Source organism: Schistocerca americana, chromosome 11 (assembly GCF_021461395.2).
Source record: "Schistocerca americana isolate TAMUIC-IGC-003095 chromosome 11, iqSchAmer2.1, whole genome shotgun sequence".
Lineage (NCBI taxonomy): Eukaryota > Metazoa > Arthropoda > Insecta > Orthoptera > Acrididae > Schistocerca > Schistocerca americana.
This window is the reverse complement of record NC_060129.1, coordinates 204396202-204972917: the sequence shown is the minus strand read 5'-3', so window position 1 is coordinate 204972917 and position 576716 is coordinate 204396202. Positions and strand designations below refer to the sequence as shown.

Sequence of the window (576716 nt, the reverse complement as noted above, 5' to 3'; positions counted from 1 at the left end):
AGTGAATAAGCAACATGGATTTAGAACTTCTCAGTACCTTATGGCATAGTACAAAATAAAAGAACTGTGATTTTACAATTGAGAGGTAGCAGAACCCAAAAACTGAATTTTACAATACATCAAATGGCAACATTTGCACACCTATTGCAGTAAACAATATATTAAATCATGATACCACTATGAGTGATCAATATTTACACTGAAAAACAAATTTGTGCATTTTATGTACTCACGTAGAACCGAGAAAAATTGTTTGTGTAAACATATTGAAATTTTGCTTGTGAAATGTGAAGAGCAATGTTTTAGGGTCATTGACAAATCTAGAAAATTCGAGCATATCCTGTTGGGTGGCATGCTGAGCAGCTGGGTGGTCCAGCTGTCTCTTGGACAGTTTGGCGGTGGCCATTCGTGTGGACACACAACTTGTTAGTGGTCGTGACCGTGTAGAATGCCAGAAAGTGGTTGCAGGTAACTTGCTAGAGCACACGACTGCTTTCACATCTGTCCCTTGCTTTGATGGGATGGGAGATGCCCGGGACAGGACTGGAGTGTGTTGTGGTATGGATCAGGTTTTGCATCTATTGCAGGATAAACCCCATGGGGCAATTGATTCGGAATAGGGGCAGGGAAGGATGTCACGTAAGTTGGGTAAGCAGTTGAATACCTTAGTTGGGGGGGGGGGGGGCGGCGAGTTATTTTTCATTTCATGACATATGATGAGAGGTTGTCAAGTTGCTGTCATTCTCCGAAGTATCACTAATGAACACTGATGATGACAGAAAAATTGTTATGAAGTATCATTAATGCAGTACAAGTCATCCAGTCGTACGATTTTAACAAAACTAAATTGTGTGGTTCCCTTAGTCTTTGATCAGTATTTATGTCTCCATGAATACATATTCTGTCCTTAGATCGTTTTGCAAAAAAATAAAAAATAAATAAAAATAAAAGTCAATTTTCTTCAAGGACTGAGCAAATGCTTCAATATTAGTGTCTGGCATACAGTACAAAAATTTAGTTATCATTTTTAACATGGGTCGTAATGGTGCAGCTGCCTCCATTGCATTTTCTATGCTTGTATCACCCACAGTAAGGACACTGTAAGCCCACCAACGTGATTTATGTTTTCTCCTCTGTGGAGCCTCTTCAGTAACACATGTCTGAAGTCATAAAGCTGAAAATCTTAATGAGTACAGGATGGTGTTTGCTAAAAAAATATATGCCCCACCACAATTTTGGTTTCGTTTTTTCACATATTGCTTTCAACGTTTCATTGTTGGAAAAAAAATTTGCTTATAACTGTCAATATTAATTTGGTTTGTAAAAAGTGTAGTGATCTAGGACTTTGGAAAAGTATATGGAATCATTTTATGCATTTGCAGTGGCACTGATCCGTTTGTGGGTACAAGCATAATACTGAGCATCGTGGCAGATTGTGCAAAATTTATAACTAATGGCTCAGTCAGTTAATGAAGCAAGCCAGTTTGCGCATCCTTACCGAAAGTAGCTCAAAATATATTTCTCTGTTATTTGCTATAGTAAAATGTTTAATCAGACATAACTTTTAATTAACATGGTTTGAAACAAAAGTAATTGTATTTTTGCTGTCAGATCCTTAGGCTACAATTGTAACAATGATATCTGACCTAAATAACAAATGGGCAGATTTATGCCTACCTCTCATATGGATATCACTGAAAATCAGAACCAAAAGATGTCCATAGACAGAAAAAGACAGAAAAGAATTATTGGTAGTAGTTGGGGTGTAGTCGGAGCAGGCAGAGGGTGCCAGCTTCATCTCCCACAGTATGCCATGACTGACATGTATCAGAGGTCCATCCCCTGTGATACAGGGCAGTTGCAGCTGATCTTCACTAAGCCAGAGTTTATTAACACGAAATGCAGTTTTCTTGTCTATGCCTGACAGAATACTAGGATTACGAATATGACCTGACATTTATATAAAAGAATAATAATGAGTCATGACCACAAAGGGGTAAAGGTGGATTCGTAGCCAGCGGCACATCATTGTCCTCACATTGTGTACATTCAACAGAAGCTAGTTGCTTGATTGCATTGAATCCAGACGCTCCCAGCAAAGTGATTTGCTCAGAACCACCCATAAAATAATCGCTGTTCGTTTCTTGTTCTGGCAGACTCTCGTACAATGACTTCTTTGTGTTCATCCAAATTCTCTACATTTGTTTGTTTTGCAATTTATTACTAATATAATTGTACATTTGTAATACTTTCCTATGAAAAAAAATGTGATTCTTTACTTTTTCGTGGATTTGTCTATGCATTTATAGTGGTAACAGTAAATATGACAAGACAGCAAAATAATATAATACTTAAATTCTTATATTAAGCATAAAATGTAAACAAAAACTGACATATTAAACTCGTGTAATAATACCAGTTAGATGTTCTCAACTATTTATCATGAAACAATGTAGAATTATTTATTGTATGTGGTTAAAAGGCAGTATACCATTCGACCACTGCATTTTTTGTAGTTACGTACAATATATGTTATGCACAAATGAGGTACATGTCTTTTATCCTGTATGTGCTTTCTGAATTTACCTTGCAGTTCGTTTTTGTAACAAAAAGTGCACTAAATAGGGCACAAACATAAGACATTGTGCTACTCTAGACATCACTACGTTACATCTAGCTCAAAATAACTTGGCACCCACATACGACCAGCCTTGTTCTCAGCTCCAGGTGTGTCTACCTTTTTGTTCCAAAGGAGTGACCATCTCAGTCTGCAGTAATCTCCTGATCAGTGTACTGCATCCACTGTCAGCAGTTGCGTTAATTGTTAATGCGGTGATTTCCTTATTAGGCACTCCGGTTGTAACACCAAAAATGCAGGATGCATGGCACCTGATACCGTTATATAATTTTGCGGAATTGTGTGTAAATATTTGTAATTTAAATGCTTTCTTTTAATCAGTAAGAAAGTATGGTTCATCTGTAAAGGAGACCACATATAGGACACTGGCGCGACCAGGATTAGTTAAAAACTATGGAACTGTGTACAAAGAAACACATCAAAATTACTGGGTCAGAAGATATGAAATTTTACTTTTCCCATACATTATTGTAGCTGGTTCTAAAGTTTCGGTTAATCTTTACGTGTTTCGTTGTGTGTTGTCTACCCGATGTTTCACACTGTGTTGTTAATCACATACGCATGTTATTTTACGCAAGTGCTCTGGTTGACAGAAAGAATCATCCAGTTTGTGTGCAATTTTTCAAGGATTAACAATAAATGACATATGATATGATAGAGGAGACAATTAGCTTCTACAGTGCGAGAAAAGAAACTGTGTGAGTGAGAAATCATATAGTCCAAAATTACAAGTCCTGGATGTATAAAATATATTTTTATTCACAGAATACATGTGGCAGTAAGATGCTGATTACCAGGTAACTGTGTAGGCAGTACAGTTTACTATGTATCTTCAGTATTCGCTTACGCTCAGGAAACCTTATTTTTTACCTTTATATTTATTCTCATTACCAGTTCATTTCGTGAATAGCCTGGTGACACACAATAATATTTGAAAGTGTTGATGTGTAAGAGAAAACATTAGAAAGGGTATCACGCAGATTGATACCACAACTCTCTGCTCATTTGTGGCAAGATTCCAATTTACAAAATAATTATTATGTTAGGAACAGTAATCTTTCATTCTAGATGATATAATATCTAAATGATTATGAAACAGTAACACATCAAACACATAAAAATCGATAAAATAGTAGAAGCATCTGAAACTGTTACATTGTCTTGTAATTAGCATATACTAAAACTGCATTGTAGCACATTGCTCTGTTTTGCTGTTACCCAAAACTGAATGTCTGAAAATAATAAGAGGGAAAATTGACTTTTGATCATTTTTAATTGTAATATCTAAATAGAGCAATACTATCAAACAACTGTTTGAAAACATATATAACAGGTGGGGTTGAGGTTCGCACTGTTCACTGTTGATCTGACATTTGCAAAGGACCGTCTGTGTATCTTTGAGTAGTAAAAATTTGATATCTATAAAAGCATATACTGTTTACTCTATTCACTTACAATGCTGACTGGACCTTAGATTCATATCCTATTCTTGTCAAAAATTTCGGGAATATGAGGAAGAAAAGACAATTACTTGAGTTGCACCAGATATCTGCCAGCCAGCCATCTGAAGTGTTTACATTTCATCGAATTATAAATTCAGTAAGCTTACATCATTTTCACAGTCAAGAAATAAAAAGCATTTAGTACCAAGATTTTCTTTGTATCGTCAATAGATGGCTTAATGTGTAGAGTGGTACCGCACCAGCAGTCCATGAGAAATGTGGGACTGGAGCAGTGCAAAATAGGTCAATCTTAAATATTCTATAGTACATAAATCTCTCAGTTTCCATTATAGATGTGATACCTTTGATAATTTTTTGCAGATGTGACTAATGTGTTCTTCCCAGGTCAACTTGGAGTCAATATGGACTCCTAAAAGTTTAACTGTTCAATTTCCTATATCTTTAGATAGTTCTGACAGAAAATGCTGGTTCTTGTCAGGTTTAGACAGAAGTTTGTTAGAGGAGAACTGTTTTACTGCAGCATCTAGTGATTACAGCCACATTTGTTGTACTACTGAAGTGTCTTGATGAGTTGCAATAGCACATTACAGATTGGGGAATATGATGCGGCAATTGATATGCCAATTCAAAAAAGCTGTACAGAAAAGAAATCATTTCTGCAAAGAAAAAAGCTAATGATAACTATATTTATCACTCCAGCAGCAAATATAAAGCAGCATGGAAAATAGTTAAAGCAGAAACAGGGCTATTTGCAGAAAATTTACTTGTTCCTCTAAGTGCAGTTGAACTAAATAATAGTTTCATAAATTCTGGAGAATTAGCTATGACAGATGAAAGTAATTTAGATGATAGTGAAGACAGACTTCCCAAATTGCAGGAAACAGAGTTGACAGGTGACTTGCCAAAATTTGAATGGAGAACAATTTATCTTAAGGATATGCTGGATGTAGTCAGATCACTAAGCAACTCCACAACTGAGGACATCCATGGTTTTTCTAATTTTACCATAAAGAAAATGTGACACTATATGCATTCCACTGTCTTACTTAATCAATAGGATGTTTACAGAGGGAACATTTCCAGACTGCCTTAAACTGCCCATATACAAAAAGGGAGACAGAAATTCACACCAAAATTACAGGCCTATAGCAATAGTACCAATATTATCTAAAATTATTGAAAGTCCAATTAAACGATTTCTTTTAGTGTCACAACCGTCTCAATAAGGCTCAGTATGGATTCCGAACTGGGCTATCAACAATAAAAGCAGTTCAGGAAGTTGTCTTATCAATATTACAAGGTTTTGAAGAAAGGGAACATAGCTATACAACTTTATTTGATTTACCTGTATATGACGGTAGTATCTGTTCCCGAAAGAACAGTTACCGTGGATGACCATGCAGCTTTGCTAGAAATGAAATGATAATTAAATGGACACCCTAGCTGCAAACAGGCGTTGATGTACTTCATTGGGGACATGTTGCAGCTAGGGTGTCCATTTAATTATCATTTCATTTCTAGCAAAGCTGCATGGTCATCCACGGTAACTGTTCTTTCAGGAACAGATACTACTGTCATATATAGTTAAAAAAAATATGGCTTCCCGGCCATTGACCTTCTTGTGCGAATGCACACGCTATGCCCGAACTCGTACGGGACTTGGTGGTTAATCTGCCACAAGTAATGAGAATGATGGGCAAACATCTATTAGGCGCACTACGAATGTAGTGGTGTGGACATGTTGGGAATGTGCATCTCACGGGGAGCGTGCAAGGGATAAGTCCATGCAGACGCACTATCCTCTGTGTCCGCGGTGGCTCAGATGGATAGAGTGTCTGCCATGTAAGCGGGAGATCCCGGGTTCGAGTCCCGGTCGGGGCACACAATTTCAACATGACCCCAATGAAGTACATCAACGCCTGTTTGCAGCTAGGGTGTCCATTTAATTATCATTTTATTTGATTTAACCAAGGCATTTGACACTGCCTCACATAGCATTTTAATTAAGAAATTAGAAAAATATGGAGTAACTGAAACAGAACTATTACTGCTGAAATCATATTTGACAAACAGAAACCAAATGATCTATATAAATTCGAACAACAAATCTGACCTTCTCAAGGTAAAATATGGAGTCCCACAAGGGTCTGTACTGGGACCTTTTTTATTCATTGTGTATGTGAATGACCTGCCCAACACATTACCATATAAATCTGTAATGTATGCTGATGACACAACTTTTATCACGTCACATAATGATGTGGATGTTGTCAAACAAATGAACAAATCCATGAAGGAAATGGCAGCTCACTTGTTCCACGAAAATAGGCTGTCGTTAAACAAAAATAAAACTGAACACATCCTGTCTTCCCTTAGAGATATTAATGATGGACCTAATGAAATCAGACATTCAGTAAAATTGCTAAGCATTTATCTTGATACCAAATTGTGCTGGAATACTCACACAGAAAAGCTGTGCAGTAGGTTGGAAAGATTTCTATATCTCCTTAGGAAACTGAAGCATTGTGTCAGTAAGGAGTGCATACTTATGGCATACCATGCCTATTTTCATACTCATCTGCATTACGGAATACTTCTTTGGGGAAACTCTGCTGGGGCAAAAGATGTTTTCCTCTGGCAGAAGAAAGCCATTAGATATATTTTTGGTGTGAGCAATTTAACTTCTTGCGGACAGTACTTCATTGAGCACAAAATTCTTACAGTTCCCAGTCTATACATACTTAAAGCACTTATGCATGCCAAAGAGAATTCCCACATGTAGGAAAGCAGGTCAGACGTGCGCTCATATGAAACCAGACATAGGAACTTATTAGACATCCTTGGACACGTTTGAGTAAAATCCGAAATAATTTTTTACATGCTGGCAAAACATTTTACAAAAATACATCACATGGAACGAGGGAATTGCATGAGAATAGATTTAAAATGGTAGTAGAGACATGGTTGAAAGAGAAAGCATTCTATAGCATAAGTGAATTCCTACATGATGAAAAAATATGATTCTCTATTATTATAAATGTGATTGTGATCAAAGGAACTGTAATTTATGTCATACAACCATACTGACATTTTGTATAATCATATACCATATGTTATCTTTTGTGTAATCATTTGTACCACAATCTGTATAACTATGTAACTACTGACCTTATGTATAATCATTTGTATAACCATCTGACTGTGCCTACACAACACAACAGTTGTCTACAGGCAAATAAATAAAATAAATAATCACATTTAAGTTTCTTAATGACTGCATATGAGCAGTAACGACTTATGTAGTGGAGTACAGGCCACACATACTCATCCAATTCCTGTATATCAACATCTTCCACAACTACATTTAACTCTTCATTATATGTCACTCCTGGGAGGTCATTTATATCTGTCTCAGTAGAAAAAATGTCATCCTTGGCAATTACAACACCACCCATTTTTGGGACTTTAATATTAATGATACATAGCTTCATACCCTCAGAGTCTTTCTGTCTCAAAAATCTGTCTAATTGACACATGGTAATTACCACCACTCATCTGACAAAATTTACCAAACCTGCTTTCCAGGTCATCAGTTTGAACCTTGCCTGTTAGAAAGTATTGCCTCTTTTTCTCATTGTCGCAATACCTAGCCAGATCCACCAATGTGAGAGTGGTATGCCTAAGAGCTAAATGTGTATCTGCTAAGACCAATTAAACCCTGAGAATTTTCCTTTATTAACCAATTTGCAAACTGAAGTAGGAACTCCAGTATGTGCTTAGAATTCCTGGTTATTGGCTGCTGAATCCTATTTAATAACCTTTGACCTTTTAATAATGTTTTTACATTAACTGCATCCACCACTTGCAAATGATCTCAATGAAAGTTGCAGTATTCAGTATTGTGTTTAGAGCCTAATTCTCTCAGAGCAATAGCTGTTGTATGGTCAAAAATATGAAGAGCAAGTTTTACATTCTGCCTTTCTATGGTTCAGGGATACAGTGATTTAAGACATAGCTTGTTTGCAAATGTCAATAAATTTGCCTTTTACAGCAAATGAAGAGATTTCAAGCTGTTGAAAGACGCAAAACCATCACCCGGGCTCATAATTAAAATCCGGAAGCTCTATAATCTCTTCTTTCTGATTCAGCCAGTTGTTTTTTATGCATTTTGATAGGTGCACACTATCGATAAGAAAATAAAATAGCCTACTTCCAGCACCTGGAGAAGGGTGTCGGTATTTAATTTTAAGTTCAGGTGGATCACTGAAGTAAGATACAGCTTTCATATTAATGTTATTATTATGAGATACAATACCAACAACTTCAAACTCTATGCTTTCTAACTTCAATACAATATCTTTAAGGAAGGTGAAAAGAGCAGGAGCCTGCAAGACTTTGACCGGCAGAATATGAGCTACATCGGTGTACTGTGTATCCAAACCACGCACCACGAATACGCAGGCTGCGGATGCAAATTCACTACTATTGTAGGCCTGGCCAACTACGTTTCCCCCTTTGTAGCCCATTTGTGACTTTAAATGGATTTCATGCATCGAGAGGAGACCGCCCGGTCTTCTTCAGTTAAAAATATTACTGTCCTAGTTATGTATCCCAGAAAATGTGCAGGAACTTGTTCAAGAGCAGTATTACTAGCAAATCCACCACATATTCTAGTCAGAGTAGCAGGGCTAGACATAGTTATTATACCACTGCTTCTTGAAAACTTGTAACACTGAGGAGAAATAGAATGAACTAATGACCACAAAACTAAAATATCCCACGAATATCTTGCAATTTTCTTCTTGCATTTTAGCAATGGAATCTGTTCTTCCATAACGTTTATAATTTCATGTGTATCTGGCAAGTTTTCAGATAAATTATTCAAAATAGTGGTTATGAAATCAATACTCTCATTAGGTTCCTGATCTTCTCTGTTGCTAAATTTTAACTCGACAATATTAAGAATATTAGCTAACTGTGTTTTGGTACTTACGGTTACTAGAAACTTTATGTTCCCTATTTGACCAAGCTGTTAATCATTGACATGGACAGTGAAAGTGAGATTTGCGTTAATTGTAACATACCACAGAACTCTCAAAAATGGCATTTCACTAATTAAAGGAAAATACACACCATTCAACTTTTTGACACAGGTCCACTCATTCAAATGACTACTATTAATTTTATCACATAATATCTTCAACGAAAAGAAAGATATTGCCTTCTTATGGTGTAGATAAATAATCAGGACATGCTGGCAATAGTGCTGGTATTGCACCTATAAACAAATATTAATTCTCAGTACCTTACCATATAAACCAGAAGTGTAAGAGATTCATCCAATAATTATATAACCTAACTTAAGTCCGTAAACGATCAACTTACCTTTCCTTAAACGTGGACGATCAAGAGGCGTGTAATTAATCTTCCAGTCTTAGCATCATATGACGATGTACTTCTTTCTATTTCGTGTGCATGGAAATGCAGCTCACAAATCTGTTAAAAATAATGGATTACGTTACGTTAATATGAGAAAAGTTTGGCCTATGTATACAGGTTATGTTTATAAATTACAATTAACACTCAGACTAAACAGAACCATTTCATAGGTTTATTTACTAAAGCTGCTACTTACCACAGAGTGATCTGAAGGGATGAAATTATCACGGTGAACTGCTCTTATCCATTCTCTCCATGCATCTTCATCACGAGGGAAATGGAATGCACTGACTCTTTCCCGAGCAGTATAATTGCCTCTACAAGCAGGCATAAAGTCTTCTTTTTTCCTTTACTGCATTTCGATCTCCCCCCCCCCCCCCCCCCCCCGTACGCTGCTCTGCAGCCTACAGACGTTAAAAACGTAAGAAGAAAAGAAACAAGAAAAACAGGTGATAAAATGGTGCTTAAATTGTAAAACGGTGGAAAATTGTGGAAAGTAGGCATACAGCATCTACGTGGCATGTTTATATGTTGAAGTACTATGAACACTTTTACACTAACATTTCAATTCACAATCATATAACGGCTACACATGCGAATCAACCACGACAGCACATGTTGCCTTGTGTTTGTTATGACCCGAGTACTTACATCACGAGCGACTCCAAAGACAGTGTAGCGGCCTTGTTCCTAGATGGCCATGCTAAAAGCAAAGCCATATCTTCTGTAACAGCGTCTTGAGCTGACATCTGTTGGCGACACCGAGCAACACTGCAGTATTCAAGCGCTGCTTATTTTACTTCGCATTGACAAGTTTAGCAGGAAAATATTGGAAGTAACATACATTATCGCAGGAATATCATTTAGTTATTTTTAATTTTCTAACAGAATTGCAATAAGTGGCCACATCTTTTGATTATATGTAAATGATATACTTCATACCCATAAAGTTTTGTGGTAAGGTGCTCGTTAGATATGGTAACAAAAACAAAACGTGTTAGCTGCGTTCAGCATCAGCGATGATCGTAATTAATAATTTTTGGAGGGCTCGGATACATTAATTCGTGCCTCAGAATTGTTCATTACAAATAATTTCGCCATGTGATTGAGTGATTGCGGGTGAAGTATACAGCGTGGAGAGATGTACTCATAATTTTCCGTATTTTCTACTACAGCTAGGAACTTTCTTGGTCGATCTATCGACCACGGCTTGGCTACACATACATATCCTTCTTGCAACACATCTCCATCACAGCCGCAAATTGCGTCTTTTTCCCTTGTTGCATCTTGTTTATTTTTTTGTATCGAATTTCTAGCATACTTTCAAACTTCCTATTTTAGATCCTTACTTCGACTATTCTCCAGGTTTCGGTGGACCGTATGTAAACAGCACGATGCTGTCAGCCCAAGCAGGGGGATTCACTCAAAAATTCTTCCCGCGTTTCGTCTCATCCAGTGGAACTATCGAATTATGACGCAAAATTCCGCTGAAATGCCAAGAATATCAGCTTTCGTACCAACTGGCTCGGGATTAGTCTTCCCTCGCTCCTGTACTGAAATGACAATTTTTTCTTTCGCCTACGGCGCCAGTCTGTTCGTTGAGCTCAGCTTTGGAAATCCAGCCAGGCAGAAGACTGTGATTCTAACTCGGCCAGCTGCACGTAGTGTAGAGGAGTGACGCGAGAGAGCAGCAGCCGCCCACTATGGAGAAAAGCCGGACTCGAGTAGTACGGATTGTCGCCGACAGATGGCAGGCGAGAGCTGCAGAGAATAAATCTCTGTGTAGGTAGAGTAAAGCCAAATTTCGGCCCACTGTGAGCTGATAATGCATTGACTTCCGCTGTACATTTACCGTGTCTAATAAAGAAGTACACTCAACCGTCTAATGCACTGCTAAAACTGATCAGTGGCTTCATACGGAACATGCAACAAAGAATTCTTTTTTTCTTTATTGTTATTTTAAACACCTTGTACAAAGGTGGGTTGTCAGCAGCATAGTACGCTGCTCTTCAGCCGTGAGTGGTACAATATATGACATAAAGGAGGTGCAGATAATACAATAAAAATGGCGGACAAAAACTGTAGACACGGAAAACAATATACTCGAAGCCAGTCACGCTGGACAAGAAAAAACACTAAAACCTGTTGACACGGCGCACGAAACACAGACGACTGCGACGGCACAGGTGAACGGTGGTGGCGTGACGGCGAAAGAACACTAAACACAAACACAAAGGCACACAAACGAGATGATCTACAGCGCGCGAATGTCCACTGAGCGTGTACGAGTCCGAGGACCTGCCAAGAGAGGTGGAGGGGGGTTGGAGAGGGAGAGGGGAGAGCAGAGATGCCAAGGGCAGCGGAGATGGGGGGGGAGGAAGTAAGGGAGGAAGGGGGAGGGGAAGCCCGGGGGAAGAGGGGTGGGGGATCTGTATCCGTTCGAGGAAAAGGAGGAGGTAGGGAACGGAATTAGGTCGTACAGGATCCGTGGGAGGGAGGGGAGACGGATGCGATAGGCAAGGCGGAGAGCATGGTGTTCAAGGATCTGAAGGGATTTGTGAAAGGTAGTCAGGGTGGAGATCCAGGCCGGGTGGGCGTAACAGAGGATAGGGCGATTTATAGGTGTGGAGGATGCTGGAGGGGTCCAGACCCCACGTATAGCCGGAGAGGAACTTGAGGAGACGGAATCGGGAGCGTGCCTTGGCATGGATTGTCCGGAGACGGGGGGGTCCAGGAGAGGCGACGGTCGAGGGTGACGCCAAGGTACTTAAAGGTGGGGGTGAGGGCGATAGGACCGCCATAGATGGTTAGATATAAACTGAGGAGGCGGAAGGAAGGGGTGGTTTTGCCTACAATGATCGCCTGGGATTTGGAGGGATTGGCCTTAAGCAACCACTGGGTTGACCAAGCGGTGAACCAGTCAAGATGGGATTGGAGAAGGTGTTGAAACACTGCAGTGTGGGGTCGAGGGCAAGGAAGGCAGTTTCATCGGCAAACTGGAGAAGGTGTAGGGGGGTGTTGGCTGCGGCATGTCCGCCATATACAAAAGGTACGGTAGGGGGGAGAGGATGGAGCCTTGGGGCACACCGGCAGAGGGAGAAAAGGTGTAGGAATATGTGTTATGGATGGTGACATAGGAAGGACAGTGGGAGAGAAAGGAGCCGATCAGACGGAAATAGTTAATGGGAAGGGTGAAGGTTTGGAGCTTGAAGAGGAGACTGGAATGCCATACGCGGTCAAAGGCACGTTCGAGGTCCAGGGAGAGGAAGATTGTGGAGGGACGGGAATTAAGCTGTTCGGAAAGGAGACGAGTGAGGTGAAGGAGAAGGTCATCGGAAGAAAAGGACGGCCGAAAGCCACACTGGGTAAAGGGAAGGAGGCGGTACTGGCGGAGATGCTGGTGGATGTGTCGGGTGAGGATAGATTCCAGGACCTTGCTGAAGACCGAGGTAAGGCTGATGGGACGGTAGGAGGAGATGGCGGACGGCGATTTGTCAGGTTTAAGGAACATCAGGATACAGGAGGTTTTCCACAGGTCGCGGTAGTAACCGGTGGACAGGAGTAAGGAGTACATTGTAGAGCCTGGCCAGGGTGGAGAGAAAAGAGACAGGAGCTTCACGAAGGTGGAGGAAGGTGACACGACCGTGACCAGGAGCGGTGTTGCATTTTGTGCGGAGTGTAGCAATGAGATCCTGTGTAGTGATAGGGGCATTGAGTTCCGTGTGTGCAATGTTGTCCAAGTACTGGAAACCAGGTGCAAGGGGAGGGACACAGGTGTCACTTCGATCGCGGACACCTGGTAAGAGGGAGTAATCGAACTGGGGATCATCGGGGATGGGAAAGACTTTGGGGAGGTAGGAGGCAAAGTGATTGGCCTTACTAAGGGTGTCAGGGAAGGTGTGATCATCATGGAGAAGAGGATAGTAGGGCGAGGGTTTAGTTCCGGTAAGGCGACGGAAGGCTGACCAGAACCTGGATGACTTTATAGGAAGGGTAGCATTTAAACAGGTGCATGTCTGTCGCCAGTCCCGGCATTTCTTAGCCGCGAGAAGGTTACGGATGTGTCGCTGGAGTTGCCGGTGGCTGCGTAGTGTGTCCGGGTCACGTGTGTGGCCGAAGGCACGGTAGAGATGGCGGGATTCACGGAGGAGGAGGACGGCCTGTGGGGGTAAGGTAGGATGGTGGGGGTGGATGGGGACAGTAGGGACGTGGGCCTCCATGGCCTGAGACAAGGTCTGCTGGAGAAAGGAGGCAGCATCGGTAACGTCGTCAGGGTGGTGGTAGGTGAAAGGGTGGCTATCGACCTGGGTGGAGAGGGTATCCCGGTAGACATTACAGTCGGCATGGGAATAATCATTGACGTACTCCGGGGGAGGGTCATTACGAGGGTCGGGGCAGGGGCGACGACCGTCTGAAACGGTGAGGAGGACAGGGAGATGGTCACTACCAATGGGGTCCAGGACATCCACCGCTATGCAGCCAAGGAGGTTAGGGGAGGATTGGAGTTGGATTTGGGGCGGGTGTGCTGGGGAATGGGGATGACGTCGCCTTGGAGGGAGGAGAGGAACCGATGCCACCGCCGTAACTGGGCGGTGGAACGACTGTGGATGTTGAGGTCAGCGGCGATCACGTAGGAGGAGAAGGTACGGTCAATGTGGGAGAGGAAATCGAAAGGAATAGGGGCGTTAGGGCGGACATAGATGGTGGCACAGGAGACGGTAAGGCCGGGGAAGAAGAGACTAAGGATCAGGTGTTCGGTGAGGTCGGGAAGGAGAGGTTGGAGCCGAACGGGGATCTGGCGGTGGTGACCAATGGCAACTCCGCCATGCGCAATCGGGAGGGGATTATCGGAGCATTGAAGGAGGTAGGGCGAAGTGTGGATGGTGTGGTGGGGTTGGAGGAAGGTTTCATTTAGGAGGAAGGCATCCACGTGGTGGGTGGCAAGGGTGTGCAGGAAGAGGTTCTTGTTGGGAGGAAGGGAGCGGATGTTGTCGAACAGGATACGGTGCTGTCACGCTATGACAAGGATTTAAACGAGGGTGTCGAGACGGGAAAAGGTGAAAGGGGCCTGGTTGTGGGAGTAGGTGGCATACATTTTTAGGTGGAAGACGGAACAGGCGGCGAGGGATATCTGTTGGAGGGTGTGGGGGTGCTGGAAAGGGTGAACGTTTTGGAGGACGATGGTAAGGAATCTGATGATGTCCTCAGAGGTAGGGGGGGGTGAAGGGAATTGCCAGGAGGGGTGAGGGCGTCCAGAGGGCAGACAGAGACTGTGAGTTCAGGAGTGGCAGGAGGGGGTCGGGCCTTACATTTTTGGGAGTACGTAGGATGAGGGAGGTTACAGGTGTTACAGGAGGGAGGGGACTGAAGGTTAGGGCACTGCCGTAGGAAGTGTGCTTGCTTACAGTGCAGGCAGGTGGGGGCATGGCGGCACTCAGATGTCGGTTGTGCATTATACCACAAGCACCTCTGGCAGCAGAGGGATCGAGAAGGGGAACGGGAGGGGCCAACTTTGTAATGTTGGTTAAAGAGGAGGGCACCCTCCTTCAGGAGATGGTCTATGGAGGGGGCGTGTTTGGAAAAAAACCTGCATAAGGCAGGTGGGGCCAACAGATTTGTGAATGCGCCGAAGTGCACCCACATCCACATGGAGATGCGACTCGAGTTCCGCGAACATCTCCTCCTCTGTGATCGTCGGACAGAGCCGAGTGATAACGGCGGTGAGGGTCGGCGGGAGGGAGGTGGGGAAGGGGCAGGGGTGAGGGAGGCATTAGGGCCAAAGCGGGTGACGGGGATGCGGGAAAGGATATCGGTGTGAAGGGTAGAGCTGGAGGAGGAGATAAGGACCGAGTCACGGTGAGGAGTGAGGCGGGAGATGGGGCCACCAAGAAAATGTTGTTGAATGAATAGGGTGAGGTTCCGGGCCTCAAGAAGGGAGGGATCAGGACGGGAGAGGAGATAGTGGTAGGAGGAGGGGGTAGAGGAGGAGGAGGAGGAGGAGGAGGGGGCAGGGACAGGTGGGGAGACACGCATGGCACCATGGGCTCGGGACGGGGACAGGGCGGAGCCTTTTTAGGTGCAGAGGAGACAGGGGTGGCACTGGGGCGTTTGACGGCGGCAGAGGCGGTGTGGGGGCCTGGAGCAACTGGAAGGTGGCGTGGAGTGGCAGCTCCCGGTGCTGGAGTCGGCGCCGGATATGGTGAGGGCGAAAGCGATGGCGATGACGATGACGTAGATGACGATGAGGGCGAAGGGGAGAGTGGAGCACGGGCTGTAGCCCACCGGGCGACCACCCTGGCGGGGGCCGCAGAAACGGAAGGAGCAGAGGGAGGGAGTGGAGGGGAGGGATCAGAGGGGGCGCGGGAGGGAGGAGCCGGGGATGGGGGGACAAAAAGTGAGGGTGATGGGAGAGTGAGGAGTGGGGGGATGGACTGAGGGGGGAGTGATGCGGCACACAACGTGATAGTGGCGGCGGCGGCGGAGGGGGTTGTGTAGATGATGGCAGTGGTGGTGGCTGACTGGAACAAACTGTCGAACATTAATTCACGAATACAGACGGCACTCAGAACTGTCGAGCCTCGGGTGGAATGGTGGCGTATTAAAGTAAATGTCGACAAGTGGGAAGCAGTTGTGTTTACGAGCGGACCAAAAGTACTTTGCAAATATCAACACAGTAGACAGATAACACTACATACACACCCAATGCGTTTCCAAGAGAAAGTCAGATATCTCGGTGTCTGGCTGGACCGGAAACTTACACGGGGGGACCACATCGAATATGTTGCCAACAGAGCACACGCGAGGCTCAAAAAACTCTACCCAATGCTCGACAGGGGAAAGCACACTGGATAGGAGGGTGTCGAGGTCCGTATATGTGACACTGATTAGACCTCTGATGACGTACACAGCTCCCATCTGGGGATATGCAGCTCCAACACGACTGCGCCACCTGCTGAAGAAAGTGCTGCAAATCATTAGCAACACTCCACGCTACACACACACCGTGAACCTTCACAATGAATACCGCCTTGAAACCCTCAAGGAAGTATTCAAAAAACATGCCTCATGACTATACAGGAAATCGAGACACTCGAACAATCCTTTCATTCTTACTCTGGGAAACTACGATCACAACCATAGGTGGGAGCATAAGCGGCCAAACACGCTACCAGCTAGGGCATGACCACCTACGGCAAGCTAACATACACCGACAAGCGACAAACGTCGGCAAGCCCCTGCGTCTCAGCGACGTTGACTGGAAATTACCAGCTGCCTTCAGAGCCGTCCGACAGTCCACGGCAGGCAAACCGACGAGCTCGCCCACTGACGCACAAACCAATCGCCAACATCACCCTACACTGTGCATCCGATATATGCCCTATCGGATCCAAAACGATGACAAACCTAACTGTTGTAGGTTGCCGACGCTGATCGAGATATCAACACCGGCCCGCACGAGGCCGAAGGTATCGGCACGCACGATGCCCCCTTGCAACAGTACGGGTCAAGATAGATGTAATGGAACTTGAATAGCGTATTTGCCTCAATCGGTTGCGGTAGAGAGATCGAGCTTTCAGTCCTGTCTGTATATTTACATAATATACTGCATGAATAGTGGATGGGAGAGAGTAAAGCTATCGTTAAAAACGCACGCCACGCGATTTGTTACGATTTGGTCGGTCATAATAATAATAACATGCTTTTGAATACAATTAAAATATAACGGCGATACCTGTTTGGTGTAATTGGAAATAATATGTAGTAAATTAATGAGTAAGGTAGCCGATCCTATAAGAAGAGGTAAAATTGGGCATATTGAGCTGTTTTGCTCTATATCGACGAAGCCGATGATACGGCGTCATTTTTTTGGTTTACTCTTAGAAATAAACAAGTAAAGAAGTGCTAATTCTGCGTAGTGAAAAAATGTAGGGACGAGTTTAAAATAACTACGGTATACAATCAGAGTAACAAAAGGGCATTTAGTTACACGAAATTGCGGATAGCGAAGTGTGGTCATTAAATTGAGTACACCTACAGGGCGGTCAATTCTGGGATAAATCTATTCGCATCCCACGAGGGACGCCGGTATTAAGACCTTTTTTTTTTTTAAATATATTGCGGAGAGCGGGCTCCAATTTATGAAAAGGACAAAAACGTCAACTTTTACGCGACCTCTTAATAATTGCAGATCGGAAAGAGAAGTGTGTAATTGTCTTACGCCCAACAAACATTCGTGGAGGCGGTGGCTTAACTAGAAGAGTCAATTACAAAATACTGTATCATTATCATTGACTGTTGGTGTCTAGCAACCAGCGCTGTTCATCAAAGGGTTTCCATGGAACTCGGGAGTTTGGGTTCAGGCATCAGAGTGTGAATGAGTGGTGAATGCGAAATAAAACTGTTAACAAAGTTACGTTAAATAAAACAGAAGACACAAGACAGTTTGGTCGTATCTGTTATTATTCCATAAACTGTAACATTTCTCATCGTTGTTCGAAGCCTTTATGGATGGTCTTTATGACAATCTCGTTACAAGTTAATTTTTGGAGACCTGGTCAAGAGGGGGTAGCTGGTAGATCGTAACTACTGCAGCTATTCTGGAATCAGGTGCTACCGTGACCGTTGTGTGTTGTCAGTGACTTAAGGTTACCATATCTCGTGCTCTAAGATCGGCGCGCCTTTCCACTTGGTGTAACGGTGCCTCACAGTAACAATGACAACGCCGACGACGAAGGAAGATACGGTAGACTACTCTACAATACATTACTTTTTCAAGAATTTTGGACAAGGCAGTCAGAAGAGAGATTGGGCGGTAGTTGTTGACATCAGACATAGCCCCCTTTTTTTTATGCAGTCGCATACTTCTGTCTATCTGGGAAAATACCCTGCTTCAGAGAGCTGTTACATATGTGGCTAAGAATCCCACTTATTTCTTGGGAACGAGCTTTTATTATCCTGCTGGAAATGCCATGTGAACTTTTATTCCTGAGAAAGTTTATTATCTTCCTAATTTCAGAAGGAGAGGTTGGTTTAATTTCAATTGTATCAAATGGTGTGGGTAAGACCTCTTTTCTCTACAACATTTAAAAAATGAATATTCAAACTGTTTTCGGCTTCCAGCTTGTTGTTTATCAAGTTTCCATTCTCTTTGATGGTGATGCCATCATCCTGTACTCTTGGTTGCCCTGTCTCCCTTGTAATAATATTCCAAATTTTTTTGATTTTGTTATCAGAGGTATTAATCTCAGACATGAAGCACATGCTTCTGTACTTTTCAATAACCTTTCTTGATGTAGCACAGTAGTTTTTATAATATTAGGCTGTTTCTGGGTCATTACTCTTTCTTGTTGTTAGATACAGTTCCCTTTTGTGGTTACAAGATATTTTTATTCCTTTAGTAAGCCAAGGTTTTTTGCATGGTTTCTTATAATTACATTTAACTACTTACTTGGGGAAACAGTTTTCAAATCCTCTTACAAGCGTATCATGAAATAAGTTATATTTTAAATTAGCATCAGGTTCCTTGTACACCTCATCCCAGTCTAACTGCTGAAGATTTTGTCTGAAATTTCTAATTGTTGAGTCATTCATTGAACGCGCAACTTTGGAGGGTAGTTTTGAATTACTGAATGGAGCTATGTCATATACTGTAGCTAGCTGAGCATCAAGATCAGAAAGGCCATTCTCAACACGACAATAATTTATGTTTTTAAACATATCTTGGTCTATAAAATTGTTATCTATCAATGTGCTGCTGTCCTTTACTACCCGAGTGGGAAAATTAATGACAGATGTCAAATTGAAAGAACTGAGCAAGACTACCAGGTCATTCTTCCTATTACACTCTTTCAGTGAATCAACATTGAAGTCCCCACAAATAATAATTTACTTTCCCGTACCTGATTGATAGCATGACAAGGCATCCAAGTTTTCCAGGAATAAATGAAAGTTTCCTGAATGGGACCTATATACTGTTACAATTATAAAAGAGCCCTCCTTCAGTTTAAGTTGACAGGCACATGCTTCTATATGTTGCTCTAGACAAAACTTTTTTGTATCTAAGCTTTCTACACAGTGATAACTTTTGACATATGTGGCCAATCCTCCTCCCACCTGGTTCTCTCTACTCATATGTGCAGATAGTTTATAACCACTGATATTTAACTTTTCCATATCAGACACAATGTGATGCTCAGACAGGCATTGTATAACTACTACATAATCAGATCGAATGTTGTCTCAACAAACCAGGAGCTCATCTACTTTATTCTTCAATCCCGGGTTATTTTGGTGAAAAATGGTAACATTACTGTTTACTTTACTTTTGTGAGAATCTACTTTTTTCTTTAATCTACCAATATTTTGGTTAAATATGGTAACATCATTATTTACTTTACTGTTGTGAGAATTTTGTGTGTTTTGGACCTCTTTTGCACCTGCCTGCCAGAACTTCTCATTGGACACTGATATTAGTCTAAAACAGAGGTACATCCATGAGTACTAGTGTCCCCCCTCATGGATTTCGCAAACAACCCTGCCAGTTTACCCTTCCCTTTCCTATTGAGGTGTCGGCCATGCCTCGAGAAATCCCCCCTTATCGATAGCCTCGACAGTAACCGATCCAATGTCTGACAGAGTGGCCGCCCTACGCAACTGATCCAACTCCATATTTACCCTCCTGACGGAGCGGTTCAACTGGGGCCGATCGTGCCGCACAAAAGCAGGCACCAGCCCAACATTGGTACGGGTCGTTGCCGAGGCTGTTTTCACCAGGTCACACTCGATACTGTAGCTCTGATCCCTATCGACACTGTTTCCCACTCCACCCACTATCATCACACGATCCTGCTTTGTGAATCTCTTGCGTAAGGAACCTACATCCTCTACCACCTGGCTAAGACTTACACTTGGCTTGAAAAAGTTTGTGACCTGGTACCTGTCACCTAATTTTTCCTGAAAAAGCTGGCCCACACCTCTTCCAAGGCTGCTACCTAGCAACAGAACTTTCCTCTTACTTTCTACTTTTTTTGAAACAGTTAGTTTCCTAGTGAGATTCTGTTGCATCCTAACTACATCTACTTCTACTGGAGCCTCTTCCTTACTTAACTGTGGCAGCAAGGCAAATCTATCGGTTGTGCCAATTGGGAAACTGTCAGACACTCTCCTCTTTCTGAAGCCCCTGTTCCCAGCTACCACTTCCCACCGCTGTTTACCCTCCTCCCCCCTTAACCTCTTCAGTTCCCCCCTCGCTCTGTCCAAATCAGCCTGAAGGGCTCTAATTTTCTCCTCCTGTTCAGCTATAATCCTATCTCTTGAGCAAACGCAGCAAAAGAATGGAAGAGTCTCGTTTGCTTCCCCAATTTCCATGCCGCTACAACTTCCCAAATGAAACCACCAATACTCGGTGCGGAATCTTAAATTTTCTAATCCACATTAATGCTTGAAAATTGCACTTACTTTACATAAAAGCAGTTGCTTTTCTATTCTGCCAGTTTGCTCTGCAGATGTTCATCAGCCATGTTATTCTTCATGCTGCATCCCTCTCTTCTTGCCTTCAAAAGTACAACTAAAAGCACAGCATTGTCGGTTCATTCAAGACGAAAATACCCAATATCTCCTACTTTAAATGAACATGTCACGAACTGCAGTCAGCTCTAACCTGTGCAGATGTGATGACGGCCATACTTTTGCTGGCAGGGACTCGACCTGCCATCTGTCTGCGGCAGTTGGTACTGCGGCCGGCAACTCTTGCCCTCTCGTGCCTCTCCGGTACACTACGTGCAGCCGGCCAAGTGTCTTTTCCGCCATTACACCTCGTGCCGTCTTCTCCAGACCTGGTCCCGCAACGTACCAAAGTCGGAAGATTAACTTATCATAAGACCAATTAAAGGATATTGATTGTTAGAACTGTTTCCCAAATCAATTACACATCAAAATGTGCTTCAGATTCAAATAGAGCAACTCTACAGTTATGCACAAGCAACAAACAAATAAAACTCATTGAACCTAAGGATGAGTTCTTTCATTTGTGGGATTTGAAGATAATGACTATCGACTGGATGGGCGGGACCGCCTCCGACTCCTCAAACTCCTCTCTGGCTGGACATGGGGGTTGCCCGCCTCTACCATCCTCCACACCTACAAATCCTTAATCCGTCCCATCCTCTGTTATGCCAGTCCTGCCTGGATAACGCCCCCCCCCCCCCCCCCCCCAAATTCTATAAGTCCCTCCAGATCTTTGAGCGTCATGCACTCCGCCTTGCCTTCCGTATACGCCTCCCGCCCCCCACGAGGATCCTCTATGACATCATTCCTTTCCCCCATCTGCTCCTATTCCTCGAACATATCCGCATCCTCTAAACCTCCCGCCACCTTGATCCCCCTCACCCCCTGGTTGCTCCTCTCCTCTCCCATCCCCGCCCTCTGCCACGTCTTCACTGTTGTGTCCCCCCTACCCTCCATCGCTACACCCTTCATCTCCTTTCCCAACGTGGCTCCCATCAACTACCCCTCCTGGATGATGTCCTCTCTCCCTCCATTTATCCCTCCTATCAACTCTGATCCTCACTCCCCCTCTTTTCCCGGGCTCCCTCTCCCCCCTTCCATCGTCTTTCGTCCCCATCTCCCTTCTCTCTGCCCCCTTCTTCTCTCCCTCGAGTCCTTTTGCATTTCCCTCCTCTGCCTCCTCTCATTCCCTCTCGCGTCTGCCCTGCCCCTCCCCCCCTTTATTAGTCCTCTCCCTCCTTGGTTCCCCACCCCTTTTCGTTTTTTTCCTTCCTGCCTCCTTGTTCTTCCCCCTCCTCCAGGTCCCCCCCTCCCATCTACCTTTGGCTCGGGAGTGTCATCTTTGTGCCGCCCTTTTCGTGCAGTGTTTTACAGTGAGTGTTCCGTGTTGTGTTTTTTTTGGGAAGTGTTGCGAACGGCCATCATACTGTCACTGGGTGTGCTTTTTATCTCTTGCGAACAGAAACCAGACTGTCGCCGTGTTTCTTTTTTTTTTTTTAATTGCGTATGTACTATGTTACTTGTCTGATTCCTGTGTCTTTTATTAACATTGCCAACCCCTTTTGGTTTCTGTTTTAACTTTCCGCATTTTACACTTTATGTCACCGTTTTATCGCCTGTTTTTCTTGTTTCTTTTCTTCTTCCATTTTTTAAAATAAAAGTCTGTAGAGCAGCGTACTAAGCTGCTGCCAGCCCACCCCCTTCGGGGGGGAATTGAGAATCAATAAAGGAAAAAAATATATGGGCGGGGAACGAAATAAATAGGAGAGCGAAAATAACCTGGCCTACTCGGTAGTGTTTACAACACTAGGCGAGTATACTGAGCCTCCGATTTGTGCGAAAAAGTAAGTTGGGAAGCACTACGATTACCACTTATGACTTTTAGTATCGAGGTATGCTGGTCAACGTTAACTGGTCAGGAGCTGAAGGTTGGTCTCACAGCAATGTGGAAATGCGCACTTTTTTTTTTTTTTTTTTTTTTTTTTTCTTTATTGTAATTTGGACACCCCATACAAGGTGGGCTGGCAGCGGAACAGTGTACTCCGCTCTTCAGCCATAAGCAGTACAAGAAAAAAGAAAGGGAGACAGACAAGTAACAGAATGGCGGTTAAAAAACAGGAGATACAATAGTTAAAAAAACATGAAGCCGTTCACACTTGACGAAACAAACAAGAAAAACCGTCGGCACTGGGCACAAACACTGACGAGGTAGATGACACACGTGAACGAAGGAGCGTGGACGGCGAAAAACACTGAGGCACAGACACGACGGCACAGACACTAATCCGAGGGCGATGATCTCCGGCGCGCGAAAGTTCACGATGCGTGTGCGAGTCCGGGGACCTGCCAAGAGAGGAGGAGGAGGAGGAGGAGGAGGAGGAGGGGGAGAGGGAAAGCGAGAGGGGAGAGCAGGGACGCCACGGGCTGGGGAAAGAGGGGGGAGAGAGGAAGGGGGAGGGGAAGCCCGGAAGAAGAGAGGTGGAGGGAGGGGATGGGGGAAAAGGAGAGAGAAGGGAAGGGAAGAGAAAGGAGGGAGGGTGCCGCAGGGAAAGGACACCAGGAGGGAGGGGGGGCAGGGTCAAAGTTGATAGGAGGGGTAGATGGAGGGGACGAGGACATCATCAGGGAGAGGGAGCTGGCGGAAACCACCTTGGGAGAGGGTAAGGAGGGTGGAGAGATGGAGACCGGGTGGGACATGGGAGTACAGGCGCGGCAGCGGGCGGGGGTGGGAGAGGATCGGGGAGACGAGCGGGTGAGGAGGATCGAGTTTACGGGAGGTGTAGAGGATTCGTATCCTTTCGAGGAAGAGGAGGAGGTGGGGGAAGGGGATAAGGTCATACAGGATCCGCGTGGGGGAAGGGAGACGGATGCGATAGGCAAGGCGGAGAGCATGGCGTTCAAGGATTTGGAGGGATTTATAAAAGGAAGGGGGGGCGGAGATCCAGGCTGGATGGGCGTAACAGAGGATAGGGCGGATGAGGGACTTATAGGTGTGGAGGATGGTGGAGGGGTCCAAACCCCACGTTCGGCCGGAAAGGAGCTTGAGGAGACGGAGTCGGGAACGTGCCTTGGCTTGGATTGTCTGGAGATGGGGAGTCCAGGAGAGGCGACGGTCGAGGGTGACGCCAAGGTACTTAAGGGTGGGGGTGAGAGCGATGGGACGGCCATAAACGGTGAGATAGAAATCAAGGAGGCGGAAGGAGGGAGTGGTGTTGCCTACAATGATCGCCTGGGTTTTGGAAGGATTGACCTTGAGCAACCACTGGTTGCACCAAGCGGTGAACCGGTCAAGATGGGATTGGAGAAGGCGTTGGGAGCGTCGCAGGGTGGGGGCAAGGGCAAGGAAGGCGGTGTCATCGGCAAACTGGAGAAGGTGGACAGGGGGTGACGGCGGCGGCATGTCCGCCGTGTACAACAAGTACAGAAGGGGGGATAGGACGGAGCCTTGGGGCACACCGGCGGAGGGGAAAAAGGTGTAGGAATCGGTGTTATGGATGGTGACATAGGAAGGACGGCGGGAGAGAAAGGAACCGATCAGACGAACGTAGTTAATGGGAAGGGCGAAGGTTTGGAGCTTGAAGAGGAGACCGGAATGCCATACGCGGTCATATGCGCGTTCGAGGTCAAGAGAGAGGAAGATTGCGGAGCGACGGGAATTGAGCTGTTCGGAAAGGAGATGAGTGAGGTGAAGGAGAAGATCGTCGGAAGAGAAGGACGGCCGAAAGCCACACTGGGTAACGGGGAGGAGGCGGTGCTGGCGGAGATGCTGGTGGATGCGGCGGGTGAGGATAGATTCCAGGACCTTGCTGAAGACCGAGGTAAGGCTGATGGGACGGTAGGAGGAGACGGCGGACGGCGGTTTGCCAGGTTTGAGGAACATGAGGATACGGGAGGTTTTCCACAGGTCGGGGTAGTAACCGGTGGACAGGACTACATTGTAGAGCCTGGCCAGGGTGGAGAGAAAAGAGACGGGAGCTTCACGAAGGTGACGGTAGGTAACACGATCGTGACCAGGAGCGGTGTTGCGTTTGGTGCGGAGTGTATCGATGAGATCCTGTGTGGTGATGGGGGCATTAAGGTCCGTGTGTGGAATGTTGTCCAAGTACTGGAAACCAGGAGCGAGGGGAGGGACAGAGGTGTCAGTTCGATCGCGGATATCAGGGAAGAGGGAGTAATCGAACTGGGGATCATCAGGGATGGAAAACACATCGGACAGGTAGGAGGCAAAGTGATTGGCCTTACTAAGGGCGTCAGGGAAGGGGTGATCATCGTGGAGAAGAGGATAGTAGGGGGAGGGTTTAGTTCCGGTAAGGCGACGGAAGGCGGTCCAGAACTTGGACGAGTGTATAGGGAGGGTAGCATTTAAACGGGTGCATGTCTGTCGCCAGTCCCGGCGTTTCTTGGCCGCGAGCAAATTTCGAATGTGTCGCTGTAGTTGCCGGTGGCGTCGTAGGGTGTCCGGGTCACGCGTGCGGAGGAAGGCACGGTAGAGACGACGGGATTCACGGAGGAGGAGGACAGCCTGTGGTGGTAAGGTAGGACGGTGGGGGTGGATGGCAACAGTAGGGACGTGGGCCTCCACGGCCTGAGACAAGGTCTGCTGGAGAAAGGAGGCGGCATGGGTGACATCATCGGGACGGCGGTAGGCGAGAGGGTGGCTATCGACCTGAGTGGAGAGGGTATCCCGGTAGGCATTCCAGTTGGCACGGGAATAGTCATGGATGTACTTAGGGGGAGGGTCATGACGAGGGTCGGGGCGGGGGCGACGGCCGTCTGAAACGGTGAGGAGGACAGGGAGATGGTCGCTACCAATAGGCTCCAGGACATCCACCGTAATGCGACCAAGGAGGTTGGGGGAGGAGAGGATAACATCGGGAGTGGAGTTGGATTCGGGACGGGTGTGCTGGGGGATGGGGATGAGGTCGCCCTGAAGGGAGGAGAGGAACCGATGCCACCGCCGTAACTGGGCAGCGGAGCGACTATGGATGTTGAGGTCGGCAGCGATCACATAGGAGGAGAAGGTACGGTCGATGTGGGAGAGGAAGTCGAAAGGAAGAGGGGCGTTGGGGCGGACATAGATGGTGGCACAGGTAATGGTAAGGCCGGGGAAGAAGAGACTAAGGATCAGGTGTTCGGTGGGGTCGGGAAGGAGAGGCTGGAGCCGAACGGGGATCTGGCGGTGGTGGCCAATGGCAACTCCGCCACGCGCAACTGGGAGGGGATTATCGGAGCGGTGGAGGAGATAGGGGGAGGTGTGGATGGAGTGGTGGGGTTGGAGGAAGGTTTCATTGAGGAGGAAGGCATCCACACGGTGGGTAGCAAGGGTGTGCAGGAAGAGGTTCTTGTTGGCGGGAAGGGAGCGGATATTGTTGAAAAGGATACGATGCTGACGCGCCATTGGAAGGACTGAGACGAGGGTGTCAAGGCGGGAGAAGGTGAAATGGGCCTGGTTATTGGAAAAGGTGGCGTACATTTTAAGGTGGAATATGGAACGGGCGGCGAGGGAGATCTGTTGTAAGGTGTGGGGGCGCTGAAAGGGATGGACGTTTTGGAGGACAATGGTGAGGAACCTGATGATGTCCTCAGCAGTGGGGGGGGGACGAAGGGAATTGCCAGGAGGGGTGGGGGCGTCCAGGGGACGGACAGGGACGGTGAGTTCAGGAGTGGTAGGAGGAGGTCGGGCTTTACATTTTTGGGAGTAGGTGGGGTGGGGGAGGCTGCAGGTATTACAGGAGGGAGGGGATTGGAGGTTGGGGCACTGCCGGAGGAAGTGCGCTTGCCGACAATGCGGGCAGGTGGGGGCCTCGCGGCACTCGGCTGTTGGATGTGCATTGTAGCGCAGACATCTCTGGCAGCGCAGGGATTGAGGGGGGGAACGGGAGGGGTCGACTTTGAACCGCTGATTGAAGAGGAGGGCACCCTCCTTCAGGAGACGGTCAATGGAGGGGGCGTCCTCAGAGAAAACCCGCATAAGGCGGGTGGGGCCGGTCGCGTTGAAAATGCGGCGGACTGCCCGCACCTCCAGGGTGGGATGGGCCTTCAGCTCCGCCAGCACCTCCTCCTCCGTGATCGACGGGCTAAGCCGAGTGATCACGGCGGTGAGGGTCGGCGGGCGACGCGGGGGTTGGGGTTGGCGGGTAGGAGATGGGGAGGGAGCAGGGGTGAGGGTGGCGTGAGGACCAAAACGGGTGATGGGGAGGCGGGAGAGGATGTCAGTATGGAGGGTGGGGCTGGGGGAGGAGATAAGAACAGAATCCCGTCTGGGAGTAAGGAGAGATATGGGGGCGCCAGGGAAATGTTGGCGGAGGAGGAGGGAGAGATTCCGGGCCTCGAGGAAGGAAGGATCGGGATGGGACAGGAGATACTTGTAGAGACCGGGTGGGGAGGAGGAGGAGGAGGGAGCGGGGCCTGGTGGGGAGACGTCCATGGCATTTTGGGGTGGGGATGGGGGGCGGGGTGGAGCCTTTTTAGGAGCAGAGGAAGTGGAGGCGCCACTAGGGCGTTTGACAGCGGCAGATGGGCGGGTGGTGACATGAGGGACGGGAACGATGGGGAGGTGGCGGGAAGGGACAGGTCCCGGCACGGACGCAGCAGTCGGCGCCGGAGAGAGTGACTGTGACGGTGCAGGCGAATGTGGCAGTGATGGTGATGGTGACGATGACGGTGGTGGCGGTGATGGCGATGGCGACGGCGACGGCGACGGGGAGAGCTGGGCGTGGGCAGTGGCCCGACGGGCCACCACCCTAGCCGGAGCTGCAGTGACAGGCTGGGGGAGTGGGGGGAAAGGATCAGAACGAGAGGAAGAGGCGGGAGAGGGGGCGACAAAGAGCGAGGGCGAAGGGATAGAGAGGAGGGGAGGGATGGAAGGAGGGGGGTGGGACTGGGCACACCAAGTGATAGTGGTGGTGGCGGCGGAAGGGGACGTATACACGATGGCGGTGGTGGTAGTAGTGACGGTGGTGGTGGGGGCGGACATGACGACAAGAAGAAGAAAGAAAAACACAGCACTAAAGGGACAGGACACACACTGGGAGACGACGGACGGCGACGGCGACGGCGACGGCGACGGCGACGGCGACGGCGACGGCGACGGCGACGGCGACGGCGACGGCGACGGCGACGGCGACGGCGACGGCGACGGCGAGAGGCAGGGACGCTGCTGCCGCGGACTGGGCCGGGGCGGCGGCGGCGGCGGCGGCTGCTGCTGCTGCTGCTGCTGCTGCTGGCAGGACTGCTGCTGGCTGGACTGCTGCTGCCACCGGAGGGCTGGCTGGCTGGCTGGCTGGCTGGCTGGCTGGCTGCGGGACCACCGCTGCAGGCCGGGACCGGGAACTGCTGCTGCTGGCTGGCTGGCTGGCTGGCTGGCTGGCTGGCTGGCTGGCACCTGTAAACCCTAGCACTTCGATTAGCGCGAAAATGGCACTATCGAAGGGCGGTAACCTTTCGGTGTACCGCCGGAGATGGAAATGCGCACTGTCAGCTGCTGCATTAAGACAGGGGACTGCGAGAATTACGCACAGCTCCACATCCTAATCCAATAAGCAAGATGTTTCGCGTATTCACAAATAAATCTGCATTGTCCTACCAAGTGCAGCATGCCAAGCTTCGGCTACAACGTTTGACGCGGTTTCATAAACCACGTCGTTTAAAAATTGACGAACATTAAAATTTCCTTGAAAAACGTTACTGGAGTTGACCGAATATGTAGAATACACTACCAAACTTATGCCTGGGTGTAAGAAATTCTCGCCACAAACCTTGTACAGACAGGGGCACGTACAGCATTTTTATTAGTAAAAAAGCTATAACTAAACATTAAGACACACCAAGCAATTGTTTATTACCTCTAAGAGTTTCCTGTCAAAGTTCTAAATTGGAAATGAGGTGAAGAAATACGAGTGGTGCTCCCGAGTGCACTGTTGCTGATCGTCGCCGATAAATGGCACGCCGGCATGCTGCCCTGGTAAACACACCGCAAACGCAGCGCCGCAGAGCTGAGAGCATCTCAACTCACCGTGCTGGCAACACGGCTGCTTCACGGAAAACGAATAAACGAGCTTTTTAACACTAAACTATTAGGCGTGAGCCATTACACACTGTGGTTAATATTCATAAGGCATTGCATGCTGTGCTAATTCTTGGTCCAAGTATGCGGATATGTTAACACCATTTTAATAGTTGTTCGACATGGATACCTAAGAATTATGTGCCAGCTACACAGTCTATGGTTTCACCACATTCTTTAAGTTTTGTTATATTATCTTTCGTATTTGTGTAGAAGTTTATTGTTATCTGACCAGTTACCCAACGACTCAAGTCCTTTTCGTTTTTTACTTCTAGTATTTCTGGTGTCCTATCTGTAATTACTATAATGCTATCAGCAGCAAGTAACACAGTTTATCCTAGTGTGACCAACAGTGGGAAGTCATAATGGAAATGAGAAACAGTGTTTGGCCTGACACACTCTGTTGTTGACATATTGGTGATCTGAAGGATGTTTCACCATATAATTAGGGCCACTTGAAATCTGGGATATCTCTGTACTCTGTCTGCTAGGTAAGACCAAATCATTCATTAATCACTAGTGTTTCAATTTTACCTTTAAGTATTTCATGATTAATCGTGTCAAATGCTTCACTGAGGTCTAGGAAAATATCTGTTACTTGTTCTCCTTTACCTAGAGCTACTAAAACTACTTTTGTAAATTTTGCTTTAGCTTCTACTGTTCACTCTCCAGACCTCAAGCCAAATTGTTCTTTGCACCCAAGTTACCATTTATTAAAATAACCTATAAGTCTGTTATTCATAATAATTTCTATCGAATAGCCAACTTCAGAAAGTGAATCACATAAAATTTTTAGGATTATGGGTGGATGAGCATCTAAGATGGGAAAAACACGAAGAGATGCTTGACAAAATATTAAGCAAGTACTGTTACATATTAAGAATGCTTAAAGATTGCTGCAATACCGACACAGTGTTACATGCTCATTACTCATAGATGCATAGTCTACTGAAGTATGGTATAGTGTTCTGGGGAAATACCTCTTTTGCAAAGCAGACTTAGAGCACCAAAAGAAAGCTGTAACATTAATAAGTAATACAGCTTACAGAGCATCACGAAGAGGTATCTTCAAGGAATTAAAAATCATGAGCTTACCATTTATATTTATATTTTGAAGTTTCTGCTTCATTAAAAACCATCAAGTTTCAGCTTTGAATAGTGTGATCCACAATTACCAAACAAGAAACAGCGATGACTCTCATAGGGATGTGCACAGAAAATCAATATATCAGGACAGTGCTGTTTACAAACCTAAAATTCCTTACAGTGCATCGCCAGATAGCATCAAAACATGCCAAACATTCAAAAAATAACCAAAAAATCTACCAATATACAACAGCTTCTACAGCATTAATGAATACCTGAAATTTTGCTCAAATCTGTAGGTCTGCTTCAAACCTCTCGAAACAGAAATTGATTATTATCAAGCATTTCCTAGATAAAACCAAATTTCTTTTATCTATGCATGTATCTAATTATGTACCTGACTTTTGTGCCATAAGTTACTATGCCTAGTTAACTAAAGTACCGGTATTTAATAGTTTTTGTGAAATCAACCACATTGTTTAACTAGCTTTTATGTTATCTATATGCACATATAAAATCTTTTAATCGAATCAAGCAGAATAATGTTTTTGTTATAAAGGTGTGTTGATACCAATGATATGCTTTTATACATGATGCAAATATGTAATATTTTATACTGTTCTCTACTTTGACAAGTCCAATATCATGAATGTGATAATAAGGGCAGTAAATAAATAAAAATACTAGAATATTTGCAGTTATTAAAATATTTCGAGAATATCCAAAAGGTTAGTAGCCCGGATTACATCAAGCACCACCAAGACCGTACCAACAGGTTCTTATGTAGCACTTCCATTTCCTCATAGCTAATGAGACTACCATGGGTTATGGCTAATGAGACTACCATGGGGATGAGTATTTGGAAAGCAAATATTTAATTCTTCATAGCAGTAAACTTCAGGTGCAATATACATATATCTCATAATTCATGAGTACACGGACAAAAACTTTCACACCGGTTTAATATTGTGTGTGTGTGTGTGTGTGTGTGTGTGTGTGTGTGCGTGTGTGTGTGTTTGGCCAAGGCTATTATATATGAACATACTTTGTTTCCAAGACCCCTAAAAGCGATTCCTTTCCAACATTGTAAAAATTAAGACTAAGAAAGCAAGCAAAATAAATTTTATGGGAATATTGTAACACAATAACAAAATAGTAACAGAATAAGCAATTTTCATGTACGTTCGCCAAGCTAATTTTGCTTTTTGATTCAATGAATTCTTTTGCCACAACTGACTACTGAAAGTGCATACTGGAGGACTTTGGTGAATACTCATACTTTACCTGTGCAGTGCAGTGTAGTCGTTGTAAATTACACACACAGTCCAAATGATGTTTAAAGAATCAGCTGGACATTTGAGTTGAATTTTGTTAATTATCTCTAGCAGGATAATGGAATCAACAGGAACAGGTACACACTGAATTATTTTCGTTATTAATAATACTTGTACATCACCACAGATGCGCTAAGCGTGTACATTACTCATTTTTTTAACTTGGTGTGTTCCCCAGTAGGCCTGTAAACCGTGATGCGCACATAAATCAAAGGCAGATCCATCTAATAACAATATGCCCAATGCCGAGACCATCCCCCGTCCTCATCTGTGAAGTATATTCTCTAATGTCGTCATCCTCTTTTTGTTCTCTCTTAAACCACTGTAGCAGCTCACCAGACTTTTATATGTCTGCTTCTTCTAGCAGTTATGTAAAGTTGTACCATGATGCAAATTATTTTCTGACATGCCTATTACACATGTCATTGCACATAAGAAAGTGTTAGTGTTATCAGATAAATTCAAATACTTTAATTACTCCAACTTTCTTCGTGACTGAAGTTAAAAACTGTGTCTTTATATCAGTGCTTTCTTCGTTTGAAATGCAAAATAATGCCTGGATACCACCTTTAAACCCACCTATAACCAAGAATGTGGTCACTAATAATCTGCAAATTTTTACCATGTGTCTAGTCCACACAAATAGTACTGGAAAAAAAATTTCTGAGCAATTCATATTGCAGATCTGTTAACACTGTCATTGTGTCTTCACCAAGAGATTGTCCGTGTCATCATCGTCTTGTTCATAAGTTACAAAACAGTCCAATTCTTTCTAAAAAAGAAAAACGATGACACCAATTTCATCACTGGCATGGTATTGTTTGACACCACTTCCAAATTCTTTTTTGATACTGTGGAGGTCCTTCCGAGTAAGAATGTGCAGTCTCTCTCCTTCCTTGAAATGGATGGAATCTCTCACAACATCCAAAATAATTTGGAACATCACATGCTCCGCTATTTTAACTGTAACTAATAAAACTACAGACGTATCACTAAACAAACACTACTGCCTATACTTAGTGTTTCACTGTTTACGTAATTCTGTCAGGACAAAGGCTGGGTGACAGCAAATGGCCTGAAGAGTTAACAAAATGCGTTACTGCTGCAAGGTATGAAGCTTACTGGAGTTCATCGAAGACGACAGAGGCAGTCACTTTAAATCAAGTATACAGATAATGTATCTTTCGTGAAACTAAACTGTATTTCTATTTTTACTTTAAATGTGTAAGAGATCCAGACAGCACCAATGTGTTTGTGTCTGTACAATGAGCCAGGTGAAATCTGCGTATTAAAACTGGCTAAACAACAGTATGTAATGAGACACACACACATCAGACAGGAGTAGCATATTTAATTTCGTCTGTTGTCAGTATGGCTGCCACGGCTGTTACTTTCATAAGAAGAAGACAAAACACGTTAACTCATAAATCGTCAGTTTCATTCCAATGCACAATTTGTGGTACTCACATACTTAGTTTGCCATTTAGTACATAGTCTACAGTATACAGTATATACATTTAGTATGTATATTTAGTACAACAGGTGAGCAAAGCTGAGGTAGTAACAATACCTAATTAGTACAGGGTGGCCAAGCCAAATATGTCCTGAGACCGGGATTTGGTGACAAATTTGATTACATTTGCACAACATGAACAGTAGCAATTTCTGTCGTGTACTCTGCAGAGCAGTTCCATTCATTAACAAGGGCAATATATTTTGTGTCATCCCCAAACATTTTCCAGTCTAATTTTATTCTGGCGACCCTGTATCTTCTCAGAATTTTAGGCAACAATACTTCACCAACATTTTACTATGCACTTTTTAGGCACAGAATGAAGTAAAATAATATTGGAAGATTAAGGAAATAGGGAAGAAAAGGATCAAAAAATAGAAATTTATCAGTGAATTTATTGTTCTAGTCGACATGATTTTCCACAGATATTTTAATTATTGGAATACATTCACCAACAAATAATAGAAAAGGGCAGCAGAAAGATGTTTTATGGACAACTCTCCAAGAACACACAGAAAAAGTCCCAAGAAGGAATTCCTCATTATGGGAGACACGACTGCAAGAGGACGAACTAGGTAATCACATACTGTGGTGCAGAGGGGAAAAACAGAGAAGCAGTTTAAAATGATAATGGAGAGTGACTGATTGAAATTTGTGGCATATTTGATCTAAAAATTATCAACATATTTTATGAACACAAAGACATTCACAGATATACTTTGCAGCACAATACCAAAGAACTTCAGCCTGTAATAGATTCTTGTGCTATTAGACAAATAAGTACTCTCAACATAGTCAATTAAAGTGCTTACAGCTTATTTTTACTAAAAATGAAATTTGCCAGCAGTGGAAAACACCAAGGAAAAATAATAATTGTACTACAAAAATGAACTGAAGTGAGGATCGATATTATTACCGAAGACATATTAGTTGAAAGTATAAGAATATTATTAGCAATAGGCTGGAGAAGATACTGGGCGAATTGTTTGAACAAAATAGAGAAGAAGTGTACGTATACATAAAGACCAATTTTAAAAACGGCAGCTGAGGTTCTGCACATACAGCTAAACTCCAAATATACAGCAGAACATTGGTTGGGAGAAACTGAGATAGCAACGAAAGAAAAAAGAAAAGCAATCATTCAGTGGGTGGATGATGAACGAGCAGAAATAATGCCACTCTACAAAGAAGAAAAAAACGAAGTGGGGAAAACAACAAGCACAGGAAACACCCACCCATTACTCGGGCACCTTTGTGTTCCTTATAAAATACACACGACTCGTCGTAAAGGATTTGCCGCTGCTAAAGTCAACACCTTATCTTTGAACCACAAATAAGACTTGGTATTTCAAAAGAGGTAGACCGTCACAACAAAGGCGAACAGTTCCGAGAGACTTGTTCGGTAAACTCTCAGCATATGCACAATACAATCGTACCTTAATTCAAAAGTCGGCTTCATTATGCTCTTGCATTTCCACAAATGCAGTTATCACGCATTGCGATCGAGCACTGATACGTACACAACAACACGGCTCAAGCAGGGCACCGAGCAAACCATTTGTCCATTTCCAGCTCTCTCAGCTCACCAGCCAAATCTCGCCCGCCGCACTTCCAGCTCCGCACCACTCCAGCCGACTACCACTTCACGTGTGGCCGAACACCACAAAAGAGATCTTCTGGCACATCCCATCCTGAAATTAGATCACCGCCCCTCGATTGAATTGAATTGAATTGAATTTTATTTGATCCTGTAAGATTACATTGTGTACAGTAAATGTACGTGTAATATAGGACACGTCAAAGTATTAAAATTCTTTATCACTTATTTTTCTACACCTTTAGCTTACATTTTTACATCACTGATAACGAGTAACAACATATACAAATTTAGTGGCATAAGTATTCTGCAACACTGTAAAACTCCTTTTCAATGAGATAGTCTTTAAGTTTCTTTGTAAAGTCATTGTGAAGTACACTATCTTGCAGGGTTTTGGGCAGACTTCTTAGTAGTCTGATACCAGAGTACTGGGGTCCTTTTTCTAGCATTGCCAGTCGGTGGGGTATGCTCCGTACTTCATTCTTCTTTCTTGTATTGTGGGTGTGTACACTAGCATTTGTAATCCAGTCCTCACTACCTTTTGTGATATACACTATTGTTTTGTATATATACAACGATGAAAAAGTTAAGATACCTAAATTCTTGAAACAGTTTCTGCATGTTTCAGAGGTCTTTCTTCTTAAAATGGTCCTAATTGCTTTTCTTTTGTAATGTGAACACTCGTTTTGTCTCTTCTTTGTTTGAGTTTCCCCACACCGTCACTCCATACTGTAAGTATGGTTTGAAAAGTCCATGATACACTGTACACAGAAGGTTCTTGTCTGAATACTGTGATAGCTGCATCATTAAGAATATGACAGAGCTCAGTTTCTTACAGACATTGTTAATATGTTTTTTCCATTTCAGTTCATTATCCACAAGAATACCTAAGAATCTAGCAGATTCTACTTCTTCCAGCCTTGTTCCATCAACCTCTAAATCCATGTCTACAGTCTTTTCCTTGTTTTTAAACACTGCATACATAGTCTTTTTTTTTAGATTTATAACCAGTTCATTTTCCAACAGCCATTGAACTGTGACATTTGCAGATATGTATGCTCTTCTCTCAAGCTGTTCCATATTTTGGTCACTATTTAGTATTGTCATGTCATCAGCATACAATATTTTTTTTTCTTCCTCCTCAACACCTATATCATTAACAAATACATTAAATAACAATGGCCCCATTACCGAACCCTGCGGCACTCCATATTTGATGGATTTGGTTTCTGATTGGTACGAGTTTCCTAATGATACATACTGCTTGCGGTTGCACAAGTATCGATGTCACTATCGATAAGTGCACACGTGATACGTATTCCTCTTTTCGATTTTGGCCATCGTTGAAGGGCCTGTACTTGCCCGCAGGACCCGGGTTTATCCGGGGAGAGTTGAGCTCTAATCTGTCTGCAGTCCCGAGGTGCCGCAAGTTCACCGTAACAGGTGTAAGAAGTCCGACGGCCACCGGGAGCCTCTCAAAATGCCACAGCAACCGCGATGTGCTACCGGGGTCTTATAAAGCAGTGGAGCAGATTTGCCGAGTATACAATACAGTGCCAAACTGATTGATCGAATTACGCAGTAGTGACATTGGGCGTAAATAGCATAACTAGCATCCTGACAGCAAGTAAATATACGAACAACTAACTGGACAAAACTACAAAAAGTTGAATTGTTGCATCAAAATCTTATCAAAAACAGTTGCCAACCTTTAACTTTCATAACATAATTTCTGATTACCAAACTTAACAGTCTGTCACCAAGTCTTCAAAACAACAGGTACAAAATTCAAAATTATTATTATAAAACTAGAATACATTCATTTTGATTTATCCCCTTAATCAAACAACCATAATCCTGGATCCTACTGGTCTTTCAATTCAGGTTAGAACATAGTAGATGAACACTGTTTACAGCATTATTTACAGAAATACAGGAAACTATAATTAATACAAAACATGTGATAGATTATGCACCAGCACTAAGAGCAAATTAAGATTGCGAGAGCAAAAGAAGGATGGTCAGTATTCAAAAGACCCTGACGAGAAACGAAAGCCAAAGCCAATCTCCAGTTGATAACACAAAGGGGATTGGCAGAATATTCGAAATACGTTATTAAATAAAGGTAGAAAATATCTGGAGGAAGGAATAATAACTGAAAGAAAAACAAAGATGAGGATCCAAATTTCAGACAGGGAAATACTTGGCAAATTAAGAACTGACAACTTGAAACAGGTGTTATCAACCTGGAGTTTTTGAAATATGGGAATAAGGTTGTGAAACTATTAACACAGTTAATCAACACAATTTTACATGGAGATGTAATACCCAAAGAAATGGAGTTTGGTTAAATTACTGCCATATTTAAGAAAGGAGTTACAATATGTGTTTGAAATAGAAAGAAATTTTTATTACAAGCACATTAATAATAATTTTGAAAATAGATTCTGCAAAAGCAGGACACTGCTAAGGAAAGCACTGCACGTGACAGGCATAGAGGATTCTTTAATCAACGATAACATATGCCAAATAAAAACTGGCAATACCCTTTCACAGAAAAGTTTAGAACAAGCAAAGGGCTATTACAAGGCTGCCCCATGCAACCAGTGCAATCCAAAATATTCGTGGGTATTAGTCTCAAAAAATGGTCTCAGAAATGCAAGAGTATGAGGTTACACATTGCAGATCGAATACACATACACCATCTACTATCCGCTGATGGCCAAGTTGTCATAGCACAGGACAGGGAGGATGCAAATTACGTATGTAATCAGCTAGTTATAGAGGTATAAATTTGAGTTTGTAGATTAATTATTAAAAAAACAATATTTTACTAGTGAACTATATAATGAGGGGGAAAATCAGATGGTTCGTTTTTGCTACCTGAAGCGACATTCATCATTAAGATGCTCAACTCATCTCTTTGGAGTAGGAATGTGATGAACAGAGCAAACAGGCTCAAACTAAATAGAAGGTATATAGAGGAATATTCGATCCCACTAGCTGGCTTTGAGTAGTGACATAGGAACCAAGTGACAAATGCCATAATTAATATGGCGACAGTAATGCATTTCAAACGAGCTAAGCTACAGATTAGTCTGTCACCTCAACCAGATTTTCTGCTTCCAAATTCATTGGCTTCGCCAGCTCACAAATAAACTGTCAAATTATGTACCAGAGTGTATAGTCTTCTGTGGAACAGAGACTAGACGTTGAAGGCATTGCGAGTATTAACTTTGAAGACGAAATTTTTGACGGGCAGAAAGATCTGTGTTTGTTATTGTTTTCTTCGAAGTGGTAGATGCTGCGTGGAACTTTCGTAGTAACTCTGTAATAGGCTTTGTGGTGTTGTGATTTCTAAGTGACGAAAAGCGGAACACAAAATTGTTGGAGAGAAAACAGGGAACATAATATACATTCGCATTCTGGGAGGCAAACAAGCTGACTGGTTAAAATGATTGTGGTTAGAATATTGTATTTTCCCATAGAATATAGATGTATAGCATTTATTTAATACTGTGACATATGTACTCAAAACTGCACGTGTAGTGTCGTACTCATGAATGTTACAAACGGCAGATTTAGTTTAATAGCTGTGTTGGGGTCTAGGGAAGTGTTCGATTCCAATTTATGGGATCAAGAGTTGCTGTTTAGGTACACAGGTCAAGGGAAGGGGTAGATTCTAACTTGTGGTATCGGGAGCTGCTATTGAGCTATATAGGTCAAGGGAAGTGTTCGATCCCAATTTATGGGATTGGGAGATGCTGTTTAGCTGTATAGGTCAAGGGAAGTATTCGATTCCAATTTGTGGGATCGGGAGCTGCTGTTGAGCTACGTAGGTCTAGGGAAGTGTCAGATCCCCGATGATATTGTGTTTAGTGGAATTTAGGGAGTTTTGTGTTGTCGGTTTTTTCGTCGTTTTGTGAGGTTTTGTATGGGGGTGTGTGTCTAAATTTTTTTATATTTAGTTTGCCCCTACCCAGAAACCCCAAATTTCCGTTGCTTGTCCCATTAGTGTCATTAGGCTTTTTGTGGAATGTGTGTGTGTTTGTTTTTCGACGTATTTTCGTCTTTATAATGTTTACATAATGACATCATAGGCGCCATATTGGATTCGTGGTTTACCGTCGTTTCCGCCATATTTGTGAAGTCATGGGTCAAAGCAGACGGGTGGAATCGGTTGCTTCTGTATTTCGGTAAGTGGAATTTTCACGCATTAACGTAGATTAGAAAATTTAAGATTCCCCGTCGAGTATATCACGTAGCAGAGCCCTGCAGTATTTTAACTTGTTCAAGTTCATGACATAACTAGCAGCAGAATGTTGAGGTTAAATTCAGACATAGGCCTACAGTATCGGTGCTTTCACATGTGTACACTTGTTGGAAACATACAGAAAAATGTCACAAGTAGATGAGCCCCAAGACAGAGTCTCGTTTCAATTTGTGGTGTGCAAATCCTGAAGCACGTTCTTCTAATTTTTTTACTTGTGTTTAGTCCATCATCACAGGAAGCGACAAATTGAAACGAATCAAAATAATAAACGTAAAATGAAAGCAAATGCAATAACAGCATAATTGATTTCTTAATTTCTCTTTATTTTACAACCGTTTGTATAAGAGGTTACGGCTGTAAACGATCTCAAGTGCAAATAGAGCTTCAACATGTGTGTAAAATGTTGCTATACATTAAGCTTAATGGAAATCAAGTACCAAGGAATGAACGTTACATAAGAGGAGATGTTAAATTTTTATATTAAAAATTAAATTGCTTTCAAGCAGTTCAGTAAGTGGAATGCCACGTATGAGGCGTCATGTGTGTTGCTCCAGTATGTGCACTTTCTGTGTTGTCATTAACAGTAATATTTGTAAAGTTTTGTTGTTTTGCAGATGAACATCTTTTCCATTTCCAAATATAACTGTAATGGACAGTTACGAATTTTTGTTCACCTTTAATACACACCAGATCTAATGAGATCAGCCGATTATAGTTTCAGTAATTAATTGAATCGTTTTATTCTTAGAGATTAGATTAGATTAGATTAATACTAGTTCCATGGATCATGAATACGATATTTCGTAATGATGTGGAACGAGTCAAATTTTCCAATACATGACATAATTAGGTTAATTTAACAACATACTTAAGTTAATATAACAACTTTATTTTTTTATGTTTTTTTTTTGTTTTTCTTTATTTTTTTTTTAATATTTTTTTTCTTAATTTATATCTAAAAATTCCTCTATGGAGTAGAAGGAGTTGTCATTCAGAAATTCTTTTAATTTCTTCTTAAATACTTGTTGGTTATCTGTCAGACTTTTGATACTATTTGGTAAGTGACCAAAGATTTTAGTGGCAGTATAATTCACCCCTTTCTGTGCCAAAGTTAGATTTAATCTTGAATAGTGAAGATCATCCTTTCTCCTAGTATTGTAGTTATGCACACTGCTATTACTTTTGAATTGGGTTTGGTTGTTAATAACAAATTTCATAAGAGAGTATATATACTGAGAAGCTACTGTGAATATCCCTAGATCCTTAAATAAATGTCTGCAGGATGATCTTGGGTGGACTCCAGCTATTATTCTGATTACACGCTTTTGTGCAATAAATACTTTATTCCTCAGTGATGAATTACCCCAAAATATGATGCCATATGAAAGCAATGAGTGAAAATAGGCGTAGTAAGCTAATTTACTAAGATGTTTATCACAAAAATTTGCAATGACCTTAAACCAGCGATGCAGAAAACTCTTTCTGTCATAGTAAAATACTAATGGTACGCAAGGTCAGTGCCGAGAGGAAGATGTTTTTGAAATATGCCCATAGGAGACAGTTAGCATGGAAAAATTTGTTTTATATCTTCAGTATCTTGCACATCGTATTCATACTATCGTTTGCTGCTGAATCACAACTGCCTGATGTACTATAGGAATACTTATGATTTTATGGTTTAATTAATAGGATGTTAAACATTCTGCACAACCAGTGTGGTGATCATAAATTGACCACTACAAGATAGTTAAGTATTCCAATAAAAGAAGTGAGTGGAATTATCTGGTGTATGCCATGGTGTGAAAACTAGCTTCAGTAACTATTTAAATAAAAATGATTTTTTATTGTACTGTATTTTTCAAATGCTGCAAAAAGTATAAAATAATTCATCCAGTCCCATACAAATAGCCATGAAAATTAGTGATTGTGAAACTTTGATAGCTGTAGAAATGCTTGCAATACTTCAAAAAATGAGAAACGTGGTGTACATTCAGTAGATAATTGATGCATGAATAGTTCACCTCTTTGCTATTAACTTAAGCAAGCAATTGTTCCATAATACATTAGCCTGCAGAAATATGCTAAAGATGTCTGCATTATTAATTTGTCAGAATATGTATATTTCTGCAAATATTTTAGAAACTCATTACAATCTAGTGGTTTTGTTGAATAAGAACTTATACTATCATAGGCTTCAAATAAATTTCCCTTTTCCATTAACAATTTCTTGCACATCACTTGTTCAGCCTGAGCTGTGTAAATAAATATTTTGATTTCGAGTCCTGTTGTCTTCCTGCTCACAAGTTGCTAAATTCACTACCAGAATCAGATTGAAACACCCAAATAATGGTTCTAGCACTTTTTACCTGTCAGAATCTTCTAAGAAAAGTGCATTAAAATCCTCAAAAACTAATGACTGATTCAACTTGTTTGGCAGAAAGCTCAACAGTTCATCTAGATTTCTCCTAAATCACTGATAGTCTGCTAGACCCCTGAGGAGTGTTATAATTAGAAGTGTATGATTCTGTAGTAACACCTGACAAGCACATGCTTTTACATTGTGATCTACACAAAAACCTCTTGCTTCTATATTTTCACTTTTGTGTTAATACTCCTCCTTTTTCCAAGTAAACTGTACACACACATGATGCTAGCCTGTAATCCCTTATATTTAATTTCTCCATCACTGAGAGTACATGGTGTTGAGAGTGGCAAAAAAGACACATTTGAATTTCATACACCTTCCTGACATAAAAGAAGCTCATCTACCTATTCATTCAGCATCTTAATGTTTTAACAAACTAATTTATATTTTCTGGTAACTATTCCCTATTTTATGGTTCTACGCAGTTGTAATTCCTATCAGAGCTGTCTGTCTGTAATCTGATTCTAACCAAAAGATGTCGCCTTACGCATCCTGCCAGATACTCATCTAGTATATCTCCCTAGCCACCCTATTCAGATGCAGGCGATAGTCAGCATATCCACATCTGCAAGTTGGAGCGACAGTAACAGCACACGTGTGAGACATCGTTCCAACAGACGGCAGTTCATTCGGCACCCCGGTTACACGGCTGACAGTGCTGTTAACTCACGGCCGGTCGTGGTGCTGCAATACTTCCACACCAGAGTGCACTGTTACTGCTTGTATTTTCTCCAGATCAGCTTCTGTACTCTGCTGTAACTTGACAGTACTATTTAAGTGAAACGAGTCCAAAACTCATTCCAGACTTTGTGTATAAGTTTTGTTATTTGAAGGACTGTAACAGTTGTTGAAATTTTCAGGCAGAATAGATGTACACAAATTTTTTGTACCAAAGGCTGCAGTTGGACTCTTTACTGATGATGAGAAACGGAAAATAAGAGACAAACGAGGGAAGAACAAACAAGCCTGAAACTTCCTGGCAGATTAAAACTGTGTGCCCGACCGAGACTCGAACTCGGGACCTTTGCCTTTCGCGGGCAAGTACTCTACCATCTGAGCTACCGAAGCACGACTCACGCCCACTACTCACAGCTTTACTTCTGCCAGTATCTCGTCTCCAAGCCTGTTTGGAATTCTATGAGGGTCAGCCAGCATGCGGGTTTTCTTGCCTTCGATCAGCCTGACTGCTTTTCGTACCTGCATTACTGCTGATTAAATATTATGGTCATCACTCCTTAGACCGACTTCATCACATCTCCAATCTAGTCCGTCATGTGCAAGCTTCTTAATCTCCGAATGACTACTGCAACCTACGTCCATTTGAACTCACCTACAGTATTCGAGGCTTTGTCTCTCTCTAAAATTTTTACTGCCAGCACATCCCAATTAACCGTTAGTTTTTGCCTCACAATGTTTCATGTTAACGTGACTGCACTTATAGGCACGGGGTGCCATAAATTTCTATCCTCCCAGATTATGTACCTGTTTGTCCATCATGATCTTCTCCATTATCATTATCTATCATGATCTTCTCCATTACTGTCATTGGAGAACTTCGTGGGTCAGCAAGTGATAAACTGTTTATGATAGCGTAGAAGTTCCACGGCCATAATACATTGTTTTTATTTTATTACTTGATGTTCCAGTCTTTGTGATTAATTTTGGGATCCGCCACATTATCCATCTGGAATGAGGCATCGCCACTGGTCGCAGTTGGCAAAACTAGTCACAAACGTGAAATTCGTAGAATAAAACGATAGAGTGTACGTGTGGGACGTTGTTCAAAAACAGTTCCTCTTAATTGGTGGTTCGGTCTACCCACCTAATCTTTAGCATTCTTCTGCAGCACGACATTGAAACAGCTTCTATTCTCCTCTTGTCTATGCTGTTTATTGCTCACGATTCAGTTCCATATAAGGCTACAGTCAGACAAATATTTCAGTCATCAGGTTGATTTATTTGTATTAATACAGGTGTACATTGTGTCAGGATTTTAGGGTAACCTGAGGCACTGTGTGTAAAGAAACAGACCACTATTTAGAAAACGGCTGTGTGGAGGTCACTAAGACTTGAACATAAATCCAAATATGTAAATAAAATAACTAAAATGTAGTACCTCCAGTGGTCATGGTCTCCTTTCTGTGCCATATACATCACAATTAACTAGCAATGAGTTATCTAATTGTTCAGCACCCCACATAAAGGTATAAAGTTCACAGTTGAGGACAAAGTAGGCACCATTGTAAACTTACTAGACCTGACCATTACAACAACAAGTAGTAGACATAAAATTGAAATTTATTGGAAGCCTACAACAACATTCCGCCATCCACAACTCCTCTTGTCATCCCACAGCCCCAAAATGGCAGCATTCTGGTATGTTGTCAAGAGGAACAGCAACCCAACTGCAACACTCTGAAGATAAATGTAAACAAGAGATTGAAATAAACACCAGTGTAGCAGAATCCCTGAAAAACACAAATAGTTGCAAAAGAATCACAGCACACAAAACAAACATAAAATAAGACCACCTATACCGTACCATTTGTGGGTAGTATTTCATATCAGATTGCCAATGTCGTGATACGTAAAGGCATAAACACGTATTTTGTCACATGTAACGTGATTGGGCAGAAAATTGTACATCCTTGAACCACCGCAGATGTACAAATGTCAAAGAAAACAGACTGAGTCCATCCTAATTGACAACATATACCAAAGCGTTTGTCATCTCTGGTCTTAACAGCAGCGTGCACCATTAGATTTGCAATGCACATGTCCAATCTCTCTCTCTCTCTCTCTCTCCCTTTCTTTCTCATACACACATTGTTGTTGTGGTCTTCAGTCCTGAGACTGGTTTGATGCAGCTCCCCATGCTACTCTATCCTGTGCAAGCTTCTTCATCTCGCAGTACCTACTGCAACCTACATCCATCTGAATCTGCTTAGTGTATTCATCTCTTGGTCTCCCTCTACGATTTTTACCCTCCACGCTGCCCTCCAATGCTAAATTTGTGATCCCTCGATGCCTCAGAACATGTCCTACCAACCAATCCCTTCTTCTAGTCAAGTTGTGCCACAAACTTCTCTTCTCCCCAATCCTATTCAATACCTCCTCATTAGTTACGTGATCTACCCACCTTATCTTCAGCATTCTTCTGTACCACCACATTTCGAAAGCTTCTATTCTCTTCTTGTCCAAACTAGTTATCGTCCATGTCTCACTTCCATACGTGGCTACACTCCATACAAATACTTTCAGAAGCGACTTCCTGACACTTAAATCTATATTCGATGTTAACAAATTTCTCTTCTTGAGAAACGCTTTCCTTGCCATTGCCAGTCTACATTTTATATCCTCTCTACTTCGACCATCATCAGTTATTTTACTCCCTAAATAGCAAAACTCCTTTACTACTTTAAGTGTCTCATTTCCTAATGTAATTCCCTCAGCATCACCCGACTTAATTTGACTACATTCCATTATCCTCGTTTTGCTTTTGTTGATGTTCATCTTATATCCTCCTTTCAAGACACTGTCCATTCCGTTCAACTGCTCTTCCAAGTCCTTTGCTGTCTCTGACAGAATTACAATGTCATCGGCGAACCTCAAAGTTTTTACTTCTTCTCCATGAATTTTAATACCTACTCCGAATTTTTCTTTTGTTTCCTTTACTGCTTGCTCATATACAGATTGAATAACATCGGGGAGAGGCTACAACCCTGTCTTACTCCCTTCCCAACCACTGCTTCCCTTTCATGTCCCTCGACTCTTATAACTGCCATCTGGTTTCTGTACAAATTGTAAATAGCCTTTCGCTCCCTGTATTTTACCCCTGCCACCTTCAGAATTTGAAAGAGTATTCCAGTCAACATTGTCAAAAGCTTTCTCTAAGTCTACAAAAGCTAGAAATGTAGGTTTGCCTTTTCTTAATCTTTCTTCCAAGATAAGTCGTAAGGTCAGTATTGCCTCACGTGTTCCAACATTTCTACGGAATCCAAACTGATCTTCCCCCGAGGTCGGCTTCTACCAGTTTTTCCATTCGTCTGTAAAGATTTCGCGTTAGTATTTTGCAGCTGTGACTTATTAAACTGATAGTTTCGGTAATTTTCACATCTGTCAACACCTGCTTTCTTTGGGATTGGAATTATTATATTTTTCTTGAAGTCTGAGGGTATTTCACCTGTCTCATACATCGTGCTCACCAGATGGTAGAGTTTTGTCATGACATACACAACCCTTATCCTCCACTTAATATTTACCGTGAATTTTGTAATTTGTGTTTCATTAATCTTTTCTAAATGAACATTTGACTAGCATACTCCCAGTACTCATTAGATCTACTTAAAATGACAATACAGTTTGGATCATTGTCAATATAGTTGGCTATAACATGCAACAGATGGGAGCCTAGCAAACCCATTGCTCTGGGACCACCAATATTTCGCTCTTCTTCTGTCACTCCTTTCATCCTCTATCTCTGAATCCCAAACCGAATTGTTATTTATCTATAACTATGCCATTCTTAGCAATATAATTATCACATTTTGTGTTTTCAACAGGTTCGGTAGATGCTGCTATGGAATACCTCAGGCCAGACATTTCAAGTAACTTCCACAATATGAATTTGAGCCTCACTACCCCAGCAGAAATAATGTCCATCATAAAATCTTTAAAATCAAAAACATCTAGTGCATATGATGAAATATCAGCAAAGTTAATTAAAGAATGTGATTCTGAGCTAAGTAACATATTAAGCTATCTGTCTAACCAGTCGTTTATCAGTGGAATATTTCCTGAATGGTTAAAGTATGCTGAAGTTAAGCCACTGTTTAAGAAGGGAGATAAAGAAATAGCATCAAATTTCCGTCCAATTTCACTTTTGCCAGGATTTTCAACAATTTTAGAAAAAGTAATGTACAGTCGGCTTTATAACCATCTTATCTCAAATAACATACTGTCAAAGTCACAGTTTGGATTTCTAAAGGGTTGTGATATTAAGAAGGCTATTTACACTTACAGTGAAAATGTGCTTAATTCATTAAATAAAAAATTGCAGGCAACTGGTATATTTTGTGATCTGTCGAAGTCATTTGACTGTGTAAATCACAATATCCTTTTAAGTAAATCAGAATATTACAGTGTAACAGGTAATGCTGCAAAATGGTTCAAATCTTATACCTCAGGCAGGAAACAAAGGGTGTTTTTAGGAAAGAGACATGTATCAAGCTATCAGGCCTCATCCAGCTGGGAACTAATTACATGTGGGGTCCCACAAGGTTCCATTTTGGGGCCCTTACTTTTTCTTGTGTATATCAATGACCTTTCATCAGTAACATTACCAGATGCCAGGTTTGTTTTGTTTGCCGATGATACAAACATTGCAGTAAATAGCAAATCAAGTGTAGTCTTAGAAAGATCAGCCAATAAAATATTTGTGGACATTAATCACTGGTTCCTAGCCAATTCTTTGTCACTAAACTTTGAAAAAACACACTACATGCAGTTCAGAACTTGTAAGGGGTGTCCCAAGAGTATACGTCTAACATATGATGACAAGAAGATAGAAGAAGTGGACAGTGTTAAATTCTTCGGATTACAGCTTGATAATAAATTCAACTGGGAGGAGCACACCACAGAACTGCTGAAGCGTCTTAACAAATCTCTGTTTGCAATGCGAATTGTGTCAGACATAGGAGATATAAAAATGAAAAAGCTGGCATACTATGCTTACTTTCATTCCATAATGTCATATGGGATTATTTTTTGGGGTAATTCATCAAGCCAAGCTAAAGTTTTCCAGGCACAAAAACGTGCAGTAAGAGTTATATGTGGTGTGAACTCAAGAACATCCTGCAGAAGCCTGTTTAGGGAACTAGGGATACAAACTACTGCTTCCCACTATATTTATTCCTTAATGAAATTTGTCATTAAAAATATATCACTTTTTCAAACCAACAGCTCAATTCATATAATCAATACTAGAAATAAGAATAATCTTCACAAGGATTTAAAGTCACTTAGTCTTGTCCAAAAAGATGTGCATTATTCAGGAACACACATTTTCAATAACTTGCCAGCAGCCATAAAAAGCTTAACAACAAACGAAATTCGGTTTAAGAGAAGCCTAAAAGATTTACTGGTGGCCAACTCCTATTCCATTGATGAGTTTCTCAGTAGAACCAACTGATATGTGTGTGTGTGTGTGTGTGTGTGTGTGTGTGTGTGTGTGTGTGTGTGTGTGTGTAACTTCTGCACAATTTCAGTGCAGTAATGTGTTCATTGTAAATAAGTATTATAGTAGTTGTATTACACGTTTATTACCTTATAAATAAATATAAAAAAAACCTTTTTTATTTTAAATTCAGTGCTGTACTATTTGTAAAATGACTCTTTCATATAGTGTTCATTAAAAAATGACGATCATTCCACTTGGGACCTGTGGAATGGTACATTAGCTTATTTGTTTGAGTTGTAAATATTTGTCATATATTGTTGTTCTTCTGACATATTCCACATCCTGGAGGACCTCCTCACTACAGATCAATTGGAATGAAAGTAAATCTAATCTAATTTAATCTAACCATTTAATGAAAAGATCTGTGTTGCAGAAGTTGAGTTATGTAGTGTTTTTCTTTAAGCAACACACGTACAGAGCGGTGTAGTCTCGGTGTACGCCGTGCCATGTATGTGGTAATATATCAAACATTATAAAATACTATTATTTACTATATTTATTTTTTATAGAATGTTCCAAATAATAGAAATGTAGTTATTTAAGTTGTATATATACATATTTTAACTTTTTGATAGTAGAATTTGTTACCTTACATAAATGGCATCTCAGAAGGATTGGGCAATTATTGCTGCTAAATGTTGAAACCCTTTTACAGTAGCACAGCGTAAGAAAGTCCGTGTACTATCACTAAGAAACGTAACAGACTGGATGTGCACTGTAGACTTAGGAATCATCAGTGGCATGAAAATATGTGATGTATGTAGGAAAAAAGTTAGTGACAAACACAAAACAGAAGAAGTAGTTTTACCTTGCAGTAGAGAAAATGTAGATGATTCTTTTATTGATCCTCAATCTTCCGTAGACTATTTGAACAAGTCACTAGAACTCATTGGCGAGTCACCACTAAAGAAGAAAAAGTTTGCTGTGCCTACCTAAACAAAGAGAAAACTTGATAAAATAAAGTCTAACTTAGAAAAGAACTTACTACCAGAATCGAGCCCTGAACACTCTGAAGATGAGTCAGAGATTATTCAACAGTTAAAAGAAAAGTTTGCTCAAACAACAAAAAGAAGTGAAAACATGATGATTTTGTCTATCTTACCTATGAGTTGGAGCTGTCAGAATGTAGAAGAATAATTTGGACTGACAAACTACATGGCTCGTGCATTAAAACTGTTAGTAAAAGAAAAAGGAATTTTGTCAAATCCTAATCCTAAACCTGGAAGAACTCTAAATGAGAATATTGTTGACTGTGTAAAAGACTACTTCAATTCTGACGACGTTAGTAGAATGATGCCGGGGAAAAAAGATTGTGTGACCATAAGAAATAAAGATGGAAAGATCCGGGTTCAAAAGAGGATAGTGTTGGCAAATTTGCAAGAAATATACCAATTATTTAAGGAAAAGATCCCTGCAAACAAAATTGGTTTTTCCAAGTTTTGCGAATTAAGACCAAGGAAATGTATCCTGGCTAGAAGAAGTGGCACACATACTGTTTGTGTGTGTACCTTACACCAAAACACGTAGCTAATGATGAATGGTACTAAGGTGCAAAATTTTGTTTTGGATGAACATAAAACTGGTTTGAAATCTTACCATTCCTAGCTAGCCAAGATGACGTGCAATCCCCCATCGCAACAATGTTTTATGGATATTTAGACTTAAAGATCTATTGAATGCAAAGTTCACTGACGATATGATTGATTGAAGCTACCTACAAAAAAGTGGGTAATTGTAGATAGGTGTTTGATGGAAACTGTAGTAAAAAGTACTGATGACTTTATGGATGAGTTTTTGGACTCTCTAACGAAGGTAAAAACTCATTCATTTATAGCTAGTCAGCAGAAAGAATACTGCAGCAAAATCAAGGACAATTTAAGTGAAGGTCACGTAGTAGTCAACTGTGATTTTGCAGAAAACTACTCTTTCGTAGTACAAGGTGAAACACAATCATTCCACTGGACTACCACCCAAGTTACACTGCATCCTTTCATCATATATTATAAATGGGAGGGAAAACTAAAACATCTGCAGTATGTCTTCATATCAGATTGCTTGAAACATAATCAATCTATCTCTTTATTCATCCATTAACAATATACATTGTATGGATGTAGTCAATTACAATATAGCTTCTTAGCTTTAATTTGTTTCAAAAACTTGGATAATAAATACAAATATTTTATATCAGTATAAATAAATAATATTACTTTTCCATATTCAGATATTCTTCAATGCTGTAAAAACTGTGTGTTAGTATAAATTCTTTAAGAACTACCTTGAATTTATGAAATTCTTTAATTTTCTTTATTGTAGAAGGCAATGCACTAAAAAGTATTTTGGGCTGGTAGTTTACACTTTTTTGGTAGAGTGCTTCTTTGTGTGTGTCTTTGTGAAAATCGTCCTTGTTCCTTGTTTCGTGATTATGAACCTTATTATTTAACGTCGGAAATTCCTGGTGAGTTTTCAGAAAGCATATGCACTCACAGATGTATAAGCTAGGAAGAGTCATTATTTTAAATTCTTTAAATATTTCCCTGTACGGCACTCCGCAGGGAACCCATTTCATTATTCTAACAGCCCTTTTTTTGAAGTTTGAAAGCTTGTTTTGCCGTACCTGTATTCCCCCAGAAGATCACACCATATCTAAGTAAACTGTTCGTGTAAGCATAATAGGCACACAGCAATGGTTCAGTGTTGCAGCATTCCCGAAGCATTCTTAGCACATAGCAGCATTTACTTAATTTTTTACTAAAAACTTCTAGATGCTTTTCCCATCTCAAGTGCTTATCCACCCATATACCAAGGAATTTTGTATATGGAGCTTGTGCAATAACATAGTTCCCTAACTCAGCTTTTACTCTTCTTCTAGCTCTACTTTTAATATTACTGAAATTCATCAATACCGTTATCCATATTTATGATCAAAGCATTATCACTAAACCATTTTCCTGTCTCATTTATTGTCCTAAAGAGACTCTGCTGTAGATCATCCTCAGTGAATCCTTTTATAGAAATGCTAGCGTCATCAGCGAACATCGCCGTTTTTCAACTGTCGATTGTTTGGCAAATCGTTTATGTGCACCGAGAACAACAAAGGCCCTAACACGGAACCCTGGGGCACTCCATAGCTAGGGTTTTTTGAAAATCTGAAAGATACTCTTTGCTTTTATGACATATTTGTGCTTTCTGTTGTCTATCAGAGAGATAAGACTTGATCCATTTGAAGGCAAGTCCCCGGACCCCATAACATTCTAGTTTCATAAGCAATAAGTCACGGCTGATTAAATCAAATGCTTTAGATAAATCTACAAATATTCCACAGCTTAGTTAGTTCTTGTCCAAGGCATTTAGAACCATTTTCACGAGTTGGAAGACGTCCGTTTCTGTGGATCTGTTCTTTCTAACCCCATTTTGAGCATTAGCCAGTATTTTATTTTTATTCAGGAAGTCAGGTAGCCTTTCATACATTACTCTTTCAATTACTTTAGAGAAACCTGGTAGAATAATGACACTGGCCTACAGTTATTTGTCAGCTGTACTGTCCTTTTTGTCAAGTGGCTTTATTATGGAGAGTTTTAGTTTCGATGGGAACACACCTGTCCTGAAAGAAGTATTAATAATGTCAGTTAGGTGAGTCTCTATACTGATTGAACTATGTTTGGTTACATTGTCTAGAATTCCATCAATACCACAAGACATTTAATTTTTTAGTTTATTAATAGCATTTCTAACTTCACATTCTGTTACTGGGTACAGAAACATTGTCTTTTCACAAGTTGGCACTTTTATGTTTTTGTTGTTTGAATTGTACAGACTTTTAATTAGGTTCGGTGCTATGTTCACGTAATATTCATTGAATATATTGGCTACCTGCTGAGCATCTTCCATCACTTTACCCTCACTTTTAATTTTGAAATTATGGGTCTCGGTTTTACATTTTCCTATGCTATTCTTTATAACCTTCCAAATCAATTTTGATTTATTGCTTCCATTATTAATGTACGAATCATTGCTTAGCCTTTTTGCTGCCTGTAAAACTTTCCTATAGACCCTCCTAAATTTCCTATAGTACAGTTTTATTGTCGTATTTATTTTAGCACGTTTGCTTAGGTTTCTAAGGGTGGTTGCCGATTTTTTAATCCCTCGTGTTACCCACGTGTTTGTCTTCTCACTGACTTTAATTCTTTTTAACGGGAATGCTACATCGTAGCAATATTTCTGATCAGTGAGAAAACTGTCATACTTTTTGTCTACGTCATCAGTTTGTTCTATGCCCCAATGCACCCTTTTTAGCATACTATTAAATACCCTTATGTTGTTTGCATTAATAAGTCTTCTTTGTACATATTTTACTGCGACTGTATTTCTTATTGTTCTCATTCCTTACCATCATTTTTAAAGCCGTATGGTCAGAAAAGCCTGTATCTGTTACTTCAACACTGTACTCACAGCTTTGTTTGTTGGTAAATATTTGATCAAGTGTTGTTTCAGACTCATCCCCATATCTGGTAATTTGCTGCACTGTAGGCTGCACGTTGTACGTGTTAAACAGATTTAATAACTGTACCTCGTTCTTATTACTTTCGTTAAAATTAATGTTAAAGTCACCGAGAACTATTGCGTATTTCGACCTGCCTCTCAATTCATTTAAAAGATCACCTATATAATATAAGAATTGGGTAAAGTCACCTGATGGGGAGCTATAGATGCAAGCAATGATAGTTTGACAGTCTCTAAGTTCACAAATACAACATTCAAAATCTTTTTCTGTGCAGTTCACCTTGCTAAGTTTTACCTCCTTAGATATGACATCACTTCCAACATAGATGCATACACCTCCACATTTATAAGTTTCCCTGCAAAAACTACTTACTAAATCAAAGTCTGGTATATTTGCTGCACAGACCTGAGTGTCCCAAAGCCAGTGCTCACTGACACACAGCACAGAAACCTTCTTAAGGTTACAGTTTAAAATTACTTCCAGCTCACACACTTTGTTGCCTAGATACATTCTGATTTTGTTTTATTTTTCAATTTTTGTTTACCACGACTGGTTTTGAGTCACTATCGTCAGATGGTACATATCTACTGCAATGTTTGGAGTGTTGTGGGGTCACGTAGCTATGGCAGGATGTAAAAATAAAACACACGTGTCGAATGTGGTGAGAATTGTGTACAGTTCACATCTGGCCGTAGATGCAGGACTCTGACAATGCTGCAAACGTGCAGTAAATAAGTACAATCTGATGACAGTGATACAAAGAACCTTAAGTCTTTCATTGTTACTGCCATTAAAAGTTATTACAGCATCAGATACTGCTAACTTTAGAGTCACAAGGCCAACAAATACATTTTCAGGCGTACTGCACCACACAACATTATTGAAGGACTCATTCACATTCTGTGCCTTCCCATGTAAACACTTGTTTAGTAGTTCAGGATTTGCAAATAGGTTTGATTGCCTCCATTGCTGCCACAGGAAGAGAATGTATATATGTAAATTCATGCAGGGTGCCAGAAAATTCAACTTGCCTATATATACACCAAGTGTTTGGTGGAGGTGGACACAAAGCATGACACGGTTTCCTTCACTGCTAGCACACTTGTTTCCAAGTACTTCAGAAGAAAATGCAGGTCTCACAGATCTGTTACCCGCAAATTTGCGTTTCTTGAAGTTACTTTTATGCCTAGTCATTTTCTTTACGTATAAAAAGCAATAGAAGTTAGCTTACTACAGAAATAGCCAATAATGACACTACATTCAATGAAAAATAGTATCAGAAACAAAGGATTGATTTGTTTATTCATAATGCCAACTTCTGAGATGCAGCAGTAGGCACAAAACAAAGCAAGGGGGTCAGGTCGTTTAGGGGAAGAGACCAAACGGCGAGGTCACCGGTCTCGTCGGAATAGGGAAGGACGGGGAAGGAAGTCGGCCGTGCCCTTTCGAAGGAACCGTCCCGCCGTTTGCCTGGAGCGATTTAGGGAAATCACGGAAAACCTAAATTGCGACGGCCGGACGCAGGATTGAACAGCCGTCATCCAGATTGCGAGTCCAGTGTACTAACCACTGCACCACCTCGCTCGGTAAACAAAGCGAGTCACAGCTTTCTAGACCGTGTAGGTCCCGAGGTAGGATTGCTCAGCTGTGGCACAGCCGCGAAATTTGACAGTTACACGGGAACATTGAAAATATTATTTGAAGGTCTCGCAATTGTCCGATTTTAATGTATTATATACCAAAATCTTCAGGAAAGTCCAAAGTGCATTACGGAGTAGAAAACCGAAAATGTCAAATATCGACGAATTTCACGTACAGTGTCCCCTTAATGCCTTGAAATAAAATGACTGTTGGTAAACACTAGCACACTACCTTCAGCTGCCTGCTTACAGTGTGAGAGGAATACCTCATCAGATTAGTCGATTATGTACTTCGCCAGTAGACAACATAATATTTTCTCAAATGCAGGAGGTTTTACTCCTCGGTACTTCATTCGAGATCGATTCGCACCTTTCATCAGCGATGCAGTGGTGTATGCTATGTACAAAATATGTGCTAGTTATAACTACCCATTTTAATCTTTTCTAATTTGACATGTACTGACATGATTCTAGTTATCTTTATTCTCTCTCTTATTCCCAGGTTCAATCAGAAAATATTCAACACTTCATTCAGTGTAACATTGATTTATTTTCAGAAACACATCACAAATCCAGAACCACTACAGGATTACACAACCAAATGTTCCCTGCCACAAACCTGTATATTCTGGGATGGTTACTAAGGACAGGCCACGGGCCATACCCAAAATCATTTTTTATTTTACAGTCTGTGCCAGATGCACGTGTCTGGTAACATATTAATGTTACGGCACTATCAGCAGAAGACGCACTTTAAGAAAATCAAATGATTTATACTCCACTGTGAAAATTCACTGTCATAAAATATTTACTGAATTGGATAACAGTTCTATCCCGTGTGTTGCAGTTACTGTTCTAATGATCGTGACTTTTTAGTACGACATGTTAATACAACTGCAGTAAAAGAAATTTCTTAATTGCAAGAGGAGTTATATCTCATACGTATGTTATATTGTCCAGTTTTATGTAAGTCTTACGCTCACAATCCCTACTGCCAGTCCACCCAAAGAAAGTAATTATAGAATCATTACACCTTTATGTTCGTGTGTGTTTGAGGGGGCGGGGGGGGGGGGGGTTATGGGGGAGGGGGGGGGGTTATGGGGGGGGGAGGTGGTGGCTGGTTGCCAAAACAGTTTCTTTTTTTTACATATCAGTAATATTATATGTCGTCACTTATAACTGTGATGGTCACGAGACTGTCAAGTGTGGTCTGTCGATCAGGGGAGACGAGTTGCCAGACTGACCGAAACGTATTTCTCATTGCACGAGGTCGACGATCGTGTCCAGACGCACCACATCGAGGTGGACGGCTGCTCGTCGCGCGTGCTACACGACGAGCCGTAGGCAAATTCGGTGGCCGAGACACCGGTGTCAGTTCGGTGCAGAAGTCATTAAAACGGAGGCATTTTTCACCGTGGCAGGATCTTCTCACGAAATTTCAGCTACCGACTTTCTCCCCCGTATGCGAAAATATTTTGTCAATGCTGACCTACGTAGAGAGAAACGGTCACAGTAATACGACGAGTGAAACGAAGATACGAGTGTTCGTTTCTTCTGTGCACTGTCCGAGAGCAGAATAATAAACAATTATTGCGAAGGTGGTTTGACGAACTCTCTACCGGGCACTCGACTGATTTGCAGAGTAGCCGTGCAGCTGTAGATGTAGAGGAGTACTTGATATTATTGTAATGGTATTGGTAATAAAATGTGTTTCTAGTCTGTCCGATTTTTATTTGAATTGCCCAGAGATCGTCACTGTGCCGTTTCTCGAGATCTGTACCTGGTAGCATTGAAAGAGGGGACGCTGAAGATCAACAGAAGGGCAGCACATTTCATTACAGCTTCAGTTCAGTATTATGTTTGTAAAAAAAAAAAAATATTGACTGCTATATGAAAAATTCTTTAGTACACAGCTATGAAACTAGAAACCAATACAATCTGCATCTAGAGAGGAAAAATAAAGTTAAAACTCAGAAGAGCTTGTTGTACAATGCCGTTAAATTATATAATAAATTACCCCTAAAAATAAAAGATATTGACACTATTGGACATTTCAAAACAAAACTAAAATTTTTTTTATTAAATAAAAGTTATTACGCAATAATGGACTATCTGAATTAAAACGTAGTGTAATTAATGTAGCCTGCATTGTAATACATGAGGAAATAATTATAATATGAAATCCAGAGTTGTATAGTACTATAAGAAAATTACAAATTCCATAAGGATATAAAACTAATTTAAGATACCTCAAAAACGTGTGTAAATACTAATTTTATGTGTATAATTGTAGATATATTGTATATGATTTTGCTGACAAAATCCACACAATGTAAATTGTTACATGGATTAATAAAGAAATCAATCAATCAATCAAACCTCTCTGCACACCTGAAGGAAGTTCTTTTTCGAGAGCAAGGGGGTTCATAAAATAAATTCAGCCACAGTGCAGGGTGGCACAGTGGTTAACGTGTCTTCCCGGTGAGCGGGACTGCAGAACCAGGTTCGAATCCCAGCCTCGGTACTAATTATCAGTCGTCGCTTCAGTCTGCACAAAATCGTAGATGTTCGAGGCTCGGAAAGGTGTCTGGAGCCGTATACTTCCGTTAGAGTAAGTTAATAATTTCTTTGAAATTCTGGAAGGTTTGTTTGGAAAACACAAATACCCAGCTAATCTCACCTACAACGTGGACAAAACTAGATTTTCAGTCGTACAAAGTAAAATTCCTCGTTACTGGTCTCGTAGGCAAGAGGCAGGTAGCATCTTTAACATCGGCAGCAAGTGGGTCAGCTTTGACTGTCACTGCCCGTACGAGCACCGGAGGTGATCTCCTTCCTCCTCTCGCAATGTTTTCCTCGCGGAAAACACGAAAGAGTAACTCCCCGAGGTGTTCCTCCGCGTGTTACCACTCGGTGCCACTCGTCCGGACGGCTTCGGAGTAACGCTTTTACTGGACGGTTCGGGCACCACCGATCCACCAAAGGTATCTGCTCGCACTCGACAGCCCTTCTAGGCAGGAGTGCAGCACAGACGGTATACGCGGTGACTGTACTCCCGAGCCACGGAGTACCGCACCACTGTCGAGGAGCCACGCTCGAAACAGTCGTCGTGCAGCAGTGTACGGGTCGGCATTACGAGCAGGACAGAGGTCTGCCAGGGGCCACAGCTGCCGACCTCCGGGTGTGACGTGTCGACAGCGATCGCTCGATGCCCCGTTAAATATCGGAGCACCGAGCGACGGCCGACAGTTCCCTTCGGTGTGCCGATTCGTGCGCGGCCTCCAGTTACCGCTAACTCTACGACCCGCAGTGTTTGTCCGTAGTCTCCGATACTTACGGACTCTGTAGGCGTGGCCACTTCTGGACTTCACGTAGGTGTCACTCGGAGGTACAGTAACGGGACTTTAATATTTTAGAGGACTCTTAATACTTTCAAACATCTAATTGTGCCGGACATTCACAAGAAGCATCGTCATTCGAGTATTTCTTCGTATATAATAAACATCCTTTCATTACTAATTGTCGGGAATCTTTCCGATTAGAGACAGCCTACGCCACTGTCGTTCGTTCCCGACACCATACCGTTAGCCGGAGAGAAACACGTCGCCACTGCTCGCTTACTACCTCACTGCTCGTACCAAGTGCAGCCTTCGGATCGGATGTCGACATCCGCTCTCGTCGCAGCGAGGAAGTGAGACCTCTTTCGAGACACAGTTCGCATCCCCCGACCGTATCGGACACGACGGAACCCGTCGGTCGAGCCCGGGGAAACATTCGGCGTGGTGACATTGCTGTAAATGGCTTCGGAGTGACTAGGATTTTTCCTGTTAACAGGCACGTTTTCGGCACTGACGATTTCGTTGCCTCCTCGTTCGCTCTCGATCCCGAGTATTCACAACAGACACGCGAGAAAGGCCTCTCTGAGGATCCCAAAATTCCCACGGAACTGCACCAACTGTTACAGAGACAGCAAAGAGCACCAGTTTCAAACCTGTCCACAGGAGTTCGACAGAGGTAGATATTAAACCCCTTCTTCAGACGTCGACGGATGCAGTACCGAAGCAGTTATTGCCTCTTCGGTGGACGTAAGCTATATTCTTTCTATTTTTCACGACCACCGTCTAAAGCAGAATCCACCGGGGGACGAAATCTGGGAACATCTGCCATACTTATTGGATCAGCTTACAAAAACGCAGCCGGAAGCCGACAGTAAAGGAAAGCCGGGCTTCAAATACGATAAGCGACAGCTCGTTTACAGAAAAGTAAAGACGACGTGCACCGACACTGGATCTGGGAGCACGAGCAAATGAAAAAGGAAACGAGTGTTACAAATTGATGAAAAATCTAAATTAAATGAGAAATTAAAGTTTGTTCTCAAGGACGATTCCAATGAAAGTCATAAATCTTTTCACTCATACGTGTCACCGGGATTGGACTTTGTGTCACGTTCTGTGCCAAATGATAATGATGCAGAGCGTTTCTTTTGTGAAAGAAAGTTTTCATACTACGGGAAAGGAGATGTTCGGATTAGATGTGCGGTTTGTGACGCGGGGCCACCTCGACTGTGCAGAGCTGCGGTTCTTCCCACACTCTATCTGCGTTTGGAGCAGAACAAGGGTGGGGACAGAGGTAGCAAACTACCCTCCACCACACACCGTTAGGAGACTCGCCGAGTGTGAACGTAGAAACGGTTTCTGATCAGCGACACAAGAAAGCACTTTCCTGCTGCCGGACAGTTCACCAGATTTTTAGTGACCTGAGATTTTATTACTCTTTGTGCCTCAGTGGGCACATCTTTAGTTTGCATGCCATAACAGGACTTCATATCTCTCCTCCCCCCCCCCCCCCCCCGCCCCACTCCCTTTATCTTCCAGAAATTAAAGTGGTAAACTAGCATTTGGGAGGCTACTTTATTTTTGTTTATCAATTATAATGTTGCGAACACTATGGCATAAGCATTTAATAATGTCCAAGAAGGAAGACAAATGCTCAGTAGCACATCTCGGTGCTCCACTTGCTGCAAGTAATCGACATACTGCTAAGTTTACAAGTGGCGAATACGTGTGTTATGCAGCCGACACCGTACTCGCAGTCATTAAGCATTGTACCTGAGCATTTAAAGTGACTCAATTTCTATCGCTCGCTTCAATGTGGAAAATTCGTCGGAGAATCGCGTGTAGCTCAAAATATTGAATAAACTGAATTGTCACTGCCTTCAGTTAACTCACACACTGTAAACACATTTTACGATGCCGAGCAAATTGTCTGTCGTCGTCGTCGTCACCTTCAGTCTGAAGAACGGCCCAGTGCTGCTCTCCGTGCCGGTCTACCCTCTGCGGTCCCCCGGTGCGCCCTACGTCTACTGGAAACTGCCCAGTACCTCCTCATTAGTTATTCGATGTACACATCTAATCTTCAGCATTTTTCTGCACCACCACATTTCTAAAGCTTCCACACGCTTCTCGTCAGCAGGATGTGACAAACATACGTGGAGTGATACAGATCAGGTCATTGCAGTCAGACTGCAGTTTCCAAACCTTATTCTCTTCTTCCAGAGAGGAGGAAAAATTATTTTTACTCAATATAATAGTGATGCCAAGCTATTATCTTAAAAGGTATAGCTTTGAACGTAGTTAATTCAAAGTGTCAGATAATTTTGTCACCAGAATCTCTGTTTTCCTTTTTTTATGAGAGACCAAAAAGAACACTGAAAGACACTATAATGCTAAAACTTCAATCTCATACGTTTTAACGATCGAGGAATTTCCCGTTTTGTGAGTCCGACGTTCGGCAGCGAGAACGGTACGGACGTTCGCCGCGAACGAGTCTTCCGTGTCTCGAGGCTCTTTTAACTTGCTGCAGACTGACGAGTGTTCAGAACCTCGCCCCGTCCTACACTCACTCGTTCGGAGCGGTCCCGCGGCTCGTGCCCCCTCGACCTGCCGAGTATCTTCCGAATCCGGAGACGGGAGCCTGGCGGTAGCTCCTCTTTCGGTGTCGGAGATACTCTGCACCTCAGTTTGGCGGACTTACGTACGAGTCGGAATCGGCGCTTCTGTAACGGAGAAGCTTTTTGCGGATTTTAGTCGCGGAGGGCGAGTTCCGAACGGGGGATGCCTCGGATCTGTTTCTCGCCGCTCCTTTTCGGTCTTAAGCACTACACCTGCGAGCGGACAGATTGTGTCGGCTGCCAGTGACTACGCAGTGAGTCTCACGGAGACCCACGTCGACTCAGTTCCTGCGGACCGGAGCGGCGTACCTCACGGCAGAGGAGCCCACGGCGAGGGTAGGTCTGTGGAGAACACAGAGACGCGTCCGCCCACACGGTGTCTGTCAGTTCGGAGTCGGGATTGTTGACGGTGCTCACCTTTTGTCTGGCGTGTATGCAGTGTCGTCTGTCACTCGAGGTACTATCAAATTTTACCTCTCAGTATTCGGAGTGGAGACAGTGATTCTACATACTTTCCAGGTGACGTTCCGTTTACAGAGTTCGGAGCATAGCACTGAAGCGGAAATTGGAACGAGCGAGTCGACATTAAAAAAAAAAAAAATACATTACGGTTACCTTGCATTTTAGTCAGGTCACCTACAGAATGAGAGTCAAAAAAATTAATTAATAAAATTTCTGTTGTAAGATTTGCACTTACCACCCTCAACAAGATAACAGTCTTTTATGCACATCACGCCAGTGTTACTTATACATTTTTACTACGATGTCAGTCAAACGAAACTATTTTTTCGTGTGTCCACAGTGCAACCCTCCGACCACTGAAGTCGTGCACTGACAACGTTCATTTACTCGTACTGACCGGACTGTTTTTGTGGGGGTGTAGCTGCTTCACCAACCGCACAAGATAAAAGCAGGACAGGACCCTCTCGAATATTTTTCTTCTTAAATGCCTCAGACAACTTTCGTGACTAAATATGCGAGAGATTTCTATATCTGGTAGAATTTCCGTTAAGAACTCACCGAGTTTACAGTTTCACTTTCCGCATCGTACAGCTTGTGGCTAGGGTTCCCAAAATCTATTACGACAAACCGAGGTAATTTTGAAAATACTACAGAAAGAAACTCCAGTCAAGTGAGTAAAATCGGGACACGATCAAATTTTCATTTACAACAATGTACTAAGTTACAAGGACGTTCCTGAGCACACGACTTAGGTAACAACATAAGAATCACAAGTTTTGTACCACAGCTGGCGGAGTGGACTCTTACAACGAACTACAATACCTTCATCTGGACAATCAAAAAGTACAGCAACGAACTGGAAATCTACACGGCTGGAAGAATCAGTAATTACTGAAATAAACCGTACTGCTTTGTGATCACAGATCGACGGTTCCATAGCAAACGGGGCAGCTGCATCCGTGACAGTCTATTTTGTTTTAGTCTGAGAACAAGAAAACTTCTGGCCGAATAGCATTTCCACTGTATCGGCGGTGCAAACACTGGCCGAGTGCCGCAGTGTGGTTTGCCAGTTAAACAGCTCACCTTCCGTGTCTGAAACTGTTTTGTCTGCTTAAGAAGTAATGCATTTTTAAGTCTGGGCACGTTATTTTGTAAACCAAACTCACATTTGAATTTGCAGACCGGCAGGTTTTTTTTTTTTTTTTTTTTTTTCCAGACTCCATTCAGATTGAAGCGTGCTTCACCTACGAGCCAAATGCAGCCACCACCGAGTCCTCCATCACTAACTGTGAGAACCCGGTTCACAAAGTCAGCTCTTCCTCACGGATCCTAAATGGAAACGTGTAGGGTCTGTCACAGTATTTTGTGTGTGACGGAACGCATCAAACCAGATCTCCTCAGATTTTGCCGAATAATTCCAGAAATCGTACAGGCATCTTCGGAAGTAATTACAATTTAACGGTGGCCGGACATTCCGCACTAGATCCTGTGCTGTGCTGCCTGACTGTTAAGAGTCCGCCAAAGAGCTTACGAACGGTTTTTCCACCCGAGTCCTTTTGGAACATTAAATTGTGTTTGAAAATTACAGACTGTTTCCGTAGGACTGTGTTCTGACCTTTGGTATTCAGTGCCGGAAAAACACACTGCTCAACCAAGTGTAAGACTTCAATCTCCTCCAGCGGAACATTAAGCTTTCTCACATTTCAACAATGGAACTGATCACTATGAACAGCAGTGCACTATTTATAGGCACTACGTATTGCAATGACAGTTCCATCTGTTAGCAGCTTTTCAAATCATTTAAAAATTTCTGTATAGAATTCTTACACCCCTCAATTCATCTTAGTTTTTGAGATATTTAATTTTGAAACCGGCAACTCCTTCGATGTACACCCCGTTATTTCCTCTAACGTTAAAGGCTTCCGTCTCCAAAATGTCTCGCTCAATTACTCGTTCTCAATACTCGAATTTGATATTACTCCCACTTTTCCGTATGTAGTTTTCATTACCTCGAGGGTGGCCTTAATGTTTTGTCATAAATTTAGTTTTCGCAAAGGAGAATTGTAAGCCACCTTTTCCAGATTGCTCTTTCAGCACTTCTATCTGTATAGTAGCTGTTTCCACTGAGCCTGAATGAAACAGCTAGGTTGTCTGTAAACACCAGACAGTCTGTCTCCGTGCTGTCCCTTTGACAACAGTAAGACTTTTGCTTATTTATTTTTCCACTTTTCATTCTCTAGTCTGAGGGGCAGAGCAGGAGAGCAGGCTGTACGAGATCAGACCCATTAAAGAGCACTCGTGTGCATCACTGTGTTAATGGGAAAGGGTTGTGCCTAATAAGACAGGATTTCGTCATCTATATAAAAGGGTGTAGCACTTACGCACAATGAGAAGACTGTGTCAAATGACATATATAAGCACCAATTCACTCGACATATTACAAACACATTACTTTGTGCAACAATACCTACTAAATTCGTGTCGTCCTGCAGTCTTAATTTCCACACTACATGTGACATTTGGCAGCTCCACAGTGAGGCACGAACTGGCATAAAAATTAAATATAAATAAATAAAATGACATTTACAAATGTTTGAAAGCAGGGCAAATTATTTACTTACGACACGATGTAATGGTACTTTGACTTCCGCAAAGTTATAATTTACGATCGCGCACGCAGAAGAGCGCTGCGCCAGCGACCGATTTTATAAATAATTTTGTTCTTTTTTTTTTACTTTCGCGAAGTTTTTTTGTTTTTTAAGAACGAATGGAGGTCTCTCTCTCTTGTCTTGATACGAAAGACGTGTATTTTTCCGCGATGTGTTGAATGTGCTTTTGGTGAAAATTAAAATTACATTACAAAGCGATGTTGTTTCAATAGCTAATGAGGAGAAGATAATAAAAAGGTAACACCACAATTGGCGTCCTAGTGACAGGACTTGCAATCTTCGGATTTGATACAAGTGCCGTTTGGATTTGATACAAGTGCAGTTTGGATTTGATACAAGTGCAGTTATTATAAATTTTGGACATTTTGTCTAACTTTAACCACTTAATAGCATCAGAAAATGAATTTGGACTAAGTCTCATTCATTTCAATTGTAATTTTACGTGCATGAAATTTACAACAATATTGTTTTCCCTGTTATTAATTTGTGTTAATTTTCATTTTCATGCTGAGGAAATTAATTTGGTAAAAAAAAAGGGAAAAGGATAACGTTCCATAAAATAATTTGCACGGACGCGAAAGAAAAATTTTGGATTGAAAACTGTATATTTGACGCTACATTTGCAACATAAGACTGAAAAAAAATTGGTGAGTACAGAAATTTACATTTTTTCCAGTTTCAAGCAGCCATCTGTACTTCCTTTATTCCGATCCATTTATTTCGAAATTATTTTTTCAAATTGTAGTTAAAATTGATTTACTACTATTATTGGAAATGGTAAGTGAAGAGCATATTCACAGTCATTTATTTGTGAGAGGGAAATTTCAGTGCCAATTTAATAATTCAATTTCTAATTAGAAATCATATAGAAATATCCATTTCCATAAGAGAAATTTCAGATTTCAACATATCATATTTAAAAAAAAAATTCTTTTTTCCATTGGAAAGTTTTATTTGCAATTAATTATGAAAATCGCAAGATGGACGCTGGACGCGTAGAAATTGTTTCCGCGGACGAGCTTAGTGAAAGTGACACATTGCAAAACATGTCCGACAGTCAAATGAATATTGAACTTAATAGGGAGGATGTTCAAGACATAATTTTACCGGATCGATTAAGACAACAACCCCTATATTTAAACAGATATACAGGCGAATGGAGAGAGTGCTACGCAACAAAACGTGACATTGACAACGTCAACTTCAGAACCAGACATCAATCAGACACGAAAAAATGACGAAACTAAGACACAGGACTCTGAGGTGCTCAACCAGATTCTGAGGTTACTTGGTGACCAAAACAGAAAATTTGACACTTTAGACAAAAGATTTGACGCTTTAGACGATAATTTAAAACGTGACATTGGGAAATTTGACACTAAATTCGATGAACTGACACGGGACATAAAACAAAATTTTGAAAAACAATCGAGACAAATTGCCGACTTGACAGAAACCACCAGTAGTCTTGGAAGGAAATTTACTGACTTATCAGACAAGGTTACGAGACAAGAAAAGGTATTTGTGGAATTCAGTGACGAGACAAAAACTGACTTACAACGATGTAATGAGAAATTGTTAACAGTAGTTTTTGAACAACAGAAAACCAGTACCCAAGTTGACGAATTACGACGGTCACACAATTCCGTAAAAACAAACCAAGAACACTTAGACCTGACGATTACAGACCTTTCAGACAGATTAAATGATGTAACATTGGAGCAGAAATCCTTACAGGAAAAGTTAGAAAAGCTTGAAGACAGAGCAGATGTAGCATCTTTAAAGAATGACACAACTCTAGCAGAAAAACTTGTTCATGAATGCAAATTATGTGATGATTATTTAGATGAGAAGTTTGAGACAATGACACAGATCATTTTAGATAAGACAAAGCAACAAGTAAAGGGAGAGAGAGATAATATTCAGAAAGAGGTACGTAAACTTAAAGAGAATGTAATACCAAGTTCATCAGTGATACCAAAACCCATAAAGTTTTCTGACGCAGGTGTCACTATCAATTTATCAAAGACAAAATTAGGGAGGAGAGAAATCAAATTCCTTGGTCACATCATATCAACTGAAGGCATTTATCCAGACTCAAGAAAAATTGATGCAATAAAGAATTTTCCATCCCCACAGAATCGTAAACAACTCAAAGCCTTTCTTGGTTTATCTTCATTCTTCAGGAAATTTGTACCCTACCACCTTCTTAACAGTCCACATCTTCTATCTTTACTCAAAAGAAATAATATTTGGAAATGGACAGAGTTCTGTCAGACAGATTTTGAAGCAATTAAGAATGCTTTAGTTAATGCACCGTTGTTATGTCATCCTGACATGACGTCAGACTTTTGCCTAGTAACAGATGCAAGTTCCTATGGGCTCGGAGCATTTTTATTCCAAATTCATGTAGAAGATGAACAAACAGTCATCAAACCTATAAGTTTTGCTAGCCGCACGCTCACTGAATGCGAAAAGTCATATTCAGTGACCGAGCGCGAAACACTTGCCATAGTATGGGCGTTTCGCAAGTTTCGCTACTTTCTATGGGGAAAACGTACTAAGCTTTATACTGATCATCAAGCTCTTTCTTTCCTGCTATCATGCAAGTTATTACATCCACGTCTTGCACGCTGGTGTGCATCACTACAAGAATATGATTTTGATATTATATATACAAAAGGAGAATCCAACATTATAGCCGATACTCTATCTCGTTTGCCACAAGGCCTACAAGAATTTTCAGATGTGACAGAACAAACATCAGATTTCAAAATTTTACTCATGTATGACGGTACATTTGCACCTTACTACAAAAACATGTGCAGGAAGTTAGCCATATTGCAGGACAATGATCCCAGGTGGATCCAGATAAAGAATAAATTACGTGCAGGAACAGACCCACATCTTGAAAAATATTACACGTTACACAAAGAAGTATTATTTCACCGACGAAACCCTGAGTCACAGCATTGGTGTGTTTGCTTAGCAAGCTCATGTAGATGATTTTATTTTATTTACACACAGAACTTGGGGACACTATGGTGTAACCAAATGTACAGATAAGATTATACAATATTGCTATTTTCCAAATTTAAGGCGAAGAGTATTGAGTAATATTAGGAAATGCATCATATGTCAGAAAGCCAAATACTCTAATCGCACAAACATGAATGAATTGCACCCAATCATGCCTAAGAGGCCATTACAGCTAATTTCTTTAGATATTGCAGGACCCTATCCACAAGCACGTGGAGGAATGAAATACATCCTTGCTGTGTTAGATGTTTTCACAAAGTATTTAAAATTATATGCTTTACGTTCAGTTTCTACCACTGCTATTACCAGACGTCTATTAACAGATTATTTTGTAAGAATAGGAAAACCTGAAGTTATGATCACGGATAATGCAGCATATTTTACCAGTTTAAAATGGAAGACATTTATTGAAGAACAGAATGTTAAACATATTTTAATTTCAAGATTTCACGCAGCAGGAAACCCGGTAGAAAGAACATTTCGAGAATTTGGACAGTTTATGAGAACACACACACCAGAGAAGCACACAAAATGGGTAGAATACCTAGCACCATTTGAACAAATAGTGAACAATTTAACTCACATTTCTACTGGATACACACCAACTGAATTAATTATGGATAAAACAGAAAGAAATGAATGGACAGACCCTCTACCTAAATTTACAGCAACAACAAATCATGTTAGTTTAGAAGAAAAGGTAAGACAAGCTTACACAACATTATGTGGCAAAGCTAAGGAAAGAAAGCAGAAATATGACAGAGGTGTCAGGAAAGCACAAACATTTCAAGTTGATGAGTTAGTTTTACTAAGAACACATCCTAAACCCACAAAACTGAAACATTTAAACAGGAAATGGCAGATCTTATACTCTGGACCATACCGAATTGCAAATATTCCACACCCTGGCTGTTATTCATTAGAATATCCATTAACACATAAACCCAGATGTCTACATCCACACAGACATTTGAAAAAATACACACAGTAAAATGTTAGCTACTGAGGAGAAGATAATTAATATGATATACAGTTATGATGAGCCTACATTTAAGTTATACAGATACTTACAATCTAATGAATGCAGGTAAGCCTAGAAAGCAATGTGAACCATCCAATAGCTAATAAGATATTTGGTTATAAGAGGAGTTGCTATTGAGGCATATACACATTAGAGGAGGCATATACACATTAGAGGAGGCAGAGAACTAAACAGAATTATTTTCTTTAGGAGGCATGTGATAATAGTAATGTTGATATGAGTGATGTGCGTGACTGAATGAGATGAGTGAATGTAATTTTAGTTTAATAAGAGGACAAATAGTAATACAGAGAGAGGTAAATGAAATATAAGATGAGAAAAGGGTATTATAATATTATTATTGTTGAAGTAAAAAAGTAAATGGTAATGAATAAGAAAATATATATATATATATATATATATATATATATATATATATATAAAATGCTGAGGAATAAGTATATGTTATTTTGTGAAGAATGAATAATGGATAGGTGAGAATGCTATGAGTAATTGAGAATATGTTGAGAGGGGAGAAACTAGATTTGAACGCTATATCACATGTACTCATGGAATACAGAATGAAAGTAGTGGAAAGAATATTATTTATTGAAAGATTGGTATGCCTGAGATAATAACTTGTGTGATGTCTTATATATTCTTATAACTAAAGGTGAACATATAGATTTATGTGGAAAGAATTATTTACAGCAGCCACTGTTGGAAATATACCAGAAGACTTAAATCTATAACACTTTAACACTAATCTAATGGGAACTTGTAATGAAATTTTTGGAGTTATGTAGGCTTGACACTTCAGATTGGAAGAATTATTTAAGACAACATATTTAGCAGTCATCTAATGACATAATTAAAGCTCGTCTACTGAACTGAACTAATGCACCATTAAATAGAAAGGAGAATAAGGAGAAAACAAAACGTCAGTCCTCTGTTGTGGCTCATACTCTCATCCCTCCCTTAAAAAAATTTATACATGTTGATGAAATATTGGACATTATATAATTCATTATTATCTGACAGTATGGAGAGACATACACAAATATTTACCCTACTCTACCCTGTGCGAGCCCCTCTCCACCTCTTGCTGCCGACACCCACTAGGAACTGCTTACTGTAGCCTAGCCTCGCCTACATCTATAATTTATATCTCCACACGCCCACTCTCTCTCTCTCTCTCTCTCTCTCTCTCTCTCTCTCTCTCTTCCCCCCACCTCGCCTCTCCCTGAAATACCAAAGTTATACTTGATGCCTGAAGATTCTTCCTATCACCTGATCCGTTCTTTTGGTCGTGCCTAAACATCTTTTCTCTCCGAATCGATTCAGTACCTCTCCTCCCTGGTTACTCAGTCTACCCGTCTAAGCTTCAGCATTCTCCTGTAGCACCACATTTCAGAAGCTTGTCTGAACTGCTTATTGTGTATGTTTCACTTCTGTACAAGGCAACACCGTATTATCTGTTAAAAAAATCTCTTTTTCAGCAATTCTTTACTTGTCATAGCCAGTCTGCATTTTATATCCTCTCTGCTTAGGCAATCATCAGTTATTTTGATGTCCAAACAACAATTCTCATTCATTGGTTGCTTGTTGAGCCTTACCAGATTAGGCCCTCTCTTGCATATGACCAGCAACAACGGATTCAAGAAATATTACATAAGAAGAAACAACAACAATATTAATAATTTGCCTGGTGATAATAACAGAGGATGAGCAGACTGCAGTCAAACAGCTACAAATACTCAAAGAATGTGAAGAATAGGTAGGTTTACAACTTTCATTTGACAAAATTGAACTCTTTTGTTCAAAAACATATTACAAGCTCGAAAACAAAATATGGTAAAATTAACAGGGTCCCACATGTTAAACACCTTGGAGAATTCATTGAACCGACAGGTACTGAAAAAATCTCGTAGCATCATCGTCTCCAAAAAATTAATAAAGGATTAGGTTGTTGTTGCTGTTGTTGTGGTCTTCAGTCCTCAGACTGGTTTGATGCAGCTCTCCATGCTACCCTATCCTGTGCAAGCTTCTTCATCTCCCAGTACTTACTGCAACCTACATCCTTCTGAATCTGCTTAGTGTATTCATCTCTTGGTCTCCCTCTTCGATTTTTACCCAACATGCTGCCCTCCAGTACTAAATTGGTGATCCCTTGATGTCTCAGAACATGTCCTACCAACCGATCCCGAATTCTATTCAATACCTCCTCATTAGTTATTTGATCTACCCATCTAATCTTCAGCATTCTTCTGTAGCACCACATTTCGAAAGCTTCTATTCTCTTCTTGTCCAAACTATTTATCGCCCATGTTTCACCTCCATACATGGCTACACTACATACAAATACTTTCAGAAACTACTTCCTGACACTTAAATCTATACTCTATGTTAACAAATTTCTCTTCTTGAGAAACGCTTTCCTTGCCGTTGCCAGTCTACATTTTATATCCTCTCTACTTCGACCATCATCAGTTATTTTGCTCCCCAAATAGCAAAACTCTTTTACTACTTTAAGTGTCTCATATTCTAATCTAATTCCCGTAGCATCTCCCGACTTAATTCGACTACATTCCATTATTCTCGTTTTGCTTTTGTTGATGTTCATCTTATATCCTCCCTTCAAGACGCTGTCCATTCCGTTCGACTGCTCTTCCAAGTCTGACACAATTACAATGTCATCGGCGAACCTCAGAGTTTTTATTTCTTCTCCATGGATTTTTATACCTACTCCGAATTTTTCTTTTGTTTCCTTTACTGCTTGCTCAATATACAGATTGAATAACATCGGGGAGAGGCTACAACCCTGTCTTACTCCCTTCCCAACCACTGCTTCCCTTTCATGTCCCTCGACTCTTACAACTGCCATCTGGTTTCAGTACAAACTGTAAATAGCCTTTCGCTCCCTGTATTTTACCCCTGCCACCTTCAGAAATTGGAAGAGAGTATTCCAGTCAACATTGTCAATAGCTTTCTCTAAGTCTACAAATGCTAGAAACGTAGGTTTGCCTTTCCTTAATCTTTCTTCTAAGATAAGTCTTAAGGTCAGTATTGCTCACGTGTTCCAATATTTCTACGGAATCCAAACTGATCTTCCCCGATGTGAGCTTCTACCAGTTTTTCCATTCGTCTGTAAAGAATTCGTGTTAGTATTTTGCAGCAGTGACTTATTAAACTGATAGTTCGGTAATTTACACATCTGTCAACACCCAATTTCTTTGGGATTGGAATTATTATATTCTTCTTCAAATCTGAGGGTATTTCGCCTGTCTCGCACATCTTGCTCACCAGATGGTAGAGTTTTGTCAGGACTGGCTCTCCCAAGGCCGTCAGTAGTTCTAATGGAATGTTGTCTACTCCCAGGGCCTTGTTTCGACTCAGGTCTTTCAGTGCTCTGTCAAACTGTTCACGCAGTATCACATCTCCCATTTCATCTTCATCTACATCATCTTCTATTTCCATAATGTTGTCTTCAAGTACAACGCCCTTGTATAGACCCTCTATATACTCCTTCCACCTTTCTGCTTTCCCTTCTTTCCTTAGAACTGGGTTTCCATCTCAGCTCTTGATATTCATACAAGTGGTTCTCTTTTCTCCAAAGGTCTCTTAAATTTTCCTGTAGGCAGTAGTTATCTTAGCCCTAGTGAGAGAAGTCTCTACATCCTTACATTTGTCCTCTAGCCATCCATGCTTAGCCATTTTGCACTTCCTGTTGATCTCATTTTTGAGGCGTTTGTATTCCTTTTTGCCTGCTTCATTTACTGCATTTTTATATTTTCTCCTTTCATCAATTAAATTCAATATTTCTTCTGTTACCCAAGGATTTCTACTAGCCCTCGTCTTTTTACCTACTTGATCCTCTGCTGCCTTCACTACTTCATCCCTCAGAGCTACCCATTCTTCTTCTACTGTATTTCTTTCCCCCATTCCTATCAATTGTTCCCTTATGCTCTCCCTGAAACTCTGTACAACCTCTGGTTTAGACAGTTTATCCAGGTCCCATCTCCTTAAATTCCCACCTTTTTGCAGTTTCTTCAATTTTAATCTACAGTTCATAACCAATAGATTGTGGTCAGAGTCCAGATCTGCCCCTGGAAATGTCCTAGAATGTAAAACCTGGTTCCTAAATCTGTCTTACCATTATATAATCTATCTGATACCTTTTAGTATCTCCAAGATTGTTCCATGTATACAACCTTCTTTCATGATTCTTAAACCAAGTGTTAGCTATGATTAAGTTATGCTCTGTGCAAAATTCTACCAGACGGCTTCCTCTTTCATTTCTCTGCCCTAATCCATATTCACCCACTATGTTTCCTTCTCTCCCTTTTCCTACTCTCGAATTCCAGTCACCCAGAACTGTTAAATTTTTGTCTCCCTTCACTACCTGAATAATTTCTTTTATCTCATCATACATTTCATCAATTTCTTCATCATCTACAGAGCTAGTTGGCATATAAACTTGTACTACTGTAGTAGGCAGGGACTTTGTGTCTATCTTGGCCACAAGAATGCATTCACTATGCTGTTTGTAGTAGCTAACCTGCACTCCTATTTTTTATTCATTATTAAACCTACTCCTGCATTACCTATATTTGATTTTGTATTTATAACCCCGTAATCACCTGACCAAAAGTCTTGTTCCTCCTGCCACCGAACTTCACTAATTCCCACTATATGTAACTTTAACCTATCCATTTCCCGTTTTAAATTTTCTAACCTACCTGCCCGATTAAGGGATCTGACATTCCACGCTCCGATCCGTAGAACGCCAGTTTTCTTTCTCCCGATAACGACGTCCTACTGAGTAGTCCCCGCCCGGAGATCCGAATGGGGGACTATTTTACCTGCGGAATATTTTACCCAAGAGGACGCCATCATCATTTAATCATACAGTAAAGCTGCGTGCCCTCGGGAAAAATTACGGCTGTAGTTTCCCCTTGCTTTCAGCCGTTCGCAGTACCAACACAGCAAGGCTGTTTTGGTTACTGTTACAAAGCCAGATCAGTCAATCATCCAGACTGTTGACCCCGCAACTACTGAAGAGGCTGCTGCCCCTCTTCAGGAACCACACGTTTGTCTGGCCTCTCAACAGATACCCCTCCGCTGTGGTTGTACCTACGGTACGGCCATCACAAGGCCCTTGGTTCATGGGGGGTAAGAGTGATATTGATTTGTTTAGCACTTCTGAAGCCTTCTGTGATTGAGAGATATAAGATACTGTTTTGGCCGTTTCTTTCCTGAAGTACGATAGAGAGACCTTTTGTGAATAGTCATTAAATGGGTTTTTTCAGTATTGAATGATGATATAAAGAGAGCTAAGATTCAGAAAGACTATTGCAACTGTAACAAAAAGAAACATTTGTAACTGACTGAAAACTAGAATACAGTGTAAGTTACTGGAAATATTTTTATTCTTCCTCACTATTAGACTGCAACCTGTTACTCTACTAAAAACTCAGATGAACGAATACAATTTCTGTAGCTTACTGTTAGTCTAAGTAATTAATTTCAAATAGGACCACATTCCACATATACGGGGGAGAGGGATAGGCAATTACGGCTTTTTCCGTGTAGAGGCACAGCTCGACACGTTCCACCCGAGCAAGTAAGAAGAAAACATCCCACTTGAGGAGATCTGATCTCGAGAATGTTCTATATTGGGGCGCAGTGGTGACAGATACACAGTAATTCTGGTCTCCCAGTGGGTAATGCCGGAGAGACCATAACATTCTTCAAGAATACGTATACATATTTATTCAGAAATTTGTGGACTGCTGCGAGTTACGCTACAATGCCACCTTTGCAATTTTTAAAACCCTCGCTCTCTTTCTCCCAAAAGCTCGATCTCGATTTGACCAAATGCTGTATCACTGGCAGTAAACTCAATTTATTTACTTTCGGGTACAGGTTGTTGGCCCAGTATCTTGGCAACTGTTTACTATATACATGGTGTGATCAAGAGGTATGGAAATATTTGTTGTTCTCGAAGAATCTTTATTTATTCATCAACATCAACTTTGTTCCCTTCAAAGTAACTCCCTCAGATGCAATACACTTGTGCCACTGCTTTTTCCAATCTCGGAAGCACTTCCGCAACTCACTTTCTGACAGGTGTTCAGCGATTCTGCTTTTATGTCACCAATGGTGGCACGATGAAGTCCTCTTCAGCCTCGGGAACAGAAAAGGAACAAGCCGTGTTCGGCGAATACGGTGGCTGTGGTTCACGATTTTATTTTATTTTTTTTTTTTTTTTTTTTGCATTGAGACGTGAGTGAGCAGATGGTCGTGATGCGTTTTCCACAAGTGGTTTTGCCACATTTCTGGTTGCTTTCTTTGGACAGCTTCGTGCAAATGGCACGTAACTTCCAGATTTGTTACTGACCTTATGACCGTAAGGCAGGAACACACGATGCACTATTCCATTGCAAATAGAAGTAAAGAGTGGGAAGAGTCTTCACATTGTACGTTTTCCAGACTCGGCTTTTCGCGCAGTTTCCACTGGGACCACCGGGCCTCAGTTTCGACGCCATATCGTGTACCCACGTTTTGTCACCTGTTATAATTTTCCTTAGAAGTTCTGGACGATTGTCAAATTCGTTCATCAATTTCGAAACTTACTTTGCTGCTACACTCTTCACGCCTGAAACATCTAAAACAAATTGTTCGGCTAGAGCCCGAGGGTATGCCGACATCATTAGCAACCTCTCTGATGGTGATTTGACAATTTTCCTGGACCATTTTCTTTATTTGTTCCACAGTGCCATCAGTAATTTATGTGCCACAGCATCCAGAGCACTCGAGAGCAGATATAACATTTTCATACGTCAAAAATGAAATAAATCTTCAAAACAGCAGAAAATGCAAACATACATCAAGAACGTGTGAATCAACAAGATAAACAAAAGCTTGAAAATTAGACATATAGACCCCGTGAAATTAACAAATTCCTGTTCCTTTTTGAACATGCTTCTCACGTTACTCAGTTTGCCTAGGGCAGCGGTTCCCAACAAAATTTTCTAGAGGACCCACTAATCGAGCACGATCGGTACCTCGTCGTATCACAGTATCGAGCACCTAAAAAAGCTAAATTGAAAGTCTTTTTATACGTTTTCTATTCTTGGTGCTTAAAAAAACATTGACATATTCATTATTTAAAAAATATTGAGCTTAAAATTTTTTCAATTTAACCATCATTGTTATCGTTAAATTTTGATTTTTGCTCAAAATCTTTGTCTTCATACCTGGGTGTTTAGTATAACAAATTCCGTAAAAAATAAAAAATTGAGTATGAACTGAAAATGACAGGAAAAAATTAAAACTGAATGTATTGGTCTTTCAAGTGTACTACACTTGGGATTGCATTGAGTAGACACGTGTGAAAAATATGAAAACACTAATTTCATACAAGGTATTATGTATTTGAAAGATACAGTTACAACATAGAACTCCATCAGTATATAATTAGTTTTAACTTTCAGTTCTTAGTGAGATGAGTTCGATCTGACCTTTGAGTCCATTATTTCTGATGTATTAGGTTCCAAACTCGAAACTTTCACTCTGAAATCCGACCGCATGTCGAGCCGCTTCCTATATCAGTTTTTCACAAAACACGAGGAAGAAAATTCTCGCTTACACCGATAAGTGGTTGCACACGGATCTTTTTCATTGGCTAGTTTCTCGTAGTCCTCGCGTGCCGATGCCCGGAAGTCTGTAATTTTTGCCTCTATCTAATTCTAGTTTTGCGCTAGAGTGTGCTAGTGCTAGTCGGCTCTAGGAAGACACTAGACGCAGAAGATAGCGTTCGCCAAAGCTCTGCTCGTGCAGGAAGCGGCCAAGACAAATAATCTGTTATCGTACGAAATATATTTAATATATTTTTTATTCTAATAACATCTTGCGTACCCCTCCGGCACAGCTCGCGGACCCCCGGGGGTGCACGGACCACCTGCTGGGAACCAGTGGCCTAGGGGATGAAGTCTGAAGAATACAACGCACAACTGCAACATTCCTCTCGAGGTAGTGATACTGTGACAGTCGACCTATCGATTGGGGGGCCGCGGGGGTTAGGTCATCAGTCCTGAGATTCAAAAGTTACTTGTGTAAGGGTGTGCTAAGAGTGGGTGGATCCAGTCAGAGGGGTCGAACTATAAAGAAAGGAAGTTAAAACAGACACACAGTAGAAGGCATAAAAAGGTACACCAAATCTGAAAACTGGAGAAACAGAGGGATAAAAAAGAGGTCTTTACAGAGGAGGGGGGGGGGGGGGAGTGGACACAGGTCCCAGACTGAGAAAAGCACGAAGAGAGGCCCCAACCACAATCAACCTACCCCTACTCCACGAGTAAAGCAAAAAGTTATAACTGAAAATAAAAATCACTTTCGTGTAGGAAACTGAGGACCAGTTCGACTGTCCCCGAATTGTGTACGAAAGAATCTATGACGCTATACTTAGTACAGGGGGCCAAAAGGAGGGGACATTCCTCCAATATGTCGGACACCGTCAGTCCGGCTCCACAGCTACACTGTGGGGGTGGCCCGTCACACGAGGGAAAAAGACGGGCGAGTCCGGTAAGGCCGACGCGTAGACGGCAGAAGACGTCCGACTACTCCCGAGAGGAGGGAACGGAGAGCGCCTAACTGCAGTAGGTGCCTCGACTGTATAAAGTTCGTTACCGAAAGCAGTAGCGCACCGGCTGTCGTTCTACTTTCGAGCAAAGAGAGATTCGATCTGGATCCCCACATCTGCACCCGGAATCACGGAAGCGAACAGTCGGTAAATACACGCTTCTCTAGCAAAACGGTCAGCCAGTTCATTCCCCGGGACGCCCACACGACTCGGGACCCAGAGAAAGACGACTGAGGGCAGAGAGGTGGTCACGGATAGCAGAGACGAAGGGTGACGGGAGTAGCGCCGGTCGACAGCCCGCGGGCCGCTCGCCGTGTCGGTACGTACCGAAACGCCGGGGAGGGAAGCCCGAGTAAGAAAATGGGGGGCCCGGTTAGCGGCTGCCACCTCTGCCGTGGGGACACTACACGATCCCGGCAGTAAGTGGCGTTCCGTGCCAGTAGGAGACGTAGAAGCGTGTCCCACTTTCGTTTCTAGCGAGTCAGCGACATACAAATTGAAAAGTAGGGGGGCCAATACTGATGCTTGTGGTAGTCCATCATTTAAATTGTATACCTTGCTTACTTGACCTTTTAGGTGAACTTGGAATTTCCTGTTGGACAGCATGTTATTGAGTAGTTGCGCAATTATTTTACATGGAATTATTCTTAAGAACTTAAGAAGCATGCATTTCCGCCACACTGTATCATATGCTGATGTTAGGTCAATCAACACGGCCATTGTTTTCTTCAGGTCTCCGAAGGCCTCCTCTATGTATGTTGCCAACGCTAGCACTTGGTCGCTACAACTGCGGTCTTGTCTGAAGCCAGCCTGTTCTACAAGAATGTGTTTCAGGATAGTTGGTGCAATTCTATTATAGAGTACTCTCTCCAGCAGTTTATAGCAGACACTTAGAAGTGCAATGGGTCTATAGTCTTCAGGATTGTTACCAGATTTTGACGGTTTCAGGATGGCAATTGTTTTAGTTTTCTTAAAAAGCTTTGGCAGTCTTCCTGTTGCGAGAATTTCATTAAACAGTGCAGTTAGCCACTGCACTGCACCTTGGCCAGCATGTTTAAGGAACTCTGGGTATATACCATCACAACCAGCCGCTTTACCAGATTTCAGAGTATCTAGGGCTGAAACAACTTCGGATGCAGAGATTTTCTGTGCAAATTCGGAAGGCTGTGCTTGAGACATTTTAGACTTTAGCTCATGTTTTATTTCTTTGGGTTTCTGTTTGTTGTTGTTGCTTGGTGTTCTTGTTATATTAACAATCCTGGCTGCTATTTTGTTAGGATTTCATTTGACTGATAAGATATTACCTTTTGTGGCAGTGCCAAGCTTTCTTAATAAATTCCAAGCTTTCTTACTCGAGTGTCAGAAAGACATGTTTTCAGTTAGTTCCATCCATTTCTTTTGCCTAGCTGAATCTAGGGCCGAAATCAATTCATCTGCTACCTCGGTGTCTCGAGTCGTTTTAAATTCGTCGTACAATTCTTGACATCTAGGGCTCCATCCAGGAATGCAGTTCTCTCTGTAGCCTCTTGGAATATGTTTTCTGGCAATGGAATGAATTAGTCTAACAAAGTGGTCGCAGTGCCTAACTTTAGGTGGAATAAACTGAATAATATGATCAACCTCTTCAGAGAATTTTTCCCATTTGGCTTTTTGGAAGTTCCATCGTGGCTTTGGTATAGACTTCACTACTGGGATTTCGAGTCCAATTTTCACCAGTACACGTCGGTCGGTGTTGGCTTCTAGGGAAATCACTGAGCACCTTCCTGCTGCTCTGCAAGGGTAGTCCTTTGTTGTTGGTGGTAGCAAAACAGAGATCGGGAGTGTAGTCCTGAGCCCATCTAGCTCAGCGGAATTTCCCTTTGTCCTTCCCGTCAAATAGTAAGAAAAGGCGTTCCATTTCAGCCCATTCCGATACTTTCTCACCATCTTCATTCGTGGTTCTGTAGCCTCATTGTGTGTTATGGCTGTTGAAGTCTCCAATTACTATTCCTGGATGTGGGATATTTTGAGCAGCTTCATTTACCCATGGTTGTCCTCGGGGCTTATAGATGTTCAGAAACTCTGTGTTGGCGACTTTCAGCCTGATGGTATGGATGTTATTTTCCGCTTTTGTTTGGACATCTGTTACCTCTTCAACATCATTCTTGATATATGTTGCAGATCCGTAACTTGCATGGTATGTCGCAGCAGCTAACGTGTAGCCAGGGAGCTTACACCTGGAATGAAGTTGGGTTTCGTCTGAGCAGTGGGTTTCCTGTAGTAGAACAACGTCCACCTTGTTTTCAGTCAATATTTGAGTAAGATACTCACCTTTTGCTCTGCTTGTTCCCTCTGTGTTTAGCTGTAAGAGCCGGAGGGTATTCCCTAAGTCCTTTGTCAGGTAGTTCTTGGCAGAACTGTTTTGCTACAGGAAGTGACTGACTGGAACAAAATAAGACGAATGTAGAAGGACAGCAAACTTAACAGTATAGACGATTTTTCAATTTCTTGATATTTGACAGCTGTTTCTACAATAGTCCATCAAAATAAATAATCTCAAGAACAAATAGTAGGTGGAACACGTGTTATAAATGTCGCTACAAATGAAACTTAACGGAAATGATATGCCAAGGAATGAATATTGTTGGACAGTGTTACGAATAATTAGACCAAACGTTCTGCTATGAGCACAATCTGTTGGGAAACAACACAGTCTGTTTGGAAAACAAATCACCATTGTCATCGCAGCAACAGTTGCCGTAAAGTATTGAAAAAGACCAAGTGCCACTTCGCCAACGTTTGATTTTCAATTTTGCATCAAGAATCCACAAACCACAATACAAATTGTAGTTTTACAACAGTAGACCAAGTGCCACATACCAGTCTCCGGTCTAGTATTGATAAAGACAGTATCTGCTGTGTGCAAATTCGAATAAGATGCCTTCCGTTCCAGATCTTTGAGCAGTACGATTTTCAAAGGTATAAAACCAGGTTACGAGTTTTAACGTCGTGAGTGTTACAGTTGCCAGGTGCGATAATCGGGACAACTGAAGAATGGCATACAACCCGTCAGCTTTGGCCAATAACATCAGAAGTTACCAAAGGTGATGTACTGCGGACATTTAACAATAAAGATGAGTATTGAAAAAGAAATAAATGTGGGCCAGAGAAAACAGACGGTAGACATAAAGTACGTACCGTGTGGGACAGGAAAAGTCAGTTTTGGTGGAATGTTTCCGAGTGCAGAAGTTACAGCCAGGCACGGGCCTGTTTACAGTGAGTTACGCTCACCAGCAGTTGAGAAGCAAAATGGAGGCCACAGGGGCGAAGAACCGCGAGGAAAAGTACACGCAGCGGTTTACATGGCGTAAGCGACAGGCAGAAGGGGCCCACTGGCCGACCTGAGTGTTAGGGGTACGTGAGGCGGAGGGGTGCATTTAGCAAAACGGGCGCACAGCTGCGTGTAGCTAGGTGCCAGTTCACTGACAGAGCATTCGAGTGTGGCAGCTCTCCCGGACGGTCGAGCACGTCCCAGCACCGGCTACACACGGCAGCAGACGGGGCACCAGACTTCCATTCCACGGCAGGTCGCCGGTTCGAGCCTCTGTAGCCAGCCAGTGACGGGCCACTACACAGCTCGGTACCGCGGGCGAGGAAGCGCAGTGCGATCCACCCTGCATCTGTCAGTGCAGGATGGAGGCTGCTGAGTCTGCTGCAGGCGCAGCCCTGATGGCGTCATATCACGGCAAGGATTCGAACCTGCGACCACAGCGGTCTCGCCGTTCCGGACTGCAGCGCCTAGAACCACTCGGCCACACCGGCCGGCATATCACTGCGGCCGTACAGGGCCGACACATTAGCAGAGCACTGCACAGGGTAGCTGAGGTGGCGTCCTCAGCATTTTGGGACCCTGTGACGCAGACCGACGGTAATCCGGCGGTGTAGTTGGGAACGATACGTCACTCGTAAAGCTCGGACGAGTCTTAACACGGGCCACCTACCTCTTCCTGCTACATTTGGTGTTCCCGTCACATTCGGTGTCAGCAGGTGCGACAGCATTCGGTGTCAGAGTAGCGGACATCGTCTGTAAGGCACGACGTTCGAGGCCACCGCCGGCATTACAGTCACGAGATGTGGTGAGTTTGACCAGTTTTGTTTTGAGTGTTGGACGTTTTCTTTCTTTTTTGTGTTTTTGAGTATGACTCGTGGCAGGCCATTGCAGATGTTTTGCGTGGGAACGGTATTTTTTGTTGTCAGAGGAAGTGTCAGTGTATTTGGGGCCGCAAAATTTTTTTTTCGTGGTATTTAATTACTTTTGTATTGGTTTGAGCACGATATTACTATAATGATACTGAGGTGCAGCGTGTCGGGTTATTTTTGTACTTAATTGTTCTGTTTAGGGATTAACGGGGAACAAAAGCAACACAATGGCAGAGTCAGGAATGTGAGGTGTGTCAGAACCAGAAGCAGTACAGATTTTGTTGGAAAAAGGTAGCACAGTTGACAGCGGACAATATGCAGTTGAGGAGTGAATTAACCGCTAGAAGTGAGCGGGAAACCGCTTCTGATCAGTCCTTGTTGCCTAGAATGCCGGAGCTGGAAACTGATCCAGCTACCGCAATTTCGATTATTCCGTTTTGTGGCAAGCCATCTGAGGATGTGCATTCATTTGTGGAGGACTCGGAAACTTCGGCTGCGACGAGTGGTCGGTCTCGTGAACAGTTGTAACATGTAGCCGAGATTAGATTAACAGGTGTTCTGAGGAGTTAAGGAAGGCAGGGTGGTTTAAGCAGTTGAAGGAGGGGCTTTTACAGAGGTACAAGAAACAGAATAGCGCTCGGTACTTTAGGGAGAGGTCGAGTACAATGACGAAGAGACAGGGGGAGACGGTAGAGAAACTTGCGGACAGGATAAGGGAAATTAACGAGTATGCTTACGAGTTGGGTCAGAGCGATGAAGCGAATGGTGTTCTGTTGCAGGAGGCAGAGCAAATGGCACTCAATGCATTTTTGAGGGGTTACCAGCGCATATGTGGCGGAAACTCAGTGAAGGGACTCTGCAAGACTTGTATTCGGCCATTCAGCTGGCAATCCGATGTGAGGAAACAGATGTGGCAACAGGGGTGCGTGACAGACAAACAGTGTTTACAGTGGGTATAAAATGTTATAAGTGTGGTGGTACGGGACACGACGGCCTTATATATAAACTGAGCAAAGCTGATTTCCCAGACGGACTCGTACGTCTCGTACACTCGTGTCTCACAAACACATGTTTCAACCCCGACGTGTAGGGCAAACAATCGACACGACACGGTATCCGAGCTGGAGTACCCCAGGGAAGCATCCTAGGGCCCATCTTGTTCAACCTGTACATTAACGACTTCTCAGCAACACAAAACACTACGTTAGCCGTCTACGCAGATGACGCAGCCATCCTCGTGCAAGATTGGAAACTGTCGAACATTAATTCACGAATACAGACGGCACTCAGAACTGCCGAGCCTCGGGTGGAATGGTGGCGTATTAAAGTAAATGTCGACAAGTGGGAAGCAGTTGTGTTTACGAGCAGACCAAAAGTACTGTGCAAACATCAACACAGTAGGCGGATAACACTACATACACACCCAATACGTTTCCGAGAGAAAGTCAGATATCTCGGTGTCTGGCTGGACCGGAAACTTACACGGGGGGACCAGAGAGAATATGTTGCCAACAGAGCATACGCGAGGCTCAAAAAACTCTACCCAATGCTCGACAGGGGAAAGCACACTGAATAGGACGGTGTCGAGGCCCGTATATGTGACACATTAGACCTCTGATGACGTACACAGCTCCCATCTGGGGATACGCAGCTCCTACACGACTGCGCCACCTGCAGATCATACAGCACAAGGTGCTGCAAATCATTAGCAACACTCCACGCTACGCACACACCGTGAAAGTTAAATGAAAAATTTGAGGCCAAATTTGGTTCATTAGAAGATAAAATGGTTTCTTTGGAAAGCAAACTAACACCTTTGATCATAAACTGGAAAATACTAAGAAAGAATTAAAGGTGGACTGGGAGACTCCATTAAATGCGGAATTTGGAGGACTAGACGTAGAGTTTTCGAACACCTTAGAAAGGCAACATAATAATTGAATGGGAAAACTTCGTGACGTAGAAAAGAAATATGAGGTAGTTTCGAATAGTTATGATGGCCTGTCCAATAGGATGGTTAAGTGTGAAAGCAGCTGTTTCAATGCTAGCCCACAGATAGAAGAGCTTTCGAAACAAATAGTCGAGTTTGAGTCCGATGCTCGTAAGGGGATTGACAAGTATTTGGTAGACCAAACTAAAAGACTTGACGAAGATCTATCTGAATGGATAGAAATAAAAGGAAATGAAATTGTAGACAAGGTTAAGACTACTATTGGATCCCAGCCAAATGAAAATATCAATGCTCACCTAAGTAGAAATGATGAATTAATTAAGCTGTTCACTAGCGAAATTCAGAAAATAAAAGACAAAATAGTTGATGAGTTCCCTAAATGGCAAAAGGAAACCAATCATAAATTGGCGGAGTTAGAACGAAAGTCATCACAAAATTTGTTGACTGAGGACGAACGTTCGGAGAATAGGACGAAAACCAACCGAACATGTGATAATACAAAGTACAATTGTGGTGAAAATTTGCATTGGGAAGTTGATGATTCGGTTGGTAAAGATGATGATTCTTTTGGTCGGCGAGGATATTTGTCTTCTTTAAAGGTGGAGAATAGCATTTTTAAATGTAGACAATTCCCAACATTCTCCACTGAAAAGAACAACCTGCATCCGAAAATCTTTATCAATAATTTCAAAAGAATGTTTCCACGTAGCTGGTCTGAACACGACCGACTTCAGTTTATAGTATCGAATATTACCGGAGAAGCCGCATTATGGGCCGCCGAAGTAAGTGAAAGTTGCCATACTTGTGCTGAGTTTGAACACCTTTTTTTGGCTAAATACTGGTCATCGAGTAAACAAGAGAAATTAAGAAAAGAGGTTTATCAACCTGAGTATTTTAACAGTAAAAGGAGTACTTTAAGGCAATATTTTGAAAAGTACATAAAGAAGACACGTTATTGGATTGATCCGATTTCTCACAAGGAAGTGATCAGAATTTTGAAGGGAAGGTTGCCCATAAATATACATGAAAAGTTAATAAATGTTCCTGACCACGATGTAGAACAATTCTTGCCGGTGATTGACTCTATAGATATAATTATGGAAGACGCAACACAAATGAGTAGTAATCAAATGTCGACTTGTAGGGAAGCAGCATACTCACGCCTTATAAAATTCACATCAGTCTTTCCATTGTGTGCCAGCCTAGTCCGCTGTAACTAGCTCTGACGTCATAAATATTGCGCAGTACTTTAAAATGAAGTAAATAACCTGAAACGTTTCTAGCATGTAAGGAGTAATACAAAATCAATATGTGTTGGATATCAGTTCAATAACTTTAACCATTTTCGAAATTTGCATTTTTTTCTGTAAAAATCATTGGCGCAACAGAAAAGAGCTAGAAACCTAAAAATTTATATTTAGATTCCTTTTGCATAATAATTTAGTAGAAACAGTATTCTGGATCTCACAAATTAAAATTTTAGTTGAAATTCATGATATTCTGGTTTTTGTCTTAGAAATTAAGAAAGTGAGACAGATTAAGTAAAGCACTCCGTCTTCAGGCCACAAGTGGCCCATCGGGACCATCCGACCGCCGTGTCATCCTCAGAGGAGGATGCGGATAGGAGGGGCGTGGGTTCAGCACACCGCTCTCCCGGTCGTTATGATGGTATTCTTGACCGAAACCACTACTATTCGGTCGAGCAGCTCCTCAATTGGCATCACGAGGCTGAGTGCACCCCGACAAATGGCAACAGCGCAAGGCGGCTGGATGGTCACCCATCCAAGCGCCGGCCAGGCCCGACAGCACTTAACTTCGGTGATCTCACGGGAACCGGTGTATCCACTGTGGCAAGGCCATTGCCACAGATAGATTAAGTAGACGAATAAATAAAGCTAGGATGTTTAAATTTAAGTAGAAGGGCGATCCGCTATAATCATAAAAATGTGAGAAGTTTCAACAGAATAACTATAAAACTATAGCTATAGCGTATCTCAAAAGAGCAATTTCAGAGCTCGTCTACTGCGTGTAGTTTAATTAAATTAATTCTCTCGCCCAAAATATTTGACTTCCTCATGTCAGACTTTTATTATGATTACTTACTTGTGTGCTGATTGCACAACTAAATTGAAAGCTTCATCGGCCATCAGCAAAGGAAGCAATTATTTCTTCAATAACTTAAAGTGGTGCATTACTAGCCCAGCGGCTAGTCGGTAGAGCGGATTTGATCAGGCGTTCCCTTAGCCGTCCGCACCGCCGCTTTATATGTATGAACGCTGCGCGAGAAAGAAAGGCAGGCCCCAGTTCTGTCCAGAGGCTGATTAGCGCACCACCTGTGCCGGGAGTCGCGTCGCGTCGGTACCGTTGATATAAACAGCCTCGGATGCAGTAATAAGTTACTCGGGATACGCGTAACCGTGAAATCGTTTTCGAGTGAAGTGTTAATTTTGGGATGACGTTAATGAACTATCTTTAGTTTGCGTATGTCGTATTTTCACGTGCCGCCGCAGGACAGACATTCTACCATTATTAGCGTGGCGTTTGATGAACATTATCATCAAATTATGGCGAGCATTCACTTAAACATTTAATTTGAACAGTTATAGTTGCATCAGCGCATTAGACTCTGAACTACTCTTGTTGTTGGATTGTGTGGATCCTTTTTGGTCTGTGATTTTCAGAATATAGTCAACATTTTAGAGAGAATGGTTTTTGATTATGAATCCCAGACAATCTCCTAATTCCCCAGAGTTATAAGCTGTAGCTATAAATGTATTTCTCAGATGAAGTGGGCACTAGGAATTCTAATTACAGGCTTCACGTTTTGCTAACCCCTGGTTGCCAATATTGTAGTTAGAGAGCCAGTGTTGAGAACGGCAAACAACAGCATTAAATAAATAATAGGAACATTATTCTATTATTCCACCTGCTGCCCCACAGACTCACACTCATAGTAATACGAATAATTACAATAATAATTTCACTTCTGATAATAATAATACCGAAAACCAGGTGAAACCTGCATCACAGGAGTGTGGACAGTCTTCGTCCTATGGTTACTATAAAAACAATGATTATAATAAATATAGAAGAGATACTGCGCTAGAGGTAATTATGGGGGTAAAGTCAACCCAGTAAATCAGATTAATGCTGTACAACTTAATCGTAAACATCGATATGGTGACGCGAATGTGCATAGTAGTGATATTAATAAGAGTAACAGGTACCCAGGTGATGAACCCAATTGTATTCGACCTTGGGAAGATAATTCGAAGCATAATGTTCATCGGCAGGATGCCTCGAGTCCTCATCCAGCACAAGGAGTTATACCAGTGGGCGAAGGAGCCTCCAATGTGCGACGGGGTGAATACCATAGCTCGGATCATACTGTACGGATTGTGGAAGTTCATGAACCCCCACCGATGACTCAACGAGATAGATTGAACTAATACTAGTCACCAAATGCCTTTCTAGGATGACTGGAATGGAGAAGGAAGGCAGGCATCAATTTGAACTGAGAGTATTAAGGTACAATAATGATCAGGATATAAGGAATGAATTAATTGAAGAAAAACCTGAAGTTTCTAATAAATGCGGACAAATTTTAAGGCAATAATTCCAACAAGTATAAATGATGTTGATGTTGAAATATTAATTGATACTGGAGCGACTATTAGTGTCATGACGCTGGACTGTTTAAAACAGATAAGCTGAGGGGTAAAAATGCCCACTTTTCCTATTACAGGATGTACCGTGTCTGACGTGTTCAGCGCAAAAATGCAAAGAGTTGTGAAACAGGTACGTGTCGACGTTACAATACAGGGGGCTCAAATAGAAAGTACATTCCTGGTTGTTTCTAAAATGACAGTACCATGTATCTGCGGTTTGGATTTTTTTATGTGAGACCGGTGCAATCATTAATTTAGAGAAAGGTGACTGTATATTTAATTCCAATGGTAATGTTTTGACAGCCACCATGAGAAAGAGCCGAGTAATTCCAAATCAACTGTGTATGAATCTAATGGCAAAATATGTCAGTATTGATGATGAAATTGTGTATGATATCTGCCTTATTGAATGTTCTGAAGAAATGATGGATAAAATGTCATTGCAGGAAAAGGTGTTAGAATCAGAATATTTATATGTTATCCAAAGGGACGAATTGTACTACTTGTTGGAAGCATATCAGTCGATTTTTAGTAAACGTCCGGGTATAATAAAAGACTTCGAATACCATATAAAGACGTACGAGCATAAACCCTTTTGTCGTACTTCCTATTCTATCCCATGGACAAAGAAAGAAGTAGTCAGAAAGGAAATCAATAAAATGTTAGAATGGGGTATTATTGAGCCCCCAGATTCCGAATATTGTAACCCTCTTGTGGCGGTAATTAAACCCTATGGTGACATCAGATTGGTGTTGGATGCCAGAGAGATCAATAAGATCATTATACCTGTACAAACGCGACCGGAGAACCTAGAACAGTTAGTACAATCGTTTTATGGTGCCCGCTTCTTAACTTCTTTGGATATGCGTAGTTCATATTGGCAAACTAGAATATCGAAAGAATCTTGAAATTATACTGCATACGTTTTTCTAGGCCAAACCGTCATGCCATTTGGGTTGAAAATAAGCGGTGGTGTTTTCATATCGGGATTAGATACCGTACTGGGCAGAGACGTTTTGAATGAAGTTACTTTATATGTGGTTTATTTGATAATTGCTTCTAAAAACTTGGGGAGGAACATTTGGACTTATTAGGAAGAGGTTTTGCGAAATTTTTGGAATACAGAGTTACTGTAAATTTGAGTACAAGTTTGCTCATAACCAATTGAAATTTCTTGGCATATAGTTACTCCTGAAGGGATAAAACCAAATCCTAAAAAGATGGATGCAATTAACAGACGTACTTATCCAAACAATAGAACGGAATTAAAGTCGTTTATCGCCTTAGTTTCTTTTTTTCGACGATTTTTACCAAATCAGTTAGGAAGCCAAGACTGTTTGTACGGCTGTTAAGAAAAAATGTCATGTGGGAGTGCAATACTGAATGCACGCAAGCTTTTGATAACATCCGCAATGCTTTGACTAATGCTCCACTGTTACATCATCCAAGACTCGATCAAGAGTTTTATTTTGCTGCGGATGCTTCTGAAACAAGATTGGATGCCACTCTTTTCTAGATGGACAATCCAGAAGATACCAGTACCATCAAAATAATTGGGTTTGCCAGCAGAACACTCTCTAGCTGTGAACGTGCATATTGTACTACTGAATTGGAAGTACTGGTCGTGGTCTGGTCCCTTAGAAAGTATCGCTATTTTGTATATGGAAAGAAGATCATTGTATTCTGCGACCACAAAGCTTTATCTTTTATTTTAACGGGAATGATGTTCCATTCACGTTTAACCCGGTGGGCCTTGCTATTGCAAGAATATGATATTACGCTCAAATACATCAGAGGGAAAGACAACATCATAGCCGATGCTCTTTCAGGACTACCGAAAAGAAAGAATGACGACGAGTGTGAAGAACGGACTATTGACTTTAAAGTCATGAATTTATCAAGGCAATACTGTGAGAGGCAGATTTCACAGCTATGTCGAGGTCTCCCACAACTGCAAGAAGATGATAAGTTGTGGAAAGCCATTAGACGTGCTATTGAAAGCAAAACGCTAAGTCACTCTCAAGAACAGTATCAATTAAAATCCGGAATATTGTATTGGAGGAAGGATGAAGAAGATGTTTGGAAAGTTTGTGTTCCAAATAAATATTTAGAATCACTCACTTGAATTGAGATCATTTTGGTGCCGCTAAATGTACAGCCAAAATAGCAAAATACTGCTATCATCCAAATTTGGGACGTCCAGCTACAAATATTCTTGTTGTTGTTGTTGTTGTTGTGGTCTTCAGTCCTGAGACTGGTTTGATGCAGCTCTCTGTGCTACTCTATCCTGTGCAAGCTTCTTCATCTACCAGTATCTACTGCAGCCTACATCCTTCTGAATCTGCTTAGTGTGTTCATTTCTTGGTCTCCCTCTACGATTTTTACCCTCCGCACTGCCCTCCAATACTACATTGGTGATTCCTTGATGCCTCAGAACATGTCCTACCAACCGATCCCTTCTTCTGGTCAAGTTGTGCCACAAACTTCTCTTCTCCCCAATCCTATTCAATACTTCCTCATTAGTTATATGATCTACCCATCTAATCTTCAGCAGTCTTCTGTAGCACCACATTTCGAGAGCTTCTATTCTCTTCTTGTCCAAACTATTTATCGTCCATGTTTCACATCCATACATGGCTACACTCCATAAAAATACTTTCAGAAATGACTTCCTGACACTTAAATCTATACTCGATGTTAACAAATTTCTCTTCTTCAGAAACGCTTTTCTTGTCATTGCCAGTCTACATTTTATGTCCTCTCTCCTTCGACCATCATCAGTTATTTTGCTCCCCAAATAGCAAAACTCCTTCACTACCTTAAGTGTCTCATTTCCTAATCTAATTCCCTCAGCATCACCCGACTTAATTCGACTACATTCCATTATCCTCGTTTTGCTTTTCTTGATGTTCATCTTATATAATCCTTTCAAGACGCTATCCATTCCATTCAACTGCTCTTCCAAGTCCTTTTCTGTCACTGACAGAATTACAATGTCGTCGGCGAACCTCAAAGTTTTTATTTCTTCTCCATGGATTTTAATACCTACTCCGAATTTTTCTTTTGTTTCCTTTACTGCTTGCTCAATATAAAGATTGAATAGCATCGGGGAGAGGCTACAACCCTGTCTCACTCCCTTCCCAACAACTGCTTCCCTTTCATGTCCCTCGATTCTTATAACTGCCATCTGGTTTCTGTACAAATTGTAAATGGCCTTTCGCTCCCTGTATTTTACCCCTCCCACCTTTAGAATTTGAAAGAGAGTATTCCAGTCAACATTGTCAAAAGCTTTCTCTAAGTCTACAAATGCTAGAGACGTAGGTTTGCCTTTCCTTAATCTTTCTTCTAAGATAAGTCGTAAGGTCAGTATTGCCTCACGTGTTCCAGTATTTCTACGGAATCCAAAATGATCTTCCCCGAGATCGGCTTCTACTAGTTTTCCCTTTCATCTGTAAAGAATTCGCGTTAGTATTTTGCAGCTGTGGCTTATTAAACTGATTGTTCGGTAATTTTCACATCTGTCAACACACGCTTTCTTTGGGATGGGAATTATTATATTCTTCTTGAAGTCGAGGGTATTTCGCCTGTTTCATACATCTTGCTCACCAAATGGTATAGTATTTTCAGGACTGGCTCTCCCAAGGCCGTCAGTAGTTCCAATGGAATGTTGTCTACTCCTGGGGACTTGTTTCGACTCAGGTCTTTCAGTGCTCCGTCAAACTCTTCATGCAGTATCGTATCTCCCATTTCATCTTCATCTACATCCTCTTCCATTTCCATAATGTTGTCCTCAAGTACATCGCCCTTGTATAGACCCTCTATATACTCCTTCCACCTTTCTGCTTTCCCTTCTTTCCTTAGAACTGGGTTTCCATCTGAGCTCTTGATGTTCATACAAGTGGTTCTCTTACCTCCAAAGGTCTCTCTAATTTTCCTGTAGGCAGTATCAATCTTACCCCTAGTGAGATAAGCCTCTACATCCTTACATTGCAAAATATGTCTGAAGGCAAAACCCATAAACTATTGTCAGAAGATAGAATTACATCCTATCATGCCACAACAACCTTTAATGTTGGTGTCATGTGATGTCTGTGGGCCATGTCCCATGACATGTGGACGGTTCAAATATGTTTTGTCTATTTATGATCTCTTTTCAAAATATGTGAAATTACCTGCGATAGAACAAAAGATTATCGAGAAAAAAAATAAGGTGAAGAAGGTCTACAAAAACCTCAAGCATCAAGCACAATTGAGAAAAACCCGGTTTGATAAAAACGTGAAGAAAGTAGTCACATATGATGTAGGGGAAGAAATTTTATTGAGAAATCACCCAAAAGCATCAGCCAGGAAAAGACTGAATAAGAAATGGCAATATTTATATACAGGTCCATACAAAATAATGAAAATACCTCATGAAGGGAGCTACCTTCTGGCAGATTGTGATACTGATGTAATTTAGGGCTTGTTCCCTCACAAAGACCTGAAGAAGTATTATCAATAATTAGCGAAATATAAATTCAAGAAACACTGAATGATACCAAGACTACACTCAGAGTGGACTAAATAAAAGCACCAGTGGATAAATACATACTTATATTAACTTACAAAGAAAATTAAAGAAGGTACCAAAGATTTCCATGAGATACCTTCTTGGTATCAACAACAGAGGCGACGCTGAAAACGATTTATCCTGTCACCGAACAACGAGGATGGATGATTTAAAAGTGGAATTAAGAGGAAAAGAAAAGGACCAAATCCTCTCTGGTTAAACAAGTGGCATGATAAGGGTTTTGGCCTGGGATGCCAATCGTCGAACCCGGCTGTGATCCCTGCCTTGCACAGTCGGTTGAAGAACTGAGGGCTTCATCCAAGAAAAAAAATGTGGTGTGAATATGAAGCGATTAGTGTGAAGTGTTTCTAAGACAACCTATAAACAAATATGGAATTTAGTTAAGGGCATTTTGTCTAGGTCCATTAACTCAACTTAAATATTGTACAATGTATGTACTGACTTGTTGAGTGAATCTGAGAGTGAGTGGATTCGCCGAAACAAATACCCTCTCCTGTCACAGTACACAAAAAATAAGCCTGTTGTGTCTGGAAACCTCTTCAAGACATCACAGTCTGGGGGGCTGTGTAACATTTCGAGTCAAGATACTGTAACGGAACTTGAGTAGCGTATTTGCCTCTATTGGTTACGGTAGAGAGATCGATCTTTCGGTCCTGTCTATATATTTATATATAATATTGCACGAATAAAGGCTTGGCGAGTGTAAAGCTATCGTTAAAAACGCACGCCGCGCGATTTGTTACGATTTTATCGGTCATAATAATAATAACATGCTTTTGAATACAATTAAAATACAACGGCGATACCTGTTTAATGTTATTGGAAATAATTGTAGTAAATTAATGAGTAACGTAGCCGATCCTATAAGAAGAGGCAAAATTGGGCATATTATTTTGGTGAAAAATGGTAACATTACTGTTTACTTTACTTTTGTGAGAATCTGCTTTTTTCTTTACTCTACCAATATTTTGGTTAAATATGGTAACATCATTATTTATGTTCCTGTTGTGAGAATTTTGTGTGTTTTGGACCTCTTTAGCACCTGCCTGCCAGAACCGTGTCCGTCAAGCACCACAGTGGCGCCCCTGTCTCCTCTGCTCCAAAAAAGGCTCCGCCTCGTCCCCCTTCCCCCACCCCTGATTCCATGGATGTCTCCCCGCCCGTCCCTGCCCCCTCCTCCTCCTCCTCTACCCCCTCCCCCTACCGCTACCTCCTCTCCCGTCCGGATCCCTCCCTTCTTGAAGCCCGGAACCTCACCCTCTTCCTTCGCCAGAATTGTCCTGGTGCCCCCATCTCCCTCCTCACTCCTCGCCATGATTCGGTACTCATCTCCTCCCCCAGCCCTACCCTCCACACGGACCTCCTTTCCCGCATCCCTATCACCCGCTTTGGCCCTCATGCCTCTCTCACCCCTGCTCCCTCGCCACCTCCCTCCCGCCAACCGCAACATCCGCGTCGCCCGCCGACCCTCACCACCGTGATCACTCGGCTCAGTCCAGTGATCACGGAGGAGGAGGTGTTGGCGGAGCTTCAGGCCCATCCCCATCTGGAGGTGCGTGCGGTTCGCCGGATCCGTAACGCTGCCGGCCCCACCCGCCTTATGCGCGTTTTTTCTGAGCACGCCCCCTTCATAGACCGCCTCCTGAAGGAGGGTGCCCTCCCTTTTAACCAGCGTTATAAAGTTGACCCCTCCCATTCCCCTCCTCAATCCCTCCGCTGCCAAAGGTGCTTGCGATATAATGCGCACCCAACATCTGAGTGCCGCGAGGCCCCCACCTGCCCGCACTGTAGGCAAGCCCACTTTTTACGGCAGTGCCCCAATCTCCAGTCCCCCCCCCCTCCTGTAATACCTGTAACCTCCCTCATCCCACCTACTAGCAGAAGTGTAAGGCCCGACCCCCTCCTACCACTCCTGAACTCACCGTTCCTGTCCGCCCTCTGGACGCCCCCACCCCTCCCAGCAACTCCCTTCGCCCACCCCCTACCGCTGAGGGCATCATCCGATTCCTCACCATTGTCCTGCAGAATGTCCATCCTTTTCAGGGCCCACACACCCTCCAACAGATCTCCCTCGCCTCCCGATCCGTTTTCCACCTCAAAATGTACGCCACCTACTCCAACAACCAGGCCCATTTCACCTTCTCCCGTCTTGACACCCTTGTTTAAATCCCTGTCATGGCGCGACAGCAACGTATCCTTTTCAACAACATCCGCTCCCTTTCCGCCAACAAGAACCTCTTCCTCCATACCCTTGCCACCCACCGCGTGGACGACTTCCTCCACAATGAAACCTTCCTCCAACCCCACCACACCGTCCACACTTCACCCTACCTCCTCCTCCGCTCCGATAATCCCCTCCCAATTGCGCGTGGCGGAGTTGCCATTGGGCACCATCGCCAGATCCCCGTTTGGCTCCAACCTCTCCTTCCTGACCCCACCGAACACCTGATCCTGAGTCTCTTCTTCCCTGGCCTTACCGTTACCTGCGCCACCATCTATGTCCGCCCCAACGCCCCTATTCCCTTCGACTTCCTCTCCCACGTCGACCGTACCTTCTCCTCCTATGTGATCGCCGCCGACCTCAACATCCATAGTCGTTCCACTGCCCAGTTACGGCGGTGGCATCAGTTCCTCTCCTCCCTTCACGGCGACCTCATTCCCATCCCCCAGCACACCCGTCCCGAATCCGACTCCACTCCTGATGTTATCCTCTCCTCCCCCAACCTCCTTGGCCGCATAACGGTGGATGTCCTGGAGCCTATTGGTAGCGACCATCTCCCTGTCCTCCTCACCATTTCAGACGGACGTCGCCCCCGCCCCGACCCCCGTCATGACCCTCCCCCCAAGTACGTCCATGACTATTCCCGTGCCAACTGGAATGCCTACCGGGATCCCTCTCCGCCCAGGTCGATAGCCACCCCTTCACCTACCACCACCCTGACGATGTCACCCATGGTGCCTCCTTTCTCCAGCAGACCTTGTCTGAGGCCGTCGAGGCCCACGTCCCTACTGTCGCTGTCCACTCTCACCGTCCTACCTTACCCCCACAGGCCATCCTCCTCCTCCGTGAATCCCGTCGTCTCTACCGTGCCTTCCTCCGCACGCGTGACCCGGACACACTACGACGCCACCGGCAACTCCAGCGACACATTCATAATTTGCTCGCGGCTAAGAAACGCCGGGACTGGCGACAGACATGCACCCGTTTAAATGCTACCCTACCAATCAACTCGTCCAAGTTCTGGTCGGCCTTCCGTAACCTTACCGGAACTAAACCCTCCCCCTTATATCCTCTTCTCCATGATGATCACCCTTTCCCTGACTCCCTTAGTAAGGCCAATCACTTTGCCTCCTACCTCTCCGATGTATTTTCCATCCCCGATGATCCCCAGTTCGATTACTCCATCTTCCCGGATATCCGCGATCGAACTGACACCTCTGCCCCTCCCCTCGCTCCTGGTTTCCAGTACTTGGACCACATTGCACACACGGAACTCAATGCCCCTATCACTACACAGGATCTCATTGATACACTCCGCACAAAACGCAACACCGCTCCTGGTCACGATCGTGTCACCTACCGTCACCTTCGTGAAGCTCCTGTCTCTTTCCTCTCCACCCTGACCAGCCTCTACAATGTAGTCCTGTCCACCGGTTACTACCCCGACCTGTGGAAAACCTCCCGTATCCTCATGTTCCATAAACCCGGCAAACCGCCGTCCGCCGTCTCCTCCTACCGACCCATCAGCCTTACCTCGGTCTTCAGCAAGGTCCTGGAATCTATCCTCACCCGCCGCATCAACCAGCATCTCCGCCAGCACCGCCTGCTTCCCATTACCCAGTGTGGCTTTCGGCCGTCCTTTTCTTCCGATGACCTTCTCCTTCACCTAACTCATCTCCTTTCCGAACAGCTTAATTCCCGTCGCTCCGCAATCTTCCTCTCCCTGGACCTCGAACGTGCCTGTGACCGCGTATGGCATTCCGGTCTCCTCTTCAAACTCCAAACCTTCGCCCTTCCCATTAACTACGTCCGTCTGATCGGCTCCTTTCTCTCCCGCCGTCCTTCCTATGTCACCGTCCATAACACCGATTCCTACACCTTTTTCCCCTCTGCCGGTGTGCCCCAAGGCTCTGTCCTCTCCCCCCTTCTGTACCTTTTGTACACGGCGGACATGCCGCCGCCGTCAGCCCCCGTCCACCTTCTCCAGTTTGCCGATGACACCGCCTTCCTTGCCCTTGCCCCCACCCTACAGCGCTCCCAACACCTTCTCCAATCCCATCTTGACCGGTTCACCGCTTGGTGCAACCAGTGGTTGCTCAAGGTCAATCCCTCCAAAACCCAGGCGATCATTGTAGGCAAAACCACCCCTTCGTTCCGCCTCCTTGATTTATACATCACCATCTATGGGCGTCCTATCGCCCTCACTCCCACCCTTAAGTACCTTGGTGTCACCCTCGACCGTCGCCTCTCCTGGACTCCCCACCTCCGGACAATCCAAGCCAAGGCACGCTCCCGACTCAGTCTCCTCAAGCTCCTCTCCGGCCGTACGTGGGGTCTGGACCCCTCCACCATCCTCCACACCTATAAATCCCTCATCCGCCCTATCCTTTCTTATGCCCATCTGGCTTGGCTCTCCACCCCCCCTCCCTTTTATAAATCCCTCCAAATCCTTGAACGCCATGCTCTCTGCCTCGCCTATCGCATTCGTCTCCCCTCCCCCACGTGGATCCTGTATTATCTCATCCCCTTCCCCCAGCTTCTCCTTTTCCTTGAAAGGATACGGATCCTGTACACCTCCCGTAAACTCGACCCTCCTCACCCGCTCGTCTCCCCGATCCTCACCCACCCCCGCCCGCTGCCGCACCTGTATTCGCATGTCCCACCCGGTCTCCATCTCTCAACCCTCCTTACCCTCTCCCAAGGTGGCTTCCACCAGCTCCCCCTCCCTGATGGTGTCCTCCTCCCCAGCATCTACCCCTCCTATCAACTTTGATCCTCCCCCCCCACCTCCTGTGTCCTTTCCTTTAGGCACCCTCCCTCCCCCCTTTTCCCTTCCCTTCTTTTTCTTTTCCCCCTCCCTCCTACCCTCTCCCCCGGGCTTCCCCTCCCCCTTCCTCCCACCCCTCTCTCCTTTGCCCATGGCATCTCTGCTCTCCCCTCTCCCATTTCCCCTTCCTCCTCCTCCACCTCCTCTCTTGGCAGGTCCCCGGACTCGTACACGCTCAGTGAACATTCGTGCGCCGGAGATCATCGCCATCGGTGTTTAGTGTGTGTGCATCGTTTTGTGTTTCGTGCAGTTACAGCTCAACTGTTCACATGTGCCGTCGCCGTTCTCCGTGTTTTGTGCGCCGTGTCTCCAAGTGTTAGTGTTTTTATCGTCCAACGTGAACGGCTTCTTGTTTATTGTTTTTTGTATCTCCTTTTTTTTTGCCCGCCGATTTTTGTATTGTATATATCACCTCTCTGTCATGTTTATTGTTCCACTTACGGCTGAAGAGCAGCGTACTATGCTGCTGACAGCCCGCCTGTATGGGTGTTTAAAATTACAATAAAGGAAAAAAAAAAAGTTTTAGTTGCATGCGGCACTAGCGATGTAAATATTTCGTGTGCATGGAAATGCAGCTCACAAATCTGTTAAAAATAATGGATTACGTTACGTTAATATGAGAAAAGTTTGGCCTATGTATACAGGTTACGTTTATAAATTCAATTAACACTCAGACTAAACAGAACCATTTCATAGGTTTATTTACTAAAGCTGCTACTTACCACAGAGTGATCTGAAGGGATGAAATTATCACGGTGAACTGCTCTTATCCATTCTCTCCATGCATCTTCATCATGAGGGAAATGGAATGTACTGACTCTTTCCCGAGCAGTATAATTGCCTCTACAAGCAGGCACAAAGTCTTCTTTTTTCCTTTACTGCATTTAGATCCCCCCCCCCCCCTTCACCACCGTACGCTGCTCTGCAGCCTACAGACGTTAAAAACGTAAGAAGAAAGGAAACAAGAAAAACAGGTGATAAAATGGTGACTTAAATTGTAAAACGGCGGAAAATTGTGGAAAGTAGGCATACAGCATCTACGTGGCACGTTTATATGTTGAAGTACTATGAACACTATTACACTAACATTTCAATTCACAATCATATAACGGCTACACAGGCGAATCAACCACGACAGCACATGTTGCCTTGTGTTTGTTATGACCCGAGTGCTTACATCACAAGCGACTCCAAAGACAGTGTAGCGGCCTTGTTCTTAGATGGCCATGCTAAAAGGAAAGCCACATCTTCTGTAGCAGCGTCTTGGGCTGACATCTGTTGGCGACACCGAGCAACACTGCAGTATTCAAGCGCTGCTAATTTTACTTCGCATTGACAAGTTTAGCAGGAAAATATTGGAAGTAACATACATTATCGCAGGTATATCATTTAGTTATTTTTAATTTTCTAACAGAATTGCAATAAGTGGCCACATCTATTGATTATCTGTAAATTATTTACTTCATACCCATAAAGTTTTGTAGTAAGGTGCTCGTTAGATATGGTAACGTTACACATCTAGTTCATCTCCGGCGGTACACCGCAAGGTTACCGCCCTTCGATAGTGCCTTTTTCGCGCTAATCGAAGTGCTAGGGGTTCCAGGTGCCAGCCAGCCAGCCAGCCAGCCAGCCAGCAGTTCCCGGTCCCGGCCTGCAGCAGTGGTCCCGCAGCCAGCCAGCCAGCCAGCCAGCCAGCCAGCCAGCCAGCCAGCCAGCCAGCCAGCCAGCCAGCCAGCCAGCCAGCCAGCCAGCCAGCCAGCCAGCCCTCCGGTGGCAGCAGCAGTCCAGCCAGCAGCAGTCCAGCCAGCAGCAGTCCAGCCAGCAGCAGCAGCAGCAGCAGCAGCAGCAGCAGCCGCAGCCGCCGCCGCCCCGGCCCCGTCCGCGGCAGCAGCGTCCCTGCCTCCCGCCGTCGCCGTCGCCGTCGCCGTCGCCGTCCGTCGTCCCCCAGTGTGTGTCCTGTCCTTTTAGTGCTGTGTTTTTCTTTCTTCTTCTCGTCGTCATGTCCGCCCCCACCACCACCGTCACTACTACCACCACCGCCATCGTGTATACGTCCCCTTCCGCCGCCTCCACCACTATCACTTGGTGTGCCCAGTCCCACCCCCCTCCTTCCATCCCTCCCCTCCTCTCTATCCCTTCGCCCACGCTCTTTGTCTCCCCATCTCCCGCCTCTTCCTCTCGTTCTGATCCTTTCCCCCCACTCCCCCAGCCTGTCACTGCAGCTCCGGCTAGGGTGGTGGCCCGTCGGGCCACTGCCCACGCCCAGCTCTCCCCATCGCCATCGCCATCGCCATCGCCATCGCCATCACCGCCACCACCGTCATCATCGTCACCACCATCATCATCACTGCCACATTCGCCTGCACCGTCACAGTCACTATCTCCGGCGCCGACTGCTGCGTCCGTGCCGGGACCTGTCCCTTCCCACCACCTCCCCATCGTTCCCGTCCCTCCTGTCACCACCCGCCCATCTGCCGCTGTCAAACGCCCTAGTGGCGCCTCCACTTCCTCTGCTCCTAAAAAGGCTCCACCCCGCCCGCCATCCCCACCCCAAAATGCCATGGACGTCTCCCCACCAGGCCCCGCTCCCTCCTCCTCCTCCTCCTCCTCCTCCTCCCCACCCGGTCTCTACAAATATCTCCTGTCCCGTCCCGATCCTTCCTTCCTCGAGGCCCGGAATCTCTCCCTCCTCCTCCGCCAACATTTCCCTGGCGTCCCCATCTCTCTCCTTACTCCCAGACGGGATTCTGTTCTTATCTCCTCCCCCAGCCCAACCCTCCATACTGACATCCTCTCCCGCCTCCCCATCACCCGTTTTGGTCCTCACGCCTCCCTCTCCCCTGCTCCCTCCCCATCTCCTACCCGCCAACCCCAACCCCCGCGTCGCCCGCCGACCCTCACCGCCGTGATCACTCGGCTTAGCCCGTCGATCACGGAGGAGGAGGTGCTGGCGGAGCTGAAGGCCCATCCCACCCTGGAGGTGCGGGCGGTCCGCCGCATTTTCAACGCGACCGGCCCCACCCGCCTTATGCGGGTTTTCTCTGAGGACGCCCCCTCCATTGACCGTCTCCTGAAGGAGGGTGCCCTCCTCTTCAATCAGCGGTTCAAGGTCGACCCCTCCCGTTCCCCCCCTCAATCCCTGCGCTGCCAGAGGTGTCTGCGCTACAATGCACATCCAACAGCAGAGTGCCGCGAGGCCCCCACCTGCCCACATTGTCGGCAAGCGCACTTCCTCCGGCAGTGCCCCAACCTCCAATCCCCTCCCTCCTGTAATACCTGCAGCCTCCCCCACCCCACCTACTCCCAAAAGTGCAAAGCCCGACCCCCTCCCACCACTCCTGAACTCACCGTACCTGTCCGTCCCCTGGACGCCCCCACCCCTCCTGGCAATTCCCTTCGTCCCCCCCCCACTGCTGAGGACATCATCAGGTTCCTCACCATTGTCCTTCAAAACGTCCATCCCTTTCAGCGCCCCCACACCTTACAACAGATCTCCCTCGCCGCCCGTTCCATATTCCACCTTAAAATGTACGCCACCTTTTCCAATAACCAGGCCCATTTCACCTTCTCCCGCCTTGACACCCTCGTCTAAGTCCTTATCATGGCGCGACAGCATCGTATCCTTTTCAACAATATCCGCTCCCTTCCCGCCAACAAGAACCTCTTCCTGCACACCCTTGCTACCCACCGTGTGGATGCCTTCCTCCTCAATGAAACCTTCCTCCAACCCCACCACTCCATCCACACCTCCCCCTATCTCCTCCACCGCTCCGATAATCCCCTCCCAGTTGCGCGTGGCGGAGTTGCCATTGGCCACCACCGCCAGATCCCCGTTCGGCTCCAGCCTCTCCTTCCCGACCCCACCGAACACCTGATCCTTAGTCTCTTCTTCCCCGGCCTTACCATTACCTGTGCCACCATCTATGTCCGCCCCAACGCCCCTCTTCCTTTCCACTTCCTCTCCCACATCGACCGTACCTTCTCCTCCTATGTGATCGGCGCCGACCTCAACATCCATAGTCGCTCCGCTGCCCAGTTACGGCGGTGGCATCGGTTCCTCTCCTCCCTTCAAGGCGACCTCATCCCCATCCCCCAGCATACTCGTCCCGAATCCAACTCCACTCCCGATGTTATCCTCTCCTCCCCCAACCTCCTTGGTCGCATTACGGTGGATGTCCTGGAGCCTATTGGTAGCGACCATCTCCCTGTCCTCCTCACCGTTTCAGACGGCCGTCGCCCCCGCCCCGACCCTCGTCATGACCCTCCCCCTAAGTACATCCATGACTATTCCCGTGCCAACTGGAATGCCTACCGGGATACCCTCTCCACTCAGGTCGATAGCCACCCTCTCGCCTACCGCCGTCCTGATGATGTCACCCATGCCGCCTCCTTTCTCCAGCAGACCTTGTCTGAGGCCGTGGAGGCCCACGTCCCTACTGTTGCCATCCACCCCCACCGTCCTACCTTACCACCACAGGCCGTACTCCTCCTCCGTGAATCCCGTCGTCTCTACCGTGCCTTCCTCCGCACGCGTGACCCGGACACCCTACGACGCCACCGGCAACTACAGCGACACATTCGAAATTTGCTCGCGGCCAAGAAACGCCGGGACTGGCGACAGACATGCACCCGTTTAACTGCTACCCTCCCTATAAACTCGTCCAAGTTCTGGACCGCCTTCCGTCGCCTTACCGGAACTAAACCCTCCCCCTACTATCCTCTTCTCCACGATGATCACCCCTTTCCTGACGCCCTTAGTAAGGCCAATCACTTTGCCTCCTACCTGTCCGATGTGTTTTCCATCCCTGATGATCCCCAGTTCGATTACTCCCTCTTCCCAGATATCCGCGATCGAACTGATACCTCTGTCCCTCCCCTCGCTCCTGGTTTCCAGTACTTGGACAACATTCCACACACGGACCTTAATGCCCCCATCACCACACAGGATCTCATCAATACACTCCGCACCAAACGCAACACCGCTCCTGGTCACGATCGTGTCACCTACCGTCACCTTCGTGAAGCTCCTGTCTCTTTTCTCTCCACCCTGGCCAGGCTCTACAATGTAGTCCTGTCCACCGGTTACTACCCCGACCTGTGGAAAACCTCCCGTATCCTCATGTTCCTCAAACCTGGCAAACCGCCGTCCGCCGTCTCCTCCTACCGTCCCATCAGCCTTACCTCGGTCTTCAGCAAGGTCCTGGAATCTATCCTCACCCGCCGCATCCACCAGCATCTCCGCCAGCACCGCCTCCTCCCCGTTACCCAGTGTGGCTTTCGGCCATCCTTCTCTTCCGACGATCTTCTCCTTCACCTCACTCATCTCCTTTCCGAACAGCTCAATTCCCGTCGCTCCGCAATCTTCCTCTCTCTTGACCTCGAACGCGCATATGACCGCGTATGGCATTCCGGTCTCCTCTTCAAGCTCCAAACCTTCGCCCTTCCCATTAACTACGTTCGTCTGATCGGTTCCTTTCTCTCCCGCCGTCCTTCCTATGTCACCATCCATAACACCGATTCCTACACCTTTTTCCCCTCCGCCGGTGTGCCCCAAGGCTCCGTCCTCTCCCCCCTTCTGTACTTGTTGTACACGGCGGACATGCCGCCGCCGTCACCCCCCGTCCACCTTCTCCAGTTTGCCGATGACACCGCCTTCCTTGCCCTTGCCCCCACCCTGCGACGCTCCCAACACCTTCTCCAATCCCATCTTGACCGGTTCACCGCTTGGTGCAACCAGTGGTTGCTCAAGGTCAATCCTTCCAAAACCCAGGCGATCATTGTAGGCAAAACCACTCCCTCCTTCCGCCTCCTTGATTTCTATCTCACCGTTTATGGCCGTCCCATCGCTCTCACCCCCACCCTTAAGTACCTTGGCGTCACCCTCGACCGTCGCCTCTCCTGGACTCCCCATCTCCAGACAATCCAAGCCAAGGCACGTTCCCGACTCCGTCTCCTCAAGCTCCTTTCCGGCCGAACGTGGGGTCTGGACCCCTCCACCATCCTCCACACCTATAAGTCCCTCATCCGCCCTATCCTCTGTTACGCCCATCCCGCCTGGATCTCCGCCCCCCCTTCCTTTTATAAATCCCTCCAAATCCTTGAACGCCATGCTCTCCGCCTTGCCTATCGCATCCGTCTCCCTTCCCCCACGCGGATCCTGTATGACCTTATCCCCTTCCCCCACCTCCTCCTCTTCCTCGAAAGGATACGCATCCTATACACCTCCCGTAAACTCGATCCTCCTCACCCGCTCGTCTCCCCGATCCTCTCCCACCCCCGCCCGCTGCCACGCCTGTACTCCCACGTCCCACCCGGTCTCCATCTCTCCACCCTCCTTACCCTCTCCCAAGGTGGCTTCCACCAGCTCCCCCTCCCTGATGATGCCCTCCTCCCTCCATCTACCCCTCCTACCAACTTTGATCCTCCCATCCTCCTCCTGTGCTTGCTCCTCGGGGCACCCTCCCTCCCTTCTCTCCCTTTTCCCTCCCTCCTCCTTTTCTCGTCCCTCGTCCCCCGGGCCCCGCCCCTCCCCTGTCCCTATCCTCCTGTCCCCGTCTCCTAAGCCATGGCATCCTCTTTTCCTCCCCTCTCCCCCTCCTCATCCCTGTTGCCCTCTTGGCAGGTCCCCGGACTCGCACACGCTCAGTGGACATTCGCGCGCCGGAGATCACCGCCATCAGTGTATCGTGTGTGCCGTCATGTTTAGTGTTCAGTGTCTACCGTCACACTCCATCGTTCACCAGTGCCATCGTCTCCTTCAGTGTTTGTGCGTCGTCTCAACAGTTTGCAGTGTGGCTTATCGTCGAGTGTGAACGGCTCCGTGTTTGTTTCTCTGTGTCTCCTGTTTTATTGCCCACCATTTTGTAACTTTTCTGTTTTTCTCCTGTTTTTGCTGATTGTACCTTCTATGGCTGAAGAGCAGCGTAGTATGCTGCTGACAGCCTGCCTGCTGTACAGGCTTTAAAATAACAATAAAGTAAAAAACAAAAAAAACGTCTAGTTGCGTCTGAGGCCGTGGAGGCCCACGTCCCTACTGTTGCCATCCACCCCCACCGTCCTACCTTACCACCACAGGCCGTCCTCCTCCTCCGTGAATCCCGTCGTCTCTACCGTGCCTTCCTCCGCACGCGTGACCCGGACACCCTACGACGCCACCGGCAACTACAGCGACACATTCGAAATTTGCTCGCGGCTAAGAAACGCCGGGACTGGCGACAGACATGCACCCGTTTAACTGCTACCCTCCCTATAAACTCGTCCAAGTTCTGGACCGCCTTCCGTCGCCTTACCGGAACTAAACCCTCCCCCTACTATCCTCTTCTCCACGATGATCACCCCTTTCCTGACGCCCTTAGTAAGGCCAATCACTTTGCCTCCTACCTGTCCGATGTGTTTTCCATCCCTGATGATCCCCAGTTCGATTACTCCCTCTTCCCAGATATCCGCGATCGAACTGATACCTCTGTCCCTCCCCTCGCTCCTGGTTTCCAGTACTTGGACAACATTCCACACACGGACCTTAATGCCCCCATCACCACACAGGATCTCATCAATACACTCCGCACCAAACGCAACACCGCTCCTGGTCACGATCGTGTCACCTACCGTCACCTTCGTGAAGCTCCTGTCTCTTTTCTCTCCACCCTGGCCAGGCTCTACAATGTAGTCCTGTCCACCGGTTACTACCCCGACCTGTGGAAAACCTCCCGTATCCTCATGTTCCTCAAACCTGGCAAACCGCCGTCCGCCGTCTTCTCCTACCGTCCCATCAGCCTTACCTCGGTCTTCAGCAAGGTCCTGGAATCTATCCTCACCCGCCGCATCCACCAGCATCTCCGCCAGCACCGCCTCCTCCCCGTTACCCAGTGTGGCTTTCGGCCGTCCTTCTCTTCCGACGATCTTCTCCTTCACCTCACTCATCTCCTTTCCGAACAGCTCAATTCCCGTCGCTCCGCAATCTTCCTCTCTCTTGACCTCGAACGCGCATATGACCGCGTATGGCATTCCGGTCTCCTCTTCAAGCTCCAAACCTTCGCCCTTCCCATTAACTACGTTCGTCTGATCGGTTCCTTTCTCTCCCGCCGTCCTTCCTATGTCACCATCCATAACACCGATTCCTACACCTTTTTCCCCTCCGCCGGTGTGCCCCAAGGCTCCGTCCTCTCCCCCCTTCTGTACTTGTTGTACACGGCGGACATGCCGCCGCCGTCACCCCCCGTCCGCCTTCTCCAGTTTGCCGATGACACCGCCTTCCTTGCCCTTGCCCCCACCCTGCGACGCTCCCAACACCTTCTCCAATCCCATCTTGACCGGTTCACCGCTTGGTGCAACCAGTGGTTGCTCAAGGTCAATCCTCCCAAAACCCAGGCGATCATTGTAGGCAAAACCACTCCCTCCTTCCGCCTCCTTGATTTCTATCTCACCGTTTATGGCCGTCCCATCGCTCTCACCCCCACCCTTAAGTACCTTGGCGTCACCCTCGACCGTCGCCTCTCCTGGACTCCCCATCTCCAGACAATCCAAGCCAAGGCACGTTCCCGACTCCGTCTCCTCAAGCTCCTTTCTGGCCGAACGTGGGGTCTGGACCCCTCCACCATCCTCCACACCTATACGTCCCTCATCCGCCCTATCCTCTGTTACGCCCATCCCGCCTGGATCTCCGCCCCCCCTTCCTTTTATAAATCCCTCCAAATCCTTGAACGCCATGCTCTCCGCCTTGCCTATCGCATCCGTCTCCCTTCCCCCACGCGGATCCTGTATGACCTTATCCCCTTCCCCCACCTCCTCCTCTTCCTCGAAAGGATACGCATCCTATACACCTCCCGTCAACTCGATCCTCCTCACCCGCTCGTCTCCCCGATCCTCTCCCACCCCCGCCCGCTGCCACGCCTGCACTCCCACGTCCCGCCCGGTCTCCATCTCTCCACCCTCCTTACCCTCTCCCAAGGTGGCTTCCGCCAGCTCCCCCTCCCTGATGATGCCCTCCTCCCCTCCGTCTACCCCTCCTACCAACTTTGATCCTCCCACCCTCCTCCTGTGCTTGCTCCTCGGGGCACCCTCCCTCCCTTCTCTCCCTTTTCCCACCCTCTTCCTTTTCTCGTCTCTCGTCCCCCGGGCCCCCCCCTCCCCTGTCCCTATCCTCCTGTCCCCGTCTCCTAAGCCATGGCATCCTCTTTTCCTCCCCTCTCCCCCCCCTCATCCCTGTTGCCCTCTTGGCAGGTCCCCGGACTCGCACACGCTCAGTGGACATTCGCGCGCCGGAGATCACCGCCATCAGTGTATCGTGTGTGCCGTCATGTTTAGTGTTCAGTGTTTACCGTCACACTCCATCGTTCACCAGTGCCATCGTCTCCTTCAGTGTTTGTGCGTCGTCTCAACAGTTTGCAGTGTGGCTTATCGTCGAGTGTGAACGGCTCCGTGTTTGTTTCTCTGTGTCTCCTGTTTTATTGCCCACCATTTTGTAACTTTTATGTTTTTCTCCTGTTTTTGCTGGTTGTACCTTCTGTGGCTGAAGAGCAGCGTAGTATGCTGCTGACAGCCTGCCTGCTGTACAGGCTTTAAAATAACAATAAAGTAAAAAAAAAAAAAAAACGTCTAGTTGCCGCATTCGAGGGTTGGATTCCCTCTCTTCTTCATCGAAGAGTTTTACTGCCTGGGCTACTCTCAGGGTGCGCCTTCGATGTGGAAGATCCCTGCCGTGTCGTCTGTTTGCCGCCGCCGCCGCCGCCGCCGCCGCCGCTTGGTCGCCGCCTTCCGGTCCTTGCAGCCGCCGCCGCCGCCGTCGCCGCCTGCCGGGGCTCGCCGCCCCCGCCTGGTCGCCGCCTGCCGGGGCTCGCCGCCCCCGCCTGGTCGCCGCCCGCCGGTGCTCGCCGCCGCCGCCGCCGGTGCCCGCCGCCTGCCGGTGCTCGCCGCCGCCGCCGCCGCCGCCGCCGCCGCCGCCATCCGGTGCCGCCTGGTCGCCACCATCGCCGCCGTCCTGACCCTGGTCTACGGCCGTCTTCGTCTACATCCGTCTTCGTCTTCGTCTTTGTCTGTCTCCGGTTTCTGTCCTCTCCTCTTCGTTCTGTTCGTTCTTGTTTCTCTCTCCCGTCATGTCCGCCCCCACCACCACTGTCACTACTACCACCACCGCCATTGTCTATACCTCCCCTTCCGCCGCCTCCACCACTATAACTTGGTGTGCCCAGTCCCACCTCCCTCCTTCCATTCCACCTCTCCTCACTCTCCCTTCACCCTCTATCTTTGTCGCCCCCTCTCCCACTTCTTCCTCCCGCTCCTCTCGTTCTGATCCCTTCCCCCCACTCCCCCAGCCTGTCACTGCAGCTCCAGCTCGGGTGGTGGCCCGTCAGGCCACTGCCCACGCCCAGCTCTCCCCGTCACCTTCGCCATCACCGCCGCCACTGCCACCGTCATCGTCATCGTCGCCTTCACCGTCACCGTCACCATCTCCGGCGCCGACTCCGGCCCCGGGACCTGCCCCTCCCCGCCACATTCCCGTTGTTCCCATCCCCCACGCCTCCTCCACCGCCGTCAAGCGCCCCGGTGGCACCCCTGCTTCCTCTGCTTCCAAAAAGGCTGCGCCTCGTCCTCCTTCCCCCACCCATGATGCCATGGAAGTCTCCCCGCCTGTCCCTGCCCCCTCATCCTCCTCCTCTCCCCCTTCCTCCTACCGCTACCTCCTCTCCCGTCCTGATCCCTCTCTCCTTGAAGCCCGGAACCTCACCCTCTTCCTTCGCCAGCATTGTCCTGGTGCCCCCATCTCCCTCCTCACTCCTCGCCGAGATTCTGTTCTCATCTCCTCCCCCAGCCCAACCCTCCATACTGACATCCTCTCCCGTCTCCCCATCACCCGTTTTGGTCCAACGCCTCCCTTACCCCTGCTCCTTCTCCATCTCCTACCCGCCAACCCCAACCCCCGCGTCGCCCGCCGACCCTCACCGCCGTGATCACGCGGCTCAGTCCGTCGATCACGGAGGAGGAGGTGTTGGCGGAGCTCCAGGCCCATCCCACGCTGGAGGTGCGGGCGGTCCGCCGCATTTTCAACTCGGCCGGCCCCACCCGCCTTATGCGGGTTTTCTCTGAGGACGCCCCCTCCATTGACCGTCTCCTGAAGGAGGGTGCCCTCCTCTTCCACCAGCGGTACAAGGTCGACCCTTCCCGTTCCCCTCCTCAATCCCTGCGCTGCCAGAGGTGTCTGCGCTATAATGCGCACCCCACAGCTGAGTGCCGCGAGGCCCCCACCTGCCCGCATTGTCGGCAGGCGCACTTCCTCCGGCAGTGCCCTAACCTCCAATCCCCTCCCTCCTGTAATACCTGCAATCTCCCTCATCCCACCTACTCCCAAAAGTGTAAAGCCCGACCCCCTCCAACCACTCCTGAACTCACCATACCTGTCCGTCCTCTGGACGCCCCCACCCCTCCTGGCAATTCCCTTCGTCCCCCACCCACCGCTGAGGACATCATCAGGTTCCTCACCATCGTCCTCCAGAATGTTCATCCCTTTCAGCGCCCTCACACCCTCCAGCAGATCTCCCTTGCTGCCCGTTCCATCTTCCAACTCAAGATGTACGCCACCTACTCCAACAACCAGGCCCATTTCACCTTCTCCCGTCTTGACACCCTCGTTTAAATCCCAGTCATGGCGCGACAGCAACGTATCCTTTTCAACAACATACGCTCCCTTCCCGCCAACAAAAACCTGTTCCTGCACACCCTTGCCACCCACCGCGTGGATGCCTTCCTCCTCAATGAAACCTTCCTGCAACCCCACCACACAGTCCACACTTCGCCCTACCTCCTCCACCGCTCCGATAATCCCCTCCCGATTGCGCGTGGCGGAGTTGCCATTGGTCACCACCGCCAGATCCCCGTTCGGCTCCAACCTCTCCTTCCCGACCCCACCGAACACCTGATCCTTAGTCTCTTCTTCCCCGGCCTTATCGTTACCTGCGCCACCATCTATGTCCGCCCCAACGCTCCTATTCCCTTCGACTTCCTCTCCCACGTCGATCGTACCTTTTCCTCCTACGTGATCGCCGCCGACCTCAACATCCATAGTCGTTCCGCTGCCCAGTTACGGCGATGACATCGGTTCCTCTCCACCCTTCAAGGTGACCTCGTCCCCATCCCCCGGCATACCCGTCCTGAATCCAACTCCACTCCTGATGTTATCCTCTCCTCCCCCAACCTCCTTGGCCGCATCACGGTGGATGTCCTGGAGCCTATTGGTAGCGACCATCTCCCTGTCCTCCTCACCGTTTCAGACGGTCGTCGCCCTCGCCCCGACCCTCGTACTGACCCTCCCCCTAAGTATGTCCACGACTATTCCCGAGCCGACTGGAATGCCTACCGGGATACCCTTTCCACCCAGGTCGATAGCCACCCTCTCACCTACCACCACCCTGACGATGTCACCCATGCCGCCTCCTTTCTCCAGCGAACCTTGTCTGAGGCCGTGGAGGCCCACGTTCCTACTGTCGCCATCCACCCCCACCGTCCTACCTTACCCCCACAGGCCGTTCTCCTCCTCCGTGAATCCCGTCGTCTCTACCGTGCCTTCCTCCGCACGCGTGACCCGGACACACTACGACGCCACCGGCAACTCCAGCGACACGTTCGTAATTTGCTCGCGGCTAAGAAACGCCGGGACTGGCGACAGACATGCACCCATTTAAATGCAACCCTACCAATCAACTCGTCCAAGTTCTGGTCGGCCTTCCGTCACCTTACCGGAACTAAACCCTCCCCCTATTATCCTCTTCTCCATGATGATCACCCTTTCCCTGACTCCCTTAGTAAGGCCAATCACTTTGCCTCCTACCTCTCCAATGTATTTTCCATCCCCGATGATCCCCAGTTCGATTACTCCCTCTTCCCAGATATCCGCGATCGAACTGACACCTCTTCCCCTCCCCTCGCTCCTGGCTTCCGGTACTTGGACAACATTACACACACGGAACTCAATGCCCCTATCACTACACAGGATCTCATTGATACACTCCGCACAAAACGCAACACCGCTCCTGGTCACGATCGTGCCACCTACCGTCACCTTCGTGAAGCTCCTGTCTCTTTCCTCTCCACCCTGGCCAGGCTCTACAATGTAGTCCTGTCCACCGGTTACTACCCCGACCTGTGGAAAACCTCCCGTATCCTCATGTTCCTTAAACCTGGCAAACCGCCGTCCGCCGTCTCCTCCTACCGTCCCATCAGCCTTACCTCGGTCTTCAGCAAGGTCCTAGAATCTATCCTCACCCGCCGCATCCACCAGCATCTCCGCCAGCACCGCCTCCTTCCCGTCACCCAGTGTGGCTTTCGGCCATCCTTCTCTTCCGACGATCTTCTCCTTCACCTCACTCACCTCCTTTCCGAACAGCTTAATTCCCGTCGCTCCGCCATCTTCCTCTCACTTGACCTCGAACGCGCTTATGACCGCGTCTGGCATTCCGGTCTCCTCTTCAAGCTCCAAACCTTTGCCCTTCCCATTAACTACGTCCGTCTGATCGGTTCCTTTCTCTCCCGCCGTCCTTCCTATGTCACCATCCATAACACCGATTCCTACACCTTTTTCCCCTCCGCCGGTGTGCACCAAGGCTCCGTCCTCTCCCCCCTTCTGTACCTTTTGTACACGGCGGACATGCCGCCGCCGTCGCCCCCCGTCCACCTCCTCCAGTTTGCCGATGACACCGCCTTCCTCGCCCTTGCCCCCACCCTACAACGCTCCCAACGCCTTCTCCAATCCCATCTTGACCGGTTCACCGCTTGGTGCAACCAGTGGTTGCTCAAGGTCAATCCCTCCAAAACCCAGGCGATCATTGTAGGCAAAACCACCCCTTCCTTCCGCCTCCTTGATTTCTACCTCACCGTCTATGGCCGTCCTATCGCCCTCACTCCCACCCTTAAGTACCTTGGCGTCACCCTCGACCGTCGCCTCTCCTGGACTCCCCATCTCCAGACAATCCAAGCCAAGGCACGTTCCCGACTCCGTCTCCTCAAGCTCCTTTCCGGCCGCACGTGGGGTCTGGACCCCTCCACAATCCTCCACACCTATAAATCCCTCATCCGCCCTATCCTTTGTTACGCCCATCCAGCCTGGATCTCCGCCCCCCCTACCTTCTATAAATCCCTCCAAATCCTTGAACGCCATGCTCTCCGCCTTGCCTATCGCATCCGTCTCCCCTCCCCCACGCGGATCCTGTATGATCTCATCCCCTTCCCCCACCTCCTCCTTTTCCTTGAAAGGATACGTATCCTGTACACCTCACGTAAACTTGATCCTCCTCACCCGCTCGTTTCCCCGCTCCTCTCCCACCCCCGCCCGCTGCCGCGCCTGTATTCGCACGTCCCACCCGGTCTCCATCTCTCCACCCTCCATACCCTCTCCCAAGGTGGCTTCCGCCAGCTCCCTCTCCCTGATGATGTCCTCGTCCCCTCCATCTACCCCTCCTATCAACTTTGACCCTGCTGCCCCACCCCCCACTTCCCGTGTCCTTTCCTTTCGGCACCCTCCCTCCCTTCTCTTCTCTTCCCTTCTTTTTCCATCTCCCTGTCCCCTCCCTTCCCCCTCTTCCCCCGGGCTTCCTCTCCCCCTTCCTCCCTCCCCCCTATCTCCCCTGCCCGTGGCATCTCTGCTCTCCCCTCTCGCTCTCCCACTCCCCTTCCTCCTCCTCCTCTCTTGGCAGGTCCCCGGACTCGCACACGTATAGTGAACATTCGCGCGCCGGAGATCGTCGCCTTTTGTGCTTCGTGTGTGTGACGTCATATAGTGTTTTTGGTGTCCGCCGTCCCACTCCTACGTTCACTTGTGCCGTCGGACTCACCAGTGTTTTGTGCGCCGTGCCGACGTGGTTTCAGTATTGTTATCGTCACATGTGAACGACTCTGTGTTTTTTTATGTCTCTGTGACCTCTCTCTTTTGCCCGTCACTTTGTTCATTGTCATTCACCATGTTTTATACTCTTGTAAAACGCTATGGCTGAAGAGCGGCGTAGTGTGCCGCTGCCAGCCTACCTGAGTTGTACAGGTTTTAAAATAACAATCAAGTAAAAAAAAAAAAAAACAAACACGTCTAGTTGCCGCATTCGAGGGATGGATTCCCTCTCTTCTTCATCGAAGAGTTTTACTGCCTGGGCTACTCTCAGGGTGCGCCTTCGACGTGGAAGATCCCTGCCGTGTCGTCTGTTTGCCGCCGCCGCCGCCACTTGGTCGCCGCCTTCCGGTCCTTGTAGCCGACGCCGCCGTCGCCGCCTGCCGGGGCTCGCCGCCCCCGCCTGGTCGCCGACTGCCGGTGCTCGCCGCCCCCGCCTGGTCGCCGCCGCCGCCGCCGCCGCCATCGCCGCCGTCCTGACCCTGGTCTACGGCCTCTACGGCCGTCTTCGTCTTCATCCGTCTTCGTCCTTGTTTGTCCCCGGTTTCTGTCCTCTCCTCTTCGTTCTGTTCGTTCTTGTTTCTCTCTCCCGTCATGTCCGGCCCCACCACCACTGTCACTACTACCACCACCGCCATTGTCTATACCTCCCCTTCCGCCGCCTCCACCACTACAACTTGGTGTGCCCAGTCCCACCTCCCTCCTTCCATTCCCCCTCTCCTCACTCTCCCTTCACCCTCTATCTTTGTCGCCCCCTCTCCCGCTTCTTCCTCCCGCTCCTCTCGTTCTGATCCCTTCCCCCCACTCCCCCAGCCTGTCACTGCAGCTCCAGCTCGGGTGGTGGCCCGTCGGGCCACTGCCCACGCCCAGCTCTCCCCGTCACCTTCGCCATCACCGCCGCCACTGCCACCGTCATCGTCATCGTCGCCTTCACCGTCACCGTCACCATCTCCGGCGCCGACTCCGGCCCCGGGACCTGCCCCTCCCCGCCACATTCCCGTTGTTCCCATCCCCCACACCTCCTCCACCGCCGTCAAGCGCCCCGGTGGCACCCCTGCTTCCTCTGCTTCCAAAAAGGCTGCGCCTCGTCCTCCTTCCCCCACCCATGATGCCATGGAAGTCTCCCCGCCTGTCCCTGCCCCCTCATCCTCCTCCTCTCCCCCTTCCTCCTACCGCTACCTCCTCTCCCGTCCTGATCCCTCTCTCCTTGAAGCCCGGAACCTCACCCTCTTCCTTCGCCAGCATTGTCCTGGTGCCCCCATCTCCTTCCTTACTCCTCGCCGAGATTCTGTTTTCATCTCCTCCCCCAGCCCAACCCTCCATACTGACATCCTCTCCCGTCTCCCCATCACCCGTTTTGGTCCCAACGCCTCCCTTACCCCTGCTCCTTCTCCATCTCCTACCCGCCAACCCCAACCCCCGCGTCGCCCGCCGACCCTCACCGCCGTGATCACGCGGCTCAGTCCATCGATCACGGAGGAGGAGGTGTTGGCGGAGCTCCAGGCCCATCCCACGCTGGAGGTGCGGGCGGTCCGCCGCATTTTCAACTCGGCCGGCCCCACCCGCCTTATGCGGGTTTTCTCTGAGGACGCCCCCTCCATTGACCGTCTCCTGATGGAGGGTGCCCTCCTCTTCCACCAGCGGTACAAGGTCGACCCTTCCCGTTCCCCTCCTCAATCCCTGCGCTGCCAGAGGTGTCTGCGCTATAATGCGCACCCCACAGCTGAGTGCCGTGAGGCCCCCACCTGCCCGCATTGTCGGCAGGCGCACTTCCTCCGGCAGTGCCCAAACCTCCAATCCCCTCCCTCCTGTAATACCTGCAATCTCCCTCATCCCACCTACTCCCAAAAGTGTAAAGCCCGACCCCCTCCAACCACTCCTGAACTCACTGTACCTGTCCGTCCTCTGGACGCCCCCACCCCTCCTGGCAATTCCCTTCGTCCCCCACCCACCGCTGAGGACATCATCAGGTTCCTCACCATCGTCCTCCAGAATGTTCATCCCTTTCAGCGCCCTCACACCCTCCAGCAGATCTCCCTCGCCACCCGTTCCATATTCCAACTCAAGATGTACGCCACCTACTCCAACAACCAGGCCCATTTCACCTTCTCCCGCCTCGACACCCTCGTATAAATCCCTATCATGGCGCGACAGCAACGTATCCTTTTCAACAACATCCGCTCCCTCCCCGCCAACAGGACCCTCTTCCTGCACACCCTTGCCACCCACCGCGTGGATGCCTTCCTCCTTAATGAAACCTTCCTCCAACCCCACCACACCATTCACACTTCGCCCTACCTCCTCCACCGCTCCGATAATCCCCTCCCGATTGCGCGTGGCGGAGTTGCCATTGGTCACCACCGCCAAATCCCCGTTCGGCTCCAACCTCTCCTCCCCGATCCCACCGAACACCTGATCCTTAGTCTCTTCTTCCCCGGCCTTACCGTTACCTGCGCCACCATCTATGTCCGCCCCAACGCTCCTATTCCCTTCGACTTCCTCTCCCACGTCGATCGTACCTTTTCCTCCTATGTGATCGCCGCCGACCTCAACATCCATAGTCGTTCCGCTGCCCAGTTACGGCGATGGCATCGGTTCCTCTCCACCCTTCAAGGTGACCTCGTCCCCATCCCCCGGCATACCCGTCCTGAATCCAACTCCACTCCTGATGTTATCCTCTCCTCCCCCAACCTCCTTGGCCGCATAACGGTGGATGTCCTGGAGCCTATTGGTAGCGACCATCTCCCTGTCCTCCTCACCGTTTCAGACGGTCGTCGCCCTCGCCCCGACCCTCGTACTGACCCTCCCCCTAAGTATGTCCACGCCTATTCCCGAGCCGACTGGAATGCCTACCGGGATACCCTTTCCACCCAGGTCGATAGCCACCCTCTCACCTACCACCACCCTGACGATGTCACCCATGCCGCCTCCTTTCTCCAGCAGACCTTGTCTGAGGCCGTGGAGGCCCACGTTCCTACTGTCGCCATCCACCCCCACCGTCCTACCTTACCCCCACAGGCCGTTCTCCTCCTCCGTGAATCCCGTCGTCTCTACCGTGCCTTCCTCCGCACGCGTGACCCGGACACACTACGACGCCACCGGCAACTCCAGCGACACGTTCGTAATTTGCTCGCGGCTAAGAAACGCCGGGACTGGCGACAGACATGCACCCGTTTAAATGCAACCCTACCAATCAACTCGTCCAAGTTCTGGTCGGACTTCCGTCGCCTTACCGGAACTAAACCCTCCCCCTATTATCCTCTTCTCCATGATGATCACCCTTTCCCTGACTCCCTTAGTAAGGCCAATCACTTTGCCTCCTACCTCTCCGATGTATTTTCCGTCCCCGATGATCCCCAGTTCGATTACTCCCTCTTCCCGGATATCCGCGATCGAACTGACACCTCTTCCCCTCCCCACGCTCCTGGCTTCCGGTACTTGGACAACATTACACACACGGAACTCAATGCCCCTATCACTACACAGGATCTCATTGCTACCCTCCGCACAAAACGCAACACCGCTCCTGGTCACGATCGTGCCACCTACCGTCACCTTCGTGAAGCTCCTGTCTCTTTCCTCTCCACCCTGGCCAGGCTCTACAATGTAGTCCTGTCCACCGGTTACTACCCCGACCTGTGGAAAACCTCCCGTATCCTCATGTTCCTTAAACCTGGCAAACCGCCGTCCGCCGTCTCCTCCTACCGTCCCATCAGCCTTACCTCGGTCTTCAGCAAGGTCCTAGAATCTATCCTCACCCGCCGCATCAACCAGCATCTCCGCCAGCACCGCCTCCTTCCCGTCACCCAGTGTGGCTTTCGGCCATCCTTCTCTTCCGACGATCTACTCCTTCACCTCACTCATCTCCTTTCCGAACAGCTTAATTCCCGTCGCTCCGCCATCTTTCTCTCACTTGACCTCGAACGCGCTTATGACCGCGTCTGGCATTCCGGTCTCCTCTTCAAGCTCCAAACCTTTGCCCTTCCCATTAACTACATCCGTCTGATCGGTTCCTTTCTCTCCCACCGTCCTTCCTATGTCACCATCCATAACACCGATTCCTACACCTTTTTCCCCTCCGCCAGTGTGCCCCAAGGCTCCGTCCTCTCCCCCCTTCTGTACCTTTTGTACACGGCGGACATGCCGCCGCCGTCGCCCCCCGTCCACCTCCTCCAGTTTGCCGATGACACCGCCTTCCTCGCCCTTGCCCCCACCCTGCAACGCTCCCAACGCCTTCTCCAATCCCATCTTGACCGGTTCACCGCTTGGTGCAACCAGTGGTTGCTCAAGGTCAATCCCTCCAAAACCCAGGCGATCATTGTAGGCAAAACCACCCCTTCCTTCCGCCTCCTTCATTTCTATCTCACCGTCTATGGCCGTCCTATCGCCCTCACTCCCACCCTTAAGTACCTTGGCGTCACCCTCGACCGTCGCCTCTCCTGGACTCCCCACCTCCAGACAATCCAAGCCAAGGCACGTTCCCGACTCCGTCTCCTCAAGCTCCTTTCCGGCTGCACGTGGGGTCTGGACCCCTCCACAATCCTCCACACCTATAAATCCCTCATCCGCCCTATCCTTTGTTACGCCCATCCAGCCTGGCTCTCCGCCCCCCTACCTTCTATAAATCCCTCCAAATCCTTGAACGCCATGCTCTCCGCCTTGCCTATCGCATCTGTCTCCCCTCCCCCACGCGGATCCTGTATGATCTCATCCCCTTCCCCCACCTCCTCCTTTTCCTTGAAAGGATACGTATCCTGTACACCTCACGTAAACTTGATCCTCCTCACCCGCTCATTTCCCCGATCCTCTCCCACCCCCGCCCGCTGCCGCGCCTGTATTCTCACGTCCCACCCGGTCTCCATCTCTCCACCCTCCATACCCTCTCCCAAGGCGGCTTCCGCCAGCTCCCTCTCCCTGATGATGTCCTCGTCCCCTCCATCTACCCCTCCTATCAACTTTGACCCTGCCCCGCCCCCCACTTCCCGTGTCCTTTCCTTTCGGCACCCTCCCTCCCTCCCTTCTCTTCTCTTCCCTTCTTTTTCCGTCTCCCCGTCCCCTCCCTTCCCCCTCTTCCCCCGGGCTTCCTCTCCCCCTTCCTCCCTCCCCTCTATCTCCCCTGCCCGTGGCATCTCTGCTCTCCCCTCTCGCTCTCCCACTCCCCTTCCTCCTCCTCCTCTCTTGGCAGGTCCCCGGACTCGCACACGTATAGTGAACATTCGCGCGCCGGAGATCGTCGCCTTTTGTGTCTCGTGTGTGTGACGTCGTATAGTGTTTTTGGTGTCCGCCGTCCCACTCCTACGTTCACTTGTGCCGTCGGACTCATCAGTGTTTTGTGCGCCGTGCCGACGTGTTTTCCGTGTTGTTATCGTCACATGTGAACGACTCCGTGTTTTTTATGTCTCTGTGACCTCTCTCCTTTGCCCGTCACTTTGTTCTTTGTCATTCACCATGTTTTATACTCTTGTAAAACGCTATGGCTGAAGAGCGGCGTAGTGTGCCGCTGCCAGCCTACCTGAGTTGTACAGGTTTTAAAATAACAATAAAGTAAAAAAAAAAAAAAAAAGTAAAAACGTCTAGTTGCCATTCATTCGAGGGTTGGATTCCCTCTCTTCTTCATCGAAGATTTTCACTGTCTGGGCTACTCTCAGGGTGCGCCTTCGAAGTGGAAGATTCCTGCCGTGTCGTCTGTTTGCCGCCGCCGCCGCCGCTTGGTCGCCGCCTTCCGGTCCACGCCGCCGCCGCCGCCGCCGCCGTCGCCGCCTACCGGGGCTCGCCGCCCCCGCCTGGTCGCCGCCTGCCGGTGCTCGCCGCCGCCGACGCCGCCGACGCCGCCGCCTGCTGATCGCCGCTGACGCCGCCGCCGCCGTCGCCGCCTGCAGGGGCTCGCCGCCGCCGCCGCCGGTGCCCGCCTCCGCCGCCGCCGCCGCCATCCGGTGCCGCCTGGTCGCCGCCATCGCCGCCGTCCTGACCCTGGTCTACGGCCGTCTTCGTCTTCATCCGTGTTCGTCTTTGTCTGTCCCCAGTTTCTGTCCTCTCCTCTTCGTTCTGTTCGTTCTTGTTTCTCTCTCCCGTCATGTCCGCCCCCACCACCACTGTCACTACTACCACCACCGCCATTGTCTATACCTCCCCTTCCGCCGCCTCCACCACTATAACTTGGTGTGCCCAGTCCCACCCCTCTCCTTCCATTCCACCTCTCCTCACTCTCCCTTCACCCTCTATCTTTGTCGCCCCCTCTCCCGCTTCTTCCTCCCGCTCCTCTCGTTCTGATCCCTTCCCCCCACTCCCCCAGCCTGTCACTGCAGCTCCGGCTCGGGTGGTGGCCCGTCGGGCCACTGCCCACGCCCAGCTCTCCCCGTCACCTTCGCCATCACCGCCGCCACTGCCACCGTCATCGTCATCGTCGCCTTCGCCTTCACCTTCACCGTCACCGTCACCATCTCCGGCGCCGACTCCGGCCCCGGGACCTGCCCCTCCCCGCCACATTCCCGTTGTTCCCATCCCCCACACCTCCTCCACCGCCGACAAGCGCCCCGGTGGCACTCCTGCTTCCTCTGCTTCCAAAAAGGCTGCGCCTCGTCCTCCTTCCCCCACCCATGATGCCATGGAAGTCTCCCCGCCTGTCCCTGCCCCCTCATCCTCCTCCTCTCCCCCTTCCTCCTACCGCTACCTCCTCTCCCGTCCTGATCCCTCTCTCCTTGAAGCCCGGAACCTCACCCTCTTCCTTCGCCAGCATTGTCCTGGTGCCCCCATCTCCCTCCTCACTCCTCGCCCAGATTCGGTCCTCATCTCCTCCTCCAGCCCAACCCTCCACACCTACCTCCTTTCCCGCATCCCAGTCACCCGCTTTGGCCCTCATGCCTCTCTCACCCCTGCTCCTTCACCACCTCCCTCCCGCCAACCCCAACCTCCGCGTCGCCCGCCGACTCTCACCGCCGTGATCACTCGGCTTAGTCCAGTGATCACGGAGGAGGAGGTGTTGGCGGAGCTCCAGGCGCATCCCCATTTGGAGGTGCGTGCGGTTCGCCGCATACATAACGCTGCCGGCCCCACCCGCCTTATGCGGGTTTTTTCTGAGCACGCCCCCTCCATTGACCGTCTCCTGAAGGAGGGTGCCCTCCTTTTTAACCAGCGGTACAAGGTCGACCCCTCCCGCTCCCCTCCTCAATCCCTGCGCTGCCAGAGGTGTCTACGCTATAACGCGCACCCCACAGCTGAGTGCCGCGAGGCCCCCACCTGCCCGCATTGTCGGCAAGCGCACTTCCTCAGGCAGTGCCCCAACCTCCAATCCCCTCCTTCCTGCAATACCTGCAATCTCCCCCATCCCACCTACTCCCAAAAGTGTAAGGCCCGACCCCCTCCAACCACTCCTGAACTCACCGTCCCTGTCCGTCCCCTGGACGCCCCCACCCCTCCTGGCAATTCCCTTCGTCCCCCACCCACCGCTGAGGACATCATCAGGTTCCTTACCATCGTCCTCCAGAATGTTCATCCCTTTCAGCGCCCACACACCCTCCAACAGATCTCCCTCGCCGCCCGTTCCATATTCCAACTCAAGATGTACGCCACCTACTCCAACAACCAGGCCCATTTCACCTTCTCCCGCCTCGACACCCTCGTCTAAATCCCTATCATGGCGCGACAGCAACGTATCCTTTTCAACAACATCCGCTCCCTCCCCGCCAACAGGACCCTCTTCCTGCACACCCTTGCCACCCACCGCGTGGATGCCTTCCTCCTTAATGAAACCTTCCTCCAACCCCACCACACCATTCACACTTCGCCCTACCTCCTCCACCGCTCCGATAATCCCCTCCCGATTGCGCGTGGCGGAGTTGCCATTGGTCACCACCGCCAGATCCCCGTTCGGCTCCAACCTCTCCTCCCCGATCCCACCGAACACCTGATCCTTAGTCTCTTCTTCCCCGGCCTTACCGTTACCTGCGCCACCATCTATGTCCGCCCCAACGCTCCTATTCCCTTCGACTTCCTCTCCCACGTCGATCGTACCTTTTCCTCCTACGTGATCGCCGCCGACCTCAACATCCATAGTCGTTCCGCTGCCCAGTTACGGCGATGGCATCGGTTCCTCTCCACCCTTCAAGGTGACCTCGTCCCCATCCCCCGGCATACCCATCCTGAATCCAACTCCACTCCTGATGTTATCCTCTCCTCCCCCAACCTCCTTGGCCGCATAACGGTGGATGTCCTGGAGCCTATTGGTAGCGACCATCTCCCTGTCCTTCTCACCGTTTCAGACGGTCGTCGCCCTCGCCCCGACCCTCGTACTGACCCTCCCCCTAAGTATGTCCACGACTATTCCCGAGCCGACTGGAATGCCTACCGGGATACCCTTTCCACCCAGGTCGATAGCCACCCTCTCACCTACCACCACCCTGACGATGTCACCCATGCCGCCTCCTTTCTCCAGCGGACCTTGTCTGAGGCCGTGGAGGCCCACGTTCCTACTGTCGCCATCCACCCCCACCGTCCTACCTTACCCCCACAGGCCGTTCTCCTCCTCTGTGAATCCCGTCGTCTCTACCGTGCCTTCCGCCGCACACATGACCCGGACACACTACGACGCCACCGGCAACTCCAGCGACACGTTCGTAATTTGCTCGCGGCTAAGAAACGCCGGGACTGGCGACAGACATGCACCCGTTTAAATGCAACCCTACCAATCAACTCGTCCAAGTTCTGGTCGGCCTTCCGTCGCCTTACCGGAACTAAACCCTCCCCCTATTATCCTCTTCTCCATGATGACCACCCTTTCCCTGACTCCCTTAGTAAGGCCAATCACTTTGCCTCCTACCTCTCCGATGTACTTTCCGTCCCCGATGATCCCCAGTTCGATTACTCCCTCTTCCCAGATATCCGCGATCGAACTGACACCTCTTCCCCTCCCCTCGCTCCTGGCTTCCAGTACTTGGACAACATTACACACACGGAACTCAATGCCCCTATCACTACACAGGATCTCATTGCTACCCTCCGCACAAAACGCAACACCGCTCCTGGTCACGATCGTGCCACCTACCGTCACCTTCGTGAAGCTCCTGTCTCTTTCCTCTCCACCCTGGCCAGGCTCTACAATGTAGTCCTGTCCACCGGTTACTACCCCGACCTGTGGAAAACCTCCCGTATCCTCATGTTCCTTAAACCTGGCAAACCGCCGTCCGCCGTCTCCTCCTACCATCCCATCAGCCTTACCTCAGTCTTCAGCAAGGTCCTAGAATCTATCCTCACCCGCCGCATCAACCAGCATCTCCGCCAGCACCGCCTCCTTCCCGTCACCCAGTGTGGCTTTCGGCCATCCTTCTCTTCCGACGATCTTCTCCTTCACCTCACTCATCTCCTTTCCGAACAGCTTAATTCCCGTCGCTCCGCCATCTTCCTCTCACTTGACCTCGAACGCGCTTATGACCGCATCTTTCATTCCGGTCTCCTCATCAAGCTCCAAACCTTTGCCCTTCCCATTAACTACGTCCGTCTGATCGGTTCCTTTCTCTCCCACCGTCCTTCCTATGTCACCATCCATAACACCGATTCCTACACCTTTTTCCCCTTCGCCGGTGTGCCCCAAGGCTCCGTCCTCTCCCCCCTTCTGTACCTTTTGTACACGGCGGACATGCCGCCGCCGTCGCCCCCGGTCCACCTCCTCCAGTTTGTCGATGACACCGCCTTCCTCGCCCTTGCCCCCACCCTGCAACGCTCCCAACGCCTTCTCCAATCCCATCTTGACCGGTTCACCGCTTGGTGCAACCAGTGGTTGCTCAAGGTCAATCCCTCCAAAACCTAGGCGATCATTGTAGGCAACACCACCCCTTCCTTCCGCCTCCTTGATTTCTATCTCACCATCTATGGCCGTCCTATCGCCCTCACTCCCACCCTTAAGTACCTTGGCGTTACCCTCGACCGTCGCCTCTCCTGGACTCCACACCTCCAGACAATCCAAGCCAAGGCACGTTCTCCATCTCTCCACCCTCCATACCCTCTCCCAAGGTGGCTTCCGCCAGCTCCCTCTCCCTGATGATGTCCTCGTCCCCTCCATCTACCCCTCCTATCAACTTTGACCCTGCCCCGCCCCCCACTTCCCGTGTCCTTTCCTTTCGGCACCCTCCCTCCCTTCTCTTCTCTTCCCTTCTTTTTCCATCTCCTTGTCCCCTCCCTTCCCCCTCTTCCCCCGGGCTTCCTCTCCCCCTTCCTCCCTCCCCCCTATCTCCCCTGCCTGTGGCATCTCTGCTCTCCCCTCTCGCTCTCCCACTCCCCTTCCTCCTCCTCCTCTCTTGGCAGGTCCCCGGACTCGCACACGTATAGTGAACATTCGCGCGCCGGAGATCGTCGCCTTTTGTGTCTCGTGTGTGTGACGTCGTATAGTGTTTTTGGTGTCCGCCGTCCCACTCCTACGTTCACTTGTGCCGTCGGACTCATCAGTGTTTTGTGCGCCGTGCCAACGTGTTTTCAGTGTTGTTATCGTCACATGTGAACGACTCCGTGTTTTTTATGTCTCTGTGACCTCTCTCTTTTGCCCGTCACTTTGTTCATTGTCATTCACCATGTTTTATACTCTTGTAAAACGCTATGGCTGAAGAGCGGCGTAGTGTGCCGCTGCCAGCCTACCTGAGTTGTACAGGTTTTAAAATAACAATAAAGTAAAAAAAAAAAAACGTCTAGTTGCCCCTTCCCTTCCCTCCTCTTTCCTATCCCCCCTCCCTCCTCCCCTCTCCACCGGGCTTCCCCTCCCCCTTCCTCCCCCCCTCTCTCCTTTGCCCATGGCATCTCTGCTCCCCCCTCTCCCATTCCCCTTCCCATTCCTCCTCCTCCTCCTCCTCCTCCACCTCCTCTCTTGGCAGGTCCCCGGACTCGTACACGCTCAGTGCACATTCGCGCGCCGGAGATCATCGCCGTCAGTGTTTCGTGTGTGTGCCTTCGTTTGTGTGTAGTGTTGTTCGCCGTCACGCCCCCACCGTTCACGTGCCGTCGCCATCATCCATGTTCTGTGCATCGTGTCGCTCAGTGTTAGTGATGTTTCTCGTCCAGCGTGAACGGCTACATGTTTTTTCGATTTTTAGTGTCTACATTTTTTTTTGCCCACCGTTATTACTGTCTACTCTGTGCCACCTTTCTGTACTACTTGTTGTAACACTCAAGGCTGAAGAGCGGCGTATTGTGCTGCTGCCAGCCCGCCTTTGTATAAGGTGTTAAAATCACAATAAAGAAAAAAAAAACGTCTAGTTGCTATAGCGGCACTCACGGTCTTAGCGTATAATTTTTGGAGGGCTCGGATACATTAATTCGTGCCTAAGAATTGGTCAATACGAATAGTTTCGCCATCTGAGTCATTGCGGGTGAAGTACACAGCGTGGAGAGATGTACTCATAGTTTTCCGTATTTTCAACTACAGCCAGGAACTTTCTAGGTCGATCTATCGACCACGGCTTGGCTACACATACATGTCCTTCTTGCAACGCATCTCCATCACTCAAAAATTATTCCCGCGTTTCGTCTCATCCAGTGCAACTATCGAATTATGACTCAAAATTCCGCGGAAATGCCAAGAATATCAGCTTTCGTACCAACTGGGTCCGTACTAGTCCTCCCTCGCTCCTGTTCTGAAATGACAATTTTTTCTTTCGCCTACGGCGCCAGTCTGTTCGTTGAGCTCAGCTTTGGAAATCCAGCCAGGCAGAAGACTGTGATTCTAACTCGGCCAGCTGCACGTAGTGTAGAGGAGTGACGCGAGAGAGCAGCAGCCGCCTGCTATGGAGAAAAGCCGGACCCGAGTAGTAGGGATTGTCGCCGACAGATGGCAGGCGAGAGCTGCAGAGAATAAATCTCTGTGTAGGTAGAGTAAATCCAAATTTCGGCCCACTGCGAGCTGATAATGCATTGACTTCCGCTGTACATTTACCGTGTCTAATAAAGAAGTACACTCAACCGTCTAATGCACTGCTAAAACTGATCAGTGGCTTCATACGGAACATGCAACATATTTTGCAACCAAGAATTCTTTTTTTCTTAATTGTTATTTTAAACACCTTGTACAAAGGTGGGTTGTCAGCAGCATAGTACGCTGCTCTTCAGGCGTGAGTGATACTATATATGACATAAAGGAGGTACAGATAATACAATAAAAATGGCGGACAAAAACTGTAGACACGGAAAACAATATACTCGAAGCCATTCACACTAGACAAGAAAAAACACTAAAACCTGTTGACACGGCGCACGAAACACAGACGACTGCGACGGCACAGGTGAACGGTGGTGGCGTGACGGCGAAAGAACACTAAACGCAAACACAAAGGCACACAAACGAGATGATCTACGGCGCGCGAATGTCCACTGAGCGTGTACGAGTCCGGGGACCTGCCAAGAGAGGAGATGGGGGTGGGAGAGGGGGAGGGGAGAGCAGAGATGCGAAGGGCAGCGGAGATGGGGGGGAGGAAGTAAGGGAGGAAGGGGGAGGGGAAGCCCGAGCGAAGAGGGGTGGAGGATCTGTATCCGTTAGAGGAAAAGGAGGAGGTAGGGGAATGGAATTAGGTCGTACAGGATCCGTGTGGGGGAGGGGAGACGGATGCGATAGGCAAGGCGGAGAGCATGGTGTTCAAGGATCTGAAGGGATTTGTAACAGGTAGGGGGGTGGAGATCCAGGCCGGGTGGGCGTAACAGAGGATAGGGCGATTTATAGGTGTGGAGGATGGTGGAGGGGTCCAGACCCCACGTATGGCCGGAAAGGAGCTTGAGGAGATGGAGTCGGGAGCGTGCCTTGGCATGGATTGCCCAGAGATGGGGGGTCCAGGAGAGGCGATGGTCGAGGGTGACGCCAAGGTACTTAAGGGTGGGGGTGAGGGCCATACGACCGCCATAGATGGTTAGATATAAACCGAGCAGGCGGAAGGAAGGGGTGGTTTTGCCTACAATGATCGCCTGGGATTTGGAGGGATTGGCCTTACGCAACCACTGGGTTGTTGAAACACTGCAATGTGGGGTCGAGGGCAAGGAAGGCGGTTTCATCGGCAAACTGGAGAAGGTGTAGGGGGGGTGTTGGCGGCGGCATGTCCGCCATATACAAAAGGTACAGAAGGGGGGAGAGGACGGAGCCTTGGGGCACACCAGCAGAGGGAGAAAAGGTGTAGGAATATGTGTTATGGATGGTGACATAGGAAGGACAGTTGGAGAGAAAGGAGTTGATCAGACGGACATAGTTAATGGGAAGGGCGAAGGGTTGGAGCTTGAAGAGGAGACTGGAATGCCATACGCGGTCAAAGGCACGTTCGAGGTCCAGGGAGAGGAAGATTGTGGAGCGACGGGAATTAAGCTGTTCGGAAAGGAGACGAGTGAGGTGAAGGAGAAGGTCATCGGAAGAAAAGGACGGCCGAAAGCCACACTGGGTAATGGGAAGCAGGCGGTACTGGCGGAGATGCTGGTGGATGTGTCGGGTGAGGATAGATTCCAGGACCTTGCTCAAGACCGAGGTAAGGCTGATGGGACGGTAGGAGGAGATGGCGGACGGCGGTTTTCCAGGTTTAAGGAACATCAGTATACAGGAGGTTTTCCACAGGTCGGGGTAGTAACCGGTGGACAGGAGTAAGGAGTACATTGTAGAGCCTGGCCACGGTGGAGAGGAAAGAGACAGGAGCTTCACGAAGGTGGAGGAAGGTGACACGACCGTGACCAGGAGTGGTGTTGCATTTTGTGCGGAGTGTAGCAATGAGATCCTGTGTAGTGATAGGGGCATTGAGTTCCGTGTGTGCAATGTTGTCCAAGTACTGGAAACCAGGTGCAAGGGGAGGGACACAGGTGTCACTTCGATCGCGGACACCTGGTAAGAGGTTGTAATCGAACTGGGAATCATCGGGAATGGAAAAAACTTCGGGGAGGTAGGAGGCAAAGTGATTGGCCTAACTAAGGGAGTCAGGGAAGGTGTGATCATCATGGAGAAGAGGATAGTAGGGGGAGGGTTTATTTCCGGTAAGGCGACGGAAGGCTGACCAGAACTCGGACGAGTTTATAGGAAGGGTAGCATTTAAACAGGTGGATGTCTGTCGCCAGTCCCGGCATTTCTTAGCCGCGAGCAAGTTCGGATGTGTCGCTGGAGTTGCCGGTGGCTGCGTAGTGTGTCCGGGTCACGTGTGTGGCCGAAGGCATGGTAGAGATGGCGGGATTCACGGAGGAGGAGGACGGCCTGTGGGGGTAAGGTAGGACGGTGGGGGTGGATGGGGACAGTAGGGACGTGGGCCTCCATGGCCTCAGACAAGGTCTGCTGGAGAAAGGAGGCAGCATCGGTAACGTCGTCAGGGTGGTGGTAGGTGAAAGGGTGGTTTTCGACCTGGGTGGAGAGGGTATCCCGGCAGACATTACAGTCGGCACGGGAATAATCATTGACGAACTTCGGGGGAGGGTCATTACGAGGGTCGGGGTGGGGGCGACGAGCGTCTGAAAAGGTGAGGAGGACAGGGAGATGGTCACTACCAATGGGGTCCAGGACATCCACCGCTATGCGGCCAAGGAGGTTAGGGGAGGATTGGAGTTGGATTTGGGGCGGGTGTTTTGGGGAATGGAGATGACGTCGCCTTGGAGGGAGGAGAGGAACTGATGCCACCGCCGTAACTGGGCGGTGGAACGACTATGGATGTTGAGGTCAGCGGCGATCACGTAGGAGGAGAAGGTACGGTCAATGTGGGAGAGGAAGTCGAAAGAAATAGGGGCGTTAGGTCGGACATAGATGGTGGCACAGGTGACGGTAAGGTCGGGGAAGAAGAGACTAAGGATCAGGAGTTCGGTGGGGTCGGGAAGGAGAGGTTGGAGCCCAACGGGGATCTGACGGTGGTGACCAATGGCAACTCCGCCACGCGCAATCGGGAGGGGATTATCGGAGCATTGTAGGAGGTAGGGCGAAGTGTGGATGGTGTGGTGGGGTTGGAGGAAGGATTCATTTAGGGGGAAGGCATCCACGTGGTGGGTGGCAAGGGTGTGCAGGAAGAGGTTCTTGTTGGGAGGAAGGGAGCGGATGTTGTCGAACAGGAGACGGTGCTGTCACGCTATGACAAGGATTTAAACGAGGGTGTCGTGACGGGAAAAGGTGAAATGGGCCTGGTTGTGGGAGTAGGTGGCATACATTTTTAGGTGGAAGACGGAACAGGCTGCAAGGGATATCTGTTGGAGGGTGTGGGGGTGCTGGAAAGGGTGAACATTTTGGAGGACGATGGTAAGGAATCTGATGATGTCCTCAGAGGTAGGGGGGGGGGGAGTGAAGGGAATTGCCAGGAGGGGTGAGGGCGTCCAGAGGGCATACAGGGACTGTGAGTTCAGGAGTGGCAGGAGGGGGTCGGGCCTTACATATTTGGGAGTACGTAGGATGAGGGAGGTTAGGGGTGTTACGGGAGGGAGGGGACTGAAGGTTAGGGCACTGCCGTAGGAAGTGTGCTTGCTTACAGTGCAGGCAGGTGGGGGCATGGCGGCACTCAGATGTCGGTTGTGCATTATACCACAAGCACCTCTGGCAGCAGAGGGATCGAGGAGTGGAACAGGAGGGGCCAACTTTGTAATGTTGGTTAAAGAGGAGGGCACCCTCCTTCAGGAGATGGTCTATGGAGGGGGCGTGATTGGAAAAAACCTGCATAAGGCAGGTGGGGCCAGCGGATTTGTGAATGCGCCGAAGTGCACCCACATCCACATGGGGATGCGCCTCGAGCTCCGCGAACATCTCCTCCTCTGTGATCGTCGGATGGAGCCGAGTGATCACGGCGGTGAGGGTCGGCGGGAGGGAGGTGGGGAAGGGGCAGGGGTGAGGGAGGCATTAGGGCCAAAGCGGGTGACGGGGATGCGGGAAAGGATATCGGAGTGAAGGGTAGAGCTGGAGGAGGAGATAAGGACCGAGTCACGGTGAGGAGTGAGGAGGGAGATGGGGGCACCAAGAAAATGTTGGCGAATGAATAGGGTGAGGTTCCGGGCCTCAAGAAGGGAGGGATCAGGACGGGAGAGGAGATAGTGGTAGGAGGAGGGGGTAGAGGAGGAGGAGGAGGAGGAGGGGGCAGGGACAGGTGGGCAGACACGCATGGCATCAAGGGCTCGGGACGGGGACGGGGCGGAGCCTTTTTAGGTGCAGAGGAGACAGGGGTGGCACTGGGGCGTTTGACGGCGGCAGAGGCGGTGTGGGGCCTGGAGCAACTGGAAGGTGGCGTGGAGTGGCAGGTCCCGGTGCTGGAGTCGGCACCGGATATAGTAAGGGGGAAGGCGATGGTGATGATGATGACGTAGATGACGATGATGGCGAAGGGGAGAGTGGAGCACGGGCCGTAGCCCACCGGGCGACCACCCTTGCGGGGTCCGCAGAAACGGAAGGAGCAGAGGGAGGGAGTGGAGGGGTGGGATCAGAGGGGTCACGGGAGGGAGGAGCCGGGGATGGGGGGACAAAAAGTGAGGGAGATGGGAGAGTGAGGAGTGGGGGGATGGACTGAGGGGGGAGTGATGCGGCACACCACGTGATAGTGGCGGCGGCGGCGGAGGGGGTTGTGTAGATGATGGCAGTGGTGGTGGCTGACTGGAACAAACCGTCGAACATTAATTCACGAATACAGACGGCACTCAGAACTGTTGAGCCTCGGGTGGAATGGTGGCATATTAAAGTAAATGTCGACAAGTGGGAAGCAGTTGTGTTTACGAGCGGACCAAAAGTACTGTGCTAACATCAACACAGTAGACAGATAACACTACATACACACCCAATGCGTTTCCGAGAGAAAGTCAGATATCACGGTGTCTGGCTGGACCGGAAAATGACACGGGGGGACCACATCGAATATGTTGCCAGCAGAGCACACGCGAGGCTCAAAAAACTCTACCCAATGCTCGACAGGGGAAAGCACACTGAATAGGAGGGTGTCGAGGTCCGTATATGTGACACATTAGACCTCTGTTGACGTACACAGCTCCCATCTGGGGATATGCAGCTCCTACACGACTGCGCCACCTGCAGATCATACAGAAGAAAGTGCTGCAAATCATTAAGTATTCAAAAAACATGCCTCATGACTATACAGGAAATCGAGACACTCGAACAATCCTTTCATTCTTACTCTGGGAAACTACGATCACAACCATAGGTGGGAGCATAAGCGGCCAAACACACTACCAGCTAGGGCATGACCACCTACGGAAAGCTAACATACACCCACAAGCGACAAACGTCGGCAAGCCCCTGCGTCTCAGCGACGTTGACTGGAAATTACCAGCTGCCTTCAGAGCCGTCTGACAGTCCATGGCAAGCAAACCGACGAGCTCGCCCACTGACGCACAAACCAATCGCCAACATCACCCTACACTGTGCATCCGATATATGCCCTATCGGATCCAAAACGATGACAAACCTAACTGTTGTAGGTTGCCGACGCTGATCGATATATCAACACCGGCCCACACGAGGCCGAAGGTATCGGCATGCACGATGCCCCCTTGTAACAGTACGGGTCAAGATAGATGTAATGGAACTTGAATAGCGTATTTGCCCCAATCGGTTGCGGTAGAGAGATCGATCTTTCATTCCTGTCTCTATATTTACATAATATACTGCATGAATAGAGGATGGGCGAGTGTAAAGCTATCGTTAAAAACGCGATTTGTTACGATTTGGTCGGTCATAATAATAATAACATGCTTTTGAATACAATTAAAATATAACGGCGATACCTGTTTGGTGTTATTGGAAATAATATGTAGTAAATTAATGAGTAAGGTAGCCGATCCTATAAGAAGAGGTAAAATTGGGCATATTGAGCTGTTTTGCTCTATATCGACGAAGCCGATGATACGGCGTCATTTTTTTGGTTTACTCTTAGAAATAAACAAGTAAAGAAGTGCTAATTCTGCGTAGTGAAAAAATGTAGGGACGAGTTTAAAATAACTACGGTATACAATCAGAGTAACAAAAGGGCATTAAGTTACACGAAATCGCGGATAGTGAAGTGTGATCATTAAATTGAGTACACCTACAGGGTGGTCAATTCCGGGATAAATCTATTCGCATCCCAGGAGGGACGCCGGTATTGAGACCTTTTTTTTTTAAAAAAAATATATTGCGGAGAGCGGGCTCCAATTTATGAAAAGGACAAAAACGTCAACTTTTACGCGAACTCTTAATAATTGCAGATCGGAAAGAGAAGTGTGTAATTGTCTTACCCCCAACAAACATTCGTGGAGGCGGTGGCTTAACTAGAAGAGTCAATTACAAAATACTGTATCATTATCATGGACTGTTGTGTCGAGCAACCAAAACTGTTCCTCAAAGGGTTTCGATGGAACTCGGGAGTTAGGGTTCAGGCACTCGCATATAGTCCGCATCAGAGTGTGAACGAGTGGTGAATGCGAAATAAAACTGTGAACAAAGTTACGTCAAATAAAACAGAAGACACAAGACATTTTGGTCGTATATGTTATTATTCCATAAACTGTAACATTTCTCATCGTTGTTCGAAGCCTTTATGGATGATCTTTATGACAATCTCGTTACAAGTTAAGTTTTGGAGACCTGGTCAAGAGCGGATAGTTGGTAGATCCTAATTACTGCAGCTATTCTGGAATCAGGTGCTACCGTGACCGTTGTGTGTTGTCAGTGACTTAAGGTTACCATATCTCGTGCTCTAAGATCGGCGCGCCTTTCCACTTGGTGTAACGGTGCCTCACAGTAACAATGACAACGCCGACGACGAAGGAAGATACGGTAGACTACTCTACAATACATTACTTTTTCAAGAATTTTGGACAAGGCAGTCAAGACGAAAATACCCAATATCTCCTACTTTAAACGAACATGTCACGAACTGCAGTCAGCTGTAACCTGTGCAGATGTGATGACGGCCATACTTTTGCTGGCAGGGACTCGACCTGCCATCTGACTGCGGCAGTTGGTACTGCGGCCGGCAACTCCTGCCCTCTCCGGTACACTACGTGCAACCAGCCAAGTGTCTTTTCCGCCATTACACCTCGTGCCGTCTTCTCCAGACCTGGTCCCGCAACGTACCAAATTCGGAAGATTAACTTATCATAAGACCAATTAAAGGATATTGATTGTTAGAACTGTTTCCCAAATCAATTACACATCAAAATGTGCTTCAGATTCAAATAGAGCAACTCTACAGTTATGCACAAGCAACAAACAAATAAAACTCATTGAACCTAAGGATGAGTTCTTTGATTTGTGGGATTTGAAGATAATGACTATCGACTGGATGGGCGGGACCGCCTCCGACTCCTCAAACTCCTCTCTGGCCGGACATGGGGGTTGCCCGCCTCTACCATCCTCCACACCTACAAATCCTTAATCCGTCCCATCGTCTGTTATGCCAGTCCTGCCTGGATATCGCCCCCCCCCCTCCAAATTCTATAAGTCCCTCCAGATCCTTGAGTGTCACGCACTGCGCCTCGCCTTCTGTATACGCCTCCCGTCCCCCACGAGGATACTCTATGACCTCATTCCTTTCCCACATCTGCTCCTGTTCCTCGAACATATCCGCATCCTCTAAACCTCCCGCCACCTTGATCCCCCTCACCCCTGGTTGCTCCTCTCCTCTCCCATCCCCGCCCCCTGCCACGTCTTCACTGTTGTGTCCCCCCAACCCTCCATCTCTACACCCTTCATCTCCTTTCCCAATGTGGCTCCCATCAACTACCACTCCTGGATGATGTCCTCTCTCCCTCCATTTATCCCTCCTATCAACTCTGATCCTCACTCCCCCTCCTTTCCTCTGTCCTTTTCCCGGGCTCCCTCTCCCCCCCTTACATCCTCTTTCGTCCCCACCTCCCTTCTCTCTGCCCCCTTCTTCTCTCCCCCGAGTCCTTTTGCATTTCCCTCCTCTGCCTCCTCTCATTCCCTCTCGCGTCTGTCCTGCCCCTCCCCTCCTTTATTAGTCCTCTCCCTCCTTGGTTCCCCCCCTTTTCGTTTTTTTTCCCTTCCTCCCTCCTTGTTCTTCCCCCTCCTCCAGGTCCCCCCACCCCGCATATGCCTTTGGCTCGGGAGTGTCATCTTTGTGCCGCCCTTTTCGTGCAGTGTTTTACAGTGAGTGTTCCGTGTTGTGTGTTTTTTGGGAAGTGTTGCGAACGGCCATCATACTGTCGCTGGGTGTACCTAAAACCGTACGCCGCCAATAACTCGTTTTCGGCCAATCACGAACCGTAGACGGCGAGAAGAGACGGGGCTGAAAGGATCGCCACATTATCTGAGGCAGCGTCTTGGGCTGCCATCTGTTGGCAACACCGAACAACACTACAGTATTGAAGCGCTACATATTTTACATCGATTCGACAAGTTTAACACGAAAACATTGGAATTAACATACATTTTTGCAGGTATATCACTTGCTTGTTTGTAGTTTGCTAACAAAATAGCAATAAGCGCCCACGTATTTTTATTATCTGTGAACAACATACTTCATACCCACAAAGTTACTTGGTAAGGCGTGCTTTAGATAAGGTAACTTGCGCGTATGTGTCAAACGGAAGTCCTTGTCGCCAGTTTTGTGGCGGTAAATTTTTGGACGGCTCTGATGATCATATCGGAGCCAGTTGGATTAACGCAATTGTTAGAGTCATGGAGGTCCCCGTGCATCAAAAGCAACGCACGGGGTGACATTAGTTACAGCAGTGGAAGTGCCGTACACATGACTTTTCGGTTCTTCTCTCCATTATTGATATGTCTATTTTCTCGTTCGCCTAGGGCTTCAGACTGTTCATTGCGCTCAGCATTTTTTTTTTTTTTTTTAGGTTAGCGTGAACGCCATCGCGACTTTCAAAAATTGTGAGCCAGAAGGTCGCGCTTTTTTTGCAATTTATTTATTTATTAACACTGCAAATAACATCTTTACAACAATACATGAACATAAATGTAATTGTGAGTGCAGGCCATATTATACAGAATCGAAATCCCTTAAAGAAAACAGAAATAAAGACAATTGTAAACTGTGACAAATTATTCACAGAGTACTTTTGGTAACAGTCCCAAAGATACGTGTATGAGTTGTGAAATTTAAACGAATTGAAATAAGTGTATCGTATAGTAAAGTAAAGAAAAAATGTACAACTCTAATGAAAAATGGGAAACAAAATGGATACTTTGGAAATCCAAGCAAGCAGAAGACGGCAGGAGGTGTAATGGCGGAGATTCGAACCCGTCCAGCTGCACGTAGTGTACAGGATTGACGCGAGAGAGCAGCACAGTAGCCGGAGGATGCTAAGTTCACCCAACCTGGATATGATGTGACGTCATTATGACGTAATACGCTTTAGTCGATTAACACACATATCGACGAACGTTCGAGATTCTAAACTGTCGTCAGCTAGTTGTTTGTTTTGACACGTGCGATTCTGAAAACAGCTCAGTGTGGCAGCGTATATGTATTTCGTATTTCTCCAAAATAAAAGTAAAAGAGCTGGATATTAATAGAAATATTCCCGACCGTGGCCTTGAAAACACCACGGACAACACCTTTCGTAAAAAAGTGAAGTCTTCTTATGTCCCGACCAGAATAGATTGTGTGATTGTTGTACTGAATGCTTACGCCGAAAATAATATTTATTTATCATCAACATTTTAGTATGGTTTCATACAATTGGTCTTGTCAGTACATATTAGATTGTAGCAGCATACTCTTGCTGACTTTTTTTTCTTAATTTATATAGCTGAAAGAGAACTCGTGCAAGTTCGTTAGCTAAGTAATTTATATGTCCATCCCAAGATAGTCTTTTATCAACCATAACTCCAAGTAATTTTACACTCGGACCGCAGAGACGGGTACCTTAGTGTCCAGTAATGACTGGTGTGTAGAATGATTGAATTTCGAACTTAAAAAGAAAAATATGAGGCATTGTTGAAGGAAAATCGTCGACCGAAGATGAAATAGGAGGGGAAGTGGATTTCTCATTGTAATCTTAACCAAAGGTCAGTGTCTAGTACTGATTGACGTATGAAATGATTGAATGCACTGTCAAAGCATTCCATGGTGGTATGATAAACCAGACGTACTGTATATTATGTCATATATACAACCACAATAGTTTTAGCATGTACCTGGCCATGTCAATGTGGTTTATGTCAGCAGTATAATTTGCTAAGACAAGATTATGCAAAATACGAATTGCATCACAACATGAGCGGATACCTTAAACTATGCAGAAGTCTCGTTACTTTTGCTGGATGCAGCTTGCAGAAGATGGCACCAGTAAAGGTCTCTTACTCGGAGAACCAATGTGTTTGGTCATCATATACTCAGTTCAGCTTTGGAGTCTACTGTTCACAAGCGAATGGCGCAGAGCACAGCGCTACCCTGTCACAACCTCTCGAAAGTTCACAAAAGTCGAATAGTCGATATACGGTTTCTATCGTTTTCGATGTAGCGTGTATACGTCATAATGACGTCACATCGTATCCCAGTCCGGTGAACTTAGCATCCTCCAGCAGAAGACGGCAGGAGGTGTAATGGCGGAGATTCGAACCCGTCCAGCTGCACGTAGTGTACAGGATTGACGCGAGAGAGCAGCACAGTAGCCGGACCCGCGTAGCACAGACTGCCACCGACAGATGGTAGGCGCGAGCCTCAGAGCTTGAATCTCCGTATTGGGAAAGTATGGCCGCCTGCTAATACATTGACTGCTGCAGAGTGTTTAGCCGTGGCCCGTGTTTATTAAAGAAGTACACTTAGCTCTCTAATGCAGTGCTAAAACTGATCAGTGGCTTCAAACGGAACATGTCGGATATTTTGCAACAAAAAATCTCAACAAATTAAAGCTAAATGAGTCGAAAAGCATTTGTTGTGGTGAGCATAACAGCTTTTTTTGCCTGCTATTCTTTATTAATAGCGAATGCAGATTTCGCAGTTCGTGATCCGGTATCGAGTTTTAACACCTGTTTTCGTAATTAGCGTTAAATTGGTCCTATCCAACAGTCGGGACAAAAGGGAACCAATATTAGGTCGCAAGTGCAGGGTAAAATCAATCGCTTATTTAAAGCTCTATATCAACTTACTTCTTGTTCCTGCTACTCCGTAGTACGAAAATTCGCCCAATGTCTCTTTTGTTATACGAAATAAGGCATTGCATATTACGCATGCCTGCCTCACAAAATATTTTCTGCATATTCTTCATGGCATTAGGAGAATGATTACGAAAGTATCAGAGAATACAATATGTTTAAAATGTGTTCAAATAAAACTAGTCCTATGATTAAAAGTTGGCTGTAGGAAACAGTAACAACTCTACTCTTATTAGTATACTACAGATCTTCGGCAACGTTGCACCACAAATAATACTCTCCCAGTAACGTTAATGTTCACTGAATGTAAGGTTGTACTTGCATCTTGCATAATTTTTTTTTTTTTACTTTATATTGTGTTGAAGAAAGTACAATTTATTGCTTTGAGCATCCTAAATGTACGTTTAAACAACAATCTACAGTCAGTCAGGTTAAATTTTTACCAGTCATTACGACTTTGTACGGTCCCACTCACTATTTTTGTTTTATCTGCTAGCAGAGGCAATTTTGTCTCTAAGACTTCTATTTTGTTTTTAAATTATTATTAAACCATCCTATTACCTCTTCTGACTTTTCTTTGCTGTTCAAATGGATTGGAAAGCAAGTAACAGAAATGTAAAAGAAGACAAAAGGCCAGAAATGACTAAAATTAACTGAATGGTTAAGTCGAGTTCCTGCAATCTTTCCCATTGGGACCAAGATAAACCCAAAACCAAGAAAATGTATAAAAACTCTAGCTGCAGTGTTCAGACATTGAAATTGAAATACTGAGCCTGGAGATGCTCCTGACAGTAGCATGAAATTAGCTGAATTAGGTGTAAACAGCAGTCTCACAGGGAACTTATAAACATCATTTCTGTCACTACCAATAAGGAAACATGGTTCTAGGCTTGCTGATAGAATTCTTCACTAAATTTACATTTATCTTTGAGTATGGCTTTCACATAAATATGTCATTACACTGTATGAAGGTAAATCATACGCAGGAAATGTCACTGTAGCAGATACGTAATGCAAGTATATCTTGTTTAAAATAAGTTGCAATTGCAGGATCAAGAAAGGGGAAAAGAAATAGGTTTTGGCTTCAAAGCTAAGGTGGAGTCTTGTACTGTAAAGACAGTGTATTAACAGAAAAGCTGAATCTCGCCCAATACCTGTTAACAGAAAGGGGCGTGGTCCATAATAGCAGTGAACATCTACGCTAAATATCTGAAAATGTTTGACGGAATGTATTTAATATATGGTATTACTTAGTGTTGTTCTACTTTGAAGACAATGTGTGCACTATTATTTGTAACACGTGTTATCAAAAATATCCTTAACGAATGTGTTATTTTTACATTTACAACCCCTGAGCCTAAAAACTGTTAATAACAGGTCTATATAAATATCTTTAAATTTCAAAGTAAACCTGTGTTACTGAAATAGAACAATTTATTTAGGCTTCTTATTAACCACCGATTTACTTTTGGAATGGCTTAAAATTACCCAGAGTATTTTATGTAGGTAAAATAATGTGTTGTCCAAGACTGACATAAACTTAGCCGGAATAGCAGAGCAACTTTTATAAATATTAAAATATAACAGCAAACAGTCAATTTGTCTATATTTTTACTATAAAAAATGATCAGTAACTGTAACTACAACATGTGTTGCAACAAGTAACATCTTTTGTGGGCAGTATTTTCAAAAAATGGTCTAAAGTGGGCAAAGTTCCCCCAGTTGACTGCATTTCCATTCACATATTCCCGATCTTCAACACAAAATGCTAAATTTTGATAATAAATAAAAATAGCAGTTACAATACAAAATATGCACGACATTTACTTGTAATGACATTTACTTTTTACCGTGATTGGAAACAAGTATTCTTCAAAAAGTATTCTTCAGCAGATTTTGCATATGTGCTATTTCATTCTGAGCTAGAAAAGAGTATAGAGTACAAGCTAATGTTCTTACTGAGTGAATGTATACTTTCTTCCTCTCTACAATATTATATAAAATATAGGTACATTGTATGTATAAAAACCTATTAAAATCCAGAGAAAAAAATAAACGACATAAATGAAGCACAAGGAAGAAACAAAGTTGGTGGCAAAGCACAGAAGTCAAATATGTACACAGGTCGGAAGGGTGAAGTTTTTATTTATATATGCATCAATCTGAAACCTGGAGAGCGACATAGTTTACTTGCAAATAATATACGAATTAATAAAAAGACTCCATACCTAGAAAGAAACATAGAACAAAAATTTATAAAAACGACTGTGATTTAAACAAAAATGTGACCACTTGAAGAGAAAATGGCAACCAAATGAAGTTTGGATGTCAATTTTTCAAATCATTTACTAAAGAGTGATTTTGGAAATCACAGTTTCTGCAGTAACTTTCTCATGGCCTGCTTCTACTGCCTTGTGTCACTACACCCTGATATCTTTTATTTCCCTCCCTTGGAACCAGATGAATTCTTGTTGCCAGGAAACTGAATTATTTTCTCCTGTACACTGTGGCAGGCTGGGAAAACTACTTTCTCCTTCACTGATGCAGGCACGGCAGTGGCTACATCAGAGAGCAACAATTCACTTGAGAGTAATTTCTTCTTGTTGCTTCTCAAACACATCTCTGCCTTTTGCAACACACTGAAAAACCTCACTTGATGGCTCAATAAGTGAGGTATCTGAAGGACTTCAGACGTAAAAGCACGTTCACACACATACAGAGATTTTCTTTGCACGCTATTAGTCGCTCCTCGCAAAATTTGCAAAGTGCGTGACGCTTCATAACTTGCCTAACAGTGTGGCCAGGTAAATAGTATAGAGACTGGTGCTCACCATCACACACCGTGTTACAAAGTGGCTCACCAACTTCCTCAGCACACTTGTCATCATCTTCTCTTACAGATTCCCCCAGTAGTTCTGCCTGGAAATTACTGCTTTCATTTCCATAATTATCAGTGGCAGTGTTAAAGAACTGAGAAAGAGTAATAACCCTCAGTGCTGATTTCTATTCTCGTGGTGTTGGTACTGGATGTTTGTAGCGGACAATTGAAAACAGATTTTCTAAGCCATCTTGTCAGCAGAAATTTAAATTTCTTCTCATTCAGGAATGTGTCCTGCGACTCCAAAATACCTCCAGCTGTCAAAACTACGCCAGCCGGGGTGGCCGAGCGGTTCTAGGCGCTGGGGTCTGGAACTGCGCGACCGCCACGGTCGCAGTTTCGAATCCTGCCTCGGGCACGGATGTGTGTCGTGTCCTTAGGTTAGTTAGGTTTAAGTAGTTCTAGGTGATTGATGACCTCAGAAGTTAAGTCCCATAGTGCTCAGAGCCATTTTTGTCAAAACTACACCAGGCACCCTTTAGCCCAATTTTCAAGTTTTGAAATAAACACAGAGTGTCCTTAAGATGACAGAGAGCCTCACCGCATGTTTGTTCATCAGAACGACTCGGAATCATACTTAAAGCTCTGTATGTTACGAGGCACAACCACTCACGAACGTGCTTTAGAAACCGTGCTGTGGTTAAAGTATTTTGCTGCAGTTTCTCTGTCTTGACAGCATACTCACTGGCTGCCGCAGTCTGGCTGTTAATTAGGGCAGTAGACGAGCCAACTTTCATTTTCTCGTAATGGTTTGGAATCAAACGCTTCTCACGCAGTTGTGGTGCCAGTTAAAGACTTAAACCACTGTCCACCTCAAGCAACTGTTCTACACGATTTATTTGTACCTCATTACGAGGCAGATCACGTTCCTCGACAACATTTTGTCAAAGGAAGACTCATTGCCCATTGAATAAGTGGTTCCTCATGTTTTTCAAAATGTGTGGTGTATCTGCGAGGAAAATTAGTTTCCTATTATCATTGATTGATTTTTATTGTTGTAGAGACCTCAGAGATCATCTGAGGCATTACAAAAGTCAATAGTACACAGTATAAATGTTACACAAATAATTACAAAAACAAGAAAAATATTACACAATATAAATATTACACAAATAATTATGGTACCTTCACACAAATACAAAACAGAGAAACTTCTGGTACAAACTGATATTGCACAGTAAATTTAGCCAATGACAAACTTACTCTTATATAGAAGCATATAAAAACTGATCACAATGTGTAGTCAGACTATATTCTTTGCCTCCCTTAAAAATTCATCAGTTTCATAAATGCTGAGCTCAAGAAGAAATTCTTTTACTTTTCTTTTTGAATTGTTGAATTGGAAGATCCCTGATATGTTGGGGTATGGCATTAAAAATTTTGATGGACTTGTATAAGAAGCACTTTTGTGTTTTTTATAGTTACAAGTCCATAAAATTTTTTAATGCCATATCACAAGATATCAGGGATCTTCCAATTCAACAGTTCAAAAAAAAGGATACTGGTAGAAACTAATTTTGAAAACCTTTCGACAACAATTCCAAATTCTCGCCACTCAGCTCAATTTTGCCCTGCTGTATCTGACACGATGCAGTGAACATTGTTCGAGTGCCCGAGATTCTCTAATAATGTTTCTAGTGATGTCTTTGACATGAGAACTGGAAAAAAGATGGCCATGTGTAATGGTAAAATGGCTCTAAGCACTATGTGACCTAACATATGAGGTAATGGTAACCTATGATTTGTTTCCATCTTGAGGTGATACCACCCAGCATAAAAACTAACACATGAGAAGCTATAGTAGTTGCAAGGGCAAGATTTGATGGAGGTGTGTCATATCATTACCAATGAAGCAGCCATTGCTTCAATCGTATTCGAATGATGGAGTGATACTAACTTCATCCATCGTGGGAGCACGATGTTTCTCCACTGGTAACATGAGGGCAAGCTGTACTTTCAGGGAACTCATTAGCTCCTTCAGCACACCAGGTCTAAATTTTACATTCAGTAGTGAACTTCTCAGGGTTCTGTCTGAAGGAAATGGAAATTTATTTTCCAGCAGGACTTTGTACCCCATACTACCACAAGCTAGTCTAATATTTAGTCCTTTCTGCAGTGTTTCCACTGACCATTTGCTACCTTTACGTGTCCCCTTTGTTCATACTGCAAACTGTTCTGCACCGAATAAACCATGCACACTGGCGAGGAGGTTGTCTTTTTCTAAACACACTCCTCTCTCCCTTTTCTGAGAGAGGATGAGTTTTCTCTTTAAAGCTTCAATTCCAGCCTGAAGCTGTTGTGCTGGGTTCTTCAGGATGGTGACTTCATCTTCTGTTGTGTCCAAGTTCTCTGCAGGACTGATGTCATTGGGCACATTTGAAGGCTGTCCAACATCTGGAACATAAATCTGCAATATTGCAATCTTCAAAAATAAAAAGCATTTAATACTATAATATGTTTTTAAGTAGGCAGTAATTGATTCTCAGTAGGCTGTGGTATATGACTTGAAGATTCATAAGGTGTGAAAACTTAGTTTCGAAGGACAGAAGCAAATTATGAAACTCTGAGTGGTAATATTCTAGGTGTCCTCTTACTACGTTGTAATGGAAAGTAATGCCATATACGAAACTGAAATTGTAGGTGACCAATTACATTGAATTCGCAACACTTCAATCATCTGAGGTTTGAATGCTTCAAATATAAGAGCTGTGAGACCAGTGGTACCTTCTGATGTGGGTTGTGGCGGGGATTACAGTTACGTGCAAGTAAATACTATTTGCAAAGAACGACTAAATAATCGGCACCAAACCTGAACACAACATTAGATATCTTAGCACCTACTGTGCCACATATTGCCAATGAACGCAAAGCTCTGTATACAAAGTTTTAAAAACATAAATGTTAAGGGAAAGGCAACAGGCTTTTAAGTAAACTTTAACCAGCTGTGGTAACAAATCAAAGCATCCATTTTCTCACTTAGGTATAATGTTGAATTGTAAACCGGGAATACAGTATAGGCATTATCCAATGGCAAGCATTAGAAACGATATAGCAGAAAGGTATGAGAAAAGACATTACTGTTTATTTGATCAGGTACCAATACAAGTGGACTGTGTATGTGAGAGATGTGGTATATACAGCTGTTGTCGACAAAATGTTTGTGTCTGTTTCTGTACGCAACTGAGGATTAAACCAAACGTATGAAATAATATTGCGGAAGAAGAGAATCTACACTACATATTTACAACACCTTATAAGCTTATTGTACTCAATTCACAAATTATTTCCCACGACAACTTCTACAATACAGGTACGCCTACTGTCTACAAGCATAATGCTGTGAAGGGATGTTTTGTGAGTCCTACTGATCAAAACAACAAATGTGAGCTGTTAGCAGTCACACGAGATTTTCAGAGTGTCATCACAATTCAGCAGCAAGCGACAGCATGACGTATGCAAAAAGCTACTGAAGCAGTGAAGGTTGTCTTCCAGTTACCTCTACCCTCAGTACGTTTCTCTAGTAGGCCCACAGATTTCCTCTCGGTATGAGCTTTACGTACCACTGGTGGCTTACGATGACAAAAATGGCTGGTACAGCATTTGGTTTAAGTTTTTCCACTCCACCAGTTGTGTTGGCTTGAAACTGGTCTGGAGTGAAGTTATTCTGGTAAACAGAAACAGTTCTATCAGCCAATTTAATTACAAACATCATTATTTAATTGATATAAAAGTTTCAAAACTTTACAAAACTATACACTATAACTATAGCTTGTAATATAAAATATATGAATCAGCGATATCAACAGAACTGAGCACACATTATGCATAACTACATACAGAGCAAGGAGCTCAGAGGCCTATGAATTAGGTACAGCAGCTATACACAAACACTGTAACACTTGTCATTCTCTCAGCTTCCACCTGCAAATTAATTGGAAAAATTTCATTTTATACGAGAAAACTAACATCTTTTATGTAATGTATATTCATTCAAGTTTAATTTTCATTACGTTTAGGTTTGCTGTGTAACATCAAATATTGTAGGCCTACCTAGTATTTGTATCTGAGTGTGGTGAGTGTACAAGAAGTAATTAAAAATATACTGTACTGTTGTCATTCAAGTTGCAATTTAACTATTATTGCAATGTTTGCCAAAACAGTAGGCCTACGCTGTTAAATGCTAATATTAGGTGAGGATGCTTACTCGCTAAAAGAGGAACTGGAAGTGTGATTGGGAATATGTAGCAGTGGCATATAAATGGAATACAGAACGAACTGCCAATGTGACCTGAAGAAGGGTATGTGGATACTCTTTTTGCAGTACGAGTAGGGCGTAGCGAGTTGTTTGGGTGAAGTGGTGTGTTAATAGGGCAGATTCAGACGGTCAGGTCATGCTTGGTGGGAGCAGGTTTGCCTGCACACGCATAGGAGTAACTGGAGTGTGATAAATTGCAGGTGGATGGGGGCTAAGTATGGGAACAGTGCTGGTAGAGGCGGCCAGCTCTGCAGTGGGTGCAGGTAGGAGGATTTTTGCAGTTGGGCATTCAAACCATCATTGTAGAGGAGGAATTTGTGGCAATGTTAGTCTCGGACTAGGGATCAGGAAGGCTCTACTTGTGTTCATGGTAATAGATGAACACTGCATTCTGAAGATTGTGGAATTTTCAGAAAAGATGCAAATGGGGACTATAGGGACGAATTGTGATGAATTGAAAGGCCTTTTTGCCTCTGCATGTCAGGATTGTAATTTGGCTCGCAATCAACTTCCCCCACTGTGATGTCGGGGTCAAACCCCGTAAGTCGACAATAGAAGTTGACAGGAGGTGTGGCACTGGAGTCATCTGGGTTGTGCTCGAGCGTTTTTGAGGAGGGAGGGTTGTGGATCAAAGGTGGTGAGAGGTGGGCACTGCAAAAGGTGGGTTTGAGAATCGGAGGATTTGATGATTACACAGTCTTTCCAGCGTGTGAGTTGTGATATATTGATATCTGGGAGGTTCTTTTTTATTTCAAGGGAAAGTGTTTTAGGACTCAGGAATCCAAAATCGGAATATGAGAGAATGAAAGAATGTAATGGAGGAGATGTGTGGGCTGGGATGGGGGTAAACTGCATAGGTTTGGGTGTGTGGGGCCGATGCAGGGGTGAACTGCGACTGACTGGAACAAAATAAGACGAACGTAGAAGGACAGCAAACTTACCAGTATAGACGATTTTTCAATTTCTTGATATTTTACAACTGTTTCTACAATAGCCCATCAAAATAAATAATCTCAAGAACAAATAGTGGGTGGAACAGGTGTAATAAATGTCGCTACAAATGAAGCTTAACGGGAATGACATGCCAAGGAATGAATGTTATTGGACTGTGTTACGAATAATTAGACCAAACGTTCTGCTATGAGCACATTCTGTTGGGAAACAACATAGTCTGTTTGGAAAACAAATCACCATTGTCATCGCAGCAACAGTTGCCGTAAAATATTGAAAAAGACCAAGTGCCACTTCGCCAACGTTTGATTTTCAATTTTGCATCACAAATCCACAAACCACAATACAAATTGTAGTTTTACAACAGTATACCAACTGCCACTTAGCAGTCTCTGGTCTAGTATTGCTAAACACAGTATCAGCTGTGTGCAAATTCGAATAAAATGCCTACCATTCCTGGTCTTTGAGCAGTACGATTTTCAAAGGTATAAAACCAGGTTACGAGTTTTGATGTCGTGAGTGTTACGGTTGCCAGGTGCGATAATCGGGATTACTGAAGAATGGCATACAACCCGTCAGCTTTGGCCAATAACATCAGAAGTTACCAAAGGTGATGTATTGCGGACATTTAACAATAAAGATGAGTATTGAAAAAGAAATAAATGTGGGCCAGAGAAAACAGACGGTAGACGTAAAGTACATACCGTGTGGGACAGGAAAAATCAGTTTTGGTGGAATGTTTCCGAGTGCAGAAGTTACAGCCAGGCACGGGCCTGTTTACAGTGAGTTACACTCACCAGCAGTTGAGAAGTAAAATAGAGGCCACAGGGGCGAAGAACCGCGAGAAAGAGTACACGCAGCGGTTTGCACGGCGTAAGTGACAGGCAGAAGGGGCCCACTGGCCGACCTGAGTGTTAGGGGTACGTGCGGTGGAGTGGCGCGTTTAGCAAAACAGGGGCGCGCAGCTGCGTGTGGCTAGGTGCCAGTTCACTGACAGAGCATTCGAGTGTGGCAGCTCTCCCGGACGGTCAAGCGTGTCGCACCACCGGCTACACACGGCAGCAGATGGGGCACCGGAACTCCAGTCCACGGCAGGTCGCCGGTTCGACCCTCTGAGGCCGACACGGGGTCTGTAGCCAGCCAGTGATGGGCCAATCCGCGGCTCAGTACCGCGGGCGAGGAAGCGCAGAGCGGGCCATCCTGCTGCTGTCAATGCAGGATGAAGGCTGCTGAGTCTGCTGCATGCGCAGCCCTGATAGCGTCATATCACTGCAAAAAAAAAAAAAAAAAAAAAAAAATATGGCTCTGAGCACTGTGGGACTTAACATCTGAGGTCATCAGTCCCCTAGAACTTGGAACTACTTGAACCTAACTAAGCTAAGGACGACACGCACATCCACGCCCGAAGTAGGATTCGAACCTGCGACCACAGCGGTCGCGCCGTTCCGGACTGCAGCGCCTAGAACCGCTCGGGCACACCGGCTGGCATATCAATGCGGCCGTACAGGGCCGACACATTAGCAGAGCACTGCACAGGGTAGCCGAGGTGGCGTCCTCAGCATTTTGGGACCCTGTGACGCAGACCGACGGTAATCCGGCGGTGTAGTTGGGAACGATACGTCACTCGTAAAGCTCGGACGAGTCTTAACACGGGCCACCTACCTCTTCCCGCTACATTTGGTGTTCCCGTCACATTCGGTGTCAGCAGGTGCGACAGCATTCGGTGTCAGAGTAGCGGACATCGTCTGTAAGGCACGACGTTCGAGCCCACCGCCGGCATTACAGTCACGAGATGTGGTGAGTTTGACCAGTTTTCTTTTGAGTGTTGGACGTTTTCTTTCTTTTTTGTGTTTTTGAGAATGACTCGTGGCAGGCCATTGCAGATGTTTTGCGTGGGAACGGTATTTTTTGTTGTCAGAGGAAGTGTCAGTGTATTTGGGGCCGTAAAATTTTTTTTCGTGGTATTTAATTACTTTTGTATTGGTTTGAGCACGATATTACTATAATGATGCTGAGGTGTAGCGTGTCGGGTTATTTTTGTACTTAATTGTTCTGTTTAGGGATTAACGGGGAACAAAAGCAACACAATGGCAGAGTCAGGAATGTGAGGTGTGTCAGAACCAGAAGCAGTACAGATTTTGTTGGAAAAGGTAGCACAGTTGACAGCGGACAATATGCAGTTGAGGAGTGAATTAACCGCTAGAAGTGAGCGGGAAACCGCTTCTGATCAGTCCTTGTTGCGTAGAATGCCGCAGCTGGAGACTGCTCCAGCTACCGCAATTTCGATTATTCCGTTTTGTGGCAAGGGATCTGAGGATGTGCATTCGTTTGTGGAGGACTCGGAAACTTCAGGTGCGACGAGTGGTCGGTCTCGTGAAGAGTTGTAACGTGTAGCTGAGATTAGATTAACAGGTGTTCTGAGGCGTTAAGGAAGGCAGGGCGGTTTAAGCAGTTGAAGGAGGGGCTGTTACAGAGGTACAAGAAACAGAATAGCGCTCGGTGCTTTAGGGAGAGGTCGAGTACAATGACGAAGAGACAGGGGGAGACAGTAGGGAAACTTGCGGACAGGATAAGGGAAATTAACGAGTATACTTACGAGTTGGATCAGAGCGATGAAGCGAATGGTGTTCTGTTGCAGGGGGCAGAGCAAATGGCACTCAATGCATTTTTAAGGGGTTACCAGCGCATATGTGGCGGAAACTGAGTGTAGGGACTCTGCAAGACTTGTATCCGGCCATTCAGCTGGCAATCCGATGTGAGGAAACAGATGTGGCAACAGGGGTGCGTGACAGACAAACAGTGTTTACAGTCGGTATAAAATGTTATAAGTGTGGTGGTACGGGACACGACGGCCTTATATATAAACTGAGCAAAGCTGATTTCCCAGACGGACTTGTACGTCTCGTACACTCGTGTCTCACAAACACATGTTTCAACCCTGACGTGCAGGGCAAACAATCGACACGACACGGTATCCGAGCTGGAGTACCCCAGGGAAGCATCCTAGGGCCCATCTTGTTCGACCTGTACATTAACGACTTCTCAGCAACACAAAACACTACGTTAGCCATCTACGCAGATGACGCAGCCATCCTCGTGCAAGATTGGAAACCGTCGAACATTAATTCACGAATACAGACGGCACTCAGAACTGCCGAGCCTCGGGTGGAATGGTGGCGTATTAAAGTAAAAGTCGACAAGTGCGAAGCAGTTGTGTTTACGAGCAGACCAAAAGTACTGTGCAAACATCAACACAGTAGACGGATAACACTACATACACACCCAATACGTTTCCAAGAGAAAGTCAGATATCTCGGTGTCTGGCTGGACCGGAAACTTACACGGGGGGACCACATCCAATATGTTGCCAAGAGAGCACACGCGAGGCTCAAAAAACTCTACCCAATGCTCGACAGGGGAAAGCACACTGAATAGGAGGGTGTCGAGGTCCGCATACGTGACACTGATTAGACCTCTGATGACGTACACAGCTCCCATCTGGGGATACGCAGCTCCAGCACGACTGCGCCACCTGCAGAAGAAAGTGCTGCAAATCATTAGCAACACTCCACGCTACGCACACACCGTGAACCTTCACAATGAATACCGCCCACTGACGCACAAACAAATCGCCGACATCACCCTACACTGTGCATCCGATATACGGCCTATCGGATCCAAAACGATGACAAACCTAACTGTTGTAGGTTGCCGACGCTGATCGAGAGATGAACACCGGCCCGCACGAGGCCGAAGGTATCGGCTTGCACGATGACCCCCTGTAACAGTACGAGTCAAGATAGATGTAACGGAACTTGAATAGCGTATTTGCCTCTATCGGTTACGGTAGAGAGATCGGTCATAATAATAACAACATGCTTTTGAATACAATTAAAATATAACGGCGACACCTGTTTAATGTTATTGGAAATAATTGTAGTAAATTAATGAGTAAGGTAGCCGATCCTATAAGAAGTGGTAAATTTGGGCATATTGAGGTGTTTTGCTTTATATCGACGAAGCCGATGATACGGCGTCATTTTTTTGGTTTACTCTTAGAAATAAACAAGTAAAGAAGTGCTAATTCTGCGTAGTGAAAAAATGTAGGGACGAGTTTTAAATAACTACGGTATACAATCAGAGTAACAAAAGGGCATTTAGTTACACGAAATCGCGGATAGCGAAGTGTGGTCATTAAATTGAGTACACCTACAGGGTGGTCAATTCCGGGATAAATCTATTCGCATCCCACGAGGGACGCCGGTATTGATACCTTTTTTTTTTTTTAAAATATATCGCAGAGAGCCGGCTCCAATTTATGAAAAGGACAAAAACGTCAACTTTTACGCGAACTCTTAATAATTGCAGATCGGAAAGAGAAGTGTGTAATTGTCTTACGCCCAACAAACATTCGTGGAGGCGGTGGCTAACCTAGAAGACTCAGTTACAAAATACTGTATCATTATCATTGACTGTTGGTGTGGAGCAACCAAAACTGTTGGAACTTGGGAGTTAGGGTTCAGGCACTCACATATACTCCACGTCAGAGTGTGAATGAGTGGTGAATGCGAAATAGAACTGTGAACAAAGTTACGTTAAATAAAACAGAAGAAACGAGACAGTTTGGTCGTATCTGTTATCATTCCATAAACTGTAACATTTCTCATCGTTGTACGAAGCATTTATGGATGATCTTTATGACAATCTCGTTACAAGTTAAGTTTTGGAGACTTGGTCAAGAGGGAGTAGTTGGTAGACCCTAACTACTGCAGCTATTCTGGAATCAAGTGCTACCGTGACCGTTGTGTGTTGTCAATGACTTAAGGTTATCATATCTCGTGCTCTAAGATCGACGCTCCTTTCCACTTGGTGTAACGGTGCCTCACAGTAACAATGACAACGCCGACGAAGAAGGAAGATACGGTAGACTACTCTACAGTACATTACTTTTTGAAGAATTTTGGATAAGGCAGTCAGAAGAGAGATTGGGCGGTAGTTGTTGACATCAGACGTAGCTCCTTTTTTTTATGCAGTCGCATACTTCAGTCTATCTGGGAAAATACCCTGCTGCAGAGAGCTGTTACATATGTGGCTAAGAATCCCACTTATTTCTTGGGAACGAGCTTTTATTATCCTGCTGGAAATGCCATCAATTCCATGTGAACTTTTATTCCTGAGAAAGTTTATTATCTCCCTAATTTCAGAAGGAGAGGTTGGTTTAATTTCAATTGTATCAAATGGTGTGGGTAAGACCTCTTTTCTCTACAACATTTAAAAAATGAATATTCAAAATGTTTTCGACTTCCGGCTTGTTTATCAAGTTTCCATTTGCTTTGATGGTGATGCCTTCATCCTGCACTCTTGGTTGCCCTGTCTCCCTTGTAATAATATTCCAAATTTTTTTGATTTTGTTATCAGAGGTATTAATCTCAGACATGAAGCACATGCTTCTGTACTTTTTAATAACCATTCTTGAGGTAGCACAGTAGTTTTTATAATATTTGGCTGTTTCTGCGTCATTACTCTTTCTTGTTGTTAGATACAGTTCCCTTTTGTGGTTACAAGGTATTTTTATTCCTTTAGTAAGCCAAGGTTTTTTGCATGGTTTCTTATAATTACATTTAACTACTTACTTGGGGAAACAGTTTTCAAATCCTCTTACAAGTGTATCATGAAATAAGTTATATTTTAAATTAGCATCAGGTTCCTTGTACACCTCATTCCAGTCTAACTGCTGAAGATTTTGTCTGAAATTTCTAATTGTTTTGTCATTCATTGAACGCACAACTTTGGAGGGTAGTTTTGAATTACTGAATGGAGCTATGCCATATACTGTAACTAGCTGAGCATCAAGATCAGAAAGGCCATTCTCAACACGACAATAATTTATGTTTTTAAACATATCTTGGTCTATAAAATTGTTATCTATCAATGTGCTGCTGTCCTTTACTACCCGAGTGGAAAAATTAATGACAGATGCGAAATTGAAAGAACCGAGCAAGACTACCATGTCATTCTTTCTATTACACTCTTTCAGTGAATCAACATTGAAGTCCCTACAAATAATAATTTACTTTCCCCTATATGACAGATTGCACGACAAGGCATCCAAGTTTTCCAGGAATAAATGAAAGTTTCCTGAATGGGACCTATATACTGTTACAATTATAAAAGAGCCCTCCTTCAGTTTAAGTTGACAGGCACGTGCTTCTATATGTTGCTCTAGACAAAAGTCTTTTCTACCGAAGCTTTCAACACAGTGATAACTTTTGACATATGTGGCCAACCCTCCTCTCACCTGGTTCTCTCTACTCATATGTGCAGCTAGTTTACAACCACTGATATTTACCTTTTCTATATCAGACACAATGTGATGCTCAGACAGGCATTGTATATCTATTACATTATCAGATCGAACGTCGTCTAAACAAACCAGGAACTCATCTACTTTATTCTTCAATCCCGGGTTATTTTCGTGAAAAATGGTAACATTACTGTTTACTTTACTTTTGTGAGAATCTACTTTTTTCTTTAATCTACCAATATTTTGGTTAAATATGGTAACATTATTATTTATGTTCCTGTTGTGAGAATTTTGTGTGTTTTGGACCTCTTTAGCACCTGCCTGCCTGAACTTCTCATTGGACACTGATATTAGTCTAAAAAAGAGGTACATCCATGAGTACTAGTGTACCCCTCATGGATTTCGCAAACAACCCTGCCAGTTTACCCTTCCCTTTCCTATTGAGGTGTTGGCCATGCCTCGAGAAATCCCCCCTTATCGATAGCCTCGACAGGAACCGATCCGATGTCTGACAGAGTGGCTGCCCTATGCAACTGATCCGACTCCATATTTACCCTCCTGACGGAGCGGTTCAACTGGGGCCGATCGTGCCGCGCGAAAGCAGGCACCAGCCCAACACTGGTAAGGGGTCGTTGCCGAGGCTGTTTTCACCAGGTCACACTCGATACTGTAGCCCTGATCCCTATCGACGCTGTTTCCCACTCCACCCACTATCATCACACGATCCTGCGTTGTGAATCCCTTGCACAAGGAACCTACATCCTCTACCACCTGGCTAAGACTTACACTTGGCTTGAAAAAGTTTGTGACCTGGTACCTGTCCCATAATTTTTCCTGCAACATCTGGCCCACACCTCTTCCAAGGCTGCTACCTAGCAACAGAACTTTCCTCTTACTTTCTACTTTTTTTGAAACAGTTGGTTTCCTATTGAGATTCTGTTGCATCTTAACTACATCTACTTCTAATGGAGCCTCTTCCTTACTTAACTGTGGCAGCAAGGCAAATCTATCGGTTGTGCCAATTGGGAAACTGTCAGACGCGCTCCTCTTTCAGTAGCCCCTGTTCCCAGCTACCATTTCCCACCGCTGTTTACCCTCCTCCCCCCTTAACCTCTTCAATTCCAGCCCTCGCTCTGTCCAAATCAGCCTGAAGGGCTCTAAGTTTCTCCTCCTGTTCAGCTATAATCCTATCTCTTGAGCAAACGCTGCAAAAGAATGGAAGAGTCTTGTTTGCTTCCCCAATTCCCATGCCGCTACAATTTCCCCAATGAAACCACCAATACTCGGTGCGGAATATTAAATTTTCTAATCCACATTAATGCTTGAAAATTGCACTTACTTTACATAAAAGCAGTTGCTTTTCTATTCTGCCAGTTTGCTCTGCAGATGTTCAGAAGCCGTATTATTCTTCATGCTGCATCCCTCTCTTCTTGCCTTCAAAAGTACAACTAAAAGCACAGCATTGTCGGTTCATTCAAGACGAAAATACCCAATACCTCCTACTTTAAAGGAACGTGTCACGAACTGCAGTCAGCTGTAACCTGTGCAGATGTGATGACGGCCATACTTTTGCTGGCAGGGACTCGACCTGCCATCTGTCTGTGGCAGTTGGTACTGCGGCCAGCAACTCCTGCCCTCTCGCGCCTCTCCGGTACACTACGTGCAGCCGGCCAAGTGTATTTTCCGCCATTACACCTCGTGCCGTCTTCTCCAGACCTGGTCCCACAACGTACCAAATTCGGAAGATTAACTTATCATAAGACCAATTAAAGGATGTTGATTGTTAGAACTGTTTCCCAAATCAATTACACATCAAAATGTGCTTCATATTCAAATAGAGCAACTCTACAGTTATGCACAAGCAACAAGCAAATAAAACTCATTGACCCTAAGGATGAGTTTTTTCATTTGTGGGATTTGAAGATAATGACTATCGACTGGATGGGTGGGACCGCCTCCGACTCCACAAACTCCTCTCTGTCCGGATATGGGGGTTGCCCGCCTCTACCATCCTCCACACCTACAAATCCTTAACCCGTCCCATCTGCTGTTATGCCAGTCCCGCCCAGGTGTCTGCCCCCTGCAAATTCTATAAGTCCCTACAGATCCTTGAGCGTCATGTACTCCGCCTCGCCTTCCGTATATGCCTCCCGTCCCCCACGCGGATCCTCCATGATCTCATTCCTTTTCCCCATCTGCTCCTCTTCCTCGAACATATCTGCATCCTCTGCACCTCCCGCTGCCTTGATCCCCCTCACCCCCTGGTTGCTCCTCTCCTCTCCCGTCCCCGCCCCCTGCCACGCCTTCCCTGTTGTGTCCCCCCTACCCTCCACCTCTACACCCTCCATCTCCTTTCCCAACGTGGCTTCCATCAGCTCCCCCTCCTGGATGATGCCCTCTCTCCCTCCATTTATCCCTCCTATCAACTCTGATCCTCACTCCCCCTCCTTTCCTCTGTCCTTTTCCCGGGCTCCCTCTCCCCCCCTTCCATCCTCTTTTTTCCCCACCTCCCTTCTCTCTGCCCTCTTCTCTCCCCCGAGTCCTTTTGCATTTCCCTCCTCTGCCTCCTCTCATTCCCTCTTACATCTGCCCTGCCCCTCCCCCCCTTTATTAGTCCTCTCCCTCCTTGGTTCCCCCCCTTTTCGTTTTTTTTTCCTTCCTCCCTCCTTGTTCTTCCCCCTCCTCCAGGTTCCCCCCCCCCCCCATCTGCCTTTGGCTCGGGAGTGTCATCTTTGTGCCGCCCTTTTCGTGCAGTGTTTTACAGTGAGTGTTCCGTGTTGTGTTTTTTTTGGGAGGTGTTGCGAACGGCAATCATACTGTCGCTGGGTGTGCTTTTTATCTTTTGCGAACAGAAACCAGACTGCCGCCGTGTTTTTTTTTTTTTTAATTGCGTATGTACTATGTTACTTGTCTGATTCCTGTGCCTTTTATTAACATTGCCACCCCCTTTTGCTTTCTGTTTTAACTTTCCTCATTTTTCCGCCATTTTATACTCTATGTCACCGTTTTATCGCCTGTTTTTCTTGTTTCTTTTCTTCTTCCATTTTTTAAAATAAAAGTCTGTAGGCTGTAGAGCAGCGTACTATGCTGCTGCCAGCCCACCCCCTTCGAGAGGAATTGAAAATCAATAAAGGAAAAAAAATATGCGTGGGGAACGAAATAAATAGGAGAGCGAAAATAACCTAGCCTACTCGGCAGTGTTTCCATCACTAAGCGAATATACTGAGCCTCCGATTTGTGCGATAAGTAAGTTAGGGGGCACTACGATTACCGCTTATGACTTTTAATATCGAGATATGCCGGTCAACGGTAACTTCGACAACTGGTCAGGAGCTGAAAGTTGGTCTCACAGGAATGTGGAAATACGCACTGTCAGCTGCTGTACGAAGACAGGGAACTACAGGAATTACGCACAGCTGCACATTCAAATCCAATAAGCAAGACGTTTCGCGTATTCACAAACACGTCTGCATTGTGCTACGGAGTGCAGTGTGCGAAGTCTTTGTTACATCGTGTGACGAGCTTTCATAGAAACCACGCCGTTCAATAATAAGAAGTAGAACAATGGAGTTGACCGAATATGTAGAATATACTACCAAACTTGTACCTAGGTGTAAGAAATTCTCGCCAAAAACCTTGTACAGACAGGGGCACGTACAGCAGTTTTATTAGTAAAAACGCTTTAACTAAACATTAGGACACACCAAGCAATTGTTTATTACCTCTAAGAGTTTCCTGTCAAAGTTCTAAATTGGAAATGAGGTGAATATGCCCCGAGTGCACTGTTGCTCATCGTCGCCGATAGATGGCACATCAGCATGCTGCCCTGGTAAACACACCGCAAATGCAGCGCCCCAGAGCGGAGAGCATCTAAACTCACTGTGCTGGCAACACGGCTGCTTCACGGAAAACGAATAAACGAATTTTTAACACTAAACTTTTTGGCGTGAGCCATTACACACTGTGGTTAATATTCATAAGGCTTTGCATGCTGTGCTAATTCTTTGTTCAAGTATGCTGATGTGTTAACACCATTTTAATAGTTGATCGACATGGATACCTAAGAATTATATGCCAGCTACACAGTGTATGGTTTCACCACATTCTTTAAGTTTTGTTATATTATCTTTTGTATTTGTGTAGAAGTTTATTGTTATCTGACCAGTTACACAACGACTTAATTCCTTTTCATTTTTTACTTCTAATATTTCTGGTGTCCTATCTGTAATTACTATAATGCCGTCAGCAGCAAATAACACAGTTTATCCTGGTGTGACCAACAGTGGGAAGTCATAATGGAAATGAGAAACAGTGTTTGGCCTGACACACTCTGTTGTTGACATATTGGTGATCTGAAAGATGTTTCACCATATAATTAGGGCCACTTGAAATCTGGGATATCTCTGTACTCTGTCTGCTAGGTAAGACCAAATCATTCATTAATCACTATTGTTTCAATTTTACCTTGAAGTATTTCATGATCAATCGTGTCAAATGCTTCACTGAGGTCTAGGAAAATATCTGTTACTTGTTCTCCTTTACCTAGAGCTGCTAAAACTACTTTTGTAAATTTTGTTATAGCTTCTACTGTTCACTCTCCAGACCTCAAGCCAAATTGTTCTTTGCACCCAAGTTACCATTTATTAGAATAACCCGTAAGTCTGTTTTTCTTAATAGTTTCTATCATTTCTTTGAAAAGTAAGACAGCATTAAAGCTGGTCTGTTGTCGCCTGTGATTTCTGTATCACCTTTTTTACGCACGGGAAGGACTTTTGCTTACGTCAGGCAATCGGGGAGACAACCTGATGAGAACTCATTTATGATATCTGTTAAGGGTGTTTTTGTGCTTCTAATGCAGTTCCTTAGTAGACACATTGGAAGTTGATCTACATCTGTGGAAACTTTATTCTTAAATGTCTGTACAATCATACTGACTTCCTCCCCAGTGGCACTGTGTATGGCAAGTAGTTATTTGTTACTGTATGTTGCATTTTTGCTAGCTTCTCTTGCAGTCTGGCTGCTATATAGCTGAAGTTTTATGTTCCTCTGATTTCGCTTTGTGATACAAATTTCTTGGTTTGCTACATTCCAAATGGCTTTCCTTTTATTGTTTGAGTTGTGTAGGGTCTTATCATGTTGGTTTCGTTTTGCTTCCTGCAGCAGTTCTCTGTATGTCCTTTCATATCTCAGAAAGAACTGTAAGAACGCTGGATCACTCTTATTTTCCTTAATAGATCTGAGATACAGGGTGGCACACATAAAACTGGCCCCTACGCTGGAAGGAATATGAATGGAAAAAATCAACGTACATCATCGCTTTCTTACATTTTTATTGTATAGTTTCGTTATTAACTATGTAATTAACAGTATAAGTAACAGATTTAATTTTATTAGCATAATAAACATATTTTAGAAAGGAATTTAAAGTCTGTGTTCAAAACGTTCTCCGCCAACATCCGAGCAAAGTTGTGCACGTCAAAGCGTGTTAAGGAAAACACTTTTCAGTACTCTTTGAAGAATGAAGAAATTTCTTCACATATGTCATTTTTAATGTGTCAAGTGTTCTGGGACTGTTGCAGTAGGCTCTAGCCTTTAGAAACCACCAGGGGTAAAAGTCACACGGTGACAAGTCGGGAGAGCGGGGTGGCCACAAGCCCTTACTAATGGTCCTCTCTCCTGTAAAATCAGGATGTCTTTCCTTGTTGAGTCTTAATGTCTTTTGATCAAGTCCTCGTTCTTCCAAGATGTTACAGAGGGTCTGTCCATCGGCCGAATCGTACGCCTTCTCGAAGTCGACGAACGTACAGGTGATCGGAGAGCTTCGGGTTGCTCCATGTTTCGATAGCATCTTCGAATTGAAAATTTGTTCGACACGAGAACACCCTGGTCGGAAACAGGCTTGATAGTCACCAGGTTTGTTTTCAAGCTGTTTTTGTGTTCTTTGAAGAAGGCACACGGATAGGCTTTTGTAGGTGACTTCAAGGAGAGAAATACCTACGTAGTTATTGAAATCTCTTCTGTCACCTTTCTTGTGTAACGGATGGATGAGTACATATTTCCATTCTTCAGGTACCTTTTCCGTTTTCCAGATATCTATGATGATTTGTGTGAGCTCCTCAAGTGTATTTGGGCCTGTGCTCTTCACTAGTTCTGCAACTGCACCATCTTCTCCAGATGTCCTATTATTCTTGAGTCAGAAGATGTGTCTACTTATTTTTTCTTTAGTAGGTGATAAAGACTCGGGGTTTACTTGTGCGGGAATCTATTTGGGACACCTCGATGTGGGCTCCCGGCAACTGAGTACCTCTGAGAAATATCGAGCCAGTTCTCTACAATTACCTCGGTTGGTCAGTGCGAGTTTGCTGTCTGGTTTTCGGAAACATAAGTTCTGAGGGGTGGATCCTCAAATCCTTCCTGCGAACATCCTGTAAAAGTCTCGAGTATTGTGACCTCGGAAGTGTTTTTCTATCGAGTCCAACTGGTCCTTCATGTGCATCCTCTTTGTTTGTCTGATAATTTTCGGGACTTTCTTTCTGGTCTGAAGATAATGTTGTTGAGTCTCCAGTGACTTCTTAGAGTTATATTTCTAGAAAGCAGTCTTTCGATCTTCCAGTTCTTCTTCACATGCCGAGTCCCACCGCAGGTGTTTCGTATTCTTCTTCAACGGTACTGCCTCATTGGCTCTCTTGATTATCTAGTGCCTGGCTTTTCATTTTCCCATTCTTCTTTTACGTTGCTTTCTTTGATCTTTTTGGTGTCGAATTTTTGAAGATAAGTTTTTTTGTGGTGGATTCTTTTCAGAGTAAATTTCACTTTGATCTGCCCTAGATAGTGGTCAGAGTCAATGTTGGCTCCACTTCGGACTTGCACGTCCTGAATTTCCTTCTGTGAAGGGTGTGTGATAGCCACATTGTCGATCTGATATTATCTGAAAGACTCTACAGCAGATCTCCATCTCTGGAAATCAAAAGCTCTATATCATGAGAAGAAAACAGATAATTCTAATAATAAAATAAAAACAATTTGGCGCATTGTAAAAAAGGAAACAGGAAGAGATACAACAAGCAAAGAAGATGTAAATAAAATCAGATATGGTGGTACCCCTAGTAGATAACCCAAAACTGTGGCTGAGATTGGTAATAAACACTTCCTGTCAGTAACTCAACAGATTCGTTGAAATCCCAAAGTTGATGAGGCTTTAACTCTTTGTCAAGCAGTATACTGAAACACAATTTCAGAAATTCACGTTAATCCTGGCACTGTAGAAGAAATTCAAAAAATGGTCATGTCTCTAAAAAGTACAAACTTTGCAGCGGTTGACAATATATCTAGTATTTTATTGAAATATTCTTGCGTGTGGATAAGGGACATTCTCTGCTTTATTTTCAATGCTTCCCTTCAGAAAGGTGTTGTTTCCAGTAGACTTAAGTATGCCATTGTGAAGCCCCTGTACCAAAATGGCGATAAAGCTGAACTAACTATCGACCTATCTCTTTGCTTACAGCTTTCTCCAAAATTCTAGAAAAGCTAATACATGTAAGAATTACTGATCATCTCATGAAGAATGGAGTTCTCAGCAGGAGCCAATTTTGCTCTCAAAAGGGCCGTTCAACAGAAGACGCAGTCTGTGCACTTGTAAATGAAGTCCTAGAAACCCTTAATGAAAAAATGCTTGCACTTGGTGTCTTCTGTGATTTATCCAAAGTGTTTGGCCGTGTTGATCACCAGATGCTCTTGCAAAAAGCAAAATTATTTGGAATAAGTGGTGTTGCACCCAGTTGGCTACAGTAATACCTCCGAGACAGAAAACAAAAAGCTGTCTCGAGTAGCTCGGGTGGAGTATGTGACGTTTCCTCACATTCTGAATCGAGTTCCATTACATGTGGAGTGCCTCAGGGCTGAATTCTTGGGCCTCTATTATTCCTGATTTTTATAAATGATCTACCATCACGTACAAGCCTGCCGTGTAAATTTACATTATTTGCTGACGATATCACAATTTTTATGGGCAGTAGAACAGACCGTAATCTTAAGGAACTCATTAATCACATACTCTCTGATGTGGTTAAATGGTTCAAGGTGAATGGTCTCTCATTGAATTCCAGTAAGACCAGCTTTATTCAGTTCTGTATAAGAACATAAAACGAGAGAGAGGTAAGTGTGACATGTGGTAATCAGCCAATAGAAAGAATGGAGACAACAAAATTTCTTGGAGTGCACATTGGCAAGAAAATGAACTGGTCTTCACATATTATAGATCTCTGTAAGAGGCTAAGCTCTGCTACGGGTTGTCACTACATGTGTTGAACCTAAAACTGCAAAGGCGGCATACTATGGCTATTTTCACTCACTCATTGAATATGGCGTTATTTTTTGGGGCAACCAGCAATTAGCAAGGAAAGTGTTCATTGCACAGAAGCGAGCTTTAAGAATTATATGTGGATTGGGCCCAAGAGACTCGTGTAGAGACAGCTTTAGAAAATTTAAATATACACAATTACATGCCAATATATTATTTCTCTAATGTGTCTTGTTTGTAAAAATATAGAGATATTTCAACCAAACAGTAATTATCACAAACGTAACACACGGAGGAAGAATGACATACACAGTGAGCACAGAAATTTGAGTTCGGCGCAAAAGGGTGTCTACTACACTGGAGCAAAACTCTTCAATTCTCTTCCTTCTGAAATAAAGACAGAGATTCATAACAAGAGTAAGTTTAAGAAAGCACTAAAAATATTTCTGCTAGAAAAAGCTTTTTACAGTCTAGATAAATTTTTAACTAAATAAATTGTAAAATATTAATATTACATAATACAAGTTGACCTAATGCCACTAAGAATGTTATTTGACTTGAGCTCTGTATCTGTTTTCTGTAGTACTTTAATGTATTTTCTTTTTAATGTATTGCTGCTCAAACAATTCATTGTATAAATTTTTATTTAATCATGTACTCAAATGTCTGTATATGCTATAAGATTATCATATTGTACTTGTGAAAAACTGACTCGTTCCACGTCCTTGTGAACCCAACACAGTTGGACCTATGGAACACGAAATAAATCAAATCAAATCAAATCCAAGTGTTCGGTTTTCGAGGATGTTTCCTCAGGGAGGTGGATATTATTTTCAGATTCTTCTGTTGGCAAAGTTTAATGAGTCTCATGATGTTGTTGTTGAGGAATTTACGGCCCAGGAAATTGCCTACAGTCTTTTGGTATTCCTTTTCTCTGCCAATCTGGGCACTGAAGTCGCCTAGTAATATGTTTGTGTCTTCAGAATGAGATTTTCACTCTGCAGCGGAGTGTGCGCTGATATGAAACTTCCTGGCAGATTAAAACTGTGTGCCGGACCGAGACTCGAACTCGGGACCTTTGCCTTTCGCGGGCAAGTGCTCTACCAACTGAGCCACCCAAGCACGACTCACACCCCGTCCTCATAGCTTTACTTCTGCAAGTACCTCGTCTCCTACCTTCCAAACTTTACAGAAGCTCTCCTGCGAACCTTGCAGAACTAGCACTCCTGAAAGAAAGGATATTGGGCAGACATGGCTTAGCCACAGCCTAGGGGATGTTTCCAGAATGAGATTTTCACTCTGCAGCGGAGTGTGCGCTGATATGAAACTTCCTGGCAGATTAAAACTGTGTGCCGGACCGAGACTCGAACTCGGGACCTTTGCCTTTCGCGGGCAAATGCTCTACCAACTGAGCTACCCAAGCACGACTCACGCCCGGTACTCACAGCTTTACTTCTGCCAGTACCTCGTCTCCTACCTTCCAAACTTTACAGAAGCTCTCCTGCGAACCTTGCACAACTAGCACTCCTGAAAGAAAGGATATTGCGCAGACATGGCTTAGCCACAGCCTAGGGGATGTTTCCAGAATGAGATTTTCACTCTGCAGCGGAGTGTGCGCTGATATGAAACTTCCTGGCAGATTAAAACTGTGTGCCGGACCGAGACTCGAACTCGGGACCTTTGCCTTTCGCGGGCAAATGCTCTACCAACTGAGCTACCCAAGCACGACTCACGCCCGGTACTCACAGCTTTACTTCTGCCAGTACCTCGTCTCCTACCTTCCAAACTTTACAGAAGCTCTCCTGCGAGTAAAGCTATGAGGACAGGTGTGAGTCGAACTTGGGTAGCTCAATTCGCAGAGCACTTGCCTGCGAAAGGGAAAGGTCCCGAGTCCGAGTCTCGGTCCGGCACGTAGTTTTAATCTGGCAGGAAGTTTCATCTTTGTGTCTTCTTTGTGGACTATTCCTATAATCTTCTCCAATTTACACTAAAACTGCTTTACCTTCTGCAGATCTCTCTTATTTTCAATGTTCGTGGTTTCATGTACATTAATTAGTGTATATTTTTTGTTTGCACCCTGTATGCGCATTGTCAAGAGTCTATTACTTATGGGGCTGACTTCTTTAATTGAATCAACTATGCTCTTGTGAGTCGCTTCGTTACTGTTTGCACGTGAAATGGATGAATTTTAACTTGTAAATTCTTCCAATCTCGTCCCTGCACATTATAGATGAGATTAATTTAGGGACTATAAAGAATTATGGCTGTTGCTGTGTGATAAGTTAGTATCCTACGTGATGACCCAAGCACCTCAGTCAGGGAAATAGTCTTCTGCCATAATTTGTAGTGTCTGTTGTCAACCAGGAACTGTATGCAATAACTGACATTCAAACCCGTTGTTTGCTTGTCCCAGTGTGGGCTTGCACGAAATAAGCGCTACAGTGTTTCATAAGTGTAATGTATGTTCTCCAAGGTAAGCTACTCCTAATTCCCCCCCCCCCTTAAAACTCCTCAGCAGAACTGTTCACTGAATAACGTACAAAAACAGTTTGTATCGATCTAGCAAGAACAAAGTAATATGGCTTCTTTTTGGAATTACAGTCAAAACTGGTATTTGTTTCACACATACTGTTTGAATTCTGCACTTAGGTTTCAACTATGCTGTGGTTCCACTTTCTCAGAGTTCAAATTATTCTCTGAGGGTATGTTTTTTGGTTTTACCTTTGGCTGACATTTCTCACTCGGAAGTCTGTTTCTTCATAGGATATTCACCTAAATACTGAGTAAAGAATTCAGTGCTAAGCTGTGGAAGCACACAGCACAGCTGAGGCCAATTCAGCAGGTGCTTAGTAATGTGTCTTGCAAATTTGTAGCAAAATTTACCACCAGCCTAGATACTAATCTAACATTCACTCCAAAAAGTATTAAAATGCTTCTGTACACTCACATTGCTTTTAAATGTATTGTAATTTTTTATTGTTTGTTGTAATATGTTAGCCATTGCCTCTGTGTCTTCTGTCATTGGATATTCAACAACTTAAACATTAAATTAGTTTCATGGACCAAGTGCTGATGACAGGGTGTGAGGGGGAATTAGGTGGTATTATTTTAAATTATTACGGTATATATATATATATATACAAAAACAAAGATGATGTGACTTACCAAACGAAAGCGCTGGCAGGTTGATAGACACACAAACAAACACAAACACACACACAAAATTCAAGCTTTTGCAACCAACCGTTGCTTCATCAGGAAAGAGGGTAAGGAGAGGGAAAGATGAAAGGAGAGGGAGAGGGTAAGGAGTCATTCCAACCCCAGGAACGGAAAGACTTACCGTAGGGGGAAAAAAGGACAGGTATACACAAAAAAGGACAGGTATACACTCGCGCACACGCACACACACACACACACACACACACACACACACACACACACACACACAGAGATCTCTACCCAAACTCTTTGCCTTTACAAGTGTCTGCTTGTGTCTGTATATGTGCAGATGGATATGTGTGTGTGTGCGAGTGTATACCTGTCCTTTTTTCCCCCTAAGGTAAGTCTTTCCGCTCCCGGGATTGGAATGACTCCTTACCCTCTCCCTTAAAACCCACATCCTTTCGTCTTTCCCTCTCCTTCCCTCTTTCCTGACGAGGCAACCGTTGGTTGCAAAAGCTAGAATTTTGTGTGTGTGTTTGTAACTCTTACTGCTGGCTCTTTGGTGGCTTTGTGACAGTGAGTGTGTTAAATTTTACATTCGTAAATTTCAATGTGACAGACATATCACTTCCACTTAACAGTGAAGGCCTGGAATTATGTACTTAAAAATGTTAAAATAATTATGCAGGGTCACATTTGTGGATAAATGAAGAGCATTAAGGTAACCGATTTAGTGTGAAACATTTAATTTAAACATAGAAAAAGTGAGGCTTTCTCAGATTCCTATAATAATATAATACAAATAATATAATACAAATTTATTCCCTTCTCTGTGAAGCATTTCAAGTAATTTTTTTCACAATATTTCCTGCTGATTGTCCAAGAAATTAGTGCCAATGTCCTCATTCAGAGTCTGGTTAATGATTTCATTTGATTTGTCTTCCATAGGTCCAACTGCGTTGGGTTCACATGGATGTGGAACGAGTCAGGTTTTTGCAAGTACAATATGATAATCTTATAGCATATACAGACATTTGAGTACATGATTATACAAAAATTTATACAGTGAATTGTTTGAGTAGCAATACAGTAAAAAGAAAATACATATTTTCTTAGAATCATTAAAGCACTACAGAAAACAGAGACAGGGGACCTACTGCTCATTAAAAAGTGAAAAGTTTCACTACTGCAACAGACAATGAAAGAATTGGGATTTGCTTCTCTGGTTTGAATTATGTACAAACTGGAAGTGTGTGCTATTTCCATGCAACAATATTATTTAAGCTGGATATTCCCCAACGGTGTAGAGAATGTGAACTTGAATGTTTGAAGGGATCTGGTGTTACTCCAGCGCAGCTGTACCTTGACAGCTAGGCGTTGTCACTTCCTGCACTGGAGCGTCTGCTACAATAATTTTCAGTGAGGGATTTTTTACATTGTAGAAAAGATGTGCAATCAGTAATGAGAGTTTTTCTAGCTTTCGCTCACTGCTAAACATTATGTTTTGGTTCCATCAGAACATTTCCACCTCGTTATGATTGTGTTAATCAGATACTGAAAACGGAGTGGTAACTGCTGTGTGATGAGCGATTTGTTCTTTGCTTCAGTGTGCACTCCTCACCTCATCCTGACAAGCAATAAAAATCTCACTGAAATTCATCTGGAGAGAATAGTAATGTTTCTTTCACAACACACTGAATGCAAAATGTGCATCGATGGGTTTTCACCACCACACTGGCGGGCAAGCAGCATCACGCTCTGATGTGGCCCTTGGCAGTCACAGCGTTAAATATAAAATTGTGGGAGTAAACAAGTTAAATGAACTACTTCATTCTTTTGTGTCTAAAATGTATAGAGGTGTTTCCAAATATTGTATGAAATGTTTTGCAGGCCTCTAAGTGATTTACTGAAACAACGAAATAGCAAGCTAACATTTCATACCAAATACAATGTACCAAAAGTCGTGGTTTGTTATCCACTCTGAGTAAACCTTCATCAGTCCATTTTCAATGAAAATATAAATTATATGTCATTATGATGTGAAATGTTTCACAGCGTCAGAAATTGTACATTATGACTTTTGCATTGATATACAAGAAGACAAAATCTATTGCATTTCAAATATCAGCATTTTTATTTGAATTTGCATAGGACTACATGTGCAAATTAACATTGAAACCACACGATAGCTGTATCGTTTATATATTTAAGAAAATAAATTAATGAAAAGACAATTATTTACTGTACTGATGCAAATGGAAGAGAAACATACACGCACTATTACATGTTATTCTGTTAAAGGAAACCAGAGGACAAGAAACTGGAATTAACACAGGTTCCACTGCACCCCTGGCCATCTCGATTGTTGACTGGTAATGGTGTGAGCAGGGAGGGAAAACTGGACAAGGTGAGGCCATGTATAAAGCCCTGCAAACTTATTTTTCTAATAGAAGTACCATTGCAGTGCACAGGTTAGAATAATAATAGTTATTTATCCTGAGATGTGTTAATATGTTTCCAGACAATGCAGACTTGTAAGTTTCCTCTACAGTCTTTTGGTTTGCCATCTCTAACCATCATCACCGAGTGTAGCAAATGTGAAAGAAATCAGATGTTTCAGTTGAAAATGTATGACTTTTGTCTCGTTTATTTAGAATTAATCATTGACATGTGTGTTCATCACATCCCTCACAGAACTGACCAAATACCCACTTCCAACGCATCTGATCTAAAATAGTTTTCTGGAACTTAAATAAGTTGTTTCAACATTTGCTCTCATGGAATCTACCACTTGGAATAGCTGCTGACTTTCAAGGTTTTAATGAATTATTGGAAGGTTCTCTATCGTGATATACATGCACCAGTAAATGCACAAGTGAATACATAGAAAAGGAATATACCCTTCCTCTAAAATGCACATTGCAACTGGGGGGTTAAAAGTGTCTTACACAGACCGATAACTTCAAAGAGTGGTTACCAATTTACGACTTTAGCTTTGTTTTAAATGTATGTAGGTTCAAAAATCTAATATTTGTGTGTGCTGCAAGTTTATTGCGACACAATACAAATACCATTCAGGAATTTGAATATGAGTGGGAAGTCTATGTGAAACACATATAGTAATTTGTCATCATTATATACATAACAATTTATTGAAATTTACTGTAGCTACCAGATACAAACATCACAAGTATTGCCACCAACCTTCAAAGGACTTCTTCACGATCTTCCAAGTGCCGACAGAGTATTGCCTTTTAGTGCCAAAGTAAAAGATTTGTATATTTTAGTACATTCTTGTAAATGCACAGAATGGTATCAGAAAAGGTAAATATACACAAACGGCTCTCTTCAATTTCCTAAAAATTGTTTAGAAAGCTGTTGAGGACAAGAAACTGATATGTGGGTTGTTTATGGAGACTTCCAAAGCACATGATCTTATAACTCATAATCTATTGCTGTTAAAACTATATGATTATGGTACCGCTGATGTTTCCTATGAGTGGTTCAAGTCATAAGTAACTGATAGGAAACGAAGAGTGCACATTTCTCGGGATGGTAATGTGTACCATTCTGAATATAAAAGAGTAAATTATGGGGTGCCCCAGGGCTCGGTAATGGGACCATTGTTATATTCTTGGTTGCTATTAATGACCTACCACAACAGTTTTAGACAGCTGATACTATATTATTTGCTGATGATAAAAAATTCATTATGAAAGGGAGGAATGATAATGCGATGCAGCCAAAAATCAACAAAACAGTAGAAGTGGCAGAAAAATGGTTTAAAGGTAACTGTTTCGTTGTCAATGACAAGAAAACTGTATGGAATCAACTTAAACGAAGGAACAAAAATAGGACCAATGCAAAATTCACATTATCAAATAGCCAAATTCAGAAATTGAATCACATAAATTTTTTAGGGTTATGGGTGGATGAGCATCTAAGATGGAAAAAATATGAAGAAATACTTGACAAAATATTAAGCAAATACTGTTAAATATTAAGAATGCCTAAAGATTGCTGAAAAACCGAAACAGTGTTACGTGCTCATTACACACAGATGCATAGTCTACTGAAGTATGGTATAGTGTTCTGGGGAAATACCTCTTTTGCAAAGTAGACTTAGAGCACCAAAAGAAAGCTGTAAGATTAATAAGTAATACAGCTTACAGAGCATCACGAAGAGGTATCTTCAAGGAATTAAAAATCATGAGCTTACCATTTATATTTATATTTTAAAGTTTCTGCTTCATTAAAAACCATCGAGTTTCAGCTTTGAATAGTGTAATCCGCAATTACCAAACAAGATACAGCGATGGCTCTCATAGGGATGTGCACATAAATCAATATGTCAGGACAGTGCTGTTTACAAACCTAAAATTCTTTACAGTGCATTGCCAGATAACATCAAAACATACCACACATTCAAAAAATAACTAAGACTCTACCAATATTCAACAGCTTCTACAGCATTAATGAATACCTGAAATTTTGCTCAAATCTGTAGGTCTGCTTCAGAACTGTCTAAACAGAAATTGATTATTATCAAGCATTTCCTAGATAAAACCAAATTTCTTTTATCTATGTATGTATCTAATTATGTACCTGGAACACATGAGGCAATACTGACCCTACGAGTTATCTTAGAAAATAGATTAAGGAAAGGTAAACCTACGTTTCTAGCATTTGTAGACTTAGAGAAAGCTTTTGACAATGTTGATTGGAATACTCTCTTTCAAATTCTGAAGGTGGCAGGGGTAAAATACAGGGAGCGAAAGGCTATTTACAATTTGTACAGAAACCAGATGGCAGTTATAAGAGTCGAGGGGTATGAAAGGGAAGCAGTGGTTGGGAAGGGAGTGAGACAGGGTTGTAGCCTATCCCCGAGGTTATTCAATCTGTATATTGAGCAAGAAATAAAGGAAACAAAAGAAAAGTTCGGAGTAGGTATTAAAATCCACGGAGAAGAAATAAAAACTTTGAGGTTCGTCGATGACATTGTGATTCTGTCAGAGACAGCAAAGGACTTGGAAGAAAATTTGAACGGAATGGATAGGATATAAGATGAACATCAACAAAAGCAAAACAAGGAAATGGAATGTAGTCGAATTAAGTCGGGTGATGCTGGGGGAATTAGATTGGGAAATGAGACACTTAAAGTAGTAAACGAGTTTTGCCAATTGGGGAGCAAAATAACTGATGATGGTCGAAGTAGAGAGGATATAAAATGTAGATTGGCAATGGCAAGAAAAGCGTAAGAATCGAAGCTTTCGAAATGTGGTGCTACAGAAGAATGCTGAAGATTAGATGGGTAGATCACATAACTAATGAGGAGGTATTGAATAGAATTGGGGAGAAGAAGAGGTTGTGGCACTACTTGACTAGAAGAAGGGATCGGTTGGCAGGACATGTTCTGAGACACCGAGGGATCACCAATTTAGTATTGGAGGGCAGCGTGGAGGGTAAAAATCGTAGAGGGAGACCAAGAGATGAATACACTGAGTAGATTCAGAAGGATGTAGGCTGCAGTAGGTACTGGGAGATGAAGAAGCTTGCACGGGATAGAGTAGCATTGAGAGCTGCATCAAACCAGTCTCAGGACTGAAGACCACAACAACAACAACAACAACAACCTGACTTTTGTGCCATAAATTACTATCACTAGTTAACTAAAGTACTGGTATTTAATAGTTTTAGTGAAATCAACCACATTGTTTAACTAGCTTTTATGTTATCTATATGCACGTATATAATCTTTTAATCGAATCAAGCAGAATAATGTTTTTGTTATAAAGGTATGTTGATACCGATGATATGCTTTTATACATGATGCAAATATGTAATATTTTATACTGCTCTCTACTTTGACAAGTCCAATATCGTGAATGTGATAATAAGGGCAGTAAATAAATAAAAATACTAGAATATTTGCAGTTATTAAAATATTTCGAGAATATCCAAAAGGTTAGTAACCCGGATTACATGAAGCACCACCTAGACCATACCAACAGGTTCTTATGTAGCACTTCCATTTCCTCATAGCTAATGAGACTACCATGGGATGAGTATTTGGAAAGCAAATATTTAATTCTTCATAGCAGTAAACTTCAGGTGCAATATACATATATCTCATAATTCATGAGTACATGGACAAAAACTTTCACACCAGTTTAATATTTTGTGTGTGTGTGTGTGTGTGTGTGTGTGTGTGTGTGTGTGTGTGTGTGTGTGTGTGTGTATTTTTGGGCAAGGCTATTATATATGAACATACTTTGTTTTCAAGAGCCCTAAAAGCAATTCCTTTCCAACATTTTAAAAATTAAGACTAAGAAAGCAAGCAAAATAAAATTTACAATAAAACAAATAGTAACAGAATAAGCAATTTTCACTTACGTTTACCAAGCTAACATACACGAAGAAGTGACAAACATCGGCAAGCCCCTGCATATCAGCGACATTGACTGAAAATTACCAGCTGCCATTAGAGACGAGCAACAGAACGCAGCAGGGAAACCGAGAAGCTCCACCACTGACGCACAAAAAATCGCCAACATCACCCTACACTGTGCATCCAATATATGGCCTATCGGACCCAAAACGATGATAATCCTAACTGTTGTAGGTTGCTGACACTGATCGAGAGATCAACACTTGCACCCAGCAGCAGCCACCGAGCAACTGCACCGCACGACATCAAAGGTTTCGACACGCACGATACCCCCTACTGAGAAAGCCCACCCTTGCACAACCTATCGCAGGCATCAAGACATCTGCACTTACCACCCAACCCAACTATCACAGAGGTTTTTCTCCCTTGGCTCTTCCCTTGGCACTTTTTTTCCTCTGTCCTTTAAACTGCTGCCCTCCGTTCGACTTTGAGTCAATTTATCTGCAGATGAGCTCTTATTAATGGTTAACCTTAACCAGACATACGCGAACATTGCAGTACCTACATGCTGCGACACCTCACTCTAGTGGAAACTAACCCTTATGCAGAGATGGCAGAGGACCTTTTGATTTGACCGTCAAGACGGTGTGGGCATGGAGGGTCTCCACATTTGAAAAAAAATCGTACGGGACCTGTGCAGGGGCAATGTACCCAGTCACCGAGGAATAGAGGAAGGGGTGGAAATCAGCAGCGTGGAGTTAGTAGAGGTGGACAATCAGTAAATGGCAGAGGGAGTCCAAGACCCACCTAAGCGAGCTCCCGTTTAATTTAAGTGCAACAAATACGTATGTGGAATGTTCAGTGACAGGATCCATAGAATCTAAAAAGTAAGATTTTGTTGGACACAGGGGCGCAAGTGTCGGTGGCTACTAAGAGTTTAATGGGATGAAGGAAGTTGGACCCACCACATTATAGGTTGCGTGGAGTGGGCGATAAGGAGGTCACGCCTTTGGGGTCAGTGACAGTTGACTTTCGCGTAGGGAAGTCCAATTTGATGCACGCACGGAGGTAGTACCGTGGGTAAGTGAGGGCTACGACATGATCCTACAAGTAGATTTCTTGCATCAACGTCATGCCAAAATTGACCTTCCACAACGAACTGTGGAATTGGGTGAAATGTTATTTCATCTGGGGGAAACTGTTGTCGACGCAGAGCTGTCACGAGGGAGGTTCAGTGTAATGAACAAACCAATTGAACTGCGTACATTAGCACTAAGGCTTAATTCACACGAGTGTGTGTCTGGTGGCACCGGGAAGTCGCTTTGGGTAAGTGTTGAGTCGAATCTACCTGTGGGTACAGTATGTGTTATTGAACCATTGGAGGATGATGAAGTTTTGGGTTCATTGGGTTGTTTTGTGCAACATAGTGTTGTACGCGTACAGGAGGGGAACGACAGGCGAGTAGTCCACGTGAACGTGGATAATTTTATCGCTGTAGACGCGAATTTGAGAAAAGTTTGGATGTGTCAGATGACGAAGACTGGTGTTCGAGAGGTAGGCGAAGCGATCAGCCACTAACTGCTGGTAGACTGCATTGCGTAACAAAATAAAGCATTTTAAAGCAGGAGAAAAGAGCATATGGAAGAATTGCTGTGGGAATTTAAGGATTTGTTTTTTCTGCGAGGGCCGTCACCAGCAACTCCATTTGTTCAACAAAGGATACCAACAGTTAACGAACGAAGCACCTGTTTATCATAAACCATACAGAATACCGAGGCATCTGCAGCCGATTGTGGAGGATTTCATTGATCAGCAGCTTGCGGACGGCATTGTAGAGCATAGTAATAGCTGCTGGGGAGCCGGCACTGTCGTTGTGCCAAAAAAATCTACGGATGGAACTAAGAAATATAGGTTCTATTGTGGCTACCGATACAGTAATGGACGCATACCCCATTCCAAACATATCAGAGACTTTGGATCACTTACAACAGTGGCACTGCTTTTCTGTGATGGATTTGACAAGTGTTTATCATCACTTAGATGTGGCTGCAGAGGATCGTCCAAAAACTGCTTTCTCTACACCTGGAGGCCATTACCAGTACATCAGAATGCCATTCGGTTTGAAAACACTCCAGCAACGTTCCAGAGGTTGCTAGACAGTGTGTTGAGGTGTTTGAAACCACGGCAGGTTCTTGTCTATTTGGATGACATTACAGTGTTTTCAAGTAGTATGGAGCAACATAGACAGCGGTTGAGGGAAGTCTTCATGACATTTGAAATATTTAGGTCATATCATCAGTAAGGACGGTGTGCAAACAGATCTGAGGTTGGCAAAGGCTGTAAGGGATTTTGGGGAACCGAAAACAGTTAAGGAAGTGCAGTCATTCATCGGAATTTTCAATTTCTGTCGAAAGTTCGTGAAGGGTTTTGCAGATTTAACACAGCTGTTGACGTGATTGTTACGGAAGGGTGTGAAATTTGAGTGGACAGAAGTGTGTCAGAAAGGGTTTGACAAACTGAAAGAAGTGTTAATATCAAGTCCGGTTCTTGTGCTTCCAGATCTTGAAAAGGAATTTATTCTACCATGTGATGCATCAAATCAAGCATTAGGGTGCGTTCTTAGTCAGGAAATTGATGGGAAAGAACATCCGGTAGTGCATCTAGGCAGTTGTATGCAGCAGAGAGGAATTACTCAACAACAGAGAGGGAGATGGCTAGCATAATCTATGGAATCAAATATTTTAAATGTTATTTATATGCGAGAATATTTCGGGTAGTGCCAGATCATGCTGCATTGAAGCGGTTGTTGGGGTTGAAGGATCCGTCCACTAGAGTCGCTAGATGGGCTGAGAGGCTTATGTAACATGTATCAGACACAGCCGCAATTTAATGTGTACGATGGTCTTCCGTGCAGGGAAACGAATTTAGGACCAATGGTAGCAGTGCTAGCAAAGCTGAGACATGAGGCTTTAAAGGAAGCACATGATCACGTGTTATCTGGTCATGGCGGGTGTTGAGTGACGAATAGGAGAGTGGTGGAGAGGTAGAAAAGTAGATGTGGAACAGTATGTCAAGAATTGTATACTATGTGCGCAGAGAGCAGATTTGAGTCGGAAACAGATACAGCTACAACGATTGCTGGATGCGACATGTTCATTCTCTGTGTTTGGGGTTTGATGTCTTAGGACCTTTCAGGTGAACACCGTCAGGGAATAGATTCGTTCTGACAGTAATAGACCATTTTGGAGGTATGTGGAGATAGTGGCCATGCCAAATCAACAGGCAGCAATGGTCGCGCAAGTGTTAGTAAACAAATTGATTTTGAAGTTTGGTGTACCAGAGACAATAATTACTGACCAAGGGACCAACTTCATGTCGGATTTAATGAAGGAACTGTGTAAATTATTGAACGTAAGAAAATTGAGGACGAGAGCATTGCATCCACAGGCCAACGGAAGGACAGAACGGGTACACAGAACAATCGGGAAGCTGCTGAGTTTTTATGTGGATTCCCATCACAATCACTGGGATGAATAATTGAAGCATATTGTATGCGCATACAATGCAGAAGTCCATATAAATACCGGTTTGTCTCCGTATGAGGTAGTGTACAGGCGAAAAATGCCTTCACTGTCTGATTTAGTAATGCTACAGAAAGGAAGGATCGGTGAATTTGTACGTCAATTTGCAAGGACAATTCCGGATGTTTGGAAACGGATAAAAAAGGCAAATGCAAAGGCTTTGGAGAGGCAGGAAGACGCAGTAAGGTGGAGGGGAAGTTTACCGCAGTATAGAGTGGGCAATGGGTTGTGCTGTCCAACCACTACACACAATAAGCTGAACCAGTTTTCGATTTAGTCAACCCAGTCATTTCTCTTCACTTCAGTATTACTATAGACAGCTTCCTACTCTGTCAAAAATTTCTGCTTCTACATTCCTGTACAATAAGTCCGTAATAACCGAATAGTCTGAAAACAAGATGTAACTTGATAATTCAATCGCATTTCAAAACCACTTCCGTCTACGCGGGAGCCAAAATCGATTGCGGAATTGGAAAACTGGAAATTAGGGGCGGATTTCCAGACTCGAGTTTGAAGTGTTACATGACTGCCCAGAGGTGGTATTGGTAAAACGCTTAACGAAATCCGGTTTTGGGGGCCCCATGTAAATGGGGTGATGGAGGTTACAGTAAAACTGATCCGACATGGGGGAAGAACAGTTTAGGTTTCGGAGAAATGTAGGAACGTGCATTGCAATACCGCATCTATGACTTATCTTTGAAGATGATAGGCTAAGGACAGACAAACCTACGTTTGTAACATTGGTAGACATAGTGAAAGCTTTTGACAATGTTTACTGGAAAACACTCTTTGAAACTCAGAAAGTGACAGGGTAAAATGCAGCAAGTAAAATGCTGTTAACAAGTTGTGCAGGAAACGTACTCAGTTATGAGTTGAGAGGCATGGAATGGTAGCAGTGGTTGAGAAGGGAGTGAGACAAGGCGCGCGGAGTGGCTGCGTGGTCAGAGGCGCCACGCCACGGATTGCGCGGCCCCTCCCACCAGAGGTTCGAGTCCTCCCCCAGGCATGGGTGTGTGTGTTGTTCTTAGCATAAGTTAGTTTAAGTACTTTGTAAGTCCAGGGACCGACGACCTCAGCAGTTTGGTCCCTTAGTAATTCACACACTTTTGAACATTTGGAGTGAGGCAGGGTTGTAGTCTAACGCTGATGTTCTTCAGTCTATACATTGAAGCAGCAGTAAAGGAAAACAATAAATATTAGGAGTAGGAATTATAGTTCAGGGATAAGAAATGAAAACTTTGTAGTATGCCAGTGACATTGTATTTCTGTGAGAGACAGCGGAGCATTTAGAAGAATAGTTGAATGGAATGGACAGCGTCTTGAAAGGAGGATACAAGCTGAACATCAACAAAAGCATGACAATGATAATGGGATATGGTCGAATTAGATCAGGTGATCCTGAGGGATTTAGATCCAGAAACGAAACACTTAAAATAATTGAAGAATTTTGCTATTTGTGCAGTAAAATAATTTGTGATGGCCAAAGGAGAGAGAATATAAAATGTACACTGGCAATGGCAAGCAAAGCACTTCTGGAGGAGAGAAATTTGTTAACATTGAATGTGTTTCTCCCTTACCGTCTGCGCCCATCCTGTCCGCCTCTCGCCCCCCCTCACCTACCTCGGCCCCACCATTGACCGTCACCTCACCTGGATCCCTCATCTCCGCTCCATCCAATCCAAAGCCCACAATCGCCTCCGACTCCTCAAACTCCTCTCTGGCCAGACATGGGGGTTGCCCCCTCTACCATCCTCCACACCTACAAATCCTTAATCCGTCCCATCTGCTGTTATGCCAGTCCCGCCCAGGTGTCTGCCCCCTGCAAATTCTATAAGTCCCTCCAGATCCTTGAGCGTCATGTACTCCGCCTCGCCTTCCGTATACGCCTCCCGTCCCCCACGCGGATCCTCCATGATCTCATTCCTTTTCCCCATCTGCTCCTCTTCCTCGAACATATCCGCATCCTCTGCACCTCCCGCTGCCTTGATCCCCCTCACCCCCTGGTTGCTCCTCTCCTCTCCCACCCCCTGCCACGCCTTCACTGTTGTATCCCCCCTACCCTCCACCTCTACACCCTACATCTCCTTTCCCAAGGAGGCTTTCATCAACTCCCCCTCCCGGATGATGCCCTCTCTCCCTCCATTTATCCCTCCTATCAACTCTGATCCTCACTCCCCCTCCTTTCCTCTGTCCTTTTCCCGGGCTCCCTCTCCCCCTCTTCCATCCTCTTTTTTCCCCACCTACGCTCTCTCTGCCCCCTTCCCTCCCCTGAGTCCTTATGCATTTCCCTCCTCTGCCTTTTCCTATTCCCTCTCGCGTCTGCACTGCCCCCCCCCCTTATGAGTCCTCTCCCTCCTTTGATTGCCCCTTTCGTTTTTCCTCTCTTCCCTCCTTGTTCTCCCCCCCCCCCCCCCATCTGCCCTCGGCTATGGTGTTTTATCTTTGTGCCGACATTTTAATACAGTGTTTACAATGAGTGTTCGGTGTTGTGTCTTCTCTGAAGTGTTGTGAATGGCCATCATACTGTCGCTGGGTGTGATTTTTTTTATCTCTTGTGAACAGAAAGCAGACTGTCGCCATGTTTTTGAATTGTCTGTCTACTATGTTCCCTGTCTGCTTCCTGTGTATTTTATTAGCTTTGCCAACCCTTTGCTTTTTGTTTTAACTTTCCACAATTTTCCGCGGTTTACAATTTCAGTCACCGATTTATCGCCTGCTTATATTGTTTCTTATCTTCTTTCTTACGTTTTAAACAGAGCAGCGTACTAAGCTGCTGCCAGCCCGCCCCCTTCGGGGGGAATCGAAATACAATAAAGGAAAAAAAATTAATTAGATGTAGTAGTAGTAGTACTAGCAAATGCACAAGTTGCATTTCTATCAGTTGTCTTTAGCCAGAAATACCCAAACAACAGCAAATTAAGACATAGAGACTATTAGTTGAATCAAATAATGCTCAGATGCACTGGAATCGATGAACAATTGTTTCACTTAACTGGTCACAAAGAGATCTACACAAGTATGAAAACTTATCTGGGAAATAGAGACACTGTGGCAGCAGAAGTGAAGAGGCATATAAAGTTTCCACTTTAACACAATAAGTACCGAGTCACATAGCAAGGCCGGATGAAATTTGTGGATGAAGTTCTGTTCCCATCGTAAGTATAGCACTTAAAGACACTGTCAACTTGAATTAGAATCACAAAATTATTCAACTATATGTTATATACAACGCTGTTGAATGCAATTCGACATAAAGTACAAGATGTACAGCTTTGCTTCAATCAACTGTATGTTATATACAACGCTGTTGAATGCAATTCGACATAACGTACAAGGTGTACAGCTTTGCTTCCGCCATTTGAACTTGATTCAGAGTTAACACCATCTAAACTCTCACTTGCCGCCATTTTTAATGAACATTCAATCTGTTTCGCCACCACTGTTAACAGATGTTGATATTAAACTCTGCCAATCCTATAGGTTGCAAAGCTTAGTGTTCAAAATTCGTTTATTCTCTTTCCTCGAGGCAGCCGTGTTGCCAGAACAGTGAGTTGAGATGCTCTTCGCTTTGCGGCGCTGCAGTTGTGGTGTGCCATCTATCGGCGACGACGAGCAACAGTGCGTTCGTTCAGCATCTCTCATTTCCAATTTAGAACTTTGACAGGAAACTCTTAGAGGTAATAAACAACTGCTTCGCGAACCAAATGTTTACTAATAGGTTTTTTACTAATAAAATTGTCGTACCTGCCCCTGTCTGTATAATGTTAGTGGCGAGAATTTTTCATACCCAGGTACAAGTTTGGTAATGTATTCTACATATCTGGTCAACGCAGATGTTATTGCATAGATCAGCAAATTTTCTACCATTTAATTTTTGAAAGGTGTGGTTAACGAAATCACACTATATGTTGTATCTGAAATTCGTCTTGTTTGATTACAATTTGCTCATTTGCATTGTTCTCGTAGTTTATACCAATACAGCAGCTCACTGTGCGCATCCCAACATAGCTATGAGACCAACCTTCAGGTGCTGAATAGCTCTCGCAGTTAACGTTCACCGGCATGTCCTCATTTTCTAAGTTGTACCGCGCCTTGTCTATTTGATCTACGCGTTCGTCTACCTGTGTTACCTCTTGCCAAATGTCTTTGTTTTGTTCAATTAATTCCGCGACTTGTTGTTGTACCACATCGATCTCCTGCGACAAATATAACAGTAGCGCCTTGTCACGTTCTTCAAACATTTCATTCATTTTTTCCAGAAACTGAGCATCACGATCTGCAGCTAAAATATCTTTGACTTGTGAAATTAACGCTTGCTCACGAACCACGCACGCGCTCTTGCCTTTCTTTCTCTTCGGGTTGTTTCTGAGACCAACCTTCAGGTGCTGAATAGCTCTCGCAGTTAACGTTCACCGGCATGTCTCATACATAACTCGCAATCGCACAGTGTATGGCGCTGCACTCATGGACTGCGCTGCTGGTCCCGGCGGAGGTTCGAGTCCCGACTCGGGTATGGGTGTGTTTGTCCTTAGGATGATTTAGGTTAAGTAGGGTGGAAACTTAGGGACTGACGACCTTAGCAGTTAAGTCCCATAAGATTTCACACACATTTGGAAATCGTAGTGCTTCCATCTTCGCACAAATCGGAGGCTCAGTATACTCGCTTTGTGTTGGAAACACTGCCGAGTAGGCCAGATTATTTTCACTCTCCTAATTATATCAGTCCTTGCCCATCCAGTCGATAATCATTAAAGAATTCCCACAAATGAACAAAATTCATCCTTAGGTTAAATGAGTTTTATTTGTTTGTTTGATTGTGCATAACTGTAGAGTTGCTCTATTTGAATCTTAATCACATTTTGATGTGTAATTGATTTGGGAAACAGTTCTAAGAATGAACATCCTTCAATTGGTCTTATGATAAGTTAATCTTCCGAATTTGGTACGTTGCGCGACTAAGGCTGGAGAAGACGGCACGAGGTATAATGGCGGAAAAAACAATTGGCCGGCTGCACGTAGTGCACCGGAGAGACGCGAGAGGGCAGGAGCTGCTGGCCGCAGTACCAACTGCCGCAGACAGATGGCAGGTCGAGTCGCTGCCGTCAGTGCAAAAGTATGGCGTAGGTTACAGTAGACTGTAATTCGTGACATGTTCGTTTAAAATAGGAAATATTTGGTATTTTCGTCTTGAATAAACCAGCAATGCTGTGCTTTTAGTTGTACTTACGAAGAGAAGAAGAGAGGGATGCAGCAAGAAGAATAATACGGCTGATGAAAATCTGCAGAGCAAACTGACAGAATACAAAAGCAACTGCGTTGTGTAAAGTAAGTGCAATTTTCACGCATTAACGTGGATTAGAAAATGTAGGATTCCGCAACGAGTATATCACGTAGCAGAGACCTGCAGTAGTTTAACTTATTGAAGTTCTTGACGTAACTAGTAGTGGATTGTTGAGGTTAAATTCAGACGTGCAGTATCGGTGCTTGCATAAGTGTACAGTTGTTGGAAACAGAAAAATGCCATAACTGAGCCCCAAGACAGTCACGTTTCAATTAGTGGTGAGCAAATCCTGAAGCATGGTGTTCTAAATTTTTTTTTTTTTTTTTTTTTTTTTTTTTTTTTTTTTTTTGCCCCCCTTGTGTTTAATTTATCGACACCGGACGTGACGAATGAAAACGAAACAAGACAAACGCAAAACGAAAGCAAACGGAATGAGGATATCATAATTGATTTCTTAATTTCTCGTTACTTTACAACTGTTTGTGTAAGATGTTACTGCAGTAAACGATATCAAGTACAACTACAGCTTCAGCATGTGTGTAAAATATTGTGATACGTTAAACCGAACGGAAATTACGTACCAAGGAATGAATGTTACTAAAGAGGAGATGCTAAGTTTTTAAATTAAAAATTAAATTGCTTTCAAGCAATTCTGTAAGTGGAATGCCATAGATAAGGTATTATTGTGTATTACTCGAACGTGTGTGTTGTCATTATCAGTAATATTTCTAAACTTTTGTTGTTTTGCAGATGAACGTCTTTTTCATTTTTAAATATAATTGTAATAGACAGTTACGAATTTTTTGCACCTTTAATACACAGTATACGTAATGAGATCAGCCAACTATAATTTGAGTCGCATTATTCCAGAGCCATTTAAAACTGCGGAACGGATTTGTGATACCCCCAACCTCTGCTGCCCCAACCTCTTTTTGTCAATGTGAACCGCTATAGGAATGCAAGGCCATTGCGGAGAAGATGATGTTTTTGAAATATGCCCCTAGGAAACACGTAAAATAGAAAAATTAGTTTTATAACTTAAGTAACCTACACATCTTGTTTATATTATCTTTTGCTGCTGAATGACCACTGCCTCAAATACTATAGGAACACTTATGATTTATCCAGAAAGAGATTTGCACTCTGCAGCGGAGTGTGCGCTGATATGAAACTTCCTGACAGATTAAAACTGTGTGACCGAGACTCGAACTCGGGACCTTTGCCTTTCGCGGGCAACTGCTCTACCTAAAGGAAGGTAGGAGACGAGGTACTGGCAGAAGTAAAGCTGTGAGTACCGGGCGTGAGTCGTGCTTCGGTAGCTCAGATGGTAGAGCGGTTGCCCGCGAAAGGCAAAGGTCCCGAGTTCGAGTCTCGGTCGGTCACACAGTTTTAATCTGCCAGGAAGTTTCACTTATGATTTATGGTTTCATTATGGGGTCGGCAGAAGCGTCCGATCCCACGCGTCGGCTTTGACCCGTGACGTAAGGGTTTTGTCGTGTGTGACGTCATGACGGCGCGGAGTTTGGTTTGAGTGTGGCTGTCTCCAGTTCTGTTTTGTCTTATTTTATTTACTTTTCTGATCTGTTCATTCTATCTCCTGAGATGTTTTTTTAAATTTAAAAACACTTATTACTTATTTTAATTATCTGTTTCCTCCAATTTTTGTTTTAGTTTATTATATTTATCTTTCCGATCTGTTCGTTGTATCCCGTGAGATTTTTTTAAAAAAGACAAAAAAACACTAATCAGCTACTGAAGCATCTTTATCTTCTATGGGTTGCAGGGGTTACGACCCCTGGGGAGGTGGGTGGGTATTCATGCATGGCTGTCTTCACTTACACGTTGTAGCTACGCAAGGCGTCTAAATTTGTTTATATTTCGTTTGCCTCCCACCCAAATCACCCCATTTCCCGTGCTTGTCCCGTTAGTGTCATTAGGGAATTGGGGTGTTTTTGGGTGGAGGCAAACTAAATATAAACAAATTTAGACACCCACCCCCATACAAAATCACACAAAACGCCGAAAAAAACAGACATCACAAAACTCCCCAAACACCACTAGACACAAAATCATATGGAATCGGACACTTCCCTTGACGTATATAGCTCAACAGCAGCTCCCGATCCCATAAATCAGGATCAGACACTTCCCTTGGCCTATATAGCTCAAAAACATCTGCTGATACCAATACCAACATACACAGCCACACATTAGGATCGAACACTTCCATTTACCTGCACACTGTTAATTTTATCCGTCATATCCATTCCTGAACAAAAACAACAACCGATTAATTTTACTAAAATTACCACAGGATGTACAGCGAACAACACTAAATTAACCTTCACATAAAATCGTTAACTCACTGAAACGAATTCCACTACAAACACAGCAGACACTCGAACAATTCTGGATAATGAGCAAAAGCGAACTGAGCCCATTACACCACACAAACGAAAACCCTGAACATACCACCAGAGAGCACAACAAACCACAACACGACGACATCTACAAACACGCCACACTCACAAACCAAACTCCACGCCGTCATGACGTCACACACGACAAAACCCTTATGTCACGGGTCAAAGCCGATACGTGGGATCGGACGCTTCTGTCGACCCGATGCTCGTCTATTTTCACTCCCTACGCGTCACCCTATTCAGATGCAGGCTGTAATTAGTGTATCCACTTCTGCCAATTGGAGCGACAGTAACGTCACACACGAGACATTGGTCCAGTCGACAGCAGTTCACTCAGCACCCCGATGACACAGCTGACAGCTGCGTTTACTCACGGCTGGCTGTGGCACTGCAAAACCTCCACATTAGAGTGCGCTGTTACTGCTTGTATTTCTTCCACATCAGCTTCCGTACTCTGCTGTAACTTGTTACAACTACTTAAGTTAACCAAGTCCAAAAATCATTCTAGACTCTCTGATCCTCTCTCGGTGTCTTTGTGACTTCTGTATAAGCTTTGTTATTTGAAGGAATGTAACAGCTGTTGAAGTTTTTTGAGGCATAGTAGATGTATGTGAATTTAGCGGCCCCAAAGGCTGCAGTTGGACTCCTGACTCATGATCAGAAAAGGAAAATAAGACACAAACTGGGCAAGAACAAACACATGGTTGGAATTCCAAGAGGGTCCGCCAGCTTGCAGGTTTTCTTGCCTGTGATCAGTCTGACAGCTTTTCGTAGCGTCATTACTGCTGCACGGATATTGTTGTGGTCGTGACCCTCGAGACTGGTTTCGTACGTATCTCCAATCCAGTCTCTCGTGTACAAGCCTCTTCATGTCTGAATAACTACTGCAAACTACATACATGTCAACCTACCTACTGCATTTAAGGCTTTGTCTCTCTCTCCAAAATTTTTACTGCCGACACTTCCCTCCGTTATCCAATTAACTGTTACTTTATGTCTTATGATATTTCCTGTTACCCTGATTGTACTTTTTAGACAGGTGGTGCCATAAATTTTTCTCCTCCGAAATTATATCCCTCTTTATCGATTATGACCTCCTCCATTATTTTCACGGGAGAATTTTATTTGTGGGTCTGCAAGTGATAAACTAATTGTTACAGTGTAGAAGTGGCACATCAATACCTCATTGTTTTATTTCATTTGTTGTGAATAGTTTTGGGATCCGCCACACTATTGAACTGGAATGAGACATGTTGCTGGTCAGAGTTGGCAGATCTTAATGAACATCGAGCTGGTAATATAAAACAATATTGTATGTGTGGGATTTTGTTCAAAAGCAAATACCTCTTCGCTGATGATTGTCTACCCACTAATCTTCAGCATTCTTCTGCAGCACTACATTTAAACAGCTACTATTAAACTCTTGTCTAAGCTGTTTATTGTCCATGTTTCACTTCCATATCTCGCTATAGTCCAGACAAATATTTCAGTCGTCAGTTGGATTTATTTGTATTAATACGAGGTGTGTCTTGTGTTAGGATTCTAAGGTAACTTGAGTAACTCCATGTGAAGAAGCAAATCACTATTTAGAACTCGTCCATGTGGAGGTCACTGACTAAAACCTGAACATAAATCCAAATGTGCAAATAAAATAATTAATTTATTGTAAATCTACAACACCCACAACTCCTTTCGTCATCCCACAGCCTGAAAATCGCAGCATTCTGGTATGTTGTCTGCAGGAACAGCAATCCAATTACAACACTCTGAAGATATATGTAAACAAGAAATTGAAATAATAAATCACCAGTGCAGTAGAGTCCCTGAAAAACTCAATGATTGCAAAAGAATCACAGCACAAAAAACATACATAAAATAAGATCTCCCATGCAGCACCATGTCAGACTGCCAACGTCTTAATAGGAAAAGACATAAACATATCATTCACCACGCACAACAATATTGGGCAGAAAATCGGGCATCCTTCAAACACTGCAGACCCAGAAATACCGAAGAAAACAAACTGACTCTATCCCAATTAACAACCTATACAACGACATCCGTCATCTTCGTTATATTCTCTCTCTCTCCCTCTCCCTCTCCCTCTCCCTCTCCCTCTCTCTCTCTCCCTCTCTCTCTCTCTCATATACCACCTAATATTTACGGCGAATTTAGTAATTTGCACGTTTCATTGATATTTTCTAAATGAGTATTTGACTCATTAGGTCCAGTTAAAATGACAGAACGGTTTGGCCCCCACCACAACCTAGTTGGTTATAACATGCAACAGATGGTAACCTGACAAACGTTTAGCTCTGGCATAACCAAAATTCCGCTCTTCTTCTGTCACTCCTTTCATCCTCCATCTCTGGATCCCCAAACCAATTTGTTACTTATGTAAAATTTTAGCAATTTAATTATCACACATTGTGCTTTCGAGGCTGAGTGGAAGCATCGGCACCTGGTTTGATCCCTGGCATAAGGGTGTGGCTGCGTGCAGGGTCATTACGACGCGGTGTTTGTGTCGGTTGTGTTTGTCGGTGTCGTCTTGTTGCGTTTGACGGTGGGTGTGGTGGAAGGTGTGTGAAGTCGTTGGCAGTGTTTGTAGTTCACGATGTAAGGTTTGGAAGATTTTTCAGTGTGTTATCAATTAATTTTTTTTGTTTGTGTGTTAGGCATTTACGTTAGGTGTTTTTGGTTTGCCGTTTGTGGTGCGGTAAGATGTTTAAGTTATTGTGTGACTTTTGTTATTAGGTATGGACATGATGTGTGTGTGCGTGCATGTTGTAAGTAATTTTTTTTATTTTATTGTCTGCTCTTTACGAGTTGTGATGTTTTGTATATTCGTAGTGTGTTGAATGTGTTTTAATTTATGTAGAGATTTTGATACTTAGATTTTTGAGGTATTGTGGTTTTGGTTTTGGTTTTAGTTTTTGTAGTTGTAGGCGTTGGTTTTTTGGTATCAATACTTGTGGTTGATGTAAGGGAAATGATTGATTCCAATTTTTGTAGTTTTAGCTGTAGATGTTGGGGTTTTGGTTTCATCAACTGCGGTTGATGATACTGCCACCACCACCACCACTTCTGTACTACCATCTCACAAAAAATCTGGCCAGTCCGAAGACTGTGAGATATAGTGTACACAGAATTATCATGTTCTGGTTTTATATCCTCTCTACTTTGATTATCATTATTCTGCTGCCCAAACAGCAAAACTCCTCTACTCCTTTAAGTGTGTCATCTAATCTAATTACCTCAGCATCACCTGATTTAATTCCACTACATTCCATTTTCCTCGTTGTGCTTTTGTTGATGTTCATCTCATATCCTCGTTTCAAGACACAGTCCATTCCCTTCAACTGTTCCTACAAGTTCTTTGAGTCTTTGCCAAAATTGCAATGTCATCGGCAAACCTCAAGTTTTTTATTTCTTTTCACTGGATTTTAATGTCTTCTCCAAATTTTTCTTTTGTTTCCTTTACTGCTTGCACAATGTACAGATTGAATTGCATTGAAGATCAGCTACAACACTGTCACACTTCCTTCCCAATCACTGCTTCCCATTTGTGCCCCTTGACTCTTGTAACTGCCATCCTGTTTAAGTAAAATTTGTAAATAGCCTTATGCTTCCTGTATCTTATGCCTGCCACCTTCAGAATATGAAGGAACATGTTCCAGTCAACATTGTCAAAAGCTTCCTCTTAGTCTACAGTTACTATAAACGTAGGTTTGCTTTTTCTTAACCTAGCTTCTAAGATAAGTCGTAGGATCAGTAATGGCTTGCATGTTCCTACATTTCTACAGAATCCAAACTGATTTTCTCTGAGGTCATCTTCTTCAGTTTTCCCCTACGTCTGTTTTGCAACAGTGTCTTATTAAACTGATAGTTTGATATTTTCACACCTGTGAGCACCTGCTTTCTTTGGAATTGGGATTATTATTTTCTCCTTGATGTCTGAGGGTATTTCGGGTGTGTCATAAATCTTGCCCACGAGGTGAAAGAGTTTTGTCATGGCTGGCTCTCCCAAGGCCGTCAGTAGTTCTAATGGAATTTTGTCTACTCCCGGGACCATGTTTGGACTTGCGTCTTTCAGTGCTATGTCGACCTCTTCACACAGTATCGTATCTGCCTTCTCATCTTCATTTATGCCCTTTTCCATAATACTGCCCTAAAGTACATCGCCCTTGTACAGACCCTCTAAACTCCTTCCACCTTCCCCTTCTTTGCTTAGAACTGATTTTCCATCTGAGCTCTTGACATTCATACAAGTGGTTCCATTTTCTCCAAAAGCCTCTTTAATTTTCCCGTAGGTGACATCCATCTTATCCCCATTGATTTATGCTTCTACGGCCTTACAGTTGTCATCTAGCCATTCTTGCTTAGCAATGTTGCACTTCCTGTTGATCTCATTTTTGAAATGTTTGTGTTCCTTTTTGCCTGCTCCATTTGCTGAATTTTTATATTTTCTCCTTTCATCAGTTAAATTCAATATTTCCTGTGTTACCCCAAGATTTCTACTAGCCCTCATCTTTCAGCCTACTTGATTCTCTGCTTGCTACGCTATTTCATCTCTCAGAGCCACCCATTCTTCATCTCCTGTATTCCTTTCTTGTGTTCTTGTCAATTGTTCTCTAATGCTGTCTCTCAAAGTCTCTACAAAGTATGGTTCTTTCAGTGTATCCAGGTCCCACTTCCTTAAATTCCTACCTTTTGCAGTTTCTGTAGTTTTAACCTATAGTTCATAACCATTAAATTGTGGTCAGAGTCCACATCTGCCCCTGGAAATGTCGTACAATTTAAATCCTGGTTCCCAAATCTGTCTTACCGTTACATAATCGATCTGAAACCTTCCAGTGTCACCAACTCTCTTTAACATGTACAACCTTCTTCCATGATTAAACCAAGTGTTGGCAATGGCTAAGTAATGCTCTGTACAAAATTCTACCAGGTGGCTTCCTCTTTCATTTCTTACACCCAGTCAGAATCCACCTACTACATTTCCTTCGCTTCCTTTGCCTTCTACCATATTCCAGTCCCTATGGACTATAAAATTTTGGTCTCCCTTATCTCTCTGAGCGATTTCTTCAATCGCTTCATCTGCGGAGCTAGTTGGCATATAAACTTGTACTACTGTGGTAGACCTTCACTATACTGTTTGTAATAGCTTATCCACGTTCCAATTTTTTTATTCATTATTAAACCTACTGCTGCATTACCCCTATTTGATTTTGTATTTATAACCCTGTATTCACACCAGCAGAAGACCTGTTTCTTGTGCCACCGAACTTCACGAATTTCCACTATATGTAACTTCAACCCATCCATTTCCCTTTTCAAATTTTCTAACGTACCTGCCCAATTCAGGGATCTGACATTCAACGCTTCGAAATGTAGAACCCCAGTTTTGTTTCTCCTGATACTGACACCTTCCTGAGTAGTCCCTGTCCGGAGATCCAAATGAGGAAATATTTTGCATCTATAATATTTTACCCAAGAGGACACCATCGTTATTTAACCATACAGTAAATTTGCCTGCCCTCAGGAAAACTTACGGTTGTAGTTACCCTTTGCTTTCAGCTGTTTGGAGTACCAGCACAGCAAGGCCGTTTTGGTTAATGTTACAAGGCCAGATCAGTCAATCATCCAGACTGTTGCCCCTGCAACTACTGAAAAGGCTGCTGCCCCTCTCCAGGAATCACACATTTGTCTGACCTCTCAACAGATACTCCTTCATTGTGGTTGCACCTACGGTACGGCCATCTGTATCACTGAGGCACTCGAGCTTTCCCACCGACGGCAAGGTCCGTGGTTCGTGGGGGAGTGAGTACAGAGCTACACAATTACAGTCGCTGACAGTAGTCATTTCGAACACAGTCAGGTGTCGTGAAAATGTACACATTCAGTTCTCTCAGGAAGTAATGAGGATTTAGTTTTTTTCCAGGATAGAAATTAATATTTCTTTAAATAGCATGCGCACATGTAAAATACACCAAATTTATTTATGTGCTACAGTGTTCTTACTCTGTGTCTTTTAATTGCTTTCAAAAAATGTTGTCAGATATTTTATGAAACTGCCGACAACACCACCTTTATCGTTTTGTTTCAGGGTAGCATCAAGTAATTGCACTGCACTAAAATAGCCGACTTCAGTGTTTTTCTATTTCGTTGATGTGGAAGACATGGTTGTAGCATGTCCTCCCAGTTCTACGTGGTTTGTGGTGACAATAGCGTTTCCACTGTTCAGTCTGATTCGCCCAGAAGTCAACAATGGAGTCTGTATTGATGGACTAAAAGCTCAGATTAGCAAAAGATGATGAGGGAAATAAGGCCATGCACTTTGAAAGGAACTATCCCAGCATTTTGCTGAAGTGATTTAGGGGAATGATAAATCAGGATGGCTGGACGTGGCTCTGAACCGTTGTCTTCTGAATAAGATTCCAGTGTTCCATCCACTGCTCCTCCCCATTCGGTACGATTTAGACATAGTAGCCTGTTCGGTGTTCTGGGTGATGTAGACAAAAAATTAATTACCTAGTATCTCCATGTCAATAAATGCACACATGAAATTCTAATAGCTATCATTCTATAACTCGGAGCGGCAGCTGTACTAGCAGATGGAAAAATTGCATTTCTATAAATTATATGTAGTCTGAAATATCCAAACAGCAATAAACAAAGAGGTGGAGAAGATTAATTGAATCGCGTAATCTTTACATTCCTACTGCTGGTGATTATTAAAATCACTGCTCAGTCTTACTGCTATGAGTTACAGGTTGTTTCACTTAATAGGTCAAAAGATAGCTATGAAAATATGGAAACTTATCTGAGAAATAAAGATACTGTGGCACCAGAAGTGAAGAGGCATATGAAGTTTTCACTTTGACACAATAAATGCTGAGTCACATAGCAAGGTTGGATGACATTTCTGGATGAAGTGCTGTTCCCATCTTCACTACTTTTACGGACACTTCCATCTCGAATTAAGATCACGAAATATCTCAGTTATGTGTTACTAGCCTACTGTATACATACAGTCACTAACGGCCGGGTGCCAGAATGCATATCGACATATACTACATGGGAGACACTTATTTCGGAATGCCACAAAGAATCCGCAATCTAAATTGTACATAAATGACTGAAGAGTACATGCATGCAGTTAACTTGTACAAAATGTAGGGGCAAAAACCGTTTTAGTAAGTTAAAAATAGTAACTGATAAACTGGGATTACATTCAATAGAGTTAATGAAGTTGCCTTGCTATTTAGAGTTACCTGACGCTCTCATAGAAATTCGTGTTCTGATGGTAGCATACAGCTGGCGCAAACAGTTGAAAATGAGTAGCACCCCCCCCCCCCCCCCCCCCACCCCCCCACCCCCGCAGGGGGTCCACAACTCTTTTGTGGATACATGCATGGCGAGCACGGGGCCCCGAGCTATTGCGGCCTTCTTTCTCTCCAGGGCTGCATTTCCTTCCCCTTCCCCTCCTTGCTCCTTTCCCGTCGCCCACTCCTCTCCCTCTCTTGGTGTCCTTGCTTATGTTGGCCCCTGCTATCCTCCTGGTTCTGTTGGTTTTACAATTCGGCTTTGTTGCGTAATCATCTCCTCCTTTTGGCATTCCTTGGTCCCCCTCTGGGGTTTGACCTCCATTCCAAAATTTCTCCTCCGTAGTGTGAGCCATTTGGGGAAGAGCACCTTACCTAGTGTCTCCGACGTGCGCCCTCCTAGTACATTCCACCTTTTCTTTCACGTCGTCGTCTGCTGCTAGGGTGCATAGCCAGCACGGTGGCCAGCCCGTGTGGTGGGGTCGCTATGTATCCTTTTGGTTGAGCCCCCTGAACACACAGGGATCACACTTCTGATACCTGAGCTGTGACCTCCTCATGCATGCCTTGCAGTGGTTGCTCGTCATCCCGGAGCATCGGAACTCCCGGCAATGGCCGCCGTGCCAGACGGCCCTTGCTGTGGCTGGGTGGCGCCCGTGAGGAGAGCCCCTGATCGGAGTGGGTGGTATCAGGGCGGACGCTATGCCGATGAAACGCATACGGGTCCAGAACTCTGGCCGTTCTTCTGCGGCCGTCTCTCTGCGTGGAACTGATTCCTCGAGTGCTGCTTCTCTTGCCCCTTCGGCCTTCCCTTCCGTGGCTACCCCCTGGGAGGAGGGTCAGGCCCGTCGGCTAGGGGCGAAACCTTTCCCCGCTATCTGGTTTGCACCGGGACTGATGTGGATACTTTCGCCAATACCAAACCTTTATTCTTTGTGGAACACATTGAAGACGAGTTTGGCGAAGTGGACTCCCTGAGCAAGATGCGGTCGGGTTCGTTGCTGATAAAAACTGCTTCAGCTGCCCAGTCTGCGCCCCTTTGTGGCTGTACCCATCTTGGCACAATTCCTGTGTCCATTACCCCCCACCAGTCTCTAAATATGGTACAAGGTGTGATTTTTCACAGAGACCTCGTCCTTCAAACTGACGAGGAACTTCGGGACAATCTCGGACGGCGGGGTGTTCACTTTGTTCGGCGTGTTCAGAAGGGTCCTAAAGATAATCGTATTGATACTGGTGCCTTTATCCTGGCCTTTGAAGGGGATACCCTTCCTGAGAAAGTTAAGATTATGGTCTATCGCTGTGATGTGAAGCCGTACATCCCACCTCCTATGCGGTGTTTTAAGTGCTTGCGTTTTGGCCACATGTCTTCTCGCTGTACCCAGGACCCTCTCTGTGGTGACTGTGGACGTCCACTCCATGAGGGGAGTCCCTGTGTTCCCCCTCCTGTATGTGTAAATTGTCATGGTAGTCATTCTCCACGTTCAGCAGATTGCCCAGTCTATAAGAAAGAAAAAAAGATACAGGAGTATAAGTCTCTTGATCGTTTAAGCTACACAGAGGCCCGTAAGAAATATGCACGATTGCACCCTGTGTCCATGACATCTAGTTACGCCTTGGTTACATCTTCATCCCTTCCTCCCCCTTCCTTACCCCCGTCCCGGACCCCTCTCCTTCCCCCCTCCCCTGCGGCTCCCACACCTTCTCCTCTGGGCGCCGCTCCCCCTCCCCAGCCGGAGAAGTGTCCCACTCCTTCGGCGTCTGCCGGTCAAGGGCGCCTCTCCCGGGATGCCCCTTCCCGGCACCTTCCAGGTCAAAGGTCTGCTGCAGCGCGGCGACCGCGAGAGCCGCGGTCTATCGGCCCCCAGGTCGCCCGGTCTCTTTCTGTTCCTGATCTTGCTGCAGCTGGCTCCATTATGCCACACAGCCCTCCTCGATCTCAGCCTGAAAAGAAGAAGAAACATAAGTCCCGGGACAAAGAGCCTCTGGTGTCACCGGAGGTCCCTTCCCCGACTTCACAACCGGATTCTGACCTGTCGTTCATGGATGTCGCCCCCTCCTTGTCGGTGACGGGTGGGGACCCGGCGGTATGACTGGCTTTAGCGTGTTCAGTCCCCATTTAAATCATCGTTCTGTGGTTCTGCAATGGAATTGTAATGGATACTATCATCACCTTCCGGAATTGAAATCCCTTCTTTCGTCTTACTCTGCAGCTTGTGTGGTTCTCCAGGAATCTCATTTTACTGATTCTCACTCACCGACCCTCCGTGGGTTCCTTGTTTTCTGTCGAAATCAGGTCGGACCCCTGCAGGCTTATGGTGGTGTTTGTATGTCAGCCCGTACAGACACTGCTAGCACGTGGATTCCTCTTCAAACTACATTGGCAGCGGTTGCTGTTAGGGTCCACCTAGACTCTGCGGTCACAGTTTCCAATCTTTATCTCCCTCCTGACAGGACTCTTACACCTGCTGCCTTAACCACCCTTCTTCAGCAACTTCCTCCTCCCTTCCTCCTCCTTGGGGATTTTAATGCTCATCATCCTTTGTGGGGCAGTGCCTTTCCATCTAGACGAGGTCTTCTTATAGACCAATTTATTTCAGACCACGACCTGTGCCTTCTTAATGATGGCTCCCCTACTCATTTCAGTGCCGGTCATGGTACCTTTTCTGCCATTGATCTTTCTCTTTCTTCTCCCTCTCTCCTCCCTTCATTACACTGGTCGCCACACGACGACCTTTGTGATAGTGACCATTTCCCGTCGATTATCTCACTCCCTTCCCACTCCCCGATGGGCAGGTTACCTCGTCGGTCTTTCCGACGCGCCGATTGGCCTCTATACACTGCACAGGTCGTGTTTTCTCCCTCTTTGTCGGGTTGTATTGATGACGTCCTACGTGACGTGTCTGACGCGATTGTTCGTGCTGCTAGCCTTGCTGTCCCGCGCTCATCTGGACCATTTCGTCGCCGGCAAGTCCCGTGGTGGAGTACGGCCATTGCCTTTGCCATCCGTGATTGCCGTCGAGCTTTGCAACACCTTAAGAGGCACCCATCCGTAGCCAGCCTTACTACGTTTAAACACCTCCGCGCTAAAGCTCGTTATTTATCAAACAGAGCAAGCGGATATGTTGGGAATGATTCATTTCTTCCCTTGGTTCCACTGTCCCTCTGTCACGGGTATGGGCTACACTTCACTGTCTCCAAGGTTGCCATCGGCAGTCCACCCTCCCAGGCCTTCACCTCCCAGGTGGCCTTTGTACGGACCCATTAGTTCTCGCAGAACATCTTGCGACCCATTTTGCAGTGGCATCAGCGTCAGCCTCCTATCCGGCTGCTTTCCTTCATCAAAAACAGCAGGCTGAAGCTCCCACCTTATGTTTCACCCCTTGTGAGTCAGAATCTTACAACGAACCTTTTACGGAATGAGAATTTCTTTCTGCTCTATGTTCTTTTCATGATGCGACCCCCGGCCCAGATTCCATTCATAACCAACTGCTTCAACATAGTGCTCCACAACGGCAACATCTTCTTCGGGTGTTTAACCGTATCTGGCTCCAGGGTGACTTCCCTTCTCAGTGGAGGGATAGCATTGTGGTTCCTGTCCTAAAGCCTGGTAAGAACCCCCTATGTGTTGCAGCTATCGGCCATTAGTCTGACCAATGTTGTTTGTAAGTTACTTGAACGGATGGTAGCCCGTTGGCTCAATTGGGTCCTCAAATCTCGGGATCTATTGTCCCCTTACCAGTGTAGCTTTCGAGAGGGACGGTCCCCGATCGATCATTTACTTCGCTCGGAATCCGCAGTTCGGCAGGCTTTTTCCCAGCACCGCCATTTGGTTGCAGTGTTTTTTGACCTTCGCAAGGCCTATGACACGGCCTGGCGCCATCACGTCTTACTTACCCTTCATCAGTGGGGTCTTTGGGCCCCACTCCCGATTTTTATCCGCCAGTTCCTGATTCATCGGTCATTCAGAGTTCGAGTTGGTACTGCTTTTAGTTCTCCACAGACCCAGGAGACGGGCATCCCACAGGGTTCTGTCTCGAGTGTCCTTCTTTTCCTCATTGCTATCGATGGACTTGTGGCCTCTGTCGGTCCCTTGGTCGCCCCTGCCCTGTATGTGGATGATTTCTGCATTTGGGTTAGTTCCTCCTCGATGGCATCTGCAGAACGGCAGCTCCAGGTGGCTATACGGCGTGCCTCTGCATGGACCCTCTCACACGGGTTTCAATTCTCTCCTTTAAAATCGCAGGTGGTCCACTTCTGTCGCTGTACTACGATCCACCCTGATCCAGAGCTCTATCTCTCTGCACAACGATTGCCTGTGGTCCCACAGTTTCGTTTCCTGAGTCTTCTTTTCGACAACAAGCTCACTTGGCTGCCCCATATCAGACATCTGAAGGTAGGATGTTTCCGTAAACTCAATGTCCTTCGCTTCCTTGCCCACTCCTCTTGGGGTGCGGACCGTTCCCTCCTCCTCCGTCTTTATCGTGCTCTAGTTCTGTCTCGCTTGGACTGTGGTTGTCAAGTTTATGGTTCAGCTGCTCCTTCCACGCTGCACGTGCTGGATCCAGTCCACCATCGTGGTATCCGTTTGGCCACCGGTGCCTTCCCTACTAGCCCTGTTGATAGTCTCCTGGTTGAATCTGGGATCCCCCCCCTTTCTGTTCGGCGGTCCCAGATTCTGGTGTCTTATGCCCTCACTATCCATTCTTCTCCCACTCATCCTTCTTATTCTATCCTGTTCCCAGACCGTGGACGTCGCCCACCCGACTCCCGCCCTCGGGCGGGTTTACCGGTTGGGCTGCGCCTTGCGTCTCTTTACCGTGATTTTCAGCTTCCTTCTTTGTCCTGCCTTCCTCGCTCCCTCCCCTCCACTCCCCCTTGGTTAGTTCCTCGGCCTCGAATTCGGATGGATCTCCGCCGAGGTCCGAAAGATTCCATCCCCCTGGTGGTGTTCCGTTCCTTTTTCCGCCAAATTTTATGGGAGTTTCGGGATGCTGCTGTTTTTTACACTGATGGCTCTAAATCTGCTGATCGTGTTGGGTATGCCTTCACGTCCTCTGTCGGAACGGAAAATCATCTGCTGCCATCTACATGTGGGGTGTTTACTGCGGAATTGATGCCAATTTCCCAGGCCCTTACCTTTATTAAACAGTCCCAACACAACCACATTTTGTTATGCACGGATTCGATGAGTGGCCTTCTTGCTATTGGCTGGTGTTTTCGCACCATCCCTTGGTCTCTGCCATCCGTGACCATCTCGCTGATATTCACCGTGCTGCTTGTTCTGTTGACTTCCTTTTGGTCCCTGGCCGTGTGGGTATCCCGAGTAATGAGCTCACTTATCGTTTGGCTGGGGGAGCAGTCACTTACCCCCCGTTTTCTGTAACCCCTCCTGCAGCGGATTTACGGCTTCACATCAAATCCCACTTCGCACAGTCGTGGGCCAATTCTTGGGAGGCTACTCCCCTGTCTAATAAACTTCGTGCGAATAAGGTGACACCAGGTCCGTGGCGTTCTTCCTTCCGCCTCTCCCGAAAGGACTCGACCACACTCTGTCGTCTCCGCATTGGCCATACCAGGCTGACCCATGGTTTTCTTTTGCGTGATGAGCCACCCCCACTTTGTGGTTGTGGAGCCTTCCAGTCAGTAGCCCACATTTTGGTTCGATGCCCCATTCTTTTGGCTCTGCGTGCTAAGTACAGACTCCCCCCACGCTTTACCTTTGATGTTGGCTGACGATTCCTGGATGGTCTCTCTGGTTCTCGGTTTCCTTCGGGAGAGTGGTTTTTATTCTCAGTATTAAGGATTTTGTTCTCAGTTTTAAGGTTTTTAATCTCTCTCTGGTATTGGGGCAGGGCGGTGAGTGTTTGGGTGTCTCCCACTGCAAGCAGTGCTCGGAGATTCCCGATTCACCTCCCTGACCAAAATCCTCTTTTCTTCCCCTTTTACTCTGTTTTTACCCTTTTTTTTAAGTCTTCGTTAGTCTCCTTTTCCCATACGTACTTTCTACATTCTAGCTGTTGTACCTTTTAAGTCACAGGTGGTCTTGCCTATGCTGCTTCAGCATAGCGTCGGGTTCGTTCTCTTGCTGACTTCCCTCATTTTGTTTTTACCATTGACGACGTGACTGCCCCTTTACGTTTTTAGCCTTTTCCCTTTTATTGTTCTGACTTTCCTGAGATGTCACATTAGCGGAATGGACCACATTTGAAACAAGGGACTGATGACCTTGCTGTTTGGTCCCTTAAACCTCAAACAACCAACCAATGATTAGCACCCAACTGTGCAAGTTCGAGAATTTATTTCGAGGCTGCTGTAGGATATACGTGTGTTGTTTATAATGCAAAATGTGAATGTTGAATCCTTACAGAATCTGTCCCACCTACAAGTCTCATACCATCTTCCGATTTGTGAAACTTTGCCGATCCACCTGCTCGTATAGTTGAGGGTTTAAAACATACCTATTTGTTCTTCCACGAGGAAGTCGTTTTGCTAGAAAGTCCGAAGTTGGGAGCAAGGTGAGTTTAGGTGCCCTCCACTTTGCTGCTCTGGATCTGTGGCATGTTTACAGAAGTAGTAAAGCTCTGTATAAAGGAAAGCACAGCCATCCTATATCCCTGCATTGGTTGCCGTTTGCATCTCAGGATTGGCAGAGACCGCATCATGTGACATTAGAAGCCATCGTTGGCCCGAGCATTGTGTGTGAAGCATGGGACGTGTTGTGTATTTTTGAAGTTTTAAGTAGAATAATGCCTCAGTGCTGTGCTTTTGGCTGTTTGTTTCGAGGCGAAAAGGGAGGAGAACTGTACGGGATTCCTTCGGAAGAGAGAGATGCGACAAGGAGGAGAATATGGCTGATGAAACTCAGCAGAACCAACTGGCAACCCACAAGAGACTCTAGCTGGTGTGCAGTAAGCGCAGTTTGTATTGATTAGCACAAATCATCTTAGGGCTTAAGACTCGCTGTGTAATAAACTTGCTGTTTTTTGACTTACTTCGTGATCAGATTTGGTGCATCGTTATACGAGGTTAGCCTAAAGCCGCCAAGATTGTTTTTAAAAGGTATGTCAATTTCAAGCCAATTTTTACCAAAAGTAGTGAAAATGGTTCGTTTCTAGTAGATCTGTAATGTACAGACTGCTTTAAGGGCGTATTTTTTGCAGCACAAAAGACAAAATAGCTAAACGTTGTTTTTTGTTGCGTATGCAGTGTGTAGGCCCAACTGTTGAAGATGGAAAATGCAAGATTTGGATGTTTTAGAGTACGTTGTTGCATCCTCCGAAAATTAAGCTACTATGGCTAACTTCTTTAAAAATGAATTAACAATGTATCGTTTCCAGTAAGTTTCGTGAAAATAATTGGTGTGGTAGTGATGTTCTTTTTCAAATTGCCTATTATTTGCTTTTCACAGTGTAAGCCTACAGTTTTAACAATCATTGAAATAAATGAAAAGAAAAGCATAGCTGAATTGCAACGTCAATCTTAACAGTACGTGATATTTTAATTACTTCTTTTAATACAGCTTCTTGTACAATCGGCAGTCTACTAGATAGGCCTACAATATGCGCATCATACAATACTTGTTGTTACACAGCAAACCTAAACCTACACAGGAAATGTGAATCTTATGAAAATTAAACTTGAATGAATATACAATACATTACCTGAAAGATGTTAGTTTTCTGATGTAAAATGAAATTTTTCAATTAGTTTGCAGGTAGAAGCTGAGAGACTGATTAATGTTGCAGTGTTTCTGTATAGCTACCGTACCTAATTCATGTTCCTCTGAGCTTCTTGTACTTCACGTAGTTATGAGGAATGTGTACTCAGTTCTATTGATATTGCTGTTTCATATATTTTATATTATAAACTGTAGCTATAATGAATAGTTTTGAAATTTTTATATCACAACGTTTGTACTCAAATTGGCTGATAGTACTGTTTCTGTTTACCAGACTCACTTCACTCCAGACCAGTTTGAAGCCAACAAAGTTGATGCAGTGGTAAAACTTAAACCAAATGCTGTGCCAACCATATTCTGTTACTGTAAGCCACCAGTGGTACGTAAAGCTACTGCTGAGGGGAAACCTGTTGGCCTACTAGAGAAACGTGCTGAGGATACAGGTAACTCAAAAATATCGTTCACTGCTTCAGTAGCTTTTTGCATACGTCATGCTGTCGCTTGCTGCTGAATTGTGATGACACTCGGAAAATCTTGTGTGACTGCTAACAGCTCACATTTGTTGTTTTTGATCAGTGGGAGACACAAAACATCCCTTCACAACATTATGGTTGCAGGCGGTAGGCTTACTTGTATCGTAGAAGTTGTCATGGGAAATACTTTTTCAATTGAGTACAATAAGCATATACCTTTCTAAAAGTTGTAGTAAATATGTGGCTCAGAGCTTCATCTTCAGAAATTATGTTTCATACTCTCATTTTAATCCTGAGTTGTGTACAGAAACACTCAAATATTTCATTCACAACAGCTGTATATTTTTCAAACTGACATGTCCAGTGTCTGTTGTTGTTGTTGTTGTTGTTGTTGTTGTGGTCTTCAGTCCAGACTGGTTTGATGCAGCTCTCCATGCTACTCTATCCTGTGCAAGCTTCTTCATCTCACAGTACCTACTGCAACCTACATCCTTCTGAATCTGCTTAGTGTATTCATCTCTTAGTCTCCCCCTACGATTTTTACCCTCCACGCTGCCCTCCAATGCTAAATTTGTGATCCCTTGATGCCTCAAAACATGTCCTACCAACCGATCCCTTCTTCTGGTCAAGTTGTGCCACAAACTTCTCTTCTCCCCAATCCTATTCAGTACCTCCTCATTAGTTATGTGATCTACCCATCTAATCTTCAGCATTCTTCTGTAGCACCACATTTCGAAAGCTTCTATTCTCTTCTTGTCCAAACTATTTATCGTCCATGTTTCACTTCCATACATGGCTACACTACATACAAATACTTTCAGAAAAGACTTCCTGACACTTAAATCTATACTCAATGTTAACAAATTTCTCTTCTGTTGATGGAGGGAACAAAATACTTCGCCACAAGATAATTTACTGAACAGGACCACATATCTTACATAAACAGTCCACTTGTATTGGTATCTGATGAAAGAAACGGTAATGTCTTTCCTCATACCTTTCTGCTATATCGTTCTACTGCTTGCCACTGGATACTGTATATACTGTATTTCTGATGTACAGTTGAACATTATACCTAAATTAGAAAACAGATGCTTTGATTTGTTACCACAGCTGGTTAAAGTTTACTTAAGAGTTTCCCCTTACCATTCATGTTTTTAAAACTTTGTAATCAGAGTTTTGTGTTTATTGGCAATATGTGCCGCAACCGGTGCTAAGATATCTAATCTTGTGGTTAGGTTTGGCCATGATAATTTAATCATTTATTGCAAATAATGTTTACTTGCACTTAACTGTAATCCCCACTACAACCCACATCAGAAAGTACAACTGGTCCCACAGCTATTATAATTTTTATATTCAAGCCTCACATGCTCTGTTATAATTGAAGTGTTGTTGTGAATTCAGTATAATTGGTCATCTACAATTTCACTTTAGTATATGGCATTAATATTGCATTTCATTGTAGTAAGCGCACACCTGTAATAATACCACTCAGATTGTCATAATTTGCTTCTGTGCTTCGAAACTAACATTTTTTCACCTTGTGTATCCTTAAATCGCATACGATAGTATATTGAGAAACAATCCCTGGCTACTTAAACACATATTATAGTGTTAAATGCTTTTTATTTTTGAATATTGTAATATTGCAAATTTGTGTTCCAGAGGCTGGACAGCCTTCAAATGTGACCACAATGGCATCAATTGTGCAGAGGACTTGGAACCAATAGAAGATGAAGTCACCACCCTGAAGAACCGAGTAAAACAGCTTCATGCTGAAATTGAAGTTTTAAACTAAAACTCAACCTCTCTTCCTCTGTGGCTTTTACTAAAGACAACCTCCTTGCCATTGTGCACGGTTTATTCGGCGCAGATCAGTTTGCAATATTAACAAAGGGGAAACACTGCAGAAAGGACTAAATATTAGACTAGCTTGTGGTGGTATGGGGTGCAAAGTCCTGCTGGAAAATAAATTTCCATTTCCTTCAGACAGAACCCTGAGAAGTTCGCTACTGAATGTAAAATTTAGACCTGGTGTGGTGAAGGAGCTAATGAGTTCCCTGAAAGTCGAGCTTGCCCTCATGTTACCGGTGGAGAAGCATCGTGCTCCCACGATGGATGAAGTTAGTATCGTTCCACCATTTGAGTACGATTGAAGCAATGGCTGCTTCATTGGTAATGATATGACACACCTCCATCAAATCTTGCCCTTGCAACTACTATAGCTTCTCATGTATTAGTTTTTATGCTGGGTGGTATCACCTCAAGATGGAAACAAATCATAGGTTACCATTACAGGGATTGGTGACCTCAGATGTTAAGTCCAATAGTGCTTAGAGCCATTTTACCATTACACATGGCCATCTTTTTTCCAGTTCTCATGTCAAAGACATCATTATAAACATTATTAGAGAATCTCGGGCATTCGTACAATGTTCACTGCATCGTGTCAGATATGGCAGGCAAAATCGAGCTGAGTGGCGAGAATTTGGAATTGTTGTCGAAATGTTTTCAAAATTAGTTTCTGCCAGTGTCCTTGTGATGATAATAGGAAACTAATTTTCTTCGCAAATTCACCACACATTTTGAAAAATGAGGATTCACTTATTCAGTGGGCAATGAGTCTTCCTTTGACAAAATGTTGTCGAGGAACGTGATCTGCCTTGTAATGACGTACATATAAATCGTGTATAACAGTGGCTTGAGATAGACACTGGTTTAAGTCTTAAACTGGTACCAGAACTGTGTGAGGGGTGTCTGAGGCCAAACCATTACGAGAAAAAGAAAGTTGGCTTGGCTACTGCCCCAATTAACAGCCAGACTGCAGCAGGCAGTGAGTATGGTGTCAAGACAGAGAAACTGCAGAAAAATACTTTAACCACATCACGGTTTCTAAAGCATGTTCATGAGTGGTCATGCCTCATGACATCTAGAGCTCCAGTTATGGCTCTGAGTCGTTCTGATGAACAAACATACAGTGAGGCTCTCTGCCATCTTTAGGACACTATGATTATTTGAAAACTTGGAAATTGGCCTGAACAGTGCCTGGAAACCAATTCAGTCTGGCGTAGTTTTGATAACTGCCAGTATTTTGGAATTTTAGTACACATTCCTGAATGAGAAGAAATTTAAATTTTTGCTGTCAAGTAGATTTACAAAAGATCCTTAGAAAATCTGTTTTCAATGGTCAGGTTCAAAAGTCCCATACCAGCACCACAAGAGTACAAATTGGCACTGAGGGTTATTGCTCTTTCTCTGATCTTTATTACTGTCACAGATAATAATGAAAATAAAATTAATGGGGGAATCGCTAAGTGAAGATGAGGATAAGTGTTCCGAGGAAGTCGATGACCCTCTTTGTAACGCTGTGTGTGACGGTGAGCACCAGCCCCTCTACTATTTATGTGGTCACATTGTTACACAAGTTATGAAGCGTTATGAACTTTGCAAATTTTTCGAGGGGAGCCCAATAGCGTCTAGAGAAAATGTCTGTACGTCTGTGAACGTGCTTTTACAACGAAAATCCTTTACAGAGACCTCACTTATTGAGCCACCAAGTGAGGTTTTGTATTTCAAAAGGCAGAGGTGTAGTTGAGAAGCAAACAACAAGATGTTACTCTCAGGTGAATTGTTGCTCTCTGATATAGCCACTTCCGTGGTTGCATCAGTGGAGGAGAAAGGAGTTTTCCCAGCCTGCCACAGTGTACAGGAGAAAATAATTCACAGTTTCCTGGCAACAAGAATTCATCTGCTTCTAATGGAGGTAGATAAGATATAAGGTTTAGTGACACAAGGCAGTAGAAGCATGGCCATGAGGAAAGTAGTGCAGAAACTGTGACTTCCAAAATCACTTTTTACTAAATGATTTGAAAAATTGACATACATTAGCATGTTGAGACATAAAATCTGTGTTAACTATTTTTCTTCAAATGTTCCCATTTTTCTTTTACGTACAGTTATTTTTATATTTTTGTTTTACGTTTCTTTCTCAGAGTGTGGAGTGCTTTTATTATCTCATGTAATATTTGCTACATTTTGCAAGTAGAGTATACCCCTGTCAAAGGTTCAGAATGATGCATATATAAATAAAAACTTCATCTTTCAACTTGTGTACATATTTGACTTTTGTGATTTGCCATCACTTTTGTTTTCCTTGTAATTCATTTGCTTTCTTTAGTTTTTGTTTCTCTGAATTTTAATAGCCGTTTATACGTGCGGTGTATCTACATCTACATCAATCAATACAGAAGGAAGTCTGTAAAGTTTCCCTCCCTTCTCAGCTCAAAAAGTACAGCCAAAGCCACAGCACGTAACATAACTGAAAATGAAACTTTCGAAACTACAATACTTCTGCTGCATATGCAAACTAAGTTGACCGTATGTGGGAAATGACTCTAACTCTACGTTTGCAGCCATTGCACTGTGTCAGCTTAGTTTGTGGAAATGGAGAAGTTGCCTGGGAGCGGCAGAAAACAGGCGTTACTGCGCACACGCAGCTGCGATGACGTGCACGGCGCTTGCTCGGCACGTACGCTTTCCCTCGCATTTGTGTTTGAAATTTCGTGCGTATTAAGGCGTCGTGTGAAGCACTGCGTCATGTTGTTCAGAGGGGACGTAGGGAGTTATTGTACTTGGGGCAATTGTTTTACCATTTCCTATCCGGATAAGGAGTGCAAAATAAGGAAGCAGGTCTGGAGTAATATTCAATTTACAACTAGAGTATTCAGCTCAAAGTATCACAATATTTTGCTATGTGATGACTTGAACATAGATTTTATTTGTTTGTACCCTGCAATACCGCTATGTAGTATTTCTGATGAGATTTCTATCTTCACACACTGGAAAAAGCTAGTAAAAAAGGATATAAATTTCTTGCAAAAAAAGTTAATGAACTAGAAAGAAAGAACTTGTTACTCGTACACACTGGAACCGTGGATAATAAGTTCTTACAAGACTATTTTAAAGTGTATAAAAAGTGTAGAAAGTTATCTGTGAAGTGCCGAGAAACTGTACAGTTGGCAGTGTGTGTTGCGCTCTAGGAACAAATAGAAAGCCATGTGCGGAGTTACAGTAATGAGGCAATGTGCTGCCAGTCTATAATTTACCACAGAATGGCATTCTGTAAATTTAAGATTAAGACAACATAAATTATTAAATAACCACAAGCATAGAGGAGGTAACGGACAAGTGCTGAAACACTTCTCGATCGAAACGCACTGTTTCACTGAAGGAAGACTTGTAAAATTCTGCTGAAGCTGTTAATATATTTGAAATGAAATACTTTATGCATAACTGCTTACCAAATTTGCCTGCTTAGTCATCTTCAAATGAATGTTTATGTATGCTGGTACACAGATAGTGTTAAGAGATATTATTATATCGTAAAAGAAACAGGACATCGGAGAATATTCCAAGTGCATGTGAAGTTTGTAAACTGTACTAAAATACATAATTTGGCTTAAAGTGCACATTCGTACTTTGATTCACAGTCGAGTACCTAGTATTAAACTTTTCTGAGTGGTATTTGGGATGCTAGTTTTCTTGGAGTACCAGTACTGTGCTATCTCACGCTCGGTTCTCTATTATGGCGTAATGCTATATACGACAGAAAATGGAAGCGTGCACTTGAAACTGAGCAAACAGTTGAAATTAGCCAGCAGTGTGGAATGAAACACTTTGTTAAATAAAAAAAGGAAAAAAAACTGCTCTGCAGATAAGATCAATGAAAACCAAATTTCTTTAGCAAACTGATAGAAATAACTTCAGTTCTACAAGATTTTTAAAGCTTAGTTGCCAATAACGTCAAAATAAAATCAGAAAAACAGAAACTAATAAAATATTTTAGTCTACATGACTATGTGAATGTATTTTAATTCACTTCATAGCTCCCAGCCACAGAAATCCATTTTGTTTTCATTTGACGCGAGTCCTGTAAATGAGGGGAGAAAAGCAAAATCACTAAACGTAAACATGGCTAACCTGGAGAGTATCCCTCACTACGACTCAGATTGTGTGTTAGTCAGACTGTGCGTTAGTCACACCGCTGTGTACTTGCACAAATCTGGCAGCTCGGGTGTACCAGAATAATTCTTCTCTGCAGCAAATGGCTGGCTGCTCACTGCTGCTGCTCGTACAGCCAGCAGCCACGCACCGAGTACCCAGAAGTGGGAGAGGGCGCTACTCGTATGCGACCTCAGCTCTGCGCATGTGCGTGACCCCGCTGGCGACTGCTCGAAGCGACACCGTCTAGAAACGAAACTCACAGCGTGCGTCGTGACGTCACAGCGGTGGCCGTATAAATAATACAGGGGCGATTCTACAAGTCGGTCGAGGGGGGATGGCTAATTTTTGGGGGAATGGAATATTGCTTAACAAAAGGAGAGCTGGGGTCCTCCAATGACAAAATGGTAAAATTTAGTGTTGCTTAAAGTGGTTTTTGTTAACTGGTTTGGAAGCCGGCCGCGGTGGCTGAGCGGTTCTAGGCACTTCAGTCCGGAACCGCGCGTCTGCTACGGTTGCAGGTTCGAATCCTGCCTCGGCCATGGATGTGTGTGATGTCCCTAGGTTAGTTAGATTTAAGTAGTTCTAAGTTCTAGGGGACTGATGACCTCAGATGTTAAGTCCCATAGTGCTCAGAGCCAACTGTTTTGGAGTTCAGGGTAAAAAATGTGTATTAATAAATAATAAGACGCCCATTTTAAGTTAAATGATATTTATTGGTATAGATAGTAAGCAATTTCCTGCTGTTATTCTTTTGTTAACCTGTGTTTGAGATACGTAGCAACCTATATTGCTGCATAATTATTTAAAGAGTGATTGAATCTGTTGTAGTAATATATTCGCTGATTTCTGAAGTCATTTTATCCAGCGTAATATGATAATCAGTTGGGTAGGGGGGGGGGGAGGGGCTATAGCCCCCATAGCGCCCCTCCCCCCACCCCCTCACTTACCTCCATCCCTGGTATAACATTGGCACTTCGGCAGGCCCTGCAACACAGACTGTTCAATAATGAAGAAATGTTTGCTGGGTAACACAACCACCACAACAAATGGACGATACAGAAGTCAGCTATGAGGAAGGTAGCGCACCTTACCTCCGGCTAACTCCGTTTGACCACGAAACGTGACAGCAGTCGACGAGTGTGCTGCACATTGGTGACGCATTCGTATACGGCGAGGTGACAAAAACTCGTGGGACAGCGACATGCACACGTATACATAAGGCGGCAGTATCGCGTTCACAAGTTATAAGAGGGCAGTGTATTGCGAGGGCTGACATTTGTACTCGGGTGATTCACGTGAGGAGATTTCCGACGTGGTTGCAGCCGCACATTGGGAATTGACACTCTGTGAATGTTAGTTGGAGCTATGCCCACGGGACGTTCTATTTCAGAAATCAGTAGGAATTAAAAATTTGCGAGATCCACAGTGTCGAGAGTGTGCCGAGAATCCCAAATTTCAGGCATCACCTGCCACCACGGACAACGCAGTGGTCAGAGAGCAGCACTGTCTGTGTAGAGGTGTCAGTGCTAACAAGACAAGTAACACTGTGTGAAATAATCACAGCAGCCAATGTGGGACGTATCCATTAGAATATTGTCGCGAAATTTGGCAGCACATAACTGGAGCGATTGCCTCTGGTAACAGCAAGATGACAGCTGCAGCTCCTCTGCTGGGCTCTTGACCGTATCGGTTGGGCTCCAGACAACTGCAAAACTGTGCCCTACTCAGGTGAAACCTGATTTCAGTGGGTAAGAGCTGACGGAGTGGTGCAGACTCCACGAAGCCGTGGGTGCGGGTTGTCGAAGGCACCGTGCGAGCCGGTGGTGGCTCCTTAATGGTGTGGTCTGTGTTTACACTGAATGGATTGGGCCCTGGTTGTGTCTGATTTGATCTGATTTATTTCGTGTTCCATAGGTCCAACTGTGATGGATACATAAGGACATGGAACGAGTCACTTTTTTACAAATACAACCTGATAAGCTTATAGCATATACAGAAATTTTTGTACGTAATTACATCAAAATGTATACAGTAAATTCTTTGGGCAGCAATACAGAAAAAGAAAATACATATTTTCTTCAGATCATTAAAACACTACAGAAAACAGAGTACACACAGATACAGAGCTCAAGTTAAATAACATTCTTAGTGGCATTATGTCAACTTGTATTATATAATATTAAGATATTGCAATTTATTTAGTTAAAAATTCATCTAGACTGTAAAAAGCTTTTTCTAGCAGAAATATTTTTAGTGCTTTCTTAAACTTACTCTCGTTATGAATCTCTGTCTTTATTTCAGAAGGAAGAGCATTGAAGAGTTTTGTTCCAGTGTAGTGGACACCCTTTTGCGCCAAGCTCAAATTTGTATGCTCACTGTGTATGTCATTGTTCCTCCTTGTGTTATGCTCGTGATAATTACTGTTTCATTGAAATATCTCTATATTTTTACAAACAAGACACATTAGAGAAAAAATATATTGGCATTTAGTTGTGTATATTTTAAGTTTACAAAAACTATTTCTACACGAGTCTCTTGGGCACAATCCACATATAATTCTTAAAGCTCGCTTCTGTGCAATGAACACTTTCCTTGCTAATGGCTGGTTGCCCGAAAAAATAACACCATATTCAATGAGTGAGTGAAAATAGCCATAGTATGTCACCTTTGCAGTTTTAGGTTCAATACATGTAGTGATAACCCGTAGCAGAGCTGAGCCTGTTACAGAGATCTATAATATGTGGAGACCAGTTCATTTTCTTGTCAATGTGCACTCCAAGAAATTTTGTTGTCTCCATTCTTTCTATTGGCTGATTACCACATGTCACACTTATCTCTCTCTCATTTTCTGTTCTTATGCAGAACTGAATAAAGCTGGTCTTACTGGAATTTAATGAGAGACCATTCACCTTGAACCATTTAACCACATCTGAGAGTATGTGATTAGTGAGTTCCTCAAGATTACTGTCTGTTCTACAGCCCATAAAAATTGTGGTATCATCAGCAAATAATGTAAATTTACACGGCAGGCTTTTACGTGATGGTAGATCATTGATAAAAATCAGGAATAATAGTGGCCCAAGAATTCAGCCCTGAGGCACTCCGCATGTAATGGAACTCCATTCAGAATGTGAGGAAACGTCACATACTCCACCCGAGCTACTCGACACAACTTTTTGTTTTCTGTCTCAGAGGTATTACTGTAGCCAATTGGGTGCAACACCACTTATTCCTACTAATTTTGCTTTTTGCAAGAGAATCTGGTGATCAACACGGTCAAACACTTTGGATAAATCACAGAAGACACCAAGTGCAAGCATTTTTTCATTAAGGGTTTCTAGGACTTCATTTACAAGTGCAGGGATTGTGTCTTCTGTTGAACGGCCCATTTGAGTGCCAAATTGGCTCTTGCTGAGAACTCCATTCTTCATGAGATGATCAGTAATTCTTACATGTATTAGCTTTTCTAGAATTTTGGAGAAAGCTGTAAGCAAAGAGATAGGTCGATAGTTAGTTCAGCTTTATCGCCATTTTTGTACAGGGGCTTCACAATGGCATACTTTTCTGAAGGGCAGCATTGAAAATATGAGAGAGAATGTCCCTTATCCACACACAAGAAGATTTCAATAAATTACTAGATATATTATCAATCCCTGCACAGTTTGTACTTTTTAGAGGCATTTAAGTTTTTGAATTTCTTCTACAGTCATAGGATTAAGGTGAATTTCTGAAATTGCCTCAAGCAACACATTCTGAAATTGTGTTTCAATATACTGCTTGACAAAGAGTTACAGCTTCATCAACATTGGGCTTTCAACCAATCTGTTGAGCTAATGATAGGAAGTGTTTATTAAAAATATCAGCCACCGTTTTGGGGCTACTAGGGTACCTTCATATCTGATTTTATTTACATCTTCTTTGCTTGTTGTATTTCTTCCTGTTTCTTTTTTTACAATGCTCCAAATTGGTTTTATTTTATTATTAGAATTATCTATTTTCTCCTCATAATAAAGGGCTTTTGATTTACGTGTTAGTTTCTTCAAAATTTTACAGTATAATCTATATTGTTCCCATTTTTCTACATCTTTACACAATCTTATTGCAGCATAAGTTTCCCTTTTGGTTTTACATGACTGTTTTATACCTTTTGTAATCCAAGGCTTACTTACAGAATTGGAAACACTGTTTCTGACCCATTTCTTGGGAAATATTTCTCAAAAAGAGCACAGAATTCATTTATAAAACAGTTAAATTTAGTATCAACATCATCATGGCTATATACTACAGGCCAATCCATTTGCTGCAACCTGTGGTTGAAAGTTCCTTTTGCCTCTTCATTCATTACTCTTATGAATTTCCATTCATCTTTTGATGTTATTGAAGTCTGTTTGCATCCTATGGGCTGCAGAGCTTAGGGTTAAAAATTCTTTTTCCACGAGGCAGCCGCGTTGTCAGCACAGATAGTTCAGATGGTGTCCGCTTTGTGGCGCTGCAGTTGTGATGTGTTTACCAAGGCAGCATGTCAGTATGCCATCTATCAGCAGCAACAAGCAACATCACGCATATTACTTCACCTCATTCCCAATTTAGAACTTTCACAGGAAACTCTTGGAGATAATAAACACCTGTTTCGTGAAATAAAATGTTTACTTATAGTTTTTTACTAATAAAATTGATGTATGCGCCCATGTCTGTACATTGCTTATGGCGGGAATTTTTTATACGCAGCAAAAAGTATGGTAATGTATTCTACATATTTGGCAAACTCACCATGAATCGAAACTGTGTGTAATTCTAACATAAATAACGAATTTTTGATAGGCAGGGTTCGTAAATTCTGCGCCAAATGCTGTACCATCGCAGAACGGTACGAACGTGTTTCGTTTGTAAAACACACCGCATGCATCTGCGAAAGTTATTTGTAACTCCGCGTCTGTTATATGATAAACCAGTTAAGAGGTATTTCTGATTGTTCCATCATTTTCTTTTTTGTGATACTGGGTGAGCTGTGACTGCATTTGTTTTGTTAGTAGGTATGTAGAAGCTGCTCTGAAATTCAGTATAAACATAGATTAAAAAAGAAAACAACAAATTCAAAACTAATTGTGATGAAACAAAGCTTAAAAATCTAAAGAATAAACTGCAAGCAGAAAACATCATTATAACAATATCTGACAAAGGTAAGAGTGTTGTCCTCATGAGATCGAAAGAATACACAGAAAAAAAGAATTCATCAGTAAAAAGAACATCAAAAAGATAAAGTCAAACCTAACTAACATATTTCAAACACATGCTAAAAACACACTCAAAAGCATAGAGCGTACACTTACAGACAAAGGGAAACAGAGACTTGTACAAAAAAATCCTCAAGCGCCCGACATGATATCTCAACTGAAGGTCCATAAAGAAAATTATCCAGTCCGTTAAATAGTAAATTTCAGAGCATCTCCAACATACCTACTAGCAAAACAAATGCAGTCACTGCTCACCCAGTATTATAAACTAGAAAATGATAGAACATCCAGAAATACCCTCAACTGGTTGAACATATAAGAGAGACTAAAATCCCCGGCACAGCAACACTGCCCTCCATTGACGTAGAAAATATGTACAGTTCCATCCCTATTAATGAAACCATAAAAATAATGGAAGAAAACCTGAAAACACACAACCAGCTATCTCATGAACACACAGATGAAACAATAAAATTATTAGTTAGCAACACAACAAAATTATCTTGAATTCAATAAAGAATATTACATACAAGAAGAATGGATTCAGCTATTTCAGGAACATTAGCCGACATTTTCATAAATCATATAGAAAACTTTGTATTAGAAGACATATTAACAAAGAAAAGCTACAACGTTATCTACTGGTACAGGATCATTGATTACATAATATGCGTGGTAGATGAACCTGGAAACAGAATACAGCAACTACACAAAGGCCTAAATACTCCACACAAAACCTTAGGCTTCAAAATAGAGGAATAACAAGAAAACTCGCTCAACTTTCTAGACATAACCTGAGAAAAGACAATAACAAACACACATTTGACATATACAGAAAACCCACGACAAGTGATTATCTTCAATGCAACCTCAATCCACACACAGAATCACAAACAAGCAGCAATCAGATTCATGTTAAACAGGCTGAACAGGATACCCCTAAACACTTCTGATTACCAGGAAAGGCTAGCGATTATAAAACAAATAGCATTAAATATGGACAAAAAGAAACAATGGTAGACAAACCAAACAAAAAAAAATAGAGACAAATAATGAAAAGACTAACCAAACCACACCAACTCATACAGCTAGTTGCCCTACAACAAAAACATGGCATACAGCGACCTACCACCACAAATTCACACATAAAATAGGTAACACATTCAAAAACCAAGGCATGAACACTGCTTACAAAACAAACAATTCCATACAGAATCACATCCCAAAACTGAAATCAAAACCAGACAGACACCAGAAATCTGGAATCTGTCAGCTCAGTTGCAGAGATTGTGGAAAGGTATACATTGCAATTACTGGTAGGACATTCAAAACAAGATATAAAGAATGTCAGAGTGTTTCAATATGGTACAAATCATTCAGCATGTGCGGAGCATCTAAAACGAGAACACCATTGACCAAGCAATATTGAAAAAGTTGTGAATATCACAAAAATCAGTAAACACAGACACCTCCTCCCTTTCCAAGAAAATTTCTGCGTACAAAAAGCAATAACACAAAATAAACAGTTGCTCAATGACCAAATAAATATTGGAAACCACACACTATATAAAATAACTGATGAAATTACATGAAAAAGAAAAGAGCTTTCCCATCATTCACTCCCTCTCACAACCACCTGTCCCACTTGCAATTTCATTTAACGTCTCGCTCCTCTCCTTCTCTTTTCACTCACACCCCATCACGCTGCTATACACTTACGTGCACTCAGCATGGTTTTTCCCACCACTTCTCACACACACACACACACACACACACACACACACACACACACACACAGAGAGAGAGAGAGAGAGAGAGAGAGAGAGAGAGAGAGAGAGAGAGAGAGACCTTCCCTACACTTACACAGTACATAAATTCACAGAAGCATAATTAAATAGAATTATACTCATACAATAATCCAAAAAAGAATTGTAAGTCAGAGACAAAGTCGTGTAAAGGTTATGTTGGGAGCACCACAAAACTCAAACCACAACACATTAGAACTACAAAAACAAACATAATGCAGTGATGTGCGTAAAAGTGTGTTGTGAAAAACAAGAAATGCATAGTGCTGCTGAACAACATCGTCCTAGTCCGGGAACGAGTCATCGATCCTGCGTACTCCGACTCCCGATGACTGGTGCTCGCCCTGGCGGTGATTTTAGAAATTCTTTTGTCGGTACACTCTTCGTCACCTTTCCGCTTGTTGCCTGTCGCTGGAGCTTCGAATTTACTCTGGGTTGCAGGATCCTCGTAGGGCTTCATTCGAAGCACATGGACCGTATCTCTGATCTTTCGTCGTCTTGTGTCGGAATCGAAATCTTCAACTTCATAAGTAACATCAGACAACTGTCTTACAACCTTATAAGGTCCAAAGTAGCACCTGAGGAGCTTCTCAGAGAGACTGACCTTCCGAACAGGAGTGAAGATCCAGACGAGGTCACCAGGCTGGTAGACAAGAGGGCGGTGGCTCGCGTCGTACCTTTGGCGATCGTTTCCTTTAGCCAGCAGCGTGCGGAGTCGAGCTAACTGCCGAGCTTCCTCAGCTCTGGTTAACACCTGGCTGATGTAGTCATCGTCCACATCATCAGGATGTAACGGAAACAGTGTCCAATTTTGGTAAACATTTTTGGAAAACAGTGATCAATTAATTATTATTATTAATTATTAATCAGTTGACTGCGTAACAGCGAGGAGAGCTCCGCCTACCATCCTAAGGGAGCCATGGGTCTGATGATGGTTTTGTAAAAAGAACTGAAACCGGTTACCTATATCATTAAAACATAAATGGTGTGATCAAGACTGAACTTTAGTCAAAACATATGGAAACAGTGTCCATCGTCGTAGTCGCCTCACACCCATGCACCAGGAAAAAGGGCGTAAATCCTGTGGTGTCCTGTTTGGTGGTGTTGTAGGCAAACGTCACGTATGGTAGCACCTCATCCCAGTTGCTCTGCTCAACACAGACGAAGATTGATAGCATGTTGGCCAAGGTCTCTTTAAGGCGTTCAGTAAGCCCGTTATTTGTGGATGGTAGGCAGTCGTCATGTAATGAGTAATGTTGCACCGACGGTTTATCTCTGTCACAAGATACGACTTTAAAACTTTGCCTCGATCCGAAATTAACAACCTCGGGGCACTGTGCTTTAATGCAATATCTTCCACGATGAATTTGGCTACCTCGGATGCTTTGGATGTTTTCACAGCTTTTGTAATGGCGTATCGTGTCAGATAATCAGTGCAAACAACAATCCATCTATTGCCACTAGCAGACGTTGGAAATCGTCCAAGGAGGTCAGTCCCAACACACTGGAATTGGTACGAGTCGGCCAGGTCGTTTCTGAGGAACTGCCTTTCTCCTCTGGCACTCTCGACAGTGGGACACAGTGACGGACACTCCTAAATAAACCGGGCCAGGAAAGTCTCTTGCGGATCCTATCGTATGTCTTAATAAATCCTAAATGTCCGGCCTCAGGTGTGTCACGGAATTTCAGTAGAACATCTAAGTGCGTGTGTTAAGGAATCACTGGTAGCCGCCTCTTTCCAAACGGATCAAAGTTTTTCTTGCAAAGAAATCCATTAACTACCTTAAATTGTCTTTTCACATCCTCTGACTGATTTAAAGCAAGAGGAATTTGAGATATCTTTGCGTCCTTGTGCTCATCAGAGAGATCCTGGAGTGCAGCGAGACAGTCACTGTATTCATCAAAGTCTTGGTCTTGCACAGGGTTTCTTGAGAGACAGTCGGCATCTTGGTGTTTTCTTCCACTTTTCTACACTATGGGAATTTCATACTCTTGCCCACCTGGCGAGTCATCCTGTTGTATCCCTAAGACCTGTCAACCAACAAAGTGAATGATGGTCTGTAACAACTGTGAATGGCCTTCCATAGAGATACTGTCGAAATTTTCCCATGGTCCAGATCACAGCAAGACATTCTCTTTCAGTAATTGAGTAGTTTCTCTCGGCTTTTGTAAGTGTCGTGGAAGCATAGGCTATAACCTTCTCTTTCCCATCCGAAATTTGCACCAGAACAGCACCGATCCCATACCCACTGGCACCTGTGTGTAGTTATGTGGGTGCCCTCTCACCATACAGACCAAGTACAGGGGCAGTCGTCAGAGCTTTTCGCAGCACATCAAAAGAATCTTGTTGAGCACCAAGCCAGATAAATTTAGCATCAGTTTTTAACAACTCTCGGAGTGGCCTGGCTTTGATACAAAAGTCTTTGGTAAAAGGATGGTAATAAGAACATAATCTGAGGAAGCTTCTCACATCTCCGATACCTTTAGGAATTGGAAATTCCATTATAGATGTCACTTTTTCTGGGTTTAGCTGCACACCTGTGTTTGACCCAAAGTGTCCAAGTGTTTTGATTTCTTTTGCTCCAAAGAGACACTTTCCTGGATTAAGTTTCAGTCTGCCTTGTTGGAGACACTTAAGAATGGCCAGGAGTCTTCTTATATGTTCACCAAATGTCTCTGTGAACACTATAATGTTGTCTAAATAACAAAGACACATCTACCACTTCAGGTGACTAAGTTCAATAGTTGCTGGTGCATTACACAAACCAAACGGCATTACCTTAAACTCTTACAGGCCCTCAGGGGTGATGAATGCAGTTTTCTCACGATCACCCTCATCTACTTTGATTTGCCAGTATACCGAGTACATGTCCGTGGTTGAGAAAAACTTGGCCCCCTTCAGACAATCTGGTGTATCGTCAATTTGTGGAAGAGGGTAAACGTCCTTTCTAGTTATGTTATTAAGCTTCCTGTAATCAACACAAAAGCGCCAACTGCCATCCTCCTCCCCGACGAGGACCACTGGTGACGACCACTGTGGGCTCTGGGGAGGCTGAATGATGTCATTCTTCACCATTTTCTCTGCCTCGTTGCGAATTATTCGACGTTCCGTTGCTGACACACGGTCTGCTCTGGCTTTTTGGTTGATGGTCTCGAGTTCTAATCCAGTGCTTCACCATCGATTTGTCTAATTTGCCCATCACTTGTGCACTGAAGCATTCAGAGAACTCTTGAAGAATGGCAAGTAGCTTCTTCTGTTGTTCCTTAGTGAGATCTGGTGATAGTCGAAATAGAAGATCTCGTCTCGTAGTGGTAGCACTGTCTGCCCACAGACTTGGCATGTGAAGTTTCTATGAAGCTCAGCTGTTCTTCAATTAATGGCTCAGCGTGTTTGCTACGGACACGTGTCTCGGAAGGATCTGCGGTTCTCGGCGACAGTTAACTGTCCACAATTCACCGAATCCGTTCTTAAACGAGATGACAGAGGCTGGGATGACCAAGTTATTCTCCAGTGGTATGCTTCTCTTACATTCCACTACAAGATCCACGGCTTGATGCACGGCATGACACACGACAGTTACCTTTCTAGCGCTGACTTCATCCAGCACACGTAGTCTCCACACACTCGCATGTGCATCTCCCTGTCCACAGTATCTCATCTCGTCTAGCATAATCATCGAGTGACCACAATCTATAGTTGCATGAGAAGCTTTCAAAAAGTCCCATCCGAGAATGATGCCATGTCTACACTTTTGTAAATGAATTATTCAGATAGTGAAGGGAGATGAAAATTTAATAGTCATGGGTGACTGGAATTCGGTAGTAGGAAAAGGGAGAGAAGGAAACATAGTAGGTGAATATGGATTGGGGGACAGAAATGAAAGAGGAAGCTGCCTGGTAGAATTTCGCACAGAGCACAACATAATCATAACTAACACTTGGTTCAAGAATCATAAAAGAAGGTTGTATACATGGAAGAATCCTGGAGATACTAGAACGTATCGGATAGATTATATAACGGTAAGACAGAAATTTAGGAACCAGGTTTTAAATTTTAAGTCATTTCAAGAGGCAGATGTGGACTCTGACCACAATCTATTGGTTATCAACTGTAGATTAAAACTGAAGCAACTGCAAAAAGGTGGGAATTTAAGGAGATGGGACCTGGATAAACTGACTAAACCAGAGATTGTACAGAGTTTCAGGGAGAGCATAAGAGAACAAATGGCAGGAATGGGGGAAAGAAATACAGTAGAAGAAGAATGGGTAGCTTTGAGGGATGAAGTAGGCAAAAAGGAATACAGTCTCAAAAATGAGATCGACAGGAAATGCAAAATGGCTAAGCAGGGATGGCTAGAGGATAAATGTAAGGGTGTAGAGGCTTATCTCACTAGGGGTAAGATAGATACTGCCTACAGGAAAATTAAAGAGACCTTTGGAGAAAAGAGAACCACTCGTATGAATATCAAGAGCTCACATGGAAACCCAGTTCTAAGCAAAGAAGGGAAAGCAGAAAGATGGAAGGAGTATATAGAGGGTCTATACAAGGGCGATGTACTTGAGGACAATATTATGGAAATGGAAGAGAATGTAGATGAAGATGAAATGGGAGATAGGATACTGCGTGAAGAGTTTGACAGAGCACTGAAGCACCTGAGTCGAAACAAGGCCCCGGGAGTAGACAACATTCCATTGGAACTACTGATGGCCTTGGGAGAGCCAGTCCTCACAAAACTCTACCATCTGGTGAGCAAGATGTATGAGACAGACGAAGTACCCTCAGACTTCAAGAAGAATATAATAATTCCAATCCCAAAGAAAGCAGGTGTTGACAGATGTGAAAATTACCGAACTATCAGTTTAATAAGTCACAGCTGCAAAATACTAACGCGAATTCTTTACATGCGAATGGAAAAACTAGAAGAAGCCGACCTAGGGGAAGATCAGTTCGAATTCCGTAGAAATATTGGAACACGTGAGGCAATACTGACCCTATGACTTATCTTAGAAGCTAGATTAAGGAAAGGCAAACCTACATTTCTAGCATTTGTAGACTTAGAGAAAGCTTTTGACAATGTTGACTGGAATACTCCTTTCAAATTCTGAAGGTAGCAGGGGTAAAATATAGGGAGTGAAAGGTTATTTACAATTTGTATAGAAACCAAATGGCATGAAAGGGAAGCAGTGGTTGGGAAGGGGGTGAAACAGGGTTCTAGCCTCTCCCCGATGTTATTCAATCTGTATATTGAGCAAGCAGTGAAGAAAACAAAAGAAAAATTCGGAGTAGGTATTAAAATCCATGGAAAAGAAATAAAAACTTTGAGGTTCGCCGATGACATTGTAATTCTGTCAGAGACAGCAAACGACCTGGAAGAGCAGTTGAACGGAATGGACAGTGCCTTGAAAGGAGGGTATAAGATGAACATCAACAAAAGCAAAATGAGGATAATGGAATGTAGTTGAATTAAGTCGATTGATGCTGAGGGTATTAGATTAGGAAATGAGACACTGAAAGTAGTAAAGGAGTTTTGCTATTTGGGGAGCAAAATAACTGATGATGGTCGAAGTAGAGAGGATATAAAATGTAGACTGGCATTGGGAAGGAAAGCGTTTCTGAAGAAGAGAAATTTGTTAACATCGCGTATAGATTTAAGTGTCAGGAAGTCGTTTCTGAAAGTATTTGTATGGAGTGTAGCCATGTATGGAAGTGAAACATGGACGATAAATAGTTCAGACAAGAAGAGAATAGAAGCTTTCGAAATGTGGTGCTACAGACGAATGCTGAAGGTTAGATGGGTAGATCACAAAACTAATGAGGAGGTGTTGAATAGGATTGGGGAGAAGAGAAGTTTGTGGCACAACTTGACAAGAAGAAGGGATCGGTTGGTAGGACATGTTCTGAGGCATCAAGGGATCACCAATTTAGTATTGGAGGGCAGCGTGGAGGGTAAAAATCGTAGAGGGAGACCAAGAGATGAATACACTAAGCAGATTCAGAAGGATGTAGGCTGCAGTAGGTACTGGGAGATGAAGAAGCTTGCACAGGATAGAGTAACATGGAGAGCTGCATCAAACCAGTCTCAGGACTGAAGACGACAACAACAACAGCAACCGATGAAAATGTATACCTTTTGTATTGTTCATATAGAATGAATCATTAATATGCGTGTTCAACATATCCTTCACAGAATTGACCAAATACCCACTCCCAACCCATCTGATCTAAAATACTCCTATGTAAGTTAAATAAGTTGTCATCTTTCACTCTCATGGAAGCTACCACTTGGAACAGCCACTGACTTTCAAGATATTAATGAATTACTGGGAGGTGCTCTATTGGGATATACATATACCAGTAAATGTACAAGTGAATACATACAAAAAGAATATACCCTTTCTATAATATGTATATTGCAACTGGGGGTTAACAATGTCTTCTACAGACCGATAACTTTAAAGAGTGGGTACCAAGTTATGTCATTAGCATTGTTCTAAATGTATATGGGCGCGAAATTCCAATTGTTATGTGTGCTGGGAGTTTATTGCGACACTATATAAACACCACACTGGAATTTGAACATGGGTGGTTGGACATATGTGTGATTCATATATAGTAGTTCTCATGATAATAATTTCCCAATTTATCTGAAATTTATACTAGCTAACAGACAAACATCACAAGTATTGCCACTTTCCTTCAAAGACCTTCTTCGTGATGTTCCAAGTGCCAGAAAAGTATTGCTTGTTAGTGCCAAAGTAAAAGGTATGTACATTTTAGTACATACTAGAATATTTGCCGTTAGTAAAACATTTCGTGAACATCCAAATGTTTAGTAATACGGATAACATCAAGGACTACCTGGACCATATAAACAAGGTCTTGTGCAGCACTACCATTTCTTCATAGCTAATGAGACTACCATGGCGTTAAGTATTTGGAAATCAAATATTTAATTCTTTATAGGAGTATACTTCAGGTGCAATACAAATATATCTCATAATTCATGAGTACACAGACAATAGCTTTCACATCAGTTTAATTTTTAGAATGCACCTTGTGTTATGCCAATCATATGAAACCCACTGACAGAAAGAAATGGTTATGAAATTATTTCTCTCCCAGAACAACAATACTTACCAAAATAGCAGTGTCTTCATCTACTACTGTCTTCTATGCAAAATAAAATCACAAAGCTGTTATATTACGGCAGCAGTAGTCATTTGCATCCAAGACGTCTCTCTCACATGGCAAAACATGTCTGCATCTGCGTAACTTTAAACTGTGCAGTGTAAGTTTTGTGTGAGGATCCTTAATATTACATTTCAATATGAATAGTTTATGAAGAGACTAGTAAGCATACAGTTAAGTGTTGCCATAGTCCGCATGATTTTACTTTGATTATTAACACAAAACTAAACAAACTCCAATGACCCCACCTCAGATCTCCAGCACAATGATTAATTTGGAAATATGTGAAATGAGCAAGATAATAAGCACAACAAATTCTATAATGACATACTTTTATTAACTCAGTAAAATTCTCATAACTGCTTAACATATTAGAATAAAACAAATGTGGGAACATGTTGTAGGCGACAAACAATTTGATATCTGGTAGTTCAAATTGTCAGTTGGCTTTAGTAATGTGGCATGCACAGCAGTAATATAAAGTTCAGTGGTTGTGAGTGATTTCATTCTGTTAACTCTGTGGTATCGGTAGGTCATATAGACCATAAACAACATAATCTTTGACTTAGATCGCTCATCAGAGCCGCCATATTAATTCTGTCAGTCTGCAGCTATATCTCATGCAGTGTACATGTGTACGTCTACTGTAAATACGTATATTTATGCGCAGATATTTGTGGAACAGTTTGTTCAGTACGGGAGGTCACTTCGACCCCCGACTCAGCCGTCATCTGCGACGTTCACGACTCCACTTGCAGTCGGCGACGGAAGGTTTCCCTCGACACGAGGTGGACTGCTTCTGTCTCCGTGTGGAGCACCGTCCAGAATTGGGTTTCCACTTCTTCCGGGACAGTGTCGATGTCTGTGTGCAGGATGTCTTCACTTCCTAGTGATGCGCCTCCTGCTGCCACTGTGGCGACTTTGGCGGTCACGGGTCGTCTGCCGCCATCCATCCGTACTCAGCCAGCCTGACCCCCCTCCCCCTCCCCGCCACTGTCACAGCTCTTGGGCTGGGTGGCCACACGGGAGATCGGGCTACCGGCAGACTGCTGTCGTTCGGTTCTGGACACGAGGCTACATCACACCAATCTCCCCGTTTACCCCATCTTCTGGGCTGTCTTCTCCTCGGTATCGGATGAAGACTGGCAGTGTCGAGGTTTCCTCCTCTGCCGTCGTCTCTGCGAACCCTCGCCCTGCAGTGAGACAGAAACTCCAGTCCTGACACCTAATCCAAAGATCCCTTCTATTTCACAACCATCCCGCTCCCGCGTTCCTCATTTTCGTCTTTTCTGAAGAACCCTCAACTGTAAATCACCTCTTTTGGGACGGAGCGTTCCTCTACCACCTTCCCGATCCCGAGCCTGCAAATGCCTCGACTACAACGATCGTTTAATTCGTGACTACAAAAACCCTCCTATCTCCCCCCACTGCAAAGCTAACCACTCTTACCGGTACTGTTCCAGTCTTCGGTCCCCACACACCTGCAACACTCGCAACCAGTCCCATCCCAATTACTCTTACAAGTCTACAGCCAAACCTGCTCCCACCGAGTCCTACTGACACACCACCCCACACAAACAACTCCGTACCTCCTACTCCTACTGCTCCCACTTTGTCACCACTATACTTCTAAACGTCTGTGCATTTGAGCTCCCACATATCCTCTGTCTGGTCATCTCGGCAGTTCGTTCCGTATTTCATTTGCGTGCCTCTGCTACATATTCCCGAAACCACACCCCCTTCTGTTTTCCCTGATTTCACATAAACAATTTTGACTTAATTCAGGCATTGCAGACAAAAGGTGAATGACTTTTCTTGAGAACAGCTTCGTTTCTGATATTACTGATGTGACAAAATTTTCGCTCTTCCATGTTTGTTAGAAAAGTACTTTCAGGCCTCATTTTAAGCCTGTTGAACACCTAAACAAATTTTTACAAACTTTTCTGATTGAATACACTAAAGCTTATTAGTCATTATTCTTGTACATATCAGTATGGCATTCTCATCTATGTGGTGTTAAACTTCCCAGTAGTAATAGTTGTTCACTGACAATAACAACAGTTTGTTGCTGCTGGTTACAGAGATGACAACTGAACCTTATATGTTAACTCTGGGTACTGATGTTTCACATGTCTAGCAGGGTTTTCGAAATGTAGGTTATTTGTTTCGTGCTCTACAGTTATCACCAATCAATCCAAACCTTCTCATGTGCAGCTGTGATACAAATGTGGCTGTGAAAAGTGTACCTGCTACACTCACTCTGACTTCACTCTAACAGTCAAGTGGCGACTAACAAGACCAGTGAGCCGCCTTTCAAAATCTTCACTGCAAGGGAGAGCAGTGCAGCATGGCACACAAATCATGTGCAAGGGGTTCTTTTGTGAGTTTAATTATTGGAAATTACTACTGTTGAAATACACTACTGGGCATCAAAATTGTTACACCAAGAAGAAATGCAGATGATCAACGGGTATTCATTGGACAAATATATTATACTAGAACTGACATGTGATTACATTTTCATGCAATTTCAGTGCATAGATCCTGAGAAATCAGGACCCAGAACAACCACCTCTGGCCATAATAACAGCCTCGATACGCCTGGGCATTGAGTCAAACAGAGCTCGGATGGCATGTACAGGTACAGCTACCATGCAGCTTCGACACGATACCACAGTTCATCGAGAGTAGTGACTGGAGTATAGTGACGAGCCAGTTGGTCGGCCACCACTGACCAGACGTTTTCAATTGCTGAGATATCTGGAGAATGTGCTGGCCAGGGCAGTAGTCGAACATTTTCTGTATCCAGAAAGGCCCTTACAGGACCTGTAACATGCAGTCGTGCATTAGCCTGCTGAAATGTAGGGTTTCGCAGGGATCGAATGAAGGTTAGAGGCTCAGGTCATAACATCTCTGAAATGTAACGTCCACTGTTCAAAGTGCCGTCAGTGCGAACAAGAGGTGACCAAGACGTGTAACCGATGGCACCCCATACCATCACGCCGGGTGATACGCCAGTATGGCGACGACGAATACACGCTCCCAATGTGCGTTCACCACGGTGTCGCCAAACACGGATGTGACCATTATTACGCTCTAAACAGAACTTGGATTCACCCGAAAAAATGACGTTTTGCCATTCGTGCACCCAGGTTCGTCGTCCAGTACACCATCGCAGGCGCTCCTGTCTGTGACGCAGCGTCAAAGGTAACCGCAGCCACGGTCTCCGAGCTGATAGTCCGTGCTGCTGCAAACGTCGTCGAACTGTTGGTGCAGATGGTTGTTGTCTTGTAAACGTCCCCATCTGTTGACTCGGGGATCGAGACGTGGCTGCACGATCCGTTACAGCCGTGCGGATAAGATGCCTGTCATCTCGACTGCTAGTGATACGAGGCTGTTGCGATCCAGCACGGCGTTCCGTATTACCCTCCTGAACCCACCCATTCCATATTCTGCTAACAGTCATCGGATCTCGACCGACGCGAGCAGCAATGTCTCGATACGATAAACCGCAATCGCGATAGGCTACAATCCGACCTTTATCAAAGTCGGAAACGTGACGGTACGCATTTCTCCTCCTTACACGAGGCATCACAACAACGTTTCACCAGGCAACGCCGGTCAACTGATGTTTGTGTATGAGAAATCGGTTGGAAACTTTCCTCATGTCAGCACGTTGTAGGTGTCGCCACCGGCGCCAACCTTGTGTGAATGCTCTGAAAAGCTAATCATTTGCATATCACAGCATCTTCTTCCTGTCGGTTAAATTTCACGCCTGTGGCACGTCATCTTCGTGGTTTAGCAATTTTAATTGCCAGTAGTGTACTTATGAAGTAAGTACAAGTCACACAGCTGTCTTCTATATCACTTGCGCTCTTTTAAAATCTGGTTCCCAGAGAGTTACTCTGATCTATCATTTCTGAACACCAGTGTACCATGTAGAACTTCAACTTGGACTAACACAAGAGAATATAACCTGATACAGTTGTACCCATAAATGTTAAATAAAATATCACAACTCTATGCACAACCTATCACACAGTCTCCAGAATAACCAGACTTAAAGTGATTTGGTAGCATAGAGGTACGTAACTACAGCTGCTGACAGTAGTCATTCTGATGACAGGCAAGCATCATATTAATACACACAGGAGGTAACAAGGATTTAGTTTATCTGCATGACAGAAATCAAATTTTTGTTTAAATAATATGCACACATGTAACTGACTCAAAATCTGTTTGATGCGTTACAGTGGTCTTGCTTTATGTCTTCTAATTGCTTTCAAAAACTGTTGTCAGATTGTCGATAAAACTGCCCACATCACCATTATCATTTTGTTTCAGGGTATCTGCAAGCAGTTGTACTGCACTAAAATAGTCGACTTCAGTATCGTTCCATTTTGTTGATGTCGAAGGCCTGAGTGTAGCACGTCCTCCTGATTCCAAGTGGGTTGTGCTGAAAATAGCTGTTCTACTGTTCAGTCTGGTTCACACAGAAGCTCCATGTCATTTCCTTCTGCAGGCTCTGCAGCACTGTTGGTCGAAGCTGCTACAGCATCACTTTCATGACATGTGTTGCCATCTCTCTGAAATGTAATGGCTGATCAAAAAGTCAGTATAAATTTGAAAACTGAATAAACCACGGAATAATGTAGATAGAGAGGTAAAAATTGACACACATGCTTGGAATAACATGGGGTTTTATTCGAACCAAAAAAAGTGTTGCTAGACACGTGAAAGATCTCTTGCGCGCGTCGTTTGGTGATGATCATGTGCTCAGCCGCCACTTTTTGTCATGCCTGGCCTCCCAGGTCCCCAGACCTCAGTTCGTGCGATTATTGGCTTTGGGGTTACGTGAAGTCGCAAGTCTATCGTGATCGACCGACATCTCTAGGGATGCTGAAAGACAACATCCGACGCCAATGCCTCACCGTAACTCCGGACATACTTTACAGTGCTGTTCGCAACATTATTCCTCGACTACAGCTATTATTGGGGAATGATGGTGGACATATTGAGAATTTCCTGTAAAGAACATCATCTTTGCTTTGTCTTACTTTGTTATGCTAATTATTGCTATTCTGATCAGATGAAGCTCCATCTGTTGGACATTTTTTGACCGTTTGTATTTTTCTTTTTTTCTGTTCTAATAAAACCCCATGTCATTCCAAGGATGTGTGTCAATATGTGATTTATTCAGTTTTCAAATTTATACTGGCTTTTTTGATCACCCTGAACAAAATAATGATTTAGACATAGGAGATCACTGTTAAAAATCTCGTCAACAATGAAGTCGTTAGAGACGGACCAGGAGCTCAGATTAGCAAACGATGGTGAAGGAAATAAGGTCATACACTTTGAAAGGAACCATCCCACCATTCTGCTGAAGTGATTTGGGGAATAATAGGACACCTAAAGCAGGACGGCGAACGCGGATTTGAACCGTTGTCCCTCTGAGTAGTCGAAATGATTCCAGTGTGCTGTTCACTGCCCCGCCTCATTCGGTATGTTTTTGACATAGTAACCCGTTTGGTGTAGACAAAAAATTAATTACCTAGTATGTGCATGTCACTATAAATGCGCTCATGGCGTTCTGATAGCTATCATTCTATAACTTGCAGCTGCAGCAGTGCCAGCAGATGGAAAAATTGCGTTTCTACAAATTATATTTAGTGTGAAATATGTAACCAGCAACAAACTAAGATTAGTTGAATCAGGTAATCTGTACAGTACTGCTGCTGGTGATTATGAAAATCACTGCTCAGACATACTGCTATGAGTCAGAGGTTGTTTCAGTTAAGAGGTCACAAAGAGACCTACACAAATATGAAAACTTATCTGAGAAATGCAGACACTGTGGTAGCAGAAGTGAAGAGACGCATGAAGTTTTCACTTTGACACAATAAATGCTGATTCACATAACAAAGTTGAATGAAATTTATGGATGAAGTACCGTTCCCATCTTCACTACTTTTATGCACACTATGATCTTGAATTAAGATCGCAAAATATCTCACTTATGTGTAACATACAAGCATACTGTATGAATACACTGACTAATGGTGGGGCGCCAGAATGCATATCGACGCATACTACATGCAAGATACGCATTTCCAAAAGCCGCAAAGAATCTGCAACCTAAATGTAACAAAAATAATCGAACTTACACCAAACGCAAGGGCAAGTAGATTAAACGTAGAAACTTATAAACTGGAATTACGTTCGATAGATGTTAATGAATTTGCCTAGCTGTTTACGGTTGAGTAATGCTCTTTTAGAAATTCAAGTTCTAATGAGTCCATAAAGCCGACGCATACAGTTAAAAATGATTAGCACCTAGTTCCAGCAAGTGCGAGAATTTATTTCGAGACTGCTGCAGGATATACTATGAAGCCCTGTACGTGTGTTGTTTAACACGCAAAAGGTGAACGTTCAATTCTTACAGAATCTGTCTCATACTATCTTCCCATTTGTGAAACTTTGCCAATCTACCCGGTTGCATAATTGAGGGTTTAAAACACACCTGTTCGTTCTCCCACGAGGTAGCTATTTTGCTAGAACGTCCGAAATTGGCAGCATAGTGAGTCGAGATGCACACCGATCTGCGGCGCTGGAGCTGTGGCGTATTTATCAAGACAGCGTTTCGGTCTGCCATCTCTTGGCGACGGCAAGCAACTTGTGCGGTGTGGAGCCTCTCGCATGTTTCTTGTCCATTTCGCATTTGCAAGCTGCACAGGAAAATCTTAGAAATAACAAAACTCTCCTGCACGAAATCAGCTACTTACGCAGCTTTCACTAGTACAATTGCTACAAGCGCCCATGTCTCTACATTATTTTGGGCGAAAATATTTCATATTCATCAATTTTTGTAGTAACATATTCTACATATTGATGAACGGTAGTAATATTAATTGACTAATGCAATAAACAGACAAGCAAGCAACGAAAGAATTTTTGATCGGCTCGATGATGACTCGAGCCTCGCAAGCAACGATATAAATGCACCATGGGCTCGGAGGCGTTATATCGAGCCTCGAGCCCCTTTGCTAACGTTACTTACGGCAATGTTATTCGATGTCGCAGAGAGAGGAGTTCGGTAGGACTGGGAACACGCATTCTTGCCTTAACGTTAGACACGAATGTAGCTATGTATCATGTGCTAACGGTCGTAGAGGCAGACAGTATACTTGAATGCGGTAAAGATAATGCTCATTCGATTCGTTGAATTAACGTCCAGCCTTGAATGTGTCTCCATGTATCATCCTTGTACGCAGTAGTTCAGTGTACATCTCCCCATTGCTGTCAGACGAACTTTCAGCTCCTGAACAGTTCTCGCAGGTAACGCCCACCGGCATATCTCGTTACTAAAAGTCATAACTGGTAATTGTAGTGCTTCCTAACATTCGCCGGCCGTGGTGGCCGTGCGGCTCTAGGCGCTGCAGTCTGGAACCGAGCGACCGCTACGGTTGCAGGCTCGAATCCTGCCTCGGGCATGGATGTGTGTGATGTCCTTAGGTTAGTTAGGTTTAAGTAGTTCTAAGTTCTAGGGGACTAATGACCTCAGATGTTAAGTCCCATAGTGCTCAGAGCCATTTGAACCTAACATTCTTTTTCGGACCAGTCGGATTCAGCGTACTCGTTTAGTGTTGGAAACACTGCCGAGTTGCCCAGATCATTTTCACTCTCCTAATTATTTCCCTCCCTGCCCATCCAGTCGATAATCATTATCTCCAATTCCCATAAGTGTAAAAAATCATCCTTAGCTTGCATGAGTTTTTACCTGTTTGTTGCTTGTGCGTTACTGTAGTGTTACTCTATTTGAATCTGAAGCATACGTTGATATGTAATTGATTTGGGAAACAGTGCCGAGAATCCAAATCTTTAACTTTTTTTTTATTAAAAATGAAACTCCTCCATCTGTACTTCAGATTTTATATTTCCTTGGCTACTAGATTCGACGCCATCTTCAGGCCCGTACACTTCGATGAAATAAATTGTGTGTGCCTGAGTACTAGAAGTCTGCGATTCGTGTGGAGCACGTGTCAGTCTTAACGCGGACTTCTATTACTGAGCCACACATCAAAGTGTATAAGCATTAAAATCGCGTTGATGCAATTTTTTTTCTTTATTGTGGTTTCATTCCCCTGCCCCATACGGGCAGCGGAGGGCTGTCAGCGGCACAGTCCGCCGCTCTTCGGCCGAGTGACACGACAAGTAAAATAAGAATAAAATGTTACATACGTAAGGCGATAAAAAAGGGGAACATGGAGGTAACAACAGACTGATATGGAGACGTTCATGGGAGACAGTTAAAAAAGTCACCATAAAGTTAAAAAATACAGTTGGCGATTCTTAAAACACAGAGAAGACACTAAATGGACATGCACAGGTTAAAAGTCAGCCACAGTATTAAAAACACTCCAGAACAACACACTTAAAACCCACTCGGAGCACACACGACGAAGAATAAAACTGTCAGGTGGGACCTGCTGAGAGAAAGGTCAGAGAGGATGTAAAAGGAGGGGAGAGCAAGGGACAGCAGGGGAGGGTGCGGGACGGAGAGAGTAGGGGCGTCAGCAGGAGACAGGTGGGGCAGGAGATGAAGAGGGAAGAAAAATCAGGAGGGAGTGCAGAGACACTGAAGAGGAGCGCAAGAGAGGGAGGGGGAGTAGGAGGGGGAAGCCGCTCAGGAGAAGGGAGGGGGAGGAGAGGGAGCCCTGAGGAAGAGGCAGGGGGAAGGTGGCGTGAGAGTTGGTAGGAAGGGTAGATGTCAGGCCGAAGCTCATCATCCGGGAGGGGTAGATGGTGGAAGTTGCGTTGGGAAAGGAGGTGGAGGGTCGATGCAACGGCGAAACTAGTAGCCCAGTAAATACAAAATCGTAAGTACAGCTGGAGGAGTTTCATTTTTAATAAAAAAATATACCAGCTGTGTCCCACCTTCATCCAATTTAAATATGGATGTACAAAGAAATCTTTAACTGGTCCTACAGTATACGAATCTCCTGAATTTAGTTCGTTGCGGTAAGCTGTGGAGGACCGGGACTGGAGAAAACGGTACAAGGTATAATGGCGGAGAACCCACACCTAGCTGGCTGCACGCGAGGGGGCAGCAATGCCACAACTGAAACAAAAATTAGTGTACTCACAACTCTCCCACTATAAACACAGCCACTCTGTCCGAGAGGTACTGAGACGGCAGTGCTGCACTGTGGCAAACGTTCAAACTAAATGAAAGGCACAAAATTCCCTGTGCCGCACATAACCCCAGCGTGCCGGTTAAATGTTAAATAGGTTAGGACTAATTACCTCAGACTCATTTGCAACACTATAAAATGCAAGGAATTTGATTGGGGTGACGAAATAAATTAGCCAAGCGAAAGCAAAAAGTAAATACAGCTGAAGATGCACTTGAAAATTCGCCAACTCTACATTCATCTTTTCTGATTGCAAATTTCAACAACTGTTTTACATTCCTTCAAATGATAAAACTTCTACACAAATCGCCAACAAATGTTCATAGACACAGAGAGAGCCTTGGACTTGTTTAACTTCAACAGTTCTATAAACTCGAGCAGAGTACGGAAGGTGATCCGGATGTGGGGTCTGTTGAGGTTTTGCCGCACTGTGGCCAGCCCCGAGTTGGCACAGCTTTAAACTGTGTAAATAAAGTGCTGAGTGGGTTGTTTGTGACCAAAACAAAGTCTCATATCTGTTGCGCCAATTGGTAGCTGTGGTAACACTAGCTATGCCCCACACCTGGATAGCAGGGGGAGGGGCAGATCAGATGAGCACTTCGCTGTAAGTGTAAGGGGGCCCATTTTCACATTACAGTCAGGTTACAGACAGACAAGTTTGCAAGTAGTTAGAACTGAACAGGACCGTAATGTATCAAACGTTTTACAGAAAAGTAAAATTAGTTTGTTACATTACAACATAAGGAAGATGTGTGAAATTCCTGCACGTGTCTCAACACTGTCCCATCCAGGTCTGTCTGCATACACCTCCACAGTGTACACCTAGGCCGCAGATTCGTCTGGACCTTTTGCACGACGCTAAGGACTCAGTTACTCCTGCCGCTCTCTGCTGTCACTTCCTCTCGATTCTTGACTTGTTCTGGGACTATGAAGTGATTTACACCGACGGCTTGATGGCTGATGACCGTGTTGGCTTTGCCTACGTCCACAGAGGCCATTTTGAACAGAATTCCTTGCCCTATGGCTGCTGTGTATACATTGCAGAGCTGGTGGCCATCTCTCGTGCACTTCAGTATGTCCGTTCGTGCCCTGGGGAATCGTTTCTTCTGTGCACTGACTCCTTAAGCACCCTACAAGCTATCGACCAGTGCTACCCCCACCATCCTTTGGTAGCGTCCATCTAGGAGTCCATCTATGTCCTGAAACAGTCGCATCGTTCAGTGGTGTTTGTGTGGACCCCAGGACACGTCTGCTGACAGGCTGGCCAAACAGGCTACACAGAAACCTGACCTGCATTCTGACTTATGCCGTAGGGTTTTTCGGCTTTGGGAGACAGAATGGCATAACAGTACACACAACAAACTACGAATGTGTGGAAGATTTCCACGCGGGCTTCCCACAGGGAGTCAGTTGTCCTCTGCCGGCTCCCCATTGGCCACGCTCTGGTGACCCACGGTTACCTCCTGCACCGTGAAGACCCACCCGAGTGTCGGCGTGGTGCCCGGTTGACAGTGGTCCACATTCTGGTGCACTGAGTTGCTGGACTCGTTGCCACTAATTTTATCTGACAACGCCTCATTGGCTGATTTAGTTATACGTTTTATTCGTGAGGGTGGGTTTTATCATTTGATCTAAGTTTTAGCAAATGTCCTTTGTCCCTCTGTGTCCTTCACCCTAGTGCTTCTAGGATGGAGGTTTTAACGTGTTGCAGAGTGGCTGGCTTCTCCTTTTTTTATTCTCACAGTCAGCCAGCCATGGTAATCTGCTTTGTTGCTTTAATATTTTCATCCCCTTTCTTGCGTTTCTGTAGTTTTCTTGTACCCTTTTGTCCATTTACTTGTTTGTTGCCCTTCATCATTATTGTGATTTTTTATTTCATTCCGTTTTGAGTTATCAGTCTCGTTTGTTTCATTCTCACACTTTTGGCATTGTTTCATTTGGAACAAGGGACTGATGACCTCGTAGCTTGGTCTCTTTTCCCCTCTTTAAATCCAACCAATCAACGAGTATGAAACCAAATTGTAAGAAACTGAACAAAGGCAAACGTACTTACAAATTGAACATTCATCAACAACTTTTATAGTCCTGTCTTCCTCAGTTGCGTGTAATATTACGGTATATTAATAATTTTTACTTATGGACCGTCTGACAGCAACTGAATAAAACACAATTTTAGTGCCATACGCGTTTCGCCTTTATTTTCTACAAGGCATCATCAGTGGCAGGTTGTGTGGACAATTTCCTACATATTATGTTGCATTTTTGGTGTTGTTCTTCTTCTTATGAACGCCAATTTGCGGTTTTTTTCCCCATTCCACAACACTATGCACTGAACGCTTGTTTTAAAGCGCTTTAAAACAAGCGTTCAGTGCATAGTGTTGTGGAATGGGGAAAAAACCGCAAATTGGCGTTCATAAGAAGAAGAACAACACCAAAAATGCAACAGGAGTGTAATATGTAAGAAACTGTCCACACAACCTGCCACTGATGATGTCTTGCAGAAAATAAAGGCGAAATGCGTATGGCACTAAAATCGTGTTTTATTCAGTTGCTGTCAGACGGTCCATAAGTAAAAATTATTAATATACCGTAATATTCATCAACAAATTTAGTGGCACTGTGTTTGACGAATTTGGGTCATGTAGTACATTCCATTTCCTCTTTCACACCTTTTTAGAATCAGCTCCAAATGCACACATCATACAGTTCAATATTTCTATCACATTATGCCATGAGTGTTTCGTTGGTGGCATTTTAGTTTCTTTTACAAGTATAATTCTTGTCGAGTACATAGGACTGGTAACGTGAAGATTCATTATTTGCAACATGAGTTATCGTTCAGCTGCTGTGGATGTATTTTGGAAATATGCTGTCCCAGGATCTTGCAATAATTGTACTAGTTTTCACAAATTTCACACTTAGAAGCACTCATTTGAAATGCTCTTAAGTACACAAATCTGCTCACAAGTGCAGTGTGGTGATCCTTCTGGAAAACCCGGAATTCTCAGGGAATTACATTTTACCTGGAAAATGTCAGGGAATTTCAGGAACTTTATAAAATCCCAGGGAATTCTGCATTTTAGTTCAGCACTGAAATTGAATTTTATAAATTTGCAAATTTTAAAGCACTTAATATTTCAAAGTATGTTAATTATATGAATATTATTCCATATAAATTATCAATGTTTAAAAACTTGTTAAACTACTGCTTGTAGTTGGTATATAGTGTAACTGGGATGAAAGAAAAGCCACTATTGTGGAATTCTGCCCCCTCTTACCATAATTTTATCAGCAGCATACTGACACAATCATCAGTCTCACACGTGGAATAATCATGGAATTTTTTATCCAAGTTTGACTAGCCACACTGGAAGTAGCTTAGCGCTGCTACATTACTGACATTGCTGCTGTGTGTTATTCTCTTTGGACTGGAGAGCTGAAACTGTTAAACTGGAGTGCAACTGCAGGAGTTGCACTATTCCTCAATGTAGTTTGAAATACAACCTGGTGCAATAATGGTCTTCAGGTTTATTGAGGCTGTTGTGATAATCCAAAAGAAATCATCTATGTATTATGTGTTTGTTCTCTGCAGTAGTCTACGTCTATGAGGTTCTCCTCACTGTGTATGTATATATGTAACAAAAATTATGTATCTACTCTGATCTCTGTGAGAGCTTAGAGCTTGTAGCCTATGTGTTTCAGTCTAACTGAATGAATGTCAATGTAATAACTCATTTCTTATTTTTTGATCAATGATATTTGCAGATCCAATTCCCAATTTTCTGTAATTTTGGCGCCCAGTTTTTTGATTTGATTTACGTAATGTCCATGTGATGTCATATCCCTATCCTACTTTATTACGTTTTGACACCTAATGTAGAATGCAATTTTAATCTACACAGTACATTCTTTTTTTTAATTTTTTGCATTTGCCTGATACTTTGTTGTTTTGTGTGACCTTTACTAAGCAAATACTGATTTTCACTTTCAGATAATTGTAATCATGGATATTGTAATTTGTTTCAACCACACTATTATCTGTGTTTCACCAATTAAAATACTTGGCTCCCTTAAAAAGTAATCACACTGAATTGTCTCATTTGTTTCAAAGGTTTTGCCGGCCAGAGTGGCCGTGCAGTTCTAGGCACTACAGTCTGGAACCGAGCGACCGCTACAATCGCAGGTTCGAATCCTGCCTCGGGCATGGATATGTGGGATGTCTTTAGGTTAGTTAGGTTTAATTAGTTCTAAGTTCTAAGCGACTGATGACCTCAGAAGTTAAGTCGCATAGTGCTCAAAGCCAATTTAAAAGCTTTTGAGAAATATTTAAATTTTGTATGCAGTGGGACAAATATTTTTGTTTTCTTGAATTGTTGAGAGTTCAATATGAGGGTTGAATGAAAAGTAATGCCTCCACCTTCGTTAATTGGGTTTGGATGGGAATATTTTAATAAGTCAAACACAGAAATAATCCTTATAATGTGGTCTTTAAATACCAATATTCACTTTTCCACATAATCACCAGCCAATTGGATCCATTTCTGCCAACGATGAACAAGTTTTCTAAAGCCGACTCGGAAGAAATCGACACTCTGTTTCCACAACCACAGTCTCACGGTTCTCTCAGCGTCTTCATCAGAAGCATAATGATGTCTCCGCAGATCACCTTTCATTATTGGGGATGGTGCTAAATCTGGACTGTATGGAGGATACTGTACGGTGGTGAGATTCAGTCTCTGAAGTTCTGCTGTGGTGGCGTGAAGTGTGTGGTTTCGCATTGTCATGCTGCAGGAAAACATTTCCCTTTTCCTTTTGGACCCTTGTTAGCCGTCATTTCATAGTTCGCAGTGTTGTGAGATAACACTCTGAATTTATTGTTGTTACACGATCGAGGAAATCGACACGGATAACACCATCTGCAGCCCAGAACACTGTGGCCACGATTTTTCTAGCTGAGGGCTGCATCTCGAATATCTTTTGTTGGGGTGAGTCTCGTGTCGAAATTCCATAGACTGACTTTTCGTCTCCAGGTCGCAATGGCGTACCCACGTTTCATCTCCTGTCACAATTAAATGGAGAAAGGCGTCACCTTCATTCTCATATGCGAGAGCAGTTCCTGGCAAATTTCAAGTCGGTGCACTTTCATTTCAGGAGTCAGCATCCAGGGCGCCCATCGTGCACAGACCTTCTGACAGCCAAGCAAAGCAATAATGTGACCCACACATTCTTGTGAAACGCCGATTGTGCTTGAAATTTCTCTCTGAGTGATACGATGATTGTCCTGAATCAATCTGTCAACATTTTGCTTGTGAAACTCGGTGGTTGCTGTCACAGGATATCCAACTCTTTGTTTGTCACGCAGGTCAGGTGTTCCCGCCTCAACATCATTAAACGTACTCGCCCGACGACGCACAGTTCTCACATCCACACAATCACCGTAAACTGCTTTCATTGTCTGATTAATCTCCTTGGGGTTGACACCTTCTGCACGTTGCTTAAATCACACTGACGACCGTCTGTGCAACGTTCCATACTTTACACTGTAAGAACACAACCGTTCAATGCTAAGGCTTCCCACCAACTGGAGCTGTAGAGAAGCGGCTATGGAACAAGGCAGTTCCTGCCGCTTACCACTGCTGCCAACTATTGAAGAGTTACAGAGGCATTACTTCACAGTCAACCCTTGTATTCCAATTTAATAAACACATTGTAGTAACCACTTTTAATCCTCTACAATAGTCAAGACTGAAATCATTCCTAACCATCAAATTTTGCGTTTAATAAATTGTTGAGTGTATCGTTCTACCAAAGCCAGTTGATTATACACATACAACTTATTCCTGCATTTGTTTTATTCAGATATCTGTAGTAGTTATAAGAATATTACTGAGACAATAAAGGTATATTTTTACAGAATTTGTATCTTGTTGATACTTTACCCATTTTACATAATAAGTAATTACCAACAGGAAACATGAAGTGATATTATTAAAAGCTCATCGCTTGTGAAGACTGGTAAGTATTTATTAATGAAACTGTCATACTAGCAATGTTATGTAGTGATGTACACCTTACAAATGGTGCTGCATTGCTTCAGTAAAAGTACATAATGTATGATCCCAGCTCTCACCCATTACTAAAATCTGACTATTTCGTAATGTGCTGCCTATATCCTTCACAGTACCTGTCATTGCCAGAGTTGTGAACTAGTGTTGACTTTCAGTGCTCTGCAAAGCAGTGTGAAAGTATTTTCAAAATTGAAATCAATGGAAAATCGTGGATGGAATAACAGTGATATTAAGAAAAGGATAGATTGATAACATAGATGAGCTGTTGAGTCGCTGAAAGGTACAACAAAAATACTGCTATACATGTGACCTTGCGGCTGAGAGGCCTTCTTCTAACGAGGAAATTACGCACACATATTTGTGCAACCACAACTCTCTCACAAATGAGCACTATGTCTGGCCACGAACAAGGCTTTCTGCCTGAAAGCTCACACGTGTAGCACTCTTTTCGTTGTGCCTATCTGTGGCTCAATATCACCTCCATGTGGTGAGTTGTAATCTAGCCTTTTCAAAATTAAAATATTAGACCCCATGCAGCAAACAATTTGTGAAATTGAAAGTCTCTTGGAGGTATGTGAAAACTCGTAGAATAATTTCCATCTTTATTTGTCATCAGGTGGAGTTTTCACACGAGTCTTGGGGACTCTAAGTGGTTACAATGAACTTTATTTTCACTGATTATTAATCTGTTAGGAAACAAAGCTAAAAGATTCTTTGCATGAGGTGTGTGTGTGTGGGGGGCGGGGGGGGGGGGGGGGGGCTTGCATTAATGAGGTAGGTAAAGTGTTTTCCTCTGAGAATTGACTCTGGGTAAAATTCCATTCACAATCTGCAGAGTATTTATAGCCACCTAGTGTCACCTTCTGCCTCTGGCTATTGGATATTGATCGATTGAGGACATCATTCCTTGAATGGTGTTGTAAGTGTTACTTCTCTGGAGAATGGAAAAGTTGTCGTTGCTGAGTGCTTACCTAAGTACTGTCACACCTGCCATGGTAACACTGAAGGACCTACTGAATTCTAAGAATTATGATGGTTAGAGTGGAAGTATGGAGTGTGATAGAGCTCTAAAAATATTTCAGACGTTGGGGCCCGTTTATAACGTTAGATACACGAAGTAACTCAGCGATGGGGACTCTAAAGCTTTCAATAAAATTAATGAGTACAATGTTTATGGTGATACCTCGGTAACAAAACTGGAGTGTTGTGGACATATGCAAAAGAGGAAGGGTGCTAGACTGAGGAAGCTACGAAGAGAAGTGAAAGGAAAGTTGCTATCTGATGGAAAATCTCTGTCTGGCCGTGGCAGATTGACAGAAACTGAAATAGACCTTCTTCAGAGTTCTTATGGACTGGTCATTAGATGAACTCCACCTCTGGATGATGTTACGGCAATGAGAAAAGCTGCATGGGTCACCTACTCTGATCAGTTGTTCGCAGATGACCATACTGTTCACATACTTTGCCCTAAAGGAGTGGTTACCAAAAAGCAAAAGAAAGTGGTAAAATATACCGTCAAAAACATTCTCTTCATGAGCCTGTTATGAATCAAATAAAACCCATTTTTAGAGGCCTGAGTGACCCTGTTTTGCTTAGTAAATGTCTCATGGAGGCACTCAGAATACAAATGAAAGTTTCAGCCATTGTATATGGGAAAGATTATCCAAGAATGTTTTTGTAGGACTAAATATATTAAAAGTTGGTGTCCTAGATGCAGTAATATGTTTCAATAATGTTGGAAGTCCTGAGAAATTTAGGCATAAAATGTAGCTCTAACATGGAAGATCAATTGCTTGTATGTGACAGACAATGGGTGCACAAAGCAGAAAGATTCAATCTTCAAGTTACCAAAGAAGCAAGAAGTGCTAAAAGGAATGCGAAGAGGAAGCTTGGAGATGAAGAAATGCTGCAGGATGAAGAGTACACGTCAGGAATGTTCTGAGGCACAGTTTAATTGGACTCATAACTTCAATTGCAATTTCCCGGTTATACCTGTCTGGTATGGGTCCCACACACCTGAGCAATATTCTAGGGTGTGTCGCATGAGTGATTTGTAAGCAATCTCAACTTTGTCGACTGATTGCACTTCTGCAGTATTCTACGAATGAACCGAAGTCTACCGTCTGTTTTAGCCGTGACTGAACCTGTATGATCATTCCGTTTCATATCCCTACATAGTTTCACACCCAGGTATTTATATGAGTTGGTTTATTCCAACTGGTACATTGATATTATAGTCAAAGGGTACTATGTTTTTTGTTTTGTGAAATGCACAATTTGACATTTCTAAACACTTAAAGCAAGTTGCCAATTTTTGCACCACTTTGAAATCTTATCAATATTTGACTGAATATTGATACTGTAGCTTTCAGACAGTACATCATTATAGATAACTGCATCATCTGCAAAAAGTCTGAGATTACTTTTAATATTGTCTACAAGGTCATTAATATACAACATGTACAGTATGGGTCCAAACACACTTCCTTTTGATACACCTGAAGTTACTTCTACATCTCATGATGGCTCTCCGTCTTAGATAGCGTGCTGCTTCCTCCCTACTAAAAAGTTCTGTCACAAATTTCACTTGATACCCCATGTGATCAATCCTTTGACAATAAGTAGGTGTGGTAGTGAGTCAAATGCTTGTCAGAAATCATCTCTACCTGACTTGCTTGGCACAAAACTTTCAGTATGTCATGTGAGAAAAGTGTGAGTTGTGTTTAACATGACCAATATTTTCGGAATCTGTGCTGACTGCCACTGAAGAGGTCATTCTGTTCGCGATACATCATTACGTTTGACCTCAGAAGCTGTTCTAATATTCTACAACAAATCGATGTCAAGGATATCGTAAAGTAGTTTTGTGGATCACTTCTACTACCCTTCTTGTAGACGGGTGTGGCCTGTGCTTTTTTCAAAGAACTGGGCACAGTTAGAAGAGGGACTAACTCAGTTGCAAATTCACTATAGAATCTGACAAGAATTTTACTGTACTCTGGAGCTTTGTTCAATTTCAATTATTTTAGCTGTTTCTCAACACCACTGACACTAATACTTTTCATTCATCATTACAGTGGCATGAGGATTAAACTGGGGCAATTCACCTGGGTTTTCCTCTGTAAAGGAACATTTGAAAGTGGAGTTAAGCATTACATCTTTTGCTCTGTTACTGTCAATTTCAGTTCCAGTCTCATTCACTAGGCACTGGACACTAACCTTGGTGCTGTTGACAGCCTGTACAAATGACCAGAATTTCTTTGGTTTTTGCAAAATATCATTTGACTATATTCTGCTATGGTAGTCTTTGAAGGGGTCATGCATTGCTCTCTTGACAGCCCTATACTTCATTTTACATCTATTATGTAGTAATCCCAGTTTCTTTAGAATTTTCTTTATACCTCGGTGGTTCCATCCCATTACAATCGTTCAGTTATCCACACTGTTGGTTGTGAAAGTACGGAATAGGCTGCCCCTCTTCAGGAATGACAGTTTTGTGTGGCCTCTACACAGATATTGCTCCATTGTGGTTGCACCAGTAGTATAGCCCTCTGCTTCATTGAGGCATCCACGTTGCTTCACGTCAGTAAGGCCCATTGTGCATATGGGGAAAAGGTTTTCATATAACAATATTAAAACTTCACTACACTAGATCTTCAGTATTTACAATATGTACTGAGCACCTAATAATATTTTACTAAAAAAAATTAATAGGGGACTTGACAATGGCCTAAGTCAGAATCTGGACAATAGCATGAAATACATAAATAAAAATAAATGTTAACTTTTGGATTCATCATGAAGTTGTTCAAAGAGTAAAGGGGCTGTGGACCCAATGTCAAAGAAAATCATTGCAGTTTCCATGAACTTCTTCAGGACAGTGAGAGTAAATAGAATTTGGGTTTGTATGTTAGAGATTTTGAATAGGCGGGAATGGTGACGGGATGAGCGGTAAGATCATTGAGCTATGTGGATTGATTGATTAATTGATTCATCTGTAGAACAATATACATTGCATGGATGTCATCCTGGCAGGTTATAAACAAAATAGCAGGGAAGCATAAAAACAGACAAGAAATTCCAATAGTGCCAGAAAAATTAAATGAAATTTTTGTTAACAGTACTAAGTTCGAAGCTACTGCTACCTCTGCACCAGATGATGCAACTTCTGAAAGTTTTACCTACAACATTCCTGACCTAAATAACTTATCCTTTAAATGGAAACAGGTGACCTGCCAAACTGTATACAAAGTTGTCACAAACCTACATGGCTCATACAGTGAAGATCTCTATGGCATCTCCAACACCATCTTGAAACAAATAATTGACATTATTGTTGCCCCTCTTACCTTTCTGATCAATAGTACTTTTACAGCTGGAAAATTTCCTGAGGTCCTGAAGGCTACTATTGTTATCCCAATCTATGAAAAAGAAGAAAAAAACAAACCTGAAAGTTACTGCCCAATATCTCTCATACCTATATTACCCAAGATAATAGAATGCTGCATTAAAACACAACTTTGCAACTACTTTGCTGAACAAAATCTTTTTTTCTCCTCGCTCTTTGGTTTTAGGTCAGGATTGTCTACAATAAATGCAGTAGAAACTCTTGTGACAGACATACTTGATGGCTTTGAGAACAATCCCATCACTTGTGCTGTACTACTAGATCTGAGTAAAGCATTTGATACTGTATCCCATGAAATACTAATAAATAAACTAGAGTGCTATGGTGTAAAAAATAACGAACTCGCATTAATCAGATCATACCTGACAAACAGAACTCAGGTAGCTATAGTAAATAGCCAGCAATCAAATGCCCTAACAGTTGTAAGAGGCGTGCCGCAAGGTTCAGTGCTTGGACCTTTTCTCTTCCTGAAAGGATGGATGGATATTAGTGTTTAACGTCCCGTCGACAACAAGGTCATTAGAGATGGAGCGCAAGCTCGGGTGAGGGAAGGATGGGGGAAGGAAATCGGCCGTGCCCTTTCAAAGGAACCATCCCGGCATTTGCCTGAAGTGATTTAGGGAAATCGCGGAAAACCTAAATCAGGATGGCCGGAGACGGGATTGAACCGTCGTCCTCCCGAATGCGAGTCCAGTGTGCTAACCACTGCACCACCTCGCTCGGTCGTTTTTTCTCTTCCTGGTATACATGAATGATTTGCCTACTTTCATGCTTTACAAGTCAATAATATATGCTGACGACACAACCCTGATTACCTCATATAACAAATTGGAGGAAGTGAAGAAACAAACAAAAGTAATGCTTGAAAAGTCTACCATATGGCTCCACAGTAACAAGCTGATACTCAACAGTAGCAAGACTGAAACTATGTATTTGTTCTTGCACAATCTACAGGGAAAATTAAATGAGTCTGACTCTGTAAGACTTCTAGGAATCCACCTGGACCAAAAATTAACATGGAACACCCACGCGGGACTGTTATGTACCAGAGTATTTAGAGTAGTCTTTTTGTTAAGGAAACTAAAAACATTAGTTAGCAGAAAACAACTTTTATCTTCTTATTATGCCTTCTTTGAATCTCACTTACAGTACGGAATAAAATTATGGGGCAACTCAACTGGTGCTCAGACAGCGTTCATGTGGCAGAAGAAAGCAATTAGAGCAATTACAGGTATTAAAAGCCAAGAATCATGTCGAAAGCACTTTAAGGAACTTAACATCTGAACATTACCTTCTCTGTATATAAAAACGTGTCTTCTTTCCATAAAAAAACAAATAAATACCTTACCATCCAGAACAGATGTTCATTCGCATGATACCAGATATAAAAACAATCTTGATGTAGACTTTACTAGGCTATCTAAGGTCCAAAGTAGCTTTCAGCAAACAGGATTAAAATTATATAACAAGTTACCACAATCACTGAAAGACCTACAAGGTGATGCCTTCAAGAAGCAGCTGCGCAAATTGTTAGCTGATAAGTGTATCTATGATGTAAAGGAATTAGAATGTAGTAGAGAGTGAGAGTACCTATGATGTCAAGGAATTGGAATGTAGTAGAGAGTAACTATGACATTAAGGAATTATAATGTAGAGAATAACTCTTTATCCTCATGTGATGTAATCTGAATGTGTATAGTTTCCCAATTTTAGATTCACTATCAAATGTAATGTCAAAACTGTCTATTTCAACAAATGTTGGCTAATGACAAGTAATAAATAAATAAATAAATATATTTCTACAACATTTCTTATAAAATAAACATATCTCTTTACAGTACATATAGCTCCTATACTTAGTTAGCCTATACTTTTTTAATCATGTCAAGTATACGAATGCTGTTTTTTTCTGTGTCAGGCACTGGTGTGGTCAGTTGTGCTTGATGCATGTTGTGAGGTTATTTTAGGCTGGGTTGGATTTTGTTATGTGGATGGTAGTTTCTAATATTGTTAGCCTACTGTTTCTTTCCAGTTTCAACTTCTCACGCTGAAGCTGCTTACTTTGTGTGGTGAGATCCTGGTTATTTTCATACATTTTATGTTTTGTAAATTCTGGTTTAATAGCCTTCTCATGTTATATGCGAGCTTTTTCATGTGTTACTTGGTAGTATAAATTGTAGGTGTGAGTTGGCAGTATAATGTTTCTCATACAGTTATCGCGTATGTTGTGATGGTATCCGGCAATTCAGTTACCCTTTCTAGGTTAAGTGAAAGCGTCTATCCTGGTTTTCGATTCTGATTCTGTTATGGCTTTGATATTGTGAGCTCATAGTCAGAAATCGTTACAACCAGTTGCAGTGTTCCACATCCATAACTAATCAAACAACCAGTTGCAATGTTCTACATCCGTAACTAATAAAAGCAATATAGTCGTTTTTGCTAGTTGTCATAGTTCTCCCGTTCTTTTCTTCTCCTTAGGAACCGAAATGATTTCGTAATCGACAATATGTTCATTTTTCTCTCGAGGCATTCTAACATTGTGGTTGATAGTTTTATCCCTGATTTTTGCATCAGAATATATAACTTCATTCTGGGCTCTAGATTGGGCTGCGCAGTTTATATGCGTCTATTTTTACTATATTGGCTGTGAAGTGCAGAGTTCATTCTAAATTCACCCTTATGCAGCTGTAAGATCGTCATGTAAGTACCCTACCATTTTTGTCGGTAGCTAGATGAATCATTGTAAAGAGATACGTATTATACCTCACAATGTCCAAAATGTTGGTGATAGTTTCTGTGTACTTCCAAATGTGATTAATGCACCGTGACGAACTCTTCGCAGATTACCTCTCGGTTCTCATTGCAGTAGCACATCAAACTACATACAGCACTTTAACTTTCAAAGCTAAAGCAGAATCTAAAAATTGTTAAAACTGTAGCAGCACTAGTACGAATTCCGCTTTATCTGTCGTCCAAGAGTTTTATTTGTGTTGACGAAACAGGAGAAATGAGCAATAACGACAACTTTCAAAGGTCATTTTACCACTGTGTGACTGTGACAACGCAGGATTCATTTGTCACTATCTGCAGTACGCAGTTTGATATCGACCAAACTCGAGCAAAATAGTCCAGCAAATCACGAGCGAGCATTCAGGCCGGCATAAAATGGCCGCCGCGTAGGAGTTTGTGTGTTGACAGATCAGAGTAAGCATGGCTGTAGCGTTCCATAGCCGGTGCGGCGATAGAGTGACGCTGATAAATAGTAATAGAACAGCAGTCAGAAACTTTTCAGAGTTTAATAACGGGTTGGTGCTGAGCAGTCAGCCTCTTGCAGACAATCAGCTTTTTCAAGTTCGCATTGATAAGAAGGTCTGTTGAGCATTGTGAAAACCAATTTTTATGGCTTTTTAATAATGTCGTTTCTGCTGCAGTAGCTTATTCTGCCCATAAAACCTCATACATTTTAAAAAAAAATCATGTAGTTCTTCTGACGGGCCGGTTTTACTGGTTTGTTTTGTTCAATGTTCACTTGCCAATCGGTGCTGTGCGTTTATTTCTTTGTTGGCTTTTGCGATGTGTACAGAAAATCAATACTAATGCAAATTTATGTAAATTGTCAACATCTTGCCATGTATGTCATTGAGAACGAAACTGTAAAACTGACTCGTTGAACATCATATCGAGAAGTCGCATTTATGATTCAATAAACATGCAAATAAGTAAACATTACATCTTGAACAATAAGAATACTTAGATGTTACCTACTTTTGTGTTACGCAGCAGTTTTTCACCCAAGACTCGCAGTGATTTGTATAATTTATTAAACTTATTCGTTGTGCAGAATGCATTCCATCCTATTGCACATTCATTTGTGTGACATGGTATCTGTCGTTTCGGTACTGTCCATCACATAAAAATTTTCGTGACAGTGTATACGGCAGCAGAGCCCTAGAACGTAAAACATCCAGTGCATTTCCGCGCAATAAAAACTTCAGCAGCTGTACGATTTAGCATCGTACAAACTATTACTGCTATGTACAAATAATGGTTTATATAACTTCGAAACTAATTGAAATGTTTGTTATTCCAATTATCAAGAAAGACTTATTTCATTAACAATGTTTTCACCTCATTGCCACTCACATATACAAACTATGAAACGTATATTTTGTTCAGACATCCGTTAGTGAAAATTAGAGAGATTATCGACGTAGCAGTTTTATTTATTTATTTTTTTGACAAGGGCTATCAAAAGAGAATAAACGTTTAGTTTTTATTTTAGGTTTTTTGTACAGCATAATTCCTGCCCTTTTTCCAACACGTAGTCACAATCTTTGTGACAGCACAGCTGCAAATTACACTTCTAATAAGATAAATAGATGCATAAGATAAGGCACCCATTTGAGTCACAAATGTAAAACTGTTTTGTCTGTCAGATTAGTTTGTCTTTTCAGTAGAGTTCTCATTTAGGCCCAGTTCTAGGAATATACATCAGTGTGAGTTAAAGTATCTTCTAATGTAAAAGAAATAAAAATGTATTTGTCAGCCTTTGAATTCATCCTGGCCAGTTCTGCAAGTATTGTATGTTCACAGTTGCATAACCCATTTGTGAAGTATTCCTGCTGCATCTGTGAATCCAATTGTTTCTCACATACAATTTGCCAGCCAGTAGGTTGTGCTTTGGTTTGGATAGAACATTGCAGTATTGCCATTCTAATTTGACCTGTGACATTTATTGCTGTTTATTTCCCTTCCCAGCAGTTTTTAATATCTATGTGGATGAGTTCATAGTAAGCTGGGAACAAACTTTGTGTGTGGTATAATGCTCTCACCACAGTATAGATTAAGTAATATCTTAAATGCAGACAATGTTGTTATTGCACAATAGATGGAGATAATTTACAAAGGAGGCTACACAGCTTAAGAAATGTAGTAGAAGGGTATGGACTGAAAATACCTCTACATAATTGAAAAATAGCATTTCTGGTGAAAAACATGACAAAACCAAAAACTGGAACCAGTGGTAAAATATTGGACTAGGTATCCATCTTAAGCTATCTTGGGTGTGAAATATCCCCACGTTATTGCCATTTGCAAACAAAACTTTGCAAATCTAAACTTATATGTGGAACAATTTGTAGAACACTGAAACAGAAAACTGAAACTTTATAAAACAGTGACAGTTCCGATAGTACCATATTACATGAAAGTGACACATGCATACTCTCAAAGAAAATGAGACGGAAAATTAAGTCAGTTGAGTTGAAATATCTCAGGTTCATTGAAGACTTCATGCTGGCCTACAAAAGACGAAACACAGAAATAGGACGAGCAACAGATTTTTGAATTGGAAAGTAAAATTAAAAAATTGTCGGCTGTTGTAACCATTTAGAAAGAATGCAGCAAAATCATCTGCCTAGAATTTGGTTTCCGGAACCATCTGTGCAGCATACTCGTGAAGTGAACGTGATGATGATGATGATGATGATGATGATCACACACATATAGACCTCAAGAGAACCTTGCAAAGTGCCTACTTGACATAAGTTTTCATCAGGTGCCACACTTCTTACTTTATTACTTTTTCTGACCAATTTGTTCCTGTCTTGAATTTCTTGGCTCACTTTCCATGCTGTGGTTGAATGTTTGTGTGTCTTGTATATCAGAGTCTGTTATGGCAGTGTCCTTCTGGTCTTTTCTGAGATTGGCGAGCTATGTCATGTTCTTAATGCTTTCTTTGTACTCCAATATTTTAGTTTGTTGGGTGTCTGGGATTCTCTTGATGTAATCTTAAAGTTGACGTGATATGTTTCCAGTCTCTTACGTGCTGTGCAGTGTTTAGCCATCTTGTATTTTACTGCACACTAGGATTTTGCTGACGATTCTTTTCTGATGGGTGACCAACATTTTTTATGCCTATAAGTTTTCTGGCTTGGCAGTGTATTATTATTAATTATAATCAGTTTTCTGTGTGCGTGCAAACACACACACACACACACACACACACACACACACACACACACACACACACATACTTCATGTGCATAACACATGTGGTTAGTCATCATTTGCCTGAAATGATTTAGGAAGACCTAAATTAGGATGGCCTGACACAATGTCACCATTGGTGGTGCCAAAATGAGTGCTTGAGACTAGGTCTGTGAACCCGAAACTAGTCACAAAGAAATTAAATATAAATAAATTAAAAACAGTAAAAGCATGGCTGTAGAACTTCTATTTCCAAAACAACAGTTTTCCATAACAAGTGTTTTCCATGTCTCTTGTCATGTGACGTATGTGAGTTTTGCTCTCATACAGGGCAGCTGGTTTCGTAACAGCCTTGTACTGAGTTTTGCATTTGCGGTGAGGGAACATTTATTGATATTGTGAGTTTTTGTGTAGGCCTTCTAGAGTTTCTCTAGACAAATTCGTTGTGCTATTGTTTCCTTCCACAACACATACATATTTTTATTTAGGTTCTTGTGAAAGTATGATCTGCAGTCTAATGCGAGGCCTGAGTGAGGTTGAAAGGCAACAGTTAGATTCTGAGTTGCGAAAACTGCCAATCGTGACAGTACATTTCTTTACACACTGCTTTCCAAATTTATGGTTATATCCTCAGCTAAACTGTAATTAAGGTGTACTGCAGCTCTTTTGCTGCATGCTGCTGTTAACAATTCTTTATCGTTGTTCGTAGGCAATGAGAATTAATGAATCTGATGACTTACTTCAGCTGAATATACAAATCGATTAGTCTAGTGGAGAGTGCGCGATTGATGACTATTGACGTGGCTATTACGGTTTTAAGGTTGGTTACTGGTTTTCATGTTATTTTCCTGTGTTGTATTTTTCTCAGAATGTGACAGGATTTCTAGTTATAATGTTTTATATTACAGTGTTAGTATTGTTGCCAGTTGGTGAAGGCAACAAATGTGACTGGAGGAAAATTGGCTGTCGTGACAGACTGATCTGAAGTGTAACCTGGTGTTTGTTTCAAAAACTTTGAGGTACTTTCAGAACCTCAAGATTTCAGAGGTGACAGTTAGGCAGAAACCTGAGAGTACAACAACAAAAACAACCAATTATTGATGAAATTATTTAAATGGACAAGTAAAAAATCTACTCACCAAGTGGCAGCAGAACACACACATAAAAGACTGTTGTGATTGGCAAGCTTTTGGGGCCAGTGACCCCTTCTTAAGGCAGAAAGGTTGAAGGGGAAGGAAGAAGGGTGAAGGAAAAGGACTGGAGAGGTCTAGGGAAAGGGATAGATTCCGGTAAAGTCGCCCTGAATTACAGGTCGGGAGAGACTTAACATACAGGATGAGAAGGAAAGACTGATTGTCGGGGACTGCATCGGACGAGATGTGAAAACGTGAGAGCTTAAAGGTGGAAGCAGGGTAATATGCAAGACAGAGATTACTACTAAAACATCGTGCACGAGTAAATAAGAGTGAAAAGCTAAGTGCATTGCATGTAACAGAGGTGGGAAGGAGGTGGTGAAAAATACATGGAAACGAAACGAAAGATGTATAAAATTAAAGCGGAGTGAAGCAAAGAGTAATTACAGTGACGAAAAGCTGAGATAGAAGAAATTAACATAAATTAAGGTCAGATGGGTGGTGAGAACCAAGGACGCGTTGTAGTTCTACTTCCCACCTGCGGAGTTCTGAGAAACTCGTGTCTGGGGGAAGAATCCAGGTGGTGCATGTGGTGGTCAACACGTGCAACCCGTAGTACAAACACTCCCCCCCCTACATCGAAGTACCGAGCATTTCCTAGATTGTCTGAAATCCGTGCCCGCCCCACTCGATTGTCAGCATTGATGCCACCTCCCACCATACCAACATCCCCCATGTACATTATCTGTCTGCTGCTGAACATTCCCTCAGTCAATGCACACCTGATTCCAAACCTATGACATCCTACCTACTCACCTTAATCAACTTTATGCTTACCAACAACTACTTAACCTTTGAGGGGCAGACATGCAAACAGATCAGGAATACGGCCATGGGAACCAGGATGGCTCCTTCCTATGCCATTCTTTTCATGGGTCATTCGGAGGGGGCTTTCCTGGGATCCATAAGCCCCCCTGGTTTGGTTTAGACACATCGATGACATCTTTACGGTATGGACTCATCGTGAGGTTGACCTGCAAAAATTCCTGGAATATCTGAATACCTGCTCCCAATTAATTTCACATGCTCCTATTCCGAATCCCGTGCCACTTTCCGCAATGTTCGTCTTGTCCTCGCTGAAGACCAGCTACAAACTTTTGTCCACATTAGACCTACCGACAAACGGTACACACATTTTGACATTTGCCATCCTTCCCGTGTCAGACATTCCCTCCCGTACAGCCTCGGCATTCGAGGCAAATGTATTTGTTCGGATGCAGACTCTATAGCAATACACCACCATTCTCACGACAGCCTTCACTACACCACCAGCCTAGTTAAAAAGCAGATTTTCCAGGGCATCACATCCAATCCCGATACTGCTGATCCCTCCACAAAGGACCTTCAGAGCACACCGTTGGGGACTCAGTGTTATCCTGGTCTGGAATGCATTAATCAGCTACTTCGACTGGGCCGTGGCTTCCTAAAATTGTGCCCTGAAGTGAGATCCATTCTGTCTGAAGTTTCGCCCACCACACCTAGAATAGCTTTCCGTCACCCTCCCAAGTCTCCGCAATATTCTTGTCAGACCTTATGCTCCTTCTGCATCCATCTCGCTACCCTATGGCTCCTACCCCTGTGACCGTCCCCACTGAAAGACTTGCCCTATGATCCCTTTCACTTCCACCTATACCAGCCCTGTAACTGGCAAAACACATACTATCAAAGGGAGAGCAACCTGCAAAACGACATGTCATATACGATCTATTACGTAAACACTGTTCAGCCTTTTACACCGGTGCAGCTACCACCAAATTATCAATTAGGATGAATGGACATAGGCAGAGGATGTATACTGGCGACATGCGATGTCCTGTTGCCGAGCGTGCTCTACAACATGACATTCGTGACCTCGGCACCTGTTTCACCACATGCGCCATCTGGATTCTTTCCCCGGACACCAGTTTCTCAGAACTAAAAAGGTAGGAACTAGAACTACAACACTTCCTCAGTTCTTACCACCCACCTGGCCTTAATTTACGTTAATTTCTTCTGTCTCGACATTTCTTCACAGTAACTACCCTTTTCTTCACTTTGTTTTGGTTTTCTACATCTTTCATTTCTTTCCCATCTATTTTTCACCGCCCCCTACCACCTCTGTTACGTACAATGCACTTAGCTTTCCACTCTTATTAACTCGTGCGTGACGTTTCATCAGTAATCTCTCTCTTGCATATTAGCGTGTCTTCCACCTTTAAGCTCTCAGGTTTTCAAATCTCGTCCGACGCAGTCCCCGACAATCAGTTTTTCCTTCTCATTCCGTACGGTAAGTCTCCCGTGACCCGCAGTTCTAGGTGACTTTCCTGAAATCTACCCCTTTGCCTAGACCTCTCCAGTCCTTTTCCTTCACCCTTCTTCCTTCCTCTTCAACCCTTCTGCCTGAAGAAGAAGCCACTGGCTCCGAAAACTTGCCAATCACAACAGTCTTTTATGTCATGCCGTCGCTTGATGAGTAGACTTTTTATTTATCCAGATTAAATTTTATGACATTTTATTTATATGACAGCATTGTGCACAATGGTTCATTATGCAGCCACAAATGGGGGGGGGGGGGGGGGGGGTTGAAAAATAATATGTTCAATTTTTTTTATTCAGTTCTCAATATCAGTTGATGTATTATATGCCAACCATATTATTCGCATGGCTTTCTCACTTCACTGGCACCAGTTGCAACCCTCTGCCACTAGAGAGCTCTGAATTATAGCGTGTTAGTGTAATGCGACTTTGTCTGTGGGTGAGAAGCAGTGTGCTGTAATAGTGTTTCTAACTTCGAACACATGAAGCGCCCCCTCTTTAAAGGGAGGTTTACTATCTTTGGCCCCAAAAAAGTGTGTTCTTTGAGAATTTTTTTCTCGGGATGTGTTATAGATATCAATGTCAAATTTGGCCAAAGTGTTTATTGATATTTCCTCTACAAACAGGAATTTTTTCGACCTGAAATATCGAAGAGCAAAGCCGGAAGTGCTGTCAGAATGAAACAAAATTTCGATGTAGACCTCCACGCGCGGTATGTCACAGGTCAGCCGGCTCATCAAAATTGAGTTGACGTTAGCGAAGTATATAAGATTTGTAGGAGTTGTACCTCACTTCAGTTATTTGGACCATAGGAAACAAAATAGTGGCTATTTGAAAAAATTTGGGTTTTTCATCGATTTTTTTTTTACTTCGTCGGCCAAGTAAAAATATTTATAGTTGGTGGATCGGAATAAAAGTGGTACAACTCTTAGACAATTTAGTTAGCTTCGTTGGAAACAAAGAATCACGTCAATCGTTTCAGTAGATTTGAAGTTACCAAGTTGTTGTTGTTGTTGTTGTTGTTGTTGTTGTTGTTGTTGTTGTTGTTGTCTTCAGTCCAGAGACTGGTTTGATGCAGCTCTCCATGCTACTCTATCCTGTGCAAGCTTCTTCATCTCCCAGTACGTACTGCAACCTACATCCTTCTGAATCTGCTTAGTGTATTCGTCTCTTGGTCTCCCTCTACGATTTTTACCCCCACACTTTCCTCAGATACTAAACTTCTGATCTCTAGGTGCCTCAGAACGTGTCCTACCAACCGATCCCTTCTTCTAGTCAAGTTGTGCCACAAACACCTCTTCTCCCCAATCCTATTCAGTACCTCCTCATTAGTTATGTGATCTACCCATCTAATCTTCAGCATTCTTCTGTAGCACCACATTTCAAAAGCTTCTATTCTCTTCTTGTCAAACTATTTATCCTCCATGTTTCACTTCCATACATGGCTCCACTCCATACAAATACTTTCAGAAATGACTTCCTGACACTTAAATCTATACTCGATGTTAACAAATTTCTCTTCTTTCCTTGCCATTGCCAATCTACATTTTATATCCTCTCTACTTCGACCATCATCAGTTATTTTGCCCCCCAAATAGCAAAACTCCTTTACTACTTCAAGCGTCTCATTTCCTAATATAATTCCCTCAGCATCACCCGACTTAATTCAACTACATTCCATTATCCTCATTTTGCTTTTGTTGATGTTCATCTTATACCCTCCTTTCAAGATACTGTCCATTCCGTTCAACTGCTCTTCCAGGTCTTATGCTGTCTCTGGCAGAATTACAATGTCATCAGCGAACCTCAAAGTTTTTATTTCTTCTCCATGAATTTTAATACCTACTCCAAATTTTTCGTTTGTTTCCTTTACTGCTTGCTCAATATACAGGTTGAACAACATCGGGGAGAGGCTACAACCCTGTCTCACTCCCTTACCAACCACTGCTTCCCTTTCGTGCCCCTCGACTCTTATAACTACCATCTGGTTTCTGTACAAATTGTAAACAGCCTTTCGCTCCCTGTATTTTACCCCTGCCACCTTTAAAATCTGAAAGAGAGTATTCCAGTCAACATTGTCAAAAGCTTTCTCTAAGTCTACACATGCTAGAAACGTAGGTTTGCCTTTCCTTAATCTTTCTTCTAACATAAGTCGTAAGGTCAGTATTGCCTCAAGTGTTACAACATTTCTACGGAATCCAAACTGATCTGCCCCGAGGTCGGCTTCTGCCAGTTTTTCCATTCGTCTATAAAGAATTCGTGTTAGTATTTTGCAGCCGTGATGTATTAAACCATACCGCGTGATAAAAAAAGGTAATTTCGAGAAAAATGCGTCTGAAGTTTTGACTTCATATAAAGGCAATATTATGCAACTTATGTTCAATCTGCTATTCCGGGTCCATAAAATAGTCCTTCCTCCTCTTCAGTGAGGGCGTTCTGCCCGACCTGCTCCATGCTATGCTGTTCCAGAGCTGCTTGTATGGCTGGTGACAAACGGTTTTTGGCTGCTCGAATCCGGTGGTCATCTGAATGCTTGGCGAACTGCGCCAAATAGAGTCCCAGGGTGAAGTCCATCATTGTCACGGTCTTCAGAATTGCTGAATACCCTTCGTTGAAGCTGCTCACTGCCAGGAAAGTCAGTCTTCGCACCAGAATGCAAATGCTTGGGGGCTAACTTCCAAACACACGCGTTCAAACTTTCATTTGAATTTTGTGTGTTTCCTCCCATGCATCGGTACAATAACTGGTCCTCTGGAAAAAAAAAAAGAACTGGTGCATTAAAAAGGCCGATTTCAGGCAGGTGCATTTTCTTGTTGAACCGCAAATAACAAACATTTCTGTTCCGTATTCGGAAAAACTATTTCAGGGATGGATTCTAAACACTTTTATGGATCCAAAAATGCAATTAAAAAAAATAGATTTTTGGACCAGAGGACAGTAAACCTCCCCTTAAGTGTGATAATGCTGACCACACAAGAGCTCAGCGACATTTGCATTCATAAATTCTCCTCCGTCCAGTCCCGACTTTGCCCCATCCGATTTTCATCATTTCCAAAACTCGGAGAATTTCTTGTCGATAGTGAGCTGGCTGGTGTGGCCGATAGGCTCTAGGCGCTCCAGTCCGGAACCACGCGGCTGCTACGGTCGCAGGTTCGAATACTGCCTAGGGCACGGATGTGTGTGATGTCCTTAGGTCAGTTAGGTTTAAGTGGTTCTGAGATTAGGGGACTGACGACCTCCTTGATTGTGACGAAGTGGTGGGGTTGTGGTTTTGTCAACACTGTCAGACATTCTACAGTGAATGAATCAGCAAATTGGTCTCTTGTTGGGAGAAATGTGTTTGTTGCCAGTGTGTGACTTTCGAGAAATAAATATGTGGACATGGAGGATAAAGTTCAGAATGTTAATAAAGTTTAAAAAGCTTTAATAATTTTTACGTAAAGACTTTGGAGGCATCGGTTGGTTCGTCAGAAGTGTCTGATTCCAACTGTCTGCTTTGAATCGTGATGTAATGGTGTGGTGTTGTGTGACATAACTACAATGTTATGTGTGTGTGTCGGTTGTGTTTGTAGATGTCACGGTGTATCAGATGGTGCACTCAGGTGGTGGTTATTGACGTGCCAAGTTTAACGTGTGGTATTGGATTTGCTCGAGTTTTGGTTGTCATTGTGCTAAAGTGGTTTTGCGTTTAGGTTGTCGATGTGGTAACGCGGGTTGTAGAAGTGTTTTCGGTGGGTTGTTAAGGTTTTTTTTATTTGCCATTTTTGTTAGGTCTGATTAGTTTGATGTTCTTTGTGTGAAAAGAAGTATAATTATTTTCATTGCTGTTTAGTTAAGTATGGGTACGGCAGTGGAGTTTGTGAGTGAGTGTTGTAGGAGACGTTTCTGTGCACGCGTGCCTGTGGCCACGAACATTGATGGCGTTGCCAGAGGTTTTTTTGCCAAGTAATTTTTGTTTTGATTTTATTCTGTAGTAATTGTGGTGTTTTGTCTGTTGCATATTTATGGTAGGTCAGTTGGGCTTTAACTCATTTAGTGAATATGGGGTATTTGGTTTTTTGAGTTGTTGGCGTTTTGGTTTGGTGTTCTAGGTGTTGAGTTTTTGGTATCAGTAGTTGCCGTTGATCTATATGGTCAAGAGAAATGTCAGATTACTGTGGTTTTGTTGGTGTAGTGGAATGTTGTAATTTAATTTTTTTTTACATTAATTGTTTTAGTATGGAGCAACGTTTTTCTTAAATACGTGTAGTTGTATATTTAGCTTGTCCCTACCCTAAACCCCCAGTTTCCCACGGGTGTCCTGTTACTTTCATTTTATTTTTGGTGCGAGATGTTATTATGTCATTTTTATTTTTGTTTGAGTTTGCTGACGTGTGTACGTAATGATGTCGTCTCCGTATTGTATATGCTGGAAGTAGCTGTTTCCACCTTATTCTTGACATTGTGGGTCAAAGCAGACTGTGGAATCGGCTACTCCTTTGATGCCCTTTAGTTTCTGGCGTGCCTCGTAATTTGATACACTCGAAATCGTGACATTTACCGAAAGCTCTTTCCTCGTCAGTCTGATCTGACTCGTTTTGTCATGTTCGCTTCCCACAGTTCATCGCGCAAACGGTCCACCGATTGCAGAATGCAGAAGAAGAGTCATAAGTAAACTTTTACCACATCCTCAATTAAAACCTGTATTTTCCCACTGTAGTTTGATATATTCAAGTCTTTAATAGGTTTGAAGGCATTAATAACATTAACATCTGCTCTCAAAAACACCAATCATATTTACATATGTTGGTGGTTACGTACGATTGTATTAATTCACAGTCGTACTGATTCCTAGCGTCACTAGTCAAAGATGAATTCGTCGTGTTTCTCAATATTTTCCTTCTGTGAAGTAAGCCAGAGCCTGGATGCTCTGAGATTTGGAGCACCTAGACTGACAGATCCCCTGTTTGGAGGACTGTATCGAATGCGTGTGCCTTATGCTGTTCCAGATACGCGAGGATTGATCCCTGTGGCCTGTAAAACTAGCGTGTGTGAGGGAAAGGTCACAAAGGTGTCAATTGTCACTTCAAAAACGTAAAGTTATGTAATTACTTTTTTGTTTCTTTGTAGTTACTTGTCTGCAGTCCTTGTGCACACTGAAATCTCCTCACTACAAAACTGTAGCGTGTCTGTAGAGTAGCTAAACAAAATGGCCCTGTCTGTCAAAGTGGAGACGGGTTCGCCAGTCCAGTTAATTTCGGCTCGTGTGGCGGCATGCGACTGTCTTGTCACGTGAGGGTTTCAGTTTGTAGTAGAACTACAGAATTCTTCCTAAAAGAAACAAAAAATAATAATTTTGTAACTTTAGTTTTTTGACTCGGTAATTAAGACTTCGACAACCACTTGTACACTGTCAAGTAGAAGTAAAATCATCTAAAAGTTAATTAAATTTGCCTGTATTAACAGAAACAGGAAGACAAGGCATTATAAATCATTAAAATAGGCAGGCAAAAAGTATTGTAAACACCTAAAATGGGCAATAAAAATCAATACATATAAACTGTGGAAACTCCAGGATGGAAAACAATAATATTAGGAAAAGGATAGACTGGTACTCACCAAATAACGGAGTCAACGAGTCGCAGAGAGGCGCAGTTGCTGCCGTGCCTTTACCGCACGGCACCCCACTCGTCACCGTCGCCACCACCTTCCTCTACACCGACATCCCCAGTGCCCGCAGTTTTACGCTATTCGGCACTACGTTTTCCGTCGATCCAACCGACTCCGAACCTCCAGCCTAGCTCCTGTTCGCTGTGAACGACTGTATTGTCGCTCACAATTACTTCTCTGAAGGCACCGTGTACAAACGAGTCTGTGGTACAGCAGTGGACTGTCGCGTGTTACCGGCCTATTTGTGAGCCGCCCAGAGCAATCCTCTGTAACTACCTAGAATAAACTGCTCCCCTGGTAAAGATTCACTGACGGTAACTTCGAGATCTGTGCAGAAGGTGAAGACACCTACTACACATTCCTGCTGAACCTCCCCCATTCAGTTCAGCTGTTCCTGTCAACCCGTGAAGCCACCTTCCTCAGTGTCGACCTCCGTTTCGAGGACACCTACGTCAGTACCTCTGCTCTGCATCGAGCCTGCCGACTGTCAGTAATACCTCCACCTCGACAGCTGCCACTCACCTTATTCCGAGAAGTCCCGTACGTACAGCCTAACCACCGGTGACCGTTGCACCCGTAGTGTCGAGCATTTCTTCCCGGAATATGCCGTGGGTCTCACCGGAGCCTTTGCAGACCAAAATTACCCTCCGGACACGGATCGGAAACACGTCTCCTGTGCCTGGACTCTCCAGTCACCCTCCACCTCCCAACGTCCCACCGTCCGCTTACAGAAGAGCGTTCCCCTCGTGACTCGGTACCGTTGGGGACTGGAGCAATCGAAACACACTCTCCTCCGTTGTTTCGACTACCTCTCGTTGTGCCGTGAAATCGAGAATGTCCTGCCCACTATCCTTCTGCAATGTTACGTGGCTTTATGCTTAATTACAGACTTACTATTTTATCAGATGATTTGTTTTCACCACCTAATGCCCGCTGTTTACGTCCTCCTTCGTTGTTGAGTGATGTATCACTTTTCGTTCTGACGCTGCAACTCTTCCTTTCCTATATCTCTACTATTTTTTATCTATATAGATGATGAACTATTGGTTTTTCCATTTTACAACTTTTTAATAACTGTGGAAGTATTACAGGCATCGGGTCCCACCTAATGTGTCACCCGCCTACACGTTTTACGTGAACCTTTCGAGACTCGATCGATCTGTTTACAAAGAGAAAGCAGAATATCTCTTTCTTTGACGTCGTCCGACAATGACCCAGGAAGCTCGACGCCCTCGCGGCCCGGGCTCTTCCGCAGCTCGTGGTAGTTTGCAGCATTCGTTTTATTCCTCGCCCACTTGCTGCTATGTCGAACTTTCGTGGTGATTGTTGGGCGACGTCTTCCACATTATCTGCAACATAAACTTTCTTCCCACAGTATTTCTGAAAACCCAAAAACAAACTTAAAGAACATAACATTAATAACTGTTCTTACAATTATTCGTATAAGTCTTGGTCGATTTAATGAGGGGTGGGACAGGCCTAAGCCTTGTGACACCACACTTCCCACTTCTCTGGCGGTATTATTTGAACGCCCACCGAGTCTACGCGATATCTTAGTCCGCCCCCACTCGACCCCACCTGCCGACCCGTCGCCTCGTGGCTCGTATCACTGTAATAGACGTAGATGCGAGGCCAGTCCCGTGCTTCCTCCCGCACCACTGCTCACCGGCGCCACCTATCCCGTTCGAGGCAGGCCTACCTGCAAAACTGATCGTGTGATTCACAAACTGAGCTGCAACCACTGTGTCGCATTCTACGTGGGCACGACAATTGACGAGCTGTCTGTACACAGGAATGTCCGCAGGCAAACTGCAGCCGAGGAACGGTCGGGTAACCCGGTCGACGAGCGAGCTGCCCGACACGACATTCTTCATTTTAATGACAACTTGGCAGTGTGTGCTGTCTGGTTCCCTCCTACAGACGCCAGCTTTTCTGAATTGTGCCGGTCAGACGTTGGAAATATAACATACTGCGTATAAAATTGTATGAAAGTTTTCAGAAAAGCAACTGACATAATACTGACCTGTCCAGAATTCGAAAAGTAATACTGGTATCAATAACTACTGGTGAGGAAAAGTAATGCTAGAGGAGGATGCCCCGTTACAGCCTCCATTTGGACAGCTGGTCAAATAGTGAAATATCCAGATTTTTGCAGCATTCAGATGTGGCAGTGTCGGGCTGTACTGTAAAGAGAGGGCAGGCGTATCAGTCCGGAAGGTTCCGCTCGACCACATCCGACCGCCACGAGGGAGTGCCGCCGTATCGTGCACAGAGCACACCGTAACCTGGCTTCACACCTGTGCCTGCCGTACGAGAAAAAGTAACGGAGCCCCGGAGACATTCCGTGTCGTCCCGCACTAATTCTCAGACGCGAGTGGCATCCGGACCGGGGAGTTACCGTCCGATTAGTAGGCTGCCGCTAACACCTCGGCCGTGTTTCGAGTATTGCCACGAGTGGGGAGTACGGGTGGCCGACTGTGCAGAGTTTCGTTCGGCACCGAATTGCTGTTCTCCACCGTCCCGGAGGTCCGCGTCCGACGAGTATGTCGGCGACCGGGGGAGGGGCGGGGCGGCGCGGCGTTACTCTCGGCGCCACGGCGTGGTCCGCTGCCGGGTGTGACTCGAGGTCAGAACTGGCACCGAACGAGGGAACTCTGAGGCGACACAGTACGTGACGTATATCCCGCACCCTCACACGTTACCTGTCGTGCGACAGTATACTTTCTCGACATTTTTCCGGCGGGACTATACCGGTCCACACGTTCCGCACTTACCTGTGGACTGTCAGAGTTGTGCCAGGGTACTCTGACGGCCGGACAGCTCCCCAGATGTGCCACCTGTAGAACGCGTGTGGATCGGCTCGGATGTCGTCTCCGGAAAAGAGAATTTGTGGTGCCTTTTCCAGTTGAATCGGTGCCTGTATCTGAGCCAAACTCTCGACCCGAGAAATTTCATTTCCTTTCTCCGTCTGCACAGATACTCTGCAAGCCACTGTACGATGTGTGGGGAGGGTACCCTTTACCACTACTATAGTTCAATTCTTTTATCTTGGCTGTTTGCGCGTGCCCGTGCAGATGCGGGAGATTGCTGCATTGCCAGTTGCATGCGCCAAGCAAACTTACGTTTAGGGGGGAGCACGCAGTTCGTGAAGTAAAGCCACCACGGCCGCATTAACCCTTTCGCTGCTACAGAGACGTGCTCCCCGCATTCCGCGCTGTACGCGATTTTGTCATCACTGCACTGCTTGCCTGTGCAGACACTGGTGTTTTCACTGCTTTGACACACTTATCATTCGATTCCACAAAAATTATTTGGCCCAAAAATTTGATTTTTACACATCTTCTTGACTGATACCTCCCCCCCATAAATGACTTAATTTTGTTTCGATGTTCGACGCAGTTATTGTGCAGCATTAAATGTAGTAAACCACTGCACGAAATTTTGAAGAGTTTGCAGAGGTTAAAGTCCCCAGTGTCTACTTTCCGTATGGTCGATTTCAGTTACCACTAGAAATTTCAAAAAATTACATTCAAACGAATAAAATTCATGAAGTAAGACACTTCGATATTGTTTTTAAATAAAGGAAATATTAAGCACAAAACAAGGTTTGAACTCAGGACCTTTCACTTAGCAACCAAACACTTTAACCATTGTGCTAACACAGCTCATTATTCAATGTACTTCCTGGGGGAGTTTAAACTAGGATGCAAAATATCAACAAACACTGTCGGTGTGGTTCATGGTGTGGGTTCCTGTAGTCACGTCCTAGTTCATGAACCACGGTCAACATATCAGTGGCCAAGTAAGTGGTCCCGGCAGTCGGGATACCAGTTACTTTGGAATAAGGCTGGGCATCTCGGACATATTCTGAGTCGTGGTCACCTTTGTGCTCGTACGGCAAAGACTACCAAATCCACCGGTTAGTCCCTCAACCGTTAGGGGTAAAACTCAATGGGACTCGGGGCAAGTAAGGCTGGCAACCTGCTTCCTTGGTACTTTAAATATGATGCTGGCAACAATCGGAGCAAAATGCCTCGGACCTTTGGAGGTGACGGAGTCCCACCTCTAACTGACAAACCAGGGACTTCTAAGATACGACTTTGCAAACAAATGGTAATGAGATGGGGAGCTGTTAATATCAATGGGGGATACTCTGGGAAGAAGGTAAAGCTGGCAGAGGCTGCAAGTAAGATGGGGCTGGACGTTTTAGCTGTAAGGGGTGAGAAAGAAGAGGAAGTGGGAGAATACAAGGTCTACCTGTCAGGAGTCAAAGCACGAATAGCACAATCGGGTGTAGAGCTTTACATCAGGAAAGAAATGGAACCCAGCGTAGTTGCAGTAAGGTATGTAAACGAATGACTGATGTGGATAGATTTGACAGTGTCTACCAAGAAAATTAGGATTGTGTCAGTATATTCGCATTGTGAAGGGACAGATCAAGATAAGATGGATAGTTTTTATGAGGCACTCAGTGATGTAGTTGTTAGAGTAAAGGACAAGTCTTCTTCTCACGGGTGATTTTAACGCCAGGATTGGAAATCGAACAGAAGGGTATGAAAAGGTTATGGGTAAATTTGGAGAGGATATGGAGGCCAACAGGAACGGGAAACAACTCTTGGATTTCTGTGCCAGTATGGGCTTAGTAATCACAAACTCCTTTTTTAAACATAAGAACATTCACCGGTACACTTGGGAAGGCAGGAGGACCAGATCTATCATTGACTATATAATAACAGATCAGGAATTCAGGAAGGCTGTGAGGGACACACGTGTATTCAGGGGATTCTTTGATGACACTTATTATTATTTAATCTGCAGTGAAATTGGGATTGTGAGGCCTAAAGTGCAGGAGGTCAGGTCCATATGTAGGAGGATAAGAGTGGAGAAACTTCAGGATAAGGAAATCAGGCACAAGTACATAACAGCGATCTCAGAAGAAAGGTACCAGTTAGTTGAATGTAGTCAATTACAGTCATTGGAAAAGGAATCGACAAGGTACAGGGACACAGTACTAGAAGTGGCTAAAGAATGTCTTGGAACAGTAGTGTGTAAAAATAGGATGAAGCAAACAGCTTGGTGGAATGACACAGTCAAGGCAGCCTGTAAAAGGAAAAAGAAGGCGTATCAAAAATGGCTACATACTATAACTCAGGTAGACAGAGAAAGTTATGTTGAAGAAAGAAACAAATTGCAGCGGCTACACAGGATAATTGAAATGGCCCGGGAGTCGGGACAGGTTCCATCAGACTGGACAAAAGCAGTAATCACACCAATCTTTATACATGGAAACAGAAAAGATTGTAACAACTACAGAGGTATCTCTTTAATCAGCGTTGTGGGTAAAATCTTCTCAGGTATTGTTGAAAGGAAAGTGCGAGTATTAGTTGAGGACCAATTGGATGAAAATCAGTGTGGGTTTAGGCCTGTTAGAGGTTGTCAGGACTAGATCTTTAGCTTACGGCAAATAATGGAGAAGTGTTACGAGTGGAACAGGGAATTGTATCTATGCTTTATAGATCTAGAAAAGGCATATGACCGGGTTCCTAGGAGGAAGTTATTGTCTGTTCTACGAGATTATGGAATAGGAGGCAAACTTTTGCAAGCAATTAAAGGTCTTTACATGGATAGTCAGGCAGCAGTTAGAGTTGACGGTAAATTGAGTTCATGGTTCAGAGTAGTTTCAGGGGTAAGACAAGGCTGCAACCTGTCTCCACTGTTGTTCATATTATTTATGGATCATATGTTGAAAACAATAGACTGGCTGGGTGAGATCAAGATATGTGAACACAAAATAAGCAGTCTCGCATATGCGGATGACTTGGTTGTGATGGCAGATTCGATTGAAAGTTTGCAAAGTAATATTTCAGAGCTAGATGAGAAATGTAAGGACTATGGTATCAAGATTAGCATCTCCAAAACGAGAGTTATGTCAGTGGGAAAGAAATGTAAACGGATTGAGTGCCAAATAGGAGGAACAAAGTTAGAACAAGTGGACGGTTTCAAGTACTTAGGATGCACATTCTCACAGGATGACAACATAGTGAAAGAACTGGAAGCGAGGTGTAGTAAAGCTAATGCAGTGAGCGCTCAGCTATGATCTACTCTCTTCTGCAAGAAGGAAGTCGGTACCGAGACTAAGCTATCTGTGCACCGTTCAATCTTTCGACCAACTTTGTTGTATGGGAGCGAAAGCTGGGTGGATTCAGGTTACCTTATCAACAAGGTTGAGGTTACGGATATGAAAGTAGCTAGGATGATTGCAGGTACTAGTAGATGGGAACAATGGCAGGAGGGTGTCCACAATGAGGAAATCAAAGAAAAACTGGGAATGAACTCTATAGATGTAGCAGTCAGGGCGAACGGGCTTAGATGGTGGGGTCATGTTACACGCATGGGAGAAGCAAGGTTACCCAAGATACTTGTGGGTTCAGCAGTAGAGGGTAGGAGGAGTCGGGGCAGACCAAGGAGAAGGTACATAGATTCGGTTAAGAACGACTTTGAAGTAATAGGCTTAACATAAGAAGAGGCACCAATGTTAGCACTGAATAGGGGATCATGGAGGAATTTTATAAGGGGGACTATGCTCCAGACTGAACGCTGAAAGGCACAATCAGTCTTAAATAATAATGATGATGATGATGATGATGATGATGATGATGATGACACTGTTGGTATGACTATGAATTACTCACGTTTCGTCGAAGTACAATAGGAAATAAACAATTACCGCTGTTCTTTATTGCAAAGAAGCGGTTAGTGAGAATGATACTAACACCTTTCCTTGCTATCGCCTGCATTAGGAGGCTTATTGCTTGTTTGGTCTAATTAATTAATAGAATATGAAGCAATTGGTATAAAGAATGTTTTTTCCGAACTTTCTATAAAAGAAATTTGGCTATCAAGACGTTCCTTTTGTTCAATTACTTTATTTATGACTGAACGTTTCTAAAACTGAAGTCACTCGTCCGTGCTCTGCACTGCAGTCGAGCTCTGGCAACGTCGTTCTCTGTTCATTAGCTGACTGTGTTTTGTGACGTCAGATGCGCAGAACGAACCTAAACTCGGCCACCGTCGTAAATGACGCGCAGTTTAGTAATTCCCTCCCCTGCTCCATGCGCAAATAGGGCGAGGGAAAAACGGCTGTCTACGTTGCTCCGTACGAGCCCCCGATCTCGTACCTTATTTTCGCAGTCCTTATGGGCGATGTACGACGGCAGTAGAATTGTTAGGCAGTCGACTTGGAGTGTCAGTTCTCTAATTTTTTTCAGTAGTTTTCCCCAAAAAGAATGTCACCTTCCCTCCGGGGGTTCCCATTTGAGTTCCCGAAGCACCTCTGTATAACTTACGTGTTTTGAACCTACCGTTAACGAATCTAGCAGCTCACCTCTGAATTGCTTAGATGTCTTCCTCCGGTTCGACCCGGTGCGGGTACCGAACGCTCGGGCATTACTCTAGAATACGTCGCACCCGCTTGCTGTGTGCGGTCTCGTGTACGCAAGACCCTCTCTTACCGTAAACTCTCCCCCTAAACCGGTGCCACCATTCACCTCCCCCCACCACAAATCTCGCACGACCGTTCCATTTTGTATCGCTCTGCAGTGTTATGTCCAGATATTTGAATGACTGGACTGTGTCTAGCGGGATGCTAGCAATACTGTATCCGAACATTACAGGTTTGTTCTTCCTACTTGTCGGCGTTAACTTACATTTTTTCCACATCTACAGCTAGCTGCAATTCGTCACACCGACAGGAAATTTTGTCCAAGTCATATCGTATCTTCCTACAGTCACTCGACTTTGACACCTTGCTGCACACCACAGCAAACGAGCGCACGTTGCTGCCTACCCTGTCCGCCATATCTTATACGTTTGTAGAGAACAGTGGCAGACTTATTACACTTCCCTGGAGCACTCCTCGTCTCTGACGAACACCCGTCGTCGCAGACCGCGTACTGCGTTCTGTGACGTAAGAAGTCTTCGAGCCACTCACGTATCTGACAATGTAATGTGTACGTCCGTACCTTCATTAACGACTTGCAGCGGGGCACTGTGTCAGATGTTTCCCGGAAGTCTAGAAATATGGCATCTGCCTGTTGCCCGTCACCCGTAGTTCGCAGAATATCGAGTGACAGAGGTGCGAGCCGAGATTCGCACGAGTGGCGCTTTCTACAACTGTGCCGATTTGTGGACATAAGCTTCTCAAGTTTCGAGACAGTTTATTATATTCAAATTGAGAATATGTTTGAGGATTCGGCAGTAAACTGAAGTAAGTGATATTGGTGTGTAATTGCGTGGGTCCATTCTCTTGCCCTTCTTATAGACAGGAGTCGCCTCCTTCGTTTCACTATTTTTGGCCAGACAGTATATTTCTGTCCCCCCGCCCCCCCTCCCCCCCCCCTCCCCGTCTCTGCTAGTGGTTCTCAGCATGTGTCTACTTGTAAAACAACCCTTCAGACTAAAATAGTTTTAACATTGAACTGCTGCCTAAAAGCACTATTTAGCACGCGCCTGTGAAGAATACCGATTCGCTCCTCAGCTTTATTTAAGTCACACGGAGAATTAAGAAACTGTTCTTCCGTTGTGTTTGATTGAAAGAAGAGCAAAATCCTTCAATCAGTTTGTCTGCACCACCAAGTCATCTCAGAACTGCAGTCTCATAATTTATTTTCTGACGTAAATGCCCAGTGAATTTGGCTGACGAGGTGTGCCGTTGCGCTCAATCTGGCTGGCGCATTTCCCACACCACCACACTGCGCTGTGTGACTGTAAGGAGGATGAAGACTGGGAAACTGCATATGTGCCACATTTAAATCAGATTGCAGTCATATTGCATATGACTTGGATTTATATTTCACACTTCTTAAAAAAGGTTCAGTATTATGTAATTATTTTTGGAACACTGTAGATGTAATACTTTTTTTCTAATACAGACTGTCAGTATAGGGACACACTCAGATAATTCCACATATTTTCACACTTAAGTTTCCACATAATCGTAACTTGTTTAGTTTTGTAACTGAAAAAAGTCTCTAACACACGTGTATCAGTTGAAATATTATAGCATGGACACGTGGCAAGTATCTGAGGAAAGCAGTGTAGATGTACTAGACAGTTTTAATGCCAAATGTATTTGTCCTTCAAATGGGAATTACCTTGCAGGTCTAACATTTACATCTGCACGTGCACAAGGGCACTCTCAGCTGACACGTCCGACAGTCCCGAAAACAGTTTGAAAACAAATGTAAGATTTGCAGTGTGTTCAAAACGTTTAGGAAACAGTCCTCGTAATTCTTTTACGGCGACAGTGAATTCTTCGAACTTCACGCTTTCTTTAATGGCAGCGACCGTAGAGAACTGTACTGTCTGTCAGAATGTGTCCCTTCTATAATGCAATTTCTTTTAAATGCGTCACTATTGAACCGGCAAGATGTTACAGTGCAGTATCTCAATGTGGGCGGTGTGCAGTAAGGTCCATTTAAAGTACGAAGTCTGCAATCCGTGCCAGATGTTCTAATTTTTGTCTCTGCACTAGTTTCATTTCGTAAATACAACAGTGGTGATTTTAAATTGAAAGATTGTTCCGGGCATACGACTCGACTTAACCGACGTACTTTTCATTCGTACACGAAGTCTCTGTATTCTTTGTTCAATTCCACTGAAAACTATTGCAGCTGACAGAGGAGTAACGTGTCCGACTTCGGAAATTTTACTGTTTGTACAACCAATTTCTTAACTTGCTCTGAGCCTCCAAACTTAGTACAAATTGCTTTTTGATGTAGAGAGCAATAAATCTCATCTGCCCATTGTAAATTTTTGCTCCTTCACTGTCAATAAAATCTTTAAATTCTTTCTGCACGGTATTATAATGTTGTTTTGTAGCAAATACGCAGTACCAGTTGCGTATGTTTGTGGAGAATTCTCCTCCCTCTCATCTGTCACTGCCATTCATTTTAAAGGATCGCGACGATAGATCGCCAGAGTTCCCCTTTTGTTGTGCAGACAGCCACGTTACCTGTGAACGTCTTCAGTACCGGGAGCAAATAGGGACGGGCAGATAGCACCGTATAAACATTGCCGATGCTGTGATTCTGCAGAACTGAGAGTCGTGACGACCGAAAAATGCGGCACCGCTATACCGAACGAAATGTCGTGCAGTTCCGGGCACTTCGGAGAAGGACCGAGAGGAGCCGAGTGACGGGTCGGGGAACTCGATCCGCACGTACTGCGAGTGTGAAATTTGGCACGCCGTGGCCACCTCTGCGTTAAATCTTACTTCCCAAATGTGTCCTCCAAATGTTTGCATTGCAATTGAAAAGTTTTATATTAAAGGTTTGGATTCTGAGCTCAGTATTCTCACACACTGTGGGAGATTTAATTAGTGTCGCCATCAGATTTTAGTGAGCTCCCTTAATCGATAATGGTATTAATTGGAGCATTAGATTACCTTTCCACAAATTCACGAGCAAACGATCACCTGCCAACTTAACCTAGACGTCACACTACGCTACAGATCAGTCAGTCCCTACACCTAAGATTTAATAACTCATATTTGTAGGCTTTGCCTAATCGTAATCGAACTGTCATTTTCTGACCTAACAGAGATCTCGGGCTCTGTCTACTGCAGTCGCATTCTAAAAAGTAGAGTCAAATCGTTAACCCTTTCAGTTATAAATATGAGTCATCCTGTGGTGCAGTTCTACTTGTCGTGTCTGTGCTTGCTAAGAAAATGGGATGAGAAGTTCCGTCTTATGCGAGACACCTTTTTCGTTTTGTTTCACCCGACCACGTTTCAGCACTTTCGTGCTATCGTCAGTGGGTTCAGCTTTTATTTTTAACTGTAAAATTGTTGTTACGTATTGTTGTGGTGCGTTCTCCTGCCTGTTTACTTCGCCAACAACACAGGAGAACGCACCACAACTTCAAAACTGTAAGTTACAGACAGAAAAAGTGATACAGTCTTATTTCCGCTCGTAAATGCATAACAGACAGAAAATAAATTACGTTTTGCTGTTTGCAGATGACAAGTTGTATATTGTGTAACAGAATAACTACAAAAATAAATGGACAATAACATTGTGTAAGGTATGTTGACTAATGCTTACACCCACTTTTTGCCAATTAAGTTATAAATGCAACTTCTACATAATGTTGTAAACAACACAAATGTTTATATGTAACAACAGTTTTACAGTAAAAAAAAAAAAATGGAACCCACTGACGCTAGCACAAAAGTGCTGAAACGTGTGTGGGTGAAACAAAACAAAAAAGGTGTCTTGCATAAGGCGGAACTTCTCATCCCGTATAAATTTTTGCCCATTTGTATTCCAGGTTTGTTTATTGGCTGTTATTTTTATTTGTAGTTCACTATTGCTGTTTCAGTTTACATTTTGTCATTGGAGGCAGTGCATAGACATGTGAAAACTACAAAATGAAGTATTGAGTGGAGAAATTGGAACATTTTGCAAGTATTCTCTTGTTTGAATCCAGTGGAGGGGTGACAGCAGCAGAGATGGACGGAAATATTTGCACTGCATTTGAAGATAATCCTGTCAGGCACAGCTCGACAAAGTAGTAATTTTTTATGTTAGTGACACTCTTTATTTGGAAAGACCTGTAGGGTTTGATAAATATCATTTAAACACCTTAAACCGTGTCATTGCACTGGAGAAGAGTCAAATGTGATGAACTGTGATCATTCCACCACAGTGTGACATTTGCACGCTACGGGGAAAGTTAAAAAATCGGGTGTGTGGGTTCTGCACGCTCCGAGCCAAAACCACAGTGTGTCACCGTACGTGCATCTCTGTTTTCTTGTCGTCAGTTGGTTCGTGAACGACACCGACAGTTCCTATCCCGTATCGTTACTGGTGATGAAAAATGCTGCTCTTATGCTAACGTAAGAAAGGAAAATAAATGCTGAGCCCGTACAAAGCAGCGACTCCCTGTACAAACAGCCGTGTAGCCACTCGTGAATCGGGCACCAGTTTTCCTATTTTCAGAGACCTGCTCCTCATTAATGAGTGACATACAGATCTAAATTTCTTATGCATCTAGTATGTAGACCACTTAAGTTCATATAATGTACAAAAAGTAGGATAAACGATTCAGATTTTTTTATGAAAAATTTTGAAAAACGTGTTTTTCATGCTGTGCTTCAAAATTGACAGTAGACACTTCATCTTTATATGACTTACTGAACGAAAGTGCTGGCAGGTCGATAGACACACAAACTCACACACAAAATTCAAGCTTTCGCAACAAACTGTTGCCTCATCAGGAAAGAGGGAAGGACAGGGAAAGACGAAAGGATGTGGGTTTTAAGGCAGAGGGTAAGGAGTCATTCCAATCCCGGGAGCGGAAAGACTTACCTTAGGGGGGAAAAAAGGGACAGGTATACACTCGCTCGCTCGCTCGCTCGCGCGCGCGCGCGCGCGCGCGCGCGCGCGCCCACACACACACACACACACACACACACACACACATATCCATATCCATCCACACATATACAGACACAAGCAGACATTATATTTGGCCTTTAAATGTGTCTGCTTGTGTCTGTATATGTGTGGATGGATGTGTGTGTGTGTGTGTGTGTGTGTGTGTGTGTATGTGTGTGTGTGTTATTGTGTCTATCTACCAGCGCTTTCTCGTTTGGTAAGTCACAGCATGTTGTTTGATGATGCGACTTACCAAACGAAAGCGCTGGCACGTCGATAGACACACAAAAAAACACAAACATATACACAAAATTCTAGCTTTCGCAACCAATGGTTGCCTCGTCAGGAAAGAGGGAAGGAGAGGGAAAGACGAAAGGATGACGCGCACGCAAATGTATACCTGTCCCTTTTTTCCCCATAAGGTAAGTCTTTCCGCTCCCGGGATTGGAATGACTCCTTACCCTCTCCCTTAAAACCCACATCCTTTCGTCTTTCCCTCTCCTTCCCTCTTTCCTGACGAGGCAACCATTGGTTGCGAAAGCTAGAATTTTGTGTATATGTTTGTGTTTTTTTGTGTGTCTATCGACGTGCCAGCGCTTTCGTTTGGTAAGTCGCATCATCAAACAACATGCTGTGACTTACCAAACGAGAAAGCGCTGGTAGATAGACACAATAACACACACACACATACACACATACACACACACACACACACACACACACACACACACACACACACACACACACATCCATCCACACATATCCAGACACAGGCCTGTTGTACTGTGATAATGTGGGTGCGCGCCTCTGAGTAGTGTTTTTAGGATGCCCCTGCTCTCCCCGTTTCCACACACCCCGTCCTGTTCTTTCCCCCTTCCTGCTGCCCTGACATCCTTTTTTCCTATTTGTTTGCAAGTTACCCCTTCCCCACAACTGACGACTGGAGTATGCTGTTCGTGTTGTGCCTGACTCGATTTCTGCCGTCCTAGATCGTGTGACTGATGACCTTGCAGTTGTTTTTTTAAGTTCGGTGATTGATCCTTCCACTCAGTTTTTTATTACAGCTGAGCTACCGTGCTGGCAGATATTAAGCATCGCACAAGGTTTGAAGTCGTAACCTTCCGCTTAGCAGCCCAACACCTTAACCATTACGCTAACACAGCTCACCGTGCTGTTTGGTGGCGGCCCACTGCTACGCCCCCTACTCCCTCCCGCCCCCTTTCTTCCGCACCCTCCTCCGCCTTCCTCCCAATTGACCGACCGACCGAAACTTGAATCTATTCACTGTGAGTTGAACTACTAAGTTTTCTGAGTGAGGAGCTCTGTTACGTTGGAAATGTGGTAGCACTGTTCAGAGGGGCAGTCCACACAGTACAGCGCGTTAATATATGTTCTTTGTTTTTTCGCAGGACGACAGATCGTGTGAACGTTTCTCGAAACACAGATGCAGTACATCGAAGACAGTTCAAATTGTGCCATTCTACTCACTGTCGTTAATACCTTTCTCTTTAAGAGACTTCTGACAGATGGAAATGGGAGCAGTGTTGCTACGGAAGCTCGTGCAAATGCTTTTTGAGAACAGCTGCAAATAGTGCAGTACGCAGCTTTCAAACACAATAAAAATTGGTACACAGGATACACTTCTCAGACATCACACAAATTTAAAAACGTCGATACTGACTGCACGCTACCTCTTCTCCGACGTCACGTGCCAGGTGGATGTCCCGTCATTACGAAGACACGGTGCGCGGTTGTGTGAACTTGACAATACGTGCCGTGAAAAAATCTTATCCCTCCACTTTAAGTGAACACATTTTGTTGTCGTCCTAGTTTTGGCAGATTGTTGTAAATAGTGGAGGAGAATGTTATGGAAAAATGCTAGGAACTTGTGCACTAGTCTGATATTACTCTGGTCTCATTACGTTTACTCTTTTGTGGTTTTCGATGCTGACGGTGTAGATCAGTTTCGACAGTCTTCAGCATTATAGATTTGGCAATTTTAAATTAATCTGTGCCCATTTTCAGATAAACTCCTGGAGCGGAAGTATCGAAATTGGTGTAACATGCTTGAACCCCGAGACAATGGAATTCCCATCTACTGCGTCCGAGCTTCGAGGAGGATCTTGGGTGAGTTAAATAAACTGTCATGTAATGTCAGGCAAATTAAAACTTGGGGATTCTCGGATACCATTTAGTAATAATACTGTTTGTCGTGGCAGTTGTACTATTCCAGAGGTGCTCTGTGTTCGGGATTCGAATCGCCGGTGCTCTGCTTTATTTTACTCACTTCCCATTAAATTGTGAAAGAAATATGCAACTGCTACTCTCCATTATTTTTATCTACTTATTTAAAGCCATAAACACTTAATTTGCAGATGTGTACTGGTCCAGCTTTATAGTGTACGTTCTGTTGGCTAAATAAAATTGTGCTCCCACGGTGAGGAGCATACGAAAACATCCTTTCCATTAGTCTTCATTCACTTCAGACGTTACTGATTTTCCCTACGTGTCAGAAAGAGTACTGAGGAATATTATGATACAAACTTTGTGGTGTATCACTGTATTTAAAACCAATTTTGATATAACTATTTGGATTTCCCCAATTTAATTAATTTTGCTAATATATGTATATGATAGTTAAACAATTTTATTTCAATTTATATGTTGCATAAGTTTCCTTTTCATTATTTTAACCTCTCAGATAGCTGTATTGCACTGTGTAGATTTTCCCAGCACGATAGCTATTAATATTCTTGTCAGGTCTGCAGGCGGGCGGTACAGTCATTTAAACAGAATATTTCAGATGCAGGCTGGCCTCCATCTTACAGTGTGATCGGTAATATTGCCGGAACTAGTTTTCGCGGTGAATCCAGTTAAGAGTTATTTGTCTGTGGACAACTTGGGGATGTCCTGCTCTTCCTCCGACATTAAGACGGTGGCGAGACAACTTCAGCTGACCGTAACGAGGGTGGAAACTCGGCATGATGTGGCCGGTGACCATATTTACTCGAATCTAAGCCGCACTTTTTTGCGGTTTTTATAATCCAGAAAACCGCCTGCGGCTTAGAATCGAGTGCTAAGTAAGCGGAAGTTCTGAAAAACGTGAATAGATGACACCACAACTAACTTCTGCCGTCAAATATATGTAGTGCTACACAGGCATGCTTTGCAGGCACAAAGATAAATACTGATGCAAAAACCTCTGCGTCAGTAAATAAATTAAAAAAAAAAAAAAAAAAGGTGGAGGACGAGCTTTTCTTCTCCGCCCTGAGTTTCGACCACTGCATTTTCATACATTATCCGACGAAGTAAATACAAATTCTGTATTGTTCATCTTTGAATGTAGCAGCATTTCAATGTACTACGAAAATTCGACTGGCAAGGCTGTTTGGGATGTTTATCAATATGGCCAACTCTACATTCTGAATTTTTTCCTACCTGTGAGAAGAGATGGTTGCTAATAGGAACTTTTGTGAATTGTGAATCACATGCAGTATTCTCTTCACCATAAGAATAATACGAATATAAACATTTTGCCGTGTATTCTTTCGTGTTTGCTGCTATCTCATTTAAGTCTTGTCTGCATAATAAACTACGAAACTAGAGTGAGACAACAGCAGACGTGGAAGACTATACATGTCGTGTCATGTTTGTATTCATATTATTCTTATGCCTAATAGTGATAGTCAGAAATGAAGCTCAGCAATTGACTAGATTTTTAAATCTAAAATGACTCTAATTTCTGTGCAGAATGTAATGTACTAAAGAGGCATCTGCAAAGATTTTCAAACGGAGAAAAATTTTCGCTAAACTCTGGTTCAGAACGTCTTCTATCACACGCAGTCTATTATTTGGTTCTTGTTCATCATTATCAAAGAAAGCAGCAGTGTAAGTAACAACAAATATCAGTCTCTTGCCATTCTTTCGCTAATGAGAAGATCTCTCTCTCTCTCTCTCTCTCTCTCTCTCTCTCTCTCTCTCTCTCTCTGTCTCTGTCTCTGTCTCTCTCTCTGTTTTTTTTTTTTTTTGTAAGCGGCGTTAGCGTGCACAGAAGCAAGCCATGCTGCGAGCAGCAACATGTCGTTAACAGTCATTATTAGAATGCGACAAATGCATGACACAGTACAGTAATGCATTTTCAGCTTAGATTGACGTAAACACCTATAACAAAGAGAGCGGCACTGATCAGATCAAAGCAAAATAAGCAATGAATTCAAACTAGATGTAGCATGTGAAATAGGAAGGGTACTAGCATAAATAGGGACGGAGTGCCTGATGCCTGGCAATGGCTACTTGGTAAAGCTTAACTGCTAAGCTTACGACTCGAACCAAACTTCTGTAGCTGTATCGTCATTCATTTGACCTAAATTGTGTCTCGTATTACAATGGACCAACTTGGTTTCTATTTGGAGGTGCGGCCTAAAATTTTTCTCTCCCCTTGAATTTAGAGTCTCATTTTTCAGGTGTGGCTTAGATTCGAGTAAATACGGTACGGTTCTGACTCGATAAGACTACTTGTGTCAGCTTTAACCGTGTTTGTTGCAGTTTGCACTTACAGGAGCTCACAACGGGGACACTATTTTAAGTTGTAATGACAGTGTGCATGTTTGAGCCGACTATTGTACTGGCCCCCGCACCTGGCAGGCCTGCGAACGAAATGCTTCGAATTGTCGAATATCTCGAAAAACCTTCGCGGATAGGTGTGGGGAGCTGACAGGTCCCGCTACCTGCAGTTTTATGGACCATTCTCGAATCGCTGCAGTGTGGTTTACAGATGAGCCCGTATTTCCTACTACAAGGGGTTAGATGCTGCAGACCCTGAGGCTGTTCCAGGTACCGACTGCAGCTTCTCGAGTGGCGTTGCAGTGTTACATGGGTTTATGCTTAATTACAGACTTACAATTTTATCAGTCTATTTGTTTTCACCACGTAACGCCCGCTGCTTACGTCCTCCTTCGTTGCTGAGCGATGTATCACTTTTCGTTCTGATGCCGTGACTCTTCCTTCCCTATATCTTTACTACTTTTTATCTATATAAATGGTGAACTATTGGTTTTGCCGTTTAACAACTTTTTAATAACTGTGGAAGTATTACAGGCATCGGGTCCCACCTAATGTGTCATCCACCTATATGTTTTACAAGAACTTTTTTAAGACTCGATCGATCTGTTTACAAAGAGAAACCAGCATATCTCTTCCTTTGATGGCGTCCGACGACGACTTAGGAAGCTCGACACCCTCGCAGCCCGGGCTTTTCCGCGACTCGCGGTAGTTTGCAGCATTCATTTTGTTCCTCGCCCACTTGCCGCTACGTCGAACTTTTGTGGTGATCATCGGGCGATGTCTTCCATGTTATCTGCAACATAAACTAACTTTCTTCCCACAGTATTTCTGAAAACCCAAAAAACAAACTTAAAGAACATAATAATAATAACTGTGCTTACAATTTTTCGTATAAGTCTTGGTCGATTTAATGAGGGGTGGGACAGGCCTAAGCGTTGTGACACCACAGCATGCAGTGGCTGGTGATTCTGCCACGCCTCCTCGTTTCTCGACAGGCCCCGGAGATCTCTGTGTTCTGTCAGTCGTCGCCATTTAGTGCTGCAATCCACTCCAACTTTGAGCAGCTCTTCAGGAATTGATCCCCGTGTGACCAAGCCAGTTCCCGGGTACGCGCTACCGACTGTCTCGAGGATCCGGACGTGTCGGACCTCCAAATACAGAGCCGGCGGTGGTAGTAATTGCCGCCTCGGTGTCTTCGGAGGTCCGAAGCAATTTTGGGTCTGACACACTGTGATAAAACTAGTACTCCAGATTACATTTTTTCAAGTCTGTTTCCTTCAGTATATACTACAGTTTCAGTGTTGCATCTACATCTACACTATGCAGAGGGTATGTTCCATTGTACATGTTATTCTTGTGAAGTATGGAGTGCAGGAAAAATGTTTGAATGCCTCTGTGAGTACAATAATTGTTTTGATCCCATCCTCACAATCCCCCGTGTGATCGATAAGTGTAACTGTACGACACAGGTCGTGTTCGGTCAGTTTAGACGGTACGACACTTGTGAGGTAGAGGTATGAAGTTCAATTCCCGATCCAGCACACGCTTTTAATATGGAGGGAAGTTTTGAAGACGCAGATAATTACCTAATGGAAGGTGAGCAGATGACATCAGATGATGTGCAGGTGTACCACAGACCCCTTGTGGGGTGGCGGATTAATGAGAAAATAAGAAATGTTGTCCGAAAACTTTTTTTGTGGTCGGCCAGAAAGTGATGGAGACCATACTGACCATAATTTGCAGTCTGCAAGTCCGCATTATTCTTGTACCCACTGAAACAAATGTTTCCACACTCTTATTTACTCGTCGGGATCAGAAACTGTGATTATAAATTATTAAAAGTTTTGAATTGTAACTGATTCAATTATATTCAGAAAAGTTCACGTGCGAAACATAATAATATTCCTGACAACAAAAATACTACAAAACAGTAGTAGCAGCTCAAAGGCGACCTCCACGGTAAGTTCCAACTAAATGGTCTTTCGCCCTGACTTCTAATAACCGAAGTTAATTGCTCACCACAAAAGTGGAAAGTAATCTCATCACTTGCCATGTGGTTTTGTTAACATTGCGGGTGGCACACAAACAGTTACTTCCGTGAGTTATAAGCGATCCGGGTACAGTGTACAGTCGTCGAGAGTTCACTTCCTGTTTGTACCGAAAATGTGGGTTTAGTTGCAGCTCGTCGGTGACGTCATCCGAGGCAGCGCGTGAGCCGGCGTTCGAGTCACGCGGACCGATCGGTAGCTGGGTGCCTCTCGGGCTGTATTTGTATACGGGCACAGCGGACGGCCGAAGGGAACACCTGCCGTCATCCGCTCTGTCCCCGAGTTGCGGCATCTAAATGGCCGCTTTCTCGGACACGAATTATAACACTGTCGTAAATCAATTTAGAATCTTTATAACTTTTGTACGAATGGAGTGACAAACTTACGCAGCAAAGCTAGATGTCACAGTTGTTGTTGGTAGCACCAAGCAGAGATTGTTTTTTTTTAACGCAACTCGTGTGCCGTTCCTTCGCATCGGAAAACTCGTTATTCTGTTTGCACTGCTAAACCTCCCCCTCCCCCCCCCCCCCCCTCCCCTCTCCCATGCAATTGGACTACTACTTTGTGTCACCTGTACTTGCTTGACGGAATCAAAGAGAGAGACTGGCCATGATGAAACCTCAAAAAGTAGTGAAAGTAAAATTATGTTCTGCTATAGTTTCAAATATATACTGAATATTGCAGAAAAATATAAAATAAAAATATCTGCCCTCAAACTGCAATTTCGATACTGACATATCAAGGGAAAAATATTGCCACTATATATCGACATTTTATCGACAGACCTTACGCGTGCTCAGATTCGATCGGGAAGGGTGTCGTAAGGCCGTCGTGTTTTCTGCCGCGATAAGCCAGTCGGGAATTGTAACTCGCCCTCGATATCCCCGATACTGACATTACGACTCGGTCGACGCGAGTATCTCGCACACACTTCTTAGACACGAGTGCCGTGTGTGGATGGGCACCGTCCCGTCGAAAAAAGGTACCTTTATACTATTGTAGGAAAAGACACGTGAGGATGCGGTCGCTATCGGGTGTGCCCCGAAGCTCTACCCGGTGGCTCTCCGATCTGTGGTGCCGAGGGCGATGTCGCTCCACATCTCCGAAACGTCGGCAGAATGGGACTTCTCGCCTGGTCGCCACCTTACTCCTTGACGGCGGTCGTCTGGGTAGCGCAGAACTGCGATTGGTCTCCAGATGTGGTGCGACACATTTGTCGTCAGTCGGTCCTTCCGGGCCACGCCAGCACTCCGAATGCGGCCGTTCGTGTTGTGGCGATAGTGGCACCCTGTGTGTTGTAGCGGGACTTTCTTGTCGGTTGAAAGATGAATCTACTTCACTTAACTCATCTGCCGAAACTATCTCTACCTTACCGCGTTCCATTGTAATAGGGTGTATAATCGTAAGTCAAAAAGGGAATAATATAAGTCTGATTAATAAAGATTTGACTCAAATTTAGGTTGAAATATTTTCTCGTCAATGTAAATGATTGCTCTATTGCAAACAATGGTTGAGAAAGATGCAGCAGGGCGGACAAAATTTTTCGTAACAAATGACTGTTTGGCAGTCAAATTCACGCTCTTCATCTGCTACAACAGTACTATAATTACCACAAACTACAATAGAGATAGATAATTTTGGAAAAATCTAGAAGAAAACAACAGGATGTGTGGGAATGGAAAAATGGATTCTGCAGTTGGCTATTGAATGTTTGAATGAAACATAATTGTGTGACTCACCATTAAATTTTCTGTCCTGCAGCGGCTGGTCAATCACTTCTGCCTAAATCGTATTCGTCAAAATATGGATTTTCTTAATACATCTCCATCAGATAATCACCAAAAGGTCTCAAAATAACAGTTTTGCAGCAATATATGCCATGAAAAGAAAAACAGATTGAATTAGTTACAAAAATTCTTTACAATATTGTTGTATAATCATTTGCTTAGGTACAATAAAGTTGGTCTTTTAGTTACTATTTAAACTTCAGGATTTTTGGTTATTCTCTGTTGGGAAAAAATACAAATTAAAGTTTCAAATTTGCTCAAAAACGACACATCCGAAGATTGCGTCCTGTCGCGGGAGCCAGTTGTAGTGTTTAATAAAAAAGAAAAAGAGAAGAAAAGAAAAGATTGAAAAGGTGGGAAGAAATGGTGAATAAAAAGGGGGTTTTAAAATCGTTAATGACCGTGACAGAGGGAAAGAATGAAATGCAAATCGGACTTCGTATTACAGAAAAGTTATCGGACTTCGTGATTTGGAAAAGCTGTTGTTGGGGTGGTCCTAGTGGCGTTTCTGAGCAAAAGTCAAACCAATTTCCACTACAAAAATTATTTGAAAAAAGAACAGAGAATAACAAAATGTGCTTTACAGGGGGAAATGGTGTAGATAAGAGTTCATCCTTTACCATGTTAACATGTCTTCTTTCATGCGGCATCCAGGTCTTCAAAAATCTCCTACGTCATTTCTGCATGAAAAGTAGTAGCTGCTCTGAAATCTTGCAATCGCCCAGGAATCACTAATTTATACAAATCAAAGCCATCTTGGTATTGAATGCAATTTTTTTTACGTTGCTACTTCCATGCTCCGAATTTCATACCAACTTCCACAATACGTCTACACATCAATAAGTTTTTTCGTCTTAATCCGACCAAGACTAGCTAATAAGTAAGTCTAGCTTCCGCTCTCGAGAGACAAAAGAGTTACAATTTTTGTACCTTCATTTTCTTATAAATATTTTCTCTGTCGTCGAGCGCTCATACAGTTGCGACGGTATGATTCATATCTGAGGGACCTACTGTAGTGCGGCGAAATTCAAAGTCCCGCTACAGTGTGTGACAATAATCTCCGTAGTGCAAATGCTGCCAGTCTCTCCGACTGACGGAGAGTGTTGCAGGGAGTCGATTGTTTGTTCCTGAACGGAGGGGCTACGATATGCTCGGTGCAGAACACGCCGATCCTTCCACGTGGTGGTCAGTTGTGGTCGACTGAAACCTAAAAAAAGTACACCTGTCCTGGGCTTCACCTCTTTCGTTGGGCAACATAATTACACCTTCCAACATATCACTGTCGTATAGGAGGCGTGATCAAAAAGTAACGGAAATTGTTTTTCTCAAAGTAACTTTACTTATTCGCTGACGTTAACTCTGTGCCATACAAATAATCTCCCGCCCCCCCCCCCCCCCCCCCCCCCCCCCCATATAATACACTTGTGCTGTCACATTTTCCAGTCTCAGAAGCTCTTCCCGAACTAACTTTTTGTTACGGTATTCTGCTCCTTTGGAAAGTCTGTTTTTGTGTCGCAATTCTCTTCGTCCTGCAGCGGCTGGTCAATCACTTCTGCATAAATCGTATTCGTCAAAATATGGATTTTCTTAATACATCTCCATCAGATAATCACCAAAAGGTCTCAAAAGAACAGTTTTGCAGCAATATATGCCATGCAAAGAAAAACAGATTGAATTAGTTACAAAAATTCTTTACAATTCCTTTCGCAATTCTCTTCGTCCTTGGGAATAGAAATAACTTACGGGAGACCGTGTCAGGCGAATACGGTCGCTGAAGCGACGTACCATTCTTTTCTTTTTTTCCCCCCAAAAAATTGTGAACTAGTATCGAGGTGTGAGCAGGGGCATTATCGTGATGCGATTTACACGAGTTGTTTCGCCACAGTTCCAGTAGTTTTCTTTCAGATTGATTCACTCAAATTGTGCACGACTTCGAGATAGTTTTCCTTATTTACCGGATGGCAATAAGGCAGGAACTCATGACGTACTGTCCCACTGCAATTGTAGAAACCAGTGAGAAGAACCTTCACGTGTGATTGAAATTGTCAAATTTTTTTCGGGTAGTTTGTCGGCCCAACGGGGGTCTCGGTTTTGACTTTGTGCTCTTATACGCATGTTTCGTCATCCTTTTTAACCCTCTTTAGAACTTCTCGATCGTCGTCGACTCGATTCTGCAATTTCCGAATAATGCCCTTCTACCGATGTTGTTTTTGGTCGAAATTAGAGTGTTTCGGAACGAACTTCTTTGCTTCGCATTCGTGCCCCCAAAAAAAAAGCTAGGCACAAGTGAAAGCATAAGCAGACTTGATAGGCAACCTCTCTGATTGCGATTCGGCAATTCTCTGGAACAGGTTTCTTTACTTCTTCTGTATTGTCACCAGTAATTTATGTGCTAGGATGTCCGGGAGAGTCCCAATCTTCGACATCTTCTCGACCCTCTTTGAAACATTTCTACCACTTGTAACCTTTCATCTTACTCGTACTAGATTTGCTGAGAGCCACTGTCAAATGCAGTGCTCCACTGTAGTCCATTTTTCGAGCAAAATCTAATGCAAACTTTTTGATCCATCTTTTTCGAAAGTAAAATTTTGCCGAGCACTCGAAAACACCAATAACCTTTTCAACTGTCAGCAGTAAATTAAGTGTTAAAAACAGGTGAAAATATGAATGTACGTCAGGAACATGTGTATCAAGAAGATAAAAAAAAAAAGAAAGAAAAGGGTCGGATGTATGGAGCCCGTGAAATTAAAAATTTCCTGTTGCTTTTTCACCACATCTTGTAAGTGATCACATCTGCTGAGCACTTTTACTGTGTTCTGTCAGTAGTGTCAGCTATAAAATATCACCAAACACTGGTTTCCTTACGTATATTTTCTGAACGTATAACATCAATATACATTCTGCAGTGAAAATAGTGTAGCCGACACACATCCCACACTATCTTAAACACAAGTGCAGCCAAAACATCTGGCTTTGTTAATTCTGTAACTCTGCTAACTTTACTCTGCCTTCTGCTTTTTCTTTTCTTGGAGTCCTTTTTTATGTTTGTTATTAATCCTCAAGCGAATCACGCTCTCTGATACCTTTTGGAAATTTCAAGTTCTCGTAGATTCTTTTCGGCCTCTGTGAACAGTTCCCCTTTGGTTTTTCTTATCTTAAAAGTGGGTTGCTACCATTTTAGATGTAGTTTCTGGGCCCCTTCGTGACACGTGACCATAAAACACAATCCTTATCTCCGTTTACGGAGGAACTTCAATTTTATATTCTCCAATTTTAAGTTTTTCTCTATTCTATGTCATAAATTCCTACCCCTGTGAAAAGCCCATAAGATCGATGCTAGAAATTCCCCGATTTTAGATTTCTTCATAGTAAAGTTTACCTCGGTTCTAAGTTCTCGCTTCACATCTCGCTCGATTGAACGAGTTACGAGTAGCACAAAAGACAGACAGGTCGCACTACGGATGGTGGCAGAGTTAACGGAATATTTTAGGCCATTGTGGAGAGGGAAGGAGTGAGAGAGGAAATACTGACATAATCCACGATCAGTGTTGCCGACACGACTTGCAATATTTAGCTTCGATGCGCTGTTATGGAACAACTACCGCTAAATTGCAGCGGCACTGGAAAAAACGAGACAGTCGTCGCAAAGTGTTTGGGGCCCAGCTAATACTTAACGAAGGGGCCCACCCACCACCCTTTCGTGTGCCACTTACAACTCGGTCTCATCCTTTTGCACGTGTTTTGGATGTACTGTGTTTAGGTACAGTATCAGTACAGTATCAGTCGTCAAGCTTTTAAATTCAAACACTGACTCTGGTAGAACGTGCTCGGCCAGTTACAAATTCTTTGACGAGTTTTTTACTTGCTGTTACACATCTGTGATTTTTTAAAGAACTGATTAAACCCAATATCACAGATTATTGTATAATCATAGTATTGCACATTTAATTTCCTTCACTTAGACAGATTGTATGTGAAATATTGGAGAGTATTGCAATTTTAATCATATATGCCAAGTAAATTTCTTATACTCATATTCGGGGGGGAGGTGGAGGGTTTAACATTTTCCTCGATTCTGCGTTATCCTCAGTCTGGACTGCACAGAAACGTAAAATAGGAGTTTCTCTGTATATTGTTCTGTACCCGTCTGTTTCCTTCGATAAGACACAGAATTTTTCTGAAAATCTTTCTTTGGTCTTAAGTTAGTCCATTAGACAGTTCTTGTTCATTGTCATAATCAGTCACGTGCAGATTCTTCTGTCAAATGACAACACAGTAGTGCCTCTTTTTGGCATTTGAGGACAAAGATTTCTTATTGTAGGTGTGTCTCATGAAGATCCTTCTGTGATAGGTTATGCTCTATCCAGTCACTTACGTGTTTAAACTTTCCTGCTTATTAATTTTTTCTTTTTTCAAGTACAGTAATCTCGGTACTGATTTTGTGTGCCATAAAGTGTGTCTTTTCGAAGGGGATTTGAAGCCCGGCCTTCGCTGCCCGTGTCTTTGGTCGGTTAAGCTGTTTTACTGCAGTATCTACGCAGTCTGGAAAGATTATCTACAGAGGCTGTCTGCCTCCGAAGCGTAGCGGTGGCGTTGCCGTCTACCGTGCAGGGGGCCCGGGTTCGATTCCCGGCAGGGGACTGGGTGTTGTGTGTCCTTCATCGTCATTGCCTCGCAAGTCGCCAAAGTAGCGTCACCTAAAAAGGACTTGCAATACGGCGGCTGAACTCCCCCAAATGGGGCCTCCCGGCCAACAGTGCCATAAAATCATTTCATTTCATCTACAAAGACTAAACAGTTGATTGTAATGTTCATAAATCTGTAGCCTAGATTTACTCCATTTTCTAATTCTGAATTGTTCATTTCTTTCAATCATTCTCAGATCTTTCCTAAAAATAAAGAGCAGACATGGTTGTCCATCTGCATCTATTATTATTATTATTATTATTATTATTATTATTACACACATAAAAAGAAGTTTTTCGTCACCTCAGTTCCAGAACCTAAAGACAGTATTCAGCGAAAATGGGAATTCCATCTGGCAGATTAACAGGGCACTAACAGTTGAAACTAAGAAGCAGGAAGTGAATAAACAGGAGAACATGCCGGAACAATCTTTAGCTTTTCTTCCTTTCATCGGCAATGCTTCGTTTAAAATAGCAAGAATCCTCCGAAAATTTCACGTAAAAGTGGTTTTCTGCCCACCGTCGAAGATTGCGGACCTGGTGGGATCAGTTAAGGACAGTCTGTTACTACGAAAGGCCAGAATTTACAAGATACCATGCCAATGTGGTGTGGCTTACATAGATCAAACCACACACACTGTGAAAGAACGCTGCACTGAACATCGACGTTACACCCGCCTTTTGCAGCCGAGCAAGTCCGCTATTGCTGAACATTGTATTTCTACTGGACATTCGATGTAGTATGAGAAAACAATGATTTTGTCCACAGCAACGTCTTTCTGGGACTCCATTATTAAAGAATCCGTAGAAATACGAGTGGCGGAAAATCTGTTAAACCGTGACAGCGGCTACCAGCTGGACAGTGCACGGAATCCCATCACCTCCACGATTTGCTGAAATCGAAGACGACAGAGTGCGTCGACGGCCGTGGCAAACAGCAACGCAGAGGGCGACCGAGTCCCGCTATTCCGCCAGCGAGGGCGCTGCCGGCGGGCAGGGTGGTTCATCTATCAAGTTGTCGCCGCATGCGCAGAATACTTACAGTACGCTATATATTGCGGAACGGAGGACGTTTTCACCATTCTGCGACGGCTCACCTGAAGATGACTGGCAGGTGCCCAGTTGAAATATCGTGCGAAGCATTGGACGACGACTGGCTGCAAGCCCGAAATTTGTTTGAACAGTCAATTTGCCGGGAAAATTTTAAAGTCCACATAATTTCTGTCCTTTTTATTGCTCATGAAAATCACACACTGCGTGTTGTACCACGGTACAAACAGACCATCAGAGGTGGTGTTCCAGATTGCTGTACACACCGGTACCTCTAATACCCAGTAGCACGTCCTCTTGTATTGATGCATGCCTATGTTCATCGTAGCATACTATCCACAAGTTCATCAAGGCACTGGTGATCCACATTGTCCCAGTGCTCGACGGCGATTCGATGTAGATCCCTCAGAGTCGTTGGTGGGTCGCGTCGTCCACAAACAGCTCTTTTCAATCTATCCCAGGCGTGTTCGATAGGGTTCGTGCCTCGAGAACATGCTGGCCACTCTAGTCGAGCGATGTCGTTATGCTGAAGGAAATCATTCACAAGATGTGGACGATGGGGGCGCGAATTGTCGTCTACGTAGACGAATGCCTCGCCAATATGCTGCCGATACGGTTGCACTATCGGTCGGAGGATGGCATTCACGTATCGTACAGCCGTTACGGCGTCTTCCGTGACAACCAGCGGCGTACGTCAGCCCCACATAATGCCCCCCCAAAACAGCAGGGAACCTCCACCTTGCTGCACTCGCTGGACAGTGTGTCTAAGGCGTTCAGCCTGACCGGGTTGCCTCCAAACACGTCTCCGACGATTGTCTGGTTGAAGACATATGCGACAGTCATGGGTGAAGAGAACGTGATGCCAATCCTGAGCGGTCCATTCGGTATGTCGTTGGGCCCATCTGTACCCCACTGCACCGTGTCGTGGTTGCAAAGATGGACCTCGCCACGGACGTCGGGAGTGAAGTTGGGCATCGTGCAGCCTATTGCGCACAGTTTGATTCATAACACGACATCCTGTGGCTGCACGAAAAGCATTATTCAACATGGTGGCGTTGCTGTCAGGGTTCCTCCCAGCCATAATCCGCAGGCAGCGGTCATCCACTGCAGTAGTAGCCCTCGGCCGGCCTGAGCGAGGCATGTCATCGACAGTTCCTGTCTCTCTGTGTCTCCTCCTTGTCCGAACAACATCGCTTTGGTTCACTCCGAGATGCCTGGACACTTCCCTTGTTGATAGCCTTAATTAATGATGCGGACAGCAATCTAACTGCAGTATTGTCCATCTAGGCATGGTGGACCTGTGGACAACACGAGCCATGTATCTCCTTCCTGGTGGAATGACTGGAAACGATAGGATGTTGGACCCCCTTCATCGCAGAGGCGCTGCTCGTGCATCGTTGTTACATCTTTGGGTGGGTTTAGTGATGTCTCTGAAGAGTCAAAGGGAGTGTGTCCGTGATACAGTATCCACATTCAATGTCTATCTTCAGGTGTTCTGGTAACTGGGGTGATGCAAATGTGTGTATTATTGTTATTATTATTATTATTATTATTATTATTATTATTATTGTGTATCTTAAAATAAATAATACTAGCCGCCCCTAAATGTCATTTAATTTACTTTTCATTGAATGTGAGCCAGTTTTTTGCAGTTATCTCGTGTTGTAACCCATGTTTCTGCATTATTTGTGGCAGTTTTTGTCAGTGTACGTAATAAGGTATAGTGGTGCTGTAGCCTGGCCTTATTGGTTGCAGATTCTATCAGGGACTTCAGTGCTCAAAGACGGCCAGTCTATCGTGGAGGTGTATGGCGAAGACTTGGAGAAGCTGTCTGAAGGTGACTGCGTCGGGGTTATGCGTACCTCAGAGGTGAGCTGATTATTTTTCACTGACTGACATGATGTGTACATTCTCTGATTTCATTTGTGAAGCTGAAATGCAACGTCTCCAACAAAAGTAATAAATTTGAAATGTGAAGTATCTCTCCCTTAATTATCTTCTTCTTCAGAAAGCGAGATAAATTACGCTTTTTAGCACATTATCTATTATTATTATTATTGTTGTTGTTGTTGTTATTTCTTTCCTTTCTCAGATGTTATGTCTGGTTAAAAATGGAAAGTGACGCGGACCTTGATCAAGCGTGACTTCCTTTTAACTGTACGGTATATGTTACATTGCATTTAGGAACTTTCAGATAGTTGAACACGTACCAGTAATTACAGATTTCTGTAGTTGTGTATATAAGTTTGGATGTAGCTGTATAGCATTGATATACTGGTTGATATTGTGTGGTATGACTCCTGTAGTTGATAGTATAATTGGTATAATGTCAACTTTATCCTGATGCCACATGTCCTTGACTTCCTCAGCCAGTTGGATGTGTTTTTCAATTTTTTCTCCTGTTTTCTTCTGTATATTTGTTGTGTTGGGTACGGATATTTCGATTAGTTGTGTTAATTTCTTCTTTTTATTGGTGAGTATGATGTCAGGTTTGTTATGTGGTGGTGTTTTATCTGTTATAATCGTTCTGTTCCAGTATAATTTGTATTCATGTGGGAACGTGTTGTTTTATTAGTTTGTCGTATGGCAAGCTGTTGTATTATTTTTGCTACATTGTCATGTCTTCTGGGGTATTCTGTATTTGCTAGTATTGTACATCCACTTGTGATATGATCTACTGTTTCTATTTGTTGTTTGCAAAGCCTGCATTTATCTGTTGTGGTATTGGGATCTTTAATAATATGCTTGCTGTAATATCTGGTGTTTATTGTTTGATCCTGTATTGCAATCACGAATCCTTCCGTCTCACTGTATATATTGCCTTTTCTTAGCCACGTGTCGGATGCGTCTCGATCGATGTGTGGCTGTGTTAGATGATACGGGTGCTTGCCATGTAGTGTTTTCTTTTTCCAATTTACTTCCTTCGTATCTGTTGATGTTATGTGGTCTAAAGGGTTGTAGAAGTGGTTATGAAATTGCAATGGTGTAGCCGATGTATTTGCTTTGTGTACTTTGCTAGTTTCTGCTCGTTCTATAAAGAATTTTCTTAAATTGTCTACCTGTCCATAATGTAGGTTTTTTATGTCGATAAATCCCCTTCCTCCTTCCTTTCTGCTTAATGTGAATCTTTCTGTTGCTGAATGTATGTGATGTATTCTATATTTGTGGCATTGTGAACGTGTAAGTGTATTGAGTGCTTCTAGGTCTGTGTTACTCCATTTCACTACTCCAAATGAGTAGGTCAATATTGGTATAGCATAAGTATTTATAGCTTTTGTCTTGTTTCTTGCTGTCAATTCTGTTTTCAGTATTTTTGTTAGTCTTTGTCTATATTTTTCTTTTAGTTCTTCTTTAGTATTTGTATTATCTATTCCTATTTTTTGTCTGTATCCTAGATATTTATAGGCATCTGTTTTTTCCATCGCTTCTATGCAGTCGCTGTGGTTATCCAATATGTAATCTTTTTGTTTAGTGTGTTTTCCCTTGATTATGCTATTTTTCTTACATTTGTCTGTTCCAAAAGCCATATTTATATTATTGCTGAATACTTCTGTTATCTTTAGTAATTGGTTGAGTTGTTGATTTTGTAACATTACGAGTCAAGACAGCTGTAACGGAACTTGAATAGCGTAAAGTTATCGTTAAAAACGCACGCCGCGCGATTTGTTACGATTTGGTCGGTCATAATAGTAGTAACATGCTTTTGAATACAATTACAATATAACGGCGATACCTGTTTAGCGTTATTGGAAATAATATGTAATAAATTAATGAGTAAGGTAGCCAATCCTATAAGAAGAGGTAAAATTGGGCATATTAAGGTGTTTTGCTTTATATTGACTAAGCCGATGATACGGCGTCTTTTTTTTCCATTTACTCTTAGAAGAAAAAAAAAGAAAACCAGTAATGAAGTGAAGTGCTAATTGTGCGTTGTGAAAAATATAGGGGCGAATTTTAAATAGCTACAGTGTGTAATCAGACTAACAAATGGACATTCAGTTACGCGAAATAGCGGACAGTGAAATGTGGTCATTAAATTGAGTACACCTACAGGGCGGTCAATTCCAGGATAAGTCTATTCGCGTCTCACAAGGCACGCGGTATTGAGACCGGTTTTTTTTATTATATCACGGAGAGCGGGCTTCAATTTATAAAAAGGAGAAAAGCTGTATCATTATCATTGACTGTTGGTGTTATGCAACCAAAACTGTTCATCAAAGGGTTTCGGTGAATGAGTGGTGAATGCGAAATGAAACTGTGAACGAAGTTATGTTAAATAAAGCAGAAGAGACAAGACAGTTTGGTCGTATCTGTTATTATTCCATAAACCGTAACATGTACTCTCGTTGTACGAAGCCTTTATAGACGATCGTTATGACAATTTGCTTTGAAGGGATCTCGTTAAGAGTTAAGTTTTGGGGACCTGGTCAACAGGGGATAGTTCGTAGATCTTAACTACTGCAGCTATTCTGGAATCAGGTGCTACCGTGACCGTTGTGTGTTGTCTATGGCTTAAGGTCATCATATCTCATTCTCCAAGATCGACGCGCCTTTCCTCTTGGTATAACGGTGTCTCACGGTAACCACGACAACGCCGACGGCGAAGGAAGATACGGTAGAATTTGTTGCTGCCAGTAGTTTTAGGTCATCCATGTATAGCAAATGTGTGATTTTGTGTGGGTATGTTCCAGTAATAATATATCCATAATTTGTATTATTTAGCATGTTGGATAGTGGGTTCAGAGGAAGGCAGAACCAGAAAGGACTTAATGAGTCTCCTTGGTATATTTATCACCATACACCTGAATCCAAGCAACAGTCAATATAATGGAGTCATTCGGATTCACCAAATTCCAAGAAATGCAAAACGTCGATTTCAGCTAAGAATATCGTGGCTTCTGGTTTTTGGGACAGACAAGGCATTCTTCTGTTGGAATTTATGCCTCCTCGAACAACAATTAATGCTGCTGCATATTGCCAGACATTGAAACATCATCGAAGGGCAATTCAAAACAAATGCAGGGGTATGCTGACAAGTGGAGTCCGCTCGCTTCGTGACAACGCTCGGCCTTACACAGCGCTCATAACCGAAGCACTACTCAAACAATTCAAATTGGACGTATTGGACCATCTGCCATACAGCCCGGACCTTGCGTCCACAGACCTTCGTGTCGTCCGTTACCTGAAGTCATGTCTTGGTGGAAAATCATTCTACGACGATGAAGACATGAAAGATGAAGTTGAAATGTGGTTCTGAAAACAGACGGTGTAGTGTTTCCTTTCCTCGGGGTTCTGCCATGAAAATACAAAATAGAAAATCTGATTGGGTTTTGAATTTTGATGGAATAAGGTACGGTACGGATAAGGCGGACTTCGTATTACTGATTGAGATAGTGCTGTAATTTGACCGTGAATGGCAGAACGGGTCGGCAACACTACAAAAAGCGACTGTAAGGAAATAGCATCAGAAATAAGTTGAAATTTACCTTGTAATTCTGTTATAAATGTAGTATTTATTATAATATAGTCTTTGTGGCTGCGTCTGGAATACTTCTTAATTTTCTTGTAGGTTGTCCTTTTGCTCATTGTTTGCTGGTCCTCTTGTTCCCCGTCTGATGAAAATTTCTTTAAGTTGTCACTGTCAGGATTAATTTATAAATTTGGTGATAACCATTTCGAATCACCACTGAAATAACTTCGTTTCGTAATATAGTTTTAATTTCGACTTAAAAGCATATTTAACACAGTGTCGAAAAATACACGTCTTGAACGTATGAAGACAAAAGAGTAATCAATTAGTTGTTGAAAACAAACACCTACGCAAAAGTAAAAAAAAAAAGGGACAAAATTATTTATAAAAATCGGTCGATGGCGCAGTGCTCTTCTGCATGTGCGATCGTAAATTATATATTTGTATTGGCGGAGGCGCGATAGTCACAGTACCGTTACAGCGGCAACCTTCTATGACTGTGGGATACAAAAGCTTGTGCACAGACTTAACAAATGTTTGGATAACGGGGGTGTTATGTCGAAAAATAACAAGTAATCCAGTTAATAAGATGCAACCGATGTTTTCTAAATAAATGTTGTATTTAAGGACTGCGAGCCATTGTATCTTTAATTTTTGAAATTCCCTCGTACTACAGTCTTCACAAACTGTTTCCAAATCGTCGGATCGGACGCAGAGGCCCCTATTTTTGCTGACCCATTTCCTCAAATTTGACGCCCGTAGACAAATTTCTGTGTGTAAAGCGAGAGACCTCGTCTACGAGGACATACCGACTACACCCGACGGTGCGGAAACATGTATTAGTGCAGCCTGCTCGGACACCTCCGCTGAAATGCTACCACGTGTGCAGCAGTCGTCCCGTCCCATACCGGACTGGAAGGTCGTATTCCTACTGCGGGTAGTCACACTGAACGCGAGCTGTGGTGGTCAGTTGTCTCGTTACTGGTCAGAATCCACATAACTAATGTGTACACTCGTACTGTTCTGTTGTGTGTGCTACCAAAGGGGTCGTACAGGTGTCAGTGTGGGGACTTTTCAAAACATTGCACCTCATAAACGACTCGCACTAGAATACTGCGACAAACGTCACTGGCATTCTGATTTACCCTTCTCTTAGTTTACTAATCACTATAGGCATTGGTCCATTGAAAAAAAGTGTATGTTTACACAAAAAATACACTTTCTAACAAGGGAACCTCCCCATCGCACCCCCCTCAGATTTATTTATAAGTTTGCACAGTGGATAGGCCTTGAAAAACTGAACACAGATCAATCGAGAAAACAGGAAGAAGTTGTGTGGAACTATGAAAAAAAAAAAAAAAAAAGCAAAGTATAGAAACTGAGTAATCCATGCGCAAGATAGGCAACATCAAAGTCAATGTAAGTTCAGGAGCACCGTGGTCTCGTGGTTAGCGGGAGCAACTGCGGATCGAGAGGTCCTTGGTTCAAGTCTTCCCTCGAGTGAAAAGTCTAATTTTTTATTTTCAGACAATTATCAAAGTTAAGGCACTCACACATAATCAACTTCGCTCTCCAAAATCGACGACATGTTCAGATTTGCTTGGACATATGCCGAATTTGACGGTCTACACACGGAAAAATTTGAAAATGTTTAAAACGTATGTTTTGACAGAGCACAGGGAAAACTGTGCGACTGTGAAACTGTTGCATTCATTTGTTGCAGTTTATGTGACAAACTCTTATGTTTTCATTACTTTTTTGGGAGTGATTATCACATCCACAAGAAAATCTAAATCGGGCAAGGTAGAAGAATCTTTTTACCCATTCGCCAAGTGTACAAGTTAGGTGGGTCGACAACATATTCCTCTCATGTGACGCACATGCCGTATAGAATATATCAGACTTGTTTTTCTGTGGAGGAATCGGTTACCCTATGACCTTGCGATCAAATGTTTTAGGTTCCCATTGGAGAGGCACGTCCTTTTGTCTACTAATCGCACGGTTTTGCGGTGCGGTCACAAAACACAGAGACTAAACTTATTACACTGAACAGATACATCAATAAACGAACGGACAGATCATAACTTTGCGTAAATAAAGAAGGTAAACTTTTCAGTCGAGGGAAGACTTGAACTGAGGACCTCACGTTCCGTAGCTGCTCACGCTAACCACGGGACCATGGCACTCCTCAGCACATGTTGTCCTTGATGTTGCCTATCTTACGCATGGACTACTCAGTTTGTATATTTTACTAATTTTTTCATAATTCGACACAACTTCTTCCTCTTTTCTCGATTGATCTGTGTTCAGTTTTTCAAGGCCTATCCAGTGTGCCAACTTATAACTAAATCTGAGGGGGGGGGGGGGGTGATGGGGAGGTTCCCTTGTAAGTATTATTACAGTCTGTCAATTAGCTAACAATAAGAGCCAGTGACCTTCAATCCGCTCTGCAAAAACCGCACATTGACAGCACTTTTCATTTCCGCAATATTTGCAATGCGAGCTTTAGGCGATTCATTCTGAATGCTTACTATAGCATTTATGATGTGAGGAACAAACTATACAGAACCCAGGATCAGAGCTCTAGAAGCAAATATCCTCTGAGTAGTGAAGCAAATTAAATCACTTAATAAAAGCAACTCTTCTGGTCCAGACTGTATACCAATTACGTTCCTTTCGGAGTATGCCAATGCATTAGCTCCGTACTTAACAATTGTACACAGCCATTCGCTCGACGAAAGGTCTGTACCCGAAGACTGGAAAGTTGCACAGGTCACACCAATATTCGAGAAAGGTGGTAGGAGTAATGCACTAAGATACAGGCCCATATTGTTAACGTCAATTTGCAGCAGGATTTTAGAACATATATTGTGTTCGAACATTATGAATTACGTCCGAGAAAACGTTCTATTGACACACGGTCAACACGGATTTAGAAAGGATCGTTCTTGTGAAACACAGCTAGCTCTTTATTCACATGAAGTGCTGAGTGCTATTGACAAGGGATTTCACATCAATTCGATTCTGTATTCCTGGATTTCCAGAAGGCTTTTGACACTGTACCACACAAGCGGCTCATAGTGAAATTGCGTACATGTGGACTATTGTCTCAGTTATGTGACTGGATTTGTGATTCCCTGTCAGAGGGGTCACAGTTTGTAGTAATTGACGGAAAGTCATTGAGTAAAACAGAAGTGATTTCTGGCATTTGCCAAGGTAGTGTTATATGCCCTTTGCTGTTCCTTATCTGTAGAAACGATTTGGGAGACAATCTGAGCAGCCGTCTTCAGACGATGCTGTCGTTTATTGACTAATAAAGTCATCAGAAGATCAAAACAAACTGCAAAACGATTTAGAAAAGATATCTGAATGGTGCAAAAAGTGGCAGTTGACCCTAATAACGATAACGCAATAAATCAGTCTAATCTAAATGCCGTAAATTCAACTAAATATCTAGGTATTACAATTACAAACAATTTAAATTGGAAGGAACACACAGAAAATGTTGTGGGGTAGGCTAACCAAAGACTGCGTTTTATTGGCAGAACACTTAGAAAATGTAACAGATCTGCTAAGTAGACTGCCTATACTACACTTATCCGTCCTCTTTTTAGAATACTGCTGTGCAGCGTGGGAGCCTCACCAGATAGGACTGGCGTAATACGTGGAAAAAGTACAAAGAAAGGCAGCACGTTTTGCATTATCGCAAAGTATGGGCAGAGAGTGTCACAGAAATGATACAGGATTTGGGCTGGAAATCATTAAAAGAAAGGCATTTTTCGCCACAACGGAATCTTCTCACGAAATTCCAATCGCCAACTTTCTCCTCCGAATGCAAAAATATTTTGTTGACACCGATCTACATAGGGAGGAACGATCATCACGATAAAATAAGGGAAATCGGAGCTCGTACGGAAAAATATCGGTGTTCATTCTTTCCTCGTGCTATAAGAGATTGGAATAATAGAGAATTGTGAAGGTGGTTCGATGAAGCCTCTGCCAGTCTCTTAAATGTGTTTTCCAGAGTATGCTTGTAGATGCAGATGTAGATGTAGATGTAGATGTTCACGTCGAATCATCAGGCGTAGGTGGATTCCGCAGCTGCCAGGTGCGAAAACCTTGCGAGGAAGGGAAGAGATCGTATAGGTGTGCTTCTTGTGACAAACGGGGTTGCAGCAAATTTGTTGTTACACTTTCCCGTATGGGTGCAGATTGTAAAGCTCAGTCTACATATGATGACGATGCGTAGGTACTTAAAAGGAACGGATTTACTCACACAGACAGATGAACAGGTGGTCGAACAGTGAGGGCTCTCGAGTGGGTGTCCGGGGCCGATGTTAAACAATAGAACTGGAAATTTGGACAAATACGGAGCTTATACAGTGTGTACCAAAAAACACCGACAAGCTTTACAGACGAGTTCCTTATGCCGAATCGAGAAAAAAAGGTCTGGTAAACGTGGGATTCTAAAGTGCGTAACTTAAGACAGGGTGTATACGACCCGGGAGATCCGGGAAAAATCCGGGAATTTTTTCATTGGGGAGAAAACCGGGAAAAACCCGGGAATTGTTTATAATTTTGGAAAATTTTCATTGTTTTGGTTTTCAGTTAAATTTTTGTGAATTTGACTGCTAAGAAGCAATACTCCAACAAAGGATATTACTGTATCCTGCTTCTGCAGAATAATACTGCAGCAACAAAACGTGAACGAGGGGAAAAAAAAAACGAAAATAAAACTTAAGTTGCAAAGGAAATACGCCGTACACAACAACAACAACAACAAAACACACTGCTTATACAAGTGTCTGCCAACAGCACAGTGGGTCGAAAGCTTAGGAAGACTATGCAATGCTACATAACAACACATCGCCTCCGATGAGCGTGACGTGACAACTGTTTAAATTGGAGTCGTTTGAGCAGTTGCGGGCGGGCTTTTGCGCATGCACAGTATAGTTGCGTATGAGTTATACCTTCTCCCACGTCTGGTTACAGAAATGTGGCTGGGTGCCACTACCTAATATTGCCCCAGTTCGGAAATACAGTAAATCTGGGGCTGATGCACAGAGCAGTCTGAGTTGAGGTGGGAAGTGTCCCCGTGACCTGTGTTAACGCTCAGTGATTTTGTTGTTTCATCTTCGTTTATTGCACCCATGTTAAATGATGATGAAACGGATTTTTGTGGCCGGGAGCTATCAAATGAATTAAAATACATTCGCTTAGTAACGGAAGGCTAAAATATGTTATTAGTTTCAGATTTTATTTCCACTTTTCTGATAGTCAAGCATTAATCGCCTTGCACAACAATTAAGTTATTTTTGTCGACTTGCTAAAGAGATTTCGCTTTTAATCTTTACTACTGAGGCAGTCAATTTATTTGAAACGAAGTGTTTAATTTCACACTCTTGGCGGGTTTCAACTGTTCGCTACATTTAGAGTGCGTGTATGGCATTATACCGTAATAAAGAACCAAACATGAGATAATACAGCACTGGTACTCTAAGAAAATTTACATCCGAATATCGACATACGAATGTGCACTTAAGCCGAATTATGTATTTTAGTGTGGTTTACAAATTTCCGATGCTCTTTGAGTATCCTCTGTTATCTTGTATCTTTTGTGACATAATGTAAGATCTTTTAATGTTTTACACGTGCGAACATACGGGCTTCCTGCGTCATCGTAGCTGCGCAAGCGAGGTGACACCTGTTATCTGGCGCGCTCTTGCAACTGCTGAAACGAATCTATTTGTATCAGGTCGCGGGAAAATATTGCGAACGGTGGTTTGAAAAGCGTCACATTCAAAGCAAATTTCCTTTTGCGCAAGATGAACTATGTACGATGAGTTTCTTAAATCACAAAGCGTTTGACTCCATTTAAAAATAAAGTCTTTGAGAACAACCATTTAGAAGAATTCAGAGCCCAGATCAGACATTTACGTTGTTATTAAACATTTTACTGGCACATTTGTGTGATGTATCTTAATTTAAACCATTAACTTTCCTTATTTGTGTGTTCGCACTACTTAGTGATCTTGCTACTGGTTGACTACATCACGTGTCCTGTGCTGTCATCAGCTGGCGAGATCACGTGACATGAGCTATGACTGGTTACAAAAGCACATCGCAATCTCGAGTTCACTGCTTCGGGAAGTAACATGCGGTGTTTGGTGGAATTCAAATTTATACCTTCGTAATACGAAAATATGCAGCATACATGCCCCCCCCTTCCCAGGAGTTTCGTTGTCTAAAGTGCTGGGAAATTCTAAGTTGGTATATAAAACCATAAACATTCAAAGGATTTACAGTGCCGAGGAAGAGTATAATGTCACTTAACTCGGAAAAAGTGTATTTTCACTCGGGAGAATGTGTATTTTCTACCGGGAAAAATCTGGGAATTTTATTTCTTTGTCCACATATACACCCTGTAAGAGCTATAAACTCTTGTTCAGTAGAAGGAACATCTTTTACTCTAGTGAAGATGACCAAGTGCTTAAAGCTCTTTAAGTTATGCATTTTAGAGCTAATGTTTTACATTACACTTTTTTCTTGTTGTGGTGTAAGGAATCTGTCCTTAAAGCTCGTTGGTGTTTTTGGGCACCCTGTATTACAGTATACGGGATACAGGGGGTGCGCGTAGAGTAGGAAGTTAACCAGGTGTAGATCAGTCCGTACAATCAGACAAACCGAAGAAAGTGGGCAACGGGAGAGGAGGCGGTTCGTGTCTGCAGAGGGTCGTGGGGTGTGCAGCCGGAGGCTGCGCCTTCGGAGAAAGAAGTGTGTTCCACTTGAAGGCTGGATAACGAGAGAGAGAGAGAGAAGTGACGGAGTTCTGTCCCCGAAACCCTCCAGTGTCCGCATGTGTGACCCGCCTCCCGCACTCACTCTTCGGCTAAACCGACAGTGCAAACTTGCTAGCGACTTTGGCAGAGGGCCAAAAGCGCGTCTTGCCTACAGCTTCGGACAGAACTGCTGGAGTTCTGAAAGGTGGGCAAATTGGGTCGTGTAGGGACAGCTGAAGTTACTCTAGAAGAAAACTGGTGAAGATTTGACTGGGGCTTTGAAACAATTTTTTTAAAAATTGTTCCCCTGAAATATTCTGTGATTGGCTGCCATCGTTTACACTGTGATGTTTACTTGTAGATACTGTCTATCAAAGTGCAGACCAGTTTTAGGCTGTGGTAACACGAGGATTCTGTGTTCTCTCTTCTTGGTCACATGTAGAAAAGTTATTTTGTACGGAAAACTTTTCGGCTTGACTGTATCTGTATAAAAATTTGAGATTTCGTTGTGCTACCACAAACGGTGTTAATGTATTTGCATATTTTATTTGATTAGGAAAAAAAATAAGAAAATAATCAATGTTTTGAATTAAAGCAAAATAACAGACCATCAGATTGACTATTTGTTACAGCAAAACTCATGCGTCCCGGAAATCGAGAATCTCGATGACTTTAATCTGTTATTGAAATTGGTATTGGCGAGCTATTTTTTTTTTTTTTTTTTTTTTTTTTTTTTTTTTTTTTTTTTTTTTTTTTTTTTTTTTGCTTGTTCTGTAAAACGTTACTACTTGTCAAATTTTATAATTCTAGGTCAGCAGGAAGTATCCTGCACGTTTTGATTAGTGAGTACGTGAGAGTGTCAAAGTATGTGACGTAAGTGACTGTGTCTTTTGAGTGGATTGACTTATCTTACATTTATTACACTGCTGAGGGACCGTAAACTTTAATACGAGACAGAAATTTCAACTTGATATGTGTACCTTTTTCCTGAGAAAAAGGGGTGCTAGCAGACAAAATTTTTTTTGTTACGTGATATAATTACGGATTAACAATTTTCAGATGTTTCCCCTTTAGTTTTATAGTGAAGCCTTAATTCTTGCCAAATGTCAGTATCCTAAGCCGAGAAGGACCCCGTAGATTCTGAGTGAATTTTTTGAGTATCAAAGTACACGACACGAATGGCCATATCTTTTGAGTGCATTGACTTAGAAGGTTAATTTTTTTACATTGCTAAGGGACCGTAGATCTCAGTATGTGACACAAATGCCAACTCTATACTCATGTCTGTTCTCGAGTAAATGGGTTCTCAGCCGTCGGATAGGCAGACACGTGGACAACGTGGCTGTTTTGTGAAGGTTCCATTTCCAGCGATTGAGGTACCGAACCTTAAAAATACTAAGATGGGATGTTTTTGTCCCAATGACAGTTTTACGGGATTCGGCTGTTCCAGTGTGTAGGAGTAAAAGTTCGAAAGTGAGTGTAAGATTTACAAGATCCTCAGAAACGCATCTGCGTGATGTACGGTTACCTACTTCAGACAGTACAGCTTGCTTCTGGTGAATAAACCCTGTTTAATTTAGTTACACTAACCACATTGTCCCCGAGACGACAGGCAGTACGAGACTGCAGGAAAGAGAGAGGCAGTGTCCTCGTTTTCAGCCTGACACGTACGAGATGCTCGTTATTCACTTAGACGTTGAGAAATTTACACGAGCTGTTTCGTCTAGTGTTCGACCGTTAATGTCACTCTCGGCACTAGTGCGTCATTGTTACTCGTTTGAAATGGTATAAAGTGGGCATTCCTGATATTGAGCTCTCTCTACACTCGTTCAGCTATCGCCTCAGCCGTGTCTGGTAAGGTGTGTGCTCGTGCCGGCAGCCGACATTACAGTTTTTGAACCGCTGTTCAAAAATCCTTAAAAGAATATGTACTTGCGTTCAGAAGAAGAGTGAAGTCAGTAGCAGTCATTATGCTCCCACATTCTGAGGTTAATTGCGTGCTAGAGACACATTCAGTTAACAAGATGTCCCGCCTCGGGTCAGGAAAGTGTAGCCCCGTATGTCCAGCAGGGGCGTCGTTTATGCCACAACAGTTTAATTAGTCGAGTAAAATGTTGGGATCCACGCAGGTAAAGGCTCAAAATACACCTGCAGGGTGGTTCAGAGGGTGTGCGGTGCCTCAGTTCTTAAGAACAGAACCCGTGTGGGATGACTTTGTCGTCTGTCTGTCCACGTGACTGACTTTTAAAAAAATGAGCTGAGGTCTACGGTCCCCTGGTGGTGTAAAAAATTGAAGTTTCTAAACCAGCACAATCGAAAGATACAGCTACTTATGTCACGTATTTTGATACTCAAAAACTCACTCATTAAAACCTACAGGACACTTCTCATTGAGCTAGAGTCATGAATTTTGGCAATAATTAAGGTTTCACAGTACAACTAAAGGCAAAAAATCCGAAAATTTATTGTTGTATCACATGATTTTTTTCCTTCTTTTGTTTGTTTGTTTATTTATTTAAAATAGAAAGAAACATTCCACATGGGAAAAATATATTAAAAACAAAGATTCCATGACTTACCAAACGGGAAAGCGCTGGTAGATAGGCACAATAAAAAACACACAAAATTTCGAGCTTTCGCAACCCCCAGTTGCTTTGTCAGGAAAGAGGGACCTACGTAGGGAGAAACGATCATCATCATAAAATAAGGGAAGTCAGAACTTGGATGGTAAGATGTAGGTGTTCGTTCTTCCCTCTTTCCTGACGAAGCAACCGGGGGTTGCGAAAGCTTGAAATTTTGTGTGTGTTTGTGTGTTTTTTATTGTGCCTATCTATCAGCGCTTTCCCGTTTGGTATTTATTTATTTATTTCCTGACTGTCTGGGTGTCCGTCTGTTAAGACTCCTTTTCTGATAAATGTATCAAGTTGAAATTTATGTCACATACTAAGGTCCCTTGATAGTGTAATAAATGTGAGCTTCTGATGCAGTGCAATCAAAAGACATAGCCAATTGTGTCACACACTTTGACACGTGCAATCTGACTCGTCAAAGCCTAGAGGGTACTTCCTGTTGACCTAGAATAATAAAATTTGGCTGCAAGCAAGATTTCACAGTACAAGTAAAGAGAAAATCTGATGTTGATTTGTAATCATATCACAAAAAATATTGCTTTGGTCATTTGTTATCCGAGCTCAAAGTTAAAACGTTCTCGAAGGTCTCGGAATTCCCGGAGCCGGAGATATTGCCAGTATCGAACTCAATAACGGGCAAAAATTGTCGAGAGTCTTGATTCCTTGGACGGATGAAGTGTCTACGTGTACACGTAATTAAGTTTGTATGGAAGTCTCGGAGCCTGAATCGGGACTCCGGCCATTCTTTATTGCTACTTTCCACAGCTGCTAAATGAATTTCCTTTTAGCTTTGCCAACACAAATTGTCTGTCCATCGTGTGTGAAACGCTGCCTCGATCCATTTCAGGGTGAGCTGGTGTTCTACGTGAACGAGGAGTCTCAGGGGGTGGCCGCGAGGGACGTTCCGAGCGGCGTCTATGGCTTTGTCGACATGTACGGGAAGTGTGCGCAGGTGACAGTCATCGATGACGACGACGAGACCCGTGGAGACTCTGACGACAGTAAGTGCACTGCCTGTCGCTAATTGCAGCTCAGCGATGCCCGATTCCGTGTCCCGGCCGACTCGGCAAAGCAGAATTTGCCGTGTGACAAACTGCCTCTGAGAATTTTTCTGTATTTGACATTTAACTGCGATATCCACATTCACTGCAGTATTTGCTAAAACACAAGCACATATTTGACGAGTGTCATTTAAAATCATACTAAATACAGAGGCTGTAATTTTACAGGAAGCAAGAAAAACGTTTCGCTGTGTGACCTAATGAAATATGTCAAAATTCTCATCGGTCGAAACTAGGTATTTAGATTGTATTCCAGAATTAGTCGCGATTGAAATTGTTTCCCGATGCACGAAGGCACCATCTTAATTTTTAAATTACACTTAATACATTTTTAACTAATTCACTGAAGAAAATACATTTTGGCGCAATCATGTTTTCATGTAATACGATCTGAAATGTTCATTTCAGTTTTTTATTCATTTTGTTGTTGGAGACAGCCCATCATGTTAAACAATTAAGTTATTAACATCTTCCAAAAATAATCAAAAACAGTCACTGTTTCAAAAGGCTTTATTGCTAATGACCAGCTTTCTCCTCCGAATGCAAAAATATTTCATTGACGCCGACCTACGTAGGGAGAAACGATCGTCGTCATAAAATAAGGGAAGTCGGAACGCGGATGGTAAGATGTAGGTGTTCGTTCTTCCCGCGTGCTATACAAGATTGGAATATTAGAGAATTATGAAGGTGGTTCGATGAACCCTCTGCCAGGCACTTAAATGTAGTTTGCCGAGTATCCATGTAGATGTAGATGCTTAAAAATGCGGTGTAAATTACGTAGTCTATACTCATGCAGTGGCTCATAATGAGGGCAGTCATGATTTTAGACAAACTTTAAGCGTAATTTCAAAGCTTTCTGAAACATTGTCTCGGTCACATGGTTAACTTGAAATATTTAATGCATAAACTCCTTTGTAAAGTAATAAAATGTTGGAGCCCTTTTGTGCATAGGCGTTTGATACCATAAAGGGTTGGGGATTTACTGTTTCTATTCCAACATTTCAAAAGCTTTGATTCTCTTCTTGCCTATAATGCTTTTCTACCACATGTCACTTCTGTGTGGGACTATGCTCCAGCCCCATACTTTAGGAGTGGATTTCTAACCCTTCAATTTAAACAAGGTGTCAGTGAATTTCTTTTTTTCCAGAAATTCTCTTCTTACTATAGCCGGTGTGCATCAGTATCGGATTTTACATATATAAATCATTGATTTAATATACAGGAGACCCATTAATATAAGGAATATAAATTAGGCACATACAAAGAGGTGAAGAAAAAAAGTAATCATATTTTTTGACCATCAGTACAAATTTGTTACATTACTCTATGAAGATATATTTACCATCATTTTGATATTCTGTGACTGAATGCTAACATTTTTACTCAAGGATGGCATGTAATTCTCTTTTCAGCAGATGTAGTTTCATTACATAGAAGTTTCTATTTGTCAGTGTATTATAAATTTTTATAGCTGTATACTGAAGGCTCTGGGAATAAAGCTTTAATATGCAACACAATTACATGAAATTTTCTTTGTTCCTAGAATCATAAATTTGTTGAAAACTGTTTCCTAAAGATACTTCTGAATTATTATTTTATACGCAGACTAATTAGAGGCAATAAACCCCCAATTCTTTACATAATTGGTCTCCCGTGTATAAAGTAGCTTGAAGTGTTTGATTACTTTGCAAATCAGTTAATGTGTTAAATATTTGACGTTAAGCAGGTAATTGAGAAAGTTTGAAATTAAAGTTTGTTGTAAGTCATAAGTGCCCTTATTACAAAACACTGGATGAATACAGTCTGAGAATTTGCACTCCATTTTAAGCAAAAACTAGTTTTCAGTGCATCTCAATTTTTACGATGTCATATGTCTCGAGCTGTGTGTCGTAAGAAAAATAATGTTGCTGGTACATTCAGCGATGATGTATGTAGGTACTGTATGCAGTGTGGCTGTGAATAAAGTTCGGAGTAAAAAATTAAAACATCTTGAATTTGAAGCCATTTTGACTATTTTTCGGCCTTGACTGTTTCAAGAAATATGTGACAATTTCTTAAATTACCGCGACCAGTCACAAACTTTGTCAGCTACTGTATTACTTATTTATTTGGCGACATGTTTGGAGCTAATACCTCATTTTCAGGCTAAATGGCATTACAAAACCTTTACAGTAAGGTCATACTGGTGTTACATAGTCTTTTCATAAATGCTGTGGTCATCCTGTGGAAGAAGAGAAAACTTAGTAAGAGGTGATGTCACTTTGGAAGCTGGACTGATGTTTGTATGACCTTATTCTAAAGTTGTTTTCGTAATGCCATTTAGCCTTAAGATGAGGTATTCCGTCGAAACATGTTGCTAAATAAATAAGTAATACAGTGATTGACAAAGTTTGTGACTGGTAGCAGTAATTTAAGGAACCTTTACATAAAACATCCTACCTGAAGCCAAAGTTAGATTGTGTGAGCAGTGAAAATGTAATAAGCGATACACTTCTTTCTGCTTTCGTCATTTTTTGGGGTGTGTCAGTGATAGAAATTTTCGTAAAGGTTTTAAATTATGTACATAGTTTCTAATTGTAATACTTCCTTGTTGTGCTAAACTTTTTAAGTTCAGATTATACAGTGTCGTACAGACAATTTACTTGTTTATTGTAAATACGTAACACAGAGTAATGAATTGTTATGAAGAACTACATACTGAACTTTGAACGGGTCAATAGTCCACAGGAGGTGCTAAAAATGTTCACCGTGAACTTTGATACACGATTTGGCACACCTCAACACATTTCTGAAAACTTTTACTATTTCATTTGATGACATTTTAGCAGTCACATTGTGAATGTTTGTTTCCATCTCTTTAGTTGTGTATGGGTTGTTACTATTGATTTTGCCCTCTAAATTACCCCGCAAATAAAAACATGGTGTATGCGCCCCAGGACAAACGGGAAATCTGGGAAAAACCCAGAATTTTTCATCCGGGAGAAAACTCGGAAAAACCTGATAATTTTTCATTTTTCAATTTTGTAATTTTGACTGGTAAGAACTGATGCTCTAACAAAGAATTTTACTTTAACCTGCTGCAGAATAATACTGCAGCAATAAAACATAAACGAGAGCAAAACACTAATGTAAAACTTAAGTTGCAAAGAAAATATGCCGTTTACAACAACAAAACACAGTGCTTGCATAAGTGTTCAGTGACAGCAAAATGTGTCGAAGGCTACAGGAAAAAGATTGTGCAATACTTCATAACGACTGCTTTCGATGAAGATTTCTAACAGGTCACGGGAAAATATTGCAGATGGTGGTTCGAGAAGCATTACTTTAAAAGTAAGGGGGGGGGGGGGAGGAGGAGGAGGAGGGAATGCCCGTCTGTGAAGGCCTTCGTGAGATCCTCTGCGTACTGGGGCAGGGAGTTCTCGTCACTGCAGATACGTCATCTGTGGAAGGCCGGTCTGTACGGGAGGGATTATTTTGGTGTGCGACGGACGACAGCTGACGAAATGCGGGTAATGTTAGGATTTGGTGGGTTTAATGTAGACAGAGGTGTGGCTGGAGCTGTCAGTGAGGTGGATGTCGATGTCCAGTGAGACGGTGTGTCGGGTAGATATCGAAGTGACATTTTTCGTATTCTGTTGTCTAGTTACTACTTACAGGGATCAGATTCCTGTGGAATACACAGTTGCGAGACTTGTCCGATCCACCCACCCTGCATTTCTTATTCCATTCCTGTCACAGTCTTACCCCACCCTGTCAGAGGCCGGGCCACCTGTGAAAGCAGCAGTGTCACATACCGACACTTCTGCAAATGCCGCACTGCCTTTTGTGTCGGTACGACTACCGTACGGCAGTCTGCGGGTTGAATGGCCACCGCCAAATAGTTGTCGTGAACAGAGGGGACTGTCCCGTGGCTCGGCACGTGGCAGTGGCCACTTCGCGACCTGCGCCGTCTGCAATCCGTCAGTCCGCAACCATGGAGTTATCCCTACGACACGTCCTCCGCTTCCGTCACTCTCTGTAGTTTGGTTCCTTTAATCGTCCGACCGACAACCGCCGACCACCCGAGTTGCCTTTCACGTGTGCCACGTCCTGCACACCTCTACAGTTACACCTGCTGTCCGTGCCCCGTGCATTCCTAACTGGCAAACCAGCCTCCTTCCCAGCCAATAGCCACCCACTCCCAATCTCTCTCCCTGCCTCTCATGTCGCTCACTCTCAACCCACCCCATCTGACACTACCCCCCCCCCCCCCCTTAACTAGTGCAAAACAACATTGGCACTGTGTCTAACTACCGCCATGTGTGCGTCTGTGTTTTTTTATCATAATAACCGTTTGGCAAAATACTTTCCTCTTAACATGCTGTCATTTCCCCAAATCTTGTTTTGAAATGTCATACTGTTTGAGATATTAGGAATGTTGTGGATACTTCATCTGGCTTCATTAATGGCCCACACAAATGAACGTGCTACGTGAGATCAGTTTTCTCGAGATTGGTTACAAACAGATCCTTCCAACCGAGTAAAGAGAAAATTTCAATACACTAGCTAAATTCCGTCGCAGCAACGTATTATGTAATATGCACCAAATGCAAAATCGAGACACTTATTTTTCGTCACAGAATTTTCAAATTTCGTGCAATATTTTACGTAAATGCAGATATCCCAATAACTGTGACTATTAGCGAAGTGACGGGCACTTCATCGCGAAGATGACATATAAAGCTATAAGCATTGCAGAAATAAATTTTGTTACCAAATAGCCTCTGAGAGATTATTCGAGAAAGGCTGCAGGGCGTGTGCCTCGATTCCGTCATCGCGACGTGTCGCCGACCGTCCGGAAGCGGCAGACTGTGTCGGCCTCCGTTTTGGAGCAAACAGGACGAACCTGTCGAACAGTTTGGATGAAAATCGGTCACCGTGCACTGGCTAGTGTATCCTTTGCAGTCTCTCAAGTTGAAGTTCATTTAATTTAATCCTATCATTGTGCTGCGCGTAAGTGTTTTGCCTGTCGAGAGAACGAGAGGTGTGACGCGTCTGCCCCGCAGGATCCGACTTCGACGTCGAGCTGAGTGCGAGTTGCGGAACGTACGAGCCGGCCGACGGGCAGCAGCAGCCGGCACTGGTGACGGACCTCGTCGTCAACATGAACGTCGCCAACACTCGGCGCGATGTCATCGCGTTCGAAGAGGAGTCGCCGCCGGCGTCCGTAGTCGCCGCAGAGGACGTGGAAGTGTCGCCCCCTCCGGACAGGTTGAGGTGAGCTGCAGACGTCACGATGCCGAGCCTCCGATACTGGCAGCCGTGTGCCGGTAGTGGGTGTAAAGTTTGGAAACGAGTGTGACTGCCCGACTGACTGTGTTTGACAAACGAGTGGCCAGTCGATTATTTTTACCGCCAGTTCTTCTGTCGAATGGAATTGACGCCTCTGTCCGCGCCAGGTGTACAAATTTTCTCAATAGCTTTCCAGGTGGAACTGCTTTTGCATACTCGTTCCACCTTTTCATCGATATGTGAGCTGTGACTCGGATTGCCAACTTTTTTTTTTTTAGAGACAGTTAATGTATCCAAGGTGTATACACTGCAGGACAACCGGTAAAAGCATGGTAATTTTTTTTTAAATCTAGGATAAAGCGTGGAAAAACCCTGGAACTTTTTAGGATTCCAGGAATTTTCCAGTGTTTTAGTCTTCAGTTAAATTTTTGTGGTTTTGACTGGTAAGAATTGATAGTCTAACAACGAATTATACTGTATCCTGCTACTGTAGAATAATAATGCGGCAATAAAATGTAAACGAGAGAATGAAACCAAAATGAAACTTGAGATGCAAAGTAAATGCACCATTTACAGTAACAGAACACAGTGCACACACGAGCGCCTACCGAAAGCAAAAGGCTTTAGGACGGAGACTGTGGAATCCTTCGTAACAGCAAACTGCTTCTGATGAGTGAGACATCACAGCTGTTTACATTACGTTCATTTTGAGCGGTTGCCAGCGGGCTCTCACGCGTGCGGAGCTGAGTTGCGTACGAGCAGCTCCGTCTCCCAGTTTTGGCTTCTCGGAGTGTAGCCGCGGAAGTAGCGAGAATCGGTCACGCTACACAGAAAAAATTTTCTGATGCACCTGAGCTGCCAGATTCGTGGATGCACAGAGCAGTCTGGGTCGTAGTGGGAAGGGGGACGGTCGCCCTTGTTTACGTTCAGTGATTTTGCTGTTTCCTCTTCGTTGACAGTTCACACGTCAAATGAAAACAAAATGGATTCCTGTGGTCGTGACCTATCGACTGAATTAAAATACATTCACAGAATTACGGGTGGCTAAAATATGTTATTAGTTTCAGTCTTCCGATTGTATTTGATTTTCACGTTTTTGGCAGTCGGGCATTGATCGCCTTGCACGACAGTGAAGATTTTTGTCGGTTTGCTAAAGAAGTTTGGCTTCTACTAATCTTTTCCACAGATGCAATCAATTTATAAGAAATGAAGTGTTTCGTTCACACTATTGGCTAGTTTCAACTGTTCACTGAATTTATAGTGCACGTTTTCATCTCCTGGCACGTACAGCATTATGCCGTAATAATGAACCGAATGTGAGACGATACAGTACTGGTACTCTGAGAAAGTTTACATCCCAAAAAGTGCACTGAAAAGCTTAATATGAGTTTGGGGCCTACTTCATTGTGAATCTGGACATACAAATATGTCCTTTAAGCCGAATTGTGCATTTTAGTACGGTTTACGAAATTCGTTTGCTCTCGGAGTATCCTCTGATGTCCTATTTCTCGTATGACGTTACGCAAGATTTCTTAATGCCATGTGTATAGGAACATATGAGCTTCCTGTGTCACTGTAGCTGCCCACCCACAGTAACGCCTGTTTTCTGACGCTGTCTGGCAGCTGTTGAAACGAACCCAAATTTTTACTGGCACATTTGTGTGATGTTTTGTAAAGTGTGACACTTGTTAAAAAGACCAATGTTATATGTGAAAGCTTAGCTTTTCTTGTAGCTTATTAATCTTAAAGACCAATACTATAAGTGAAAATTAAGTGTTTCTTGTAGCTACTCTGTGTACATTAATTTAAACCGTAAACTCTTTCTATTTGTGTTTTCACGCTACTTAACAGTGATGTTGCCATTAGCTGACTACATCACGTGTCCTATGCACTGAATATCTGCAGTCATTGGCTGCCGAGATGATGTGATGTGAGCTATCATTGGCTTACAATAGTATATTGCAATCTCTATTTCAATGCTTCACAAACTAATGTGCTGTGTTTGATGGAATTCTAATTTATACTTTCGTAATGTGAAAATATGCAGTGTATCGTAATATGAAAATATGCAACACACGTTTCTGCACATCAAAGATCTTTCCAAAACAAATTTTCTTCTTTGCTGCCATAGAGGGGCGAGGCGGACCGAGTCTTCCCTTTTCCACGTGGGAGACGGATTCGGCACTTTGTGTGTCTCGTAATACTGTAACTGGGAGACCTGTATAATATTTTAATCGTGTGTGGCAGACCGGCAACTTCCCCGACTAGTGCAGAGAGGCAATTCTGACACACCTCCTCGGTCCGGGAAAGGACCGCACGCGTCCCGGCAGTTACCGGAGCGTCACCTGGACGAGCTGCGAAGGAAAGACCCCAGAGTGTGCGGTTAACCGTCATCCGGCCGGGTCGGTAGACCGGGCAGCTTCTCGGTGCGGGTTCCGGAGATTTAGGTCCCCTCTCGACAACCCGACTCTGCCGGAGGCGGCTATTCGGCAGTCTTTCCTACGTGAATGTCACCGTATCCGCGCATTCTTCTGTATCGATAAAACGTACGACACGACTCGGAGACGCAGTATTCTTGCGCAACTCCGTCGGCGTGACATCCGTGGCTGCCTCCCCGTCTCCGTACGGTCCTTCCCGTGTCGGCAGTTTTCTAGTACCCGAGTCGGTGACGTACTGTCGGGTCGTTTCGAGCAGAAGAATGTTGTCCCTCGGGGCAGTGTTTTTAAGTGTTACCCTCTTTGCCATCACCAGTAGGGAGTCCTGTAAAGTGCTCCGTATTTGTGGAAGGTTTTGCTGTTTTCTGCTCTTCCCCCAGTGTAGCAACAGTGACCCGTCAGTTGCAGCTTACGATTCAGAGATTAGAGGAGTGGCCTGCAAAGACGGGTTTTCAGATTTCTGCAGATAAGTGTGTGTGTGTGTGTGTGTGTGTGTGTGTGTGTGTTGTAGTGGTTAATAAAAAAGAAAAGAAAAGAAAAGGTTGAATATGTGGGAAGAAATCGTGAATAAAAAGGGGGTTCTAAAATCGTTAATGACCATGAAAAAGGGAAACAATTAAATGCAAATCGTATTACAGAAAAATTATCGGACTTTGTGATTTGGAAAAGCTATTGTTGGGGTGGTCCTTGTGGCGTTTCTGAGCAAAAGTCAAACCAATCTCCACTACAAAAATTATTTGAAGGAGAACAGAGAATAACAAAATGTGATTAACAGGGGGAAATGGCGTAGATAAGAGTTCATCCTTTACCATGTTAACATGTCTTCTTCCGTGCAGCGTCCAGGTTTTCAAAAATCTCCTACTTCATTTCTGCATAAAAGTAGTAGCTGCTCCGAAATCTTGCAGTCGTCCAGGAATCACTAATTTATACAAATTAAAATCATTTTGACACTGAATGCAATTTATTTTATGTTGCTACTTCCATCCTCCGAATTTCATAACTTCCACAATATGTCTACACATTAATAAGTTTTTTCGTCTTAATCAGACCAAGACTAGCTAATAAGTTTTTACATCTGCATTAAGCTTCCACTCTCGAGAGACAATAGACGGATAGAAAACAAAAAAAAGTTACAATTTTAGTATTTTCTCTGCCGTCGAGCGCTCGTACCACTGCGACGGTATAATTTATATCTGAGGAAACGAGTGTAGCGCGGCGAAATTCAAAGTCCCGCTACATCGTGTGTGTGTGTGTGTGTGTGTGTGTGTGTGTGTGTGTGTGTGTGTGTGTGTGTGTGTGTGTGTTCTTTTTAATTGCTCTCATCATGTCTTTAATTTACCTGACTTGCACCTGAGACACACCATTCTGCATTTTAAAGACTCACTTTCTGTGCCTCATTTTTGACCTGAGTTGTCACGGTTGCCACACCTGAGGGATTTGGAAGCCAGAGCCCAGAAGGCACCGAATATCGTAAAGTGCCTCTGCCACAGGTCTCGGGGGGACGGGCGGGTTGCGTCTGCTCCAGTTCTGTAGGACTTGTGCGTGTTCGCAGCTGGGCTATACGTGCACAGTGTACGGCTCGGCTGGGCCTTCTTACCTGAAGATTATCGGTGCCGACCACCGTCAGGCTGACCGCAGGTGCCCGCAGGTTCCACGAGCGCTGCGGCAGCCTGGTGCGCATCTCCTGCGGCGGTCGCAGCGCGGAGAGGAGGCGGCCGCTCGACGAGTTCAACAACGGCGTCGTCATGACGCACCGCCCCCTGCACGACGACGAGCTGTTCGAGGTAAGTCCGGCATTACACCGTCGTATTCCTCTGTCGAAGTTGGTACGTCAAATATTTGTGTCGAAGAAGTTTGACTGTGTAATAGGGGACTTTGTCAAGTCTTGCCCGTCCTCAGACGAATACGATCCGCCTCGAGCCTCGCCATAGATTCGGTCGTAAAAGCCGCTCGTCTTCTGTTCGCTGCAGTGTGAAATGTTGCCACTCGGATTGCTAGCATCGCAGCATCTTCCTGTCACCAGTTGTGTGTTTGTAAACGTGGCTGCGAATTATAATTCGTGTGCGCCGTCGACTACGAAATAAATCGAAATGTACGGAGCTGATGAGGCACTTAATGACATTAGATTAAGAAGACCAGAGAGCTACAAAGAAACTGCAGAGGTCACTAGCCGCGAGACGCGACCCAACTGCACGGCTGGTGACATAAAAAAGAAAATTAGTGGCCTCGACTCGAGCTACTCTCACGAGAAAGCAAAAGTACGCGTCAACATACTTATTTCATTTTTTTATACGTACGGGGTGTTTATAAATGAGTATCGGGGCTTTAACACTTCATAATATTTAATATATTAAACTTACATTTATAAATTATATGTCAAATGAAAGAGCAACTCGAACAGTTTTACCGAGAACCTTCTAAATGTTGAGTGTGAGCACCATTTGTCACACGACACACACAAAGTCTGTAGCTGAGTTCTTCCCAAACGTTCATAAGTGTGTCTTCAGTGATTCAGTTCGGTTTCTTAATTTGGGGAGGTCTGCTGGTAGTGGAGGTACGTACACACAATCCTCGGTGAAGCCCCAGAGGAAAAAATCGCACGGTGTCGTGTCGGGTGAACGTGGAGGCCGTGCAAAGCGAGCCCTGTCATTGGGGCCCTCGCGGCCTGTCCGGCGCTCGGCTATAGACTTGGTGTGTGCCGTGTCACAAATGGTGCTCACATTCGACATTTATAAGGTTCTTGGTTAAACTGTTTGAGTTGCTTTTTGATTTTCATATCATTTATAACTGTAAGTTTAATGTAATAAATATTATAAAGTGTTAAAACCCCGATATTCATTTATAAACCCCTTGTGTGTGTGTGTGTGTGTGTGTGTGTGTGTGTGTGTGTGTGTGTAAACAAACAAAGATGCTTTAACTTACCAAATGAGAAAGCGCTGGTATGTTGATAGACACAATAAAATAAAAAACTCATAAACACACACCCAAATATCAAGCTTTCACAACGCAACGGTTGCTTCATCAGGGAAGAGGGAAGGAGAGGGAAAGACGAAAGGATGTGGGTTTTAAGGGAGAGGGTAAGGGAGTAATTCCAACCCCGATAGCGGAAAGACTTACCTTAGGGGGAAAAAAGGACAGGTATACACACACACACACACACACACACACACACACATACAGACACAGGCAGACATATGTAAATGCAAAGAGGTTGGGGGCACACACACACACACACACACACACACACACACACACACACACACACACTGTGTGTCTGTGTCATCTATTTTCAACAAAGGCCTTGTTGATTGAAAACTTATATTGTGATAGTCTTTTTGTTGTGCCTGTCTGTGACTCTGCATCTCTGTCGCTTGGTGAGTAGCAATTTTCCTTTTCATAATATTGTTACATTCCACCCTGGATTATCTGTTGTTTGACATAGCTACATTTTGCGTACCTCACAGAAATGCTCAATATATGTAAAAACTGCATCTCATTTGACATTTTCCATAATTTATCTGAAATCAGCACTCAGAAATACACCAAAAAGCCTTTTAAATTAATCACAGTATTTTTACGGGCAGCTCAGGGTGTACAGCCAGATGTCTTGTAACAAAGAAAAATTGTAAAATCTCCCTTTGCAGACACACTGTATTGGTACTGCTAATGTCTCAGTAATTTGTGTGTCTTTCAGTTGTCATCTGACTGTGCTCTGAGAGGATGAAAACCAGTTAGAGATGTAATAAAAAATACTTGCAGAACATTGTGAAAATTGTTTCCTCGTTCATATTCTGTTTTTTCTCTGACCAGTTAGCAAAATTTGTGGAGTCGCGCCTCAGTGAAAGCGGTGCAGTCACACTGCAAGCTGGGAGAACGCGCAGTCTCCAGGCTAGTGCAGCCGCGGAGTCGGTGCCGAGCTGAGGGAGCACTTTCTGCCGCAGATCCGCATCGACCGGCTCGTGGACAAGTGGTCCGGCAGCATCGAGGTGGGCGTGACGACGCACGACCCGGCCGCCCTGGCGTTCCCCGCCACCATGACGAACCTGCGCACGGGCACCACCATGATGTCCGGCAGCGGGATCCTCACCAACGGGAAGGGCACGCGCCGCGAGTACGGCGAGTTCAACCTGGACGAGCTGTGGGTGAGTATGTCGAGGCTCGGCACTGCCGGAGCTGCCTTATTTTCACCATTCGAATCCTCGCTGGAGGCCCTTCTACGGTATGTTGCGGAATAACTACCTTTTCTCGGCCACCCCCATTTGATATTAAGGAAACGACCACAACAGCATTTTGCACATTTATTATGTCATGTGCGGTATCATTTAAAAGGTCGTCAGGTTAGCTGCAGTCAGAGAAGTGAGAATTAGGCTAAGAGCTATAGTAAGTTGCATGTGTAAGTGAATGCAAATCACGCTGAGCAAAGAAGAAAAGCTGAATGGTGGAAGGAGTGTATAGAGGGTCTATATAAGCGCGATGTACTTCAGGGCAGTATTATGGAGATCAAAAAGGATGAAGATGAAGATCAAATGGGAGATTTGATACTGCGTGAATAATTTGACATAGTGCTCAAAGACCTAAGTCGAAACAAGACCATGGGAGTAGACAACATTCCATTAGAACTACTGACAGCCTTGGGAGAGTCATCTGGTGTGAGCAAGATGTATGGGACAGGCAAAATTCCCTCAGACTTCAAGAAGAATGTAATAATACCAATCCCCAAGAAAGCAGGCGTTGACAGATGTGAAAATTACCGAACTATCAGTTCAATAAGTCACGGCTGCCAAATACTGTCGCGAATTCTTTACAGACGAATGGAAAAATTGATAGAAGCCGACCTCGGGGAAGATCAGTTTGGATTCCGTAGAAATATCGGAGCACGTGAGGCAATACTGACCTTACGACTTATCTTGGAAGAAAGATCAAGGAAAGGCAAACCTACGTTTCTATCATTTGTAGACTTAGAGAAAGCTTTTGACAATGTTGACTGGAATACTCTCTTTCAAATTCTAAAGGTGGCAGGGGTAAAATACAGGGAGCGAAAGGCTATTTACAATTTGTACAGAAACCAGATGGCAGTTATAAGAGTCAAGGGGCATGAAAGGGAAGCAGTGGTTGGGAAGGGAGTGAGACAGGGTTGTAGGCAATCCCCAATGGTATTTAATCTGTATATTGTGCAAGCAGTAAAGGAAACAAAAGAAAACTTTGGAGTTGGAATTAAAATCCATGGGGAAGAAATAAAAACTTTGAGGTTCGCCGATGATATTGTAATTCTGTCAGACACAGCAAAGAACCTGGAAGAGCAGCTGAACGGAATGGACAGTGTTTTGAAAGGAGGGTACAGGATGAACATCGACAAAAGCAAAACGAGGATAATGGAATGTAGTGAAATTAAGTCGGGGGATGCTGAGGGAATTAGATTAGGGAATGACACACTGAAAGTAGTAAAGGAGTTTTGCTATTTGGGGAGCAAAATAACTGATGATGGTCGAAGTAGAGAGGATATAAAATGTAGACTGGCAATGGCAAGGAAAGCGTAAGAATCGAAGCTTTCGAAATGTGGTGCTACAGAAGAATGCTGAAGATTAGATGGGTAGATCACGTAACTAATGAGGAGGCACTGAGTAGAATTATGGAGAAAAGAAATTCGTGGCACAACTGGATTCAAGGGAGGTGTCAGTTGGTAGGACTCGTTCTGAGGCATCAAGGGATCACCAATTTAGTAGTGGAGGGAATGGTGGAGGGTAAAAATCGTAGAGGGAGACCAAGAGATGAATACACCTAGCAGATTTAGGTGGATGTAGGTTGCAGCAGGTACTGGGAGATGAAGAGGCTTGGACAGGATTGAGTAGCAGGGAGAGCTGGGCCTTTGGCTCAGAAAACCCGTATGAATTATGTTTCATTGAATGATTCACACGCTCACACTTTTTGATGGCCCAGCATTGAAATCTGCCACAATTTGCAGAAGGCTTTGTGCTTCAATCACATTGAATGATTCTCTTCAGTCATTGCTGGTGCCGCTCCTGCAGGATTTTTTTCCAGCTGCAGCAATGTCGGAGATTTGATGCTTTACCAGATTCCTGATATTCACAGTACACTCGTGAAATGGTCGTACGGGAAAATCGCTACCTCGGAGATGCTGTGTCCCGTAGCTCGTGTGCCAAGTATAACATTACGTTGAAACTCACTGATATCTTGATACCTTGCCATTGTAGCAGCAGTAAGTGATCTAATAACTGCGCTAGACACTTAATGTCTTACACAGGCATTGCTGGCTGCAGCACCGTATTCTGCCTGTTTACATATCTCTGTATTTGGATATGTGTGCCTATACCAGTTTCTGTGGTGCTTCAGTGTAGTTTATTCTGTTAGAGGTTTATAAAACATTGGGTCCATATGGCCCCTGGGAGAAGGTGATAGCTGTCTGCAAGCAGCACGGTAAATGTGATTGTGTGCAAAAAATAACACACAAATTAATAACTTTGTTTACTGTGTAAATTATTGGAGATGGAGACCCTGGAGTAACTTCTGAATGGTGAGCTGTCTGATGAGGTATTTTTGAAATTTTCAGATGAGCAAATTGAAAACTTGGAATCGCAAGACATAATTAATAATGAGAGCTGTGCTGGGGTCGTGGAATATTGTCCAGTGGCAGCGGAATGATGCTAATGTTTCTAATGAGACAGCTGACTCGAATGATGTTCCGCAAGCTGAAAGGTCCGGAATAAAAAGACGACGATTACAGTAATATGGAAAAGTTGGGACTGTGATTTCTCTGACTTTGACACACAGTGCAATGCAAGTTTTTCAAAACCTTATGAAGAATTGATAGCCATATAGCACTTGCAAATTCTTTTTTCCTGATGACATGCTAGCACAGATTGCTCAAGAAACAAGTATGTATGTAAGCCCAAAAATACTAAACAGTAAAATTACCAATTTGTGAGAAACGGAGAAACTTTTTGGGATACTTCCTTCCTATAACTTCTACTGGACTGAACATAGAAATGTTGAAATAATTTCAGAGGCTATGTCTAAGTTTGACAACCTGCAAACTACATTAATTTTGTAAATAATGGTAATCTTCTGCAGAGAGATGAGCCAAGTCGCAGTAGGCTTTTCGGAGTTTGCCCGTTTATCACTGTCTTAGAACAAAATCTAAAAAAAGTAGGAATTGATGAACATCTGATTGTAGATGAAATAATTATTCCCTTCAAAGGACACTCTTCACTGAAGCATTTTGTGAAAAGTAAACCACGTAAGTGGGGAATAAAATTACTTGCAAAAAGCAGCGGCAGTGACATACTGCACAACTTTGAAATGTGAAGTATGTAGGAAAAGGCATTACTATTGATAGCAGCCTGGGAGTTAGTGGTGGTATTGTCACAAGTTGTATCTGACCATAAAAAACAGACTTCCTCGCATCAATTTTTAGTAGCTCTGAGGAAAAGGGGTACACAGACATGCTGCAAAGTTATGTCCAGTACAGTGGCGGGGCCTATCCCGAGCTCAGAGAAAAATCGTAAGAAAACAGGGCAAAATAGATGCAGAGAACAGTATAGCTTGTGTCAAGTGGTTTGACAATAGAAATGTGCACCTAATGTCGCTTTACACTAGGGTTCAGCCCTTGGATACTGTAAAAAGATGGTCAGTTAAAGAAAAAGCTTATATCAGTGTGAGCAAGCCGTTACTGTCAGAAAGTACAGTAAATCTGTGGAGGGTTTTAGTCTTCTGGATATGCTTGTTCAGTGTACAGAATAAATATTGGGGCAAGAAGATACTTTCTCAGAATCATCTTTTATCTTATGGACGTTTGTTGTCAATGCTAGACTACTTTAGAAACGACAGTGTCAATAGCTGAAGGAATAACTGATGCCTGTGCTCCCCTTTCAGCTGGAAATAGCCAGTGCATTACTTCAGAATGCAAAAGTTGTCGGAGAAAATGTGGTCGAATATCCACAGAAGCAGATGACATTGCACAGCCTCAAAAGAAAAGTGCTTATATCCTGCACCCATTAATGATGTGGGTTTTGATCAGGTTGGTCAGTGGGAGTTGGTCAGTAGCGACAAACAGAGGTGCGAGCTCTGTACGAAAGCTGAGTCCTGCACGGGGTGCTCGATGCGTGATGTGGCACTGTTCTTCGTGAGAAGGGAAATTTTTTCTCAGTGTACTGTAACAGTCGATTGCTTCCGTGCTTACTTTGTTCATTTGGTTGGTTTGCGCTATAATGCACTAGTGACGAATTTTCAATTTACCTAAGTGCGTTGTGTACCGTGCGACACAAAATTCGATTTACAAATAGTAAAGAAGACCGACCCAAATCGGCTACATTCTGCTGTTTCTAAACAGAAAGAATGCCTCGTGTGTACTGCCTCGATGTCGTTTCCCACATTTGTTAAGTGACTTTTGTGTTACATGCTACTTACAGTTTTTTCATCAGTTGGAAGAATTTGCCCATCTCATATTCCCACCGGGTCCGTACGACTCGCCGGAGAGGATCCTATCGCTGTACCAAAAATTCCACGAGCGTTATTTTTTTTATGTTTCTGGAAACATTTGAAACTGTAAAATAGTGTAAGTTATGATTTTTCTACATTCCGATTAAAATTTAATTCTGCTCCCTGAACTCCAATTCCTTATCCAAACTAGTTACTAGTGCCCCTTACTGCTTGCTCCGTGCACTGATTTAATGTCACAGAAGTTACTCTAGAACTCTGTCTCTTGTGTCTGTGCAGTTTCGGCTCACGGAATGCCGTAAATTTCCACAGGAGGGCGACCGCATCGGCATGGTGCGCAAGGCGAACGGCAACCTGCACTACTTCATCAACGGGCTGGACCAGGGCGTGGCCGCCAGCAAGGTGCCGTCCCGCGTCTGGGGCGTCGTCGACCTCTACGGGATGACTGTCAAGGTGCGGCTCGATCTCGCTCGTGCACCGTCTCGAGCCTCTGGCCGCAGGCGATTCGTAATTTCTGCCCCGTCTGCACGTCGGAAGTCGTGATTTTCGCTTCAAATACTATTTTGTTGCTCCGGAATGTTACAGGCTGCTATTTTCTTATCAGATCTCTTTCTGTCGTTCCGGAATATTGGCGGTTGCCAATGGATGGATGGATATGTGTGTGTGTGTGCGCGCGAGTGTATACCCGTCCTTTTTCCCCCCTAAGGTAAGTCTGTCCGCTCCCGGGATTGGAATGACTCCTTACCCTCTCCCTTAAAACCCACGTCCTTTCGTCTTTCCCTCTCCTTCCCTCTTTCCTGACGAGGCAACAGTTTGTTGCGAAAGCTAGAATTTTGTGTGTGTGTTTGTGTTTGTTTGTGTGTCTGTCGACCTGCCAGCACTTTCATTTGGTAAGTCACATCATCTTTGTTTTTATATATATATATATATATATATATATATATTTCCCTCATGGTTTGGAAGTGGGTTACGTGTATGTGCGGATGGATAAGTGTGTGTGTGTGTGTGTGTGTGTGTGCGTGCGCGAGTTTATACCTGTCCTTTTTTTCCCCTAAGGTAAGTCTTTCTGGTTCCGGGATTGGAATGACTCCTTACCCTCTCCCTTAAAACCCACATCCTTTCGCCTTTCCCTCTCCTTCCCTCCTTCCCTCTTTCCTGATGAAGCAACCGTTGGTTGCGAAAGCTTGAATTTTGTGTGTATGTTTGTGTTTGTTTGCGTATCAACCTGCCAGCACTTTCGTTTGGTAAGTCACATCATCTTTGTTTTTAGATATATTTTTCCCCACGTGGAATGTTTCCCTCTATTATATTTACATATTACTGAGTATATATAAGCAGGATAAAATTGTATGGAAGATTACGGTAAAAAGGAGAAGGTGAATACAAAGTGAAACTACTTGCAAAAACAGAAAGAGAAAGTAAGATGACAGAAAAGATTTCGAAATGCAACAGTGACAATAACAAACGTAATTGTTGGGTTCAAATTAATGATATGAATATAATAGAGGGAAACATTCCACGTCTGAGCTCTATTATATTCATATCATTAATTTGAACCCAACAATTATGTTTATTATTGTCACTGTTGCATTTCGAAATCTTTTCTGTCATCTTACTTTCTCTTTCCGTTTTTGCAAGTAGTTTCACTGTATTCACCTTCTCCTTTTTACCGTAGTCTTCCATTCCATTTTATCCTGTCCAATGTCAAAATACCCAGACTAGTGAACAGTGGTCAAACTGATAAGTTCCATGGATTGATGGTTCAAATCTCACTTTGACGATTTTTTGTAATGCCAATTCTTTTAAATGTAAAATTCATCAAATTGATGCTATTTAACACGCATCTGTTCATCATAATTTTGTGAAAAATATTATTGTTTCTAATTACAAATTGCATTCAAAATTCCAGTTCGGATCACAAATACAAATCCGTAGTTATCGATATTTGATAAAAGATTGTTAACGAAGGTTATTTAAATTAAAAAAACATAACAAATAAAAGTTTTAGGACGAAGATGGAAATATTTTTTTTTACTGTGTCGATTGTTTTATACCACAGATGTGGTCTCTAGCCAGAGTGATAGGCATTGTAGAAACAAGCAAAACGATAATTTCCACAGCATTGACCACACCATTTGAATGCTGCATTTTTACAGTTGCCGCCACCACTGCAATAGGAACATAAAAGGACTGGTCTGGAGCCAAGTTAACTGATTTTTCTTGAGAAAAAACAAGACACTGAAGGGGCCAGACGTAATGGAACCAATGCGCTAAACTTTGTCGGTGTCGAATGTTGGCAGGATACAGAACGGCACGTCATAAAAAAAGAGGAGAAAATACGGTGCCCGAGTGGCTTCTCGGATTCTGTTGTCGACTCGTTATCGACGTAGCAGATGACAGTTCCACTACTGAAATGTATTTCTCGGATTCGGATGAGGAAGGAGCTAAGAGTTTACCAGATGACTGACTGTAATTAATACCTCGTGTGGCTTCAGTATTCAGCAGTACGATGAAATCCCTGCTGTTTGCTTTTGCATCACACATAGCTTGCTCAGAAAAGTTACCTTGTATTTAAGTGAGTATTCTAATTACAAGCAAGAGTGACGAAAATGCCTACGTCAGACGACAGCGAGAGCATTTTATGCTTTCCGTCCGGTCACCTAAGAAACGTGCGGTAGTGCTGGAGTTTTGACAAATATTATTGCATTCCCTTTAAAAATTAAATGAGAGTCGAAGCTGTACGGTTTCTCTGCTCGTCTGTTTTTAAGTCTGAGCTGCAACTGCTCACATCACTGCAGGTTAGTTGGACCAGGTGCCTGCCCAGTGCCGTCCAAGATTAATGCGTCAGTAAAGCTGTTGACCCGCACTATCACTCAGTCTGTGTGCGTGTAACACAGTGTAAGACGTATCCATATTGTTGTACTCGGCTGTAATCGAGACAGCTCAGCTTCCAGTCAGAGTGAAAAAAAATCCAGTGAGATTCCAGCACACTGAGAAGGATACGTTAAGGTTTACTCGTACCATGAATACATTTCAGTATTCTGGTTGTGGATTCTGGCATTTATTTTACATGCACCCTCATTTTGAGCCACAAATTCCATTAGGGAGTATACATCAAGCAGACAATAGGGGCTAGTGCAGGGCAATGAAACAAGCAAATAATCCCAATAAACACTGCTCCAGAAACTGAGGTGACTGTGGTCGTGCCACAGTTAATGTCTGAGGCTACATTTAGTTTGAAACGACACGGTTCGTTCGATCACAATTCTGGACACAGGGTGGCCAAAACGAGCGTATCGGTCTTGGCTCGCTAATACCGTGGCCCTCCGGGTCGGTGTAACTGCATCTGATTCTTTTGTCTGGGGACGTTCGAAAGCTCCGGTACATTCGAGTCCTGTCGATAGTGTCGAAGCACTCTGGGGAAGCGTCGTGAACAGTTGTCAGTACATCGGGAGCACGCCCGGGGTTTCTGATGTTTACGGGCGTCCGTGAGAAGACGTGCCGATGCCCGCTTTCGCGGGAACGGTGGCCGCGTGGGATGCTCGCTACTGTGTGCTCGTCAACTGCATATCTGCAGTTTCTGAATGCACCGGCACTGCTTCGTCATCCTCGTATTTTAAGTCTCTACAATTTCTCCTCCACTTACAGTGCCTCTCGCGTTCTTTATCCTGTAGTTTCTTCTCTGTATCTGTCTAGCAGCTCAGGTTACAGTGAGTATCTTTGCCTTAGGCCCCTTTCAGTGCTCATCTCTTTTACCTCCTTATTCCTTACTCTGTTACTTATTGTTTTATGTGCATCTCCTCTATTAACCTTACCTGTTTCCAGTCTATACCAACATCTTTAAAAATGATCAGCAGTATACTCCAGTTGACTCCGTCAAATGCCTTCTCCCAGTTCATATAACTTGTTCGTGTCTGCCATTCTTCCTCTACTTGTCCTCAGACAACCCATAGCGTATCTCGGTCCTCTGACCCTTCCTGAACCCAAACTGGTGTTCCCAGTATACCGCTGCCAACTAGTGCTGCACAATCTGAGGATGCCCCAAAAGACTGAAACACGTCATTGACATTTAATAATTCCACAACTGAGAATGTTTTTGTTCTGAAACATAACAGCCCGTCAGGACCGAATGGGAAAATTCTTCGTATAAATCTTCGCACTCGTTTTAGTCGCCATCTGTACGTTGACGATCACTGTCGCTACGACCTCCTCGCGGGCACCGTTCCGGTTGTCCTGTTCTACATTCGGCTCTCTCTCCTCCGCAGGTTTCCATCGTGGACAGAGACGAGCGGGAGGAGCAGAACCTGATCACGCGAAGGAACACGACGCAGCGGTCGCAGGCCGCGCTGCACAGCCTCAACGGTGAGTGGCCGCCGGGAGACTGGCGACTCGCGACGCCCGGCATTGGCTCTGTCTGTGCGGTGGGCTGCCGCAGAGAGGTGCCGCCGTGAGGGACAGACACTTCTCGTCGTTTCTGTCGAAATACTGGACGATTCGGGAGAACAGATTTCAGTTGCTTATTGTGGACAAACTGTGTAAAAGATAGGAACGCATTGTGTGGGTCATCGGATAGAGGAAGGTTCAGAGTTGTGTCACAGCTTCTCTTCTTCTTCTTCTTCTTCTTCTTCTTCTTCTTCTTCTTCAGTAGTGCTACAGCCCTTGGTGAGCCTTGTCTTCTTCAACAATCTTCCTCCACACTTCTCGGTTATTTGCTGCTCTTTTCCACCCCCGGATTCTCATACTTCTGATATCCATTATTACCTCATCGATCCATCTTCTTCTAGGTCTCCCTTTTCGCCTAACTGAATGGATCGTACCGTTCATAATTTTCTATGGAATTCTATCCTCTGCCATTCTCTCCAAGTGTCGTAGCTGTCGTATTCGCTGTGATTTCACAAATTTCACTATGTCCCTGCCTCGTATTAACTTTTGTAATTCGGCATTGTAGCGTATTGTCCGGCCTTCTTCCTTCACTTATTGGCCCATAGATTTTGCGTAGCATTTTCCGCTCGATGCTTGTCAGTGCATTTTTATCGTGTTCTGTCAACGTCCGTACCTCTGAGCCGTATGTGATAACCGGGCAGACTAGGGAATTATATATTAGCAGTTTAGTTTTTCTTGTAACAATGCTATTTTTGAAAAGCTGGGTATTTGCAAAGTAAGCCCTGTATTCCTTCCCTTACAGCCTTTCCAATACTGTTACATTTGTTATTAGGGCTCCCAAGTAGTTAAGAGGACATTCCACTGAAGCATTTACCATTGATGTTTAGGTTTTTAGGGGTTCTTCTGGCCTCAGATTGTGACATTACCATATATTTTGTTCTGTTTTCATTTACTATGAGGCCAATTTTTAAGGCTTCCGTTTCCATTGCCCGGTATTTTTCTAGGAGTGTATTGGTATTTCTTCCTACTATAGCAGTGTCATCAGCGTATGCACATATCTGGCTAGTTTTCATGAATATGGTGCCCCTTTTGTTGGTTTTATTTACTACACTAGGCAGGGCTGTACTGAGTAGGACAGTGGAGAGACTATCTCCTTGTTTCACACCTTTATTAAAGTCAAAGCTTTCACTTGTTCTACTAAGGACCTTTACTTTTGCTCCTCTCTCTGTCATTGTCATTCTGATTAGTCACAGCTTAACTGTTGCTCGTTTTTGGCAACACGGTGACTACACCGCAAGAGGACTCAGTTTGTGTGTCGGAGTTTGTGCGAAGTCGATCTGTCGTTAAAGTGTGACGTCCGTTGCACTGTCAGTGCGGCGAGAAGCCACCTGTGCACGAGCAGATTTGACTGACGTACAGAGTTTTCAGAAGTCGGTTGCTTACACGGAGGGAAGAGCGTCGGTCGGTCACGCACGTCCGGCGAGTGTATCCGAGACGCTTTTACGCAGAGCCCTCGTAAGTTGACGAGACGGACGGGCCACGAACTTTGACTTCTCAAACGACAGTGTGGCACGCTCCGAAATGAAGCCTCCGTACGGAGCCTTACGAGCTGCAGTTACCGCAACAGTTGTCTGCTGGGTCACACGAGGTACGAACTTTGAGTTTCGGTTCTCTGGGACACGACAGTGCACACCTTTTCTGAACGACGTAGCTTTTCAGACAAATCGATATTTCCTCTATCGAGTAAACTAAACTGCCGTAATGTAAGAGTTTGTGGGTTACAAAATCCTGGCACTCGTGTGTTTTGCGCTCTCTCTCTGTTCGATAAATGAAGCACAGTCAATTTGTGTGTGGAAATACTACTGTTTTGATGTTCTCCAGAAATGCATGGTGCTCGTTCGAAGCTATAATATAGTGTCTGTGCGAAGAACTTCGTCTACCTGGTGATGTCCACAATGTGTTTCTATCTTTTATAGTTTGTCTGTGGTAAACAATCTGTTATTCCTTTTTGAATTGCCCTGTACTTTTTTGTATCAAGATATTTTTTGTAATACTGTATTTTGTATCTGGCCTAGATGTAGTTCTCATTCTTTTCAGCATACACTGCCTGAAAAATAAAATTAACACTGAAAGTTGAAGAGGAAACGAGATGAAACTTCACAGGTTGTAAGTGTATCTGATGTTATTTCAGCAGATAAAAAATTGAGTCCAATTGACAAACAACTCGGCAGTACAAGCCCACTTATCAGTCGGTGACAAAAACTGCCTCCCGCTTGGACACGTGCACCGTTTTAACTGGAAAGGCCATCGCAGAGCTATCGTATCCTCCCCTGACGCGAGTTGCCCCAACTGCCGTAACCGGCCCTCGACGTAACGGATACTGCTACTGTGATGGAGTCTGTGTCTGATACGGTCTCACACGTTTTCCGTCGGGACAGATTTGGCAATATTTCCAGCCCCGGGAGTACACCGTTATCGAGAGGGCGGCCCGTAGAGACGTCTACCGCGTTCGTACGAGTGCCGTGCCGACACGAAACGGCACTGCGATACTGTCACGGCTGACGCGACACGTGAGGATGTAGGACGTACCGCTGTTTCACCGAGAGTTCTCTCGGTCGCTGCCGTACGCGGTTAGAAGTCGTATCCGACTGCTGCAAACACTGTGATGCTAGGAGTAACTCTGACGTGCCTCTCCAAAGTAATGGAAGAACGTGACCTCTCCCGGGTCGTTGCCGTGCTCACCGAATGGGATCGTTCGGGGCGGCGCAGAGTGCAGTGCCGCGCCATTCGCGAGCAGTCCGCACTTCCCGCTCACGGCACCACTCCGAACGTATCCGTCCGTTCCACCGTGTAGACGTGCGGTACGGTAATTCCGTCGGTCGGCTGCTGCCAGTCTGCGACCGACAGTGCGGGACGATGGGGAATGCCGCAGGGAGTCCACTCTCATTCTCGGATGTCGGGAGGAAACGCGACGGGCTTACGGCGCACTCTACGCGTTGTACGTCGGTCCTCTCTTGTGACGTTCGGACACGGTCGACTGGAATCTCTTCGACGATTTTACCGAGCCTGCAGTCTGACGTCGGACCACTGTCACGTCCGAATGCCTCACGAATCTAGGTATTGCACGTTTCGACCGGCTGGCAAAATGGAGTCTGACAGCGAGGCCTCTTTAATCTCCGCCAGGAGCCGATAACGCCGACTCACACAAGTACGCAGCACCTCCGTGTCCTTCACGGCGATCACTCGATGCCCGATGCCGTCTGTGCCACTCGTCTGCTTTGCCGGACCCGACAGCGCCACTACACGAGGACGACACTAGTGGAGTGCGTCGGCTGTTCTACCGATCACAGAGAACTGCTACTCTGTAATCGTTTCTGTAACTGCAGATGGTGCGTTTCTGTACACAGTTAAACTGACGTCTGACAGTGTCCTGTGGGTGCCGGACTTCTTCGTCAGCTAGCGTAAACAAAACTGAAAGGTTATTTACAGTGAGCTCTTATGTAAGTTCAGACACCCTGCTACATCCTTTTTAGTATTGACATATGGTTATTTACAGTTTTTTAAATTTTCAGTTGACATTCACTTATATGCAGAAACTTTGTTACACAAACTGATAGTTCTGTTGGCTAGATGCATTATTTCTAAAGAAGTATCCACACCTATCTTCCAGTGTGTATGTCAAAAGTCCGGGAACACTTTTAAAACTTTATTGTAGCCGAATGAGGAACATTAAAAAGGAACAGTATACATAATTTGAAGGACCGAACTTGAAAGTTTTTTCAACAGCGTTCGTTTTACGTACGCTCCACACGGGAAGCACGTGCCGTCCTACAGACGTCGACAGGACAGTCGAACTCTCACCGTCCCTGGGCCGAAACGTCTTCGGTGACCGTCGCTGTCGCTTGTGAATTTTCATCCTTTTCAGTTTCACAGCGTCGCCTGGAAGAGGAGGTACACAAACGAGATCCTTTACACTGCCCCGTAAAAAGAAATCACGAGTTGTGATATCTGTGGACCTAGGAGGCCACTTTAGCGCACACTGATTTGTTGCACCACCTGCAATTGGGTAGGACTGTTTTGATATGCCCTTACAGGTCTAACTGGAGGACAAAGTTCTTTGATTTTAACAGTGCCATTAACCGTACGAGGGAAAGACTCTTCAGTACCACTTCATTCTTTAAAGAAGGAAGCCCCATAAAGTTTCTTAAGAGACATGGCACAAAGAACATGGACTTTCACAAAGTCTCTGTCACGTTCGACAGTGTTGTGCAGGCTTTCTGTTCCCCAAATGCTGCAATTGTGTCTGTTTACTTTCGCATTTGTATAAAATGCTGCCATATTTTTTCATGTACAGTGCACGGCAAAACTTGAATCACTGGTCTTTGTCCTTAAGAAATACCTTTTGCGTAAACTGTAGCCTGTACAGTTCCATGTTTAACTTTTTTCACTAAACGGCCATCGTCGACATACCGAACTCGTGTGGAGCTCTGCGTGGCAAAAGCGTCCCTCGCTCATTTAATTTCGTCTGCATTCACACGTAGCTGACCACTCCTCTTCTTGTCACACGAGCACCCGATTCAAAAATCTTTGATGCCATTTTCCATTTGATCCATTTTCCAGTCAGTGCCGCTTTCCCATCCTCCACCCGACCGCATCACATTTCACCACTGTTCCAGAGTCGATCCCTGGCGATTTGCGACAAATGCGAGCTGCCGTTTCCGACGACTTCGAGTTAACGTTGGCACCCACGTGTGGTGCCAGTTCCTGTGCCTTGCAGAATCTGTGTTCCTACGGATTGTCTACTGTATCACAATACGGATGGAACGGTGTCCCGGCATCAAATGTTGCCGTCAGTGCCAAATGTAGACGTCTGCGTGCGGTGGTGGAATGTCGGACGCGGACGGAAACTGTCGCGATCCGCCGTACTAAAACTCGGCCGTGAGCTTCAAATGTTTTATTATTCCCAGTTACAGTGCTGCGTTCCTCTCCATCTGCGTCACACGGTCCCACGTAGCCGAGTACGCCACTTCGCTTTCCACAGAACGGCTCGGCGCCGAACGGCTACCCGAGCGACCCGTGAAACGTACTACGGCGTGCCGGCCTCGTCAGGCTGTGGCGTTACGACGACATCGGGGCCACACCGGCAGCCGACTCGGCAGTATTCGTCCCCGTCGCCTCGGCACACCGTGCCAGGAGCGCAGGGCGGCCCTCTGCGCACTTCTTCGCCATCGCGGTTGAGATCGCGGCGACGGTGAGTGCCCGTGGTACGACAGCCTCGGGATGCCTCGGGCGTGTGTCGGGAGCCGACGGGACTGCCCGCAGTAGCGAGCTGTGGAGTGGCCCGCCTCTATCTGGCTACGGACCGCACGTCGGCCTCAGAGAGTCGAACCGGTGACCCGCTGTGAACGCTGGCGCCCCATCTGCTGCTGCGTGTAGCCGGTGGTGTAACACGCCCCACTGTCCGGGAGAGCTGCCACACTCGAATGAATCTCGTTAGAAAATTGGCGCCTATTTATACGCGGCCGTGCGCCTCCGTTTCGCTAACGCGCCGCTTCGAGTCGCGTACTCGTAACACCTGGTTTGCGTCGGCGGTCCCCCTTCTGCGTGTAACTTGCGCCACGCGAACCGCTGCCTTTACTCTTTTCGGCGGATCAATGTCCCTGTGGCCTCCTTTCTAGTTCGCAACTGCCGGTAAGCGCAACTTACTGTCGACAGGCCCACGACTGGCTGTTACTTGTGCACTCAGAAATATTGCACCGAATCAAAATTTTCCTTACCTTAAACTGTGGTGCCGTTACAACTGGTAGATGTGTCTATCAGATCCCGTGTCGAATAGATCCGTGATTTGTTGCACTGTCAGTCTGGCATTAGATTTCTCCAGTCGCAGTCGTCGAGGGTGGCCGGACGGTCCTCAGTTTGTCTGTAGTGGACTGTGACACCGTCATTTGACCGCTCGCGTGAACCTCGGACACGGTCAGACGTGCGAGGCCGAATTCCTGCACCACTGCCGAAATCAGAATTGTCACCTGTCTGGCGCCGACCGCCGTACCCCGTCCGAACGGTGTCGGCTCTCGTCGGTGTCGCACCTCACACAAATCACTTGTCGACCGCGTCTCACAGTCTCCCGTTCGACCGCAGTTAGCCGGAGCGGGAGGCGTGTCGTGTGCTCACCGTACGTCTGCACCGTCGGCACTCCACTGTCCTGTGACGAGTCGGTGTGTGGACCGGTCGGTGAATCCCCAAATGCGTGCTAACTTCGACCACCTACTTTTTTTCACATTACTTCTTCTGCATTTTATAAATTGTAGTGTACTAATTAGTTTGTTAGCCTCTCATAGAAGCCACAATGTTCACTAACACAAATACCACTAAAATTGAAGAATGCTCACGGTCATCACATTTTAATCTGAAAATCGGTCAAAGTATACCCAGTTTACAGTGCAACCAAAAGTGCCACAAGAATTGCATTTCACCTATTTGTGCCTCGTCGAGGAAAGAGAGCTATATCCCGGCAGCTGTCGGAGCAGTAGTGGCTGTACGGTGTCGTAAGAGGGATCTCCGGGACGCTAGTGCCGCACTTGAGACGGTGCCTTTTGTCGTTGCAGATCTGCCCGAGGAGGACAACGTGGACCGGCTCATGTTCCACCCGAACTGCGGCACGCACGCCGCCGTCATCAACAACCACAGGACGGCGCATAGGCCGCAGTGAGTGACCCTCAAACTTCCACGTTAGTGAGCTCTTCTGCTGTACGCTCGTCGCCCAATTTATACATTTTCGTAAAGTATCTGACGACGTACCGAATTAACACTGTAGTTAACAAATAGCTTGTGACTTGGCAGAACGTGTGCGAGAAATTGTGGTCTGTGCTACAAAATGAGTAAATCGCGGAGCTTCCCCCAGATCAGCAGAAATCGTTATTGGAGTTCCTTAAGCCTCAGTCCTAGATCCACTCTGTCGTTTCTTGTTGTGTGTGAAAATGACCTTCCCAGAGGGAGCGCTCTCTCTCTCTCTCTCTCTCTCTCTCTCTCTCTCTCTCTCTCTCTCTCTCTCTCTCTCTGTGTGTGTGTGTGTGTGTGTGTGTGTGTGTGTGTGTGTGTGTCCACTGAACGCGCGCACATGGGGAGGGGGGGGGGGGGGGGCAGCTCACCAGTGTTCCATACGTGTGTCCTGAAATGAATTGTAGTCTGTCAGCCCACTACTGCACCACATCCAGAGCTTATTTCTTGTCCAGCCACAAATCGTCAGCACGGCATCTTTAGAGACAGTTTGGGCGGGCCGGATAGCGTTCCACGTCTCGCACCACGTGTTTGCACTTGTCGTCGTCCACGTTCCCGTGACCCCACCCGATCGTGTTTGTTTTCACCGGGGCCACCCCAGTTCTCAAGTGGTTCGGGGCCATCCGTGTTTTCCAGTTTGTTGCGGTACCATCAGACACTATCTGTGCCGGTGGACGACCAGGTTTGCAGTTCTTCGGTGGCTCACCGGGGAACCTTTTACGAGATAGTAGTCATCCGGGCTCACTTTCGGTGCCAGAGAGAGGATTCGATCTTCGACGGTCCTTCTGAGCCTGTCCGTGAATTTGTAAGCCGTTCTTCATAAATTTGGACTCTGAAGGCCCACAGCTGTGTTGAACTTGTGTACGGTTGCAGCTGTAGATAAGCACAGTACTTGTGCCACAGTTCTCGGGATAGTAGGTTTTCCTCGGTGTTTGCTGTCTGTGTGTTTCCACAAAATTTATTTCTGGAGGCCGCCTTCAGACAGTGTCTATATGTAAGAGATCTGTCCAGTTTCACACTGGACAGGTTTGTTTATCTGTGTGCTCCAGTGTTGTATTACTGCGGGAAACATCGAGTTTTCGCTTCGAGATCGAAGGTGGAAGACGTGTACTCGACTCTTCGAAAGATTTGACTTAGAGGAGTTAGTTTGATAGTAGACTGACAAGTTTCTCAGTGCTTTCTGCATTGTCAGCTCTATAATCTCGAAAGTCCTCCCTGAGCTATGACTGCTGGGTCATCTGCAGTTAGGGAATTCTCAGTACGATTAGGTGTCGACTGGTCATTAGTCTACAGATTAAAAAGTGAGGGGGCCGGGACACTTCCCTGAGCTGATCTGTTTCTTTGCTTTCTCTGTGGGCTCTCCTTTCCATTGAGAATGACATGAAGTGGTCTATTTTGTGAGAGTGACTGTGATATTGACAAAATACTGATCTCTGAAATTGTTAGCGTATGCGCAACTTAGGCCAATCGATGCTAGCTCTGCAATTTTTTTATTTTTGTACCCTTCTTCAGTGCGTTCTGTCGGGTATAGAATTTGACCTACCTTCGAGCAAATCAGTTACTGACCAGGTAAATTTGTGTCTCCTCATTAATTGTTTGTCAAGCAGAATTAGTGCTTTTTGAGGGTGGTGGAACATTATTATTATTATTATTATTATTATTATTATTATTCACGTATGGGCCCAGTAGGACCACACGAGGTACAATCTGTCAATGTCACGTTTGACGGTTGGCCTTTCTTTGTGCCCAAATTTGTTTCATCCTTTCAGAATGAAGTTTCTTTCTTTCGTCAGACCACATTGTTCCAGTCCTTTTTCTGATTTCCCTCTGACCGACTTTCCAGTCAAATATCTTTTGTCTTAATGTTTTCCTATCTGCAAGGTCTGCCTGAGTTTTACCAGCTGCTTTAAGATCCTCCTTAATCGCAGCAATCTATTTCATTGGCTCAGTTTTAGCCTTACTTCTGTTTTCGTAGAATTCTACTATCTGCTTTGTCAACCCAGTGGGTGCCATTCTTTTAGTGTGCCCAAAAAATTTAAGTCTTTTCTTCAAATAAAAGTTTCTGATCCATAAAGACACTCAGGTTTGATTACAGTGCTGTATTGCGTAAGTTTACTGAATTTAGAAAGTGATTTTTTATTATAAATATTTTGTGTTAATCTGAATGCAGTTGCCATCATTTGACAGTGAACTTCTTTTGCAGCTTCTTCCAGACCGTTTTCTTATATGATTTCCCCAACTATTTAAACTGAGATACCCTTTTCATTTTTCCATATTTCGTGTTCAAAAACTTTGGTGCTTGTTTATGGCATGTCATGTATTCCATTTTTTCGAATGATATTTGTAGTTCTACATTTCCCGAGACTTCTTTAATAATTTCAGTTTGTTTTTGAGCTGTAGTAACATCCCTAGTTAAAATTGCCAGATCATCTGCAAAGGCGAGTCAATCTACTCTAATATCACTTCTACCTAACTTGATTGATTGGTCTATAATTTGAATCAACTTTTGCCCTCGCCATTCTGTAATTACCGTTTCCAAAACACAGTTAAATGGTAATGGAGAGAGTCCATTCTCTAACACCAGTCTTCATTTCAAATGGTTCAGAAATCTCTCCCAAGAGTTTAACTTTATATCTAGTATCAGTTAACATTTCCTTAATCAGTGTTAGAGTTTTATTATCTATCCCTTGTTCCTTTAAAATTTGGAAAAGAGATTCACGATCAACTGGGTCGTAAGCCTTTTCAAAATTCACAAATGTACAGACAATATTGTAACTAGAAATCCTTTGGTGTCCGAGCGTTAGTTTTAAACCAAGAATTTGTTCCGGACAGGTTCTGTTTCATCTAAAGCCTGCTTGATATTCACCAATTTTATGTTCTAGCTGTTCTTGGGCTCGATCAAGTAAACACTGCGAGTGAATTTTGTACATGACTGGGAGAAGAGAGATTCCTCGGTAATTATTAATATCAGTTCTATCCCCCTCTTTTTGCAATGGATGAACTAGGGCAGTTTTCCAGTCCTCAGATATTTCTCAGTTTTCCAGATATGTCCTACTAGTTGAGTGATCTCTTTTTATAGTCTTCGGGCCAGTTGATTTTAGTAATTCTGCGATTATACTGTCTACTCCAGATGCTTTATTGTTTTTAAGTCTCTTAATTTGTTTAGTTATTTCGATTTCATCAGGTGCTGTAGAGTTAGGGTTGGTGTTATTGGTTTGCTGTGGCTGGAGTTTATTCACTGGTTCTGGACAGTTCAATAGTTTTTCAAAATGTATTCATAAATTTCAACAAACAGAGAGCAACATAGAAAATTGTAAATAAAATTATTGTTGACGAGTGTTCTAGAAGTACACCCCCGCCCCTTACGGTCTCTCTCTCTCTCTCTCTCTCTCTCTCTCTCTCTCTCTCTCTCTCTCTCTCTCTCTCATCTTGTGTGTGTATGGGTGAGAAAGATCTACAACGTATGCAGTTCTGTTGTGTAAGATTTGTGGAATGAGCATGGAGTACTGTGCACATCGCCCTATCCTCCAATCAAGATGCCCCTCGACTGTAGTATGACACGGTTTGTTTTTCATTTCAGATTAAGAGCGAAACTAACGTAATGTGTGTGTGTGTGTGTGTGTGTGTGTGTGTGTGTGTGTGTGTGTGTGTGTGTGTCTGTCCCATTTGTTCACATTTGTTTATCGGTAACAGCAGTGGTAAATAATTGTTTCTGCTATGGCCCCAGATAGAAATGTGTGAAAAGAGGAACCCTTATTTTCCACAGGTAAGCCCCACGAAGCCATGTGAAACGGCCTAGGGGACGGAGGGGAAAGGGCAAAACTGTGAAGATCTTTTTGTTAATATAGTGTATATTAATTAGTATTTTAGTTGTAAATTTTCAAAATGATGTTGATTGTTATAGATGATTTTTTTTCCTTATATTTTGAATTACAGAGGTACATAACCAGTAGATCTTAAATTGACACTGAATCAAACTGAAGACTTTTGTAGCAACCTTTTATATACTCCTTCTTGTATCTCTTCTCCACCAGTGAGTCTTGTCGTAATCTATTCTGAGTCCCATTTAGGTAGTCCAGATCCCACACCCAAATGACAGGACACTCCACATGTATCATAAACGTTTTTCTGGTGTGAAAGTTTTTGAGGTTAATATCGTATTTCTATGGAAGACAGAATTTTCTTGGAAAATTCTGTTTCTTAATCTTCATTTGATTCTTCCATCTGTACTGACCCGAGCTTCCTAATAATTGAGGTTTAATGTAATTGGATAGATAAAAAACATGTACTCACCAAGTGGTGGCAGAACACACACACACACACACACACACACACACACACACACACACACACACACACAGAGAGAGAGAGAGAGAGAGAGAGAGAGAGAGAGAGAGAGAGAGAGAGAGAGAGAGAACTTTTGTAGTTCGTGGCTCCTCCTCCTGGCAGAGGGGGTGAAGGAAAAGGACTGGAGAGGTATATGGAAAGGGGTACAGAGTACGGAGGAAAAGTCACCTTACGGGTGACTTACTACCCAGCTCAGGGAAACTTACCGGATGGGACAACGTGGACAGACTGATTGTCAGTCTTCCACTCTCGTCCTGTCTGGTAAGTTCCCCTGACCTGAAGGTTCTGGTTGACTTTTCTGAAGTCTACCCATTTTCCTAAAACTCAGCAGTCCTTTTCCTTCACCCTTCTCCACTTCCATCAACTCTTCTGCCGGAAAGAGGAACCGCTGGCAGGTGCGTGCACTCATGTGCGTTCTCCTACTGTTGTGCGACAAGTAGATCTTTTTTTTTATCTATCCAATTACATTAATTGTCAAGAAATTATTATTTTCATAGTTATAACATTTGAATGTGTGTGAAGTGGTTGCAGTACAGGGTGTATACGTCCCGAGACAACTGGGAAATCGTGTAAATTATATGGTGAATATTAAAATTGAATGACATAATGCTTAAACAACAAATTAGCTATTTTGTTTACCTATTGTATGTGAACTGCAAATAAAAAAAGGGGATCAGAAGAAAGAATTGGACAAAGTGCAAGTACGACTCGCGTTCTGAGACTTGCGTACAGACTTAATTTTATATATGGTGATAGCTTTGGACAATGTTGACTGGAATAATCGCTTTCATATTCTGAAGGTGGCAGCGGTAAAATACAGGGAGCGAAAGACTATTTACAATTTGTACAGAAACCAGATAGCAGTTATAAGAGTCGAGGGACACGAAAGAGAAGCAGTGGTCGGAAAGGGAGAGACAGGGTTGTAGCCTCTCCCCGATGTTATTCAATCCGTATATTGAGCAAGAAGTAAAGGAAACAAAAGAAAAGTTCGGAGTAGGAATTAAAATCCGTGGAGAAGAAATAAAAACTTTGAGGTTCGCCGATGACATTGTAATTCTGTCAGAGGCAGCAAAGGACTTGGGAGAGCAGTGAACGGAATGGACAGTGTCTTGAAAGGAGGATATAAGATGAACATCAAGAAAGACAAAACAAGGATATTGGAACGTAGTCGAATTAAATTGGGTGATGCTGCGGGAATTAGATTAGGAAATGAGACACTTAAAGTAGTAAAGGAGTTTTGCTATTTGGGGAGCAAAATAACTGATGATGGTCGAAGTAAAATGTAGACTGGCTATGGCAAGGGAAGCGTTTCTGAAGAAGAGAAATTTGTTAATATCGAGTATAGATTTAAGTGTGAGGAAGTCTTTTCTGAAAGTTTTTGTTTGGAGTGTAGCCATGTATGGAAGTGAAACATGGACGATAAATAGTTTAGACAAGAGGATTAGAAGCTTTCAAAATCTGGTGCTACAGAAGAATGCTGAAGATTAGATGGGTAGATCAGATAACTAATGAGGAGGTACTGAACAGAATTGGAGAGAAGAGAAATTTGTGGCACAACTTGACGAGACGAAGGGATCGGTTGGTAGGACATGTTTTGAGGCATCAAGGGATCACCAATTGATTATTGGAGGGCAGCGTGGAGGATAAAAATCGTAGAGGGAGACCAAGAGATGAATACACTGAGCAGATTCAGAAGGATGTAGGTTGCAGTAGGTACTGGGAGATGAAGAAGCTTGCACAGGATAGAGTAGCATGGAGAGCTGCATCAAACCAGTCTCAGGACTGAAGACCACAACAACATGGTGATACTGGTGGCTGTGGCTGTGGCTGTGGCTGTGGTTGTGATTTGATGTGGCTCAGTGGCCACTGTATTGACTTCTTGTTTCTAACCTACACCAGTTATACAGCCTGGGTGCGGGGTCTACACTTCGACGTGGAATCCGAATGTTGTCACTGCTGGCATTCACGACGCCGCATGCTTTCACCCGTCCTCTCTATTTGAGATGGTGGGTATAGGCTTGCGGCATCGTGAATGCCGGCAGTGACAACGCTACGGGAGGGGAGTGAATGCAGGGTGACTCATACGGGCACACTGGGTTCCACAGTGATCGTGCGAACACAGAGCGTGGGCTCGCCTCGGCCTGCGCCTGGAAATGAGTAAACGGCGCTACGTCACTCACAGATACTGCCCGTTTCTAATTTGTCTGTTTCCACCGACGGTAAGAAATAATGCAAATAACAATTGGGCACATCTTTATCCCCCACTGACAAGGAATAATATAAAGGCCAATAAAGTATGCCTACCACCCGTCCTCCTACCTCGAGTACCCTAACAAATTAGATAAACAGTTTCCTCTGCTACTGTGTAAGATCTACAGTCTCTCTCATTCACCAGGCAGCTCAGCACAAAACCCTGAAGAAGGCCACTCATGACAGTGGCCGAAACATCGGACAGTTTTATATGCCGATACTGTGGTTGACAGGCCGGAAGAATTTTATCGAGAGTGACGGTGGCCACGGAAGTTTACACTGATGTGTAAGTAGATAGTTCTTCTGTAGGTCTCGACAAGTGAGTTTGGAATTATCAAAATATGTGGCGTATATGACCGCATCTCTCGATTGCATCGGCTCAGAAGCTTAAATTAGTTACACTATCGAGGGACTGTAGACTTCGTTACCAGATGTATTTTATTTCGACTAGATACCTCTTTCTCTTCCCGTTCCTGAGAAAAAGGGGTCTTATCGGACGGGCAGACAGCCGGACCGACCGAACGCCGCTTAAAAATAGTAGTATTGTAATTAGGAGTCGTATAAGGACGAGTTTGATAATCCCACATTTTTCTGTTAGAATATCAAATTCTTTGTTCTTTCCCGAATCCAAACTGCCCCCCCCCCCCCCCTCCCCCCTCTTGTGTTTTCCTCAGATTCTGTACCTTATCAGTCGAAACGGAACTGTTGTGGGATCACTTTGTTGTCTCTCTGTCACTGTTAACATCTACTTCTCTCAGAAACTGGTAGCTATCTCAAATTGAAATTTTAAGGATTACAATCCCTTGGCGGTGTAAAAAATTTGACCTTCTGAGGCAGCACGATGAAAAGACACAGTCATTTGTCACACGTTTCAGTAGTTGTAAACACGCTCATCTGAACTGGTAGGACCCGAACCGTGAAATTTGTGAGAAGCGAGGTTGTACAGCGTCACTGAGGGGGAAAAACGAAAGAATTGTGAATTTGTAATTATATCACATCAAAAAATAAAGTTTTTGTGAAAGAAAATGCAAAATTACAGAGAACTTTAATTCGAAACGTGCAATTAAAAAACTTTCTTCGAAGTGTCAGATTCCCAGAACCGTTATCCTGCCAGTATCAGTATCGATAACGAACAAAAATTGTTGAGATTCTCATTTCCAGGTGTAGTGGTTAATAAAAAAGAAAAGAAAAGGTTGAAAATGTGGGAAGAAATGGTGAATAAAAAAGGGTTTTAAAATCGTTAATAACCTTGGAAAAGGGAAAGAATGAAATGCAAATCAGACTATTTATTACAGAAAAGCTATCGAACTTCGTGATTCGGAAAAAATATTGTTGGGGTGGTCCCTGTGGCGTTTCTGAGCAAAAGTCAAACAAATTTCCACTACAAAAATTATTTGAAAGAGGACAGAGAATAACGAAATGTGGTTAAGAGGGGGAAATGGCGTAGATAAGAGTTCATTCTTTACCATGTTAACACGTCTTCTCTCGTGCGATGTCCAGGTCTTGTTCTCCAAAAATCTCCTGCTTCATTTCTGCGTGAAAAGTCGTAGCTGCTCCGAAATTTTGGTTGCTGCTTCCATCCTCCAAATTTCATACAAACTTCCACAATACGTCTCCACATCAATAAGTTATTTCGTCTTCATCCGACCACAACTAACTAATAACTATGTTAAGCTTCCACTCTCAAGAGACAAGAGCAGGTAGAAAAGAAAGAGAGTTACAATTTTAGTACCTTCATTTTCTTATATATTTTCTCTGCCGTCGAGCGCTCATGCAGCTGCAACGGTATAATTTATATCTGAGGGAACGAGTGTAGCGCGGCGAAATTCAAAGTCCCGCTACACAGGGATAGATGAGATGTCTATGTACACAATTAACATTATAAGACAGTATGTAACGCTCAGAATGGGAGTCCTACTTGCACTCGGCCAATTTTTATTTCGGGTCTTCCTTACTACAGGCGTGTATGTGACCTTCGGAATGTGGCTTACGAAACTTCTTAGCACAAAAAAATTAAATTTTCACAAATGTAACATTGTCAGGTCGAGACTTAATTTCCGTCTACTGTTTCACAAGTTGTGAAGACACTGTGCGTTAAACGGTAAGTCGCAGCTGCTCTCTCTCTCTCTCCCTCCTCTTTTTTTTTTTTTTTTTTTTTTTTACGACTCTGCGTCTTTCCGCCCAGTGCAATGGACGACTTCAACAATGGCGTAGTGCTGACGAACCGGCCGCTGCGGCCGGGCGAGCTGTTCGAGGTGCGGCTTGACAAGATGGTGACCAAGTGGGCCGGCTCCATCGAGATCGGCGTAACGATGCACAGCCCCGCGGAGCTGGAGTTCCCCTCCACGATGACCAACGTGAGGTAGGTGGGCGGCTGGTGCGCGGCTGCTGCCAGCTCCTGTGTCTGCTGCTTCCTTCCTGTCTGCTCCGTGACAGTGAGAAAGCAACGACTGCACCTTCTCTCTTCACTGTTTCACTCAAATGCTTAAAAAGTAATGGACAATTTCACGCTGACTATTATTCTGATACAGTTGGCTAGAATACATCTAAACCTACACTGTGTGATCAAAAGTATCCGGACACCCCCGAAAAATATGCATTATTCATATTAGGTGCACTGTCCTGCCACGTGCTGCCAGGTACTCCATATCGGCGACCTCAGTAGTCATTAGACATCGTGAGAGAGCAGAACGGGGCGCTCCGCGGTACTTGTGGACTTCGAACGTGGTCAGGTGATTGGGTGTCACTCGTGTCATATGTCTCTACGCGAGATTTCCACACTCCTAAACATCCCTAAGTCCACTGTTTCCAATGTGACAGTGAAGTGGAAACGTGAAGGGACATGTACAGCACAAAAGTGTACAGGCCCGACCTCGTCTGTTGACTGACAGAGACCGCCGATAGTTGAAGAGGGTCGTAATGTGTAATAGGCAGACATCTACCCGGACCGTCACACAGGAATTCCAAACTGCATCAGGATCCACTGCAAGTACTATGACAGTCAGGCGGGAGGTGAGAAAACTTGGATTTCACGGTCGAGCGGCTGCCCATAAGCCACACATCACGGCAGTAAATGCCAAACGACGCCTCGCTCTGTATAAGGAGCATGAACATTGGACGATTGAACAGTGGAAAAACGTTGTGTGGAGTGACGAATCACGGTACACAATGTGGCGATCCGATGGCAGGGTGTGGGTATGGTGAATGCCTGATGAACGTCGTCTGCCAGCATGTGTGGTGCCAACTGTAAAACTCGGAGGTGTTTGTATGGTCATGTTTTTCATGGAGAGGACTTGCATCCCTTGTTGTTCTGCATGGCACTATCACAGCACAGGCCAACTCTGGAGTCTTAAGCACCTTCTTGCTTCCCACTGTTGAAGAGCAGTTTGTGGATGGTGATTGCATCTTTCAACACGATCGAACACCTGTTCTTAATGCACGGCCTGTGGTGGAGTGGTTACACGACAATAACATCCCTGTAATGAACTGACCTGCACAGAGTACTGACCTGAATCCTACGGAACACCTTTGGAAAGTTTTGGAATGCAGACTTCGTGCCAGGCCTCACCGACCGACATCGATACCTCTCCACAGTGCAGCAATGCGTGAAGAATGGGCTGCCATTCCCCAAGAAACCTCCCAGCACCTGATTGAACGTATGCCTCCGACAGTTGAAGCTGTCATCAAGGCTAAGGGTGGGCCAACACCATATTGAATTCCAACATTACCGATGGAGGACGCGACGGACTTGTAAGTCATTTTCAGCCAGGTGTCCGGATACTTTTGATCTCACAGTGTACATATGTACTCAGCAAACCACTTTGAATTGCGAAGAGTACGTCCCATCGTACCAGTTATTAAGATTTCTGTTCGCATACGAGGTGTCGTCGGAAAGAACCGGAATTTGTGTTTTTCTCGAAGAATCTTTATTTATTTGTCAACGTCAACTGTATCTGCGTCAGAGTAATCCCCCTCAGCTTTAGTACACTCATGCCGAAGCCTTCTACAGTCTCGGGAGCACTCTTGGAACTCACTTTTACGGTGTTAGTCTCATCTGTGGTGGCAAAACGATGTCCTTTCACGGTTCTCTTTAGCCTCGGAAATAGAAATAAGTCGCAGGGGCCTGTGTCTGGCAAATACAGTGGCTGAGGTGACTTAACGGTTTTGTTTTTTTAGGCAAAAAGTCACAAACAAGCATTGAGGTGTGAGCGGGAGCATTACTGTAATGCAATTTCCAGGAGGAGTTTTGCCACAACTCTGGTCGTTTTCTTCAGATAGCTTCACGGAAACGGCACGTTACTTGCAGACAGTATTGCTTGCTTACTGTACGACCACAAGGCGGGAACTTGTGATACGCCCTATACCACTGCAATAAGAGAAAACACTGGAAAGAAGCATCACATGTGATGGAACTTGTCAATTTTTTTTTTGTCTCGGTCCTTCAAGTAGTTTCCACAGGGACATTTGAGACTCAGTTCCGACGTTACACCTGTATAGCCATGTTTTGTCACCTCTTATAACCACCTTTAGAACTTCTGGATTGTTGTCGATTTCGATCAGCAGCTCCCGAGCCGTCTCTGTGTGCCTTCCTCTTTGTTCGAAATTCCACAGTTTCGGAACAGACTTTGCCGCTTCACGATTTGTGCCCGAGACTTCTGAAAAAGTTGCTCGGCACGAACCAAAGGATATGCCGGCTTCTGATGGTGATTTGGTGATTTTCCAGAACCCTTTTCTTTGCTTCTTCCACATTGTCATCAGTAATTGTTGTGCTATGGCATCCAGAGCAGTCATCATCTTTGATGTCATCTTCATCCATTTTTAAATGTTTGTATCACTCGTCAACTCTTGCCTTACACATAGTAGATTCGGCAAAAGCCACAGTCGACATATCAAATATGGTGCTGCACTTCATTTGATATTTGAAGAACAATTTAATTCAGATCCTTTGATCCACCTTTTTTGTAAGTAAAAATTCTCCTATCACCCGAAAACACACAACCTTTTTGGCTGTCAACAATAAACTAAATATTCAAAATGGCTGAAGATGGAAACATGCAGCAGGAATAGGCATATGAAAAAGATAAAAAAATTGAAAATCGTACGTATAAATCCCGTACAATTACAAAATTCCCGTTACTTTTGTAAAGATGTTTTTATTTGATAATTAGAATAGTTGTAAGTTTAGAATTTTAGCATTGTAACAAGAAAATCAAAAACTTACTTAAGAGTTGACTTTCAATTGACATTTAATGTAAATAATGGACGAAATGCAAAAATTGCGTTTAAGGTATAAAAGCAGGATAAACTTGCTGTCTTAATGTAGGGTTCCATACAAAATTGCAGCCGTAAGAAAGTGCATGTGTATGTATGGTAGTAAGAAAGAAGAAAATGCAAATAGTGACTGCTGATGTTTGATGGGAAAATAACGATTACCAATGTTCCAGGTCACTGTAGAAGGATTTGACAGCAAAATAGCAGCCTACGATGTTCCAGGGTGAAAAAAAGTGTTCGACTGGAAAACTGCAGCTTCCGATTTGCTAATACAGCAGAAATTGTTTTCCGTGTGATAATTGTGGGCCCTGTGAAATTGTTAGGAAAGAACTGAATACACACACGCACATCGCCCGCAGCTGGAACTGAATACACACACGCACATCGCCCGCAGCTGGAAGGTCGAATGCCTGCACGTGTGCTGTAATTAGTCCGGTGTCATCCTCACGATCCCTGTGGAAGCGATACGTAACAGTACGTTTCCAGATTCGTCAGCAAAAGCAGGTTTTAGAAACTTTGTAAGCATGCTCTGCACTAAGATTCTTGCACACTTCAGAATTGTCCCGCCACCTAATCTGCCCTCTCATCTGACACAGACACGGTCGTTTACATCTCCTCTTTGGGACTGGAAACATCAAAAGTGCAGCTGCAGCCCGCGGCTCTCTCGTCACGACCTCTCGCGGGGAGTTACTTCTCGGGTCCCGCAGAATTCCTCACCCTGCCGTTTGTGAATGCTGCAGACATATGCTCTAGCGAGACTCCCGCACACTCAGGGAAAGTACTCGCAGGTAACTGTCGGACGGGGGCTACCGGCCCGGCGAATATTCGCAACCCCCCCCCCCCTCCCTCCACCAGCCCCTAGCCCCCTCCCCTGTGCGGACGACTCTGCGAGTACTGTCTGAAAGTACCGAACTGTCCGGTAGCAAAAGACTGACGTGCGTCCCAGTCTGGAGAATGAAGACTAGGCTAAACCGTCCGGTTTCCTCCTGTGCAGGTCCGGGACGTGGATGATGACGGGGAACGGAGTGATGCACAACGGCTCGACCGTCATCCACGAGTACGGCCAGAACCTGGACCGGCTGCAGGTACGGCGCTGCTCCGCTCCCCGGCCGCACCGGGCGAGCCGAGTCGTCGACGACTGGTAGCTCTGATTTGTAGCAAATACATTTAGAACTGTTCGATTTGCTGTAAGTACCCACTCTCGATTAAGTGCTGAGAATATTGTGTAAGGCATTAAACTGAGGATATATCTATCAATAAGCACACGTTACATCCCCCTCGTGGCTGCACCACGGGGTTTTACAGTAGTTTTCCTTTTAACTGTTAAGGTAGGTGTGTTGTACTCTGTGAGCATCATTGTGCTGGCCGACTAACTACGTGCCTGTGCTTAGAGAAGGACCTTCGCGTGCTCTCACTTTCTCGGGTTCTGTACTTCGGAACCCTTCTGAATTGACTGTGTGAATAAATTCATTTTTTCTAGCCGAGATGTCAAATGCGAGATCTGGTCAAAAAATTCCGGAACATTCGTAATAACGTGCCAGTGGTGTGTTCGAGCAAAATGCAGTTTGGCATCCTTGCACGAGATTTTGTTTACTGTGTAACTGCCCGATGTTTCACTGTTGTCGGTTGTTGTTGTTTGGCGCTGTCTTTAGAGTCGCACAGTTCGCAATTTTTGAGATGGCAGTTAGAGGAATAACGTGTCCACATTAAATTTTGCGTGAAATGCGAGAAAAACTTCACATACACACACAGAGTGATGCAGTAAGCCTACAATGGTGAGTGCTTCAGCCGTACTCGGTGTTAAAAGAAGCTCTCACAGTTTAAAAACAGCTGGACGGAAGTTGAAGGTGACCCTCGTTCGGGACGCCCTTCGACGTCTACCGACTACACTCGAATCGGGAATGTCGACAAAATTGTGCGTGCCAATTGGAGACCGACTGTCCGAGAGATTGCAGAAGAATGTTACACTTCAGTCGGATCGTGTCACGAAATCCTGGCACGGAGTCTCAGAATGCACCGCGTTGCCGTCAAGTTCGCCCCGGGGCTCACAAATCACGACCGGAAAGATGTTCCTTAAGAGAATTGTAGCTGGTGATGAGAAATGGTTAAGGTGTTGAGACTAAGGTTTGATCTTCAGAATGGATCGGCAAAGGTTCTCAATGACAAAAGAAAAGAAGATCATCGAGTCAGGTCAAATGTTGTAATTATGCCGATAGTTGTCTTTGACTTCAGAGAGATCAGTTCTTCGTGAATTTGCGCTCTGGGGACAAACTGTTAATCTATGATACCTTCGGGACACGTTATGGTGCCTGCCAGAAAACGTGAGAAGGGAACACGATAACGCACCCGCACATTCTTCCCTGTTGGTGAGTGACTGCTGCACAAAAAACAAAAACCCTGTGCTGCCTCATCCTCCATTACTGTCCAGTTATCTTTTTATTTTTGTGGCAATCCAACCCTTGGAATAAAAATCTTTAAATAACAGCAAGACAGTCTGTTTTCTCCATTTTGGTGAAGCTATCTGACCGTGAAGCCGCATTAAAAATGTTCCATTCTTTCCTGGAAATTTACCAGATTTATCAAACCACTCTAATAAACAGGAGTTGCTCGTAAACCTATGCGACGGGTATATTTTTATTGGCTTTGAACATGTTGTACTGTAGAGCAAAATAAGACACAAACATTTTATTATATGTGTGGTCCTTGAACATTGTTGAGACAAAACAGATGAAAATAAAAATTCAAATAAAAGTGCTATGGTTTTTAGCGTAAATGACAGCGGTTCCACACAGATTTGTGGGTAAATCAACTTCTTTTTTTTTTTTTTTTTTTTTTTTTTTTTTTTTTTTTTTTTTTTAAATCTACTCCCGCTCCCCACTATTTTGTTTTTCATTTCGACATTTAAGTAATATTAAAATACATACCATCGTGAATACCAAATTCAGTCGTATATGATGAAGTGGTATTCCTAAGAATGACTCTTGTAATGAAATTGCAATCATCCAATGCACTTGGCGTGCAAAATCGAAATGCAGTCAGTTTTTTTTTTTTTTTTAAAAAAAACTTTAAGAATACTGCACGTCATTATTGTATGGATTTACACTAATGTTACAACAATTAATATAATTAAATCTGAAAAAGCTACAACTTTAAAACAAAACAACATAAGAATACACCAAATGTAAAAAAAAATACAACAAAAAATATTTTGTATATCATAAAATTAAAAGTGAGAGATTGTGTGTGTGTGTGTGTGTGTGTGTGTGTGTGTGTGTGTGTGTGTGTGTGTGTGTGTGTGTGTGTGTGTGTGTGTGGGAAAGGGGGGGAAGATTTCTTGGGAAAAAAAACTTTTTCAACCAATCTGTGTGCATAGTTGTAAATTAAAAACCATAGAACTTTTATATGAAGTTCTTTATATGTGTTAAGATTTCAGTGGTATTCATTCAGATATATTAAACTCAATATTTTTCAAGGGGGTGTTTCTCTTCCTTTATTGCTGTACAGAGACGTACACAGGAAATGTTTCTCGTATTTTGCACTACAGTAATACATATTTGACACCAATTAAAACCGAAGTGTATCCCTCGGGTAGGTTTACTTGTTAGTGTAACTGATAGTTGTAGTGTTTTACTTTGCATTTTTTTATGATCTCCAAGTTTGTTTGACAGTTCTGTTAATTTAAACGAGACTTGTTCTAGTAGCCCGTAAGTTTTCCTCCGTAGAACGGACGGACCGAGGACACGACTTGCCCCGTGCCGACAGGTGGGCGACCGCGTGGGCGTGATGCGCACGGAGGAGGGCACGCTGCACTTCTTCGTGAACGGCGTGGACCAGGGGAGTGCGGGGGCGGGCGTGCCGGAGCAGGTGTACGGCGTGATCGACCTGTACGGGCAGGCGGTGCAGGCGACCATCGTCGACCCCGCCCTGGAGCACATGTGCCGCTCCGCCTCGGACACCACCTTCAGCACCACGAACCGCACTGACGCCGCCGCGGCCGGTGACGGAGACGGCACCACCTCGTACAGGTAACGAGCGGGAGCACTCCTCCCGGGAATGGGTGAAAGTGTGCGCCGGACCGGGACTCGAACCCGGGACCTCTCGCTTACTGGGCAGACGCGTCGGCCACTCCTCCGTCCGGACGCAGGTTGTATCGCGAATGCACAGAGTATCTTGGAGCACTCACAGCTTTCTTTCCTTTCTGCTCTCCTCCACCTTCAGTTTACATAATACGTATCACTGCTGTGGATTCTGCATCGCGTCAGTTTATTCGCACAGATCCAATAGAACAGGTAGCACGCATTTGTACAATTGATTTGCCTCAACGGGCAGTGAACCCTCGAACTTCGGTGTGGGTGTACAGTACCATTTGACCTCTGAGCGGGAACCTGAAATTGCCACGTGAGGGGGATGTGGACAGGGACTCGGGCGTAGGTGGCGACGTGTGGGAGAGCGTGCCGAGATAGTGCGTGCATTCACAATCGACACTGTGTTCAGACGGTGCAGTGGTTAATGCCACTGCCTACTAAGTGGCAGATTGCTAGTTTGACTCCCTGTCCGGTACACATTTCACTCGTCACCACCAACTCTCCACAAAGTCCCGGTGCTGCTAATATCGTCTGCTTCTTCCCTTTCCTTTCCTCCTTTTCTTTCCTTTCCTTTTCCATCTCCCCCCTCTCCAACTTCAGTTTACGTAATATCTATCGGAACTGCGGACGTCCGAAAGAACGAGATACCACGCATCCGTGTAAGTGTAGTAAAACTTGTTAAAGGGAAGTGTATCGTGTTCCTGCAGACTGTCGTACGATGGTCGCTTCTCGAGTCTTTTTGAACGACACGCAGATGGCGCTGCAGAGATGTAGCATTACTGTTGATTTAAAACTTGCAGTTGTTATTGCTAGAGCAGTGACAGCTGAGAAATTGGTGGCAGAGTTGCTTTTTTGCAATGCAGTGTTCTACTTCAGCTGGCACGTGTCACTAAAGATACATTCTTTGTTACCTTTTTGTGTATCTCTAACAGGATCTCTCGATTGGCGTGGCAGGCTTCCTTTCCGACTGTGTGATAATTGTTGTCAGGAAACTCGATACGACAACTGAAATTGCTGTTGGAAAAATCTACATAGTTGTTTGACATTTGAAAGGGTGGCCCTCTTTGAATGCTTGAAAAATAGCCAATCACACCGGGAGGAGATTATTTTGACTTTGCTGTGTATGAGGCACTGCCTTTGTACCCATCGTCATTTGCTAAGTGGCGCTACCCCACCACTTAGTGCACATTGCGCCCAAATTTTAACTGTCTGCCACTTCTTGATGGAATGCCTATTTTTTATATATATATTTTTTTTAAACCATTTACATTCCTGTTTGTGTTTGCCATCTGAGTTATCGGCGATCTCTCTCTCTCTCTCTCTCCCCCCCCCCCCCTTCTCCTTTCTCCTTCTGCTTCTTCTTCTTCTTGTTCTTTTTTTTAGCAATATGGCGAAGGACATTTAATTTTCAGTTTCGGACCTCCGTTTCTGTATGGTGTCTTCTTCTTCTTCTTCTTCTTCTTTTTTTTTTTACGTGTGCCTGTTCTTAGCTGTCTTCTATTGTCAATTGTGGCTGACATATAGTCATTTACCTCCTCTCTGTGTTTGTGTTCTATCGTTTTTGACTTGAACGCATATGACCCCAGTTGTTTTTTGCACCCTACAGCAAAACAGAACAAATAAAACGAGCTTCTCTACACCCTCCTCGAAGAACTCTCCCACGAGCTGCTTCCCACACTTCAGAACCCCTTCCTGCACCCGATCTTCGGTTTAAAATTTAATTCCTCTCACGTGTGCCTTCAGGGAGATGAAAAGATGATAATGTGAAGGCACCAAATCAGCAGAATACTGGGGGCAGTTCAGAACACCGTAACCAAACGAGTCCGAGATCGTTTCGACGGCCAGGGCCGTGCGAGAGCGGGCACCGTCGTGCGATGGGCGCACTCCTCTCGTCGACATTTCCGTCGACTCGTTTTGGCTGCTCCTTTTTTTTGTGGTCGTAGGTCCTTTCTCACAGACAAACGTGCAAGGAGGCGACGGACTGTGCTTGCACCAGATTAGGACGACGATGTTCTGCAGGATAATGTCACGAGCCCTAGTACGAGCTCCGGGCGAGTGGCCCTCCGACACGGCGTAAGCCGCAGTAAGATTAAGTGTGTCCTGCGTGACTACCGCTACTGCCCCTGTCACTTGGCAATCCCACGGAAGCCACTTCGAACCTCTGTTGTGGTGTGGATGTGGTGGATGTCTGTACTGTGTTCCGAGACAGTTTGTTATTGTTGGATGCATAGTGTCCATTTACAGACACACAGGACCTTGTTTGCTCCGTTTCAGACAGGAATCCATCACGTGTGTGTGTGTGTCTGTGTGTGTGTGTGTGTGTGTGCGCGCATTAGAGTTGTTGTTGTTGTGGTCTTCAGTCCTGAGACTGGTTTGATGCAGCTCTCCATGCTACTCTATCCTGCACAAGCTTCATCTCCCAGTACCTACTGCAACCTACATCCTTCTGAATCTGCCCAGTGTATTCATCTCTTGGTCTCCCTCTACGATTTTTACTCTCCACGTGATCCCTTGATGTCTCAGAACATGTTATACCAACCAATCCCTTCTTCTAGTCAAGCTGTGCCACAAACTCCTCTTCTCCCCAATCCTATTCAGTACCTCCACATTCGTTATGTGATCTACCCACCTTATCTTCAGCATTCTTCTGTAGCACCACATTTCGAAAGCTTCTATTCTCTTCTTGTCCATACTAGTTATCGTCCATGTTTCACTTCCGTACATGGCTACACTCCATACAAATACTTTCAGAAACAACTTCCTGACACTTAAATCTATACTCGATGTTAACAAATTTCTCTTCTTCACAAACGCTTTCCTTCGTTAGTTCGTGTGGTGTCACCGCCAGACACCACACTTGCTAGGTGGTAGCCATTAAATCGGCCGCGGTCCATTAGTATACGTCAGACCCGCGTGTCGCCACTGTCAGTGACAGCAGACCTAGCGCCGCCACACGGCAGGTCTAGAGAGACTTCCTAGCACTCGCCCCAGTTGTACAGCTGACTTTGCTAGCCATGGTTCACTGACAAATACGCTCTCATTTGCCGAGACAATAGTTAGCATAGCTTTCAGCTACATTTGCTGTGACCTAGCAAGGCGCTGTATTCAATTGATAGTTAATATTACGAAGCATGTACCGTAACGAGAGACGTTCTACAATTGTGGATTAAAGTTAAGTATTATATCAACTACGTACTTCATTTGCAATTCTCAAGATATTGTCCTGTTCCAGACCTCACGCCAGTCAGCGTGTAATTAAATGCGTGCATTTCGGCCTCCTCTAGAAACATCGTGTTGGCTCTTCTGCCAACACAACAGTTCGGTAATTTTCACATCTGTCAACACCTGCTTTCTTTGGGATTGGAATTATTATATTCTTCCTGAAGTCTGAGGGTATTTCGCCTGTCTCATACATCTTGCTCACCAGATGGTAGAGTTTTGTCAGGACTGGCTCTCCCAGGGCCATCAGTATTTCTAATGGAATGTTGTCTACTCCCGGGGCCTTGTTTCGACTCAGGTCTTTCAGTGCTCTGTCAAACTCTTCACGCAGTATCATATCTCCCATTTCATCTTCATCTACGTCCTCTTCCATTTCCAGAATATTGTCCTCAAGTACATCGCCCTTGTATAGACCCTCTATGTACTCCTTCCACCTCTCTGCTTTCCCTTCTTTGCTTAGAACTCGGTTTCCATCTGAGCTCTTGATATTCATACAAGTGGTTCTCTTTTTTCCAAAGGTCTCTTTAATTTTCCTGTAGGCAGTATCTATCTTACCCCTAGTGAGATAAGCCTCTACATCCTTACATTTATCCTCTAGCCATCCCTGCTTAGTCATTTTGCACTTCCTGTTGATCTCATTTTCGAGACGTTTGTATTCCTTCTTGCCTGCTTCATTTACTGCATTTTTATATTTTCTCCTTTCATCAATTAAATTCAATATGTCTTCTGTTACCCAAGGATTTCTACTAGCCCTCGTCTTTTTACCTACTTGATCCTCTGCTACCCTCACTACTTCATCCCTCAAAGCTACCCATTCTTCTTCTACTGTGTTTCTTTCCCCCATTTCTGCCATTTGTTCCCTTACGCTCTCCCTGAAACTCTGTACAACCTCTGGTTTAGTCAGTTTATCCAGGTCCCATCTCCTTAAATTCCCACCTTTTTGCAGTTTCTTCAGTTTTAATCTACAGTTCATAACCAATAGATTGTGGTCATAGTCCACATCTCCCCCTGGAAATGTTTTACAATTTAAAACCTGGTTCCTAAATCTCTGTCTTACCATTATATAATCTATCTGATACCTTCTAGAATCTCCAGGATTCTTCCATGTATACAACCTTCTATCATGATTCTTAAACCAAGTGTTAGCTATGATTAAGTTGTGCTCTGTGCAAAATTCTACCAGGCGGCTTCCTCTTTCATTTCTGTCCCCCAATCCATATTCACCTACTATGTTTCCTTCTCTCCCTTTTCCTACACTCGAATGCCAGTCAGCCATGACTATTAAATTTTCATCTCCCTTCACTATCTGAATAATTTCTTTTATTTCATCATACATTTCTTCAATTTCTTCATCTGCAGAGCTAGTTGGCATATAAACTTGAACTACTGTAGTAGGCGTGGGCTTCGTGTCTGGCTTGGCCACAATAATGCGTTCACTATGCTGTTTGTAGTAGTTTACCTGCATTCCTATTTTTTTTTTTATTCATTATTAAACCTACTCCTGCATTACCCCTATTTGATTTTGTATTTATAACCCTGTAGTCACCTGACCAAAAGTCTTGTTCCTCCTGCCACCGAACTTCACTAATTCCCACTATATCTAACTTTAACTTATCCATTTCCCTTTCTAAATTTTCTAACCTACCTGCCCGATTAAGGGATCTGACATTCCACGCTCCGATCCGTAGAACGCCAGTTTTCTTTCTCCTGATAACGACGTCCTCTTGAGTAGTCCCCGCCTGGAGATCCGAATGGGGGACTATTTTACCTCTGGACTATTTTACCCAAGAGGACGCCATCATCATTTAACCGTACAGTAAAGCTGCATGCCCTCAGGGAAAATTACGGCTGTAGTTTCCCCTTGCTTTCAACTGTTCGCAGTACCAGCACAGCAAGGCTGTTTTGGTTAGTGTTACAAGGTCAGATCAGTCAATCATCCAGACTGTTGCCCCTGCAACTACTGAAAAGGCTGCTGCCCCTCTTCAGGAACCACACGTTTGTCTGGCCTCTCAACAGATACCCCTCCGTTGTGGTTGCACCTACGGTACGGCTATCTGTATCGCTGAGGCACGCAAGCCTCCCCACCAACGGCAAGGTCCGTGGTTCATTGGGGGGGCGCATTAGAGTATTGTGTAAAAATTTAAAGTGAATCAGTCAAGAACTTTTAGATTCTTAGTAATAACATGTCTCCTTTATGCATTACGTATTTCGTGTACAAGATGTTCCTTATTAATGTTTTTAAAAGCCACAAAGTGAAGTAGAAGATGCTGAGATAAGGTATTTAATATAAGACAAACAGGGGCTGCAAATGTCAGGAAATACCCCGAAAGTGGATGTGAAATGTTGAACATGTGACGTCATCAGATGACGTACCTTGCCGAACGTGTAGCAGTTGGGCGTGCCGATCGTGCACTCCCCTATAGGAGGCAGTGCTAGACATTGCACCGCTAGACTGCTGCATTTTTGAACACCTTTCATAAATGTGATCTTTAGTAAATGTAGAAGTTACAATGTTATCTGCCTCAATGTAAACAGGCAAAAGATATTCTAAGTTTGTGTTTCGTTGTTTTTGCCACTTCTCTCTTTCTCTCTCTCTCTCTCTCTCTCTCTCTCTCTCTCTCTCTCTTTCTCTTTCTTTCTCTTTCTCTCTCTCTCTTCTTTCTCTCTCTCTCCTCTTTAATTTCTTTTTACAACTTTAATTTAGTAAGGATGATATAGCTCATTTAGTGGTAGTGATGCAGTTCACAAGCTTATGCCTAATTTCTCGTGATACAATATGTTAGTTTTTTGCTGTGCTGTACTCTGCAGTTAACAGTAGAGACTGCGAGACTGGTAAATAAAATAATGAATATGACCTCACAGTAAACAATTGTCTGAAACAGTGTAAAAGCACAGCACCCGCCAGGCACAGGACTCGAACCTGAGCCCCACACGCTACAGTTGAGCACTCGAGCCCGGTGGCACGCCGACGTGACTATTCGACTCGTATTGGGATGGTCGTGTACGACAGACCGGTAGAAGCATTAACGAGAGTTACCCTGTAGATATTTTTTAAAATGCGTGTATAAAAGCACGTGCATATTCGAATGCAACATTGTCATAATTTCAAAAGAATCAGTGGAGAACTTTCAGAGATTTGAAATTTGAAACAAACATACAGTTACTTTTTTATATCAATTCCGCACATAATTATTACTTATATATGGCACTGTAGTAGGTACACAAAACCGCACATATTCGAATGTGGCATTGTGTCAAAATTTCAAAGCAGTCAGTGAAGAACTTCCATAGATTTGTAAATTTGTACAAATTTACATTTAGATTTGCATTTTCGTTTGTAGAGATTGCAGCAAACACTGTGACACGAAAGCGAGCCAAAAGCCCACGAGGAATGCGAACCTTGTCAGCTCGGTTTAGATATAAATTACAGAACGGTATTCGTCGACGAGCCGAACGTTACAGTCACTGCCCATTGCGAGATCGAATGCCGCGGTGGAGTTGTGGGCATGTGACTCGGTAAGGCGAGCACGAGGCGTTACCCGAAACCTCCCGAAGTGTGTTTGTAGGCAGCTGGTGAAGTCTCCCTAGTACAACAAAATGCCACCAGGAGGCACCTCGTGCACAGTGGCAGCTCTTGCAAAATTTCAACAGGTGTCCTAAAACCTGGTGGCCTGTAGCCTTCTGACTGAGAGGGTAGTGATCATAACAAAATTGAATACGTTAAACCGAACCGTCCAACTATATGTAAATTTTCTAATTAATAGTTTAACACTGTGAAGAAGGGAAAAAAAGGCAACTTTGGGACTCGAACCTGAGCCAACGAATTGCCAGTCAGTGTGGTTGACCATTGGGCTATGGAACTGACGAGTGAACCACTGTTCAAAAATCCCTCACACTTTGCGTGTAAATCTTTAAAGAACTTAAGCGCTATTGATCTGTATACGTGTCCCGTTCTGCCGACTTTCTCACTGCTGCAGACAAGATACTTCCGTATCTCAGTCAATAAAAATGTTTTAGAACATTTATCGTACAATATAAGTGCCTCTTTGTGCGCTACATTTGCAAAAGACCTCATTTCAATATACTGAACCGTTCACGAAATATGACAATTATTGTGACAACACAATTTCAGATGCACGGGGACGAAATGGGAGTGTTGTGAGACATTGTTCACCGGATATAAAAACCGATATCTCCAGAATGAAGTGGGGGGTATTATTCCGCTCTCAATTATAAATAAAATTTCAAAATATTATCTACATTTCGTACACCGCAATATGTGGGTTAAAATCGACTGTATGCGGAGTTTACTCCTTGCTCAAATATTTTGCAGTGTACGGTTTTCAGCCCATACTTGCACAGTACACTATGCAGATTTGAGTTACTTCAGAAGTTAGAATTTACACAGAAAAACCAGAATTTCGCTCATTAGTGTTCATCAAGAAAAATCAGATATTTGCAGGTTAGTCTTTAAGAGTCATCTGTGATTACCTTCCGGCTCGCATCTATCTAGAGCACCTACTACATACGTTCTACTGTCGCGGTGGCCGAGCTCCGAATGTGATTTGCCCCCCACAGAGTAATTCTTCTAGTCCCCAAAATACGTGTGGACGTTCTGTCATCTGATCGGCTGAGAAACACCTCAGCTGCTCCGATATCAGAACTGAGATGTGCTATTTTGTGCCTTTTACATTGGACCGATCAAAACCGAATAGCTTTACTGAGCAATTCGTTAAATGAACAAATTTAGAAAACCCATAGATATCGTAACTCCTACTCTAAACAACTAAATTATCGTAAGTATTATTTTCTTATAAATTTTCCCTGGGCTTATGACTCAGATGTGCTGTCGAGAAGCGATTCTCGTACCGACATACTTCATTAATAGACGTGGCAGTATTCGTTTATTGTACTCAAACTAGCTGAGAATAATGGTGTTGCATGGATCAGAATATGTGGCACGGGAGACGGCCTGAAAATGTTCTAGATGTGAGATATGAGAAGCATACAGATGCATATCTCATTAAGGGTATTACAAAAGCAGTTGTTTTGTTAGTAAGGCAGCTCGGTCGCAATGCGTAGCAGTGGGTGAGTGTGGTGGGCAAAAATGCACGAAATGTGGAGCAGTAAATGCTCTTAGCTAAAGCTAAATAATATACACTGAAGAACAAGAAGCTGATACAACTGCCTAATATAGTGTAAGGCCTCTGCAAGCACGCAGAAGTGCTGCAACACGACATGGCGTGGACTCAGCTAATGTCTGAAGTAGTGCTGGAGGGAATTAACACCACGAATACTCCAGGATTGCCCATAAGCCCGTAAGAGTACGAGGAGGTGGAGATCTCTTCTAAACAGAATGTTGCAAAGCGTAGCAATTCAGGACGTGTGGGGTGTCGCATTGTCCCGCTGGTATTGCCAGAGTCTGTCAGAATGCACAATGGACACGAATGGATGCATGTGATCAGACAGGATGCTTATGTACGTTTCACCTGTCAGAGTCGTGGCTAGAAGTATCGGGGGCCACGTAACACTCCAATTGCGCACATCCTACATCATCACATAGCTGCTAGCAACAGTTCCCAGCTGACTTGTAGGGTCCACGGATTCGTGAGGTTGTCTCCATACCCGTACACATCCATCTGTTCGATACAATTCGAAACGATGCTCGCCCGACCGGGCAACATGTTTCCAGTCATCAACAGTCCAATGTCGGTGTCGAAGGGCCAGGTGGGGCGTAAAGCTTTGTGTCCGTGCAGCCATCGAGGGTACACGAGTGAGCCTTCGGCTCCAGAACCCTGTATCGATGATGTTTCGTCGAACGATTCACACACTGACACTTGTCGATGGCCCAGCATTGAAATCTGCAGCAGTCTGTGGAAGGGTTCCACTTCGTTAGTCACTGGTCCCATTCTTGCGGGTTTTTTTTCCAGCCGCAGCAATGTCTGAGATTTGACGTTTTACCGGATTCTTCATATTCGCGGTACACTCGTGAAATGGTCGTACGGGAAAATCCCCTCTTCATCACTACATTGACGTTGCTGTGTTCCATCGCTCGTGTGCCGATTATAACACTACGTTCAAACTCACTTAAACCGTGACAACCTGCCATTGTAGCAGCTGTAACTGATCTAACGACTGCACCAGACACTTGTCTTATACAGGGCGTTACAAAAAAGTACAGCCAAACTTTCAGGAAACATTCCTCACACACAAATAAAGAAAAGATGTTATGTGGACATGTGTCCGGAAACGCTTAATTTCCATGTTAGAGCTCATTTTAGTTTCGTCAGTATGTACTGCACTTCCTCGATTCACCGCCAGTTGGCCCAATTGAAGGAAGGTAATGTTGACTTCGGTGCTCGTGTTGACATGCGACTCATTGCTCTACAGTACTAGCATCAAGCACATCAGTACGAAGAATCAACAGGTTAGTGTTCATCACTAACGTGGTTTTGCAGTCAGTGCAATGTTTACAAATGCGGAGTTGGCAGATGCCCATTTGATGTACGGATTAGCACGGGGCAATAGCCGTGGCGCGGTACGTTTGTATCGAGACAAATTACCAGAACGGAGGTGTCCCGACAGGAAGGTGTTCGAAGCAATCGAGCGACGTCTTAGGGAGCACAGAACATTCCAGCCTACGACTCGCGACTGGGGAAGAGCTAGAACGATGAGGACACCTGCAATGGACGAGGCAATTTTTCGTGCAGTTGACGATAACCCTAATGTCGGCGTCAGAGAAGTTGCTGCTGTACAATGTAACGTTGACCACGTCACTGCATGGAGAGTGCTGCGAATGGTTCATCCACAATGTGTCAATCCTCATTTCAGTGCAAATGTTCTCTTTACGGATGAGGCTTCATTCCGACGTGATCAAATTGTAAATTTTCACAATCGACATGTGTGGGCTGACGAGAATCCGCACGCAGTTGTGCAATCACGTCATCAACACAATTTTCTGTGAACGTTTGGGCAGGCACTGTCGGTGATGTCTCGATTGGGCCCCACGTTCTTCCACCTACGCTCAATGGAGCACGTTATCATGATTTCATACGGGATACTCTACCTGTGCTGCTAGAACACGTGCCTTTACAAGTACGACACAACACGTGGTTCGTGCACGATGGAGCTCCTGCACATTTCAGTCGAAGTGTTCGTACGCTTCTCGACAACAGATTCGGTGACCGACGGATTGGTAGAGGCGGACCAATTCCATGGCCTCCACGCTCTCCTGACCTCAACCCTCTTGACTTTCATTTATGGGGGCATTTGAAAGCTCTCGTCCACGCAACCCCGATACCAAATGTAGAGACTCTTTGTGCTCGTATTGTGGACGACTATGATACAATACGCCATTCTCCAGGGCTGCATCAGCGCATCGGGGATTCCGTGCGACGGAGGGTGGATGCACGTATCCTCACTAACGGAGGACATTTTGAACATTTCCTGTAACAAAGTGTTTGAAGTCACGCTGCTGCGTTCTGTTGCTGTGTGTTTCCATTCCGTGATTAATGTGATTTGAAGAGAAGTTATAAAATGAGCTCTAACATGGAAAGTAAGCGTTTCCGGACACATGTCCACATAACATATTTTCTTTCTTTGTGTGTGAGGAATGTTTCCTGAAAGTTTGGCCGTACCTTTTTGTGACACCCTGTATAGGTGTTGCCGATTGCATTGCCATATTGTGCCCGTTTACATCTCTCTGTATTTGAATATGCATACCTATACCAGTTTGTGTGGTGCTTCAGTGTATGACTTGTAAACTGTATTGTACATGTGAAAATGTTTGTATTGTTTCACTCGCAATGTAATGTAATGGTGATACAGTCCTCAAAGTGTTTCATTCATACTGTGATGGGTGGAAGTGGGTGATTGTTGTTGGCAGATATCTCAGTGTAATGTGCAATGTGGAGCACTTAGTCATTGTAGAAAAAGGTACCCTCCATACTGGCATAAAAATTACATGACACAGAAATATTTAATCTCGGGCAACACCACAGGGCCAATGGTAATTTAGCAATGTTGTGTTAACATAATACTATTTAAATGAAGCTGGAACGAAATGGAACTTACTTTGTTTCATTAGGCATTAGTGAAATGTATGACGAAAATGCGCTAAATTACGAAAAGTATTATACTCGTGAAGAATAAGCAAAATGTTTATCCGAAATAACTGTGGTGTTCCATTTGATTATTCGTTGGTTACTTTAGAATATTTTTATCTTTGTCCATCTGGGTTTTTTTATTTTTTGTATATTTTTTTTATCCCTGTCGATTGTCTGTAAAGCGTGATTGAGAGAAACATTACTGAGAGATTAAAAACTGATCTATTCGTTATTATATGTCCCTTTTGAAGTCCGAGTGAAGTAACAAACACATTTTCACACGTACAGTTAGGTTCGTAAGCCACAGTGTGTATAGCTTTTCGTAAGAGTAATTAGTGGTCCATATTTCGTGGATTTTGCCCACCACCTTCACCGACAGCCGTACACTGCAACCGAGCTCCCTTACTAACAGAACGAGCCTGAGGGCCGACTCCCACCACAACCACGAGTGGGAGTGGCACTGCGTGGTCACAGCAAAATTTCTGTCGGTACTTATACACGTGAGCCTTTGTGTGTAGATGTAGATAAACTGTGCACTGACAGTAATAAGTAAACAGTTACGTCAGTAATAGTCAATAGAAGTCATAGTTGCAGAAAAAGAAGTTTCATTTCATTATTTTGACTACTTAAAATTTCATAATCTGTACGTAGCAACACTGTTTGGCTACAGCCATCACTGTTAGGAGCTGCTGCCGGATTGCGGTGCACGTCTGTTATGGAACCTGTGATTCGCCGTCTGTACAGAGCTGTCTGCTCTCGTCCGACTCCTGCGGGCACGAGGTGAAGGTGCCGAGTCCCATCACGTGTGTGTCTCGGTCACCAAATTGGCCAAATCTGAAACCGACAGGAGACGTCTGGGAAGGTACGGGGCACGAGGTCCGTGTCTGCAGACCATCGGCCCGTAATAATCGGGGAATTGCGTGACCTGTGTGTAGGTATCCTACGACGCGGACCTCTGTAAACTTAAGGAGGATTCGTCGAATCCGCGCTACGCGGTATCGCCGCCGTTTTGTGTGTGAAAGGTGGACCCGTTTGCTACCGAGCTGGCGCTAACAATATTTTGTTTCACTGGTGTGTGTTCAGTTTTATAACCATCAGAATCTTCACCACCAGTCCAGTTGCAGCTGCTGAGGATTCGAGTCCCGACAGTGTGAGATCTGTCACTCACGGTCTCTCGGTTCTACCCGCAGCGACCTGCGCTTCCGGCACTCGCACGGCAAGAAGGCGCGGCTCTCCAACGGCGGCACGACGGCTTCGCGGCCCCGCGCGTTCGGGGAGTTCAACGACGCCATCTTGGTGAGCAACCGCCCGCTGAGGGACGACGAGATCTTCGAGGTGGTCGTGGAGAAGACTGTGGACTGCTGGCTCGGTTCCATAGAAGCCGGTGAGTCCGCACTCCGTAGTCTCCGGTAGTGAGAGCTGCGCTGTGACATTTGCTGTCAGGTGGAAATTGCACTTGTGTGGATCGCTCAAAATATGCACGGAACTAGTAAATCTGTCAGAAAGAAGCTTTTGCCGAGTTATAGCGGGCTCTTTGGTGAATTTTCTGACGTTCGGCAGGTGTATGAACTCCGGACTTTCCACTATGGTAGTTACACGGACCGTCCAAAATTAAGCATTTTCGTACGTTCGGTAGGTAGGTCTGACGGTTGTGGGACTTGACGGCGGGCCAGGGTTTTGCGGTGCTTTACTGTCTTACTATTTGACAGAGTTCCACAGGTGTTGTCATCCGAGTTATCTTTTAAGGCTTCTTTTTACAAATGTCACAGTAAAAGTAGATAGCTCCATTAAAAAAAGTATTTGTAATAATTTGACAGGAATAAATGTTAAAAATGACTTCCATACATGAGAAAATTGACCACATTGTCCACTGTATCGTAGCAAAAATCACATCTCGATATACGACTGTTATTCGGAATGTGAGGTCCGAATCGCCAAAGGTAACTGAATGTCGTGCAAACATTGAAGAAGACACAGACTTCTGGCATGCCTCGCTTGTCGGACGGCGCCATTTACATTCGTATTGTCGGAGTGTACAGCCGAGGCACGTACCGGCACCTTTGTCGTGACAGGTGGCGGTGAGTAAGCAAGCTAATGGGCTTACAACAACGTCAGTTGTCCACGTGTGTCTCCCTTTTTTGATGAGCTAGTATAACAGTAGGGGGGAGGGGGGGGGGAGATTATAGGGTTGCCACAAGTTTGGGAAATGAGAGGGAATATCGGGGAATTTAAAATGTGTTGGGGAAATGTCAGGGAATTAAAAAAACAAAGGGAAAAAAAGAAAAAGAAAAACACTGTAAAAGTCTCATTTTTGTCTCGGTAGATGAAATGGTTTGTTTATTGAGATGTCTCAAATCGTTGCACAGCTTTAGTACGTGCACTGCTTCCCTGCTCCCACATTCCCACTGCTCCTCCCCTTCCTACCACTCCCCTAAGCTTGCGCTCGCTGCTGCCACCACTTCTCGCCACTCGCCCCACAGCTGCCGACGAGAGGCAGGGAGTAGCAGCCGACTGAGACAGACGCGTCAGCAGGGAAGTAACCGCTTTTGTGACATTTACGAGTTCCTAACCGGGAGTGAATCTTATTTTGTCATCTGTGTGCCTTAATAGTTTCTGCGTGTAAATTTAATATCTAACTGGTGCAGTTCTCACATTTTCGTTTGTGTCGGAAAGTAAACCGATTTTGTGACATACCGTATTTACTCGAATCTAAGCCGCACTTTTTTTCCGGTTTTTGTAATCCAAAAAACCACCTGCGGCTTAGAATTGAGCGCAAAGCAAGCGGAAATTCTGAAAAAAGTTGGTGGGTGCCACCACAACTTACTTCTGCCGTCGAATATATGTAGCGCTACACAAGCATGCTTTGTAGGCACAAAGATAAATACTGGCGCCAAAACCTCTGCGTCAGTAAATAAATTAAAAAAAAAAGGTGGAAGACGAGCTATTTTCTCCGCCCCGACTTTCGCCACTGCATTTTCATACATTATCCAACGAAGTAAATACAAATTCCATATTGTTCATCTTCAAATGTATCAGCATTTCAATGTACTACGAAAACCGACTGGCAAGACTTTTTGGGATGTTTGTCAATATGGCCAACTCTACGTTCTGAATTTTTCCTATCTGTGAGAAGAGATGGTTGCTAATAGGAACTTTTATAAATTGTGAATCACATGCAGTATTCTCGTCACCATAAGAATAATACGCATATAAACATTTTGCCATGTATTGTTTCATGTTTGCTGCTATCTCATTTAAATCTGTCTGCCTAATAAACTACGAAACTAGAGTGAGACAACAGCAAACGCGGAAGAATATACATATCATGTCATGTTTATATTCGTATTATTCTTATGCTTAATAGTGATACAGTCAGAAATGAAGCACGGCAATTGACTAGATTTTTAAATCTAAGATGACTCTAATTTCTGTGTAGAATGTAATGTACAAAAGAGGCGTCTGCAAGGATTTTCAAACGGAGAAAAATTTTCGTTAAGCTCTTGTTCAGAACATTTTCTATCATACGCAGTCTATTATTTGGTTCTTGTTGATCATTATCAAAGAAAGCAGCAGTGTAAGTAACAATAAATAGCAGTTTCTTGCCATTGTTTCGCTAATGAGACGATTCCTCTCTCGTATAGTCTGTCGGTAAACTGAAGAGTGAGCGCGCGAGTCCCCACTCTGCCTACCCTGCTACGTCACATGGCGCTTCTACAGGCTGTTCCACAACGTAGTACCGGCCCTGCCGCGGCGCGCGCTTAAAACCTGTGACGACGCCGTGTACACATACGTCCCGTCTGCGTTTATTTTTAGACAAATGCGTTAAGATTATAAGGAAAACAAAACATTATAGAGTAAATAATATTAACGTAAGAACGGAAGTCAGGATTCTACTACAAACATAGAACCGAATGCCTATTCATATGAATGTATGTTCCTCTATTCGTAAGACGAACCAGATATAGTGCATCAGTCTGTAGAATTTAAGGCTTGTTCTTACTTCGTGTTTCTACTAAAAGGTAGAAGTTTTCTTTGAAGGGCTGCCTTAAAACTTAACAATTCTCGCAACACGAAGAGTGCTTAAAAAGTAACCAGAAATTTATAATTACGTGTGTTGTATTAGTTCGATTCGCACTGCTTTTTTTGTCATTGTCTTCCTAAACACGTCTGAAAAGTATTTCCAGGTAAATCCAATTTCACGCAATGTCTTGTGTAAAACATCTTTCTGCAACGAAAATGTATCTTTTGTTTCACGCTCTACCGTATCTTCCTTCGCCGTCGGCGTTGTCGTTGTTACCGTGAGACACCGTTATACCAAGAGGAAAGGCGCGTCGATCTTAGAGCATGAGATATGATGACCTTAAGCCATTGACAACACACAACGGTCACGGTAGCACCTGATTCCAGAATAGCTGCAGTAGTTAAGATCTACGAACTATCCCCTGTTGAACAGGTCCCCAAAACTTAACTCGTAACGAGATCCCTTCAAAGCAAATTGTCATAACGATCGTCTATAAAGGCTTCGTACAACGAGAATAAATGTTACGGTTTATGGAATAATAACAGATACGACCAAACTGTCTTGTCTCTTCTGCTTTATTTAACATAACTTCGTTCACAGTTTCATTTCGCATTCACCACTCATTCACCGAAACCCTTTGATGAACAGTTTTGGTTGCATAACACCAACAGTCAATGATAATGATACAGCTTTTCTCCTTTTTATAAATTGAAGCCCGCTCTCCGTGATATAATAAAAAAAACCGGTCTCAATACCGCGTGCCTCGTGAGACGCGAATAGACTTATCCTGGAATTGACCACCCTGTAGGTGTACTCAATTTAATGACCACATTTCACTGTCCGCTATTTCGCGTAACTGAATGTCCATTTGTTAGTCTGATTATACACTGTAGCTATTTAAAATTCGCCCCTATATTTTTCACAACGCACAATTAGCACTTCGTTACTTGTTTTCTTTTTTTTTTTTTCTTCTAAGAGTAAACGGAAAAAAAAGACGCCGTATCATCGGCTTAGTCGATATAAAGCAAAACACCTTAATATGCCCAATTTTACCTCTTCTTATATGATCGGCTACCTTACTCATTAATTTATTACATATTATTTCCAATAACGCTAGACAGGTATCGCCGTTATATTGTAATTGTATTCAAAAGCATGTTACTACTATTATGACCGACCAAATCGTAACAAATCGCGCGGCGTGCGTTTTTAACGAAAACTTTACGCTATTGAAGTTCCGTTACAGCTGTCTTGACTCGTAATGTTACAACGCCAGTGAGTAATTTCCGTAATGTGGGCATTATTTTTCGGTTTATGTAAAAGTCCTCCATCGTTTGTCAAATGACCGATTTTGTGAAACTGTCTATAACAATGGGTTTCCTCCCTAAATTATTAGTTTTCCTTTGCAGCGATTCCAGTAAACCAAGCACCTTGTTTTCGCGTACCTTCCTTATGCGTCCTATTTTGGCGAGGCTGACGTGTGCATAAACTGCAGCCCTTTGATTGGGACTGGTAATATTAGCCAACCGTTCTTTTTGTGTAGCCTCCTTTAAACACAAGCTGTAATAACGTTAGAGACGATCGAACTCTCGTTCTGCGCAAGTATCTTCTTCGTATTCTGCACATTTTCTTGCAAATGCAGGGCGATTATCCGTCACTTCCGGATACTGAAGTATATCAGTGAGTTCACAGAGTCAACTGACTGAGATTGGCAACTAAGATCCCACGAACAGAAACGACGTATATGACTGCACGCCGAAGTAGACTGCTAGATAGGTAATGGGCAACTGATTTTGGGTTGCCCTGTAGGCCAGTGGCAGGTTTCTTCCGGGAAAGGCCACTTCCCCCACCAAAAGTGCTGCTCGTTCTTGAGTTTACAGACAGACTATAGCAGTAGCAGTAGCGGTAGCGCGCACAAAAGGAAGCCATGCCGCGAGCGGCAACAGGCCGCAAACACGCACTATCAGAATGCGACAAACAATGCATGGCACAGTACAGTAAAGCATTTTCAGCTTAGAGTGACGGAAACACCTATAACAAAGAGAACGGCACTTATCAGATCAAAGAAAAATAACCAATCGATTCAAACCAGACGAAGCGCGTGGAAAAGGAAGGGTACCCGTATAAATACGGACGGAGCGCCTGACGCATAGCAATGGCTACCTGGTAAAGCTTTACTGCTAAGCTTACGACTCGAACCAAACTACTGTAGCTGTATCGTCATTCATTCGACCTAAATTGTGTTTCATATTACAATGGACCAACTTTGTTTCGATTTGGAGATGCGGCCCATAATTTTTCTCTCCCCTTGAATTTCAAGTCTCAAATTTCAGGTGCGGCTTAGATTCGGGAAATTTTTTTTTTCTCGATTTCGAGTCTCATTTTTCAGGTGTGGCTTAGATTCGAGTGCGGCTTAGATTCGAGTAAATACGCTATTACAAATTTCTGATCAGGGGCCATTATTTAGTTTCACCCGAGTGGTTTGGTAGTTAGGTTTTTCAATATCTGTGTATTATTAGACACAGTTCCTGCGTTTTCTTCAGGGTCTACTGTAGAGTTGTGCAGTATGTGCCAATAGTTGTGCAGCATGTGCCAATAGTCCATTTATCTGCATAGTCCAGTTTTGCACAGACTTCAGTACTGACAGGGACTGTGATTGTTGTGTGCAGATGCGAGCCGAGTTGGTGACACTTTGCTCTCAGCTTCAGGCTGTGATGGCTTCGGTTACACAGCTTGAGGCTGCAGTGGATGGGCACCAGTGCTGTGCGAAGGCCGTGGGGATCCAGCGGACGTCCGGCACGTCAGAGTCCTCCTATCGGTGCTCACCGGTGGCCAACCCAGTTACTGCTCGCACTGAGGCTGGGCTGTCACCTGTGGTAGAGTGGGAGGTCGCCCCGGGTGGCAAAAGACTTCCCGGGCGGCCGCACGTAAGGCCTCCTTGGTTTGTCTGACAAACGCGTTCCAGGTGCCGTCTGTGGCTGACACTGTCGCTCAGCCAGATGCTGTCGCCTGTCCTGTTTCAGAGGAAACCACTCGGCCTGCGAGATCTGGACAATCGCAGAGGGTGGAATTGTTGGTAGTTGGGAGATCCGACATTAGTCACTTTGTGGGGCCACTTAGGGAAACCGATGTGCACTCTGTGTGCATACTGGTTGGACTCATTCCAGATGTGGGAAGGGTCTTCCCGGATGCCGTGAAGAGCACAGGGTGCAGCCAACTGCAGGTGGTTGCTCACATCGGTGATGTGTGTCACTTTGGATCAGAAGACACTCTCCCTGGTTTCGAGCGGCTAACAGAAATGATAAAGGCTGCCAGGCCTGCTTCCAAGATGAAAGCAGAGCTCACCATCTGCAGCAAAGTCGACAGGACCGATTGCGGGCCTCTGGTACAGAGCTGAGTGGAGGGTCCGAATCAGAGGCTCGGACGGTTCTGCGACCTTGTGGGCTGCAGATTCCTCGACTTGCGCCAGAGGGTGGTTGGCTGAATAGGTCGGGTGTCCACTATACGCAGGAGGCGGCTACTCGGGTAGCGTGGGCTGTGTGGTGTGGACTGGGCTTTTTTTTAGGTTAGAAGGTCTCGGGAAAACACGAGAAGGGCTTCAGTCACAAAGGGTGCAGGCTGAACACAGGAAAAACGTAGATACAGGAACCATTGGTATAACAGTTGTAAATTGTCGTAGCTATGTTGGGAAAGTACAAGAGCTACAAACGCTAATAGAAAGCACTGATGCTCAAATCGTTATAGGCAATGAAAGCTGGATGAATATAAGTTCAGCCGAAATTTTTGCGAAGAACCTGACGGTGTTCTGAAAGGATAGGCCAAACACGGTTGGCAGTGGCATGTTTCTTGCTATTAGAAGTAGTTTAACTTGTTACGAAGTTGAAGTAGATACTTCCTGTGAGTTAGTATGTGCAGTTGAAAGATTTAAACCAAATAAATTAACAGTGGAGCTGATCCTCCTTGGTACTCAAAACGGGTTAGAACACTGTTGTAGAAACATCGAAACGAACATGCCAAATTCAAACAGACGCAAAATCCCCCAAGATTGGCGATCCTTTACAGAAGCTCGAAATTTAGTGCGGACTTTAATGCGAGTTGCTTATAACAGTTTCCACAATGAAACTTCGTCTCAAAACCTGGCAGAAAATCCAGAGAGATTCTGGTCATTTGTGAAGTATGTTAGCGGCAAGAAACAACGAATGCCTTCTCTCCGCGATAGGAATGGAGATACTATCGAAGACAGTGCTGCCAAAGCAGACTTACTAAACACAGCCTTCCGAAATGCCTTCACAAAAGAAGACAAAGTAAATATCCCAGAATCCGAATCAAGAACATCTGTCAACATGAGTAACGTAGAAGTAGATATCCTCGGAGTAGTGAAGCAACTTAAATCACTTAATAAAAGCACGTCTTCTGGTCAAGACTGTATACCAATTAGGTTCCTTTCGGAGTATGCTGATGCATTAGCTCCATACTTAACAATCGTATACAACCGTTTTCTTGACGGAAGATCTGTACCCAAAGACTGGGAAGTTGCACAGGTCACACACATATTCAACAAAGGTAGTAGCAATAATCCACTAAATTACAGGCACGTATCATTAATGTTGATATGCAGCAGGATTTTACAACATATATTGTGTTCGAACATTATGACTTACCTCGAAGAAAATGGTCTATTGACACACAGTCAACAGGAGTTTAGAAAACGTCGTTCCTTTGAAACACAACTAGCTCTTTATTCACTTGAAGTGTTGAGTGCTATTAACAAGGGATTTCAGATCAATTCCGTATTTCTGGATTTCTGGAAGGCTGTTGATGTTAGTACTGAAGATTTTTACTCACATATTTAGAAATATGGAAGTCCTTACATTTTGGTCAACATAGGGATTTACATTCCCTTGTGATCTCAAAATCTGTCAGGGAAAAATCCTATAACTTGTCTGGAAATCAGAGAAATATGAGAATTTCCCGTGGAAACTTACGGCAACCCTGGATTAGATCCCTGCCGTACGCCTCTTTCAATCTGAGCAGTCTCAGGCACTTCACCCTCGAGCAGGTAGGCCCGTGTATAAAGTGCGCCAACCGCAAACGAAATCGTTTTGGACCGCTCCAGTGTTGTTTCAGAAATGCGAGTCGACACAGATTCCTCCGGTATTGCTTCAACTAACACAGTGATGAATTACATCGTCGTATGTCCGATTGAGCAGCAGTAACATAAAATAAAACTGCAAGATGAGTGAGAAAAATTTATTATCCGTGCAAGAAAAATACCCAGATTACCGGCTGACAACACAGTCTCGCAGTGAGGCAGTTCTCTAAGAGACGATTAGTAATCAAATAAGCGTCAGCCGGGGTTCTGATGCAACTGCGCTGTTTAATGCATAAAGTGGCTCATTACTGAGAGATAACTCTTGTGCGTGGCAGCAGAGCGATTCATTTCATGGTTGTTTACCTAAACAGCATGTTAGCTCATATTACAAAATTTATTTTATTGTTGTTTAATTAAACCGAAATTAAACTGTGATTTTGCTCATCCACATTTAATTTGGTAACGTAAAGAAGGCTATTATTTAGACACGTTACTAAGTACGCCACACGCCCGCTCGTGTTACGAAAGCGGCACGCCTTCCAGAGGGGTATGCGTGCGAGTTGCCATTAGCGGAGAACGTTCGGTTTGCAGGGGTAACGTCTGTACGGCCGGACGAGCTGGAGCTACCGTGCACGATGACGGACCTGGAGCACGGGACGTGGATGCTGTCCGGCAGCAACGTCATGGTGGATGGCGTCGTGCTGCGCAAGGACTACCCTTGCGACCTGGACGAGGTGGTCGTCGGCAACAGAGTGGGTCAGTATCGTCCACTCAGTGGTGTCTGTCAGCAATCTTTTCGTTCAGCATATTTTGTATTTGCACTTCAGTGACATTCTCATAATTTCTGGTATAGGGATGAATGAATTTTCGTGAAATAAAAACACTGAAGTTGCATCCTTATTTCTTTCTTCCTTTATTTATTTATTTCTTCTCCTTCTCCTTCTCCTTTTTCTTCTCCTTCTCCTTTTTCTTCTCCTTCTCCTTTTTCTTCTCTTTCTTCTCCTTTTTCTTCTCTTTCTTCTCCTTTTTCTTCTCTTTCTTCTCCTTTTTCTTCTCTTTCTTCTCCTTTTTCTTCTCTTTCTTCTCCTTTTTCTTCTCTTTCTTCTCCTTTTTCTTCTCTTTCTTCTCCTCCTCCTTTTTCTTCTCCTCCTCCTTTTTCTTCTCCTCCTCCTTTTTCTTCTCCTCCTCCTTTTTCTTCTCCTCCTCCTTTTTCTTCTCCTCCTCCTTTTTCTTCTCCTCCTCCTTTTTCTTCTCCTCCTCCTCCTCCTCCTCCTCCTCCTCCTCCTCCTTTTTCTCCTCCTCCTCCTCCTCCTCCTCCTCCTCCTCCTCCTTTTTCTTCTCCTCCTCCTCTTTTTTAAGTTTTCTGAGGTTAATGTTTAATTTCTGAAAAAAGATACACAATTAAATTCCTTTGATCATACACAGTGTAGTATGTACCACATCTATGATGAGCCAACTCTTAATGATTAGTAAACCTTCTCATAACATCAGTTACAGTCTCAGTTTCAAAGGTTTTGACTTGTTATTTTCTGATTATTTAGTAAAGGCTCTCTATTTTGCAAATTGCATTATTTTGTGGCTGTTGACTGTCAGTTAGCTAAAACGGTGCAGTGTCGCCACGATCTTGTAAAACCACATGAAAAAAAAAGAACAGAATTACATGAATATTTGGAAATAAATTTAAACCCATACAAATAAATAATATTTTCTAAATATGAGGTGCAGTCGGATTAAAACTGAACACCCGCTGCAATGGGACCCTACAATGGCCCCATTTGAAAGTAATCACCACACATGTTAAGACGTTTATCCCACTGCGAGACGAGACAATCAGATCCTGTTCCGTAGAATACGGTCGGTTGCTGACGGATCCACAACTACACTCACTTTTGCACTTCCTCGTCCGACTGAAACTGGCATATGCACGCGTCTTTCTTCAGGTCGCCAATGGTGTGAAAATCGCACGGTGAAAGATCCTGTCTGTACAGAACGTATTGCAGTGTTTCCCAACTGAGTCGCTGAAGTGTAGCCTTCGTCCACTTGCCAATGTGAGGGCGAGTGTCACTGTGTGACGTAACGATTCTGTCAGACAGCATCTGGACGGGCCGGGGACACGTGGCAGAGCCGACAGCGTAAACGTCCCACATATCCCCCGCCGAAGAAATCTGAAGGTGTTCACACACTTCCCGGTAAGGCACAGTGATGTTCTCATTCGACTGCGCGGTCCCTCTGCTTGTAGAATTCCTCGAGCGTGGAACCGCAGGACAACCAGGACACTTTGTAGAAACTGTGACATGCTGTAAAGTCAAAGTTCTCAGCAATGCTGTTCACCCGAAACATTTTTTTATCTTTCTCAGGTTGACACAAGTTTTTACCATATATTACGTTGCACTGATCAGAATTTACATATTATTAATTGTTCAAAAAAAGGAAGGCGAAACTATGCTAAACTAACAACAAATGAAAGAAACATACCAAAAATGCAGAACAACAAATGAAAGAAACACACAAAAAATACAGATCTTAAGAACTAAAAATTGTAAAACATGTGAAACGAGGGTTGCCCAGAAAGTAAAATGTGTGTGTGTGTGTGTGTGTGTGTGTGTGTGTGTGTGTGTCTTCAACAGTTCTTTATTAAACATAATAAGAATTACACACACGAAAGAATGGTGGTTTATCTACACACCCTATTTTTCCACATAATCTCCAACCCGTTCTGTGACCTTCCGAAAGTGTGAAACGACGAGTCGTTTGCGCTGTGGGTACCGATTCTCGCCCTGGCGGCGGAGCCAGTGCTTCACTGTGTGAATCACCCCACCGCCAACAAAATGTCTTCCACAAATGGCATCCTTTAATGGCCCAAACCGGTGGAAGTCCGAGGTTGCCGGGTCAGACACGTCAGGTGTGGCGGCCGCGGTCGGTCTCCCCGACCGCCGCAAACTGCGGATTTCCAGCTCCGCCGAACCGCCTTCCGACGACTTCACCCTCCTTGCCCGGCAACTGACTGTACTTCTGTCGACAGCTGATGTTCCGGAGACTTCGCACGAGTGTTTGCGAATATTACTCACAGTTTCTTTCTCTGCAGTGAGAAATTCAGTGGCGGCTCATCGCTCGTAATGTACACGTCCTATAGGTGCCACTGTGAAACTGTCCCACAGCTGCGCTATCTGTCGGAGGTAACGGAAACTTGGCGCGCTCTCTCGGGAGACTTCAAATAATACGCATGTAACGTTTCACATCTGTAGCATTGTTTTCAGCCGAGGAAGAAATAAAACAAAGAAAAGGCGACACATTACATTCTGGGGAGCCCTTGCACAACCTCTGCCAGTGCCGTGACATACATGTAATTATATCGTGATAGTTTTTTTATATCAATTTCAAATTTTTTTTAATTAAAATGTGTTTTACTGCCGAATTAATTAATGTATAAATTACAGTACAAAAATTACGACTCGTTTACCGAGCGGAGATTATATACGTAACTACTGGGCGCCTTGTCTCTAAATACACCTAGGGTCCGAACGATTTCCGTACGTTGGCCAAATTGTGCCGCTTCACTCTTCGGACTGACGCGTCGGCATTCGTCGTACTAATTACATTTTGTACGATACGAGTGCAAATGCAAACTAGAGTCGGCCTCCACTCCGATCGAGGACACCGGCGGTGCTCGTGTAATTTCCGTTACGCTCGAAGTTCGACGGGAGCACCGAAACACTTTCAGTGTGCGGTGATCGGCTGCATTACGGGCTTACGTACCCAGCTGCGAGAACCCCGGGGGGCCCACTCGTCGGCAGCAGCTCTCCGGCACGGTGTACCTGTGGCCGGCCCCCTGTCGAGGTGAGCGCACCGCCGGACGTACACCTGTGACTTAACCGTTACAGACTGCCGTGTCACACCGAGTGCTCTTCAGACTCCTCTGCTGTCGTTGACATATTTGTGATGTCGTCGGCAAACCTCAAAGTTTTTATTTCTCAATTCCCGTTCTAAATTTCTTCTCAGTTTCCTCTAGTGCTCGCCAGGGAACGTATCGGTCGTAATCGGGGATACTCTACAATCTCGGCTCACTCTCTTCTCGACTAGTGCTCACCTTTCTCGAACCTCGGCTCTTAACAACTGCAATCTAATTTCTGCGAGAGTTGTAGGCAACATTTGGAATGTGTGGTTTATTCCTTTTACCTGCAGAATTCAAAGACACTGGTCTGAAGTTTTCTCAAAATCTGCAAATACAGGGTGATCAGAATCAAACTTCCATTACTCGAGAGCGACCCCTTGAAAAACGAGTGATCGTAGGACAGTGATTTTTGTGGGAACATTTGTAAGGACGTGCAGGGGAGAATTTACGAATAAACTGTCAAAAGAAACTCAGTTTGGTTGCCAGTCGAGAAGGTAACATTTGTTAATGTGCACCGTGTTTACTTTCCAGATTACTAATGTGATGTCTGCATCCCTGACAGCCTGGAACTGCGTTCCTGAAATGGTGGGCTGTGGATCACTCGGCTGCTGTGGCGCAGCTCGTGCGGAGCACGAGGGCCGCGCACCGTGTCCCGTGTTCTCGGCTACGACGACAGTAACTTTTTCGACAATTTTTGGTGCAGTTGGCCGTTGGCCTTTCCCGGGAGCAATTCCCAAATTGCCAGTAAATACCAACTTCCGAAATGTGTTCTTCGACACTGGAGCGGAAAGAGGACCTCTCCGTATTCCTATAATACCTCACATTATTGTTGTTTTGTTTGATAAAATATCTGCTCACCTTGTCCAGACCCGTGTTGACTGTCTGCAATTTTACTGCACACTCGTACGTGCATTTCGGTGCAGTGTTACTGAAGTATTTTTGACCCCTCTTCTTACGTGTTTGGAGCTGAGACTGGACGCTCACTTTTGACGCTGACATGTTGTGTGTTATTAACCTTTCGTGTAACTCGGTTGCCACTATCATTCTTCTTTATGGGAAGATCCTGCAAAGCAGTATCCCCATAGAACTGTGTGTAGTCCTGGAAAGTTTTGAAGTCTTCTGCTTTGCAACTGTTATTGGTAGAAGGGAAAGTGATATCTACTCTAATTATGAAATGACATCAACATTTCGTCATTGACTATCTCGTATTTATTTCGACGGATGTGCAGATCTCAATTACCTCGCAACTCGGAACAGATACAATATAAATCGAATGAAACGTCTGCGTCGGAGGCTTTACAGGAAGTAAGTGACATTTTGTTTTAGAGCCCCTTTTGTTCGTTGCCAAGTTCATTCTCGGAGAGGGTGTCCGCTCCTCGACAGTCGAGACACTGCCGAGCCGCGGTGTCGAAATGTAAAAGGCCCCTCCCGTGACAGGTGACGACGTTTACTCGTCATTGTGTCTTGACGGTTACTCGAAGTGCACGTCTCTCTCATTACAACTCTGCACAAATGTGAAATGAAATGACCTCGTACAATGTGTGCTTTGAAACTCATTCCCTACCTAATACTACTTTACTATTTTGTCACGATCCTCTTTCCTTATTATAAATACGTAGTGGAAAATGTCATTTACCTAAATGGCACGTAACACTACAACACTAACACTACCAACAACACACATCCTGCAGCACACAGTCTGAATGTCTTTCCTGTAAAGTTGGCTACTCGTGCGGTAAATAGTTTCCCGTATACAGTGAAACCTCTATATAACGGTTTTCAAGGGACCACAAATTCTGAACACTGTATAGAGGAAAACACAATAAACAGGAAGGCTTCCAAATAATAATTATAGGGCGTTACTGAAGATCGGGATACCACTAATCAGCTTTGACAAACGGTGCTGTAGGTGACATTTTAAATTTTCACAACACTGTAATATGGTATTCATTGCAAATGACTAGTTTTTTGTAATTAAAACATGGGACCCGGTAGGTGGATGGGTGAAAGTAAATGGATCAGTTTGTACTGTAAAAAGTTATAACAGATTCTTAAGATATGACATCATTGCCCAAAGCTGACAGGTGGTATCCCATTCTTCAGTTGACCCAATTATAGCGCAAACGCAGTAAATGTTACAGAGTATAAAAGAATTAGTTAAAAAAAAAAATTACTTTAATAATTAAATTATGAAACAGAACTTAAATTTGCACAAAACTCTAGGAACCTATGCAATATGAAAATTACATACCCATGATTTTTTTAAATATTCAGGCAAGCATATTTGTTTTCTATTTCTCCTAGAGTCTATGGCAATCATTTCTTGCTGCAAATGAGCAAGTTGAACTACTGTTCTGTCCTCAAGTCTGTGGGCCATATATCTGTTGAATGTTTCAAAGGCTTCAGCTGCCTTAGTATATGAGGGCACAGGGTCATCTTCCTTGTCACTGTCACTTTCACTGCCACTATTATTCTTCAAGCTTCTCTCTGCAGTCAGGTCTTCAATACTTTGTACTCCCGTGGTTGCCACATTGTCATCCACAGCCACAAAGTCCTCAAAAGTGACAGAATCACTGCCTATTAATTCCTGAAACTCTTGCAAATCACTTGCAACATGAGCTGCCATCTCATTCTCACAGAATCCCGCTTTTGTGAATCAGTTTTTAATAGTTTCAGCACTGACTTCCCTCCACGAGTACATAATTAAATTCATTACCTGTCGATGGTTTCAAATGCGTACGTTTCAAATTGCCACAATTCTCAAACCTTTCAATTATTGGCGATCTGTTTTTCATAATAGTGTTGAGGGAGCCAGTTCAAATTGCTTCGCTAGCTCCACACGACTCACACCAGGAGATGCCTCCACTTTTTTAATAACAGAAACCTTCTCTTCGAGAGAAATGTTCTTCCGCTTTTCACTCATGTCCACTGACGAAAGCTTTTTAAAAAATAAATAAAATAAATTAAAAAAAAAGTTATATTGAAGACACACTCTCACTACACACATTAACTGTTTGCTGCTCAGCGCACACATCACGCTATGAATACAAGCAGAATGTGCGTCACATGTCACACGACCGGGTCCTACCACTGACATACGAAAGACACTGAGCGCGGGCTTTCCGAGCCAGTGCAAACTGTGAATCCACACAATGGAAAACAATGCGTCTACATCCAGCCACTTAAATGTTATAAAGAGGTAAATAATTGACCAGGGTTCAAAAAATACGTGTGTTACGTGGAGGAAATTGTAATATAGAGGAAACACAGTAAAGAGGAAAATTTAACATTGTTTATATGGGCTTTTAGTCGGGACCGAAAAAAAATGGACGTAAGAGAGGAAAACATTATACGGAGGAACGTTATAAAGAGGTTTCACCGTACACTAGCTCGAGTAGCAAAACTTCGGTTATAACCGCCCTGCACTACGAATGTAGATCCGCAGTACGACCGTAAGTGTAGTCGTGTAAATGTTTCCAGAGTTCCTCCCAATCAAAGGATTAGCCCAAATGTGGCTGTAAACGAGTTGTGCACTGCGACTGCGACTCGCCCACCCCCGCCACTGATCCGCAGGTATGGCGCGGCACTCGGACGGCACGCTGCACTTCTACCTGGACGGGGTGGACCGCGGGGCGGCGTGCGGCGGCGTGCCCCCGGGCGTGTACGCCGTCATCGACCTGTACGGCCAGTGCGCCCAGGTGTCCATCGTGCGGCCCGAGCGACCGGCGGGGGCCGCTCCCGCTCCCGGGAGGCTCGCGCTGCCCGACCGCCCCCACCAGGTAACGCCACTCGCTCCCGGCACTCTGGCTTCTGTCGGGATTATTTCAAGTTTTTTTTTTATTGTTTCAACAATATCTGATAAAAGAAATGCCTGTTTTTGTTCAAATTGTACAGAATTATTTTACTAAATGTGCAGGAAACAAGATAAGGAGCACAAAAGGTCATGTAGGTATTATATTGTTCCCTTATATTTTTTCCTCTTTGTGTCTGCTGGCTTCTAGTAGTTCGAGCACTGCTCAGAACTGTTTTGTAGTTGTCTTACTGTCGTCAGTACTGTTTGTTTCCGGTCACAACAGAGCGATGCGTGTAACTGTGTCACTTCGGCTAGAGCTTCGGACTTCTGGGGTTACGTATCGAGCAAATGAGTGAGGTCGTACAAAACGTTAAGACATCCGGTTAATAGCTTGTTCGGCCATCCGTGGAATGAAATCGGTCAGTGATTTGGCATATCGGAGATACCACAGTTGCTTAGCAGGTTTGTGGAGGTATGTGGCATTAGATGTCTACACACGGGCCACGTAATTCGAGTAAATGACGGGCCGCCAATTTGCGTACGCAGTGAAGGTGCCCGACAGCGACCCTGATGCGTTCTGTAGAATTTATGTTAGGTAAATTTGGTCGCCGAGACCTCTACACGAGTTCACTGTAATGCTCCTCAAACCACTGCAGCACGGTTCCGGCTCAGAGACGCGGAGTGTTATACGGTGGGAAGACGTCGAGCGTGAGTGGATGCGGGTGGTTTGCAGCTGTCGGCACGTCTTAGGTCACTTCCAGAGGTCCCGTGCGAGTGCAGGAGAATGTGTCCCGTAGCATAATATCGCTCCGACCAGCCTGTGTCCGTTCACCTCGATGACGGCGTTTGTGGAGACGACCGTCGACCTACTGTAGCAAGAATGCGATTCCTGTGGAGAGCCGACAACTTTCCATTCGTCGACGGTCAAATCCTGACGGTCCTGTGGCCACCGCAGTAGTATAATTGACAATGTTGTCGGGTCGAGGTGTGAACGTGTAGGGGTGATCTACTGCGGAGCTCCACATTCGACAATGTACGACGAACGGTTTGCTCCTAAACACTTGTGCGTGCACCAGCGTTGTATTCTTTCGGCAGCCTCCGAATGTTCTGTGAAGAACTGTGGGTGTCCATCCATTTAACACCGGTTTCACTGTCCTACCTCTTTCTACAGATGCTCTCAACAGTAGATTTCTAAGATACTTGTTTTCAGGCTGTGCCCTTGGCCAGTCACTTATCTCAATGGATTTCCCAATTTGCAGCCCACGTCTTCACTAGGGTGATCGGCCGACTGTGTCTTCTCCGCATACCTACTTTCGTTACCGCGTCGTGTACGTGCAGCGTGACCGGGCGGCATCCGGGATGATGTGGGGCAGCATTGTGAACTGAACATATGTGTGTCTACTGTGAAATGCCACCTAGAGACAAGTGATTTGAATGGTAGACGGCCATCACGTAAACCACACACACATTCAAACACTAGAAAGACCAGGTACCGACCATTTAGCACGGTGGTGTCAGCATCGTGGTGTGGAGATATTTTTCTAGATGTGGGGTTGGTCATCTAGTCCAAATAAAAGGCAAGCTGGATGGTATCCTGTAGTGACATTCGAGATAAGAAAATTGTTCCACGTGGGAGAAAGAATATGCTGTGTAATTGGATATTTCAGCAGGACAGTGATTCAAAACACACTTGTAGTCATTAAAAAAATTATTTTCAGATAAAAAAAGTCAAACTTTTGGACTGGCCGAGACAGACCTGGATCTAAATTCTGTTTGAACACCTCAGAGATGCATCGGATCGACATGTTAGTCGTACAGGCTACTCGAACGAGGATCAATTTGCTGCTGCCTTACGGGACAAATGGTTAAAACTTGCTCTTGACCTATTACGAAAGCTTGTGAATTCGATGTCAAATACATGTGCGCTGTGATAGAAACCCCTAGGTATGCAGTAAAATACTGATTTGTTCTTGAGATTCTTAAATAGTTCAGTTTTATTGTGGTGTCGTTGTTGTCGGCTTCAGTCTGGCGACTGATTCGATGCAGTTCTTCGTGCTGCTCTATCCTGTGCAAGTGTCTTTACGTCCGAATAACTACTGCAGCCTTCACCACTCTGAATCTGCTCACCGTATTCATCTCTCAGTCTCCCCCTACAACTTTTACCCACCACCCTTTTCTCGAGTACGAAACTAGTGATCCCTCGACGTCTCGTATCGACCGATCCCTCCTTCCGACCTGTTGTGCCACAAACTCCTCTTCTCCCCAATTCTATTCAGTACCTCCTCATCAGTTACGTGACCCAGCCATCTAATCTCCAGCATTACCCCTGTAGCACCTCATTTCGTAGCCTTCTGTTCTCTTCTCGTCTAAACTATTTAACATCCACATTTCCCTTCCGTGCACGGCAACAATCCGCGCAAATAATTTTCTGCCTCACCAGAGGAATGTTTTGCAGCTGTGGAGGTGTAGCCTTCCACAGGAAGTGCAGATACGCCTCACCTGCGTGGCATTTTGGGACGACGACCGGTCTCGCGAGGTGGTCACCCGTAATTCCTGCGGACACGTCGAGGCCGAAACGGTTCCGGCAGTTCGCTACCGTCGTACTGCGGAGAGTTTCCTCGGCCCACACTCGGGTGTCTCGAAGGTCGACGGTAGCGCTCCTCTCGACAGTAGCCCGGTCTGCGGAAAAGACTGACAGTAGAAACTGCAGTACTGTGGTGGCTCGTGTGACGAAACCTTCACTGCACAGGCGATAAGGCCGGCACTCGTAAGTGATGCGGATTGTGGGGAATGTTCCAGCCTGTTGTCCGGTTCGTGGGCCACCCGACCCACCTGTACAGGTGTCCTCAGCGGCCGGTGCCTCTGTCAAAAACTGGCCGCAATTTTGGTGGTGGTTGCAGGGTATGCAGTCCACGCCAAATCTTGAAGTTCAAACACTTTTGTAGCACTTTGATGTCGTCTGAAATCTTGCTTTTTCAACTTCAGTTCGATATAGATAAATAGCCAACTTACTGAGATGAGATCGACAGGAGGTGCACAGTGGCTAAGCAGGTATGGCTAGAGGACAAATGTAAGGATGTAGAGGCTTATCTCACGAGGGGTAGGATAGATACTGCCTACAGGAAAATTAAAGAGATCTTTGGAGAAGAGAGCCACTTGTATGAATATCAAGAGCTCTGGTGGAAACCCAGTTCTAAGCAAAGAAGGGAAAGCAGAAAGGTAGGAGGAGTATTTAGAGGGTCTATACAAGGGCGATGTACTTGAGGACAATATTATGGAAATGGAAGAGGATGTAGATGAAGATGAAATGGGAGATAGGATACTGCGTGAAGAGTTTGACAGAGCACTCAAAGACCTGAGTCGAAACAAGGCCCCCGGAGTAGACAATATTCCATTGGAACTACTGACGGCCGTGGGAGAGCCAGTCCTGACAAAACTCTACCATCTGGTGAGCAAGATGTATGAGACAGGTGAAATACCGTCAGACTTCAAGAAGAATATAATAATTCCAATCCCAAAGAAAGCAGGTGTTGACAGATGTGAAAATTACAGAACTATCACTTTAATAAGTCACAGCTGCAATATACTAACGCGAATTCTTTACAGACGAATGGAAAAACTGGTAGGAGCCGACCTCGGCGAAGATCAGTTTGGATTCCGTAGAAATGTTGGAACACGTGAGGCAATACTGACCCTACAACTTATCTTAGAAGAAAGATTAAGGAAAGGCAAACCTACGTTTCTAGCATTTGTAGACTTAGAGAAAGCTTTTGACAATGTTGACTGGAATACTCTGTTTCACATTCTAAAGGTGGCAGGGGTAAAATACAGGGAGCGAAAGGCAATTTACAATTTGTACAGAAACCAGATGGCAGGTATAAGAGTCGAGGGACATGAAAGGGAAGCCTTGGTTGGAAAGGGAGTGAGACAGGGTTGTAGCCTCTCGCCGATGTTATTCAATCTGTACATTGAGCAAGCAGTAAAGGAAACAAAAGAAAAAAACGGAGTAGGTATTAAAGTCCATGGAGAAGAAATAAAAACGTTGAGGTTTGCCGATGACATTGTAGTTCTGTCAGAGACAGCAAAGGACTTGGAAGAGCAGTTGAGCAGAATGGATAATGTCTTGAAAGGAGGATATAAGATGAACATCAACAAAAGCAAAACGAGGATAATGGAATGTAGTCGAATTACGTCGGGTGATGCTGAGGGAATTAGATTAGGAAATGAGACACTTAAAGTAGTAAATGAGTTTTGCTATTTGGGGAGAAAAATAACTCAGGGTGGTCGAAGTAGAGAGCATATAAAATGTAGACTGGCAATGGCAAGGAAAGAGTTTCTGAAGAAGAGAAATTTGTTAACATGGAGTATAGATTTAAGTGTCGGGAAGTAGTTTCTGAAAGTATTTGTATGGAGTGTAGCCGTGTATGGAAGTGAAACGTGGACGATAAATAGCTTAGACAAGGAGAGAATAGAAGTTTTCGAAATGTGGTGCTACAGAAGAATGCTGAAGATTAGATGGGTAGATCACATAACTAATGAGGAGGTAATGAATAGAATTGGGGGGAAGAGCAGCTTGTGCACAACTTGACTAGAAGAAGGGATCGGTTGGTAGGACATCTTCTGAGGCATCAAGGGATCACGTGGATGGTAAAAATCGTAGAGGGAGACCAAGAGATGAATACACCAAGCAGATTCAGAAGGATGTGGGTTGCAGTAGGTACTGGGGGATGAAGAAGCTTGCACAGGATAGAGTAGCATGGAGAGCTGCATCAAACCAGTCTCGGGACTGAGGACCACAACAACAACAATAACTGAGGTGACAAAAATTGAGGAACACCTAATATTGCGTCGCACCTGTTTTTGCACGGCATAATGCAGCAACTCGAATGGCGCGGCCTCGGTGAGCTGTCGGGAATCCCCTCAAGGAATTTTGAGCCGTGTCGCCTCTATAACCGTCCACAACTGCGGTGCAAGATTTTGTGCACGAACTGGTCTCTCAGTCGTGTCCTGTAAATGTTTGACAGATTGTTCGCTCGAATTGCTCGAGATGTTCTTCGATCCATTTGCGAATGGTTGCGGTCTGGTGATGTGGTGCACTGTCGTCTGTGAAAATTCCGCTGTTCTTTGGGAATGTGAAGTCCACAAATGGCGGCAAATGGTCTCCGATTAGCCATACGTAACCGTTCCCATTCAACAATCGATTCCATTCAACATAAACACGGGCTACACCATTACCGAGCCGCCACCTGCTCGTACAGTGCATTGTCGACAACCCGGGTCTGTAGCTTTGTGGCATCTGCGTCACCGTCAGTTACTACCGACTTAAATTGGGACTCGGCTGACTGGACACTGGTTTTCCAGTTGTCTAGGGCCCAACTGATATGGTCACAGTATATCGTATCTTCCTTCGTCGTCGGCGCCGTCGTTGTTGCCGTGAGGCACCGTTATACCAAGAGGAAAGGCGCGTCGATCTTAGAGCATGAGATATGATGACCTTAAGCCACTGACAACACACAACGGTCACGGTAGCACCTGATTCCAGAATAGCTGCAGTAGTTAGGATCTACCAACTACCCCCTCTCGACCAGGTCCCCAAAACTTAACTCGTAACGAGATCCCTTCGAAGCAAATTGTCATAACGGTCGTCTATAAAGGCTTCGTACAATGAGAAGAAATGTTACAGTTTATGGAATAATAACAGGTACGACCAAACTATCTTTTTTCTTCTGTTTTATTTAAAATAACTTTGTTCACAGTTTTATTTCGCATTCACCACTCATTCACCGAAACCCTTTGATAAAAAGTTTTGGTTGCTTGACACCAAGATTCAATGCTAATGATACAGTTTTTCTCCTTTTCATAAATTGGAGCCTGCTCTCTGCGATAAAAAAAAAAAAAAGGGGGGGGGGGGGGGGGGTCTCAATATCGCGTCCCTCGTGATATGTGTATATATTTATGCCGGAATTGACCGCCCTGTAGGTGTAATCAATTTAATGACCACACTTCACTATCCGCAATTTCGTGTAACTAAATGTCCCTTTTTTTTTACTCTGATTGTATACCGTAATTATTTAAAACTCGCCCCTATATTTTTTCACTACGCACAATTAGCACTTCTTTACTTGTTTATTTCTAAGAGTAAATGAAAAAAAAATGACGCCGCATCATCGGCTTCGTCGATATAAAGCGAAACACCTCAATATGCCCAATTTTACCTCTTCTTATAAGATCGGCTACCTTACTCATTAATTTACTACATATTATTTCCAATAACACTAAACAGGTATCGCCGTTATATTTTAATTGTATTCAAAAGCATGTTATTATTATTATGACCGACCAAATAGTAACAAATCGCGCGGCGTTCGGTTTTAATGGTAGCTTTACCCTCGCCCAGCCTTTATTCATGCAATATTGTATATAAATATACAGACGACCAAAAGATCGCTCTCTCTACGATAACCAATAGAGGCAAATACGCTATTCAAGTTCCATTACATCTATCTTGACTCGAAATGTTACAGTTGTCCTAACAGATACGTTTGTCCCACATTGATTTCTGTGGTTGTTCCACTTATTGTCGCTTATCTGTTAACGCTGACAGCTATACACAAATGCTCGGTAAGTGAAGGCCGTTCGCTGTTGCAGTGTGTGTGGTCAGATGCAGTACCTGAAATTGGGTATTCTCACCATGCTCATGACACTGCGGATATCAGAATATTGAATTTCCTACCAGTTTCTGAACTGCTCTCCCTACTATTCCACATTCAAAGTCTGTTAACTTCCGCTGTGTAGTCGTATTCGCGAGGAAAAGCTTTTCACTCTAATCGGTTCACAGTACACCGGCACAGTTTAAAAGTTGCACCCCAGGTGCAGTAACTTAACTCAGGCACACAAGTCTGGTTCAGTTGAAAACTCACTGCAGATTGACTTTTTTGTGGTAGGGGCGGTTCTTATAAAAAGTGGTTTAGGAACAAACTGTTGTCTTGAAAATGACATGATGCTTTACAATTTGGTTAGATTGTAATTTACTGTTTTTGATGAAATACAAGAACCAACAGAATTTTAAATGTACAAAGTACATGGACATTATTTTTCTTCTGCATTGTGAATCTGCTCATTTACACGTATGAGCACTGTATTGTAAATTATGGTAAATTTTGTGTAGTTATTAATTACTAAATTAATTAATAATTGCTGTATGTCAAACTGTACAGAAACATTAAGCTAACAAAAGTGTATAGTTGCATTTTAGGATGAAAAGTGGTAGCCTCTATGAACCTGAAATTCAGTCGACACACAAGATTATTAATTTCAGAAAAAATACAATGTATTACTTGAAAGCTGGAAGATTGTGCTGGAGAATGGTATAGGTCATTGTATAGAAATACAATACAAAATCAGTACTCATAGGTATATGAATATTTTCAGTTAATGATGCTTTGTAATCAGTGTGCTCTCTTGCCAAACTGATAACACCGTGGATTCAGAACAATCAAATGAATGATTTGATTGATAAAGTTGGATTTAGCGCTAAGCCTGCCTATGAAACTGAAGTTTTCATGTGTCTACTATACGTACTACACAAATGTGTATTTTGGAAATATAATGAATTTGGGAAAAATTTGCTGACTATTGGGGTAGGAAAACAAAACGATGGGGGCTACCAGACTGCTTTGTCTGAAACTCCCCCTTCCAGTCCCACACTGGTAGTCTGTGCGCCTGAGGTCACAGTCGGAAATATTTTTCCTCCAGCTTGTATTGTGTGTACCTCCCTCGGGGTGCATTTTTTGGCCGTACGTCAACTTGGTCTTTCTTGCTCCTTAATCTGTCGTGGATTGTTTTGTGCAGTTAGTCCTCATTTTGTGTAATCACGCTGTCAGAATTTACCCTCATGACATGACATTTGTGTGTGTGTATTGATACCACTACGCAAGTGATACACTGCCCGGCTTTCAGAGTTAATAATTCAGTTAGTGGGGCAGGGGTGTTGATAACTTTAAAAAGGCTTGGCTGCTAACAGTTACATATTGTCTGTAGTTGTTATGGATTTATCAACTTAATTATGTAATTATGGAAAGTTACGAGGGTAGATTGAAAGGTTCTCGGAACATATTAGAAAAAAAGTACATACATCACTGAAACATTTTTTATTTTTCCATGTAGTCTCATTGTAGATTAATGCACTTCGTCCAACGATGTTCCAGTGCCTTGATCCCATCTCAAAAATGAGTTTCCTCCAGGCCTGCAAAATAGTTGTCAACTCCGGCTATCAATTCTTCACTTGAAGTGAATGTTTGTTCACCAGAAAAATTTTCAGTTTTGGGAAAAGATGCAACTCTGATGGAGCCATATCAGGTGAATAAGGCAGGTGTGGCAGCAATTCGTACCTTAGTTCGTGTAAATTTGCCACGGCGATCTGGCAAGCGCGAGCAAATTCACGCATTTTCAATTGGTGATCCTCCGTAACCATTTTGTGCACTTTTGCAATGATTTCTGGAGTAGTGACAAATCTCGGTTGACCACTGTGAGGACTATCATCTAAGCTCTCCCGACCAAATTTAAATTCATTTGTCCACTTGGCATCAGGTGAATATGAAGGGGCAGAATCCCCCAGTGTATTCTGGAAATTGCAGGAATGTCCTTTTGCTTCCATACCTTGCTGTTCGAAGTACTTAATCACTGCTCGAATCTCAATTTTTTTCGCATCTTTGCAAATCACTGTGCGGGAACAACACCAGAGCCACGTCACCGTCACGGCTCTCTTCCGAGAGCACTGACGTGGCACGTGTTTACAGCCAACAGTCCAACGAATATCACACGAACAACTTGCTACGTCAGCGCCAACCTCTCGTGGTAATTCTGAGAACTTTTCAAATCACTGTCGTACTAAAGAACGACATTTTTCAGTTTGATGTTTTAAAACATTAGAAAACATATTGTTTACATTTCAGTAATCATTATAGATTGTAATGATTTTCTTCACGAGTACGCACTAAACCTGTTTGTGGACGATTCCACCACCACAGGTTAAAAGATAGTAACAAAACTGCTTTGAATCCAAGCAATGTCACAATCTCGAGGCACCTGTCTGTAAGGTGTTGCAGTTTTCGTAATGAAGTGATGTCACAAGATGTTCATTTGGCCTATCTATTCATCTTAATAATACACGCACTGATTCGATGATAGTAATGCCCGTCTTCTTCATTATTGTTATTAATTTCCCCCGTCCCACTGCCACGAGTAAAGTGTTAAAGGCGGATGAAATTTTTGGTGATTTTGTGACATTATTTTCGTTTGGTGATTTTATTAGTCTTCTTAGGATTCAAAAACACTGCGTATATCGTGTTTTTTTTAGTAGTTTTCCCAAAAATGCAAGCAAATAGATGTTTTGTCTGTTCCTTTGTCGATTGTTAAGTTACGATAAAGACGTGTGTGGCACAGATGGTGTCGTTCAGTTAAACGGCGAGTGAAACAGAAAAACTAATTGGGTGGAAGCGTTTGTAAATGTTCCGAGTACTAGTAGCCCAGATTTGCTTAGCACGATTGCAGTAAGAAGGAAAATGAAAAAGTTAAACTAATATTTAGCCATTTGCAGTTAACCTGAAGTTTTTATTTACAGTTGTTTTTAGTCCTAGAAAATCTTCTTTATTTTTGGCTAAAAAGCAACTGAAATATTGCGTAGAGGCCTAAATCGGGCTTCTGACGTCTAAAAATTTTCCGGGGCAGGGCCACCGTGACAGCCCCTTCTCCAGGTTGTGGCCACTTCTCGAGTCGGCATCTACAGACAGGAAGGCCAGGTAATGCAGATCCCACTACGGGACGCACCCACTTGTAACGAGGGCAAGCGTAGCAAAGATGGAAGGAGAGGCACCAGAGAGGGCAGTTGAGAAATGGTATTACGGCTCTTCTCGTTTTTTCTCCCGAGCCTTAATTTCACTATTGATGACTCTTCCCCCTGACGTATGAGGTTTCCCGCTGCCTGTCCCTGACCTCAATTGCACGGTACGGGCAGCGGACGAGCGGCAGGCGGTGTGGGCGGTAGGCGACTGCGAATCTCCCACACTACTCTCTCCCGTGACTGCCACGTTAGGGGCTTCGGTCTCTGGCGAGCTGCAGTCGGTAAATCGGGCCTCTCCGATCGATTCTTCCGCAGAGACGGAATTGCAAAGTATCTTTCAATTTCTGCTAGCCGTCGGGTGTATTGCAGCAGGAATTCGTTTTTTGGAGGACGAGCCAGTCGCACTGAAAAAACCTTAAGAGTGACGATGCCGTGAGTGACTTACGGAATTGTTTCCCGAACTGAAGAAGTGGCTGGGAGAGGACAGCACTTCCAAAGTAACGAAAAGCTTTGAGACGATGTTGAGGCTAGTTTCAGTTCTTCGGCATTAACATTTTGTGGGGAGGGTGTCGGAAAATTGCTTCGCAGGTGCGGCAGGTGCCTAAGTCTTTACAGGTGATCGTAAAAAAGTAACCGCAGACGTACACAGCTTTAGTACTCCTGCCTCTATTTCTTAACATTCACCAGCCTGTCTGAATCTCTTCCCCAACGAAGAAACTATTAGTCCTGGAACACAGGATAGTTTCTTGCTTTTTAATGCTTTAAATAATGAAATACTGCTCGGTTAAGTTTTTGCACGCACAGCACAGTGGGTTTCAGGGATCCATTACCATAGCAGCTGTCAGAAACTTTGTGGCAAGTATGGAGGGGGTTCTTGGGGGCCCTCCCCCCCAGAAAATTTTAAAAATTAGAATTCCGATTCAGGCTTCTGACCGCTACATTCCAGTCACTGTGTGACTCTAAATAAAGAGGATTTTCGAGGAATAAAAACGATTGTAAACGAAAAAATCATCTGAAGAGGAAAAAGCTAAAAATTAGTTTAGTAAATATCAAGGGTGCTTCAGAAACATTTCTGTAATTTTCAGATACTGCAAAAGCAATATACACTCAACATAACTAAAGCAATACTTATATATCTAAAAACACAGATGATGTGACTTACCGAACGAAAGTGCTGGCAGGTCGATAGATACACAAACACACACACAAAATTCAAGCTTTCGCAACAAACTGTTGCATCATCAGGAAAGAGGGAAGGAGAGGGAAAGACGAAAGGATGTGGGTTTTAAGGGAGAGGGTAAGGAGTCATTCCAATCCCGGGAGCGGAAAGACTTACCTTAGGGGGAAAGAAGGGGTATACACTCGCGCGCAATCACCCACACACACACACATATCCATCCGAACATACACAGACACCAGTCTGTGTATGTACGGATGGGTGTGTGTGTGTGTGTGTGTGTGTGTGTGTGTGTGTGTTCGGATGGATATGTGTGTGTGTGCGCGAGTGTTTACCCCCTTCTTTCCCCCTAAGGTAAGTCTTTCCGCTCCCGGGATTGGAATGACTCCTTACCCTCTCCCTTAAAACCCACATCCTTTCGTCTTTCCCTCTCCTTCCCTCTTTCCTGATGAGGCAACAGTTTGTTGCGAAAGCTTGAATTTCATGTGTATGTTTGTGTTTGTTTGTGTGTCTATCGACCTGCCAGCACTTTCGTTCGGTAAGTCACATCATCTGTGTTTTTAGATATATTTTTCCCACGTGGAATGTTTCCCTCTATTATATTCATTTAAAACAATACTTATGATCTTATTTTGCACTTATTTAACAGTGTCTGTGCCTACAGTCATGCATGCATGCATGATGCATGTATAAAGAAATGACATTGTAAAATAAGTATTAAAGCCTAGACAGGCAAAATGACAATAATCACATTGAACACACAGTCTGATTCTTTCTATTGTGGGAATCTGAGTAATGTTGCAAGTGTGAGGGGATGCAGACAGTGTGGTATGTGTATATTTAGACCAGTTTGTGGGGTGTGCACGGGCATCCTAAGTGGTTATTGTGACCACACACAATAGGCGGGAAATACGGGGTCGAGTCTCGGCCTGGCAAAAACTTTCCTGTGTCACCAACAGGCAGTACATGTATACCTAAAACAGCTGATGACAAAGAATTAACATTGAGTAAATCCGTTCTTATATGTGCTGTTTTTATGGATTCTAAAGAGACAAATAAAACAACTGAACACAGATGATATCACAAACTTACAAATAATTTCATGAGTGTATAATACACTCCTGGAAATGGAAAAAAGAACACATTGACACCAGTGTGTCAGACCCACCATACTTGCTCCGGACACTGCGAGAGGGCTGTACAAGCAATGATCACACACACGGCACAGCGGACACACCAGGAACCGTGGTGTTGGCCGTCGAATGGCGCTAGCTGCGCAGCATTTGTGCACTGCCGCCGTCAGTGTCAGCCAGTTTGCCGTGGCATACAGAGCTCCATCGCAGTCTTTAACACTGGTAGCATGCCGCGACAGTGTGGACGTGAACCGTATGTGCAGTTGATGGACTTTGAGCGAGGGCGTATAGTGGGCATGCGGGAGGCCGGGTGGACGTACCGCCGAATTGCTCAACACGTGGGGCGTGAGGTCTCCACAATACATCGATGTTGTCGCCAGTGGTTGGCGGAAGGTGCACGTGCCCATCGACCTGGGACCGGACCGCAGCAATGCACGGATGCACGCCAAGACTGTAGGATCCTACGCAGTGCCGTAGGGGACCGCACCGCCACTTCCCAGCAAATTAGGGACACTGTTGCTCCTGGGGTATCGGCGAGGACCATTCGCAACCGTCTCCATGAAGGTGGGCTACGGTCCCGTACACCGTTAGGCCGTCTTCCGCTCACGCCCCAACATCGTGCAGCCCGCCTTCAGTGGTGTCGCGACAGGCGTGAATGGAGGAGACGAATGGAGACGTGTCGTCTTCAGCGATGAGAGTCGCTTCTGCCTTGGTGCCAATGATGGTCGTATGCGTGTTTGGCGCCGTGCAGGTGAGCGCCACAATCAGGTCTGCATATGACCGAGGCACACAGGGCCAACACCCGGCATCATGGTGTGGGGAGCGATCTCCTACACTGGCCATACACCACTGGTGATCGTCGAGGGGACACTGAATAGTGCACGGTACATCCAAACCGTCATCGAACCCATCGTTCTACCATTCCTAGACCGGCAAGGGAACTTGCTGTTCCAACATGACAATGCACGTCCGCATGTATCCCGTGCCACCCAACGTGCTCTAGAAGGTGTAAGTCAACTACCCTGTCCAGCAAGATCTCCGGATCTGTCCTCCATTGAGCATGTTTGGGACTGGATGAAGCGTCGTCTCACGCAGTCTGCACGTCCAGCACGAACGCTGGTCCAACTGAGGCGCCAGGTGGAAATGGCATGGCAAGCCGTTCCACAGGACTACATCCAGCATCTCTACGATCGTCTCCATGGGATAATAGCAGCCTGCATTGCTGCGAAAGGTGGATATACACTGTGCTAGTGCCGACATTGTGCATGCTCTGTTGCCTGTGTCTATGTGCCTTTGGTTCTGTCAGTGTGATCATGTGATGTATCTGACCCCAGGAATGTGTCAATAAAGTTTCCCCTTCCTGGGACAATGAATTCACGGTGTTCTTATTTCAATTTCCAGGAGTGTAATTCAATCCTCGCACAATTAAAAAAAAAGTTTAGAGAGACAGCCATTGCTATAATAGTGCCAGGGTGGTGCGTATTGTTAAATACAGATAAATGGGTGCACCGCACATATTGCGATGTCACCTGGACAGAAAAATCACAACAGCTTATGGGCGAATGCCTCAAACCTTGTGACGTCGCTTGCTTCAAAAGCAATTTTATTCCTCTTCTTTAAACTCTCACATGTTGAACAAGAAAATTTTTGTTATCGCTGAGCATAACCTGTCTTAAAAACATGTGGATTCGTTTGGATTTGCTGCCTACTAAGGAATGAAATAATTACAGTGTATAAAACATTTCAGTAGCACAAGGTTAGTGAAATGTAAACAGTATCTTCTCCGATTTTTCTGGAATATCACTTCTCGTAACTCTGTAGTGAATGTCATACTCCTGTAACAATTACGGACAGTCTGTGGATATTTGGCAACTGTGCATTACCATTGTAAAGTGAAATAAATTCCTGAAATCTGATGTAACTGGTTCAGAACTGGCTAGAAATCCAGTCTCCTCATAACTCTGTAATATTTTTCAGAAAATTTTCCCGTCGGTGCCATATATCTGGCCCTCATCTCAGGAACATAAAGTGAGCCTGCCTGATGAGTTTCTACATCCTTTGGGAAAACCTTTTCCTTCACCGTATCCAAAATTAGTGGCAGGGGCTAAATTATGCTATAGTGTCCACCACATCTCGGCATATACATGCTGGGAATGTTGCAGGATATACAGAGCCTGTGTATATAAGCCACTCCGTTTATCACAGTTTGCTCCTGTCTTACGGCTGAACGAAGTTCACTTGCTCACTGTTTGTAGTACGTGTCGATAGATATTATTTGTTCACATCCGTACGGCAGTGTACTCACGGTATTTGTATTTGCGAACAGCTGACAACGGAGACGACTCCGACGACCGTGGGCGGCGGCAATGCGAGCGAGACGCTGGGCCCGAGCAGCCAGACGGCGGTGCCCGCCGACTCCTGCCACAGGTGAGGCGTGCGGCGGAGGGCGCGTGCGGACTCGAACGGGGTGACCTCCTCCCTGTCGGACGGCACGGTGTTTGAGGACGTCGGTCGTGCTGAATTAGACTCTGTCTTCTGCTGTGACATCTTGAAAGTTGTGGATCGAGGTGGTCAGTCAGAAGGAATATGTCTGGACTTGATGTAGTGTTTCCTTTCCTTGGGGTTCTGCCGTGAAAATACAAAATAGAAAATCTCATTGGGTTTTGAATTTTGATGGAATAAGTTACGGATAAGGCGGACTTCGTATTACTGATTGAGATACTGCTGTAATTTGACCGTGAATGGCAGACCGGTTCCGGAACACTACAAAAAGGGACTGTAAGGCAATAGCATCAGAAATAAGTTGACATTTACCTTATAATTCTGTCAGAAACGTAGTATCTATTATAATATAGTCTTTGTGGCTGCGTCTGGAATACTTCTCGATTTTCTTGTAGGATGTCCTTTTTTTCATTGTTCGCCGGTCCTCTTGTTCTCCGTCTGATGAAAATTTCTTGAAGTTCTCACTGTCTGGATTAATTTATAAATTTGGCGATAACCATTGCGAATCACTACTGAAATGACTTGAAAACGCCGTGTGTTCGTTTCGTAATATAGTTTTAATTTCCAATTAAAATCACTCTTTAAAATCAACGCCGAAAAATACACGTCTTAAACGTATGAAGACAAGATAACAAGAGAGTAACGAACTAGTTGTTAAAACAAGCACCTACGCGAAAGTAAAAAAAAAGATCAAAATTACTTACAAAAATCTGTCGCTGGTGCAGCGCTCTTCTGCATGCGCGATCGTAAATCACATCTTTGCTCTGGTGGAGGCGCGGTAGTCAAAGTACCGTTACATTGCAAACGGCTCTCGGCCCAGTCCGGTGCCGATAGTTCCGAGGAGCGTACAATAAGTAATGTGACACCCCCCCCTTTTTTTTTTTTTTTCCAGTTGAAAGAATGTTAAACTGGTTGTAGGACATCGTGGAATGTTCCCACTCAATCACCGATAGGTTTTGAGAAGTTCCGATAGGTGGCGCCGAAATGCTGTCTGTAACGGAGGCGCGTTCCGGGTGGCGACCTGCGATCGGGTTTCTTTTGGCAGAAAACAGTGTGTGTTGCACATATTCGTATGCATTTCCGGAATACGTACGGAGACCTGGCACCGAACAAAAGCCGGGCGAGTGGCGGGCGAGACGTCTGCCACCGTCACGACGAGCTCGAGAAAACCTGTCCGCCCGGCTGTGACTCCTGCAGTGTCAGAACGTGCAGACGCACTCGTTTGAGTGCACAACTGTGTGTCTGTCGACATTGCCGACACTTCCACCAGTCGGGGTACTCGAAGTTGCGTGCCCGCCGGGTTCGTCGCTGCCCCACCTTCCGATTTCCACCTGTTCGGCCCGACGGAGGACGTGCTCTTTGAGACGTAGTGTGTGGGTGGTGGGGAGGTTATCGGTGCAGCGATACGTCGGCTCTGACGTCGACCGGTAGAGACGTACCGTGCGGGCACGCGGGACACCCCTCGTAACGTGGCTATCACATCACATGGAGATTATGTTGAAAAATGGCATTTGTAGCTGTAAGATTGGGGAATAATGTGGTGTATTGGAATTCTGAATAAATCTGACACGCTTTCAGAAAAATGTGTTTGATCACTTATTGAATGCCCCTCGTATTAATGAAGGTACGATTATACAGGATCTCAAAGGAGGAATGGTTAGTGTTCCGGGATATGACTGGAAGCATTTGAAGAAAAGGGCTTCGTATGGAGATATTCTCCATTCCGAACGGTTTCTGAGATGGATCACATTTAATATGCATTGTAACTTATTTTCTTCAGTACATTGTCAGTTTTACGCAACAATTAGTAAACATTACAACGTGCTTTTCCGATGCACATTACATTTCAGGGGTTGTACAGTTCACAATTAATGTTCAGATGTTCCACTGTCAACTACACCATTTCCGCACTCTCTGTCGAACTTTCGGGTCACTTGTCCGGGTGCCTCTCCACTTTCCCTAAATGGGGCAGCAGTGTCCACACTGTAACTCGGCAGTTCTTATGTACGCCTCAGACTTCGTCTGGTACTATGTACAAAAATCTAATGGTGAAAAATGTGGTGATATAGGTGACCAGTTAATTGTACTATGATATGACAAAATGTCCAACGATTAGAGTAAGTGTAAGTGGGATGTCGATTCCCTCGTCTGATAAAATGTGGAGCAGCTCTGTCGTGCCGAAAGTACGTTGAAGTGCACGTGGCCAAAGGAACGTCTTCAACATGTACGACAAACGAATTTTCCAAAAAATGCGAGTAATTCTGTCCCACCACTCACTCTCGTAAAATGTGTATGTCGACATGTTTCTAATTGTGATGCTGCAAACGTTGATCAAAAAATTGACTTCTACTGCAGCGTGTGGATATCCCTGCAACCCTCGACAGTTATTGCGTACGTCATCGACTCCGTTCCGTGTAAATGTGCCTTTGTCAGTGAACAGTATTAATGGAAGCGAGTGACAGTTGTCATTTGACAGGTAACAAAATTTGAGTCGTGGGACTTAGTGACAAAGTGGAGATTGTGGACACGTGTTCTAGTTTTTGCACGTTGTGCTCAACATCGACATTGTTGTTGTAACAATACGAGTCAAGATAGATGTAACGGAACTTGAATAGAGTATTTGCCTCTATTGGTTATGGTAGAGAGATCGATCTTTCGGTCCTGTCTGTATATTTATATATAATATTGCATGAATGAAGTCTGGGCAAGGGTAAACCTATCGTTAAAAACGCACGCTGCATGATTTGTTAAGATTTGGTCGGTCATAATAATAATAACAACATGCTTTTGAATACAATTAAAATGTAACGGCGATACCTGTTTAGTGTTATTGGAAATAATATGTAGTAAATTAATGAGTAAGGTAGTCGATCCTATAAGAAGAGGTAAAATTGGGCATATTGAGGTGTTTTTTCTTTATATCGACGAAGCTGATGATACGGCGTCATTTTTTTTGTTTACTCTTAGAAATAAACAAGTGCTGATTGTGCGTAGTGAAAAAATATAGGGGCCAGTTATGAATAACTACGGTATAGAACCAGAGTAATAAAAGGACATTTAGTTACACGAAATCGCGGATAGTGAAGTGTGGTCATTAAATTGAGTACACCTACAGGGCAGTCAATTCCGGGATAAATCTATATGCATCCCACAAGGGACGCGGTATTGAGACCGTTGTTTTTTTTTTTTTTTTTTTTTTTAATTATATCGCAGAGAGCGGGCTCCAGTTTGAGCAACCAAAACTGTTCATCAAAGGGTTTCGTTGGAACTTGGGAGTTAGTGTTCAGGCACTCGCATATACTCTACATCAGAGTGGGAATGAGTGGTGACTGTGAAATAAAACCGTGAACAAAGTTACGTTAAATAAAACAGAAGAAACAAGAGAGTTTGGTCGTATCTGCTATTATTCCATAAACTGTAACATTTCTTCTCGTTGTACGAAGCATTTATAGACGATCGTTATGACAATTTGCTTCGAAGGGATCTCGTTACGAGTTAAGTTTTGGGGACCTGGTCGAGAGGGGGTAGTTGGTAGATCCTAACTACTGCAGCTATTCTGGAATCAGGTGTTACCGTGACCGTTGTGTGTTGTCAATGACTTAAGGTTACCATATCTCACGCTCTAAGATCGATGCGCCTTTCCTCTTGGTTCAACAATGACAACGCCGACGACGCAGGAAGGTATGGTAGATCATGGCACGTAGATACGTGTATAGTCGCCGTGTGCCAGAAGTGGGAGTACGCTGCACGTTTTGCCAGTGTGTAGCTGTAGGTTGTCAAACTACATGTTCAGAAGAAAAATGGGAACTCGAAAGAATACCTGCTTCGTAAAAAAAAAAAAGAAAGAAATAATGCTGAAAACTCTTGAAACAATCTAGTCAGGAATTCGACGTGTCGGAAGACTCCGACAGTATTCTGAGATTGCAGCAGCAGGAGCACTGCTGTCGCAGAAGCAGTAAACGTACACCGTATCTGCATATTCATTGCTGCTGTAAATGTGTGCTATTTTAGTCATTTGGGATAGGGCAAATTTCCTTACAAAGTTTCTCACTTCAAATTGGCATTCCCATCGTATTCCCGAACACTGACTACTCGTCTCAGAACACCTCGTATAGGACAGGCTCGTTCACCGATTTTCTCGAGCAACTGACAGTGAGCAAAAATCTGTTTTACGGGCACGGGGCCATTGGTGGGAAATGACAGAGTTAAGAAGCTCGTATTTCTTTTAAGTGACGGAAACTCCGGGTCGGAATATCGACAGTATTACGGAAACGTCAGACTGCTACTCGGCATGCTGCTGAACTTTAGTATTTTTTTGGTTCTAATGAAAACCCATGTCACTCCAATCATGTGTGTCAACAATTTGTACCTCTCTATCTACATTATTCCGTGATTTATTCAGTTTTCAAATTTATGCTGACTTTTTGATCACCCGGTATGCACTGATATGAAATTTCATGGCAGACTAAAACTGTGTGCCAGATTGAGGCTCAGACTAGGGACCTTTGCTTTTTGCAGGCAAGTGTTCTGCCAACTGAACTACCCAAGCATGACTCACAACCCGTACTCACAGCTTTAGTTCTGCCAGCACCTCATCTCCTGTGTGTGCACGTGACACACATTTTTAATCTGCCAGGAAGTTTCACGTGTAAGCTAATTACAGCACGTAATATTCCTTCGCAGACAATCTGTAACCGTTAAGTTCAGCTTGCATGATTAAAAGTGCATTTTTTGTGTAACTTCAAACCAATGTTGCACCACATGCGTACAACTGGGAAGAAATAATTACAAGTATGAAGTGAATGTACTTATCTTTCTTTGTGTTGATAGTTCATAAACCACTGAATAACATCTGAACACACAGAAAATATGACTGGCTAAAGCTGCAGTAGGCATGTTTCGTGTCTGTCTGTAACCTAGTTGTTCGCACCGCATTTTTGGCAACTAAATGGTACAAAAGAATAGTATTTGTTACTTAAATTAATATTTTTAACTTAATGTAAAATTTATATTCAGTGTTTCTGTAATTTGAAAGTTTCTTTTGTAGACAATATTTTTGAAAGAATTAGTTTTTCAATAGAATAGTCATTCTTACGTCAGTAGACCGTAGTGTTCCCATTAAAGTATGTGATGAGTAATTTAAATAACTTTTGTCTTTGCAGAAATCTTACGTAAATCTCTATTTTGCTTATGCTGTCATTTAAAATGAGGTGACAAAGCTTTATTGCTGTATGTTATGCAATGTGATGCTTGCAACAATAACGCAAAAGGTCTCCTTCTGTTAGATAAAATCCATACTGAATGAAGTGATTACCTGTATTGCGTCATGCATAAAATAGACCAGAGACTAGGAGAAGTTACTTCATTAACGCAATTTTGCCTGTCCCTCGATACATTTGAGGAGGCACTAGAGCACTTATTTCTCCTGGACGTGTAGTACTGTGTTAACTATCCTCTGCCGTGTGCTTCACGTTGGTTTGCATAGTATAAATGTAGATGTAGATAATGCACCAGTATTAATCTTTCATTGTGCAGGAAGAGTGGCACATTTGTGTCCAAACCTGTGCTGTGAACAACTGGATGGAGTAAATCAATGTTTAATTGAAAAGCACCCAGCAGTTGTCAACAGGAGGGATACTATTCCACATGATGGTTCGAAATGGCAGTATGACATGAACTTTGGGGGAAAAAAATTAATGAATTCGGGTGAGATCACCCGATACCACATTCTTGGATTTCCATTTGTTGCGATGGCTACAACATTTCCTGAGAGTCAAAAATTAGAACATTTGGATGGTGTCCAAAAAATTGATTTTTATAGATCTGGCATTTAAATTTGCACACTATATGGAAAAAGGTTATTGGGAATGAGGACATTTACAGTGTCAATTAAGAATAAAAAAATTGTTAAAAATTTACCTGTTTTAATTTACCATATACACACAAATAATTTGTGGATATTTTTTCCCGAATTTAAGGATGAGAAACTGGGTGCACAGATTTTTTGTCGTAAGTTTAGTACTGCTGTGCTTCCGGCAATAAATCCCGTCGTACTATGTTGGGGCCTCAATCTGTGACGTGTCAGTAGCAGGTTAGAAATGAAGCATTAACTGCATAGTAACTTGTCAATTACGGCTACAAGTTCTCGTTATCACCCGTACGCGGCTAAAGAAAAACTAAAATTTACTGAAGAAGCAGAGAACATCAGAAACGTGGCAGCGGGAAGAAAGTATCGTGCGAGCGAGGGTCGTACTCGCAACTGGCAACGAAACAAAACGTGGCTTTGAGAAATAAACGGTAATCGCCAAACATTTCACGGCCGACAGGCGTAGTGACCGAACCTCGAAAAAGTCTCGGCGATTATGTAGAGGAGAAGCGACAGTACGGATCTGGAGAAATGTGCCAACTCTGAACGACGGCTTTAGCAAAGAACTAGGCACAGTCAGTTTCAAAGCTAGCCCGGGAGCAGTCTGTCGAGTGTTTTCAGTTGAAACGGAAGTGTCTTCCAGAGGTAAACTACTGTCGCTCAATGGCTTACGGGCAGTTAGGAGGAAAAAGTAGTGTATATTCACAGATACGTGATAAATTTGTGCCGTGAACATTCCTACGTTCTATTGCAATCTGTAATGCGCATCGAAAGGGGAATCCGGCGTCACGATAACAAACTGGTGGCAGTGAGAAGCATATGTGTACAGTGGCGTGTGTAACGGGCGATAGGTCAAAGCTGCAATCTTACACGATATTTAAGAGGAAAACTACTCCAGAAACATCAGTGAACGGCAGGTCGGTGAGAGCAAATCCCGAAGAGTGGCCGGACAGTGACCTCGCGGTCGACCGGCCAGTGCACGTTTGGCAGTGTCTCCTTGTGTGTTGCTGAATTTATGTAACGTGCCAGTCGTGGAGAACTCCTGTGGACATACACCGGGAAGGTGTGTGACAAAGTGAGGAAAAGGGAAAACTGATTCAGTCATTGTTCTTGAAGAGGCCGGGCATCCATCCTGAAACCACCAGACGGGCATGCATGAAAATCAGGCATTCAAAGCTGTGCTTAAACAGCAACACACGCAACGAGTGACACACACACACACACACACACACACACACACACACACAGCACAAAAACAAATTAAAGCCAACTCCACATAATTCAGTCACACCAATTATTTGTGTATACACGGTAATGCAGAAAAACAACATTACGTTCTGGTCACCTTAATGTTACAAGTCTGATTTTCGTGAAGCTCTGAAACCCCCAGCAGCTACGTAACCGGGTCGGTGGCTTTTCATTTCCCAGGTTTGGTGCCGTCAGCGGGAAGAACGTGGTACTGCGGTCCGGCGGCACAGTCGCCACCCGACTGCGTGGCTACTCGCACGCCCTCGTGTTTTCTTCCGACCCCCTTGAACCCGACGAAACATTCGAGGTAAGTTTCTCGTAAAATTTACGAGCGCCGATCCGTTGCTGTAAATATGAATTATTATGTTACAGACAATCCGTGTATATTGAGCTATCTCACAGAATCTTCTCTCACTTTTTAACCCAGTCTCCATTTCCTCGAACAAATTTTTCCCCACCGCGTAGTAAGTTGTAAAATTCACCGCAGTAGAAGTTACGACGACAACGACGAACGAATCGTCACCGATGCGAATGACTGGTGGCCGACGCTGAATAGAAATGTACATTTCCTCTTTGCGTATACAGCAGGTTTGTCAGTGAAGTCGATAAGGATCTGGCTGCGCGCTCTGGGTCTACGGTGACTAAAACAATTAGAAGTCTTCGGTAAAAAGTAATATATTGTACTTGACTGGTCGTACAGGAGTCTTTGTAGTCAGGAGGAATATAATTACAAACAGAGAGTTACAGAGGCATCAAATAGACCGTACTTTAACTGAGCACCTTGTTACAGGTTGCTTCCTATCAGCTGAAGACTCTACTACTTTCCTACTCGACGTCCCGAGTGAGAGTGGCCGAGCGCACGCTAGAGACTTGTCGCGAGCTGCAGAGCGACGCTGGTCTCGACTCGCGGGTCCGGCGATACTAGTACGGACCGCGGTCGATAACTGCGACCCCTAAAGAGTGTGGTACCGAACGTCGGTACCGCATTCCTCCCCCGCAAGTGCGGCTTACGACTGCCGGGTGGAGGGCCCCACACTGACGTAGTTGAGGAGGTGGGGAGCCCGGCTGCAGACGAGGCGTGCCCACCCGCACCCTGCCATTCGGACTGAGGGCAGGCAGGAAATGCCTCGAAACTACTCCAGGGTGCGACAATTGGTCCTGTCACGGTCGCCAGTTGATGTGGTTAATAAAAAAGAACAGAAAAAAAAGAAAAGGCTGAAAATGTGGGAAGAAATGGTGAATAAAAAGGGGGTTTTAAAATCGTTAATGACCTTGAAAAAGGGAAAGAATGAAATGCAAATCGGACTTCGTGATTCAGAAAAGCTATTGTCGGGGTGGTCCTTGTGGCGTTTCTGAGCAAAAGTCAAACCAATTTCCACAACAAAAATTATTTGAAAAGAACAGAGAATAACAAAATGTGATTAACAGGGGGAAATGGCATAGATAAGGGTTCATTCATTACCGTGTTAATATGTCTTCTTTCGTGCGGTGTTCAGGTCTTGTTCTCCAACAATCACCTGCTTCATTTCTGCATGAAAAAGTCGTAGTTGCTCCAAAATCTTGTAGTAAATTTCATCCTCCAGGAATTACTATGTATACAAATTAAAACTGTCTTGATCTTGAATGCAATATATTTTACGGCTGCTTCCATCCTCCAAATTTCATACAAGCTTCCACAATACTATATGTCTGCACACGAATAAGTTTTTACATCTGAATCGTACCAAGATTAGCGAATAAGTTAAATTAAGCTTTCGCTCACAAGTGACAATAGCGGGTAGAAAACAAAAGGGGTTACAATTTTAGTACCTTCATTTTCTTATATATTTTCTCTGCCGTCGAGCCCTTGTACCACTGCGACAGTATAATTTATATCTGAGGGAACGAGTGTAGCGCGGCGAGATTCAAAGTCCCGCTACATTTTTATTGTGCCTATCGTGACTCGGCATCTCCGCTATATGGTGAGTAGCAACTTTCCTTCTCTGGTATTACTACTAGTTGTTTCTTTTCCTGTTCCACTCACAAATAGAGCGAGGGAGAAGTGACTGTCTGCGTGCCTCCGCATAAGCCCTAATTTCTCGTATCTCATCTTCGTAGTCCTTACACGCAATGTACATCGACAGCAGTAGAATTGTTCGGCAGCCAGCTTCAAATGACAGGTCTCTAAATTTTCTCGATAGTGTTTCTCGAAAAGAACATCACCTTCCCTCTGGGAATTCCCATTGGAGTGCCCGAAGCATTGCTGTAAGACTTACGTGTTGTGTTCCTTTGTCATATCATTTTAATCATATCAGCTTCTTAATTTGCTCTCATTTTTCTTCCTATCATTTTTTTTCCATTTGAAATATTTGTTCGTGTGATTTTAATCAATCTTGTGTAGTAATTTTGATTTAATTGCTTTCGCTGTATCATCCTATTTTTTCATCCGTTTTATTGCAGTCATTGTTTCTATTCCTCATTTTCCTTGAATTATGTTTTACTTATAATACCTTATTTTGTTTAAATCTTCATCTCCCGTATTGGAATTTAGGCTATGTTTTTAATATTTGTATGATGATACCCTCCCCCCCCCCCCCCCCCCCCCAAAAAAAAGGATGTTTTGTAATGGAAAATACATTTTTGACACTATTGGACAGTCAGTATAAACAGATTATTTTGTCCTTTTTTTTTTTTTTTTACTAGTAAATCTGCATCTTCAGATATTTAAATATTATAATAAATAAGTATAATTAAATTCGCATTCCCAAAAATTCTGAGTGTAGAAAGGATGGTATAAAGAAAAAATGAGAACAAATGAAAAAAATCATACAGTTTTTAAAATGTGTCAAAGGAATAGAAATGAAAAGCTAGATTTATACCAATTCTTTGAATAAAAATAATGATCGATGTCATTTTGATAAATATTTAGTGGTAAAAAAATTTAAGGCACCTGATGAGATTTGAACCCTTGACTGTGGAGACATTACCCTAACCATTACTCCATGCAACCAGTCTACATAATCCTTCTCTTTTAGCACTTTAGAGTCTCACATAAATTTCCCAACTTTTTTCTGTCGATTACTCACAAAAGAGAACTCACCAGGTTGAATGGCTGCTGGGTGTGATACCTTAGCTCTTAACCGACGTCATCGTATAGGTGGTTTCAAAAATGTTGGACTGACGGCTGGGGCCTCTCCTTGTAAGAATAATACATATGGAGGAGCAACGTGTGCTTCTCAAATCAGTTCAAAAATATACCTCACTTTTTCAAAATTTGTAGTGCAGCCTCTCTTCAACTGAGTGGCAAGAAAAATATCGGACCACAGCTCATCCACTACAAATAACTTCTGCTTGCCCTCTTGTGATCCGCCACAGCCTGCCTGCAGAAACTCACAATAAGATGCAGCTCCATTCACAAAAACGTGCACCACATTGGCTGCCAAATGACAAGCCGACTGCCTCAGTACACTCCTTCCTCGTAACTGCCAGTTTCCAGCACTCTCTTTCCTTCCTTCCAGTTCAATGCACCCTCATTGCACCACCAGACCCTAGTCATTCACTGGCAGATATATCCACTGCGAAGGTCACCAGTGACACGTAAATACCTCCCACATAACAGGGGTATCGAAATAGACAGGGGAGTGGTCAGAAAAGATGACAGAGATGTTCCCAGTAATTATGTGCAAAAATATGTAAACAAAAAGAAAGGAGGCTGTCCAGGTTGTGGAAAAAAAGACAGGCCACACCCACCTACAAGAAGGGCAGTAAAAGTGATCGACAGAACTACCATCTAGTATCCTTGACATTAATTTGTTGTATGATCTTGGAACATATCGTGAGCTCGAACATAACGAGATAACTTGAACAGAATGACCTCCTCAGTGCCAACTGGCAGAGATCCCGAAATCGTCGATCGTGTGAAACCCGACTTCCCCTTTTCTCACATGACATACTGAAAGCTTTGGATCGAGGCAGTATTTCTTTATTTCAGAAAAGCATTTGACTCTGTATTACACCTACACTTAACTGTCAAAAGTACGATCTTGTGGGGGTACCGAGTGAAATTTGTGACTGGATTGAGGACTTTTTCGTAGGGAGGATGCAGCATGTTATCTTGGACGGAGAGTCATCATTAGATGTAGAAGTAACTTCAGGTGTGCCCCAGGGAAATATTGTTGGGACCCGTGCTATTCGTGTTGTACATTAATGACCTTACAGACAATATTAATAGTAACCTCACGTTGGTTTGCAGATGATGCACTTATCTGTGAAATAGTGCAGTCTGAAAGAAGCTGAAGGAGTTTTTTGTCTGATTTTGATAAGATTTCAAACTGGTGCAAAGAGTGGCAATTTGCTTTAAATGTTCAGAAACGTAAAATTGTGCACTTAAGAAAATGGAAAAATGTTGCATGGTATGACTATAATATCAATGAGTCACAGCTGGAATTGGCCAACTCTGTGGAATACTGTAGAAGTACGATCAGTTTACAAAGGAGATTGCTTACAAATCACTCGTGCGATCCATCCTACAATAGTTCTCAAATGTATGGGGCCCGTACCGAATAGGACTAATAGGGGGTATCGAATGTATACAGAGAAGGGCAACAGGAATGGTCCCAGATTTGTTTGACCCGTGGAAGAGTTTCACAGTGATACTGAAGGAACTGAACTGTAAGACTCCTGAAGATAGATGCAGATTATCCCCACAAAGTCTATTAACTAACTGTTAAGAACTCGCTTCAAATGGTGTACCATAATCTGCTACGTACACTGTGTGATGAAACGTATCTGGACATCTGGCTTGAAAATGACTTAAAAGTACGTGGCATCCTCTGTCAGTAATTCTGGAATTGAATATGGTGTTGGCTCATCGTTAGCCTCGATGACAGCTTCCGCTCTCGCAGGCATACATTCGGTCGGGTATTGGAAGGTTTCTTGGGGAATGGCAGCCCATTCTTCACAGAGTGCTGCTCTGAGGAGAGAGATCGATGTCGGTCGGTGAGGCCTGGCACGAAGTCGGCGTTCCAAAACATCCCAAAGGTGTTGTATAGCATTCAGGTCAGGAGTCTGTGCAGTCCAGTCCATTACAGGGACATTGTCGTGTAACCACTCCACCACAGGCCAAGCATTATGAATAGGTACTCAGTCGTGTTGAAAGATGCATTCGCCATCTCAGATTTGCTCTTCAACAGTGTGAAGCAAGAAGGTGCTTAAAGCATCAATTTAGGCCTAAGCTGTGATAGTGCCACGGAAAACAAGGGGTGCAAGCCCCCTCCACGAGAAACACGACCACACCGTAACACCACTGCCTCTGAATTATACTGTTGCCACTACACAGGCTGGCAGATGACGTTCACCGGGCATTCGCCATACCCACACCCTGCCGTCGGATCGCCACACTGTCTACTGTGATTCGTCACCCCATACAATATTTTTCCACTGTTCGATTGTCCAATGTTTACGCTCATTACACTGAGACAGGCATCATTTGGCATTTACAGGCGTGATGTGCGGCTTATGAACAGCCACTCGACCTTGAAATCCAAGTTTTCTCACCTCTCGCCTAACTGTCGTAGTACTTGCAGTAGATCCTGATGCAGTTTGAAATTCTTGTGTGATGGTCTGGATAGATGTCTGGCTGTTACACATTACGACTGTCGGCGGTCTCTGTCAGTCAACAAATGAGGTCGGCCTGTGCACTCTTGAGTTCTACATGTCTCTTCACGTTTCCACTTCACTATCACATCGGAAGCAGTGGACCCAGGGATGTTCAAGAGTGTGGAAATCTCGCATACAGACGTATGACACAAGTGACAGCCAGTTGTCTGACCACGTTGGAAGTCTGTAAGTTCCACGGAGCACCCTATTCTGCTCTCTCACGATGTCTAATGAATACTGAGGTCACTGGTATGGAGTACCTGGCAGTAGGTGGCAGCACAATGCGCCTAATGTGAAAAACATATGTTCTTGGGGGTGTCCAGATACTTTTGATCACATAGTGTGTCTCACACAAAGAGATAAGATTAGAATAATTAAACACACACACACACACATACACACACAGAGAGAGAGGCATACAGTCAGTCATTCTTCCCGCACTCCGTATGTCAACGGGATGAGAAGAAAGCCTAATAACTGGTACGGTAGGATATACCCTCTGCTGTGCATTTCCCAGTGATTTGCAGAGTATAGATGGAAGTACAGATATACGAGGTGCATTCAAGTTCTAAGGCCTCCGATTTTTTTTCTCCGGACTGGAAAGAGATAGAAACATGCGCAATGTTTTAAAATGAGGCCGCGTTCATTGTCAATACGTTCCAGAGATGGCAGCACCGTACAGCAGATGGAATTTTACCGCCAGCGGCGAAAATGAGAACTGTTTTAAATACTTAAAATGGCGATGCTTTCCTTACTTGAAACGCATGCAATCATTTGTTTTCTGAATTTGCGTGGTGTGAATCCAATTGAAATTCATCGACAGTTGAAGCAGACATGTGGTGATGGAGTTATGGATGTGTCGAAAGTGCTTTCGTGGGTGCCACAGTTTAATGAAGGCAGAACATCGTGTGACAACAAACCGAAACAACCTCGGGCTCGCACAAGCCGGTCTGATCGAGAAAGTGGAGAGAATTGTTTTGGGGGATCGCCGAATGACTGTTGAACAGATCACCTCTAGAGTTGGCAATTGTGGCAATTCTGTGGGTTCTGTGCACACAATCCTGCATGTCGACCTGAAAATGCGAAAAGTGTCATCCAGGTGGGTGCCACGAATGCTGGCGGACGACCACATGGCTGCCCGTGTGGCATGTTGCCGAACAATGTTGACGCGCAACGACAGCATGAATGGCACTTTCTTTTCGTCGGTTGTGACAATGGATGAGACGTGGATGCCATTTTTCAGTCCAGAAACAAAGCGCCAGTCAGCTCAATGGAAGCACACAGATTCACCGCCGCCAAAAAAATTTCAGGTAACCGCCAGTGCTGAAAAAATGATGGTGTCCATGTTCTAGGACAGCGAGGGCGTAATCCTTACCCATTGCGTTCCAAAGGGCACTACGGTAACAGGTGCATGCTACGAAAATGTTTTGAAGAACAAATTCCTTCCTGCATTGCAACAAAAACGTCCGGGAAGGGCTGCGCGTGTGCTGTTTCACCGAGACAACGCACCCGCACATCGAGCTAACGTTACGCAACAGTTTCTTCGTGATAACAACTTTGAAGTGATTCCTCGTGCTCCCTACTCACCTGACCTGGCTCCTAGTGACTTTTGGCTTTTTCCAACAATGAAAGACACTCTCCGTGGCCGCACATTCACCAGCCGTGCTGCTATTGCCTCAGCGATTTTCCAGTGGTCAAAACAGACTCCTAAAGAAGCCTTCGCCGCCGCCACGGAATCATGGCGTCAGCGTTGTGAAAAATGTGTATGTCTGCAGGGCGATTACGTCGAGAAGTAACGCCAGTTTCATCGATTTCGGGTGAGTAGTTAATTAGAAAAAAAATCGGAGGCCTTAGAACTTGAATGCACCTCGTGGAATTGACAGACACATATCAGTATGTGGGACTTGGTGACAGCTGTTGGAACCCCACAGCAGAGAGTGAGTTTCGTATCAGATCTACACCTCAGAATATGTGGTACACAACTATTTTTTATGTTTTAATTAGAATTAGGAAACTGGTGGAGGGAATGGAAAGGGTGGAACAGTTAAAGAGGAGTGAGGGAGGGGGAAAACCTGAGGGGTACTGGCAGAGGGGAAAGAAAGGAGGGATGTATGAGCATAACAGATCTGCAGTCGGTAAAACACCTGCGTAAAAAGGGTCCTATTCTAAAATTATAAGATTTTCCCTCCTTCTTTTCAGTTTGTAGTGTAAGGTCATCTTTGGAATCCTTGTTTCTCCCATCCATTCCAGATGTTTCTTCCAGTTTTGTTTGTTTTTATGTTCTTCTGTCTTGTGATTTACTGCAAAAATATTCAGTTTTCGGCTCATATTTTCATTGGGAATCCTGTCTAACTTTGTGCAACCTTCCACTGCTCGTAAAAATATCGTTTGAGCTGGTCGAAGATAGCTAAAATGCTTCCTCCTCGTAACCCGGGAGTCTCTGTCGTACAGCAGAACACGTACAGCCGTCACGTCGTAGAACATCAGTTTTGTCTCTCTTCGTGTGCTTTTTAATGTTCCACTTACAGTGGTATGTAGTTTGATACATGCTTATTGTCACTGAAATTAGTACAGCTTCCTAGCTAACCGAAGTGCTGAACTCATTCGAAAATCTTATATTCAATCACAGGTTCGTTTTGGACTGTGTTATTTCCCGTGGGATCCTACTGGTGCAGTTTCATTTACTATTGCCTTAAAGTTACATGCATGTAAATTGAGTTTCTCTAGTTCATCTTCAGACTTTGTCATTAGTACAATGTTGTCAGCATATAATAGTGTGTTAATATATTTACTGTTTGGAATACAGATCCCTTCTGGCGCTATTCCTTTCTATTTTCAGGTAACTTCGTCTATAAAAATAATCGGAAAAGAATACGCGATATGTAATTTCCTGCAAGCTCTGTCCGTCCACCCTGTCTAATGCTTTTTCAAAAGCTATGAAAGCCAGACAGGTCAGTAAATTAAATCCTCTGCTTTCCGGTATAATTTGTCACACAGTAAATATATTATCGCTGCGTGACCTGCCTCTTGTGAAGCCACTTATATGTTCTAGAAGCAAAACTTCAGTAATAATCTTTAATATGTTGTTTAATACATCTGAATATAGACTGAGGCGACAAGTGCGATACGAACATATGCGGATGGCGGTATCGTCGGGTACACGGGGTATGAAAGGGCACTGTGTGGGTGGAGCTTTTCTGTAATATGAAGTCCGATTTGCATCTCATTCTTTCCTTTCTCCATGGTCATTTACGATTTTATAACCCCCCTATTATTCACCATTTCTTCCCACCATGGTCAACCTTTTCTTTTCTTTTCTTCTCTTTTTCATTTTCTTTTTTTTATTGACCACTACATCTTGGTCTGATTAAGACATAAAAACTTATTGATGTGCAGACATATAGTATTGTGGAAGCTTAAAATGCATTGCATTCAAGATGAAGATGGTTTTAATTTGTAGACATTAGTAAATTTTGGAGCAGCTACAACTTTTTCATGCAGAAATGTAGCAGCAGATCGTTGGAGAACAAGACCTCAATGCTGCACGAGAGAAGACATGTTAACATGGTAATGAATGAACTCTTATCTACGCCATTCCTCCCTGTTAATCTCATTTTGTTATTCTCTGTTCTCTTTCAAATAATTTTTGTAGTGGAAATTGGTTTGACTTTTGCTCAGGAACACCACAAGGACCACCCCAACAACAGCTTTTCTGTAACGCGAAGTCCGATAGCTTTTCTGTAACGCGAAGTCCGATAGCTTTTCTGTAACGCGAAGTCCGATTTGCATTTCGTTCTTTCCCTATTCACCATTTTTCTCACATTTTCAACCACTTCTTTTCTTTTCTTCTCTTTTCTTTTTTATTAACCACTACACTATCGTACACCTTTCCTAATCTGAGAACATTGTTGTTTGTATTCCATTATCATTGTTCCCTGTTGGTTCTTGTACATATTGTACATTATCCTTCTGTCCCTTTAGCTAACTCGTACTATCCTCAGGAGTTCAAGCATCTTATGAAGAAGGTTTAAAATGAAAGTAAACACACATTTGGCGCATGCGCTCTCTCTCTCTCTCTCTCTCTCTCTCTCTCTCTCTCTCTCTCACACACACACACACACACACACACACACACACACACACACACACACACACACAGACAGAGTGTGCAGAGAACAAACTTTGTGTGTCAGATCTGCTTGCGCGAGCTGGCCCCCCACTGGTCGGGCACCGTGCGGCTGGGTGTGACGACGCTGCTACCCACGATGTCCGCATCCGGCTCCGGCTCTGGATCTGGATCCGGTGGTCCCGGCTGCCCGCCTGTCGCCGCCCTGCCGGCGGTCAGCGCCGACACTTGGTACCTCATACGTGAGTGCGGCTCTAATATATTCGGATATTTGAGAAATGTTGTTTGTTATACTCTTCCTGGTACGTCCACAACTGTTGCTAAAATTTCACATGATTGAGTCTGCACCAGTTGTAACTGGCAAATACTCTATTTTGATAAAATCGTACACACAACCTGAGTCTCACAGTGTAAATCCCAACTTGCAGTGCTACAAAATGCACGGGAAACGGAGAGTCGTAGTATATAAAATTATTAGGTTGGTGGATAACTTTGTAGCATTTTTGTTTTTGCATGTCGGTATTCTGGTTTACATTTTCTCATTTGGAGTGCCGAGTGGAGAAATCGGAACAGTTCTGACATTTTCTTCTGTTTGTGTTTGATAGAGAGGTGACAGTCAGGGACACCCGGAAACATTTGCGCCGTGTGTGGGGGTAATGTCACTGGACAGAGCACAGCCAGAAAATGGTTTTCGCATTTTGAGGAGGTCATTTTGACGTTAGTGAATTTCCACCTTCAGGAAGACCTTTGGGGCTTGACAGAGGTTGTTTAAATGCATTAATTGACAACGATTAACGTCATTGTACTCGAGAACTGGCAAAACTGATTGCGTGTGATCCTTCCACCGTCGTGCGACATCTACGTGGAGTGGAGAAGGTTGAAAAATCGAGGTTTTGTTTCATTTTGTTTCAGGGCGCAAAAACAACTAGTGTCGTATGTTCCCGTGTGGAAACTGTCAAACGCGAAGACAGAGAGAGGAGTTAAAAACGACTACACATCGATCCCGATCGACGGAAGAGAAGACAGCTAAAAACGGGGACGCACAGAAGGGTCTATAAAATACAGAGAAGCAGAGGTCCGGAACTAAAAATTAAATGTCCTTCATCATATTGCTACAACAGATAAAAAGTAAAACACAGTCGACAGCCAGTGCGTCGTTTGCTAAAACGACTGATAACTTACTGAAAATCACAACAGTCAGTGGGTTTCCGTATGTCCACTTCTCGTCGCTCTTCGCCAATTGGCTCTCGAACGACACCGACCGTTCGTCTTGTATTTCATTATCGGTGATGAGAAATGGTGTCTTTATGCTGAGGTAAGGTAAGGGAAAGAAAGGAATGGTCGAGTGCAAACAAAGCAGAAACTTCCCTTAGAAAGGCCTGTGGGCGTCTGCAAAAAGTAATGGTACATATCTGGCAGAACAGTGACTGTGTGGTGTACTACGAATTGCTTTCCCGAGGTGTAATCGCCACTCCTGACATTTATTGTCGACATAATCCGAGAACGACGACCGGGAAGACTGCGTGAAACGACACTACTCCACAGTAATGCCCGCCTGCATTCTGATAGACTGGCAAGAAACACCGTACGGGATTCGGGTCGAGAAGTCATTCCGCATCCACCTTATTTGTCCGATCGTGCGCCCTCGTAGTTTCACCTCATCTGTCCTCTATCCGATAGTCTTCAAGGAACTTTCAGTCCAGACGAAAATTCGCTCTGTACATCGTTCGAGTGTTCACCTCAAAACTGCACAATTTCTACAGTCGTGGAATCGAAAAGCTACCCCAGCATTGACAGACTGTTGTAAATAATGAAAGAGAATATATTATTGATGTCTAAAGTCACTGTTACGTGTACTGTGACATTTACTAAACTCGTGCAAAAACTCCGTGAAATTATGGACCGAACTGACAAATTAAATTAAAAGGATCCGTACAGAGGTGAACGTCAAGTCGTACTTTAATTGCGTCTGAGAAAATTGTAGAAGTGATGTAAAAATCTAAATTTATCGAGTAACATCCCAAATCCTGTGTGGGTGAGGTACGAAGAGGTACTCAGACAGACAGTACCGCACCAGGTAAATGGGACGAGACCGAAAGAGCGGGACCGAATCAGAAAATAAACACTCGTCGCCAGACTAATGCAAACCTACGAACAAACTGCGAATAGCCAGACGTGCGGCACAGGCGTAAGGAACCGAAATGGAGATGTAAACGTCACAGAGCCCATTTGTGAGCCTGAAAAGCAGCTTACCGCGTAAGTGACCGGCCCGGTGCACACCGAGGATGCCCGGCGAGCCCATTCGGGAGACTGCAGTGTGAACTGCGGCGAGGCACCTCAGTACGCGTACACGTCGTAGAGCGGCTGCCCCTAGGAGTAACCCTGAGGGCGGGAGGGGCGACCGGAGAAATCGTAGCTGACACCACAGCCACTATCCACATTTTCTCCCGAATGCCTCTCGCCGGTAATAATACTGTCGTACGAATGGCGTTAGCTGAGATAGGCCTGCTACGGAGCAGACAATAAAAGCACAACGAGCAATGTATAGTGCAGTTGTTAGGAAATAAAAATAATAAAAATGTGTAATGAAATTGTCCGGAAATAAAAGTAATAAAACCATACTACAAAACATGAGAGACCAAACTGACACACCACAAACTACAGATAATGGTGCAATCTAACATTACGAGTCAAGACAGCTGTAACGGAACTTGAATAGCGTAAAGTTATCGTTAAAAACGCACGCCGCGCGATTTGTTATGATTTGGTCGGTCATAATAGTAGTAACATGCTTTTGAATACAATTAAAATATAACGGCGATACCTGTTTAGCATTATTGGAAATAATATGTAATAAATTAATGATAAAGGTAGCCGATCCTATAAGAAGAGGTAAAATTGGGCATATTAAGGTGTTTTGCTTTATATCGACTAAGCCGATGATACGGCGTCTTTTTTTTTCCGTTTACTCTTAGAAGAAAAAAAAGAAAACCAGTAACGAAGTGCTATTTGTGCATTGTGAAAAATATAGGGGCGAATTTTAAATAGCTACAGTGTATAATCAGACTAACAAATGGACATTCAGTTACGCGAAATAGCAGACAGTGAAGTGTGGTCATTAAATTGAGTACACCTACAGGGCGGTCAATTCCAGGATAAGTCTATTCGCGTCTCACGAGGCACGCGGTATTGAGACCGGTTTTTTTTATTATATCACGGAGAGCGGGCTTCAATTTATAAAAAGGAGAAAAGCTGTATCATTATCATTGACTGTTGGTGTTATGCAACCAAAACTGTTCATCAAAGGGTTTCGGTGAATGAGTGGTGAATGCGAAATGAAACTGTGAACGAAGTTATGTTAAATAAAGCAGAAGAGACAAGACAGTTTGGTCGTATCTGTTATTATTCCATAAACCGTAACATGTACTCTCGTTGTACGAAGCCTTTATAGACGATCGTATGACAATTTGCTTTGAAGGGATCTCGTTACGAGTTAAGTTTTGGGGACCTGGTCAACAGGGGATAGTTCTAGATCTTAACTACTGCAGCTATTCTGGAATCAGGTGCTACCGTGACCGTTGTGTGTTGTCTATGACTTAAGGTCATCATATCTCATGCTCTAAGATTGACGCGCCTTTCCTCTTGGTATAACGGTGTCTCACGGTAACCACAACAACGCCGACGGCGAAGGAAGATACGGTAGAAGTGGCGCCACAACGTGGGGCTCGATCGAGGAGGATTGCTCCATCGAGTCGAGTGTCATCCGGATTCACGAACCCTCGAGTTGGAAAATATTGTAGCAGCCAGTGAGTCTGTCCAATGAAAGAGGTATTCTTCAATAATCGCTAAAAGTGAGCGATACTACCAGGTATGATTAAAATAACTGTATAATTATAAAAAAAAAGGAAGTTGAGACTTGTGATTTCGGAAGATAAATATATATAAATACATAGTGAAAATAAGTGTATGTCTTGGTAGTGAATAATCATGTCAAAACGAACGAAAAGAATACATGATAATGTGCAGTTGAGTAGAGTAATGAGTAGAGAGAGAGAGGAAAGTGAAGAGGAAAGGGATGATGCATCCCATGAGCTCAATGTGGGACAGGAGACATGTACAGATAATAATACAGTTATTGATTTAGAGCCGTTAGGAGATTCAAATACAATGATAAGTAAGGTAAGCAGCGTGGGAGAACATAAAGATCTTGAGGTTTCGGAAGTAGATCAGCAAGTTTATCCTCAAAATGGAAATATTAATCAAAAAATATTTGATATGCTGGTATCAATAAATACTCAAATGGGTGTAATGAATGGAAGACTTGGTTCACTAGAAAAATATGATAAGCAATTAAAAGAGGACAATCAAAAGTTAAATGAAAAATTTGAGGCCAAATTTGGTTCATTAGAAGTTAAAATGGATTCTTTGGAAAGCAAACTGAACACCTTTGATTATAAACTGGAAAATACTAAGAAAGAATTAAAGGCGGACTGGGAAACTCAATTAAATGCGAAATTTGGAGAACTAGATGTAGAGTTTTCTAACACCTTAGAAAGGCAGTATAATAATTTAATGGGAAAACTTCATGACGTAGAAAAGAAATATGAGGTAGTTTCGAAGAGTTATGATGGCCTGTCCAATAGGATGGATAAGTGTGAAAGCAGCTGTTGCAATGCTAGAGCACAGATAGAAGAGCTTTCGAAACAAATAGTCGAGTTTGAGTCTGATGCTCGTAAGGGGATTGACAAGTATTTAGTAGATCAAACTAAAAGACTTGACGAAGATCTAACTGAATGGATAGAAATAAAAGGAAATGAAATTGTAGACAAGGTTAAGACTACTATTGGATCCCAGCCAAATGAAAATATCAATGAGCACCTGAGTAGAAATGATGAATTAATTAAGCTCTTCACTAGCGAATTTCAGAAAATAAAAGACAAAATAGTTGATGAGTTACCTAAATGGCAAAAGGAAACCAATCATAAATTGGCGGAGTTAGAACGAAAGTCATCACAAAATTTGTTGACAGAGGACGAACGTTCGGAGAATAGGTCGAAAAACAACCGAACATGTGATAATACGAAGTACAATTGTGGTGAAAATTTGCATTGGGAAGTTGATGATTCGGTTGGTAAAGATGAAGATTCTTTTGGTCAGCGAGGATATTTGTCTTCTTTAAAGGTGGAGAACAGCATTTTTAAAAGTAGACAATTCCCAACATTCTCCACTGAAAAGAACAACCTGCATCCGAAAATCTTTATCAATAATTTCAAAAGAATATTTCCGCGTAGCTGGTCAGAACATGACCGACTTCAATTTATAGTATCCAAAATTACCGGAGAAGCCGCATTATGGGCTGCCGAAGTAAGTGAAAGTTGCCATACTTGCGCTGAGTTTGAACAACTTTTTTTGACTAAATACTGGTCGTCGAGTAAACAAGAGAAATTAAGAAAAGAGGTTTACCAACCTGAGTATTTTAACAGTAAAAGGAGTACTTTAAGGCAATATTTTGAAAAGTACATAAATAAGACACGTTATTGGAGTGATCCAATTTCTCACAAGGAAGTGATCAGAATTTTGAAGGGAAGGTTGCCCATAAATATACGTGAAAAGTTAATAAATGTTCCTGACCACGATGTAGAAAAATTCTTGTCGGTGATTGACTCTATAGATATGATTATGGAAGACGCAAGACAAATGAGTAGTAATCAAATGTCGACTCACACTCATAGTAATACGAATAATTATAATAATAATTTAACGTATGATAATAATAATACCGAAAACCAGGTCAAACCCGCATCACAGGAGCGTGGACAATCTTCATCCTATGGTTGCAATAAAAACAATGATTATAATAAATATAGAAGAGATACTTACTGTGCTAGAGGTAAACCTCGATATGGTGACGCGAATGTGCATAGTAGTGATATTAATAAGAGTAACAGGTACCCAAGTGATGAACCCAATTGCATTCGACCTTGGGAAGATAATTTGAAGCATAATGTTCATCGGCAGGATGGAACAAATGCCTCGAGTCGTCATCCAGCACAAGGAGTTATACCAATGGGCGAAGGAGCCTCCAATGTGCGACGGGGTGAATACCATAATTCGGATCGTACTGTACGGATTGTGGAAGTTCATGAACCCCCACCGATGACTCAGCGAGATAGATTAAACTAATACCAGTCACCAAATGCCTTCCTAGGATGACTGGAAAGGAGAAGGAAGGCAGGCAGGCATCAATTTGAAGTGAGAGTATTAAGATATAATAATGATCAGGATATAAGGAATGAGTTAATTGAAGAAAAACCTGAAGTTTCTAATAAATGTGGACAAATTTTACAGGCAATAATTCCAACAAGTATAAGTAATGTTGATGTTGAAATATTAATTGATACTGGAGCAACTATTAGTGTCATGACGTTGGACTGTTTAAAACAGATAAGCCGAGGGGTAAAAATGCCCACTTTTCCTATCACAGGATGTACCGTGTCTGGCGCGTTCAGCGCAAAAATGCAAAAAGTTGTGAAACAGGTACGTGTTGACGTTACAATACAGGGGGCTCAAATAGAAAGTACATTCCTGGTTGTTCCTAAAATGACAGTACCATGTATCTGGGGTTTGGATTTTTTATGTGAGACAGGTGCAATCATTAATTTAGAGAAAGGTGAATGTATATTTAATTCAAATGGTAATGTTTTGACAGCCACCCTGAGAAAGGGCCGAGTAATTCCAAATCAATTGTGTATGAATCTAATGGTAAAATATGTCAGTATTGATTATGAAAATGTGTATGATATATGCCTTATTGAATGTTCTGAAGAAATGATGGATAAAATGTCATTGCAGGAAAAGGTGTTAGAATCAGAATATTTATCTGTTATCCAAAGGGATGAACTGTACTACTTGTTGGAAGCATATCAGTCAATTTTTAGTAAACGTCCAGGTATAATAAAAGACTTTGAATACCATATAAAGACGTATGCACATAAACCCTTTTGTCGTACTTCCTATTCTATCCCATGGACAAAGAAAGAAGTAGTCAGAAAGGAAATCAATAAAATGTTAGAACGGGGTATTATTGAGCCCGCAGATTCTGAATATTGTAACCCTCTTGTGGCGGTAATTAAACCCAATGGTGACATCAGATTGGTGTTGGATGCCAGAGAGATCAATAAGATCATTATACCTGTACAAACGCGACCGGAGAACCTAGAAGAGTTAGTACAAAAGTTTTATGGTGCCCGCTTCTTAACTTCTTTGGATATGCGTAGTTCATATTGGCAAACTAGAATATCGAAAGAATCTAGAAAATATACTGCATTCGTTTTTCTGGGCCGAAGTTACCAGTTTACTGTCATGCCATTTGGGTTGAAAATAAGTGGTGGTGTTTTCATATCGGCATTAGATACCGTACTGGGCAGAGACCTTTTGAATGTAGTTACTTTATATGTGGATGATTTGCTAATTGCTTCTGAAACTTGGGAGGAACATTTGGACTTATTAAGAAGAGTTTTTGCGAAATTTTTGGAATACGGAGTTACTGTAAATTTGAGCAAATCCAAGTTTGCTCATAACCAATTGAAATTTCTTGGACATATAATCACTCCTGAAGGGATAAAACCAAATCCTAAAAAGATGGATGCGATTAACAGATGTGCTTATCCAAAGAATAGAACGGAATTAGTCATTTATCGGCTTAGTTTCATTTTTTCGACGATTTTTACCCAATCAGTTAGGAAGCCAAGACTGACTGTTACGGCTGTTAAGAAAAAATGTCATGTGGGAGTGGAATTCCGAATGCACGCAAGCTTTTGATAACATCCGCAATGCTTTGACTAATGCTCCACTGTTACATCATCCGAGACTTGATCAAGATTTTTATATTGCTGCGGATGCTTCTGAAACAGGATTGGGTGCCACTCTTTTCCAGATGGACAATCCAGAAGATATCAGTACCATCAAGATAATTGGGTTTGCCAGCAGAACACACTCTAGCTGTGAACGTGCATATTGTACTACTGAATTGGAAGTACTGGCCGTGGTCTGGTCACTTAGAAAGTTTCGCTATTTTGTATATGGAAAGAAGATCATTGTATTCTGCGACCACAAAGCTTTATCTTTTATTTTAACAGGAAGGATGTTCCATTCACGTTTAACCCGGTGGGCCTTGCTACTGCAAGAATATGATATTACGCTCAAATACATCAGAGGGAAAGACAACATCATAGCCGATGCTCTTTCAAGATTACCGAAAAGAAGGAATGCTGACGAGTGTGAAGAACGGACTATTGACTTTAAAGTCATGAATTTATCAAGGCAATATTGTGAGAGGCAGATTTCACAGCTATCTCGAAGTCTTCCACAACTGCAAGGAGATGATAAGTTGTGGAAAGCCATTAGGCATGCTGTTGAAAGCAAAACGCTAAGTCACTCTCAAGAACAGTATCAATTAAAATCCGGAATATTGTATCGGAGGAAGGATGAAGATGATGTTTGGAAAGTTTGTGTTGCAAATAAATATTTAGAATCACTAGTATGGTACACTCACTTGAATTGGGGTCATTTTGGTGCCGCTAAATGTACAGCCAAAATAGCACAATACTGCTATCATCCAAATTTGGGACGTATAGCTACAAATATTATTAAGAAGTGCAAAATATGTCAGAAGGCGAAACCCATAAACTATTGTCGGAAGATAGAATTACATCCTATCATCCCACAACAACCTTTAATGTTGGTGTCATGTGACGTCTGTGGGCCATGTCCCATGACACGTGGACGGTTCAAATGTGTATTGGCTTTCTATGATCTCTTTTCAAAATATGTGAAATTATATCCTTTGAAAAATCTCCACGTTCGACCCATGTTACGCAAATTTATCAACAACTATATAACTGAGCTTGGCAAACCTATAATGATCTTGACAGACAACGCTGCTTATTATACAAGCAAAGTATGGAGAGACACTATGAAAGAACAAGGAATCCGGCACATTTACATCTCAAGATTTTACCCTTGTGGAAATCCGGTTGAGAGAATCTTCCGAGAGTTGAACCGATTTTTACGGACGTACATACCCAAACAACATTATAAATGGATCGATTGGATTTATGAATTTGAGAAAGTGTATAATGACTTACCACACTTATCGACAGGTTATTCACCTAACCAAATAGTATTTGGTGAAAGTATTGTGCCAGAATGGATGAAGAAATTACCTGCAATAGAACAAAAGATTACCAAGAAAGAAGATATGGTGAAGAAGGTCTACGAAAACCTGAAGCATCGAGCACAATTGAGAAAAACCCGTTTTGATAAAAATGTGAAGAAAGTAGTCACATATGATGTAGGAGAAGAAATTTTATTGAGAAATCACCCAAAAGCATCAACCAGGAGAAGACTGAATAAGAAATGGCAATATTTATATACAGGTCCATATAAAATAATGAAAATACCTCATGAAGGGAGCTACCTCCTGGCAGATTGTGATACTGATGTAATTAAAGGCTTGTTCCCTCACATAGACCTGAAGAATTATTATCAATAATGAGCAAAATATAGATTCAAGAAACACTGAATGATACCAAGACTACACTCAGTGGACTAAATAAAAGCACCAGTGGATAAATACGTACTTATACTAACTTACAAAGAAAATTAAAGAATGTACCGATGATTTCCATGAGATACCTTCTCGGTATCAGCAACAATGACGACGCTGAAATACGATTTATCCTCTCACTGAACGACGAGGATGGATGATTTGAAAGTGGAATTAAGAGGAAAAGAAAAGGACCAAATCCTCTCTGGTTAAACAAGTGGCATGATAAGGGTTTTGGCCTGGGATGCCAATCGTCGAACCCGGCTGTGATCCCTTCCTTGCACAGTCGGTTGAAGAACTGAGGGCTTCATCCAAGAAAAAAAAATGTGGTGTGAATATGAAGTGATTAGTGCGAAGTGTTTCTAAGACAACCTATAAACAAATGTGGAATTTAGTTAAGGGCATTTTGTCTAGGCCCGTTAACTCAACTTAAATATTGTAGAATGTATGTACTGACTTGTTGAGTGAATCTGAGAGTGAGTGCATTCACCGAAACAAATACCCTCTCCTGTCAGAGCACACAAAAAAAAAATAAGCCTGTTCTGTCTGGAACCCTCTTCAAGACATCACAGTCTGGGGGGCCGTGTAACATTACGAGTCAAGACAGCTGTAACGGAACTTGAATAGCGTAAAGTTATCGTTAAAAACGCACGCCGCGCGATTTGTTATGATTTGGTCGGTCATAATAGTAGTAACATGCTTTTGAATACCATTAAAATATAACGGCGATACCTGTTTAGCGTTATTGGAAATAATATGTAATAAATTAATGATAAAGGTAGCCGATCCTATAAGAAGAGGTAAAATTGGGCATATTAAGGTGTTTTGCTTTATATCGACTAAGCCGATGATACGGCGTCTTTTTTTTCCGTTTACTCTTAGAAGAAAAAAAAGAAAACCAGTAACGAATTGCTATTTGTGCATTGTGAAAAATATAGGAGCGAATTTTAAATAGCTACAGTGTATAATCAGACTAACAAATGGACATTCAGTTACGCGAAATAGCGGACAGTGAAGTGTGGTCATTAAATTGAGTACACCTACAGGGCGGTCAATTCCAGGATAAGTCTATTCGCGTCTCACGAGGCACGCGGTATTGAGACCGGTTTTTTTTATTATATCACGGAGAGCGGGCTTCAATTTATAAAAAGGAGAAAAGCTGTATCATTATCATTGACTGTTGGTGTTATGCAACCAAAACTGTTCATCAAAGGGTTTCGGTGAATGAGTGGTGAATGCGAAATGAAACTGTGAACGAAGTTATGTTAAATAAAGCAGAAGAGACAAGACAGTTTGGTCATATCTGTTATTATTCCATAAACCGTAACATGTACTCTCGTTGTACGAAGCCTTTATAGACGATCGTTATGACAATTTGCTTTGAAGGGATCTCGTTACGAGTTAAGTTTTGGGGACCTGGTCAACAGGGGATAGTTCTAGATCTTAACTACTGCAGCTATTCTGGAATCAGGTGCTACCGTGACCGTTGTGTGTTGTCTATGACTTAAGGTCATCATATCTCATGCTCTAAGATCGACGCGCCTTTCCTCTTGGTATAACGGTGTCTCACGGTAACCACGACAACGCCGACGGCGAAGGAAGATACGGTAGAGCAAGATACATAAAATATATTAATAAAATTAGTTAATTGAATATAAGAGAGGGAAACATTCCACGTGGGAAAAATATATCTAAAAACAAAGATATGTAAGTTACCAAACGAAAGCGTTCGTATTTTGATAGACATACAAACACACACACAAAATTCAAGCTTTCGCAACCCACGGTTGCTTCATCAGGAAAGAGGGAAGGAGAGTGAAAGACCAAAGGATGTGGGTTTTAAGGGAGAGGGTAAGGAGTCATTCCAATCCCGGGAGCGGAAAGACTTGCCTTAGGGGGAAAAAAGTATAGGTATACACTCGCGCGCGCGCTCTCTCACACACACACACACACACACACACACACACACACACACACGAGTTTGCCCTTCAGTATATCCTCTCTTCCCGTTACCCACCAGGCCTCAACCTCCGCTAATTTCAAGTTGCCGCCGCTCATACCTCACCTCTCATTCCACAACATCTTTGCCTCTGTACTTCCGACTCGACTGACATCTCTGCCCAAACTCTTTGCCTTTACATATGTGTGTGTGTGTGTGTGTGTGTGTGTGTGTGTGTGTGTGTGTGTGTGTGTGTGTGTACACCTGTCCTTTTTTCCCCCTAAGATAAGTCTTTCCACTCCCAGGATTGGAATAACTTCTTACCCTCTCCCTTAAAACCCACATCCTTTCGTCTTTCCCTCTCCTCCATCTTTCCTGATGAAGCAACCGTGGGTTGCGAAAGCTTGAATTTTGTGTGTGTGTTTGTGTGTCTATCAAAATACCAACGCTTTTGTTTGGTAACTTACATATCTTTGTTTTTAGATATATTTTTCCCACGTGGAATGTTTCCCTCTATTATATTCAGATAAAATTAGTTAATTGGATAGGCAAAAAATCTACTTGGCAAGGGGTGGCAGAACACACACATAAGACTGTCGCGATTGGTGAGCTTTCGGAGCCGGTGGCTCCTCCTTCGTGCAGAAGGGTTGGAGGGGAAGGAAGAATAAAAAAGGATACTTATGGTATGGTAAGTCTCCCCTGATCCTCGGTTCTGGGTGACTTCCCTGAAGCCTGCTCCTTTTTCTAGACCTCTTCCATCCTGTTCCTTCACCCTTCTTCCATCCCCTTCAACTTTTCTGCCTGAAGAAGGAGCCACCTGCTACAAAAGCTCGCCAGTCGCGACAGTCTTTTACGTGTATGTTCTGCCGCCGCCTGCCGAGTAGATTTTTTTGTCTGTCCGATTAAATAATTTTATCAATAATTGAACGATTTCGTTGTTAGACCAAATATGCCGAGTATGTCGTACCGAGAATAGAAGGCAGTGGACGCAGGTAGCCCAGCGCGACATGTGAGTTGACCTACATAATTACAATTCAGTACATCTCCTGTAACAGACATGTCAATGTGACTAGTTACCGTGAAAAAAAACTTGAATGTGTAGGTAGGTGCAGGGCTACACATCAGATGTAGCAGAGCAACGGAAAATTACGTACAAATCCAATAAAAGGAAAACTGAACACGGCTCTGACAACATTATGTGTCATGTCCCAGTTGTACGACACGCGACTCGAGAGATCGGGGGATGAGTCGCTACAGATACGAGTTAGACGTTGCAAATAGTTGCTGAGCATTCCATCACGTTGAAATTCAATTTCCTCATTTAGACTAGTGTCTGGATGTTTCAGCTTACACTTCACTGTTTGTAACCCTTCCAGAATGTCAAGGACCAGTCCTCGTAATTGTACACACAAGATTCCTAAGTCACCCTTAACGTTAGCCAATCCGCGCACGTCGCGTGCCAAATGCGCTGCTAGAGCTGACTTACGATTACGAGTGGCACTGTGTTGTACGAACCTAGTTTTGGAAACTTCTCTCTCTCTGCCAGATATGTCTACACCCACACGCCGGCATTTAATACCGTAGATATCACCAGTATTATACAGGGTAACTAAACGCCCTTCACGACAGGCGTAGTGTAATGTGGCCTATTCGTGAGAATTACCTACGTTCCACTGAGGACACTCCTGTCGGGAAAAGTAGACTGTGTGCATCCCGGCACGTGATCGGTGCAGGCAGTGCGTGCTCAGTGGCGTAACGCGGCCGGGGCAAGGCACGGCACGGCACGGCACGGCGAGTGCGGTAGCCTCGGTGGCGCACGCTGTACGTGTCGTGAACACCTCGGAGAAAACAGGTGTACTACAATGTAAGTGCCCGAGACGAGTGGAGATCGTAAATCTCGGATCTTATGTAGCGTTCGTTGTGGTCGGATTGGTAGATTGGTGTATCCGAATTTATGACTTACTTATTCTCGGATCTGTCTTCACGATTGATATACGCGGTTAAATTGAAACAGAAAATTACGATTGAAGACGTGTATGTCACTCGGTTCGCGGAAGTAGTGAGCGTTACCCTGCCTGTAGACAAACAGTCGAGAGGAATGAATTTGGGCACGCGTGTAGTACAGAATAGCCGTACCGTGAGAACAAAACAAAAGGTGACCGTATTTTGCAGTGTTTCCTTTCCTCGGGGTTCTGCCGTGAAAATACAAAATAGAAAATCTGATTGGGTTTTGAATTTTGATGGAATAAGTTACGGATAAGGCGGACTTCGTATTACTGATTAAAATAGTGCTGTAATTTGACCGTGAATGGCAGACAGGGTCAGCAACACTACAAAAAGTGACTGTAAGGAAATAGCATCAGAAATAAGTTGAAATTTACCTTATAATTCTGTCAGAAACATAGTATCTATTATAATATAATCTTTGCAGCTGCATCTGGAATACTTATTAATTTTCTTGTAGGATGTCCTTTTTCTCATTGTTTGCCGGTCCTCTTGTTCTCTGTCTGATGAAAATTTCTTTAAGTTGTCACTGTCAGGATTAATTTATAAATTTGGCAAAACCATTGTGAATCACTGCTGAAATAACTTTGTTTCGTAATATAGTTTTAATTTCCACTTAAAAGCATATTTAACACAGTGTCGAAAAATACACGTCTCGAACGTGTGAAGGCAAGAGAGTAATCAATTAGTTGTTGAAAACAAACACCTACGCAAAAGTAAAAAAAAAAAGGACAAAATTATTTATAAAAATCCGTCGATGGAGCAGCGCTCTTCTGCATGTGCGATCGTAAATCATATCTTTGCACTGGCGGAGGCGCAGTAGTCAAAGTAAATTTACAGTTGGAAGAACAACAGTCAAAGGTAGCTCGGACCACATCACACTGAATGATCCATCACGCAGTGATCTCTGCTCGCGGTGTCAAACTCGAGTCGCCACGTGCACACGTGGAAAAGGGAAACACCGTACGGGTGTGATGTTTCCCATTATTTTTAGTTTCCGAAAGGGCAGGAGTAACACGGACAGGTCTCAAAAATCTCCCCAGTTTATCGGATACGGGACCGAAGTAAGGGATCCCACTAGAGTTCTTCTCAGTCACCTCACAGAGTAGCCTTAGGAGGGTACTGCTCTGTTTTCTGTCAGTCGTTTTTTGATTGTGGCTCACACGGCGGTCTGGTGACAGGTATCTCTCGGTTGGCAAGATATGTGGCCGGTTGGGCACTACCTCTGAGTGACTTTTGAGGTCCAAATATTTGCATTCTATGGCTGTTGTTGCCTTAAGTTTAATTTCTTAAGGCTGTGCCACACGTCTAGTCGTTCACTGTCAGTCCGTACGTTACATTAGACTGACAAAGAGTGTTTACCGTATTTACTCGAATCTAAGCCGCACTGTTTTTGCTGTCTTTGTATTCCAAAACACCGCCTGCGGCTTAGAATCGAGTGCAAAGTAATCGGAAGTTCTGTAAAATGTTGGTAGGTGCCGCCACAATTAATATCTGCCGTCGAATGTATGTAGCACTACAGGGGCATGCTTTGCAGGCACAAAGATAAATACTGTCGCCTAAATTTCTGCGTCCTTAAATAAATTAAGGTGGAAGACGAGATTTTTTTCTCCGCCCTGAGTTTCGACGACTGCATTTTCGTACATTATCCGACGAAGTAAATACAAATTCCGTATTGTTCATCTTCGAATGTAGCAGCATTTCAGTGTACTACGAATATCAGACTGGCAATACTGTTTGGGATGTTTGTCAATATGGCCAACTCTACGTTCTGAATTTTTTCCTACCTGTTCCTTATAGGAACTTTTATGAATTGTGAATCACATGCAGTATTCCCTTCACCATCAGAATAATACGAATATAAACATTTTGCCGTGTATTCTTTCATGTTTGCTGCTATCTCATTTAAATCCTGTCTGCCTAATAAACTACGAAACTAGAGTGAGACAACAGCAAAGGAGGAAGAATATACATATCGTGCCATGTTTATATTCGTATTATTCTTATGCCGAATAGTGATACAGTCACAAATGAAGCACGACAACACACTAGATTTTTAAATCTAAAATGACTCTAATTTCTGTGCAGAATGTAATGTACTAAAGAGGCGTCTGCAAATATTTTCAAATGAAGAAAAATTTTTGCTAAACTCTCTTTCACAACATCTTCTATCACACGCAGTCTATTATTTGGTTCTTGTTGATTATCATCCACGAAAGCAGCAGTGTAAGTAAGAACAAATAGCAGACTCCTGCCATTGTTTCGCTAATGAGACGATTGTAAGCGGCGGTAGCGTGCACAAAAGCAAGCCATGCCGCAGGCCGCGAGAGGTCGTAAACACTCATTATGAGAATGCGACAAACAATGCATGACACTACAATAATGCATTTTCAGCTTGTTGTTGTTGTTGTTGTTGTTGTTGTTGTGGTCTTCAGTCCAGAGACTGGTTTGATGCAGCTCTCCATGCTACTATATCCTGTGCAAGCTTCTTCATATTCCAGTACCTACTGCAACCTACATCCTTCTGAATCTGCTTAGTGTATTCATCTCTTGGTCTCCCTCTACGATTATTACCCTCCACGCTGCCCTCCAATGCTAAGTTTGTGATCCCTTGATGCCTCAAAACATGTCCTACCAACCGATCCCTTCTTCTAGTCAAGTTGTGCCACAAATTCCTCTTCTCACCAATCCTACTCAATACCTCCTCGTTACTTACGTGATCTACCCACCTTATCTTCAGCATTCTTCTGTAGCACCACATTTCGAAAGCTTCTATTCAATTCTTGTCCAAACTAGTTATCGTCCATGTTTCATTTCCATACATGGCTACACTCCATACAAATACTTTCAGAAACGACTTCCTGACACTTAAATCTATACTCGATGTTAACAAGTTTCTCTTCTTGAGAAACGATTTACTTGCCATTGCCAGTCTACATTTTATATCCTCTATGCTTCGACCATCATCGGTTATTTTACTCCCCAAATAGCAAAACTCCTTTACTACTTTAAGTGTCCCATTTCCTAATGTAATTCCCTCAGCATCACCCGACTTAATTTGACTACATTCCATTATCCTAGTTTTGCTTTTGTTGATGTTCATCTTATATCCTCCTTTCAAGACACTGTCCGTTCCGTTCAACTGCTCTTCCAAGTCCTTTGCTGTCTCTGACAGAATTACAATGTCATCGGCGAACCTCAAAGTTTTTACTTCTTCTCCATGAATTTTAATACCTACTCCGAATTTTTCTTTTGTTTCCTTTACTGCTTGCTCAATATACAGATTGAATAACATTGGGGAAAGGCTACAAGCCTGTCTCACTCCTTTCCCAACCACTGCTTCCCTTTCGTGCCCCTCGACTCTTATAACTGCCATCTGGTTTCTGTACAAATTGTAAATAGCCTTTCCCTCTCTGTATTTTACCCCTGCCACCTTTAGAATTTGAAAGAGAGTATTCCAGTCAACATTGTCAAAAGCTTTCTCTAAGTCTACAAATGCTAGAAACGTAGGTTTGCCTTTCCTTAATCTTTCTTCTAAGATAAGTCGTAAGGTCAGTATTGCCTCACGTGTTCCAACATTTCTACGAAATCCAAACTGATCTTCCCTGAGGTCGGCTTCTACCAGTTTTTCCATTCGTCTGTAAAGAATTCGCGTTAGTATTTTGCGGCTGTGACTTATTAAACTGATAGTTCGGTAATTTTCACATCTGTCAACACCTGGTTTCTTTGGGATTGGAATTATTATCTTCTTCTTGAAGTCTGAGGGTATTTCGCCTGTCTCATACATCGTGCTCACCACATGGTAGAGTTTTGTCATGACTGGCTCTCCAGAGGCCATCAGTAGTTCTAATGGAATGTTGTCTATTCCCGGGGCCTTGTTTCGACTCGGGTCTTTCAGTGCTCTGTCAAACTCTTCACGCAGTATCGTATCTCCCATTTCATCTTCATCTACATCCTCTTCCATTTCCATAATATTGTCCTCAAGTACATCGCCCTTGTACAGATCCTCTATATACTCCTTCCACCTTTCTGCTTTCCCTTCTTTGCTTAGAACTGGGTTTCCATCTGAGCTCTTGATATTCATACAAGTCTTTCTCTTGTCTCCAAAGGTCTCTTTAATTTTCCTGTAGGCAGTATCTATCTTACCCCTAGTGAGATAAGCCTCTACATCCTTACATTTGTCCTCTAGCCATCCCTGCTTAGCCATTTTGCACTTCCTGTCGATCTCATTTTTTAGACGTTTGTATTCCTTTTTGCCTGCTTCATTTACTGCATTTTTATATTTTCTCCTTTCATCAATTAAATTCAATATTTCTTCTGTTACCCAAGGATTTCTACTAGCCCTTGTCTTTTTACCTACTTGATTCTCTGCTGCCTCCACTACTTCATCCGTCAAAACTACCCATTCTTCTTCTACTGTATTTCTTTCCCCCATTCCTGCCATTTGTTCCCTTACACTCTCCCTGAAATTCTGTACAGCCCCTGGTTTAGTCAGTTTATCCAGGTCCCATCTCTTTAAATTACCACCTTTTTGCAGTTTCTTAAGTTTAAACTACAGGTCATAACCAATAGATTGTGGTCAGAGTCCACATCTGCCCCTGGAAATGTCTTACAATTTAAAACCATGTTCCTAAATCTCTGTCTTACCATTATATAATCTATCTGATACCTTTTAGTATCTCCAGGATTCTTCCATGTATACAACCTTCTTTTATGATTCTTGAACCAAGTGTTAGCTATGATTAAGTTATGCTCTGTGCAAAATTCTACCAGACGGCTTCCTCTTTCATTTCTTAACCCCAATCCATATTCCCCTACTATGTTTCCTTCTCTCCCTTTTCCTACTGTCGAATTCCAGTCACCCATGACTATTAAATTTTCATCTCCCTTCACTACTTGAATAATTTCTTTTATTTCATCATACATTTCTTCAATTTCTTCGTCATCTGCAGAGCTAGTTGGCATATAAACTTGTACCACTGTATTAGGCATGGGCTTTGTGTCTTTCTTGGCCACAATAATGCGTTCACTATGCTGTTTGTAGTAGCTAACCCGCACTCCTATTTTTTTATTCATTATTAAACCTACTCCTGCATAACCCCTATTTGATTTTGTGTTTATAACCCTGTAATCACCTGACCAAAAGTCTTGTTCCTCCTGCCACCGAACTTCACTAATTCCCACTATATCTAACTTTAACCTATCCATTTCCCTTTTTAAATTTTCTAACCTACCTGCCCGATTAAGGGATCTGACATTCCTCGCTCCGATCCGTAGAATGCCAGTTTTCTTTCTCCTGATAATGACGTTCTCTTGAGTAGTCCCCGCCTGGAGATCCGAATGGGGGACTATTTTACCTCCGGAATATTTTACCCAAGAGGACGCCATCATCATTTAATCATACAGTAAAGCTGCATGCCCTCGGGAAAAATTACAACTGTAGTTTCCCCTTGCTTTCAGCCGTTCGCAGTACCAGCACAGCAAGGCCGTTTTGGTTAGTGTTACAAGGCCAGATCAGATCCAGACTGCTGGCCCTGCAACTACTGAAAAGGCTGCTGCCCTCTTCAGGAACCACACGTTTGTCTGGCCTCTCAACAGATACCACTCCATTGTGGTTGCACCTACGGTACGGCCATCTGTATCGCTGAGGCACGCAAGCCTCCCCACCAACGGCAGGGTCCATGGTTCATGGGGGGGATTTTCAGCTTAGAGTGACGTAATCCCCTATAACAAAGAGAACTGAACTTATCAGATCAAAGAAAAATAAGCAATCAACTCAAACCAGATGAAGCACGTGAAAAAGGAAGGGCACCAATGTAAATACGGACGGAGCGCCTAACGCATAGCAATGGCTACCTGGTAGAGCTTAACTGCTAAGCTTACGACTCGAACCAAACTACTGTAGCTGTATCGTCATTCATTCGACCTAAATTGTGTCTCGTATTACAATGGACCAACTTTGTTTCTATTTGGAGGTGCGGCCTAAAATTTTTCTCTCCCCTCGAATTTCGAGTCTCAAATTTCACGTACGGCTTAGATTCGGGAAATTTTTTTTTTCCTTAATTTCGAATCTCATTTTTCAGGTGCGGCTTAGATTTGAGTAAATACGGTATTCGTCGATCCGTTCCTCGTCTGTCCGTTTCGGCCCCGTTCACGTGGCGTGGTACCGGTCGACTCGAAGTACTTTCTCTTGCCTCGCCTGCACAAAAACTCACATGCTATTCAATAAATTTCCATCAGTTGTACGGTTTTACCGTACACATGTGAGGCACAATACGATATATTTCCTCGAAGCATTTTGCTCTGACAGTCGTGTTCGTTACAGTTGTGTATTCGTACCGAGCCTGCAGGCTCTTTATAACTCGTGCGATTTTTAATGGCAGTTTTTTTATTTTAATTCTGGTAATGAATATGTACTCGTGAAATCGCACGAGTTGCCCTTTGCAGCTGTGCGTGTTTGATAGGTGTGGGACTGCCAGCTACCGGAGGTGACCCGTGGCTGGTGCCCCTACTTTTCAGCCGACAGCACACCTCACTAGCTCTGTACATGGAATACTTACAGTACATACAATCTGACGCTGTGCTTTATATTTCTCGTACATACACAGTTTCGAGTGGCATACTACCTGTTATTGGATTCACTGTCAAATGTGCTGTGTCTTGAAAACTTCTAAGACAAAACTGGACAGTCGAGAGCTACTACCTGTAAGTCGTGTATTTTAAATGTCAATTAAGTGGGCGATGTACACATGTACTAGACACATTCACCTCATCAGATATAGGTAACGCCACTCTACCGACGATACCTTCCGAAGAAGACTGTCGAGACCCCGATCGAGGTTTTATAAACCTGTATTTTACTATTTTACAACTGGTCGACTGTTATTTGCAGTTCGTTGAAGCTCGTGCATTCACACTCGCTAAAGCACAGCAACGTCAGTTGTCTCAAGACTATACGGAAAATAAGCCAACTTTCTTCTTCTTCTTCTTCTTCTTCTTCTTTTTTTTTTTTTTTTTACCTCCCAATTTTTTAAAACTTAATCTCCCGATTTTTTTGTTTTAGAAAGTTGGCAGGTATGTGGAACATTTTTTCTATTCCCTACACTTTGTGTTGCATCAGTCCCAGTAATCACTGCGGTGTCCCCACAGTCTTTCACAGCGTCACAACTGGATAAAATCTTCTGGAATGTCAAACCGCAAAAATTCCGATAAAATTCTCGAGCTTTCTGCGATTAGCTCTGCCGTTGTCACCGGGAGTAAAACTACCATCTGCCGGGACTAGCACCATTTCTCACTTGTACACCTAGGATTACGGCTGCTGGCACCGATCGCATGGGGCCGGAACGACACGTGTTGAAATTGTTGTGTTATTCTAATCTCAGCTGCCACTTTTTTAACCGAGTCCCAGTATGTCGATGCACGAGCTGAGACCCTCGTGTTCTCAAACTACACTACTGGCCATTAAAATTGCTACACCATGAAGACGACGTGCTACAGACGTGAAATCTAACCGACAGGAAGAAGATGCTGTGATATGCAAATGATTAGCTTTTCAGAGCATTCACACAAGGTTGGCGCCGGTGGCAACACCTACAACGTGCTGACACGAGGAGAGTTTCCAACCGATTTCTCATACACAAACAGCAGTTGACCGGCGTTGCCTGGTGAAACGTTGTTGTGATGCCTCGTGTAAGGAGGAGAAATGCGTACCATCACATTTCCGACTTTGATAAAGGTCGGATTATAGACTATCGCGATTGCGGTTTATCGTATTGCGACATTGCTGCTCGCGTTGGTCGAGGTCCAATGACTGTTAGCAGAATATGGAATTGGTGGTTTCAGGAGGGTAACACGGAACGCTGTGCTGGATCCCAATGGCCTCGTATCACTAGCAGTCGAGACGACGGGCATCTTATCCGCACGGCTGTAACGGATCTTGCTGCCATGTCTCGATCCCTGAGTCAACAGATGGGGATGTTTGCAAGCTGACAACCATCTGCACGAACAGTTCGACGACGTTTGCAGGAGCATGGACCATCAGCTCTGAGACTGTGGCTGCAGTTACCCTTGACACTGCATCACGGACAGGAGCGCCTGCGATGGTATACTCGACGACGAACCTGAGTGCACGAATGGCGAAACGTCATTTTTTCGTATGAATCCAGGTTCTGTTTACAGCATCGTGATGGTCACATCCGTGTTTGGCGACATCGCGGTGAACGCACATTGGAAGCGTGTATTCTTCATTGCCATAGTGGTGTATCACCCGGCATGGTGTTATGGGATGCCATTTGTTACACGTCTCGGTCACCTCTTGTTCGCACTGACGGCACTTTGAACAGTGGACGTTACATTTCAGAAATGTTACGACCTATGGCTCTAACCTTCATTCGATCCCTGCGAAACCCTACATTTCAGCAGGTTTAATGCACGACTGCGTGTTACAGGTCCTGTATGGGCCTCTCTGGATAGAGAAAATGTTCGACTGCTGCCCTGGCCAGCACATTCTCCAGATCTCTCACCAATTGAAAACATCTGGTCAATGGTGGCCAAGCAACTGGCTCGTCACAATACGCCAGTCACTACTCTCGCTGAACTGTGGTATCTTGTTATTATGGCCAGAGGGTGCTGTTCTGGGTACTGATTTCTGAGGATCTGTGCAAACAAATTGCGTGAAAATGTAGTGACATGTCAGTTCTAGTATAATATATTTGTGCAATGAATACCCGTTTATCATCTGCATTTCTTCACGGTGTAGCAATTTTAATGGCCCGTAGTGTATATTTTGTATCCATTTTCAAGGCAGCGCTCGGCCGTGGCCGACTCACTGAGACCCCTTCGCTTAATACGTCTCTCGTGCTCGGTACGACACTCTGCGACTGTGGGAATTGTCAGGCCTTTGTAGATGCTACCGGGCTTGCGAGGGACGGCTTACACACCCGGCACACTGAGAGCTATATCGTATTTAACAGGGCGTGACGTATCTCTAACCTCTGCGATGGGCCGAAACACTGGTTGCGATCCACGTCCCTGTACTAAGAGTACTGACTCGCCATTCGTTGCCCCGTAGTACGGCAGGAAAGCTGCCGGCTCGGCTCCTTCTGCTGATTCGGAGGCGTCCTCCTTCGGTGACACCTGAAAGCGTGTGCAATTTCTCTTTCTCTGTAGCCGCTCTCCCCGAACACGTGCCTCGAGTGCTACAATTCGGACCGTAGGCGGCCGTCGTCAGAAATAACTTCAGCTCCGTGTATTAACGTGTTCGGGTACCACTTTCTCGTGTGTAGGGTGGTGAAAACTACCGGTGTTCAAATCTCAATCTTTGTGCGTCGGTTTCCCGTACACCGAGTGACCGAGCCGGCCTTCTGCCTTCCTCTCGTTTAAAACACTTGAGGACGGTAACTCGCCACCTTCTCTGTCTCGACAGTAAATTTGATGTCGGTACGGACACTGTTCGTTTGATCCGCGAACTTCTGCAGTGTATTTTCACTGTAAGGCCGTACGAGTTAGGTGTTACTGACGTACCTGAGGTAGCTCCACGAAGAAATTCACGATTGCAGAAGACAGTGGTGAGCCCGTTACTGTGCGATCTGTCGTTTCGTAATATTTGTCCCAGTGTGAGAAGTACGTAGTCATTAAAACTTGACGGAATGACGACGATTCCGGGTGGAAACTATCGGACGGAAACATCTGGCACATCTCGTACTGGCACTCTCGTGAAAAGTGACACCACGTCCCGACCGAACGCTACTCCGTTTCGACCCATTTTCTCGAGTGTTTCGACAAATGTCTGAGAGTTCGTGACACGGCATTAACACTGACCCAGTTTTGGCACCAGTAATCCCTCACCGCCGTGGCACTTACCGTGCTGCCGCACTACGCGGCGCACCGTCCCTTAACGGGACGGCCGAGGCGAGGAAACGGCAGTGCCGCCGCGAGTACCCTCTGCCGTACGCCGTGACGCGGCGTGCGGAGTACGGCTTTATGGCTCCGGGTAGTTCACTACGGCCCACTGTGTACTGACTGAGTTTGCATTGTGTGTGCTCCAGGCAACGAGGTGCAGAAGAACGGGCGCACGCTGCAGCACTGCTACTGCCCCAGCCTCGAGTGGCTGACGGTCGGCGACCGCGTGGGAGTCCGGCGCGCTGCCGACGGGGCCCTCAGCTTCTCGCTCAACGGCGAGGACGTGGGCGTCGCCGTGCCGTACGTGCCGAAGGTAACTGCCGGCGGACGGCGACAGTTGTGCCCTCGGCGGGCATCTGGTCGTGTCGTTTTTCTCGTCGAGTTCTATTCTGCCTTACTGATAGTGTAGTGCGATTGTGACTTCGTGCAAATTTCCTTACGAGAAATTCGGACCACTAGTGTGTCACACTGACGGGCAACTACGGGGTGTCTGTAAAGCTCTTCGCCATTTTCCAGTCGAACACTTTACTGCTAATTAAAATGGTGTGAACGTACATTGAGAAATTTCGTAATAGAAATTTGATGCTGTTCAGTACAAATGGAAGCATGAGCCTGTAGTGGTTAATAAAAAAAGAAAAGAGAGAATAAAAGAAAAAGAAAAAAAGATTGAAAATGTGGGAAAAAATGGTGAATAAAAAAAGGGGTTTTAAAATCGTAAATGACCGTGAAAAAAGGAAAGAATGAAATGCAAATCCGACTTCGTATTACAGAAAAGCTGTAGTTGGGGTTGTCCTTGTGGCGTTTTTGAGCAAAAGTTAAGCCAATTTCCACTACAAAACTTACTGAAAAGAAACAGAGAATAACAGAATGTAACTGACAGGGGGAAGTGGCGTAGATAAGAGATCATCCTTTACCAGGTTAACTTGTCTTCTTTCGGGCGGCGTCCAGGTCTTCAAAAATCTCCTTCACTTCTGCGTGAAAAGTCTGCTCCGAAATCTTGCAATAAGTTTCATTGTCCAGGAATTTCTAATGTATACAAAACCGTCTTGATCTTAAATACAATTTATTTTAGTTGCTTCTCTCCATCCTCCGAATTTCATAACAACTTCCACAATGTCTACACATTAATAAGTTTCTTTCGTCTTAATCAGATCACGTCTGCCTTCAGCTTCTGCTATCAAGAGACAATTGAAAACGGATAGAAAACGAAAAAGGTTACAATTGTGGTATTTTCTCTGCCGTCGAGCCCTCGTACCACTGCGACGGGATATTTTTTATCTGAGGGAAGGAGTGTAGCGCGGCGAAATTCAAAGTCCCGCTACAAGCCCCAGTGTCCCTTTGTAGCCTGAAGTACTCACAAGCATACCTGGCCTCATTTCCTCCACAGCTGCAAAAAATACAGTTTTTCAACTGTCGAAGGTTATCGATTTTCGGTCGATATTCCTCAGACTCGTGAAAAGTGTCTGTAAGATAGTGCCCGACAGTTGTGGAAAAATGGGGAGTTGCTCTGTCTTGCCGGTAGTTGACAGTATCCACAGTGTCGTCATAAATTGACTTTGATTCTTAAAACTGTTCCAGTAGTTAAATATAGATATTACCAGTTAACCACTTACTGTTTACTCGGCAAAGAAGGTAGTGGTATAACTGGGCACTTTTTAGTCATCAGACACACAAAGAACAAATATACATCCTGATACTACGGTGGACGAGAACGGAAGAGCGATGTTGCTAGCATTAAAACGAGAGGGGTAATGTAAAAAATCTGAAGGTACGTAGTTTTTAATCATTCCGCTATCCTCTCGCATTACATTAATGTGGCATGATACTAATTAATATGTCTTTGGTGCATTCGACTGGCACCTATACTAATTAATATATCTCATTTGTCTGTGCAGATAAATCCTGTAGGCACCTACACAAATAGAACTGGAGCTTTTTGATAAGCTTTTTGATAAGTATGCACTGGGAGACAGTATCAGAAGCTCTTCTCAAATCCAGAAAACTTGCACAGGTTATTTTCTTATTCTCAGAAGAAACATACATTTCTGCGATGATGATTTGAACTGATTTTAAAGTGGAAATATGATGTCTGAAACCGTATTATGGCGAGCCAAGTGGATTATATTGCTCAAATTGATCATTCGACTGTTTGTGCGTACAGCAACCGATAAATTTTGATATGTTTGGTACGAGTGAGATGTGGCAATAGTTATCAGGAGGTGCTTTATCGTTTTTCGTGTGGATAGGTGTTAAAATAGTAATTTTGAGGCAATCTGGAAGATTTCTTTGTAAGGCATACAGTTGGTGATTTTGGTTACTGTCTGTAGAATTTCTTTTTGACTATTATTATTATTATTATTATTATTATTATTATTATTATTACTCCCCCACCCCTCTCCCCCCTGCCCCCAATCTCTCACGTTGCCTGCATCCTTGTTTATTGTTGTTGCCAACAAAACCTTTACTGGGAATTAAAGTTGCTCAAATTGAATGGATGAATGAGTTGGGATCATTGGAACAAGGGGTATGAGAGACCATTCCTGTCACTGGATCTGTGAGAATAGTAGCTTCAATGACAGTATTTCACATAGTTTTAATCTGCGAAAGGGCAGGATTACAAAGTTTTTGACACATTCAAATTGTGTAGTTGTATTCTAATCGTAAGCTGGTAAGCTATAAATACGACATTCCTGTTTCTCCTTAAATTCGACTGCAAGAAAGAAAACAAAACACCATATTGTTGTTTCAAAATTGTTGTTTAAACCTATATGTGAGGAGAAGCAATTTGTGTAATGGTTTAAATGCCCTACTACCGTATTTAAAACTGACTCCAAGAAAGAAAATGAAACCACAGCCGTCATAAAGCTTGCTGTCTGGCATGAGCAATGTTTAATAATGTGTGTGTTGCTGTTACCATCATCATCATCATCAACAACAACAAGAAGTTGTGCAGTTCCCAGCCAGTGTCTAGAAGCGTAGGCCTCTCCCGTCTTCTGTCTCCCACCATCTTTACATCTCCACATTGATCCAGTCTTCTCTTCTCTCAGTCTATGCAACAAAATAAAAGGCTGATTGTCTTCAAGCCATATGCTTTTGCTTCCTTTTACACACGATTCATCCTCATTGGTGGCTGTTTGGGATCTCATTACTGCACGTTGCCTGCTACACGTGTCACAGTCATCTGCAGAGTATACATGTAGATGTAGAATTATCTGTCTATCTCAGTGTCTGTTTGCTGAGTACTTTGTCTGTCTTTAATTTTTTTTAACTTTTATAGTCATTTCTAATTAACTTGCACCTTTCTCAATTTCTGTAATCTGCCTAATGTCGTGCTCAGTTGAACAGTGGAAAATATGGGATGGAATAATAATGGGAAAAGGACAGATTGCTGCTCACCACTAGAGGAGGCATTGAGTGGAAGACAGACAAACTGAAGAAAGCTCTTCGGTGCTGAAAATCGTAACGGCCTAAAGTGTACTGTTATCAATTTTGAGATTGTAGCGTGTACAGGTGCTCCTGACGTTTGTCGGTCTCTTGTCGAATTATTTTTATCTGTATCTGTCAGTCCACATTGTCCAAAAGTTACCTCACAGATTTCTCAGATGCCGATTGCCGTAGGGGCCGAAAGCACGGAGCGTAATTTCGTTGCTTCGAACTGCTCAGTTGTCATCTTCCTTGTTCCACCCTCAATGAAGTGAAAAAACAACTGTTTATAAGCCTCTGTACGACCTCGATTCCTCTAGTCTCGTCTTCGCAATCCTTTCACGTGTACATCAGTGGCAGTAGGATTATCTCGCAGTCTGTCGCAAATGCCTGCTCACTAAACTTAACAGTGTTTGAGGTAGTGGAAATTTCTTTACCTGTCAGTAAACTATTATAAGAAAATGAAACACATACTGCCACCCTTGCGAATTTATTTTTTGTGTAGGTACCAGTTTCGGCACTTCAGTGCGCCATCTTCAGGTTTCAGTTCGTGCCGAAGGGGTTATTGCGGTACATATTTACGATGCATCGGTGGCCAACGTAACTGGCTTACGCGGACTACCTGTAACTGTGATGTCAGCACTCCGACCGTTGACGGCCAACTGATCGGAATGCTAACATCGCAGTTACGGGTAGTGTCCATAATCGGTTGTGTCGGCCACTGATGCGGTGTATATATGTGGGTGGAGGTAACACCTTCAGTGTCAACTGAGGCGTGGAGGTAGCGCACATAAGTGCCGAAACTGGTAGTTACACGATAGGTAAGATCGTTAGGACGGCTGTAGGCGTTTCATTTTCTTAAAATAGTGAACTGCTGTGGTACCCGAGACGTCCAATCGAAAGGATGGACGTACAAAAACCTATTGGTAAACGGTTTAGCAAGGACACCTTTGAGGTTCTTCAGTGCATTCCTTTAATCTGATCTGTTGGGAATGCAAACACTTAAAGCAGTGCTCGAGACTCGGTCGCCCCAGCGCCGTGTACGAGGTCTCCTGTATGTGTTGGCTACACTTTCCTAGAATCCTTCCAATAAACCGAAGGTGACCGTTTGCCTTCACTACAAGTGACCTACATGCCCACTCCGTTTTGTGTCCCTTTGCAACATTGACCCTAAATATTTAAGAGACATAACCGAGTCGAGCAGCACAGCACCTAGAACGACAATCGGTCACTTCCGTCAATTGACGGAACTTTCCGTGCCGAGATGAGAGTGGCAACAAACACGATGTAATACAGTCTCTTCGGGCACGCTTTATCGGTGGTGTTGCCGTTGTACTTTCATTTCCTAGAGATAGGTTTCTGAATTGACAGTCGCATAGTCATCTGTGATAATTCCTTTCACATTCGAGCGTCGTCCACAAAGTAAGTTCAGTTTCTATTTCTGTCCGCGACAGCGCTACGATCGCAGTTCCGAGCATGCGCGGAAGTTACTCCGACTCGAGGAGGAGACGTGTACACCATTTTCAGATCGCTGCTGCCGACGTGTGCTTTGTAGTGCTTCTTTATAATGTCACACGTAATTTAAAATGCCGCCGTGTGTGAAATCAGGTCTGTGGTTCGTTTTCTAAATTCAACAAAAGTTAAACCGAATGAAATTCATCAGTAAATCTGTGAGGTTTACGGGCAAATTGCTAGGAGTGATTCAATGGTTAGAAGATGGGTCAGACTGTTCAATGGAGGACGTGATAAAGTTTACGATGAAGAACGAAGTGGGTGCCCGTCTGTGGTTACTGATGAACTGGTTCACAGAATTGAAGAGAAGATTAAGCACAACTGTAAGTTTACACTTAGTGCCCTCCCTATAGAAGTTCCGCAAACCTCACGATCTGTCCTCGATGGTCGACACTTCGACGACGATGGCGAGCTAAAAGGACACGTTATCACACGGTCGAATACACAGGTGGCAAACTTCTACGAAGAAGGCGTACAAAAACTTGTTCCACGCTGTGACAAGGGCCTACAAAATTTCGGAAGCTGTATGGAAAAGTGATGTAGCAGTTGTAGATTTTTGTACAATAAATATTTTTTCTGTATCTGTACACATTTGTTTTATGTAACCAAATGAAACTTACTTTGTGGATGACCTTTGTTTTTTGATAACTTTTCCACAATTGTCAAAGTGTGGACCCTTCCCGTGAATTCCTGCACCTTGTCGTTTTGTGGTAGGTTCGTGTTGGTAACACTACATCACGACATCTGTGGTCAGTTTTTCTGTAACCCTTTCAGACATCAATTTTTTCTTGAAGGAGGACACTTTTTCTTCGTGGTTTAATGCTCTTCTTTTTTTTTTTTTTTTTTTTTTTTTTTTTTTTTTTAAAAGATGCAAGATTTATGCAAAAATGTGTGCCCATTTTCAAAGCATGCAAAATAACAATCATTTGTACAGTGGAATACAAGTAACTACCCAACCACTTCCAGGTGTTCTGGCAGTCACAAAGCGCTGTGCACTGCTACACTGACTTGTTGAAGTATTTTTATAATGGTGCCCAAAAGCTGGCAGGACTCACTTGTGTGTACATGAGGTTTCCACTGTGGAAAAATATTTCTGTTGCTAATAAGAGACAGTGAAATTTAATGTACATAGTTGAAGCGAGTGGGTACGAAAGGGGTAAGAAATGGTCTACATTTTGCATTTCAGTTCAGTTGCAGCGAGTACCATCGTTCTCGTTCGGTAGTTGAGGTTTGCGGTACATACTCTGCACACACATTTCTCTGCTTCAGAACATTATGTATCGAATGCACTTCATTACTGCATCAACATAACTCGTAAGCCGGGAATGAAGTTAGTCTCGGACCTTTTCAGACGGATAGCGCGTCGTTGTGTAATATATGTAAAAAATTTCTTAATAGGATCAAATACAGATTTAGAATAGCTACTAATCAAATTTTCACTGACACTAACAAGTGGTTTAAAGCTAATTCACTGTCTTTAAACTTTCAGTACAATCACTATATGCAGTTCAGAACCTGTAAAGTTTTCCTTCCAGCATGTGCATAACATACGAAGACGTGCAGATCGAAGAGGTTGACAGTGTTAAATTTCTGGGATTAAAACTCGATAATAAATTCGTTTGGGAAGGGCGTATCACAGAATTGCTTAAGCGCCTAAACGAGTCTGTATTTGCAGTGAGAATGATGTCAGATGTAGGAGAGAGAAATACAAAAACACTTCCTTACTTTGCTTACTTTCATTCTCTTATATCATACGGGATCATATCCTTGGGCAACTCATCAAACCGAGCAAAACTTTCTATGGTGCAAAAGTGTGTGATAAGAATAATTTGTGGTGTGAATTCGAGAACGTGATGTAGGAATCTGTTCGAGGAACTTTGTATCGTAACCTCTCCTTCTCAGTATATTTATTCCTTAATCAAATTTGTTGCAAGTAATACATCTCTATTTCCAACCAATAGCTCAATGTGTAGTATGAATACTAGGAATAGGAACAATCTACATAAAGACCTTAAATCACTTACCTCGGTACAAAAAGGGGTCCAATATTCGGGAACACACGTTTTTAATAAATTGCCACCAACCATTAAAAACTTGGTTTCAGATCAAGAACAGTTTAAACAGAGTTTGAAGGACTTTTTGATAAGCAACTCCTTCTACTCTATAGATGAATATCTTAACAGAGACTGTTGGGCCAGCTTAAGTAAAAATGTGCGCTTGATTTCAGTTTTGACAGCACTCGGTCACAACAGTCAAGATTAGGTATTTCGTGAGTGATAAATTTATTAATAGTGCATAACAACGATTCATTCTGACAGCGTGTTAATTCTGTAAATATTAGCTGTTCCAGTTGACCACATCGTATTCACCTATTTCGAAAATCTCCTGACAATTTCTGACACGTCCCACACCCACGAGAATCGTCTCATCTTTACGATATTCGCGCGTCTCCCTCCGGTACAGAAAGTCTACGCGGTGGTGGACCTGTACGGCAAGGCGGTGTCGGTGGCTGTGACGAGCGTGGGCGGGCACGCGGGTGCGGTCCCCACCTCGCCCGGCCCGGTCGGCGTGCCGCCCCTCGCCGCGCCCGAGATGGCTTCCTCGCTGACGGCCGGCGGCACCGGCAACGGCGCCGACGGGGAGGACGGCGAGGACGCGGCGGGCGGCAGCGGCAGCGGCGGGCCGGACGACAGCCTGCGCTCCAGCCGGCTGCACGACTCGCTCGAGATCCTGCTGGACACCGCCGAGCCAGCGCAGCCCGCGGCCGACAGGGCTCCACTGTGAGTGTGCCGGCAGCGTTACTTTAAATGTTCGGGAGTGCAAAATTCTACGTTTGACAAAATGCAAAAAATGCTATCCTACACCTACACAGTCAGAATCGGTCAGCTCGTACAAATACGTGGATGCGACAATTTCTGTGTAGTGGTTAATAAAAAAGAAAAAGAGAAGAAAAGAAAATAAAAGGTTGAAAATGTGGGAAGAAATGGTGAATAAAAAGGGGGTTTTAAAAATCGTTAATGACCGTGAAAAAGGGAAAGGATGAAATGCAAATCGGACTTCGTATTACAGAAAAGTTATCAGACTTTGTGATTCGGAAAAGCTATTACCGGGGTGGTCCTTGTGGCGTTTCTGAGCAAAAGTCAAACCAATCTCCACAACAAAAATTATTTGAAAAGGAACAGAGAATAACAAAATGTGATTAACAGGGGGAAATAGCGTAGATAAGAGTTCATCCTTTACCATGTTAACATGTCTTCCTTCGTGTGGCTCCAGTTCTTCAAAAATCTCCTACTTCATTTCTGCGTGAAAAGTAGTAGCTGCTCTGAGATCTTGCAATCGTCCAGGAATCACTAATTTATACAAATCAAAATCGTCTTGAGACTAAACGCAATGTATTTTATGTTGCTGCTTCCATCCTCTGAATTTCATACAAACTTCCACAATACATCTGCACACCAATAAGTTGTTTTTCGTCTTAATCAGACCAAGTATAGCTAATAAGTTTTTACGTCTGCATTAAGCTTCCGCTCTCGAGAGACACAAGACGGATAGCAAAACAAAAAGAGTTACATTTTTAGTACCTTCATTTTCTTATATGTTTTCTCTGCCGTCAAGCGCTCATACAGCTGCTACGGTATAATTTATATCTGAGGGAACGAGTGTAGCACAGCCAAATTCAAAGTCCTGCTACATGTGGGTACGAGATATCGTACGGTCGCAGCAGCGCAGTCGTAGTGAAACTGTGATACGTCAGTAACAGTCCGGTCACATTAAGCTGACCACTGCCCGTGTTCGAAGTCTGTGTGCAGTAACACGGTAACAACTCGCAGACGGTAGGAGGCGGCATTAGCGGTATAGGCTGCACGGAGCATCTCGGGAGGACACGGGAAACGCTGCATTTTTTGTCTAAATGTGCAAACGGGACAGTTTATCTGACGTCTGAAAGGGCACAGTCGTCTGCTTTTGGTCCGAGGGTGGAAGTTCTTCCCATACGGCTGAGTTGTAGACTATTTGCGTGCCGCCACTACCATGCGTGGCAGAATGGTGCCGAGGCGGGAATGTCGCGTCACGGGCGACAGGTGACGGGGGCGAACGGTGGTTGCGGAGGTGTCTTCGGGCAAATAGATGTGAGACTGTCGAGCAACTGGTCGCGTGGACGAACTGACAGGCTGCTGACAGTGTCTCTTCGACAGACGTTTGGCGGATTTCGCCGCGTACGGACCTATGCGGCGGGTGCCCGGTTCGTGCACTGCCGTTCACTGACGACGAATGCCGTAATTTGCGTGCCGGCACCGCAAGTGGACGTACACCGAGTCGTGACAGGTGGCCTTCACGGACAAGAGGTGGCGCAAACCGTACCGGGAGGGATCATCACGGTCCGGGGAATGTTTTCGTGGCCTTACCCGACCGATCTCGTTGTCATGGAAGCGCAGTCGATCGACGTGAGTATTCGTCTATCCCGGAGGATTCTCACTGTGTCTTACTGTTCACTATGCACTTATGTTTTCAGTTTATCAAACTCACATCCCCGAGTACTGGAAACATTTAAACTACTGTACAACAGCACAATACATCAAAGCTGGGACATACACAGTTGTTTATGAGACTGCAATATCGTCAATTTTCTAAAAGAATCGTTATGTTATACTGAACGTGACAATACTGCAACCTACATCCTTCTCCATCTGCCTAGTGTATTCATCTCTTGGTCTCCCTCTACTATTTTTACTCCCACCCCGCCCCCCCACTTCCCTCCAGTACTAAGTTGGTAATCCCTCGATGCCTCACAACATGTCCTATCTACCGATCGCTTATTCTACTCAGGTTGTGTCACAGATTTTTCTCCCCTCTGCTATTCAGTACCACCTCATTTGTTACATGACCTACCCATCTAATCTTCAGTATTCTTCTGTAGTACCACATTTCAAAAGCTTCCATCCTCTTCTCGTCTAAACTGTTTATCGTCCATGTTTCACTTCCGTACATTGCAACACCCCAAACAAATATCTTCACAAGAGACTTTCGAAGACTTAAATCTATGTACGATGTTAGCAAATATCTCTTCTTCACAAACTCTTTCTTTGCCATTGCCACGCTACGTTTTTCATCCTTTCATCTTCAGCCACCATCAACTAAATTCCATTATCCTGGTTTTATGTTGTCGATGTTCATCTCATATACTCCTTTGAGGGCACCGCCCATTCCATTCAGCTGCTCTGCCAACTCGTTTGCCGTCTCCGGCAGAATTACAGTGTCATTGACAGACCTCAGTTTTTATCTGTTGTCAGTTAACTTTAAATTCTACTCCCTTCTTTGTTTTCTTGTACTTCTTATACACTTTGTATATTTTACATAAATGTATGGCCAAGGTCTAAAAATAAATAGTATCCTAATTTTGTAGGCTGCTGTAGATGGGAGATTAATCTGCTGAAACCGATAAAGCTAAATAACAATACCTGTCGAAGTGTTTTTCTTCTCAGTTTAGGGTTTTATGTAGCTGCTGGAGCAGAGTCAGAACATTTCACGAGATCTTTCAGCTGACGTAATACCTGACGTATTTGCCTTTTTCTTTTAATTCGGTTGCCACAGTTGATCATCTCGAAGTAGAGGTCCGGCTAATCGGTGCCACTAAAATCCTACGTGTAGCCGAGGAAAGACTTGACTTCTCCTCGTTTTGCAGCTGTTATTGGAACAAAATAACATAACTTCTACTGGTACTGTCAAAAATCACATCTTCTACTTCCATTTTACGAGCCTGTATTTCCTCGAACAGGTGTACAGATCGTTAGAGTGACTCGTGAATTAGAGTAGAAGACAACTTCTCATACTATCGTTGCACCTCGAAGACTCACCGTGATGTTCAACGTTACAGTATGTTTCATTTGTCTTACAATCATCTTGTCCTTTGTTTTCATTATTGGAGAGTGAAGTTGCTCTCTGACAGTCTGGCCCTGCCCACAGCAGGTGAAGCCATTTACTCGCCACCACAGCTCGCCATTTTCTCATATTCCACACCTCCCGTTTGACGTCTGTGTTAAGTACGAAAACGTACACCTCTGCGCAGTACGTGTTCCGTGACTTACTCCCTACTTCCTGTTTTTCTGTGACAATCGTCTTCTCTCGTACTACACGAGGAGTGTGAAGTGCCGCGCACTCGACTGTGCAACTGACGACTGAATTTTGCTTAAAAAACATTGTATGTCGTATTTATGTCCTCGTTCTAATCGGTGTTCAAAGACACAGTGTGTGGCAATGCTCCACTCGCAAGATTGCTGCCTCCCCTCCCTCCCTCTCGAGCATAAACAGGGTGGCGTTGTCACTGTGGGAAGTTATCAGTTTGCCTTGGCGAGTAATATGTGTAGATAAATATTTAGATATAGGGTCAGTGCATAAGTTCGTAGCTGTTTTCCATAAGTTTAATAAACGTGACACACAAACATAACAGAGACTTCAGTCATCTTTCTCTGTTTACAACAGTTTGCCGATGCCGGGGTAACTTCTCGATTCGGCGACTGTGGAAATCGCATTCTTTTGAGGTGAAGAACTGCTCGAGCCACGTTTGGATCCTATTTTCGTCCGGAAAGACAGCTCTGTGAAGACTGTCAGATAAAGAGTGGAAAAGCTGAAACTCTGAGGCGTGAGATCACGTGAAAGAGCGGAATGACTTGTCTACCCGACTCGTGTACAGTGTTTCCTGTCCGCCTAGCAGAATGCGGGCAGGCGTTGTCGTGGAGTTGCGTCACTTTACACGGTCTTCCCAGTCACCGTTCCCGGATTGCATCTGCGAGACATCTCAGTTGTCGGCAATAAACGTCGGCAGTGACGGTTACACCTCGAGAAAGCAATTAGTTCTAGACCACTCCGTCAGTGCTCCACCGGCTGCGCAACATTATCTCTTGTGGATGTGGGCAGGTCTCCGTACGGCAAGTTGCCGCTCTGTTTGAACTCGATCGTTCCTTTATTTTATTTACGTTAGCATAAAGTCCGAGACTGTAGCACTGTCATTCAAAACGGAGACACTACGAACTTGTGCACCGACCTAATAATTGATGATCGTAAAGTTGATTATTTCTAAAATGACCTAATAACGTCAGCACACGAAGTCTGTCTATATCTTACGTCACGATGCCCAGTGAACCGACGGGGTCGGAAGGCGACACCTGCGAAGACGTCCCGGTCGTCAGGGAAGTCGCGGCGGACGACGGCGCCGCGGAGCTGGCAGTGGGCGCCGCACCGCCAGAGGACCGCTCGGAGAGGACGAAGGGCTCCGGCGGCGTGTCGTCGTCCGACAAGGGCCAGCTGTCCTCCCGACAGGTGAGTGCGGAGGCCGCGCACCTCCCGGAGCTGCCGGCCGAGCCGCGTGTACCCGTCACCGAGCCTCTCCGTTCGCCCGGCCTCGCCTTGCCAGCCAACTCGTGCCGGTACTCGAGGAAGGAAATAAGAGTGCTATGCCGATTTGTAGTAGAGCCGTTTTCCGACATTATGAAATATCTCTGAGGAAACTGTCGACTCACAGCTGGCACGGACCCAGAAAATACTGTTTGTGTGATAGACGACTGATCTTTTATTCACAGAGTGTAGTGAGTGCTATCTACAGGGAGCTGGTTAATTGTTTATTTACTTTACACAATCACGAGAATGGCTACAAACTGAAACCAATTGGATGTTGAAATGTTAAAATATGTCCGGCTTCTCTGTGACGTGTCATCTTCGAGAAAAAAAGAAAAATAATGAAAAATAATATTTTTGGTGTTACAGATCAATTGTCGTCTTGCAGAATACGAATATACATATCCACAATACGTAATGTGGATGACATTGTGCACAATGAAAAACCAGTGAAAGGCCGTGGCACATTTAACAGGTCAGTTGAGGAACGTAAGTGACGAATGCAAGTTACAGGTATATATGAGCTGTTAAATACACCGTACTGTATGTTAACTGGTGCTCATTGTGCACAATGTAAGCTGTATTATGTATCGTGGACGTGTGCTCGTATCCTGTAGTACGACAGCCGGTCTATAAGACAGTATACAGTGTGTTTCGTTTATCTGATGACCGCAGTTTTACAGGCCGGCCCCGGAAGCCGCACCTGCCGGTCGAACGGATCGGCCGGGGTCACTCGATCGGTGAAACGGGCATCACGAGTGTAACGGTGAAGTTTGCGAACAGAACAGTGGTGAGAGCGAATTAATCAATTCTTCAAAGAGTGTTTATTACAATTCGTATGTGTGTAGAGTCCACTCTTACTGTTAGGAGATTGTTTGAACTGAAGTTTCAAGGTGTTAGAGTTCAGAGTTGTGATGGAGTTTACAAATAAGTGAGAACATTTCACGAAACGGGAAGTGTTCGAGGCTAGAAACTTAAATGACGAGGTACGGTGCTCGCAGGAGCTCGTCACGATGACATTGCGTACCGCCTCGAAAATTTCCCTAAAAAAATCTCTGACGTCTTTTGCAGCAAACACAAATATTGTGCACCTCTGTACAGAGAAATGCTATCGTAAAATGGATCCTTACCTTATTCTGTTTTTAGACGAAGCTCGTTTCCATTTACACGGATACGTCGGTGTCCAAAACTGTCGACCTAGGAGCGCAGATAGGCCTGTCGCGCTTTACGAGGAACCCCTTCGCGATCAGAAAATAGGAGTGGGGTGCACAGTTAGTGGTGACAGAATAATGGGCCCAATTGTCTTTAATGACACTGTTATGAGCAAAATATATGTGCGAAACATTTTGTGACTGGCTTTTAATGAACTGAGTGAAAGAGAACGAAGCTTCGTATTTTTTCGACAGGATTTGGCGAGGGCCGATACGGCCGATGTTTCTTACCGCACAATTCATGGTGTGTTTGACGAAAGAATGATTAGTAACAGTATGTGACCAGCTAGGAGTCCCGATTTAACTTCGTATGATTTTTTATTTGCGGGGTGCACTGAAGGACAAAGTGTACATGACAAATCCTCATCCGATAGAGGAACTCGAGGATAATATCCGTGAATCGGTTAATTTGATATCTCAGAGAGAATTACATCGTGTGATTAATAATTTCTCAGTATTCTTTCCATTTTAAGGTGATGTGGCAGAGACAGGTCAGACACATCTTAACATTTCAACATGCACTTGAGAATGGCTACAAAGTTGAAACCTTGACTGTGTAAAATAAATGAACAATTAACAGTGAAATGGCAGAAATTTCTTTCAAAAAATTCTATACATGTGTGGCCCCCCGTGCAAGAAAGCTCACGAAGAGCAGTTTGTTTGTGAAGCGTTTGGTTGCAGGTTCATCTAAGATTCTTTCAGGTGGGATAGTGCCACAACTGATATTTTTATCCAGTAAAATTACAGTCAGAGTTTTATATGTGCAGCTGCTTTTCTGTTTCTACAGGGTGAAGCAAAATTTGCGCACTCGGGCTTTGCAGTGAGACTCCTCACGTGCCGGCGATAAAAAAAAGTCTCGCAAAATTTCATGTGGCAGAAAAACGACGTTAAGGAGTGGCAATATGGCAACACACTTACCACATGTACAGTAACTATCTCTAACAGCACAAATAAGTAGTGCTGTACAGTTGGTCCAGTGGATTGAGTTTTGGGTTAGCGTGCAAGATGTCGACGGTTCGATCTCGGGTTGAGTAGTACGTTTTTTATTTGGTAAATGTAGTCCTGGTGGTACGGTATCTGGCATCTTAATTGGCAACAGCGATTGCAGCGGGTCCTCTAGAAAAAATTTGCACTTACATACTACAATCATAGAAATGGAAGATCGGTCAGCCCTTTCCACGTCGTACGCACGAATTTATTCGCACCACTTCATCTACTAGATGCCAAACCTGTTTTCTTTGTACCCTCCTCCAATGATCTCATAGATTAGGACCAACTATTATTCTTGCCTCATTCTTAGGGCCTACGTTACCAGTAGTACTAGCAACGTGCTTTGCGAACAATGTCCAAACTCGATTACTATTTGTATGAATCATCACCTGATCCCAATAATTATGCCTTTCAACACTGGGTTTGGTAACCGCATGCTGTTTAGTACGTACCTCAATACATTAATATTATTATTGTTGTTATTATTTTATCAATGGGATTGTGGAAAGGTCATGTCTATTACCATTAGGCAAAAAGTGTAATTCGAAACCCAACATTTCACAATTAGCGGTATTTGGATAAATCATACAGAACAATATCTGTCAGAGGGTTAAGGCGTGTTAGGTGGAACAACTGGCAGGACTGACAGCGTGTTTATACTGTTTGCGCTTTCCACCAGACAGGGACTGGTTGCCAGCGGAGAAACGTGTCTGTGACAGACTCCAGTGTCTACATCTACGTCTACATGATTACTCTGCAATTCACATTTAAGTGCTTGGCAGAGGGTTCATCGAACCACAATCATACTATATCCCTACCATTCCACTCCCGAACAGCGCACGGGAAAAACGAACACCCAAACCTTCCTGTTCGAGCTCTGATTTCTCTTATTTTATTTTGATGATCATTCCTACCTATGTAGGATGGGCTCAACAAAATATTTTCGCATTCGGAAGAGAAAGTTGGTGACTCAAATTTTGTAAATAGATCTCGCCGCGACGAAAAACGTCTTTTCTTTAATGACTTCCATCCTGACTCGCGTGTCGTATCTGCCACACTCTCTCCCCTATTACGTGATAATACAAAACGAGCTGCCCTTTTTTGCACCCTTTCGATGTCCTCCGTCAATCCCACCTGGTAAGGATCCCACACCGCGCAGCAATATTCTAACAGAGGACGAACGAGTGTAGTGTAAGCTGTCTTTTTAGTGGACTTGTTGCATCTTCCAAGTGTCCTGCCAATGAAACGCAACCTTTGGCTTGCCTTCCCCACAATATTATCTGTGTGTTCTTTCCAACTGAAGTTGTTCGTAATTTTAACACCCAGCTACTTGGTTGAATTGACAGCCTCGAGAATTGTACTACTTATCGAGTAATCGAATTCCAATGGATTTCTTTTGGAACTCGTGTGGATCACCTCACACTTTTCGTTATTTATCGTCAACTGCCACCTGCCACACTGTACAGCATTCTCTTCTAAACTGCTTTGCAACTGATACTGGTCTTCGGATGATCTTATTGAGTACACGTGTCGAATTTTCTCACTGTGGATATGCGGATATGCTTCTGGTCTCCAGTGCATCTGACAACCAGGCCGGTGTTACCACTCGTGAATATGCTGCCAGAAATACTCGTCGACGCCGTCCTACTCAAAATATGTTTCGTCGTCCGGAGCTGCGCCTTCGGGAGTCGAGTTCTCTCCCTCCACCACTGCGTGACGGAGGTCGTCCGTGGACTCGCCGTACTCCGAAACTATTCTGGAGGCCGTACGCCGAGAACTTCGACAAAGCACGGCAGCTGCGCGTCTCGCGAAACGCGGATGTTAACGTGCTGCACGAGCCCGGCCTGCACCCCGATCGTTATACTTTCGCACGACACCTGCACCCCACAGATCGGCAACGGCAGATGCAATTCTGTGAACGGTTCCGACAATAGGAAGCCGACTGTTAATTCGTGAACACCGTAATACGGTCGTACGAAGCGGCATTCACTCGAGGGTGTCTTCGATTTGCACAGTGCCCACCACGGGTGTGAGGTTAACCCGCGCCTCACCCGCAACCTCAGGTATCGAGTTCGTTTCGGTATTGACGTCTGGGCCAGAATACTGGGTGACGGGGGTTTGGGCCCCTGCGTGTTGCCTGACCGGCTGGTCTGGGAGAGGATACGGTTCCGACATGATGGTGCACCTCCACTCTCTGGAATTAATGTGCGACAGTATTTGGACAGAACATTTCCAGGAAAATGGCTCGGACGTGGAGGTCCAGTTGTATGGCTACAGCGTTCACCTGACTTAAATTCCCTAGATTTCTTCCTGTGGGGACACCTGAAGAGGCACATGTACTCTACTCGGCCAACGAATGTGAATGAATCGGTAGCGCGTGTTTGTACTGCTCTCGTTACTGTGGACGGAGCTCTGCTGCAAAGGATCCGGAGCTGTACGACACGGGGTCGCGAAATGTTTGGACGTGCGGGGAGGTCACTTTGAGTATCTGTCGTTCCGGGTTCCTGTTCTGTCAGCTTTGCGACCGGTGTGCGAGAAGACACCCTCTTTCCTGCTGTCGAATAAATAGTCGACAGAAATTAAACCCGAAGACAGTGCACTTGTTTACCTTACATTATCAAGTAAGTGCAGCTGGTTATTAGGAGATAACGTAGAACGAGGGGAAGGCAGCCCCTCTGCCTACGCCTACACCTACCTACACACATCAATCTTCTATATGTGGGTGGTCATCTTTCCCTTATTTTGCATTTTATTTCATCAAAAAATTTCCATTATTTTTATAATTATTAGATGAAAAGGATAATTGCTAGACAAAAAGGATAATTGCTCAATATCTGTGTGTTGCTGCTCCTCAACGAATTTCTCGTTAGCAGAGTAGTGTGGCTCACGGTAGAAAACAGTGCTCGTGTCTGCCGAGTATGACGAGGCTCGATAATGTAATTTGGACACTGCTTCCAAATGTTTCTTAATCGGCTTTGTTATTTTCTTCATTGTTCACAAATTACATTTGAACTGTAAGGAAAACATTAACCACATTTTTACTAGACAAAACCAATTGAATTCACAGTCCAAACTCCATGTCTACTTCCAACTCACTACTCCTTAACAGACTCTGTGCTCCGTACTATTTGTTGACAGTTACGAAGATATACAAAGATTACATTCAAAGATATTCACTATGTGATCAAAAGTATCCGGACACCTGGCTGAAAATGACTTAAGAGTCCGTGGCGCCCTCCATCGGTAATGCTGGAATTCAGTATGGTGTTGGCCCACCCTTAGCCTTAATGACAGCTTCCACTCTCACAGGCATACGTTCAGTCAGCCGCTATAAGGTTTCTTGGGGAATGGCAGCCCATTCTTCACGGAGTAATGCAATGAGAAGAGGTATCGATGTCGATTAGTGACGCCTAGCATGAAGTCGGCATTCCAAAACATCCCAAAGGTGTTGTATAGTATTCAGGTCAGGACTCTGTGCAGACTGGTCCATTACAGGGATGTTATGCTATTGTAACGATTCTGACATAAGCCGTGCATTATGAATAGGTGCTCGATCGTGTTGAAAGATGCAGTCGCCATCTCCGAATTGCTCTTCAACAGTGGGAAACAAGAAGGTGCTTAAAACATCAATGTAGGCGTGTGCTGTGATAGATGCCATGCAAAACAACAAGGGGTGCAAGCCCCCTCCATGAAAAACACGACCACACCATATAACACCGCTGCCTCTGAATTTAACTGTTGAAACTACATATGCTGACAGATGACGTTCACCGGGCATTCGCCATACCCACACCCTGCCGTCTGATCGCCACATTGTGTACCGTGATTCGTCACTCCACACAACGTTTTTCCACTATTCATCCGTCCTATGTTTATCCACCTTACACCGAGCGAGGAGTCTTTTGGCATTTACGGGCGTGATGTGTGGCTATGAGCAGCTGATCGACCGTGAAATCAGTTTTCTCACCTCCCGCCTGACTGTCATGGTACTTGCAGTGGATCCTGATGCAATTTGGAATTCCTGTGTGATGGTCTGGGTAGAAGTTTGCCTATTACACATTACGACCCTCTTCAACTGTCGGCGGTCTCTGCCAGTCAACAGACGAGGTCGGCCTGTACGCTTTTGTGCTGTACGTCTCCCTTCACATTTCCACTTCACTATCACGTCGGAAACAGTGGACCTAGGGATGTTTGGGAGTGTGGAAATCTCGCGTACAGACGTATGACACAAGTGACACCCAATCACGTGACTACTTTCGAAGTCCGCGAGTTCCACGGATCGGCCCACTGCTCTCTCACGATGTGTAATGACTACTGTGGTCACTGATATCGAGTACCTGGCAGTAGGTGGCAGCACAATGCACCTGATATGAGAAATGTATGTTTTTGGGGGGTGTCCGGATACTTTTGATCACATAGTGTACGTGCTGAGACAGAGGCTGTAATTATTACGTTCGAATTATCGGGTGCAAAATGGCAAGTGCATCACATACAGTCCTTTCTGAGGAAGAGATTGTTGACCTTTAAAGGAATCTCTGTATGACAACCGGAATGACAAAGATTTTGATGACAGTGATTCATTTGTAAACAATTTGAGTGAGACGATTATAGAACAGTCCACCCCATAGTATGTTTCAACAAATATCAAATAATGAAAAGTTTTGTATTGTAATGCTTTTGTAAATACATTCGAATGAAAGCACACTTCACATTTTAATGTACACAGTATTTGTCAGTAAGGTGTCACATTGTTTCCACAAAGAGAGAGACACAATTCTCTATGGTGCACTTGCTGCCCAGGTGACAACACTGTAGATAAGAATGCACAGACACATCCCGTGCATTATGGAGTATATCAACTTAGCTTTAAATTATGGTGTATCGGGTTCTTCAATACTTAATGAAAAATAAGGAGGTAAGTTGGAGCAGTTCCATTACGACCTGCGTGTGAGCTCAAATTTCTCAGACATTCTAGCAGTGATCATTTCACAATACTCATAAATGAGTCGCACAAATGTTTTGTCGTGGATGAATTACGTGTCCTTCAATTGTTCCTATGAGTCTCAGCCTGACACCTCCTTTTCCTACAATTTGTTTTATCTACATCTGCACGACTGATTTGTAGTTCACAAATAAGTACATCGCAGAGGGTCTGTTGAACCACCTTCGAGCTGTTTCTGTGTTATTCCATTATTGATCTGTGTGTGGGAGACGCTATCACTTTAACTTTTCTCTGTGAACAATTATTTCTGTTATTTTATTATGATAATCATTTCTTCCTATGTAGGTGAGCCCCACCAAAATATTTGCGCTCTCTGAGGTGGAAGTTGGTGACAGAAATTTCACAAGAAGGTCCTGCCCAGTGAAAAGTGCCTTTGTTTTAATGATTGCCATCCAAATTTGACTATCTTATCCGCGCTCTGTGGTACTCTCTCCCCTATTTCGTGAAAATACAAAACGAGCTGTCCTTCATTGAAGTTTTTTGATGCCCTCTGTGAATCTTATCTGTTGAGGATCCCATGCCATGCAGCAATACCCCAGAAGGAGGCAGACAAGTGTGGTATAGGTGTCTCTTCAGTAAATCCGTTGCACTTTCCTGCCAATAATTCACAGTTTTTAGTTCACTTTACTCACATCATTATCAGTGTGATCATTCCAGTTTAAGTTATTTTTAATTGTAGTCCTATTTAAAGCTTTAGTTTTGTGTGATTTATTGTGTAACCAATATTTAGTAGATTCCTTTTCTTACTTGTGTGGACGACTTCACACTTTTCATCATTTAGAGTCAATTGCCACTTTTCCCACCGTAGAGGTATCTTGTCCAAATCACTTTGCCATTGGTTTTGATTATCTGTTGACTTTAGAAAACTGTAAATAATAGCATCGTCTGCAGGCATTTCTGTAGATCAGGAACAGCAGTAGACCTATACCACTTCCTTCGGGACTCTAAGAAATCACTTGTATTTTACTCGATGACGTTCTGTCAGTTATTATCGACAATGACTTTTGTGACAGGAAATCAGGTTTCTGAGTCACAAAACTGAGACGATACTCCGTAGGCATACAGTTTGATTAGAAGTTGCTTGTGAGGCACGGTGTCAAAAGCGTCCTGGAAATATAAAAATACGGAATCAGTTTGAGATGCCCTGTCAATAGTTCTTATTACTTCGTGTGAATAAAGGGCGTGTTGTGTTACACGAGAGCAATATTTTTTGAATCTGTGTTGGCTATTTTCCAATAAATCATTTCTTCAAGGTATTCATAATATTGGAATGCAGTGTGTGTTCCAGAGTTGTATTGCAATTTGACATCAGTGATACGGGTCTGCAATTCAGTGGATTACCTCCGTTTCCTGTTTAGAGTACGGGTGTGACCTGTACTACTTTCCAGTCTTTAGGCACATCCTTTTCATTGAGCGAGCAGTTCTATACGGTTGCTAAATACGGAGGTACTGTATCGGCAGACTCCGAAAGGAACCTGACCCGTGTACGACCGTGGAACGGACCTCCGGTGTATGAATGTCGATCCCGTGCAGCTCTTCTCGCATTCCGTTGCCATCTTCTGATATTTGTTGCAAGAATTTTAAGGAGACGAAATCCTTCCGAGAAAATTGGCATCGGCAATACGGCCTTATCGCGACGCATAGGTGTCTGGCGACGCTTGTCGAAAAACGAGAATGACCGCGGCTCGTTTTGCAGATGCTACGCAGCCTCATTTCTGCGACAGCCTGTGCCAAACTGTGTCGCTTGCATACGAAGTTGTGCTGCCGTGTGCCACACTGCGTCGCACCGTCAGTCGGACCTGTGTGTATTAGACGGACCTTTCTGTTATCTCTCATATGTTTACTTTGTTTCTGCAGCTGTTAGAGATGTTAACCTTACGAGTAGCACTCGTGTTTGTACTCGCGTCACATCGACAGTCGGGTAACTCCGTACAACTCTCCCGTTATGCTGTCGTCACAGGGCCAGTCGGACGCCGAGGCGGAGAGCCTGATGTCTTTCTGGAGCGAGCGCTTCGGCCGCAACATCGAGCTGGGGCCCGGCGGGCGGACGGCACGCCGCACGGCGTCCTACAACCAGGGGCTCGTCGTGTCGGACCGCCAGCTGCCGCGGGACCACGTCTTCCAGGTACGTGTGGGCGCTGTGCGGCACAACGCTGTCTTCTTTTTATTTATTTATTTTATTTATTTATTTATTGTTCCGTGGGACAAAATTAAGAAGTAGTCTCCATGGTCATGGAACAAGTCAATAAATGAAATTATAACACGATAGTAGAAACAGATAAAACGAAATATAAGAAATGTATTCAGGCGACAATTCGTAAGTTTAAATAAAGAAAATCAACAATCTCAACACTGGAATTTGCTTAATTTTTCAGCTCTTCCAGGAGCTCCTCGACAGAATAGGAGGAGTGACGCGTGAGGAAACTCTTCAGTTTAGACTTAAAAGCGTTTGGGCTACTGCTAAGATTTTTGAGTTCTTGTGGTAGCTTATTGAAAATGGATGCAGCAGAATACTGCACTCCTTTCTGCACAAGAGTCAAGGAAGTGCATTCGAGATGCAGGTTTAATTTCTGCCTAGTATTAACTGAGTGAAAGCTGCTAACTCTTGTGAATAAGCTAGTATTGCTAGCAGCAAACGACATTAAAGAAAATATATACTGCGAGGGCAATGTCAGAATTCCCAGACTATCAAATAGGGGTCGACAAGAGGTTCTCGAACTTACACCACACGTAGCTCGAACAGCCCGTTTTTGAGCCAAAAATACTCTTTTGAATCAGAAGAATTACCCCAAAAAATAATACCGTACGACATAAGTGTATGAAAATATGTGAAGTAGACTACTTTTCTTGTTGAACTGTCACTTATTTCAGATACTGTTCTAATGGTAAATAAAGCAGCATTTAGTTTCTGAACAAGATCCTGGACATGGGCTTTCCACAACAGCTTACTATCTATCCGAACGCCTAGTACTTTACATTAGTGCTATTGTGTGGGACCCATAAAGAGGGGTTTCTTGATGTCGAAAGAAGTCTAACATAAACATTTTATTGACAGTATTATGAAAAGATAGATCAGTACATGCTGTGTAGTGGAGACGTTTAATTGCACACAGGCACGTCAAAGAGACTGCTAAACCGGTAAACTTCCGGTCTGAAGTCCTTCTCCTGAACTGGAAAATTTCAGGGCACAATGAGAGGTAGTTGAAATCCTGGCAGAGAATGTGAGTCAGTTGCTCCTGTCCTCGGTGGTACTCAGTCACAAGGGGAATGCTGCTCTGTAGCTGGATGGAGGGACTTCGGGAGATGGTGGGTGACTGGAGAGATAAGGCACGGGAGATCTGTTTGTGTACCAGGTTGAGAGGGTAATCGTGGTCTGTAAAGGCCACAGTGAGACTCTCGGCATATTTGCAGAGGGGCCGCTCGTCTCTACGGAGGCGACGGCCATGTGTGGCCCTTCTGTACGGAAGGGACTTCTCGGTACGGAATGTGTGGTAGCTGTCAATGTGGAGGTATTGCCGGTAGTTGGTAGGTTTGATGTGGGCGGAGGTACAGATCTAGCTACCTTTGAGGTGGAGGTCAGCACCGAGCGAGGTGGCTCATAGGCCAAGAACGACCGGGTTGAGGAAATGGGGGGGAACGTGTAGAGGTTCTGGAGGAATGGGGTAGGGTGTCTCCACCCTCAGTCCATATCGTGAAGATGTCTTCAGTGAACCAGAACCAGGTGAGCAGTTTGAGATTGTTGGTGGTTAGATGTCCCACGAATAGGTGGACATAGGTTGCTTCCGTGCAGGTGTCTGTTGCCATACTCCAGATTTGTTTGTACATGATGCCTTCAAAGAAGAAGTAAATCTACATCTACACTTATACTCCGCAAGCCACCCAACGGTGTGTGGCGGAGGGCACTTAACATGCCACTGTCATTACCTCCATTTCCTGTTCCACTCGCGTACAGTTCGCGGGAAGAACGACTGCCGGAAAGCCTCCGTGCGCGCTCGAATCTCTCTAATTTTACACTCGTGATCTCCTCAGGAGGTATAAGTAGGGGGAGGCAATATATTCGATACCTCATCCAGAAACGCACCCTCTCGAAACCTGGACAGCAAGCTACACCGCGATGCAGAGCGCTTCTCTTGCAGAGTCTGCCACTCGTGTTTGCTAAACATCTCCGTAACGCTATCACGCCTACCAAATAACCCTGTGACGAAACGCGCCGCTCTTCTTTGGATCTTCTCTCTCCCCTCCGTCAACCCGACCTGGTACGGATCCCACACTGATGAGCAATACCCAAGTATAGGTCGAACGAGTGTTTTGTAAGACACCTCCTTTGTTGATGGACTACTTTTTCTGAGGACTCTCCCGATGAATCTCAACCTGGTACCCGCCTTACCAACAATTAATTTTATATGATCATTCCATTTCAAATTGTTCGGTACGCATACTACTAGATATTTTACAGAAGTAACTGCTACCAGTGTTTGTTCCTCTATCATATAATCGTACAATAAAGGATCCTTCTTTCTGTGTATTCACAATACATTAGATCTGTCTATGTTAAGGGTCAGTTGCCACTCCTTGCACCAAGTGCCTATCCGCTGCAAATCTTCCTGCATTTCGCTACAATTTTCTAATGCTGCAACTTCTCTGTATTGTGGGTGAGGATACAATTAGTCGATCGAGGCGACTAGGAGGGAATTTGAAGGGGATATGGTTTACACTGTAGGGATGAGGAGAAGGAGAGAAGGTCTTTAACAACTCCTGCAGGGCTGAATTCATATTCTTGCGAACAAAAAACCTTGTCTCACAAAGCTCCTAGCAACCAGCACAAGTTGGTCTCAAAATTACTCATAATTTTGAAACGCATCCCTGTTGGTTTTTGAACACACTCTATAAATTTATTTCTGAGTGAATAGTAAGTTAATTTTTGAATGCGTGCATAGTGTACATGATGTCTGTCAGAGGAATCCTCGTCGCAACTAGAAATAAACTTTCCCGCAGGCAAAATGGGACCGGGTTATACGAGCTGATCGGAGTAAAGCTGAACCGCTGTCTGATAATGTGGTTGACTGGACTTGCCAACGATCAGCGCTGTTGCTGTTATCCATAGTTTCAGACTACCAGAGTGGAAATAAATGACTGACAGGAATAATGGGCAAGATAGATTAATTATTATATTCTCAGTGTATCCAAGAAAATGAAATTTTGTCAGGAAATTTTTGGCCAGACCGCTACGCTAGTAAGGGCCGGTTGTACAGTCCCCGTCTAGCAGCCGCTTAACTTCTATTCTGGAAGTTCACTACTATCTTAGTATTGCCCCAGTTGGGAAATATCGTAGATCCGAGGCTGATGCACAGAGCAGTCTGAGTTACGTTGGGCAAGTGTGTAGTCTCCACGTGACCCGTGTTTACACTTAGTGATTTTGCTGTTTCCTCTTCGATTACTGCTCTCACGTCAAATGAAAAGAAAATTGATTTCTGTGGCCAGGAGCTATCAAGTGAATTAAAATACAGTCACGTAATCACAGAAGGCTAATACACATTATTAGTTTCATATTTTAGTTTATTTCCACTTCTCTGGCAGTCATGCATTAATCGCCTTGTAGAACAATGAAGTTAGTTTTGTTGGTTTGCTACAGAAATTTGACTTTTATTAACTTTCTACGCTGAGGCAGTCAATGTATTTGAAAAGAAAGCTTTGGTTCCTCACTATTGGCAAATTTCAACTGTTCGCTGCATTTCAGGTGCACGTTTTCATCTTCTAGCACGCATGGCATTGTGCCACAATAAAGAATCAAAAATGAGTTAATACAGTACTGGTACTCAAAGAAAATTTACATCCCGAAACCCACACTGAAAATCTTAACATCAGGTCGAGGCCTACTTCATTGGGAATCTAGATATAAGAATGTGCACTTTAAGTATGCACTTTAAATGTCCCATTTTAGTATGGTTCACAAAACTCCGATGCTCTTGGAGTATCCTCTGACGTCTCTTTTCTTTTATGACATACGATCTTGTAATGTTTTACATGTACGAACATACGGGCTTCTTGCGTCGCAGCAGCTGCCAAAGCGCGGTGGCACCAGTTATCTGGCGCTCTCTGACGACTACTGAAATGAACTATTTCTAACAGGTCGTGGGAAAATATTGCGAATGGTGGTTTGAAAAGCGTTACTTTCAAAGTAAATTTCCTTTTTCCCAATTCCTATGTGTGAGAATGTACGATGAATTTCTTGAATCACAGAGCGTTTGATGACGAGCCATTTAGAAGTATTTCCAGCCCAGAATATCAGACATTCATGTCGTCATTGTGAGCAAATTGATGTGGTGCTACGGGAAGCTCTCTCTCCTCTGCGGTGGCTAATTTATTTGTGGAAAACTTTGAGGACAAGTCACTGGACTCGTCTAAAATTTTTACTGGCACATTTGTGTGGTATACCTTAAAGTGTAACACGCGCAAAAAATATCAACATTATATGTGAAAGCTTTGCTTTTCTTGTAGCAACACTATGTATATTAATTTAAAACATAAACTTTTCCTGTTTGAGTATCCGCGCTACTTAACAATGATGTTGCTATTAGCTGACTACATCACGTGTCCTGCGGTCTGAATATCCGCTGTCACCGGCTGGCGAGGTCACGTGACATGAGCTATGAGCTGTGAGTGGCTTACAAAAGCGCATCGCAATCTCGATTACATTGGTTCGAAAAGTAACATGTGGTGTTAGGTGGAATTAGAATTTATACTTTCGTAATACGAAAATATGCAGTGTACATGTTGCTGCACAACAAAAATCTTTCCAAAAGGAGTTTTCTTCCCTAAGTTTCGCTTTCTAAAGTGCCGGGAAATTCTACGCCGTGTATAAAAACATAACCATTCATAGGATTGGTAAGTTTTACAGTTCCGAGGGAAAATATACTATCACTTAATAACACGGAAAAAGTGTGTTTTCTTCCGGGAGAAAGTGAATTTTTAACCAGGAAATCTGGGAAAAATCCGGGAATTTTTTTTCCTTGTCCACGTATACACCCTGAAGGAGCGAGGATCCACAACGGTAGAAAAAATGCATAAAAATATGTAAATAACGTAGAATTACGTCCAAAAAAAGTTGCAAGACTACTCTGACGAGATGAAACCAGAGGGAGTAGGCTTATAGTGACAGGCAAAAACCAATTGAAATTGGAATGAAGTCACAATGAAATCAAAGAAAAAATAAAAATATTTGTTATACGTGTTGCAGGTCTGTGGGTGGGTAAGTGTGAAGATGGGGGATGGCAAATGTGACTAGATTAGGTGAAATTGGTAGGTGTGAACTGAAATATAGAGGTGAAGGAATGGGTGGTGGGGAAGGGTCGGTAGGATGAGATAAAAGTTCATGTGACACAGGAAGGTACAGAAGATACAGAGTGAAAATACGCGGGAGTCACGTAGGGAGAGTGATCAAATTGAAGGTAAAGGATTAATAATATTGGTGGGAGGAATGTGAGACGTGAGATGCTGCACCAACAGGGAGTGCGGTCTTGTAGCAGTGTCATGCGTGGCTTAGACATTCAATACAGCACGACTCATAAGAGTACACGGTGCAGTTTTGAAGCAACAAGTGAGACACAGGAAAAAAAAGGTCAGAGACTGAACATGGTAATATTTTAGAAAGTAGTAGCAAAGGAAAACAACACTGGGTTACGGGGTGGAAGGAAAACTGTTAGGCAAAATCAAGCAGTGGAAAATTCAGGATGGAATAATGACAGTATTATGAAAATGATAAATTGGTACTCACCATATAGCAGAGATGCTGAGTAGCAGGTAGGCACAACAAAAAGACTGTCAAAACAATTGAGCTTTCAGCCAAAAAGGTCTTCAACGGATTTGGACAAAACACACACACACACACACACACACACACACACACACACACACACACACCAGTGCGCGCATACAGAAAGAGAGAGAGAGAGAGTTAGTGAGAGTGAGAGCACCTTATTTGAGAATATGCAGACACTGACTAGGTTGGTGCACTCAGTAAAAATGTTTACTCTGTGTTTTGGTGCAGTGAAAACAATTGTTACAACCAAAATTCTGTAAATTGTATGTAATATTTGTGAGTGGATCTCAATAACTCGTCAGAATGCAAAAGAAAAAGGATTTGTCCAGCAAAATATAAGTAATAGCAAATGTATTAACAAAATATCTGGGCACAACAAAATTCACATTAACGTTGCTCGATTGCAGACGAGAGGGTAATCAGTAGAGGATAATGTACAAATAGTCCTATAAAGCCATATAATGTAAAATTAACAACCGTGTGCAGGCCTAATTTTCATAGATTGGTTATCACGTAAAATATATTCACATTTCACAGATTTGGATAAAGAAAACCCTCTGATGATGGCACAGAGGTGTTTGGGTCACATGCAATAATATTACGAGGTCTTTTGGTGCGATTAAATGTCACTCTTAACATATCTCGTCTTGTATTGAAAATTGTACACATCGAAATTCATTCTAGTACTAACATTTTTACAAGGGTTTTATGTCAGTCTTATGTTTTTATATAAATTATTTGTTCAGTAACATCTATATTATTTCTGCAAAATTGTGGTACTTATCAGAGCTCAGAAATCTAAAAGTTATTTTTTTGATGTACACGCACTGTAGGAGGAAAGAAAATTAAAGGAGTCAATTCGTAATCTCTCCGTGTAAGATGTACAGTTCTCCCATTATTTCGTGTTATTTTTAAATTACCTGTACAGTTCTAGTGACAATCTATTGCAGCATCTCTAAGTGTTTTTTGGGGGCCCTGCAGGGTTATTTTTAAAAACTCTCATCAAAAACTTAATATAATCAATTTATACATATTGAGGTCTAAGAGTAATGAACTGATTAACAAAAAAATAATCTTTTGATGTTTGTTGCTGTGGCAACTAACTTACTAATGCGCCAAAGGGTTGTGACAGAGATATTTGAAAATACTTCAGAATAATTGTATCACGACCAGTCACAAACAAAACATCTAATGTATGTGGAACACACCGAGAGTCCTCCTGCATCTTAAGTGGGCAGTGGTGGAACATAACTGAAAGATAAAAATCTCAGCTTACCTGCTGGCTCGATGTGAAGTTCTGCCAACGCTGCATGTAAAATTATCAATAAAATTAATACTTGGTTACAGTAATTTTCTGATAGAAAGAATTTGGAACTGATTCTTGTCATTTAGTACACCAAGAAGGAATGTGTGTATAATCCCCTTGTCTTGTCAAATTAATTGATCTGAAAAAATAAATGAATTTCTACCGCATGTAATAATGAAATCTTTTCAAAAAACGATTGCAAACAAGTTAACTGCAACGGAATTCCGCGCTTGTGTAAACACCAGTATTTATTACAATTCCCATTAGCTTTCTAATAATTCGGTTAATTTTCTTTACAAATTTTAAGTGACGGAGCTTTCTTAACTGACTCAGCTTCATAAACAATTATAATCATGCAAACAATGATCCTTGTTCAAACACTTCTTACCCTATAACAAGGCAATAAACCGAAAAAGAGCTAGGTACATCACGTCCACTGATATAAACTGCTTTTCACTGATGCTTCTATGTAGAGATTAACTAACTGTTGATCGCTCATATTTGAGGTGCTAGGCTTGGATTTTTTTCCCCTTTGTTTCAAATGACACAGCTGTTGCTGCCAATAATTACTGCCTGATGTCTGTCATCAAAAAATATCCTATATGGTTCACTGCTGCAGCACTGCTAGAATATGCCGTCATCAGCTTGCTTGTGTTTTCATTTTTCATACACGGGGAAGGGGGGGGGGGGGGGTGCTTAAAACAGTGTCGATATATGCTGTTACCCGCATCACCCCTGTTTCTAAACTTCTTATGCCAACTCTTTTGCAGTAAAATAGCACACATATAAGACCAATTAGAAATCATTATATTAAAAAAAAACTAGAAAAAAGCACCTAGTGTTTACCTAGGTTTCGGCATACATAACTACGCATTCCTCAGAACAATAAAACCCATACGTGCCTAAGAAGACCTTTCTCAATGATTAAAAGACTGCCATAGCTATACATTTATAAACAAAAATTACCGTGACGGATTGCCGTCCTCTGGGCCCGGGTTCGATTCCCGGCTGGGTCGGAGATTTTCTCCGCTCAGGGACTGGGTGTTGTGTTGTGTTCATCATCATTTCATCCCCATCCGGCGTGCAGGTCGCCCAATGTGGCGCCGAATGTAATAAGACCTGCGATATGGCGGCCGGACCTGCCCCGCGAGGGGCCTCCCGGCCAATGACGCCAAACGCTCATTTCATTTCATAAACAAAAAAAGATAAACACAAACAGTACATATATACAAAGTCTAAACAACTTAATGGTGTAACCTCCACCTCACACCAGCCTATGTTCGATGGGCCATTGCAGTTTATGGCGGGTCATGGCCCATCGAACATAGGCCGGTGTGAGGTGGAGGTTACACCGTAAGTTGTTTAGACTTTGTATATATGTACTGTTTGTGTTTACCTTTTTTCGTTTATAAATGTATAGCTATGGCAGTCTTTTAATCATTGAGAAAGGTCTTCTTAGGCACATGTGGGTTTTATTGTTCTGAGGAAGGCGTAGTTATCTACGCCGAAACCTAGGTAAATACTAGGTGCTTTTTTCGCAATCAAGGCGGGTTTCTAGTTTTTTAATATATTAACCAACGCTGACGTGCTGCGATGTTGAAGGTTCTTAAATTAGAAATCACCGAGAAACACACACACACACACACACACACACACACACACACACACACACACACACACAGACAGACAGACAAGGTGAAATGAAGAGAGTGATATCGATCAAGAAGAATAATGTAAGTTGATAGGTAAAAAAATCTAAGCAGCGGCAGAACACGGACATAAAAGGAGGTAATAATCGGGCAAGCTTTTGGAACCAGTGGCTCCTTCTGTCAAAATGGTTCAAGGGGAAGGAAGAGGGATGAATGAAAAGGACTGGAGAGGTCTAGGAAAAGGGGTAGATTTCAGAAAAAGTCGCCCAGAACCGCTGGCCAGGAGAGACTTACAATATGGGATGAGAAGGAAAGACTTATTGTTCGGACTGCACCAGACGAGATTTGAAAACCTGAGAGCTTAAAGGTGAATGACGGGGTAATATGCGAGACAGAGGTTACTACTAAAAAGTCGTGCACGAGTTAATAAGAGTGAAGAGCTAAGTGCACTGTATGCAACAGAGGTGGGAGGGAACGTGGCAAAAAATAGACGGGTCAAGAAATGAAAGATGTAGAAAACTAAAATGGAGTGAACAAAGGTATAGTTGCTATGAAGAAATGCTGAAGCAGAAGAAATTAATGTAAAATAAGGCCAGGTGGGTGGTGAGAATTGAGGACGTGTTGTAGCGCTAGTTCCCAATGTCTAGTTCTGAGAAACTGGTGTCCGGGCGAGGAATCGAGACGGCACGTGTGCCGAAACGAGCACCGAGGTCACGACTGTCATTTGTAGAGCACGCTCTGCAACAGGATGTCGCGTGTTGCCAGGCCAGCTACCCACTTCTGTCCACATTAAACCTACCAGCAAACAACTGGTAGGTTACATTACAGGGGTATAGGTTAGGCTCAGAGGTATCTCACCCTGTAGTCATTCATCCCACTAGGGCCTTCCCTTGCAATTAATTGATGAAAAATTATTTCGTGTGATGCCTCAGAGTCTAAAAAATAATTGCATTTTACATAGCAGTGGAGTAGTGTAGTCGTTAAGGTACATTCCTGACATGCTGAAGCTTCTGGCTTTGAATTCCAACATGTGCTTTGAAATTTTTATATTTAAATCTCTATCTAAATGACTTCAATCACTAATATTGTCCAATTAAATTATTGAAATCTAATTTTTTAAATTTCTAATCACTTGCCATATCTTTTTAATCTTGTATCAATTGTTTTGTTTGTCCTCATTTTTCTTCTCATTATGCTTTTTTCATTTGGAATTGTCCATGTGATTTTAATTATTATTCTGTATTAATTACAATTTAATTTCTTATGTTTTATCATTTTATATTTTTGCCCGCCTTATTGTATTCATTACTTTTATTCCTAATATTGCTCAAACTTCATTTCATTTACAATCCCATGTGTGTTAATTTGTACACATAATTAGAATCATTTATGTTTAATATGTTTGTGTGGTGATAACCATCCAAAACATGTTCACCTGGTAACAAAAAATAAGAACTTGCCATCATTGCATAGCCAACATAAGTAGATGAATTAATCTTTCGTTTTTCAGTCCAGTGGATTGCGATTTTTCAACATTTGATATTATGATACACGAATAAAAAACTGAAATTGTAATTTTTTTTACTATAAAAATACAGCGACCAGCCACAGAGCTCAACAGTCCAAATAAAATGGACAAATTGTTATTGTGAAATTGTAGTATTTATGAAGGTTGATACAATACATTTGGCACAGCTGACCGACGACGTCTCTCTCACAACACGCTTGCTGCAGTTGCGAGGTTTCTGTATCTCGTACGAATACCAGTGTAAAATAGAGCAGAAAACTTTCCCTACTGTCGACCACAGAATGGGCAACTTTTGCGACACTGCACGAGCACCAGCAATACCCGGGGCACGTGCTGCACGGCCGCTTACGGCGACGGCGACCTCGTCAGTGAATTTGACTTCCTCTTCCAGGTGCCACATAGAGCTCGTGTGTGTTTTCGAATTTCATTACGCTCTCCTTTGAGCTATTTAATGATCTTGGGCCTCTCCCCAGACCGTTCGGTCATCTGTACTCTATTGAAGCAGATCTGAAATTGCTGTCATTTACATAACAGTTTCAGTAAAAGTGTACGCTATTTTCGCACGATAACCGTACTGCTCACTTACGTTATGGCTTATCAGATGACAGTCTGGATGTCATACTGTAATACGAGCAGTGTACAGTGTCTGATTCGGCCCTGGTGGTGAGAATTGGAACTAATTCTTTCCGTCCTACATCGGTTTGACATTAAGACATTAGCATATCCACCGAGTTACGCTGCCGAACGACAATCACGGTGCAAACTCGATCTCCGTGAGTAGGTGAGCTTTAATTGTAACAACTCGGTATAAATAATGAAAGTTACGCTTCATCGAGCTGAGCCTCGCAGGTGAATCCCCCCTGCCCGCATAGGTACAGGTTCTGGCACGATACGGATCTTACTCCACCCACTGTTCCCACGCTCGGAGACGGTGGGTCGTGTACCGTGACGCGTATGCTTCTCGCTACCTTACAGTGACGTATGTTAAAACGCAGTGACTAAATGTAGTCAAATGTAGGCAGAGATCTGGCATAAACACCACTTAATGACACGCACTAAAATTACTATAAGAAATGTGAATGATTGGAAGATAAAATAAATGGAAATAAGAAAGTAAAATTGACAATTAATTTGACACAGAGGAGGATCAAAAATTTAAAAAATTATGTTTAAACTAATTAATTGAATAAAAATAATTATCAAAGTCATAATGGTAAAGATCTAAAAATCAAAATTTCTAAGCTCTGTACAGGATTCGATCTGCCGACATTCGGCACATCAAAAATGTATCGTAAGTGCTACGCATTGTCGCCAGTCTGAATAAAACTATTATTTTTGAGGTTCTCGGACACTGTAAGAAATACTTTCCTATCAGTTACTCTCAAAAGATAACCGACTGGGACGAGTGGCTGCAAAATGTGACAGCCGGGGCTCCGGTATACACCACCATATAGACGATTTAAAAAAGTCGATCACAACCCTGGGGACCTCCCCTTATACGTTCCGAAGTGGGGTGTCGTCTCGCAGCAGAATTACAGGGCGTCCGACACTCGCAGGTCCGCATCGAGGCGACGGACCCGCGCTGGGTGTCGTCGCTGCTGGTCGGGGTGACGGCGGCGCTGCAGCCTCCGCCTCCGCCTTCGCCCACGTCGACTCCTGCCGCTGGGCCGCCTCCGGGTCCCGTGCCGGGCCCTTCGTCCGCCCCCACGCCGCCGCCCCCGCCGCCTCGGCCCGCCGCACCGCAGCGCTCGACGCACTTGCCCGTCACCGCCCTCGGCCTCGGCAAGGACACGTGGGTCATCTGCGGCGACTTCGTGCTCAGGAACGGCATCCCGGTAAGTACCGACGAGCTGCACGTTGCAGGCTGTCGTCGTGGCCTCGAGTTCGACACTCGGTCGTAAGCAGCGCTCTGCACTAGTCTGTCCTGTATGAGGCTGTGCACCCCTGCGTAGCTATTCGGGGTTGCCACAGGTTCTGGAAATCGGAGAATATCGGGGAATCTCGAACGTGTCAGGGAAATCGGGGAAATTTGAAGAAAAAAAAGAAGAAACTGGAAAAATCACATTTTTGTCGCAGTAGATGAAATGGTTTGTTTATTGAGGTGTCACGCATCGTTGCTGGCTGGGCACAGCTTTAGTACGTGCGCCACTTCCCTGCTCTCTCATTCCCACTGCTACTCTTCTTCCTACCACTCCCCTCAGCTTGCATTCACTCCTGCCACCACTTCTCGCCACTAGCCCGGCAGCTGCCGACGAGAGGCAGGGAGGGGTGAGGAGTGATTTATTTGGATCTAATTGTGGAGACGGCGGTCGTCTGTGCACGAGTTGTGTCAGTGAGTGATTGTGTGTGTGTGTGTGTGTGTGTGTGTGAATGTGTGTGTGTGCTCTCTTTTCAGGCAAAAGCTATGGTTGAAAATTTAGTTGTGAGTATGATTGTTTTTTCTATGTACCTGTCTGTGGCTTGGCTATCATCTTTAAGGTGAGTTTCTACCGATCCTCATTATTCCAGAATGAGATTTTCACTCTGCAGCGGAGTGTGCGCTGATACGAAACTTCCTGGCAGGTTAAAACTGTGTGCCGGACCGAGACTCGAACTCGGGACTTTTGCCTCTCGCGAGCAAGTGCTCTACCAACTGAGCCACCCAAGCACGACTCACGACCCGTCCTCGCAGCTTTACTTCTGCAGAGTGAAAATCTCATTCTCGAAACAACCCCCAGGCTGTGGCTAAGCCATGTCTCCGCAGTATCCTTTCTTTCAGGAGTGCTAGTTCTGCATGGTTCACAGGAGAGCTTCTATAAAGTTTGGAAGGTAGGAGACGAGGTACTGGCAGGAGTAAAGCTGTGAGGACGGGTCGTGAGTCGTGCTTGGGTAGCTCAGTTGGTAGAGCACTTGCTCGCGAAAGGCAGAGGTCCAGAGTTAGAGTCTGGATCCGGCACACAGTTTTAATCTGCCAGGAAGTTTCTCATTATTATTGGTTCTCAGAGTACTTTAACAAGTTACGTGTTGCATAAATTGATCACCGTGGTTTCATTCTCCCAGCGTGCTGTATGTGGCTCGTGAATATCTTGTAATGTTATGTCAGCCTCACTGCCCTTTTTTTTAAAACTGATTTGTGCCTGCAGGATGTATACGACCCGGCACAATCGGGAGATCCGGGGGAAAACCGGGAAAAACCTGGGAATATTTTAGAATTCAGGGATATTTTTTTTTGTTTTGGTTTTCAGTTAAATTTTGGTAATTTTGACTGGTAAGAAATAATACTCTAACAGAGGATATTACTGCATCCCGCTACTGCAGAATAATACTGCAGCACTAAAACGTGAACGAAAGAAAAAACTAAAATAAAACCTAAGTTGCGAAGGAAATGCGCCGTGTACGTGACAAAACACAGTGCTCGTACAAGCATCTGCCAGTAGCAAAATGTGTCAAAGGCTTTCGGAAGACTGTGCAGTGCTTCATAACAACAAATTGCCTCCAATGGACGTGACGTCACAACTGTTTACATTAGATTCATATGAGCAGTTGAGTCGTGCATGTACATACTCCCGCTTCTGGCCACAAAAGTGTGGCAGTTAGCTGTATAACCAAGCAGCAAGACGCTACCCGGAAAAATTTTACTGGCGCGTGCAAGCTGCCACATTCACTGGGAGCGAACTGGGGTATCTGCCCCTGGCGGCAATTTCAGTCGAGCATTAATCGCCTTGCTGAACAATGAAGTTATTTTTGTTGGTTTGCTAAAGAAATATGGCTTTATTAATCTTTTCTGCTGATGCAGTTTGATTTGAAACTAATTTTTTTTTAACTAAATTTTTTGCCAATCTAGGTGCCCGCTTAGTCTACACCTTCATCAATGTGATTACTCTGCTATTCACAGTAAAGTGCTTGGCAGAGGATTGAATGAACCACCTTCAAGCTGTCTCACATTCGTTCCTTTTAATGTGTGTCAGTGCGCTGACGACCTCGATGTTGAGCGCCCGTAAGCCCCAACACACCACCACCGTCTCTCTACCGTTCCACTCTCGAACGGCACGTGGGAAAAATGAGCACTTAAATTTTTCTATGTGAGCCCTGATTTCTCTTATTTTATCCTAATGATCATTTCTCCCTATGTAGGTGGGTGGCAACAGAATGTTTCCACAAACAGAGGAGAAAACTAGTGATTGAAGTTTCTTGAGAAGATCCCGTTGCAACGAAAAAGCCTTCGTTTTAATGATTGCCACTCCAATTCACATAGCATGTCTCTATCTCCCCTATTTCGCGCTAATACAAAACGAGCTGCCCTTCTTTGTACTTTTTCGATGTCATTCGTCAGTCCCACCTGATGCCGACCCCACACCGTACAGCAATACTCCAGAATAGGGCGGACAAGCGTGGTGTAAGCAGTCTCTTTAGTAGACCTGTTGCACTTTCCAAGTGTTCTGCCAATGAACCGCAGTCTGTGGTTTGCTCTACCCACAATATTATCTATGTGATCGTTCCAATTTAGATTATTTGTAACTGTAATCCACAAGTATTTAGCTGAATTTACAGCCTTCAGATTTGTGTGACTTATTGCATATTCGAAATTTAACTGATTTCTTTTAGTACTCGTGTGAATAACTTCACACTTTTCTTTATTCAGCATCAATTGCACCATACAGATATCTTATCTTAATCATTTTGTAAGTAGTTTTGATCATCTGATGACTTAACAAGACGGTAAATGACAGCATCATCTTTAAACAGTCTAAGACGGTTACTCCGGTTGTCTCCTATCTCGTTGATATAGATCGGGAAATGTTGAAATTGCTGTGCCAACGAATGAGCCAGGTGAAACCTTTGTGGATGCTTGTGTGATGTCCTTTGAAGCCTCGGTTCTGGCTACCAGTACTTCCAAGTTCAACGATGTTGTGTTTTGTGCTCATTATTGATATTTTTAAGGGAATACGAGCAGGGGCTAAGAATTTATCACTCTGAATGATATGTCACTGTGCTCTGATACTTTTCATCGAGCAGAATTCATTTGATGTTTGTGTAGTTGTGGTTAGTGTTGTTCTTTAATTATTTACATTGTTATAAGTGCTGTGCTGATTAGCCGAGGAACTGTTAAGCTTGGTATGCTGATGATACATCGTTGTCATTTCACTGTCAACAAGTCTGACAGTGTTAGTTATATTTGTGAGGAGTGGAATAGAATGCCGTATAAACCTACTCATTCCAGTGGCTCACCTTCGGTCACAACTATTTCCGTAAGCTGCACGTCGGTTAGTAGTAATAGGGTGATGTTGCTCATGATGATATAGCAGTGCATCTGGAATCGAATGGACGTAGTTCACCAGGTTTTTCTAATACATCGCTAGGTGGTGGTGCGCATACTAATTGTCCTTCCACAAAGTGTGAGTAATTGTTCGTGCTTCAGTAGGTTTCCAGGTTACGTTTACCTGGGTGTCACTGATTTCTGAAGTTGTTAATAGGGCAGTCACTTGGGTATCTAGCTAGAGATGAAATCTGTTGTAGTATTAGTGTTGCAGTTGTATCTTTCATTTCAACCTTTCAATGGCTGGCATTTGCAACTCACATTTAGGGGCCTTAAAAGAATTCCAGATTGTAGTGGTACTAATGGCTTGTATATCGTACGACATTTGAAGCAACTCCCTCGCTTTACTTAGTTGTTATTTTCCATACTAGGTTATACTTCACGGTAGGTGAAGTTGACCGGGGTCGCGTTTGTAAGGACATTGTGAAACTTGTATAACCTTAAGTATTTCAGAGCAATAATTGTTGTTTGCCTTAATTGCCTCGGTTGGTTGACTTGGGGATAAACTCCAGCCCCCCCCCCCCCCCCCACTCATTTATTGTTCCTCCAACTGAACACTATCCTCCCTTCTGTTACCAAATTGACAAGTCCTTGAAGGGACAGAATCTGTCGTATCACCAGTTCCTCTTTTAGCCGGCCACTCAAAAATGTCTTGTCTTCCTTATTACGTTCATTACCTGTTCGTTAACAACAGTATGGAAAGGATAGATTGCTAATCACTACATAGAGGAGGCATAGGGGAGCCCCCCGCACCCTCTCTGGAGACCTCCCTCACACCCCACACCCACTTCCCCACCCCTACACCCCCTCTGGGGACCTCCCCCACACCCTCTGGCCCACCTGTACCCTCTGCCCCCCCCATACCATCTGCCCTCCCCCCACTCCGGTCACTGGACCCCACCCCCACCCACCCATGCCATCTGGCGCCTGGACGCCCACTGCCCCTCCCCTACCTGCCCCCCCTTACCTGCCCCCCCTACCTGCCCCCACCCTACCTGCCCCCACCCTACCTGCCCCCACCCTACCTGCCCCCACCCTACCTGCCCCCACCCTACCTGCCCCCACCCTACCTGCCACCCCCCCTACCTGCCACCCCCCCTACCTGCCACCCCCCCTACCTGCCACCCCCCCTACCTGCCACCCCCCCTACCTGCCACCCCCCCTACCTGCCACCCCCCCTACCTGCCACCCCCCCTACCTGCCACCCCCCCTACCTGCCACCCCCCCCCCCTACCTGCCACCCCCCCCCCCCTACCTGCCACCCCCCCCCCTACCTGCCACCCCCCCCCCTACCTGCCACCCCCCCCCCTACCTGCCACCCCCCCCCCTACCTGCCACCCCCCCCCTACCTGCCACCCCCCCCCTACCTGCCACCCCCCCCTACCTGCCACCCCCCCTACCTGCCACCCCCCCCTACCTGCCACCCCCCCCTACCTGCCACCCCCCCCTACCTGCCCCCCCCCTACCTGCCCCCACCCCCACCTGCCCCCACCACCCCCTACCTGCCCCCACCACCCCCTACCTGCCCCCCCCCCTACCTGCCCCCACCCCCCCTACCTGCCCCCCCCCCCTACCTGCCCCCACCCCCCCTACCTGCCCCCCCCCTACCTGCCCCCCCTACCTGCCCCCACCTCCCCCCCTACCTGCCCCCACCCCCCCTACCTGCCCCCACCCCCTACCTGCCCCCACTCCCCCTACCTGCCCCCACCCCCCCCTACCTGCCCCCACCCCCCCTACCTGCTGCACCCCCTACCTCCCCCCTCTCCATACACTTAACTCTTGACCTACCCCCTCTCCATAGACACACCTCTTGACCTACCCCCTCTCCATAGACACACCTCTTGACCTACCCCCTCTCCATAGACACACCTCTTGACCTACCCCCTCTCCATAGACACACCTCTTGACCTACCCCCTCTCCATAGACACACCTCTTGACCTACCCCCTCTCCATACATACACCTCTTGACCTACCCCCTCTCCATACATACACCTCTTGACCTACCCCCTCTCCATACATACACCTCTTGACCTACCCCCTCTCCATACATACACCTCTTGACCTACCCCCCCCCCCCCTCTCTCTCTCTCTCTCTCTCTCTCTCTCTCTCTCTCTCTCTCTCTCTCTCTCTCTCTCTCTCTCTCTCCTCCTTCACCTTTTCTCCTTTTCGTTAGTATTCCCCATTCTTAGCATATTATGCATTTCTATAGCTAAATACAACACTTCTACAATTAATGTGATATATGTTCTTGCTCTCATTTACAGTAACTGTTTCAATTAATATTCCTTTTGACAGAACGTTTCATTAACTGCTTACCTCTCGAGCTGAATGTAAACGTCAAGTTGATAGGTAGAAATGTGACAGATTGATATGTTTTTGGCATATTTCTGTATACATCTTTTGTTCGCTGTGACTTCGTGGGTGTTGACACTGCACACTGTTACCTCAGTGACACCCCACATCTCCGAGCCGGGACATTACAGCACGGAAGAAATGCAATGCCCACTAGGTACAACAACTTGTCACTATGCTGCAATTTTATCGCACCTCGACGATGCACGGCATCTGGCTGTATCCGTTCACGTGCAAAGACGATGAGAAAAACCTACGAACAGTATCCGATTCCAAACTATTTAACTCGTGAACCGTTCCTATTACTGCAATTGTTACCTGTGTGTTTGGTAGATGTTGGGTAACACATCACTCTACTGGAGTGACATACAGCACAATATTTATAAAATAACTAATGTTGCTTTTGTTTTCACAGTGTAAATAATACATAATAATTCAGGGTGTATACAACCCGGAACAACCGGGAGATGCGGGAAAACCCGGGAATTTTTTCATCTGGGAGAAAACCGGGAAAAACCCGGGAATTGTTTAGAATTCGGGAATTTTTCATTGTTTTGGTTTTCAGTTAAATTTTGTGATTTTGACTGGTAAGAAGCAATACTCTAATGAAGGATATTACTGTATCCCACTACTGGAGAATAATACTGCAGCAACAAAACATAAACTATAGGGGAAAAAAAACGAAAATAAAACTTGAGTTGCAAAGGAAATGCGCCATATACAACAACAAAACAGTGCTCATACAAGCGTCTGCCAACTGCAAAGTGTGTCAAAGGCTTTGGGAAGACTTCAATGCTTCATAACAACAAATTGCCTCCGATGAGCGTGACGTGACAACTGTTTAAAGTAAGAGTCGTTTGAGTAGTTGCGGGCGGGCTCTTGCGCATGCGCAGTTTAGTCGCGTATGAGTTATACCTTGTCCCACTTCTGGTTACAGAAGTGTGGCTGGGTGCCACTACCTAATGTTGCCCCAGTTCGGAAATACAGTAAATCTGGGGCTTTCGCTTAGTTACGGAAGGCCAAAATATGTTATTAGTTTCAGATTTTATTTCCACTTTTCTGACAGTCAAGCATTAATCGCCTTGCAGAACAATGAAGTTACTTTTGTCGGTTTACTAAAGAGATTTGGCTTTTATTAATCTTTTTTGCTGGGGCAGTCAATTTATTTGAAATGAAGTGTTTAATTTCACACTCTTGGCTGGTTTCAAGTGTTTGCTGCATTTCAAATGCATGTATGGCATTATGCCATAATAAAGAACCAAATATGAGATAATGCAACACTGGTACTCCAAGAAAATTTACATCCAAATATGGACATACAAAGGCTTAGCCGAATTATGCATTTTAGCATTGTTCACGAAATTCCGATGCTCTTGAAATATTCTCTGATGTCTTGTTTCTTTTATGACATTATGTAAGATCTTTTAATGTTCTACACGTACGGAACATATGGGCTTCCTGCACCACCATAGCTGCGCAAGCATGGTGACGCCTGTTATCTGGCGCTCTCTTGCAACTGCTGAAACGAACCTGTTTCTAACAGGTCGCGGGAAAATATTGCGAATGTTGGTTTGAAAAGCGTTAACATTCAAAGCAAATTTCCTTTTGCGCAAGATGAACTGCGTGTGAGAATGTACGATGAATTTCTTAAATCACAAAGCATTTGACTCCATTAAAAATCAACTCTCTGAGGACGACCATTTAGAAGAATTTCGAGCCCAGATCAGACATTTACGTTGTTATTCAAAATTTTATCTTAATTTAAACCGTGAACTTTTCTTACTTGTGTGTCTGCGCTACTTAGGAGTGATCTTGCTACTGGCTGACTACATCACGTGTCCTGTGCTGTCATCAGCTGGCGAGGTCACGTGACATGAGCTATGACTGGTTACAAAAGGGCATCGCAATCTCGATTTCGATGCTTCGGAAAGTGAATGCGGTGTTTGGTGGAATTCAAATTTATACCTTCGTAATATGAAAATATGCAGCGTACGTGTTGCAGCACATCAAAGGTCTTTCAAAACGTGTTTTTTCCTCCCTGAGTTTCGTTCTCTAAAGTGCCGGGAAATTCTACGTCGGTATATAAAACTGTAAACATTCAAACGATTGATGAGTTTTACAGTGCCGAGGAAGAGTGTACTGTCACTTAACACTGAAAAAGTGTATTTTCACCGGGGAGAATGTGTATTTTTAACCAGGAAATCTGGGGAAAATCCGGGAAATTTTTTCTTTGTTCACATACACACCCTGTAATTTGTTGTTGTTGTTGTTGTTTATAACAGTGCCTGTATTTTTGTAGTAATTTGGTAGTGTCAGATGGTGACTCTGCAAGATCCCCCTCTTCCGTTCTCTCACCCCCGAAGTCTGTTTACGAGTTGCTCACCGGCTGCTGGCAGATCCGAGGGCAGTACGGCCCCAACTTGGACTCGCTGGGAGTGGGGGATGTGGTGGGCGTGTCGGTGGACGCGGCCGGCCGGCTGCACTTGTGGGTGAACGGAGCGGACCAGGGGGTCGCCGCTCAGGACCTGCCCGCGCACCTGCACGCCCTCGTCGACGTGTACGGCCAGTGCCAGCAGGTGAGTTTGGTTTTTTAGGGACAACTACTGCAGTGTTACGTGGCTTTATGCTGAATTGCAGACTTACTATTTTATCAGTTGATTTGTTTTCACCACGTAACGCCCACTGTTTTCGTCCTCCTTCGTTGCTGAGCAATGTATCACTTTTCGTGCTGACGCCGCAACTCTTCCTTTCCTATATCTTTACTACATTTTATGTATATAAATGATGAACTATTGGTTTTGGCGTTTAACAACTTTTTAATAACTGTGGAAGTATCACAGACATCGAGTCCCACATAATATGTCACCTGCTTATACGTTTTTCGTGAACCTTTTGAGACTCGCTCGATCTGTTTACAAAGAGAAAGCAGAATATCTCTTCCTTTGACGTCGTCCGACGACGACCTAGCAAGCTCGACACCCTCGCGGCCCGGGCTCTTCCGTGGCTCGTGGTAGTTTGCAGCATTCATTTTATTCCTTGCCCACTTGCCGCTACGTCAAACTTTCCTGGTGATCGTTGGGCAACGTCTTCCATGCCTTTTGGTACCACACTACTCTCTTCTGGCAAAAAAGAACCACACACACACACACACACACACACACACACACTGCTGCAGCAAGACAATACTGTGGTCTGGACTCACCGTTGACATGACTTTATTGCAACGACTACAGTTTGTAGAGAACAATGCGTGGCAATAGTGTCCTGAAGTTTGAGCTATTATTGAAATAACATGAGAAAATTGTTCATTGTTCTAAAAGAAAGCATCCTATAAGGTCAGTTGTTGGTATGGAAGATAAGAGGCACACTGTCTACAATGAAAATTCAGGACATTTCACTGTCACCAGTACAAACTGTTCCAGAAAAATTAATTGGGGGATTGTCAGGTGGAATAAACTTTATAGTTTCATGAAATATCCTTGAACTAACTTCAGCTGAACATGTATTGAAATAAACCTTAATAATCAAATTTATTACTTCAGTCTATTATTAAGTTACTACGGTTGGCATAAGCTTATTAAGTGCAACAATTAACTACGATAACCAGTCTGAAATTTACAATTCACTGTCTATGCAAATAATTTGATAATTACCATATTTTCTCTTGATAATGGCGTGACACACTCGGTTCAATAAAGTAAGGATCGGAAGGAACCTAGGTGGGTGGGAACCCTATACTGCAGTACATCAATTATTTCGTGTAAGGTAGACACACCAAACATATCCGAAACATGTAAATATATAGAGGTGTGGTTTTTTTGCTAAGTTACAGTAAGCAATATGGTGAATTTTCTGTCATGTACAGGTAGTGACACAGAAGATTTTTTGTGGAGGCACCCTCGTGTAAAATCCTCTCGGTGTTCAGGCGACAAATTAAAACTAGAGCTTTCAGAGATTGTTTGTCAGAGATGACTGACTGGGGGTGAAGTACGTTCCCTCGATAGTGACGTCTAGCCTGGTCGTCGGTCGGGTAACGTTACTCGTAATTCTAGCTTCCACCATTTCCGCACACTGTCAGGGCAGAGTTGAGCGATCTGTGAAACTCTTGCAGCATTTCGTATAAAGAATTTTTAATGTTCGATAGTCCAGATCGCAATATTTTAACAGTCATCGATTACTACCGTATTTACTCGAATCTAAGCCGCACTTTTTTTCCGGTTTTTGTAATCCAAAAAACCGCCTGCGGCTTCAAATCGAGTGCAAAGCAAGCGGAAGTTCTGGAAAATGTTGGTAGGTGCCGCCACAACTAACTTCTGCCGTTGAATATATGTAGCGCTACACAGGCATGCTTTGCAGGCACAAAGATAAATACTGGCAACAAAACCTCTGTGTCAGTAAATAAATTTTTTAAAAAAAAGGTGGAAGACGAGCTTTTTTTCTCTGCCCCGAGTTTCGACCACTGCATTTTCATACATTATCCAACGAAGTAAATACAAATTCCGTTTTGTTCATCTTCGAATGTAGCAGCATTTCAATGTACTACGAAAATCCGACTGGAAAAACTATTTGGGAGGTTTGTCAATATGGCCAACTCTACGTTCTGAATTTTTCCTACCTGTGAGAAGAGATGGTTACTAATACGAACCCGAAGAGATGTGAACGAAGAAATGTGAATCGCATGCAGTATTCTCTGCACCATAAGAAAGAATACGAATATAAACATTTTGCCATGTATTCTTTCGTGTTTGCTGCTATCTCATTTAAATCCTGTCTGCCTAATAAACAATGAAACTAGAGTGAGACAACAGCAAAGGAGGAAGAATATACATATCGTGTCATGTTTATATTGGTATTATTCTTATGCGTAATAGTGATGCAGTCAGAAAAGAAGCAAGGCAACTGACTAGATTTTTAAATCTAAGATGACTCAAATTTGTGTGCAGAATCTGATCTACTAAAGAAGCGGCTGCAAAGATTTTCAAACGGAGAAAAATTTTCGCTAAACTCTGGTTCAGAACATCTTCTATCATACGCAGTCTTTTTTTTAAGGAGTGGTAGTGCGCCCGAAAGCAAGCCGTGCCGCGAGCGGCGACGGGCCGTAAGCCCACACTATCGCAGTGCGACAAACAGTGCACGACACAGTACGGAACGCGTTTTCAGCTGAGAGTGATGTAAACACCTATAACAAATAAAACGGCACTTATCAGATCAAAGGAAAATAAGCAATCAATTCAAACCAGACGAAGCACGTGAAAAAGGAAGGGTACCCGTATAAATAGGGACGGAGAGCCTGACGCATAGCAATGGCTACCTGGTAAAGCTTAACTGCTAAGCTTACGTCTCGAACCAAACTACTGTAGCTGTATCGTCATTCATTCGACCTAAATTGTGTCTCATATTATAATGGACCAACTTTGTTTCAGTTTGGAGGTGCGGTCGAAAACTTTTCTCTTCCTTTGAATTTAGAGTCTCAAATTTCAGGTGTGGCTTAGATTCAGGAAAAATTTTTTTCCTCGATTTCGAGTCTCATTTTTCAGGTGCGGCTTAGATTCGAGTAAATACGGTAGTTTTTTTGCTGAGCAATCGGCCATCTACAGATTTGAAATGGCACAGGAAATTGTACGTAAGAAAGAAAACGGGGTACAATGTGCTGGCAAGTGTAACTACAGGTAAGTGAAGGAAAGTATATGCCAGTTCATGAAACGAGTCCAGTGTCTAATAACAAGAGTGGAATAAGACACGTTGTCATCGATGTAAAACAGTTCGTGCACAAAAGTGAGCACTGGAAAAGTTTTACGTGTCACAAGTAGATGAAACTTTACTTGGGCAGCAACCGCAAAATCTAAATAAACTGAGTAATAACAAAAGTGCCATAATGCTCCATCACACCAGTGAAAGTATATGAAAACAAACCTTTCGTACACACAAATTTAAGAGCTTTATACACGGTGTACAGTACCGTCGTACCTCATAATACCGGCGTGTGCGACGTACGCATCAGAGGGCAGCGGGCTGCCTCGGAGCTGTAATGTAGCGTCAGTCGACGACAGCGGCGGGGGTCCAGTTCGGAGCAGGGAGCGACCGGCTGGTGGTGTGCACTCTGGCTCACAGAGAAGCTACCTGCCAATAGGGTGGTAAGGATACTTCTGTGAAGCACATATGTTTGTAATGCAAATATTAAGAGGTTAAGCAGAATACAGTTTTCTGTATACAGACTACTATATAAAGACAAGTTGTCATTCAACATTTTTATCAAAAATCCCTAAGTTCTTGCACAATTTACTTCAAATTTTTACACGATACTCTAATATATGTTTGGACCGACATAAGCTACACATTTCTTTAATATATGTGGTATAGGAATACAAATTTCTGTATATAAATTTATATATACTACATAAAGAGTGAAGGTGCTACCGAAAATTTCAAATTTCTCCACTGATCCACTTCAAATTTTTACACAGTACTAAACATTCTGGTTGAGGTAGGCTACATATTTTGTAAATACACAAGATATACATCTACCGTATAAATGGGAAATGTTTTAGCAAAAATCTCGAAAATGTCGTGACAGATTTACTTCGAACACTAGTAAATGTTTTAATGCATGTAGGCAAAATATTTTTTGAGTATATACAGTATGCAAATATATGTATAAATGTAAAAGAAAAACACTATTAGCAAAAATCTCGAATATTTCTTGGCTCATTTACTTCAGATTTTTACACAATAGTGTAACAAACATTGACAACATAGACAGCCATATATTTTTTAAACAACACTGTACAGGTTTTCTGTTTCAACGGAAACTGCTGTGCTGGGAAAAAAAGTGCGGTTGTGTTTCCTTTCTCAAAGTCAGTTTTAACTACGATCATTGCATTTAAACATTAGACAGATTGTCCTGTATACCAATGATTCCAACCAGTTTACTCATTCGTGTAAGGCAACTTCAATTTCTAATCGAGGTTTTTGTTGGTAACAACACTAAAGAAGGCCAAAATTGGGCGGAGGTGGGGGGAGGAGATGGAGAGAGATAGAGGGGAATGGTAATAGAGAAGGGAAAAAGGAGATGGACAGAGGGGGAGGAGATGGAAAGCAAGAGGGGGAGGAGGACATTAGGACGTATGTCCGACTCCCATACGTACTTAGCAATTGCGAAGCACTGCCAGGTTAGATAGTAAGAGAAAACTGAGACGCAGATGGCTTCTTAAATAAAACAGTGAATAAATTTAAGGGTGTTGAGCACTCATTATGTACGAGGTCCGAGATGCGGGTTATAACATTACACGAGTGTGTCCTATGTAGTCGGATCTACTTTGCATCACGTTGAGTGTAGGGGAGTCGAAACCAGTAGTGACCCGTGACGTCATATCAACACGAGTTTTTTTTTAATATGTGTCATTCATTTCTAAATTTTATTGATTATTTACAGAGTAAAGAATTTAAGTATGTACAACATTTAATAGATAATGAGTTTTAATGAGATAGATATAAATATGTTTTGACATAGCAAATAAACTTGTTGCATTATGCATAATACGTTTTCTCTTTGTACGAACAAAAAACTTCTCTGTTGCTCGAGTGCGTGATCGAGTAGTCGTCGAGTGCGGATCTGCTGTAACTTTCGCGAATGGGCAGAGAATTGTTAATTTACAACCCAAAGTCGATTTAAAAATTATTCTAGGGAACCACGGCCAGACTTCGGTGCAAACAAATCGCGCGCGGATTCTCAAATATTGCCGTGGAGTTAAAGATACGCGGCTGGATATCGGGCGTTATCGTCGCGTGTGAGATTTGGTAACATTAACCACAATTTACGGACATTAGCTTGATAATAACTATTAAAGACGTATATGAATCAAACAATGGAAAATCCAGGATGGAATGTAACAATACCAGAGAAGGAAAGTTGCTACTCACCATATGGCAAAGATGCCGAGTCGCGATAGGCACAATAAAAGGATTCACACAATTAAAGCTTTCGGCGATTAAGGCCTTTGTCAGCATTAGACACACATACACACATACACACACACAACTTGCACACACACCTGCAGTCTCAGAGAGCTGAGACCACACTGCAAGCAGCAGCACCAGTGCATGATGGGAGTGGCGACTGTGTGGGGGTAAGGAGGAGGCTGGGGAAGGGAAGGGGAGGGATAGTATGGTGGGAGTGGTGGACAGTCAAGTGTTGCAGTTTAGACGGAGGGCAGGAGAGAAGGTGCGGAGTTTTTATATATATATATATATATATATATATATATATATATATATATATATATATATATATATATATATATATATATATATATATATATATATTTTTCATCTAATTGATATTAATAAACTTCTTTCGACGTTGAAACTTCGTTAATGCTGCCACACTCATTCAGTTTAGTAGAATGATAGATAGTACTAGCTACACTACTATTTACAGTTTTAAAAGAAAAGAGAGTACATACCCGTTTTTATTTTGAGAAATGTTCGTACTTCAGTCGTCAGTGTTCTCAAACCAGAGGCACGAGTGACGCTCCCTCACAGCACTACGATATCGAGAACCACCGAACACGTGTGCCCCCTTCTCACTACATTTCTGCATTGGAAACCCTGAGACACAGCCGCAATACGAAGAAGGAAGAAAGGAGAGGAAAGATCAGCGAAAGAAACGGAGCAAAGAGAGAAGGGGAGGTCACAGTTGACAGCACAAAGTGTTGTGTTCCAGTTGTGTGATTAGACTCTCCATTCATTTTATTAATTGGTATATATTTTCCTTCAGTTACATCCTCTTAAACTCATCAGTGTGTTTTGCACTATTTTGCCCTTTATGTGCAATTTTCTGCACGTTTTCAGATCTTTATACAGTCGATCGGTCAGCTGAAACCGGTAGTCAACAAACGGGAAAATATGGCGATCCGGACCGTTAAATGTGTAATGTCTGACTTACATTGCTAGTGTGAAGTCATCTCGAATTCAGACACGCAAATCCGGAAAATTGGTAATGTGGCAGTACGCCCCCACCCTACCGCAATGCACTGTCACTGACGGCCAAAAGGGCAGCAGAGACTAGCCCAGCTTCCACTGTCTCCCTAAGATTTAAATTTCCATGAAAACACTGTCTCGACCGCTCATCTGGAGGCACATCTCCTTCTCTGTTAAAAATGTTACTGCACCTGCAGATTTCTACTGGGTGACTTTTTTTTGCGGTCAAACCTTCACATTACCGATTTCCCGCATTTGCGCACGTGAATCCCTCTCTCCACACGACACTGTTTCCCAGTGACGTCAGCTCCCAAAGTCAAAGTGGAGCGCCACTATAAAGCGACGAGATATCGCACCCGGCTCACAGTCACCTCCCTAGAAAGACGGTGGTGCTAATCTTAGAAAGGTAGAGTGTTGACGCCAGTTTGACAAAGTCCGAACACCAGTAGGTCTGCGAGTAGCTTTTAATATTTATCTCTGTACGTCCATCCGTTCGGAGGCGGTTGCGGGACTCGGCTGTTCGATACAGAATGTCAAATGAAACACTTTTCAGTTTTCCAGTTTCCAAACTTATATTATTTGGATAGCAGTTTTGGTGATTTACTGTGCCACCTTCAGGCCCTCGACTGATATGTAGAAAGGTGCACTACAGCGAGCAGAAATCTACTAATACCGGTATTGCTGGCCCCCGTTTCGACCAGAAACCGAGGTGGAATCCCGTACACGTCAGTCAGGGGCCTGAAGGTGGCATAGGAAATCACCGAAAGTGGGAGCCAAATAAAATAAGTGTGGAAACTAGACAGCTGAAAGGTGTGTCATTTGACATCCTTTAACATTTACAGCTGCCAAATTGACACTCTACCTCCCCCCTTGTAATTGAAATTGTATACTATTTTCTACCACGGAAAAAGGAGTTCGACGATGTAACGTGTGTCGTGTCAGTAAACAGTGACGAAGTAACTGTTCTGCGAGCCAGTGTCCTGCCGTCGGACAGGTGTCACGAATGTCTGCCTTACCGTACGGAAAGAACTCGGACGCACCTTGTTCACGAAAGTTGTAACCTCCCCCTCACTTATTGACCTCAATGACAGTGAACAATTCAACCGCATGTACCTAATGGAAATTTGGGAAAAGCAATCGTTACCGAAGTTAATCTGTCGGTAAAGAGGGAGGAAAGGGTTGCATCTAAATGAAAGGAAAAATGCAAATGAAACTGGTGGAAATTAATTTTGAAAAGGAGTAAAGTTAATAAAGAAAGTAAATGTGCGGTCGTTACATTAACAATTAATTGGCATTAATTAGATATTTGAGATTTGGGGAAAATTACGGTTGCCAGTCCTATGAACAACTACTATAATAACTGAAAAAGAAAGGTTAATGCACATACAATTAGCACGAAAAGCGTGGCAACTGAAGGTTGACACGTGTTGTGTGAAAACTGAATGTTTGTCAGAAGTAATAAATTTCGCTACACTCTGACTTAATTTAGCAAAAGAATTAATAGAACCGGAAAATTGAAAGTTAATTTAGTGACTGAAATTAATAGTGAACTTTGTTTCCGAAACACTGCGAAATTCAGTAAAATGAGGTTAGTCTTGGGCTACCTCAACAATCATTTCAAAAGCTACTTGAATTTACACAATTTAGAAATAAGAGATTTAACTTTGAACTTGAATTAAACGATTCTGGACAATTAACAATAGTAACATTTAGTAGGTACCAAGCTGAGCAACAGTTACAGGTAAGCTAAAATACGGTAAGAAAACTCGGACTCTTAATTTGTGCTTGTGTAATCTAAATATTGTAGCCAGCTATGAATGCCTTAACTGAACTTTGAAATTAAAGCAGTGAAATGGAATGATATTACTTTAATGCTGGCGTTTGAATTTCGACGACACTCGGGTTCATTTTGGGAAAGGAAGGGACCCTGCTTGGTAATGCAATTGGGACAATGAGCAACAAAGGTTCATGTTATGTTGCTGTAATTTTGTTTGGCAAATTGAACAGTTTGAGAAGCTGAGGTCTGCCATACACTTCTAAAACTTCACGTGCTTTCAGTCTTCCTTGTTGGTTGATTGAAGGTTTGAAGTCGTCGGTCGGGGAGGTGGCGACAGTCACTCGTTGTCGGCCGTCGCTGTTGCAGAAGCTGGATGATGGCGCGCCTTCTTCTCGACACGGTCACCAGGCGAAACGGGCTCTTGATGTGAGCCAAATAATGCTTCCCGTCCGCGACACCGTGTTAGAGACTATCATAGCAAGTCGAGCACAATTACATGCTGCCAAACCCCAAAAGCGCGGCAATTCGCGGGAGCGTCACACAACACACCTGCTCCACCGCCCTACTCCAACCAGACTCTGCTCTGTCCGCACTCCATGCGACAGAGTTAACCCTCCCGAAGATCCTAAACACTTCGGTTCATCACACAACCTATCGATGTATTTGTTCGATAGCATAGTTTTCCCTAGGCAAGACCCAGCGTAAAAATACAGACAATATTTACAAAATAAACCAATTATACATCAACATAAATGTGTATGTGTGTGTGTGTGTGTGTGTGTGTGTGTGTGTGTGTGTGTGTGTGTGTGTGTGTGTGTGTGTGTGTATATATATATATATATATATATATAAGATGAGGTGACTTACCAAACAAAAGCGCTGGCAGGTCGATAGACACACAAACATACACACAAAATTCAAGCTTTCGCAACAAACTGTTGCCTCATCTGGAAAGAGGGAAGGAGAGGAGAAGACGAAAGGAAGTGGGTTTTAAGGGAGAGGGTAAGGAGTCATTCCAATCCCGGGAGCGGAAAGACTTCCCTTTGGGGGGAAAAAAGGACAGGTATACACTGGCACACACGCACATATCCATCCACACATACAGCCACAGACAGACCTCATCTTTGTTTATATATATATATATATATATATATATATATATATATATATATATATATATATAATAGAGGGAAACATTCCACGTAGGAAATATATATCTAAAAACAAAGATGATGTGACTTACCAAATGAAAGTGCTGGCAGGTCGACAGACACACAAACAAACACAAACATACACACAAAATTCAAGCTTTCGCAACAAACTGTTGTCTCATCAGGAAAGAGAGAAGGAGAGGGGAAGACGAAAGGAAGTGGGTTTTAAGGGAGAGGGTAAGGAGTCATTCCAATCCCGGGAGCGGAAAGACTTACATTAGGGGGAAAAAAGGACGGGTATACACTCGCGCGCGCACACACACACACACACACACACACACACACACACACACATATACAGACACAAGCAGACATATTTAATGACCAATATATCTGCTTGTGTCTGTATATGTGTGGATGGATGTGTGTGTGTGTGTGTGTGTGTGTGTGTGTGTGTGTGTGTGTGTGTGTGTGTGTGTGTGTGTGTGCGCGCGCGCGCGAGTGTATACCCGTCCTTTTTTCCCCCTAAGGTAAGTCTTTCCGCTCCCGGGATTGGAATGACTCCTTACCCTCTCCCTTAAAACCCACTTCCTTTCGTCTTCCCCTCTCCTTCCCTCTTTCCTGATGAGACAACAGTTTGTTGCGAAAGCTTGAATTTTGTGTGTTTGTTTGTGTGTCTGTCGACCTGCCAGCACTTTCATTTGGTAAGTCACATAAAACAATTACAACATATAAAGACATAGAAATGTAATATCTTCGGGTAACAAAATAACGGAAAAATTTATGGTACAATGGACGGAAATAGAGGGATACGCATTTCTGGCGTTACAAAGTGAAGTGTGAGAAATCGGCATACGGTGTGCTCCTCCCGTCCAGGTCCGCGTCGTCGGCGGTCCGGGCGAGAGCGCCACGCCCGACGAGGCTCCTGCCTTGCCGCTCGGCACGGAGGAGGACGACGGCGCGGAGGCGGTGGCGGCGGCCGAGCAGGCGGGGGTGGGCCCGCCCACGGCGTGCCAGGCGGCCCAGGCGGCGGCCGCGGCCTACGTCGCGGAGGTGGACGACGCGGAAGACCGGGACGGCCTCAGCGAGAAGGCGGACCTGGAGTGCGACGAGAAGGAGAAGGTGGAGGCACAGGCAGAGGCGAAGCGTGGGGCCGGCACTCAGCGGGACGAGGTGAGTGCGGCGCACCGCGGCTGCTGCCGCCGGGGGTACGTGTCCGCACGTAGTCGGAGGCGGGGGCTCGCCGGCTTCCCACTGTTCCCCGCGAGCGGGTGTAGGTATACAGGCCCATGGGACATGAAAGGGAAGTGTTGTTCGGCAAGGGAGTGAGACAGAGTTGTAGCCTCTCCCCGATGCTGTTCAATCTGTATATTGAGCAAGCAGTGAAGAAAACAAAAGAAAAATTCGGAGTAGGTATTAAAATCCATGGAGGAGAAATGAAAACTTTGAGGTTTGCCGATGACATTGCAATTCTGTCGGAGACAGCAAAGGACTTGGAAGAGCAGTTGAACGGAATGGACAGTGTCTTGAAAGGAGGATATAAGATGAACATCAACTAAAGCAAAACGAGGATAATTGAATGTAGTCTAATTAAGTCGGGTGATGCTGAGGGAATTACATTAGGAAATGAGACACTTAAAGTAGTAAAGGAGTTTTGCTATTTAGGGAGTAAAATAACTGATGAAGGTCGAAGTAGAGAGGATATAAAATGTAGCCTGGCAATGGCAAGGAAAGCATTTCTGAAGAAGAGAAATTTGTTAGCATCAAGTATAGATTTAAGTGTCAGGAAGTCGTTTCTGAAAGTATTTGTATGGAAGTGAAACATGGACGATAAATAGTTTGGACAAGAAGAGAATAGAAGCTTTCGAAATGTGGTGCTAGAGAAGAATGCTGAAGATTAGATGGGTAGATCGCATAACTAATGAGGAAGTATTGAATAGGATTGGGGAGAAGAGAAGTTTGTGACACAACTTGACTAGAAGAAGGGATCGGTTGGTAGGATATGTTCTGAGGCATCAAGGGATCACCAATTTCGTATTGGAGGGCAGCGTGGAGGGTAAAACTAGTAGAGGGAGACAAAGAGATGAATATACTAAGCAGATTCAGAAGGATGTAGGTTGCAGTAGGTACTGGGAGATGAAGAAGCTTGCACAGGATAGAGTAGCATGGAGAGCTGCATCAAACCAGTCTCAGGACTGAAGACCACAACAACAACACACGGGCCCCACTTTACTTCTCTAAGAGTCCACCTCTTTACTGAACTGTTTACTAGTCTTTGTTGTGCCGGTGTCCACAGATGCTATAAGTTTGTCAGACAACTCGAGATTGCTCCCGGAGTATAAAATGTTTGAACTGTGTACGAGAATATAGGCAGATATTGTTGTCCGATGTTGTCGTTGTGGTCTTCGGTCTGAACACTGGTTTGGTGCAGCTCTCTGTGCCACACTATCCGTACGAACCTCGTCATCTCCAAATAACGACTGTAACTTACATCTTCCTGAATCTGCTTACTGTATTTGTCTCTGTCTCATTTACAAATTTTATCCGTCGCACTTCACCCGATACTAAACTCGTGATCCGTTAATGTGTCAGAATGTGTCCTGTCGACCTATCCCTTCTCCCGGTCAGGTTGTGCCACAAATTTCTTTTCTCCCCAGTTCCGTTCAGTATGTCCTGATTAGTTACCTCATCTACCCGTCTAATCTTCTTCATTTTTCTGTAGCCCTGCATATGAAAAGCTCATATTCTCTTCTTGTCTACACTGATTCCCTCCTTTATTCTAATTCTATCACATATTTCTATTTCCTCCAGTTCCACTTACAAGGGGAGGCCACGACGTTTGGATTACAGATTTGCTTCGAACTTTGTTCACTTTTAATAGTCCATTACAACAGCATAAGGTACGTGCAGGAAGGCATATCCCCTAGATAATTTTGAGAAAAAACCAAAGAGAAGTAGTTTCACGTGTCGGTGATATAGCGGTGCATTGCAACGTTGAGCACAAGGTACCGCAGTATCGTTAGGTATGTGGTTAGTGTCAAACCTCCACAATCGGTGGATCGCGGAATAAAATCCCGATCGAGATTTTTTTTCCCACTCTAGTCTTATTATTTCATACGTGCTACATTTGAAAGGAAATGTGATAAAAAGTAAATCTATTTGTATGATTTTTTTCGAATTTCCAGTGTATATTACATTTATAATTAATGACAAGTAAACGACCAAACACGAAAAGTATCCTTGTAATTTGTGCTTGTCACGATTTCCAAAATCCCTAATACCTCAAATCGTGTAAGATACTGAGAACTTCTTTGTACCTGGATGCTTCAATCTGCAGACACAGGTTTCGAGAACGACGGACAGACTTGGAAAGCACAAGTCAAAAATCGATAAATAAAGGTGTAAATAACCTTATCCGGCAATACAGTGAGTTGAATATGCCGGAGTATGAGGGTGATAAACGATTAATTGCTGGGTGTGCTTTTGACATTGTAAGTTGTGGGAAATATTTTTTGTACACACACAGAAAACATAAATTAAAATGTCATGTACTACGTCAAAGAATGCAATTTTCCTGTATGCGCAAGGAGTCTTTAGAGACTGTAAGGAAAAGCAAAGCTTGTCCTCACTTTCAAAAGTTTCTCTTTCTTCCAACTATGTGCTGCAAACACAACCTTTTCGTAAATATAAGTGCCAAAAACTGATGATGTAGAATCGAATTTATTGTGATAAAATGTTTACGAGAAGTAATTTCTCATCAATAAACATTTCCGGGCTAAGTTGCCGTGGTCGATCTGTAGAACTTCTTCTCCCTGACGTTTCGTTCTCAACTACGGAGAACATCTTCGGAGGTGAGTCAACAACTGGCTGCTAGGAGCTGGGGCCACCGCTTATATGGATATCGTAGAGGGCGCCACCGCACGTCACGTGACGTCGATGTGTAGCTATCTTTGGCTATCGTCTGTTCTCTCGATTGCAGGCACTCAATTGTCACGTGATTGACGCAACGTCGACCGCCATAACTTATCCAATTTTAATCCTTCTTCTTTACGATTAAAATTGTATTGATGTTTGTGGATATAATAATGCGACATCCTCGCTAGCACGCTTGTTTCACCAAATTTTATTTCGTGATCTCCATCCTTAAAAAAGGATGGAGATCACGAAATAAAATTTGGTGAGACAAGCGTGCTAGCGAGGACGTCGCATTATTATACACGTATGTATAGAGAGGCAATTGAAATCCACAAACATCAGTACAATTTTAATCGTAAAGAAGAAGGATTAAAATTGGATAAGATGTGGTGGTCGACGTTGCATCAATCACGTGACAATCGATTGCCTGCAATCGAGAGAACAGACGATTGCCAGAGATAGCTGCACATCGACGCCACGTGACGTGCGGTGGCACCCTCTACGATATCCATATAAGCGGCGGCCCCAGCTCCTAGCAGCCAGTCGTTGACTCACCTCCGAAGATGTTCTCCGTAGTTGAGAATGAAACGTCAGGGAGAAGTAGTTCTACAGATCGACCACAGCAACTTGGCCCGGAAGTGTTCATTGATGAAGACGCCGGCCGTGAAAGCCTACATGGAATGAAGTAATTTCTCGTTTGCTGTCAGTCAAATATGAACAAGTCTGAAGATGCTTGATAAGGTTTTTAACATGCCACATAATGTCTGTCGTAATAATAAAAATTAGTAAATAGCAATATAAATTTGGAAATTTGATAAAATTTTGTGTAAATACATGTCTTTTCATCATATTACCTTTGAAATGGACTGATGACCTCAGAAGTTAAGTCCCATACTGCTCAGAGCCAATTTTTCAAATGTGATATGCACATAATAATATGACTAATGTTGAAAAGTATAAATTAAAAAATCTTGTCTGAATCTCTGCACACTGCTACATCATTGACGTCTAAAACTACTCTTGCGATTTCTCCTAAATTGCCCTACAAGTGCTTCTTTATACTTAGATATAATGTTGTCCTAATGGACTATTAAAAGTGTACAAATTTTCAAATAGATCTGTGGTCCGAACATTGTTAGTACTTCATTTGTTATTCAATACACCCACATAATCTTCAACATTTTCTTGTAGCACTACATTTCAAATTTCCCATTCTCTTCTTGTCTGAATTGCCTATTGTCCATGTTTCACTTCCATACAAGACTACACACCAGACAAATACCTTCAAAAAAGACTTCCTAACTCTTAAATCTGTATTACGTGTTAAAAAATCCTCTTTTTCAGAACTGCTTTCCTTGCAGTTGCCAGTCTGCATTTTATATCCTCTCTACTTCTGCGATAATAACATTTTTCTTGCTCGTATAGCTGAACTGATTACTACTTTTAGAGCTTCATAATGTAATATAATTTGACTACATTACACTGTTCTTTTTTTGTGGATGTTCATCTTGTTTTAGGCATTCACTAAACAATTCTTCCAAGTCTGTGAGTTAATTACTATGTCATCAGCAAACCCCACAGTTTTCATTTCTTCTCCTTTAACTTTAATTCCTACTCCAAATTTTCCTTTGGTTTCCTTTACTGTTTGCATAATGTATGGATCGAATAACCTAGGGGATAGGCTACAACCCCGTCTCACTCCCTTCTCAGCCAGTGCTATCCTTTCCTGCCCTCAACCCTCATACCTGCCATCTGCTTCCTATGTAAGTTGTAAATAACCTTTCGCTCCCTGTATTTTACCCTTCCTGCCATCAGAGTTTCATAGAGTATAACACTTTCAACATTGTCAGAAGCTTTTTCTAAATCTACAAATGCTATAAATGTAGGTTTCCCTTTCTTTAAATTATCTTCTAAGATAAGCCATAGGGTCAGTATTGCCTCACACGTTCTATATTCCTCTGGAATTCAGACTTGTCTTACCCGAGGTTGACTTTGTCAGTTTCTCCGTTCCTCAGTTATATTCACATCTGTCAACACTTGCCTTTTTTTGGTATTGGAATTACTAGATTCTCATGAAGTCCGAGGGTATTTCACCTATCTTTTCCATTGTGCACACCGGGAGGAATAGTTTTGTCACGGCTGGTTCTCCTGTCGATATGAGTAGTACTGACTTACATGTTTCTATGCTCTGTGAAGTTCAACTCGCAGTATATTATTTCCCATATCATCTCCATCATTTCTTCTTCCTTTTCTATAATGTTGCCTTGAAATTTATTATACTTGTGTATAGCCCCTCTGTATTGTCGTGTCAGCTTTCCCTTCTTTGCTTAGTACTGGTTTTCCATTGGATGTCTCAGTGTTGCTACAGCTGCTTCTCTTTCCTCCAAAGGCATCTTTTCCTGAAGCAGTATCTACTTTTCTCCCGGGTGTAAATGATTCTATAGACTTAAGTTTGTCCTGAAACCATTCCTGCTTAGGCACTTTGCACTTTCTGTCAGTCTCATTTTTTAGAGGTCTGAATTCACCTACTTCATTTGCTGTATTTTTATATTTTCCCATTTCGTCAGTTAAATTCAATGTCTACCTCATTATCCGAGGATGTCTACTAGGCCGTCTCTTTTTATATATTTGGTCATCTGCTGCCTTTACTATTTTATGCCTCAAAGCTCCTCATTCGTCTGTGTTTTATCTCTGTCCTGTGCTTCAGTCAGTCGTCACCTAACACTCCGACGGAAACTCTCGACAGTGTCTCGTTTCTTTCAAAATATCGAGGTCCCAGCTCCTTACTTTCCTACTGTTCTGCAGTTTCTTCAGCTTTGTGTGCAGCACAAAACCATTAAATTGTGAAGTTCATTTCATCCGAGATGGGCCGATTGGTACAGAAACCAGTTTCCCTAATTATGTGAAAAGACAGTCTCGGTGGCAAATTTATTTTTATTATGGATAACACGTTTTGCTGGTTAAGGCTTCTTCAGATTTTAAAAGGCTGACATGTAGTACTTTGATAGCCCTTTCAATGTGTGAAGAAGTCTTAATCAGGCAAAACGCATTATTTGTAATAAAAATAACTTTGCAACCAAGCCTGTCTCTTTGTACAACAAATTGTGGTCAGTCCATATTTGTTCTGGGAAATCTCTTATCTCCAAAATTCAAGAAATATACTGAAATTCATAGATATCTTTAGTGTCTCTTAGCGTATCAGAAACCTGCTCACAAAGTAGTTGGGATCGGAGTTATGGTAACCTCTTTGGAATAGTCAAAGTTGACTGCTTCTAGAGCAGTGTTACGCTTTACATACCATATCTCAAATAATTGAAATGCTTTTAATGTATTTTCTTTTTCTGTGGTAATTACTAAAATACCTTCTTGACAATGAATATTTCCATTATTTCACAACACATTTACTGTGTATGTGGTTGAGAATATGGGGGGGGGACTTATTTTTATTTATTTATTTATTCATTCAACTCGTATTCTACAAATATCATATCAAAATTTTGTAGTCGGCATATTTATTCTATATAACTCTTTAGTGTGTGTAAGCAAGCCGAAGGTTATATATATATGAGAGAGAGAGAGAGAGAGAGAGAGAGAGAGAGAGAGAGAGAGAGACCAGCAGAGTGGCATTGTGTCAGCTGGACACAATGCTAGGAGTCTGGCATGGTATGTTCTATTTAGTGAATTCTCACTGTTATTCGTAAGTTATTTACTTTCTACCACAACTTTTCATACCATATTTATGTTATTAATTTATATCTATACTACTGTATAAAAAGAAGTCATCATTTAATGTTGTTACCAAAAATAATTCCAATACCAGAGAAAGCAGGTGTTTACAGTTGTGAAAATTAAAGAACTACCAGTTTAATAAGTGACGGCTGCAGAATACTAACACATATTATTTACAGAAAAATGGAAGAACTAGTAGAAGCCGACCTTGGGGAAGATCAGTTTGGACTCCGTAGAAATGTTGGAACACATGAGGCAATACTGACCCTACGACTTATCTTAGAAGATAGGTTAAGGAAAGGCAGACTTACATTTCTAGCATTTGTAGACTTGGAGAAAGCTTTTGACAGTTTTGACTGGAAAATGTTGACTAGAATACTCTCTTTCAAATTCTGAAGGTGGCAGGGGTCAAATACAGGGAGCAAAAGGCTATTTACAATTTGTACAGAAACCAGATGGCAGTTATAAGAGTCGAGGGGAATGAAAGGGAAGCAGCGGTTGGGATGAGGTTTGTAGACAACATTGTAATTGTGTCAGAGGCTGCAAAGGACCTGGAAGAGCGGTTGAACGGAATGGACAGTGTCTTGAAAGGAGGCTATAAGATGAACATCAACAAAAGCAAAACAAGGATAGTGGAATGTAGTTGAATTAAATCGGGTGATGCTGAGGGAATTAGATTAAGAAATTAGACACTTAAAATAGTGAACGAGTTTTGCTATTTGGGGAGCAAAATAACTGATGATGGTTGAAGTAGAGATGATATAAAATGCAGAATGGAAATGGCAAGAAAAGTGTTTCTGAAGAACAGAAATTTGTGAACATCGAGTATAGATTTAAGTGTCGGGAAGTATTTTCTGAAAGTATTTGTATGGAGTGTAGCCATGTACAGATGTGAAACATGGACGATAAATAGTTTGGACAAGAAGAGAATAGAAGCTTTCGAAATGTGGTGCTACAGAAGATTGCTGAAGATTAGATGGGTAGATGATGATAGGGTCATTCCATGTCAATTCAACACAGTAAAGTAACATTTTTAACCTGATCATCTCAGATTTCTTCCAAATTTGGTGCATTCAATGACCCAGAAAAGAGATGGAAAAATACCAATTTGCAGGTGTGTGTTACAACTGTGAAGAAAGTTATAGGTCTGTAAAGTTTGGAATTAGTGTGAAATTTAAATGTGTCTGTCACAACATAAATGACTGTAATTCTGGTTCTAATTCAGTTACAGCAATGAAAATGGTACCATTGGAAAGCTAACTAATAAACCTTTACATTGAAATGCTTCATGGCAAGTTTCTTCGAATTTTCATACTAAAGGTCATTGACCTTGACCTTTGACCTTGAATATCTCAAAACACCCTATCTTCAATTTTTTTGAAAAAAAAAATTTGATTGCCCCAGTATATGGTAAATATCAAGATGGCACGCCAAAGGCATCATGCTTAAAAAATTATTTTGTCAGCATCAATACACTACCAAAATGTAGAAGGTAACACAGATATATGAAACACAAATGATGATAAAGTACAATCCATAAGTAATATTGTACAAAAATATGTTTTACATTATTGTAGTGGTATTATGAATTACTTACATTACATTAAATTATTTACATTACAGTTGTAATGAAAAGGCAATGAAAAGTTATTAGATCTCTCCTCACAATTCTTCAACTAAATTGTTAATGTTTGCCAGATCTAATGCAGGGAGATTGTATGTCCTTCCATTTGGTGTCACTGGATCCACTCTTGTGATAATGTCACGTTTTCTGATGAAACGCAAATGACAGAGATGGTCCGTGTGCAGGCAACAAGTTGCCCTTTACTTCATCTGTTTCTTCACAGGTTTGTAAGACACATGCAACCCAACAATGACTGTCATACATGCAGGCAGCAAATCCACATCTTTGTTAACAGCATTTCATTCACCATAGCAATCACTGACCCTTCTCTACTCACAAAAGAAGCAGAATATGTCTTTGTCTTTACTAAACCTTTGTTGACAGGTATTACACAACGAAGCTTATGGGTATCTGGAATTGGCCTTGTATTTTTGAAACATTGTTTCAGCTTGGCTGTATCTTCGTGGGAAACTGATGAATAATGGAAGACACACGAAGGAATATTTTCCTTGCACCACTCAAACAACTGTCGTGATGTCAAAATACGATTTTTCGTAAGGTCGTATGAGGCTGGCAAGTCTTGCTAATCTCTTTACAGTCCCTGCTACCCCATCACAAGATCCTCCACCGTGCACTGTAGCAAAAAAATCCATTCTGCTGTAACTTCAAAATCATCTTGATGATAGGACAGATTCATAAAGTTCTTTCTGTTTTTCTATTGGGCAGCACATCCATCTAAAAAGTAATAAATGTGGTTTGGATTTGAAAACTGAAAATTTAAGAAATTGATGAAATTTCTCTGGAAAGAATAAACACACACTGTATCATGCTGAAGGCACTCAGATATTTCCACATATGATACATGTCGTATTTCATTAGTGCTCAAGTCTGTGTAGTAAGCTACAAATGGGTGAATTGTAGCCTGTGAATTATTCCAGTGGAATCCTTGTACCTCATCTCTGCAAAGTCACAAAAAACAAGAAACTCGTTTACTTAGAGACCTTCTTTAGTGGTTTTACAGAAATGTGACTGCTGCCGATAGATAAATGAGTGCGGTAGGAACTGTCGCGACCTCGATGCGAACACCTCGACGAAATCATCTGTCGACTTTGTTGTAGCCCATAGAACTACCCTGCCTGTAGTTAACCGACACTTATATGCAATTTCGTCAATGCAGTTCTTATCAAACAGACCATACAGATAATCACTTAGTCTTGTCACGCCTGGACAATAGGGACGTGGACCTAAGAAACCTGCTGGTAGTGGAAGATTACATGCAACAAATGCTACACAGTGCTTGTATGATGGTAATGTGTATTCTTCACTCTTTGTTAGTGCTTTATGTTTACAACCTTCAATCATTAACTTGAAATTCTGGTGCAAGACACACACACACACAAACAGCACGGGTTCCACTGGCATTGGCAAGAACTCTGTGCTTTGGTCGCAACTCACAAAATTTGGAGAATCCAATATTTATATCTAGGTATTTATCTTTGAAATATGCATACAGTTCCTTAAGGTTGTGCAACACTAGCTGCTTTTGTTTATGTACTGTAATTCTGTTTTTTTTCACAGACACAAAAGTCTTTTCTTCCTGGCACCATACGGCTCACACCATGATCACAGTAAAAATCACTCGCACACTGAACAGTTTTCTCACATAAAGTCCTACCTGGCTTTGAATTTGGTGTCACTAATATACCGTGTTCTGCTACTAACTGTTTTGCTCTCCGTACCGTGTAATTTGAAGCAGAAAAGTCTTTCATAATTTTCCGTAATACTCCAACTCTTTGGAAACACAGTTAGAATTTCTCGCACATACGGTCTGAATGGTGAAACTTGTCTTTCAGCTGGGTGATAATTTCACTTTCTCCATTTTCACTCTCTTATTTTTTCCGGTTGTGCCACAGAAGTATTCTTCCAACACAGAGGCTACTTTTTTTTTTTTTTTTTTTTTTTTTCAGTTTTTGCTTTAGGTACTTTTTCTCACTCTAATTCCTATTTTTCTTCACAGGAGATTCACCTAAATACTGAAGGCTACTATTTAAAGCATTGAGTGACAGATCTGATGCTACTTCATCTTCACTTAGATCTTCTCTCGAAGTACCTGGCACAACTGTGGCAACATCTGCAGTGATCGTTGGGTTTTGCGATATTTTTTTCTACATTTGCTACAAATTTCTTCACCCGACAATAGATTAGGATATTTGTTGGTCAGCCACTCCTGAACATTCCTTAAATTCTTCTGCACTCTTGCATGACATTCTCCCCTAAACAGATTGCAACAATACAATTTTGACTTGAAATCCAAGCTCGCGAACGGCTGTCGACGAGTGGTTCCGCTCCCACCGTCCCCAGTGGCCACGCACAGCAGAGGGAAGACTTGCCAGCAGTTCACCTCGCACAGGAACAAATGACGTCTGGCGAAGTGACGATCTTAACTTTCGGGTAGGCCCGAACTGTGACGTGCGTTATTAATGATGTACCTCTTCTTTGCCTTTTATTCTTCGCGTCGATGCCTCGTAATGCCGAACAAATTTCTACTTCCGGACTGAATTGTTTCACTCTGCAGTTTGGGTGTGCACCGATACAAAAGACACTGGCAGATTAAAACTGTGTGCCGGATTGAGACTCGAACACGGGACCTCTGCCTTTCGTGGTTGAACGCTCTACCGTCTGAGCTATCTGAGCACGACTCGACAACCGCCCTCGCAGCTTTACTTCCGCAAGTATCTCACCACCTACATTTCGGACTTCACGGGAGCTCTCTTGTGAAACTTGCCGGACGAGCACTCCCAAAAGAAAAGCTATTGTGGGAATTTGGGATAGCCACAGACTGGAGGGGTGTTTCCAGAATGAATTTTTCACTCTGTGGCAAACTGTGCACTGGTACGAAACTTCCTGGCAGATTAAAACTGTGAGCCAGGTGCAGATGTAAGAATAGGAGACGAGGTGCCCGTAGACTAAAGCTGTGAGGACGAGTCGAGAGTCACACTCGGGATATCGTAGTTCGAGTGTGTGCCGAGATGAAAAGTGAAAGGTAAACGCAGTTTTAATCTGCCACGGACTTTTGTATGAGGCATATTTTATCCCATAGTGAAAATTCATTCTAGAAACACTCCACCAAAGCCGTGGCTAAGGCATGTCTCTGCAATATCCTTTCTTCCAGGAGCGCTAGTCTGGCAAGTAGGAGATGAGGTACTGGCAGATGTAAAGCTGTGAGGACGGATCGCGAATCGTGCTCGGGTAGCTCGGTGGGTAGAGCACTAGTCAGCGAAAGGCGAAGGCCCCGTGTTTTGTTCCAGATTTGTTTCTTTTCCAAATCGTGTATGTAAACGAGGAAAGCTGCACTATATTTTTAACTTCGACCAAATAATATGTGAAGCCCAGGTTGAATTAATAGCACGTATATTGACGTCTGATATATTCGTCAAATCAGTTACATTAAAACCTCCCAGCAATGTTCAGGATCAGCTGTAGAACCTCAAAGAACATTTCATTTGTTTGTCATAGGCTAGCGTCCATCATTCATATATTTATTCTTACAAATGTGGCAGATGTTAAAGGTAGAACTTAAGTTTTGTGGGCGAGTAGGTAGTTCCTCTCACGGAGTTACTGCGACTGCCGTCCTGCGTTCGAAGACTCGCCCCGTCCTTCCACGTGACTCACTGTGTGCAAATGAAAACGATCCCAAAGGAGACTTGTACATTTACACCTGACGCTTCAGTTTAAAAATTTTTACTTGCAATTAACATTTTTCGAGAAGCATTACGAGGCACGTTAAAATGAAAAATCCGAAATTAGTTTCACACCGGCCGGGCGACCTTCACGACCGTCACGTCTGCCGTATTCCGTGTCGGCAGGAGCTCTTCGCGAGCGGCAGAGACCCGCCGGCGTCGCTGTCGAACGCGCGGGCCCCGGCATCTCCGCCGCGCTCGCTGCCCGCCACCCTGTCGGACAACGACGTGGCCAACGGGCAGCTGAAACAGCAGCAACAGCAGCAGCAGCTGCACGGTTCGGCGCCGGTCATCACGCCGACGGCCGTGGCGAAGAAGTCGGCGCCGCCGTCGCCCGTCAGCGACAACTCTGTCAGCCAGCAGCAGCAGCACGGCAAAATCGTCACACAGGTGAGACGCGTGCCGCTGCAGCCGGTCACCTGTGGGCACCACTTTGCCCCGGACTGCAAAATGGACTTCTCGAATAATTATTACAGTTTCATTGTGCGTCCGAAATCTAAAAACTTGGAATTCCAAAGTATTAATTGCCCCACGTGTTTTTCCTTTGCGGTTACATTGAGAGCGACGTTTGTGTTCCCCCACTGCCGAGAATAGAGGAACGGCTCCAATAATGCGTGAGCCTCGGCGGGGGTGCGCTGCGTAAGGTTCTGACATTTTGCGGACGACGAGAGACGGTGTGGTATTGGGTTGCGAGGCACTCGCATTTCTCAGTTCAGTTAACTTCCACGCTGTGTTAGCTGATCCTCTTCTCTGGGTAATCGGCTACTTCGATCTCCCCAAAAGCTTCTGCTCCGAAGACTGTAGCTTGTTAAAGGAATTTATTAAAATACTTGTCTATCCGTGAAATAATTTTGGTACTCGTAGAATACTTTACGGTCCAATCAATTTATATTTTCAATTTTCACAGACAATAACTTCTGCAAGCTAACTTGTTCCTTAAACATTAGACTTATTTACACATATTCAAACAGCCAAGACTTGAAGTAATTCAAAAGTCTCTAGTCTCAAGCGAGTCCAATACATGACTGTACATAGAAATCTATATTTGATTCATTTGTCTTTTTACAATCAACACAGGCACTAAAGAGCACAGAATACTACATAAAGTTTCCTTGTTTTTCTCGACCCGTACTCAGAAAATCTCTCTCTCTCTCTCTCTCTCTCTCTCTCTCTCTCTCTCTCTCTCTCTCTCTCTCTCTCTCTCTCTGTCTCTCTCTCCTTCCCCCACCCCCCCCTCCCCCCTTCCTCCTGCACAGACAGATAGATGAACCGCAGTAGGGCGTATTCATTTCTCCCCCTCATTTCTGCCCCTCATTTCTAAAATACTAGGTGTTCGAACTCCGCAATTCTCGAAGCACTACAAGGTACTTATTGATCGCGATTACCTCTCGGACCTGTGGCCAGACGGACACTAGCAGAACATTTGTAAAAGTGCCAACTCAAACGAATGAATTGTTTGTAGTGGGCCTGTAAGTGTCTCAAGGCCATGTAACTCACCGTGCACAAATTACCTGCACTTTATTCCTTCAGTACTTGTGAATGAGAGCACTTAATGAATTCTGACAAACTTTAAGCCTTAATCCTTACTTTTCCTGAACTTCATTCATAGCCTTAAAGGCAAGTATTCAACATACTAACTCGTGTGTAAAGTAACCAGGGACTGACAGAATGGAACAGTTAGGGTAGTTAGGGGTGAGCTGTCACAAGATCAGACACGGGCCGAATGCAGTGCACAGTCCACAGTCTGTGCATCCCTGGCCTAAGTTTGTGTTTGCCTGCCTCAAGCTTGGCGTCGATTTGGCTCGTAGCTGATGCAAATTTTTTAAACAAAGGTTTATGTTCTTCAAGCATTTCTGTGAAGAGTAAAATACGTAACGTTGTAAAAACATTGGTAACACTTCAGAATGGTAATTGATGCCTCGAATCTCACTTTGGTCACTATTTTCTTCCTCTTCCCCCCCCCCCCCCCACCCACTTCGAATATCTATGCAATGAAATATAAAATTAGTTATTATTATGGTAATTATCTCAAATCTAATTGTAATTTTTTATAAAAAATAGCTTCTTGTTGTTTCTAAATGCATACCACACAAAGAAAAGAAGTTTTCATTGCAAATATAAATTATTAATTACTGACCTTTCATGGAAGAATGTTAAAAAAGGCTGTTTAAATTTTAATTAATTTATAGAAATCTTTATGTATTGGGTCGGTACATAAGTACATTTTTCCGTAAGTTTAATAAATGTAGCACATACGTATTACAGAGACCGAGGCGTTCGATACAGTTCCCCACAGTCGTTTAATGAACAAAGTAAGAGCATATGGACTATCAGACCAATTGCGTGATTGGATTGAGGAGTTCCTAGATAACAGGACGCAGCATGTCATTCTCAATGGAGAGAAGTCTTCTGAAGTAAGAGTGATTTCAGGTGTGCCGCAGGGGAGTGTCATAGGACCGTTGCTGTTCACAATACACATAAATGACCTTGTGGATGACATCGGAAGTTCACTGAGGCTTTTTGCGGATGATGCTGTGGTATATAGAGAGGTTGTAACAATGGAAAATTGTACTGAAATGCAGGAGGATCTGCAGCGAATTGACGCATGGTGCAGGGGATGGCAATTGAATCTCAATGTAGACAAGTGTAATGTGCTCGAATACATAGAAAGAAAGATCCCTTATCATTTAGCTACAATATAGCAGGTCAGCATTCCATAAATTATCAGGCAGTACGCATTAGGAGTGATTTAAAATGGAATGACCATATATAGTTGATCGTCGGTAAAGCAGATGCCAGACTGAGATTTGTTGGAAGAATCCTAAGGAAATGCAATCCGAAAAGAAAGGAAGTAGGTTACAGTACACTTGTTCGCCCACTGCTCGAATACTGCTCAGCAGTTTGGGATCCGTACCAGATAGGGTTGATAGAAGATATAGAGAAGATCCAACGGAGAGCAGCGCGCTTCGTTACAGGATCATTTAGTAATCGCGAAAGCGTTACGCAGGTGATAGATAAACTCCAGTGGAAGACTCTGCAGGAGAGACGCTCAGTAGCCTGATACGGGCTTTTGTCGAAGTTTCAAGAACATACCTTCACCGAGGAGTCGAGCAGTATATTGTTCCCTCCTACGTATATCTCGCGAAGAGACCGTGAGGATAAAATCAGAGAGATTAGAGCCCACACAGAGGCATACCGACAATCTTTCTATCCACGAACGATACGAGACTGGAATAGAAGGGAGAACCGATAGAGGTACTCAAGGTACCCTCCGCCACACACAGTCAGGTGGCTTGCGGAGTATGGATGTAGATGTAGATACGTGTTGACAATGTATTCTCCTTCACTATTTACAACAGTCTGCCAGTGCCCGGGTAACTTTTCGATTCCGTGACTGTAGAAATCACGTGTTCCGAAGTGAAGAAGTCGTCAAACCACTTTTGGAGCACATTGTCATCCGGGAAGCAAGTTTCTCGGAGGTTGTCCGACGGAGAGCCGGAAAGCTGGAAATCTGAGCGTGGGAGATCTGGTGAACGAGGTGGGTGCGGGATGACTCCCCCTCGTGTTTTTGTCAGTCTAGCAGAACGAGGACAGGCTGGCCGGAGTGGCCGAGCCGTTCTAGGTGCTACAGTCTGGTGCCGAGTGACCGCTATAGTCACAGGTTCGAATCCTGCTTCTGCCATGGATGTGTGTGATGTCCTTAGGTTAGTTAGGTTTAAGCAGTTCTAAGTTCTAGGCGACTGATGACCTCAGAAGTTGAGTCCCATAGTGCTCGGAGCCATTTGAGCCATTTGAACGAGGACAGGTGTTATCGTCGAGTAGCATCTCCTCACACAGTGTTCTCGGTCATCGTTCTTAGACTGCATCTGAGTTATCGTCACTAAATTTCAGCCGTGCCGGTTACATGTCGGGGAAGCAATTCTCGGCACACCACACTGTCGCCGTTCCACCAGACGCACGACATTATCTTTTGTCGGTGCGCCCGTGTCTTTCTTTGGAGAGTTGCCGCTTTGTTTGGGCTCGACGATTCCTTTCGTTTCCTTACGTTACCGCAAAGACGCAGTTTCTCACCACCGGTAACGATACACAGTAGAAACGGTCGGTGTCGCTCGAGAGCCGATCGATAACGAGGGAGGAGTGGTGCACGTAGGGCCACACACTGATTTTTCATGAGTTTTGGCTCAGAGCGTGCGGTGCCTGTACACCCAATTTTTGAACCACCTTCACTGCGAGCAAATGTCTCACGACGGTGGAACAATCCTAGTTGACCACATTTGCCGGTTCTCGAGTACACGGATGTGGATAATTGTTGATTAATGTGTCCAAACAATCTTCTTCAGTCCACAAACATCAAAATGATCCTCCTCAAAACCAGAAACCTACTTTCTTGCCGTGCTCTGTCCAGCACGGTGAAAATGTTTCTGGCCGCATCCCCTGCTGTCATCCCTCTTTTGAACTTGAACAGAAGAACAGGTCAGAAATGTTCTTATTTCTCCTCTCGGCCCTCCATTTTCTAGCGGCCACAGCTTCACCCACTGTCTCCAAATGACAAAATGACAACATGTAAATTTAGGTAACAACAGTGGATCAGAAATAAAAAAATGACAATCGACAAATGAACCCGCAGCGAGCGGAAAACCAAAATGCGAAAGAGAAAAATTACGAACTCGTCCACCGACATAATATTTTACTCTTCACAGAAATACTCGTAGAAATTTTTTGTAAAATTCACACTGGCTGGGTATCGAACCCTGTCTGCCGTCCAGTCCGGTGTGCACTGTCCCACAGAGCCAAAGTGCCTGTCGAAAAATTGACCCCAATTTAGCGTATTAAAGATGCCAGTAGAACTTCGAATCCAATTTTTTAAAGAAGTTCCGAGAGTTGCACCGAACTGCTTCCAGTGATATGTAAGAGTTCTGAACTTCACGTACAGTAAATATAAAAAGATACAAAATTCGGTGTGCCTTGTGGTGTCCGTGTTTGACATTCCAGGAGAGAACTTTTTGTTGTAAAAGTCTTTAGCCAGGCCGTAGGCACTCTCCATTTTGAGATCTGATTGCCTATCGCAGATTCGTTTAGTCCGTTTCCGCATGTCGTCTCACTGATGTATTTGAATTTTATTACTCTTGTAAGCTGGCCGATCTCTGTCTGAAAAAGTTCGTCAGCCGTCACAAATTTCGTGTTTTCTATTGAGATCCTTGGCCCCGCTCCACTTTGTTTTTTCTGGGAAGCTCTTCCGAATGGCTGCCTCCTTTGGGTTTTCCGAGAGTTGCAAAGACGTTCAGAAAAGCCGACTTGAGTTCTTGCCGTCCCCCCCCCTCCTGCCCCCCCTCTCTCTCTCTCTCTCTCTCTCTCTCTCTCTCTCTCTCTCTAAGCAATTTGGGGTTATTCTCCTGTTTGGAAGTTCTGCTTTTGAAATTCTCACCGTGTTCCGTAGTATCGGTGGCCCCGTTCATCGGCACAAACAAGTAGGGACACTGTGTGCGCACTCGATAGTTTTGTGTGTAATCATTTAATAAAATAACAAAGAAGGTTGTGGACACCCTTACGAGGAAAAAATTTATGTGTATCAGTTCGTTGATGAACTCTCGCTGTGAAGTGTCTGTGCATAAGTTCAACTTTTTACCTTCAGTTTCTTGTGAGCCTTGTAAAGTGTATTATGTTGACACTGCTTTCAACAGTTATTTAGACATTTATGTTGCTAAGTCTTCTCGGTTTAGAACTTACTGTAGTTACAGTATTCTGCGATGAATTAATTCACAACCCATGTGCATTTTATACTGTATATTTTGCATGTAGATTACACAAAACACTGTTTCATCTTATCGTAGAAATCGAGAGGTTTACACAGCTCTCACATTCATCAGGACGAGAGAAGTGACTATCATTAAAAGGTAACAAAGAGGTTGGGCCCAAACACTTTCCCTTTACACATGTCTGCTTGTGTCTGTATATGAGCGGATGGATATGTGTGTGTGCGCGAATGTATACCTGTCCCTTTTTCCCCCTAAGGTAAGTCTTTCCGCTCCCGGGATTGGAATGACTCCTTACCCTCTCCCTTAAAACCCACATCCTTTCGTCTTTCCCTCTCCTTTCCTCTTTCCTGATGAAGCAACCGTGGGTTGTGAAAGCTTGAAATTTGTGTGTGTGTGTGTTCGTGTGTTTTTTATTGTGTCTATCTACCAGTGCTTTCCTGTTTGGTAAGTCAAAGCATCTTTTTTTTTAATATATTTAATTTATATGACATTTGAGAGGTAATAGAATTTAAAAAATGTTGGATTTGCATAAAATTGTAGTGAATTTCTTGTTATCTGACTGCATAATATTTTTAATTAAATTTAATTATTAGAACAAATGCATTTATAACTATCAACAAGTAAATGAAGAAACATTTCACGTTTTTCTGAAAATGTATACCAGTTGCAATCTACGAAATCATTTGCACGTACGATCTGGTAAGTTACCCAGAACTGCTTTACACCTCGACGCTTTGAGCTGCAGACGCAGGGGCGGGCCCCGTTTGGCAGTTAACCTGCGTAGTGGTGAGACGTTGCTAATGTAGCGAGAACGAATAGTGTAAGTGCAATTTTTTTGAATATCACAGAATTTACACTCGTACTACAAAAATGGGTTTTCTCGGAATTGCAAAGTAGTGCGTCTTACTACTTGCACATTACATAGTTTTAATGGCCCACTAAAGGTGTACAAAGTTTGACATAAATCTGTCATCCCAGCCTCAAGGTTCGTAAGTAATATGACGCACCATTTCTTGTGTATAAAATTATGCATTTGAAAGTATACTGATAGTGATAGTGTTTCGACGTACACTACAGTAAGTTTTTTGTGTGTGTATATGTAGACTGAAGTGGCGAACGAAAATCTGTACTCGGTAGAAATTTTCATTTGTGGCTTCAGTCTGCGTACGCACGTCGTAGATGTTTGAGGCTCGGAAGGTCTCTGGAACTGTATAGTTTCAGTTGACTAAGTATTTTACGTATTTGAACTGCATTCAGCTCCATCCTAGATCATCAGTTAAGGTACTCACTGTCGAGCTGCTCAGACGAATAGACCGATCTACCGGAAGCGCAGTCACCGGGAGCCGTTTTCCGCAGGTGTCCGGAGGGACCGCCTCGCGGCGCGCTACGCCGGCCTCGACCCCGGGCGGCGGCGGGCTGGACAGCTGGGCGGCGGGCACGCCCCCCGCCGGCACCCCGGCTGCGTCCGCGGCCGCCCCCGTGTCCGCCAGCTGCCCGTCCTCCGGAGGCGGCCGACTCTGCCCGTCCGCGACCGCACCGCCGGCCGCCCTGGCCGCACCCGCCAGGAAGTGTGACTACCACACGGTGTGCGCGCGCTTCCGCAGCTTCCTCGGCTTACCAGGTGTGTCCTCGGTCTACTCGGCACAGTTTATCTGTACTGCTAAACGACTATCCTGAAATCGGTTACTCTAACGATATTTTTAAGCACCTTACAGTTCTGCTTGTAACGGGCTACTGTAGCTCGATTGTGAGTACTTCTAACATTTCCATATAATTCCCGCTTTGTTCTACACGATATCCTTATCCCACTAGTCAGCCTCCTGGGCTGCCTATTACTGCTAGCACCTCGTTTAGAACGTTCTAATGGAAAGCAATTGTCAAAGAGTATGAGAAATGTTTATATTTATCATCTATGTTATCGTCACTGTAAACATCCTGCCACTCTTGTGTCGTGGCATTCCACCGCTCAGTCGGCATCCTGCCGTGCTAGTGAGAGGTTCGTGCTGTACTCCGTTGAGTTACTGTGACAGTTTGAAATGTCAGCGTTAATTGAAAATGCCGCGAAGTGTGAAGTGCGTGCTGTAATAAGGTTTCTGACTGCAAAAAACTGTACACCGATAGAAATCTATCGCCAGCTTTGTGAAGTGATGTGTATGGGGACAACATAATCACTGAAGATGGAGTGCTTCAATGGGTCATAAAATTTAAAAATGGCCGAACTAACGTTCACGACGAAGAGCCAAGTGGAAGACCCAGCATAGTGACTGCCGAACTTGTCGAAAAAGTCGATGCCGCGGTCCGTGAAAACTGTAATTTCACAATAACGGAACACACTAAGAGTTTTCGACAAATTTCAAGAAGGTTGTTGTGCGAAATCATTGCCGAAAAGCTTGGTTACCACAAGTTTTGGCAAGATGGATACCAAAAATCTTGACAGAGATTCACAAAAATCAGCGAATGGCTGCAGCGTTAATGTTTTTGCACGCTTAAGTGAAAGATGGCGACTCATTACTCGATCGCATCGTTACTGGTGACGAAACATGGGTTAAGCGTGTGAACTGTGAGACAAAATTGCAGTCAATGCAGTGGGGGCACACAAATTCCCCACAAAAACCCAAGAAATGCGTGCAGACAATGTCGGCAAGGAAGGTGATGGCGACTGTCTTTTGGGACAGAAAAGGTGTGATTTTTGTGGATTTCCTGGAAAGAGGCACTGCAATAAACTCTCAAAGGTATTGCCAAACTCTGCACAACCTCAGAAGAGCAATACAAAACAAGCGCAGGGGAAAGTTGGACTCAAAGATCTTGCCGGTTCACGACAACGCCAAGGCCCACACGGCAAATGCCACTCGTGAAGTTCTCGAGTCTTTTAGGTGGGAGTTGTTTCCTCATCCGCCGTACAGTCCCGACCTGGCATCGAGCGACTTCCACTTATTCCCAGCAATGAAGAAATGGTTGGCTATGCAGCGTTTTGATGACGATGCACAGCTTCGAGAAGAGGTAACCACGTGGTTGAAGGCGCAGGCGGCCGAATTTTACGACGAAGGAATTTCCGAGCTCTTCCATCGCTATGATAAGTGCCTTAATTTAAATGGCAACTATGTAGAAAAGTTGTAGTTAAGTTTGGCTTTCATCTGTATATGATAAAAAAAATTTCCAATACTTTATTTTTTTTTAATTCCAAACGTAATGTACTTTGTGGATAGCCCTCGTATTATTTCTATTAAGAGCTTTTTCAATATTAGATAACGACATTTAGATTTTTCGTGTAGCAAAACGTTTGACAATCTTTGAGGTAATAGATTCTTCTGCAGAAAGGAAAGCACACCATTGTAAATCTGTAGCAAGATTAGAGAGGAAAAAATGCTAGGAGCTAAGGATTGAAGAAATCTGTACTGTTTTGCTTATCTCTTGTCTTTACTGGTTTTATGTATCCTATATTTAATTTTATGTCGCCACAAAACAGCAAGTTATAAGATAGTAGACAATAAAGAGTGCAAATTTTCTGAAGAGTTCTTGCTCTCCTGATTACAAATAATCCCATCCAGTATTAATTGCAAAGGGTTTTGTTTTAAGAGGGGCAGGATGTCAAACTGGACGGCTGGGAGCAAGAGAGGCACCACAGAACATTTTAATTTGCACTGTCCTGAATATAGTTCGATGGCAGCCATTACAAAATATATACGTCCAATTCCACAGAGCGAAATTCAGTGACGAGCGATAGAAGAATGCTCTGTGAAGAGGCTTGGCACTGCACATCAGCAGACTTAAGACCAAATAACGTGTCTTACTTATTGTAGACCCGAGGCTCATGCGCAGAGCAGTCTGACTTATAGTGGGGAAGTGGGTAGTCTCCACGTGACCCGTATTTACATGTAGTGATTTTGCTGTTTCCTCTTCGTTTAAAGCTCTCACGTCAAATGAAAACAAAACGGATTTCTGCGGCCAGTAGCTATCAAATGAATTAAAATATATTCACATAATTATGGAATGTTTTAAATATGTTATTGGCTTCAGATTTTATTTTATTTCCACCTTTTGACAGTCAAACATTAATCACCTTGCAGAACAATGAAGTCATTTTTGTCAGTTTGCTAAAGAATATTGGCATTTATTAATCTTTTCCACTGAGGCAGTCAATGTATTTGAAACGAAGTGTTTAATTCCACACCATTGGCTAGTTTCAACTGTTCACTCCATTTCAAGTGCACATTTTCATCTTCTAGCGCGTATGGCATTATGCCATAATAAAGAACCAAACATGAGCTAATGCGGTACTGGTACTGTACCGAAAACCGTACTGAAAAGCTTCGTGTCAAGTCGAGGCATACGTCGTTGGGAATCTGTACATACTGAATGTGCACTGTAAGTGTTCAAATTTTGTATAGTTCGTGATATTCCGATGCTCTTGAAGTATACTCTGCTGTCTTCTTTCTTTTATGACATAATGTAAGATCCTCTAATGTTTTACACGAACCAACATATGGGCTCCCTTCGTCATCATAGCTGCGCAAGCGTGGTGGCCCCTGTTATCTGGTGCTGAAACAAACTTATTTCTAATGGTCGTGGGAAAATGTTGTGAATGGTGGTTTGAAAAGCGTTACTTTCAAAGTAAACTTCCTTTTATGCAAGTGGGGTACGATGAATTTCTTAAATCGCAGAGTGTTTGACTCTCATTTAAAAATCAACTCTCTGATGACAAGCCATTTAGAAGAATTTCGAGGCCAAAAGGTCAGACATGTACGTTGTTATTAAAAATGTTACTGGGACGTTTATGCGATATATCTTAAAGTGTAACAAGTGCAAAAAATATCAGCATTATATGTGGAAGCTTATCTTCTCTTGCAGCTTATTAGCCTTAGAGACCAATATTACTTTGTAGCAACACTATGTATATTAATTTAAACCATTAACTTTTCCTGTTTGTGTGTTTGTGCTACTTAATAGTGACGTTGCTGTTAGCTGACTACATCACGTGTCCTATGCTCTGAGTATCCGCTGTCACCGGCTGGCGAGATCACGTGACATGAGCTATGGTGGCTTACAAAAGCGCATCGCAGTCTCGATTTCAATGTTTCGGAAAGTAACTTGTGGTGTTTGGTGGAATTCAAATTTATACTTTCGTAATACGAAAATATGCAGTATACATGTTGCTTCACATCAAAGGTATTTCCGAAACGTGTTTTTTTTCCTTGACTTTCGTTTTCTAAAGTGCCGGGAAATTCTACACCCGCGTATAAAACCATAATCATTCAAAGGATGGATAAGTTTCCCTTTCCCGATGGAAAATATACTGTCACTTAACACAGAAAAAGTGTGTTTCCGCCCAGGAGAAAGTGTATTTTTAACCAGAAAATGCGGGAATTCTTTTTTTTCCTTGTCCACATATACCCCCCCAATTTGAGAAGTTACTTTATAAACTCTGGGAGTAATGCAGTAAAATAAATTTACTAAAATAATTATGATAAATCTTTATACATATTAACTAGTACATAATCAGAAACTGATCACTTTCGTGAGTTACAAAGATATCTGCTTTCCGTTTACATGTGTAGGTACATATCAAAGTTAATCGATCGATGACAATGTATCGAAATCATTTATGGAAAGAAATTTAATATTATTACGTTTTGTAGTTGAGTATAGTTTTTCTGTTACATGCGCAAAAATGTGGAGCTGTAGGCCTCATAGGACTGCAAATTTTGTAAAAGTCTTCAATATTTTGTGCTTCTAAACATTAGCAGAATAAATAGGCTTACTGTGAAATGGCAAAAAAAAAAAAAAAAAAAATTTAAAAGATTGCAGTAAATTTCAGAGATTGTGAGTAAACACTCAATTGACCAGTGCACGACCTGCTACCGATTACACCCAACCGAAATGCACAAGGACTCTGTCTGCTGAGTTTCAAACTGCTCTGGAACCAGAGGTAATATGTCTGTAATAGTTCAGTGATGTGTTAAGAATATATGAAACTGAGAATAACTTGGGTGCCACAGTCCCAGTGGGCTTCGAATGGTATAGGATACCAGCAAACCCTCAGTTCCACAAATAATCGTACTCTTACATGTCAGACAGCTTCAGATATGCTATTGCTTTACAAATGAGTTAATGTGTTAAATTTTTGCCTGTAAGCGTATAAGCAGGAAAGTTTTAAAACAGGTTTGAACCGTTGCTTAATGTTTGTCGGAAGTTGCTAAGTGCGCCCATTATGAAACACTCGGTCATCACAGACAGAGTACTCTACACTCCATTTTAAACAAAAGCCAGGTTTTTCGCACACCTTGTGTTCGTGACGACAGATATCCGGAAGTGCGTGTTCTTCAGTCGTTTGTAAAGAGGTAACGAGCTGAAATGTTACACCTGCTGCTGAAGTTTGACTGCCCCAACAGCAAAAGTGCAGTAAGTGACTAACTTCCACCATCTTGTGGTGGGTGTCGGCAAGGAAAAGTTTCGGAAAGGTATGAAATCGTGCATGAAGTTTGTCGGAAGTGGCTAGGTGCTCTTTCACTTAAATAGGGGACAAATACAGTCCGGGTAACATACGCGCCGCGAGTCACACTGCCTCGAGATGCACCTGCATTTCTTAACTGTAATAGCTGTCGTACGCTACTCGTCTCGTGTTAAACATTTTGTGTAAGATTATATTGGCCATCGATGTGTTACGTGTCAAATGCTTCTCGTGAGTTGAGAAATAATACATTTGCCCTATTTCTCAATCCGTGCACTCGAAGACACCAAATGAGAAATGTGCAAGTGGGGTTTCGTGTAACTAATCTTTTGACGACTGCAGTGTTATGTGGCTTTATGCTTAATTACAGACTTAGTATTTTATCAGTCGATTTGTTTTCACCACGTAACACCCGCTGTTTACGTCCTCCTTCGTTGCCGAGCGATGTATCGCTTCTCGTTCTGACACTGCAACTCTTCCTTTCCTATATCTTTACTACTTTTTATTTATATAAATGATGAACTATTGGTTTTGACATTTAACAATCTTTTAATAACTGTGAAAGTATTACAGGCATCAGGTCCCACCTAATGTGTCACCCGCCTACACGTTTTACACAAACCTTTTTAAGACTCTATCGATGTGTTTACAAAGGGAAAGCAGAATCTCTCTTCCTTTGATGGCGTCCGATGACCCAGGAAGCTCGACGCCCTCGCGGCCCGGGCTCTTCCGTGGCTCGCGGTAGTTTGCGGCATTCGTTTTATTCCTCGCCCACTTGCCGCTACATTGAGCTTTCGTGTTGATTCACGGGCGATGTCTTCCACGTTATCTACGACGTAAATAAACTTTCTTCCCACAGTATTTCTGAAAACCCAAAAACAAACTTACTTACTTACTTACTTACTTACTTACTTACTTACTTACTTACTCACTGGTCATACCGGACTCGAGAGTCCATTACCGCAACAAAGTATTTTCGCCATCTGTCCCTGTCTTGGGCTATTTCCGTCCATTCCCCTTCAATACCTAGGCTCCTCAAATCAGCCTCCCCGTTGCCCTCCCATCTGCGCCTCGGTCTCCCCACAGGACGTTTTCCCTCTACCAGTACTCTGCGCGCTGCCCTGCCCTCATCCATTCGAGCTGCGTGACCTGACCATTGCAGCCTACGTGATTTAATAATACTGATTGTGTCAGGGCTCGAGTAGAGTTCGTGAAGCTCTTCGTTATGCACTTTTCGCCACTCTCCGCTAATGTCATCCCTTTTTGCTCCGAAAATTTTCCTCAAAATTTTCTTTTCAAATACTCTAAACGGCTTTTCATTTTGCACAGTGAGAGACCAATTCTGACACCCATACGGCACAACTGGTAGAATAATAGTTTTGTATATTCTAATCTTTAAATTCCTAGACAATATCCGTGATGAGAGTAATCTATTCAGTGAGAAGTAGCACGCATTTCCCGCCCGTAAACTCTTCTCCAGTTCGGATTCGATCTCATTTCCCGAAGTGATGTCCACGCCTAGATACTTAAATGTGTTCACTTTTTCAAACTGCATGTCTCCAACTCTTAACATTTCCTGATGTACTGCTGTTGGCATTCTAGTAGTAACCAGGTGTTTAGTTTTGTCTTCACTTATCCTTACACCTACGTCTTCACTAGCCTCGATTAACGCATTCGCATTTGCTGTTACAGATTCATTCCTATCGCTAATCATGTTTAGAGTATGTGCATACCCTAATATCTTAATATTTCCATTTAACTCCACACCCTCTGAATTATCTGCTGCCATTCGTACAATATATTCTAGGACTAAATTAAATGTGGTGGAGAGAGGGCATCTCCCTGCTTAAGTCCGTTCTTTATTACAAATTCTTCTGACTCCAATTTCCCCACACATACTCTACCTTTTGTGTTTTTCAAACTCGCTTCTATAAGTCTAACATACTTCTTTGGTATTCCAAGTTCCAAAAGAATTCTGTACAATTTTGACTGCAATACTGAATCATATGCTTTTCTAAAATCCATGAAAAGATTATGAACCGGTTTATTGTATTCGCATTTCTTTTCCAAAATTTGACGCAGGGTGAATATTTGGTCTATAGTTGATCTGTTCCTCCGAAAGCCGGCTTGGTAATCCCCCACAATTTCATCTGCATATGGTGTAAGCCTGCTTAGCAGAATATTCGAGAAAATTTTCAAACATATTGGTAATAGCGATATCCCTCTATAATTACTACAATCCATTTTGTCACCTTTCTTAGAAATTGGGATCAGAATCGACTCCTGCCACTCTTCAGGTATCATCTCTGAGTTCCATACTTTAGTTATCACTTTGTGAACTACTTCCACCCATTTCTGTCACCCACTTTTAACTAATTCTGCAGTTATGCAATCTGATTCTGGTGCTTTATGGTTTTGCAATTTGTCGATTGCATCTCTTACTTCCTTTAACGTTGGCTCAGGTATGTGGGGTTCTGCTGTATGTATTTCGTACGCCTGCTCATTTCCTGTTTCCTGGTGTACATTTAATAGATGCTCAAAATATGCCCTCCATTTACTTAATATAGCACTGGGATCGGTCAGTATTCCCCCACCATCCCCTCGAAGTGCATTTGTCGTAGCCTTGAAGCCCTTCCTATACCCATTTATGTCTAGGTAAAGTTCCCTAATGTTTTTTGTTTTACTGTTTGTTTCCATTTTTGTAATTTGATTGTTCAAATAATCGCTCTTCTTTGCTCGTAGCCTACGACCAACTTCCGTAATAATAATAATAATAATAATAATAATAATAATAATACTTATGCTATACCAATACTGACCTACTCATTTGGAGTAGTGAGATGGAGTAACACAGACCTAGAAGCACTCAATACACTTACACGACCACAGTGCCACAAATATAGAATACATCACATACATTCAGCAACAGAAAGATTCACATTAAGCAGAAAGGAAGGAGGAAGGGGATTCATCAACATAAAAAACCTACATTATGGACAGGTAGACAATTTAAGAAAATTCTTTCTAGAACGAGCAGAAACTAGCAAAATACACAAAGCAATCACTCATATAAATACATCGGCTACACCACTGCAATTTCATAACCACTTCTACAGCCCTTTAGACCACATAACATCAACAGATACGAAGAAAGTAAATTGGAAAAAGAAAACACTACACGGCAAGCACCCGTATCATCTAACACAGCCACACATCGATCGAGACGCATCCGACACGTGGCTAAGAAAAGGCAGTATATACAGTGAGACGGAAGGATCCGTGATTGCAATACAGGATCAAACAATAAACCCCAGATATTACAGCAAGCATATTATTAAAGATCCCAATACCAGACTATGCAAACAACAAATACACTCCTGGAAATGGAAAAAAGAACACATTGACACCGGTGTGTCAGACCCACCATATTTGCTCCGGACACTGTGAGAGGGCTGTACAAGCAATGATCACACGAACGGCACAGCGGACACACCAGGAACCGCGGTGTTGGCCGTCGAATGGCGCTAGCTGCGCAGCATTTGTGCACCGCCGCCGTCAGTGTCAGCCAGTTTGCCGTGGCATACGGAGCTCCATCGCAGTCTTTAACACTGGTAGCATGCCGCGACAGCGTGGACGTGAACCGTATGTGCAGTTGACGGACTGTGAGCGAGGGCGTATAGTGGGCATGCGGGAGGCCGGGTGGACGTACCGCCGAATTGCTCAACACGTGGGGCGTGAGGTCTCCACAGTACATCGATGTTGTCGCCAGTGGTCGGCGGAAGGTGCACGTGCCCGTCGACCTGGGACCGGACCGCAACGACGCACGGATGCACGCCAAGACCGTAGGATACTACGCAGTGCCGTAGGGGACCGCACCGCCACTTCCCAGCAAATTAGGGACACTGTTGCTCCTGGGGTATCGGCGAGGACCATTCGCAACCGTCTCCATGAAGCTGGGCTACAGTCCCGCACACCGTTAGGCCGTCTTCCGCTCACGCCCCAACATCGTGCAGCCCGCCTCCAGTGGTGTCGCGACAGGCGTGAATGGAGGGACGAATGGAGACGTGTCGTCTTCAGCGATGAGAGTCGCTTCTGCCTTGGTGCCAATGATGGTCGTATGCGTGTTTGGCGCCGTGCAGGTGAGCGCCACAATCAGGACTGCATACGACCGAGGCACACGGGGCCAACACCCGGCATCATGGTGTGGGGAGCGATCTCCTACACTGGCCGTACACCACTGGTGATCGTCGAGGGGACACTGAATAGTGCACGGTACATCCAAACCGTCATCGAACCCATCGTTCTACCATTCCTAGACCGGCAAGGGAACTAGCTGTTCTAACAGGACAATGCACGTCCGCATGTATCCCGTGCCACCCAACGTGCTCTAGAAGGTGTAAGTCAACTACCCTGGCCAGCAAGATATCCGGATCTGTCCCCCATTGAGCATGTTTGGGACTGGATGAAGCGTCGTCTCACGCGGTCTGCACGTCCAGCACGAACGCTGGTCCAACTGAGGCGCCAGTTGGAAATGGCATGGCAAGCCATTCCACAGGACTACATCCAGCATCTCTACGATCGTCTCCATGGGAGAATAGCAGCCTGCATTGCTGCGAAAGGTGGATATACACTGTACTAGTGCCGACATTGTGCATGCTCTGTTGCCTGTGTCTATGTGTCTGTGGTTCTGTCAGTGTGATCATGTGATGTATCTGACCCCAGGAATGTGTCAATAAAGTTTCCCCTTCCTGGGACAATGAATTCACGGTGTTCTTATTTCAATTTCCAGGAGTGTAGAAACAGTAGATGACATCACAAGTGGATGTACAATACTAGCAAATACAGAATACCCCAGGAGACTTGACAATGTAGCAAAAATAATACATCAACAAATTGCCAAACAACATAAACTAATAAAACAACACCTTCCCACATACAAGTATGCACCACAAAATGTACTGGAGAATGATGAATACAAATTATACTGGAACAGAACCATTATAACAGATAAAACAACACCACATAACAAACCTGACATCATACTCACCAATAAAAAGAAGAAATTAACACAACTAATTGAAATATCCGTACCCAATACAACATATATACAGGAGAAAAAATTGAAAAATACATCCGACTGGCTGAGGAAGTCAAGGACATGTGGCATCAGGATAAAGTTGACATTATGCCCATTATACTATCAACTACAGGAGTCATACCACACAATATCCACCAGTACATCAATGCAATACAGCTACATGCAAACGTATTTATACAACTACAGAAATCTGTAACTATTGATACGTGTTCAGTTATTCGAAAGTTCCTAAATGCAATGTGACACATACCGCACAGTTAAAAGGAAGTCACGCTTGATGAAGGTCCGTGTCGCTTTCCATTTTTGACCAGACATAACGCCTGAGAAAAGAAAGAAATAATAATAACAGTAATAATATAATAATAATAACATAATAATAATAATAACTGTTCTTACAATTATTCGTATAAGTCTTGGTCGATTTAATGAGGGGTGGGACAGGCCTAAGCCTTGTGGACACCACAGGATCCTCAGAGGTGGTCACCTCTGTCGGAAGTCCCGCGTGATGTGGGAGCTCGGAACGTGACGCGCGATGTACGTCCTGTAGCAGCCCTCGCCTTTCTGCCGCAGACGGCTTCTTCCTGCCGGGCGACGCGGGCTCCTGCTTCTGCGAGCAGTGCGTGCGCCGACTGCGGCCGCCCTCGCCGCCGCCCGGCCTGACCGTCCGCCGCAAGTCTTGCGTGGCGGCGGCGCCCGCGGCAGCGTCCGCTGCAGGGACGCCGACTGGGGCGTCCGACCCGGCCGTTCCCGCCGCACCGTCAGTGGTGGGGACCGGCACTGTGGACACCGGCTCGGGGCCGGCGGTTGCGGACGTGGCCACCTTGCAGTCTGCCGAGATACTGCTGCAGATAGCTGGCTGGTGCAGGTACAGCTCTCTCCCTCCCTCCCTCTGTAGCTGTTAGTAAAAAAGAAAAAAAGAGGATAAAAGAAAAGGTTGAAAATGTGGGAAGAAATGGTGAATAAAAAAGGGGTTTTTAAAATCGTTAATGACAATGAAAAAGGGAAAGAATGAAACGCAAATCAGACTTCGTATCACAGAAAAGTTATCGGACTTCGTATCACAGAAAAGTTATCGGACTTCGTATCACAGAAAAGTTATCGGACTTTGTGATTCGGAAAACCTATTGTTGGCGTGCTCCTTGTGGCGTTTTTGAGGAAAAGTTAAACCAATTTCCACTACAAAAATTATTTGAAAGAGAACAGAGAATAACAAAATGTAACTGACAGGGGGAAATGGCATAGATAAGAGTTCATCCTTTACCGCGTTAACATGTCTTCTTTTGTGCGGTGTCCAGGTCTTCAAAAATCTCCTACTTCATTTCTGCGTGAAAAGTCTGCTCCGAAATCTTGCAATCGTCCAGGAATCACTAATTTATACAAATCAAAATCGTCTTGGTATTGAATGCAATTTATTTTACGTTCCTACTTCCATCCTCCGAATTTCATACCAACTTCCACAGCAGGTCTGCACATCAATGAGTTTTTTCTGTCCTAATCCAACCAAGACTAGCTAATAAGTAAGTTAAGCTTCCGCTCTCAAGAGACAAAAGAATTACATTTTTAGTACCTTCATTTTCTTATATATTTTCTCTGCCGTAGAGCGGTCATACAGCTTTGACAGTATAATTTATATCTGAGGGAATGAGTGTAGCGCGGCGAAATTCAAAGTCCCACTACAAGTCAAAGTTTTCTATGTTGTGCATATTTTAAAATTCAATTACCTGGATCATTACTATCAAACTTTCTTCCGGTTCTGGAGAAATTGTGGTGTAGCACCTCGGGCCGTGTGTGTACCGATCTTATTATTAATTGGTTACCTACATGACTCGTTACGAGCCACCGACAGAGTACCTGTACTAATAAAACGACGATTTCTCGACTGCCCCGACACCCCCGAGTGCCAGTTGTTAAGGTGCGTCAAACGGAATACTTTGTACAGACTTTTATCTTTTGGATTGCTGTAAACATTAGTGATCTAACAGTTGTGACGCTTAGTTATGCAGTGGGCTCTCCTACGTTTTATATGTGTTGTAGTGGTTAATAAAAAAAGAAAAGAGAGAAGAAAAGAAAAAGAAAAAAGGTTGAAAATGTGGGAAGAAATCGTAAGTGAAAATGGTTTTTTTTTAAATCGTTAATGACCGTGAAAAAAAAGGGAAAGAGTGAAAAGCAAATTGGACTTCGTACTATAGAAAAGCTATTGTTGGGGTGGTCCTTGTGGCGTTTTTGAGCAAAAGTTAAACCAATTTCCACTACAAAACTTACTGAAAAGAAACAGAGAATAACAAAATGTAACTGACAGGGGGAAGTGGCGTAGATAAATCATCCTTTACCAGGTAAACTTGTCTTCTTTCGTATGGCGTCCAGGTCTTCAAAATTCTCCTTCAATTCTGCGTGAAAAGTCTGCTCCGAAATCTTGCAATTAGTTTCATTGTCCAGGAATTTGTAATGTATACAAAACCGTCTGGATCTTAAATACAATTTATTTTAGTTGCTTCTCTCCATCCTCCGAATTTCATAACGACTTCCACAATGTCTACACATTACAATCGGATCAAGACTAGCTATTAAGTTCTTTACATCAGCATCAGATCACGTCTGCCTTAAGCTTCGGCTATCAAAGAGACAAATAAGATCAAGACTAGCTAAAAACTTTTTTTTTACGTCTTCATCAGATCACGTCTGCCTTCCGCTTCGGCTATCAAGAGACAATCAAGAAACAAATAGAAAAAAAAAAAATTATAATTTTAGTATTTTCTCTGCCGTCGAGCACCCATACCGCTGCGACGGGATATTTTTTATATGAGGGAACGAGTGTAGCGCAGCGAAATTCAAAGTCCCGCTACAGTGTGTGCAAATGAGTTTGATTAATAGTTGAAAATGTACTTTCATTTAAATGCACAACCGAATACAAGACATCGTCATAAAAGTTTGGAAGCTGATTCAAAAGCCAGTTTTCTTCTAACCACTTCTTTATGTTACAACAGTATTCATTAACTGTGTGTTTCTTACTACAAATATACCTAAGTCCCACATTTTGAGACAAGTATCTCTGAAATGTGTATGTATAAATCGGTGTTACTTTCGCATCAAAATTTATACCGACTGATCGCCATGAGTCACTCGAGCCCACGAGTTGTCAGTACTTGAAGACGAACAGTAAAGTGTTCCACCTCTCGCACCATCTGTGTACGGCAGCGCTACTTACCTCGTGGTCTCGAGGTAAGTGGCCAGCTTTACTTAGCGGGTAACCGAATTAACCGACGTGAATTAAAATGAGGCACCTCGTAAAATTTTAGTGTGTCTGTAAATATTTTTGCTTGTAACTGAGCAGGGAAACTACAATCTTAAGAGGCCCTTAACATTTGTCGGTATTTGTGATTTCACTGTTAGATGGTAGGTGCATATTATTTGCATTGCCCAGCACAGTTGCCCGGTTTAGCCTCTTGCGACTATTTTTTTATGGGGCTATATAGAACAACTAGTTTGCAGGGATTTTTCCCAGGACCGTTGTTCAGGTGAACGACAACACTTGTCGAGCTGTCGGCAACACGCATGTCAATATGCCGGAAAGAGTTGAAGGAAACTTCAGAGTTCAATTAACGGAGTGTATTGAAAATAATTGATGCCACTGGAGTGATATTATCTTTGAAAATGTGTAAAAAGTAAAATTTAAGAGTTGTACTTGGTGTTGTTCAAAGTATTAAGTGTATATAATATATCTGCATACTTTTTTTAATCGAATTTGTAAATAAGCAAGTTGCTCTGTCCCACACTTCATATACGTACAAAGACCAAACAGTATTTAGAGGAAAAAATATCAAATCTTCGTGCAACCTTCGCCGTGTTTCGTGAAAATACGACCTCCGTCGTGTGTCTCGAAAATAAAGCAGACAATAAAATAGACATTAAGAAGACAGAAAATCTACTTGAGTAATGTGATTGATCACGGACAGAATACAAAGGTTATATACCGGTCTACTATGTCCCAATCCTGACATATGCATCCAAAACCTTGGTTATGAAAGGAAGAGAGAGAAGCAAAGTAGAAGCTAGTGAGATGAGATGAAATTCTTGAGGAACAGTACTGGAGTGACAAAGATAGACAGGTTAACAAATGAGATGATCAGAGAGTTAATGAAGGTGGAACCATTACAAGAGGAGATAGAGAAATCGAGGCTGAGATGGTATGGGCATGCCAAGTGAATGGAGGAGGATGCACAAGATGAGACTGGAAGGAAAGAAATCGAGAGGAAGATGGAGAGACAGACGGCTGAAAGGAGTGGAGGAATGCGTCCAGAAAAAAGGAGAAGACTGCACCGAGGTGAAGGCAGAGAGATGGTGGCAAGACGGAAGACGATGGACAGGCTTGCGTTTCAAACAAACCCGGTCAGAGGCTGGAAACTGTCCAAGATGATGATGATGAAACAGTGTAATGAAAGTATAGCCGCCATGTTAGCAGATGGTGTCACCATTCCATTTTTATACGTGTGCCGTCTTTACTGTGCTGTACACATTAAAACTCTACACTCGGCACTGCGATCCGATTGTCAGTGTGGCCAAACTGTTCACAATGTGGTGAGTGGGCAGTTTACACGCCGGCGTGTCTGGCGCCCCTGTCTCACGTAGTTGACGGTGACCTGAAAGTTGCACCTTAAATCGGGCTTCAGTTGACGGTTTGGTCACTTGACTGAAATATTTAGACAAATTCTATTTGATCACTATTTCAACTCAGTTATTCCTTCACGTTTCGTTTATTGATTCGTCAATCTATTTGCTTGCTGCCAGAACAGAATAATGTATTTCCAGCCTCGTTCATGTTATTCATTTCTTCGGCTCGTTTGGCGAGGAAATACGGTGCATATTTTAACGACTTGAGGTAAGGTTACCAGTTTTGTTCACAGATTTGTTTCACTTCCCCACAGACCAATTCAGGTTCGAGCACATGCACGACAATCTCCTGCGGGTCAGAGAAACCCGTACTTCCATTTATAGGACATTCGTGCTCCGTAAAGTAGGCTACCCGTCACTCCTCGCCGAGACCACTGCGCAGAAAAGAGCAGCCGGCGCACTGTCGGAAGAGCGAGCGTTTCCCATTTCCTGCAGACGCAGTTTTGCTGCGGCACAGGTAACGGGCTAGTCAGGGTGTGCAACTGAAATGGTGCGGCAGTCAGTGTGTGCGGTACAGGGAGTTTCTTGTGGGCGAAACTTCTAAACTGCGCACGGGTTGACTGCGAAATGCTGGCAGTGTGTGGACGAAATGCAGTGTCACGTCCAGCCGTAGTGAACCGACGTCGACAATTTGCCAACGCCACACATGCGCGCTCGGGAAATCCAGACTTCGGCAAGCTAAGAGAACGTCGAGGGGGAAACAGATGTTCTGACAGTAAGGGTATTCGTACAGTGGTCCTGGAATGGCTCACTGACTCAGGAGGGGATTTCTAATGTCAGAGAATTCAACAGTTGGTACAACAGAATGAGATTTTCACTCTGCAGTGGAGTGTACGCTGATATGAAACTTCCTGGCAGATTAAAACTGTGTGCCCGACCGAGACTCGAACTCGGGACCTTTGCCTCTCGCGGGCAAGTGCTCTACCAACTGAGTTACCCAAGCACGACTCACGCCCGGTACTCACAGCCTTACTTCTGCCAGTACTTCGTCTCCTACCTTCCAAATTTCCCGAGTTTGAGTCTCGGTCTGGCACACAGTTTTAATCTGCCAGGAAGTTTCATATCGACGCACACTCCGCTGCAGAGTGAAAATCTCATTCTGGAAACATTCCCCAGGCTGTGGCTAAGCCATGTCTGCGCAATATCCTTTCTTTCAGGTGTGCTAGTTCTGCAAGGTTGACAGGAGAGCTTCTGTAATGTTTGGAAGGCAGGAGGTGTACTGGCAGAAGTAAAACTGTGAGGACGTGGCGTGAGTCGTGCTTGGGTAGCTCAGATGGTAGAGCACTTGCCCGTAAAAGGCAAAGGTCCCGAGTTCGAGTCTCTGTCCGGCAGACAGTTTTAATCTGCCAGGAAGTTTCAGTTGATAGAACGTTCAGATGTCATTTACAGAGACGTGATGTCTGTGTTCAAAATTAGTATTGTGTTCTTGTGTCACTTTGAGTTGCAGTGCAGCATTCAATAAAAGTTACTCGGCCCGGCGTTAATGTGTAACGCACTTGTCTCGTATATGTTTAGTACCTGCTACTTCATCCCTGTTTGGTACGAGTCCCACACACTTGGGCACTGTTCTCAGGTGGATTGAAAGAGTGTATTGTAAGCAGTCTCCTTTCTAGATCTGCAGTATTTTCCAAGAATCCTGCCAGCCTTTCCAACAGAGTGTAACTGGCAAATTGTGTAGCTGGACTGAGCCAATATGAACCTTCCGAATGATCTCTCACCCTGATGCTATTTGTGATAACTTGTACATTAATTATATCTTTTTTTACGGTTGCTTTTCTCAGAGTTCCTCGAAGTAATGGACTTGGTGTGGAGTACCACAAAATTGTGGTGTGTGACTTCTTCACGATCTGCAGAGGGTCCGGGGCTGTAAGAGAGCTACAAACTCTGCCAGCTACTAGATGACGTAAACACCCTTCAATAACTCCTGTATATTTCATGATACGGGCAAAATACCCTCAGACTTCGAGAAGAATATAATAATTCCAATTAGGAAGAAAGCAGGTGATGACAGGTGTGAAAATTACAAAACTATCAGTTTAATAAGTCACAATTGCAAAATACTAACACGGATTCTTCACATAAAAATGGAAAAACCGGTAGAAGTGGACCTTGGGGAAGATCAATTCGGATTCCGTAGAAATTTTGGAACGTCCAAGGCAATATTGACCTACGACTTATCTTAGAAGATAGCATTTATAGGCTTAGATAAAGCTTTTGACAATTTTGACTGGAATACTCTCTTCAAAAGGGAGGAGTAAAATACATGGAGAGAAGGACTACTTACAATTTGTACAGAAACCATACGGCAGTTACGAGAGTTAGAGGGGTACGAAAGGGAAGCAGTGGTTGAGAAGGGAGTGAGACAGGGTTGTAGCCTCTCCCCAATGTTATTCAATCTGTATATTGAACAAGCGGTAAAGGAAACAAAAGAAAATTTGGAGTAGGTATTAAAATCCATGGAGAAGAAATAAAAACTTTGAGTTTCGCCAATGACATTGTAATTCTGTCAGAGACAGCAAAGGAATTTTGTAGAGCAGTTGAATGGGATGGATGGTGTCTTGAAAGGAGGATATAAGATGAACATCAACAAAAGCAAAACGAGGATAATGGAATGTAGTCGAGTTAACTCGGGTGGTGCTGAGGGAATTAGATTAGGAAGTGAGACATTTAAAGTAGTAAAGGAGTTTTGCTATTTGGGGAGCAAAATAACTGATGATGGTCGAAGTAGAGAGGATATAAAATATAGACTGGCAATGGCAAGGAAAGCGTTTCTGAAGAACAGAAATTTGTTAAAACATCGAGTATAGATTTAAGTCATGAAGTCGTTTCTGAAAGTATTTGTATGGAGTGTAGCCATGCATGGAAGTGAAACGTGGACGATAAATAGTTTGGACAAGAAGAGAATAGAAGCTTTCAAAATGTGGTGCTACAGAAGAATGCTGAAGATTAGATGGGTAGATGACGTAACTAATGAGCAGGTATTGAATAGAACTGGGGAGAAGAGGAGTTCGTGGCACAACTTGACAAGAAGAAGGGATCGGTTGGTAGGACATGGTCTGAGGCATCACGGGATCACCAATTCAGTATTGGAGGGCAGCGTGGAGCGCAAAAATCGTAGAGGGAGACCAAGAGATGAATACACTAAGCAGATTCAGAAGGATGTAGGTTGCAGTAGGTACTGGGAGATGAAGAAGCTTGCACAGGATAGAGTAGCATGGAGAGCTGCATCAAACCAGTCTCTTGACTGAAGACCACAACAACAACATATTTGAGAAACATTTTGTAAGAACGTTTTACAGTTGTTGGTGGACAGATCTCTTTTCAACTCGTAACTCATAAATAGTTAGATACAATCGTCTCTGTAGGCAGGACGGGAGTTTTGTTAAGCTGTGTTCGGCTGCTCCCACACGTCGCCACTGTCGGCACCGCCCCTCACTCTGTGACTCCCGAGACTGCAGAGCCGGGGTGCCGAGTAGGCGCGACTCCACGACTGTGGGCGGAGGCCCCCGGCGACACTCTGTGCTAGTGCTTCTCTCGCCGCGGAGACTGAAGAGTGCGCTGTGGGAAGTTCTCGTGTCGATGTTTTTACACGCACATTTTTCGTCTGTCTGAGAGGAAGGAGTGAAAAGTTTTGTTCTGAGTGGACGGCATGTCTTACCGGAGTGACCTTCCATTTCACATCCTTGTACATTTTTACACCCAGGAGTTTGGGTGAGCTGTCCGATTCAAATTGTGACTTGTCCATATAATACTGAAGTGCACAGTTTTGCAGTTCCAAATATTTAAAGTGAGTTGCCTATATTTGTAAAATTTTCAAATTACGAAAATCTCGCTTGATATTAATTGTCATTATTCCAGGGGAAGAGAGACCCTTTGCCGAGACGTCAACCTTACTCGGCACGTAGGCGACGGTGAATTGATAGTATAAGAAAAATTTGGCACGGTTATTAGATTGGCTGGGTGACCTGTACACTAATGTGGAGAGGTAGCCAGTGGTGGGATCGGCTTTCTGAAACCGTCTGTACAATTATGTAGTTGAGGTCCTAGCCATTCAGCCTGGTGGGCACTCATTTGAGAGTAATCAGAAGTCACATCATTTTAATCACCGTATAAGCTTTCCAATCACACTCTTTTCTTTTCTTAACATTTTTTTTTCCACTTGTAATCTTTGTCCGTGTGAATTTAATTATTATTATTGATCTTTAATAATATGTAAACATTTGAAAATGCTTATCTATTGGTTAAAAACAAATAGAAAATAATCTATTTATAGTGACTTTGCACTGTAATCAAAATTGAATTTTTGTTGTAATATGTACTCTTTCTCTCACCCTTATTTATATCAAACGAACATTTAAAACGTGAATTCTTAAAGCACTGTGGACAAAATAATACAGGTGAAGATGTAAACAAGAGAAGAGACTGTAAGCAAAAAAGACATTCAGACAAAATGAGGAATAGAAATAATGTGTGCAGTAACACGGACTAAAATAAAAGATGATAAGACAAAAATAGAGGACGATAAAATGGAGGAAATTAAATGGAAGTTACAGCATAAAAATAAATAAAATCACCGGAACAAAGATTCCAAGCAGAAAAAGAATCATTAGAAGAAAACGAGAGCAAATGGAGAACTTAATACAGGGATTGAAATGATCCTACAGAGGAAGAGAAATAAAAAATTACATTTCGACCAAAGTCATTTTGATAAAGATTTTAAAAATTTCGTAGCATCTGACAAGATTGAAAGCGGAAACGGACAGATTCGTAAAGTAGATCCGACCACCGGAGCCGCTCCCGGTAAGTTCCGAAGTCTCGACGACGGCCACTCGGCCCGGCCCTCACGCCGCACCCCCCCTGCCGACAGGTTCCCCCTGAAGAGGCGGCCGAAGCCGTCCCCCCAGGAGGGCGGCGACAGCGCGGGCGCGCCGCCGCAGCCGTGCGCGGGTTGGCACGTCGCCTTCTGGGGCGCGCGCCTCGGCGACGTGCGGCAGGTGCTGGACCGCGGCGAGCTGCTGCTGCCAGGTGAGGGAGGAAAGTAGTCAGATGTGTACATGTACCAGAGGCCGTCCAGTGAGTAAAGAAGGTTTCACAATACAGGGGTACTCTTTAATAATAATAGTAATACCAATACTGACCTACTCATTTGGAGTAGTAAAATGGAGTAACACAGTCCTAGAAGCACTCAATACACTTACACGTTCACAGTGCCACAAATATAGAATACATCACATACATTCAGCAACAGAAAGATTCAAATTAAGCAGAAAGGAAGGAGGAAGGGGATTCATCGACATAAAAAACCTACATTATGGACAGGTAGACAATTTAAGAAAATTCTTTCTAGAACGAGCAGAAACTAGCAAAATACAGAAAGCAATCACTCATATAAATACATCGGCTACACCACTGCAATTTCATAACCACTTCTACAGCCCTTTAGACCACATAACATCAACAGATACGAAGAAAGTAAATTGGAAAAAGAAAACACTACACGGCAAGCACCCGTATCATCTAACACAGCCACACATCGATCGAGACGCATCCGACACGTGGCTAAGAAAAGGCAGTATATGCAGTGAGACGGAAGGATCCGTGATTGCAATACAGGATCAAACAATAAACCCCAGATATTACAGCAAGCATATTATTAAAGATCCCAATACCACAACAGATAAATGCAGACTTTGCAAACAACAAATAGAAACAGTAGATGACATCACAAGTGGATGTACAATACTAGCAAATACAGAATACCCCAGGAGACTTGACAATGTAGCAAAAATAATACATCAACAAATTGCCATACAACATAAACTAATAAAACAACACCTTCCCACATACAAGTATGCACCACAAAATGTACTGGAGAATGATGAATACAAAATTATACTGGAACAGAACTATTATAACAGATAAAACACCACCACATAACAAACCTGACATACTCACCAATAAAAAGAAGAAATGAACACAACTAATCGAAATATCCGTACCCAATACAACATATATACAGGAGAAAAAATTGAAAAATACATCCGACTGGCTGAGGAAGTCAACGACATGTGGCATCAGGATAAAGTTGACATTATACCAATTATACTATCAACTACAGGAGTCATACCACACAATATCCACCAGTACATCAACGCAATACAGCTACAGCCAAACGTATATATACAGCTACAGAAATCCGTAATTATTGATACACGTTCAATTACCTGAAAGTTCCTAAATGCAATGTGACATATACCGTACAGTTAAAAGGAAGTCACGCTCGATCAAGGTCCGTGTCACTTTCCAATTTTAACCAGACCTAAGGTTTGAGAAAGGAAAGAAGATAATAATAATACAGAAACTGAATTTACACATTTTGAAACATACTTTCTTTACTTTTCCACACAGTTGCCTTTGACATCGAGGCATTTGTCGTATCTCGGCACCGATTGTCTGTGCCTTCTCCGTACCGTACGGCCGCCCGGCTGTTCGACCAGAACGGGTCGCAGGGGCGTCCTCGGGTCTTCGCGGTGTGCCGGCAAAGTGCTCTTTCGATTTGGGAAATGGTAAACGATCTGACAGTGTCGGGTCCGGAAGGTAGGATGCTCGAGGGTGCTCCGCCGGAATCGCTCGAGCGGCGAGGCTCGTGTCTGCCGGGCGGTGTGCGGGTGTGCACTGTCGTGCTACAGAATAGTTTCCCGCGAGAGCTGGCCTCTTCGGCAGTTCCGGATAGCCTGGCGACAGTGTTGTAGAGTAGCACGGCGTGCGTCGCTGCTTTCTGTCGTGAAACAGAGTGCAAAACGGACGAGTATGACCGCTTTTTAGACAGCTGCTTCATTTGGGATGGGGTACGAGAGACCCGTGTTTCATCTCCTGTAACGATCTAGTCGGCAAACGTTTCACCGCCGCTTTCGTAACACTCCGAGAATGCTAACACGGCACACATTCTCGCAGGTTTCTGGCTGTACGTGAGCACGTGTGGCCCTCTGCTTGCACGGGGTTTGCGGTACCTCGAGTGCCGAGTCACAATTTCGTGCGCAATTGAATGACGACCTCCCTGACACCGGTTACGCGAGTCGCTAACCGATATTCGTCTATCCTCTCGAACGGTGCTATCCGCCTCGTGTTTTGGCCTATCTTTGGTGACCGAAGTTTGCCCCGACCTATCTGGGTCGTGAACGTATGTTCTCCCATTCTTAAATGTTACGTCCACTTTCAGACACTGCTTGCATTCCTTACACTTCACCATAAATGGCAACGAGTCTTCGGAAAAATTTACTGGGTCTAACATTATCCACCTGCAGAAAACAAATAACTCCTCGGCAACTCGCACACGGTGGTATTCGCAGTGGCCACAGTTCGGGACGCAGCTGTCTCCGACGAACCGCGTGGTGAGGTCCGACTTACGACTCTTGCGCCAACTGCCTGCGTCACACTTGGCGCCAGAAGCCGACGGGGGCTGCCACGAGATGGGCAGACGGACTGTGTGTGTGCAAATATTCTTTGCTTTCTGGATGGTCCTTGTAGTTTAACTTAATGTGGTACACTTAATATGACTAGACTTTATGAAAGGCTACTGTATTACGCTGACAGTTGTAATTATAAAATAACTTTGAGCAATATATATTTAATGATTTATACTATGTCTACGCTTATGTTGTGTCTGTATGTTGCATTACACTGTCGTTGAGACACGCACGCGTGACTGAAGGGCTGTGTAACGTAATGTAGACAATGTGACATACGGAGGTCTGGCTAAGTCCAGGAGGGATGCACGGATAGCCAGAATGGTCGAGGTGACCACTTCAATAAGCAGGAACTTCTGCTTCGACTCGTCGTCTGGCGCGTATTCCTTGTGTCCGGTGCCGATTCCGTGTGTCACTAGCAAAATATGCAGCTGAGAGCCATATCCGCGATTTGCAACCTGTTCTGTAATTACATTTTATAAATTGTGGAAATATCATGTAACAGCTTAAGCTGCTGTTAAATTTATTCTTTATTGTCCCAGCAATTTTGGGCAAAGACTATTATCGAGCACAGATTTTTGTTAACAGCAAGACTTGCATACATACATACAAACATACATACATTACATTACTTTACATAAAAAACCCAACCAGAAGTATAAAAATTAAAAATACTTTTTATTCACACAAAAGGAATCACATGACGATACATTAAATAGAGATGCCACATTTTTGACGTGTTTTCGTTATGTGTATATGTATGTAACTGTTTCTGTAAACAGAAATCTGTGCACCATAATGGTGTTTGACCAGAGACAGTCATACAATAATCAATAAATTCAACAGCACTTAAGATGTTACATGCTCTAATTTCTACACTTTGTCAACTGCGGAACACGATCGACAAAAAATATTTCGTTACTGTTTCTGTTTTGTTTATAATCAGGCAATTTTTGTATAAACATTTACTAAACTGGATTGTAACACTGATAATGTGTGTCAAACATTCTAACAACACAGTGAGAAAAATAGTAAAAACGAAACAATGCGTACACACAGAATATCGAATACAGTGACCGAAGAAAGAAAATTGCGGCACCGAGGAGGAGTCGTGCGACGTGAACAAAAGTTTGTGGGCACGTTTCTACACCTGAAAGGTAAAGTCAGTCTCATAAAGGAGGCGTTAGTAATGCCGCTACGAGGGTGCAAATCGGGTTCGCTTCGAATACGTGTCGTCGTAAGCACCGGTTACCTTCGATATCGGACGTGGCGAGCCGACGTTAGTCGTGAATGGCTCTGAGGCGACAAAGCTACCGTTATCCACACCTCACTCGGTGCGAACGAGGTCTCGTAATAGGGCTACAGGAAGCTGGACGTTACCGCTGCAGTATTACAGAAAGACTCGGGAGGAATGTAGCCACCGTACACGACTGCCGGCAGCGGCAGCGGTTATGACGACAGGAGGAGACCCGGCTCCGGATGGCCGCGTGGCACTACCGAGAGGGGAGACCGTCGCGTTCGCGTGCGGCCCGAGTGCACCGTACTGCAGCTGCAGCGGCAATCTGAACAGCAGCTGACACCACAGTGACACAGTCAACTGCTACAAATCAGTTACTTCGAGGGCAGTTCTGAGCCAGATACCCTGTAGCGTGTGTTTCACTGACCACAAACTACCACCACTTGTGACTCGAGTGGAGTCGAGCGAGACCTCGCCGGAAGGCAGGGTGGAGGTCTGTGGTATTTTCAGAGGAAAGCTGGTTCTGCCTCCGTGCTGGCGGCGGCCGTGTGCCGGTTAGGATGAGGCCGGTCGAGGGCCTGCAACAGACACGTCTGCGTGCCGGACGCACTGAATCGACACTGGGAATTACAGTCTGGGATGCGATTCTGTGGGACGGCAGGAGCACCCGCGCGGTTACCGTATTTACTCAGATCTAAGCTGCACTTGAATGTAAGCTGCATCTGAAAAAGAGACTCAAAATCGAGGGGGAAAAAAAATTATCCGATTCTAAGCCGCTCCTGAAATTTGAGACTCGAAATTCAAGGGGAGAGAGAAGTTGTAGACCACCCCTCCAAATAGAAACAAAGTTGCTCCTTTTTAATATGAGACACAATTTAGGTCGAATGAATGACGATACAGCTACAGTAGTTTGGTTCGAGTCGTAAGCTTAGCACTTAAGCTTTACCAGGTAGCCATTGATATACGTCAGACGCTTCGTCCGTATTTACACGGGTACCCTTCCTTTTTCACGTGCTTTGTCTGGTTTGAATCGATTGCTATATTTTGCTTTGACCTGATAAGTGCCGTTCTCTTTGTTATAGGTGTTTGCGTCACTCTAAGCTGAAAATGCATTACTGTACTGTGTCGTGCATTGTTTGTCACATTCTGATAATTAGTGTTTACGGCCTGTTGCCGCTCGCGGCACAGCTTGCTTTTGTGCGCGCTACCACAGCTTACAATAAAAAAAAAAAAAAAGAGAGGAATCGTCTCATTAGCGAAACAATGGCAAGAGACTGCTATTTGTTGTTACTTACACTGCTGCATTCTTTGATAATGATCAACAAGAACCAAATAATAGACGGCGTATGATAGAATTTGTTCCGAACGAGAGTTTAGCGAAAATTTTTCTCCGTTTGAAAACCTTTGCAGACGCCTCTTTAGTACATTACATTCTGCACAGATGGTAGTGATCTTAGATTCGTGCTTCATTTATGACTGTATCACTATTCAGCATAAGAGTAAAACATGACATTATATGTATATTCTTCCGCGTTTGCTGTTGTCTCACTCTAGTTTCGTAGTTTATTAGGCAGACAGGATTTAAATGACATAGCAGCAAACACGAAAGAATACATGGCATAATGTTTACATTCTTCTACCTTTTCTTTTAATTTATTTACTGACGCATAGGTTTTGCCGTCAGTATTTATCTTTGTGCCTGCAAAGCATGCCTGTGTAGCGCTACAATATTAGACGGCAGAAGTTAGTTGCTGCGGCACCTACCAACATTTTTCAGAACTTCCACATACTTTGCACTCGAATCTAAGCCGCACGCGGTTTTTTCGATTACAAAAACTCGAAAAAACGTTCGGCTTAGATTCGAGTAAATACGGTATTCCACGCACCCTGACTGCAAATCCGTATGCCAGTCTAGTCATTCGACCCGTCGTGCTGCCATTCGTGAACGGCATTCTGAGGAGCGTTTTCCGACGGCACAACACTTGATCGCATACTACTGTCGTAATGCTACACACACTAGTGCGTGTCGAACGTCGCCTCGGCCTGCTCGATCGCGAGATGTGTGTGTAACCGAACACGTACGGGGCACCGTCGGACGATAACTCCGGTGGCGTCCAGAGACGGCATTAACCGACCCCGTATCGACTGACCGAGTGCGACGGGCCGACGTTCTGCTGGTTAAACCAGTTATTAATGTACCTGCATTTCGCATTTGCAATGCCTTATGTTCATCACTTACATATGTTACTTAGACAGTGGTATACTCTCGAAATTACGTTACTCTACATTAATTATTTATTGGTGTTCTAATTTTTTTTGTTTTTATGTATTTATTTATTTTTTTATTTTTTTCCCCCCTATTAGTGTACAAGACGAGGTGTAGAAATAGTTTTCCAAACTAATGACTCCGTTTTGCTTTGGCGGTGGACAGGTGAGCTGGGCCTGCAGCGGATGCGGGACAAGTCGGACTCCGAGGGCTCGCAGCTGGTCTTCTCTCCGGACATCCGGCACGCCGTCAGCAAGACGTTGCCCTGCCGCAAGAAGTCAGAGTGAGTTTTGGAGTGGGCCGCGAGTGAGTTTTGGAGTGGGCCACATTTGTAGCACGAGAATGTCGTACACTTATCCGTTTAGTGCTCGCTTACCGGGTGGGCAGAAACGAGTCGATAGCGAGGTCAGAGCCGAGTGGGGGACTTCGAATTGGGCAAAATTTTCTGGATATCCTAGGATAAAGGTGCACGGTTGAGGAACTGTGGCTCTAAAACGGCAACGAAATGGGGACAGGTACGACGTGGAAGCCCGTACATTGAAACCGATCTCCCCTGCCTCCTGCCCCTTATACAATGGAGACTGTTACTTACTAAATAACTGAAGATAATGGGTTCGACTCCACATCCTAGCGAGGCAATCGAGCTGAAAGGGCAAAGATTTGATAAAATTTCAGTTGCGATCTGAAGACCTTGCTGTCTTGCACGGACACCATTATCGACAACAATCTCATCACCATTCTCAAATATGGCTATAGTCATCAAATGTTGTCATTATCATCATCACGAAATGCCATCGTCGTGGTCATCACCCTCATTAAATCGTCATGTCGTCATCATCGCCCTCATCGAGTCATCCTTATCTCGTAGTCATCCTCGTCAAGTTGACATTGGTGTTATCGTAATCATTATAATCATCATCGAGTCTTCATCACTCGAGTCGCAGTACAATTCTTCTCCTCGCAGATTCCTGGACCCCAAGACGCGGCAGCGGTACCGTGCGTGGGCGGCGTTCCAGGTGCTGGTGCAGCCGGGGACGTACAAGGTGTCGGCTGCGCGGGCGCCAGCCCAGGCGGAGGCGGAGGAGTGGGTGACCAAGGAGCGCGGCACGACCGTGCTGTCGGCGCTGCTGCTGCGGCTGCGCCCGGCCGACGACGACGCGGCGCCCGCCACGTCCGCCGAATGCCGCGGCTGAGCCGGGCCGTACTGCGCTCCGCTCTCCCACTCTCGCCGGTTTACGCTTTCTCGTTTCTGTCTTACCACGCCAGTATTTGCAGACGCCGCCCCTCCCGACAGGGCACGCCGACCGTGCCGTCGCGCGAGGCTAGACGTGTGGCGGGGGCGGGGTCGGCGTTTAGCTTCCGCCCTAACTGCAGTTGCTGCGCTCGCCTGTACGAGCACGCCGAGCGCTCCGCCTGGAGGTGTGTCTGGTGACTGGGAAGACCGGACAGCTGAAATACGTACCTCGATGCCTCGATACGGACTTGAACTAATGAAGAGTGAGGTATGACGATCCACCCCCGCCCGATTCTCTCCCACTGAACTGTGCACGTGGAAATGTTTCCTCGTCATTCGATATACGTCCATAAGGGTCTCTTATAATTTTGTTTTCGTGTGCCTCTTTACAGATTTACGATAAGAGACATTATTTGAAACATAACGCAGTTTACTAAAATGTAGACTTTAACGGCCGGAAATATCGTGTCCATTACAATTATCCGGGCTGTTAAGCTGTGGTCGGTTGACGAATTCTGTGTCAGTTCCCAACGTTTCGTCTCCGACTGCGGGAGACGTCTTCGAGGGGGTCGGTAGCTCGCTACTGACTGAGCCGGTGGGTGTGTCGGAGCTTCCGTCGAGCTACGGACCCCCTTGAAGACGTCTCCTGCAGCCGGAGACGAAACGTTGGGAATTGGCACATAATTCGTCAACCGACCAGGGCATAACAGCCCGGATAATTACAATGGACATGATAACACACTTAATGAACAGCTAGAAGGCTTGAGGGGTCTATATGAATGGGAAGACTGACTACACTTTTCTAAAAGGTGAGAAATGTATGACTTAGTGTGTTAGAACAAAAGTGGAAGATATATGCCCTCTATGAGTTTAGAGAGAGATACAAGCACACCAGCCTAAAGAAAAAAAAGGTGTGCATGAGTGTGGCCTGCAACCCCCCCCCCCCCCTTCCTCACGCGCGCACACACACACACACACACACACACACACACACACACACACACACACACACACCTACACCTATGTACACACTTTAAATTTTTACACGTATTACAGTAAGACAGAGAGAGAGAGAGAGAATGCATAGCAATATCTGCCTGAAGGACTTGTTAAATTGCATTTTACTTCGTCACCCAGAAGTTCTCATTAAAAACAAAGAATCTTGTATAAAAGATGACGGTAATTAGCCAGTTTGAGGTGTCCCTAATGTATTGGAAGACAGGGTGTATTATTCAGTAGTTGACAGTATTACGAAACGGACAGATTGCTAAATCAAATAGATTCTCATTTTGATACTTTCATTTATTACGTAGACACGTGTAATTGTGTTCTCCCGAGAGCTGAGACTAGTCTCTCACTAACAGTCGACGGCTTTCAGTTCCTACGCTTAATACTCGTGTAAAATTATAGACGGCATTTTGTAACTGGAGCAAAGCAGCGATCGGAGTAACAGTCTAAAAGTCGAGTAGAGAGAATCTCGATCACGTTTTCAGATTTTTATTCACCAGCAACTAGTTTCGGCCATTTCCTCGGACCGCATTCGGGCTTTTCTCCACCGTAACGGGTGCCGGTGGCGGCAGACAGAGAGAGATCCGTAAAAGTGAGGATCTCGCCGTAGTCCGGCCGGTCGGAAAAATTAGGCACCGGACATCGATAAGAAGTCTTTCGTAGAGGGCAACTTACTGCAGAGGTACGGGTGCCGATAACTGAAGTTCCGACCGCGGGCCTACAGCTTGTGCCCCGTCTGTTCTCCCACACTGTTCTACGATTCTGTTCTGTCCGAAATATTCTATTAAAATGAAGGGATTTTAATATGTGAACAATTTTGTACGATACAATTATCGTATTTCACTTTAAATTCAAGTAATACGTGCCCACCGATGGAAATTACATTCGTTACGTAACGGCCCACCCTTGTACTTTCTTGTACAAAGTACAGTTCTGAACTTCAAAATAGTCACTTCGCTCACACACGTACGTATTCCACTCCCTTTTCACTTTTACGTACGATCGCGAGAAGCGTACGCATTAGTGTTCCGTCCCGTAAGTGCGTGTGCTCCGGCTCGACCGACTCGCCCGTCGGCACCGACGGTCCCCGGGTGCCGGTGTCTCCCTCCCCGCAATCACTTTCGGTGCCACGTACACTGAAACTGGCCGCCGTACGACTGCAAAATGTAAACTGGCGAAGTGCTCCTTTTTTATTACAATTTACCTGCCTACGTGGCCGACGTCACCGACGCGCAGTCGTACGGCGGTTCTCGACTCGGGATCGGCCGGTCCGTATTTTGGTGCCGGAAAAAGTTTTCGGCGGCACTATTTTACCGGCGAAGGGAGGAGACGTGGCGGTGTGACATTTCCGATCGCCAAACTCTGCACCTGTGTCCCGGTTTAAATACCGAACCTGTGCACAGTGTCTCGAGAAGTGACGGGGATGTCGAGTTCGGTGGCCTCTTCCGTTCTGTTAGGGAGGAGCGGGAGGTGTGCTGGCAACAGCCTTCACTCTTTCCCTCCTCGCGTCGTGCAGCATAAACACAGCAAAACACACACAGTATTACAAATATTGTGGTGGAGCGTGTTGTAAATAAATAAACAAAAGAAGAAAAACCATTAACAGCTCCACTGTGATGCAGCAGAGGAGTGTAAGGGTACACTCAATCTGTCCAGTATAGGACCAACATCTCTACTCTTAACATCGTCAACAGGTGCAGACAAAAGAGAGCTTTCAGAGTTAGAGCACTGCATGCCGCCTCCCTTTTCCCTCCCTCCCTCCCTCCCTCCCTCCCTCCCTCCCTCTCTCTCTCTCTCTCTCTCTCTCTCTCTCTCTCTCTCATCCAAACGCACACACCCAACACAAAAACCAACCTGTGCCCCTACATTCTGCTGGCTGGACACACAGTGCTGGGATTGCACTTCAGCTGGTGGGGTGGCGGTTATGTCGACGAGAGTGAGTAAGAAGAAAAGAGAAAGGGCGGAGGGGAGGGACGTAGGTGGTAGCAGGCAGGAAGAGAGGGCGGGGGGGGGGGGGGGGGGGGGGGCAGGGCAGGCTGTCGGCTTGGAGGGGGGGGGCAGGTTTGCCGGCTGGGAATGTAGGGGACACGTGTGGTAGGTGCACGGGCTAGGTACGTGATATATGGGTACCGGAGCCCGTGTCGTACAGTGCACGACGAGCGTGATGACAGGTACAGATCGGAAGATGGTGACGGGACGGGACGACGGGGAAGCGTCGCACGCGGCGTTTCGGGACCGCGGGTCGGTGGAGATAGATGCCGAGAGGTTTACAGGAGCGAGTGATATTTTGTGAGGATATCTCCCGTCTGCACAGCCCAGTAAAGTGGGAGCCCGAGGGTAGGATTCGGACGGCTCGCCCCGCGAAGCGGCCGCCGAACTAGAGCGTCTCGGGCGCGGCACCGCATTGTGCTGCCGGGTGTTCGACTCTGTTCTCGGCCACAGTTTGGCAGTGGCTGCCAGTTGTGGTGGGCAACTCGTCAGCTGCCAGCAAAAAAAAAAAAAAAAAATAAAATAAAATAAAATAAAATAAAATAAAAGTGCAGTAATTGCAGCAGAGTTTGCAGACGAGATGGCGGCTTTCACACGTGGCCCTAACTCTTATGGGATAGGATAGTCCTGGGACGGGACTGGAGTAGGGCGTACTGGGAGGCCGGATTGGGTAGGTTTTGCACCTGGGTCTTCTGCAGCAATATGATCCCTGTGAGTAATAACCAGACAACATAATATGAAAATTTGATAAAAATGTCACTTCGGTATCTCAAATGCCCGACGAAGTATTAGGGTCCACCGTGACGAGCGGAATACCTGTTACGGATTCCTCACAGACGGAGAAAGAAATTAACAGAAATATGTGTATTGCAACATTCTAACAGAAACACCCAGAATCTCGATCTTCGTTTGTCGTCTCTTCGAGTGGTGCGGGTCAGTTGTGTCCTGCCGAGTAAATGAAATCGGTCATTGTGTCTGAGCATTGGCTGTTTATTTTTTAAACAAATTTTGGAAATTATTCATTGGCCCCGGTAATATCCTCTTTAACTGGAAAGAGTAAAAAGGAATCTGATATTTTGTACAATACAATATTTGCACTTGCCTAGTGTACAAGGCTGCTAATATTAAAGAGAATTTTTGGAGAATCACAGTTGAAAAAATAAGGTTTTTTCTTTATAGATATATGTATCAGCCTGCATGTATCTGCATTTTACCTAAAGATTAAACAACACTAACTCTGTGTCCACAATGTACATCCCAGCGCTTGCACAAGTATGTAAGAGTATTTACCTTTACGATTATTGTGGCAACTTTTCATTTCGATCTGTTACACATTTTATGAGAGATTATTCGTATTCTGTTTCACACTGACTGATGATTAAAAATAATTTGTGTGACATTACTGTCTGAGCCAAAATAGCAGCTCTGTGTATCCTGAAGTCGTTTGTCTAAAGTTGTAACCTATCCCTTGTCAATCTCCTCTGCACCGTGGTAGTCTGATGTTCTAATTATCGGCTTAAAGTATTGGTGCTTTGTCTCGAGGTATTTGTCGATTGAATTCGCTGTTACGAAAACTTTAAAACTAGTTGTAATGTAACTTTTGCAATTACCTAGAAAGTAGTTGAATTTGTAAATTTTGTTTCAAACGTGCTGGGAGCATGGAATATGAAATGTTGTGTCTTGTATGTCCATGTAAGAGAACTGTATTCTCACACACTGAATCTTTTTTCCTATCTTTCAGCTCATAATCTTTGCCTGCACTACTTTGTATGATAAACATTTATTTTAAATGTAGTCTTTGCCAGTAAACTGAGGCACATACTAAATGGTTTTGCACAGAAACCTAGCTGTTATCTTCGTACGAGGAATACTGTCGAACTTAGATAGAACATTTAGCTTCTGTTATGAGGATGTAAAACAGGGCTCCAATTGTGCTCTCTGCAAAGAACTGAGCTTAGTTTCCACATTAACAAGTAATACTTATTTTCTGGAACATGAATATGGTTTCTAATTTTTATGGATATGTGAAACATAAACATCTTTTTTTAACCACATGTTCTATTGTGCTGATTTGCAGTGTAAGAAAGCACTACACTGTGCTTTATTTAATTCAGTAACTTAGTGCAGTGCTATCCCAATTTGTCTCCGAACCTGTCCCCTCGTACTGTGCCAATGATATGGTCTGACAACTTGCCTACATTTTCAACATGCCTGTGGCTGTAAGATTAGATTGTGAGCTGCAGAGGGCTAAAAAAATTATTAAGTACATTCACTTCCAAAGGTACATTTTTTTAAAAACTTATTTTGCAAAAACTTGCAAATCTTTTGATGCGCACTGTCTTGTTTTTTGTGCATAAGTGTTGCAAAGCTGTATGTAAAATTTGATGTTCAAACTGTGATTTATTGTTAAATACGTCTGTGTTATGTTAAAATAAAGTATTGATGTTAAAGGCAATGAAAACTATTTTGGTTTACACGGACGGTCCACTAATTTGTCAGCACGTCGAGTAAATTATTTGTGATACAGCACATCGAGAACTCCACTTGAATACCGTATTTACTCAAATCTCTGCCACACTTTTTTTCCGGTTTTTGTAATCCAAAAAACCGCCTGCGGCTTAGAATCGGGTGCAAAGTAAGCGGAAGTTCTGAAAAATGTTGGTAGGTGCCGCCATAACAGACTTCTGCCGTCGAAAGGGTCGAATATATGTAGCGCTACACAGGCATGCTTTGCAGGCACAAAGATAAATACTGGCGACAAAACCTCTGCGTCAGTAAATAAATTAAGAAAAGGTGGAAGACAGGCTTTTTTTCTCCGCTCAGAGTTTCGACCACTGCATTTTCGTACATTATCCAATGAAGTAAATACAAATTCCGCATTGTCCATCTTCGAATGAAGCAGCATTTCAATGTACTACAAAAATCCGACTGGAAAGACTGTTTGGGATGTTTGTCAATATGGCCAACTCTACGTTCTGAATTTTTTTCTATCTGTGGGAAGAGATGGTTGCTAATAGGGACTTTTATGAACTGTGAATCACATGCAGTATTCTCTTCACCATAAGAATAATACGAATATAAACATTTTGCCATGTATTCTTTCATGTTTGCTGCTATCTCATTTAAATCCTGTCTGCCTAATAAACTACGAAACTAGTGTGAGACAACAGCAAACGCGGAAGAATGTACATATCATGTCATGTTTATATTCGTATTATTCTTATGCCTCATAGTGATAACAGTCAGAAATGAAGCACGGCAATTGACTAGATTTTTAAATCTAAGATGACTCTTATTTCTGAGCAGAATGTAATGTACAAAAGAGGCGTCTGCAAAGATTCTCAAACGGAGAAAAATTTTAGCTAAACTCTGGTTCAGAATGTCTTCTATCATACGAAGTCTATTATTTGGTTCTTGTTGATCATTATCGAAGAAAGCAGCAGTGTAAGAAACAACAAATAGCAGTCTCTTGCCATTGTTTAGCTAATCAGACAATTCCTCTCTTTTTTTTTTTTTTTTATTGTAAGCGGCGGTAGCGCGCACAAAAGCAAGTCATGCCGCGAGCGGCGGCACTTCGTAAACACACAGTATCAGAATGCGACAAACAATGCATGACACAGTACAATAATGCATTTTCAGCTTAGAGTGACGAAAACACCTATAACAAAGAGAACGGCACTGATCAGATCAAAGAAAAATAAACAATCTATTCAAACAAGACGAAGCACGTGAAAAAGGAAGGGTACCCGTACAAATACGGACGGAGCGCCTGACGCATAGCAATGGCTACCTGGTAAAGCTTAACTGCTAAGCTTACGACTCGAACCAAACTACTATAGCTGTATCGTCTTTCATTCGACCTAAATTATGTCTCATATTACAATGGACCAAATTTGTTTCGATTTGGAGGTGCGGCTTAGATTCGGGAAATTTTTTTTTCCTTGATTTCGAGTCCAATTTTTCAGGTGCGGCTTAGATTCGAGTAAATACGGTAAATCTTTGTGGTCATTTGCTGTAAGCATTTGGGCTCGTATCAAAACTTTTGTGGCAATCTGTGATTTTTTAAATCAAATCATTCCGTTTGGTATTAACTTTTCTCTTAAGAAATTAATCTTCCCTTGTCCATTTGTCCCACTGTATCCTCTATTTCGTACCTCTCTTTGTGTGACTTTCTTATTTGTGGATCTGACACAATTAACAAAAGGCCTTCACATAAAATTATATTGCTTGCTCTTTGTGTTCCATCTAAAGAGTTGCAAAGCATTTAATACCAATGCATTGAAAGGGAATGTTATCAGTTTTCAGAACGAATTTTTGCCTTTAATTTGTATTATATATTTTGTCTAAATATTCACTCAGGTGCTCCACTCTATCCGTGTATTCACAGTCAAGATTAACACAGAATGGTTTTAAGATTTTTATTTTCCTCCTTGGCTGTGTGTTCCACATTGTGACTGTATCCAGAGGTCTTAAACGTTGCATTTACTGTCACAAAATTGCTGGCACCATCACTTGTACTTTTCTGCCACTGATGCAGTTACAGGTAACCTCTAATTTGGCTACGATAATTAATTTGAGGCATTCCACTTCCAGTTCTACAGGCATACTCGCGAGCCACTGTACGGGAGGGTACCCCGCTGTAGTGTTTCCTTTCCTCGGGGTTCTGCCGTGAAAATACAAAATAGAAAATCTGATTGGGTTTTGAATTTTGATGGAATAAGTTACAGGTAAGGCGGACTTCGTATTACTGATTGAGATCGTGCTGTAATTTGACTGTGCATGGCAGGCCGTGTCGGCAACACTACAAAAAGCGACTGTAAGGAAATAGAATCAGAAATAAGTCGAAATTTACCTTATAATTCTGTTAGAAACGTAGTATTTATTATAATATAGGCAATACTGACCTTACGACTTATCTTAGAAGAAAGATTAAGGAAAGGCAAACCTACGTTTCTAGCATTTTTAGACTTAGAGAAAGCTTTTGACAATGTTGACTGGAATACTCTCTTTCAAATTCTAAAGGTGGCAGGGGTAAAATACAGGGAGCGAAAGGCTATTTACAATTTGTACAGAAACCAGATGGCAGTTATAAGAGTCGAGGGACATGAAAAGGAAGCAGCGGTTGGGAAGGGAGTAAGACAGGGTTGTAGCCTCTCCCCGATGTTGTTCAATCTGTATATTGAGCAAGCAGTAAAGGAAACAAAAGAAAAATTCGGAGTGGGTATTAAAATTAATGGAGAAGAAATAAAAACTTTGAGGTTCGCCGATGACATTGTAATTCTGTCAGAGACAGCAAAGGACTTGGAAGAGCAGTTGAATGGAATGGACAGTGTCTTGAAAGGAGGATATAAGATGAACATCAACAAAAGCAAAACAAGGATAATGGAATGTAGTCTAATTAAGTCGGGTGATGCTGAGGGAATTAGATTAGGAAATGAGGCACTTAAAGTAGTGAAGGAGTTTTGCTATTTGGGGAGCAAAATAACTGATGATGGTCGAAGTAGAGAGGATATAAAATGTAGGCTGGCAATGGCAAGGAAAGCGTTTCTGAAGAAGAGAAATTTGTTAACATCCAGTATTGATTTACCTGTCAGGAAGTCATTTCTGAAAGTATTCGTATGGAGTGTAGCCATGTATGGAAGTGAAACATGGACGATAAATAGTTTGGACAAGAAGAGAATAGAAGCTTTTGAAATGTGGTGCTACAGAAGAATGCTGAAGATTAGATGGGTAGATCACATAACTAATGAGGAAGTATTGAATAGGATTGGGGAGAAGAGAAGTTTGTGGCACAACTTGACCAGAAGAAGGGATCGGTTGGTGGGACATGTTCTGAGGCATCAAGGGATCACCAATTTAGTATTGGAGGGCAGCGTGGAGGGTAAAAATCGTAGAGGGAGACCAAGAGATGAATACACTAAGCAGATTCAGAAGGATGTAGGTTGCAGTAGGTACTGGGAGATGAAAAAGCTTGCACAGGATAGAGTAGCATGGAGAGCTGCATCAAACCAGTCTCAGGACTGAAGACCACAACAACAACAACAACATAGTCTTCGTGGCTGTGTCTGGAATACTTCTTAATTTTCTTATAGGATGTCCTTTTTCTCATTTTTTGCTGGTCCTCTTGTTCTCCATCCGATGAAAATTTCTTTAAGTTGTCACTGTCAGGATTAATTTATAAATTTGGCGATAACCATTTTGAATCACTACTGAAATAACTTCGTTTCGTAAGATAGTTTTAATTTCCACTTAAAACCTTGTTTAACACAGCGCCGAAAAATACACGTATGAAGACAAGAGAGTAATCCATTAGTTGTTCAAAAACACACCTACGCAAAAGTAAAAAACAAAAGATCAAAATTATTTATAAAAATCGGTCGCTGGCGTAGCGCTCTTCTGCATGCGCAATCATAAATTATATCTTTGTATTGGCGGAGGCGCGGTAGTCAAAGTACCGTTACAATGCCGCCTCTACTGACACGCTCCTCAAACTAGCGTGGCAGTATGGAAAATATATAAGAAAACAAGAATTTTACATGTTACAAAAAATATTTCTGAGCACAATGCTCTTTGCATATCAGTCTCTGTATACAGTCTTTTTGGTGTGTATCTTCTTTAGGAGTCGTAACATTAATGTCTTTGAACTGCGGCGTATTATCGTTGCTTAATGCTTAGCACAGCGTTTGAATTCAGTTCACATGATTCGTGTTTGCAGTGGAATTAATTCAAACAATAAATGCTTCTATTTTATTGCTCCAATGTCTTTAAACGTAGTATCGGCTTGTGTGTGTGTGTGTGTGTGTGTACTGCCTGGATCTCTTGCATGTGACTTGAAGAAAATCCAAAGTTTGTGCATTGTGTCAACATGAAATTGTGATCTCCAGCAGTCGAATTTTGGTGGCGTCCACCGGGGTATAAATGGTCAGTGAGGGCACAGGAAACACCTCACTGCCTACGACAGGTGATGAGCTTGTCTTTTACACCAACCTGAAGACCTGCCGGCTTCCACAACACCATACACTTCAAAGCATATTGACACTACGTAAATATTGCTTGACCAGTGTTCCATCACGTTGGTTTCTTCTCTGCATTTTCAGGTCCATTTATATGAATCATGTGCTACATGCAAAAGTCCTTTGCAGTTCATTAACATCTCCTTAAAATACGTTTCTTGATATAGTAAGTACATGAATATACAAATATTTACGATTAATCATTACATGAGATATTTACATTGTTGTCGTATAGTACATATACAGAATTAAATGGAAAAATATAGTAAATTTTTACGCTACATTCAATATCATTGTTCTGACATGTGAATTAAATTACATTCAGATTGAAATATACATTTTATTTGTTAGCTCATTCTTTTTCCTTTCTTTCCTTTTTTTTGTTCCTTTCCCTTTCGTTACACTTGCAACATTTTAAAATAATTGTGGCAACTCGCTAGAATATTCAACTTAAAATTCATCTTGCGTCCTGGAATAAAATTTACACACATTTCAAGCTTCAAGACAGCCCTCTGTAGGACAGGTTCATGGGATGGTTGCTAACTACTTCATAAATACTAGTAAAGTTACCTCCTACAGTGGACTACGCAAAATAAAATATGATAGACAAAATACATGTTTACTTAATATAATGTAAAATTTCCTATGCCTAATACCATTTCTGAGTGTGGTGTCCCCACTATTGCTGTTTCTAAGAGTGGTACCCCTCTATTACCGTTTCTAAGAGTGGTACCCCTCTATTACCGTTTCTAAGAGTGGTACCCCTCTATTACCGTTTCTAAGAGTGGTGCCCCTCTATTACCGTTTCTTAGAGTGATGCCCCTCTAAATATCTTAGGATCCTACAAGTATGTACATCAGTGTGGTAAGTGTGTGTATATATATATATATATATATATATATATATATATATATATATATATATATATATATATATATATATATATATATATATATATATATACTGGCAGGTCGATAGACACACAAACAAACACAAACATACACACAAAATTCAAGCTTTCGCAACAAACTGTTGCCTCATCAGGAAAGAGGGAAGGAGAGGGGAAGACGAAAGGAAGTGGGTTTTAAAGGAGAGGGTAAGGAGTCATTCCAATCCCGGGAGCGGAAAGACTTACCTTAGGGGGAAAAAAGGACAGGTATACGCTCGCACACACGCACATATCCATCCACACATACAGACACAAGCAGACATATTTTTTCCCCCTAAGGTAAGTCTTTCCGCTCCCGGGATTGGAATGACTCCTTACCCTCTCCTTTAAAACCCACTTCCTTTCGTCTTCCCCTCTCCTTCCCTCTTTCCTGATGAGGCAACAGTTTGTTGCGAAAGCTTGAATTTTGTGTGTATGTTTGTGTTTGTTTGTGTGTCTATCGACCTGCCAGCGCTTTTGTTCGGTAAGTCACCTCATCTTTGTTTTTATATATAATTTTTCCCACGTGGAATGTTTCCTTCCATTATATATATATATATATATATATATATATATATATATCTAGTTCAAGTCAATCATGTTCCTATAAAGTTTGTGTAGTTGATCTCCTTCCTTTCATGAGTATCAAGCAATATAAATAAATGTTTTACTTAATAAATAAATCTTCTTAGTTCTTGTCAGATAATTGCTGCTGCGTTCCATGCTGTATATCCATTCTGTATTTACCTTGTGGTACCTGTAAAATTCTATTCATAAGTAAATATGTGTGTATGTCTCTCCATACTGTCAGATAATCACGAGTTATATAATGTCAAATATTTCATCAACATGTATAAATTTTTTTAAGGAAGGGATGAGAGTATGAACCGCAACAGAGGACTGACGTTTTGTTTTCTCCTTATTCTCCTTTTATTTAATGGTGCAACAGTTCAGTTCAGTAGATGAGCTTTAATTATGTCATTAGATGACTGCTAAATATGTTCTCTTAAATAATTCTTCCAATCTGAAGTGTCAAGCCTACATAACTCCAAAAATTTCATTACAAGTTCCCATTAGATTAGTGTTAAAGTGTTATAGATTTAAATCTTCTGGTATATTTTCAGAAGTGGCTGCTGTAAATAATTCTTTCCACATAAATCTATACTTTCACCTTTAGTTATAAGAATATATAAGACATCACATAAGTTATTATCTCAGGCATACCAATCTTTCAATAAATAATATTCTTTCACTACTTTCATTCTGTATTCCACGAGTACATGTGATATAGCATTCAAATCTAGTTTCTTTGCTCTCAACATATTCTCAATTACCCATAACATTCTCACCTATCCATTATTCATTCTTCACAAATAACATATACTTATTCCTCAGCATTTTATATATATTTTTTCCTGTTATTCATCATCACTTACTTTTTTACTTCAACAACAACAACAATAATAATAATAATAATAATAATAATAATACCATTTTCTCATCTTATATTCCATTTAACTCTCTCCATATTACTATTTATCCTCTTATTAAACTAAAATTACATTCACTCATCTCATTCAGTCACTCACATCACTCATATCAAAATTACTATTATCACATGCGTCCTAAAGAAAATAATTCTGTTCAGTTCTCTGCCTCCTCTAATGTGTATATGCTTCCTCTAATGTGTATATGCCACAATAGCAACTCCTCTTATAACCAAATATCTAATTAGCTGTTGGATGGTTCACATTGCTTTCTAGACTTACCTGCATTCATTAGATTGTAAGTATCTGTATAACTTCAATGTAGGCTCCTCATAACTTTATTATCATATCTACTTCTCATTAGCTAACATTTTACTGTATGTATTTTTTCAAATGTCTGTGTGGATGTAGACCTCTGGGTTTATGTGTTAATGGATATTCTGATGAATAACAGCCAGGGTGTGGAATATTTGCAATTCGGTATGGTCCAGAGTATAAGATCTGCCATTTCCTGTTTAAATGTTTCAGTTTTGTGGGTTTAGGATGTGTTCTTAGTAAAACTAACTCATCAACTTGAAATGTTTGTGCTTTCCTGACACCTCTGTCATATTTCTGCTTTCTTTCCTTAGCTTTGTCACATAATGTTGTGTAAGCTTGTCTTACCTTTTCTTCTAAACTAACAGGATTTGTTGTTGCTGTAAATTTAGGTAGAGGGTCTGCCAATTCATTTCTTTCTGTTTTATCCATAATTAATTCGGTTGTTGTTGTTGTTTTTTTTTTTTTTTTTTTTTTTTTTTTTTTTTTTTTTTTTTTTTTTGTTGTGGTCTTCAGTCCAGAGACTGGTTTGATGCAGCTCTCCATGCTACTCTATCCTGTGCAAGCTTTTCATCTCCCAGTACCTACTGCAACCTACATCCTTCTGAATCTGCTTAGTGTATTCATCTCTTGGTCTCCCTCTACGATTTTTACCCTCCACGCTGCCCACCAGTATTAAATTGGCGATCCCTCGATGTCTCAGAACATGTCCTACCAACCGATCCCTTCTTCTAGTCAAGTTGTGCCACAAACTCCTCTTCTCCCCAATCCTATTCAGTACCTCCTCATTAGTTATGCGATCTACCCATCTAATCTTCAGCATTCTTCTGTAGCATCACATTTCGAAAGCTTCTATTCTCTTCTTATCTAAACTATTTATCGTCCACATTTCACTTCCATACATGGCTACACTCCATACAAATACTTTCAGAAACGACTTCCTGACACTTAAATCTATACTCGATGTTAACAAATTTCTCTTCTTCAGAAACGCTTTCCTTGCCATTGCCAGTCTACATTTTATATCCTCTCTACTTCGACCATCATCAGTTATTTTGCTCCCCAAATAGCAAAACTCCTTCACTACTTTAAGTGTCTCATTTCCTGATCTAATTCCCTCAGCATCACCCGACTTAATTCGACTACATTCCATTATCCTCGTTTTGCTTTTGTTGATGTTCATCTTATATCCTCCTTTCAAGACACTGTCCATTCCGTTTGACTGCTCTTCCAAGTCCTTTGCTGTCTCTGACAGAATTACAATGTCATCGGCAAACCTCAAAGTTTTTATTTCTTCTCCCTGGATTTTAATACCTACTCCGAATTTTTCTTTTGTTTCCTTTATTGCTTGCTCAATATACAGATTGAATAGCATCGGGGAGAGGCTACAACCCTGTCTCACTCCCTTCCCAACCACTGCTTCCCTTTCATGTCCCTCGACTCTTATAACTGCCATCTGGTTTCTGTACAAATTGTAAATAGCCTTTCGCTCCCTGTATTTTACCCCTGCCACCTTTAGAATTTGAAAGAGAGTATTCCAATCAACATTGTCAAAAGCTTTCTCTAAGTCTACAAATGCTAGAAACATAGGTTTGCCTTTTCTTAATCTAGCTTCTAAAATAAGTCATAGGGTCAGTATTGCCTCACGTGTCCCCATATTTCTACGGAATCCGAACTGATCTTCCCCAAGGTTGGCTTCTACCAGTTTTTCCATTCATCTGTAAAGAATTCGCTTCAGTATTTTGCAGCCGTGACTTATTAAACTGATAGTTCGGTAATTTTCACATCTGTCAACACCTGCTTTCTTTGGGATTGGAATTATTATATTCTTTTTGAAGTCTGAGGGTGTGTATCCAGTAGAAATGTGAGTTAAATTGTTCACTATTTGTTCAAATGGTGCTAAGTATTCTACCCATTTTGTGTGCTTCTCTGGTGTGTGTGTTCTCATAAACTGTCCAAATCCTCGAAATATTCTTTCTACCGGGTTTCCTGCCGCGTGAAATGTTGAAATTAAAATATGTTTAACATTCTGTCCTTCAATAAAAGTCTTCCATTTTAAACTGGTAAAATATGCTGCATTATCCGTTATCATAACTTCAGGTTTTCCTGTTCTTACAAGATAATCTGTTAATAGACGTCTGGTAATAGCAGTGGTAGAAACTGAACGTAAAGCATATAATTTTAAATACTTTGTGAAAACATCTAACACAGCAAAGATGTATTTCATTCCTCCACGTGCTTGTGGATAGGGTCCTGCAATATCTAAAGAAATTAGCTGCAATGGCCTCTTAGGTATGATTGGGTGCAATTCATTCATGCTTGTGCGATTAGAGTATTTGGCTTTCTGACATATGATGCATTTCCTAATATTACTCAGTACTCTTCGCCTTAAATTTGGAAAATAACAATATTGTATAATCTTATCTGTACATTTGGTTACACCATAGTGTCCCCAAGTTCCGTGTGTAAATAAAATAAAATCAACATGAGCTTCAGGTAAGCAAACACACCAATGCTGTGATTCAGGGTTTCGTCGGTGAAATAATACTTCTTTGTGTAACGTGTAATATTTTTCAAGATGTGGGTCTGTTCCTGCACGTAATTTATTCTTTATCTGGATCCACCTGGGATCATTGTCCTGCAATATGGCTAACTTCCTGCACATGTTTTTGTAGTAAGGTGCAAATGTACCGTCATACATGAGTAAAATTTTGAGATCTGATGTTTGTTCTGTCACATCTGAAAATTCTTGTAGGCCTTGTGGCAAACGAGATAGAGCATCGGCTATAATGTTGGATTCTCCTTTTATGTATATAATATCAAAATCATATTCTTGTAGTGATGCACACCAGCGTGCAAGACGTGAATGTAACAACTTGCATGATAGGAGGAAAGAAAGAGCTTGATGACCAGTATAAAACTTAGTACGTTTTCCCCAAAAGTACCGAACTTGTGAAATGCCCATACTAGGGCAAGTGTTTCGCACTCTGTCACTGAATATGACTTTTCGCGTTCAGTGAGCGTGCGGCTAGCAAAACTTATAGGTTTGATGACTGTTTGTTCATCTTCTACATTAATTTGGAATAAAAATGCTCCGAGCCCATAGGAACTTGCATCTGTTACTAGGCAAAAGTCTGACGTCATGTCATGATGACATAACAACGGTGCATTAACTAAAGCATTCTTGTTGTTGTTGTTGTGGTCTTCAGTCCTGAGACTGGTTTGATGCAGCTCTCCATGCTACTCTATCCTGTGCAAGCTTTTTCATCTCCCAGTACCTACTGCAACCTACATCCTTCTGAATCTGCTTAGTGTATTCATCTCTTGGTCTCCCTCTACGATTTTTACCCTCCACGCTGCCCTCCAATACTAAATTGGTGATCCCTTGATGTCTCAGAACATGTCCTACCAACCGATCCCTTCTTCTGGTCAAGTTGTGCCACAAACTTCTCTTCTCCCCAATCCTATTCAATACTTCCTCATTAGTTATGTGATCTACCCATCTAATCTTCAGCATTCTTCTGTAGCACAACATTTCGAAAGCTTCTATTCTCTTCTTGTCCAAACTATTTATCGTCCATGTTTCACTTCCATACATGGCTACACTCCATACGAATACTTTCAGAAATGACTTCCTGACACTTAAATCAATACTGGATGTTAACAAATTTCTCTTCTTCAGAAACGCTTTCCTTGCCATTGCATTCTTAATCGCTTCAAAATCTGTCTGACAGAACTCTGTCCATTTCCAAATATTATTTCTTTTGAGTAAAGATCGAAGATGTGGACTGTTAAGAAGGTGGTAGTGTACAAATTTCCTGAAGAAAGAAGATAGACCAAGAAAGGCTTTGAGTTGTTTACGATTCTGTGGGGATGGAAAATTCTTAATTGCATCAATTTTTCTGGAGTCTGGATAAATGCCTTCAGTTGATATGATGTGACCAAGGAATTTGATTTCTCTCCTCCCTAATTTCGTCTTTGATAAATTGATAGTGACACCTGCGTCAGAAAATTTAGTCAGAAGTTGCTTCAAAAGATTTACATGTTCTTCCCAAGTAGTGGTGGCAATGACAATGTCGTCAATTTGCGATAACAATTGTGGTCTAAGAACAGCATCTAAGGCTTCAATAAATACTCCAGCACTCACTCGTAGACCATAGGGTAGAACACAAAATTGATAACTACGTCCCTCACATAGAAATGCGGTGTATTTACGGCTGTTTTTATGGAGGTTCACCTGCCAAAACGACGAGCGGAGGTCGATATTGGTTAAATACTGTACATTATAAAATTTTAAAAGTTGTTCTTTCAAATTTATAGATCGTGTGTTGATTGGGTTTATGACTTTTTGTTAATTTCTCGTGCGTCCAGCACTAACCTTACACTGCCATCCTCTTTATTAACTGCTAGGATCGGACTGCAATATGGTGAATGTGACCTTTCAATGATACCCCAAGCTTGCATTCTTTCAATCTCTTTCAAAACTGCGGGTTTCTTTGACCAAGGAATATTATAATACGTTCTACAGTATGTTTTGTATGGTTTAACATCCATCTCATAAGTATAGCGCCTAATAATTCCAGGTTTCTCCAAAAATACCTTAGCAAATTGCTGCAAAACTTCAAGTACCAAGTTGTTGTTCCTTTGTCAGGTATTCAGATTCTGTGCATTTCTCATCTAAATCATTAGGTTTAATTCCCTGAGATACACCTTCATTAAAAGTTAAATCACATACGCTTGTTGCTGGTGGATACACAAAATGTAACTGTTCAAACTTACCTTGTTTACTGTTCAAGTTTTTACCCTGTGTTAACTCTATTGTCAGTTGTTGTTGGTTTACAGTTAAATGACATTTCCCTTTTCCTAAATCTATCATTGCTTGATATTCATTCAAAAAATCAATCCCTAATATGCAATGCATAACTAATTTGTCTACTACCAGAAACTGTAATTGAGTGGTATATTTGATAATGTGAAGTTAATGAGAGCTTGAAATTTCACGTTCTTTGATTTGTTACCGGTGGCACTTAGAATGTGACAATTCTGTACTGGCAATGTTCGTATGTTCATTATTCGTTTGAGTTCATTATGTAAAGACATTGAAATGACACTTGCTGCTGCTCCAGTATCTAACATTACTTCCACTTCATAACTACCAATCATAACTATTGTTATTGCCTGAATAATCTTCTTTGTTTTACTGGTACTATTAAAATCTACATCCTGATATAATTCTTTTTCTATTTTCTTACTGTCATCATATCGGAGAAAACAAATCGTCGGTTCCGTTGCGCTCTGCTCCTTATCGACCGTAACTCGAGCGCTTAGCTCGGTCGTCGTTCGTTTTCCGGCAAATTCGGTTGTTGCTGCGGGTTGGGTTCATTGCCCAACTCAATAATATTTACGTCTCTGTCGCGCGTCACCCAGGTATCAGCTGTTTGGTTGTTGACATTACCCCGCGTCGCATTGGGAGTTCCGTTAGGTAGGTATTGAGGGTTGCTTTATTGCATGTGTCGTGGCGGTGGTCCATTGTGGTTTCCCCATACATTATTTCGCCCATGACTGTAACTGGTATTGTCATTACTGTTATTCCTGCAATACGTGTTTGGATGTTGTTGTATGTTGCTTCTCTGAAAATATCCTGGATGGTACCTGTTATCCTCTCTTCTTTGATCTCTATGATTTCGGTTCCTTCTTCTGTTGTTGTTATTTTGAATATAACTGTAATTACTGTTCGGATAACCATTATAGTAATAATTACCACTTCCTTGCCAATGCTGCGACTTGTTTCTCCTAATATTGAATGGATTTGTCCCAGTGTAGTGCGAATTGTGGCTTTGAATGTTTTGTTGTGGTGTTGGAGGCGGATTCCAATAGCCTCTGTCATTTCTGTTCTGCGTACGCGAATTGCTTGGATGGATCGGATACAATTGATTGAAATTCCTGATCTCATCTCTGTAAACAACATCTATCTCATCAACATAACTGAAAAAATTCTTTGTTGTCCTCGGACACTCCTATTAATTTATCACGGTAAGGAAATGGTAAGTGGCTTTTAAGTGTTCTAATTACGTCTGGTAAATCTGCTGGTTTTGTCCAATATAATGTTTTGTCTAGGTAGCGTTCAAAGTATTGATGTAAAGTCTCTTTCTTCGGGTTGTAAATTTCTGGATTGTATACTTCTCGTTTTAAACTTTGTTGTTCTGTGATCGAACCAGAATTCCTCAAGAAATGCTTGTTCAAATGTTAAACATTGTCTTTTCATTGCTGCTCCCCACTTAGCTGCTCTTCCACGTAACAAATTTGTAACATATCGAATTTTATCAGCTTATAACCAATGTCTCGGGAAAATACCGTCAAAAGAGCGGATGAAAACAATCGGATGCACTTTGTCTTTCTCATCACATGAAAATGTCTGAAAGTATCCATGTCGTACTAATGTTTCATCAGCTACTCCCGATGGTATTATGGGTCCTGCATTTTGTGTCAAACTGTGCATAGTATGTGGTGATGTCTTACAGTAATTTTGATCTTGTGGTAGCATTGAAATGGTTCATTGGGATTTGTGTCACTCATTGGTAATTCTGTTTTCGGCTTTGTGCTGGGTCTAGCATTATTATGATTCTCATTTGTGTTTTGGTTGCCTGTTATGCGTTTTGGTATCACTGACAAACTTGGTATTACATTTTCTTTAAGTTTACGTACCTCTTTCTGAATATTATCTGTTTCTCCCTTTACTTGTTCCTTTGTCTTATCTAAAATGATCTGCGTCATTGTCTCAAACTTCTCATCTAAATAATCATCACATAATTTGCATTCATGTACAAGTTTCTCTGCTAGAGTTGTGTCATTCTTTAAAGATGCTACATCTGCTCTGTCTTCAAGTTTTTCTAACTTTTCCTGTAAGGATTTCTGCTCCAATGTTACATCATTTAATCTGTCTGAAAGGTCTGTAATCGTCAGGTCTAAGTGTTCTTGGTTTGTTTTTACGGAATTGTGTGACTGTCGTAATTCGTCAACTTGGGTACTGGTTTTCTGTTGTTCAAAAACTACTGTTAACAATTTCTCATTACATCGTTGTAAGTCAGTTTTTGTCTCGTCACTGAATTCCACAAATACCTTTTCTTGTCTCGTAACCTTGTCTGGTAAGTCAGTAAATTTCCTTTCAAGACTACTGGTGGTTTCTGTCAAGTCAGCAATTTGTCTCGAATGTTTTTCAAAATTTGTTTTATGTCCCGTGTCAGTTCATCGAATTTAGTGTCAAATTTCCCAATGTCACGTTTTAAATTGTCGTGTAAAGCGTCAAATCTTTTGTCTAAAGTGTTAAATTTTCTGTTTTGGTCACCAAGTAACTTCAGAATCTGGTTGAGCATGTCAGAGTCCTGTGTCTTAGTTTCGTCATTTTTTCGTGTCTGATTGATGTCTGGTTCTGAAGTTGACGTTGTCAATGTCCCGTAGTACTCACTCTCCATTCGCTTGTATATCTGTTTAAATATGGGGGATGTTGTCTTAATCGATCCGGTAAAATTATGTCTTTTTAACATCCTCACAATGAAGTTCAATATTCATTTGACTGTCGGACATGTTTTGCAATGTGTCACTTTCACTAAGCTCGTCCGCGGAAACAACTTCTATGCGTCTAGCGATTTTCGTAATTAATTGCAAATAAAATTTTCCAATGGCAAAAAAAATTTTAAATGTATGTTGAAATCTGAAATTTGTCTTATGAAAATGCGTATTTCTATATGATTTTTAATTAGAAATTGAATTATTAAACTGGTGCTGAAATTTCCCTCTCACAAATAGATGAGTGTGAATATGCTCTTCACGTATCATTTCCAATAATATGTAGTGGTTAATAAAAAAGAGAAAAAGAAAAGGTTGAAAATATGGGAAGAAATGAGTGAATAAAAAGTGGGTTTTAAAAATTGTAAATGACCGTGAAAAAGGGAAAGAATGAAATGCATATTGGACTTCGTATTACAGAAAAGTTAACAGACTTGGTGATTCGGAAAAGCTATTATTGGGGTGGTGCTTGTGGCGTTTCTGAGCAAAAGTCAAACCAATTTCCACTACAAAAATTATTTGAAAAGAGAGAATATCAAAATGTAACTGACAGGGGGAAGTGGCGTAGATAAGAGTTCATCCGTTACCAGGTTAACAAGTCTTCTTTCGTGCGGCGTCCAGGTCTTCAAAAATCTCCTTCAATTTTGCGTGAAAAGTCTGCTCCGAAATCTTGCAACAAGTTTCATTGTCCAGGAGTTTCTAATGTATCCAAAACCGTCTTGATATAAAATGCAATTTATTTTGCGTTGCTTCTCTCCTCCAAATGTCATACAAACATCCACAATATGTCTACACATTAATAAGTTTTTTCGTCTTAAATCAGATCAAGACTAGCTAATAAGTTTTTTACGTCTGCATTAAGCTTACGCTCTTGAGAGACAATAGACGGATAGAAAACAAAAAAAAGTTACAATTTTAGTATTTTCTCTGCCGTCGAGCGCTCATACCGCTGTGACAGTATAATTTATATCTGAGGGAACGAGTGTAGCGCGGCGAAATTCAAAGTTCCGCTACATCGCCCCCTCGACTGTCATGCTAAAACATTTAGCGTGGCAGGCTAGGAAACAATATAATAGATATACCTACATGTCAGTATATACATATTTGCATAGGAAAGGCCACGTGCATTCATAGGGGATTATCTTTGTCAATACTTATTTTCTAAATCTATATACTCAATACGTTACAGTTTTGATGCCTTTTACAAAGTTAATATACATATATTTACATAGAGTGTGTTTGAGCATGCTGCTCGACAGCACGTTGGTTTCCCAGTGCATATCTGGCAGCATGTAGTCTTTGCGCATGCGCAATAGCGTCACTGAATTTCACGTGCGGCAGTTTGAAAATTGCGGTGTTATGACAGTCTTGCACAGTATTCACTCTCACATAGTGTTCATTACAAGTTGTTATTCCAGTATAAATGGCGTGTGAAGTCCGGAGACACAATAAGATTGAACGTGTGCGGGATCTGAAGCAAAGTCCATGTCTTCTGTTACGACGCAACACTCCAGGTCCTTGTGTGTTTTCATGACTATTGTTCCCGGGGCATATGTGGTCGATTTAGTTTTTAGCCTCCACATCGCCTACGACAGGTGCTGAGTTCGTCTCCAAAGCATCTGAAGGCCGGCCAGGAACAAACGGCGTCGATGTTCGGAAAGGTAGGTGTTTCATCAGGTTGTTTACACTCGCCAACAAACTTTCATTTGCAGTGTGAAAAATCCTCATTATCTAAGTACATTGCAGTTTATATCGGTTTACAAACAGTTATTTGGTTCATGCACCATAGGTATCACAAATAACAAATTTGTCGTTTATGATGTTCACAGTTTGCAACACTTTTTGCCATATTTACATTTTAACAAAGTTCACTGTGTCCCAGCATGTTTACATCATCAATTATAAAAGCTTACATTTTGTGTTCACATTTCAAAATATGCTGACAATATGCAAAGTTTTAGCACATATACAAATACATATAAATTTACAAGATATGCATGTGAAATATTTACAGTAAAAAATTATACTAAGTCCCATTGGCTTTCTCTTATTGGGGTTTATGGTCATTTTAAGTTTCTTTATTCAAGTTTGGGCGTGCCAAGGGATATCAGACTTAATATTTAAATCACGGGCTTTCATTCAATTATTATTCATTTCTGTCTTTTGATTGACCAGGCTTGTAATGCCATCAATAATCCCTTTTCAAAATACTTAATTTTCTTCATGTCTTTTTATTCATACCTGAAAGTTTACTGTCACACAACATACTCTTACATTCCATAAACAAACAATACCCAGCTGCAGGAGGTGGTAGGATAATGGAGAAAGATAGAATGGAAGAAACTATTCACTACCTATAAACTACCAAATCCTACAGCTACTACATAAAAGGAGAACATAATACATTATAACGTTTGCATCACCTTCATGGGGTGTGTGAAAGGAGGTGCTTACCATTTACCAAATCATGGGTAAATGTAAGTGTCCGTACGTCATGTCTGTGTAGTGTAACATCATGACAGATTCTCTGTTTGTGTTCTGACTGTTCATATGACTAAGTGTATTATATCTTAACAAATCCTTGCATGAGTAAATCACGTATCTGCTCAGTACTTCCTCGATATCTCCACTTCTTGTGGATACTGCCTATACAAATGGAAAATATATCTCGCAGAGATTGTCTCTCTCATAATGTGTATTATATAATGACGCACCAAATTTCCTCTCAAGAGATCAACCATGAACTTCCTTTTACTTTAGTGAAGGTTAAACATCATGTATGCGTGTATATAAATCATTTCTTCTCTAAAACATAAATAAAGAACATACACTCCTGGAAATGGAAAAAAGAACACATTGACACCGGTGTGTCAGACCCACCATACTTGCTCCGGACACTGCGAGAGGGCTGTACAAGCAATGATCACACGCACGGCACAGCGGACACACCAGGAACCGCGGTGTTGGCCGTCGAATGGGGCTAGCTGCGCAGCATTTGTGCACCGCCGCCGTCAGTGTCAGCCAGTTTGCCGTGGCATACGGAGCTCCATCGCAGTCTTTAACACTGGTAGCATGCAGCAACAGCGTGGGCGTGAACCGTATGTGCAGTTGACGGACTTTTAGCGAGGGCGTATAGTGGGCATGCGGGAGGCCGGGTGGACGTACCGCCGAATTGCTCAACACGTGGGGCGTGAGGTCTCCACAGTACATCGATGTTGTCGCCAGTGGTCGGCGGAAGGTGCACGTGCCCGTCGACCTGGGACCGGACCGCAGCGACGCACGGATGCACGCCAAGACCGTAGGATCCTACGCAGTGCCGTAGGGGACCGCACCGCCACTTCCCAGCAAATTAGGGACACTGTTGCTCCTGGGGTATCGGCGAGGACCATTCGCAACCGTCTCCATGAAGCTGGGCTACGGTCCCGCACACCGTTAGGCCGTCTTCCGCTCACGCCCCAACATCGTGCAGCCCGCCTCCAGTGGTGTCGCGACAGGCGTGAATGGAGGGACGAATGGAGACGTGTCGTCTTCAGCGATGAGAGTCGCTTCTGCCTTGGTGCCAATGATGGTCGTATGCGTGTTTGGCGCCGTGCAGGTGAGCGTCACAATCAGGACTGCATACGACCGAGGCACACAGGGCCAACACCCGGCATCATGGTATGGGGAGCGATCTCCTACACTGGCCGTACACCACTGGTGATCGTCGAGGGGACACTGAATAGTGCACGGTACATCCAAACCGTCATCGAACCCATCGTTCTACCATTCCTAGACCGGCAAGGGAACTTGCTTTTCCAACAGGACAATGCACGTCCGCATGTATCCCGTGCCACCCAACGTGCTCTAGAAGGTGTAAGTCAACTACCCTGGCCAGCAAGATCTCCGGATCTGTCCCCCATTGAGCATGTTTGGGACTGGATGAAGCGTCGTCTCACGCGGTCTGCACGTCCAGCACGAACGCTGGTCCAACTGAGGCGCCAGGTGGAAATGGCATGGCAAGCCGTTCCACAGGACTACATCCAGCATCTCTACGATCGTCTCCATGGGAGAATAGCAGCCTGCATTGCTGCGAAAGGTGGATATACACTGTACTAGTGCCGACATTGTGCATGCTCTGTTGCCTGTGTCTATGTGCCTGTGGTTCTGTCAGTGTGATCATGTGATGTATCTGACCCCAGGAATGTGTCAATAAATTTTCCCCTTCCTGGGACAATGAATTCACGGTGTTCTTATTTCAATTTCCAGGAGTGTAGTATTATAATTGACAGTAAAATGTCTCTTTCTCAGCGTCCGTTGCTACGTCGGCTGCACGGGTGGTCATTTCTCCTTTGCACTTACCTTGCATAGCCTGAAAAGTCAAATGTTGTCTTCAAAGTAGATGTTATTTTGTCATCTGTTTGCTTAAGTGGAGGTGTTGTACGAGTCGCAAAAACGGCCTTAATAACTCTCCTATCTTTTGCTTCCTCAGGGTTTTCTGTAGTGTGTAAGTATAATAAAGGCTAACATGGCACTAAATTTCACTTTCGTATACACAAATGTATTCACATGAATGATGTTTAAAAACTATATTTCAACTTAAGTTCCTTAAAATATCATTCTCCTGTCTGAACACGAACTATAAATGTTTTCTTCCACACAGTGGCTTAACAAAACTTAACAAAAGGTTACAAAGTTAAATTCTTATTACACTTCTTTCAACAGCTGTAATCATCATTATGTTCACTCTGCTTTTCTTGCATTCGTTCATTTTCAAGGGCACAGAAAATAGACTCACGTGTTCTAAATCATCACAAATGTTTGCTTTCAAACTGAAATTCTTATGTACTCTTAAAGATGTACACTATTTACTCACTTCTCTATGTAGCACAATATTACCAAAACATTCTCACTCATTCCTTACTCACATATTCATCATAATATATATATCCTTATACATTAATATATCACACACGTGGGGCCAATTGGCATTTCCATTCTCATAAAACTCCAATAATATTTTCCTCAAATAATCTCTTGTCTCCATCAACTACTTCACAGTAACTTACCTTCTTATATTAACTTAAATATTAACTCATTCATTCTTACATCCTCATTCATTCTGCTACATACCTATGTCATTACTGATCTCAATAGCTATTATCACCTGTCATTAGAGTGCCTTGAAATAACTAACTAGTTGTTGATTCACCTTATAATTTACAATTAACAACAAATGTAACCTGCATAGACCTCATTCCTGTATGAATATATTTTCTCATTCAGTAAGTGTACTCACCTGGGTTTACATTCTCTTCATAATTATGTGTGCAAGTGTAACTGCAGTATATAATATCCATAAATGAATGTTTGTGTTCTTAGGCTGTATAACTTAATGTTCGTGTATTCGATACAAATATTTATGATCTCGTTTCCACAGCAACTTGCTCATGTTCAAATTAGTTGTCATTGTATTATGTTGTTTTAGTGCACAAAGGGTTTCAAATGTCTGTGGGGATGCAGCCCCCTTGGCTTGTGAGATAACAGGTATTCTAGGGAGTAACAACCTGGGTGAGGTATGCTTGCTATTCTGAAAGAACCTGAATATAATAGCTGTCATTTTCTGTTCAGTTGTTTTAATGTTGTAGACTTGGGACGTGAACGCAAAAGAACAAGGTCATCAACCTGATAGGTTTGTTCATTCCTGTTCTGCTGTCATTTTGTCGTCGTACCTGAGGAAACAAACCGTCTCAGCCGTTGCCCTCTTACAACACCTCACGACCGAAGCACGAGCGCTTAGCTCGGTCGTCGACTGTTTTGCGTCGTCTGCTGTGTTTGTCCGGGTTCGTTGACCAGCTCCACTATGTTTACATTACGGCCGGCTGGCGTCCACGCGTCAGCTGATGGCGCGCCGCAATTGTTATTGCTACTTCGTGGCGGGGAGTGAATCACTGTACTGGGGAACGGCGGCGGATTCCGTGGAGGGTTATGATTTGTCATGTGTGAATTTTGTGTGTTCCACATATTCTGTCGGTGATTGTTGGGATTGGTATTGTTTTGGTGGTAATTATGTCTGTTATATGTCATGTTCCTGTCAAAGTAGCCCGGGTTGTACCGGTTATTCTCACGTCTCCTATTGTTGTTGTTGTACTGTCTGTAATTTTCATTTTGCTTGTAGTTACCATTTTGATATGGGTGATAATTATTGTTGTTGTTATTCCACGAATTCCTGCGGTTGTTCCTACCGTCATACACGTTTCCATTTGAATATGTTTCCCGCGCAGGCATCGTATTGTGTCGCGGCGCGGACGGATGGTTCCACCAATCACCGTCACTACGGTTCCTTTGGGGTGGGTGCTGATTTCGGTAACCAATATGAGTAAAATTAGAATGGCGTGAATCGCCTCTGTAAGCTGCGTTCATTTGATCTAAGAAGTTTAAAAAACTCTTAATGTCATTCTCAGGTACTCCTATTAATCTGTCTCGGTATGGAAAGGGTAAGTGGCTCTTTAAAGTGTCAATTATTGCTGGCAAGTCGGCTGGTTTGGACCAGTACAGGGTCTTGTCTAGGTACCTCTCAAAGTACTGTCTTAATGTGTCTTTTTTAGGGTCATAGGTCTCGAGGTTGCACACTTCTCTCCTTAGATTCTGTTGCTCATTCTCGGACCAGAATTCGTCCGAGAAGGCTTGTTCGAACTGTTCAAACGTAAGGCACCGCCGTTTCATAGCTGCACCCCACTTAGCTGCTCGTCCTCTCACGAGATTGGTGACGTATCTGATTTTATCGACTTCTGACCAACTACGTGGAAAAACACCGTCAAATGATCTAATAAACACAATAGGGTGGACTTTGTGCTTGTCCTCACTTGGAAATGCCCATGTCTTACAAACGTGTCATCGGCCATGCCGGTTGGCATAACTGTATTGACGTAGTTAGTGTCACTTGCTACTGTAGGTGCCGTGCCGTAATATTGCTCGTTTGGTGGAAAAGAAAGCGGCCCATTGTAATTTTGATTTGAAATAGGTGATTCCACAATAGGTGTTCTGTCTGTGTCATTAGCCATGGTTTTAGCTGTTTTGTCGTTCCCTGACGATGCATTTGCACCAATCGCCAAACACGGCACAACATTGTCTCGTAATTTTGTCACTTCGTCTTCTGCGTGTTTTGTCATGTCTTTAACATGTGTCTTTGTTTTTGAAAGTATGTCCTGTGTAATTGTTTCAAGTTTTTTTGTCCAGATAGTGGTCACACAATTTACATTCATGTACAATTCTTTCGGCCATGTTGGTGTCGTTGTTTAGTGTCGCGAGGTCCGCTCGATCTTCTAACTTTTCTATCTTTTCTTTGAGGTGGGTTTGTTCCAGAACTACCATTGTGAGCTGTTGGGTAGTATTTCCCACTTCTTCAGTCAGCTTTTCTTGGGTGGAGCTCGCCGAAGTGTGGGCCTGAGCTAACTCTTCCACACGGGTGTTCACTTCCTGCTGCACATTAACTATTTGAGTTAACCGATTCTCACATCGGGTGATATTGTTTTATGTGTGAATGTAACCAAAGTTTCTTCCTGTTTAGTGACTCGGTCGGACAATGTCTCCAATCGCTGGCTGAGCTGTTGAGTGGTGTTATTTAATTCTGTCATCTGTTTTGTCGTCCGTTCAAAATTTTCGGTCATAGTACGGTTTAATACGTCAAATTTTCTGACTAACGTCTCGTTTCATGTCTGCAATAGTCGGTCCAGTTTGTCAGTCTCCTGCGTCCGATTTGTGTCACATTGCTGAATTTGCCTCATATTCGGTTCTGACATTGATGTTAACAATGGCGCTGACGGCCTAGTCTCGCGTCCATTCCACATTTCGTCATTTAGAGTCGCCATCTGTGTATTATCACAAATGTTGCGAGTTTGAGGCAAAATCATTGCACTGATCTGTGAACTCGTCCATGGAGGGAAACGCGGACTTTCTTGTTGGTTGAACGATGAATCTAGTTCACTTAACTCATCTGACGAAACTATCTCTACCTTACCACGTTCCATTGTAATAGGATGTATAATAGTAAGTCAAAAAGGGAATAATATAAGTCTGATTAATAAAGATTTGACTCAAATTTAGGTTGAAATATTTTCTCGTCAATGTAGATGATTGCTCTATTGCAAACAATGGTTGAGAAAGATGCAGCGGGGCGGACAAAATTTTTCGTAACAAATGACTGTTTGGCGGTCAAATTCACGATCTTCATATGCTACAACAATACTATAATTACCACAAACTACAATAGAGATAGATAATTTTGGAAAAATCTAGAAGAAAACTACAGGATGTGTGGAAAGGGAAAAATGGATTCTGCAGTTGGCTATTGAATGCTTGAATGAAACATAAGTGTGTGACTCACCATTAAATTTTCTGTCCTGCAGCGGCTGGTCAATCACTTCTGCGTAAATCGTATTTGTCAAAATATGGATTTTCTTAATACATCTCCATCGGATAATCACCAAAAGGTCTCAAAATGACAGTTTTGCAGCAATATATGCCATGCAAAGAAAAACAGATTGAATTAGTTACAAAAATTCTTTACAATATTGTTGTATAATCATTTGCTTAGGTACACTAAAGTTGGTCTTTTAGTTAGTATTTAAATTTCAGGATTTTTGGTTATTCTCTGAAAGAAAATATACAAATTAAAGTTTCAAATCTGCTCAAAAACGACACATCCGAAAATTGCGTCCTGTCGCGGGAGCCAGTTGTAGTGGTTAATAAAAAAGAAGAAGAGAAGAGACGAGAAAAGAAAAGGTTGAAAAGGTGGGAAGAAATGGTGAATAAAAAGGGGGTTTTAAAACCGTAAATGACCGTGAAAAAGGGAAAGAATGAAATGCAAATCGGATTTTATATTACAGAAAAGCAATCGGACTTCGGAAAAGCTATTGTTGGGGTGTTAAACCAATTTCCACTACAAACATTATTGAAAAAGAACAGAGAATAACAAAATGTAACTGACAGGGGGAAATGGCGTAGATAAGAGTTCATCCTTTACCATGTTAACATGTCTTCTTTCGTCCGGCGTCCAGGTCTTCAAAAATCTCCTACTTCATTTCTGCGTGAAAGGTCTGCTCCGAAATCTTGCAATTGTCCAGGAATCACTAATTTATACAAATTAAAAACTGAATGCAATTTATTTTACGTTGCTACTCCCATCCTCCGAATTTCGTAACAACTTCCACAATATGTCTACACATTAATAAGTTTGTTACGCCTGGATTAAGCTTCCGCTCTCGAGAGACGATAGACGGATAAAAAAGAGTTACAATTTTCTTATTTTCTCTGCCGTCGAGCGCTCATACCGCTGCGACAGTATAAATTATATCTGAGGGAACGAGTGTAGCGCGGCGAAATTCAAAGTCCCGCTAGAAGCACTTACAACTTTTGAAATGCTTTTAGCGTTTCTTTTGGGGTAGGAATCGTGTATTAATCTCCAAGAAAATTTCATTACTCAATCTTTCTAAGACTACACTCGATTTCGTATGTATTGCAATGTTTGTATCACCTGCAAACGAAACAAACTTGGCATCTAGTAACGTTACAGGAGGAAGGTCACTGATATACGCAGGAGAAAGCGAGGGCGAAATATGGGGACCTCATGCTATTGGTTTCCGGTTGGATGATGCCTTTCCAGCATTTCCTGTTACTCTGTAATACTGTAATGTATTTAAAAGGATATTGTGATTTACAGTCAAATGCGTTTTAAGGATCACAAAATATACCAGGTGTCTGTAATTTATCGTCCAGTGAATTAAGGACTGTGTTGTTTTGTTGTAAGATCATATTAATAACATCAAGACTCATTACTGTGGGGAATATTTGCAGGAAAGAATTGTCTACCGTTTACATTTCAGCCAAGTCACGGTAGATGTCTGCACGTCACCGGTTTTGTTTACGTGTCGAGGTGTGCAGTACAGACTTTTCTTTTCTTCGAAACATGCTGGAGAATGTATTGAACACCTTCTTTAGATACGGTGCACATTGCCATTTGTGAGACAAAACAGTATACTTACTCTCTCTCTCTCTCTCTAACACTGATCGGTCAAATGCACATCCTGTGTACAGCTGTCAGTTCCAGCTGCCACTGTAGTTTCTGTGCTGAAGTCGGCTGCATGCCAAGAGTCTTAGAGCTGACACGAATAAAATCATAAACGCCACTCTGGGGTTGGGCCTTAGGGCTGCTCTGACTCACCAGCACTAGGACTGGTCTACACCGAGGTGACAAGAGTCGCGGGACAGCGATACGCACATTTACAGGTGGCAGTACGTGAGGTGTAAAAGGCCAGTGGATTGGCCGACGTGTCGTTTGTGCTCACGTGATTCGTGTGAAAAGGCTTCTGACACTATTACTTCTGCCCGATGGGAATTGACAGACTTTGAACGTGGAATGTCAGTTGGCACTAGACGCACGGGACATTCGGTTTCGGAAATTGTCAGGGAATTAAATATCCCGTGATCCACAGTGTCGAGAACGTACCGAGGATACCAGATTTCACACATTATACCTCTCGCCACGGACAGTGCAGTGGCTGACGGCTGTCACTCGACTGAGAGCAATGTGTCAGTACTGACAGACAAGCAACACTGTGAAATCGTACAACTTACGTATCCGTTCAGACAGTGCGGAGAAATCTGGCGTTATTGTGCTTTGGCAGCAGACAACCGACGCGAGTGCCTTTGGCGACAGCACGACATCGCCTACAGCGTATCGGTTGGACTGTAGACGACCGTGGCCCGGTCAGACGGTAGGCTTAGTGTGGTGCAGACGCCACGGACCCGAGTTGTGGGTCGGGTTATTTGGGGGAGGAGACCAGACAGCGAGGTCATCGGTCTCATCCGATAAGGGAAGGAAGCTGGCCGTGCCCTTTCAAAGGAACCATCCCCGCATTTGCCTGGAGCGGTTTAGGGAAATCACGGAAAACCTAAATCATGACGGCCGGACGCGGGATTGAACCGTCGTCCACCCTTATGCGAGTCCAATGTGCTAGCCACTGCGCCACCTCGCTCGGTACCCGAGTTGTCAATAAGGCACTGTACAAGATGGTGGTGGGTCCACGATGATGTGGACTGTGTTATACAAGGAATAGACTGAGTCCTCTCGTCCAGCCGAACTGATAATTGCCTGAAAATGCCTAGTACGGCTACTGGGGACTGTTTCCAACCATTCACGGACTCCACGCTCCCGAGCAGTGACGGAATTTTTGTGGTTAACAGTGCGCCGTGCCGCCGAGACACAGCTGTTTCCGAATATTCTGGACAGTTCGAGCGAGTGATTTGGCCAGTTGCTGAACGTTTACGGGGCATAATCGAGAAGTCATTTCGTGCACAAAATCGTACACAGGTAAGGCTTTTGCAATAACGGATGGCCGTAGAGGCAGTGTGGCCCAGTATTTCTGCAGCGGTCTTCCGATCACTTGTCGAGTCTGTGCCGGGCGAAAGGCGCTCCGACACGGTATCCCACGACTTGTGTGTCTCCAGTGACGTGTGGTCAGCACGCTGCCGAATTCTGCAGCTGTTATTTCCAGTGGACGAATCCCGGTGACGTCGCTGCTGTCCCTTATTTGGCCTCCCGAGGCCCGAATGGAGCCTGTGCCACACGTCCTGGCCTCAGGAAAGATCTGAGGCGGTACCGGGATTGTAACCCGGACCCCTCAGCAGCGATGCTAACTGTCTGGCTACAGAGGGGGAGTAAAGTAATAACTGATTACTTCTGTAATTGTCAATGTAAGTAGACAAGCGCTAAGATTAATTGGTAGTCCATATCTTTCACATACATTGGTTTCAGGCACTGTTTTTACCTGTTCATGTATGAATTACCTCATTTCACATTCCAGATCGATTCCCGCAGTAGGCTCTACGGACCGTAATGCATTAATGGACTTTTTCCGTATTGAAAACATACCAATGTTTACAGTATTAGGTGTAATACTTGTTACAGACCTACACTACAAACACAGCTGCTTGCTGTGTAGTTAACAGGAATTTGCAATCCTTGACTGTATAGCATCATATAATTTTAGGAATTGCTAATGATGTGTGATTTTTTTTAAAATTTGATTTTAATAAAGAATGAGTTCGTCAGCGAAATGATGATTAAAACATGCTACAGTTATAGTTCCTGAGCACTTCTCCATTATTTTATTCCTCATCCTTTAAGATCCTTATCCTTCATCTTTCTAACCGTAAGCAACGGCTCAGCTGGCTTCTGTTAAGACTTCCTTACGGAGAAGACAAAATACGAGCTTCCATATTCGATCCTAGTACAGCCATTCAATAAAAAATTACCCTCGTGGCATTGCCTGTGGTCCCGTAGACCAGCCGTCGTCACACTGCGGCGCGAGTCTAGCAGCCTGCAGTTACCGGCCACATTTTATAACATGCTTCTGGCAGCGGACAGTGGAGTTCAGAAATGTCAGCTAATATTAAGAGCTTCTTAAGAGTGCGGTTCTTCTGCCCACGAACAAGCAAAAATGCAGGGTAATTATAAATGAATATCAGGGTTTTAACGAATTTACACTACTGGCCATTAAAATTGCTACACCAAGAAGGAATGCAGATCATAAACGGATATTCATTGGACAAATATATTATACTAGAACTGACATGTGATTACATTTTCACGCAATTTGGGTGCATACATCCTGAGAAATCAGTACCCAGAACAACCACCTCTGGCCGTAATAACGGCCTCGATACGCCTGGGCATTGAGTCAAACAGAGCTCGGATGGCGTGTACAGGTACAGCTGCCCGTGCAGCTTGAACACGATACCACAGTTCATCGAGAGTAGTAGTGACTGGCGTATTGTGACGAACCAGTTGCTCGGCCACCATTGACCAGGCGTTTTCAATTGGTGAGAGATCTGGAAAATGTGGTGGCCAGTGCAGCAGTCGAACATTTTCTGTATCCAGAAAGGCCCGTACAGGACCTGCAGCATGCGGTCGTGCATTATCCTGCTGAAATGTAGGGTTTCGCAGGGATGGAATGAAGGGTAGAGCCACGGAGCGTAACAAATGTGAAATAGAACGTCCACTGTTCAAAGTGCCGTCAAAGCGAACAAGAAGTGACCGAGACGTGTAACCTATGGCACCCCATACCATCATGCCGGGTGATACGCCAGTATGGCGATGACGAATACACGCTTCCAATGTGCGTTCACCGCGATGTCGCCAAACACGGATGCGACCATTGTGTTGCTGTAAACAGAACCTGGATTCATCTGAAAAAAAGACGTTTTGCCATTCGTGCACCCAGGTTCGTCGTCGAGTACACCACCGCAGGCGCTCCTGTTTGTGATGCAGCGTCGAGGGTAACCACAGCCACGGTCTCCGAGCTGATAGTCCGTGCTGCTGCAAACATCGTCGAACTGTTCGTGCAGATGGTTGTCGTCTTCCAAACGTCCTCAGCTGTTGACTCGGGGATCGAGAGGTGGCTGCACGATCCGTTACAGCCGTGCGGATAAGATGCCTGTCATCTCGACTGCTAGTGATACGAGGCCGTTGGGATCCAGTACGGCGTTCGATATTACCCTCCTGAACCCATCGATTCCATATTCTGCTATCAGTCATCGGATCTCGACCGACGCGAGCAGCAATGTCGCGATACGATAAACCGCAATCGCGACGGGCTACAATCCGACCTTTATCAAAGTCGGAAACGTGATGGTACGCATTTCTCCTCCTTACACGAGGTATCACAACAACGTTTCACCAGGCAACGCCGGTGAAGTGCTGTTTGTGTATGAGAAATCGGTTGGAATCTTTTCTCGTGTCAGCACGTTGTAGGTGTCGCCACCGGCGCCAACCTTGTGTGAATGCTCTCAAAAGCTAATCATTTCCATGTCACAGCACCTTCTTCCTGTCGGTTAAATTTCGCGTCTGTAGCACGTCATCTTCGTAGTGTAGCAATTTTAATGGCCAGTAGTGTAATATTTATTATTTTAAAGTTACAGCTAGAAATGATACGTCAAATGAAGGAGCAATGCACAGTTTTACCACGAACCTTTTACATGTTTAATGTGAGCACCATTTGTCACACGGCACGCATCAAGTGTATAGCCGAGTTTTTCCCAAATGTTAAGTGCGTATTCAGTGATTGTAGCAACAGCTGCTTCAATCCGGTTTCTTAATTCAGGGAGGTCTGCTGGTAGCGGAGGCACGTATAAAGGATCCCTGACGAAGCCGAAAAAGAAAAAAAAACCGCACGGTGTTGTGTCGGGTGAACGTGCAGGCCGTGCAAAGCGACCCCTGCCCAGCACTCGGGTTCAGTGAAGTTCAGCCTGTCGCGTACTTCACTCTGTGAGTGAGGTGGCGCAGCATCTTGCTGGGAAAATGTCCTGCGGCTCATCGTGTTGCACTGCTCCAGCGAATCGGGGTAAGAAGTGCCACTTACAGTAGTTTCACCAAAAAAAAGAAAAAAAATGGCTTCGAGCACTATGGGACTTAACACCTGAGGTCATCAGTCCCCTAGAACTCACAACTACTTACACCTAACTAACGTAAGCACATCACACACACATGTATGCATGCCCGAGGCAGGATTCTGACCTGCGACCGTAGCGGTCTCGCGGTTCCAGACTAGCGCCTAGAACCTCACGGCCACTCCGGCCGGCCCAAAAAAAGATAGGCCCATAAACTTTCCGCCAGGATACAGCACAAAAAAAGTCACTTTAGGGGAACCTCGCTGCATTTGTACGACCTCGTGAGGATTTTCTGAGCCCCAGATGCGCACATTGTGAGTGTTAACGTGTCCACTAAGGTAAAAGGTCGATTTATCAGTGAAGACAACACGATCCAGAAATCTTCATCGTCACATAACAATGTTGCGTTTGCGAAGTTGGCACGTAATCCGAGATCTGCCGGCTTCAGAGCCTGTAATAACTCTAAAAGGTAAGGAGGTAGTTGTACGCGTTTTCTTAAATGTTTCCAAACAGTCGACACGGGAACTTGTAAGTCACGACTAGCATTCTGGACACATTTCTTTGGGCTACGTGTGAACGACTCTCTCAACAGTCTCTCCACCAACTCTAGGTCATCCTGTGCTCTTCCCTTTACAAAGGCAGCCGATATCTTCAAATTGACGATACCATCTAAGAATGTTATCACTTGGAGCATCACTACCGAGCTTCAGCCGGAACGCACATTGCACAGTAACTACAGATCCGGTCTTTGCAAACTGCAAAACACGAAACGCTTTCTGTTCACTAGTACCCATCTTCGCTGTCTGGCGGAAACACTGCGCGCTGCGCATCCGCATTGGTGTCAAACACAAGTGTTTGAGTTGCTCTTTCATTTGACATATCGTTTGTAACTGTAAGTTTAAAATAATACATATTATAAAGCGTTAAAACGCCGATACTCATTCATAAACACCCTGTAATTACAGGTATCAGAGATACATTTTCAGATGTGTTTAATTTTAATTGATGTCGGTGAATTCGGTCGTGAGCTAAGTACAGTAGGCCGCTAACCACAGGGGCAGAAGGTTAAACAGTGCGGCAATGGCAGGGTTAGACAACGTGAGAGGGGCAATATTTTGTCTGTCTCTCAGTACAGACAACTCTTGGGCGCCTCCCACTGGTCAGCTTCAGACGGGAGTAACGCAGGCTCGTGAATGGGCATTACGGAGACGCTCCAGGACACTGGAAATGGTAGCCAAACAGCTGCAAAATACAGGTGTATTCAACCCCCGACTGTGGTTTCGACAGTTTTATAACTGTCTTTTTCAGGCAGTGTTGTACTGCTTACAAATATTATGACGTTGTGTGTGGAACAGAGATGCTATCATTACATTAAACAAAATCACACGAAGTATTTACTGATAACTATACTGAAGCGCACTCACCTGTATCCAGTGACCCCGTCCGGTATACGAGCGTGTCATTCACTTACTCGGCATTTAAAATACACGATACAGAACTAGTAGCTCTCTGCTGTGAAGCTTTGTCTTAGAACTGATTAAAATATACATTTGTCAATGCATATAACAAGATGTAGGAGTAACATTTAAATATAAAAAGGTGGTTCGGATCCTACAGAGCGTTAAGTTCATCAGTCTCGGGTGGCGCTCGTGCGTGTCCTGAATGTGCGTAGCTCCAGTGAGCATCGTGTGTCTTTTCGCAAGTACATATTCATTATTAGAATTGACATACTAACTGAAGATTTGAAAGGGGTAGCCGGCCGCGGTGGTCTAGTGGTTCTAGGCGCGCAGTCCGGAACCGCGGGACTGCTACGGCCGCAGGTTCGAATCCTGCCTCGGGCATGGATGTGTGTGATGTTCTTAGGTTAGTTAGGTTTAAGTAGTTCTAAGTTCTAGGGGGCTGATGACCACAGAAGTTAAGTCCCATAGTGCTTTGAACCATTTTTGAAAGGGGTAGAGGCGTCAAAAAGTGTGCCATTACATTATACGGTTAGCAGAATGTTCCGTCAGTTCCTATAATAAATGAAAAGCACCAATTTGCTTTTGTTCTACAGTATTTTTAATTGCGTTAACCGGTTTTCAGCTTACAAGGCCATCATCAGACATTTACTGAGTATTGTCACCAAAAAGTTACAATTTTTGCAGACAACTTTGGGAGAAAAGTAACACGTCTAGACTGAAGCAGAAATGTGCAGTAAGTAACTAACATCTTTGACAATGTCGTGGTAATGCAATGAAAAAGTAAAGAAATAGAACAGTCAATAAATAAATATCGAGTAGAAAGGAAAGACTTAAACACAACATAGGAACAGCATGCCTACTGTAGAACAAAAGCAAACTGGTAGTAGCGGGACTTTGAATTTCGCCGCGCTACACTCGTTCCCTCAGAAATGAATTGTCCCGTCGCAGCGGTATGAGCGCTCGACGGCAGAGAAAATACCAAAATTGTAACTCTTTTTTGTTTTTCTATCCGTTTCATTTGTCTCTCTCGCGAGCGGACGCTTAATGCAGACGTGATCTGATTAAGACGAGAAAACTTATTAATGTGTAGACATTGTGGAAGTTGTTATGAAATTCGGAGGATGGAGAGAAGCAACTAAAATAAACTGCCTTTAATATCAAGACGGTTTTGGATACATTAGAAATTCCTGAACAATCAAACTTATTGCAAGATTTCGGAGCAGACTTCTCACGCAGAACTGAAGGAGATTTTTGAAGACCTGGACGCCGCTTGAAAGAATACTTGTTAACCTGCTAAAGGATGAACTATTATCTACGCCATTTCCCCCTGTCAGTTACATTTTGTTATTTTCTGTTTCTTTTTCAATAATTTTTGTAGTGGAAATTGGTTTAACTTTTGCTCAAAAACGCCACAAGGACCACACCAACAATAGCTTTTCCGAATCATGAACTCCGATAGCTTTTCTGTAACACGAAGTCCGACTTGCTTTTCATTCTTTCCCTATTTCACGGTCATTAACGATTAAAAAAAAAACTCATGATTTCTTCCCACATTTTCAACCTTTTTCTTTTCTTCTCATTTCCTTTTTTATTAACCACTAAATGGTGCTTTTTATTCATTAAATAATATGGCTTATAAGGAGCCTACAGACCAATAAAACACAGCAAAACACTTCACACTGTCACAAAAACGCACGAGGAGGAGTTATGCACGAATACGCAACTCTAACAAGCAAGAGTGTGAAAGCAACAACACTTTGAGGAAATATTATCTGTGTACAAGAGGCCCAATACTTGACATATTGATTCCTGACATGAAGGAATACTGTGAAACGGCACACTCTGATGGAGAAACTGCGTATTAAAAGAAAAATGCAAATCGGTAAAGAGAGAGGGGGTGCAGGGGTAGGCCATCACTTGTGGAGCGTCACGCTAAAGGAAATGGGAGTACAGAGAAAGCACGCTGTATAAACAAATACGGGTATAAAGTGCTTCGTTACTAATTGTTGAACGGCCACGAAATAGATGACCACTCGTTGTTGTTGTTGTTGTTGTTGTTGTTGTTGTGGTGGTTGTGGTCTTCAGTCCTGAGACTGGTTTGATGCAGCTCTCCATGCTACTCTATCCTGTGCAAGCTTCTTCATCTCCCAGTACCTACTGCAACCTACATCCTTCTGAATCTGCTTAGTGTATTCATCTCTTGGTCTCCCTCTACTATTTTTACCCTCCACGCTGCCCTCCAATACTAAATTGGTGATCCTCTGCTGCCTTCACTACTTCATCCCTCAGAGCTACCCATTCGTCTTCTGCTGTATTCCTTTCCCCCATTACTGTCTATTGTTCCCTTATGCTGTCCCTGAAACTCTGTAAAACCTCTGGTTTAGTCAGTTAAATCCAGGTCCCATCTCCTTATATTCCCACCTTTTTGCAGTTTCTTCAGTTTCAATCTACAGTTCATAACCAATAGATTGTGGTCAGAGTCCACATCTGCCCCTGGAAATGTCCTACAATTTAAAACCTGGTCCCTAATTCTCTGTCTTACCATTATATAATCTATCTGATACCTTTTAGTATCTCCAGGATTCTTCCATGTACACAACCTTCTTTTATGATTCTTGAACCAAATGTTAGCTATGATTAAATTCTACCAGGCAGCTTCCTCTTTCATTTCTTAGCCCCCAATCCATATTCACCTACTACGTTTCCTTCTCTTCCTTTTCCTACACTCGAATTCCAGTCACCCATGACTATTAAATTTTCGTCTCCCTTCACTATCTGGATAATTTCTTTTATTTCATCATACATTTAATTTCTTCGTAATCTGGAGAGGTAGTTGGCATATAAACTTGTACTACTGTAGTAGGTGTGGGCTTCGTGTCCATCTTGGCCACAATAATGCGTTCACTATGCTGTTTGTAGTAGCTTACCCTCACTCCTATTTTTTATTCATTATTAAACCTACTCCTGCATAACCCCTATTTGATTTTGTATTTATAACCCTGTATTCACCTGACCAGAAGTCTTGTTCCTCCTGCCACCGAACTTCACTAATTCCCACTATGTCTAACTTTAACCTATCCATTTCCCTTTTTAAATTTTCGAACTACCTGCCTGATTAAGGGATCTGACATTTCACGCTCCGATCCGTAGAACGCCAGTTTTCTTTCTCCTGATAACGACGTCCTCTTGAGTAGTCCCCGCCCGGAGATCCGAATGGGGGACTATTTCACCTCCGGAATATTTTACCCAAGAGGACGTCATCATCATTTAACCATACAGTAAAGCTGCATGCCCTCGGGAAAAATTTTAGCTGTAGTTTCCCACTCGTAAGAACATAGAATTTTGAGGAAAGCAAACACCGTGTGGAGGCCTGCGCCGAGTGGGGACACGGTCAATATACTCAGCGTGTGAGGGTACGTACCCCTGTGGTGCATGAATTTCACTGCAGTGGACAACTTTTAGTCGTCAATTCTCTGGTGTTTTCATTCAGTTGTGAGGCTGCAAATGCGTGCAGGACACAACACTAGAAGTAAGTCCCCACTGCAGTGAACTGCGTGCATTTGCAGCCTCAGGATTAATTGAAAATGCCAAAGAAACGACCATTAACAGCTGTCCTCTGCAGTGGACACTACGCGCCACAAGGCTTTGCTGTCAGTAGGTCTACTAGGTAGATTGATGGACCACAAAATATTCTCGGTATTGCCAGTACGTACTGAACATGTGAGGTCAAGTATTGCTGGTTTGACAATATTCTCCTGTCAGATGTTGACAGAGCTTCAGGAACTACCCACTTGGTGTTAGTGTGCACTTTCTTCCGATTTGGTCTTTCGTTTATCATACCTCAGATTCAATTTTTAAGGGGGCTCCGGAAAGGCTCAAAATCACGAAAGTTCAATTTTTACTTTTTTGCGTTTTCTGAATCTGCAGACTATTACCTTTTAATAGATATATAATTTATTCAATTCCGAAGACTACAACTATTTTTAATTTTTTTTTTGAAATGTGTTCTACATGGGTGTGACCCACTGTGGCACTGTTAAACTGCTGTCAAATGGTGTTATTATTAACGCCCGTGTTCATCAGGTACATTTTAGTGATGTGAGATAAAGTATGTGTTGTGGCTAACCTGTGATGGTTCAATATATATCGCTGGTGTGACTGTCGATTGTTTCATGTTTATTTACTCTGTCGTTATCTCGAAAATATTCGTAATTAATTCTGTTTCTTGAATCTCTGTTTTGTTGAAGTATAATAACGAGTAAAAGTAAAGTTATTAGAAATCCTCTGAAGGCTTTTAAGAAAAGGAGAAATGTTGGAAAGCCAAAGGTATGTGTTATTACTGTAAAGAATAAAGACGATAACCAAGTGAGTGAACCCAACCTCTCAAGTACACCTGCCCATAGCAGTCAAAGTGGGAAAGAAAATACTTCACAGAAGATGCTTGGTTCAATGAGTGAAAACTATGAATGTTTTATGGGCGAATCGGATGTGAATGAAATATTTGATATGTCGGTTCTCAAAGGAATTTTTTCAAACTGTGTAAGATGTATTCATTGTAGTGAAGTTGGTCTGGAACTCTCCATAAAAAAGCACGTAGGACTTGCTAGTGAAATACAACTGAAATGTGATAAGTGTTCATACATGACCACCTTTTGGAACAGTGTTGCAGTAACTGCAACTGAAGAAAATGGTAGCAAAATCTACGAACACAACAACGAGCGATGCTTGCTTTAGACAAGGAACACCTTCGGGCTGCAGACAGGGCTGTAAAGAGTCTAGAAATACAAGCAAGAGTAAACAGGAGGAGGAACAAGAGGAAGCTGGAGGAGGAGTTTGCAGAGGATGAAGATAATCCGTCCTATGGACCTGGAATGCACTAAAAAGTTAATCCAATCTTTGTCGCTCGATTCCCAAAACTTTTATTTTCTCATACTAATTACATGTTTTCTAAGGATCTTCCAAACATATTTGTTTCAAACTTTCAGTAAATGTTACACAGTACCTTCTGCATAATTTAACACAGCCTTTTCCCAAAAAATGTATATTTTTGAATATATAAATAAAAAATTACAAAAAAATGTTGTGAATTTTCATTACAATTGAAAAAAAATCATCTTTAATAACTGAACTAAAATTTTGTAAAATCCCTGTGTTAAGTTGAAGCCCATATTCCAATAAATAATCTGTAAAAAGTTCAACTTCCTACCTCAAATACTTTGTGAGGAAAGATGTAATTTATAAGCGTTATTTTAACATTGCAAGTATAGGGCGTTCCGGAGCCCCTTAAGGAGTCTTAACACTGAAGAATTTTGATGGGCCTAGGCATAGATAATCACAGTATATACCACTTTAGGATGGCTAACTAAGGATTTTCTATGACATTGCTTACTTCATTAGTTTGAAAATACAGTATAGATTGTTGTGTTGCACAGCAGTTTTAAAAAACTGCTCCCATTTCGAAAAATACGACATATACAGGGTGGTCCATTGATCGTGACCAGGCCAAATATCTCACGAAATAAGCGTCAAACGAAAAAACTACAAAGAACGAAACTCGTCTAGCTTCAAAGGGGAAACCAGATGGCGCTATGGTTGGCCCGCTAGATGGCGCTGCCACAGGTCAAACGGATATCAGCTACGTTTTTTTTTTTTTTAATAGGAACCCTCATCTTTTTATTACATATTCGTGTAGTACGTAAAGAAATATGAATGTTTTAGTTGGACCACTTTTTTCGCTTTGTGATAATGGCGCTGTAATAGGCACTAACATATCTCTCAATTTTACACGAACACTTGGTAACAGGTAGGTTTTTTAAATTAAAATAGAGAACGTAGGTACGTTTGAACATTTTTATTTCGGTTGTTCCAATGTGATACGTGTAACTTTGTGAACTTGTCATTTCTGAGAACGCATGCTGTTACAGTGTGATTACCTGTAATTACCACATTAATGCAATAAATGCTCAAAATGATGTACATCGACCTCAATGCATTTGGCAATACGTGTAACGACATTCCTCTCAACAGCGAGTAGTTCGCCTTCCGTAATGTTCGCACATGCATTGACAAAGCGCTGACGCATATTGTCAGGCGTTGTCGGTGGATCACGATAGCAAATATCCTTCAACTTTCCCCACAGGAAGAAATCCGGGGACGTCAGATCTGGCGAACGTGCAGGCCACGGTAGTAGTGGAGCAACCTTCGTGTCACGACACGCTGCATTGTGCCAAATTTATTCAAGATGGCGGCGATGACGTCATCCATGATGGCGGCTTTTGGCGGGAAAATAGGCCAATTGTACTATGTACACTAACCTAACCTCCAGAAAAAATGGCTAGATGTTTGAATTTTGGCGGGAAAATAGGTCAATCGGGTTATGTCCACTAACCTAACCCTCCAGAAGGAAAAATGGCGGGAAGTTTGAATTCCAACAGGATAATGGTGGGCTTCTCATTATTATTATTTATGTTAATTTTTTTTTATTATTATTATTGGCCTACCTCCACTAACATAGAAAGTCGCACCAAGTTCAATCATTTATTATTATTTATTCAATACGCCTGATTTTGGCAGCAAGAAAGCCATTTCCGTTACAACCATAACAATCGCTCACAAGTTCAAACTCCAACACGATATTCGCTCTCGCATACGAAGTAAGCCACCTCATCCTACTAAGTTTGGATTTTTTCCTGCTCACTTATTGTTTCACCCATAAGCTATCAAAAATCGCGTCAAATAATAATAATAAACTGCACTTCCACTAATCTAAGTCACCTCCTGTGAATTCGTGTGAAATGGACTCAAGTCTTTATTTAAAACAGTACGGTCATCACTTGTTCTCCAACATACTTAGTACACACCTTCGAGATCGCAGCAGCATCCACCGTGCTCGCTACGAGGTCTGGAGACCAACTGTGTGTTAGTTTGTACCTCAGCCACCCGAGGACACCGCCGTCACGTCATTTAAGATGGCGGGGAGAAAGCCAATTGGGGCACGTCCACCAAGTTTTAATTTTCGTGGTCACTTATGTTTTCACTGCTAAATTATTAAAATCGCGCAATTTGTACTAACCTAAGTCGCAAAGTGTGGAAAGGAGTCTTTATTTCAAGCATTACGGTCATGCAGGTCTGCTCCAACTGACTTGGTACACATCTTCGAGATTGTCACACCACGAACTCCAGAACTTGTATTAACCTCAGCCACCCGACCGCCACTTCCTCCTAGGATCCAGCGCCAAGTTTGAATTCTGCCAGCAAGCAAATCTCACCAGCGCTTCCGCCACCAACGTAAGAAAATTGTTGCAAACGAAGCCCATCACCACTAAACTAAGCCACCAGCACTCAACCTCTTCCTACACGTTTCGGGTAAAAGGACTCACCCCGCACTAGGCCCATGGATGGAGGAACGAATTTACTTTATTTACGAATGGAGTATATTGTATCACACCGACATGTCCCACATCATACAGACCTGCAAAACACTCCTACATAACTCATTTATAATGCTCTACACACACGCTTGCTAATTGTAAACAGTTAAAAATAACGCACAGCACAGCCTACAGACTTGCGAACCGCTCGTAAATAATGCGTAACATTTACCTCCAAATAGCCAAATAACTCCTAATTTTCGGAAATAATTTCAGTGCATAGGCTGATGGAAGGAGTGTACTTTATTTATTTGGGACATATCTTTTTGAAACTTTTGCATCTCGTAGGTTTCGACGCGTAAGGCTGACCTAAGGCAGGTTCTGAACTCCAGTTGTGCACTACACTTGGCAACACAACCACACCCATCAAGATATTCATTCCAATCCAGACCTGTAACTCCTCTAGACATAAATTTGTCCAGTTATTTGTCTACCCACTCACAGTCTGACCAGATTGCAGTTTTTGCGTAAAAACCGCTCAGACTGCGCTGTGCTGCTCGGGGAAGTAAGGGAGGACTTTTATTTATTCGTGGAGAATATTTGTCACAAAACACCCGCACTCATCCGACTGTGGTCATCTGACACAGCCCTCAAAGACGTAAACACCTTCTAATTTCACCATACAATAGCGAACTGCTCTTAAATAATGCAGTACACAATATCGGCAGACGAGCTCTGTACTCTTAAACTCTCCAAATAAAGCACAGCACAGTGGAACAGACGCGCCCAAACACCCCCTGCTGGCAAACCGAGTAAAAGTCTCTGCTCGACCTCCCCCAAACATGACCTCAACACAGTCGCATTCCCACCTGTCACCGAAGAAATTGATATCGCCTAAGCGCCTTAGATTACACTCCAAGGCAGGCGGCGCGCGCGTGCGGTCGGCGGGGGAGGGGGTTCCAGAGTCTCCAGCCAAGTTCAGCTTCCGAGCGCTCGTGACAGCCGACACATGTGAAAGCTGCATTGTTCTTCTCATGTATACCGCCGCCGTCTCAGGTCTGGACCTGACTTCATGTCTATTGTCAGAATAGCTCATAGCTCGTTGACACACACGATTAACGCGGCCGGGAAAACATTTACTACTCGCATGCAACCGAGATGGTGACGGAAAACCAATCACTCTGAAAAGCGTACAGCTGAAATACTAACCACCTTTTTCCAAAGCTGTTTTACAGAGGAAGACCGCACTGCAGTTCCTCCTCTAAATCCTCGCACAAACGAAAAAATGGCTGACATCGAAATAAGTGTCCAAGGAATAGAAAAGCAACTGGAATCACTCAACAGAGGAAAGTCCACTGGACCTGACGGGATACCAGTTCGATTCTACACAGAGTACGCGAAAGAACTTGCCCCCCTTCTAACAGCCGTGTACCGCAAGTCTCTAGAGGAACGGAAGGTTCCAAATGATTGGAAAAGAGCACAGGTAGTCCCAGTCTTCAAGAAGGGTCGTCGAGCAGATGCGCAAAACTATAGACCTATATCTCTGACGTCGATCTGTTGTAGAATTTTAGAACATGTTTTTTGCTCGACTATCATGTCGTTTTTGGAAACCCAGAACCTGCTATGTAGGAATCAACATGGATTCCGGAAACAGCGATCGTGTGAGACCCAACTCACTTTATTTGTTCATGACACCCAGAAAATTTTAGATACAGGCTCCCAGGTAGATGTTATTTTCCTTGACTTCCGGAGGGCGTTCGATACAGTTCCGCACTGTCGCCTCATAAACAAAGTAAGAGCCTACGGAATATCAGATCAGCTGTGTGGCTGGATTGAAGAGTTTTCAGCAAACAGAACACAGGATGTTGTTATCAATGGAGAGACGTCTACAGACGTTAAAGTAACCTCTGGCGTGCCACAGGGGAGTGTTATGGGACCATTCCATTTCACACTATATATAAATGACCTAGTAGATAGTGCCGGAAGTTCCATGTGGCTTTTCGCGGATGATGCCCCAGTATACAGAGAAGTTGCAGCATTAGAAAATTGTAGCGAAATGCAGGAAGATCTGCAGCGGATAGGCACTTGGTGCAGGGAGTGGCAACTGACCCTTAACATAGACAAATGTAATGTATTGCGAATACATACAAAGAAGGATCCTTTATTGTATGATTCTATGATAGCGGAACAAACACTGGTAGCAGTTACTTCTGTAAAATATCTGGGAGTATGCGTGCGGGACGATTTGAAGTGGAATGATCATATAAAATTAATTGTTGGTAAGGCGGGTACCAGGTTGAGATTCATTGGGAGAGTCCTTAGAAAATGTAGTCCATCAACAAAGGAGGTGGCTTACAAAACACTCGTTCGACCTATACTCGAGTATTGCTCATCAGTGTGGGATCCGTACCAGATCAGATTGACGGAGGAGATAGAGAAGATCCAAAGAAGAGCGGCGCGTTTCGTCACAGGGTTATTTGGTAACCGTGATAGCGTTACGGAGATGTTTAACAAACTCAAGTGGCAGACTCTGCAAGAGAGGTGCTCTGCATCGCGGTGTAGTTTGCTCGCCAGGTTTCGAGAGGGTGCGTTTCTGGATGAGGCATCGAATATATTGCTTCCCCCTACTTATACCTCCCGAGGAGGTCACGAGTGTAAAATTAGAGAGATTAGAGCACGCACGGAGGCTTTCAGACAGTCGTTCTTCCCGCGAACCGTACGCGACTGGAACAGGAAAGGGAGTTAATGACAGAGGCACGTAAAGTGCCCTCTGCCACACACCGTTGGGTGGCTTGCGGAGTATACATGTAGATGTAGATCTGCGCTGCACGGGCGTGTAATGATTGAGAACACACTATTTTTTTTAAACAACTTATTTACCATACACTATATCTATCAGAAAACACCAATCCCAGATGTGCCCTGGGCCATGTTGCACAGCCCACAGACCCGCACCCAATCATAATTTCAGTACACACAATAGCAAACTGCTACTAAATAATTCTTCACACTGATGCGTAGATACGCTCAGTACTCGTAAACTATCCTAATAACGCACAGCAGAGCCTGCAGATCCGCTCGCAAAAAAAACTCAGCAGAAGTGCGCAGGTTCCCCCACTCTGCGCCCTGCCCACAGGATCGTGAAGTCACCCATCCGTCTGATTTCAGACCTCGCACAGCCCCTGCTTGGCTTCCGCAAGCGTGAGTTGGCGCGGTCGACATGTTCGTCAGCGGTCAAAGCAGACACACACGTCCGTGCAGGACCACGATCCATCACAACACCGAGCCGCGACCACTGAACGCGGGTGAAAGTCTACTTTATATCAACGTAGCATAATTCCAAAGCGCAGCCTCCATACGCTAGACACATCACAGCAGCACATGTCTTTATCGCCTGTAACACAATAGCACACTGCGCATTGCTCCTGACACTAAACATAATTCATCAAGCCAAGCTAAAGTTTTCCGGGCACAAAAACGTGCAGTAAGAGTTATATGTGGTGTGAACTCAAGAACATCCTGCAGAAGCCTGTTTAGGGAACTAGGGATACTAACTACTGCTTCCCAATATACACTCCTGGAAATGGAAAAAAGAACACATTGACACCGGTGTGTCAGACCCACCATACTTCCTCCGGACACTGCGAGAGGGCTGTACAAGCAATGATCACACGCACGGCACAGCGGACACACCAGGAACCGCGGTGTTGGCCGTCGAATGGCGCTAGCTGCGCAGCATTTGTGCACCGCCGCCGTCAGTGTCAGCCAGTTTGCCGTGGCATACGGAGCTCCATCGCAGTCTTTAACACTGGTAGCATGCCGCGGCAGCGTGGACGTGAACCGTATGTGCAGTTGACGGACTTTGAGCGAGGGCGTATAGTGGGCATGCGGGAGGCCGGGAGGACGTACCGCCGAATTGCTCAACACGTGGGGCGTGAGGTCTCCACAGTACATCGATGTTGTCGCCAGTGGTCGGCGGAAGGTGCACGTGCCCGTCGACCTGGGACCGGACCGCAGCGACGCACGGATGCACGCCAAGACCGTAGGATCCTACGCAGTGCCGTAGGGGACCGCACCGCCACTTCCCAGCAAATTAGGGACACTGTTGCTCCTGGGGTATCGGCGAGGACCATTCGCAACCGTCTCCATGAAGCTGGGCTACGGTCCCGCACACCGTTAGCCCGTCTTCCGCTCACGCCCCAACATCGTGCAGCCCGCCTCCAGTGGTGTCGCGACAGGCGTGAATGGAGGGACGAATGGAGACGTGTCGTCTTCAGCGATGAGAGTCGCTTCTGCCTTGGTGCCAATGATGGTCGTATGCGTGTTTGGCGCCGTGCAGGTGAGCGCCACAATCAGGACTGCATACGACCGAGGCACACAGGGCCAACACCCGGCATCATGGTGTGGGGAGCGATCTCCTACACTGGCCGTACACCACTGGTGATCGTCGAGGGGACACTGAATAGTGCACGGTACATCCAAACCGTCATCGAACCCATCGTTCTACCATTCCTAGACCGGCAAGGGAACTTGCTGTTCCAACAGGACAATGCACGTCCGCATGTATCCCGTGCCACCCAACGTGCTCTAGAAGGTGTAAGTCAACTACCCTGGCCAGCAAGATCTCCGGATCTGTCCCCCATTGAGCATGTTTGGGACTGGATGAAGCGTCGTCTCACGCGGTCTGCACGTCCAGCACGAACGCTGGTCCAACTGAGGCGCCAGGTGGAAATGGCATGGCAAGCCGTTCCACAGGACTACATCCAGCATCTCTACGATCGTCTCCATGGGAGAATAGCAGCCTGCATTGCTGCGAAAGGTGGATATACACTGTACTAGTGCCGACATTGTGCATGCTGTGTTGCCTGTGTCTATGTGCCTGTGGTTCTGTCAGTGTGATCATGTGATGTATCTGACCCCAGGAATGTGTCAATAAAGTTTCCCCTTCCTGGGACAATGAATTCACGGTGTTCTTATTTCAATTTCCAGGAGTGTATTTATTCCTTAATGAAATTTGTCATTAAAAATATATCACTTTTTCAAACCAACAGCTCAATTCATGGAATCAATACTAGAAATAAGAATAATCTTCACAAGGATTTAAAGTCACTTAGTCTTGTACAAAAAGGTGTGCATTATTCAGGAACACACATTTTCAATAATTTGCCAGCAGCCATAAAAATCGTAACAACCAATGAAATTCAGTTTAAGAGAAGCCTAAAGGATTTATTGGTGGCCAACTCCTCCTACTCCATTGATGAATTTCTTAGTAAAACCAACTGATTTTTATATAAGTACAACGTAACTTCTGCACCATTTCAGTGCAATAATGTGTTCATTGTAAATAAGTATTACAGTAGTTGTATTACATGTTTATTACCTTATAAATAAATAAAAAACTTTTTTATTTTAAATTCAGTGCATTAGTATTTGTAAAATGACTCTTAGTGTTCATTAAAAAATGACGATCAATCCACTTGGGACCTGTGGAATGGTACATTAGCTTACTTGTTTTAGTTGTAAATATTTGTCGTGTATTGTTGTTTTTCTGACATGTTCCACATCCTGGAGGACCACCTCACTACGGATCAATTGGAATGAAAGTAAATCTAATCTAATCTAATCTAATCCCTGCTCTCGCCTCGTCGCATGACCAGCCATCTAAAACCTCAGTATTATTCTTACTTTACAACGTTTCTTAACCTCACACCCGTCCCACCATCAACATACGTAAACGTCCTCAACCCTATCATGAGGCTCATATATCACCCCACAAACCATGTCCATCAATCAATTTACCATTCTCATTCCCTCTTTTCGAATTACAAACGTGGCCTCTATCTAAACACCAATCAACTCCTCTTTCTCGCACTTTCAACAGTAAAATTAATTTTACATACTCCCCAAAAATACCAAACACAATTAGAGACTAAAACTTTTATACAGAGCATCAAGCACATACGACACTCAGACCAATATTCAAAGCCTGGTCCATATTTACCACCTCCAACTTGAATTACATATTATTACCATTGCCGCAATATTCTGCCAGCGCTCGATTTGGACCTATTTTTCCGCTCTTAACTGTTGTCACTAGCGGTCGAATATCACTATCTATAGATTGCATAAATTTCCACATAAAAAAAATCTCGCACCGCCGTTTGGAGACTCCTATATCCGAACACATGGCACATTCAACAACTATCACTTGCTCTTATCCAATAACTCATCTATCAGGTCTGGGGGCAAGGTAATCCCTTTCTTTCTTTCTTTTGAGCAACAGGCAGTTTTTTTTTTTACAGTGGTAGCTAAATTGCGCCATCAACTTAACATCACCAACCGCGAAACATATCTTCAAATACGTAAACACACTTACTCACACAGCATTGCCGCTGAGGACATGACCTTCAATATTACAGTTCTTAATCCAATAACCTGTGAAACAAGTACTAAATGCTCAAACTAATCCCATAGCACCTTACAAAGCGAGCGTCCGAGCGCCGGCGGCGGCATGTCAAAGCCACATATCTGTCCATCACTTAATAATAAAAAAGCATTCTTCCTTTCTGACCATGGATGAGTATGCATTTATCTTCGCCTATCTGATTTTTGCAATTTAAGTCGGAGAAAGACATATCCATTACCTTCTGCAGCCTGTCTATAAACAGAACAACCTCAGTTACTGCAACAGGACCTCGTTTTGACCATTCGCCGGAAATGCGCGCAATGTTGTACGTCCCAAACTAAACAAGTACAACAGATCCTCAACACCCTATCATCTTTATTCTCTACCATCAAACAGTGAAAAGAAAATTACCAGCTATTAAAGCTCATCATATTTACAAGTCACGAAGGCACCAATGCGATCCACCTCCAGCGCATACAAACGGAATTGGAATTCACAATACTCCCCCCCCCCCCCCCCCCTCGAATAACTCAAGAGTGCGACCATCCAAGAAATCCTAACAGCTCGCCAAGTCCGACACCTCAGACTACAGATGCCCACATGAACAAGATCATATTACATATACTCACGCTGCAGAGACCCCTTTAAAGTTTGATCACCCATACTCTAAGCGAATGAGAAGCTACCTCTGACCCTTGTTCAAACAGTGCTTTCTAACATACTTTTGCACACAGCCCAACATTTCGTCTTTCTGCTGCGACATCAAAGTCCCTGTCTGATTCTAAACGGACATTAACACGGACTGATGCACGGCCTCTCACAGGAAACTATACATTGCACCTTGTAAATCGTATTCTTACAATCGATAGCATAACACTGAATGATTTTAAATAAAGGACAGCCACAACACAAGGAAACTAGAAGAGCCTGGTGGTGTTGTGGCGACTTTCCAAACTACCCCTCGAAAGTGATTGACCACCTCTACATTTAAACTCGTATGTCGCAGTGACCGAATAGTTTATAACTCTGCGTTCCATTTCTAGTGATTGGTCATTTTTGCACACGAGTACGGGATCACAGTTTTCGGTGCTAGCAACCTCGGAAATTGCGGTCCATCAACCAAAATTTGTTCCCCAATTCAAACAAGCACTGTCAGTCGATCATTATGTCGTACCCAATGCACGGATGGAGCGGATAAGACACCACCGATCTACCGTAATATTATCCATCACAGCTGATATCGCGAAAAATTTTACAGTAAGTCCAACACTGGCCAATCGTGTGACAGCTTGTTTTCCTAATTTCAGTATCATAGCTAAGCCATACCTCCTCTACATTGCAAGTATCATTGCGAACATTCATAGAGGACTGCTCAGCACGTCCATTCACACTTAATTCTCAAACACACAAAAACGATCCAATTATACCACACAATGCTATACATATTTCTAAGACATCGCGCAAAGTACTCGATCAATCTCTCTGCGTATGGCGGTCACAGAGTAATCTCGCCCTCTTACGTTAAAAGTCCATCCTCACCTCGGCATTGACCAACCTACCCCTCAACATCGCTACCCAATTATTCCTCAACCGAGCAGACAAATACCGTCCTGTCAGACATACATCCTTCTCCCCGGTCACCCTACGCTGAGCTATCTCGACCCCAATCGTAAAACTTTTCCTTTCTATGATACGAGCCCAATATAGCCCTGCGGACAAGTCTAGTCCCCAATGATCACACCAGATCACGAGTCAGAAATAATACTATTATTCCATCAGGTCTATATAAAAATGATAGATAGTAGCACACAGTACATCCTACAAGCAAACAGATACACATAACAGCAGCGTCCAACATGTGAAAATTACAAGTCAATCCCGTCACCAACTCTGTAAGCACCCCATCTGTCGGGTAAGTGTGTACACAATTATTACAGCCCCTCACAAATACCCACGCCTAAATCAATGTGCGTTTACAGCAATGTGTCAACTTTCATCAGACATGAGATGGAAGTCCTCTGGTGACGGACGGGTTCACCGTTAAAGATTGCAAGTAGACAGTGCTTTAAACCACGTACCGAACACGTATCCGCATACGACTAGAACGCAGGCTATATCACGTGACTAAAGCATCCAAATAGAATACTGGAAAACAGAAATCTACCTTCAGCAACTTGTCCTCTAGAATAAATGAGCCAACGTTTGAATCGTACCTAGTTGCAGCTCTGTCTCAATCGATCATCCCGTACACCCTGTGTTAACATATAACACAGATGTGAGTAAGTTTAGACGTGAATGATTCTCTGTCCTCCTGAAAAGGATCAAATACACTATTCAACTCGCGTGTATCACTGCTACCTCAGTAGATATACACTATAATACGAACTCAACGAGAAAAAATTGACTGCCTTCCTTATTCCGCTCGCTTCGATGTCATCATTTTCCTGCATTTCTCTTGTTGCCGCATACTTGACTCCATGTACAAATTCACCCCTGCGAACCAGAAGATAAGCAAGTACGTTCTCATTTTCACCGCACTTCGGTGTATATTACGTTAGTTCATACGTATGCGCTAATCAATTTTCGCATTTCTTCCTATTTTATGTCGGAACCATCCATGCGATGGCGACATAACCTATCGTTCTGTGTTCTAAAATTGTTTGTAAATGTACCCCAGGTGCATCCAGGCACCTCCACATTCGGAGAGCACTTGCTCTGTTTTGGTAATATTGTGCTACATAGAGAAGTGAGTAAATGGTCTACATCTTTAAGATTACATAAGAATTTCAGTTTTAAAGCAAACATTTGTGATGATTTAGAACACGTGAGTACAAGACGTTAAATGTTAATCTATTTTCAGTGCCCTTGAAAATGAACGAATGCAAGAAAAGAGTGAACATAATGATGATTACAGCTGTGGAAAGAAGTGTAATAAGAATGTGACTCGGAAACACATTAGCTTTAATTTATTTCAGAAGTGTAACTTAGTAACCTTTCGTTAAGTTTTGTTAAGCCACTGTGTGGAAGAAAACATTTATAGTTCGCGTTCAGACAGGAGAATGATATTTTAAGGAACTTAAGTTAAAATGTAGTTTTTACACATCCTTCATGTGAATACATTTGTGTATACGAAAGTGAAATTTAGTGCCATGTTAGCCTTTATTATACTTACATGCAACCAAAAACCCTGAGGAAGCAAAAGATAGGAGAGTTATTAAGGCCGTTTTTGCGACTCGTACAACACCTCCACTTGAGCAAACAGATGACAAAATAACATCTACTTTGAAGACAACATTTGACTTTTCAGGCTATACAAGGTAAGTGCAAAGCAGCAGTGACCACCCGTGCAGCCAACGTAGCAACGGACGTTGAGAAGAGAGATTTTACTGTCAATTATAATACTATGATCTTTATTTATGTTTTAGAGAAGAAATGATTTATATACACACATACATGATGTTTAACCTTCACTAAAGTAAAAGGAAGTTCATGGTTGATCTCTTGAGAGGAAATTTGGTACGTCATTATATAATACACATTATGAGAGAGACAATCTCTGCGAAATATATTTTCCATTTGTATAGGCGGTACCCACAAGAAGTGGAGATATCCAGAAAGTACTGAGCAGATACGCGATTTACTCATGCAAGGATTTGTTAAGATATAATACACTTAGTCATATGAACAGTCAGAACACAAACAGAGAATCTGTCATGATGTTACACTACACAGACATGACGTACGGACACTTACATTTACCCATGAGCTGGTAAATGGTAAGCACCTCCTTTCACACACCCCTTGAAGGTGATGCAAACGTTATAATGTATTGTGTTCTCCTTTTATGTATTAGCTGTAGGATTTGGTAGTTTATAGGTAGTGAATAGTTTCTTCCATTCTATCTTTCTCCATTATCCTACCACCTCCTGCAGCTGGGTATTGTTTGTTTATGGAATGTAAGAGTATGTTGTGTGACAGTAAACTTTCAAGTATGAATAAAAAGATATGAAGAAAATTAAGTATTTTGAAAAGGGATTATTGATGGCATTACAAGCCTGGTCAACCACTAGCCAGATATGTAATCAAAAGACAGAAATGAATAATAATTGAATGAAAGCCCGTGATTTAAATATTAAGTCTGATATCCCTTGACACGCCCAAACTTGAATAAAGAAACTTAAAATGACCATAAACCCCAATAAGAGAAAGCCAATGGGACTTAGTATAATTTTTTACTGTAAATATTTCACATGCATATCTTGTAAATTTATATGTATTTGTATATGTGCTAAAACTTTGCATATTGTCAACATATTTTCAAATGTGAACACAAAATGTAAGCTTTTTTAATTAATGATGTAAACATGCTGGGACACAGTGAACTTTGTTAAAATGTAAATATGGCAAAAAGTGTTGCAAACTGTGTTAAACTCTTATAAAGGACAAATTTTGTATTATTTGTGAAACTTATGGTGCATAAACCAAGTATCTGTTTGTAAACCGATATAAACTGCAATTTACTTCGACGATAATGAGGATTTTCACACTGCAATTGAACGTTTGTTGGCAAGTGTAAACAATGTGGTGAAACACCTACCTTTGCGAACATCGACGCCGTTGTTCCTGGCCGGCCTTCAGATGCTTTGGAGACAATAAACTCAGCACCTGTCGTAGGCGATGTGGAGGCTAAAAACTAAATCGACCACATATGCCCCGGGAACAATAGTCATGAAAACACAAAAGGACCTGGAGTGTTGTGTCGTAACAGAAGACATGGACTTTGCTTCAGATCACGCACACGCTCAATCTTATGGTGTCTCCGGACTTAACACGCCATTTATGCGGGAATAACAACTTGTAATGAACACTATGTGAGAGTGAATACTGTTCAAGACTGTCATTTCACAGCGATTTTGAAACTACCGCACGCGAAATTCAGTGATGCTATTGCGCATACGCAAAGACTACATGCTGCCAGAGATGCACTGGGAAACCAATGCACTGTCGAGCAGCTTGCTCAAACACACTCTTGTAAATATATGTATATTAATTTTGTAAAAAGGATCAAAACTGTAACAATTGTATTTAGTATATAGGTTTAGAAATTAAGTATTGACAAAGATTATCGCCTATGAATGCACGTGGCCTTTCCCATGAAAATATGTATATATTTACATTTAGGTATATCTATTATATTGTTTGCTAGCCTTCCACGCTAAATGTTTTAGCGTGACAGTCGAGGGGGCGATGTAGTAGGACTTTGAATTTCGCCGCGCTACACTCGTTCCCTCAGATATAAATTATACTGTTGCAGCTGTATGAGCGCTCGACGGCAGAGAAAATATTTATAAGAAAATGAAGGTACTAAAATTGTAACTCTTTTTGTTTTCTACCCGCTATTGTCTCTCGAGAGCGAAAGCTTAACTGCACTTATTCGTTAGTCGTGGTATGATTCAGACGTAAAAACTTGTTCGTTAGTCTTGGTCTGATTACGACGTAAAAACTTGTTCGTTAGTCTTGGTCTGATTACGACGTAAAAACTTATTGATGTGCGGACATGTAGGATTGTGAAAGCTTGTATGAAATTTGGAGGATGGAAGCAGCAACGTAAAATACATTGCATTCAAGATCAAAATGGTTTTAATTTGTATACATACTAATTCCTGGAGGATGAAATTTACTGCAAGATTTTGGAGCAGCTACGACTTTTTCATGCAGAAATGAAGAACGAGATCGTTGGAGAACAAAACCTGAACGCCGCACGACAGAAGACATATTAACTTGGTAATCAATGTACTCTTATCTACGCCATTTCCCCCTGTAATCACATTTGTTATTCTCTGTTCTTTTTCAAATCATTTTTGTAGTGGACATCGGTTTGACTTTTGCTCAGAAACGCCACAAGGACCACCCCAACAATAGCTTTTCCGAATCACGAAGTCCGATTTGCATTTCATTCTTTCCCTTTTTCACAGTCATTAACGATTTTAAAAACCCCTTTTTTATTCACCATTTCTTCCCACATTTTCAACCTTTTATTTTATTTTCTTCTCATTTTCTTTTTTATTAACCACTAGAACGGTTCCATGTCACATTTACAATTATCGTAAACCGGAGGTCGACTTACATTAGAAAAGCTTCGTACGACATCGTGTGAAGTGGAATTTTCGAATGCCGCAATTCGTCACTGCGAGTGGGTGACCACAGTTGTAACTACTTTCCCAAGTGTCGTGGCCTAGTGTCATGGCTAGCACGTAAACCTGACACGTAAAATGGTAGGAAAATGAAACACATACAGCTGCCGTAATGCTTTCATTTATTGTGAACCTACCAGTTTCGGTGCTTCAATGCACCGTCATCAGACCCGAGTCGGTGCCGAAGGGGTTAACACGACGCGTCAGTGGCCGACAAACCGGTTTACGCGGACTACCTGTAACCGTGACAGTCTCTTCAATCGTCGACCGTGACAGTTCGTCATTGTACTGGTATTTTTATTTGTTCTTATTTTTCTTCCTATCATTCTTTTTCCGTTTTACACCTATCTGCCCGCATCTGCTCAATTGCAACCGAGGACCGCTCTTCGGTCGGTAACACGGCATCCGGGGTAGCCGTGTGAGGACCGTTGCGGGTAGCGAGAAATTACAGTTTCCTTTTAGCACCGTAGCTGAACTTTGTAACAAAGCTAATGCTGTTTTAGTTCCGGCACAGATCGTCGACTGCGGTTTTCTGCGACAAACTGCACATGGTGAGGGTGCGGTTAGCTCAGGACACGAGTTTGAATTCGGGGCTACAAAACAGACCGGCTGCCGCAGTGCAGTCGTCTGTCGACAGAGCACCTTGCACTTCTGACGTCCCTCGCGGCAGCCACTTGCGACATTCGATACTGCACTGCAGGACACAGTGGGAGCCTCCACAAAGCGACCCGCTCCCTTCGTGTGAGAGGTGGCACGAGCCCCCTCTCAAATTTCTACGTTACTCTGAGTAATTCGATTTTCCTCTCTAATTGCATGCGGTGAAAAGTCGCTATTCCTTTACACGCGGACTTCCCACGCAGCGTCTCTCGTCACCCGGATGGTCAGGTGACAGGCGGGCTCTGCTGAGCTCGAAAGGGTTAAGCCGAAGGGTGTGAGGGAGTCGAGTGGATGCTTTCCAGATGCCGACATTGTCGTAAGAGCGGCGGCGACACGCCCACAGGGACCAGAAGGGGCGGCTGGGGTTACAGATTCCGTTACTTCGCAGAAACTTGGTGAAAACACTTTCTGGCGGCCTACCAGCGAGGCGTGGGAATGGCTTGTGTTCCCAGGCAGTCTTGGCGGACAAATTCCCGCATTTTCTGCAAAATCGGAACTGTGATTGTCTTGCTCAGGGCATAGCTCCGTGACGTAGCAAAATCGGCGCAGAAATTGGCGCCAAGAATCTCCATTGGTGGAATGGTGGTGCTTCAGCAATAGAGTGGAATTTTCCGCCGGTTTTCGAGTTGCCGATTGGAACGTTTAACCACGGCCACTGTCGTGGGGCGGGAATGTTCTGTGTTCGGCTTGTGCGGGTGCTCTTGTGGGGGGGTCGGCTCTCGCCTTTCGGTGGCTGCGCTGGACAGCCTGCCTTCCGTTGGCTGTCTAATATTCATTTAACTGTAACTGTTTGACGAAGTTGCTGAAGTTTCGACTTCAACGTAACTTTCCGCGTACAGTTGGCAACTGAGCGTTCTGCGTACAAGCGGCCTACATTGTCCGTCTCGAGCAGTTTTGGCTGAAGTTGACTGACCGGAGTTACTGTGTGACTTCGCTCATTAAAATCACTCACTGTACCGTCAGTGATTGTGTAGCGAGCCTTCTCCGTCTCCCTCAGAGGCGCATTTTGTCTGGAAGATCCAGACCAGGACAATTTCTTTCGGGCTATACTCGCCACATTATCGTCACCACGGCGGGACGTCGAAGCAACCCGCCATCGCCTCCGGTACGCCAGATTGCGTCCTTGCAGTTAGGAAGACAGTTTGGTAATGTACGTCCGCAGCACCGGCAGATTAGGGAATTTTGCTCTGTGATAATCAGAGCTCAGCAGAGCGCGCCTGTTCCCGCCTTTTCTCACGTGGTTCTGTCTTGGGTGTTCACTGTCTGAGTTCTCACTACTGTAACAGCAATTAATGTTGGGTTGGCTGGGTGTTTCTCTTAAGATTTGAGTTGCAAGGAATTGGCTCCACATACCACTTGGTCATAAACATCACAAGCTAGTTTATGGACAACTTCACCTTCACAGCATTTATTTGAGTATCCAATTTGATGTATTGTAAATGTTTCATGTGTTTTGTTTATTATTTTGAGTTTAGTCATAATAAATGAAATTGTTATTTTGGACAGAACTTTCATTCTGTTAATTGGTAGAGCAACCTTTCCATTTCTCACTACATTAATGAAACTTTCCTTTATCTGATTAATTTCTATCCAATTAAATTATTGCAGGTGAAAAACTCTTTTCTACTCGCAGGGTCGATTACAGTCAGCTCGTGTTTCTTCTTAATCCATGTGCAACAGCAAAAGTCAGAGTTACAAAAGGGGGTGGGGGGGCCTTAGAGCATCATTTATCTAAGAAGATTCTAGAAGAATTTAGTGTTAAATAGACTGCTAGCCCCGACACCTCGCACGTGTGTCTCCTATAACAGAGAGGTAGCTGGCAGCTGACGTGGCAACACTGTAGTGGCAAGTGACAGATCTGACCTAATGAATAATTTTAATTGGACTACAACCATTTAAATCACATAATAGTCAAGAGGAGGAGGTTAGTGGAGATGAAAATCTATGATACTTTGGATGCATAGACCAACTCTGTAGAGCTAGAGTGGGAGGGGGAGAGACATGCAGTGGTGGAGAGTGGGAGGAAATGAAAATGAGGAAGGAATGAAGGAAGTAAGAGAGAGAGAGAGAGAGAGAGAGAGAGAGAGAGAGAGAGAGAGAGAGAGAATTTGCCTTTGGAAATTGAAAATCAAATGGCAGTTACCTCAGTACTGCTGCTTCAGGTAATGCCAAGCAACAGTTTGTGTGTCACCGCGTGCTCAGCACCGCTGGCTCGTCCCGTACCACTCGCAGTAGACTCGCTGCTCCACGATCTGCAGTGCCATGTCAACCTGTCGTGGTAACGGCAGGGATAGGGGACGGGTGGTACGTGCAAACTGACTACACAGCTTCCTTTAGTTTCCACAGCTTTATTTATTAAGCACAAAAAAAGCGCAGCCGGCTGACAGCACACGCACTGCTCGGGCAGTGCCGTGAGGACGTCTGCCGCGTGCCGTAGGCAGGCGCCGCACGACGGGAGAGGGGGGGTCGTACCCGACTCTGCACTGTCGCCACAGGTGAGGTCCGAGCGGCTCGGGACGAGACGGCCGTAAATCGAATCGACCGACACTGTGAGAAATGTGGAGGCTCTCTGCAGGGTCGACGAGGAAACGTGTGGAAAACGGCGGCGGGAAGGGACGGGACGACGGGACGCGTGTCGGACGTTGGGGATCCGTAGAGGGATCTGTAGAGGGCAAAAGCTGTAAGGGAAGCGGAGACTGGAAAGTATTCGACCGACAATTGACGACACGGGTAAGAGTTCTACTCTGGCGAGGGGCCCTTATGGACTATTTTCAGCGTACTCTTAAAAAGTCACTGCACGGGTGCGAGTTCCTAAAGCGGAACGGCGCAATTTCCCAAAATACTAGGAGCTGCCGAGGTTTCGAATCCGAGTGTCGCGAAGTACAAAAATTTCCACAAACTCGGAGGCATTGCCCGTAGCCGGGTGTGTAGCAGTTGTCCTAGTGTTACAATCACGAGATAGCCGGTTCGTTCCTGCCGTGGGAAGATTTTTTTTGTTCCTCTTCTCCCGATTGCATTTATCATCAAACTGACACGTTAATTAACATATAATGAGGTAACTGTAATGTTTTAATGAAAGTGACATATTTTTAATTACTAGTTGTTTGAAAAAAGGAGTACTAAAATAAATATTTTTAATAACATATTTTTGTTTCGATTATCGTTTTTGTTTATCTATAACGTCTAGAAATCAGAAAGTATTATAATTTCTAGTTTATGTTTCCGATTCTTGTACAAAATTTTAATGCGTTACCAATAATTTTATCCACAAAATAGGATGTACGTCAATAATTATTAATTAACAGCTACATTTATTATGACCGTATTACACTATCAAAGGACTTTTACAAGTCACTCACAAAAGCGAGGATCACACTCTGACTTTTATGAAAGATACTTGACAGAAATCTTTTACATTCCAACATGAAATGAAGTCCCACGCTTCTTTACAGAGCGTAGGGGAACGATGCGGGAGACCCGCACCGCCTTACTAGGCAAGGTCCTAATGGAGGTGGTTTGGCGTTGCCTTCCTCCGACCGTAATGGGGATGAATGATGATGATGAAGACGACACAACACCCAGTCATCTCGAGGCAGGAAAAATCCCTGACCCCACCGGGAATTGAACCCGGGACCCCGTGCTCGGGAAGCGAGAACGCTACCGCGAGACCACGAGGGCGGACACATTCCAATATACACCTTAATAAATATCGAAGTCAAACAAAAATAAAAAGTTTCGACTCACGTGGCGATCAAACCGACGACCTCGTGATAGGGAAACTAGAAAAACTACGTGCAGAGCTACAGGCAATTCCGTCAGGGAAGGTGAAATGTTTTCCACTTAATTGACTCTGAAAACTTCAAAGTCATTTATCTGAAGTGTTTTTGAGAATTGTGCTGTACTGCTTAAGTGAGGTGATGTCCAAAGTTGTACGAGTTTGAAGAAAATCTGAGAGGGCCAGTCTGTAAGGTACCCTGCAAAGTAGAGGGGTGGATACGGGAGGGGGAGACCGGGGCGCAGCAGGGGGTCGGGGAAGGCCGCTATGACACCGTGGTGTGGCCATCTGCCCGAAAAGGATTTTTGCTAAATCTCCGTCTCTCGTGCCTCCCACACGGAACGTGCTGGGAAAGTACAGAGAATATTCGCACAAACAGAGAGAGGTATGCGACCGCTTCTCTTTTCTCTCGTTCTACTCACCTGTGACGAACAAAACAGATCGGGTACGATCTCTCGTCCCTGTGGCAGATAACACGAATAAACGATAAACAAAAAGTTGCAACGTAACATCGTGACAATCAGACGTAATCTCTCCCGAGGCACGAACGGTTCTCTGTTGTCCCTGTGCGTTCACAATAAATAGCATCTTTGTCTCTCGCAAACCTGTTTGTCCACAGCAAAATGTCACAGCCATCCTTTTTCCAAAAAAAGAAAAAAATTCCACTTCCACTGTGCAGTCTGACAATATTAGGCATCTCGAAACTGCTCGGCACTCGACGTGTGAGAAAGCTAACACACCCGATCTCAAAACACTTTTTCTCCCTGCAGTTTGACGTCTCTCGGCAAACCCGTTACGTTCGTGTCGCGTACGGTAGAGGCAGTTTTAGAAGACAGAGAAGAACACGCGGAAGAGAGAGAGAAGGGACGAGCGAGAACGGGGCTCGTGCAAACTGTCCGTCTGAGCTGCGAGATCTGAAGTGTGCCCTTGTTCTCACCGACCCCCGTACACTCCCTCTCTTCACACACTACATCTCACTCGAACCGATCCACATATCTCCTGTCGGCAGTACGAGGAAGCGGAGGACAGCGTATTCTCCTCGATACTACGATACTCGAGAGACCGAGTGTAAGTACTCGCAGTGGAAACTTCTGCCTCGAGTGTTGCCAAAAATTGGTAGCGACTTAAAATATAATGTGCGGAACGATTTCGTCCACGACATCTGTGTGAAACATTTAATTTTGTGTAGTGTGCGGAGAATTTACCAGTCTATGGAGAAGCCTGTCACAGTCATTTTGGTGGTCTGTGAAGTAGGTTTCAGTCAACACATTTCCAGTACAGGTATATAATTAAAAAATCACGTACCGACTCAAAAGTATGAAAGGGCCTATGTATGAGGTGTATATTTTAAGTATGTAACATTTTCAAATGTAGACACTTCAGCTGGCCACAAACGCTGTAACAGAAGCATTTGTCTGTGCTTATTTAAAATGTCTCAGTTAACTGCTGAAAGTCTCATAGTGTCTGAAGTCATTTATTCATTCATTCATTCATTCATTTCTGTGCAGAAGAGGCACAAAAACAGTCCCAATTTGTGAAAGCAGTCAAAATTCAATGATAAGTCAGTGAAGTTTATGGAAAAAAACACCGTCAGTGATTGAAAACTGAGAAAATTGATTCGAACATACTAATATTTGCATCTAAGTGCAAAGTGAGAGACCATCTGTCACAAGTGAAAAGAAAACAGACACTTTGCAATTCCGTCCGTATCCGAGGAGATACATCCAGCTCTGAGGAGAATTCTTTATTGAATTCCTACAGAAGCTTCACAGCAGTCTACGTTATGTTAGCGCAGGGCACTGAAAGTGACGAATGAGGTGCACTACCAC

At 43.5% G+C, this 576716-nt stretch overlaps 1 protein-coding gene, 2 long non-coding RNA genes and 3 other non-coding genes across 6 annotated transcripts; 2 read left to right on the top strand and 4 right to left on the bottom strand.

Annotated features, from left to right (window-relative positions):
• Positions 1–9004: 9004 nt before the first annotated feature.
• Positions 9005–9874, bottom strand: LOC124554189. Its single transcript, XR_006968281.1, has 3 exons — positions 9737–9874; positions 9487–9597; positions 9005–9379 (listed from the first exon to the last, which is right to left on the bottom strand). It is a non-coding gene; the product is annotated as an uncharacterized LOC124554189 (long non-coding RNA).
• A 146975-nt stretch (positions 9875–156849) lies between these two features.
• Trnas-cga lies at positions 156850–156924 on the bottom strand. The gene has a single exon. It is a non-coding gene; the product is annotated as a tRNA-Ser (tRNA).
• Positions 156925–157150: 226 nt separating this feature from the next.
• Positions 157151–157225, bottom strand: Trnas-cga. The gene has a single exon. It is a non-coding gene; the product is annotated as a tRNA-Ser (tRNA).
• A 16500-nt stretch (positions 157226–173725) lies between these two features.
• LOC124553667 lies at positions 173726–195930 on the top strand. The gene is made up of 3 exons (XR_006968102.1): positions 173726–173956; positions 191616–191784; positions 193483–195930. It is a non-coding gene; the product is annotated as an uncharacterized LOC124553667 (long non-coding RNA).
• Positions 195931–232365: 36435 nt separating this feature from the next.
• Trnaa-cgc lies at positions 232366–232438 on the bottom strand. The gene has a single exon. It is a non-coding gene; the product is annotated as a tRNA-Ala (tRNA).
• Positions 232439–234900: 2462 nt separating this feature from the next.
• On the top strand, positions 234901–517301 carry LOC124553563 (neuralized-like protein 4). The gene is made up of 35 exons (XM_047127409.1): positions 234901–235087; positions 261306–261407; positions 275169–275282; positions 289140–289293; positions 294399–294609; positions 298708–298843; positions 301001–301201; positions 305826–305966; positions 309779–309875; positions 316502–316601; positions 325456–325632; positions 329536–329626; positions 332304–332566; positions 345141–345334; positions 353655–353819; positions 360529–360734; positions 375226–375326; positions 382696–382822; positions 392346–392520; positions 415875–416041; positions 423127–423266; positions 423333–423443; positions 427797–427977; positions 437216–437380; positions 449114–449392; positions 457604–457783; positions 467991–468080; positions 468132–468287; positions 480249–480543; positions 487235–487313; positions 487369–487499; positions 497995–498289; positions 506960–507117; positions 513227–513344; positions 514026–517301. Exons 1-35 carry the CDS (start codon positions 234929–234931, stop codon positions 514252–514254), a joined length of 5688 nt encoding a protein of 1895 aa, XP_046983365.1. The 5' UTR covers positions 234901–234928; the 3' UTR covers positions 514255–517301.
• The last annotated feature ends 59415 nt before the right edge of the window (positions 517302–576716 follow it).

Bases quoted from the DNA above. Each gene is read 5' to 3' on its own strand.
- LOC124553563 (XM_047127409.1), top strand. From the start codon at position 234,929: ATGGCTGTAGCGTTCCATAGCCGGTGCGGCGATAGAGTGACGCTGATA. The intron at 309,876-316,501 runs GTGAGTGGCCGC...TTGTCGTTGCAG, and splicing joins CGCGCTGCACAGCCTCAACG to ATCTGCCCGAGGAGGACAAC. The intron at 437,381-449,113 runs GTACGTGTGGGC...CGACACTCGCAG, and splicing joins CGCGGGACCACGTCTTCCAG to GTCCGCATCGAGGCGACGGA.